The sequence below is a fragment of the Elgaria multicarinata genome, chromosome 2, assembly GCF_023053635.1.
Source record: "Elgaria multicarinata webbii isolate HBS135686 ecotype San Diego chromosome 2, rElgMul1.1.pri, whole genome shotgun sequence".
NCBI classification, from domain to species: domain Eukaryota; kingdom Metazoa; phylum Chordata; class Lepidosauria; order Squamata; family Anguidae; genus Elgaria; species Elgaria multicarinata.
In genome coordinates this window covers 109,016,016-109,592,731 of record NC_086172.1, presented here as the reverse complement: position 1 = coordinate 109,592,731, position 576,716 = coordinate 109,016,016, and the positions used below count along the sequence as shown (strand labels likewise).

General features: G+C 41.5%; 1 protein-coding gene across 2 annotated transcripts; it reads left to right on the top strand.

The window, feature by feature from the left end:
- Nucleotides 1-245,008: 245,008 nt before the first annotated feature.
- On the top strand, nucleotides 245,009-568,181 carry NAV2 (neuron navigator 2). Of its 2 annotated transcripts, XM_063117362.1 has the most exons (38): nucleotides 245,009-245,382; nucleotides 334,812-334,929; nucleotides 347,418-347,470; nucleotides 361,549-361,621; nucleotides 367,365-367,677; nucleotides 369,693-369,761; nucleotides 375,402-375,562; nucleotides 401,822-402,944; nucleotides 405,348-405,466; nucleotides 413,445-413,553; nucleotides 416,918-417,307; nucleotides 447,916-448,038; nucleotides 496,375-496,513; nucleotides 508,397-508,688; nucleotides 510,023-510,725; nucleotides 512,083-512,550; nucleotides 515,141-515,206; nucleotides 516,922-516,966; nucleotides 519,554-519,714; nucleotides 524,799-524,987; nucleotides 528,674-528,726; nucleotides 530,285-530,308; nucleotides 532,424-532,498; nucleotides 534,333-534,416; nucleotides 536,781-536,892; nucleotides 538,311-538,456; nucleotides 541,338-541,510; nucleotides 543,089-543,242; nucleotides 545,796-545,955; nucleotides 546,776-546,876; nucleotides 550,856-550,951; nucleotides 552,436-552,604; nucleotides 556,332-556,567; nucleotides 557,336-557,490; nucleotides 558,590-558,858; nucleotides 559,084-559,202; nucleotides 564,500-564,703; nucleotides 565,743-568,181. In XM_063117362.1, exons 1-38 carry the CDS (start codon nucleotides 245,125-245,127, stop codon nucleotides 565,866-565,868), a joined length of 7,428 nt encoding a protein of 2,475 aa, XP_062973432.1. In that variant the 5' UTR covers nucleotides 245,009-245,124; the 3' UTR covers nucleotides 565,869-568,181. The 2 variants fall into 2 exon arrangements, with proteins under 2 accessions (XP_062973432.1, XP_062973431.1); XM_063117361.1 differs by lacking the exon at nucleotides 369,693-369,761.
- The last annotated feature ends 8,535 nt before the right edge of the window (nucleotides 568,182-576,716 follow it).

Below are 576,716 nucleotides of genomic sequence, written 5' to 3'. Positions count from 1 at the left end.
AAGTGGATTGGGCCAGCTCTGAAAATAGTGAGCACAATCCAACCAACATCAAACACTTATAAAGACCCATTTGCTTCAAGCAAAGGGAGTTGAGATTGTGCTCAACCCATGGGTTGAAATTAATGTGTCATAAAGTGTTTAACTATTGCTGGCCAATGCTCAGTGTTTGTAGCCCTTTCAGAAAATGTAAATTCTGAATCAATGTAATGATGTCCACTAAAATCTGCACGTAAGTGATAGCAAAAGCTGTGCCATTTATTTCTGTCTTTTTATACATTCTGTTTTTCTTTATTCCCATTCTTTTTTGGGGAATTGGTCACATTACGGTATAAATATTTACTATTTCTATGTAGTTCTGCAAGCTGATAAACTTTAAAGGTTGTGAAATAGGCATTAAAAAGAGCTGTTCATAATGGAGCCATTAAAGAGAGGGTCAGAGCCCCCAAATGACTGAATTGGTATCTGTTTGTGAAACTTTGTATGACAATTGAAGTAACTGCTAGAACTCTAATATTTCATATATTTTTTCTACTTGCCTCTTAAATTTGAGATAATCTTTCTTTAGATTTTTTTTTACCAGAGCCAATATAATGTTTCAAAGATTAATAGCCCTGACTCTTTACATCAGTTCTGCCATCCTGGGTTTTTAGCCCAATCCACAATCCAGTTACATTAAAAATCTCGAATTTAGGTCTTTTAAGATGTCATTGACTGGCATACTAATACAATTAAGTTGCCCTTTGGATTAATTGATGGTAATGCCAAACACCTTCTCTGGGTCTTTTTAAGCCTATCTATAAGTAACCCTTCTCACCAGATGATTGCATATTCACCATGACTGCTCGTTTAACTTCCTTAATACAGTTTTTCAGCCTTTGGATTAACAGCCTGGTTTCATGTTTTCTGTGGGTCACAAGTAGGGACATGCAGAACTCTCTGGAGCAATTTTGTAGTCTTAAAACTTAGGGGAAGGGCTACAGCTCAGTAGTATCCATGCAGAAGGTGCTAGGTTCAGTCTCCGGCAGTTCCAGCTAAAAAGAATCAGGTAGCATAATCCCAGATGTGCAGGACTACAAATCCCATCATCCCCAGACAGCATGGCTGTCTGATTCAGTGTAACGAATGCCTGATTCAGTGTAAGGCAGATTCCTGTGTTCCCCTCAATGTTTCTTGGATATTTTGTGCAAGCAGGATCATCTAAAAAATTCAGTACTCTTTAGGTGAAATTCATTGATAAGTTTTAACTTTGAGTCTTGTATAGTTCTTAATACTGGAAGTTGCGGACATTTTGTCAGAAGCAGAACAAGCTGGACACCATTAACATGATTTTCAAAAAATTACCTGGGAGAAAAATGCTAGGACAAAAGAAAGGCTGGTAAATTAATGACTACACTGTGATTATTCTACCCTTCCCAAATAAGATTGGTTGTTCCAGTTGTGAATTTGTGCAGAGAATTAAGAGATGGTATTATCTGGTCTTGTATTGTTTCATATGACAGTAATCCAAGTCCCTCAGGATAAACTGCAAGGGTGATTATTATCAGACCAAAAAGCACACACCGGACTTTACTATTACTAACTTTATTTCTCTGCAGGTTATTGTCATTGCCATCAAAATCACGCCTTACTCTAGTTAAAGGTAAAGAAGAACTGAGGGCAAGGACGTGTGCTTGCTTGAGCTTCATTCGCATTAGAAAACAATGACCTCCTTTGCTGCTCCTCATGTATTTAATATTTCTCTACCTGCGTGTAGAATCAGCGTATGGGTACAAAGGAAAGGAATGTAGGATAATCCTGTACATACTTACCTTGGAGTAAGTCCCATTGAACTTAGTCGTACTCAGAAGACACCTTAAGCCACGGTTTTAACCACAGTGGTTAAGTCAGAAAGACAGGCCGTGTGCAGAAGAAACCTTAAACCATGGCTTTAACCACAGTGAAAAAGGCAAAAAGGCTTATTCACTGTGGTTAAAGCCATGGTTTAAGGTGTCTTCTGAACAGGACCAGTGGGGCTTATTTCTGAATAGTCACATACAGGATTCACCATAAAGCAATCATCTACAACGTAGTATCAAAAGTAAAAGCTGAAATAGTAGAATAAAAACTAACAAGTCTAAGCTTAGTTGCCACCCAACTGTAACAAAAGCAAAATTTGAAGTGAATTTTGAGGTTTCTGCTCTAAAATATATATATAAGGAATTGTTTAGGGTAGTTAAAAAACAGGCTGATAAGTGGAATTCTTAGGAGGGTTTCACACATTCCTGTAAAATAGTTTAGAAACTAATGATGCATGTACAGCACATCATGAAAACAAGCTTCCCACAAATATTCTAGGGAAGGCTGGAAACTACAAAGCTTGTTCTCAACTGTCTTTAGAGTACATTTATGTTGATACTTTTGAGTGGTAATTGATACTTCTGAGGGAAACGTTGACCCCAGAGCATTCCTTAACTGTAGGACCCACCATGCCAACTATACACTCTGCAGAAGACTTTTGGCCTATTCAGATATTTTCTTATTGAGTCTCACTGAAAGAGTGCAGAATATGTGGGAAATACAGTGTATAGTTGTTTTCCTTTGGGGATGGATCCTCAAAAGGATTTGTTGGAAGTTTATATCCCAGCTGTGGAATGAGCTCCCTGGAGAGGTTTGGCCAGTGCCTACATCGTACTCCTTTCAGCACCAGGTGAAGACCTTTTTATTTTTCCAGCATTTTAGTATTCTAGCCTTTTAGCTATGCTATCTTAAATCTGTATTTTAAATCTGCATTGCTGCTAGGTTTTATTCCAGTTGTACTTTTATATTAGAGTTTTATATTTTACACTGTACCTTGAGGTTTTTATTTTAGCAGAGTTTCATCTATGGGGCAATACAGAAATGTAACAAATGAAATAAATAAATAAATAAATAAAGCCTGGTTCTCAGAACATGACAACCCATACTCAAGGTTGAGTATGGATTGGGTGTGGGTTGCTGTTGAACCATGGGTGGTGGTTGAACTGTGGATTGTTGTGTTGTGTGAACCCAACCATACTAACAAACCATAGTTTCTTAATCTTGAATAACCTAATGACAATTGAAAAACCATGGTTTGTTAGTGCAATTGGTTACACAGCACAACTACCCACTATTCAATGAAAACCCACACTCAACTCATACTCAGCCTTGTCGTGCTATGTGATCCCAGGCACTGTGTGTGTATGTATCCTCAATTGGTTTATGCTGTGATCTCATTGCCAAAAAATCATTCTCTGCTGCAAATAATCCTTTTTTTCTACTCCAAATGGCAATGTTGTGCATGTCAGAAGGTAGCTAATGCCAGTTAAACACACTGAAATAGTGAACTGCTTTATGACAGCTATCATTTCAAGCATAGCAGCTTGCAGAGTTATCAATTTCAAAAGCACCGTGTGTGTTTTCCTTCCAAAAGGGGACTTTTGATAACATGGATATAAAGGTGAAGTTCTGTGCAGGTGCCATGGTGATTTCATGCCAAGAGCAGATGGCCCTTTTCATGGAGATGGTCCCATAAGATGGATTACTCTGCTGATGCAGAATGATACACCAGAAAATTGCAGATTCACCATGACCACTCTTTTAACTTCCGTAATGCTTTTATTCTTTCCCCCTCTTTTTCTTTTAGTTTTTTTTAATTACTCTGCTTTGTGCTGTTCAGAAACCTTTGATAGACAGAGTACAAGCTTGCTCACAGCAGGAGAGAGATTAACCATTTTTTGAAAATAAAATAAAATAAAACCATTACAATGCCTCCGAAGGGAAGGAAATATAATAAAATAAAATAAAACCATTACAACAATAGGCAATTGTTGTGTTGGTAGCACAACATGTACAGTTTTCCATTAGGTGGTAGCCAGTGAAAGATTGATTTCTGGCTAAGGGAAACGATTTATTTATTTATTTATTTTATTACATTTATATACCGCCCCGTAGCCGAAGCACTTAATTGCAAGCATTTCAAAATGCCTGCAATTAAGTGACCAAATATAATTATGTTCTTTGACTTCTCTTTAGGTGGACTTACTGGAGAGACATCTACAAAATTGGTTGTGCTGTTTCAAAGATGGCACCACCATTTTGAGGTCTCCTCCATAAAGTTTACCCAGGTCACAATATTATTGCACTGTGTTCCCATGTTCTCACTAGCCAACGATGTGAAGGGAGCAGGGCTGGCCCAAGACATTTTACTCACTGGAGTAGAGCCTCAAATCCTGCCTTCCCTGACCCCCGCTCATAGAATCATAGAATCATAGAATAGCAGGGTTGGAAGGGGCCTACAAGGCCATCGAGTCCAACCCCCTGCTCAATGCAGGAATACCTTACCTTGCCGCAGAGTACTCAAGGCTGGTTAAGTTATTTTGGTACCTGAAAGGAGTGCTTCTCTCCTTCCTTGACAGTAAAAATAAAGGATGATAACAATTTGCTGGCCTTTCATGAGACCTCAAATCAGCTGCCTGAGGTCACTACCTTAGCCTATCTAATATTAGGACTGGTCCTGGAAGAGGCAGGGAAATGCACAATGCAAGTATGATATGATTGTGGGTATCTGTCCATACATGACATGGGAGAGTGAGAACTCAAAAGTAGGGATTTCATAACCTTCATGCTCTGCCTTGAAAGAGATACACTGTACCAGAGAAGATGGAAAGTGCACAAGATAGGAGTTGTTTTGTTGCTTACTGTGGTGTTCTTTTCAGCTAATAAAGCGTATGGCCTTGTGGAAATGAGACAAACAAAAGTGATTCTGGGCTTGGAAGGGTGGTCCTGATTAGGGTGATCATATGATAGGAAAAACCCAGATTTGTCAGGATTTTTGGTAACAAATCTGGGAAGGGGGGGGATTACAAAATTTGAAGAAAAATCCAGATTTTTCCCATCCTCCCCACCCAAACACCAGCTCTACTTTAATAGGAATCCACATAAATGCTTACAGCTCCATCATTTTTAAAGATAAAGAGATGAAACTTAGCACCATAATAATGCTTAGGTAGGGATTTAACCATGCCAAATTTGAAACAGATCTGTTCATCCATTGATTTTAAGGAATTTTTTAAAGTTCGAGGCTTTAAAATTATTATTTTTAAAAACTGTGGGGGCCGTATCCTTCAAACTCAGGTTGTCAAACCTCCTCTTTGGGATCTTGCACTTCGAGCAGTTTCAGCCCTTGGCATCAAGGGGATCTCCAGTTTTTCGTTAAGAAGTACTGGGTGAGCAGGGCACCTATCCTATCGCAGATTTGGTGGGCAGTCGGGTACCTGGAGCTCTGCAGAGGCTAGGTGTCCACAGATCAAAATGTGGGAAAGGAGAGGTTAGTCAAAGCAGCCCAAAGGGCAAAACAGAATGGGCCAAAGGCCTTTTTCTCAGAGTTCCATATCATGGAACTTTACCTTAGAGAAAAACTCTCACAGCCAACAGTGAGCTGCCAGTCAAGAGAGAGGCTCTCATCTTTGTGGATGTCCTGTTGCTGCAGATGTTGGAACCTGGCATGTCATTGCTTTGCGTCACTATGCCTTTTCTTCTGCTTCACTTTGTTCACTTGTGAGCTAGGCTCTGTCTGCACTGCTGGCATGCAATGCAGAATGTTTGTTAGAGAAAAATAGATAGATTTGCAGCTTTGGCTGAATGGCATATCTCTTAGAGACAGTGTTAGACTGAAGACACAAGTCAGAGATGGCTGTAGCTGAGCCCTGAGAGGCTAATGTGCCACACAGAGCCTTTTTAAGAGTGTCTCAGAGTCCAGTGTTGGTGCAGGCTTTGGCTGGCATCAGTTTCAGACAGAGTCACAACTCAGAGACAGCTGTAGCTTAACCCTGAGAGGCTGGCGTGCCACACAGAGCCTTTTTAAGAGTGTGTCAGAGTCCAGTGTTGGTGCAGGCAGAGGCGCCTAGTAAGTGAAGTTAATTTCAGATACATTGAATGTCTCGCTGGTTCTTTATTTCAATGGTGTAACATTAAGATGTTATGTAGAAAAGATTTGTCTTAATTGTGTGCTGTAAAATCAGATATGTGACCAAGGCTGTGTTTGGGTGCACAGCCACCTTGGTGCTGGACCTGCCCCCTGGGGCCAGACATGTTGGTGGGAATGTCCCGGGGGGGGGGGGTACCATGTGGTCTTCCTTTTTGATTTCCAAAATATGGTCACCCTAGTCCTGATGCTTTGTTTATTTTCTCTGGATAATCACTTTGACCTGCAACTCCTGCTCTTTGTTTTCCCCCCTCTCAGAAGAGAGAGATATGCAGAAATTGCCTTCAAGCAGGGTGAGTGAAACAGGCAGAGATGTAAGTTAATGGCTTTGTAGATGTACAGCTAATAGGCTTCTCTTGTCAATTGCTTGTAGGTATAAAGCAGGGCAACCCAGAGTCATTTTTGGCCCAGGGAAAAATTTCTTCAGGATGGTTTCTCCCCTGCACTGCCCCAGGTGGGCAGAAATCCTGACATAAGTCTGATCTGTTGTGATGCTAATGAAGCTATTCGGGGAGAAGCAGAAAAGGTGCCTCTTTCCTCCTTCAACCTCAGGGTTACTATTACTCTGATTACATCTCTGAGCCATACAGGCATCTGCTGTTGAAAGGTCCGCTGCAATATACATTGCAGAGGACAGCAGGTCTGGCACAAAAATAAGATGCCATCAAAGAGCTGTGGTGTTTGTTTTGTGACAGAGAAAAAGCATATGCAGGCCAGGTTTTAGATAGAGGGAGAATTGGCAGTATCTCAGGAGCAGGGTGTGTGGTATCGTTGACTAAGGTTCCTGTGCACAAGCAAAAGGCAGTGTGTGCCTTGTCCTTTATAATTTGACAACAGCTGACCCTGATGACGTCAAAGTTAACATGGTTTTTAGAACCAAATATCACCTCCTCAGGCTTTGATTTTGCTCAGAACTTTTCATTTATTTATTTATTTATTTATTTATTACATTTATTTATTACTTTTTTGGAAGCATTGGTACTCCAGCCATCCGTAGGGTGGCCAGGTGTCCTCTTTGATAAAGGACAATCCTCTATTAGAAGAGCTGCCCTTGTCCAATCCCAGTTTAAACATAAAGAACCATAGGAGCTGTTGCCCATTAACAGTCAGCACCTGGACAGCAGACTTAACAGGTCATCTGGTCACCACACTATGGTGAGATGTACTGTATTTCCATTTAATTTATAATATGTATTTCTAATTTGCGTCCATTCAAATGAATTAGCATTTGCACATGTTATGTAAACATGCACAAATTTCCTCTTTTTTGGCAATTCATAAGTGGCCGCCTTATCTGCTAGGTAAGTAGGTTCTTAGTATACAGATGACAAGATGGCCACAATACTGCCAGAAAAAAAGCAACTTCTATTCTCAGACTGTCTTTGATTTATTGCCATCATTCTTTTCCCATTTCCATGCCACAATGATATTTGCTAGAAAATGTCATCTTGCATTGTTGCATGTGCAATAACAATTCGCCAAGTGCTTTATGATTGTGACAAAACGTTTTCTTTTTGTGTGTGTTAAAATGCCCACCTCTTTCAATTCACAGACTTGTATTAAGGATTATTTGGGGTGGGGAGCAGATGGGGAGGGAATGAAAGAAGTAGGGAAGGTTGGGTCAAGAAAATATAAAACTCAAAGATCAAGTAACCCGAGAGTCTTTTGAAAGTGTGAAATGTAAGTACTAAGATGCGTTATAATCTAGTTATATTCTAGGGTGCTGAATTAAATTACCTTGTTATGTAACTAAATATTAAAGCTCCAAGTTTGGAAGCAAATGGTTGAGAGCTTTTGGTCATCAGAAATAATCACTGCAGTAGTATATTTTTTGGATTATAGTCATCTCAGAAATCACATTAGCTCAAACCTTGCAATATTTACAAAGAAATGGTATTGTCTGTAGTACCGTTTTGTAAAGGTTTATTTCCCTAGGGAACTATCTGGTGGAAATCAGTAAAGCAAAACGGTCTTTTCTCTCAGCTATGCAATACATTGACTTCCTGATATATAAACTGCTCAGTGCCCAGCTATATTGACACAAGCTTTGTGCATGTCCTTGGATTTCTTATCTCCCCTTGGTTAAACCCCAAAGATTTCTCCCCCACCCCTTCATGCTAGAGTGAAAGAGCTTGTGAGAGAGGAGCCACAGCACCGTTTGGAAGGGAAAATGTAATGAGGAATGACTCATAATTCTTCATTTCTGCCTATACTCTGGTTGGTAGAGAAATACAGTGTCATAACTTGAGATCTGAATCCCCTCAGTCCGATAGGATCATTGTTGATGACATTCGGTTTGAACAACAAGCAGCGGTTTGCCTCTTTTTCTGAAGTCCTATTCAGATATAATGTTGAACGTGGGGATGCGGTTGCACCTGTTGGAATATTCCCCCAAATGTTAATGTATCAGAGACATCCAGAGACTTTATCTGTGAAGACATCCAGAGACTCATGCAACACTAAAGATGCACCTGTTGGAAAAATAGTGACATCATACTCTGCCCTCCCTGGCTGTATTTCAGTGGGATAAATTCAGGAGATCCTGCACTCCTGTAGCATTCCCACACACATTATGCACAGGATTAAATTTCCGTTTTGTTTTGTTTTTTACATGCAGAAGATCATATCCAGTGATGTTTCAAGGAAATTATTGTCTCTCCTAGATAGAGGCAGATAGGAAGGTTACACAAGGGTTTCTAGAAACTTGTCTTTAGATGATGCCTAACACCTAAGAGATTGAGTTGTATATATCGAGTGCAGGTAATATGTGCCGGAGGTGCGGATGTGTGAAAATATTAACATCTTTTGGGAATGGGTATAATAATCTGATTTATGTATATATCATCTGATTTATGATCCACTCATTGTTCATTTTGTATATGTGAAGAATGAGATACTTCAAGAAGATTGAGAAATGATCATTAATTCGCTAATGGCTGCTAGAATTGCAGTCGGTTATAAATGGAAGCAAACATGACTACTAGTCCTGCTATGCTACTTCCAATATCAAAGGCAGTGTGCCTATATACACCAGTTGCTGGGGAACATGGGCGGGAGGCTGCTGTTGTTGCACTTATGTCCTGCTTGTGCATTTCCCATAGGCAGCTGGTTGGCCACTGTGTGAATGGAATACTGAGCATGATCAACACTACTGCTTTATAATGGTTTTTAACAGTTTTGACAACTGTTCAGGGCCAGGACACACATACATACCATTTTCAAACAGTTATATCTTGCTTAGTGTAGATCTGGCCCTGGACTAGATGGATCCTTGGTCTGTTCCAGCATGGCTCTTCTTCTGTTCTTTGGTATGGCTCCCACCGAGTTCTATGGGACAATATAAATGGCCTGTAACATGCAACACCTTTGAGAGTGGGATCAGGAGTGGGACAGGGACTGCAGACACTGAAATTAGCAAGGGCAGGATTAACCTGCAGACTAGTGCATGCTTGTATGTTCTCCTTTATGAATGAATGGCTGCTGGTCACTTCTTTCGGAGAAAATAAAATGCTGTATTTAGGCACAATGTTGCAGCAGGGAGTGTGTGCATGGAATGAATCCATGTTTCTAGCAGCTTCCATTCCGCTGGCAAATGGGCAGGATTGGATATAACCCCAAACCTGCCCACCTATTCAAAACCCAGCCATTACCAGAGGGACACCCATGAAAAGTGCAACATGTGTCTGTGTGCAAACTCCTCTGCAGTGTATATAGGCCGTCCCTTCAAATGCATAGATACATGCAGTAATAATGCTTTTTTAGTTAGAATATAAAAATGTTCAGCTAGGAACTTCATTCTGACATAACAAAGATTAAAAATATTTATTAGGAAACCTCAGTACTGCAAAGCCTCCATTATTGTGCAAGCGCCCCCAGTCCCCCTCCCCTTCCTTCACACCTAAGAAGCTTTGTCAGTTGAAGCTGTTCCCTACACCCTGAATGGGCCTACTTTGTCAAATCAGCAAATCTGATATAGATGTAATATCTTCCATTAAGAAAAACCCGACTTGCTGCTTAATGAGATAATTAAATTGGGGGAGGTAGGCTGAGAAGATGAAAAGGATTGCATTTAATTACAGAAAACAGGTGCACATTTTTAGAATATCTTCTGGCTTATTAAATTCAGTGTTGATGGTGAAGCTTATTAAATTCAGATGCAATGTTGAAGTTGAGGCAAAATACAGAAGAATGTAAGGGAATATCTAAGGATGGTGGAACAGAATGGTCTGGAGCTATTTTTAAATATATATCATTCCTTAACAATACTGTAGAAATAGGCACAGGCTGGAGTTAAAAGTAATTACAGGGAGGTCATATTAGATAATCATGGCTGAGCCTTTGCTTTGCTAATAACTAGAAAGAGGCAGCTTTTTTGCTGCAAACAGTGAGGTAAAGGAGGGCCATTGTATTATTAGAAAGACAAAATGGACTTTGTCTTCTCTGAGATGCTTATAGATTTTGGAAGTATGCAAATTAAAAAATTCCAACATACCTCCGAGGCAGCCTTGGTGTGGTTTTTTTACACTCCCTTACTAATAGATGGGCATTCTTGTCTCTGAACTCCTACTCCTTCTTTTAGAAGTCATTAGTTAGCTCAACCTCTCTAAGCCCCAAGTACTGTTATTTTTCAAGAGGTGGAGTTTATAGCATTCTCCCTAACAGAGAAGTATATTTACATACATGTAGGACAACTATGTCTTTATAAAACTAACTTGTTCCAGGAGCTCGAGTGGCAAGAGAATAAAAAAAAGTGTCAGTTTTAATCAATATCATCTGACATTATGGGAATTGAATTTCTACCTTTCTGCTAATACATTAGCTATATTCTGGCTTTATCTCCTCTTGCAGAATTGATTTGCGGCCATTCCATTCACTGGGCTCTTGTCATGCAAATTGTGGTATTTCTCCCCCATTGACTGTGCAAGCTGAGATTAGAGTTGAAAATCGAGTCTCACTGACCAGCTGCTGTGTATTTTTCATTTGGTTTTCCCCTTTCCTCCCCTGACTAGTTCCATTCCCTTGTTTTCACCTTCCTGCCTGGTAATGTGCTGATAATGCTGTCTCTGGGGACTGGGGCCAGGAAGCTGTTGGGAATCATTTTGTGTGCAGCTGTGCCTGGAAAGAGAGCAAGCTTCTCTTATGATGCATAGGTGCAGCGAGTGCATCGGAAGATACTCATGTGGGAATTAAGTTAGGTAGTAGATCTTGCTAATGACCCCTAGGAGTTCTGAGAATAAATCCTCAGACGTTTACCTCCCTTCTGGTTGGAACATTACTCATAGCTATAGTACTATGATACTATGTTATGTCATTGACTGGGTTTGCATGATCAGCATGGCTTCAGTAGGCTACAGTGGCTTGCAGTGTGTGGCTTGCATTGTGAATATTCAAGCCACGGCACGTGGTTGCTGTGACTTATCATGTCATGCAAACTGAACAGGGTGGCTTGTTACCATGGGTTGTTCTTGGGTTCTGGGATGGCATGTTAACAAGACACCTTGCTCAGGTTCGCATGACACAATGAGCTGTGGCGAATGCCCACCGCAGTTTGAATGGTGGCCAGCATGCACCACAAACCACTGTGGCTTATTTAAGCCCCACAGCCAGCCACCAATTATGCAAACCAGCCCATTGTCTCTCTTTGAACCCCCAGGGTAGGGCAGGACTGGGGTTGATTAAGTTGATTGCTCTCTTCACATCTCTTGTTGAATGGTGCAAGCAGTAAGTTGAAGCTGATTATAGTTCTACCATAGCCCTTTGATGTTGCACAGAGGGTTTTGTGTGTGTGTGTGTGTGTGTGTGTGTGTTTGTGAATTCATTATTTACTCAGAATAATGCCAGACCAGATCCTAGGACCTCAAGTCAGAACTAGTGATCGGTGAATTCATTATTTACTCGGAAAGTAACAAATTCGTCCATCTGAGCTCAGACGACAGTTTTCCTTTAATACAAAATCCCGTTTCTTGTGTGTGTGAGTGTGTGTGTGTGTTGTAAATGCTGAATATTAAGGTGCATCTTGGGCACTGTAGTTTGGAATCATATAGTTTGGCATGACACCTTGTATTACCATGTTATGTGGCTACTTTCTGATTGGTTGTTTTCACGTGGCCTGCCGGCCTGATGACATCGTAATGCTTACTTGCCATCACTGATCGTCAGTGTGAAGATGGATCTGAAGAGTCCTCCTCCTCCATCTCCTCCTTCATGTGGAGACAGAGCTGCCACAATGACAATGGCAAGGGAGCAGCAAAGACAGTGCTTTAAATCTGGAGGAGGGTTTAGGGGGTGGTACTCCTGTACTACATCACTGTGCATACTCCAAAGTTTGCAATCAATTCACTTAATAGTGAATTCATAATACATCAATCCACACTCAGTGCATTACAAATGGATGAGTTTCAACCAATGAATAGACTAATTAAAACACTCAGCAGCATCTCTAGTCAAAACAGGAGCAGCAGTATAATCTCTAGAATATTAATTCCTTTCCACTTCTGATAGAACAGAACAGCTACATCATATCCAGAACTGTGTGCTTTAATTTTTAAAGTATTTGGACCAGTGAGAGTTAACTACTGATGCAGATTAACTCTGGAGAGTTAATCTGCACAACAGATGCAGATTAAGTAGCTCTACATATATTTACTTGTTTCCCGTAATTTATACATGGGGAGGGATACAAAACTATGTAGGACACTTTTTGCTATTCTATGTTGTTGTGTGTTTATTGTAGTCTGTCATACTTTTTTAAAAAAACAACAACACACAACAACTTTAATGATCACTATATATTGTTATGTTTCATGATCTGAATTCCCCCTTTTGTTCTTGTTTGTTTGCTTGTTTGTTTGCATTCTGTTACACATTGTGAGCTGCCCTGAGGCCCTTGTGCTGTGGGACCTTGTGACAAGATGTACATTCGATATATGAATAAAACCTCACCAGCGACAACTTACAAGTTTCCATGGATCTGTTCATACCTGATATATGAGCACTGACTTTACTTTGAAGCAAACTTCAGGCCTAATTCAGATGATACCAGACTACATGATTACTACATTGGTGCTTAAGTGTGGATGTCTATTTGAAGCATTTTTCTCCCACCTTCTCACTTACAGCTCTTTGTTAGCAGCTGGTAGGTAGCACTAACAAGGATCAGGACATTTTTCAGGCATGCTGGGCAACCCCTCATTAGGGCAGGTAAGTGTAGGGTTCCCTAACATAACTGAAACTCACACATACTTTATGGGTACTACACTTCAAATAAGTAGTTGATTTAGATGTCTGGGCAGTTCAAGATCCTAGCAACAACTTTGCTGCCTGTCATGATTAGGCCTTGCTGGTTGTAGTTAGATTTATTAGAACTAGTTTGGAATGTCAGAATCTGTGCAAACTTATCTCGGTCAGAATTCTCAGAGGAAGAGTAGAAGGGAGTAGCTTCACCCCCCTTCCTAGGCCTTGAGGCTGTAAGACTTCTTTGGGAAACAGATAGAAAGGTGAGGGGGTCTTGTTAAATTAGTTACTCAGTTTGCAGCAGCATCTTGGGCTGAGCAGTGCCCCCTATTTGAACAGGGGCATGATTTATGGATCAGCCCCTGTCTGTTAAGTGGTTTTGAACCTCCCTTTATCCAGACTTTGTGATGCATAAAGTAGACCCATTGAAATCAATGGGTCTTAAGCTACCAACTAACTTAAGACCTATTGATTTCACTCTGTCCATTCGAAGGATGACTAAGTTGAAATCTTAGGTTGGAATCCTATTTATCTGTCTATATAGACAGATAAATAGATAGTCCATACATACAGAGAGAGAGAGAGAGAGAGAGAGAGAGAGAGAGAGAGCTCTGCTCAGTCCCAGTGGTGTGGGCATAATGTACTCTTTACTTTATTTACGCCCTTCTACTATCCAGTGAGGAAAGTTAGGCTGAAGAGAAGCTACTTCCCAAGGCCACCATAGTCACCTTCATAAGCTATCTGTTTCTGGGTCTCCTCGATTCAATTTCAGGACTGCATCACAGCCAAACAATGGCAAGTAGAATGCCTCACTGAAGAATGCCTGTGCAGATGTGAGGCTTCTGATTGGACCAGATGTGTTCTTGTGCTATAGAAACAATTCATTCCTTGGTTTAATGTTCCGTTGATCTGAAGTATTTTCATGTTTGGCTTGAAACTGTGTTGTTGCCTGACACCCCTGAAGATGAGCAAACATTTCCTGCAAGTGGCGGTGGGAGAGCATCTGGCAACATGCCTGTACCCTACTTGTGGTTCAGGGTTACTGAATCAACAGGCCTGAAGTTCCATCTTACAAGATGATAATCAGGTTTCTAGGCAACCAGGCCTATTTTCAGTTCCCTCCCATTGAGAGAAATGCTTCCTTGTGCAGGCAGGCAAGAAAGAGTGACAGATTTTGGCAATCTCTAATTTGCCCCTGAACTTAGCCCCTGAAATCTCAGGGCAAGGCAGCATAAAAATGCAGCACTGGGAGCAATAAGAGGTAAATTGTTCCCACTAATTAAACGAAGCTACATTGGAGCCATGCTGATTGAGGCCTACCTCAGGTGTGCGCAGAAATATGTTTCTTCTCCAGAGCATCCATCATCCCTGCTGTGTGCTCAGTCATGCCTTGCTGCAATTATCAAGGCAAAGAGTGTGTGTGTGTGTGTGTGGGGAATCCAAATGTTTAATGCCCGGAGTTAATTTAGGGCACAGTCTACCAAGAACATTTCCTATTCAAGACCCATTAAGATAAACAAAAATGGTCAAGAGCAGTGCCTGTGTGTAAAGCAATAATTCTGCTTTTGCACATCTATATAAATAAAAATGAAAAAGACCGTTCGTTACTGTCGTTATATCTCCGAAAGTTCTTCACCGATTGCTTTGAAATTTTGACACAGCATTGCGTTCGAATATGCGAGCGTTGTTATGTAACTATGTTCTCTATGGGGTCAAAGGTTTGTCTTAAAATCAAAGAAATAGGCCTCCTCAAAACCAGTCCTGCTGATCATTGTGACATCACCAACCAGTAGGCCAATCCGCTGCCTCTGCCTCCTCTCCTATTTGCATGTACTCTCGCAATTGGCTGACTGAATATAGATGTCACACCTGTGACAGTTACACGTTCTGAAGAAAGGTAACTGCCAGGAGTTTCCACTAACCTCCTCGCCGTAAAAACATCCTTTTTTAAAAAACCAAACAGTAGGCCAATCCACTGCCTCTGCCTCCTCTCCTATTTGCATGTTCTCTCCTATTTGCTCTTATAGGTAATTGTGACATCGCCAACCAGTAGGCCAATCCACTGCCTCCTCTCCTATTTGCATGTTCTCTCACAATTGACTGAGTGAATATAGATGTCACACTTGTGACAGTTACACGTTCTGAAGAAAGGTAACGGAGTTTCCACTAACCTCCTCACCATAAAAACATCCTTTTTTAAAAACCAAACAGTAGGCCAATCCACTGCCTCTTCCTCCTCTCCTATTTGCATGTTCTCTCCTATTTGCTCTTATAGGTCATAGAAGCAACAATCTTGACAGGACCTTTCAAAGGTGAAGATGTCCTCATTCCTCGCATTCCTATGATTCCAACAGATATGCCATTTCAATTTAAGAGATTGCAATTCCCAATTCGATTGGCGTTTGCAATCACCATCAACAAAGCTCAGGGCCAATCTTTAGAATTGTGCGGTTTAGATCTAGACACAGATTGCTTCTCACATGGACAATTATATGTTGCGTGTTCTAGAGTCGGCAAACCAGACAATCTCTATATCTACTAGGGATGTGCTCCGCTCCGATTAGGAGCGTAGAAGCAGTAGCGGATTGGCCTGCTCCGCCTTACCCAGAGGCGGAGTAGGAGCGGACCGCGGACCCCCTAGAAGCAAGGCGAAGAGAAGCGCCCATTTTTCGGAGCTCCGAGTTCAGGCGGAGCGCTCCGGTCGCCATCTTGAAAACATTTCGCCATAGGATTGCATTGCGGCAAATAATCGCGCATAACTACGTTGTTTTTGAAGCTATTGTTCTGAAAATTCTTGTGCACAGAGAGTCATGGATGGGGGTCATTTTGAGACCACTCTCACCTCTCTGCGTTGTCTGGGTCGCGGGCTATATTTTTGTGAAAATCGGGTCAACCGCGCGGCTCAAACTGCGTTTTCGGCTTTTCGCCCATAGGATTGCATTGAGGGAAAGAATCGGGGATAACTGAGGGGGGGTTTAAGCTATCATTCTGAAAATTCTTGTGCACAGAGAGTCGTGGATGGGGGTCATTTTGAGACCACTCTCAACTTTCTGCATCGTACGGGTCGCGGGCTAGAAGTTTTTAAAAAATCGGCGGGAAAAATACCTTTTTCAAAGGGCTGAGGGGCAGAGTCAGCTCCCGGTCATGATGATCCCAAAGTTGGAGGAGGGCATAGGCAAAACAGGTAACTTGGGATTCTGGGAAACTTCTCTTTCTTCATCTGAACGGGCTTTTCCCCGTGTTTTTTAACACAGTAGCCCCACCAAATGCACAAACACAACCTGAAATCATATACTAAGCCAAGAATAAGAGATAGAAACACAGCACTGCTCCCCACCCTAACCTTGGTGAACAACTGAATCGATGTGGTGCAAGGGGATGAGCTCCCCTAGGGCATCTCATCGTGGACGTGCCCCCACTCTCTCCTGCACTGGAAGGCCATTAGAGCCTTCCAAAGAGAGTAAAACGGTGGAGCAATGCCTATCATGAGTTGAAGTGAATGGTCACTTTTCAGTGGTAGAGCAATGCCTGTTATGAGTCGAAGTGAGCGTTTTACTTCTTCTCAGAGCTGTTGGTGGCTGTCTTGAACTGGCAGCTACTTCCCCCTCCCCCGGGCACGTCCCCCTATTGCTGGTAAAAGACAGATATAGCCTTTTTAAAAAAATTCTTCTTGCTGTTTATTGAGCAACACTGCTTCTTTTAATTCCACCCCTCCTTTGTTTATTGATTGATTTATTCCATTTTATATGCATTACTGGCTTATCCTTGGCTCACTTCCTTATGCCCCCAGAAATGCCAGCTGCATGCCTGCCTGCCTTCCCTCCCTCCTCCCCTGCCCACCTCGCAGGGATGTTGTGTGTGGGGTGCCCGATTTTCAAAAATTCCCCAAAAATCAGGGGATGATGGGATTGCTTTGAAACTTGGCGTGCGTGTGTATATCCCCATGAGGTGTCATGGTGCCAAACATGAGGTTTCTAACTTGAACAGAAAAAAAGTAGTATAATTTTTTAGCTTTCAATGCAAGCCTATGGGGGGGGGGGGAAACGGAGCTCCGGATCCGGATCCGGAGCTCCGGGCGGAGCGGAGCGGAAGTGGGCGGAGCGGGGGCGGGGCGGAGCGGCCCGATCCGGAAAATGGCGGATCTGCAAGTGAAGCGGAGCGGGGGGTCCGTGCACACCCCTAATATCTACACAGACAATGGAACAACTAAAAATATTGTATATCCACAAGCATTGTGAAATTAAACATATTAGAACATCCGCTTTGTCTTTTCTTTCTTTTCAATTTAACCAGACTGAGCCACAGCAACGCGTGGCAGGGTACAGCTAGTGTAAAATAAAATAAAAGTTTTCTTTTTTTCCTCTTAATTTTGTTTTTTTCACTTTGTTGTTTATTTTAAGGCCACCCTCCTTCACTTGGCTGCCTCTGCCTTCCCTAGATTTGTCACTAGGGCAAAGAGACGATCAGACATCGTTTGGATGGTATCTTCAAAGTAGTTAAGATAAGCGGTAGAGTGGCCAGGTGTCCTATTTTACAGAGGGCAGCCCTCTGTTTGAAGGTATCCTCTATTAGAAGGGCTGTCCAGTCCAAGTCCAATTCAAAGACTAAAGACAAATGGAAGAAGGAAGAGCCTTGAAGTTGTCCACCCACAGTTGGCCCCTTGAGCAGACGGAGCAGGCACACAGATCTTCTCCACTATGCTGAGAAGTATGGTTTTCCTATTTAAATTAATAGCATTTTATTTCTGACTTTGCATCTATACGTATTCATAACTTCAACATGTGCATTTTCCTATCAGTGGAGTTGGCCAACATATTGTCTGTGGACCATTGGCCACATTCAGTCCACCAAGGTTTTTCTTGTGCCTGGCACAGCAATATTGAACTGGGTTCTCCATAAGCTTTTGGTGGATTGGGGGACATTTGCAGCAAGGAGAGCAAATGTCCCCCTTTCCATTGCCATATTTTGCTCTCAAGTCAAACATGCATGCTATGTAAATTCTGAATAGTGAAAATGTGTTCACTATTCAAGCCCTGGATCAAGGTGCTGGGGCAGATGAAGGCGCTGGGACATACTGTGGGGCAGGGTAGATGAGCCAACTTACTATCTTGTTGGTCTTGTCTGGTACTGTGCTTAGTAGCCTGAGAGAAGCGATCCTCTGGCTAGAGTGAAAGAAAAAAGTCTTCCAGGCTGATTGCTTGCTAATTTGTGACAGCTGTGCGTGTCTCTTGGGAAGACTCTTATCTGCCAGGCCCTGACAGTGGGTGGGAGGGGACACTAAAGGGGGTCACCCCTTTGAAGGGAGCAACTTTGAGGGGGTAAGGACCACTCTGCTAACATTGGGTCAATTGACTTTTCTGGTTTTTTTTTTGGGGGGGGGGATGGATTTTCCCCCTGGAAAATCTGTTTGTGTGCTTGGGAGACAGAATATGGGGCCAAGTGAGGGAGGCCCTAATTACTGTGCTTACAGGTACAGGGAGATACAGTGTTGGGAGGAAAATAGCCTGGTTAGGGAAATGTGAAACAGACAGTTAACTGTTGTGCCATGTTCTTGCCCTCTATCCACCCACAGTTTGGTGGTAGCCCTATCAGCCTGCCCGTGGGTCTCCAGACGTTAGTCTTAAATGCCAGATAAATTCAAAATAAGACTTCCCTTATCCATGATTTAATAGTGAATGAGATGGCTGATCTGGCATGGGTGGATGAGCAGGGAGAAGTTTTCCTCAGCATCAGCATAGACTTGAGGACCAGGTTTTGTTGTTGTTGTTGTTTTTGCTGTGGTCTATTGGAATTATATCACCTGCTGCAGGTTCCCTGTCCACCTGACTAATGGTCTGGAGTGCTTGCACATTGTGTTGGGCCAGTGGGACAGACAGGGGATTCTGTAATGGTTGGGGGACCTTTTTGGATGGTCGTACCCTGGAGGCAAATTGCTCTGGATGGTTTCCACAGGTCTCTGGGTGGGGGGGTGTTCTAGCTGATATGGCAGGCTCTCCTGTGGAAACCCTGGTTGATCTATGGAATGATGAAATGACCCACGCAGTTGAGATGTTTGTTCCTGAGTACCCTCTCTGAAGTAAAGCTCATACAACTGTACAGTATACTCAAGAGCTGAGAGTGATGATGCAAAATATGAGATGGCTTAAGGCCAGAAAAATTCTGAGTGGATGCAGTCGAACACTACTATGTGCCTGTGGTCACATATATTCAGAGGCAGTGAGGGTGGGAAAGAAGCAATATCTTGTTGCCTCTATTGAATCCTCTATATGCTGCCCAGTGGGGCTTTCTGGGGCTTATTACATGCTGGCCGTAGGATGCCGAGGATCTGCCACAGGCTTGCTGTAATACACTTGCTAGGTATTTCCAAGATAATATCTTTTGCATCCGCTGGGACTTAAATTCCAGTGTTACAGCAGGGGAATCAGGTGAGATATTCAGAGCACAGCGTTGTCCAGTTTTCTTGGGACAGCTTGAGGACATTGACAAGATGCTTGGGCAGGTTCGTGCAACCACGTCCGTATTGGATCCTTGGCCCTCTTGGCATACAAAAGTGGGTAGGGAGGGAACAGCTGGCTGGGCTATGGAGGCGATCAGTGCCTCCTTGTGCCCAGATTGATAACAGGGACAAGAAGTTCTGAACATATAACATCGATTCTGGCCTGCTTGCACTGGCTGAGCCCGATTCAAGATGGTGGTTTTGACTTATAAAGCCTAATGTGGCTCAGGACTGCAATACCTGATGAAGCACCTCTCCTGACATGAACCTACCCATATACTAGGCTCATTACAGAAGGTGCCTTTTCTGAGAAGGCCTTCTTGCTGGAGGCCCCCGATTATGGAAAACCTCCCCCTGGCGAACCGCCCAGAGAGCTTTGGCTATTAGGCAGTATAGAAATGTAATAAATGAAATGAAATATGTTTAAATGTCATTTTTTTTCCTTTTAAAAAGTACCTGGATGTGATAGCTGGGAAACAATTTAAAGAGGAAAGTGTTGAATTTTTATATACGTACACCTCACTGGTGTGGTGTGTGTGTGGGGGGGGGAGGGTATTTTCAGCTTGGGTATCAGAGTACAAAGTGTAGCGCAAGAATCCACGCTAAGATTTGGCTTAATCTCATGATGGCGCATTCCCAACTTCCATTGGTCAAGGTCTTTTACTGGAAACCAAAATAGGAGATCTATTAATACTCTTGTTTAACTAAAGTGAGTGGGGGTAGGGTGGAAGGGAGGAGAAACAAGCCAATATAGCATGTGAGAACTTGTGTTGTTGTTCTTAACATTATAATTCATTAAAGTCAGACACAGCAGCTTGCTGTAAATATTAAATAAATAAAGGAAGCTTAAAAACCACTAGCTGCAAATATTTAGTCAAAGCTCTGCATATTTTGTAAATCCTCTCTTAACAGGGAATTATGTTTTTCATACCAACTGGTATTCAATACAGCTGCAGTGATGACAGATATTGGCTTGATGCTAGCAGACTGATTTTAAAGAGCAGTGACCTGCGGGGCCACTATATACAGAGAGCAGATGATCAGGCTGTCGCAGGTGCTTGAGTGGTCTCAGTGATTTAACTCCTTACAGGCTGCTTTAGCTTGCAAAGGAAACAGTTTCTCTTCTGTAGAATTTCCTTGCATGATCCAAGAAGCAAATCAGCAGTTTTACTAGGGGAAAGGTTTTGTCATTAACTTTGCCTCTGTGATTATCTTAGTGAATTGACTTATTGGTATTCATTTAATGCCTTATAGGTTCTAAATTGAGGGCAAGAGGTTAAATGTTATCGCAAATTGTTACTGTGTTCTAAAACTAATCATCTTATAGAGATTCTCCCCCCCACCCCGCATCTCACATAAGATTAAATTTTTAACTTGTACTTCTGTTATCGGTTTTGAGTGCAGAATACAATCACTTTCCCCAGCCCCACACTCCAGGCCATTCCCATATTTCAGACTTTCTTTTATTTGTTAACTTCGGCCATTGACAAATGTTACATGTTGATTTTCAAAAGGCAGGTGGGGAAATTAGCTGCCATCTGTATTGCCATAATTGATTTTTTACTTCGGTGGATGTAAAACTCAAACGTTGCAGCCTCCATCCCTTTTTGTATCTATACCTAAATGGTCTAATTCTATCGTTTGCCAAACGCTTCCAAATGTTCTTATTGACGGGGATTCTTGGATCAGATAAGAAAGGCTTAAGATACCCAACATCTTTCACACCTTTTCTACCTTGAATTGAGGGCTGGCTTATACATGATTCTTCTATAAAGATAAGGTGATGAAAGTCACCTCCTGTTTGGGAAGCTAGCCAGTCTCTTGTTTCAGGAGAAGCCTTGCTCATAAACAAGAAGTATTATACTTTAATAAAAATGCCCACAATACTCATCATTTTGCAAAACATCACCTGATGTAGAAAGTTTCACATGGTTTCTCAAAAAAATCTTGATACTGGAAGACATTATATTTCAATAATAATAATAAGGGATGGGATGCATAAGCAACACTCTATAGTTACAAATTCTGCAAGATGAAAAAGCATATGCAATCATGTTCCTGTATATACAGACAGGCACACACACAGAGAGATCTAGACTACATATTTTTTAGCTGTGGGAGGGGAAAGTATGTCTCCTACCCCAATGGATTCCCTCCATTCAGAACGCTCAAGGGTGTTCCAGCTATTTCTTTGTTTTGGCTGCCAATAAAAGACATTTCCCTGGTTGCTGAGTAATCACCCTAACCAGGGATGGCCCAAGACATGAGGCAAAAGACAAGATGACACCCCCTCCCCTTCCATGTACAAAAGCCAACTGGACTGGAAGATGAACCTGTCTTATTACACTGATGATGGAACAGCATCCTCCACTGAACGTGAAGACAAGGCAGAAGTAATGGCAAGGCAGCAGTAATACGTAGGAGGTACAGAGCAGGCTGCATAGCACACCTGTCTCTCCTCCATCACCTTGCTGCTGCCTCCCAGCATCTGTCACCTTTGCCTAATGATAGGGCTGGCCCTGGTTCTAACAAAAGGAAGCTGTTGGCCAGACCTGGCTAATAGGTTTGACCAATATTCATGACACCGTGTTGAAAGAAAATAGCGTCATAACTTTTGACAGTCTTCTATCATAAATAACTCTAAGACAACTCCTAATTCACTAGGAACATTGTTTTAACTGTTTTAATAGTTTTACTGCTTTTAAATTATAAATTGTTTTAACTTGGTTTATGGTTTAATTTGTTTTTAGCTGTATATATTTACTGTTTTTATACTGTATGCTTTTATCTGTATGCCACCCTGAGATCTTATTGACATAGGGCAGAATATGAATGTTTTTTAATAAATAAATAAAAGTCACTGAATGTACTTGGTGGGATGACCATTTACCATAGCAGGAACTCACCATATTCAGAACAAGCAAGTCATGAACAGTTGGTCGCTCTATTAATTCTGGTTGCTTATTGCATTGGCACAAAAGCAGCCTTGGGGTTGGATTACCTTGTGTGTTAGATGAAAACTCATTGGTAAAAATAGCTGTGATATAGTGCTTGCACATGCACCTCTCTGCATGGCAGGGAACACCACATAGACAGAAAGAAGAAGGCCAGATGTAAAATGCAAAGCCATCCTAAGTTAATATACTGCTATAAGTAAAATGTGTGCAAGCATTCTGTGATAGGACATGCTCTTTAAAAATATAGGGCAATTTATTACCCAAACATAATTTATATGGCTTTAAAAAAAAATTAAAAAATTCACACACACATGCTGTGGCAACATGAACTAGCTCAACCAGTATTTATGAACTATGGATTGTTTTTCTTTTTCCAATTGGTAGGCTCTGTTTGTAATTTGCTTAAAAATTGAAAAATTAATGTGCTGGAACAGTTTCTGAAAGGCTCATAAATAAAGAGTTGAGGACCAAAAGCTTGAAATGTATTCGAGGGTCTGTTAATTATGATTAATTGCTTCTCCTAAAGGTTTTTTAAGAAGCCTCTTAGCAACCATGAACCATAATTATTGCACATCAATGAAAGCACAAGAGATTGGCTCCATTCAGCATTTCTTCCAAGGGACGATATTTTCCTTCTTCCTTATGCCAAATGTATTGGCGACTGTTCAGATGACGGTCCAATCCTGCGTAACAGTGGAGACCATGTTTGTTTAATCTTATTGATGCAAACTTGCTTGAAAGCTAGCGAACGTGTTAGTGTCTCTTCCTTGTCATGAATTGCTTGAAGGCCAGTAAGGTAGCTGGGTTTTGTTTCTGATTGGGTCTCTGCTGCAGTGGTATAGTGGTAAATTTTGAAGTGCAGGTTCTTGTCAGGACAATACCATAGCTATGTCCTCAAGGGGAGTCCAAAAATGCAGGTATCTGTGGGTTGATCCATATGAATACATGTGAGCATAGTGAATATGTGTGTGCGTGGTATAGCTCACAACAATATATTGTTACTAGGAAAGTCCATTTTACCCCGAACAACTGTGAGAATTGTGACTAAGTTCAGAAGGAACAGGGTAGTCTGAGAAGATGGGTAGCAGATGATGGCATCATTCTTCCTAATCAAAAAGCCCCAGCGCATAGTCCCTGTGAGCCCTGGCTACATTGCACCACTGCTCTGCTGTGGAATAATCCTCTTGATGATGTTTACATCTCAGGTAACTTCAGGTGCACCAGCAGAAGGCCTAGCATCGTACATTTCAAGAGAGCACTGAGACCCCCTTTGGATGTTCCCTGCCCCTCGTTACTCAGCTTTAGTCACAAGCCAAGTAAATTAGCTAAAGACTGTAACTGATAGTCTCCTAAAATTGTTCATTATTTAACACTAACAAAAGAATGTAATTGTATCATTTTTCATACAAGTATGCACACATTGGTTCTGAATCTCTAATACATTTGAGGTCACTTTATTTGACTGTGTTCAGACTGTTGAAACTGCAGCTTTTATACCATGTAGAATGACTTTCAGGCCTTTTAATCTTGGCCACAGACATACAAAGGAACCTTTATTGTAACTAAGAATCTGGCCCCAAGCTTTTGGATTTGGAGGAGCTAAGCTGCAGTTCTCGGTTCTGTTCCTGAACATGCTTCATTTAGTAAAACAAAAGCTGGTGCCAGAAATGGCAAAGAAGAGAAGCTCATTTTGCTGCAACAATTTAAAACCATTTCCAGCTGAATGCGATTATGCTTGAACAGATACTCTCACTTGAGCACTTTTTCTCCCTATTCACGTAAAATCACTTTTTGATAGCTGCAGAGAATTCTATTTTAAACTAGCAACAACAGATGAGCTCAGAGCATTATCTAGGTACAGATCGCTTACTCACCTCTCTTTGCTTTAGCAGCAAAATACTCTAGGAAATATAGGTTTATATGACAGCTGAGAGAGGTTGACAAAAAATTGCTTAATGCAAATGAAGACGGAAAATGTGACTTCATGAATAAGAAATAAGCAAAAGCTGAAACTTCCCATAGGCAGTATTATGTGCTTTGAAATTAATTGCACTATATGCTGCAATACTCATGCCTCTTTTAAAGGAAAATCATGCATATATATAAAAGTTTTTCCTAGCTTATTTGGGGTGAAAGGGGTAAGAAGAAATTGTTTCATTTTTGTAAATACTATATATTTTAAATGGAAAATATGTGTATCTAAATCTCTGAATGGCACCAAAACGTTTTGTATTCTTCAGGGTGCATGGGCTCAGTATTAAGATTGCTGGAACTACATGCAAAGCTGGCAAAAATGCAGAAAAATACAAATAGATTTACAGTCCAAAGCAATATGGAATTATAATACAAAAACCATTCATTTATAGTATCTAATCTAATCTTTGGAACAGAAGATGAAACGTCTTTTTTTCATTTTATAACTTTAATATATATCAAACCACAAGCCATTTAATATGTCCCTTCCTCAAATTCCCACTTAGAAATAAATGTGTGAATAAATTGAGGAAAACAGACAGCCATTTTCCAATTGGTAACTTACCATGGTGGACATGTAACCACTTACATGATAGTTCTTGTATTATCTTGCCAATTCTATTGTTCTCTGTTTCCCTACATTTGGTTACATGTACATGGTCATAAGTTACCACTTGGTTAATGATCATCTGTGTATTCTTCCATTGTTAGCTATATATAAGCAAATGCCTTTCTTTGTGTTCATCAGAGAATGCACCAGATAAATGGCAATTGTATAGTAAGCCTCACAGAGGTGCTGAAGCAGCAATCTTGATAACACTTCCTAAGGAGTAAGCCCAGTTGAACGCAGTGGGACTTACACCCAAATAAACACCCACCTTGATTGGGTTAACTGCATAATCTTTTTTTTTTGCATTTTACACAACCATTTCTGCTTCCAATTCTCCCAGAAACAGAGATGGCTCTGTATTTGGGGTGAATAGGGGCTGGGGGCAACCCTCTGCCTCTTCCCCACCCGCTTGTAGCAGAGAAATCCCACCACAAACAGATACATTTGCTCCAATGCAGAGCATGCAGCTGCCAATTGCCACGCGTGATCTTCTACTGGCCGCCTCTGACAATCGCTGCCTTCTGCCCCACCGGTCCCGGTGGTCACTGGCTGCCACTGCCCAGAAGCCTATGCAAATAGGTGACTAATTTTGCCATGCATCCACTTGAGTTTTCCCCAAGAGTTCATATGATGACCTAAATCTTTTAGCCTGGCCTTTGATCTGTGCTATAGAAGAGTGCTTGCCTGTTATGAGTTGTTGGTAAGTATGGCAAGGTTGTTCCTGTTTTATGGATACAGTTCACCAAGTATTCTGAGCTTTATTGGATTAATAGCTGAACTGTCAATACTGCTGTACATTTGCCAATGGCAATATCATCCGCCTTGAAATGCCTGGTATGATATTGTCCAAATGTGAAGATGGAGGCACTGTGGGTAGGTGCTTCCCCTCTCTGTAAATTAGGCATGCAATCTGTTCTAGATGTGGTTTCACTTCCCTTGAAAAAGCAAGTGCGTAACTTGGGGGTGATCACGGATCAGCATTATCACTGGAAGCCTAGGTGGCTCAGTTGCATGGAGTGCCTTTCATCAGCATTGGCGGACTTGCCAGTTACTACTATTCCTGGACAGGAATAGTCTGGCCACAGTGACTCATGCTTTGGTAGTCTCCCTATTGAATTACTGTAATGTGTTGTACGTAGGGATGGCCTTGAAGACGACTCAAACGTTTCAGTTAGTACAAAATGCTGCTTCCACAATTTTAACTGGCGCATCTAGGTGGAATCTTATTGTACCAATTCTGAAAGAGTTATTGTGACAACACCAACCTCACACAGAAGGCCTTGCCTAGCACACCCTTCTCAAGCCAAGCACCACCTCTTGAAGAGCCTGAGGAAAGGGTAAAAACAACACAACCTTTCCCTTATATGTGAGGGAACAAGGTAAAGAGTTTTGAAAAATAGGTTCTATTGTTGAGGTACTGAACTGCAGATGTATTGGTAGATGTTTTTACACTGTGTAAAATAGCAGGTAATAAATCCGAGCTGACACGTGGCTTGTGGTAACAGAACACAAGTTTATTGAAATTGAACAGATCTTTGGTATTTCAATTTAGATCAAACCTGCTTATTTTTATATTTAAAACTGCTATCCTAAGTTCCTTAAAGTCCTATCTCTTCTCACTCCTCACACAACAAACACTCTCAAGAAGCACAAGCCTCCACAAGAATAATAATCAGAATCAGACAAGACAAGCCTAGCCTAGCCTCACAATCCCCTCATCCAAACACAATCCCCCTTTCTCACAGCACCACTAGCCACACCCACAGTCAAATATTCCACACTTGCTAGACATACTTATTATTATTATTATTATTATTATTATTATTATTATTATTATTATTTATTTATTTATATAGCACCATCAATGTACATGGTGCTGTACAGAGTAAAACAGTAAATAGCAATACCCTGCCGCATAGGCTTACAATACAAATGCAGACATACCTAAGGGACAGAAAGGTGGGTATCGCCACAGTTACATTGGCTGCTTATTCACTTCTGAGCCCAATTCAAGGTGCTGATGTTTACCTTTAAAGTCCTAAATAGTTTGGGACCCAAATATCTGAAGGAGTGCCTCTTCTATACCAATCTGCCCACATCTTGAAATCACCAGAGTAGGCTCTTTACCAGGTATCCTTGCCAGGGGACGTTCATTATATTGTGACAAGGGAGGTGTCTCTGTGGTGACACCTCGCCTTTGGAATGGCCTCCCTTTAAAAGTTTGACTGGTGCTGACATTATAAATATTTCAGCAACAGGTTTTAAGACTTATTTATTTGCACTGGCATTTTTAAAGTTGGTTTATGGTTTTAGTCTGTTCAGCTGTTTTTAACTGCTCTTGATTGTTTTTATGATGTTATTTTATTATGTCATATATATATATATAGAGAGAGAGAGAGAGAAATGGAAAGGAAAGGAAGAGAGCAGATGCAGACAGTATGCATTGGGACAGATGATGGAGAGAGAGAAATTACACACACCAGAGAAATTAGAATTTTCTTGCTAGCAGAATTTTCTTTGCTAACTTATAGCAGATTGCACTGTGCTTCAGTGTACAGAGATTATTTGATTTTCCCATAGCAACATCATTCACTGCACTTCCAAGCTGTGTTAGGCTTGAGAACATTGGTTTGAACTGATGGAGGAAAGGAATAGGAAGGATGAGGAGGATGGGACAGGAATAGATAAAATATGATAGCGTCAGTGAAAATGCCTTAAATGTGTTGCAAATTATATTATAAGCAGCTCATGTGTGTGTGTGTTTTGGGGGGGGGGTATTTTTCCCCTGTTGACAGAATTCGGTGTGGTTACAGAAGTGTTGCTATGGTGACTGTAAGTGACAGCTGTTATGTTGTGCTCCCCAGAGAAATGTATGTTAATAATGGTCAGCCTTCTCATGGGATAGGCTGGCATTAAAACCTGACAATAAATGACCAGGTACTATGTAAAAAATAAAATAAAAATAATTTTGTATGCAGTAACTTACAAACAACTTATAGATTCCAAAATTGTGTTGGTTTCGGAAGTATTCTGTATCAAAGTGAATGCTTTAATATTGTGGAGAACTTGCACCTTTTTTCCATGTTTGTCAAAATGATTTCAGTGCTTGCTTTCAATGTGTGTGTGTGTGTGTGTGTGTGTGTGTGTGTGCGCGCAAAATACAAAGAGCCAGTGCACTGAAAATTCTGGCAAAACTACCCCTATCATCACCACCTTCTGGCCTGGCAAGTATGAGCTGACAGGGCTTGGGATGGTGTGGTAGATACTCTACTTTGCTCCTCTCCAGCCCCACTTAGGATTGCTGTATAATGCTCTGCATAAACCCTCTTAGGACTGTTCTGTAAAACACCCATGTTCCCATCCACATGTTCAATTAGTGCATCAAGGGGAGTGGGACTGAAACTGCTAGCTCCACCCCTGACCGCTACTGTTTCTGCCCTTGCCTTTCATGACTTGAAACATAAGAACAATCCCTTTCAGGTTTACAGTGGTTCACTTCTAGGGTTGGTATGCTCTGAGCTTGGCACCATAGATCAGAACCCTGAACCCTTGTTCTAGAGTTAAACATTCTGGGAGTGGTTTTGGTCATGGAAAAGCATCATGAGGTTTCTACTTCCCTAGGACCCAATTCTCCAGAAAGATCCTGGTACTGGTTCCCCTGCATCTAGAGCAGAGCTTTCCAAACTGTGTGTCGTGACACGTTAGTGTGTCGGCTACAGTGTGTAGGTGTGTCACGCGAATGTATTACAATTTATGTATGTGTCCGTATCTCTTATAAGGGGTTAGTTTAACCTCCGGTTTGCTAGTAAAACTGAATTACTGTGTCGCGAAATGATGCATGTCTAAAAAGTGTGTCACCAACATGAAAAGTTTGGAAAGTTAGAGGATGCTGCCTTGCTGTCTTTGGATGCTAAAGACTCCAGCCATAAGGACACTAGCATGCCACAGCTGCTCCCACTTTTGTGAGGCTGCTAAAACGAAGCCTTTAAGAAACAGTGTGGAGACAGAACTATCGGGGTAATTGCTTACCCAAAAATATAGCAGAGTGCGAAATAGCAGCAGCGTAGAGTCTGGAAATGGTTTCAGCTTGAATTTAGGAACAAAAAGAAGCACTCACGGTCTTTGGTCAGTAAGAAGCTTTACTGACACTAAATAAATTACTTACAGAATAAATGGTCATATATACAGTCCTTTCACAGTACAGCAACAACGTAGCAGTATAACATCAGCAGTAAGTTCCAGCAGTAAGTTCCAGCAGTAAGTTCCAGCAGTAAGTTCCAGCAGTAAGTACCAGCAGTAAGTACCAGCAGTAAGTTCCAGCAGTAAGTTCCAGCAGTAAGTTCCAGCAGTAAGTAGCCATACAACATGGACTTCTTAAATACACTTTTCTCCTTGGCCCAATTAACCAATAGTCTCTTCATCTTGTACATCTCGTACCGCACGTAGGCCAGGGAAGAATCTGCTTCATACTGGACTTCTCCTGGCAGAGACAATCTGGCCAAGGACATCTTTTTAACTCTTTAGAGTCCTTTTCCTTCTGTGGGTAAAAACCTAACCACAACACCCTTTCATTTTTAACTACAGAAAAAATACAATTTACATTTCATTACATTTCACCTGTAAGAAATCAACTTTACATGTTTACAACAATCCCAACATTGTGTACATTTCTTTGTGTTTTACATTTCCCAGAGACTTATTTATATGTAAGCTTTTCTTTTCTTCTTCTTCCAAGCACTGTTAAAAAACTTTGTGCTTTGGGGCGTTGAACTACTTTGCAATCTTCCAACTTGCAAACTTTCAGCAATTTTAAAACTTTCTGCTTCTGGCTTTTTAGGTAATTTCCTTTGGAAACTTTTCTACCTCTACACCAAGGTAACACCTAACTTTCCCCAGAGACTTCAGTTTCAACCCTTCCTGCAGCTTTGGGCTGAGTTTTCTTGAATGTGGTCTTGGGAACTCCCTGCCACCAGTAGACGAACCACTAGCTCCACAATCATGTACTCTTTTGCTTGCCCCTTTGCATATAGACACGTGTGTTTGAAAACACCCCCTTTCAGTTTTCGCTGCCTGAAAACACTTTTCTTGCTTTTGTTCAGACAATTTCAACACATCACTGTAACTCTCAGGTTCAGACTTCACACAACACACACTGAATTCATCTGAATACTTTAAAGGTGGAATTCCTTTGTTTTTTCTTTGTGAACGACGAGGTACACTGGAAATTTCTTCCTCCCTTTCATTTCCCTCCTCCCTTCCACTTTTGGGAGTGGAAACACTCTTCTCAGAGATGTGAGGGCTCTGAGAAGTTAACCCCTGAGTTACTGTTTTCTCCTGGTTGTTCACAGTTTCTAACAGAACTTGGGAACCTTGAATCCTGTCCCAACCTGCCTCCTGAAAAGTAGCAGACCTAGAAACAACCACCTTCCCATGACTTAGGGAAAAACGCCAAGATTTGGATTGCATGCCTGAATAACCCACAAAACGTAATTTCACAGACTTGGTTTCACCTTTAGACCTTTTGGACTTTGGGATATGCACGTATGCCCAAGACCCCCATGTTCTCAAGTGAGACAAATCTGGCTTTGAACCAAAAAGTAAACAGTAAGGCGAACTGCCTGTAACCCTGCTCCAGGTTCTATTACACAGATAGTTTGCGGTTAAAAATGCTTCTCCCCACAAATCTTGCTCAGCGTTTGCATCAGCCATGAGAGAATCTTTCTTCATTTGAAGTACTCCAATTCTTCTCTCAATTGACCCATTTTGAAAAGGAGTTTGGGGATCTATTAACCTGTGTGTGATTCCTGTTTTCCTAAACCACTCACAGAACCTTCCAGAAACAAACTCACCCCCACGGTCCGACTGCACAGAAATAATGGGCTTGTTAAAGAACTTTTCCGCCCAAGTTTTCCAATCCCTAAAAGTTTCAAAAGCTTCTGATTTTCGCTTTAGTAAATAACACCAACTAAAGCGTGTGTAATCATCCAGAATTACAAGCACGTAACTGGATCCCCCTTGTGTAGGCGTGAATGGCCCTACCAAGTCAATAAACACCAGTTCAAAAGGCTTTTGTGACACCCTGTCACTTTTCCTGCAGATGTTCTGCACCCGGGATTTGGTCTGATGACAGATTGAACAATCCAAGAAATTTTTACAGTTTCGCAAGCTTAACCCTGTACACACTTGAGGCATGTGACTTAACACTTTAAAACTTGCATGACCTAAACGCCTGTGCAACTCATGAACACAATTTTTATGGTCTGGCACGTTACCAGTTTGTGCCACCCTTTCTTTACCTGCACCCATGTAAAACAGTCCATTTTTAACATGTCCCAGTGCCACATTTTGTCCATCCTTAATCACTTGGCACTCATCCTTCTGAAACGTAACAACGTATCCTTCAGACGTTAGAGCACTAACAGAAAGGAGACAAAAATCTAAATCTGGAACATACAGAACCTGTTCACACTCCTTTTGCAGACATGGAACGTAGCAACAGCCAATTCCTTCCACCCTCGACGTTCGTCCATCTGCAAGCGTGATTGACTTCACCTTGCTTGGTTCCAACTTCCGAAACGCCTCTGGATTATTAGAAATTGTTCTGGACGACGCAGAATCAATCAGCCAAACCTCTTGGGCCTCGTTACACCTCACTGTGGCTGAAACAAATGCATTCGAGCATTCCTTCTCCTCTCCAGCCTGTGTAACTCCCTTCTTCCTCTTTTTACAGAAGCGTTTGATATGACCCGGCTGTTTGCAAAAATAACACTCTCTTATTGCAACTGCGGTTCTCTCCACACTGTTGTCTTGGAAACACTTATCTCTCTGCATTCTTTCTCCGCTGCCAAGGGCTGACTGCTTAACCCTTTCCTGGCAGTTTTCCTCCTTCCTGGAAAGACGCCGTTTCTCTTCTTGGAGCAAACGACCCGTCAAATAATGAAGAGTGAGTTCATCAGTCTTCATACTTTCCAGACTGGTTGTCAGAATGTCCCAGCTTTGAGGCAACGACCCCAAAATCAGGTAGCACTTATGCTCTTCCGTAAAAACGATTCCGACCTCCTGCAACTGGACAAATAGAGATCTCACCTGTTGGAGATGATTTGCCAAACTTCCAGCCTCCTCCAACTTTAACCGATACAGCTCTCTGGTGAGGCTCAGCCGTGTGCTTGCCGACGCACGCACATAAATCTGTCTCAGCGCATTCCAGCTGTCTCTTGCCGTCTCATCTCTGGTGATATGGACAATTTGCGAGTCCTCCATACTCAAGACAATGTTTGCTTTGGCCCTTTCATTCTGCTCTTCCCACACTTGTGCTTCTTGAGCAGTCTGACCAACCGGCCTCGGGACACTCACGACGTTCCAACATCTGTCCCGCTTCAAAAACATTTCCATCTTGAATGACCACGTTAAGTAATTTCTCTCATTCAGCCGTTCCACCGGAATACTGGATGCCATCTGAACCTGGGCCATCCTCACCGGCTGGGCTGGAGCGCGACTCACACTGGATACAGACCCGTCTGAGCTCGATGAACTGCCTGAGCTCGACTCCGTCTTTCCCTCCAGCGTTCCTTTGCTCTCAAGCTTTCCAGCAACCAAAAATTATGCCTTCCAGACTTTCTCTGGGCCCATAACCTATCGGGGTAATTGCTTACCCAAAAATATAGCAGAGTGCGAAATAGCAGCAGCGTAGAGTCTGGAAATGGTTTCAGCTTGAATTTAGGAACAAAAAGAAGCACTCACGGTCTTTGGTCAGTAAGAAGCTTTACTGACACTAAATAAATTACTTACAGAATAAATGGTCATATATACAGTCCTTTCACAGTACAGCAACAACGTAGCAGTATAACATCAGCAGTAAGTTCCAGCAGTAAGTTCCAGCAGTAAGTTCCAGCAGTAAGTACCAGCAGTAAGTACCAGCAGTAAGTTCCAGCAGTAAGTTCCAGCAGTAAGTTCCAGCAGTAAGTTCCAGCAGTAAGTAGCCATACAACATGGACTTCTTAAATACACTTTTCTCCTTGGCCCAATTAACCAATAGTCTCTTCATCTTGTACATCTCGTACCGCACGTAGGCCAGGGAAGAATCTGCTTCATACTGGACTTCTCCTGGCAGAGACAATCTGGCCAAGGACATCTTTTTAACTCTTTAGAGTCCTTTTCCTTCTGTGGGTAAAAACCTAACCACAACAAGAACCAGCCAGCCTAAAGGCAGCCAAACTCTTATTTATTTACTTATTGCATTTCTATACCACCCACTAGCCGGAGCTCCCTGGGCAATTCACAAAAATTAAAACCATTCAAAGTATAAAACAAACAGTATAAAAACATGATATAAAATACAATATAAAAGCACAACCAGGATAAAAGCAGCAGCAGTGCAGAAATACAAATTTTAAATACAAATTTTACACAGCAAAGTTAAAATTAAATTTATAGACTGTTAGAATGCTGAGAGAATAAAACGGTCTGAAAGAATATAGTGTAGATGCCAGGTGAACCTCCTTAGGGAGCTCATTCCACAGCCGGGGTGCCACAGCAGAGAAGGCCCTCCCCCGGTATGGGCTCAGGGAGAAGGACCCCTGAGGATGACCTTAGGGTCCAAGCAGGTATATATGGGAGGAGGCATTCCTTTAGATAGCCTGCCCCCAAGCCGTTTAGGGCTTTAAATGTTAATACCAGTACTTTGAATCGGGCCCGGATCTGGACTGGCAGCCAGTGAAGCTGGAAAAGGACTGGCGTGATGTGGTCTCGTTGGCCAGGACCTGTTAGTAACCGTGCTGCCCTGTTTTGTACCAGTTGAAGTTTCTGGACCATTTTCAAAGGCAGCCCCACGTATAACGCGTTGCAGTGAACGCACATCTGTTTCTTGTTGTAACAACATGCAGACATCCCTATCTGGTTTCCAGCCCCACCTCTACTTGGAGCTCTTTGTGGTACTGACCTATTTCTGTGTGAATTCCATGTGAAACATGACCTATGCAGAGTTGGGCTAAAAGTCTGACCCTTAGTACAACCCTGCAATTCAAGCTACAGTAATACCCAGCAAGGTGAAGCCCTTGCCACAACTAAGGCAGCACAGAGTGACAGGACCCTTGGCCTGAAATGATACACAAGGTCACACCAGAGTATATGATTACAAATTGCAAACAGTTGCATGCGCATAGGGAGCCTTTATTACTTTCCACTGCATCTATGGAAGTCAGGGGTGGCGCTAGCCAGCACAATTGCACTTCCCTCTATGCATTGCTTGATGTTTAGAAGTATTAGAGAAACATCACATTATACTCTATTCTGTGAGGCAAAACTGAACCATAGCGAACTCTGAAGAATGGAATGGTACTAACTAGAGGTTGTTGTTGTTTTACCTCTGATATGAAGTCTGAGACAGACTAATAGTTCTGTCTCATTATAGGCAGCCATCTTCCCATCTCCTTAGATTTTCAAAGTAAGAGTACTGAGGCTCTAAGGTTCTTCCTGTCACTCAGTGGGTGGAGGTCTCTGTCCTACTTTCTTCTTTTCTTCAAGACTTTGTTTTTATCTTCATTCACTACATTATATTTTTACATATTGGCTTTGAGCCTGAGTTGTCCTTTTGCAAATGGAAGGGCTACATCCATTCACAGAAAGGACTCCGATACAGCCAGGGGTGCAGGTACTGCACGGGAATTGGTGAAAATCACTGCTCCCCCTTCAATCAACAGATATTTTGCTTATGGGACCTTAGGATCCAAGCCATTGTTAAAAGTGCCTTTAACACAATGTTAAGTATAGTATTTACAACTGTTTAAGATTGAAGCCCCACCCTTTAACTATCTGTATGTGAATATCTATGTCAAATTGGCGTCTGTGAATTATAACAACCTGCTTTAATGGTTATTGTAATCTCTGTCTGCAGTAGTCCTTCTTTGTTGCTGTAATCAGTCACTAGTCTGTATTAATAGATGAAGGTTGTTTAGCAGCAAACATCTGTAACCAACAAATTTTATGAATGGTATCTCAACTGGGAGCGATACAGTGCACATCCCAATGAATTTGCAGAACCATATTGATTTTAAGAAATGGAGCTTGCCTGTGTCATGGCCAGGCCTATTCCCCTTAATGTGGGGGAAGGAGTTTCAGGCTATCAATTGGAATCAGATTCTGAACCAGAAGAAACAAGACTAGCCTACACAGGAAGCAGGGGAGGAGATTCTCCCAAGCTCTTCACCAGCCAGGGATGAATCTTCACTGGACCTTATCAGTGAAAAAGTTAACAAGAGTCTGTGGGAACTCAGCAATCCTCAGAGGGGGAAGGGACTTCAGAGTTGACCAATCCCAGCATCTACCGCAAATTCAAATGGGTGGAGCTAAAAGAAGGCAAGAGGCAATCAGGCTTGGATAGCTTCTCGCCAAAGTCTTCTTCAGAAGAATCCTCCCTGCAGTTAAGGGACTCAGGGGAAAGACCTTCCTTTTTGTTGAAAGGACAATTGTCTTGCTTAGTTAGCCAAGTTTTAGCCTAGAAGAAAGTTCCTAGTGTTTACACTCTCTTTAGACATGAAGAGATGTTTATTTGCTGAATAAAGTTTTGTAGATTACTTGTCAAACGTTTCTATTGTCTTGTACTACAGCGAGAGGGCTTAAAATATGACAGCCTGTAATTTTGCTGTTTTAAAATATGGCATTCCATTTTTATAACACACTTCCTCTAAGTGAAGTTTATATTATGCCCCACCCCACTAATTTTATCCATGCAACAAGGCTGCATTTAAGTGAGGCTGAGAAAGAGAGAAGGAGAGAGAAAGAGATTCGCCCAGAGTCACCCAATGATTTTCATGCCTGAGCAATGATTTGAAGCCATGCCTTGCTGGTCTAACTATCCCTCTAGCCACAACGTATGTTGCAAAATGGCTAAGGCTACTTTCATCCATGTGTTGTGTGGACGGTCCTTATTTTAAAGTATTTTGCTGAGGATGGAGATGAAATGGCAAATAACTTGGACATGATGACTGGAAAAAAGCCTTACTGTATAAGTCCTTAACTGAGTGCTTTAGAGACTCCAGAAGATCTGGTAATAGGAAGGACATCCCACAAAATGTAGTTGGTGCACCCTATTGGCTTTTTTCTTTTCTTCTCTCTCTCTTTTTTTTTGAAAAGCACAGTTAATTGCAGGTCCTACCCTGCAGAGTTCAGTTCCATATGTTGTGACTCCATTGGGTCTCAAACAGTATCCTTCCATCATTAAGACACAAGGTTGGCAGTGATTTCTGGCCATCTGCTTACAGAGTTCTTCCAACTTTCTGGCAGCCAGTTTTGCCTCCTGACCCCTTTGTTCCATATCATATATTGCCTATTTCACTGAGTTTGTGATATGGTACCCTTTGTTTGGACAGTTGTAGAAAATCTCTTAAATGGATTCTCTTCCTTCCTGAGGATGCTGTACCCCTTTGCAATCTTTTGGCAAAATTAAATGGAATATTCTGTCTCTCTTTAATTCTTGTGGAGGCTCTTGACAAGAGAGACCTCCATCACTGCAGACTTTAAGTATTTTAGTATTTTAAGTATTTTAGCCCACTTTTCAGCTAAAAAGGATCTCAGAGCAGTTTACAAAGATCGGGGGGGGGGGAGCCCCCTCTGCAAGCTTTCATTCTAAAAGATAAGACACAAAAGGAAAAGGAATTGGGATGAAGGAGGGGAAAACAAAGGCAGCCTTAGGTACTAGATTGTTCAGCAGGTCATGGACCTGGATCTAAGCATAATGAAAGGGCTGCTGTCCCCCCCACCCATCAGTAGCAGTTGGTAGCTGGTGGGTTGGTGGCTCTCAGAGTGGTATCGAAGCACGATGGAGGGTGCCTGACTCAAATTGTCTTTGGGAAAGGAGTTAAAAGAATGGAGCATATCAACTTTCATAGAGAACTTTCATAAATAGCTTCCATATTTGTTCAAGGGCTTTGGTGTTTATGTACCCAAATACTGGATTATTAAACCCTCTTCTCACATTTCCATTCCACACATTCAGGCCTTAGCTAGACCTAAGGTTTATCCCGGGACGACCCCGGGATAAACCTTAGGTCTAGCTAAGGCCTCAGTCAGTGCATTGAAGGAAGTGGGATCACACTGGCTACCCCTTCCCCCAACCTGCATGCATTCAACGCCATTGCTGTTTGACCTCGATGTGCTGTGCAGAAAACAAGAAGAACCTCTTTGTGTATAGCTGTACATATTATATTGGGGAGACTTGACCAACCATGGTTTAGTTGTATTTGCCTTTTGTTTCATTCTGCCCAATGCATGGACATCGAGGTGCATGCAGGGCAGGGATGGGCCAGCAGCTATGATTCCCTTCCCCTACATGTGTTGACTGAATGCATGAAGGGGAGTGCAAGAAAAAGTCTTTCATCTAAAAATGTGATGAAACATTTCTGACCTTTCTTTTTTCACAAAAGAATTGTGGGCCTTAAGCTTTTGGAATTAAAAATTCTTTAATAAAATTCTTTGATATTCAGATTGATACACAAACTTTTCTGAGTATCAATAATAACTAAGAAAGAATGAAACTGACTGAACCATGGGAAGAGAAAGAAGAAAAATACCAAGGGATTTGCGAACCGAACTGGAAAGCTAGCATTTTACTCTTTTCTGCTTTAATATCCAGATTGTACTTCATTTAATTTCATAAACTACCTGGATGTATTATATTGATTTCATAAAATTATTGACCTCTGACCTGATTATATGAACACACTCTGTATGTTTCTCATTTCCCCCGTGTTGAGCTTTTTCAGCCTCACACTCTCTGTCTCAACCATATGTACAGTCTTCTGTTTTCCTGCCAAATAGTCATCATTTTTCATTAGTGGTAACTGAAACCTGCATTGTGAATTCCCACATTTTAAGAAGCTGGTGAGAAATTATGGTGATGATTTAATTACCTGTGGAAAGCCTGTTACCAAGTGCTCTTGGGAATAATTTCAAACCTAGAGGGAATTATGTGAATAGTTGCAAAGTGAAAAGTAATCATAAGTGATGACAACTGAAGGATATGATTACCAAAAATGGCTGATGACTTGATAATGGATCAGTATGACAACAACTACAGTAATGCTGTAAACATGCAAGAAGGCATTAAAAACACACACCTCAAGATAGTAACCCAGTGGTCTTCAACCCATATTTTCAAATTCTAGTTTGTGACTAATCTTTGATCATGAATTAAGTATTCAGGTGTAACATATAACTAGGGCTGAAGTTAAATACTTTTGTGTGAAGATAGCATAAATAGATTTAGATCTCAGGTATCAGCACTATAAATGCTTTGAATTGCATCCAGAGGTTCCCTTTCTCATATAGAAAAGTCTTCCATCAAAGCAAGGCCTCTTCCATTGGAGGAAGGGAACCTTTGGATACAACCTAATTCCTCTACATTACTGTGACTGAGACCCAGAACTGAAATCTATTTGGGAACACTTTCCAAAGATGTATTACACATGAACGATGTTTATTATACATTCTGGATAACAAAAATTGTATTTCTGAAAACACCTATTTGCTATACACAGATGCAATCACAACACTTTTAATGAAGGGTTTACAGGGGTGGGGGCTGATCTTTTGCCATGATGTACTTTCATCAGTCATGAAGGTATTTAAAGTTTAAAAGAAATTGACCAGTAGAATGGAGCAGAAGGCTCAGGGACAGAGTGTATGGAATAATTAATGATCCATAGAACTCTAGCAGCCAGGGGTTTTGACTGGCTGGAAAATGAAGGCTACTACAGGCTGTCACTACTGTTTCATCACTCATCTGCTAATTGTGCTAAATAGCATTTTTATGGATCCCATGATGCTCATTCTGTGCAGTCCCAGCACCACAAGGAAAAATTAGAATTCCCCCTCCTTTATGTAATAGCTGTTGGGTTTAAAAACTCAAAAATAAGTTCACGTGGGGTTAATTGAGAAGGCAGGAGAAAGTAGACAAAATATTTTTTGCCCAGTTTTAGTAAAATGAACACTAAAATTTATGCACCTAAATCTGTAAAAACCAAACAACTTGCTCTTCAATATTGTTATTCTTTGACAATGCAACTATTAAATAACAGCACAATCCTATACAGTTTTAGTAGAAGTATGTTCAATGGATCTTACTCCCAGGTAAGTGCATAAGCCTTAGTGTTCAGTGGGGCTTACTCTCAGATACGGTTGAGGCAGGTTGCAATTCACACATGAACAAATGCCAGAAGCCATGCTGGGCTGAATTTTGTTGCTATAAATACAAAGAGTAACTTTGGTAATTTGGAGATTATTAGATTATTATTAGTTGTATTTTTTTACAGAACAATTGATGCATGTTCTGAAGACAGAAGCATTGCCCTCACTCATCTTTTTTCCAATAAAAAACAAAAATGTTCAGAGCTGCTGTGTGTATAACAGCATTGTGATGTGAAGAAATAAATAAACCACATCTTTTCTTGGCATAGTGATGGGGAAGGCTACACCTGCTGAGTTTCTACTTGTCATATAGCTGTTAAAGGCTACTAGATCACAGTATTGTATAGCCCAACACATGTGGTGAAGGCAAAAGCTCACCTGTCTTTAGATTGGGGAGATTGCAGTCCTATACCCACTTACCTGGGAGTAAGCCCTATTGAACTCTGTGGGACTTACTTCTGAGTAGATACTTATAGCATTGCACTGTTAGATTAAAATTCCTGGTCAGGGATGAGCTTGTGTTATTTATGTTCTTGTAGCCTAACCTTCTTAAAAATATTGTTGTAAAGCTAAAAATGAGATAATCCTATAAAAGCCAACCCGCCAGAGCTCATTGAAGAAGTGGGATACAAGATTGATAAAAATAAACAGTAAAATAATATAGTTTCCTTTGACTTCAGTGTACCTAAAACAGATTACAGAAACTCATATTTTTCCATATACTCTAAAAATTACTTAACTTCCATTGGAAATCTTTACAATGGTATGTCTAAAAATGGATCACGGCATATTTGAAATTTTATCTTTATTAGAATACTACTACTAACAAATAAGATGTCAGTGTCATACAAAACAAAAAATGATTTTCCTAAAAATAATTTTAAGTTATTTTTCAATAATTTAAAAAATACCTCTCATGAGTAAAAGATTTAGAAATTAATTTTGTTATTATATATCATTTTTCTTCTTGAATTAAGAAACAAAAGGCAATATCAGCTCCAAATATTGACTGAACATTTTCCAAATACTTAACATCTTTGTAATTGTTTGTGATAATCCTGTAACTTGCCAAACACTGATGGATTGGTTACAGTCTAATTAATATCTCTATTTAATGTACCAGTGATTGAAAACAAAGCTTAGTTGTTGGGGATATTTTGGCTTCCATTCAGTAATTAAATGGCTACATTTCCTTGATGTAGACTGTAATAGGGAATGGTTCTAGCAATTAACTTTGCATAAAATAATGCTGCTCACATCATGCCTGAAATTCAGCTTCTGTTCAAAATTGTTCGAGATTAATATGGTCACGATAGGCAGAGGGCTTTAGAGGTTTGTGGCCAGCACCTCACACTCAGGAAACAGAACTTTTAATACATTACATGCAAAACAGAAAAGTGAAGCAGCTTTGGCAGAATTTTCAGTGGGGAGTGATGGGGAAGGGGATGCTTAACCCTCCCCCCCATCCACTTTTTCTCATTTTTGCCACTCCAAAGCAACCTTTCTTCCTACAGGGTTTTAAAAAACGGGAAAAGGCACATTTGAACCCTATGATCTGGATCTGCAGAGTTTCTGTAAGCAGAATGCTCATAGAATGCTCCTGCTGGAGGGAGGGAGGGAGGAAGGAAGGAAAGAAGGAGAGAGAGAGAGAGAGAGAGAGAGGGAGGGAGGGAGGAGATTGCGTGGGGAGGCATGCAGGAGAAGGTGGAACAAGGAAAAAATTCCTTTCCCCATCATCTTCCACAGTCATCTTTCACACATTGGATGCTGGGCATGTGCTGCAGGAAGCCTGCTTTAAGCAATCAGGGTTCTGAATTTTGTGGGGAGCCTATACAAGTAGAAGTACTCCTGTACTATCTATCACTCAGCTATGCCTTCAGAAATTCATGGAGGGTAAGGGTATCAATGACTACTAATCATGATGGCAATATATTACCTCCAGATACAGAGGCAACATAGCTCTTAATACCAGTTCTTCAGGAACACCAGCAGTAAGGCCACTGTGGGAACAGGATGCTAGACGAGATAGGCCTTTCATCTAATCCAGTATGGCTCTCATGTTCTTAAGTCTTGAACAGTATATAACAATTTATAAACTTGAGAAAACATGACAAAGAAATGACAAATGCCCTGTCAAAATACTTGGAATTTCCAGTGGCTAGGATCCAACAATGCTCTGTGTGAGTGTCAGGTATGCTTTAAGGTGGATTCCTGCATTGAGCAGGGGGTTGGACTCAATGGCCTTATAAGCCCCTTCCAACTCTACTATTCTATGATTCTATGAGTTGAAATGTGCTTCCTCTCACACAACATTGGGTCAGCCCTGCACTGCATTAAACACTCTGCTAGAGGGTCCCCGAAACCTAAGGCTGGTGCTTCAAGCAGCATAGGGGGCTACAGCAGGAGTGAGGTGTGAGGAAGGCCCTCTCCTGAGCGTGCAAGTCTGTTATTTATTTATTTATTTATTTTATTTATATATCGTCCCATAGCCAAAGCTCTCTGAGCTGTTTACAAAAGTTAAAAACAGTGAACATTTAAAAAAGTATACAAAGTACACAAAATTTAAAACGATGAAAAATATAAAAACAACAGTATAAAACAGTATCTATTAGAGGTTTGCATTATTCATTTTATCTAGAAATGAGAGTGCAACATGTAAAGCTCAGCTTGATAGATAAAGCACATAGAGTAAGTTAGCAGGGTAAGTAGTATTTTCTATTTTGCTAGAAAAATAATGAAAAAAATCCCTACTATTACTTCTATAGGTTTGTCAACAAAACTTATTTTAAAAAAGGAACTCATTGAACAAAGTGCCATTTCTGGTTCAAGATTTCTTGCAGAAGGTTTAACGGCTCAGTATAAAGACAAGTAGTAAAACAAAATTACAGACACAATGGTAAGAAATATGAATGAAAATTGCTTTATACAGCATTTCCATAATTCTACTAATTACATTGATACTAAAACCTGATTTACATTTATTTCTGCTAAAGGTACTATGATCTCTAAAAATCTATTCTGCTCATACAATGTATTTTATATATTCAGCATTTTACAGCAACTTATTACATGACAGATATACATTGATTTGCATTCTCTGAAAAATAAAGTCATGACGAATATGGAATCTATCTTTTTAATGCAGTTATGCTAATTGAAGGTGAATCCTTGACTAAGCTGGGTCAAGGGTAGGAATTACAGCATCTCTAGAAATGGAAGCTGGGATTCTTCTTTGGCAAGAATGAAATATTACGGGGTTACAGCGTTGACAGGAAGAGCTGACATGATGCTACAGAGGTTGATTGGATTATAAAGGGATTAACTAGTAATGGGATAGGAAGATACTCCTGGAGTGAAAATACGCCATGGATGTTTGTTAAAGCAAGGTTCCTAGGGTCCTGCAAGTTCAATATTGTGGTCATGGGTTTGCCACATATCAAACAGCTGGAAGACAGTCTTCCAGTGTCCAACAGAACGCCTAGATTACTTAGTGATAGATATTACTTAAATTCAACATCAAAATTATGTATGACAAGCTTGCCAAATGCCTTTAATAAGCAAATGGTTATATTTTATGTGCCTTGGGAAAATAACAAACATTTAATCATACAAGGGTTCTTTTCCAATTCGATTAAGCAAGAAAGGATTATTCAGCTTCATACAGCATCACTTTATCCAGTATTATAGTTATTTTGCTGTTGTCTAGGAAACCTTGGCACTGCACAAATGCAAAGTGAAACCAAAGCGTCTGGCTTCTAATTGGAGCTGAGCTGAGAATCATTTGTGATTGAGATTGTTTAACAAATAATTGATTTCTGTTTGCACATTTTCAAAATTTAACTTTGGCTTAATCATCAAGTTAGGTTTTCTTGCAAGAAATCTGTCACGTTACTTAGGCTGTGATTTTTAAGGACTAGCACTAAGGACTAGCACTGAGGATTTTTAAGGACTAGCACCTCCATGATAAGGCTGCCACACCACATGGAGGTTCACCTGTGGTGTTGGCTGCCTTCCCATGGACAGCAGCTTGTGTGATGCTCAGGCAATTTTGGTGAGCTTTTGCTCTCTTCTCCAATCCAATCCATATGGAAAGCCAGTGCTCACAAAAAAAGACCTTTCCTCCATGAGGTAGCCATATGCTTTGTATGGGTTGAGATATGGGTTGAATTGTGTGTGTTTCATGAACAGGACCAAGCCCTGTTTGGTTCACTTCACACTTAATTTTATCACACCACCCTAAAAAGTGATCAATGATGTTGTGGTTCAATATCAGTTTTATGGGAGGGGGGGCAGGAATGTGGACTCATTATTGTTTCACCACATGTTCATGTTTCACCATGTCTTTTTTCCAACCCATTTATTGCACTTTTAGGATTCCTGTGTTGTGTTCCTTCTTTACAAGTAATTGTGTTTGGGGCAGAGTGTCTTGGACAAAACCAGGACAAATGACTTACCATGTGAATTAGACTTCTGGAATGAATGTCTCTGATAATTCCCTCCCTCCTTCTTTTCCTGCCAGTTATCTCATGGGAAGAAAATTATAAACTTTGTGTAGCACCTGTTCTTCCTATTCAGTCCTCCATGCATAAGGAACAAAAGAGGCCCAGGTTGAGAATCTCTTGGAACTACATTGTGGCCAGTACCAATAGGAGAAATCCACTTCTGTGAGACATTTTAATTTTTCAATACTGAATGGAACTCCAAGTACCATAAATCAGCAAGTCTGAGTGCCTTCTCTGCAAATATGTTGTAGCTTGCTGTGTGGGGCTATGTGTTTTGTCGAGGTGTTACTATCCACTGGATATTTGCTACTTTTTCTCCCTCTTTTTTTGCAAGATTGATGCATGTTTTATGTAACCTTTAAGATGACAGCTTGAATGTCTAATAAGAATGAATTATTCAAAAGCCGTTAAAGATTGGTTTCATGGTAGTGATAACATGCTCTCCTGTACTCATCTCCCAGAGCTCTTTTTGCCATTTTGAACTTTCAAAACATAACATGAAAGCAAGCATATAAAGCAATTTCACACAAAATGAATTATGCATATGTTGTTGTTGACATCATTTTATGGTTGCATACTAACTTCGCTAACTCCTTCACTAGAATTTCTTCATCTTCAGAAACATGTCTGCAGTCTTTCCCAATGGAGACAGTCCTACCAAGGTAGGAGCAGGGACAGCAGCCTGGCCCCATTCCCTCTAATTGTGTGCTGCCCCTTCATGCAATTCATGCAAGAAAAGGTAATGTCATAACAACGTAAGATCATAAGAGCCATGCTGGATCAAACCAAGGATCCATCTAGTCCAGCACTCTGTTTACACAATGACCAACCAGCTGTTGACCAGAGACTCACAAGCAGGACATGGTGCAACAGCACCCTCCCACCCATGTTCCCCAGCAACTGGTGTATATGGGCTTACTGCCTCTGATACTGCAGGTAACACATAACCATCAGGACCAGTAGCCATTGATAGCCTTTACCCACCCCCTTTTAAGTCATCTAAATTTGTGGCCATCACCACATCTTGTGGTAACGAATTCCATAGTTTAACTACGCACTGTGCGAAGATGTACTTCCTTTTTTCTGTCCTGAATCTCTCAGCAATTAGCTTCATGGATGACCCTTGAGTCTAGTCTTATGAGAGAGGGAGAAAAATGTCTCCCTATCCACATTCTCCATCCACACCATCCATAATTTTCAACACCTCTATCAGGTCTCCCTTTAACCTCCTTTTTTTCCAAGCTAAACAATCCCAGCTATTGTGACCTTCCCTGATAAGGAAGATGCTCCGGTCCCTTGATCATTTTATTTGCACGTTTCTACACTTTTTCCAGCTCAATATCACTAGATATTTGGCAGGGCACTGTCTTATATTAAACATGTTACTAATCTAGACTTTTATGTTTTCTCGTGAAATATCCAAAATGGGATTCTGTCCAGAGACGCTGGGACAGACAGATAATTGGAGTCATGTAGTGAGATCATATTGTTAGGTTTATGTTAACAATACATAAGAAAATGTATTCATCAGAAAATTAGGCACTATGATTTAAAGTAAACATACTACTAACTGATGATGATTAATTTTTAAGTATGGGATTGTTCCTTTGGTCAGGGATGTCCCTAGGTACAGTCTAACACCTGCAGTTGTTGATGCAGCTGTTAATGCTAATCAGCCATTACAGCTGCATGCTTGACTTTACTGTGGAAACAATCCTGGCCTGCTTTTATTCTATTCCACCCAACCCCCATAACGGCAGCATTGCATGGTGATTACTTAACACAGCTTTACAAGAGTCACTTCTCCCCCATCCCCAAATATAAATAAGACCTTTTAAAATTGAGAGCCACCAAACACATCCCTCTAGCCACATCGTGTCCCAGGCAGGCAGCAAAACCAAGAGGGTTGTCATCAAGGCTGTGGTACACCACCAAGCATGGCTGGTGGCCTCTGTTCAGCTGGGTGCTTCATCAGTTCTGCACATATATCTTATAGAGTGGCCTTGTGTCTCACTTGTGTCCTACTTTACAGAGGATGGTCCACTCTTTGAAGGGCTCTATATGAATGCATGCTTTATTTGAATGGCTGTCTAGTCCAAGTCCACTTTAAAGATAAAGAACCAGAAAGAGAACCTTTGAAATTGCCCATCAACAGTTAGCCGCTGGACAGCAGACTTCGCAGGCACATAGGTGTCTGGTCAAATCTTCCCCACTGAAATGTATCTTTTTTCCCCTAATGAAATAATAATAACCATTTCTAATTTTGCAACTATAGCACATGCAATTTTATTCAGAGCTGTGATCTCTTTCATCTTGTTTTGGTGACACTATTTTTTTTTACCACCTCTTCCTTTTCTGTGGCTCTTTCCAGCTCTTAAAATAGTGTCATCCAGAAGCACCCTGAGGTTCTGCCTGCAATAAATTTGGCAAATAGTACCTTACATATTTAAATAAGTGCTGTGATTACTTCCCACCTTATCATAAGCCCTGTTACAGAATGGTAGTTTATGTTGGGCCAAACTACATGTGGTTTGGGCTAAACCATTATTGGCATCAATGGGGGATTTCCCCAAAGCAAATACAAGCTTTGAAGGATGGATTTCTCAGGACTGCAGCAGAGGAAGCAAGGGTAAAATCCCCCTTCATGTCTTCTGTGATTTTGATAATTATTACCCCCCTCCCCCCCCACACACATACCCAGAGCTGGTGCTGTTTGTATTTTTTTAAACACACACACACACATGCACGTTAAATGTGAAGATGCATTTATTGTCATACTTATTTATCTCTTGTAGAAAGATTTCTAGTGGCAAGACTCTTCTAAGCGTTATTCAACTGTCTCCACATTAGAGTATTGTAAAACTGAAGTGATGAGCCATGTGATTCTTTCCTTTAAATTAAACATTTAAATGATTGTGACAGTTGATGTGGTTCACTTTACTGCAATGTTATGCGGTTGTCTTTAATATCAAATTAATTCTTTATAGTTCAGAGAGACAGTTTTCTCCACCCTCCCCTTTCATTGATCAGCATGATAATGGCTTGCATGAATTCAGATATGATCCAGTGTGCTTAAAGTAATTCTCGGAGTCATGTGACCATTTCAGGGTTGTTGCTTTTAATTGGTGACTTTTAAAAAATAATAGTTCGCATTTATAACGTTTTTCCGAAGTGTGCAAAAGACATTATCTCAAGAATACCTACAACTACTTTGTAAGAGAGGCCATTATCCCCATATTATCTCAGATAATGGAGGTGCTTGAAGCTCAGAGACAGTGGCTTGCCTGAGGGAGAAGATAAGATGAGAACAGTTTCCCAGCTCACTCTCTTAACCACTGGCCTGCTGTAGCTTACAGTTTTTAAACTCTTGTTTTATGAATAATCATATATTGCAAGCCCAGCTTCAGGTTTGGAGAGAAGGGAGCATTGATCATACTGCACTTGATAGCTCCCCTGATGCTGGCTATAGTGTGACTACTTATGAATCACCAAAAAAGAGGAAATGCATCACCAAAAGAGGATGCAGGTTTGCATAAAATTTACCCATACTAATTTATATAAATGGATGCAAATTTAGAAATAAATTATTCTAAATTAAATAGCAATACTGTACATTTCAGCATAGAGGGGAAGACTTGGCCAAGTCAGTTGTGTGCCTGCCTGCTCCATTTGCTGTCCAGGTAGTTGTTGATGAGCAACAGTTCTTCAGGCCCTTCAAACAGAGAACTAGCTTCTGTAAAAGAGGACACATGGCCACCCTAACTGACTAGGCCTCCCCACCATGTGCCACCACTTGGGCCTCGTGGTAATAGTACTGCACTGCTGCAACTGCCAGCCTCTCCCTCCCGCTGGCCTATTCAGCAGTAGCACAGGCAAATAGGTAGAAAATAATGTTCTGAAGGAAGAAAGAGAATACTTACCTGGGAATAAGTCCCATTTAGCTCAGTGGGACTTAGGCCTTAGCTAGACCTACCAGATAATCCTGGATAGAGGATTACACATTGTGATTAACGCGAGATCTCGCCCTCATTTACACGTAAGGCGCGGCGACCTCTGGAAGAGAGGTATTGCGCCCACCTTTTTTTTAAAAAAAAGAAAAGAAGATGGAGCGCATGAACGCTTGTGCGCAAAGGCAAGGTTTTTTTTAAAAATAAAGTCATTACCCCACTCCCCCCACCCTACCCCTGATGGACGCAGCTCCCGGCTCCGCGCAAGTAATCGCGCAGAGCTGGGTAAACCTGTGGAAATGGGCCACATGCTCTGCGTTCTCGGGCTCAGCCCGAGACCACGGAAAAACCAGGCCTGAAGTGTAGGGCTGTATCCCGGGACAAGGGAGGGATGATCCTTCCCTGATCCCGGGATCCCCTGTGCATCATGTGGACGCACAGAGACGATCCCGGGGTTTGCCCTAGGATCAACACTGGTCTGGCTAAGGCCTTACTTCTGAGCAGGGTGGATTTGATTTAAATCAATTTGATTTAAATCATGATTTAAATCACTACTCAGAAAGACTCGATTTAATAATGTGACTCACCCTTCCCAAAAGTGCACTCTTTCTCGCTATATTTTACACACCTCAAGAGTTACCAAAGACTCATTCTTGCTGGTATAAGCTTAATAATTACAATAAGATGAAGGTTTCATTTTTAGAATAGCAACTTTTCAGATTAGTTTTAGAGTTATATCAAAAAATACTGATTTGGTTATACTATTAGAAATACATCATAGATAGATAATTATGAAATTATTCCGAGGTGAACTGTCTCCAGTTTAATAGGTTAATCATTCATATTTGGACAACTTTTCTGCTGTACTTTATTGGAAGGAGAAAAATAATTTTACAGAAACCTCTGGAAGAGCATGACATTGTGAATGGATTAATGGAATTCATTTACCAAATAATTTAAACATGCTACATAATTAAAAACTAATCCTTATTTCATGATGAATAACCTTTGGACTATAATGTAGCTTAAATAGAAAACTATCTTTAGATAGATTTTTCCTCAAAAAGCATTTTATTTAAAAAAATCCAATTTAAATAAAAAAAAAATTTCAATTTTAAAAAAAACTGATTTTTTAATTTTGATTTTTTTAAAAAACCATTGATTTTTATCCACCCTGCTTCTGAGTAGATATGCATAAGATTAGTGATGCTTAGAGTAGACCCACAAAGCTGGCCAAGTTATTTTGACACTTGAGCGAGAAAATCCCACAAGTGCCTTAATTAACTAACAATTTGCTGCTCTTTCATGGCATCCCAAACAGGCTATCTCAGGTGGCCACCTCACTCTGCCTAACATAGGCCTGGCTCTAGTCTGCAGATATTTTGAATTTGGGTTGCATTGTTAGCTATCCCTGCATTAAACACATTAGTTGACATTAACAGATTCTGCCCATCTGAAAGCAGTTGCTTCTGTCAAACATATAATGGCTTTTCTACAGGCAAGTCACTCTAAAAAGAAAACAGAAAGTGAAATTTATTTATTTATTTATTATCCAAACTTTCTGCCAAAAAGTTATTCTTCAGGTGGCTAAGGATAAGGATTGTATGTGAAATAAGGGGCAGCAAGAATTAATCAGTTTGTATATTTATCTCAGAGACAGATTATTTATTTATTTTATTAAGACATTTGCATCCCACCCTATATCACAAGGATCTCAGGGTGACGTACAGATAAAATCATACAACAACTATAAAACAATAAATATACACAGCTAAAAATAAACTAAACCATTAAGAAGCTAAAACCAGTACAGAATTTTAAAACAGTAAAACCAATTAAAAGAATTAAAATTATGTACTAGCTTGGTGAATTTAACCATCAAAGGCTTTGTTAAAAGCCATGTCTAACTTGGCACTGGAGTGGAACCAGTGCCGGTGCCAGTCGGGCCTCCAAGAGGAGGGCATTCCACAGCCGAGGTGCCACAACAGAGAAAGCCCTCTCCCATGTCCCACCATAGCCTATGTCTCGTGTTGGTGGGATGCGAAGGAGGGCTCCTCCAACAGACTTCAAATCTCAGGCAGGCATATATAGGGAGAGGTGCTTCCTCAAGTGCTGAGGTCCCAAACCATTTTGGGGTTTAAATGTCATTACCAACACCTTGAATTCCAACCAGTGACAGCCAGTGCAATTCCTTTAAGACCGGTGTAATGTGGTCTCTGTAAGATGTACTGGTCAGCAGTCTAGCTGCTGCATTTTTCACTTGCTGCAACTTCTCAATCGTCTTCAAGGGCAGCCCCACATAGAGTGCATTGCAGTAGTCTAATCTGGAAGTTACCAGTGCATGTACTACTGTGGCTAGGTTATCCCTGTCCAGGAAAGGCTGTAGCTGGTGGATCAGCCGAAGCTGACCCCAATTACTCTGGGCCACAGAGTCCACTTGGGCCTCCAGTGACAAGGATGGATCTAGGAGAACTCCCAAGCTACACATCTGTTCCTTCAGAGGAGTGCAACTCCATCCAGAACAGGTTGTTTACCCAATTCCCAAACTTGGGAACCACCAATCCACAGAGTTTCCATCTTATCAAGATTGAGCTTCAGTTTATTAGCCCTCAGCCAGCCCATTACAGCCTCCAGGCACTGGTTCAGCACCTTCACCACCCCAGCTGACTCTGATGACAAGGAGAAGTAGAGCTGAGTGTCATCAGCATACTGTCATCAGCATACTGATGACACCCAACCCCAAAACCTCTTATGACCTCACCCAGCGGCTTCATATAGAAGTTGAACAGCATGGGGGATAGAATAGAACCCTGTGACACCCCACAGCTTAAGGCCTGTTTACAAAATCAGCTGCAATAATAATAAAAAAGAACTGCCTTGTATTTATTTAATTCTAACAGAGATCTTTATGCATGTTCCAGGAATATGTCTAACCCTTTTCTTAAAATAGCAACATGAAATTGTATTTTGAAATACGGGATAGTATCCAATGGGGCGCTTACGCCTCCACTGATACTGTTTAGCCCTGCCGATTCTGTTGCACGAGAGAGGGTCCTGCTTCCTAGTTTAAAATTTTGTCGTTTAAAATTTTGTATATTGTTTTTAAGTGTTTTAATATTATGTAAACTGCTCAGAGAGCTTCAGCTATGGGGCGGTATACAAATATAATAAATAAATAAATAAATAAATAAATAAATGAATAATAGTAATAATAATAAATGAAGCCCCCAAATGAGTGGAAATGCTTATGTCTGGTTTGGGACAGATTGGTGGGGTTCCCTTGTGCCCTGTTCTAGAAAAAAGCATCTTTGCTAAATCTCTGTGGGCATTGCTTGAGGAATGGAATTGGCAAGACGCAGCGGAATTGGCAAAGGCGTAAGGATCCCATTGGATACCGCCCAATGGTTCAATTCAAGAAACAAAAAGGTAGAACACAAGATAACAACAAAAGAAACTCAGTGATTACTGTCTTTAGTATATTAAGGGGAAGCTTCTATTGAGAGAACTTGGATGTGTTTGTTTGTTTGTTTATTTATTACATTTTTATACCGCCCAATAGCTGAAGCTCTCTGGGCGGTTCAAAAAAATTAAAACCATAATAAAACAACCATGTTTTGTAGGTGCATCATAGTACATCTGTATGAATTCCAATCATAGAGCATCTTGTCAGGAATTTGGTCGGAAGCTGGGAGCGCTTTCAAAATGCCCCCCACCACAGACATCTTCTCTCCATCTCCCTGATTTGATTTGAAATGCATTCTATGAGCTACAGCCTTTTGCCTGGGGTTAATCACCTTCCTCTCAGCTCTGCAGGGAAGTCAAGCTGCCCTTGAGCCAGAGGGGCCAATGGACATGTTGTAGCTGCAGGGTGCTACCAATGCCAGAAACAGCCTCTGGATAGAGGATGAAGGCATGCTAAGTAAGCAGACTCTGACAGAGAAGCAAAACTGAGCTACAGATGCTGCCAAAAGAGTTTTGTCCATCGTCTACATTAATTTACTCCATGTCTGTCATCCCCTCAGGCTGAGCAGTCTGCATCCCCTGCCAGTTCTCTCTCCTTCCCTGGGCCTGCCAGGGGCAAATTTCACCAACCAAGCGCCAACTCCAAAAGTTCCAACTCCTGCCCTTCCCTCCGTCCCTCTTTCTACCCTTCCGAGTTCACTACCCATGCCTTGCCAAGGCGCAGGAACTCCCTACCATTAAAAATTAGGCAGGTGCTGCTAACCCTACTGAAAACACACTTTTCCCAACAGGAATTCCAAGGAAGGCAGTCTTCTGCTCACTTCCACACTGTGCCACTCCCTTTACTGCCTGCCCCACTTGTAAATGCTCCCGTAGACAGCATGCTCATCCAGTAGGCATATGATCGAAGTCCCCTCCCTGCTGTCTAAATATAGCAGACTTCGCTGAAGGAGGATGACAGTGAGGCTAGTGAGCCTTTATTATTTATTTCCATTTTTAATAAACTAAATGAACTACATATACTTATACACCACTGAATCTCTTTTTACATGTTTCTTTTTCAGTAAAAATTGATTCTCTATTCCGTATATGAACCTGGAAATTGTGTATGTGTATTTTAGTTAATGTTCCCCATGATTCCAGCTTCCTGGGGTTTGTTTACAGATAATCTTAAAATGCATGCTTTTATTATCCAGTGAGATAAACAGAAGTTAAGCACACTTAGTATCTTACAGGGCAGGCCTTTTTCCATTGTAAATTCACAGCAATCTGATTATGGGAGGGAAAAACATAGAAGAAACATGCAATTGATGCACACAGGCAAAGAAAACCTTGTGAGTTGATATATAGCATGTATGAACAGAATCTTTGAAAAGAAGGGCCATATTTACAATGGCAGAGAACCTTTTTCAGATTAGCTGCTCCTCAATTAGTATTCCTTATGTGTGATCTTTAGTTTAACCCCTGCCTTCAGAAATGTCTAATCAGCTAGCCAAGCATTGTACTCATAGCTTTAGCACTTAATACCTGTCTCACTGGGAGCTGGTAAGTCAAGAATGTGGGCGGCTCTGGACTTAAAATGTTAACCATATCGAGATTGCTTATCATGCCAGTTTTATTTGTCTATGTGCTCTTAATTATAATTATAATAATCTGAACATCACTTAAAACTTTTACTTTGGGAATTTCCCTGTTGCAAACCCCCCCCCCATTTTATAATTAGTTTATTAGCATTCTCTTTATTCCTTATTAATAAATCACATTTCAGCAGTTGCAGCCAACTCCTTTGATCACAGTGCCTAGTAATTCACAACTTGGTTTCATTCCCTATTGACATTTAAAATGCAGTGATGCAAGCAGAGCTTACCATGGTCTGGAGAATTAGCATTTCCACTTCTTGTAAATCAGTAATGAATTCCTCTGTTTTGCTTACATTTGAGTCTTCGTACCCACACACGAACCACATTAAGTGGGGTCACTGGTTCAACTATCCCTGGTGACCTAACCTCAAGAAAGAAGCTCTGAGAAAGTGTATGTGTGCTGAATAGCTGCTGTCACCATTGATTTCAAACCACATAAAAGACACCTAAACCAAGAGTGATATAAACACTTCAGTGGTTTGCCTCTGGCAAACCTAATGTTAAGCAAACACTTCCCTAATGAGGGTAAGAATAAATGGTCAAAGAACAGATCATATACAGAAGATCTTTAGAGTCTACATGCAAGCAAAAGAAGGCTTTTGATGACTCCAACCCATGTTGTGCTGGTCTAAGGGAGAAGATAGTAGTATATATGGAGCCTCACAGAGCCTTCCCAGAACTCTGATCCTGATGGACAAGTAGATCAAGAATACTGATTGGTGCCCTTAGCCTTGCACCTCCCTGCACATATGTTCCCACACTGCTTCCCCCTCTGCTCCAACTAGGGAAGATTAACAGCCCCTCATAGCAAGCTGCCTAAGGCTGGTATTTTATTAACCTTTCTCAGCTTGGAGCAGTAGGAGGTGACAGCAAAGGAGGGAGTGGCTGGAAAGGGGCAAAATTGACAGGTTTCAATAAGCTTTCAATATGATGGTATGCCCATCTGTCTGTGCTGACATGAAGGCAGACTCAAAGTATGGCTCAGGGTCAAGCTACACATTGCATAAGTACCATAGTATGTTGCAGAGCCTTATCTTCTTTAGAATAATTATGTGTGTCCCCGGTTTTAATCATTAATGAATCTGGTTTGAATAATTAAGCCTTCATTAATCCCAGTATGCTCAGAACTCACTTTTTATGTGACATCTGTCTTCTCTCTAAGACTTTTCTATTTATCCTAGTATCTAGACCTTGTTCACATGAGATGTTCTACTGCGTTTCCCCTACCTCTCTTGAGCTCAGCAAGCCCTAGTTCATCATTGTAACCATGGTTGTTTTTACCGAGTTTCGCCTGTAATGACTGGTTCTGAAGGTTAAGGGAAAGTCTGTGGTCTAATGTCTTGGTTAAAACTGGGAATGGGAAACCAGGGAAAATCCAATAAAACATAAATCCAGGAAAAGTCAGTAATCAATTATTTGAGCAAAATGACCACAGATATCTGACAATTCTTAATATTATTATAATCAGATATAAATAAATAAATAAATAAATAAATAAATAGGGATTTCAGTAACCCAATTAAAATTGGTTTGGACTACATGGATGGTGCTATATACAGGAAACAACAAGAGGGAAAGGCACTTATATGTCTCAAAACAGAAGAGAAAACCTTCTCAGCTGCCTGGAAAAAAAGTTTATTCTGCTCAATACATTTCAGAAAGTAATTTTCTTCCTCAGAGATTGCAATTAAAAATCCATTATAATACATTGTTAACATTTTGTGATATTCCTAAGAAACTTGACATACATGAAAAGTTACAATAATTAATCGTATTTACTGAATCCACAATTTGAAACGTTTCTAAAACATAACCATGAAGAAAATCATAATATTAAAACTACTGTTTGTTATAAACTGTATTATAGAAAAGTTCCAATTCATTATCTTTACCTACTGATATGTTAAAATGCAGCCACATGTTGAAATAAAAAAAGCTTCCCTTTTCGAGAATGCTTACATACACAACTAAAGGTGAATCTGATATAGTAGACTCCTTTGGCTGGTAAAACAAGCAGTTCCATTAACATTGAACCTTTATGGCTGTATTAGCACATTCCTCTACAGAAACATTTTCTTCATGTATTTGTATCTTCCTACTCATCAGCTTATCATTCTCCAAATGTTTCAAAAAGAATCTGCCCAACGCTTCTTCTGTCTTAAACTGCTGAAAAGGCATGAAGGACTTACCCTGATTTTAGAGTCTTAAATTGGCTGCGGGTGAAATGAAGACAATACCGTTTCGTTTCAGGGGAGACTTCTTGTTGTATTTTCCTCCTCTGTTCATTAATAAACTAGTGAGGTTTCCCCCCCTCAAACTTACAGTAATGATAAAAATTCTAGGTGCTCATTCAAACCCTTTGGAACCAGACAGTTTAGCTGCAGTATATCTCTTCTAAGAAGAAGTTTGGCATTACGTTTATGTATTTTTTTCAGTCACCCAAAAAGTTAATTCTTCAACAGGATTGGTTTGTTATATTAAAAAAATGGTTTAGTAGGGGAGCACCAGATCTTTTGTGTCTATAGAACTTAAGTGTTTGCTCATGCATTTGTTGAGTGGCCAGTATACATTTTGTCACATTATTATTATTATTATTTATTTATATAGCACCATCAATGTACATGGTGCTGTACAGAGTAAAACAGTAAATAGCAAGACCCTGCCGCATAGGCTTACATTCTAATAAAATCGTAATAAAACAATAAGGAGGGGAAGAGAATGCAAACAGGCACAGGGTAGGGTAAGCAGGCACTGGGTAGGGTAAAACTAGCAGTACAGTATAGAGTCCAAACAACATCAGGTTTTAAAAGCTTTAGGAAAAAGAAAAGTTTTTAGCTGAGCTTTTAAAGCTGAGGTTGAACTTGTAGTTCTCAAATGTTCTGGAAGAGCGTTCCAGGCATAAGGGGCAGCAGAAGAAAATGGACGAAGCCGAGCAAGGGAAGTAGAGACCCTTGGGCAGGCGAGAAACATGGCATCAGAGGAGCGAAGAGCACGAGCGGGGTGATAGTGTGAGATGAGAGAGGAGAGATAGGAAGGAGCTAGACAGTGAAAAGCTTTGTAGGTCAACAGGAGAAGTTTATATTGGATTCTGAAGTGAATTGGAAGCCAATGAAGAGATTTCAGAAGTGGAGTGACATGGTCAGAGCGGCGAGCCAAGAAGATGATCTTAGCAGCAGAGTGGTGAACAGAAACCAACGGACTGATGTGAGAAGAAGGAAGGCCAGTGAGAAGAAGGTTGCAGTAGTCCAACCGAGAAATAACCAATGCATGAACAAGAGTCTTGGCAGACGAGACAAACAAAAATGATAGAATCTTGGCAATATTATACAGGAAAAAATGACAGGATTTAGCTACTGTCTCAATATGAGGAATAAAGGAGAGCGAGGAATCAAATATAAAGCCAAGACTACGAGCTTCCTTGACTGGAGTAAGTGTAACATCATTGACAGTAAGAGAGAATGAGAGATGAGGAGAAGGTTTAGGAGGAAAAACAAGCAATTCAGTCTTTGCCATATTAAGTTTCAAACGACGATGAAGCAACCAAGCTGAGATATCTGAAAGACATGCCGAGATACGATCGTGAACATCAGGAGAAAGATCCGGAGATGAAAGATATAATTGTGTATCATCGGCATACAGATGATATTGGAGGCCATGAGATTGAATAAGGTTACCCAAGGGCAACATGTATAAAGAAAACAACAACGGACCAAGCACCGAGCCTTGCGGAACCCCTACTGAAAGGGGAAAAGAAGAAGACGAGCTGCCATTAGCCAACACGCTGAAAGAGCGACCCGCTAGATAGGAGGCAAACCAGTTATAGACACAGCCACAAAATCCAAGGTCATGAAGGGAATCTAAAAGAAGATCATGATCAACCGTGTCAAAGGCTGCAGTTAGATCAAGGAGAATAAGAACGGAATAATGGCCTTTAGACTTGGCAGTAAGAAGATCATTTGGTGATGTGTTCCACATGTGAACTGCTACAAGTGGAAAAATGTTGAATATTATACATTTTATTATGTCCTGTATTAATGAAAGTGTAACGTTTTTAGTATATTTACAAATATATGCTGTGTCTACATGGCCCTCCAGATGTTTTGGCCTACAGTCCCCATTAGCTCTAGCCATTATTGCCAATGATGAGGAATCAGGGGAGTTATAGTCTAAAACATCTGGAGGACCACAAGTTGACCTCCCCTGGTATATATACTGGGATAAATGCTACCTGAGTTTCCTCCCCCTCTCAGGATCATTGTTGGTTTCTCTGTGGGTCACTTTGATATGTACAGTTGGCATAAATCTCCCATTGATGCCAACTACCTACAACTGCAGAAGCTTTCAAGCACCTGGCAAACACCATGGTGATGGGCCATTGTTTGTGCAGGGTCTGGAAAGATCCTGTGGTAGAACACCTAACTGTTTATGAGACTTGGCTCCTCTTCTCCATTTTGACATGGCAAACTTTCCTCATCTTTGGGTTTGACTGCAGTTGGAGTGCCTCCATGTAATCCCTGATAAGAGCCAGATAATTTGTTGGTTCATAAAAGGAGAAAGGGTAAGCATCACTCACCAGCATATTAATGTCAGCTCCCTTAAAATCTCTACATGATTTCACCCATTGTCTTTGCATAGGAAATAGAACAAGAGAGAATCTACACACACTCAGCCTCCTACAGATTTGTATACAATATTTTGGCAAGAATGGTTTTTCTTGTCATTGTATTTGTTACAAGAAACAAGATGGAAAGTCAGAGACATCTATTTCCAGTTCCTTGCATTTGAGATTGGGCAGGGAGAAATTCTCATCATCTGTTTCGACAGAATAGGAATAAAGGTATTTCATGCTCCTAGTTCATATATTTGTTATGCATGATCATCATTAATATTTAAGTAGTATGAAACTCTAGGATGGAAGATGCCTGATAAATTATTATTATGATTAGGGGTCTTTGTTTATTTCTCTTTGCTGCCAGTGCTTGGGTCAAGACCCAAATGTAAAGAAATTGAGGTTTCGTTACATTTTGCTTGATAAATATTCAATTCCTTATGCCCTGAATCTAAGAGAAGAAGAAAGCTAAATAATGCTGCAGATCTTGGCTCAGTGGCATAAAGGAAAAAACAACAATATTACTTTGCATTTTCTTGAAAGAGTGTGTATTTGATCAACAAAATCCTTAGGCAACTGCAGGATGGGTTGTTTTTTTGTACCAAACACTAAATGTTTTATGCAGAGGTTATTCCTGCAAACAATTACACAAGACAATCATATGCATTTGTCAGGAAAGAATTGAAGGTAACATCCAGATGCCACATTTTCATTATATTCACATTTTATTGTAAGTTTCTAAAAATTTGTAAAGTGACATTAAGGAGAAGGCAACATTGTTAGGCAAATGACGTAACAAATAACTTAGAATGTTGTCACATTAAGAGAGTTCCAGATGGTTGGGGGTTTATTGCACTATAAATGAGCAATTGAGACACAATTATTACAGTGAATCTAGACAGCAAAGATCTACTTCTTTTGCAAGTGAAACAAATTTTCACTGTAATCACAAAACAATATTTTGTTCTCGCAAATTTCAAATCCCACTTGATGCTACAGCTAGTGCTCTATCACAATAGTTTGTAATTAGATAGTGGTTCATGACTGTTGCTGCTGCCAATTGATGAATATTCTTAACATCACTATCAGCAAGTGATGCAGCTGCCTGTACCACTTTGTGCCTTTTAATTATATTAGTGGTGGCAGGGGATGCAGCAGTGAGTGCCCATCACTGCCCATGAAAGGACAGGAGGAAAAGCATTAGCAGTGCTTATAGAGCTGAAGTGCAGCTTCTCTGGCTAGGAAGAGAGCAAAACCAAACCATCTCTTCTTTTGGTCTTGGTGTTAAGAGCTAAGGACAAGAAACAAGAAGACAAAGACAACCATGAAGGTGGACAACACAAGATTTGAAGGGTCAGACCTTAGATGAAACAGCTTCTCCCAGCATCTCAAGAGCTCTGGCTGATATTTCCCCCCTAAGCTTTAAGTCTCCTCCCAAATATGTTCATTTCCCAGTGCAAGGAGGTTTTGATATGAAAACCCTTTTAAATAAGTGATTCCCGAGTACAACCTTTCTATGGTAGTAGAGATACTCTTTGCACATTTTGGCTGGCTGCAAGTTTGTCATTTTCAGAACTGAAAATATAAACACAGTCTTTTGTAAAACCATGATCTGTGGACTTAGTAATAATACAACCTGAAATACTCAGCATGAATTTTACATTGCCTTCTTGTAGGTTTTTTTGCGTTCTTGTTGGTCTTTTAGCTATTCTATTTATCTTAGTTCCATAGTCCCATTAATATCTGCCACCCCATGGGCTAGAAATGTACTTACTTCAGCCTGCAGATTGTGTTCTGCCCACCTTTACAATGGAATAAAAAAATATATGGAGTGCAGTTTACCTTTTTCTCCCTCCTATCTATTTCCAAGAACAGCAAAAGACCACTAAACTGTCATATGAAAATAACCTATGGCACAGATAATTTTGCTAGTCAGCCTCCTCAAGGGAGTGAAGAGGCTCTTCCAATCCACGCATCACGTGCTTACACATGAGGTTCTGAAGGTGCTTATCTCAGAAAAATATCATCCGTTTAATGCACGCATGAGATGACAGGTCTGTGGCTCTGGAAACAATCACAAGGACTTAGAATGCAGAGCATGCCAGGAGAAGAGAAATGTCTCTGGGATTTGTAGTGCCCGCGGGAGCCATTTCTTCCAATGGGTCATTTTATTTTGTTACAATTGGACACCATTATTGATCTGAGCGGTATACCACCTGGTGTCCTAGCTGGACCACTCTCTCGTAGAGCCTGATCTGCACATAATGTTTTAGATAAGAAAATTCACAATAAGAAGCCAAACAACACTTGTAATAACTGTGTATCCCCTTTGTTTAAATGTTGCTCATTGTACTTTTTCCCCTTGGTAATGTGTGCAGTTGTTCCCCGCCTCAATCGGAGTGGAGAGGTGGGCAAGAAATAATTTTATTATTATAATTATAATAATTATTATTATATTGGTATCTTCCATTCACAGTATCCAAGCATAGAATCTGGTATGTTTGTTTTTATTACAGAAAAAGCAACAGCAGCATGCTCTTTTCTGACCTTACATTTTATGTTTCACCTAAAGTGGGCAACTTTAGGTGAAATCTTAGAAGCCAGATGGGGCATATAGAGGTCCAGATGCATGCACAGTTCTGTCTGTGCACACCCCTCCTTTGAATTCACTGCTCTTCCAGCCCAATTAGCCTTTTTGATTTTTTCATAGCCTTCCTCCCTGCCCCCACCATTCCTTCAGTTTTGGTAAAAAATAATAATAATAATAAAAAGGATCTAGATTGTTTAAAAAACTTGATTCTAACAGAAAACCTGATTCTAACAGAATACAATAAGTAAAATAAATGTGTTCCCTTAATTTTATCCTATTATTCTCATTGCAAAATGTGGGTGGCATGGTGTTGGTTTTGAGCATGTAAAAGATCAGAACGAACAATGAGAATGAGTCAAGGGAGGGTTTGAGCATCTCTGGCTGTCCTGCCAATGACAGATAGTCCCTGCCAAACAGTGACATCACCTAGGCCCTTTGGACAGCAGGAAGAAGCTGTTAGGCCTTCCCTGGCACAAAGGCTGGGCGAATAGGGCAGCCAGCTGGAAGGAAGGGGGAAGGACTTGTAATGACAGCTTGCCACTCTGGAAGATGAGCAAGCCTGGCTTCATGCCTGCAGCCCAGGAAGCAAGGGTGGCATTCCAGGAACTGATTCCCCAGCTAGGTGAGTGTGCTGATGAAAGTCTCAGAAATACTCAGCATGGATTTTGGTTTCTTTTAGTTTGCATTTGTGTTTGAGTGTGTGTGTAGTCCTTTAGCTATTCTGTCATCTTAGTCCCATAGTCCTGTTAATGTCTGGCACCCCATGGATGAGACATGTACTTGTTTGGAAAGTACAGGCAACCTGCAGATAGTGCTCCATCTAGTATCATCCCAGGAAATGATGCCTCAGCTAGGTGAGTGTTCTGGTGAAGGTTCCTAAGGCTTGAACACCATCTTAATGACCAAAAAAATGCTCCTCCCTTTTCTGAAAAAGAGATACCACCATATGTCCAACCTAATATCGTTGAGTTTGCATGCCCTATGAATAACTTATTCATCAAGATTTAGGCTGTTTCTACACCTGCCTTTTTTACCGGGATTGTCCCAGGATCCATCCCTATGCATCCAAATGACACACAGGGGATCCCGTGAGCAGGCAGGGATGATCCCTCCATTTGAACAGAAAGGGAGATCTTCACCCCTCTGTCCCGCTAGACCGGTAAGTCTAGTTAAGGCCAGAGAGAACGTATGAGGATCTGTAGATTAGGATAATGATCTAATCTGGGTGTTAGGAGGAACATATAGAACACATTTGACTCCTGTAAAGGGAAACAGCATTAGAACAAAGCTCTTCCAGAACTCCCTTGTCCCCAAACCAGGATGATGATGTCAGAATGCAGTCATAGTCACAACTGTAATGGAGTTCAGTTGGTTTCTGTTCACCACTCTGCTGCTAAGATCATCTTCTTGGCTCACTGCTCTGACCATGTTACTCCACTTCTGAAATCTCTTCATTGGCTTCCAGTTCACTTCAGAATCCAATATAAACTTCTCTTGTTGACCTACAAAGCTTTTCACTGTCTAGCTCCTTCCTATCTTTCCTCTCTCATCTCACACTATTGCCCCGCTCGTGCTCTTCGCTCCTCTGATGCCATGTTTCTCACCTGCCCCAGGGTCTCTACTTCCCTTGCTCGGCTTCGTCCATTTTCTTCAGCTGCCCCTTACGCCTGGAACTCTCTTCCAGAACATTTGAGAACTACAAGTTCAATCGCAGCTTTTAAAGCTCAGCTAAAAACTTTTCCTTTTCCTAAAGCTTTTAAAACTTGATTTTGCTCTGACTTTTATACTGCCTGTTTGGTGCATTCTCTTCCCCTCCTTATTGTTTTATTATGATTTTATTAGAATGTAAGCCTATGCGGCAGGGTCTTGCTATTTACTGTTTTACTCTGTACAGCACCATGTACATTAATGGTGCTATATAAATAAGTAAATAAATAAATAAATAAATAAATAATAATAATAATAATAATAATAATAATAATATTTAATTCAACCAGATTTGGTGGGAAAACAATCTGCTTGCCCCAGTATTCTCTTCCTCCTCATTACTTTGTGTCCTCCCTCTAAATGTTTTACATACCCACCAGATAAACTTTTTTAGAAAATCTAGGAATAATTGTAGGTAGGTAGATAGGAAGGTAGGTTGTTGCAAACTCCAGCCCAGTACAGAGAGCTCAGGGAAAGGGGGAGTTCTACTCACAGCTGCCCCCTCCTGAATACTTCACACAGCTGAGTCCAAGTATCCTGTGTTTCCATGGTTGCAATATCTGTACAAAAACATTTATACTCCTGCCTCTCTCTTTTCGGTCCAGAAGCAGGTACTTGACTTACAAGTCAAATCTGAGTCCAACTTCAGAATTAGGAAGTTACCATTCTGATTCTCCCCCCCCCCCAATTCTCATCTTAATTTTCATCATATCTCTAGGCTTAAGTTATTAATATCACTGTATTTGATGTAACACCTTGATTTTTTTTTAAAAAAACAATTCAATATGTCATTACCACTCTATTTGAAATAATAAAATAAAGCAGTTCAATTGTATTTGATGGTTTACCATCAGTTTTCGTTAGTTTATTCAATTTTCCTAATACACATTGAATTAAATTCTTAGCAGAATGTCTGTAAATAATCTCAAGAGCTTTCCATGGTTCAGTTTACTACTTTCCATTCCATTCACTCCTTTTCAGAAACTGACAAAAATTAAACTGCCCGGTTCATGGCAATTTTTGGATTAATGGCTACGTATTAATATTCAAAGCCACATATCATTTCTTGTTTAATTGAAATACCAAATATAATTGAAATGCCAACTCTAGTACCAATCCTGGCTCTGGACTCTCTGTCAGTAATTTAAAATGACAATGCATTCAGAGAATCACAAATCAAGAAGAAGATTCTCTATTCAAAAGCAACTTATCTTATGATAGGATAAGTAGAGGCAGCAGTCTCAGCAGTAGGCACAGCCTTTATAAAATAGGCTCTTTCCCATACCAGCAATAAAGGTAAGTTGAAATTGCCACTTTAAATCTGCGGAGAATAAAGTTTTGAAATTTGCATACTGCATCAGTAATTTGCATGTCAATAATAATAATAATTTGTTACCTGCCTCTCCCTCTGGATCGAGGCGGGGTACAACACAAATAAAAATACCATAAAATACATACAGCTAATTCAAATGTTTAAAACCAGTGCATCATTAAAAGCAGCACACCACTAAAAAGGCATCTTAAAATTCAACTGGGTAGGCCTGCCAGAAGAGATCAGTCTTTATGGCTTTCTTAAATTCTGGAAGACTGTTAAGTTGATGAATCTTTCCCGGCAAGCCATTCCACAAACTGGGATGAGACTTAGACCTATTCTGGTCAGCACAGAGTAAGGCTTCACCAATGGAATAAGCAGACCATCCTAGAATCAACTGAACAGGAAGAAAGTCCATATCTTTTCACACAGGCTTTCTCTGGCTCAAGCTGCAGCAATGGGCCACACCTTCTGCTGTCCCGGGCTCAGCCTGGGACTGTGGAAAAAGCGGGCCCAAAGTGTAGGGCTGTATCCCGGGGCCAGGGAGGGATGATCCCTCCCTGATCCTAGGATCCCCTGTGCGTCATCTGGACGCACAGGGACGATCCCAGGGTTCGCCCCGGGATAAAGGCTAGTCTAGCTAAGGCCTTAGTTAATGGCAAGCAATAACTGCACAATTCCCCCTAGATAAGTTTGTCACTTCAAACTCAAACCCATGTAGATCTGAGAGGACTGCTGGTTTGCTTCCACCAGCAGTTCTCCAAAGCCTCAATTAAACAATGTATCATTTCCTTTCATCCTCTAGAAACGCATATGGAAGGTGGTTTTCTTACAGCTTTTGCTCTGTCATCTCTGAAAGTAAACTGCAAGCTAATGTTCTTCAAGCTCATACACACACACACACAAAAGGTAACCCAGTAAAAATAGTAATTAGCGAGCGCTAATTGCTTTGAAATGGACGTCATGTCAAAACAGCATTGCAAAGCAAGAGCATGTGTGAGCATCTTCTGCATTTTAACGTTCCAACCATTAAAGGCATTCAGAGCGGTAAATTATATTATAGCAATTTGCTTCACAAAATATATATTGTAAATCTAGCTTTCACTGACAGCTGTGACAAGCTATCCTCCTAAATATATGTCTGATCCGGGCCTGATTGCTAGTCTGCATTCTCTGAACTATAGGCACAATGAAAGACGTTTTTATCTGCCGCTAATTTTTGTTAAATTTTATTTGATTGTTCATTCCTTTTTTGCTGCTCGGATTCAGCCCCGCAGCTTCTCTGGATTCATAAAAGTCTATGTTCTCGCAGTATTTTAGTGCCAACGTGGTTGTATTCGACACTTTTCTTTGTCTGTCAAAAGAAGGAAGGAAAGGAGCATGAATGCCGTGGTTCAGGGGGGGGGGGGGCTTGTCTGCTGTATTTAGCCGGTAAATAATTAATGGAAGCTGCTAAATGGAAGGAGCACATGGTTATCCTGGCTTGAAGGTGCTGGCTTTAGAAGACACTGAGGAGCCGTGGGCAGTGGATATACACAATGTAAGGACAGAGGGGTGTGTGTGTGTGGATTTAGTGGTTTGCTGAACTTGATTTTCCACCTTGAGACGTAAGATGATGCTATCTTTCTTTAAACACACACATGCACGCACACACAGAGTCAACATAGTCCAGCATTGCAAGACCAGTGGTACCCAGTGGGTGCTACACATCAGAAATGTCCCCTGCATTTGGCCCACTCAAAGAACTGCAGAAGAATGCTATGATGCAACTCCCCTTAATTTCAGTGTCAGGTTGCTTGGGCCTGTTCCTTGGGGTTAGTTAGGCTTGTATTTCTGCCCCCCCCACTCTTTTTTCTGTTTTAGAAAACTGGTCAAGGCAATATTTGGAATGCTAGCTTAGTTGAGTTAGCATGTGTTTAGAAAAAAACAGCAGGGAAATGACTGGACAGTTAATGTTCGCACAGTGCTCTGTCAGTTGCACAATTTATTACAGCGGTGGTTAATGTTCTTTTTAGGATTCATGAGGCAAATCAGAAATATGGCTGTGTCTACATAAGACAGATACTGGGAATCTTTGCAAAACCTTCACTTTGCTCGTTTTGAGAGAGCTTTCATAACCAACAGCAGCAAATAATGGCCTATTATATGTTTTCCCCACTTCCCCCTTTTTTCTTTTATTTCTCTTTTGGAGAGGGAAGAAATAAATGAATATACTACCTTGTTTTTATACATTAAGTATATGTTCCTTGTTAAGGTAAAGAATAGAATTTGTCAACTGTTTCAGGATATTCAGTTCTTAAAAAAGAAAGCTTAATTCATTCTACAATTTACCAGGATTGTAAAACTAAATAAGTGAAAAATTGAGGTCTATCTTCTTTCGCTGTAATGTAGCACTAATTGTAGGCTTATTTGTATATATAGTACCACAGGGAATGGGCTAAGCTGTCATTAGGAATGGATAGATCAGGGGTTTAAGTCTCAGGTGTGAAATATTTTACAGTCCTTGAAGTCACAGGATCATATCCCAGGAGAATTGATGCAGTTCTTCATTTTCCAGCAAACTGATCCGCTTGCATTTCTGTTGTGAAGAATTCTTCTGGGTTTTGTTTGGACATCAAGATTCTGCTTACTTGTTCCATAAAAGCTGATAATTTGATGAACAGGAGATCTAGCACTTAAGAGGAAAGGAGATTTACAAAGGCATTCTGATGCAAACCAAGGCTGTACAGAATGGGTGGAAATACCAAGTATTTATAGATATAGATGATAACATGGGGTTCTGGATTGCATGGAGGTTTACCCTTGTACAGCTGTATGCAAGTAGGCCTACCCTTTTCGGGTTATTTATTGATTAGATTTTTTAATCTGCCCAATAACTGATGCTGTCTGGGCAGATTACAAAAGTTATACAGGTGAATACTGTGGTGGGTCCTACATAATACATATAATATCAAGGGGCGGGACTATGCAGCACAGCCCTGCTCCTTGCTGCTGTACAAGTAAGCTGGCTTTTGCACTCCCAAACAGGGCTAAAGAAGTGCTGGTATTGGCTGACTGTTGATGCCTAATTCATTGTACACTGCTCCTGACAACCCCCATTGAAATTAATAAAGCTGTATAGAAGCAGCATTTAATGCTGCCTCTTCGCTTAGCCAAGGGCAGATCTACACCAAGCAAGATATAACACTTTGAAAACAGTATATGGAAAGTGTCATGAGCCCCAACAGTTGTCAATACGGTTATAAACCATTATAAAGCAGTAGTGTAAATCCTGCCCAAAACACAGAAGAAAGGAAATGCCTAGAAAATCTTTTAACTCCATTTTAAAAAAAAACCATTTCATTTTATTTAGAACCTTTATACGCCTCCCTTCATGATATATATTGAAGTGTGGGATATATTTCTATTAAAAACTAATCTGTAACTGTTGTGTATACTTCAGGATGCAAGTGAGAATTTAGTTTTAGAAAAGTTTTAGAAATTACTCATGGAAAAAAGATTCTCAGCTTTGCTATAAAAGAGCCCACCAAACCTTCAAAATAACATAGGCCTTAGCTAGACCTAAGGTTTACCCCGGGATTGTCCCGGGGTCGTCCCTGCCTGCTCCTGGGATATCCTGTGTGCCATTTACATGAACAGGGATGATCCCAGGACGATCCTGGGATAAACCTTAGGTCTAGCTAAGGCCATAGATATTATCTGAGAATAATATCTATTATATAGCTATTATATAGGTACCTATTATATAGGTAAATGTTCCCAATACCCCTTTAACAAGAGTATTTCATTTCTGAATAATAGAACACAATATTGATAAAATGAGGCTAGATATGTATTTCTCATATTTATTATTTCCTCATATACTGCATATAAGATCATACGGTGCCCTCTGCTGGTTTTTATGAGAAATGCTACCATTGGTCTATTGAAAAGTTCTAACCATGGCTTTGCTAAGCAAACTGCAATGTGCTTTGCTAAACTTTTCTTATAGGAAAAACTTCTGCAAACCACAGCACTCTCCGAGCCTTGTCCAGTGGTGAATTGAACCTTGGCCCACAGAATATCTCGTTTAAATCCATTCCGAGTTTTCTTTTTAGCCTCATATTTTTACAAGTGGAACCCGCCACAAAATGTTGCAGTGTGGAATGCTCCTGCCTAGGATGCCAGCCAGCCAGCCTCCCATGTTGTTTTCCAGGATACTCCATTCCATATCCCTACCACCACCATTTTGTGTTTTGTCTCTCTCCTGTAATCAGCACTCTATGCCCACTGAGCATGTTCAGACCTTTCAGGGTTTCATAAGACAATATTTTGTGTTCCCCCACGTTTGCTGATACTTCCCTTTTGTGCATGGATAGTGCTGGTTTTGCTACATGGGGATTGGCACTTGGAGAATTCTGATCACTTTTCGTATCTATGATCAACCCTTTTGAACAGCACTCTTTTGATTATCTGAATGCTCTGCTGGCATGCGGGGCCATTTAATAAACAAATAATAATTAATTAATAAAAATGAAATACGTATGTGTGTGTTTGTGATCCCACATAGTGGGTGATTAATCTAAATAGAAACAAGACTTTAGGGCATTATTATTATTATTTTATATACTGCCCCATAGCTGAAGAAATTCCATTAGGACCTGTAAAGCCGGTCTTCTCCCCAGGCTCTGAAATTCAAAGCAGGTCCTAATGGAATTTCTTTTATTTGTAGCTAGAATGTTTTTTGAAATTTTTTTCCCACTGATGAAGACCACGTGGGTCAAAGTGTGTTTGGGTTAATTGTATGCTTCATGTTTGTGGACAATTTAGTTTATATTTTAATTGTATGTATTTGTTAAAAGAGTAAATACTTTTTATGGACAAATTATGTTATTTTAGTATGTATAGCTCCATTTGAATTTGATTTTTTGTGAACTGCCTAGAGAGCTTCAGCTATTGGGCAGTATAGAAATGCAATAAATAAATAAATGTTGCACTGCTAGGACAACGGGAAATTACCACTTCCTAGTGCAAACCAGGAAACTAGCTGAAAATCCTGTTCTGGAATCTGAAAAAGTATCAGAGCTCCTTTCCCCAAGCTCCACTGAGTTGTCCCATTCTGGGAAGTGGTAGTTTCAACCAGCTTCCTGTTGTGCTTTCTTTCTTCCATCTCCAGTGGATGCAGTTGTAGCTGCGTAACCATTTGAGGATTTAAGAAGCAGGAACAAGATGATGGACCAGGTGAAGCATACATAGTTTAATTGTTCTGAAGGGAAATATATATATATTTTCCTGTTGAAAGCATGCCCGTTTTCATAGTCTACTAGTACTTTTGATTTCTCTTGTTAGCAGATATATCCACAATGTGTCCCGCAGGTGGCAGTAAAGAACATCCTGCAACCATAGCAAATGTCCTCTGGGCACTTTCCAGTGCTACATTTTTAATAGTGACTACTAAGGTACAGATGTTTCCATTATGTAGTGAGCCCTTTGTACCCCCGCAGGACTATTGTTTCCAGAGTCTCTGGGTTTGTAATCGGCATTAATTAGATACAAGAATTGCCCTAAAACCTTGATTAGCCTGCGCTAGAATAACTCTTGACAACACAGTCAGGACAAAGGGAAATCCATTCATTTTGACCTCCTGGGATGAGAAAGAGCAGAGCAGAGGTAACGTGTTGTGCAGAATTCTACTTGTGGTCAGGAACCACCCCCCACCCATGTTATGATCAACAAGAGGGTTACATCTGTTCTGCTTGTCTCTTTTTTTTTCACAATCAAATTAATCAAGCATATTTTGTGAAAGCTCTTTGTTATCTGTCTCTCATGCACATGCACTTGCAATCAGCTGAAATGATAATTTAGCTGATTTTATCCCATTACAGATGTGGGTAGATATGACTTTGCCATAGAGAAGCAAGGCTTTTCGCTTTACCTCCCGGCACTTCTGTTGGATCTACTTATGGACAGCTGGCTCCTGCGCAAGTTTACTTGGAAGTGAGTTTCTCTGAGTTCAGTGGGGATTACTCTAAAGCAAGGGTGCATAAGGATTGTAGTTTACTTCCTCTTTCCTGGGAAGAATGAGAAAGTAATGAGGGACAAAAACGGAGGCGGAGAAGCGACAGTAAGGAAACACCATTTCCCCCCATGTGAAGACATTTCAAGTGCCATAATGTGAGGATCCCAAAGTGATGGGGGAGGGAATCCATTTTGGCTGCTTGTGTGTATGTGTGTGCTATGTAGAAAAAGCATATGCAAAGAGTATGTTTGAATGCATGAAGACGTGCCCGGCGATGATGCTATGAACTGAATATGAATATTCATCCTTCATGAGGATAGTTATTCAGAAAGTGAACATATCAGAAGATGGCTGTGTTCCCCTTTTCTTTGCAAATTCAATTCTCAAATAAAAAGCCTGGTGTTGCAAGACGTTATTACTCTCTGCTCCTAAAACTTGGCCGCCTAGGGCAGTAAGTCCTATTTATTCAAATAGCACAACAACATGAAAAAAGCACTGCCTGGCCTTTCGTACCGGAATGAACATCTCAGAACAGAGATGGTTTTGTGTTAGACTTTCTTTGCATGCTTAATCCTTACACAGGGAGAGGTTTTAAGGCAACAAATAGAAGGACAAGCGGCCAAGAAGATTCTGGCAAGACCATCAAGCTGAATTGCTCTTTAGAAAAGCTTTAGCTTTTTCCCAGATGATCTCAGATGATCAGTGAATTGGGAGCTGCATCATGGTGTTAACAGTTCCATCTGGAAATGGTACTGTCTATACTTTTGCTGTTTCTTTCTTGTCACTCAAAATGTTGTAGTTTTGGCAATCTTTTAATCTGGACCTTAAAATGCATTGGACAAGTGCCTTTGATGGAAGAGGGCTTCTGCGTTTCTCTTGTGTACTTCACATTATAAAAAAATATTTTCCCTTTGCGTGAGAAAAAAAGGTTTTGTGTTTTGTTTTTGAAATTAAATCATTCTCTGACTCAGCAGGAGCAAGACTAGGGATAGGTGAGGAATTCAAATCTTTGTGAATTCTGATGTATGATCAGTGAATTGGGATCATACACTCCTAGATTAATGTGTAAATCAGAATATAATTATCTTTCAGATTTTGCACTTTGAGTTTTGTGATGCTCAAAAAATACCAAAATTCATTTTTAGGATAAAATAAATTTAGAAATGCATATCTCGTGAGAAGCTATGTATGCACATTTTTGTGTCAGTTAAAATAAAACCCACAGATTAATGCATAAACAGAATGAGATTTCTGAATGAACACATGAAAAATTCACATAGACCAAAAAGAAACTGATCTACCTGTCCTTAAGCAAGACTATTTGGCTAAGGAGCTGGGTCATATTCTGTTAAATTCTGGGCTCAGGTAGACCTATCGGTCTAGCGCGACGGTGGGGTGATGATCTCGTGATATTTTTATCGTGAGATCTCCCCTTGGTTTACACGTGGTGCACGACAACCTCAGAGGGAGAGGACATCACGCCCGTCATTTTGTTTTTTAAAGAGGAAGGAGCGCATGAGCGCTCGTGTGCAAAAAGTAAGTTTTTGTTGTTTTATTTTCCTGCTCACCCCACCCCACCCCCAATAGGCACAGAGCTCCTGAGGACCTCTGCGCCCCATGTGTGGGTCCCAGCTCGTCACGAGTAACCATGAGGAGATGGGACAAACTGTAACGCCCTCCCACATGTTCTGCGGTCGGGATTAGCCCAAGACTGTGGAAAAAGTGGGCCTAAAGTGTAGGGTCATATCACGGGGCAAGGGAAGGATCCTCTCTCCTTGATCCTGGGATCCCCTGTGCGTTATGTGAACACACAGGGACGATCCTGGGGATCGCCCCGGGATAAAGCCCCATCTAGCTATGGCCTCTGTATGCTCCAAGAGGAGATAAGTGGAGGAACCATAGTTTAAGGGTAGGGGCTTGCATAGTTTATATGCAGAAGGGTTTAATCCCTGCCAGGTCCAGTTTAAATGAAAAGGTAGTGGAGTGATGGGGGAAGACCTCTTGCCTAGGACCCTGGAGAGCCATGGCCAAGCAGAGTAGTCAAGACTAGAAGATATGTACAAATAGTGAGCCTAGTATAAGGCAATTTCATATGTTGTGCTCAAAGCCCTTGTTGACATATCTGATCTTGACCTATCCTGGAAGATCCATAGCACCAAAATCACCACAATCAGAACCTGGGAAAGAAGCCCCCGAAGACTCTTTGAGATGGGCAGTGTGGTGGCTGGAGAGTTGGACTGGGATTTGGAAATTCCATGTTCTAGTCCCCTCTCGGCCATGGAAGCTCACTGGTTGGCTTTGGGCCACTCACGGATTCTCAGCCCATCCTACATTACAGGCTTGTTGCTGTGAGGATAAAATGGAGAGGTGTAAGCTACCTTGGGTTCATTGTAAATGAACCACCCAGAGAGCTGTAAACTGCCCAGAGAACTTCGGCTATGGGGTGGTATATAAATGTAATAAATAAATAAAATAAATATTGGCAGGAAAGAAGTGGGATATAAATGTAAGAAATGCAATGTAATGGGCATGTTGCTGTGCCTGGGACTGAGCAGAAAGTCTAGTAGTCCTGCTAAAGAGCCTACCAACCATCCAAGGGCCAAACTAGACATTATAAGGAACAGAGAGCTGCTAATACATGTATTCTTGCCCATAAGGCTGTAAAGGATCACTTGAGGTCTAGTCTTTGTTGAAGCTGCATTGCTTTTGGAGCAGTCCAGATGCTGTGTAGCTACTGACCCATGTATCTACTGCACTGCAACTTGGATTATTTGTTCCCTTGCTCTGTCAGCCCAGCCAAATCCAATATGCACACCAGCATCTTCTTACCTTGCTGCTCTTGTTGACCACCCAAAGTCTTGTCGTACCTTCAATGTAACAGTATCTTGCATCTCTTGAAGCATTCAAGTTTTCATATCTCAATGATAGCAGCAGCTTAGTTCCAGAAATAGAAACTGTTCATGAACAAGGATTTTGAGCAAAAATGTGGGTGTTATTGAAATAAAGATTTAATACAAGCTCAATGCTTCTTCTTCTAAAGGGATTGAGACTGAAAAGTTTTCAGAACAACTTTGGGATGGCAATTTGAGAGACATGCAACCTGAGCTTACGCATGTTTATGCAGAAGTCCCTTTGAGTTTAATCAAATTTTCTCCTAGGGAAGTGAGTGTAAGATTGCAGCCATTTTTAGTCTTCTCCTTCCCCATAGACCCCTGTTCTAACTTCCCTGACTATGCTGCTTGACAAGTCTCCCATGAATTTTGTTCCTTCTTACATTCACGGCTGTTCTATTTTACCATTTGAACAGAGCCAAATGGGTTATGGTTTGAATCAAATGAGCTAGAATAAGCTGTTAACAAATGCTTAATGGAGAACAGATTTTAAAAATAACAACATTAATATATGAAGTCAAATAATGACATCTACAAAAAATGTGTGGCTTGCATAACTAACTTGTTCTGGTCATGATGAACTGAGAAAGTGTGACTTTCAAATTGTAGAATTATTGGCTCAAGTAATTTCTCTGCTTATTAACATTTGCCATCAGCAGTATCTCCCCCGAAACCTATTTGAAAGCATCCTCAACACCTTTCCTGAAGCCCCTTCCCCTTAATATGGGAAAGTGCAATCTGTTTAGGTGAGGGAGGAAAAATATATTTAAAAATCCAAAATGTGTTTGTGTTATACTTGTGTTCTTTCTAATAATGAAGAGGTCTATTGTGAAATAAGAGAGGAAAAACTTGGTGGGCTCATCTCTTTGTCACTGCCTCTTTGAAAACCATGATAGCTACTTTCTATTAGGGCTGCAACATTTAACTGGTTAAAATCAGGAGAGGAATCCTGTGGCCCATAGACAGCATCTGGCGGACCCATAGGATACTTTGGATTCACAGATCAAAGGTTGGAGACTGCACTCCGACCCTGGGGGAGGGAATCCGTGCTCTGCCCCTTCCCCCTTGCAGCCAGAACTGAGCTGGCTGCATCTTCAAGAAACCTTTCCAGCCTCCTTCCTTCCCCCTCCAAAGTCCCCCAGCTAGATGGGCAAAAAACAACAACCCATCTAGCAGAAATGCAGGACAGGAGGAGTGGGGAGGTGATTATCACCTCCGCCACTCACCCCACTCTTCACTGGATGTTTGTACGCCTCTGAACTCAGAACATTGAGGACATAAACAATAGGATTGCATCCTAATTGACCTCAAAATGTTTACTTTACTAAAACAATGCTCCAATTAATTGGGCAGGTTTTTTTTAAAATATCCTTTTCCCCCTTTTCTTTTTTAAAGACAAGTGCTAATAAAAAGTACAGCTGGCAAGCACCATCTTGAAAGAGCCATTCTCCTTTTTCTTCCACACAGGAAGAATGCTTCTTCTCAAATGACATTACACCTGCTAAAACACATCTGCATCTTCTAAAAACAAAGAATGTGTCCTATTTCAGAAATATTTAAACATACAGAAAGTTAATTGACAGATTAACCAACTAAAACACTGGGCCAAATATTTGTCTTTAATCAAGTTGAAGTCCTACTTCTTACATATTTCACCTCCTTGACAATTCCTCAGTAGCTGCAACCAGATCTACACCAAGCAGGATATGGCACTTTGAAAACAGTATATATAATGTTGTTCTGGGTCCAAACAGTTGTCAAACCCATTATAAACTGTTATAAAGAAGTAGTGTAGATCCTGCCCTGGTCCACAACCCTATGCAAATGGGAGTGAATCTGTTGAACAAAGTGGGACATGCTTCTGAATCAACATTCATAGGATTGCATGGTATACAAATTGTAGGTGACCATAAGAAAATGAGGACAGGGCTCCTGTATCTTTAACAGTTGCATAGAAAAGGGAATTTCAGCAAATGTCATTAGTATGCATGCAGCACCTGGTGAAATTCCCACTTCATCACAACAGTCAATGCTGCAGGAGCCCTGCCCTCTTTTGTATCTGGTCACTCTAGTGTAGCACCTGCAGCTGTTGTGATGAAGAGGGAATTTCAGCAGGTGCTGCATGCCTACAAATGACACCTGCTGAAATTCCCTTTTCTGTGTAACTGTTAAAGATACAGGAGCCCTGTCCTCCTTTTCTTATGGTCACCCTACAAATTGGACCTTGCTCATCAAGTAGGCCAGAACCATGCATTGCATCTTTAAGAAAAAACCCCTCTCGTTCTCTCTCTCTGCCAATTACGATGCTTTAAAACATGACTGCTTTGTCCTGTGGTTGGATCCATGGGACTTGCTATCAGCTCCTAGTAGCTTTCTTCTTTCCCTGCAGGCATCTATTCATGTGGCTCTATGGCTGAATTATCGGTAGCAATATTCTTTCTGACATTTACATTTTACTCTCTGCTGAACTCCCTACTTTTGATTTGCTTTCCTAATTGCTTTCACATTTTTCTCTCTTGGCCTTTTCAAAACCTTATAGCTCTGTTTTAAAGTTGCATGTAATAAAGGAACATGGGAGGAAAAGGTCCACTGGTTGATATCAGAAACACAGTTGAGCGAAAGTCACCAGGCCAGGTTTATCTCCTACCCCAATGGTGTTCTTTACTTTTCCCCAAATAAGTGAATAGCAGCAAGTCACCTAGGATTGTGAGGGGAAAGGTATTCAGCTTGGAGACATCAATACTGTGGATCAAATCCTGATAGGGTGTGGACCAACATTTATCAATTGTGCGGACTGAACACGTGTATCTGGACCCCTAGCTGTAGCCTGTATCAAAGGTTTTCCAAGGCCTGACAATGCACTTGTCCAATTCTTATTGGAATAGAGATGAAAAGTCATGAGCAAGGATTGAAGATTTACTCAAGGATCACTCCAACTGCACATATCTGAAAAATCTACTCATTCAAAAGTTCCTTCTTTTGGGGTGAGTGGCCTGTATACCAACCAGAAGAATCATCATCATCATCATCTCTATGCTGCCCCACAGCCGAAGCTCTCTGGGAATTTTACATAAGATTACAACATTAAAAATTATATACAAAATTTAAAACCATAAAAATGTACAACAGACAGTATGCACAAGAACATACAACTATATAGGGTGACCATATGAAAAAGAGGACAGGGCTCCTGTATCTTTAACAGTTGCATAGAAAAAGGAATTTCAGCAGGTGTCATTTGTATGTATGTCGCACCTGGGGAAATTTCCTCTTCATCACAACAGTTGAAGCTGCAGGAGCTATACTGTGACCAGATTTAAAAGAGGGCAGGGCAGCTGCAGCTTTAACTGTTGTGATGAAGAGGGAATTTCACCAGATTCCCCATAGATGCAAATGACACCTGCGGAAATTTCCTTTTCAATACAACTGTTAAAGATACAGGAGCCCTGTCCTCCTTTTCATAGGGTCACCCTACAACTATAAACTGTCAGCCAACTCTAAAAACAGATTCAGGATCAGTTAAACTTATCACATATTGCTAAATGCCTGGGAATGTTGGCACCACGGCCTCATGGGGGAGATCATTCCATAATGGGGGAGCACCACAAAGAAGGGCCTGTCCCTTATTGCCATCTTCTGACCTTCCCTCTGAGTAGGCACCTGGAGGAGGCCCTTAGATGTTTGTTTATTTATTTATTAAATTACAAACACACAGGTTTGGCTGAACCTGGCCACCCTACTGTGGAAGAAATGTCTTCCGCATAGTCCCATCATGTCCTGTCTCCATGTACTTCTGCTTTCCATAATCGTGTTCTGTTATGCTGTATCTGACAACATAAGTTGTTCTTGGTGCATGAATGATAACACATTCGACATTGCTCTATTTGGACTACTGGGGGTGCCAGTGGTGCAGGTCATGACCCTACAATGATGTGGTGGGTCACTGCATGCCAGCATTTCTTTTTATTTGCTCACACAGTGTTATGTGGAATCTAGCCTTTGCAAGTAAAATGCTTACATATATATATGGAAGTACATGCAAGTATTTTCAGAATTCCTGTAGGTCTGGAAAATATAGAAATTGTTTTAATTTTAAAAAGGCATACAATAACAGAGAATGCTAAAACAATAAAAGCAACGTTGGTAATTCAGTTTCTTGATTCTGCCAACATACAAATAAGGATAGGACATGCGTAGAGGTGGTGTTTTTTTTAAATCCGCCATTATATGGATAGAGTACAGACACAGCACATTGTTATATGTAACTGGGCAGTGATATTTTCAATAACAGCAACATTTCCAGTCATACTGTCTTGAAAGTATTTTTGATAAAAGGTCAGTCTTGCATCTGAGACAGAGGGAAATAACTTGACTGCATGCTATTCAATTTGCTTGAAAGCCTAGCAGCTGCGGCATATCTTTTCCATGGATTGAGTTCACTGGGCGACTCACGGACAAATTGCATTCCAGCAACTGTTTAGTTGGAGTCAGCACTCCGGAGGGCTGTCGTTTTAATGACAGGTCTGAAAATCCAAGAGTCTGCCCAAGTCTGCCCATGGCTCCCCACATTCTGTCAAACTCCAGAATGTAGAAGGGACCATAGCTTCCCCCACTTCAGCCTTGCCTGTTCCCCTGATAGGCCAACCCTGCTGGGCAGCAGGCCTCCACATGCCAGGTGGATCACCCTCTCCGCCACACTGGTTCATTCCCCACCCCTGTCTTATACACCCTGGAAGCAGCACCCATCTCCCTTGTGCACACTGAGGGCAGTTTCAGGAAGAGGGGGATCATACTTAGTATGGTGTGGAGAAAGTGGATAGGGAGACATTTTGACCCTCTCTCATAATACTAGAAACCTGGATCATCCCATGAAGCAGATTGGCAGGAAATTTAAGACAGAAGAAAGGAACTACCACAATGTAGTGATGGCCTATCTGGCATTTCGCAGTTGCACTGAGCCTTTTGCCAACACCTACAGAGCCCTTCAGCCAACAGTTCTTCAATATAGGATTCTGCCCCAAACTGTAAATTGTAATCCTATGTATTATTACTTGAAAGAAAGATCTATTGAACTTAGTACTAAGGGCTGAAGCATTTTCACCATAAACCCATTTATTAGGTGATCTCCGTTGTTGACTAATCTAGGAAAGAGATGGGTGTGTGGGAGAAAAGTTGAATATTTCTCCCCTCCAGAAATTGCTGTTTTAAATTTGAAGTACTTCTTTGTATTTAACTAACAAATATGTGATGCTCCTCCCCAAGAATTGGAGGGTGGGGTGGGGGAGATAAACAGAGATGTCTCTGTTCTTTGCCCCAGGAATTGGACTGCAGATTTTCTTCTCTTCTGCTTTTTCTTCCTTAATTCTATTGTAAGTCAATTGAACTATAGAAAAAAGCAAACACTGAAGTGTTAACCAAGAAACACCAACATAGCAGCAGCACAGCTATTTGCTAAAATTAATCTGGATTTTATTTCATAAGCGAGATGTCAATCTACCCCCCAGCTGCTTTACTTTCTCGAATAGAAACAAATTACACACTTGCTGAGCTTTTTACCTTTTCCTAGAAGGCAACAGGCTTACTATAATTCCTACTAGCATTTTATCATGAGCATCTCAAAATTCAGAACCGTGTCGAACAAAAGGATATATCTGAGTTACAGCATTTGATATTTATGGAGGCATTTTGTGGGGATCAGGGATAAATTAATCTTTAAGCTCCACATCATTGATAATGGTTAGGAAATGAAGTTCATGCGTACGCTAGGGTGACCATATGAAAAGGAGGACAGGGCTCCTGTATCTTTAACAGTTGTATTGAAAAGGGAATTTCAGCAGGTGTCATTTGTATATATGAAGAACCTGGTGAAGTTCCCTCTTCATCACAACAGTTAAAGCTGCAGGTGCCCTGCCCTCTTTTAAATCTGGTCACTCTAGTATAGCTTCTGCCGCTTTAGCTGCAGAATACATCAATGCCTTTAATACAATCAGAAATTTTTGTTAGGACCCAGACGTGTTTTATAATGCAGGGATCATAAAACAGGTCTCCTGCTGTATGGCCATCTTGTATTTTAAAGGAATTTGGGGGACTGCTGTCACTGGGCTTCTGATGTTTGCCCATGGCTGCAGGATATAATCTAAATTGCTGACAATAGGGGGCAGACTCAGTTTAGGTTTTAAAGGAGAAGCCCTCGCTCTCATTGCCGGAGAGGAGCACTGATCCCTTCGCAGGGGACTCAGGCGCCCTTCTTTCAGCATGTGAAGTGGCAGTATGGCCACCTTTTAGCTTAAATCCTGTGCTGAAGTGCAGCCTTGGAAGTGTAGAGGGCCTCGATTGCTATCGCAGATCCCCTTTCCACAAAGCAGATAGATTGCAAGTTTGTATTCATCTTAAAATCTCTTTTATTAACTGTTTATTTAATTTTAGCCACCCAGTATGGCTCTGGCATGCTCTCAGCATACTTTTGGCTGCCTTGCCTGTCTAAAGAGACTTTTGGCAGGGCCCTTGGTCTGGGATTTGCACGCTTTTTCCATCCTAACAAGCATGCTCGAGGCGCCTAACCATACTTAGAAAATAAAAAAGGAGCAAGCTTTACTTAACCATGAAAGGAGTAAGAAGAGATTCTGTCGCCTCGATTAATACCTTTTGTGAGCCCTGCTCTAATTTAAATCCTGATACCAAGCAAGAAAAAGAACGGTCGCACCTAATATATGCAAACCAGAGCAAAAGCCTATCAGACTTTAAAACTCAGGATATCTTCATTCTCATGCTAACAGTAAAGCAACATCTCCTACAAAATACGCTATTGAGCTACACAGCCTAAGGTTTACAGAGCTAATACAGTATGTAAGGCCTAGTGGTTTGCCTAGTGGTTTTTTTCTCTCATTCAGACAACAGATCTCAGTGCTATAGCACAATAGGGTCAGTGCTTGCACGAGAGGTTCCTTTCATTCCTTCATTTAAAGGTGGCCCCTATTGAAACGCAGTTCAGTCTAAGTCTGGTTTAAAGGCAAAGAGCCATAAGAAAGGCAAACGGGGAGGCCTTGAAGTTGCCCATCAACAGTAAGCTCCCTGGACATCAGACTGAGGAGGCATGCCACATAGGGCACCTGATCATAGTATTTCTTTTTAAACTAGAGTCATTCTTTCTAAATTTGCACCTATACATATGGATTAGCATATGCATAGAATCATAGCATTGGAAGGCAGCTCAGAGATCATCTAGCCCAGCCCCATGCTGAAGCAGACTCTGCACTTCGGGGTGCAGCTGCAACATCCCCAGCACATGGCCATCTAGCCTCTGTTTAAATGCCTCCAGAGAAAGAGAACCCAATCTGTTTCATGCCTGAGCAGCTCTCACTGTTAGGGAGTGTTTCCTAATGTTTTGCCCAAATCTGCTTCCCTGCCATTTCCACCCATTCTAATTTGTGCCTTTGGGCTCAACAGAGAACGAATCTGCTCCATTTTCTCCATGACAACTTTTTAGATATTTGAAGACTGCTATCATGTCTTCCCTTGATTTTCTCTTCTCTGGGCTAAACATATCCAGTTCTTTCATTCATTTGTTCCTGATTACTTATCATCCCATTTGCTCTGCTCTAGAAACCCCCCAACATGTCATCGTCCTTCTTAAAATTGGGCACCCAGAACTGAACACAGTACTCCAAACGTGGCCTGTCTAACCCAGAACAAAGCAGAAATGTTCCTTCCCGTTATCTCGATTCTATGCTTCTGTAGCATTAGCCTTCTTAGAACTACATCACACTGCTGGCTCATATTCAGCTTCTGATCCACAAGGTCCTTTTCACATGTACTGCTGCCAAGCCAAGTATCCCCTATGTATACTTCTGTCTTTGATTTTTTTTAATACCTAAATGCAAGTCTTTACCATTGTCTCTATTAAACCTCATCTTGTTAAATTTGGCCCAATGTTATAACATTTCAAGATCCTTTTGAAACTTGATCTTGTCTTTTATGGTGTTGGCTACCCCTCATATCATCTGCAAATTTGATAAGCAATCCCACTCATCCAAATCACATATAAAAATGAAAAAGTGGTTTGCTATGTGGCAAAGGGGATTGCTGTTTGAGAACAGGAATCTACCCCCTTATCTCCACTCACAGGAACGTGCAATTAGTTGCACATTTCTTTAGATCGCAGTTATGTTCTTCATATGGCAAATATTCCTGAGTGCTGGGGAAATGCAACTATCCTGGGGGGGATATCTAGAACCCCACCCTACCCCCTGCAACAACTGGGTAACAATTGCACAGGTACATGAGAAAGCAATTGTCTTGAATGACTATAGCATTAGTATTTTAAAACAAAACAAAAACCAGCCAACAAGAAAATTTATAATATCTCTTCAAACAACAGCAGTCAGTATTTATAATCCATTCTTCAAGGTAATTCCTGCTCCACTCACGTGTGCTGCAAGTTAACCAGCATGGCCAACTTCTAATTTCATGGCTTGAAATTAGAAGCTTTTTGTAACTGCTTTCAGCACTGTAAAAAGAGTCCCATTTTTTCAGCAGGGGAACAAAAAGGGGGTACTGCTGTTGCCCATTGTGCAGGGGTAACAATTGCACTGATGGTAGTCAAGCAGGAGATGGAGGTGCAGGAGTGAAGGCCAGCAGGGTTGGAAATGCCTGTATTGTCTGTCCAAACAGTGGCCCAGGCAATGGCTGTGATTACATGCCACCCACTCATGTGGCAGGCATGTTTCACCCACCCATTCAGAACAAGGGCAATACAATACAGAAAGCATCATAGAATCTTAGAATAGTAGAGTTGGAAGGGGCCTATAAGGCCATTGAGTCCAACCCCCTGCTCAATGCAGGAATCCATCTCAAAGCATACCTGAAAGATGGCTGTCCAGCTACCTCTTGAAGGCCTCTAGTGTGGAGAGCCCACGACCTCCCTAGGTAATTGGTTCCATTGTCGTACTGCTCTAACAGTCAGGAAGTTTTTCCTGATGTCCAGCCGGAATCTGGCTTCCAGTAACTTGAACCCGTTATTCCGTGTCCTGCACTCTGGGAAGAGATCTGTGTGACAACTTTCTAAATATTTAAAGAGTGCAATTCTCCCCCCAATCTTCTCTTCTCTAGGCTAAACATGCCCAGTTCCTTCAGTCTCTCCTCATAGGGCTTTGTTTCCAGACCCTGAACATCCTTGTTGCCACCTAATAATTGTTCCATCTCGCCCACTTTTAGCTAGTTTGCTGATCAGAATGTCCCCTTCACTCTGCACAGGCTTTCTTTGCCCTCGATGATGTCACATCAGCAAATCTGGCTACATGGTGTTGTGGTTTTGTGACATTCATGACATGCTCCCTGCTTAGCTGGGATTGCATGTGAATGAAAAAAATAACCACTGACTGACACAACAGCAGCAGATGAGCTGACAACAGGTACAAAACCACAAATATTTGGAAAGAGAGGGATTGGGATTCAGCATTCCCTCCCAGAACATCATTCACACTATATATGAACATTTGATGCAGCCCCCCTTCCCCCCAAAATCCTTGTCAATGGATGGAGCAGGGGGTGTAGCCTGGGAAATTTTTGATATATCATGATGATGTGGCACCTGGAAGCTTAGAACAGGTCAGAGGTCAGGGCCTGTCATATTAGGGTATATGACCAAAAAAAAACCCCCAACAACATCAATTCTCCTGGAAGAGAATACTTGATTTGTTCAACGTAATATTTGTTACCAAACAGGAAGGTAAATCGCTAAAGGCTGGCAGAGCTAACCTCAATCAGGAGTAGTCCTGTGATGTAAAGGCTAGTTTTGGCAACACAGGCCTTTTCCATAATAAACATTTAGATCCCAACTGTATATGCTTTTGCTTTCTATTTATTTAACTATTTCCCTTTCTCTGTCTCATAGGCTCAGAGCTATTTATGACATTTTAAAGTAAACTATAGGCATGACTTCCTGCCCCACATGCGACACAGAAAGGGATCCATCCTAGGGCATCTCAGAGCCCTTCTCTTTGCTCCCTGCTCTGCCGCATCTCAGCAAACCAAGCCCATATGTTGTGGTATGAACCTGGCTGTTATGTGAGCTGTAGAGTCCGAGAAGGGTTGGAACATACCCAGTGCTATTAAAAAGATTGCTGCAGTAATGATCTGCTTATTTGGGACTGCCAAAGAAAAGCATCAAGAAAATGGTGGGCTTGATATTCATAAGAAGGAATGTCCCAAAGCTGACTTAGCCACCAAAAACGCTTCTGCATGTGTGTCCTTTCTAGGGTGACCAGGGCCAGATCTACCCCTTGTGTCAAATTACTATGATCCCATCATGCTAACGCTCTACCACCCACCCACCCTCCCACCCCTGCACATTTATACATCGCAGGGCACACAATGACATTTGTTGCGGTATTTTGGATAATGTGGAATAAAAAGCAATAAATAACACTATGAAAGGTATACGGAATGTGTAATGTGCCCCAACAGTTATCAGTGCACTTCAATACCACAATAAAGCGGTAGTGTAGATCTAGCCTAAGTGTCCTACTTTTCAGAGGAACTTTTCAAAAACTATTTGAAGGGCTGCCAGTCCAAGACCAGTTGAAACATAAAGAACCATCTGCAAGGACTGCAGTGCCCATCAATAGTTAGCCCCTGGACAGAAGACTGAGGAGGCAAGCTACACCGGGCATTTGGTCACAGGGGAGATGTATTGTATTTCTATTTAAATTGCTGTCATCATTTCTAAATTTCCACCACTACACATATATTAGCATATGCAAATTGTATGCAAACATGTTTCCTCTTTTGTCCTTTTTTATTAGTGATGTATTCCCTCTTTTGGGGTGATATGTAAATGACAACCTAATCCTTTCTGGTTTTACCGAACACCCGAGACTCCCTGCTGAGCATTAATGATCTTGATAAGATAAAGGGGAGAAATCAATCCATACAATCTCCCTAAACCAAACTCTTGAGAAATACATTGGTCAAAACCTTGAATTATGCTACAAAGTCCATAGAAAGTCAGTTCAGGCTCTGAAACACTTTTTGTAACGGGCAAAGCATGGTTCAGTCTCAAAGCTCTCTTCAAGGGATAGCTCCTCTACAGAGTGCAGTGCAGCAGTCAGGTTTTGACATTGCAATGGTATAAATGATCATTGCCAGATCTGAATCTTCAAGAAGAGTTTGCCTTTTTAGTAGCTGTTTAGGCTTTGCTTCAAAATCTTTCTGATCACAGTAATGGCATATCACTGTTTCATTTTACTTAAAAGCAAACTGTCTCCAGTAGAGTGAGGTGAAACCGCCTATAGAATAAGAGATTGAAAAATAGATACTTTATATGGAAATGTTTATTCATTCTAAACACTGGCTTCGTGCTGCCATCGTTTTTCATCACACCAGACAATAGACAAAGGCTGAGCTCCTGGGTTTGCTTATGCACACATCTCCCGCTGAAAGAATTTTTGGGCATGAGGTGTACATTACCTTGAGACCCTCTCAGTTTTGACTGTTATTAATATGGAGTAAAAAGCAGTAGAGAGGTGTTTAAAATTTGAATGAGCACACTGGCTAATGTATGTTTTACAGTAATTACCCAGTAATTTTGGCAAAAGAAAAAAAAAGTTTAAGCTCTATGTGCAAAAACTCCCATACATATAACTGGGGACAGGGTTTTAGCCACAGAGCCTAGTCCTGCCCATGTTTATGCATAAATAAATCCCACTGATTTCAGTAGGAATTCTAAGTAAGTGTGCATAGGATTGTAGCTAAATGCTACAATCCCACACAGTGGAAATGGGATGGTAGATAAAAGGAACATAAATCAATTTATTCCGATTGTAAAGTCATTTCTAGCGGGGTTAGCGTAAACTGTGATATCTAGCTCCTGTTTATTAATGCATTGTTATGTTGTTGCTACCAAATGGATAAATGATTGGTGATAAACATATAATTTATAGGTTATGGCAGTTCAGCTGTTTCTTTGCCGTTTACAATGAAGAATTATTGCAGAAGGCAGCTGCTACTGTGGAAGCTCTCAGATAATCATGTTGCTAATAGTATCTTTACATACCAAAAGTGAACTGATATGCTTCAAGAAATAGTGTTTCTAATCTGTTGTAAAAACCATAATCAGTCGCTGATTATGATTCTTACCATGGATTTTAAAGGCAGAACTACTGGAGATGGCAAACAGTTCTATTTATTTTTATTTTATTTATTAAGTATTTATATCCCACCCTATATAACAAGGATCTCAGGGTGGCATACAGATAAAATCATACATATAAAATAGAATAAATATACAATTGTAAAACAAATTAAACCATTAATATGTTAAAACCAATATGTAATTTTAAAACAGTAAAATCCAATTAAAACAAAACTGTGTGCAGGCTGGTGGATTTAGCCATCAAAGGTTCTGTTAAAAAGACATGTCTTAACCTGGCACCGAAAGAAGCCAGTGCCAGCACCAGTTGCGCCTCCAGGGCGAGAGAATTTCACAGCCAGGGTGCCACAACAGAGAAAGCCCTCTCCCATGTCCCACCATAGTGTATATCTCGCTTTGGTGAGGCACAGAGAAGGGCTTCTCCAACAGGTCTCAGGCAGGCAGATATAGGGAGAGGCTCTCCCTCAAGTATTGAGTTTCTAGAACTTTTACGTACTTCTCTTTCTCCTCCCTCTCCTTCTCCCTCTCCTTCTTCTTCTTCCTGTCTACTAGAGACAATGTCTATCTTTTATCATCTTTAATTGGACCCCTAACCAAGGCAAGAATTCTTACTTTGCTTTCTGGATGACCTGATTCAGTCAGTGCCTTTCAGCTTAACCTACTTCATCAAATTCTAGTCTCATCTTATGACAATCCACGGTTTAAACAACCCAAAACTTAACAATAAATCATAGGTTGTCTTCATGGGTTGTTCATGGTTAACAACCCATAGTTCTGGGTTCACACAGCATTAAAAACACTTCCAAATACAGTAAAAACAATTCAAGGAGCAGTAAAAAGTAGCAGCATAATTAATTTACTTACAGCCCAGAGAAAGTCTGAGTGAACAGGTGTTTTTAGGAAACATTTAAAAGATGTCACATTTACTGCCTCCCAAACTGCACAAAGGACAGTTTTCCAGAGAGTGGGTGCCACTACAGAGAAGGCCCACCATCTGGGTATTTCATGGTGAAATTCCATTCATAACTGCATCCAGGCACTGGCTCAGAATGTTCATGGCCTCTCTCAATTCAGATGTCACAGAGAAATATTTATTTATTTATTTATTTAGGCATTTTTATCCCACCATTCAGCCAAAAAAGGCTCTCACGGCGGCTTACAAAAATATTTCTTGACAGTTCCTGCCCACAGGCTTACAATCTAAAAGACATGGCACAAAAGGAAAGAGGATTGGGAGGGAGGAGGAAGGGGAAAAGCAAAGCAAATTCAGGCACTACATTCTTAGTTGCAAAAAATAGAGCTGGATGTTGTCAAATCTCCTGATGACTGCTCCCAAAGGCTTCATCTAGATATTAAATAACATTGGAACAGGGTGGTGCCCTGTGGCACCCCACAGTTTAGCTGCTATGGACCTGACGTACAGTCAGCCAATGCTATTCTTGGGAACCAACCCCAAAATTATGAATCGAACCTAAAATTCTCAACTCATGGAGGTGGCTTTTGATACTGTGGTCAATGATATCAAAAGCCATTGAGAGAGCAAAAATAAGTAATAGGGTCACACTCCCCCTGTCCCTCTCCCCAAGAAGGTCATCCATCAGAGTGACCAAGGCATGATTCAACAGCCCATAGGAATGCAACCTTGGAATGTCATGCTTTATGGCCACCTTTTATACAACACTAGCAGGTAGTAAAAAAGACACCACTTTAGTAAGCATTTACATCTATAATCAAGAATCAATCCTGATTAGATTTTTTAAAAAAATATTCCAAAAAGAAGGGAATGCTGGAATACTTGTGGATCCTGGGTGTTCTGAAATAGTTAGGGACACACACTAAATTTTAACGTCCTAAAATAAAATCTCTAGGGTGTTTTTTTTTCTAAAGGACATCTGGCAACCCTAAGGCTGTGATATGTATACTTCAGCATAAATCCTCCTGACCATCCTTATATTGGTGGCATATACAAGCATCAAATATCAGAGATGGACAAATAGAAACTGCAACAAAATATTGCAACATGGAGTGCTCCTCTTCAGAGTTACAGCCAGCCTGTTGTATCCTTTTCCAAGATACTCTGTTCTATTGCCCCCACCCCTCCCAACTGTCAACCACTATTCCATGCCCAACCCTCATGCTTAATTGCCATTGGACTTTCTGGGGTCCCCTCCCCACCTTTTGGGTTCTCCCCACCCCCATACAAAGATTTGTTCTTTGCAAATCTTGGGGCTCCTGAAAACCTGCTTAGACCTCTGACTTGTACTTGGATGGTGCTGTATTGGATACATTAGGATACACATAGAGAGAATGAGTTTTTAATTAGTATATAGGTCAGCAATAATATAATGAGTTATTTTACTACTACCACTACAGCAATATAATAATAATAATAATAATAATAATAATAATAATAATAATGTCTGAAAAACTAATGTATAAATTACAAGTGGGAAGAAATGAACAGATGCTCTTGTTCTGCTTTTGCAATCCTCAAAGCATGGCCACCTCATCAGAAGAGCTGTCTGGTCCAGCGTTTTGTTCCCATAGTGGCCAACAAGATGCCTCAGGGAAGGACATAGCGCCCTCTGGCTGAGCTTTATTAGTTCAAGCCAAAGACACCATAACACTTTCCCAACACCAGATAGCCCCTTGCCTTCCGCAAATCCAATACAGATGGGGTTTTCTTTTCATTCTCCAACAATCCCAGGTCCAGTTTTCCACCTGCAAGTCTGGTCTTAATCTTATACATACATATGCTCTAACATGTGGCAAATAAAAATACATAGACCAGCCTTCCCCAACCTGGGGCCCTGCAGATGTTTTGGATGATAACTCCTAGCATGTTGTCATCCAACGTATCTGGAGCACATCAGGGAAGGTTGGGGAACACCATGGTCCTTTAAGCAAAACCAATGAGCAACTTCCAGGGGGACCGAGTGGCAATCTGCTCCAACCAAGGGTTGTAATATTAGACTGGAGAATTTCTGACCGTTGAGAGCAAGTTTGTACAGAATGTTCCCACTGGGCAACTATACTAAAGGGGAAGTTTGGTATTGGCCCCGGAGACAATGTTTGTGCCCTGGGGAAGCCACTACCTGTGGGCCAACCTGCCTGCAAAATGCCAGTCAAACTCCTCTTGGCCCAATGGCACCACTTCTCCCAGTCATGACCTGACAGGGAGGAACTGTTCTCAGTCAGTTTCAGTCCTTGATGCATTGCTCAGCGAAGGAAAATGTGGAAGAGCTTGCCCTGCTGAATGGCTGGAAATCTCCTTTGCCCTCCCAAAGTTTCTATCTTTCGAATTGAGACATTACAGTCTGTTGGAAGTTGCTAGCTGGGTCCCCCCCCCCCCATTGCTTAGATGTATTGCTCTTCATTGTGCATTCTCCATTCCAAAGGCCTGACAGAGGCAGGAACTCATTTAATTAATAGACAGAAATTGCTGAAAAAGAAAATCATTCTCAACAGCTCGGCTGTGACTGTTATGAGCTACAAACATGGAGTCAGGCAACCACCCAGACTGCTGTTTACATGAGCAAATAAAAGGAGGGGAAGAAGAATCCTAACAGAGCCAGACACACAGAAAATGGATTATTGCATGGTTTGAGATTGCTTGCTGCTAATTACATTTGTCTGCTCTAAGAGCATACACTGCACATCTCTGTTTTCATAGAGCAGGTAGGTCTGAAACATGTCTTGTCATATTAGCCTGTGAAGAGATGAGCAGCTGCCTAAGCTGCAGCGATGGGACCAAGAACTAAATACTTAAAGACTGTTTTGTTTTCCCACTGGATCTCCACTTTGCAGGTGGCATACGCAGTCAAAGATTGCCGCATGTCATGAAACCAGAGATTTCAGCTGTAGATCTATGTACTTTTGTCCCATGCCGACATACTGACCCTGTCCAGATGACACGCTAAGCCATAGTGGTTAAGCAATTTGAGCTAACTATATGGCTTAGCGTGTCATGTGAACCATGACTTAGCATGTCATGTAAACTATTCCTAACCATGGTGGCCACATAACCATGGTTCAACCATTTGCTGCAACGGGTTAGCAACCTAACCGTGGCTTTGCATGTTGTCTGAACAGGTCCACGGTGAACATCATAAGCTTGTTTCTAAGCATGTAAGAACAATTCTTTTGCAAAACCCTCAAGCATCTAGCCTTGTAAATCTGACTACTTGCTAAGCAACACATTCAAAAAAGGATGTTTCCAGATGTTCTTTGGCAGTGCAGAACTAAAGCAAACTTCAAAGGCCTATAAATGTGTACCTAGATTGCTGAATCAATTTTCAGGATGTTCAGTTGCTGCATATGAAAGTGCAGTGAGGTGCTCTGAGGAGGCATCCTTTTTCTTGTATGCTGGAAGACGTTGCTTCCTATTTACTGATGTTTCCCTGGATTACTTATGTAGGCACAGTCTACAATGACTGAGATCAAGGGAGGTTTTGTCTTGAATTCAACATATTGCAGACTGGAAGACTGATTTTTCCACATGAAATATCTCTTCCGGGTGAAGCATTTTGCTTAGACTACACATTATTATTTAAATCTGAAATATTTTAATAACCCTATGAGTGGACCAAATGGACAAAGAACATAATTGCAAAAGGAATATTGAGGAGGCAATTTCATTAACTGTAGAATGACAAGGAAGTGAAGGGAAGTATAGGAGGAAGGGAAGCATCTAGACCAGGGCCGGATCTACACTAGTCTTATAACGTTGCTAGTGTCCCTTTCTAACGTGGTTCTCTGTATCGGTTCTCTGTATCATGGGACACACTAGCGTGACTTACGTTTCGCTGCAACGGAACTTCAGGGCACATGGTTCCATCCTTCCGTTGTTCTCCCTCTTCTGTGAGAGCTGCTGGGTTTGCTCCGCCCACTGCCTGCCTCATTCCTAGCCAGCAGGGCAGGGCAATAGTCATAAGCACACACAAACCTCCTCCCAAAACATCTTAACACAAGTCCCAGGGAACTGCCTGAATGCATAGGAGCCAGCTACTTTGCTGAAGCTAAGCAGGGCTGGGTCTGGTCAGAGTTTGGATGGGAGAGCAACTTGAAAAGTTTTAGCAGCAGCCCCATTTAAGCCCCGCTGGTCATGAGTTTTGGACTTTGGACCCTTGTTAATTTTCCTGCATGGAGCTACAGCGATCCTTTGAGCACTCCTCAGCTCCTTTGAAAAGAGGGGGGAAATGTTAAAAAAAAATCATAAAAAATCAACCGATGACCCAATTTGATTCAAATTTGGTATTTGAATTACTGTGCCATTTTTGGTGTCTTTATCTATAAAGCTTACGCAGATGTAAGCATTTGTTTAAAATCCTGCTCCTGTGCCCACAGCAGCGGCTGGGGCGAATCTTTTGCAAAAGGAGCACAATTAATGCTGGATGCATGGGAGTACTTCACAATCAAAGCAGATTCTAAGGTGGAAAACTTCTGAGTCCTTTGCATGCAATTGTCAGTGATTGAACAGTATAAGGCTGGTGTGATTTATCTGCTGTAGCAGATAAGATAGCAAACGGGGCGAAGGAAGGAGAACAGGAAGTGGGCGGAGCAAACCCAGCAGCTCTGAGAAAGGGAGAGGAAAATTACCGGTAGAACGAGGCACATGAATCTGTAGCCACGCTGGAACTAAGAAATAGAACCTGTAAGTACAACTCACTTGCAACGTTGGAGACCCAGGGTCACGTGACGCTGTGCGTCACAGTAACCCATTCAAAACATTAGAATAACATCAGTGTAGATTCCCACCGGTATTGATGTCAAATATCCCAATAAAGGTGAGCATTGGTCTCTGTATTGGGGTGGGAGGAAATGACTGTAAGGCAGCTGCTACATATAAATGAGAGATATGAGTTGGTTAAAAATGGCAAGCAACCACTATTGAATCTCCTTCCATATTGCTAATATTATGACTGACATAAACTGCAGTTTATGATATGCTCTTTGATACCTTCTGCCAAAAAAAGCATCTGTTTTCTGTGCATGTTCAAAGGAACAGACTTGGTTCTCCTTTCTGTTATCTATATAGGATGGGATGTTTGAAATGGGTTGTTACTGTTTCCTTGCCTATGAGTCCATCTGCAAGGCCTTGATATCAGAGTAAATAGGACTACACTACATATGAAAATAATAGAAGAAATGAAATTTCTGGTTTAACACAACGTCAAGAAAACACCTTTTCGGTTGGTGTGCACTGTACAGAACTGATCTGTGGTTATAAGGCATCTTTAAATATACACATTTGAATGATGGACTGAATAGCAACCTTTAGTGAGTATTTCTTTACATCTGTTGGATCTGTCATGTTGGTGTGATGTCAGCTTTCTACTTAATTTTCTGGAAACGCCAGAGGTTAATTGCATCTGTGTTCTTCTTGCAAAAGCACCAAAAAAAAAAAAAAATCTTTGCAGATGCTGCTTTGTTTACTGAAGATTAGATTTGGCACTGATTAAGTGCACACCAGTATAGAAAGCTAGAGAGAAAGCTATAATACAGTAGATTATGTAGATCTGTTACCTACCATCTAAATTTTAGAACACTAGAAGTAGTGTATCCTTTTCCCACCAGAAAGAAAGGGGGGGGGAACCTATAGTGACCACTTACGCATGCCAAAAGAGAGGAAATGAATAATAAAAAAGAGGACACTGATTTGCATTAAATGTGCATATAGCAATTTATATGTATTGATGTAAATTTAGAAATAATTATTATAAGCAATTCAGAAATACAATGCATGACATTATAGTGGAAAAGACAGAGACAATGGTCTTGTCTACACCTACGGGTGTAGAGGGAGGGAAAGGGGAGGATTGTGGACTTACCTGCTTCCGCGATCCTCCCCCATCTAGTCCAGCACTCTGTTCACACAATGGTCAACCAGCCATCGCCCAGAATGAACAAGCAGGACATGATACAACAGCACCCTCCCACCCATGTTCCCCAGCAACTGGTGCATACAGGCTTACTGCCTCGAATACTGGAGATAGCACACAACCATCAGGGCTGGTAGCCATTGATAGCCTTCGCCTCCAGGAATTTATCCAACGCCCTTTTAAAGCCATCCAAATTGGTGGCCATCACTACATCCTGTGGTAGTGAGTTCCATAATTTAACTATGCGCTGTGTGAAGAAGTACTTCCTTTTATTTGTCCTGAATCTCCCACCAATCAGCTTCATGGGATGACCTGTGTATTCTAGTATTTTGAGAGAGGGAGAAAAATGTCTCCCTATCCACATTCTCCATGCCATGCATAATTTTGTACACTTCTATCATGTCTCCCCTTAGCCTCCTTTTTCCCAAGCTAAACAATCCCAGTCGATGTAACCTTCCTCATAAGGGAGATGCTCGAGCCCCTTAATAATTTTAGCTGCCCTTTTCTTCCCTTTTTCCAGCCCTATAATATCCTTTTTTAGGTGTGGTAACCAGAACTGTACATAATATTCTAAGTGTGGTCACACCATAGATTTGTATAAGGGCAGTATGATACTGGCCATTTTATTTTCAATTCCTTTTCTTATAATTCCTAACATGGAGTTTGCCTTCTTTACAGTGGCCACACACTGGGTGTACATTGTCGTTGATTTGTCCACCACAATCCCAAGATCTCTTTCTTGTTCAATCACCACCAGCTCAGATCCCATTAGGTTATACTTGAAGTTGGGCTTTTTTGCCCCAACGTGCATCACCTTACACTTGCTTACATTGAACTGCATCTGCCATTTGGATGCCCACTCTCCCAGGTTGGAGAGATCCCTTCGGAGCTCTTCACAATCCCTTTGTGTTTTAACAACTGTACATAATTTGGTGTCGTCAGCAAACTTGGCCACTTCACTGCTCATTCCTAATTCCAGATCATTTATGAACAAGTTGAAAAGAATTGGTCCCAATAACAATCCCTGTGGGACCCCACTATTTACTTCCCTCCATCGGGAGAATTGATAATTTATTCCTTCTCTTTGCTTTCTGTTCTTTAACCAATTACTGATCCATAAGAGGACCTCTCCTCTTATTCCATAACTGCTATGTTTGTTAAGGAGTCTTTGGTGGGGGACTTTATCAAAAGCCTTTTGGAAGTCCAAGTAAACAATGTCCACCGGATCACCCCTGTCTACAGGCTCATCTACACCAAGCAGGATATTCCAATATGAAAGCAGTATATAAAAGGCAGGAGCCACACTATTGCTTTACTGCAGCATTGAACTGCACTGGCAATTGTTGGAGCCCATTGACACATACCATATGCCGTTTTCATAGCGCTTTCATAGTGTTATATCCTGCTTGGTGTAGATGTGTCAATGGGCCCCAACAGTTGTTAGTACACTTCAGTACCACTATAAAGCAGCAGTGTAGATCCTGCAGTGCACTTCAATACTGCTATGAAGCAGTAGTGTGTCTTTTGCCTTTTATATACTGCTTTCATAGTGGAATATCCTGCTTGGTGTAGATGAGCCCTACATGTTTGTTGACACTCTCAAAGAATTCTAGTAGATTAGTGAGACAGGACTTGCCTTTGTGGAAGCTATGTTGATTCTTCTTCAGCAGGACCTGCCCTTCTATATGCTTACTAATTTTGTCTTAATAATGCTTTCAACCAATTTACCTGGAATAGATGTCAAGCTAACCGGCCTGTAATTTCCTGGATCCCCCCTGGATCCCTTTTTGAAAATTGTTGTTTCATTTGCCATCTTCCAGTCCTCTGGTACAGAGGCTGAGCTTAGGGACATGTTGCATATTTTTGTGAGGAGGTCCGCAATTTCACATTCCAGTTCTCTGAGAACTCTAGGATGGATACCACCTGGGCCAGGTGATTTATGTGCTTTCAATTTGTGAATAAGGTTGAGAACTTCATCTTTATGGCTTTTCTAGAATAGGGTTTAGCCTGGGCTGATGCTCCTGTGCATCCAGATGACGCACAGTGGATCTCGGGCTGAGCCTGAGACCCCAGGCGTGTAGCCCATTCTGCGGCATCTCCCAGCTTCAGACAATTACTTGCGAGGAGCCGGGAGAAGCTGCGCACAGGGCCCAGTGCTCCACAGGAGCGCTGGGCCCATTGGGGCAGGGGGAGAGATCGGGGGGGGGAGAGATCGGGTCCAGGTTGGGGCAATCGGGGGGGAGAGATTGGGGCCAGGGTGGGGAGATCGGAGGGGAGATCAGGGCGGGGGGGGAGCGGCAACATAATTTTTTTTTTAAAAAAATGACTTACTATTGCCGCTTGAGCATTCCTGTGCAGCAGCCCCTTTAAACACAAAAAAATGGCGGATGCAACAGGGCTTTCCTTTAGCCCGTCGCATCTGACATCTGGATTAGAGCGACAGCCTGCGGTAGCTGCACCATGGGCTCGTCCCTCCTCCCGCACAGATTAAGAGGTAGGTCTAGCAAAGCCCTTAGTCACCACTATTTGCCTCAGTTCCTCAGACTCCCTTCCTGAAAACATCCATTCAGGCACAGGCATCTGTCCTGTATGCTCTGCAGTGAACACTGATGCAAAGGATTAATTCAGCTTCTCTGCAATTTCCCTGTCCTCCTTTAGTACTCCCTTAACTGTATTGTCATCTGATCCTAGAGGTAGCACATAGCCATCAGGACTAATAGACATTGATAGCCTTCTCCTCCAGGAATTTATCTAATCCCCTTTTAAAGCCATCCAAATTGGTGTCCATCACTAAACCTTGTAGTAGTGAATTCCATAGTTCGACTATTATATGCCCAGCATGGAGAAGGAATTCCATTTTACCTTCCCTTTATCATGTTGATTATGTGTCTTTCAATACCTTTTTCTTATGCGTGTTTTTTCTAGCATGATGGCAAAAATAAAAGCACAAGGTAAACCAGCGAAGGTAACAGTGACTCCTCCCTGTCAAGGTCAGCCAACATGCTCAGTGGCTATATCAGCGATCAACCCAAATAGTCAACAAAGGGGAAAGAAAAGAACAGAACAGCCAACACAAAACTTCTTATTGTTTTTGACAGACCTTTTTCTATAACCAAAGAGATATTATTTTCCTCTCTCTCTGTGTGTGTGTGTGTGTGTGTGTGTGTTGCTTCACAGCTTCTTTTCCTTTCAACGTTACCTTTCAACAAAATGTGTTCCATACTTTCCCCCACGCCCCCACCCCGGTCAGCCTATTTTTAGCCTCTTATCACAGTTATTTCCTCCAGTAAATAGTTTCCTGGCATTGCTGCTGGAGCGTACTGCAGTAGGTGTGCTGTGTGTGTGTGTGTGTGTGTGTGTGTGTGTGTGTGTGTGTGTGTGTGAGAGAGAGAGAGAGAGAGAGAGAGAGAGAGAGAGAGAGAGAGAGAGAGAGAGAGAGAGAAGGAGGAGGAGGAGGAGGAGGAGGAGGAGGAGGAGGAGGAGCAAGGGAGAGCGAGAAAAGGCAGGCAGGCAGCTGCAGGCCCAGAGAGAGTAGCATTGCTTTGCTTTTTGGCTGATTCAAGAGCAACAGCAGGATGGTGCTATTTCCAGAACACACACACACACACACACACACACACACACACACACACACACACACACACCTTTTAGAAAGCAAGATGTAGAGTAATTCTTCCCAGGGTGCCTAAGGAGCTTTGAAAATGAGCTTTTTGTCTTGTTTTCTCAAGGGTTTCTCATCATTATTTTATCAAGAGAATGGGCCCTGCCAAAATTGCTTGTGGGGCAGCAAGGGATGGGGGAGGGAAACCTAGTGTGGGAAAATTTGATGGAAATGCCATTAAAACATCTGAATATGGTAATCTGTCAACTGTATGCACTCAAGAGAAGAGGAAGAAAGCAAACATAGCAGAGGGACAGGACATGAATATGTGATTGCAAATTGACCTACAAAAGCAGAATTCCCCAACCCAGGGCTCTTCAGATGTTTTGGACTACAACTCCAATCAGCCCCAGTCAGCATGGCCAATGATCAGAGATGTCAAGATCTGTAGTCAAAAGCATTTCAAGGACACTTGGTTGGGCAAGGCTGTTCTAAAGCAAGTGAAATGAATGAATAAATTGATATTTAGTTATAACTACCTACAGTAGGAACTGCTAGTTGGAATCTTGCATTTTTAAAAATACAAAATATGTTTTTCTATGCTAGAAGAGATTGGGTGCTGTCTTACAAATTTCTCAGCCTGGGGCAAGTTCATAAATGGATATGCATTTAAATGTCATGTTCTTGTACTGCTTTTCTGTTAAATTAATGTCTGCAGTGGCTTACGTAACATTCAGAAAAGAACAGAGAAAAATCAATAATCAAACTTATTATGAATCCAGTATTAACCAGAAACCAACCAGTTCCAATATCAAAGATGAAATTAAAACCATATGTTACCATGTACACAATAACCCCAGTAGAATCCAAACTCAGAGTCTGCTTTTTGTGATAGGAAGCAAGGGAGGAGGAGGAGGAAGCCACCAAGGTGAGTTTTTAAGACCCATTTGAAGGCCTGTAATGATAGGGCTTGGCAGACCTCAATTGGAAAAGATTTCCATAAGCGGGAACCACTACCCAAAATGCTTTATCCTTCATGCCACCAGCCCAATTGCTTTTAAGTATGTCTCAGTGTACAGGCAGGTTGGTAAGGTTGAAGTCACTCCTTCAAGTTAGCTGGACCCAAACCATTTAGGTCTTTAAAGACCAATACCAGCATTTTAAATTGGGCCAAGAAACAGATAAGCAACCAGTACAACAATGTAGTTGTCAAATGACCTGTCCGCCTACGAGCAGCAGCAGGTTCTTTAAGAGCTCTCAGTGAGAGCTTTTGAGGCTGCTCGCACTGAACGCTTGCAAAGCAAACCTCTGTGACTGTTTGCGTGGAACTCTTGCAAAGGCAAGACCTGTTTCAGGGAGGGCAGCAGGATGTTCATGGGTCTCTACTCGAAACTGGTTTAGATTGTAGTCCTGTCTCCTGATTCCTGACCTAATCAAGACACATTCTGGGTAGGGATGTGAGGATCTGTCAAGCTTAGTTTTGCTCAGATTATCATTTCCTTCCCCCTTCTAAATTCATTCCATCCTGTTTCTGTATCAGATTGCGAATTTTCACGTGTACTTTTCAAAGTATATGCAGGTTTTTTTTGGTAAGTAGGGCTTCTAATGTATGCATTTTTGTGAGCACTTTTTCAAATATGCACATTTTTGTATACTTTTTTTTGTAGGGGACTTGCATTGCATACTTAGGAAAAGTACGGAGTTTGACAGCTTAACTGTATTCCTGTCATGTTTACATTCAGGAAGAAGCGCGCATTTGGTAACTGTACATTGAAATGCGAACCAAATAAATTTCTCACCCATTCCTAATTTTGGAGGGAGAAGTCTGAAAGGAGCTCGGAATTTCCCTGGCAACTGTCTGCACTTCCCCAGTACTTGAAATTAGTCTAAAAAAGAAGGGGAAATTGCTTTCTGCACAAACCTGGATTAGGAATGTTTTAGAAAGACAGCTTTCTATCCACCCACCCCCAAGAAAGAATTACCAGAACAACTATCCAACTTCCTATGTATGAGGATTATTGATGTCCCTATAGCAAGATTGGCCTTATAAAATATATGTTGATCCTCTTTGCTGATTTTTATATTAGATTCACACATTAAATTAATATATAATTGTTGATTTAAAAGAATATATATTATTGGTAACATACTTTTCCCAAGGGAGAAAGAGGGTGTTTTTAAAATTTGATTATTTTCATCAAATTAGCTTTAATTAGGAAATGAGAACAAGATTTATTATACTGGTGTTTTTTCCTCACTTGAACTTCTAATGCAATTTCTGGGCATCCATTCACTTATTGTATTTGATGTGTGTGTGAGTTTCTTCTTTTTCTGACCAGATGTTGCTCATGCGTCTTCTAAGGATGTTTCATGCATCTGGCTCTAAACACAAAAATTACTGTTGATAGGTGTTTTTTTTTAAAGAATTTAATTTCTTTCTGAATGTGGGCCTCAAGGGCAATCAAGGGACCCCTGTCAATCAATACTTGTTAATGAGCTGGCAAGGTTTTTGCTTTTTAATTTAAATTGAAGTACTAGAAACTAAACCAGTGGGGGAAATTGCCCCTTAGGATTTTTTTAATGTACTTTTGTAAGCCTCAGGGTTACCCCAAGCATGCAATCTCTCTGGCCAAGTTCAGTTGACATATTAGGCAACGGAGGAGGGAATAACACACTCACCGTGCATTATTTTGCTAGTACTCCCCACACCACATGTTGCCCCTTCCTCTGTTGCATGGCTAAAAGTCCCAGAGTCCTTCTGGGCTGCAGGTGCTCCCCCCTCCCTCAGTCCTCCCAGCCATGTCCCATCAGCCATTGCAAGTTTTGCCAGCTGTACAGGAGCAGCCGGGGTGTTTTTGGCCGCTCCTGCCAGAGAACTCTATGGCCAATGGAATAGTGCATTCGACAGGGGGAGGGAGCCCACCACACAACATTTTAATCAATTGATTATTTGATAAGCAACGGAGCAGCCCATTGTTTTTCTGCATTGCTTAAATTAACAAAATAATGTACTGACAGCTGTGTGTCCGTTGTGTCCCCTCCTCCCACTACACAATAATCAACTCAATGGACAGTTGCCACATTCCCCACTCACCCCGGTTGATTATCGTGTCGTCCGAACCAGGCCTCTGTCTTGCTTCTTAGTGGCTTTGACTCTAATTCTGCTGGCACTCACCATCTGAGTTCACTATTAGAGGAACAGCTTCTTCAGAGCAGTGGTGTGATTCTCTATGAGCAGGAGGAACATTAACGCAGTTTATTTCATTGTCCTTTGCGCTCGCCATTAAAGCCGTGCTGCATATTTTATTTATATATTTAAGTTCACACATAGACATTTTAGTGCCAAAAAAAGGGGAGGTCATGTTTTTGCTCACTCCTTTGGGTGATTTTTTTTTCATCCCTTTGTGAAATGGCATGAAAGTGTTTCCAATTTGTCAGGGGAATGTGTCCCCATTGCGGAAACATCCCTGCTGACAAAGCCAGGGCCCTGATTCATTTGAGCATAATTGACTAAGGGCAGGATGTAGATACACATTCAGATGGATGTCCCACTGAAATAGTGCATGTGAATAAGCGTGTCATCCATCCACACTGCAGTGCATTACTTTCAGCAGGATGTATGTTCACAGTGCATCAGAATGCACATCCCAATCTACATTTTGCCCCAGCTAGTAATAAGAACTACATATGACTACAGCTGGATAAGAGAGGGGGTGGATTTGCCATGCAATGTTACTCCCAAATTAAGTCTGCATAGGATTGCACCCTAATCCTCTGTTAAGCAAGCTAAAGTGGTATTTTGCATAGGCAAGCTGGATAGCCTGCTTTCCTCTGGACTAGAGGGGCAAAGTGCACCAGGGAGGGACCACTAGTGATCCCTGGAGCACCTCTTAAGTTCTACTGAAATAGCAATGAAGTGGTAAATATTGAAGCATAGGAGCACTTCATGACAGCGTGGATAGACATACACACACATCAAAGAGCCAGCTGAAATGCAATTTTAGCTTTTAATTAGGAATGCAAACAATCCAGTAAAGAAATGTTGTCATTTAATCAACAAACTTGAAGTAGGAACTCCATCAAAGAAAAGAAGAGCATCCAGCCACTGCTTTATTAGTTTCCGCATGTTTTGACTTATTATATGCTAACCATGAGTAAGACTTGAAAGCCTTGTTTTCATCTCACCCATTTGCCAGAGAAAGGCAGGCATGTCAATTACCCTGTCATTCTGGCAGATGACTCACTTCCTGTTCTTGAAGAACATCCCAGAGATACGCTTGCCCACAACCACAGTAGATTCTGCAAAACAGAGCACTTTTTTATTAGTAGTAGTAGGGTAAGATAAGTTTGGAAAGCATACTAGATAGAGAGCCAGTTCAGGCCAATTTAAAACAGACCTTTTTGTTTAAAACCTTTACACATGTGCTATCAATCCTGTGTTTATTTCTGTTTATTAAAATGATGATGAGAAGTAACACAAAAGTGATATTTGATAAATACTTTGCATTTTTACTGCCCTGTCCTCTGAAAGTTTTCTTAGCTACTGGAATGTCATGATTTGCAATGTATTAATGTGTTAAATACACATGCCTTAATACTGCCTTTGCATTTTCTGTAACAGCACAGTTGAGGCTTTGATGGATCATGTTTTACAAAATATGTCTCTATTATAATTGGCAGTTAGTGACAGATAACAGTAGCAGGATGAATACTGCTATTGAGGGCCCCCACTTCATAGTATAATGTGCTATTCAGAAAATCTCAGCAGGTGGGCGGAGGTCAAGTCCCTGTCTCTTTCTATTGATCTTTCTCTTATGTAAGCAAGCTCAGCTTAAGCGAAACAAAGACTCAACTGGCTTGTATTAGTAAAGTTGTTCCTTTGGGGTTTTCTTTCTTATAACTGAGTGCATTGTTTTAGAAGTTACAAATGTGGAGCCTAATCTATATAACTGTGCTCTGAACTATCAGCCATTTGTTTTTATGGGGCTCTTGCAGGAGACCTTCCTGGTGGATGCTGTTCCCGGACCAAGGCCTCATTAGCAATTTCTTGCCATACTTCCTTAGCCAAGTGTGCATTTTGCATATCTATACAGATAGGAAAGTTACTTTTAGGATCTCTGTGGTTATGTCTAACAATAGCTACTTAAATCAGATGATGAGAGTTTCATACTCTTGAGTCCAAAGATCAAGAGATGTCATTGATATGGTGATTTTAGAGTTGGGAAATTTCAGAGTTGGAAGTAGAATTACAGTGCAAAACACTTTTTTAGTTGATTAGTTCATACAGAAAATTGGAATCTGGTTGGGCTACTATCTCTTGAATGTTTTCATTCTCGAACTTTATGTAATGATCTAAAGCAGACTTCTTCGACCTGGTGCCCTCCAGATGTGATGGCCTACAACTCCAATAACCCCCAGATAGCACAGCCATTAAGGAAGGGTCCATTTCTTATCACTGGAAGTTGTTTGAACTTACTGGTTTATGAAATATAGCTGAAGAAAAGCAGAGGTGGAGATGAACTGAATATTGGATCTAAAAGCACCTTCCAGATGCTTTGGACTACATGGGCATGGTGGCTGGGGAGAGTGCCAGGTTGGGGAAGGTTGATTTAAGCTTATGCCCGCTAGGGTGAAATCCTATCAATTGCGTCCTTGGTGATAGAAACTCAGAGGTGTCCAATACAGGATGTGAGGAGGTGACCTTTTCAGCCCATCTAGCAAGGGCACTTCAGAGGAGGAGGGAAGGAGGCTGGAAGAGGCTCAGGATAATTCCTATCTTGGCTTTTCCAGTTTTCTCCCTTTCCCACCCACCTGAATGTTCCTTTTCCTCCTCCACTGAGGTCGCTTTTCCAACCACAGAGGGCAGACGGCACAGTTCTTTCCATGCTGGCTGGGAGGGGTCAGGGATGGAGGATCCAACTCCTACTTCCAAGGTAGGACTTTGGAAGGGTTTTTCTGAACAATCCTATGGTCTCTGGGACACTCATCAAGGGAACATAGGATTCCTGTCTCTGGGAACCAACCTTCCTTAGAAGCTAGAAATTGGATGACAAAGTTGGATGTAAATCACTGGTCATTTCTGATCTTCTGATTTCAATTCACTTGTATACCAACAGCAGTCACAACTATGACAGATCCTTATATGTATTATTTGTCAAGTTTTTTATATAATTTGAAGTGAGAGTCATTATTCTGCCACCTCCTATGTCCATAGTCTTGAAGTTAGTTCAGGCTAAATGCAAAATGGAGCTTAGGGTGCAATCATATGCATATTTAGACAGAAGCATGGCTGGCTGGGGAATGCTGGGAGTTGTAGGATCTTTTTTCTCTGTAAACATGCAGGGGATTGCACCCTTACATAACTATGCTTGAGAACGAAAAGCTCAAGACATCAAAGTGTATAAGGTGATCAGCAATGATGCAAATAAGTACTTTAGGGTTACCCAAGGACTTCGGTGACCCGAGTAGGAGTTGGACTATTCTATCACAACATAAATGGCTTTTGAACCTCCCCCAGTTTTAAAAGCAGTTTACTGTGCAGGGAATAGGGGTGGGTGGAATGGCTGTTGTCCAAGAAACAAAAGTCCAAAGCCTCCATGTTGCTTTAAATCTTGGACCATGTAGAGCCATATACATGTTTGTTCCAGTACAGCACACCCCATTTTAAAAACAATGAAATATGACATTCATTGTCATTGCATCTTGTTAAATATGTCTTATTACAGATCTTGCATATCCCAGTGGTGTTTTTAGAACTGTTTACAAACTCATTTGGGGAAGTGTTCTTTAAATGGATTCACCCCTCCTCAAAGACCAGCATTTTTTCATTCTGCACATTCAAAAGTGCGAGCTTGGCATGTTTAGCTGTACATTAGTAAAAGCCTTTCCCCAGAAGAGATCTGGCTGTCATACTCTGTCAGGTTAAACTGCGGAATCAGGATTCCCCCCCCCCCCTTTTGCTCTGTGTGAGAGCAACTCATTGGCAAGATCCAGTGTATCATAAGTATATTACATGATTAGGGCAGTATTTTCCTAAAATTGGAAGTTGACCTATGCAGGCGTATCCCTGAAAATGAATGACACAACATTTGGCATAATGGCATTTATATTTTCCTGTTGAAATTGAAATGATGCCCATTTTAAGCTGCTTTAAAGTTGCTGTCTTATTGCCATGAAGTTAACATTTACAGTTGTCTCAATGTCATCTCCTAGGTTGTACAGATATTAGCCCATGTAGTGGATTTGTCTTGTGGTCAAAATATTTTCCTTGTTTGTTATTTATAGAATAGAACAAATGCAGTTGCCCTGGTTGAGGATGAAGGCAGATGTGTGGGCTGGTTGTTGGAGCCAAGGAGGTGAGCAGCCCTGCAGAACGAGGCTGTGAGCTGCAGTTGCATTGCTATGGTGAGAGGGACATGGCAATGCAGGCGGGGGGGATCCAGATGTCTCACAAAACAGTTTTAAGACTGGTGTCCTGACTTTAGTTTTGGAGCTGTTAAGAAATCTTCACCACTCTGTAAATGAAATACTTCTTTGATAAATAAGAAAATGGAGATGCACTTAAAATACATGTAAATTAAGATTGTTTGGGATTGAAGCCTTAGAGATGCATAAAAAACTGCACATGATATTTAGCACAGTGAGCTTTATGGTGCCTAATCTGTAATATTAACATTTAAGTATTTCCCCCCCTTGGTTTAATTAGCTATTACATCGTAATCAAAAGCCAAACTGGAATTAATTCTGTAAGCTGACTGTGGAGCAAATAGTAAAGTTAATTAAAAACTAAACTGTCTCTTAGAAGGATAATACTATTTATGGTGCTCTAAATGTGAGCTAATGGTCATGTATCATTGAATCTAACAATTACTTCGTAGACTTTGGAAAACATTCCATATGAAGTGCTGTGTTCAGGGTATGTCCAGGACAGCCGTTTTATTAGATGGTACCCATTGTTATTGGCATGGGATGTTGTTGCAGCTTACACATCACCCCATACATCTGTCCTTGATTGTCTATTTAGTGCCTCCCCTGGTTTTTTGTAACTTATTAAAGAGGAACAAACTTTCCAGTGATTTGTTTGGCTTTGCAATGCACTACTTCCAAGGTATTCTCCCAATCTAATTCTTTTATCAGAGGTTTCCCCTACCCTCTGTTGTTCAGGGGTCAGCTATATTTCCCCATAGTTACACCCATTCACCATAGAGAACTTACTGATTTTGTGACTGACTTTTTCAGAGGGGCATGTTTTTGACTTTGCACTGCCTGGCTTATTTCACAAACTTGTCTCACAGTTGCACTCTTTTTTGGGTCGTACTCTTTTATTTATTTATTTATTTATTTATTTATTTAACCAATTATCAAAAAACCTGCCTGTTTAAGACCATACTTTAGGCTTACTCATGTTGGCTCAAACTCGACAAAGCCAGGAAATTGAAGTTTAAGGCTGGGGCCTTAACAGATGTGCCACGTGATCTGTACTAATGTCGTGCAATGCCACAAATAGTGCATCCATTCACCCATACTTTTCTTTGGTCTTCCAGCCCCAAATCCAGATGAGGAAGATGACAACCCAAGTCATTAACTGTACCATGGTCACTCCTACTGCATGAAATGAGACCCTCCATCTTCCCCAGTTTGATACATCAATATAAGAAGTGTGTATTGAGAAGCTTGGGGCGTTACTAGACGGGGCTCTAGCGCGCGTTACCTTCCGCAGTCACGTCGAGGCTTCCAGATGACGTTCACCAGGATCCGCCGTTATCCTGCGGTGAAGCCTCTTTCTCCCGACTTTAAAAAAGTGAGTTCTAGTGCGCCTTTTCCTGCTGTCCCGCGGTAATTCGGAGTACGTGTGGGAGGATGTGAGGTCACTGCGGTCCGCACTGGGCAGGAAAAGGCGTGCTAAGGGGGAGTGGTCAGCGGCTTCGGTCAAGCCGCCTCCGCCATTTGCGCCCAGTCTGCCAGCTGGGGCAGCGCGGCGGAGCGGCTTTTTTTTATTATTCCCCCAGTGACAGTTTGCGCAGGAACCGAGGAACGGAAAAGTGGCTGGTGACTCCTTGCGGTGGGCAGCTACCGTGGCCGCATAATGGCGGTGCTGTACGCTGCCTGTTAGTGTGGGTACCAGGCTGGCAGAGGGCAGAGCTGTTTGTGGGCTGCTGCCATGGCTACGGCCAGATGTGGGTTGGCTCCTTGGGATGGGGCACAGGGCACAGAGGCGGTCATCGCCGCCGACACCTCAGAGGCATGATGGGAGATGTAGGCACAGAGTGCCCATGCAGACGATTGACCTCGGGTCATATTACACCCGCCATGACCCCCATCAGGAAGTGAGCGCATCAATGCCCTCAACAGCACCAGCAGCACTTCAGTTGGCACTGGCACTGCCGCCGCCGGGGCCGCCGCCGCCGGGGCTGGCAGCGGCATCGCTGACGGCTGCACAAGTTTGCGGTCTTTCGGACTTGCGCAAACCGTGCAGCGAGCGGAAAAAAAAGCCGCGGCAATCAGGCTGGTGTGGCTGCGCAACCGTGCTCGCGGCGGCAGCAGCACAAACGGCGCAAACTTCTGCCACAAATCGAAGGCAGGTGTGGATCATGAGGCGTCACGGCTGAACGGGAAAATCCGCTTTCACCGCTCCTCAACGACGGAACACCCGGTAGGTCTAGCAAAGCCCATGGCAACTGGAAACAACACAAAAGGCATTTACATGTTGTTTCTGTTGCACCAACACTCATAATAAATTTCGCTTTTGTTATATGCTGCCCTTGTACATTTGAACATATCCTGTATATAAAAAACCGCCAAATTCTGGTCCTGAAGGAGCAAGGATGAGACAGTGACCAGAATGATGATCACAGGAATATTAATGCAGTACGTTTCCTTTTAAACGCGAGACCAAGTGGATACCAAGTATATAGATACCAAGTGGATATAGGATTGCAGTTTAAAATCTCTCTCTCCCTCTCTCTCTCTCTCTCTCTCTCTCTCTCTCTCTCTCTCTCCCTCCCTCCCTCCCTCTCCCCCTCCCCCTCCCTCCCTCTCTCCCCCAAAGTCACAATCTCTAACAATGCTTTCTGGTCCATGATTCTTGAAGTGTGGAATTGATCAATGCCATTTTTTAAAAAAATGCCTTTGCCGTGAATGTAACTGAAAATGAGGGGGAAAGTTGGTATTGTGACTGTAGCAGAGGACAGGCGAGGGCACTAAAGAATGCTAAGGGTGCTTTTGTTTATGTAAGCACCCAACTTAACCCTGTTCCATTATTCCCTTTATTTCTGATGTTCAGACTTGGAGTGCTGTTGCTTATATAGCCTAAACAGCATGCCCAAAGGGGAGATACCAACAGGCATGGGGGAATCTAAACAAAAAAAATCTTTAGGGGAGGGAAGCCCTTAATAGGGGGCACAGAACAGCCCAATGAGGACTGAGCATGTAGGATTTCACAGAATGCTGACAGGGGGAGTATTCTCATTTTTCATACTACAGGAAATGTATTAAGGAGGAAAATACGGAATAGTTGCTTCATGTCCAATACCAATGCCTACAAAACCCATTCCAGGGCCAAGATACCCTCAGAGAGCCCCCTCCCTGTGTAAGTTTACCTTCTCAGCATCGTTGTCATCTGCTGCTGTTGCTACTCATAAATGCTATCGCTTGCTTGACAGGCAGAGAGTCAGTGAGTAAACAGGCAGTGGCATTGACTGCTCCTCTTTCTCACCACCAGTTGTCTGAGCCAGAGTGAGAGACAAGTGAACTAGGCATGTGAAGAAGAGCAGCTTCTTCAGGAGGCTCTCTTGTCAATGGACAAGAGTGCCCACTGGACTGTGGGCCCTCAGCAGGTGCCCAAACATGCCTACCCTTGACACCAGCTCAGACAATGTCTTTTGATGGGTAGCCATCTGACTTGAAGCACCTTAGGGCTGAAATATCAAAAGACATCATCCAATTAACATGTCGTAGGCCTTAAACCTTCATAGGAACCTCTCAGGGCAGAACTAGATGTTACAAGGAAAATATCTGGTTCCTGATTATTTCCCCTCCTCATATAAGGCTAATGCAGGGAGGAGGCGTTTGGAAAAATTTAGGAGGTGGGAGGAATTGTTTATGTATTTTATTGCTGTAAGCCACCTTGGGAGGGCTTCTGCCCTGAAAGGCGGCTAAGAAATGTTTTAAATAAATAAAGTTAACCCTTCTCCCTTGCTTCTCCGCTACAAATGTGCCCATTGGCCATTTCCAATCATTTTATCCAAGCTGGACTCTGAATCCAGCTGATTTCAGTGTAATTTATTATATAAAATGAATCTGAACCAGCGGGTCCTGCCACAAGATCCTGGCACTCCTTATGCACGTTCTTGTTGCATATATGGGTGTTCCCTGACACTGAAGAGTGTGGAGCCAATGCTGCTTGTGTAGATCTCCATGGGGTGATCAACTGAAAATGTGGGTCACAACCCATGTTGACTTTTAGGAAACTTGGCAAATTAAAGCCTCTTCAAATGTGAATTTTGAACAGCAGAAAATTACTTGTGTTATCAATTAGAATGAGTGTGAGCCTATATAATAAAATGTAGCTTTTAAAATGGAATTCTCAAACCATTGACCTTTAAGTAATCTCTGAGCAGGTTGCAATTGGAATTATTATTATTATTATTATTATTATTATTATTATTATTAATATCCTGCCTTTTTTCCAGTACTGGGACTCAAGACAGTTATTGTATTGGGTGTATTGTACACCCAAGACTAAATAATCTGAAGAATTCAGTTTATGTGTGAAAGTTACATCCGATTACTTTGCTTTGCACACTATTGATTTCAGCCAGGCTGTTTCATAGCAGGAGGAAATAGGATTGTGGTTGTGCCTTGGAGCCTGAAGCAGAACCCACATTGGTTCTTCTGATTGTGGCTGTGATGGTGATTTCATAGAGCCAGGATTCATAAACTGAAACCCCCAAGGAAATAAATGTGAAAAACGTGTTCCTTTTCCTGGTAAATACACGCAGGAAAGTTTATTCTTTCCCAAAGCTCCAGGGAGAATTTTGGTCTATTTTAAAATAATTCTAGTGGTGTCGTTTGAGCTGGACCCTATCACTGAATAAACCAGTCTCATATGGATAATTATATATGCTCTTATGAAGGATTCATTTGAAGCAGACAAGTTTAAGCAAGAATAAGTTCTCTAATAATGGAAGCTTTAGCCATTCGTAACAGGAGTTATATCAAACCAAGTCCATATAGATTTATTTATAGCTGAGAGCACATTTCAATTTATGAAGGATTTTTATGAGAATATAAACGTGGGATGAAGGGGATTTAATATTTAAGCTGTTTCCTGGATATATATATATATATATATATATATATATATATATATATATTGTTTAAAATTTAGTCCCATGTCCTGAGAAAGTAAATTCCATATATCCATGAGTACTGCTGTTCTCAGTTTCTGAGTAACTATAAAATGGTTACCTCTTTTACCCACACAGAAACAAATCCAAAAGATTCCTCCTTTGTAGCTGGAGAGCTTATGGGAAAATATTGATTAGAAATTACTGTTTCCTATCAAATATAAGAGGGGTGGGCAAAAGGCAGGCTGTGGGCCCCATGCAGATCCCTGGGTCCCACTCATTCCCATCACTGTACTGCCAAATTTGCCCCCCTAATTTCAGCAGTAGTTGGTTTTGTTTTTGTTTGTTTTTGGCCACTGCTGCTGAATTTCAATGGCAAACGTGGCAGTGGGCTGGCAGGGAGCAGGAGCATGCCCCTCCCCCGACCCCCAGAAGCTGGCCACCCCTGAAATATAGCAATACATAGAACTTATATATCACTTTTGCTCAATAGAAGCCTTCATGTGTTACTTGCACGAAGGAGCAAAGCATGTTGGGCTTCTGGCTGCAGGGCATGTAGGTCCACCGCTGGTGATGCAGTTCTCCATGGCCCTGCCCCCACTGGCCTTTCTGGGAAAAATGCCACATGGAGAGATTTCCAGGCCCAGGAAAAACAAGGTTGTTCCCATGAACCGAGTGTTACTTGGGCTTATTGAGATTCTCACCCAAAGTAAGGCGAGAGAGGAGCAGAGGGGAGAATTTGATCAACCACCCAGGACCTAGCATACATAGGGTTGCGATGCCATCCATATGAGCAAAAATAAACAAACCTTCCAATTGTCTTGGGGTGGGGTGGGGGAAATTGACAAAGGATTATAGAGAGATGAAGTAATTGAAATTGACTAAGGCCATAAATCATATATGGGGGTGAGGGGGATGCAGCAGCATAAGCCATTTCCCCCAGCCATATTGCTGCAGCAGCATCAACATGGCTTCCCTGCTTTGTATGCCTGCTGACAATTCCCACAATTCTCACACTCATCTCCAAGTGCCCAAGATCATGCTGGAATTAAGTCCCTGTAATCCAGGATTAGGAATGAGGCAAATAGCAGCAGCATGTTAAAAAGCTATGGGTAAAGCTGCTCAGGATAATCCATGAGCAATAACTGAGACAATGCCTGTTGGGACCTCCAATTTAGGCCAGTGCACCTTACAAGGTTCCCTCAAAAACTTAGAGATGTTCACCATGAGCCTACTTTCTGTAGTAGTCCTTGGATGGCTGAGGCAGGGAAGCCTTCACATATAGATTTCTATAGCCCTATTCAGGTGTTCTGATTCTGTCTAGAACAAACACATGAGGAGAGGGAGCCACTATATATATTATTGCATTTATATCCCTGCTTTTTTCCTCCAAGGAACCCAAGGCAGCATACATAATCCTCCTCCTTTCTATTTTATTCTCACAACAACAACCCTGTGAGATAGGTTGGGCTGAGAGTCTGTGACTTGCCCAAAGTCATCCAGTGGGTTTCCATGGCAGAGTGGGGACTAGAATCTGGATCTCCTGACTCCCAGTCCGACACTTTAGCCACTACACCATCCTTTTTGAAGAGGAGAACAACCTGTATCTGTGGAGGCTCTCCACCCATTCTGAACAGGGAATTCCCATTGTTCAAAATCACATGGAGCGTCTCCATTGATATAGGAGTTTTTCTTCTTCAGAAAGTCTACCTCCAGGAGTTCAAAGTGACTAATCCGATGATAGAGAGAGGCAGGGATAGTAGTTTACTCTTCACAGAATTAGGCAGCCTGAACAGGGTTTGTGTGTGTAGTTTCTTCTGGCATCTGAAACCCTCATTGATCAGGGTTCTAAGACCTAGGGAAGATCTATCAACAAAGGCCTCAGGTGGCCATCCTAATATGTAGAGCCAGGTCTGGGTAGAGCTTCATTGTTGGGAGCTGAACTGAAGGCATTCGCCTGCAGCTCCTTTCAACACTCTTTGCTGTTTCACATGAGTAATACATGAAAGGAGAGGGTATACTCTAGCTTGAAGTATATTGTCAACAATCCTTTACAGCAATACTGTGATTTTAGGGCAGTGTTATTCAGTATTCATTTGAAATGCTTTGTCGGTGCATATGAATGCATAATATTGTCAACTTTTATTTGTGTGCGTGTGTGTGTGTGTGTGTGAAAGAGAGGGAGGGGAGAGAGCTGCCAAGGGTTTCTAGTTTTTACTCATAACAAAGATCTCCAAATATTGCTCCAGGAAAATCCCTGTCAGCAAAAAGCTGCATGCAGGTTACCAGGGCTTCAACTCCAGCTGACTGAAGGGAAACAAAACAGTCTGCTTCTTTAGCCCATGAAAAAAACCAAGTTGGATTCAGCTAGCTGAAAGGAGATGCATTTACTTGCCCCTGGTACTCCAGTCCTGGATCCATCATGGTAGCTACAGTGCTGTGGATATAGGATAAACATAGTTCAATTAAGATTGAGAATTGAGAGTACTCAATGACCCTGTCCAGATGAAACGCTAAGCCATGGTGGTTAAGCACTTTGAGCTAAACATTATGGCTTAGCGTGCCATGACTTAACATGTCATGTGAAGCATTCCTAACTATGGTAGCTACATAGCCATGGTTTAAACATGCTCACTAACCACAAGGGTTAGCACCTAACTATGGCTTAACATGTTGCCTGAGCAAGCCCACTGACTTCATGGCTGAGTGGTCTTGGCTCATACCTTTTGCACTACACCAGCTCAAATAATATTGAACACTAATGTGTTAATTTAGTGTATTGTATAGTCTCAGTTGGCTGTTTTTACTACATAGAGATTATCTTTGTTTGGGAAAGTCCATGTATAGCGCAATGAACGAAGATCAGCACAGGAGGCGTCTTTTTTGCCACAGGCAGATAGATCAGGCAGTATGTTTTCTTACATGGCAATGACCTCTTTGTAGTGGTGGAAAGCAATAAAAAGCACCGTAAACATCAAATGGCCTTTTTAGGTGCTCCCAAGAATAACCTAGGTCTCATAAAACATGTGTGAAAAATACCCTTCCCATCAGAAGAGCATTCAGTGCCCCTGAGAGGCTTACAGTGGCTCCATGTAGGGTTGATCCTTCCTGAGCTTTAAACTGAAAAAAATTGATATTGGCTTTCACTCTGACTCTGTTCTTACTACATTGATCCAATTGCCACCTTCTACAGCTATAATGGTGGCCGTGTGTGGCCACCACAGACTCAGGAGTCTTCTGCCTGGGATGGGATTGGCATACTTTTTTTAAATAGTTCTTTATTTCCAAATATAGCAGAAACAAAAGAGTAAGTGGTGAAAAACCAATGAAAAAAAGAATGAAAGAACTTGACATAAAACCATATGCATTCATAGTAAATGTTTACAATACCATTAATAAAAGGCTGGGGCATTTGTAGAAAACATCATATAGCCACTATCCAGTCTCCTCCCCGTCCCCAGGAACACCCCCATATCCCGTCTCCACACTCTACTTCTGAGTGTGGTGGAGACATAACCAAAACCATGCTGGCTATGAGGGAAGGGGAACACAGTTTCTGGGCTCCAAGGTTGGAGCTCTGCTTCTGACCTTGGAGCCCAGAAACTGAACAATCCTATGTTCCCCCAGGTGTGGGGGGTATAAGATTGCATCCTAAGTCTATATCTAGCTCAGTATATTTTCTTTGTATCCAGAAATCAATTATGAGGGTGAACTTCTCTAAGAAACTGTGATATGTGAATTGATCCTTAGTAATTCCAGATTGAAAAATGTGATGTGTGAATAGTAACTTAAGATCTGCTATGTACAAATAGAAATTGTAACTGTATTTTACACTGTGGAAATACTTGACCGTGGATTCAGCTCTATAGTTTTATTATAAGAATGCCTTGAATAATGTATGAGTGACTTAAACAGAAATCTCAAACATGACAAATATCTGTTGGAGAACTATAAAGAAGCCCTGTATAATCTCAGACATTAGAGTCCTAGATGCGAAAATACAGGCAGTCCCTGCTTGCAAGCTAAAGATGTGAATACTGCCAGCTACATTTTAAACTATTGCCCAAAGAAAGGTTTCTGATAACTGTAAGTCTCAATTTGTTTCTTATTAGTTTCAAAATAATTACAGATGCTGGTTTGTAGTGTTTAACTTCCGTACGTTACAAGAATGTTTGTGGTCTTTCTTGAGCATTTTCTACATTTCAAGTTAGCATGCAACTAAATGTTATTTTATGGTATTTTGTATAATGCATAAAATACTGCCAGTATTGAATACAAAGCTGTTTCCATCTGAAATGTTGTTGAGGATTGGGGTGGGTGGGCAGAAGGCATGGTGGTAGTGATCTTTCTTTTCTGTTTAAATCCCTGTTTAAGTTCTATTAAATAAGCAATTGCACCAGTCTCAAGTATCCAGCTATAGCTTGAGGCTAGAGATCTACTAGATCAACCCTGTAATTTGTGACAAAGATGACTTAAGACAGCATATGCAATCTGACCCATGAAACTAGCGGTCATCTTTAGGTATGTTGAAGAAATCTGTAATTAATTCAAATGAGTTTGGCTTTCTATAAATCTGATTGGTGGTTTCTGCAGCAGACTGGCTTTTTCAGAGTTGTATGGATTCCACGGACCTGCTGACAATTTTTTGTGTTTTGGGGGAGGGGGATTTGTGCATATCCACACTTGCACAAATTCACACTTATGCAAATATGAATTAGCACAAATGAAGATTAGAACAAGTAGAACAAAATATCTGGGTTTTTTCCGTGAAAGACATCTGACAAGCCACAAAACACAAACGGAATGGATTTAATAAAATCCATACATCCCTAATCTTACAGAAAAGAATTTCTACTTGAATTCACTTGGTCCATTACAAAGCATTTCTAATATCTTCCCAGCTGGTACTTAGGGAGAGCAATCCTATTCCCACCAGGCAACGTCTTGGAGGGAGGCAGGGACGTAGGACAGGGGTCCCAGCAAAGAGCCAGGAAACTGCACTCTCTGCCCCACCCCATCCCCCTCATAGGCAGCGCGGAGACAACTGTGCCAGCTATCTGTCCACACTTGGAAAATGGAGCACAGAGATAGGGAAAAGGGAGCATTCTTAGGGTGAATAGGGGAGGAGACTGGGCCACTGGGCCAGCTGCGCCATGCCATTACCTATGGCCACCCCAGCCTCCTTCTCTGTCTCTCTGAGATGCTGATGCTAGATGGGAGAAATCACCCATCTAGAAAAAAATGTAGGGCAGCTGGACCACGGAGCTGCCGCTCTCCTCCCGCCCTGCATTGGATATTTGGCAGCCTACGACTATCTGGATAGGCTTGTGACCCTGCTTATTGAAGCTCCGTATTTAAAGGAGGTAATGCTGAAAAGAGAAATCATGACAGCTTTCACGCATGTCCAGGCACGTATTAAATTCGAACTCCAGTTGATGTTTCCAGATCATCTTTACAGTGGGCCCATTTAAAATGCATTGTTATAATTTAATCGAGAAGGTATTGGTGGTTATGTCCCCATATCTTTAAACGAGAAGGTAGTGGTGGTTATGTCCCCTACCTCTCAGAGCAAATATAGAAGATCTATCACCATGTATACAGGCCACACTATCTGCAAATGTAACACTCTTTCCTTTCCCCAGGCATTAAGGTCTCCTAATAAAGCCCTGCCTTGGGTGCCATCAATGGTGGACTTTGTCTTTACCCACCAACAGGTCTTTTTTCTATGGGGCTCCTGATCGTTGGAACTCCTTGCTCCTGGAGGTTCAGCATGCCTTTCTTTCTTTCTTTCTTTCTTTCTTTCTTTCTTTCTTTCTAGGGTTGAAGGGATTTAAAACAACAAACAAATTCTGTCCTTTCCGAGATAATATCACAGCAATAATAACTTGCTTAATTTTGCAGGAATAGCGGTGACAGTTAGCTTATTTCAATGCTCTGTTTCAATTATCTAGTTGCTGTTATTTAGTTAGGATTTTTCCTATTACTATCTGAATTTATTTATTTTTGAAGGGTTGTATCCAATGTTATTGTAACTTAAGTCCTATTTATTTAAATGAGTCTACTTTAAATGAATAGGACTAAGATTGGACACAGCTCTTAGCCCTCTGTAGTGGTTTGGATCTAGAGTGAATCTGATTAAATGAAGCCTGTTCTGTCCATTCTGTGGCAGTGTTGATGGCAAAGAAATGCTGCATTTCTTTCCGTCAATGTTTCATTTGCAGGTAGCCATGCTGTGGAACAATTCAGTCTTTTGATTACAATGCCTGGGAGCCATCTGAAGCCCTAAGCGGAATAAATAATTGTGACATACGGTGATATCTAACACTGCCCACACACTAATGGGCTAATGTGACAGGAGCTAGAGGATCCTACAGCAATTGGAAACAAGGAAAACGCTAGTTTGCGGAATGGGTCACGTCATTGGGGCTTGCTCCACTGACCTGTCCCATTCCGGAAAGAGTATTTCTGTTCATTTCCAGAATTACTGTTGGAAGTGCTAGTTCCTCTTGCACAAGCAAAGGGTCCCGCAAGTGCAACGGAACCAGTGGGAGCCCAGCAGCAGTATTGGATACTGCCCTAAGAATCCCTATAACTATTCTAAAAGCCTGGTGCTAAGTACATACCTCCAGTAAAGGTAGTCTGCCAGACAGGATACCTGGTGAGCAAAAGAGTATTTTTGTGGACCATGGCTACTTCATCTCTCCACCCACTTACTCTGTATTGTTAGTGGACCAAAGAGCCAGCTGGAGGCAACTGTATTAGAGTTAAGTGAGTAAAAGAAAAAAGAAAAAAAGGAGTTAACTCAACTTCACATCCCTGTAGCTGGACCCAAAGCACACATTATTTCATAGACATAGCTAGGAACTATGTCTGTCTGTTTGTTTGTTTTCTTCTAGAGTAAGTGCAGGGGCCTGATCCAGATTGGGACCCTAATGTGATGGAAACGGGGTTTTAACTATTCCCCCCTGCATTGCAATCCCAATCCAGATAGGCTGCCATACACCTGCAATTTATATTGCCAATCTAACACTCTTCCATCTTATTCTTGTGTCTAAATTTGTCTTAAAGATAATATGGAAATAGCTACAATGTTAATCTAGCTTTGGGAAAATAAGGGAATTAATGACTGTTGATGCTCTGAAGCTGCTTGACAGCACTCTTATTTCCCGGCAGTAGACATGTGTTTTAATTTTTCACGCATTATGTGAATTTTAAGGAAATTTAACACATAGGAGTATTCCCACAGGGCCCACGTGCAGGGAACAGGGAAAGGTGGATTGAAATCCCATTACCAAAAGGGAAAAATTGAAGGTAAATTGTAGATAATGCTTGCGGATATTTATGCATACTTATTTCTCTGTATGCAGAACATGTGAGGTCTTTTGAGATTTGTTGGTGCTGCTCAAAAGCAGTGATATGATAGAACAAGCAGCATTCTGAACAGGGAGCTGCTGAGGCAAAGAGAAATTGTACAGGAAACTCTAGGGGTTGTTGTTTGAGAGACAGAGAGCTTTCCTACATTGTATCTACTTTTGGTTTTGTCACAGGACTGAGATCCAAGCACTACATGAAGGGACTTTTCTTTCCTGCTTTTCCACTACATAACCTCTAGGTGGTGCTGTGATATAGCAGAGTAGCACAATTACACAAGTGGAAAATGTTTTCTTTCGCTTCCACAAATATTACCACATTTCCCTTGCTCTAAAAAAACCTCGCAGAAAATGCTCTTTAAAAACAAGCGAAACTGGAGCTTCACAATCTCATCTATAGAATCCGTAAACAACTGTGAGCAGGGAGTGAGTGCACAATAAATGCTTTATATAGAAAATCTCCAGAAAAGCTCAGATAGGTGTGTGGGACTATATGTAAAATGATCTCTCAAGGACTATAAGTGCCGGAGTTTCTTATCATTTCTAGAACATATATGAACAAATGAGGTAGGCATCCAGTCTGTGTGGAAGACCTGATCCTAGATTCCAGGGTGCCTAACAGGCATTTGTCACTTGAGGGATAATTAATAAACATAGATGCCATACTGAGATGTCTGTCTATAAATACAAATCAGGCAGACAGGAATGTAAGAACTGAAACAAAGGGAATGAAAGGAAGCTGAAGGACTTCCCCGCCCCCAATTTATCTAAACAGAGAGCCTTTCATGGGGTGGGGAGGATGGGGAAGGGAGGGTAAATCGGCGCAGAGGCTACACTCTCAAAAGCTGTTCCCACAATTGCTAACACAGTTCAGATTTACATTGCATGCTTTAGGTTGCTGGCTGCCAAAAGCCTGCTTCTGTGTGGCTGGGTTTCTGCATTTACAGCATTATTACTATTGCAGCAATGTAGAGTTTTGGCCACATGATACTTCATAACTTAGATTTTACAGTCCTACAGGTTTCTTACACTTAAATTCAAAAATGGAGAAGGTAGCTACAGTGTTTTAAGGACACTGCTCTCGACGTTAAATGTTGGCTTCACATTTTGTGATACCTTTAAACAGTGGATTAGATAACGCCATAAGGATGACCTAGAAACAGGCATTACCTCAGCAGGCTAAACAGTAAGGCAGGGATATTTTACAGGAGACGTAGCTTTCCCACCAGTTCTACTGTAGTATAAGATAGTTGGTTACAAATATTGGCAGTGTAAATAGAGTAAATTGGATTTCCAGAAGATTGTGAATGGAAATAAATATGCTGTAGGTCAGTGAAAGAGGTTCTCAAATTTTCTCCTGGATATTTTCAAGGACTTCCTTTGCTTTTTGATGGCATATGATGAGAAGAGGTTGAGTAGTAGATATTATTTCGTGTTTTAATCACTATACAGCCTGGGATTGTTACACCTGGAAAAAAATTAAGGTCCAGGTTTTGTGAAGAGTTAATGAGCTAATTTTCATAGCGGTCTAACATTTCAACCTCATACATGTATACTTAGAGGTAAGACCCATTGACTTCAATGGGACTTACTCCCAGTAAGTGACTGTAGGATTGCAGTCTTATTCTTTTCCCACAACCCCACTGTCTGTGCATACTTTCTCCGTTTAGAAGAATCAACAAAGTATGATCTTGTGCTGATGTCAGTGCTTCCAAACAGAAACAGTTCAAATGCTTCTTTTGAACAATCAAATTATGTGGAAACAGACCTGCAGGGATGCAAAATTCGATTTGTCATTATTACTGACTTGATTCCTCCCCCTTCCCCCAATTGATTAAAAAGCTGGAATTGAATTGCAACTTGCTTTTTAATTAATAATAATAATAATAGACAAACCAGGGAAATGGTTTATCTCAGAAGGGTTTTTCTTTCTTTCCACTATTGAAGTGGTGTTCCTAGCCTGATGATATCATGTTATAATATCTCATGCTCTGAAGTCATCTGACCGACTCGACCTAATGGTGAAGTTGTTTGACCAGTGAATTGAAGCAGGAAGCATACGTAATGCGTACACATGTCCCTTTGATTGAATTTCTTTGCAATAAAGGGTTGTCAGTGATCATGAAGGCTCTGACTCTATTAAATCAGGTTGCGCTGATGTAGGCTTATGAACAAATTAAATTTCATATGGAAACCATGAAGTGGTCACTAAGCAATGGGAGCAGGTGTTCTCCTCTGTAGGTTTAAGCACTTTGAGCAAGTGTAGAGACAAACAGATTATACGTCATGGCTGTTAGACTTTCGACTAGAGTTGCATTTCCCAAGCCACAAACAAAAAGGGCTTCAATCCCTTTCTTTCTGTTTGTAGTTTTTCCCCCAGATGTGCTGAACATTCGTGAAAGATTACCCATGTCCCAGACAGGTGTTCTCAGGGTTTGGCTTATAACAGCAAGAAAAAAGTATTTGTGTTCTGCTGTTTCTGCTTCTTTTATTGAAGCTGAGCACAACCCCTAATATTCCTGAATATATTCAACACTTCTGTCAAATTACAGTGCCTGGTGTACAACAAAATGCAGGAGATGCAAAGGGAACATTTTCTGTAGAGAGGCTTTGTTGTGTCTCTCTCTGTCTCTCTATACAGCCATCCATCTAATTTCAGGCTTAGCACAACTAATATCAGTGTTCATATCACTTGGGAGAACAGCTTTTAAACCATATGTAATAACACCAGCCATAAAGAAAGTTATCTTCTTTGGTATCTACTTATCTATGTAAAGCCTTTAAGAATTCTCATATCAGCTTTCTAAAGAGTGGTAATTCCTACTATTATAGTCTTAATATTGGTGAAGTTCTGCTATGCATATCTAACAGGGAGATGGTCTGTACATTATTTTCACCAACAGAAAATCATTTCCATTTTATTGGGTGGGTAGCAACTATGTTAAAACAATGACAAAACAATAAAATACAATATATCAACATGTAATAAAACAGTCAGCAGCGAGACTGATTGCAGTGGCAAATAAACTCTCATCAGTGCCCTGGTAAACAGTTGGTTCTTAGCTCATTGCCCAAATGTCAACAAAGTTGGTGCCAGGCTTCTTGGGGAATGACACTCCAAAGTTGGGTCAGCACCACAGAGGATGTACTCCATGTGAGTTCCCCCTCCCCTCTCATGAAATAAAATTTACCATAATTTATCTATCACATGTTTCCACAGTAGTGGTTGCCTGCTCTGGCTGTTGTTCCGGAGGCAAGGCAATTTCTTCCGGGTGGGCATGTGCCCATTGCAGCACTATCTTTGCACTAAGCTATAACAACAACAAACCTCTGTCCATCATGTGGCTGCAATCTTTCCTGCGAATGAATTATTTGAACTGAGTTCGGTGTAAAAACATCCTTAGGATTGCATTGTAAGATGGTAATTTGTATTATTATTATTATTATTATTTATTTATATAGCACCATCAATGTACATGGTGCTGTACAGAGTAAAACAGTAAATAGCAAGACCCTGCCGCATAGGCTTACAATCTAATAAAATCATAGTAAAACAATAAGGAGGGGAAGAGAATGCAAACAGGTACAGGGTAGGGTAAGCAGGCACTGGGTAGGGAAAAACTAACAGTAGAAAGTAACAGTAGAAGTCTGCACAACATCAAGTTTTAAAAGCTTTAGGAAAAAGAAAAGTTTTTAGTTGTGCTTTAAAAGCTGTGGTTGAACTTGTAGTTCTCAAATGTTCTGGAAGAGCGTTCCAGGCGTAAGGGGCAGCAGACGAAAATGGACGAAGCCGAGCAAGGGAAGTAGAGGCCCTTGGGCAGGCGAGAAACATGGCATCAGAGGAGCGAAGAGCACGAGCGGGGCAATAGTGTGAGATGAGAGAGGAGAGATAGGAAGGAGCTAGACCGCGAAAAGCTTTGAAGGTTAACAGGAGAAGTTTATATTGGATTCTGAAGTGAATTGGAAGCCAATGAAGAGATTTCAGAAGCGGAGTAACATGGTCAGAGCGGCGAGCCAAGAAGATGATCTTTGCGGCAGAGTGGTGAACAGAAACCAACGGACTGATGTGAGAAGAAGGAAGGCCAGAGAGAAGAAGGTTGCAGTAGTCCAACCGTGAAATAACCAGTGCATGAACAAGCGTCTTGGCAGAAGAGACAGACAAAAATGATCGAATCCTGGCAATATTATACAGGAAAAATCGACAAGATTTAGCTACTGCCTCAATATGAGGAATAAAGGAGAGCGAGGAGTCGAAGATAAAGCCAAGGCTACGAGCTTCCTTGACCGGAGTAAGCGTAACATCATTGACAGTAAGAGAGAATGAGAGATGAGGAGAAGGTTTAGGAGGAAAAACAAGCAATTCAGTCTTTGCCATGTTAAGTTTCAAGCGACGATGAAGCAGCCAAGCTGAGATATCTGAAAGACATGCCGAGATACGATCGTGAACATCAGGAGAAAGTTCCGGAGATGACAGATATAGTTGTGTATCATCGGCGTACAGATGATATTGGAGGCCATGAGATTGAATAAGCTTGCCCAAGGGCAACATGTATAAGGAAAACAACAACGGGCCAAGCACCGAGCCTTGCGGAACCCCTACTGAAAGGGGAAAGGAGGAAGACGAGCTGCCATTAGCCAACACGCTGAAAGAGCGACCCGCTAGATAGGAGGCAAACCAGTTATAGACAGAGCCACAAAATCCAAGGTCATGAAGGGAATCTAAGAGAAGATCATGATCAACCGTGTCAAAGGCTGCAGTTAGATCAAGGAGAATAAGAACGGAATAATGGCCTTTAGACTTGGCAGTAAGGAGATCATTGGTGATCTTAGTAAGGGCTGTTTCGGTGGAATGCAGAGGACGGAATCCAGATTGAAATGGATCCAAAGCAGAGTTACTAGAAAGAAAGTCAAGACAGCGAGAGTAGACCGCACGCTCCAGGATCTTTGAAACAAACGGCAACAAAGAGACAGGTCGGTAGTTAGATAGAGATAGCCTATCAAGAGTAGGTTTCTTGAGAATGGGAGAGACTGTAGCATGTTTAAAAGCAGAAGGGAATGAACCAGAGGACAGAGAAAGATTAATAATATGTAGCAAGGAAGGGAGGATAGCAGGAATAAGATTAATAAAGACGCGAGAAGGAATCGGATCACGAGAACAAGTGGAAGGCTTCGAAGAGCGCAGTATTGTAGACAGTTCATCCGCAGAGACCGAAGGAAACGCAGAGAAATTTGCAGGAGGAGCTGACAGATGAGGAACAGGAACTGGAAGAGGAGCAGAGCTGGCCAGATCAGAGCGGATAGTTTGGATTTTAGCATTGAAAAAAGAGGCAAAGTTATTAGCAGACAGAGAGGCGGGGAGAGACGGCGGATTAGGCTTCAGAAGAGAATTGAAGGATGCAAAGAGCCGCTGAGGATGCCTAGCATTTGACTGGATCAGCGTTGAGTAGTACTGCTGTTTGGCCAGTGAGATGGCAGAAGAGAAAGAGGAGAGTACAAATTTGTAATGGACAAAGTCTGCCCGGTCCCTGGTCTTACGCCAAAGGCGTTCAGCTGCCCGGGAACAAGAGCGAAGGTAGCGGAGGGAAGAGGTGAGCCACGGTTGGGGTTGAGAAGGGCGAGCTATCCGAGTTGTAGATGGAGCAAGATTATCAAGAGTTGAAGATAAGGAGGAATTAAAGAAGGAGACAGCTGAGTCCAAGGAGACAGCCGAACAGACAGAAGGAAGGGAGGAGGCTAGAGACTGGGAAAAAGCCTCATAATTGATAGATTGCAAGTCACGACAAGAGCGAGAAGCGGGACGTGAAGGAGGAGGATTGTGAGTAATATTGAAAGAAACTAGGTGATGATCTGACAGCGGAAAGTGAGCAGTAGAAAAGTCCAACACAGAGCAATTCCGAGTGAGAACAAGATCCAGACAGTGTCCAAGGGAATGTGTGGGTGCATCAGACCAAAGCTTAAGATCATAAGAGGAAGATAATGAGCGAAATCGTAGAGCTGCAGCATCTTGAGGGTCATCCACATGAATGTTGAAATCACCCAGGATAAGAGTAGGACAGTTGTCAGAGAGGAAAAAGGACAGCCACGAATCAAAATCAGAGATAAATTTTGAGGACGAGCCTGGGGGGCGGTACAGAACTGCAACCCGCAGTCGCAGTGGAGCGAAGAGCCTCACCACATGTACCTCAAAGGAGGAGAAGCAATGTGAAGGTGGAATGGAAAGAGGCTGGAACTGGCACAAACTAGATAGTAAAAGACCCACACCACCACCCCGACCCTCTGGGCGACTAGTGTGAGAGAAAGAGAGTCCTCCAAGAGAGAGGGCAGCAGAGATGGCAGTATCATGGGCAGGAAGCCAGGTTTCAGTAAGAGCAAGGAGGTGGAGAGATCTAGAGATAAACAAGTCCTGGATGACAGGGGCCTTAGAAGCAACAGAGCGACAGTTCCATAAGGAACACGAAAAAGGCAGCTGAGAAGAGGGGAGACACCGGATAGGAACTAAGTTAGGAGAGACGAGATTGGAACGAGCCATAAGGAACAGATATGAGGAGAAAAGAACTGAGAGGAGACAATGAGAAGATCGTGACCTGAATCAGAAAGTGGCAGCGACCGGACCGTGGCTGGGGTTTTTCCTCCAGAGTAGAGGATCCGCTTGACCGGCTTCGCCCCACGGCTGAGAGCCACAGGCCGAGCGCCCTTGTGCTCTCGCCCTTCGGCTCGCGCCTCCAGCAAGCTGGAGGCTTGAAGTACCTGAAAAGGAGGGGGGGAGGAGCAGAAGCTGCAATTCAAACAGGACAATGGCAGTTAGTCAATGTTGCTCAATGGCTTCTCAGAGAGCTAAGTTGCTTCTCCTCTTCAAGTTGCAAACTGCAAACTGCAGCAAGCTGGAGGCTTGAAGTACCTGAAAAGGAGGGGGGAGGAGCAGAAGCTGCAATTCAAACAGGACAATGGCAGTTAGTCAATGTTGCTCAATGGCTTCTCAGAGAGCTAAGTTGCTTCTCCTCTTCAAGTTGCAAACTGCAAACTGCAGCAAGCTGGAGGCTTGAAGTACCTGAAAAGGAGGGGGGAGGAGCAGAAGCTGCAATTCAAACAGGACAATGGCAGTTAGTCAATGTTGCTCAATGGCTTCTCAGAGAGCTAAGTTGCTTCTCCTCTTCAAGTTGCAAACTGCAAACTGCAGCAAGCTGGAGGCTTGAAGTACCTGAAAAGGAGGGGGGAGGAGCAGAAGCTGCAATTCAAACAGGACAATGGCAGTTAGTCAATGTTGCTCAATGGCTTCTCAGAGAGCTAAGTTGCTTCTCCTCTTCAAGTTGCAAACTGCAAACTGCAGCAAGCTGGAGGCTTGAAGTACCTGAAAAGGAGGGGGGAGGAGCAGAAGCTGCAATTCAAACAGGACAATGGCAGTTAGTCAATGTTGCTCAATGGCTTCTCAGAGAGCTAAGTTGCTTCTCCTCTTCAAGTTGCAAACTGCAAACTGCAGCAAGCTGGAGGCTTGAAGTACCTGAAAAGGAGGGGGGAGGAGCAGAAGCTGCAATTCAAACAGGACAATGGCAGTTAGTCAATGTTGCTCAATGGCTTCTCAGAGAGCTAAGTTGTATTCATTTATACTGCATGTAGCCATTTAAAAAGCTACTTGTTAGAACAGTTTCATCTTCTTTGAAGTCTTCAGAATTTTTACAGTCGGTTTCCCTTGGTAAGACGAACATAACTGCAGCATGTTTCTTCAGAACCTCTTCAGTGTTTTCCAATTGAAAGTTCATTTTTAAACAACTGTATATGTGACCTTGTTGTTTGCCAATGGCTATCATTAATAACAGAAAACATTTCAGGTAAAGACAAATATCTCAATTATGCAGTTTCTTATTGCACAATCTACTTGGGGCATTCTCATTTGAATAATGTTTAATTAATTAACTCTCTGTATCAACTGTTCAAAGTTTAATGTAGATCTGACAGAGAATAATGAGGAAATGACATGGTGAATTATAAGATAAGAGACTATAAAGAAACCCAAGTTTAAGTGAGTTGCCATTCTTGGCAACAATGAAACAGGACAAAAGATGGCTGCAGTGTAAGTAGCATAAAACCCGTCATGAAGGTGATCAAGCACATGTAAGAGCATGTAATGACGCCTACTGTGTGCTAGTGAAAGCAGCAAAGAAGGCTTCCTTTGCTTCCTTCATCACATCTTCAAGTAGTCATCTGCCTGAGCTTTTCCAAGTGGTTGGTGGGTTGCTTTCATCAGTAGCCCTATGCTGGAACCTTTGGAGGCCCACTGTTAAAAAACAATTCCAATTTCAATAAGAGCTCTACTCCACCTTCCATTCCAAAATTCAACACCATCATTAGTTGATGTACTGGAGGCACTATTATTTGACTGGAACAGCAAAAGTGTAGTGTGTTTACCCTAACACTTGGATATAAATTCAAGCTCATAAACTAGCCCAAATGTCAAGTGTTGCTAAGCAAGCCAGGGTTTATCGCTAATTAAACTGTTACAGTACAAAGACAATATTGGTCTTTGTACTTAACGTTGTGAGAATACGTCTGCCACTGGAGCATCTGATCAGTTTGCTTGTAAAATGGAAACAAACAGAGAACGGTATTTCATAGCTCTTCTTCCTTTCAGGAGCCTTTTTAGGGGAAGTTACATTGTTCCCCTCTCTGATGAGATGTTTCAACCCATTTGTTTTAGTGTGGATTATGCATGTGTTCATTAAACTCTAATGAAAATGCCTGTCCTCAGGCAAGCATAGAGAAAATTGGAAGAAATATTGCATATAGAAGGGCAAATAGTCAAGGCACTAAGGCATTGATTCAGTGGGTCAGGATTCCATCATGTGAAACAAACTCCTAGATCAGGGGTAACCCTTTTTTCATTTGAGGGCCGCATTTCCTTTTGTGTGAACTCTCGAGAGTTGTATGTTGGTTGTGAGTAGGGATGAAGCCGAAAGTGGGTGGACCACTCTTGCCAGAGGTCTGACCCGATCTCATGCATAGGTCTTTTGAAATTATGCTTACCCCTGAGTTGCCAACTCCTTCTAGATTAAGTGATTGTGCTTTTGGAAACAACAAAATGCAATCTGTAGTGAAGAAGTTGTGGAAACTGGGCCCAGTAAGCGAGTCCTGTTGGGATAGCTGAATAAACACACTGTGCTTCCTTCAGGCTCCTATGTGCAGGATACGTGCACCAGGAGCAACTATAAACTATGTACATAGGGGCTTGGAAAGGAGCGAGCCACTGGATGCCCCAAGGGGAAGAGTGAAAGGCCTCAAGTTGGTTGGCCTGCATGGTGTTTCGAAGCATGTCTGCATGCAACCTAGCCCTTAGCTAGACCTAAGGTTTATCCCAGGATCGTCCTGGGGTTGTCCCTGCCTGCTCCCGGGATATCCTGTGTGTCATTTACATGAACTGGGATGACCCCGGGACGATCCTGGGATAAACCTTAGGTCTAGCTAAGTTCCTAATGAGAAAGATGGTTGTGTATCATGGCAAGAAGCTTCTCTGCATCATGCTCTCAACCTCCAGAAGATCTAAAATGTGTGTTTTTAGAGAACTGCAAACCACTAAGCCTGTCTGTCTGGAATATTTGCATGTAAATATCTTCAGCAAGAATATAGCCACTGTCACAGTTCAGCCTTTTTGCCCTTGTTCGAGAGATGCTTGTTGCAGTTCCTTTGGATATCATTTTTTTAAAGTAATCTTAATCAGGAGTAGGCAATGTGGCACCCAGGGGCATCAATGCACCCCTGGACACCTTACTTGACACCTGCCAAGCTGCCCTCCCCAGTATTACTGGCAACAGGGATTGTCATGAAAAAGTTTTCTATTGGTGCTGAAAACTATGGGTTTCAAAGGAATTGTTTAGTGTGTTGGAGTCAGACCCTACCTCTGCCTTGTACTCAGTCTTGTCCTTGTTCTTTGCCCTGAATGTTGTTGTTTATTTGTTGTTTCAACCGTCATGGTCATATCAACTTTACAAATGCATATGTAAGCACACAAAAACTTTATAATACAAAGAAGTAAAATACCAAAAGATACTAAAAAAAGGTTTTGCCTTATCTTCCCATGGCAGCCATTTTGTGGTGATGTCCAGGGCAGTTTCTCAAATTGCCAAATGTGCCCACAACCCCGAAAGGTTGACTACCCCTGACCTAAGTCATCTGTTTAGAAAGGTAGTTTAGAAAGGCAACACAGCCAGTTGCACAATGGAACGATTCGGTACAGCTCCGTTAGCGCTATTTGAGTTTGCGGACTGACACTGTTGGATACTGCCCAATATGATGATCTTTTCATATAGTCAATCAGATGTCCCAAAGCCAATTCAGAGTGAAGACAATAAATCTGTCCTCACTCTGAAGGGGAAATTACTTTTTTTCTTTTATGCAGCACCCACCCCGTCTCAAAATGATGAAAGGGAGAAGATTTTCACAATTGATGCAAGGATCAGTGAAGAGCATCTCTCCCCTACAAACTACTAACCTCTTCTGTATCCGGACAAGTTAAAAATAGCATGGTAAAGTGCACGCAGTATGGCTGGTATATTGATGGAGGTTTCTCCCCTCAACACTATTGTTTCCTGCAGCCTTTCTCTCCTAAGTAGCAATTAATGCTTGGGATGGCTGAGGCCTCAATAAGAATGCACTGCACAAGGAACAATAGACTGAAACATACATTGAAAAGCAACCAGATAGTGAAAAACTATTTCAGCCTCCATAATCACAGGTTTTCAGATGTCTAAAATTGTACTACCTTTTTAAAAAAGATCAGCAAATCATTTCACATCTTTTAAAATAGTTCTAAACCACTCAAAGAAGATTGCCCTCATATGGGAAGAATATATTCTTGGACCTTGGTTTAACTCATTTGGGACCTGCTAAATTTAGGCCATAGCTAGACCTAAGGTTTATCCCTGGATCATCCAGGGGTCAAACCTGTTCATCTAGGTGACACACAGGGGATCCAGTGCTCAGGCAGAGGCGAACCCTGGATGATCCCAGGATAAACCTTAGGTCTAGCTGTGGCCCCAGTCGATAAACTAAGATCTAATCCTCACAATAGTCTGGGAGGTGGAGATCAAATCGGTTCATATTGAAATTTACAGAGACTTAATTCCTACTTATTTTCTTCCATTCCTGTCCTTGCTTCCTTGAGTGCTGTGTCTTTTGAGATTGTAAGCCTGCAAAAGCAAAAGCAGGCTTCCTTGTGCATATCTGATGGATCAGGAACCATGGGCATAAAATCAATTCACATGATTCAAATGTGCCTATAATGGAAGATAGTTTCTATCTGCGGGATGTTTCTATCCGCATTGTTTCTTGTCATGCACATTCAGATATCCTCCCCATTGAAAGCAACACATTGCTGAAGGAGAGCATCAGCACATGGGTGTGCATTTGGGCACATTCCATTTGCATCCACAGTTCCTGATCTAGCAAGTCATATGGATATTTAATTGGCTTGGGGTGCAAATCAATGTTCTGTTAAAGATATCCAAGCAACACAAATGCAGATATATTTGTGCAATGGTTGAGAAGGGGCTTAGCTCATATTTAAAGGTTCGAGGCTGCCGCATTAAAGCATACTTAAGTCTGACTACCGACTCTGTGGCTGGGAAAGAAAATAAATGAACCATAATTCTGTTTGCATTTTTATCTTCCTTTAATACCATTACTAGGTAAACGTCAAGCCATCTAGAATAATGAACAAAGGTAGTACTGAGAAGTAACCTTTTGGCACACAACCGCTGAGGTTTTTGTTGATTTCTAAGGCCTTATACGCAATCTCTTGAGGAGCAAAAGACAGTATCCTGCATTGTCATGTATCGTTGCAGTTACTGACTGTAACCACTGTAAGTTTTAGGGATGGGTTAGGCTATAAGTCAAACAAAAACATAAAAAAATATGTGAGTCTAAATATAAATTGTGATTAGATTCCTGAGCTCTTTCTAAGGTTTCAGTGATAGTATTTTTGCAGTAGTTCGTTTGTGTTTTCAAAGTACTGTTACACCTGTAGGTTTTCAAATGCACCTGTCCCAATTGAAAACCATCTTTCATTGCTTCTGAGAATGTGATTGAGTCATTTTGTAAATGTGCTTTTGCAAAACAATTTAGCAGATGGTTCTGTGGCCCTTACATTAAACTGGTTTTTAAATAAGGCTGTGCAGCAGAGTGCTTGTATCGTTTTTGGATTTCTAATTTGGTGCATCCTTTCAATCCTGCTGCTGATTCTACGGTGGTCTTTCTGCATCTCCTATTCAGTGCCATGTTGGACATCCCTTCCAACTTCCTCAAGGAAAGTGATTAATGTTTTTAAAAAGAGAGATTGCAGAGAGAACATCATGATTTCATAATCTACGTTTCGTCTCCTGCCAGTCTAACATTGTCATCTTTAAAAGCCAGATTTGGAACCTTGTGGGCCACCCACGCCACCAGTCCAGGAGGCTTCGAGAAGGAGATGGAGTGTTTATTTTTCTGGCTTGGAAAATGTAATGCTCCACAAAATGCCTCACATATAAATTGGCTGTGTTCATTTAAACTAGGCTCTGGCATTTACTAGTCTCCTCTCCCTCAAATAAGAATTAGGTTTGCCAGATGTTGCTGATCATGAGGAATAATCTTTCTTTCTTTCTTCTTTTTTGTGTAATGGAAATGGTCCTTCTTATTTCAGGACAGAAAAGCTACATAGAGCTTCACAGGCAGGACTGCAATCCCCTAATATACCTTAACCTTTATTTGTGAATTTCAGTACTGGCAACCTCATGTGAGATAACATTTTCCTTTAATGCTTTATTAGCATGCCTGCTTAGGAACATTTTCTTGATTAAAGACTTCGTTTTTATTAAAAGGCTGTCAGCCTCTTTTTCATACTCTCAGTGGAGCTGATGATGATGTGATAGAATGGATGTGCATGAGAGAGAAAATTGCAGCTATATTCATAACACAAGCATGACAAGAAGGTATCTTTGCGTAGCAGGAGAATGCATAAATGGATGCATGAAATAGATCCTAATTGCTTAACTTGCAATTACAGCCTTGATTAAACATTGAGAAATGGTGTTTATTGATCTATTCATTCCCAAGAACTTGATCACTTTTGATAAGAAATTGGTATGCAAGAAAAAGTCCCAGTAAATACTGTCCAACACAACAGTAAGGCAACCTGTGCTCCTCCAGAAGTTATTGGATTAGAATTCCCATCATCCCCAGCCACAATGGCCAATGGTCAGGGGTGTTGGGAGTTGAAGTCCAGCAACATCAGGGGGAGCTCAGGTTGCCCACTCCTGCTCTAACAGGAGTGCTCTTTTTCAGGGCTCCAGCCAACATTAGTATAGTATCTGAATTCACTTACCCATTCCCACTCAGTTTTCTGTCCCCCCACCCCATGGACACTCAACATTCTAGTAATGAACATGCTTAACCCTTATTGGTCTATTTGTGTGTGTGTGTGTGTGTGCGTGTGTGTGTAGTTTTCCCCTTTGGGGTGTTTTTTATTGTACTTCTACAGTCCTTGGGGTTCACCCAAGCATGCTCAGACCTCTCTTATTTCTCAGTGGCTCTGTTTGGGCTCCATTTATGCTGGCATAGGGAAACTGAGTTTGCTATTAGACAGAGTGCTGGATCTTCACCATCATTGTCAATGGAGCTTTTCAAAGTAACAGAAGTAAACAAAAATCAAAGCCACTGCTTGAAAGGAATCACAATTAAAAATGTGGCTTATGAGTGAGACATGAAAGGGAGGCAAGTGAAGAAATGAAAGAGAGTGGGCAGGTAACAAGGGATGAATACAAGAAAATATAGTGACATGAACAACTTTATTTGTGTTAGGAACTAAGGGCTTAAGCCAAAGGTTTTAGGGGAAATGTGTGTCTTAAGGAGGGATTTGATCATGGGAGAGAGGAAAGCTATTCTGAGAGAGATGTGCAAGTGGTGGCAAAGGAGAATGGGCAGACATGTTTGAAATATGAGATTGTACTAGATGAGGTTGCTGGAGTTGGAAGAATTAAGATCACAGTAAGGGACAGAATGAGAAAGCCAGAAATTTGGGCTAAGGCTGTGGAGCTCTTAAAAGAGAAGGAGTTTCTGCTGGATGCAGAAGGGGACAGTCAGCCAGTGCACAAATCTAAGAAGAAGGGTCGCATGGGCTGTGATAAAATCGGCAAAAGAGATTTCGGCAGTGGAGTGCGGGTTGTGAAAAGACTTAGATGTGCTGTAAGCCTAGACTCTGGCACATTGTTTTAACTGCTTTTACTGTTTTTAAATTATATGTTGTTTTAACTTGGTTCATGGTTTAATTTGTTTTTAACTGTGCATATTTATTGTTTTATACTGTATGCTTTTATCTGTAAGCCGCCCTGAGATCTTAATAATGTAGGGTGGGATACAAGTGTTTTAAATAAACAAATAAATAAATATAAATAACTCCACAAAGGCCAAAATCCCTGGGTGGGCCTTGACTGATGAGGTTCTCAGCAGAACCTTCCCAGTAGTGTTGTTGCCCAGACTACCCTACAGGAAAAAAGGCAGCTTTTCAGGATTTCAAACATTGGTTTAATTGAATGCCGTATTTGCCAGCAGCTGAATGTGAAGGTTAGCACGATGTTGCACTGGGGCTTTAGGACTCATGTAGTCAAAGAAATAGGATACCAGTCTAGCAGACAAAACCAGCAGAGCTGTCAAAGGCTAAATTTTCTCTCTGTTGTTTTACACCAGATAGCCGGCTCTGATGTGAACTGTGAAGACAGGTGTCATGTCACATTAATTACAGAGTTACTGGGCTGCCTTCTAAAAATACTACTGTAATGCTAATATAAGTTTCTGGCATTTGGAGGTGAATAGGATTTGGAGTCAGCTGCAAGTTCAATGAAAAGTTCAACCTTTAGCAACCCAAACAATTTGGAGGATTGGCTGTTTTTGTTGTTATTTAAAAATATTTCTGTAACACTCTTCTTCCAAAATTTCACACTGGTTTACAAAAATTAAAAACATATCTGACAAAGGCCACAGCTAGACCTAAGTTTTATCCTGGGATCATCCAGGATTTGCCCCTGCCTGAGCACTGGATACTAGGGGTGTGCACGGACCCCCCGCTCTGCCCCGCGGGCCAATCCAAAAGTTACAGATCGACCCGCTCCGCTCCGCTCCGCCCATACTCCGCTCTTCTTCGCTGCGGAGCTCCGGCTCCGAATCGGAGCTCCGCAGTGGAGGGGAGTGGCGCCAGGTAAGGCCGGGAGAGGAGGGCGGAGGAGGGTTACCGGGCCCTGCCGCCGTCGCCGCCCATGCGGCGACGGCGCCAGAGCCCAGTAAGGGACCAAGGGGGAGGGGGGCCTTACCTGCCTCCGTCCGCGGTCCGTCGGCTTCTTCAATTGAGCCCGCGGTTCAACCAGGAAGTCTGGGCCGCGAGTGTGGCCTAGACTTCCTGGTTGAACCGCGGGCTCAATTGAAGAAGCCGACGGACCGCAGATGGATGCAGGTAAGGGAGAGGAGGGGGGTTTACCGGGCCCTGCCACTGTCGCTGCAAGGGCGACAGTGACAGCGGCAGGGCCCGGTAAACCCCACTTACCTTTCTGGCAGAGCTCCGGATCGAGGTGAAGGATCCGCCTTCACCTCGATCCTCTTCACCACGCTCCGCCGTCCCCCCAATCCTCTTCGCCTCCGCCTTAAGGGCAGGCAAAGCCCCCCGCTCCGCTTCTAATTCGCCGGTCCGATTAGAAGCGGAGCACATCCCTACTGGATACCCTGTGTGTCACCTAGATGAACAGGTTTGACCCCTGGATGATCCAGGGATAAACCTTAGGTCTAGCTATGACCATAGTCAACCATAGAAGAATATAGTGCAACAGAAACTAAAACCAGAACGACTAACAATTAAACTATTAAACAGCAGCAGTTAATCATCCAGAGGAGGGCAACAAGGGTGATCAGGGGTCTGGAAACAAAGCCCTATGAAGAGAGACTGAAACAACTGGGCATGTTTAGCCTGGAGAAGAGAAGATCGAGGGGAGACATGATATCACTCTTCAAATACTTGAAAGGTTGTCACACAGAGGAGGGCCAGGATCTCTTCTCTATCCTTCCAGAGTACAAGACATGGAATAATGGGCTGAAGTTACAGGAAGTCAGATTCCGGCTGGACATCAGGAAAAACTTCCTGACTATTAGAGCAGTATGACAATGGAACCAGTTAGGGAGGTTGTGGGCTTTCCCACATTAGAGCCATTCAAGAGGCAGCTGGACAACCATCTGTCAAGTATGCTTTAGGGTGGATTCCTGCATTGAGCAGGGGATTGGACTCAATGGCCTTATAGGCCCCTTCCAACTCTACTATTCTATGATTCTTTGAAAACAAATTAACAAGGGATTGTAAGATATGGCAGTGGTCAAACAGTAGTTCTCAAGGGTTCTCTGAAAAAGGAATGCTTTTACACATCTTTGAGAAGACAACAGGGAGGAAGCTGTATGGACCTTTCTTAGAAGAGCATTTGAGAGCATTGGGGCTGCTCCTGGTGGAGGATATCATAGCTTCTCCATTAGAGGAAATCTGGACCAGAATTTCTTCAGAAGATCTCAAAGGCTATGGGAGGAGACATTCCAGAGACCCAAACTATTTTGGGCTTTAAATTAGGGCTATAATTAGATTTCAGTGTAGCAGCTTGAAAACAGATGACATGTGTATATTGTCCACATCTGTTAGCAAGCATGCCACCTCATTCTGCACTAGCTGAATAGTCTTCAAAGACAGCCCCATGTAGAGCACATTGCGGTAATCTAATCTGGAAGTCACCATTCCATGAATGACAGTGGCTAAATTTTTGTCTTCCAGCACAGTCAGCATTGCAGCTGAATGTAACATAAGGCACTCTGGTCCATAGCCAGGATTGGAACTCCAGGGCTTCCTGTACAGACTCTATGATAAAGAGGTGTCTAAGGGCCAAAACAGTCATCATTTAAAATGTAACTCTAGATTGGACCCACAGCAGAGAATTTAAAGCTCCCTTACCCTCTATGTTGGATCCCAATCTGGATTGGATTCCCTGTGCCCTACTACAAAGTAAAAATGAAAAAAGGTAATGTCTGTTTCAGCACTAAGAATGGATACAGGTGACTTCATCCTCAAAGTGCTTGCAAATATGTCGAAATAGGCCGCAGATGGCTCCAAGGGATCGTAAGTAGAATACATCAGCCTTTTGACTACCCTGAATAGCTCTGCAGATGCAGTGTTGCAGAAGAGTTAAGATTTCATTGCTGCTAACACTACCTTGGAATAGGCTTTCAAACCCTTGAGTGAAAAGGCTGATTGAAATGTTGTGTTCCAGTTTATTTCTCCTTACTACTTCGCCTGAATACTCGGAGGAGCCATGACTGGGTCTTTTCCCATGTTCTGTAAAGCACCAAACACTGCAGTAAGCAGCAGTGGTATGAGTGGAAGTGGTGGGGTTTATCATCGCACTGTGCACCATGAAAGGGTATCATCATTGTGTCAGATAAGTTTTCCTGTTCTTGCTTGACCCTTTAGGGCTGCTTTTGGATAGAGATTTGGCCTTTGAAGAGAGCCGTGTGCAGCTGTTTTCTGTGGTTTCTATTCCCCACCCCACCCCTTGTTATATAATGGCTGGCTTTTCTGCAGCTTGAAGCAGGTTTCAAGGATCCAGGATAGAAGCTCTTGCTATAAGGAAGAATGGATATCAGATTTCCACTCTTGACTTCTAGCTTTCAGGAACATGAATAAAAGAACAAGAACTTTGTAATGAATAAGAGTCAATTTTTTTGCTTTCAGTTTTCACAACAAGCCTAAGGAGAGATTTTTCAGAGGCTGCTCAGAGGATGAATACAGACTGCAACCACGTGGCAAGCCAGCCATCTTTCACAGACCCCGATGCACTGGGGGGAATTTTACCTCACATCTGCACCGATTAGAGATATCGGGAGTGGTAAAAAAAAAAAATTCTCGCCATGTGGGAAGATACAATAGACAACTAACTTCACACCTGGTTGTAAGCCACAGACTAAAATATATTATGGCTTGCCAAATAGTCTGAAAGACTGTGGTCATCTCTACACCAGGCAGTTATGCCAGGGTTGTCTCTAGGTCATTCCTGGGCATCCAAATGGCGCACAGGGGATCCCGAGGTCAACTGGGGATGATCAGAAACTTTCCCTGGGATAACTGAAACCAGGGATGTCCCATTTTTTCTGCAGTCCTGGGTCAACCCCAAGTGTGGCACCTAATCACGGGTCCTCAAATGGGCATGAAGCTGCACAGAGTGGCTCCGTGCCCATGGTGGAGCAGCAATTTCACCATCCCTGGGATGGCGGAGGAGGGTGTTTGGGTGCAGATTTGGAGGGGGGATCCTTACATTTTTGCTCCATGCGGCTCCTCTTAAAAAAAAAAAAAAGGTGCCCACGACATCACTCTTCCCTTCGAGGATGTCGCGTAGCCGCATAGACACTGGGGGAGGACCGTGGAAGCAAGTAAGTCCATGATCCTCCCCCTCCCTCCAGCCAGGCCCTCTGATGTAGATGAGCCCCATGATACAGCCACATTGCTAAGCAGGTCTGAAACTACTCAGCGACTAGATGGGAGAGAAATCCTAGTTAGTTTCCATCATGGAAAAAGGCAAAATATAAATGTAGCAATTAAATAATTCAAAATTATGACTAGAATATGACCCTAGCTGTTTGTTTATTGAAACAGGCCAGATCGCTATTTAATTATGCAATGTGCCGAAGTTCCTGTTCTGTATGACCACCATTTTGCAAGTGCAGTTCTTTCCTTCTGTCATCCAGTCAGATCAGAGGGAATGTAGATCTTACATATGTGGGAAATGTAATTATCAGGAAGCAGAGCGACCCTTTATTGAAAATGACATCGTGTCTTCAAGGATGCCACATGGAATTTTAGGGGGCATCACATTGTGTTTCCTCAGAGAGTTGTAATAGTGATTTGGCAAGACGGAAGAGACCTCCACTGAGCTGCAGAAACAGATTGCTTCAAAATTGATGGCTTTTCTAGCCTCCCAAAAGGTATATCTTCAAGGCTCTTTTCTATTTTGTATGCCATCTGTTAGGATCATTGATGTCTGATATTAACTAAGATTTCCCTCCTTGTTATGATGGTTCAAAGCATACAACCCTTTTCAATATTTATCTTGTATGGCTGGTTAGAGACAGATTACATTTTTACCCTGCTTTAGGAGTTTTAAAATCAAAACCAGGAAAATAGTATTAATAATAAATAAATAAACAAACAAACAAATACACAACTCCTTGAGCACATATTGTGTTAAAGCCCTATGAGGAGAGTCTGAAGGAACTGGGCATGATTAGCTTGGAGAAGAGAAGATTGAGGGGAGACATGACAGCACTCTTCAAATACTTGAAAGGTTGTCACACAGAGGAGGGCCAGGATCTCTTCTCAATTATTCCAGGGTGCAGGACACAGAGCAATGGGCTCAAGTTACAGGAAGCCAGAATCCAACTGGACATCAGGAAAACTTCCTGACTCTTAGAGCAGTACGACAATGGAACCAGTTACCTAGGGAGGTTGTGGGCTCTCTCACACTAGAGGCCTTCAAGAGGCAGCTGGACAACTATCTGTCAGGGATGCTTTAAGGTGGATTCTTGCATTGAGCAGGGGGTTAGACCTGATGGCCTTATTAGGACCCTTCCAACTTATGATTCTATAACAGCTGCCCAATGTACAGATCAAAATTGTTTTAGTTTACCTATGTTCAGAGATAACAGTTGTTTAAATGTAGAGAATCTTACAATGTATTTCTTTATTTACAGCTTTTGCCAAAATGCAAAGGCATAAAATTGCACAATACTGAGAATAAATATGCATAAAATTCTGAAATATAAATGCATTTTGAGCATTATTTCTGGCCATGCTTAATAGTGGAGATCCACATCAATTCATTTATATGGAGTTTGTGTGAGACCATTTCTCCTTCACTAATCCAAGACCATATCCCCTTGATTCTCTTGCACACTTCCATTCCCAAGCACAATACTCTATACACTCACTAGTTGCGCATCCCATTCACATACCACTCTCCTATACACCAACCATTCACACACAGATGGCCCACAATTGGATAGTGCTGACCATTCTCTTCTCTGCTTTACCCCTTCTCACAGGCAATACAAAGACCCCTCTATCCCTAGGCCTTGTCTGTTGACAATGATTAAATTCCAGAATCATAGGAATGTTCATAAATATTTCCTAAAACTTGAGCAGCTGCACCAATGGCTAGAGAGGGGTAATTTCAATTGAATGAAGACAGAGTTCTCAGCCAGTAACTCCCAAGGCTTGTTTGCCTTAGTTTTTATTGTATTCGATTTTTTTAAAGGTTAGATCAGCAAAACTACGATTCCTCTACAAATCTGTGTTTGTGTGCTTTAATTTTATATTCTATTTCTCCCTCTACAACCATAGCACATACCCTAAAGGCTAGATGATATGCATTCCAGTGCATGCTCAAGCTGCACAGAGAGGGCTCCCCTGTGAACTGAAACTGACGTTTCAAGGTAAAGCCTGGAAGATGCCTTTTATTGGTTTCACTGCAGTAGGAGTCCAGCTTCTGCCCAAAGCCTCAAGGCAGAATCGGAAGGAGTTTCTACATGTGCTGAAAATGACAAAAGGCTCCTCCAGACTTTTCCTTGAGCCTGGACCATCTTCATAGTGTACAATGAATGTACCACTATCCATTGCCCATACACACTTCAAGAGCTCCTTTATTGCTGGCAGCTGACATTTCCCTGCAGAATATCATTGATTTGGCACCATACCAAGGAGTTCTAAGGGAAATGGCTGTCACCAGTCATGGAACAGCTTTTCCCAGAATGCCCCAGAAAGAAGCTGTGTCTGGGGTATTCCTGGAAGAATGGTGGCCACTGATAGGAGCTTTGCTGCTGCCATGCCAGTGAATGGGGATGCAAAATCAGGGAGGGGGTTTCAGCCCCACACAAACCTTTTGTTCATCTCCAGCAAAGAACCTCATCTGGAAATAGGCCGGTGGTGACAGGGGCGACAACTTCCTTGGTTGTGGTACCTTGTATATGGAATGCCACAGAAATTCACCTGCCACCAACTTTGATGGGATTCCTGTGCCAGGTGAAGTCTTTTCTTTTTGCCCGGGCATCCAAGCCTAGGAACGTTCTGTTGCGTGTTTTTCTTTTGTTGCTTGCATGGATTTTATGGATTTGCTGATTTTACTGGTTCTTGGCTGCTGCTTCTCTGATTGGTATTGATTTTATATGGTGTTTTACTGTATTGCTTTTATTGGTTTTATTTTTATTGTACACTGCCCTGGGAATCTTGCACTGAAGGCAGCTTATAAATGTACCAAATCAATAAATAAATACATGATAAATGGAAAAGCTTTTTTAAATTGAAATATTTGATAAGGTTGTTCTTTTTTCTTAACTGCATCGTTGAGAACATCTCTAGGTTCATTACCAGCTCATGCCTCACACCAAAGAACAGGCTGAGCATTCAGCTTTAGCAAAAGCATGGGTCTGTTGCTGCCCACTGCTCCTGGCTCATTGTCAATGATGGTTGTGAGACAGATTCACTGGTCCAAGGAATGTGTAAAACGGCTTGGAAAGTTGCCTGCATCTCTCTCCCTCTCTCTCTTCTCCCCCCTTTTGAATATGACATTCGAAATCGCAAGCTTTGCCCTCTTAAGTCCAAAAGGCGAGGCCGCCTTGCTCAGAGCTTGCCTCTCACATCGTGCTCCCCTGTTAATGGGGATTTTATGAGCCCCCTCTTCTTTCTTTCCATCTCTGGCAGCACACAGAATGACATCGCATCCAGGGCACTTTTCCAGGCTGTGAAGTTTTACAAGCAACACACAGTGGAAACATTTACAAAGCTTTTCCAAGGCACGTATAGTGCGTGCATGGGGTGGGGGGATTCAATTGTTCAATGCTGATAGCTGTTACTTGGGTTAGCGTCTCAGTTTGTTTAACTTCTTCTTAGGTGCAAAAGAAAGTCTTGCCTGTCTTCGGGTTCTTGGAGAAATTGAAGTAAACCAGAGACTCAGGCAATAGCAAAATCTTTGCACTGCAGATGGTTTCATGCTGTAGCACAAGTTAGACTTTTCATCCTGATCTGGCCCCTCTGTTGCTGGCTTCCCCCCCCCCCCAATTTTTTTCCTTTTACTGAACCATTAAAATGATTGGCTTCTTCAGGTTTATGATGCCAACTGGGCACTCAGCCTGCTTAATCTCTTAATGAGATTGTTTTCTGTTTCATTGATAAATTGCAACTTTGCAGGGAGGTCAGGCTCTTTAGACAAGCCAACTTTGGTGAGTTGCTAGTATTGTCTTTAGATTACACATGCGTGCACACAAACGCACAACCTTGTCTTTTTTCTACCAGAATCTCTGGGCAGCTAACTGCCTATAGTGGCCATTCTCCTTAGTCTCTCCATCCAACTTTCCTCACTGTTTTCTTCTCCTTCTTTAGCTCCTTATGAAGAGCTAGGGTTACTGCACAGGGGTGGCATCCTGAAGGACTGACCACCTCATAAGGGACAAGTCACCCTTTCTGCCTGTCTACACCTGCCATTAACACTGCTGTCCCCAACTGGCCAATGGTCAGGAATGCTGGGAGTTGTAGTCTAAAGCATTTAGAGGGCACTGGATTCGGGAAGGATGCATTAACCAATGGCCTTTAACCCAGATCATGTGACTATCCCATGTCTGTAGGGACTGGATGAGTGCCCTCACTGCAGTCTTTTAAATGTATTCAAACTATGTATGTATTTGATACAACTTGGAAGCTTTGTTCTTCAACACCGGATTTGCTTCAAGAAACTGCTTTATGCTGAGTCAGACCATTGGTCCATCTAGCCCAGTATCGTCAGCACTGACCGGCAGTGGCTCTCCAGGATTTCAGGCAGGAATTTTTCCAGCCCTACTTGAAGATGCTGGGGATTGAACTGCAGGCCAAGCAAATGCTCTAACCTTTCATGCCATCTTGTATTTCAGCACAGCAAGTGTAACAGGTCAGGTAAAACCAGTCAGTTAAAGGCAGAGTGGGAGATTGAGCTGCCTTAGCCAGGCTCGGCCTTTCACCTTCAAGCACTGACACATGTTGTCTCATCACAGCTTTACAGTGGTGTGAATGGAGCTTTATAAAGACAAGTTAGGTGGTGGGAGGTAGGCAGTTTGCCAGGGACAGCATGGCACCAAAACTGTAGTTCAACTTTAGCCACAGCAACTGAGGAAGGCTACGATCAGGCTGTAAAGATAAGGTCACTGATCTCCAAGTCAAAAAGGATGTTTTAAAACCCGGATCATGGAATGGGTTCCTTTGTAATGGGTAGTCCCAGCTGCAGCAATGATACAGACACAACACTGATGTTGACAACTACATTGGCAATAGCCCAGTGACTGAGTGATCCAACAATCTGATTGATCCTGATGACCAAATTAGATGTGTCTGTGGCCATTCCATGTGCTTGGACACGGAATCGATCAGTTGCACGGAAAAAAGAGGAGCAAGGTTTGATTTTAACAGCCAAAGAGGAGTAAGGATGATGGACACCAGATCTTTTCCCTACCCTTCTCTGCCCAAATGCCATAAGTGTACCTGGCTTAGAGAAAATGGCAGGAGGCACTTCAGGGGGATAAAAACTGGGAGAAGGGACTGTTTGGTACTCCTTGTCCATGCACACCTTTTCATTAAAAATTGAAAACCACTTTTTATTTATTCATTTTTTTCACAATATTTATATACAGCTCCCCATTCAAAATTTCAGAGCGGTGTACAATAAAATAAAATATCAGAATAAAACACTTTAAAATCTATTTTAAACGAAGCAAAATGTACAGGGATTATGTTATCGGGTCTGTTTAATCCCAGGGAACTACTGACATTGTTTCCAGGAGGGGATCTACATTAGTCAAATTAGAACATGCCTTACCGTTTTTAAGTGTGCGTTTGGTAGTATTTCGTCACATGACGTATAGTTTGTGATGTTTTATTGTTGTCTGTTCTCTGGTTTTTATTTTGAACTTCTCTGAAATAAGTTGTTCTATTTGGTATGATGGGGCCGATTTCATCGTATTAAATGGGTTTCCTGTAGTTCTTAATTAGCCAATCGCATTCCTGGGGGGCATGTTTATGTAATTTCCGCACCCAAAGTTAGAGCTGTTCTTTTCTTTCAAGCCTCTTTTTTGCAGACACTTCCAGTTTCACTTTTGGGAGGCTGCTTGCTGGATTGTTTGTATGTGGAGGATTGTTTGGGAGAGAAGAGGAATTAGGAGGGGAAATTGGCAGATGGGGAAATAGAACAAACGGATTTATTTTCTTAGTGTGGCCAAAAGGAATGCATTCCCACAGAAAGAGAAAAGTAATTTTATTTTATTTTTATTTATTACGTTTTTATACCGCCCAATAGCCAAAGCCCTCTGGGCGGTTCACAAGGTCTCTGGGCGGTTCACAGTAAACATTTTAAAAACTGCTATGTTTTAAATCGTTAAAAAACAAAACATTAATGACTGTAAAAAAAACGTTTCATATACTAGTGTAGATCCCCTCTAGATTGACGTTTATAAGAACACTGCTGAAATAGATGGTGCAGATCTCTTGCAGAAGGCAGGGGAAGAGGTGGGAGAGGCTGCATGGAATCTCCTACCCAAATATTGACTTTTGCTTGGCATAAGCATTCGGGGTATTATAGGTTCCACCAGCTCCAAGGGCTCTGGGCTCTGGAAGATAATTTTAAACACTTCTCTGGATGAACCCAGCAAACAAAATAATTAAGGAGAGGGGCTCTAGTTTCCATTGTTCTCGTTCACGTCTACATTTTGCAGGCAGTCCAAGCAGCATTCACCGCAAACATAATTACCCAGTTTGGCACCCGGCTGTGTACAATTCAACCTGCAGCAAAATGGCTTTATCTGCCAAATATTTAAGCTGAAAGGAAAATAAAACATGTTTAATTAAAGCTGCGATTGTACTTTGCATTCTCTGTTGTGCCTGCATTTTGGAACACACCCTTCAGTACAATCACCCAAAAGAGAGAATCCCATATGTGCTGAAAGACTTTTAATTAGGCAGAGTATTTCAATACGCAGCAGTGTGGCAAAATGTTTTTCATTTCTGCTACATCCATCTGCAAACAAGTACCACAAAAATCACATCTCTTTGTCACTGTTTTCCTTGGATTGAAGGGATGGCAGCACACCCGCTTTCCTTTGTAATGAGTTCATGTACTTATTTACAAGGAAACAGCACAAAGAGAAGGAAATAATTGAAATTGACGCCACTACACAGGAAATATTTAAACAAGTGCCTTATTAAAGTTGGGAGGGAGATTCACTCTGGCTTTGATTTCCTAGTGCAAAACTTTGAACCAAATTACATAGGGAATGAAAGATTCCTAAGCCATTCATACATTAATCATATTGGTGTCCCTTGCCTTCTTCCATGGAGCTCAGGTTTACCCCATGGTATTTTCCATCATGCAGAATAAGCAAAGCCTAGAGGTAGTGACTTACTCAAGGACAGAGCTTCATGGCTGAACAAGGATTAGATCTCCAGTTTTTCCAGTTCTCATTCAACACTCCATGGCATCACACTGAGGGGGGGATCTACATTACTGCTTTAAAGTGCTTTAAAGCACTTTGAAAACATTTTGAAAACTATATGGAGTGTGTCCCAACAGTTGTCAAAACTGTTATAAAGCGCTTTAAAGCACTTTAAAGGAGTAGTGTAGATCCTGCCTGACTCAAGGGGCTGTTCACACAACACGCTAACCCACGCTCACTAATGTTACCTCATTATTTAGAAACCAGCTTGCTTAGCCTACGTAGACCATGCTCTGCTCTTGGGAGATAAATGTTGCTTTGGTTTGGCTGTGTCCTTTGAATAATGGCACCAGCTTCCAATGGCCTAGGTCTTTTAACGTACAATAACATTTTATTGCCACTGGTTTTATTAGTTCTGGTTTTATTGTTTTTACTGGGTTTTACTGTTTTATTTGCTTTTAGTTGTTTATTGGTTGTTATGTTGTTTTTATTGTTATTTTAATTTGGTGCTGCACCATGTTGTACATTTTTAATTGAAAGGCAGAGCATGCATTCAAAATGAATAAATAAGTGAGCCTATTAGCAAAACAATAACAACAAAGAGTTGTGTGGAATCTTAAAGTCTAACAAATGTATTGTAGGACAAATTTTTGTAAGCAAGCATTTATTTTATCAGCTATAGATTAGTTAATATTGGAATTAAAGGTTCCACAATGTACTATGTATTCTGCAGACTTATATTTGATAACTGTAGACAAATTGTAGAAACCGTGATACTAGAATACAGGATTCTTTATTCTCTTCTACAATATATTACTATATCATTGTTTCTTCAACCAATCCTCATTGTTGTTGGACTTGTTTGTTGAACAGTGCTTTATGGTGCTATAGCCTTGCATTTGGGATATGTTACTGAGGGCACATTGTAGAATAAACTATGTTTTCAAGTTATCAGCAAGAACTATGAGGACTAGAAACTTTTGAATAATTAAGTTGTAATTAGGGATGTTATGGAAATTCAGGAAGGGGGTGGAGTCCAGCAGACATCTCCCACTCAGTGCTCTGGATGCATCTACAGACCCCCATGTTTGCCCATCTCAGCATATGTCAGGTTGAGCAAGCTCACAGTGCTCCATAAGCTGCTACTTTACGCAAAGTAGCAGGTAAGCTTTTTATGTAAATCATCATTTTGAGGGAAATGGCACCTGTAAATACTGCCATTTATGCAAAAATGCTGTCTGTGCCTGCAATGTTGCATAATTTACAGCTGCCATTTTGCGCAAAATTGTGATTTATGTAAATAGCTTACATGCCATTTTGTGTAAATGGCGGCTCATGGAGCAGTGGGACGCCACTCCCTGTGCACTTACAAACTGTCCAGTGACTCAACCCATGCACCAGATAGGGTCAGACATCAAGTGGTCCAGTGTGTAACATGCAAAGGTGGTGGTTGGTGAATTCGGCCATCCCTAGTGGTAATGCACAGAAGTCTAAGTTGTCACTTGGTTGTCTTGATTGTCACTTGGGGTAGTATCCATCTATGTCCCAATGCTAGTGAGAATGATGTTGTGCTAACATAAGTCAACACTCGTTCAACATAACTGACACTTGCTAGGACAATGGGAAAAAGTGGTGATTTGCCACTGAAATTTTCCCTTTGTCGTTGTAAGCATTGGTTATGTTTCATAACCGTTGGTTTATACCGGTACAACATCATTCATGTTAGCGCTGGGGTGGGGAGGGGGGCATTATCCAACTGGATACTGCTCTTGGTTGTTATTCATCAGTGTGTGTTTTGTATACTTGTTTTGTTAGAGTGATTTCCATTATGACAACTTCAACAATGTACAAAAAGGTGGTTGTTATTTTTGGTCAAGAGGCAGCTCCACAATCTCAACAAAGCCAAAAGGTCCAGTTTAACACCCTGCATAATTATATGAAGCATAATTTATAGCCTAAATTGTATTCTTGTTGCTGAGGTGACTAGTGACCTGAATGGATGCTGAGGGCTAATTGTCTGGGTTGATGGATAATTCTTTTCAAGGCAGAGAAAGTAGGTCACCAGTGTTCTGAATTTAGGATTTGGGTAATTCAAGTGTTACTGAGACTTTTTAACATTATGCTGCCAAAAGCTTTTGCTCATCTTAAAGCTTCAGAGTGCAAATCAACTACATTTCCAAATCAGCATGCAGGCCACTGCTGATGATACGTAGTCACACAGAAATGAACCAAAGTGAACACTTAAAAAAAAAAAAACTAGCCATAGTTGCTAAGCAATAACAATACTTTCCTGGCAAGTCATCTGCAGAAGTCCAGTCACTTAAAACCAAGGGAAATAGTACCTTAAAGACCTTAATAAATCTTACACTGCCAGAATGACAGATGTGCACATTCTCCTTAATGACTAATAGGTAGAAAGCCCTTAATCCATGCACACCTCACAAAGTGCACTACATTAAACCCCAAGTTCACATTCGTTGTTTGATTTAATTGGCCAGATTATTTTAAGAACACAGCAGTAAGAGCAATTGTCTGCTGGATCAGACAAAAAGCTCCGATAGTCCAAAATTTTGGGTTCCAGCAGTGGCTAGTCAGATATCCCTGGGAAGCCCACAAGCAAGACAAGAAACTGCATCCACCTCTCCTGTTGACTGTCTCCAATATCTGGTATTATTCAGAAATATGTTTCCTCTACAACAGGTTTGGGAAACCTGTATCGCTTCAGAAATTGGACTTCAACTCCCATTATCCCTGACCACTAGCCATGCTGGCTGGAGCTAACAGAATTGGAGTCTAACCACATCTGGAGGTCACTGTGCATGGGGGCTCCATTAAGCTATCGTGATTCATATCCGCTGAAAGATCTATTCCCCATAGACCTACTATCTTTTATTTAGCTGTGCTACTCCTTTGTTCCACTTCCCTCCATGCAAATGCACAGGACTGTATGGAGAAATTTTAGTATGGCCATCTGCTTACACGAGATCAGCCACGACAAAGTGGCAGATCACAGCATGCTTGTGTACTTTGTCATGGGACCGAACTGCTACTCATTTGGGTGAATCAGTACCTCAACACATCCTTAGTTTAGAACAGGGGTGGGCAGATTTCAGGTTTGCAGGATCTACTTTGTTTTTCAGCGGAACCCTGAGGTCCACCAAGCAGAGCCAGGTGCAAAATAGTGGCTCAGACATAGGTAGACATAGATTTACAGAATAAACTGCCTTTGAACACATGCTCAGCCCAGGAATTTGTTTTCAGTACCAAAACTGGAGATCACACACAAATCTACTTCTGTCTCCCCACAAGCTGTCTTGCCTAATTTAGGAAGGAAAAAAGACTCTTCGTTGTTGCTATTTTTAAACCACTTCAGAGTCAGAAAACCTTGCTAATGTACAGCAAATCATCCAGTGATCTACCAGTAGATCCCAACATACCTTCTTCCCACTCCTGGTTCAGAAAATCCAAGGTTTTTACAATTGTATGGTGTCTTGCATTGCATATTCAATAATTCCTTCTCATGTGAACCTTTCCAGAGGATAACTCCCTCTGCCCCTACACCAAGATGTTTCTCTTTACTAGCCTTACAGCTAGTTCCTGAGGTATGTGGATGAAATTTGCCAAAGAAAGGTAAGTGTATCCCTGCCTGCCCTCTAAACTGTGATTAGTCCATCTATTGAGCAGCCAAGCATAGCTGCCTGTCTTAATTGAGGACCTCTTGGCCAGATCTGCACCAATCATAGAATCATAGAATAGCAGAGTTGGAAGGGGCCTACAAGGCCATCGAGTCCAACCCCCTGCTCAATGCAGGAATCCACCCTAAAGCATCCCTGACAGATGGTTGTCCAGCTGCCTCTTGAATGCCTCTAGTGTGGGAGAGCAGGATATAGCACTATGAAAGCAGTATAGTGCACTTTGATACTGCTATAAAGCATTAGTATGGCTCCTGCCTCTTATATACTGCTTTCATACCGCTTTCATAGTCCAATATCCTGGCCCTCCGCTACCCTACAGGGGGGATTTTCTTCCAACATTGCTACAAAATTCCACTGCAATTGCAACATGGGTTACTTGCAAAAGTGGATGGGCTACAGGAGCAAACTGGCTTCTGGATCCCAATTTATGGCCACTTTATAGCCAGTATAAATAAAGGTAAGATCATATAGACAGTAGTTCTTTACATTTACAACAAATGGTTACCAGTCTATTAGAAACAAATGCATAGTTAAGGAAGAAAATATGATGTAAGCATCCTAGAAAAAGAATAAGGTATGAATTTATATTTAATTAGGATAATATATAATAATGAAAGAAACTTCCAAACATTCCTCAGTCACTGTTTACTTGTATGGTCCTGAAGGTGATTTGTTAAATTCTGGCATTGTTGCCTAAATCAATATTTTCTGGAGTTTACAGTGTGTATCTTCTTTAAATATGTCTTTTCCACCCACTGGACATCATATGACTCGGTAATGGACAAAAATACTATGCAAGAGCAGAATATGTGGACCGTTTGGGAATATTTTCTTTCTAAATATTTTTTGTTTAAGTTGAAAGAACTCCATCATCTAAACAAAACACAGCCATGAATTATCTTAAATATGCCGAGGAGGGAAGAATAGTGCACATAGCATGTCCACCGCAATCTCTACATTAATGAACTGTTTTGTTTTTATTGTGATGGGTTGACCCTAAATATTACCAGCATAACGTACATTGCAGTTAAAGATTACAGCTTGAACTAAGCTCACTATATGAACAAATTGTTCAGATATTTGGTACTGAGAGCACAATTTGATGTATGTTTACACAGAAGTAAGTCTCACTGTGTTCAATGGAGCTTCAGTTCCTTGTGGTGTGTTTACAACCACAGCCTTAATGTTGCTCACAGTGTACCAGTAAGGCTACAATCCTATACAAACTTAAATGGGACTAAGTCCTGTTGAATTCTTTATTTCTGAATAGACATGTATAGCATTGCACTGTAAGGCTGCATTCCAATACTCACCTACCTGGGAATAAAGCCCAATACACTCAATGGGACTTGCTTCTGATTAGACATGTACAGGATTGCACTGTACAAAGAGCCAGACCTGCTTGGCAAAGAAACATCCTGAGCGCACTAGATTTTCTGGAAGGCTCACAGCAAGCAATTGCAGTAGTCAACAACAGCAGCTTTAAAGGAATAAAATATTTATATAGAATCTCATTTTGTGAAAACAAAATGTGACAGTATGAATGGTATAAACATTCAGAATGTGAACTGACCTGTCTCAATATGGTCCGTGAGGCAGGCCATTTTTAGTAACTCAATATCTCCAGGCCTCTGCAATATGGTGATATCCATACTAGCTTCCATTACAAAGCCATTGTAAGGATTACTGAGATAACGGGTGTGATTTGCTTTGAAAACCCATAAGAACTATATATAGGGTGACCATATGAAAAGGAGGACAGGGCAATTGCATAGAAAAGGGAATTTCAGCAGGTGTCATTTGTATGTATGGAGAACCTGGTGAAATTACCTCTTCATCACAACAGCTTAAGGTGCAGGAGCTATACTAGAGTGACCAGATTTAAAAGAGGGCTGGGCTCCTGCAGCTTTAACTGTTGTGATGAAGAGGAAATTTCACCAGGTTTCCCATATATACAAATGGCACCTGCTGAAATTGCCTTTTCAATACAACTGTTAAAGATACAGGAGCCCTGTCCTCCTTTTCATATGGTTACCCTAACTATATAAGCATGAGATCTGCTCAGATTAACCATGTATAATCTGAAGTGCGTAAATCTCATTCAATTCAATGGAACATGCTCCCTAATACACATGCTCAGGATTGCAGACTTATTCTTGGGCCTTCTCCATCCTCATGTGGATTTCTTGTTCTGCTTGTCAGTTTTATCTGTTCCTGTTTCTGACTTTGTGACATGATTCATTAACACCCTCACGTCCCTCAAATCTGTCAGGGTTAATATCTCAAATTCAAACTCTACAGTTGTCCCACTCCTAAGTTAAATGGACACATAAATGCATTAGCCTTGTGCTGCCTATCTGAGAAAAACAAGTAGAAATGGCTGCTATTATATTTATTTAATTATTTGATTTAAATACCTATAAACCAAAATAGAGTCCTGATGGCAGAGTACAAAGCAGAACATTAAAACAAACTCACAACAACCAACCAATAAATAATATTTCAGGTATGTGGGATGCAGCAGTGTTGATGTCGTTGTTGTTGATGATAATAATAATAATAATAATAATTCAATATGTTAAATGCCTTTCACATAAGGACTCAAGGCATCATACGATCAGAGATTTGGGGAGAGGATCCCCTCTGTGCTCTAGCTGCCCTTCATAGGATAATCGGCAGCCTCTGATTTCTGGACAGCATTGCACCCTAACTCACATACAAATTTAAAACAATTTAAAATTGCTAAAACTGATTAAAAATAAAATACAAGACTTGATAAAACCACAAAAGACCCAATAAAACCACAGAATATCCACAAAATGTAACAAAGTTGTTTTGCTTTAGGGAGGGAAATCCATCAACTTGTAAATGGTATATTCACAAGTGCCTTGCTCCTGCAGTAGAGCTACCTCCGCTGGTAGCTTTTGAAAAAACAACAACTCACACCCTTTATCACTGTAAGCTGTTGCTAACAAGAACAGCATTCAGAGCTCCTGTGATCAGTCTTGATGCTCTTCCAAAAAATGTAAGATGATTTACTCATACGAGACCCCATGTGAGAAAACCTACAGCTTTTCAAATGCAAGTGCAAACAAACGATGAAGGATGAAAGACTGTCATTCCCTGGGTAGATTTGTACTGTCATTTGCTTCCTACAGTGTCAACAGCATGACTGTACAAACAAGCAATGCAAGGAGATCTACAGTGAGCTCTGTGCCTACCCTAGAAATTACAGGTCTGCTGTGATTACAGTTATCATCATGAAGAAGGGGACAAACCTGGGGTGAAGGAGGCATCACAGACAGGGCATTGCATATCTGCATCTATTCGAGGTGATACAAAGTGGGGAAATCTTGTCAAAGGCACACCGGCAAAGATTCCAACTTGTAGAATTGAAGTTCTCACCTCAAGCTATGCCATTTTATGGAATTGAAAATGATGATCGTTGGGCTGCAACATTATTCCAAGCATGGCACAAGAACTGGCAGCCAGCCTAGATCCTTTGGCACAGGCATAATATGTGCACAGTAAGGCATCTCAGGGCCTTGCTAGACCAGGGTTTAGCCTGGTATGAGCCCCAGCCCGGCCCCTGTGCATCCAGATGATGCACAGGGGATCCCAGGCTCAGGCAGGGGTAACCCTCCTTTGGCCCAGGATAACCAGCACCGCCTCTGGCCTGGTATTTCCTGCGGTCTTGGGATGAGCCCGAGACTGCGGGCCTGTAGCCCGTTCCACAAGTAGCTGGGGAAAGCGGCAGAGGCACGCAGTGCTCCTGTGGAGCACTGCGGCCATCAGGGCAGGGTGGGAAGATGGAAAGCAGAGCTGGGGGGGATGGGGACCGAACATTGCAGGCGGGCGGGGGGGGCATCGGACATGGCGGGCGGGCATCGGACATCGCAGGTGGGCGGGGGGGATCGGAGATCAGGGGAAGGAGAACGTGGACGGGGTGGGGAAGGAGAACCGGGCCAGGGGGGAGATCACGGATGGGGGGAAGGAGATTTTTTTAAAAAAAGAACAACAACCCTACTTACCGTTCCTGGCTCCTGCGCTGCTGCTGCTGCCGCTTTAAAGGTAAAAAAAAATAAAAATGGTGGCTGCAACGGCTCTCCTCCAGAGCTTGTCGCGGCTCACGTGTGAATAAGGGTGAGATCGTGCATTATTCATAACGCGAGGTCTCCCCTCCTCTCCCCCGGATTTTCCTCCAGGTCTAGCAAAGGCCTAAATTGGTAATCTAGCCCCTGCATTCTGCACTAGCTGCAGCTTCTGAGCAAGCCCTAAGGGCAGCCCCACGTAAAGCACATTACAGTAATCCAATCTCGAGGTTACCAATGCATGGGTTATAGTGGCCAGGTTATAGCTGACCAAAACCAGGTGCAGTTGACATACTGCCCTAAGCTGGTAGCAGCTATGGAGGTCACTTGGGCCTCCAATGACAGTGATGGATCCAGCAGCACCTCCAAACTGTGAAGCTTTTCCTTCATGGAGAGTGCAATCCTACCCAGAGCTGATAATTCATAGAATCATAGAATAGTAGAGTTGGAAGGGGCCTACAAGGCCATTGAGTCCAACCCCCCGCTCAATGCAGGAATCCACCCTAAAGGATACCTGACAGATGGTTGACCAGCTGCCTCTTGAATGCCTCTAATGTGGGAGAGCCCACAACCTCCCTAAGTAATTGATTCCATTGCCATACTGCTCTAACAGTCAGGAGGTTTTTCCTGATGTCCAGCCGAAATCTGGCTTCCTGTAACTTGAGCCCTTTATTCTCTGGACACGGAATAACGATTCTCCTAATACCTGGGAACGACTTACCTGCAATCCCTCCATTTTATTCAGTTTCAGTTTAGAGGCCTTCATCCAGCCCACTGCTGTGTTCAAGCACCCATCGAGGCTCCTATAGGTCTCTTCTTATTCAGATGAAACAGAGAAATAGAGCTAGGTATCATCAGCATACTGATGGCACCTTGCCTCAAAGCCCATAGTGGCTGCACCGAATGGCTTCATATAGATATTAAATAGTATTGGTAACAAGACGGTACCTCAAGGCACCACCCAACAAGCCTGCCAGGGGGCTCATGTATGGTTCCCCAATGCTGTTCTCTAGATCCTGCTGTGTAGATAGGAGTGGAACTACCGTTAAGCAGTATCCACAACCTACAATCCAGAGAGTTGATCCTGGAGAATAACATTACTGGCATCAAATGTACCTGAGAGATTAGGCCGGTTTGCACGTAAGAATAAGCCACCCTGAAAATAAGCTACGGTGGTTTGGGTGTTTGTGCCCGTTAACCCATGTTTTTTCCAACAGATGATCATGCCTGTGGCTTGTTTCCCCCTTGGTCTTCCCTTCATGACGTGGATCCCATAGGCCTTTGCAGCACAACCTCAGCAGCCTACTCTGCCACCCCGCCGAGTGCAAGTGCACATATTAGCGGACTAGAGTTTATTTTGTAAATTTTTTTTGGGGGGGGGAGATCTGGGCAAAGTTAACTGTAGGTGGGTTTTTTAAATTATTTTTTTACTTTCAGGTACTTTGTGCAGATTTGCTAGAAAGTTAAAAACAACAACAAATAAGTTAAATTTGCGCAGATCTCCCCAAAGGTGGGGAAGGGGAAAAAACATTCAATATGTGCATATCTCCCAAAGAGATGGGGGGGGGGGGTAAGTTGCCGCTGTCTAGGAAGGTGATGAAGTGGATGACTACATTGGTTAGTGTAATTTCAAGACAAACTAGAGTGGGAATATCATTAGTGAGATTGCAAGGAGCGACCAGGGTTTTCGCTGTTCTTGCAAGGCAGCTCGGTAGTCCTTTCCAGCAAGCCACACACAAGTCAGCATGCCAGGCATGCACATCAAGATAAACCACTCGGAAAACATGTTGAAGAAAACAACAAACCATGGGTTCACACAGTGGGTTGTGCATGATTAACAAATGAGGCTGAGGAATCTGAGCTAGGTTTGGACATCACAACAAGCCAGCCCTGAAACAAATAAGGCTGACCACCCACTGTGAGCTGTTGTGTCATGCAAACCATGTCATTGACTGGGTTCAGACAATCGCTGGAGTAAGGAAGCCATCATGTCTTCTCCCACTCCCACACTTGCCGCACAAGCAACAAACATTTGCATAATGACCCTCAATGCAGCAGGGGTTGCTGTGTCATCCAAAGCTGGTGCACCACACGGCATACCGGTGATGGTTTCATACCCACCCTACAACCCATGATGTGCAGTAGGGCTTCTTTCACCACATGATGGTGTAAACCTGTTCATTGAGTAAGGGTTGCATTCCTTCCCCCCATCTTGATAAAGGTCATCCATTAGAATAACCAAGGCTGATTCCGTCCCATAACTGTGCTGGAACCCAGACTGGAATGGATCTAGATAATCAGTATCCTCCTGTAGTTGGGTGGCCATCACCTTTCCAAGCACCTTGAATCAAAAGGGCATATTTGCCATTGGGTGGTATTTATTGTAAACCTCCAGGTCCAGGGAGATGTTTTTTTCGGGAGTGGTCATGCCACTGCATTCTTCAGGGTAGCAGGGATGATGCCTTCACACAATGATGCATTTGGACCCACCCAGTCACATCCCCTCGGATAGCTAAAATCAGCCATGACGGGCAAGGATCAAGGAGACATTTAGTAGATAAAACTGCTACAGACATCTTGTCCATGTCTTCAAGCAGCAGAAATTGAAACTGACCTTTGTGCTGAGGCTTTTGAAGGATGTAAATTGATTTGTTTTTGTTTTTCCTGGTTTTAAAAATTATTTTCTCGGGCTAGTCTCTCAGCTGCTGCTTTTGTTATTATTATTGTTTTCTACTTTTATCATTGCCATATTTTCTATCAGCGTATGTTTTATGATAGCAATGTTTTAACAAGATTTTGTTAAGCTGCCTTAAATACCAGCTATGGCAAAAAGGAAGCATGCTATCATTTAAAAAAAGAAAAGAATAAAAAACTTAATTTATTTCTTTAGCATTTTATTTATGCCTATTTATTTATTTAGAATATTTTGGAATCATGCCTCCACTCAATGAGTGCTTGAGGCGATATACAATAAAATACAATGATTAAATAAATAAAAATACAAAAAGTTAAAACATACTTTAAAACCAGGGATTCATAATAAAAACGGCGAGTAGCATTAAAAGCTTGGCAAAAACATCATCTTCACCAGCCATTAAAGGACACTAAATAGGAGGCTAGCATTACATCCCCGGTGAGGGCTGCTACATCAAAGTTCCTGTTATGAGTTTCTACGAGCCTAACCTCTCTAGGAAGTGGGACATGCAACAGAGCCTATGTTGTTGATGGTTTTAAATTCTGTATACTTGTTTTTAATGTTCACTGTTTTTAAGTTCTGTAAGCCACTCAGAGAGCTTCAGCTATGGGGCAGCATATAAATGTAATTAAATAAATAAATAAATAAATAAATAAATGATGAGCACAAATTTCAGGCAAACTCATGCTGGAGGATGCAGTGTTTCGGATACAACAAAATACAAGGAATAAACAAACAAAACCCCAAATAGCACCATATTGTGATAAAGCTGTTTCTACATGTAGTTCATGTTTGCTTGGAGCAGCAACAGAATATGGTTCATGCCCATATAAGTGATTTGTATCTCTAGTAAATGCAAACATGCAATGTAGGGTGCTTGTTGTAATCTTTGGATAAATCCCAATGTTCTGCTCAGGAGTAATTGATGCCCGAAAATACAAATGCCAAAGAAAAAACATCTGGATACATAAAGCAGATGATGAATTCTTCAGAATCTGCACCCAGCAGGTTTCCACTGCCTTGAAATGTGCCCTTATTTTACATAATTTTGTTCTGGCGTTTCATATATATATATATATATATATATATATATATATATATATATATATATATATATATCAAAAAGTACTTGTAGGAATTGTACATAAATAATTACTTTTTAAAAAAAAAACGAGGCAGAGTTACTAGACCAATTTAATTACTCTTTTTAAATATCATTCAGTAGAAATGAAAAGCTCCAGTCATAATCCCTCTTCCAAGGAATTTGGGTTCTGATGCATAAATTAATATTCACATATTGAAAACTGTTCAAGTGAACAAAAGCATTTTAGAAAAGCACAAGGCTGCAATCTGTGTTTCATTCGAAAAGGCAGAAGATCAATTATGAAAGACCTCCCTCCCTCCCTCCAAACACACACGCACACACACACACACACGTTTGGCAATGCTGTGGCGTGCAGAAAAGGCTAAGGCTGACAGAACACCCACATGAGAGAATCAACTTCAGCACACAATAATGGCCTATAGTTTCAAACAACACTGCATTCAACTCTGTTCTCTTGGCTGAGGATTATGAAGCTAACCACAGACAGCTCCAGGGTCTTCTGGATGAAACTGATTATCTAGATTCGTAGCAATCTGGCTTTAAGCCTAGATTTGGAATAGAAATTGGTCACTCTGGTGGATGTCTGCACCATGTCCCTCTTGTTTATCTCAGAAGTTTCAGTCCCAACAATGCTGGTATCTGTCTGGGTTGTCAAGCTGTGTTGCACTGATTCTACTCTTACCTGTTTCATAGATCCTAGAAGGTGATGCTGGAGGACCCATGGAATAGATACCATGGGATACAGTAAGGCTCCATGTTGTATATTTTAACATCTACAAGAAGCCATTTGGAGAGGTTATCTGAATATCTGGGATTAAATGTAATATGCAGATGACACCCAGCTCTATTGAAATCTTGAATGAGTGATAGCAATGGGCAGTGATGGACTTTATTGAGAGTGAATAAACTGAAATGTATTACAGGCAAGACTGATTTGTTAATGGTGGGGAGGATAATTGACTTGAGAGTTAGTGATTCTCCTCTACTGGAGAGGGTCACAGTCCCCTTAAGGATCAGATATGCAGTTTGGGGATAATACCCTTGGCTCCCTTGGTGCCTGCTATGGCAAAAGATCCCTTTACCAGCACCAGTGGCTGCTTCTAAGTGATAAACTGAGCTCTCTAACACATGTTTTGGTGCCTTCCAATGGGACCTCTGCTGTAATTCACTCTATCTGGGGCTGCCTGAAGACGATCTGGAAACTTCACTCAGTGAATATGTGGCTGCATGGTTGATTATGGAAGTGGGATGAATCAACATGACACACTGGTGCTAAAAAAAGATGGGATTATTTGATAATGATGTCTCTGTTAGAATGACAATTAGCAAAGAAAAACAAAAAGGCAAAACAGAATGAGCATTTACCAGTCCCACATGCACTCAAGGCAAAAAGGAGACCACACCTTTCTTTAGTGAAGAAAAGGTAAACATGGTTTACTCACAAATGTCCTATTATACAGGCAGGAGCAAGAGAACAATGAAACAACTAGGATGGGTTTACTGATGATAATAATATGTACTAGAAAATCAATGCAGTGCCACCAAGCAGCCACCACGGGGCTTTCGGTGGGAATAGACAGCCCCCAGATCTCTTCTTCTAAGTGTAGACCTCTCTCTCCACCCTTGGATGGGGAGATCTGAAAAATCCTATGGCCCCTGGGATACCATTCTAGGGAACATAGGATTGCAGCCTAAATAGATTATTTCTTGAGAGCAAAGAGCAAATGAAGCAAACATGTAAAACTCATCTCTTTTCATTTAATGTTATACTGACACAAGAGAACTATCCTTACATTTCCCCCTGCTGTTACCTTGCAGTAGGCAGAAAACATTAATAACTAGTTTATGGGTACTGATAGCGCTTTAATGATTTTGTGTGCTATCTCCCATCCCAGCATTTCCAAATCTAACTGCATGCAGCTGTCTCATCCTTTAAATACCTAATGCAATATATTTGGAAATTCATTCCATCATGCCTCGGTTCAGAAATAAAAGGTAAAGTAAAGACAGTGAAATTCTGCAGGGATCTGAAGATTAAAACAAAAAGCAATACCAAATAACGAAAAATTTATCCATTAAAAACTTACACTGCAGGTAAAAAAGGAAAACACAGAATATGAAACAGCTGTTAGAATTATTATTCACTTTTATGCTTTATTGTCTTCTGGTGCACAGGATTTAAGTGGATCAAAACACAGCTTAAATGCCATCAGCATATATAGATTTCATGTGAAAGTTTGACTTAGATAATTATGGCTCGGTGTAGCACTCTTAGCAATTAAAAGAACGGGAATATCTCTTAGGTAAATTTAGGTAAACATTAGGGTTGCTGAATTATTATAAACAGATAGTTTCTGTTTTCTGAATGGCCTGTATTTCTAATTTTTAAAATATCTATCTGGAGGCTTACCAAAAAACAGTATAGAGTTAGAAAGCTGATAGTTGGAAAAAAGGAGGCTAAAGGGAGACCTGATAGATGTGTACAAAATTATGCATGGTGTGGAGAATGTGGAGAATGAGATATTTTTCTTCTTCTCTCAAAATACTAGGGGCGAATCTACCCAAGCGTTATCACATTGTTTATTACCAATGTAAACAGTATATTTTCTGGCGGTTTTAAACATCACGGGGCACACTCAGGGATTAGAGCGTAACTTACCTTTCTCTTTCCTGTTAGTTAGGGTGACCATATTTGGGAAACCAAAAAAGAGGACACCTAGTGTGTGTGTGGGGAAGCAGCTTTCTGAGTCCTGCAGAAAGTACGTTATTCCCCCGCCACCTTAAAGAACCCGATTGGAGTGGAGGAGGGGAAAGGATTTCATTCTGCACCACCACCATCCACTCCAATTGGGGCCTTTTCTATAATGTCCATGAATGACCCACTTTCCCCTTTAAGACCTCAATTGGAGCTTGGGGTGGGGGAATGATGTGCCTCAAGAAAGCATGTCATTCCCTCCTGCCGTGCTAATGGCAGCCTTAAAGGGGAAGGTGTGTCATTCCAGGACATTATTGAAAATTATAGAAAATCCCCCCTGACACCATGGAAAGAACAAAAACCAGGAGAAATCCGGGGAAATCCTGACAGTTGGTCACCCTATGTTAGTAATTCATTAAACCAGGACACGCTATATCTTGTGTCGCTTTAGCTAGGAGTTTCTTTTTTGTCGGTTGTTACAGTGATCTGCCCACTTCTTATTCTCCTGCCTTTTCTCTCCCCCCCTCCATTTTCTATGATTTCTGTGCATGAGATTTACAGGAAGCTGTTGTTTTTGGCGCCAAAATCAAATGAACACGCCTCCTGTTCAACAATTGGCTAAACAAGCTTTAAAATTTAAGAGACACATAGCGATAATGAAGATAGGGGAGCACATACGACCTCCTGCAACACCATTAAAACGTCAGAAAAGAAAATTTAATACTCTAGAAAGAAGGAGAAAACAACGACGATACAACATTACCAGAGAAGGATCATGTGTCGCAATCAGTTATTGGAACCCATCATTAACAGTATTTTTCATAAGTGTAGATCCCAGGTTCATCCCATGAAGCTGATTGGTGGGAGATTCAGGACAGATAAAAGGAAGAACGTCTTCTCATAGCACATAGTTAAACTATGGAATTCGCTACCACAAGATGTGATGATGGCTACCAATTTGGATGGCTTTAAAAGGTGGTTGGATCAATTTTTGGAGGAGAACACCATTGAAGGAGTTTTTCTTGGATTTTGTAATTTTACTTAGTATGTGTAAAGGGGGGTTATAAGGGTTTGCTAGCGTAGCATAAGAGAAAAAGGTTTTTGGAGCATAGAAGGGATTATGGGGGGGTAGGGCTTTGGGGGGGGAGTAACAGGGCATGTAGGAAACCAGTATTCAGAGTTTTTAGTTGCTTGGGGTATGGGAAGCTTTAAGGTATAGAAGCTTGTTACTTAGGGTGGGGAAATTATGATTTGCTGTATTCTTCATAATTGTCCTTGTATCCCTTTTAAGGGAACTAGGTGAATGCTCAAAGTTGTGGTTTAGAATATCCCCGTGTCTAGAAGAAAAGAGAGTTGAGCACATGAAAAGCAGAAGTAATGTCCAGTTTAGGGATAAAGTATGTCACACAGGGATGATACATTCTGGGAAGAGGATGGTCTAAACTGATGATGAAGCCCAGGAAGCTTTGGCTATTGGGTGGTATAAAAATGCAATAAATTATTATTATTATTAATAATAATAAATGATGTGGACCAATAAACTTAAATATTTTATGCCAGGATTCGATCATTTCTGTCTGTCTCTTCTGCCAAGACGCTTGTTCATGCACTGGTTATTTCTTGGTTGGACTACTGCAACCTTCTTCTCACTGGCCTTCCTTCTTCTCACATCAGTCCGTTAGTCTCGGTCCACCACTCTGCCGCTAAGATCATCTTCTTGGCTCGCCGCTCTGATCATGTTACTCCACTTCTGAAATCTCTTCATTGGCTTCCAATTCACTTCAGAATCCAATATAAACTTCTTCTGTTGACCTTCAAAGCTTTTCACTGTCTAGCTCCTTCCTATCTCTCCTCTCTCTTCTCACACTATTGCCCCGCTCGTGCTCTTCGTTCTTCTGATGCCATGTTTCTCACCTGCCCAAGGGTCTCTACTTCCCTTGCCCGGCTTCGTCCATTTTCTTCTGCTGCCCCTTACGCCTGGAACGCTCTTCCAGAACATCTGAGATCCACAAGTTCAATCGCAGCTTTTAAAGCTCAGCTAAAAACTTTTCTTTTTCCTAAAGCTTTTAAAACCTGATGTTGTTTGGACTCTATACTGTACTGCTAGTTTTACCCTACCCTGTGCCTGTTTACCCTACCCAGTGCCTGTTTGCATTCTCTTCCCCTCCTTATTGCTTTACTATGATTTTATTAGATTGTAAGCCTATGCGGCAGGGTCTTGCTATTTACTGTTTTACTCTGTACAGCACCATGTACATTGATGGTGCTATATAAATAAATAATAATAATAATAATAATAATAATAATAATAGGAGAGAGGTCACTCTCTTTGAGAAGGGTTTTAAGTCTGAACACAGAAGAGGAAGATTTGTGAGTATCTCATTTTGCTTTAATTGAGTGAAAGGTTTGTGTTAAACTTTGTCTTTTCTTAATAAAATAATTTAATTTGAAAGTGTGGGTAGATGTTTTAAGCTCTAAGTGTAATCTGGGTGAATGCAAACATTTTGTTTTGAATCCTCAAGTGCAACTGCACCTACAACACTTGGGCCAAACTGAGGCTATTTGAGATGGGTATGTCTGAGTATTTAATACCAGGGGCCCTAAAATGTTAGCCTTTTAGTTCTCCCTTCCCATATTATCAATGGCTATCAATCCTGATGGCAATATGCTACCTCCAGTATCAGAGGCAGTAAGCCTACATACACCAGTTGCTGGGGAACATGGGTGGGAGGGTGTTATTGGACTCTTGTCCTGCTTGTTGGTTCCTGGTCAACAGCTGGTTAGCCATTGTGTGAACAGAATGCTGGACTAGACAGACCCTTGGTCTGATCCAGCATGGTGCTTCTTATATTCTTATGTTCTTCTTCTTATTATTATTTATTACATTTGTATACTGCCCCATAGCCAAAGCCCTAATTCAAATAACAATTCAGATCAAAGGCTGAGGCAAAATCCATGAAGGCTGTCCCCATTTCTTTTGAACTGATATACAAGCAATGTTGTTTCAAATATTTCATATCTTTTCTTTCCTCCAACCCCCTACATTGTGAGGATGAAAGGTATCATTTTTATATCATCATCATCATCATCATCATCATCATCTATACAGCTCAATATCTAAAAAAAGGATTCCAGCCTCATACTGTTATTAAACAAGTAGACATTAAAAGGACGTTGCTTAGATTTGTTTCCTTCTGTAGAAGGAGCAGTAAGCCATTAATTATCCTAAGTCTATCATTGGTAAGATACCCCAGAAATGTCAGTGGCTGCTTGATAGTCAAATGGTAGATCATGTTTTGGACTTATAATTGATGAAAGGTTGTCTTGGAAACAACAACTAGCTATTAAAACATCAGTTGCTATGATAATTTGTCAGATCACAAAAAGAGAAGATTCTATAGCAAAGGAAGACGGCCTCATGTTTGTCAAGGTCTTAGCCCAATTATTATATGGGGTATACCTTTGAGGAGAAGGGGTAAAATCAGATTTGGAAATCATGCAGAATAAACGTTTACGGAAATATTTAGCACTACCTACATGAATACACAAAGTGAACTTGGGTTGCCATCTGTTGTAGACAGAGTTGCTCTGCTTTATTGAAGACATTTGAGTAAAATAAATAAAATGGATGATACCAGCATTAACAAATTATGTTAGCTGGAAGAATTAAGGTTAGGGTTTGGGCACAAAGATGTCAAAATAAAGTGGAAAATTGGAACTGAAATATTGAAGGTGTGTCCTGAGGATGTGGTTATCTGTTGTTATGATGCCCATAGAGATTGTGTAGCTAATAATAATGTGTGTTTTGAGGTGTTATAGTATGCATAAGAGAGATCACATTGAACACATTGCCTTCAAACACTGATCATAACACAGTGACACAGGGCCTTCGTGATTTCAAGTAATTCCTTATGCATACTTGAAGGGATATGCAAATAAATTCCTCTGCAGGAGCAAAAAATGTATCTTTGGATGCAACAAAATTGAAGAAATAACAAATTATTTATTATTTTCCTTATTATATGAGGACCTATGGCGGGGGTAACCTTGTTAGAAATTCTGTCTCAGTATTTGGCTAAAACACTTCAAGATACTGTGATGGAAGTGTTAATGGGTTATCGGTAGGAGTGCCTTTTACAAGCTTCAACTGGTACACCACTGTTCCTGAGCTATGATAGCTTAGCCATGTTGATTCAGGCATTGGTAGCCTCAAGACTGGAATATTGTAAGGTGCTCAATGTGGGTCCTCCTTGGGCTTGGTCCAGAAGCTGGTACACAATGCAACAGCAAGGTTGCTAAGTGGGGAATCTTTCTGACAGCAAGTTAAACGCTTCTTCAAAGAACTGCACAGGCTTCCACTCAGCTACCAGGCCAAGTTTAAAGTTCTGTGGTTAACATATAAAGCCCGAAACAACTTGGAACCAGGTTATCTTTGGGAGCGCCCTGCCCCTTAACTCCCTGCCTTATCTTTGCAATCATCTGAGGGTGCCACATGTTCTTGAGGTTCACCTCAGGAGTACTTACTGCAGAGCATTTAGTGTTTCAGCACTCACCCTCTGAAACACTTTACTAATTGATATGAGACAGCCCCCACAGATCTGACATTTAGACGTCATCTTAAAACTCATCTCTTCACACAGGCTAACTCTGAAGTGTGACCCAGCCAGCTATGCTTTGTAGCACCCAGTAGATCATGTATTTCTTTAATGGCCTCGTTCAAACAACATGTTAAACCATGCTGCTTAACCACAAAATGGTTAATGGACCTTAATGCATTCCATTAACCATTTTGCGGTTAAGCAGTATGGTTTAACGTGTTGTCTGAACCAAGCCATTGATGATTAACTGCATTAACTGTATTGTCTGTTTTATTGTTATATGTTTCATTGCTTTGATGCCATTGCATTTTATGTTTACCACTTTGATACCTTTGTGGAAAGCGATATATAAACTTAGATAAAGAAATAATAATAAATATTATTTGCCTGGTAATATTTGCTATAGCAGGTAAGAAATTACATGTGTATTTTAAATAACATATTTTGTTATTGATTAAATTGAACTGATTTACATGGGTAGCAATTATAGCTGCTATGGATTTTTAGGTATGATATTTTAATCTTGATTTTAACCATAATCAATTTTATGAATATTATAAATTATACAGTAATACTTGATAGCTTATTTTTGTAATGTGTGGATTAAAGATGTTGCAGCGGCCTTTGGCTGGACACAATAAAAACATGTTTAGTTTGCGTCCAGTTTCAAAGTGTTTTGGATGCTCCTACAAAACAGGATGGAAAAGTTCTTCCATTCAGAGTAGGTGTAGGAATCATTGGCACTGCTGTGGGGTCTTGTAATTTTTTGTCAAATTTTAATTAGAAGTAGTGTGGAAAGGTTTGTGCCTGTTCAGCCTGTGGAATGTTAGAATTTGTGTGATCTTATCTCTATTGATGTTCTCAGAGCAGTCAGGGGGAGTTACCCTAATCCCCATCCATCTGCTGGCTTTGACCTTGGAAAGACGAAGCTCTGTGAGAACCCGATAAAGGGTGGGGGGTTGCAGAAAGCTCGCCCAGATTGAAGCATCATCTTGGTGGGCTGAGCACTGTCCCCTGATTGGACAGGGACATTGCTGAAAGGCCAAAAGCCCCTGTCTGTCAAGTGGTCTTAGCAGGCCTACACCTCCCTTTAAAAGCTGATGCAAAGGTGAGGAGCCTTTGCTAGGAACATCTCTTCTGCAATGCCCCAAACCCTCTCCTGTTTAGATCCATCATCATCTGGGCTTCTGAAAGTACCCTGCACATGGTCCCTCCTAACTGGAACTTTGGGTTTCTAAGAACTTGCCATGAAAAGTACTGTGAGGCTTTTCATAAACTTGAACTCTCGTTTTCTGTGATTGTGTATCTTTCTTTGTCGTCAGTTCAATGTACCAGCAGACTGGGTTTTATTTATGACTGTTGGACTTTCCCTATGTCTGGACTCATACGGTGAGGAGTTGCCCATGCAGAAGCAGTGGCATGCAACTCCTTGTGTTTGAGGGTTTCCTTTCCCTGTGATCTTGTTTAAACTTTGCCCATCTTGCCTGGAGTTACCAAATTATGATCCGAGGTTGGACTAACTCTCTTTGGGTGGTTTGTTCAGCCTTTCAAGAACTTGCTCCTTTGATTGCCTGAGGGATCATGTCAGGAATCATCCCCCTCTCTTGCCCGCATTTGGGACCTGTGTATGGATTGACCTTCCCTTGTGTTCAGAACCATGGAGATGGCAACAGGGAAACCAGATAGATGGGGATCTCATCACGGAGTAGTGATTAGCTTTTGACTGTTCTGGATTTCTCGGAGTCTATAGCTACTGACCATCAACTATATGATTTCTGAAGTGTGTAACCACTAAGCTTTTGCTATGAGATTTCCTGCAATGAAGAAGTCTCACTGATTTGGGTGTCCTGTGTCAGTCTGCCAGACTGTGTGCTTGCCTGAGGGACTGGAAATCTGGTAATTGTCCTCATTTTGATTTGTCTCTGTGATACCATCAAGTAGTCAAACCTGATCACTTGCATGAACACATAATGTCATCATATTCCCTATATCATGAGTCGATGACTTATGGTTTTCCAGTTAGCCTACAACTCCCATCAGCCCCAGCCAGCATAGCCAATGATGAGGGATGGTGGGAGTTCTAGGCCAAAACACCTGAAGGTCCACAAGTTGCCTATCCATGGCAACATCATGATCATTAATTGGGATCATCTCAGAAGAAGACATTTTTTAAAAAAAATTGTTCCAAAGCTAGAAATTGAAGAAAAAAAGCAGCTGTAAATAGGCAATAAAATAGCGAATGAAAAAGTTAAGCAAGGGGAGACCTACAAGCAAGGGGAGACCTATCATTACAATGTCTCCAGCAAAACCCTCTCTTTTGCTCAAAAAAATTTTGGGCAAAAATTCAGCACTTTAATAGAAACCTTTAACACCTGTCAAATGCAAGAAAATGTGATATCTAATCTAGACTAATTGCCCGAATAAACACTTCTTAATATGGAACAATTCTTGTTGAGTAATAGTCTTAGCATCCTTATGTCATATGTGTATACAGCTCTAAAGGTGTTTTTAATTGCCCATTGTATGAAGAATGTATGTGAAATCATATGGCTAAAACATGCAGCATTTAATTCCTCGTAGTAGGTTGCCTGGCCTTCAGACATCCTGTGCCTACTGCAAGTTCCACTTAAATCAAATCAGGTGTGGGCCCAAGGGAACAGTTCCAAGGATCACAGCTGAAGGCTACAATAGCAGCCTCCTTTCACGGTAATTTGTACCAAGGGTGCTACAGCTGCTTTCTTTATATGGATACTTTAAACAGCATAGCTTGCTTAGCTAAGGGATTTTGGTACTATTCATGTTACTATTAGCAGCACCTACCCAGAGGAACCGCATTTTTATTGCTTGAGAGCTTAATGTGTATCACTTGAATATCATTTGTATTTTGCTTGTGAAGGTCTGACTCCTAAGGCAAACAGAATGCCTTTGGGATACTGAAGGTAGTTTTTTAGAAAAGGAAAATTATGCATAGAACTTCTGCTAATAGGTTCAATATATGGTTCTTTGAGTGATGGCTTCAGGGTACTAACTTGCACCCTGGAAAAAAGGACTTTTATTCAGCTTCCCATTGTGCCTAAATGTCATTCCGTCTGTGAGGTGTTTCTTTGGCAGCAGTGTCAGGCTGCCTTACGATGAAAAGCCTTGAGTATTAAGGATTGAAGGCCAGTGTCACAGTAATGTCAGGAGGACAACACATTATTTCTGAAACTAAGGCGTGACCCAATGGATTATACCACGAACAAGAGGGAGGTACCATCAGGTTTGGGGGAACCTTAGAGTGGTAGAGATACAAACAATCTTTGCCCGGGGGGGGGGGGACCTATAGTGTTGGGTGGTAAAGCCAAAAATGGAAAAATGAGAACAGAGCTTTAACAGTGGCCATAGAATGATCGACTTTGGGGTAGGGTAGGGGGACAAAAAACCATGTGAGAAGGGGAATCCAATGGAATATCCTGGAGGAGAGCAGTAACAGTACATGCTGCGGCATTTTATCAGAAGTCCAATTACATAAATTACAAGGATGCATGTATGATGCAGGCCCCACTCTCAGGAGGACCTGCCTGCCTGTCTGGAAAGGGTTGGTGGTGGTGTACAATGTTTGCATGAGCTTTCTTCCATTCGCAAAACCATTAGTGTTTTGTGTCAACAAGCAACTTACAGGCTGATCCTATTCTTGAATTCTCTGGATTGCATCCAACACTGGCTGTCCACCAGAAGAACAAAAAGCACTGGTGGATTTCCCCTCTTCCCTGCATCCCCCACCCCTGCGTGCTCCCCAGATCTGCTCCAGAGGGTTGGGGGGATACTCCAGAGCAAATCTGGGGAACATAAAGGAAGATGTTTGGGGGATGAGAGCAAGAGGAAATCCTGCTGCATGAACAGAAGTCCCCTCACATGACATGGGAAGATCCTAGGTTCAATCTCCAAGGTGAGGTAGCAAATGAGAAAGATCAAATCATGAGAAAGAGTAGACAATACAGGCTTAGTTGCACAAATAGTTTGACTGTTTTTGATAGATACATGGGCTATCATTTAACACCAGTATTAACAAGAAACTATTGATGTTTCACCAAGCAATGCTTGTTTGTTGAATGATAATCCATCTTCCCTCAGTATTCTTTTTATTTTTCTCCTTAATTTTCCCAGGAAGCTTCCTATGGTTCTAAGGCCATGCAGCTCAGTCTAAAGCTGAAGCGGGATTGAACCCAAGACTGTATCTAATGCTTTGCCCCCTGAACCACAGTGGCTCGTTCATTTGAGTTATCATAGGTGGCTGGTGTTTGTCATGTTTTGGTAATCTCTCATTTATGGGGCTGCTAAAACAGTCCAGAAACTTCAGCTGGTCCAAAATAGGGCAATGAAATAGTTAACAGGAACTGGTCAATACGTTCATCTTATGTGACTGGTCAATACGTTCATCTTATGTGACCACTCTGTGAAATGGACTGGCTTCCAGTCCATTTCTAGGTCCAATTCAAAGTGCTAGTAATCACTTTTAAAGCCCTAAATGGCTTGGGAGCAAGTTACCTGAAGAATCATTTCCTCCCATATATACCCGGCTAGACCGTAAGATCATCTTCAGAGGGCCTGAGATGCATGCTCCCAGTGAAAGACATGAGGGACTTCTCAACGGTGGTATTCTGATTGTGGATTGCACTTTCCAGAGAGGTTCACCTGGTGCCTACATTGTGGTCTTTTGGGGACAAGGTGAATAATGTTTTATTTTTCTGAGCTTTTTAGTTCTTCAGTTTGTTTTTAAATGTATGTTCTTGTGTTTGTGGATCTTTCCCTGCTGGTGATTTTTACTCTTTTATTCTGTTTTAAACTTTTAAAGGTTTTAGATGATGATGATGATGATGATGATGATGATGATGATGATATAAAAATGCTGGGATCATACATTCAGATGTATACTGCCTCATTTCCCTGTAAAGTTGCATATGTTGATAAGTGCAATTAGCTATGGTTATTAAATTACACGCTATTGAATAAGCATGAGAAAGTTTGCATTTGTAGGAGTGTATCAGAAGAAGATGGGTGATCATCTAATAAAGGAGCATTGCTTGGTGAAGACTTCAATTGTTTCTTGCTAGCATCAGTGTTAGGCCGAGTTCCCCTCTTAGTAGAGAGCTGTGATTTGTGGAGGCGTGCAGGCCAGCAATGGAGGGAAAAAGGATGGTGAGGAGCATCTGCACAGCTTCAGCAGCAACATCTACCTTCCAGGAGGGGATTGCTGAACCAATCAGCACATTGATGGGGAGGGGGCAAAGAAGCGGACCACTGAAGAGTGAGATTTCTCCTTTGTTCTGACTCCAGTTCAACCTGAGACTCCTAAAGGCAGACCTCCCATGCAGGTCTAGGATTGCAGTTGCTGTATTGACCATTCCCCCACTCCTGGTAGTAAGATGTCTTGCAGTGGCAGAAGTAGTCACCAGTTAATGGAGCTGGGAAGGAATTTTACCTGCATATCAATTGGCAAAGACTGTGCAGGGTTTTTGCGTTCCCCATTGCAAGTTTAATTCCACTGTAAATACGTTCATCTGGACTAACAGTAAATTCTTTGTGGATGCTTCATTTTATAACATTTGTCACAACTTACGTAGGCGTGATAAGTGTTGGGCTAGATCTAGTGGTGAAGGGGAGCAGGATTGGGCTCCCTGCTCTCCCCCAGTGAGGATTCCCATAAGGGGCATGGCAGCAAGACCAGACCAGCATGGGGACTGTGAGCTGGCCATGTCTGTGGTGGTGGAAAGGGGTTCATATTAGTGATCTGCACCGAGGTGTGCCCTTGACCCTTTCATCCACCACCAGTGCTCCTGCCATGCAGGCCAGGAAGGGGAATTGGTCAGCAGGCAGGCTGGCCGATGGCAAGATCCACACCCTATGCCACCTCCAAGCCTGTTCAAGTAAGTCAATAAATTTGTGGCCAATTTTATTATCCCAGCTATGCCTGTGTTCTATTTATTCTCGTTCCTTTACCAACTGGACCCAATTAAGGCACTGCCCACACAAGTGATACCTCCAGCCATCAAAAACAGGGTTGAAGGAAGGTAATTGGGGCTATTTTGGCAAATTAAACATCTCTGTACATGAAACAGTTAATACATATCAAGTGATAGCAAATAACAATGTTTACATATGATCAATAATCTCCATAGCAACATAGGAAAAGGAACCTATTTTGGTTTCAGACGTCTGTAGGGAAAAGCTGACCAAGAAGAAAATAACAAATGCATTAAAGTGTATTAATATTAAAAACAGCTACAGTCTGTAAAAGGAGTCACAGTCCTCTTTTTAGGGGGTCCTAATGACACAGCTTTATGTCATTTGTTAATAGCCACATGTGAAAATAAATCACTTTTGTTCTCTCTGTGTGGGATAATTATTAATTATCACTTGGTTCCTCCTCAGTCTCACTGAGAGAGCTGCATTTGATGAAGCAAAGGTTTCTGCCTCCCGCCTCCTTCCGCTGCTTAAGTGTACAGCAAACGCAAGTTGTCTCCTAGCAGCAAGATTTATGTCATCGTGTCTCTGCAGGGTCGCTTATTCAAAGGATCACTACAAATTCTCAAATTAAACCGCTTAGCAGGTTCCTTGTGTTTCAAAGCTCCTCAGAATCTCTCCGCATTTCCACCCCAAAGAAAGAAACGTCTGTCTGGCCATCTTTCCTTGCTCTTTGCACATGACACGACCCTGGCTAATAGCTAAACAATAGACCTCATTGCAGCCCCATTTCTTGACTTACTTCCTTTGCTCTTGGCCAAAGGAAGCAGTCATCTCAGTGCGTTCCAGAGCTTGTTACTATAGCTTGCTCAGAGATATCCCCACACCAGGGAAAGTAAAGGGCTACTACTTACTTTCTTGCTCTATTCTATTTGAAAGGGGTGAAAGGCATAGGCCCTAGCTAATACCAATTTATGACACTGTTTCGCTCTGTGAGTAGGCTGGAGTTATATAGTGTATGAAGACCAAGCAAAGATGGCTGGGAGGCAGAAACCATTTTATCTACCAAAGCTGCCTCTTTCTCTCTCCCAGGGACTGAGGACTAATCAAGTGATAATCATTATTTCACACAGCTGAAACAAAAGTGGTTTTATTTTTCATATGTGGCTATTATTAACAAGCAACATAATGCTGTGATTTCCAATTTGTCCAAGGCATCTTTAACAGCTCTCAGGAAAAAGCCAACAAGGCTGTAAGTGGCACTGTAACAAACAATACAGAGCAGACCTTGAAGCAAAGGACATGCAAAAGCTCCCTTTTCCTGAAGAGAGTGAGGAGCCCTGCAGTTACATTTCTGCTTCTGAGGTACATATTGAATCGGAATGTTCTTGCGGCAGAATACGGGAGGAGCCTGACTGACTGTCAGCTTTAGTTTATCATTTGTAGGATATTTCTATATTCATGGAATAAAGATCACAGTGTCTAGAACTCGGGGGCTTACTTAAAATCAGTCTGGGTATTCATGACAGTTTTGCAGGGGGCACGGAGGGGGCAGGGGCAAAGAACCTCAGTGCCATTTGTGGGAAGGCTTTTCTAATCCTGCAACATGCATTGTTGACATTCAGTGAAATGAAGGGACCTCTCAAAATCTGGATTAGCATACTGTATGTATTTCTGGAGCCCAGGATGATGAATACAGTTCTTCCCCACAACCCATTTCATTTTATCTTCACAATACACAGCTGCTGCTGTGGATGAGTGTGCAAACATGATCCTTGGGCAATATCCAACCTACCGTGCACGGCTAGTTCTGCCGGTGCCAGGTATAGGTTTCAGCAAGGCCATGGAGGCCTTGCAGGTTGTTGTTAGATTTAATTAGAACTAGTTTGGAATGGAAGAATCTGTGCAAGCTTATCTCTGTCAGGATTCTCAGGGAAAGCGTTCATCACCACCCCCATCCTCTGGCCTTGAGCTGGTTAGAGTTCCCTGGGAAACTGATAGTGTTTAGAAAGGTGGGGGGCCCTTGTTGAATAAGTCACTCATCTTGTAGAGTCATCTTGGTGGGCTGAGCAGTGCTGCCCTGTTTTGACACGGACTTGATTTATGGGCCAGAGCCCTGTCTTTCAAGTGGTTTTGAACAGACCTATGACTCCCTTTATAAGCTGGAGCAAAGACAAGGAGCCTTTGCTAGGATCAACTTTCAGCTCATGGCCTAAAATCCAGACCTGTTTGGATCTGTCATCGTTTGGGACTTTGGAAGCATTCTGCATATGTGCTCTCTCCTTTTTGGACTTTGGATTACTAAGGATTGTGCCATGAAAAGTACTGCGAAGGTTTTTATAGACTTGAACTCACATTTGCTGTGGATTGTGTGTGTGTTTTATCAACTGATCAGTGCAAGGATAGACTGAGGTTGTTTTTTGTTGTTGGAATTTTTCTCTGTAGACTCAGGTGGCGGGAGTTCCTGGTGCTAAAGTACAAGCATGGGAGTTCTTGTGCCTGAGATTTTTTTTTTTTTAAACTGATCTTGTTTAGGCTTTGGCCAAGTTCCCTGAGCAGCCAGCGTGTGGCTGCATATGGACTAGCTCCCTTGGGATGGTTTGTTTAGCCTTTCAAGAATTCACCATTGGGATTGCTCAAAGGATTGTATCGGGAATCTTTCCCCTCTCTTGGTTGGGTTTGGAACCCGTACTTGGAACCATTGAGATGGCAACTGGGAAACCAGGTTATTATTGTAGTGAGTAGCATTTTGATTGTACGTTATCTTGGAGCCTAAAGCTTACTGAACATCAATTAGCTTTAAGTATTTCTGAAGTGTGTAACCATTAAGCTTTTTACTGTGGGATAGCCTCAAAATAAAAGAAGTCTCACTGATTGGGTGTTCTGTGTCAGTTTGCCAGCATGTGTGAATGCCGAAGGGAATGGGAATCATGACTGCCGACCCTGGTTCGCAAGCAGCCCTTACCACTTACTCAATGTGATATTGCTAGGGTGACCATATGGAAGGAGGACAGGGCTCCTGTATCTTTAACAATTGTATAGAAAAGGGAATTTCAGCAGGTGTCATTTGTATGCATGCAGCATCTGATGACATTCCCTCTTCAACACAACAGTTAAAGCTGCAGGAGCCCTGCCCTCTTGACCAGATACAAAAGAGGGCAGGGCTCCTGCAACTGTAACTGTTGTGATGAAGATGGAATTTCAGCAGGTGCTGCATGCATACAAAGACACCTGCTGAAATTCCCTTTTCTATACAACTGTTAGAGATTTAGGAGCCTTGACCTCTTCACATGGTCATCATAGTTTATCTAATTCAGGATTTGCTGCTTGCTGCAAACATATCTGCTCTATAAGTGTTATATGATTTGTTAGCTGTAATACAGTTTACTGATACATAGCTATAAGCATAGCCTGAGGGTCAAACTAAATGTTACTTAGAAAGACATCGCTAGCAGCGATGTCTTTCTTTCCTTACTCAAAAGTAAGCATGGGGGACATAACCCCAGTGTGGGTGGTAGAGGGGTGTGTTTCTTTAGCAATGCAAATTGGAAGTGTGTGGGCCTGACCTGGATCAGGACCATGGTGATGAGAATTAAAGGTTCCCCCTTACTAAGGTTCTGATCCAGATCAAGTCCTTACTTTTGAGCAAAGAAAAAACAAGTCATACCTGTTAGCTATGTCTTTACAGTATCATGTACTTTGACCCTGAACAAACAAGACATAGAGCACAAAATTTTGTGTTTGCTTAAGTCCCATTGAAATAAATGAAATCTTGAGTTCTTAAGGGTGTGCTTAAACCCTTTTGATTGAAATGGGCCTTCAGTGTGTCTAACTTTCCCTGGAATATGTCCATGGTCTCACGTAAGTATTTCAAATTCCCTAGAGGGGAAAAGGGTTGGATACAAAACAAGTTAACCACACTTTAGTCTTGTTGAAATCTGTGGGAAAAGTTAGTCATTTCAGCACTGTCAGCTAGTCTGTGAATACATTTTTGAAAAAATAAAAGGGACTAAATTTGTATGATTAATTAATGCACAAGAGATTAATTAATACACCAAAGATGAGTTAATACAATGAAGATAGGCCATCCATCTCAGTCTTTAAGGCACTCTAGTTAACACTAGCTTTAAGTAATATAATCTTCAGGATGTGTTATTTGTGCTTGATTTTAAAATATTGCAGTAATTCTTACAGCCTGTACAGCCTGTTATTCAAATGTGAAAATACTTCAGAGTCCAGTAAGATTAAAAACCTTGACACATCTATCTTGTATGTTTAACATTACCCAAGTTTAAATCATTTCTCAGTTCTCCAGGTTTTTCACCGTTTTTAAAAGAAATTCAAGATAAATTGGCAGGTATGTAAATGTTGGTGATTATATGTAAAGCCTAAATGGTTTGAGTCTAGTTTACCTAGAAGATCATCTCCTCCTATACCATCTTGCCCATTTCCTAAGGTCTAATGGGGAGGCTCCTTCCTACATCCAAGATTGATCAGTATGTATGAGAGAGCCTGCGGCTGCATTCAAATTTTGGAATTCTCTTCCACAGAAGACCATTTGGCCCCATCTTCGCCTGTCTTCTTCGATAGTGTAGGACTTTTTACTATTATTGTGGTGGGCTCTTCATTTACAGAGTTAGGTAGGGTTGCCATAATCCATTTCCCCAAATGTTGGCAGCCTAATTTGCAAAGTATTTTATGGTTATTCAGATCATGGTGTGTGAAGAAGTACTTCCATTTGTCTGTTCTTACACCATTGCTTTGGAGTGATTTTTTTTTTACGAAATTGGTTTTTTAAATGGAATTGTTTGCAATGGAATTGTTTGTTCTACTACATCTACTGCATTTCTGGAAAATATCCGTTGCAAAATATCCATCTCGTGAAGTTTGTCTCTTATATGCTGATTAAATTGCTGTTAAAGATTACTAGGCCTCTGTCCTTGATCTCCACTTGCACATTAAGGATCTAGATTCTTGTACCCTTCTGAAGTAATTCATTCTGAAGATAGCATACTTTGGGGCTTCTGTGACAATTTGAAGGATGAATTTTATTATCGCTGGTTTTTTTCTTCATAGCTCTGAAACCGTATGATAGCTTTATTGGAAAATGCAACAAAGACCAAAAATGCCGAACTGTGGCCAGAATATTTAGGGTGGCGGTGGTGGTGGTGGTTGTTATTGTTGTTATTATTATTATTATTATTATTATTATTATTATTATTTATATCCCACCTTTTTCCCAGTACTGGGACTGAAGGCAGTTTACAAGATTAAAACATGTACAGTTAAAACATCTAAATATAAATTACAAAAATTTAAATAGCATTAAACCTACAGTAAAATTAAAAACATGTAAACAGCTTCCTTGGAATTGGGTGGAAAGGATTAGTAGAGTTGGGGGTCATCAGCGTACTGGTGGCACCGCACCCCAAAACTCCTGACAACCTCTTCCAATGGTTTCACGTACATATTAAACAACATGGGGGACAAAACAGAGCCTTGAGGGTTTTGAAACACGCATCCTATAGTGGCTTTAACTTGATATGTGAACATATTTGTTTGTTAAGGAAGCAAATGTAGAAGCTAGATGGTGCAGTAAAATATGAAATTATATAAATAAAAGACAATCTCAATGATAATTGGGGAAAACATTTCATCAAAAATTAACCAGATCAGTATATATATTTTTCTTATCCCCGACATCTAATTGATCATTTGATTATTTGTTCCTAAGAAGTTCTTGACAGCTTGCATTTACAAAGTTATCTTCATGACTTGCTGTTTGAAGTATAATTTATTTCAAATAATAATCAACACATCAATCTGAAAAAGTCATTTTGAAAGAAAAATCTTATCTGTTTCCCTTACAAACTAGAAGCTTATCTTATTTTGTATATTTCATCTACTAAAATATAATACATACTACTGACCAAAACTGTCAAAGGAACAGGATGAGTTGTGAACCAGATTTTTTATTTTGTCCTTGAACATGTCCCTCAGAACTAATCGCTATTAATGTGAGACAATGACATGTCAGCATGCTAAAATATCTAGGTGTACTAATAAGCTTAAAGCCCAGTGCACAAAATGCTATTATTCCCCTAACCATGGTTAAGAGATTGGGTGTGTTGCACACATTCACTTTCTCCCTCCCTCCTTCTTGCGAATTCCCCCTTTCCTTCACTTCTTAGAGAAAATCATGCTTCAACATTATGTCCGCACCAATGTTCTTGCTAAGTTCCTTAGTGATACTGAGTTCACAAATAATGAGACTACCTTGAAACAACATTTTTCACTGCTTGTAATATTTGTTTGTAAGACACCCTTATCCTAACTCCGTTCATTGTTAATACAAGACTTCAAGCTGATGTTCCACTTTTGTACCTGCGCAGTCAGGACTGGTGTCAAGGGTTAGCATGGTTGAGCACCTGACGAGGGCCCACATCCCAGCTGGGGCCTACAGACAAGAGTCTGCTGGGGTTGCTCCTCCTCTTCAACATGGCAACCTGCTTATTCACCTTCCTCTCATTCTGACCCAGGAAATAATGGTAATGAGAAGGAGGAACTGGCTACTTGCTCTCTGACTCTCTGCTTGGCAAGCAAGGGGTAGCAATGAGTGAAAACGGATGAGGAGAAACAGCAGCTGTTCACAATGGTGGCGAGAAGGTAGATTCACCCATAGAGGGTGGCTTGACCACAGCCTTCCAAAACCTGTCCACAGCCAATTCAGCATTCATCGCACCAGGCCAGCAAGGTTAATAAAAGCTGTTGGTGAATGCTAAGGACTTGATTAGCCTCTTACTTCATCTTGATGAGAAACAGTTCTTTCTTCTTAGTAGGGGCATTTGAGTCCACTCTTAGTATTTGCATGGCTGCGTCAAAGATGGAGGAGAAAGCTATCGATGGCTACAAATTTCGATAGCTATATTCTACTTCCAGTATCAGAGGCAGAATGCATATTTACAGCAGTTGCGGGGAACATGAGTGGGAGGGTGTTGTTGCACTCAAGTTCTGCTTGTGGGTTTCCTGTGATAACCTTGGTGTGATCCAGTATGACTCTCCTTATGTTCTTAGGTTCTTCACTGATGCCAGAGGTTCCCGAGGGGGCCCTCAGGGAGCATACACTGTGCCAGGTTAGGCTCTTTGACTGAGAGGTCTGCTATCAGGGTCAGACATGATGGGGGAATACAAGAATTTCCTCACTGCCTACCCCTCTACCCCTCAATGGAGGCTGGTGGCTCTGATGTCAGTGGGGCAGTGAATGTGCTCTGGATTTCAGTCAGAACTTTAAAGAAGGTATCCAAGGTTCTGACTGGATCCGAATGAGCAGATTCACCACCCCACTAAAACTGGAGCATCAGCCTCCACTGCTATCCCTAGCAGCCCTATTGCATCCTTGGAAGAGGGTTAGGGAGGGAGAAAAGAGGAGAGAGACAAGTCATTGATCCACTGGATCTGTAAGCTTCTCCCATCACTCATTCCCTCTCCCAGCAAGGTAAGTCAGCTAGACAGGCCAAGATGCCCTTCTAGCTGCAAATGTTTTTTAAGGTGTAACAAGAGATGTTTTTGCCTCTATCATTCCACTTGCCCCGCCTGTAGGGCTTTGAATAGACAGAGGTCTCCGATCTTGGAGTTCACCCTCTAAAAAAGGGCAATCCTGCTGTATTATGCTCTCAATAGATTGAAGGTGGTGTCATGCAATACCATCTCGCTCTCTGCTGTGAGCAGTATGCTTCTTAATGGCCTTGAAAATTACTCCTGCTTGTTTTGTAAAAAACAAACCAAAAAACAAATGTAGTTTTTTTTTAAATTATTTTACTCCAAGCTCTTCAGCATACAAAAATGTTTTTAGAAGATTCATTGCAGAATTGGATATTGATCCCTCAATGTGAAGGATATGGGTCATAGCATCAAACCAGCTTCATAAATGATGAAACTGATTGCACAGATAAATGCATGGTTCTGGTTTCTTGCTTGGCTTCATTATTTTAAGAACTTCTTCACTGCTGTCTCTAAGAAAATTACAGCTGCAGTATCTATATCACAGGCAGAGTTCATATTGTTAACACTCAGCAGGGAATAATTCTCAGTAACTAGGATAATGCAGCATCATGGGTAAAATAAGCAAAATTCACTGCGTCTATAATCAGCAAACATTTGTGTGGGGGGAAACCATTTCTGTCATTTGCTAAACCTGCATTCTCTTTGAAAAGGGAAGTTGGAGGAAAACAACATTTCTGACTTAGTTCTCAAAATGTATGGATTAAAGTTAGCTTTCAGGGAGGTAAATATGTAGATATTTAATTTAACCTTTCCACTTCTTACCCAGCAACTTCCAAATGCCTGGTTTTTTCAAAACAGCTATCTCTGTGCATCAGGATTAGGGCTATGTGCAGCAAGTAAAGCTAATCTCTGGAGAATATTATGATTTCTACAGTAATGAAAGTTCTGTTTCATCTTAGATATATTATGAAGGTATATGCCGAGGTACCACAGAAAGAAAAGATCATGGATTTATTGCCCGTCAGAGTTGCTGCTGGCACAGATAACAGAACTAGTTTAATATATATATATATATATATATATATATATATATATATATATATTATATGAAGTATTTTTATGCTGCTCCTCAGCCCAAAAGGTCCCCAGAGTGACTTACTTATAATCAATTAGTCCATGCTCACAGGCTTCCAGTATAAAAAGCACAGCACACAAGGAAAAAGGAACAGAGAGGGAAGAGGGGGAGACATATTAATTCTTTTAGCAGGGCTGGTGGAATAGCCCCCGTCTCCCTATGAAACAGTCTGCTAGAACCAGAGGTGCTCAGATAATTGCATTACTGCAAGGCAACATTTTGGCTGGTGGCTACTTCAGCCAGGCCACCCCAACCTAACCATGAACTCTGAAGCTCCACTCCTCAGGAAAGGTGAGAGAAGGCAACTCTGTTGGGATCAGTCACCTCAAGGCATCTGGTACCTGAAGGCTTTCTCTTCCCGCTCTCCTGTTGAACAAATATGAAGAGGGAGCTCTGTGTGTGTGTGAGAGAGAGAGAGAGAGAGAAAGAGAGAGTGAACGGACCAGTGTGAATGGCTGAATTCAATCCACTTTATTTGTGTATTGCTTTCCCATACAGTATGGTCCAAGCAGTTCACAACAAAGCATTATAAACAAACAATACACTCCTACACTGAGCATGCTCAGTAGGCAAGGAATGTTGTGTGTCTGAAAAGAAAAACAGAAAGGTGGGCGGCGGTGGCAGCTTCTGGCTACTCATCCTGCAGGAGTTGGTTACCTGATCCCTGAACAGGTGCACTCTAAATTTCCATTGACAACATTTAAAGCTGTTTATAACTCTTTATTTTTAATAAGTAGTCTTATACACAGATATAAAGCATAACCCAGTTTTCAGTAAGCAATTGCATTTAATATTTGACAGGTAAATTTTCTATTGCCTTAGAAAAGCATTCCTTCTGTTGCATGGTCTTTTGATCTCTTCTGCAGAGTCTAGAAGAGGCATGAAACATACATAATTGAGCTACAGAAATCACAATTTCCAAGCTTCACTCTTATCGTTGTGTGCTGAATGAAAGGGAGTTGCCATTGGTGTGGTCTTCAGGTAGCTCATACCTCGGATCATAGCCTCAGGTGCATGAGTCCCCTCCCCTTTTGCAGGATTCTCTGGGGGACACAGGAATTGTGAAAGCAGCTACAGATCTGCATCATCCACTCCAGAAAGTAACTGAGATAGTATGGACTTTCTGAAGAACATTCTTTGGCTAACTCTGCTCTGCTTTACAGGAAAGGTTGACCTAGATATGATGTTGCAGGTAGAGCTTGCGTTGGGGCCAAATTCCAGGGGGCCCCTCTCCAAGGGCCCCCAAATGACCACCTAGAGAGAAGCAGGTGATGGGGTGTTAGCAAACAGGACTGGCGTTAGCACTTGGGCCCACCAGGGCTGGTGCTGCTTGCTTTGACATCCTTTCTTAGTTTGCTGAGCCAACCACCAGGGATCTAGGCATGCATATGTGGTTGCAGAAGTTCATTTGATTATTTTTATTTTAAAAATATCCTTTTTATCCCTTTTCTACAACAAAATGGTGCCTATTCCCAAAGTAAATCAGGACTGCAGAAGCAAACTCCATTTCATTCCTGTAGTCATGATAGTGCTATGATATAAGTGAGTTTAAAATGTGAAAATCCACTTTCTCAGAGTACTTATCCCCTTCAAAAAGTGGGGTGCAAAAAGTTTTAGGTGGGTTTGCGCAAGCATATTAGGAATGTGTCAGCCATTGTAAAACAAGGAATGGTGGTGTTTGTGTGGAGAACAGACATGTTAGTTGTGTGCTTTGCAACTGAAGTCATAGACATGGTCAACCCTTTTGCAGAAAATGGTTAGTGAGTATGTTTAAACTGTGATTATGTAGCTACCATGGTTAGAAATGGTTCACACAACATGCTAAGTCATGGTTCACATGACACACTAAACAATAATGTTTAGCTCAAAATGCTGAATCACCATGGCTTAGCATGCCATCTAAACAGGTTCACAGCCATCTAAACACACAGTAAGACCATTATCCCAGGGTCTAAAATCACCTAGCTGTTTCACCGCCCAGATAACAGATGATATTCCATTATTGTGCTTCTGCAGTTTAAGCAGTTAGAAATGCCTGAGCTTGCTTGCTTGCTTTTGTTTCATTCTGACGAGAATAACAAGCAGAGCCTTATTACTTTTTCTTCTTCTTCTTTCATGCTTTGTATGTTGAGAGACCTGAAATGCTCTTAACCAGTTTCTGATGATGCATTCTGCTTGAATATGTATGTAGGAGTCAGCACAGCATCTGGCTCCTACCTATTGTATAAATGTCCCAGGATACCTCAGCCAAACATTACAGACGATCATTATTTCATCCAGCAGGCTCTCTACACTTACCCTCGCCTCCTCTATAAAACATGAAGTGTGCCACTCTTGACCTGAGTCAGGGAGGACTTCCAGGGAATAGCTTAGTCTACACAAAGCTGGGTTACAGGTTTTAAGTCAAAATGAAAACACTGAATGGAAGGTTTTCAATTTTTAATAGCCCAAGTTGAAATTATGCCTGCAGCCATAACAACAAGGGGCTTTGTTCTTGTCAGTTCTCGCAAGCTGAACAGGATCAAGACTGTTTCGTGGGCGAATCAGAAATCTCAGAGAAATATTCAAGCTACAAACACAAATGGCATCAGTCGTTTGGTGGGTGCCACACTTAAGTTTTGAGTCCAATTGCTGCCACCATACCTGCTCACAACTGATGGCTTTCTTGCTAAAGCGACTGTCGAAAACACGTTTGCAATGATTTCTTGTACTTAAAGATTTAGTATCATTCCAGACACTGGTTAAGAGCATTGTTATGCAAGAGACTAAGTGCAGAACTACAAGCTACAGGGGAATGCAAGTAACAAAAACCTGGCTGCCATGCCTTGTCGAGAAAAGCAATTTTGGAAAGGGACATTTAGGAACAGAAAAGTGGCAGTGACAGTAGTGGTAATGCTCAGCCCAACCTGCTTCTCTAAGCTGTTTCTTTTCTCTTTGAGCTTCAGACATAAGTTTGCAAAAATAAACACAGAACTTGAATCTTATAGGTTAGGACAGGGGTCCCCGGTATTTTTGGATGGCTGGGAGCATGGGAATTTTGAGTGTTGTGGGCACTGTTACAGAATGGCTGCCATTTAGGGAGGCTTGCCCATTCATAAAATGGCTGCCGTGGTGCCAGTCACGAAACACTAATTTCCCAGAAGGCAAATGGATGGCATTAAAAGTAGCTTGCCCAAGAACCTAAGTACAAGACACAGGTGAGGTGTGAGTGACAAAACACAAAAGCTCTTTTAAACCAGCACTTCACTTTGCAGTGTACCAGTCTCCCAGATAAAAAAATAATCGTAAAAATAAAAATTAGGTGGGTCAGGAAGCCTTCTGGGCACCAAGAGAGGTGTCTTCAGGCATATTGGTGTCCGGAAGCACCACTTTGGAAAACTCAGGGGCAAGGAAATGGTGTGTGAGGAGGAATCTCCAGGAGAGATGTGATGAGCGGAGGATGGGAGGATGAAGCTACTTCTGTGCTTCATAATGTGCCTCCCAAAGTGACATTTCCCTCCAAAAAGCCACTGTTTATGGATAATGTGCAGCTGCTCCGGATATCTTTGCTGGACTTCAACTGTAATGGATTTGCTCCAGTATATTTGCATTCCGCCTATCTTCAAATCAACGGCAACTTTGATTATTCACGAGCCTTCCCTTTAGGCTTTTAAACAGTGGCATTCCCTTACATGCAAAACTTTGTGCAAAAGTGAGAAGTCGTAAATGTGTGTTTGAAAATTTGGGATGGTGGGGTTGGATCATGGGGAAGAACACCTTTTCACCTGTTCATTTCTTATATTTGTTCATTTCTACAATTAATGAACATTATAATACATTATTTTATTTATGATTATTTATTACATTTATATGATGCCCTTAAAATAAATTCTTTCGGTGTCTTACAGTTTTAAAAAGAATAAAATATGAAGCTCTAAAAACAAGAGGGTATAAAACAACACAAATATAAATTCGAAAGCACATACAAAAGTACCATTAAGAAAAATGCACTATTAAACCCATCTGGTAATACATAGAATCCCACATGGATTTGTCTAAATGTTTTTTTTAAACAACTAGTAGTGATCACCACATCTTTGGCAATGAGTTCTATACATTAATGAACTGCAGTAGGACTTAAGACTGGCAGTTCAATTTTTCTATCACCATATACTTATTTGTTGTATTTATTTAGTAGACTTACTGTATACTATATATATATGGATGGATGCTTTCTTTTGATGTATTTGTCAGGGCCTTTAGCTAGTACAATAAATTTGGATTGAACTGTCAACTGATTACCATATATTTTTTTAAAAAATATATCTCTGAGCTGTTATGTACTAATAGCAATCTCAATTCTCTGAGTGCCGGGAGGTAGGCAAGTGCAAAAAGTAAGTTTTAGAGGGAGGGGGATCCCCAAATGGCTCAATGAATAATGAGCAGGCTTCAGTAGCCACAGAATGTTGTGGCTACTGAGCTAGGGTGACCGTATGAAAAGGAGGACAGGGCTCCTGTATCTTTAACAGTTGCATAGAAAAGGGAATTTCAGCAGGTGTCCTTTGTATATATGGAGAACCTGGTGAAATTCCCTCTTCATCACAGCAGTTAAAGCTGCAGGAGCTCTGCCCTCTTTTAAATCTGGTCACTCTAGTATAGCTCCTGCAGCTTTAACTGTGGTGATGAAGAGGGAATTTCAGGTTCTCCGTATATACAAATGACACCTGCTGAAATTTCCTTTTCAATACAACTGTTAAAGATACAGGAGCCCTGTCCTTTTTATATGGTCACCCTATAGTGAGCATGCTCAGTAGGAAAACTGTGGGGAGGGAGGGGGAATGGCGTGGCTGGAAAGAAACCTGGATAGAAGCACTCTGTGTTGCAACATTTTGTCGTAGGTCCCACTTGTTTCTAATGAAAGTTGATTTTGATTTGGATATATAAAAAGATACACTTCAGTTGTTAGACTGAAAGTGAAATAGTATAAAAAACTCATCTAGTTATCAAAGAACTCTATTATCCCTGCCCCCCCCCATCATACACACATATTATGCTATCATTGTGATAGATTTTTCTGAAGATGTGTACTAAGACATGGGGAAAGGAATTGTTATTCTACCCTAGGCTTCAAATCAGGGCAGCAGTAGGCTGAGTTAACATGCATAGTGATCGGTCAGAGTCTTGCTGTGTCTTCACCTATAACCCAAGGCTACAGACAGGGGGTTGTAAGCTTTCTTCTGCTCCAAGACAGATGTCTCACTTGTCCATCAAGCAGTTTTTTTTTTCTAAAAATGAGAATGAAGACAGACTGTCATTAGGATACAGGTCAGTAAATCAGTGAATCAGCTCACTGGAGTAGACAACAGAAGCATGGCAGAAAAGGAGGACTGTCAGATGCATTTTGGTTAGTCTGCAGTTTATTTGTTCCAAAGCAGGAGGGAGATTAGGCCATGTTTGCTGGACTTTTGCTTTCTTTTATTTACAGCTTTCGTCCAATACAAATCAAAACACACAAGAATGAAACAGCAAAAGTAAACATAATGATAAAAATGCTGTGTATCCTGTGTTAATGAGAAAGAGAGACTATGTGAACATGGCCAATTCGGGACTGGAAGGTTAGTTTGTCGCTTAATTGTTTAGGGTAGGGAATCTACTGGATCTGATGAAATCTACAGATCCATTGAATATGAATTCATGTTTGAAAGCATTTAAAAACAACAACAACAACAACAACAACAACAACGTCTGAGGTAGAAGGACTGGATGGGGGAAATTCTCTTAATGAGATCCTGGAAAGTAACTTCTAGTTAAAATAGACAAGACTGAGCTAAAAGGACAAATGTTCACCACATAGCAGCATGTGTTCATATGGAGGTCCCAGTTCCAGACTTAATTCAGGATGGCACAGTTTGTACTCCATTCATATATCAGGAGCCATTTTATCAGCATTTCAGCTTTGAGCCTCTGGTGGGTGCAGTTTTTGGTTGCGTTGTCTTAATCTGGCCTGATCAGACACATCTAGGCACTCTGCCTAAAAGGCAAGTGTGATGCACGAAAGATGCTGGTGAAAACCATTTAAATGCTCTAAGTGTTTTGTTGTCAAATCTTGAAGATAGTCTGCTTCATTTTGGGCTTTGTGAGAAACTGCTGGGTTGAATGTGTGGCTCAGACTACACAAACAGCCCATCAACCCATCTCGGTTGAGATGGGAGGCAGGGAATTCACAAGGCTGGAGTGGCCTTGTGAAGGCAGGCTTCACTCAGCGAATCTAAAACTATCTTGGCAAATGTTTTATTTTGTTGCTTTTACAAAACTTGTAATTTGTAGAGGTTGCAAGCCTCCCTGAGTGGTGGTGCTGCACCAGAAAGGTGGGATATAAATGTCTACTTCAGGGGCAGGCAACCTGTTACCTTTCAGATATTTTGGACTATCAACTCCCAGAATCGCTGACCATTGGTCATGTTGGCAGGGGCTCATTGTAGTCATAGACCAAGACATGGGATGGGCACCAGATCTCCTATCCCATGTCAAGACAGATAGATAGATCTGACGACACCTGCCTCTTCCCTCAAGGGAAATGAGTTGCCACTGTAAGGTATTGCTCAGACTTCACTGTCTTGGATGCTGCCGCGCTGCTTACCCATGGCAGTCACCCTGGGCATCTCATAGGGGGAGGGGTCTGAACTAGCCCCTTTACACTGTTTTCAGCTGATGCATGTGTGCTGTGTTCCTCCAGTAAAGTTGTGACCTGCTTAATCCCATTTATTGGTGTCTGCATGTTTCTGCATCCCTTGGCCAGACAGCCCGTTCAATTGCGTAATCCGAGTTCAGGCATCTTGTATTCTGGCCCATCCTCCTTCTGAACATTAGATATGTCCCAGGCACTGCTCCAGATAGCAGAAAAGGGACATTTCAGCCATCCCAGGCCTCTGTGTGAATTCATCTTTGAGATGAATGCTAAACATGAAATATCTTTGTACCTTATTGTGTAAGCCTATCTGGGGAATCAGTGCTCTGCACACGCTGATAACTTTGAGGCTCGACTTCTGCAATGCGCTGTACATAGGGCTACCTTTGTGCCTAGTCCAGAAACTTAAACTAGTTCAAAATATGACAGCCAGGTTGGTCACCAGTACACCTAGGGGTGGCAATATTACACAAATTTTAAAATCACTTTACTGGCTGCCAATTAATTTCCGGGCGAAGTATAAAGTGTTAGTTATTACATTTAAAGCCCTACATGGTTTGGGTCCAGGTTACCTGTGGGGTCCTGTACAATCCGCACACTCAGGTCAACTGGGAAGAATTTACTTCAGTCAGTGAAAACTAGGCAGAGAACCATTACCCAGAGGACCTTCTCTTCTGCTGCTCCCAGACTGTGGAATGGCCTGCTGGCAGAGATTCGCCAACTTAACAGTCTTTCCGAATTTTTAAAAAAAAGCTATAAAGACTAATCTCTTCTGGCAGGCCTACACAGCTGAATTTTAAGATGTCTGGCTGTTATTTTAATAATGCATTAACTTTATATGTTTTTAATCAGTTTTATGTATTTTATAGTTTTTTTGTATTCAATGTTGTTTAGGATGACCATATTTTGGAAACCAAAAAGGAGGACAACATGGTCGGCCCCCAAGGGGCCGTGTCCAGCACCAAGGGGGCGTGCCCACCCGAACATAGCCTTGGTCACATGTCTGATTTTACAGCACACATTTAAGACCAGTCTGTTCTACATAACATCTTAATGTTAAAATCACTGAAATAAAGAACAAGTGAGAGATTCAATGTATCTGAAATTAACTTCACTCACTCCTACTTTTGTAGGTTTTGCTGTATGTTGAAGCTTTTGCTATACTCTCTGTGTTACATTCTCCCCTTCCCTCAAATATCTTTTCTGATTGTATCTTCACTCATTGCAAGCTGCTGTTGTTGTTAACAGGGTTTGCTACTGGCCGGCCGGATGGCTGGCTTTTTTTAATTTCAATTTTTTAAAAAAGCTTGTGTATAATTGTCACAAGTTTCTCTACTCTAACATTAGGGGGGGTGTTGTAGCAGTGAACACTACTTTGCCCATTCACACTTCTCACTTATATACATTAGCTTCTCAAGGCTTGTGTGTTGGCACCACTTTGCACACCCAGACTTTGAACTCCTGTCTACTTCCTGCACAAACATGCGACTCTGAGACCCTCTTCCTAATGCCCTGCGTTTCATGCCAGCACCATGGGGCTAAGTTACAATAGATGTCTCTGGGTTGTCTGTGCAGCCTCTGTTGTTTCTCACTCTAAGTCATTGCAGACAAACCAAAGCCTCCAGCCTCAAACAATCTCTCTCTCTCTCTCTCCCCCAAAGTCTCCCAATGGTCCAGCTAGGCTACACACTTGTGGCTTGGGATATTGCTTATTGCAGCTTATTGCTTGGTCATGTCTGTTGACTCTTACATCATCATTATTATTATTATTATTATTATTATTATTATTATTATTATTATTATTATTAATCCCGCCTTTTGCCCAATACTTTAAAAACCTCTACCATCAGCCGCCGCCACCTCCTCCCCTCCTGCACAACTTTGATGCACTCTTAAAACACTCTGCATGGCAAGCCAGCCTCAGGGCCAAGCTACAGGTGCATCTGGGTTGCCATCAGCCTCTCTCTGCCTTATGCCAACCTGCCAACATTTCCAGCCTCAAATAATCCCCCCCCCTCTCTCTCTGCCAAAGTCTCTCAACGGTCCAGCCAGGCTGTGCATTTGTACCCTGTGGCTGGGGGTAGGGCAACAGCTTATAGCTTGGTTGCATCTGGTGACTCTTGTATTTTTTAAAAAAACTCCACCGCCAGCCGCCTCTGCCTGCACCAAAACTGGACTCTGAGACGCTCTTAAAAAGGCTCTGTGTGGTACAGCACCCTCTCAGGACTCAGCTACAGCCATCTTTGAGTTGTGTCTTCAGTCTAACTCTGTCTCTAAGAGATATGCCAGCCAGCGAAAGCCACAAATCTATCTATTTTTCTCTGGTATGCACTTCAAATGTTCTGCATTGCATCTCAGCAGTGCAGTCAGAGCCTAGCTCACAAGTGTACAAAGTGAAGTGGAAGGGAAATAGTAGTGAAGCAAAGCAATGATATGCCAGGTTCCAACATTCGCAGCAACAGGGCATCCACAAAGAAGAGAGCCTTTCTCTTGACTGGCACCTTACTGTTGGTCATGAGAGTTTTTCTCTAAAGATGACCCTTCATCGCACATGATGTGGGAATTTGAGAAAAAGGCCTCTGGCCCATTCTGTTTTGCCCTGTGGGCTGCTTTGACTGACCTCTCCTTTCCCACATTTTGATTTGTGGATGCCTTGCCTCTGCTGAGCTCCAGGTACCCGACTGCACGCCAAATCTGCAACAGGAAAGGTGCCCTGCTTGCCCAGGACTTCTTACCTAAAGACTTGAGATCCCCTTAATGCCAAGGGCTGAAACTGCTCAATGTGCAGTACGCCAAAGAAGAGGTGTGACAACCTGTGTTTGAAGGATATGGCTCCAGCAGTTTTAAAAGACAATAATTTTAAAACTTTGAACTTTAAAAAAAATCCTAAAAAAAAAATAGATGAACAAATCTGACTCAAACTTGGCATGGGTAAATCTCTCCTTCAGAGCTATCATGGTGCCAACTCTCAGCCCTTTATCTTTAAAAATGGCATTTTTTAAAAATAATAATTTTAAAACCTCAAACTTTTAAAAAATCCTAAAACTCAGTGGATGAACAGATCTATTTCAAACTTGGCATAGCTAAAGTCCTTGTTAAGAGCAATTATGGTGCCAAGCTTCATCCCTTTATCTTTAAAAATAACATTTTTTAAAAATAATAATTTTAAATCCTCTAATTTAAAAAAAAATCCTAAAAATCAATGGATGAACGGATCTGTTTCAAATTTGGTATGGCTAAAGTTCTACCTAAAACCTATCATGGTGCAAAGTTTCATCTCTTTATCTTTAAAAATGACGATTTTAAAAATAATAATTTTAAAACCTCAATTTTAAAAAAATTCCTAAAAAATCAATGGATGAATGGATCTGTTTCAAACTTGGTATGACTAAAGCTCTACCTAAGAGCTACCATCATGCCAAGTTTCATGTCTTTATCTTTAAAATTGACAGAGTTATAAGCATTTTTGTTAATTCCCATTAGAGCTGCTCTTTGGCTGAGGAAGATTGGAAAAATCTGGATTTCCCCTCCCCATCCCAGATTTGTCATCAAAACCCCAGACAAATCCAGGCAAATTGTTCCCTGCCTCGATCCAGAGGGAGAGGCGGGTAAGAAATAAAATTATTGTTGTTGTTACTTATCCACAGAAATCTTCCAACTCTTTCTACACAAGGGAATTGTAACATCTAACTTTAATAAGGGAGCTTAATAGAACAAAAGTGCATGGACCTAAGACTAATGATTCCCAAGTGATTGCTTCACATTGCCCAATTGTTCTCACATCAGGTGACAAAAGGTCTGTGGTAGCCATTTCTGGATCCATTTATTAGCTGAGTCACTCAACTCCCCATGTGTACAATTTATAACAATGCAGTCTGGACAAGGCTTATCTGGCTTGTAAAACATCATCATGCAGTTAATAGTAGCAGCTATTACTGAAGGCTGGGGCCTCTTTTCTCTGCATGGTCTGAATTTCGGAGAAATCTATTTAGGTATTAGGGCATCAGGGAGCAAAATTACATCAACTTTGCTTGAGGGCAGTTATTAGTATTATTACTGATGGCTGGGATTCCTCCTTCTGTATGAAGCTTGGATATCAGAGAACACCATTTAGGCATTAGAACAGCAGGGAATGAGCGCACATTAGCTTGCCTTGGGGAAAGTTATGTGCTCTAGGGAGCAATCAGATGGCGATGGCTCATTCCTGGCCTGCCATATAGAGACCTATGTGCTCATCAAGAAATGGGGTAGGGAATGACTTAAGCTTTCTTTGGTCACTGTTTTTATTTCTGGCTGATACAGTAGGCCATTTCCTTGATTATTGCTGCCTTGCCTTGTTCCTGGATTCTACCCAGATTCTTTACTGGCTTTCTGTCTTAATCTTGTTTTCTAATTCTGCAGTCACCATATACAGTGGCCGTGTGTCCTACTTTGCAAAGGATAGTCCTCAATTTGAAGGTGTTTTCTGTTTGACAGAAGTGCTGGGTACAGAGAGAACCATAAGAGGGGAGAAATTGCCCATCAACACTTAAGCACCCAGACAGCCAACTCAGCAGGTACAGATCATCTGGTCATAGCCACTATGGGTAGTTCTATTCAAATTATAGCCTTTATATTTAAATTATACTAATATTATGCAAAATATTATATATTGGCCTCTTTCTTTTGGGATGCATTTCTCCTTTTCAGTGATGCGTATGTGGCCACCCCAATCACCAATAACTTCAGCCTTAATTCTTGCCACACTTCCACACTCTTCCCCCCGCCCCAATTCCTGACCCTGAAAGATAGATCCTCCAGTTTGACATTTCTAGGCTGGGTCCATGCCATGTTTCACTCTTTCCTTGGCCTGGGCTTAAGAAATTCTGACTTCCTTGCCTGGAATGTCACTGGCATTATTGCAGACATAATTTATTGGGTTCCAGGTTATTGTCAGCAGTTAAGAGCGTGAACATCCATAACTTGGTGGTGGTGTATCCTTTGGAGGCAGAAGGTTCCAGTTTAAGGGTCAGAGATACCAGGTTGAGAATAGCCCCCAGCTTGAGATCCTGAATTGCTAGAGGACTCAGAGGCCAGACAATATAAGGTAATGTTCTGTGTCCATAGCTGTGGAGGCTGATGGCTCTGACTTTGGTGGAGCTGTGAATCCATTTTGGAATTAGGTTTCAGCACCTTGGATAGCTCCTTTAGAGTTCTGAGTGGTTCTGACTAAAACTCAGAATGGAATCACAGCCCACCAAAATTGGAGCCCCCAGCCCCCACTGGTCCATAGGGCCTCTTTAGCTTCAACTGTTTGTTGTCAAAGGTTTATCAAGCTACAGATGAAAAGTGGCATGAAGCTGATCCCAGGGAGTTGCGTGGAAGTGTCTGCCTTGCAAGTCTTTGCTACTTATCCCTGTGAATAATTCAGCGTCTCCCTTCGAAATTCTTGCATATGTCTTGTCATCCCACCCACAGAGAAGCTCAGCCTTGGAGGAAGTAACCAGATGGGCAAATAGCACGGCAGCTGCCTGGGAAACCTGGAGTTGCTTCAGCAGGAACAAGTGTGCTCTGGGAGGGAGGAAGATGATGAAGTATTTATTGATGCGAAGCTTTTCCGGAAACACCATCGCCTAATCTCTTGTACACCGTCTGCTACTGGCTAATCCTGCCGTACCTTCTGCTCTCCCTTTTTCTCTCTCTCTCCATCTGACATGGATAGTAAGTTCTGTCTCAGCACAAACCATGTCACTTCAGAATATTGTAGAGAGCGCAAGTGCATATGGTTGGTGGACTAGCTATAGTCATGATCGTTGACCTCTGTAGAACATAAGTGTGGAACCTGCAGTATGCATGCTAGAGGTGTCACAGATCATAGGTGTGTATGGCATACCTGGACAGGGGCAGGAGAGTCTGTAAGCTGGGCTGCAGCTTTAGATCAAGGTTGTGCACCTGCTTCTCTTACGAAATGCTGCTGCTAACTCCCTGGCTCAGTGAACTAGAGGCAAAAATTTACCAAGGCACAGAAAGAGAAGCATGTGTGTACTATTGTGGCATTATCTCATACTGCGCACTTATTGGATTTTCAACAGAACGTTCTGGCTTCTCCAAGCCTATCTATATACTGTAGATACAATCTATTCTAGATAGCTGGCAGGTAAAATAGCTTGATGGTCCTAATTTCGGAGCTTGGGCCTGGTGTTTCAGTAGTTACCATTCCCACTGTCCCAACAGGCATGTGTCCTCCAGCCTTCGTTGGTTGCCAGAGCAGGTAAGACTCAGCATAAGACCAAGCATGTGTAGTGTCGCAAGGATCATGACAACATCGTGGGGCATTGTCCTGGGCCAAATAAAACATTTGTCTTTCCTGGCACACTTGGGGCTCATCTACACCAAGCAGGATATTCCACTATGAAAGTGGAAAGAAAGCGGTATATAAAAGGCAGGAGCCACACTACTGCTTTATAGTGGTATTGAAGTGCACTGACAATTGTTGGGGCCCATTGACACATACCGTATACCGCTTTCATACCACTTTTATAGTGCTATATCCTGCTTGGTCCAGATGTGTTGTGGGCCCCAACAGCTGTCAGTGCACTTCAATACCGCTATAAAGCAGTTGTGTGGCTCCTGCCTTTTATATACTGCTTTCATACCGCTTTCGTAGTGGAATATCCTGCTTGGTGTAGATGAGCCCCTAGCTTCAGTCAAGTACAACAGTGCCCAAGGAAGAACCTAGGGAAATGTCTTCTGATTGAGAGTATAATGATGCCTGCAGCTAGTGAAGTTCAGAAGATTTTGCACTATTTCTGCACTATGGAAGCTTACTCACCATGCTCGTTAATGTTCAGCTAATGAACTTCAAATGTGTGTCTTGATACTTTCCCTTCGAGGGAGGAGACTTCACAGTAAAGGTTGTTTATCTAGTACACATTTTAAACCATTTGTGTTGGCTTTAAAATATTTGGTGTCATGGCAATTTTACACATAATGCAGGCAAACTTGCCACCAGGTATATCCTTGACGAGGAGTTGCTGCCAATCCTAGCTCCCTACAGAGTGTAGCTGCATGATACCTGTGTTTGCAAATGAGTCTGTCAGTGTTGGACTCACATTTTTAAGTGGACACATAAAAAAAGTAAGAAACGTAATATGTGAAGAGGCCCTTGGCTGTAAAGAAAGACTTCTGAGTATACAGCAAAACTTCAGTCTGAATATGTATCTTTTCATCAGTGAGTCAGAATCCAATCCTTGGAGGGGCAAAACCATCACTTTTATGATTATTCAGCTTCCTAGACTGGGAAGGATTCTCATTACCTCAGAGTTGGGGCGATCCCAGAACTAACCTTCAAGTGTTACTGTACTTGTCAAATCTGGCTGCTAGTCACGTCAGCCTTAATTCCTTTGAACATCAAACATGAGATCCTTTCCCCTAATGCAGCATTACCAAATTTTTGCATTTCATAAAAGATAAAAATTAAAAACTCTTTGCCTAGCATTGCAGTGACTCATCTAAGGAGTCAGAGGATTTATAGTTTCAACTGACTAATATAGTGCTGCCTGTTTTCTCAGATGTTTCCAGCATATATATTTTTCTTCATCAGCCTTCCTGATTAATTTGTTTTTATATAAATTATAGAAATGTCAGAAATATATTGTAGCCTCCAAAATGTAATTGAGGGTGGTAGAGTCATTGAGCACCAACCAACCATATGTAATATGATTATACTTAGAAGGCACTTCTGCGTACTTATTTCTTCCATGTTATTTATGGTGCGTATTATTATTATTTAATTACAAAGGTCACTGCTTTTAGAAATGTGCTCAACTTGACAGCTCTGGAGACTGAACTTGTCGTCGTTGTAGTAGTAACAGTTGTAGTAGAAATAGGTGTGTGTGAGTGCATATGTGTGAAAGTGGAACTGAATGTTTCATGGCAATCATGGGGTTCTCAAATCCATGACTTCAACACAACACTAATTGGAGATGAGAGTATTTACATAGGATAGTTGGGCAGTGGAAATGCTTAATTATTGCCATTCGCATTCTTCCCACAACACCCTCCTCCCAGATCCCCCCTCCTCTGAATAGGACAAAGGCATAAGGTGAGAATTGGTGGTAGGAAAAAGTTTATTTTATTTATTTATTTATTTATTTATTTATTACATTTTTATACCGCCCAATAGCCGAAGCTCTCTGGGTTAAAAATTAAAAATTAAAACCACAATAAAACAAGGACTTTCATGTCCACCTGCTGAATTTCAGCTGTAAAGTGAGTAGTAATGGGCTGTTTTGTCCTAAGCATCTGTCTGTCAAGGTATTTGCTCACAGTAACTGTTGTTACTGGGCCACCCTGTCATTCCATTGATTTCTTCTGAATCTATACCCATTACACGCCAATAGTATTAGACACCAATGAGCCAAACGCTCCCTTGTGTTTGGACTGACACATGAAATAGGGTCAAGACTGACAGACATGAAGTGTGGTGGAAGTGGTTTGAATACACATTACAACTTTGCAAACGTTCAGCAAGTGCATGTATGTGCTCTATCACACACAAATATGTAAACCAACACACATTCATTCACTGGGGCTGTTCTCTGTGCTGAAAACAAGTAACTTGGAATGCAGCGAATGTGTGTTGAAACCGCTTCCACCACACTTTAGAACAGGGGTGCAGAATATTTGGCCCATCTGGTGTCCCAATCTGGCCCTCTGGGGTTCCTCTTTCCACCAACCATAGATCATTTGGAGGTCTCCTGGCTTTTGTTCAGTTTCTCCCCCATTCTAAAAGGTTGAAATCCCCCCCCACACACACACACACACCGCCCAAGGCTTAGGGCTTCTTTAGATTAAGGGGAAATTGTGTTTCTTTCCCCAGGGCTTTGCTTCCTGCTTCTCTTGTGCAATTGTAAAGGGTCTGCATTACATAGGTGGAGATGAAAATCACATGGTTTATAATGGAAAAATCCCCATCTCTCACTGCTCATAGTCCTGAATGGGACTGCACCCTCTAGGGGTGCTGTCCCATGGTAGGAAATCCCAAGATATTTCAGCAAAAATGGGATATCACAGGGTTGTTGTTGTTTTTTAAAAAAGAATTACTGGGGGAAGGCATGGGAGATGTGCAGGAGGTTGCTAACGATGATGTCAAAAGGATTCACAAACTTCCATGAGTGGTCAATCATGAGTGTGCCTTATTTTGCTCACATGAAGAGGCCACTATTTGGAGGCACTAAGAGCTTTAAGCTGAAATATGCTGGTATTTATTATTATTATTAATTTGGCCCCTTTTGGCTTCAGCCTTGCCCACCACTGGAATGTGGCCCCCAAAAGCTTCTTTGAAATGGGATTCAGCTCTCAGGATGAAAGAAGTTCAAAGAATCATAGAATAGTAGCATTGGAAGGGGCCTATAAGGCCATCGAGTCCAACCCCCTGCTCAATGCAGGAATCCACCTTAAAGCATCCCTGACAGATGGCTGTCCAGCTGCCTCTTGTATGCCTCTAGTGTGGGAGAGCCCATGACCTCCCTAGGCAATTGGTTCCATTGCCGTACTGCTTTAACAGTCAGGAAGTTTTTCCTAATGTCCAGCTGGAATCTGGCTTTTTGTAAGTTGAGACCATTATTCCGTGTCCTGCACTCTGGGAGGATCAAGAAGAGATCCTGGCCCTCCTCTGTGTGACAACCTTTTAAGTATTTGAAGAGTGCTATCATACTTTGAGCCTCGTGTGGCGCAGAGCGGTAAAGCAGCAGTTTCTGCAGCTGAAACTCTCCCCATGGCCTGAGTTCGATCCAAGCAGAAGCTGGTTTCAGGCAGCCGGCTCGGGTCGACTCAGCCTTCCATCCTCCCAAGGTCGGTAAAATGAGTACCCAGTTAGCTGGGCGAAAGGTAATAATGGCCGGGGAAGGCAACGGCAAACCACCCCGCTATAAGGCCTGCCAAGAAAATGTCAGCGAAAGCTGGCGTCCCTCCAAGAGTCAGTAATGACTCAGTGCTTGCACGAGAGGTTCCTTTCCTTTCCTATCATGCTTTAGGGTGGATTCCTGCACTGAGCAGGGTGTTGGACTGGTTGGCCTTATAGGCCCCTTCCAACTCTACTATTCTGTGTTTCTATGTCTCCCCTCAATCTTCTCTTCTCCAGACTAAACATGCCCAGTTCTTTCAGCCTCTCCTCATAGGGCTTTGTTTCCAGACCTCTCCTCTGAACATGCTCTAGCTTATCTGTATCCTTCTTTAAGTGTGGTGCCCAGAAGTTCTTCACCCCTGCTTTAGAATACATTTCTAGGGAGGTTCGCATGAACCCCACCATGACACCTTGAAAGAATACGTGAAGTGTATTGAGAGGCTGCTCAAGCTAGACCCATTCGCAACTGCTGTGTACCAACAGCTATACCCTCAGCTGCCATTGCCTGCAGCAGAAACACCTCTTGCCATCTTGGTGTTCTAAATTCCCTTTCGTGTTATGGTGGTTAAAAGAGTTGTTTAAAAACAAATACATGGCATCTCAACAAGGAATTTGGATTTATGGCATGGAAAAGTATTGATCTAAATGATTACTTTATGCTGGTTTAGCAATTCAGGCTGGGATTTCATTGTTTGTTGAATTCAGGTTAATAACATTTGCAGAGCTGCCAATTAAAGCGAAAGCGTTCTCTTAAATCACCTTTCAGTATAGGTGGCCTGAGGTGGTTAGTGTGAAAATCTAAATTTATAGAGAGTTGGCACAAGCCTTTCTCCTTGGAGCACAGTTTATGAGGTTTCTTCTCGCATCTGTGGTTTTTATTTGTTGAGTGTGTACTTTTTTCAGGTTTTTTCATCGTATATTGAAAATCCAGCACTGTATGATGAAAGTAGTATTAGTAGTAGGGCGATCACTTATGCAGCGCCAAACAACAGGAAAAGCATAACCTGCAAAATAGGACAATAGTCTATTTGAAATTTGTAAATGCTAATTTATATGTTTTGATGCAAACTTAGATAGAATAACTACAACTTAAACAGAAATACACTGCATCTGACCATAGTGAGGAAGACTTTGACCAGTTGACCTAGGCCACAGCTAGACCTAAGGTTTATCCTGGGATCATCCAGGGTTCGCCCCTGCCTGAGCACTGGACCCCCTGTGTGTCACCTAGATGAACAGGTTTGACCCCTGGACGATCCAGGGATAAACCTGAGGTCTAGCTATGTCCCCACTCAGTCTGCTGTCCAGGCACTTACTATGGCCCTTTCTATGCTTTAGATTTTTCCCAGGATTGTCCCTGGATCATCCCTGTGCGTCCAAATGATCCCAGGAGCAGGCAGGGATGATCCCTCTCGGTTATCCCGGTTTTACCCCTGGCCCTGGGATGATCCCGAGGACTGCGGGTGGTGTGAGCACCCATCCTGGCTTCTTTCCTCCTCCCTGAGAGTAGCAGGGGTCAGCAGAGCAAAGGAGCCAGGCTGGGGGGAGTCCAGGGCCATCAGGGGTGAGGTGGGGAGACGGGTCAGGGCTTTTTTTAAACAAAACAAAACAAAACCCAACAACTTACTTTTCACTGAAGCGCAAGTGTGCTCCGTCTTCTGTGGTGTGTGTGTGTGTGTTTTAAAAAATGGTGGGCGCAACAGGCACAACGTCCCTCTTCCCTTCCAGAATATCATGCTTCTGTTTGGACAATCTCAGAAGCAGTTAAGCCTGGAATCATTCCCCCTCCGTCTCCAAAGGCCCTTAGGTGTAGAAAGGGACTATGATGAGCAAGGGCTCTGCTTATAAGTCGTTATCTTTCAACCAGACTTTGACTGGACAGTCTTTAAAACAGACGATGCCTTCAGATAGAGGACAGTCCTCTGTAAGGTAGGACACCTGCCCACTTTAACTCTGGCAGTGCCATCTCACAGAATTTGTCTATAGAATTTTTGGAGTTATAGGAGAGAAACTGTTTTGTTTTCAAAGGGGATTTCCAACATTTCTGCTTTCGAGTTAAAATGTAGGGAGTATCACTTGCCTTCTTGGGACCATACAGGGGATACTCAAAAGTGCTTAAGGACATTTGGCTTTCAGTACCCATAGAAAATTATTTAGTACTGTGCAATGCTTGCTTTAGGCGGTTGCTTCTTAGTTTAAAAAGGAGCAAGCAAGGACGTGCTTGTCTGTCATAGTTGCTATTTTCTAGGGATGTGCACGGACCCCCCGATCCGCTTCTCTTCCAGATCTGCAATTTGCGGATTGGGCCGCTTTGCTCCACCCCGCCCCGCCTATAGTCCGCTCCACTCCGCTGCGGAGCTCCGGATCCGGATCGGAGCTCCGGATCCGGATCGGAGCTCCGCTTTTCCCCCCCATAGGCTTGCATTGAAATCCAAAAAAGTCTACAACTTTTTTTCTGTTAAAGTTAGAAACCTCAAGTTTAGTACCATGGCACCTCATGGACATATACACATGCATGCCAAGACTCAAGCCAATCCAAGCGTCCCCTGATTTTTGGGGAATTTATGAAAATCAGACACCCCATTTTCAGACATGGACTGTTCTCCGACATTTTGACGAATAATTTTTTTTTGAAGTGGGCACCCTCACAGATGCCACCTAGATCCACAATCATGCCAAGTTTCAAGCAAATCCCATCATCCCCTGATTTTTGGCGGGGCTTTAACCTCTAACGCACCACCCATAACCCCAATTCACACCCCTTTCGATATCTCCGTCAATTTTCATGTTAGAAACCTCAAACTTGGCACCATGATAGCTAATCCATGGATACACATGCACGCCAAGACTCAAGCAAATCCCATCATCCCCTGATTTTTGGGGAATTTATGAAAATCGGACACCCCATTTTCAGACATGGACTGTTCGACATTTTGACAGATAAAATTTTTTGAAGTGGGCACCATCACAGATGCCATCTAGATCCACATTCATGCCAAGTTTCAAGCAAATCCCATCATCCCCTGATTTTTGGCGGGGCTTTAACCTTTTAACTCACCCCAAATCAAGTCCCATGCGAGAACTACGTCAATTTTCACATAAGAAACCTCAAACTCAGAACCATGATAGCTTATCCATGAATACACATGCATGCCAAGACTCAAGCAAATCCCGTCATCCCCTGATTTTTGGGGAATTTATGAAAATTGGACACCCCATTTTCAGACATGGGAATTGCTCTGACATTTGACAGATAAAAAAAATTGAAGTGGGTACCCTCACAGATGCTATCTAGATCCACATTCATGCCAAGTTTCAAGCAAATCCCATTATCCCCTGATTTTTGGCGGGGCTTTAACCTTTTAACTCACCCCAAATCAAGTCCCATGCTAGAACTATGTCAATTTTCACGTAAGAAACCTCAAATTCAGCACCATGACACCTCATGTATGTATACACATGCATGCCAAGACTCAAGCCAATCCCATCATCCCCTGATTTTTGGGGAATTTATGAAAATCGGACACCCCAGTATCTCAGGGATTTAAAGCTGCAGACAGCTCAATGGGGCCATTTCAAAGGAAATCCCAACATGCCATGAATTGGGGAGTAGATCTTCTTCCACACTTGAAAAATTGATTTGGAACTTCAAAAAGTCTAATTGAGCACAGGAAGGATTTATCCCCTGAGTCAAAGCAAGACACACACAAACCTTCCCTGCGACGTGGGCAGGAGAGGAGGGAGGGAAGGCAGGCAGGCAGCAGACATTTCTGGGGGCACAAAGAAGTGAGCCAAGGATAGTTTCAAAGCCAGTAATGCAAACCATCCCTGTGAGGCGGGAGCAGCACAGAGAGATGCCTTTTCTTTTGCATCCCATAACTAGGAGGCTAGGAGGATAAGAGTAAAGCTTTGTGATCCTTGCTTCAGAGTTGATTGACTGCACTGTGATCACAGCCATTATTAAACAACAACAAAATAATAATGTTAATAATAGCAGTACTAATTAATATTAATAGCAATAATAATAACAACAACAACAATAAGGAGTTGAACCACAATGAAAGCCTGCCTGACTTCACTGAAGAGGAAAAGCCAGGAGAGCTTGGGCTATGGGGTGTAAATATAAAATGGAATAAATAAATAAATAAATAAATAAACAAAGGAGGGGTGGAATTAAAAGCAGCAGTGTTGCTGAATAAACAACAAGAAGAATTTTAAAAAAAGGCTATGTCTGTCTTTTACGAGTAAGAGAAAGTGGACGTGCCCAGAGAGAGGGGGAACTGTGCCAATTGTTGACTGGCCCTAAGTAAGTACCACTCTTAAGAAGCGACCTGCCACTTCAACTCATGACAGGCATTAGCTTCAGTCTGTCCACTGGTTAACCTTTGGAGGGCTCTGATGACCCTCCAGGGCAGGACACAGTGTCTGTGCACTGGGCACGTCCACATGCCCTAGGGGACCTCATTCCCTTGCACCACATCTATTCAGTTGTTCACCAAGGTTAGGGTGGGTAGCAGTGCTGTGTTTCCTGTCTGTTATTTATTTGCTTAGTATATGATTTCAGGTTGTGTTTGTGCATTTGGTGGGGCTACTGTTTTAAAAAACACTGGGAAAAGTCCGTTCAGACTAAGAAAGAGAAGTTCCCAGAATCCCATGTTACTAGTATCCAGTTTTACCTATCCCCTCCTCCAACTTTGGGATCATGTGATCATGAATCTGCCTCTCAGCACTTCAAAAAGGTACCTCTCCCGCTTTTTTTTACCCGATTTTTTAAAAAAATATAGCAAGCGAACCACACCACGCAGAGTGCTGAGATGTATGAGCCACAATCACCACTGTACAAGTACGGAGTTGCTGAATGGACAGTCACTCTGGTGTGCCTGTATCAGTGGGGGGAGGTGGGGGGAGGACAAGGGAATCATTCACTCAGCAACCATGCACTTACACTCCCTGTCTTGACTGCCACAGCTAGTGCTAAAAAGTAAGGGCAGAAAGGCCCCTCCCTCTCTCAGTACACAGTCATCGGGTTCACATGTGTACAGGTGCTTAATAGGCCATGGTAGCTTATTAATCAGGCCTGCGAATACCACATAATTCCCCCAGTTACCTTTGCTGGGCATGAGTTGTCATTACTAGTGAAGCCAGCAAGGGTGGAAGGCTGGGGTGATGAATAAACCACCCAGAATCCGTGCTGTGTTGTAGGGTTGTTGGGTGGTTTGTTAACCATCCCAGCCACCCAATCCTTGCTGGGTTCACACATAACAAGCTGTACCTGGCTAGGGTAATTAGGGAGTTCAGGCAGCATGCACCCAGCATGCGTGGGGGTGGTTAATAAGACACCATGGCTTCTTAACCACTCCTGTGTCAAGCAAACTGGGCCAGACGTTGAACCTCGCTGGCCACCAGTGGTAATGTTTTTGCTCTGCTGCAAGAGCTGGTAGAATAACTCCATTGGAAACTGTGTTTGTCAACAACAACAACAACAATAATTATAAATTTCTTACCTGCCTCTCCCTCTCTATTGAGGTGAGGAACAACATTAAATACAATATAATACATAAAACTAGGGGTGTGCACGGACCCCCCCGCTCCGCTTCACTTGCAGATCCGCCATTTTCCGGATCGAGCCGCTCCGCCCCGCCCCCGCTCCGCCCACTTCCGCTCCGCTCCGCCCGGAGCTCTGGATCCGGATCCGGAGCTCCGTTTTTCCCCCCCCCATAGGCTTGCATTGAAAGCTAAAAAATTATACAACTTTTTTTCTGTTCAAGTTAGAAACCTCATGTTTGGCACCATGACACCTCATGGGGATATACACACGCACGCCAAGTTTCAAAGCAATCCCATCATCCCCTGATTTTTGGCGAATTTTTGAAAATTGGGCACCCCACACACAACATCCCTGCGAGGTGGGCAGGGGAGGAGGGAGGGAAGGCAGGCAGGCATGCAGCTGGCATTTCTGGGGGCATAAGGAAGTGAGCCAAGGATAAGCCAGTAATGCATATAAAATGGAATAAATCAATAAATAAACAAAGGAGGGGTGGAATTAAAAGCAGCAGTGTTGCTCAATAAACAGCAAGAAGAATTTTTTTAAAAAGGCTATATCTGTCTTTTACCAGCAATAGGGGGACGTGCCCGGGGGAGGGGGAAGTAGCTGCCAGTTCAAGACAGCCACCAACAGCTCTGAGAAGAAGTAAAACGCTCACTTCAACTCATAACAGGCATTGCTCCACCACTGAGAAGTAAACGCTCACTTCAACTCATAATAGGCATCGCTCCACCACTGAGAAGTAAACGCTCACTTCGACTCATGATAGGCATTGCTCCACCGTTTTACTCTCTTTGGAAGGCTCTAATGGCCTTCCAGTGCAGGAGAGAGTGGGGGCACGTCCACGATGAGATGCCCTAGGGGAGCTCATCCCCTTGCACCACATCTATTCAGTTGTTCACCAAGGTTAGGGTGGGGAGCAGTGCTGTGTTTCTATCTCTTATTCTTGGCTTAGTATATGATTTCAGGTTGTGTTTGTGCATTTGGTAGGGCTACTGTTTTAAAAAACACTGGGAAAAGCCCGTTCAGATGAAGAAAGAGAAGTTTCCCAGAATCCCAAGTTACCCGTTTTGCCTATCCCCTCCTCTAACTTTGGGATCATGTGATCATGACCAGGAGCTGACTCTGCCCCTCAGCCCTTTGAAAAAGGTATTTTTCCCGCCGATTTTTAAAAAACTTCTAGCGCGCGACCCGGACAACGCAGAAAGTTGAGAGTAGTCTCAAAATGACCCGCATCCACGACTCTCTGTGCACAAGAATTTTCAGAACGATAGCTTAAAAACCAACCCAGTTATGCCCGAGTCTTTCCCTCAATGCAATCCTATGGGCGAAAAGCCGAAAACGCCGTTTGAGCCGTGCGGTTGACCCGATTTTCACAAAAATATAGCACGCGACCCAGACAACGCAGAGAGGTGAGAGTGGTCTCAAAATGACCCCCATCCACGACTCTCTGAGCACAAGAATTTCTAGAACGATAGCTTCAAAAAGAACGTAGTTATGCGCGATTATTTGCCGCAATGCAATCCTATGGTGAAATGTTTTCAAGATGGCGACCGGAGCGCTCCGCCTGAACTAGGAGCTCCGAAAAATGGCCGCTTCTCTTCGCCTTGCTTCTAGGGGGTCCGCGGTCCGCTCCTACTCCGCCTCTGGGTAAGGCGGAGCAGGCCAATCCGCTACTGCTTCTACGCTCCTAATCGGAGCGGATCACACCCCTACATAAAACTAGTTAAAAGAGCATATTGAAACCAATACAATATTAAAATAACAATCACAACATCTTAACATTCTTAGGTTTAAAATTCATCTGGGTAGGCCTGCCAGAAGAGACTAGTCTTTATGGCTGTCTTAAACTCAGGGAGAGTATTAAGCCAACAAATCTCTTCCAGCAGACCATTCCACAGTCTGGGGATGGCAGAAGAAAAGGTCCTCTGGGTAACAGTTCTCATGCCAGTTGTGGCTGACTGGAATAGACCCTTCCCAGAGTACCTGAGTGTGTGGGGTGGATTGTACGGGAGAAGGCAATCCTGCAGGTAAACTGGACTCAAACCATGTAGGGCTTTAAAGGTAATAATCAATACTTTACCCGTGTGTTTACCATGTTCTTTGGGGTCAAATAGTATGAACACATCCCTCTTGTAGCAAATACAGGGGACAAAGGGTAAATCAATACAGTGAAGAAGAGAAAATGTAGCTGGCTCAAGTATACGTGTTCATTATTTGAGACTTTCTCACACAAGGAGCAGTATCCTATTTGGTCCCAGCACTAATGTAAATTCCGTTGCACTAGTGTGAGTGACCTCTAGTGCAATGTTTTCTGGTGTGATGGGTTTCCCCAGAAAATCTATCACACTAGCAAATGCTGTTGGTGTTGTGCTAGAGGTCACTCACATTAGTGCAATGTAGTTTTCCTTATAGGTAAGTGTCAAATAGGCTACTTCCCAATGCTTGTAAATTCTGTGCATATGGGGAACAAATGGGATTGTGGCATTAGGCCTTCAACCTATATGTCTTCATTTTAGAAAGTCCCTGCAGATATACAACTGTTCATACTTAGGCTTGCTCATGTGGTCCAGAGCCCTATAGTGTTTTTGTTGTTGTTTTGCCTGCCATCAGGGGACCCTGCTCTCTCTGCACACATGGATTGTGTGAAAAGGGCCTTTGTGATTGCTGCGTTTGTTACAAAAACGTTCTTCTTCTTGTTGTTGTTGTTCTTGTTGTTGTTGTCAAACACCTTAAAAAGGTAGATGTTTAGAGAAGATGGGAATACAAGCAAGTAGAAACCCTGTTGCTAGAACCATATGCCCACTAGTATGTATGGTTGCATGTTTTATGGAGCTACTTCATTATGAGTTATCAAACTCAATGGTAAAACTTTGGGGGTGTCTATACAAGGAGTTAGCTGAATAGGGCTGGCAATGCTGTAGGAAATTTTGATGATGTAATAGCTAGTGATTACTGCAGTAAAGGAACCGATTCAATACTTACCTGGTGTGAGAATGCACAATTTTGCCCAGTGGCATATGCCATTAGAAAGTATCAAGATATGTTATATTTCTCATTAGCCCTGTTCAGACATTGAGCAAAAGTTTGAAGTGGGGGAGGGGGGCAGTTTGTGTGCTGTCTCCTCCCCTGCCCTCCATGGATTCAACTAAAGATGTAATACAGCCTCTGAACATGCAAGCTGTTTACCCAGAGTCTCTCTCCTTTGGGAACCCCGAGAAATGTAGGGTCCTCAATTGCGCATACACTGCTTACACATGTACAGATGTATGGACATGTTCAGATCTTTGGCTGAAAACGTGGAGGGCAGGGGCAGGTGGCAGTGGCCGTGACCCCACTTCTCCCTTTCACATGTTCTGTCAATGTCCAATTGCCATCTGAAAAAGGCTATTATATGGGCTCAGCACAACACCGTAAAACACATCATGATATATAAATTGATAAATTGGCCTAAACTCAGTGAAACACTGCCTCTCAAAAAGGTTGATCTGCTACATTTATGTCTGCCAGGCAGCTGTTCAACCCACAGGAACCCTGTGAGAAATGTTGCCAACTCTTTAGGGAGCAAAGTCCTTACAAAGCTCCAAGGCTGGTTACAGTTACAGATGATGCCAAGGTAGTGGTATTTTTATAACTGAAAACTGATACAATTTAGATCAAAATCCTGATGGTGCTTAATACTGACAAGGCATTGTTCTCATTGAAATTAGTTTTAAACTCTGCCTTTGACTTCCATTAAGAAGAAACTGGGGGGCAATGTTAGCTTTAAAGTGTTTAAAAGTCTCTTTCCATCCCATGTGTTGTAATGAATTATAGCTCTGTTATTCAATGGTAGGCTTATGCTTTTAATATCTGGAATTCCTGCTGATATGATACAGCAACTACAGCATCTGTGTAGTACAAAAGAGGTGTCCAAATGAAAGTTTAGATCTAATGCGACGGCTCTACCTTTCAAATGAGGAACATTTGTCAATAAGAGCCAAGCTTTAGATTTTACTCTTCTCCCCAGCTTGCTTTAATAATGCTCAAGTACTTCAAGCCATTACTTTGTTTTGGAAAATTAACTCAGGGGAAGAAGGGTGATTTGGAAAATAAATACACACTGTCCTTGCTTTTCATGTTGTCATGGTCCTTTTATCATTAGTGCTTGTTCACCACTTCTTTCAGGATTGCTATAACAATAATATACTTGCCAGATTCCTACTAAAATAATCAGTGGAGAACTTTCTTTTGATTCTTTTATGTGTAACCCTGAAGCCAAGATGGTGAAGTTGTGGACCAGAACTTCTGCTTTAATTAGTATCAGTGTTTTCTGGTGTCTTTACTGAACAGTAGTTATGAAAACCAGGTGTGACTCATACTCCTTGAGTTGTATCCCATGTTAGCCTCACCTAAATCTTGTTCATTTAATGGGTCTACTCTAAGTAGAACTAACATTGGATACAACCCCCTATCTGCCCATGGGAGGCAGGATCTCAACACAAGGCAGTGTGTAAGGAGCATGACCCATTACTGGTTGACCTGTCATGGAGAGATTACTGGTTATACATCGACATCCTCTGTAATAGCAAAAGTGCAAGGGGGCAAGAATAAAACTTTAAGGAGTTACCTGATTATCAATACTCTGAGGGCCAAAACTGATATTACTTTAAATGTGTATCTAGCATAGGGTGACCATATGAAAAGGAGGACAGGACTCCTGTATCTTTAACAGTTGCACAGAAAAGGGAATTTCAGCAGGTATCATTTATATATATGGAGAACCTGGTGAAATTCCTTCTTCATCACAGCAGTTAAAGCTGCAGGAGCTATACTAGAGTGACCATTTTAAAAGAGGGCAGTGAACCTGCAGCTTTAACTGTTGTGATGAAGAGGAAATTTCACCAGGTTCTCCCTATATACAAATAACACCTGCTGAAATTTCCTTTTCAATACAACTTTTAAAGATACAGGAGCACTGTCCTCCATTTCATATGGTCACCCTAATCTAGCAGCTCCGTCTCCCCCATCCAATTTTTATTCCAGAGTAGGTGTAAAAGTCCCAATCTGGATCTTAAAAGCCCCCCACCCCAGTCCCTCACTAGGGTCCCAATCCAGACTAGTGGCCCTGCACATATTCCAGAGTAAAAATGGGAAGAAAAAGGCAAAGTTGCTAATCAGAGGTTTAAAGAAATATAATGTCCGTTTTGGCTCTGAACCAGTGAAGGTGGGTTGCATCAAGGCCTTGTAGACATCTTCCTATCCTTGCCTCCGATTATTTATTTATTTATTTATTTATTGCATTTCTATAGGCAGTTTACAAATCTACTTGACCATTGCCAAATCAGAAAGAGGGGAACAGAAGATTTGCCGAAATAGTTGAAGAGTCGGCTCTTTTTGAAATCGGCAAATATTACTCCCCCTGCCACCCCGTGTTTGTTTATTGATTCCTGTTGCTCCATCACATTTTTTTCCAATGATACTGAAGATTCTCCTCCATGTGTCTGATTTGCTTTGCATATGTCATGGGAAGTGCTTTCAGTAATGAGTTCCAGCTTCAAAACTGAAATTATTACTTTCCCAGAGGAATTAGCACGTGCGATTTGAGGCAACACATTTTAAAATTCTTTGTTTAGGATTTGTATTAAGCAGGCATCGTGAGATATGTTTTTGGCTTATGGACAATTTCCTGCAGTTCTTGAAATACTGCACCAATCAATATCAAAGAGCTGCTGAGGAGTGGGCCGCATCCTGCAGAAAGATCAGCATGTGTGAGGTAGCTAATGCATTTTCCACAGATTGTACTCTGTTTGCACATATGTATAATCTGAGGAGATCAGACGTTAAATTGTTTTGGGAAACACTTTGAAATAATAAAAGGACTATGAGGGAACATTTAAACAATGGGGGGGCAGTGTGTGTGTTGGGGAGAAAGAAAGCGTAGATTATCTATTGCCAGCTCATCTGAACTGCTCAGGAGCTGCAACATTTCTTCCAAGAAAGGAAAATAGGTACATATTTTGTATTATGTGAAGAAAGTGTGCTTAAGCAGTTAGTTTGAAGTCTAGTGGCAGCAAAGAAGGATAGCGCTCTGTGTGTGTGTGTGTGTGTGTGTGTGTGTTTGTTTGTTTGTGTGTGTGTGTGTGTATTTCCCTTGGAAGGTACTCATTTTGAATACCAAAGGCTATAAATGTGTAAGAGTTTTTTTTTAATTTTTTTTTTAAAAAAATGCTCGAACCATTGTGAAATCTGGTGGAAGTATGATTAGTCCCATCAAGCCTAACCAATGGCACTTTGGAACACAAGTCTAAGGCCCTGCCACCTGGGACAGGGGACACAGCCACTGGAAGAGATGCCGGCAGCAGGTGATGAGGTGGCAAGGGCAGGAGAGAGGCTCACTGCCAGCACCCAGCATGGGCAGCCACTGCCAAGTGCCCAATCCCTACAGCCACATATTGGGCCGACGCCTGTCACCACAGAATGCCCCCTTTATTTTCCTTAACATTTAGTGCAGCACATGCTGCTGAGGCTCCAGCTGCACCCAACAACTTTGTTTCCTACAGGGGGCCCAAGATGTCTTCTTGCCTATGGTAAAAGACAAGATGGCAGCCCACACCACCCAGTGTCCACGTACAGAAACCAAGCAGGCTAGCTTTCTTTCAAAACTGGCTGCTTCGACCATGCCTGAGGGGCCTCAGAGTAGCTTAGGGGTGCTGGACAGGCTGTGTGGTACACATGCAGCTTTGTCCTCCAGCAGCTTGCCCCTACTGCCCACCCTACAGGACCTGTTGCCTGGGGTGACCAGCCCCCTCGGCCTAAATGGTACAGAAATTAAGATGGAAAACCTTGAATTACAGCTTCAACTTCGCATACCGTTTGACCCTGATGAATACGGAGCTTCTCTTTTTTTAAGACTCAGCTAAATGAGGGAGGAATATTGCAGCATTATTTTACCAGGTGAGCTGTGACAACAAGAAGTAGAAAGAGGGAGGGTGGTAGCAATGACCTGGTGTTCTTGGATATATCAAAGTTTTGGTATGTGGCTTTTCCGCTCAGGAGTATTATTAGCCACACTTATTTTTTTTCCTAGGTATCTGACACATGTTTACTGTGAGCACACTTGTTCCCTTCCTCCCACATAACCTTTGACTAGATGTGTGAACAGAAATCGTTGCTTAAGATCTCAAAAGAGATATTGAGTTCCTCTTATTTTATTCTGATGAATGACCCCCTGTTTGGTATTACTTCTCTATTTAAGGGTGCAAGACAAATCATACCACCAACAAAGTTAGTCCCACTGAATTCATTTGAACGTACAAGTGAACATGCATAGGATTGGGCCCTAAATTCTTCAATATGTTTGAGGAACCAGAGAATTTCCTTCCTAATTCTTAATTTAGCCATCGATTTAATCTTGTGCGTGCAAACAAAAAATCATCCTGGTTAAACCACGGTTAATCCTCTTTATAGCACAAGATATCACTAGTAGCTATGTACTTATCCACTTTTTATTTTTTCCATATTCTTTGCCATTTCAAGCTTGACATTTCTTGCTGTAGCTAGGAACTTTGTATAAGAGACTGATGCTGTTATTCAGAATGAAGCATCTTCAAGATATGTATACATTTAATTTGCATGGCTTCCCATATGTTTTAACTGTGGCCACTTAGTTCAACTTTATCCATTCCCAAATCCTTGTGATCCCCTTTAAGATGCTTATATACACAAGACGATCCCCCCTGTAGCCACTTCATCTTCATACTGTATAGTCTTAAGATCATTATTGTGATTCCCATCAACACAGCAAAGGCCCTTCTGTACTCTGGTTCAATCCTATAGCTATTCCCATTTCCCCCTTCTTAAGCATGTGCTATGAAGGTAAGAATCTCAAAAAGCCAACTAAGTCCTTCAGCTTAGCTTTTTACTGTGACATAATAATTCCTTCCATCTTGTTCCCTAAATTAAACCTTGACTGAACTGCTGGAAGCTGGTTGGTTTCTCTTGGCATGGCAGCTCAGAACCTATTACCTGTGGCAAGAATTCTGGTAAATAAACTCTATCTGCATTGCAGTAAGATTGTGGGAGATGAAGACCTGTAAAAACTGATTAAGCCCACTTGCAATGTAAAATCCAGCAGCAACGGCAGATAATTATAATAATTAAAAGGGCTGTTTAGACTCAGAACGTAAGGTTTTGATTGATTGATGCTAAAAAGGCTAGCAGGACTTCAGTGCAAATGGAATGGATACAGTAAGAAGCTGTACATGGAGCAATTTAATATTATACTCATGTTCTAGTGGCTCTGATGTACATGCCAAGCTCTGTGTACACTGTGTCTCAGTCAGGGCTGGGCTGTACGCAGAAGCCTGAGGAGAACCAGCAGGCAGGGGCTGTGAGATGTGCAAGTCCAGACCCAAGGACAACACAAATGACACAGGAACATGCCAGAGTTCAGGAAGACCTTGTTGCTTGAGCCATACACAACTGGAACAGGAAAGTCTCTCCAGGAAGATCCAGTGATCAGTCTCATCTACACCTTGAGGCCTTCCAGGATGGGATGGGGGAGGATCCTAGTCTTACCTGCTTCCAGGATGGTCCCCCTGTGTTTAAAAGCCAGCATGTCATCCCAGAAGTCAAGAGGGACGTTCCAATGTGTTTTTTGTTTTGAAAGAGGAGCCGGTTGTGCAATTGTGTGGCCCTGATCCTGCGCAAAAAGGAAGGTTTTTTTTAAAAAAACCTCTAAGAACTCGGTGCCAAAAAGTGCCAGCAGGCATCCCAGTGATGGTGAAATTGCTCCCTCACCTACCCCCGATGGGCACGGAGTCACCCCACACAGGTCTATGTCTGTTTCAAGAGACCTGCTTTGCACGGGGAGGAGGGAGGACACTGCCTGTGGTCCTTGGGGTTGTCCTGGAAGCATGGGAAAAATTGGGAAAACCATGGTCCCAGTTGTCCCAGGACAACTGTGAGGTCGTCCCCAGTTGACCCCGGGATCCCCTGTGCGTCATTTGGATGCACGGGGACGACCTCGAGCTGACCCCGGGATAACTGGCAGGTGTAGATTAGGCGTATGTGTGCAGGATCAGTCCATGCTCACATGAGCCATCATCAGGAAACCAGGAGGTTCCATCGCACATATATTATTCCTCCATATTTTTGTGACCATGGGATTGTTTCACAAGAGAGATAGTAACATATATAAGCAAGGCACTAGTATCTTCCATTAGAAGTAAATAGTGCAAGGTCCTAACATGTTAGATAATTTATTTTTAATATCTCAAAGGAGAAGGGGGGAAAGAGAAGGATGGAGTTGCTATATTGTTATATTGTCATGGTTGCCTAGTTATTTATTTATGTCTATCTTACCTTTCATAATACTGTGGTTTCTTTTATGCAATCTAAAGACCAATCAAGTGAAATAGTGAGGTACTACAGGCCTCACTTGAGGATTATACCTCTTCATATTTTAAGTGGCCTCTACAGTTACATCACAGCCCACATATCAGAAAGATGGCCTGAAAATAGGAGTTCTCTGAAATCTGGATGTTGTTTTTTGCTTTGTTTTTTGCATGAACATGAAAAATTCAAAATAAAGGTCTTCCCTTGTCAAAATACAGCTTACGATTGCACTCTGAACTGAATGTATAAATGCAGCCCAAACAACTCTTTGTCTTTAGTAAGTACTACATGTTAAAAATGGCAGTGGTGGTTGTGCTTCAAACAGGTTCTAGTATTGCACAGATGCTCAACAACTAAAGAATTATCCACGTTGACCATTTCTGATATTACTAGTGGGGAGGAAGAAATCTCAGATGGGTTTATTTTATGTTACCTGTTTTTCTTCATAGCTTGGTGAGTTATTGTTGATGCACCCTCTTGTCTATAGAATTAAATTTTAAAACCCTATTGTCAGATCATCAGCGCTAATCTAGTCCCGCTTGGCTGGCAAGAGCTTCAAAGTTATTTCGCTTGTCACAGAAACTAAACCTTCAGCACCAATAATTCCAGCATGCATCCTTCTAATTTTTCGTGTTAGTCAGTTGTTCTTATGATTTGCCACAGAGTCAATAATGCCTTAATTTAAGAGCGTGCCTGGCAGAAGTGTATATTATTTCTCTGCCTGACTTGCTGCAATTAAAGTACTGTTTGAAGTGGGACACATGCCGGATCTCGCCAATGATGAGGTTCATGCTCTCCATGTGACCTCCCTTGAGATCCATGAGGCCCAATTTTCAACACCTTACTTTTATTGTGTGGAAATTAAAAGTTGGGGGCACTCGTGCTTATTGAAATTGTAATGTATAAAACCAGCTATAAGTAATCTGGAATCACCAGAAAAGTGCATGCCAACCACTGGGGTGGGTGGGATTAAGGCCCTGCCAATATTCTTCCAGTGTTATATTGCTGTGCAGGAACAGGGTGGCATGTTTTCCACACTTCCTGGTCCTCCAGAACAATGCTGCATCTGAATTATAAACTTTGCACTTCCCACATCAGAAAAATCGGCAAGCTTTTCTGGGGTGGGATCCCTCCAGATATCTCCCAACTGTAGGAGAAGCAAAGGCTGTATTTGGATGTGATATTGTAGTGGAGGAAGAGGAAGGAGGGTGAATGTCTTCATCCACTTTGTATACAGCAAAGTAACATTTAAAGCTGCTCTAAGCTGTGCCTATTTAGAGAGGGGGGGCAGTCTGAGCTCATGCCTGTCTGGAAACAAACCCACCAATCTAGTTTTCTTAATCCCTGGTAAATGTAGACTGCCTTTACTTATTTAGTGATGGGAGAAATACACTCTAAACATGTTAATCTGTTCTTTCTTCCTGTAGTCCAGGGTTAGGTCCTGGCTTCACACTGACTATAGTTCCCGTATTAGACATGAATTCTGCATCCAAATCTGCTGTAGCAAATGGTTTTAATTTATATTATTAGCATATCCAGACTTCCCAAACCTGGCAGGCTCCAAATGTGCTGGATTACAATCCCATCGTCTCAGCCAGCTGTTCTGAGGATGATGGGAGTTGTAGTCCCAACACATCTGGAGGACACCAGGTTTGGGAAGTCTGCTGTCATATACTGAACAGCCATTTACTTATTTGTCCAAGGAACAAGATAGACTAGAGGTGTCACCAAGCCTTATGTCTCCTAGCTTTGAAATACAAGCTTCAGGGATTTGTAATGCTCTTCCCAAATACAAGGTGAGCATTATGATTTTATAACTCTTTTCTGGTTTGGAGTAAACCCATGTCAGGGCAAAATTCAGCCCACCTACTCAGCCCACAAAGAGGACGTTTGAATTAGTACTCAAACGTCCTCTTCCCTTCTGTCTCACCCACTAACCTGATGGCGGCGCTTGCTCTACTAGTGGAGAACACAAGAGAAAGGGAAGTTCCTTCCATTTTCAGTGTCTGGAACACTGTATAAACAGCACACCAGACACTGGAGGTGAGAAGAAAGCTATTTCTTTCCTGCCAACTGCTGTAAAAAGGTGGTAGTGGGATGCTAGTCGGGTGGTAGGGAGTTGGAGACTCATGGATAGGTTGGTGGGAGAGGTGATCTCCTTCATGTAACTTTCTTGGAAAAAGCTTGGGTAAAAAACAACAACTCCCCCCCCGCCCCGAAGTTACTTGAAGGAAATTCCAAAAAATAGAATGTTTTCCAAGATGAGCTGGGAGAGTGCTCACCTATCACCAGTGTTGTCTTAAATTTTTGTGAACCGCCCAGAGAGCTCCGGCTATTGGGCGGTATAGAAATGTAATAAATAAATAAATAAACAAACAAACATAGGGGATGTTGAGCTACCACCTAGTCAATGCCAGCTGCAGGTTTTTGAGTACCTTTGGCAAAACGTTTTAATGGGCCCCCTCCTTCAGTGACTCTACATTCTCCCCACCATTGTCATAAACTTAACTCTGTCTTTGAATTTAAGACAGCTTTAAAGACTAGCCTTTTCTGGCAGGCCTACCCAGATGAATGTGAAACCAAGAATTTTTAAGATGTGTTGATTTGTTGTTATATGAGCCTCATGTGGCGCAGAGCGGTAAAGCAGCAGTTTCTGCAGCTGAAACTCTCCCCACGGCCTGAGTTCGATCCCAACGGAAGCTAGTTTCAGGCAGCTGGCTCAGGTCAACTCAGCCTTCCATCCTCCCGAGGTCGGTAAAATGAGTACTCAGTTAGCTGGGGGAAAGGTAACAATGGCCGGGGAAGGCAATGGCAAACCACCCCACTATAAGGCCTGCCAAGAAAATGTCAGCGAAAGCTGGCGTCCCTCTAAGAGTCAGTAATGACTCAGTGCTTGCACGAGAGGTTCCTTTCCTTCCCTGATTTGTTGTACTAATGTTGTTCTCTGCCTCAATCCAAAGGGAGAGGCGGGTAAGAAATATATTATTATTATTATTATTATTATTATTATTATTATTATTATTATTATTATTATTATTGCTCCTCATCCTCTTTCTCATCTTTGCTCCCACTTGCCCTTGTTTTGTTATTAGCTCTGTGACTGAGCATTGCTGGCTTAGATCTTGGGCTGCCTGGTGACCCTTCTTGTAGATTGCCCTCACCTGGGTTCTTGCTCTTTGCTGGCACTCAGCTGACCTGGGCCTTGGACTGCCTTGTAAACCGTGCCTGAAGCAAACCGGCACCAATCGAATACAGCCCAATAATTATTACATGCAGAGATGATTGGGGCTAAGCTTCCACTGCGCAACATGACAATTAAAGAGGGAGTGTTAGGAATAAATGTGACCACTTTTCAGTACTGGGCTGGGTTTCCAGGGACGCATACTGTAACTCTGATCCTGCAGTACACCACTACTTACAACACATAAATCCTTTGAACTTTTCTTCTTTGTCCCAGTAAAACCAAGTAAATGCTTTGTTTCATACAGAGATGAGAGCTAATAATTTTTCTTTATTAAGCTTTGAAGTGAAAGGCCTATACAATTTGTGTGTGTGTGTGTGTGTGTATTGCGCACACTCAGTATTATGATAATAAAATCCTTTTTCTTGAACAGAAAATATCCTGGCTAAAGTATAATAGTTGTGAGTATGAAATAGCAGTGTTAGAGCCTTTGAGTTTCCATTCTTTAATTTGATGCAGTTACAGCTGATGTAGCAACTCCACTCTGCTAATGCAGCACTCAGCTGTTTTTAGGAACTTACAGATATTATTTTTGCGCAAGTACAGTTGTTGTAGGGTTTGGTCTGAGATGGAAGCAGTTAACAGAGACTCGGTTTTTTGTCCCTGCTGTCACAGATCAGTTGTGGTTTCTTCCCCAATTATACAGAACCTTCCTATGAATTCTGTGCAACCTGGTTTTGTAGCTCGGCCTTTCTGTTGCTGTCAGATTGGGGCACTCTTGTATGCACTGGAGTTTAATCATCTAATGATAAGAAGATTCTGTCAAGAGATCCTGGTCAGATTAGACACAATTTGTTAAAGTCACTTTGCCCAGTCTAGAGAAAGCTGTGCATAGTAAGCTCTGCTCACATATTAAAGGGGCATGGGTGTGCTCCTTTAGTTAAGGCGAGTTGCAAAAAAAAAAAAAGTTCTGCCTTTGTAACCTTCAAAATTCTATTGCTTATAAAAACGATACCTCTGGAGCTAATAACATGACATGTGGCATCTGAGATCTATGTGAAGTGTTCTATGATTCTGCCAAATTTCAGACTGATCTGCTAAACATTGCCACAGGCATAGAAAGTGAAAAAGTGCTGAACATTGACCCATTTACTGTTTTTACTCCAGTGTTTGAAAAGGGATATCTGGAAAGGGGAGTCCAGGAATTGGGTAAGCAATCTGTCCTGGATGGGGATGCATTTGTTCTAAAGGAGCAGGTGCGTAGCTTGGTAGTGCTCCTAGATCCATCCTTGTCACTGGAGACCCAGGTGGACTCCGTGGCCTGGAGTACGTGGGGACAGCGTCAGCTGATCTGCCTTTCCTGCACAGGGACAACCTAGCTTCAGTAGTGCATGCACTGGTAACTTCCCAATTGCAATGCACTCTATGTGAGGCTGCCCTTGAAGACGACTCAGAAGTTGTAGCTCTTGCAAAATGCAGCAGCTAGATTGCTGTCTGGAACATCATGTAATACCATATTACACCAGTCTTAAAGGAATTGCACTGGCTGCCTGTGCTCTTCTGGTCGGAACTCAAGGTGTTGGCAATGACATTTAAAGCCCTAAATGGCTTGGGACCTTGATACTTGAGGGAGCATCTCTCCCTATATATCTGCCTGCCAGAGATTTGAGATCTTTTGGAGGAGCCCTCCACTGCATCCCACCAATACGAGACGTACATTATGGTGGGACATGGGAGAGGGCTTTTTCTGTTGTGGCACCCTGGTGTGAAATACCTCCCCCTTGGAGGCTCTACTGGTGCCAGTGTTGGCCTCGTTTCAGTGGCAAGTTAAAACGTGGCTTTTGACCAAAGCATTTGAGGGCGAAATTTGCCTAAAAATTGCACATCATTTTAATTGTTGTATTGCTTTAAAGTTTTCTACTGGTCTAAACTTGTTAATAATTTAATATGTTTTTAGCTGTGTATATTATTTATTGTTTTATACTGTTCGAATTGAATTATCTGTATGCTGCCCTGAGATCTCAGTAATATAGGGCAGGATACAAATGTTTTAATAAATGAAAATAAATAAATATAATATTTCTGTCAGGTTTTTGTGAAAACTACTTATGTACTTGGTTCAGACTTGCTTTCATAGGGTCCTTTTCATTGGTTTGGTGAAGTTCTGAACAGTAGTTCAAAAGTTATTAAGGTATTTCCTGCCCCATTAAAGCCTATGACAGGAACGGGTGGGAATGTTACGCGGTGTATGCTCAGTTTCTTTCTGAAGCTAGAATGCTCTTCGTACTCCAATGTTAGGCAGAGGGAATCTTGTGGATTCTACATACAATGTGCATTCCTTTAGTTATGGAAGCTACATATTACTACACAGTTTGGGACTTTACAGGGGTGTGGGTATAGGAAGCTTTAACCCTTTGCCCCTGTTGTGATCCTAATCTGGAACACACACACACAGCCCACACACCAGCATTTACATTGCCCAAAAGTGATCCAGTTGTAATATGAATTGCAGGCATGGAGTCCCGATATGGATAGGGACCACAGCAAGGGGTACATTTCCTTTTGGAAGGCAGCAAATATGAGTTCTCATAAGTAATCGTCTGTCAACTACTATATTTCTTGCACGTTATGTGTCAAGTGCTATGAAATATTAAAAACACCAGCGTGTGTCACTGTGAAACCCTAGCTGTGTAGTGGACCTAATGCAAGACTTGGCCTGGCTTCAAAGATGTGCTTAATCATGAAGCTCACTGGTGAGCTTGGGCCAGTCATTTCCTCTCAGCCTAATCTACCTCAGAGAGTTGTTATGACAATATAATGAAAATTATGTATACCACCTTGAGCTCTTTGGAGTAAGAGCAGGAGGAAAATGTGATAAATAGAAGTCACATAAACAAAGTCGTATATAATCTATTGAATTAAAGTAATTCCACTGCGCAACAAATATAAAATGTGGTCACATATGAAATACCATTGCATGCCAGCTGTCCAATGCTAAATACTATGGCCAGTAACTAACAATGTTGCTTTGCTTATGCAGGGAAACCCATAGTGCCAGTTTATGATATCGGTGTAGTGCTAGAGGTTGTTTGGGCTAGAACTATGTAAACTGCGTAAGTGGAACAGTACTGTTGGATAGATGTCAAATGGAAAAATATGAAATATTGAAATCTGATATCACATACTGAAATAAAATATTGTTAAAAATGTCAGATACAGATATTGAACATTTTGTGAACATTCTGCTTGTAGAGATTATTAAACATTTGACATCAGCATTCATGACAATTCTGGGTAGCATGTTCATTCCAGACCCATCTCATTTGCTTCTCAGGTACTATTTCCAGTATCAGAGGCAGTATGCCTATGTACACCAGTTGCTGGGGGACCTGGGCAGGAGTGTGCTCTTGCAATTGTGTCCAGCTTGGGGGCTTCCATCAAAAGTTGGTTGCCCATTTGGTGAACAGAATGCTGGACCGCATAGACACTTGGTCAGATCTAGCATGTTCTTATTAGGTGCTCTTGGATTACGTCTAACATATCAGTGCTGGGATGATCTGGCTTTGGGGCTGGTCACATTTTCTTAGCTTTGTCAGGTGGTGATGCTGTTTTTAGCAACTGAGCCCCTCCATTGCTGGGCCTGCCTTTCAGTGAACAAGCATGTGGTTTTGTGAAGCTTTAGGCTGCGATCCTATACACACCCTTATCTGGGAGTATGCTCCATTGATCTCAATAGGACTGTTAATCACTTACAGAGCAGTCCTACGCATGTCTATGCAGAAGTATATCCTATATTAAGTTCAATGAGGCTTATTTCCAGGTAAATATGTATAGAACTGCAGGCATTAATGTTTCAAACGCTCTTTTGAAACCCTGTGATGAAAGATGTAATGTAAGTACAAAGTATTAATGCTGCAGTGATCACATTCACGGCTGACTTTGCACTCCTGCTGCCCACTTTATCTGTCCATGTATTGACAGGAGAAGCTGACTGGTGTCCTAATGATTGCCTCTAATCTTATTTTTGTGTATTTATAGTATACAACACTTTCCCTCAAGTGGTGCCTCTTGCTAGTCTCTCTCTGACCGCAGCGGAAGGACTGTTTTCACAGTGGCATCTTTACGTAGCCAATACTGTTATCACACTTGGTTCAGGAGGTGTTGCTGCCCCCTTACTAGGTTCTATTAAGTTACTCATCATGTTGGGCCTCTGAGCTCTTCCGATTGCATTTTAATCCAGCACTTGGGAGCTTGTTCGAACTCCTGTGAATGCAAAGCATCACAAACTCTACATAATTGTGGGAGTCAGAGCAGAATGCCTCTCTGGGATTATGTACAATGCCGCCTTAATATAGGTTGTCATGGTGCCAGATCTTTCTTGTGTTCATCTTACTGTTTCTTCGCTTGTGCTAGCATGAGAGATAGCTTTGACACCTGGTGGAATCCTTGTTTCTGAGGGCTGATTTTCACTTAATCAGCCAATGTCCTTTGCTGCTGTGTTTGCCTTCCAGTTCATTATAGGCACAGATTAGTTTTTGCTGGCTTCACTTATCTGCTCCCACACACAGCTCTGTGACACATGCAGCCTCAAACATCACTACAAGCGGCTGTCCGGGGTTTGATTGATACCTGTTGGTGAGTTTAAAGAGAGAGCAAAGAGGGCATATTTATTATTAAACCTTGTTTTGAAGCAGGCCACTGGGTGGGTTGTCTGATGACATTTCAAATGTGATCTTTCCTATTGCCCTAATTTGGGGCAGGGACTGAAAATACAAAGGGGCTCGAGGAAAAACAAATAACAATTTCCATTTGTTTTTCATGGCCACATCAATGTGACTTTTATGACGTTTCCTCATTTTCATCTTGTTTGTCTGTGACTCAATTCCCCTTTAAACATTAAGCACCCCATCAAGACAGATTTCCACATGAAATGAGGCAGCTGTTAAAGCTTGTTTTATATAGCTTTTTATACGTTTGTTTTTACTCTTTATTGGATATAGCACCCTCTCAGAAGCTGGGCCATGTTTTTTCTCCCTAATGACTTCGGTCTCTTTCCACTTGGCAGGCTTGGATTCTCCACCCCTTTTTCCTGCTGTGTTTTTGTGTGGATCAGATATTACAAGGGTTGTTTGTTTAATAACCACCACCCCATTTTGCATAGCTGCCTGTGAGGTATCTAGTAACCTTTGTTTATGCACCAGCTCTGAGCATTTATATCAGGAGCATGGTATAAACCTCTATGGACTCACAGATTTGTGGCAATCATACACAAATACTAACTTAAAGATGCCAACATTATTTTTACTACACTGAATTGAATGCTTTCAATTGAGATTGCACTATTGAGAACCCAAAGTTCAATAGAATACCCCTGTGTTACCTTAGCAAAGATGATTGGGAGGGGCTGCAGCTCAGTGGTGGAGTGCACGTTTTGCATGCAAAAAGTCCCAAAGTCAGTCCCTTGCATCTCCAGGTAAGACTGAGTGCTCCATCACACCAGAGTTTTATCGCACTTTCATCCTGCCTTGTTTATCGTTTTGCCCCATGATCCTCACTCGTCACCATCCCTGTCCTGCAGTCATCTCGACTCTTCTCCCCACCCATTTTCTGTGTTTTTCTAAGGCGGGGAATTTTTTTTTCTCCACACGGGATAAAACCACCCTTCCATCCCTGTGTATTGCTGTCCCCTCTCTATGTTGCAGAACGTCCTTTCTTGAGTGTGTTGAAGAGCCGTCTTGCTGACAAAAGAGGAGGACAGGGGTGGTTCTCCTCCAGTCCATAGAACTGCTCAGCTGGAAAGGGGGAGGGAGGGAGGGAGGGAGAGAGGGTGCTTGTAGACCCCGCGCAGAAGGGAGCATCAAGTCACCTCTAAAGGCAGAAATGGCACCCAGCCGATGAAATGCTAAATTGCTAAAATGCTAGACAACAAAAAAAAAGGGGGGGAAGGCACTCACACCCATCACAATGTCCATCAACCACAAGAACCAATTAACTGGAGGGGGAATGAGAAAGGGAGCGGGTGGGGCGGTCGCAATAGTGGAAGAGTGAACAAGTGGAAAGAGATTTTGCCAATACAATGGCGAAACCATGGAGGCACATGAGAGGGACCAGTGCTTGGCATGCTAATGAAGCAGAGGTGGAAACCGTGGATGATACCTGGGGGGAAAAGTAGGTGTGATGGGCCCCTGAGGGGAAAACAACTACCTGAAACCTTGGAGAGCTGCCATCAGTCAGTCAAACAGGACTGAGCTAGATAGGGACAACCCTATAAAAGAAGGCTGGGGAACCTGTAACCCTCCAGTTGTTGATGAACTATTACTCCCAGCATCCCTTACCATTAGCCAAGTTGGCTAGGGCTGATGGAAAGTGGAGTCCAACAATGTCTGGAGGACTGCAGGTTCCCCAGCCCTACTATAAATCATCTTTTGAGCAGGAGGAAATCTATGTCACTCTCCATTATCTATGTGCTATTTAATAACCAGCAATGATACCAGGGTTCTTGATTGCATGAAGGATTCTAAGTGTATTCATCCCAATAATCCCCTTTCAGACCTTCCTGCTCAATGTGGGAAAGGGCCAGAACCGGTGGGGATGGGGACATTGGCAGCAGGATTGGCATACATTGCCCAGTCCCCTTCCATACTCTATTCCCAAACAGGCTCAAGTTACAGGAAGCCAGATTCTGGCTGGACATCAGAAAAACTTCCTGAACGTTACAGCAGTATGACAATGGAACCAATTTCCTAGGGAGGTCGTGGGCTCTCCCACACTAGAGGCATTCAAGAGGCCATCTGTCAGGTATGCTTTAAGGTAGATTCCTGCAAATGAGCAGGGGGTTGGACTTGATGGCCTTGTAGGCCCCTTCCAACTCTACTATGCTATGATTCTATGATCTTTGAACACCTGATTAGAGCTTGTTAAACTAGTACTATGTGCACATTTCGTATCTGTATTCTGGGAGGTTTGCTTTAATTTTAGCCCTGTACATGTCCCTTATTTTAATGGATCTTACTTGCTTCTGTATTTCTTGCTTCGGTAAAATATAACTCATCTAACTGACACAACAACGCCAAAATGACCTTTGTTTTCTAGCCCTGATATTGAAACCCTATACAAATAGCTCACTCTTTTCTCTCTGTTCTCCTTTCTCTTCTTTCCTTTACATTTCTGTATTTCTACAGTTTGCCATATCTCATAAGAACATAAGATCCTGCAATCATGGGGTAGTGGGGGAGTCTTAACTGTCAGAACAGTCAGACAGTGGGGGCAACTACCTAGTGAGTATTCAAATAGAGACTGGACAGCCATCAGTCAGGGATGCTTTAAACTGGATTCCCACATGGAGCGGAGGGTTGGATTCAGTGGCCTAAATGGCCCTTTTCAATTCTATAATTCTGTGATCATGATGGATCAGGCCAATGGCCAACGAGATTCCCAAAAGAGAAGCCTTCAAGCAGGACATGACAGCAATCGCGGCCTACTGCTTGCATTTCCTAGCAACTGGTATTCTGAGGCATGCTACCTCTGATACTAGAGTTAATGTATAGTCATTGTGACTAGCAGCCATTTGTAGCTACTTGCATTGCTACTAGCATCTTACAGTGTTATTCTAATGAATAATGTGAAATTCAGGTCAAAGCTGGAAAATGCTTAAAAACAAGAATTTTGCTTTGGAGAAGCATACAAAATGATTTTTTTTAATCCATTCTTTAAACCACACTAGGGTTATTTTTAGGATGATATATTGGGGATTAGCCGTAGAGCAGTTGAAACAGGTTGAACAACTTTTTTTTTTTTTGACCATCCTCAGCTTGTGAAAATGAAAATTACTGCAGAGGGCATGACCAGAGAACTGACATCTCTCTGACCCTTTCTTCCCTGCCAGACATACTTAAGTAAGGGGATTCCCTCCTTAGTGGCCATGTGGGTCAAAGTGGCATGGGAGGATTAATGTCAGCTTGGAGAAAATGAGCTCAAGCCTTTAACTATGTTGATATTTGTCCCTTAAAAAAAAAAGCTGCCAGTGATCGGGAATTATGTTCTAGGATCTTGTTTTGACATCTGTTTAAAAAATGGGGTGGAGGTTAGTTTTGTTGCTAAAAAAAATGAATGTTTAGAAGAATATTTTTTGTCAATTTGAAATTTTAGGGGGAGTGGGGAGAGAGAAAAGTGGACAAACAGGTTGTGCAGGAGAAACCACAAGGGGAGGATGATAAAACCTTAGTGTGAGTTTTCTTTTTATATATTTGTGCCTTTATTTGGGCTAATAACACACGCTAAGCCCAGGAAGGGTTTGTACTTAATTAAGCACATGATGCTATGCCCACACATTAAATGTCCTCATGCTGCCTTTTCTTCCATAAGCTGACTTAGCAGCACTTTCCTGATTTACTCCAGTTTGTGTTTCCTTACCTAACTAATCTGTCTATCTAATCTGACTTATTTCCTTAAAATGATTAAAGAGGAAGGCAAGGGAGAAGGGTCTGTGAATGAGATGTTGGGACATATCCTTTACTTTAAGATGATGCTCCATTTGAAGAGCAACCAGCCAGTATACCTCCCAGATGCTATGGCGGCCTTTGGCAACCTCGCAGACTCCAGATTTGTTGGCCATCAACTCCCATCATTCCCTGCCATCGTGAGGACACTATGTTGGGGAGGACTGCTCTAAGATTAACGTACCCTCAGTGTGCTTCTAGATGAAAGGGTACCAGCGCTAACAGTCAGTGCTGCTATTCCATCTTTTTACTCTTAATGGATTTTCCATGGTTAAAAAAAAAAGATGGAAGAAGTGGGGGTTGAGGACACCAGAAGGCTCTAAGTTGAAAACAACATCTGGACCCCCTGTACAATTCTGGGAGTTGGCAGGGTAAAAGGCTTGACTGTACATAACATATGGAGAGCCATGCTGGACCAGACCAAAGGTCCATCTAGTCCAGCATTCTGTTCACCCATAGGAAACCCAGAAGCAGGACATGAGTGCAACTGAACCCTCCCGCCCATGTTCCCCAACAAGTGGGGTATGTAGGCATAATGCTTCTGATGCTGGAGGTAGAATATAGCCATCAGGACTAGTAGCTATTGATAGCCTTTCCCTCCAGGAATTTGTCTGGAAGCACACTTAGTTGTAGCCTTCTGGTGCAACACTCCTTTGGGTCCTTGAAACCTCTGCCTCCAGAATCTGCCTTTGAAGCCATCACTGGCTGGTCTTGAATTTTCCACTCAGCAACATAATTTTCTAGATGTCACACCAAATATACTCCCTAAATTCCCAGTATGTTAGAACTGAAAGGGCCAGGCGTGGGCTTAGAGTCCTGCTTTCGCATTGATCTTTTCCAGTGCAAGGTTAAAGCTTTTGTATTTGTCAGTGCTCTAATTTTTGTACAGAATGTTAATTACCCTTTTGATTTGGAAATGCTTGTTCAGCACAGTAAAAGAGAGAGCTGTTGTGACATTGTGCTGTTGGGAATTGCCTCCAACCCTTTCCCCCTTGTTCAGAAATGCTCTTCTAGTTTTCTTAACCATAACTTTGCCTCAATCACATTTTCATTCCCTTTAAAACAAACATATATTTGCTATTTCACTCTAAATGCACAAAAAATGTTAAAAAGAGCAACTCTTCCTTACCGCGTAATGGTGGAGGTAGGCCGTTTGTCACTCAGAAGCATTTTTATTACTCTCTTGTGAGAGATAACTTTACAATATAAACTAAAGGTATATTCAGATGAACAGTTTATATGCTGATAAGCCTGTGGAGAGAATTAACACATGGTAGGCATTAAAAATGGCCAGGTTATCATGTGATAATGGATTACACTGTGAAAAATATGCCCTGAATTCTTACATGGGCCAATATGAGCCAAGATTCCCTCGGTCTCTTCTACAATTTTTTTCTGTGCAGTGATCAGTATTGTTATACAAGTCAGAGCTGCAAGAAAATGTTGCAGGAGGGCATGCCTGTGTTCTTGGTTCCAGCCAGCCAGGCTATTCTCCAGGATACTCTTTTTCATTCCCTCACCTCAGTTTTCCTTTAACCCCTCCCCAAACAGTTACCATACCATGCCCGCTGAGTATGCTTAACCCTCATTGGACTATTTTGGGGGGTTCCCCACCCCATACTTAAGGGGTTTTATCCAAATGATTGCTGCTGACCCAGCCTTTCTTTTGAGGTTTCTCCCCTTCCCGGACTCATACTTTCAGTCATTCCAACTGCACTTTCCTTCACAGTGAGAGTTGGGGCATTTCAAATGTTACTGCAGCACTGTGGCATGCACTTCCATGAGACCTCTTATGTGCCCATTAACATGCAATATGAACCACTTGTGTGCAATTTACTGTGGTTCTTTTACATGCCATTGTTGTCCTCCCAGAAGGGTTGTGTGACAGGAGACATTTATAAAAGAAAGAACCCATATCATATGCCTGTCCCCCCACATCGCTTCTCATTTGCACATTGGCAGAACAGTGGAGGGTGGAGGAGAAGCCATGGTAAATGAGATCCCATTTTGTTGCTGTGATGTGAACTGGTTCTTAGGAAGCATGAGTAGCGCTGCAGCTGTGCCATACCAGTCATAAATCTTCTTCTTAGGTCATATTATCTTGATCTTACTCATTGCTAAGATTATCCTCTGAAGCACCAAAACAAGGGAGAACTTTGGAGAAAATAGAGAAAGAACGAGAAAGCAACGCAGTGGATAATGATGATCAGTAAGCCATTGACTTCATGAGTGACACTAGGCAAGGCACTTTCGTTAGACTCAGTCACTTCCATCTCCAAAACTTCTCAGCAAGATCCATGACAGTGGAAGTGTCATTTGAGAAGATGGAACAGCTTTTGCTATGAAGGAGATGAGAGAACCAGAAGCCAAGTGTCACAGCTTTCATCCTTTAGATTTGACCTTATCCTGGGGGCAGCAGGGTCTAGGGTAATTTATGGTTCTTGGCTCATTATCATAGTCACTTGGGTTCTCTGGTGGCTTCTAAATGTTGTTCTTAATTTTTCCAGAGATAAAAGCAATGGGAATAAATTTATGTCAAATGCTACTTACTAAACCTGCAAATGTGGAGGGTAGAGAGGGCATGGTCCACAATGTAGGTCATGATAATGGCTTAATTTGTTTCCCTTTAGAAATGAATGCCCTTTCCACAAAAAGTATAGTAAACAGGTCAATCTAGATGGTGCTCAAGGTATACAAGGTGTACATTGCCTTGTATAGTGAATAGCCTTGTTTACTAAAGGAAAACCATAAGCCATTGGGATGGCAATGTAGCTGTCTCCCTTAATGAGAATTAATCACCAACTGTCAGAATTGTCCTAATTACCTTCTTCATCTCAAGGATAGGGCACAAGATAAATGGCCATATGCTGAGCAATTTTCTAGTGTCCTACACCTGGGAGTATCATTTCAGTATTACCTGTCACCCAGGGGATGTGCCTTCAAGTGCCTCACATTTTGGCCATGTTTTGTTGGGTTATTGTGCCAGAACTTTTCTCTCTCTGGAACTCTGTTTGTGCTCAGAAACAAACACACATCACGCAGGTCTTACACAGCAGAGCTGGTTTATTTCCTTCAGGCTTCTGTGCAGATCAGTTCAGATCAGCACACTGAGGCATACACAGAGAGCAGTGATCATAGAGCAGTGATCAGTAAGCAGTGATCTGTTCCATTTTACACAAGTGAGAAACTATATACACATCTTACACAATTCTTATCTACATTACATACAGCTGTGATGAGGCTAACTTAGAATCTTGGCAAGGTTCCCAGAACAGCCTCTATCTCAAGGTAATTGCCCACAGATAGACTTTCTCTGTTTAACCCTGAGATAGCCATACACACACAATTTTAATGACTAAGCAAGTATTTCTTTTCATATACTTAACAGTCCTCCTCTTGCGCATGTTGTTTAAATTGTGTTACAATCTGAGACCCAGCTTTAAAAGCATCTCTTTGTGTTTTACCATTGATACTGGTTTTGTGAATAAATCAGCCAACATCATTTCAGATGGACAATATTCAAGCTTAATCCAGCCCTTCTGAATTATATCTTTCACATGAGAATAACGAACATCCACATGTTTAGTTCTTGGTTTACACTTTTCAGATGTAGCCATACTAATACATGCCTGATTATCCTCAAATATGGTTACTGGTGTCTCAATTTCCAACCTTAGATCAGCAAATAATTGTTTATACCACTCAATCTCATTACAAGCCAGAGATAAACTGATATATTCTGCTTCTGCACTAGAGGTTGCTACACAATTTTGTTTTCTTGTATACCAATCAATCAAGGATTGATTGTAAAAGAATGCTGCTCCACTGGTAGACTTTCTATCAATTGCGTTAGCCCAGTCAGCATCTGCATAAACACAGAAATTTCCATCTTTGTGTGTAGATATTTCCAATTTGTGATTGATTGTACCTTTTAGATATCTCAATACACGTTTTACAGCTGTCCAATCAGTTACAGAAGGTTTTGTCATTTTTCTGCTTAAAAGATTTACAGCAAATGTAATATCTGGTCTACTTAGGTTTGCTAGATAAAGTAAACTTCCAATCACACTCTGATATTTCTGTATGTCTTCCATTTCAGTACTGTCTGTCTGATTTTGAAAATCAGTGACCATAGGAGTGGCAACAATTTTACAATTCTCCATGCTGTGTTCTTCCAGCAATTTTTTAATTTTGCCACTTTGTTCAATCAGAAATGACCCTGTGTTAGAATCTTTTGAAATTTGCATTCCCAAATAACTTTTCACTGAACCAAGGTCTTTTAACTCAAAATGTCTTTGCAGCTGGTTTACAAATGTGTTTTTCTGTTCTTCTTCATTAAAAACCAGTAACAAATCATCTACATAAATCAGCAGATACACTACATTTGAACCATCCTGTTTTGTGTACAAACAATGATCAGCTTTGCTTTGTTTAAAACCTATTTTGATCAATACATTGTCCAGTTTCTTATTCCAACACCTTGCTGCTTGCCTCAAACCATATATGGATTTTTTCAATTTACAAACTAACCCTGGATTTTTAACAAAACCTTTTGGTTGAGTCATGTAAATTTCCTCTGTTAAATCTCCATATAAGAAAGCTGTTTTGATGTCAAAATGAAATACATTCAATTGTTTTTCTGCTGCAATTTTTAACAAAAGTTTTACACTTGAGTATTTTGTTGTAGGTGCATAAACTTCTTCAAAATCTATTAGATATTTTTGAGCAAATCCTCTTGCTACCAATCTTGCTCTGTAACGTTCCACCTGTCCTTTCTCATTTTGTTTTACTTTGAATACCCATTTACAGGTAATGGCTTTACGACCTTCAGGTAAAGGTACTAGCTCCCACGTTTCATTTTTTTCCATTGCTCTGATTTCCTCTGACATTGCTTCATGCCAGCCCTGAGCTTCTGTAGGTTCCATTTCCTGAATTTCCTCAAATGAAGTAGGTTCATAGGCTATTAGTAAAGCTCTATGAGAAACCTGTTTGCTTTGGTATTCATCTGAGTAACGAATTGGAGCTTTGCGTTCCCTTTCTGATCGTCTTGGCATAGTTACAGGCATAGTTTCCTCCTCTACAGTTTCTTCCCCCTCCCTCTCTTGCTGAGATTGTTCAGGAATTTCTTCTGTTTCTACAGCTTTCTGTTCTACAGGCAAACTTACATACTGTTTTGTTTCCTGCATTTGTTCATGAAAAACTACATCTCTGCTCACAATTACACTTTTGTGATATGGAGACCACAAACGATAGCCTTTTGTTTGTGTATCATAACCCAACAGTTTACATTCCAAACCTCTCTGAGCTAGTTTTCCTGGTCTGTTTTCTTTCTGAATATGAGCAAAACATTTACTTCCAAAAACCCTTACATGTGACACTCTAGGTTTTCTTTTGTAAAACATTTCATATGGGGTTTTTTCATGTACAGAGTGGTAAAGCCTGTTTAACAAATAATTTGAGGTGGACAAAGCTTCTGCCCAGAACAGATTAGACAATCCTGACTCTTTCAATAGAGCTCTTAACATGTTCTGCAAGGTTCTGTTTTTCCTTTCTGCAACTCCATTTTGAAATGGTGAATATGGAGCAGTAAGGTCATGTTGTATACCCTCATCACTGAGGAATTTTTTAAATTGGTTGCTGAGAAATTCACCTCCCCGGTCCGTTCTTAGATTAGCTATAGGTTCTTTAAATCTATTTTTACTCCACTTAACAAAGGCTTTAAACTTTCCAAAAGTTTCACTCTTCTGTTTTAACACATACACAAACCCAAATCTACTGTAATCATCAACAATAGACAAGAAAAATCTGTTTCCTCCTTGACTTGTCTCAAAAGGACCTGCAAGATCTGCATGAATTAATTCAAAAATTCTTTTTGTTGTTCTCTCACTATGTTTTGGAATGTTTGATTTATGACACTTGGTTTCACTGCATACATTACATTCTACATAGTTAGAACATGGTTTGATTTTCACCCCTTCACACAATTCTGGAATCTTAGAAATTGTTTTATAGTTAGCATGACCAAACCTTTTATGAGTTAAATGGATACACTCTTGGTGTGGTTTGCAATTGGCTATTGTTTTTGTTGTGACTTTGCTGGCTACAACTTCATTTTTTGTACAAGTATTAATCACATACAAAGAATCTTTCATTATTCCCTGCACACACACCTTGTTTCCCTGTTTTATAGTACAATTTTCTTCAGTAAAACAAACCTCATACCCCATTTCTGTTAACTGAAACACACTTAGAAGGTTTGTTTCTAATTCTGGTACATATAAAACACTTTGTAGTTCAACTCCCAGACAATCAAAATATACATTACCCACACCACATATCTGGATTTTTGTTCCATTTGCAAGGGTAACACACTTTTGCTCTGAAGTAGAAGTTTCCAAGGTTACAAATGAAAGTTTGTCTTTTGCCATACTTATTGAAGCCCCAGAGTCCAAAAACCAAGGATTCATTGTCTCTTTGACTCTTGCTAGAAGACACTTCTTTGTTGATTCAGCTTCATTCATTTTGTTTTCTTCTCTCCACTTTGCTGTCGACTGCTTTTTCTTCTTGTTGTTGTTGCAATCCCGCCGTAAATGTTCCGTGGAACCACAATTAAGGCATTTCCTTGCCTTTAATGCAGCCACCACGTCAGAAGATTTATGACTTTGTTGAAATTCAGCCACAGGATGTTTAAGGCTCTGTTGTTTTGAAGCTTGTCTTCTTTCATAGGTTTCCAGTAGTTTTCCAGCTACATACTCGAGGGTTAAATTTTTCTCCTCTTGACTTTCCATCATGGTAACAACCGCGTCGTACGATGAATCAAGACTTGACAAAATCACATAGACTTGGTGTATAGTTGTAAACTCCATCCCTCGTGCCCTGAGTTGATTGAAGATTTCTCTCATGCTTTTCAAATGGTTTGACATAGACTCCCCTGGTTTCAGCTTCATTCCATACAGCTTCCGGGTTAGAATTACTTTACTGCCCGCTGTTTCTCTTTGATATACAGCTTGTAGTGCATTCCAGCACTCTTTTGATGTATTCAAAAACTGAATGAAGGAAATTTGAGAGTCTTCCACAGCTAATGCAATAACTGCCATTGCTTTTGCATCGTCCTTAAACCATTTAGCATTCTGTGGATCTGCTCTATCTGGTGGATCCTCTGTGACTACATACCACAGTTCAGCCTGAATCAGATACATTTGCATTTTGTAAGACCATAATGCATAGTTAGAGTCATTCAGCTTTTCTAACAATTGATGCAAACCAGACATATTAGCTCCTGCCATTTCCTCTGCTTTAGGAATTGGTATCTCACTGTCCTCCTGCTCAGAGTCCTCCTCAGAGTCAGCCAACTGAGATTTTTCCTCACTTTGCAGCACTGGCTTTAGCTTGATGTCTTCCTCCATCAACAGTTTTCTGTTTTAGCAGACTCCTGGTTCTGATACTGCACCGTTCCCACCAAGTTCTGGTTCTTCTGCCTGGGTTAGGCTGGCGTAGGCTTCCTGGACTGGACTGGGCCCATAACCTTTGTTGGGTTATTGTGCCAGAACTTTTCTCTCTCTGGATCTCTGTTTGTGCTCAGAAACAAACACACATCACGCAGGTCTTACACAGCAGAGCTGGTTTATTTCCTTCAGGCTTCTGTGCAGATCAGTTCAGATCAGCACACTGAGGCATACACAGAGAGCAGTGATCATAGAGCAGTGATCAGTAAGCAGTGATCTGTTCCATTTTACACAAGTGAGAAACTATATACACATCTTACACAATTCTTATCTACATTACATACAGCTGTGATGAGGCTAACTTAGAATCTTGGCAAGGTTCCCAGAACAGCCTCTATCTCAAGGTAATTGCCCACAGATAGACTTTCTCTGTTTAACCCTGAGATAGCCATACACACACAATTTTAATGACTAAGCAAGTATTTCTTTTCATATACTTAACATGTTTTGCCTCATTTCTGAGGCAAGAAATTGGATTGGTGTCCCTCTTAAAACCAAGGTCTCATCCGCATACTTCATTATAACTGTACCAAAGGCAATCTCCTTGAAAACCAGGTTTGAAGGTAAAGGAAACAAGTGTAAAATATCCTTCCCCTTCATTCTCCAAAACAAAGGTGCAGTGGTGAAGAGCTTAAGCAGGTATCCAATGGTGACTTTGCGCTAGTGGAAAGTAATTCTGTTTATGCACGGTGAGGAACCCAGTTTTCACTGATTCCCTACACACACCTCCAAGCCCCAGTATCCCATACTGTTCTAAAGGGTCTTCCAACTATCAGAAGCAGCTGCATTTGGTGGGTTAGATGGATCAGTGAAAATTGCAGGGTCCTTCTTAGGTACATAGAGAACATGGGGAGCTGCTTTATACTGAATCAGACCATTGATCCATCTAACCCAGTATAGAGTACACTGACTAGCAGCAGCTCTCCAGCATTTCAAGCAGGATTCTTTCCTAATCCTACCTGGAGATGCCAGGAAATGAACCTGAGGCCTTTTGCATGTAAAGCATGTGCTCTACCACTGAGCCTTCAGCTCCTTGTGAAAGCAGAAGTGCTGGCATACAACCAGCACTAGATACAACCCAAGGACTAGAAGTACAAAAGGGAGCCAGGGTAAGGATTTAAAGGTGGTCTTGGGGAGAGAGAAGATGAATCAATTTAGTAGAGGCATCCTGCATTGACTGCAGAGGGCAAGTAGGAAGGAAGCAGCAGCCAGGCACCTCTCCATCGTGCCTGGATCCAGCTCCAGCTGGGAGCCCCCCTCCTGCTACCAACTGTCTCTACAGAAGCCACCAGTGGGGGAGGAAGCAGCAGCCAGGCACCTCTCCATCGTGCCTGGATCCAGCTCCAGCTGGGAGCCCCCCTCCTGCTACCAACTGTCTCTACAGAAGCCACCAGTGGGGGAGGAAGCAGCAGCCAGGCACCTCTCCATTGTGCCTGGGTCCAGCTCCAGCTGGGAGCCCCCTCCCTCCTGCTGCGAACTGTCACTGCTGAACTTTGCAACTAAGAATGTAGTACCTGAATTTGCTTTGCTTTCCCCCCTCGTCCTCCTTCCCAATCCCCTTTCTTTTTGTGTCATGTTTTTTAGATTGTAAGCCTGTGGTCAGGGACTGTCAAGAAATACTTTTGTAAGCTGCCATGAGAGCCTTTTTTGGCTGAAGGGCAGGCGGGATAAAAATGCTTAAATAAATAATAATAAATAAGCATAGCTAGAGTTAAAGCTCTCACATTTAGGGACCATTAAGATGTGGAGTTCCGAATAGCATATGCTGAACATGGTGGGATATCAGTGAAGTGAACACAGAGAAATATGGTGTAGATTATAATGGGGTTGTTTGGATGTCACACCAAACTATGGTTTGGCACCAAGAGAATGAGCCTTCAAGAGAATGAGCCTTAGGTTCCCCAACTTCTGCTCTTTTCATTTTAATTTCTTTGCCCTCATTTATGGCAAAGCATAGTTTGCCATTACATCCAAACCAGGAAACCCAGATTTTGCCCTGCAAATCAGGCCTGGAACGCAGGATGAAACGATTGTTTACAATCCTAGCTTGTGGGAAAAACACAAACCATCATTTGCCAGTTTGGACAAAAAGGCAAATAAGAAGAGGAGACGAGACGAAGGACTAGCTACACATGGACGTAGTGTGGGGGGAGGAAAGAGAAAGTGCAGAAGCCTTAACCTTGAATATTTTTTTCTTGTAGTGCCAATAGACAGTTCTGTTCCATGGACCGAAGGCTGGCTTTGGATTTAGGAGACCTCTGTTCACATAAAACCTTAGCCATCAAGTTGCTGAGTAGCATTCTTTCAGCCTCAGTTTGCCATCTGCCAAAGAAATAGGAGTCCTTTGGAGATGTCTCATAGGGAGCAGTGAGAATGAGCAAGTGTAAAGAACTTGGCACATGGTCTTTTATTGTCCCGTGCCATCTTCCATAGCATGATTATGAAACCCTAATGGATGGGGAATGAGTGAAATTTCTCAAACTGTCCACTAAATTACCTCATTTTACACACTGGGCGACTGGTACCCTATACTAGTTAAAGACCTGGAGGCTTGACAGGCATTTCTGGATGAGTATGGATGGGCGTCTCTCTCAAGCCAGCTGGCAGGACAATTCAATGTACGCTTCTAAGAAGACAAGGCAATGGATCTATTCCAGATGTCCCAGAGTGTAGGTAAAAGGTCAATCAACTCTCCTAATTGTAATATATATTTTCAAATTCGGGAGGGGGGGAACCCACCCTCACAAGTCTCTGTACATTGTGTGCTTTTTATTAGTCAGACTTTGATTGTTTTGCCTTCCTTGTGTTTTGAATGGAGCTGAAATCAACACAGCTGTTTCTGTTTAATAACTTCCTATTAAAGAGCATCTTATGCCTAAAACAAGCTGTCACCAGCTTCAGTGATTGCTCTCCACACGGTTCTGGGAATGGCTTGTCTCAGATAACCAGCAGTGCACATAAAACAGAGGAACCAGAAATAACTTCATTACAGTCACTGCAAATGTCCTGGGCTCATTGAGAAAAAAATGAGTATAGTTTAAACCTTCCTGATGTGACCTTTGCAAACCTCAATGCCAGTAACAGTGATATATGAGTGACTTTCACTTCTTACAAGTGGCATTCAGGAGACTGCTCCTGCAAATGGCCACCTTGGATCCTCAGGATTGTACCAACTATTGGTTGAAACAAATTCATCCTTTTGGGGCAAGGCATTTGAGTGACTATTTGCTGTATAACTCTTAGATGACACTATCTAGATCAGCCTTCCCCAATCTGGTGCCTTCTAGAAGTGTTAGACTACAACTCCCATTATGGAAGTCTGATCTAAATCCATTTCAATCTACTTTCTGGCCTGGGTTTGGTATTGAAACTGCTTTGGTTTCCCAAATAGATGACCTATGCTGGGAGGTTCCATTGACCTTCATATCTTTCTGGAGCAACCGTCCAAGGTGGGACCTGAGGGTACTGAGCTTCAGTTACTTTGCTCCTGTCTAAAGCAAAACACTCCCAATTGATTGGCTGCTTCCAGAAAGTTGTGCCAGAAGGCTATTCCTCTGTCCCATGACATGTGTTGTAGTATGCCACAAGGCTCTATTTTGTCTACCACAGCTTTCAGTATCTATCTGAAACCTCTGAGTGAGGACATCCTGGTAGTCTGATGTCACCCGACTCTATTTTTCCTGTCCATCAAATAGAAGTAAAGCCATGAGGCTGCTAAACCAGTGTCTGGATGAGGGCCACTAAATTCAAACTCAGTCCTGATAAGATAGTAATACTGTTGGTAGGTGATCCATCTGTGCCAGGAAGATATGTTTGTCTTGTCTATCACTTCCCTTGAAGAATTAGATTCAGAGTCTGGGGCTGCTATTTGATCTTATCTTTTCTTTAGAGGACCAAATGACCTTGATGAAGTGAAGCATCTTTTTCCAACATGGCAATGTCTTTCTAGGTTCTGGTAACATTCTTTTTGGATTACTGCAATGTGTTATATTTTAGGCTGTCCTTGAAGATGAACTGAAACCGGATGTAGAACAAAATGTGGTAGTTAGATTACTAATTACAAACAGGAGTACAGATACAACTTTCTAGCCTGCAAGAACTCCATTGGATTTAACCTACAAGGTGAAACTTGTTGTCAGAGTCCTAATAATTATGAATATTAGCCAAAATGAGGCTTAAAGCAAATATAAGTCCATCGAAAGCAGCACCTATCTGAATCTATGTCCTAGTTTAAGAGTAAAATGAGAAGAACCCCCCCCCCCAAAAAATGTTGTACTCTTGACTTATTTCACCAAGAGTGTGAGTCATATGGAAGCCAGTTAGTTCTATGTGTTAAAACACCAACAATCCACCACACACCTGCTAAGATGTGTTCAATTTCTCAAAAAGAAGTGCTAGAGCTCATGGACCTGTTTGATAATTATGGTATTTGGAATAAAAGCCAAAATTTTGGATGCTTACAGTTGGTTGTAATTATTAAATGTTGAGGCAAAGGTTCTCCCTTCATGCTCAAAGACACCTTTTCATTATTATTTCACATGCTACAGAACTGAGTCTTGGTCATACAACCAGTTCTTGGACTCATCTCTGGCAAGCCATGGTAAACATTAAGGCACAACTGAAGAGTCTGGGCAACATGAATTCCATGTTCTTTAGGAGTTTTTAGTAATGGCCTCTCACATTTCTATTCTCCATGTTTAAGGCTGCTCTCTTATTTCATGAAGTTTCTATCTTGGGTTCATAATGAATGATATACTTGTTTTGTTCTTGTTGTTTGCAATTTTAAAGATCCATTAAAAATGGTTTTGTCTGCTTTCTATGAGGCACTGCTTGCTGCAGAATTTGAAATGCCTATTATGGTTTCCTCATAGTACTTCAATAGCTATTTAGTTATTGTAATTTTATGTGACCCTTCCAGTTAAATTCCCAGGCATAACACTAAAAAGGAGTGACACTAAACAGTTAAAATGCTAATTAAACAAATCTAAATGAAACATCATATGCTGATTTAAGATTTAAAAGGAGCTAACTTTTAAAGGCAATGTAGAAACCATGAGTTAACATTGTTAACATATCTACATATCTTAAAAGGCTGGGTAGCTAAGACAGCAAAGTTGGTGCCAAGCGAGCCTCACTGGGGGGAGCATTCCCTAATTGGGGTGCCACCATCAAGTACTCCACCTTCTTACCTTGACATGCCCTTCACACACAGTTAGGCACATGTGGGGAGTCAGTCGTATCTATCAATTGTTATTTAATGGTTAAGATACTGAGCTATTTGCCAGGAAGTTCCCTGTTTGACTCTTGCCATAAACCCGGATCATGTAGACGCTCTCTTACTCTCAGCCTCCACCTCCACCTGTAATAATGGATACAATGCTGACCTCCCTTACCCTGAGCCAAGAGACCATATGTCAATGGTGGAAAATGTACTTTGCCTGCAGAAGGTCTTTGGGGCATTCCCTATTCTCTCCAGTTCAAAGGATCAGGTAGCAGGTGATGTGATAGTCACTGGCTAGAGACCATGGGGATTTGCTGGTACTCAATGTTAGATTTGATAGTCTGACCTGGTAGAAGGCAGCTCCTTAAGTTCTATGGTACATTGTTTTTGGAAAGGTTGCTGAAATATCTGAAATAGGAGGGACCTTTTGTAAACCGCCCAGAAAGCTTCGGCTATGGAGCAGTATATAAATTAAATAAATAAATAAATAAATCTTCCATGGTCTGCTTTAAAGGGGAGATCGGGGAGCTAGAAACCCAGCAGTGATTTAAATTTACAATGCAAGAGTACATTCTTAAGACCTCTTAACAGCTAAGCACAAACTAATCTGTATTAAAGGATACTCTTGCTGGATCAGACCATGTTCTACCTAGTCCAGCAACCATCAGATCACCAGAAATTGGCAGTGGTCTACCAATAGAATATCATCTATCTGCCTCCCACTCTTGCTTTTATAGCACCATATAAATGCTAAGTGTAATTACTAGTCTAGATAGTAATGAATATAATTACTATCTAGACCACCTTTCTCAAGGTGATGTAATACCGCAGGCCTACTATCAATGCCCGTTCACCACCTCTAATCCTGCTGCTTCCATTCCAGAAGAGCCAGTTCTCTAAACCAGCCTTCCTCAATCCAGTGCCCAACGCCCAGATAAATTGGACTACAGCCCTCATCATCCTCAGCCAGCACTGCCATTGGACATGTTGGCTGGGGATAGTGGAAGATGTAGTCCAACACATTTGGAGGGCACCAAGTTGGGAAAGGCTGCCTCTGATCACTGTCATGTGTGCTGCATATGTTCCATCCATATGATGTGGTGTCTTGACATTACAATGTGAAATAGGCTAGAGAGCATTTATGTAGTCATGATAATGATAGTGCCTTGCATGAAGCAGCAAGAAAAACGGAACAACATAAATTAAATAGTGATGGCAGTCTTGAGTGAGTGGGGAAAGTAAAACCACTCTTATATTAACCAATGTTTGGAGCGGTTTTGCCATCACGTATCCTTTCGCCTTGATAAACAGAAGCAGCATCCGACTCCAGCAATAAAACAAAGTAAGCAAAGCCACTTAATTTAAAGCAGTTATGTACCACATCTGCTGGAAGAGGTGAAGCTAATTATTAAAGCTTAAACTACCAGCGAAATGCTGTGCTGAATCCTTTTAAAAGGAATTTAATCTTCTCTCATCCTATAAAAAGGAAACACATGGAGAGACAAGGAGGATGTGCAGACTGCAAGTGTCTGGTGGAACTAATTCCTTTGGAAAGTCTGGGACGTAGAGGCACTTGACCCACGTTCTCTCTTTGCAAGTACAAAAGCAGAAGGACAGGGAGGAGCCTTAGGAGTCCATGGCAGTTTTCTGCAGAAACACAATGGTCAGTGGGGAGCATGATTTGTGTCCGTTGCCAATAGCTACACTTTGGACTCCAAGACATCATTTGGCTCTCATTAAGATCAGAAGAACTGTAGCACATGTTAATGGTCAGGCTCTGCATCTGGACGCAAGGAGATGTGTGTCTTCTTCTCTGTTCTGTTCCCAGAAGCTTCTTTACTTGGATTTTTTCCTGGGAAATAAGGATTGAAAGGATGTATTTCCACTTGATTCTCTTCATAGTCTGTTTTCCTAGAGCTGGGATGAAATTCTCAGAAAATAATTAGAATATTCAGCAAACCACCCCCCCCCCCCAAAGTCTTACTACTGAAGAACAGGGTGGAGAATTTCAGGCATAATCGTGGATTTGGTTTATAAATTGTTTAATATTATTTTTGTATTGTTGAAATAATATGGGCTTCTTTCAGTCTCCCTCTCTTAGCGCATTGCTTCCTTCATTCACCAGTATCAACTTAACAATATCGGTTCATTCAGTATATTAGTTGATCCAAAACTTCTTAAAAGATAATTTTCTGATAAATCCCCTCTTCCCTAATGGTGGAGAATGATGTGGCTCCCTCCCAATTTTCCAGGTGAAGAATTGTGGGAGGCAATTTTGACTCAGCCTTAATTTGGCCTTGACATAAAGCAATGGACCGACGATACCAGAATATGTGCCAGTTTTTGGCCTTTAGCTCATCTTTGTTTTCCTTTAAAAAAAAGTGGGGGGAGAAAAATAAGTACAGGGCCATATATAATCTTCACTTAGATGTATGGTATATGCATAGTGGTATTTCAATACTAAGATTATGTAACTGGAAAGGGTTGACAGAGCAAAATGGATTTTTAACAAAAATAACATTGCACGATTGTTTTTAGAGAAGAAACTTTTCAGTTAATGTAGTGTTACTTTGAACACAGAAAGGCTTAAGTTAAGCAGAAACCTTATGGTCCTTGGGTGGGTGTCCCAGGGGTGACTTGATATAGCTGAACTCCTTCTCTGCCGATAGAGAATGAGGTCTACCCAGGGACCCCTACTGTGTGTTATGGTGAGAAGGTCTGCCAGAGTTTCTCCTCCACTGTCAGAACTCTGATGACTGAGAGGGCAAAAGACAGGCATTCTTGAGAGTTGGGGCAGATTGGGGAGGCTTTGGATCCATAGGACTGAAAGACCTCCCATTCCCCTAATGTGCTTCCACAATGGGGGGAAACTATAGCCCTGTTGAGGGTTTCCCATTGCACAATTGCGTTTGCCTTGTCAGGGTTTCTGATTGCGTGGAGAGTTCTCCCTTTCAGAACTCCCTTTCAGAGCATGCAGATTCGAAGCCTAAACTGAGGTGGGTGGGACCAGTGTACCTGGAGACATAAGGGGTGGAGCCAATTGTTAAGTATATGAAAAGAAATACTTGCTTAGTCATTAAAATTGTGTGTGTATGGCTATCTCAGGGTTAAACAGAGAAAGACTATCTGTGGGCAATTACCTTGAGATAGAGGTTGTTCTGGGAACCTTGCCAAGATTCTAAGTTAGCCTCATCACAGCTGTATGTAATGTAGATAAGAATTGTGTAAGATGTGTATATAGTTTCTCACTTGTGTAAAATGGAACTGATCACTGCTTACTGATCACTGCTCTATGATCACTGCTCTCTGTGTATGCCTCAGTGTGCTGATCTGAACTGATCTGAATTGGACTGCACAGAAGCCTGAAGGAAATAAACCAGCTCTGCTGTGTAAGACCTGCGTGATGTGTGTTTGTTTCTGAGCACAAACAGAGTTCCAGAGAGAGAAAAGTTCTGGCACAATAACCCAACAAAGGTTATGGGCCCAGCCCAGTCCAGTCCAGGAAGCCTACGCCAGCCTAACCCAGGCAGAAGAACCAGAACTTGATGGGAACGGTGCAGTATCAGAACCAGAACCAGGAGTCTGCTAAAACAGAAAACTGTTGATGAAGGAAGACATCAAGCTAAAGCCAGTGCTGCAAAGTGAGGAAAAATCTCAGTCGGCTGACTCTGAGGAGGACTCTGAGCAGGAGGACGGTGAGATACCAATTCCTAAAGCAGAGGAAATGGCAGGAGCTAATATGTCTGGTTTGCATCAATTGTTGGAAAAGCTGAATGACTCTAACTATGCATTATGGTCTTACAAAATGCAAATGTATCTGATTCAGGCTGAACTGTGGTATGTAGTCACAGAGGATCCACCAGATAGAGCAGATCCACAGAATGCTAAATGGTTTAAGGACGATGCAAAAGCAATGGCAGTTATTGCATTAGCTGTGGAAGACTCTCAAATTTCCTTCATTCAGTTTTTGAATACATCAAAAGAGTGCTGGAATGCGCTACAAGCTGTATATCAAAGAGAAACAGCGGGCAGTAAAATAATTCTAACCCGGAAGCTGTATGGAATGAAGCTGAAACCAGGGGAGTCTATGTCAAACCATTTGAAAAGCATGAGAGAACTCTTCAATCAACTCAGGGCACGAGGGATGGAGTTTACAACTATACACCAAGTCTATGTGATTTTGTCAAGTCTTGATTCATCGTACGACGCGGTTGTCACCATGATGGAAAGTCAAGAGGAGAAAAATTTAACCCTCGAGTATGTAGCTGGAAAACTACTGGAAACCTATGAAAGAAGACAAGCTTCAAAACAACAGAGCTTTAAACATCCTGTGACTGAATTTCAACAAAGCCATAAATCTTCTGACGTGGTGGCTGCATTAAAGGCAAGGAAATGCTTTAACTGTGGTTCCACAGAACACTTAAGGCGGGATTGCAACAAGAAGAAGAAGAAGCTGTTGACAGCAAAGTGGAGAGAAGAAAACAACATGAATGAAGCTGAATCAACAAAGAAGTGTCTTCTAGCAAGAGTCAAAGAGACAATGAATCCTTGGTTTTTGGACTCTGGGGCTTCAATAAGTATGGCAAAAGACAAACTTTCATTTGTAACCTTGGAAACTTCTACTTCAAAGCAAAAGTGTGTTACCCTTGCAAATGGAACAAAAATCCAGATTTGTGGTGTGGGTAATGTATATTTTGATTGTCTGGGAGTTGAACTACAAAGTGTTTTATATGTACCAGAATTGGAAACAAACCTTCTAAGTGTGTTTCAGTTAACAGAAATGGGGTATGAGGTTTGTTTTACTGAAGAAAATTGTACTATAAAACAGGGAAACAAGGTGTGTGTGCAGGGAATAATGAAAGATTCTTTGTATGTGATTAATACTTGTACAGAAAATGAAGTTGTAGCCAGCAAAGTCACAACAAAAACAATAGCCAATTGCAAACCACACCAAGAGTGTATCCATTTAACTCATAAAAGGTTTGGTCATGCTAACTATAAAACAATTTCTAAGATTCCAGAATTGTGTGAAGGAGTGAAAATCAAACCATGTTCTAACTATCTAGAATGTAATGTATGCAGTGAAACCAAGTGTCATAAGTCAAACATTCCAAAACATAGTGAGAGAACAACAAAAAGAATTTTTGAATTAATTCATGCAGATCTTGCAGGTCCTTTTGAGACAAGTCAAGGAGGAAACAGATTTTTCTTGTCTATTGTTGATGATTACAGTAGATTTGGATTTGTGTATGTGTTAAAACAGAAGAGTGAAACTTTTGGAAAGTTTAAAGCGTTTGTTAAGTGGAGTAAAAATAGATTTAAAGAACCTATAGCTAATCTAAGAACGGACCAGGGAGGTGAATTTCTTAGCAACCAATTTAAAAAATTCCTCAGTGATGAGGGTATACAACATAACCTTACTGCTCCATATTCACCATTTCAAAATGGAGTTGCAGAAAGGAAAAACAGAACCTTGCAGAACATGTTAAGAGCTCTATTGAAAGAGTCAGGATTGTCTAATCTGTTCTGGGCAGAAGCTTTGTCCACCTCAAATTATTTGTTAAACAGGCTTTACCACTCTGTACATGAAAAAACTCCATATGAAATGTTTTACAAAAGAAAACCTAGAGTGTCACATATAAGGGTTTTTGGAAGTAAATGTTTTGCTCATATTCAGAAAGAAAACAGACCAGGAAAACTAGCTCAGAGAGGTTTGGAATGTAAACTGTTGGGATATGATACACAAACAAAAGGCTATCGTTTGTGGTCTCCATATCACAAAAGTGTAATTGTAAGCAGAGATGTAGTTTTTCATGAACAAATGCAGGAAACAAAACAGTATGTAAGTTTGCCTGTAGAACAGAAAGCTGTAGAAACAGAAGAAATTCCTGAACAATCTCAGCAAGAGAGGGAGGGGGAAGAAACTGTAGAGGAGGAAACTATGCCTGTAACTATGCCAAGACGATCAGAAAGGGAACGCAAAGCTCCAATTCGTTACTCAGATGAATACCAAAGCAAACAGGTTTCTCATAGAGCTTTACTAATAGCCTATGAACCTACTTCATTTGAGGAAATTCAGGAAATGGAACCTACAGAAGCTCAGGGCTGGCATGAAGCAATGTCAGAGGAAATCAGAGCAATGGAAAAAAATGAAACGTGGGAGCTAGTACCTTTACCTGAAGGTCGTAAAGCCATTAACAGTAAATGGGTATTCAAAGTAAAACAAAATGAGGAAGGACAGGTGGAACGTTCAATGGTAAAACACAAAGAGATGCTTTTAAAGCTGGGTCTCAGATTGTAACACAATTTAAACAACATGCGCAAGAGGAGGACTGTTAAGTATATGAAAAGAAATACTTGCTTAGTCATTAAAATTGTGTGTGTATGGCTATCTCAGGGTTAAACAGAGAAAGACTATCTGTGGGCAATTACCTTGAGATAGAGGTTGTTCTGGGAACCTTGCCAAGATTCTAAGTTAGCCTCATCACAGCTGTATGTAATGTAGATAAGAATTGTGTAAGATGTGTATATAGTTTCTCACTTGTGTAAAATGGAACTGATCACTGCTTACTGATCACTGCTCTCTGTGTATGCCTCAGTGTGCTGATCTGAACTGATCTGAATTGGACTGCACAGAAGCCTGAAGGAAATAAACCAGCTCTGCTGTGTAAGACCTGCGTGATGTGTGTTTGTTTCTGAGCACAAACAGAGTTCCAGAGAGAGAAAAGTTCTGGCACAATAACCCAACACCAATGCACCCAACACCTTTCTTGGATCTGACATAGGCCCCATTCAGAAGACACCTTAAACCACAGCTTTAACCATGGTGGTTAAGCCAGAAAGTCAGGCCATGTTCAGAAGACATCTTAAACCATGGCTTTAATGATGGTGAAGGCTTTTTGCCTTAGTGTGGTGGTTTTCCTGTTACAAATACTGTTCTCCTAAGGAAGAGGTGTATTTATCTGTCTAAGCAGAAAGAAATGCCTCATCTATTTTTTACATGAGCCCTGGGTTGTAGGTTTTCTGCCTGGAATCTGGGATCTAGTTCTCAGGGAAGTAGAAAATATAAATCTGGATTGTACCACTTCAAAGTGTAATTATGGGACTCATATGATTTAATATTCCTCCAGATAGAGAGGGGGGAGGGGGAGAGAGATATCCCTTCACATAGAAAACTAATGACAGGATGATGGCTGAACTAGAACCATTTGCCCTGTGATCCATTCAATAACCCACCCGTAGTACAACCTAGATGCAGGCTTATTACCGCAGTGAGAACTATGTGTGTTCCCCACTCGTGGAGGTAAACTGGAGCAGCTGTCTTTTATGCCACATCTCTATTGTCAGCACTTTGGGCCAAAACAAGGAAGGGGGGCCTTCTCTGTAGTGGGCCCAGGTTGTACAACTTCCTACCCCAGGATATCTATCTGGCTCCTTCCTTACTTCCTTATTGCCACCTTCTTAAGACCTATTTTTCTGCGTTGGCTTCTGTCATTTTCATCTGCTATGTCTGTTCTTACTTGTTTGTGTTTGGATCATGCAACACTACTTAAATCGTTTGGATTGTTTTAATGTTTATAATGTTTATAATCGTACAAATAAATATAAACATTACAAAATTAATATATTTTGATGCTTGAAACAAAAGTGGGAAGGCAAGGAAGCTTGAACATTATGGAGATATCAAGGAGCTGCCTTTGGCTCATATAACCATGGATACCACCCACAGAGACTCTCATTTTCTACTCTCATTGCTTTCTGACTACTTTAGGGTGTTCCTGCCTTGAATTGCAAGTTGTTCAATAGGCATAAAACACTTGCCCAGATTCTTATATCCCTCACAAAATCTACACTGTCACTATCATAGAATCATAGAGTTGAAAGGGGTCATTTAGGCCATCAGGTCCAACCCCCTGCTCAGTGCAGGAATCCAGTTTAAAGCATCCCTGACAGTTGGCTGTCCAGCCACTGCTATCAAGCTTCAGAAATTTTGTATGGACTAACAATGTAAACAATGTATACCTTAGCTTTTATTTCTACTAATTAGCAATGGTTTCCACTGTTTACATTAACATCTCTTTCCTTTTTCTCATTTAGGTGATGATCAAACCATCGTATAATCTCACTCTAGAATTAACACCAATGTTATCAAATACATATTCCTTCAGATATGGGACTTGTTGAAACCCTTACTATGTATGTATCTAACTATGTAAACCCGGTGACGGTAAATTGACAGTCGTGGGATAAAAAACAGCCTTGAGTCAGAGAAGCATATTCCAGATCCCTAGTTTGAAATCCATGTCTTTAAAATAAGGTATCAGAACAAATGGGTATAATGCCATAACTCTTAACATATGTCTGAGTTCCCACCTCTGCTCCTCTTTTCATCTGGCAAAAGCTGACACGGGCTTGTCGGGTTTATTAAAGCTTTGAAATCTTTGTTCACAATCATTTTCAGCTCAGAGCAGTGCTTCATGCTGTGGCAGGAGAGAAAACATTGGAGGTCTGTCTCGATGAGTTGGAAGAACAGAGATGAGCACTTTGTAATCTGAGATTAGTGGATAAAGGAGACTAAAGGAAAAACACATTTCCTGTTTAAAAAATTACCCACTTAGCGATAATGCAAGGCAACCCACTGAGTCAGCGTGGAAACTGGGATTAGGAACCAGGGTGTGCGTCAAATGAAAAGAAAGTGCATGTATTGGCTCTCAACAACCTTCAGGTGATTTGCTGATTCTTTAGAGAGGGGCAACAGATAGAAGCTTTGTTTCCCCTTAATATACATTCATTTCTTTTGCCCTTCTGCAGTCTGTGTTAAACAGGTTTTATCAGCCTTGGGGATATGTGTGCAGGTCACCTCTACAATGTCGCCATCAAAAATAACACCACTAATACTGTCTCCAGCCCAAGGAAAAGGCAAGAGGGAGTCTGTGCTGCAGTCAAATGACCCAGCTATACATTTGTCTATAAATAACATAATTGTCATAAATTGGATATCCACATCAAGGAAAATTTGTTTAAGCCACTCTGTAACCCAGCTTACCCCAACGTGGTGCACTCCAGATGTATTGTACTACAACTCTCAGAATCCCAAAGCTAGTACAGTTGCCCCTCCAGACGTGTTGATCTACACAAGGTTGGTGAAGGCGGATATAACTAATGCTTGTTTTCAGAAGTTATATGGCCACTTCAGGAAAGCCTTGGATGTCTGTGCTGTGTCATAGAATCATAGAATCATAGAATAGCAGAGTTGGAAGGGGCCTACAAGGCCATCGAGTCCAACCCCCTGCTCAATGCAGGAATCCACCCTAAAGCATCCCTGACAGATGGTTGTCCAGCTGCCTCTTGAATGCCTCTAGTGTGGGAGATCCCACAACCTTCCTAGGTAGCTGATTCCACCGTCGCACTGCTCTAACAGTTAGGAAGTTTTTCCTGATGTCCAGCCGGAATCTGGCTTCCTTTAACTTGAGCCCGTTATTCCGTGTCCTGCACTCTGGGAGGATCGAGAAGAGATCCTGGCCCTCCTCTGTGTGACAACCTTTTAAGTATTTGAAGAGTGCTATCATGTCTCCCCTCAATCTTCTCTTCTCCAGGCTAAACATGCCCAGTTCTTTCAGTCTCTCTTCATAGGGCTTTGTTTCTAGACCTCTGATCATCCTGGTTGCCCTCTTCTGAACACGCTCCAGCTTGTCTGCGTCCTTCTTGAATTGTGGAGCCCAGAACTGGACGCAATACTCTAGATGAGGCCTAACCAGGGCCGAATAGAGAGGAACCAGTACCTCATGTGATTTGGAAGCTATACTTCTATTAATGCAGCCCAAAATAGCATTTGCCTTTCTTGCAGCCATATCGCACTGTTGGCTCATATTCAGCTTGTGATCTACAACAATTCCAAGATCTTTCTCGTTTGTAGTATTGCTGAGCCAAGTGTCCCCCATCTTGTAACTGTGCATTTGGTTTCTATTCCCTAAATGTAGAACTTGGCATTTATCCCTATTAAATTTCATTCTGTTGTTTTCAGCCCAGCACTCCAGCCTATCAAGACCACTTTGAAGTTTGTTTCTGTCTTCCAGGGTATTAGCTATCCACCCAATTTTGTGTCATCTGCAAATTTGATCAGCGTTCTCTGCACCTCCTCATCCAAATCATTAATAAAAATGTTGAAGAGCACTAGGCCCAGGACTGAGCCCTGCGGCACCCCACACGTTGCCTCGCCCCAGTTTGAGAAGGTTCCATTGATAAGTACTCTTTGAGTCCGATTCTGTAGCCAACTGTGGATCCACCTAATAGTTGTTCCATCTAGCCCACTTTTAGCTAGTTTGTTAATCAGAATGTCATGTGGTACTTTGTCAAAAGCTTTGCTGAAGTCAAGATATATGACATCCACAGCATTCCCACAGTCCACAAGGGAGGATATCCTATCAAAAAATGAGATCAAATTAGTCTGACAGGATTTGTTCCTGACAAATCCATGTTGGCTTCTAGTAATCACTGCATTGATTTCAAGGTGTTTACAGATTGACTTCTTTATAATCTGCTCCAGAATTTTCCCAGGGATGGATGTCAGACTGACTGGTCTGTAGTTCCCAGGTTCCTCCTTTTTGCCCTTTTTGAAGATAGGGACAACGTTAGCCCTCCTCCAGTCGTCCGGCACCTCACCCGTCTTCCATGATTTTGCAAAGATAATAGACAAAGGTTCTGAGAGTTCTTCCGCTAGCTCCTTCATTACTCTTGGATGCAGTTCATCGGGCCCTGGAGATTTGAACTCATTCAAGGAAATTAGGTGTTCTTTGACCATTTGTTTATCAATCTCAAACTGCAATCCTGCCCCCTCAACTTCTGCTTCACTTTTTCCAGGGGGGTCATAGACCCGCTTTTGGGAGAAGACCGAGGCAAAGTAGGAATTGAGCACTTCAGCCTTTTCTTTGTCGTCTGTTATCAATTTGCCATCCTCATTAAGCAGTTGAACCACCATTTCTTTCCTCTGTCTTTTACTACTCACGTATCTGAAGAAAGCCTTTTTATTGCTTTTAGCATCCCTCGCTAATCTCAGCTCATTCACAGCTTTAGCCTTCCTGATGCCATTTCAGCACTTCTGCGCCACTTGTCTGTACTCTTCTTTTGTAGCCTGGCCTTCCTTCCACTTCCTATATGTATCCCTTTTTGTTTTCGGTTCATCAATAAGCTTTTTGTGGAGCCACATTGGTTTCCTCTGTTGTCTTCTATCTTTTCTCCTTGTTGGAATTGTTTGTAACTGTGCCTTTAAAATTTCATTTTTTAGATATTCCCACCCATCCTGCACTCCTTTTCTCTTTAGGCTCCCTTGCCACGGGACCTTACTTATTATAGTTCTGAGTTTATTAAAATCAGCTTTCCTAAAATCCAGAGTACGTGTATGGCTACGCTCGACTTTTGTCTCCTTCATAATCAAGAATTCAAGTATGACGTGGTCACTTTCCCCCAGAGTTCCCGTAACTGCCACTTTATCCACTAAGTCATCCCTATTGGTCAATAACAAGTCAAGGATTGCCGACCCTCTAGCTCCTTCCACCACTTTCTGTAGGAGAAAGTTATCACCCATACATGTCAGGAATTTCTTGGAAGGGCCGCTTTTGGCAGGAGCAGGGGGTGCAGTTCTAGCAAACGTCTATAGTTTACTGTGTAAATTTGTAAGATGAGCATTGTGAGAGATCATGAGGGTCTCATTAACATCTCTACAGCACTAAACGTCAGTGCAGCCTTGGCTTGTCCTGACCTGCTTCTTTCTACGTCCCTTCACCCTTCTTTCTCAATTACTGGACAAAGTAGAATACTGCTCCACAGTGAGCAGGAGAGAGGCCATGGGAGGAATGGCAGGAAGAAGTCATAGTTGTAGATGTGTTAAAGCAGTGACAGTAATTAGTTTTAGCTTCAGGAGGGCCCTTGGCTAAGGTGCTCTAAACGGTGCTCTTCTTCCCTTGAATGAGAACTCCTCGTCCATTCTGGAATTCCCACTGCCAATTTGATTGTCTCTCCCTCTGGGTCCAGAGAGGAAGAGGACAAGGTGAGCAGAAATTGCTTCACTTTCTCGTTACTCCCCTCACGGCTCGCTAGCTCAGAGATGGCAGGTGAACAGGTAGAAGCAGTAGTACCAGGAAGCTCCAAAGATTGCCAGTGAGGCCCCTGTTTGCATGGGGGCCTTAGCGGGTCCCCAGCATTGTGGACTCCTGGGGCTGGCTTTGTGTTAAAGAGCTGCAGGTTGCAACTTCCTAACTCTAGTGAGATCTGACTATTCTGACACCTAACCAGGTGCTTGCATTGTTCCCTTCTCCATCCATATCCTCAGGATAACACAGCAGTCTTTGAAGCTCCTCAGGTTTTATGTACATAGTCATCTGAAGGAATATGCAATGTAAGCTTATGCCACAGTCAATGTGTTAGCCTTTATAATGCGAGATAACCATTGTCATTTTGCTAAAGCTGACTACACGGTTACTTCTAGAACTCATTTAGGGATGGCAATAGCTGAATTCTTGTCAGACTGATTTGTTGACATATTCTAGGATAAGTCAAAGTGAGCTCAAAGAGTCAACTACTCTCAGCAAGAACAGAGACTCATGGTTGATCATTATTTCAACCTGGGATAAATAATCACAAAACCAACAGGAAGGTTTTTGACCCGGGTGACCAATAAAATGGCACAATACAGTATTTTAATAGCACATGAGAGGTGTGATAAATAAATTGAACATGGGTGGGACAAAACTGGTCCAGAATGTTATTTGGATATTGTTATTAAGTGACCACATTGGCTTTCATTCCCTTACATACATACCAGCTAATCTTTGATTAAATTGTTGAGATCAGATATTCTTTCTTTCTTTCAATTATTTGAGATCAGATATTCTTTCTTTCTGTCACCTGAGGCACAGGTGAACTCAGTGGCAAAGAGCACCTTTTATCAGGATAGGCTGATATACCAACTGCGCCCTTATCTGGATGGAGATAGCCTAGCTACAGTTATCCATGCTCTGATAACCTCTCGTTTGGATTATTGCAATGTGTTATACGTGGGGCTGCCTTTGAAAATAGTCAGGAAGCTTCAGCTGGTACAAAACAGGGCAGCAGGTTTACTAACAGGGACTGGCCAACGAAATAATATCATGCCAGTCCTCTTCAAGCTTTGTTGGTTGCCAGTTCGGGTCTGGGACCAATTTAAAGTCCTGGTATTAAAATTTAAAGCCTCAAACGGCTTGGGGCCAGGTTATCTGAAGGAATGCCTCCTCCCATATGTACCTAAGGTCATCCTCAGGGGTCCTTCTCCGTGAGCCCCTGCCAAAGGAAGTGAGTCAGGTGGCTACCAGGAGGAGGGCCTTCTCTGCTGTGGCACCCTGGCTGTGGAATAAGCTCCCTAAGGAGGTTCGCCTGGCACCTACACTATATTCTTTCAGATGCCAGGTGTAGAACTTTTTATTCTCTCAGTATTTTAACAGTCTATAAATTTAATTTTAAGTTGGCTGTTTTAAATTTGTATTTTAAATTTGTATTTCTGCATTGCTGCTGATTTTATCCTGGTTGTGCTTTTATATTATATTTTATATCATGCTTTTATACTGTTTGTTTTATACTTTGAATGGTTTTAATTTTTGTGAACCGCCCAGTATAAAAATGCAATAAATAAATAAATATATCTTGCCTTTCAAGATAGAAATCACTCCAAGTAGGCTTACAAGAAACTAACACAAAGGTAAATTAATCAAATCATAATCAACAATATTGAAATATAACAACCCTTAAGGATCCTTCCCTAGGGCATTTGGTGGTAATAGCCTGGACGGTTGGGGAGGGGGAGCCACTGCAGCAGGCATGTGGGGTGGTCTCCACCTGCCTCTCTCTCCATTAAGAATGTAAGAATGCCTTTATCCAGCCACACCAGAAGACTGTTTCCAATACCACTGAAGTTGCATGAATGTGATGGACATGATTGTTCCCCAGCATACTGCCTTTGTACATGGAGGTTCCACTTACTTATCTTAGCTAGCAACTGTAGAGAGATAGTGACCCGTCATAAATTTGTCAAAGCCTCTCTCTATATTACACAGCTGATGTAGTGTTCTGCCATGTCTAGTGCTGCTGTGGCCAAGCTGCCTTGAGTGCCATTTTTGGGTAGAAAGGTGGGTTAGAAATAAAATAAAATAATCCTGGCTTCTTGGTCGACGCTGTAAGTGTGCAATGTGTGCTTTTTGTAAGCATGTGTGTTGCATACATAATTGTTACATTTCTACGTGTGTGTATGTCAAAAACCCAAATGTGTGAAGCAGCTTTTTTTAATACTGACTTCCCTGGGTAGAGAGACTCAAGGCTTGGATGGTTTGCCAACCACCTGTGCAAAGCTCCTGCAAATCCCCTTCTCTTGACTGCATTGGGTTAAATCGCTCAGCTCTTATTCACACACATACACACACTTCTGTTGGCATTTTTCAGTGGGAGTTTTCCTGTATGAGTAGCGAGTAAAAACGGAACCGTGATTCACCCTCATGTGTTTTTATTTGAAAGTGCCTTCCATGAAAAGAAAAGGGGGGGGGAACACCCAAGCCTAGATGGATAGGAATTCCCCCCTCCCTGCTGCCCCCCTCCCTGTGTTAACTTCTCCTGCATCCTTTCCAGCGAGCCGAGAGACCCACCGTGTTGCCGCAGAGCCGCTCCAGATTGTGCTTTGTACTGGAGCAGAGGCAAAAGAGTTTCCTGCCAGTCACTTGAGTTGGAGCCACGCCTCTTTTGCAGAGATATTTTGTTTCTGATTTGAGCAGGGAGGACCAATCCGGGGGCTCGCACTGTTTTTACTGTACTGTCAGATTTGCAACCTTCTCCCGCTCCTGCTAATCCGGGTAGCGTTTTTTGGCGGAGACCACAGCAGGCTGCCTTCGCTCACACACGTCGGCTCTTCCGCACGTAAACGCGCACCCTGCTAGCCGTGCGGTTCCGAAACCTGTTTCCCTGCCGATGCTGAAAATGAGGCGGACGCCGCTTGGCCTCCAGCTCTGAGAGCGGAATCCTCCTTCTAGGGCTTCGCGAGCAGCAGCAGTGGGGAAATCCTTTGCCACCAGCAGTCTTACGGCGTAAATGTCATCCATGGACGTTTCTCCAGCACCGTTGCTCCTGTTCACAGATATTAAGATTAAGGAGCTGGGATTCTCTAAGGCTCGTATCCAAGGGCATCGGCTGTTAACACACTGAGCTACATCTGCTTCTTGGCTAAGACTGAAGAAAGACATCTTAAGCCTAGAAATCCTGCCTGTGCTTTCTCTCTAGCACACACACACACACACACACACACACACACACACACACACACACACACAGATACACCCACCCACGCAGAGGCACCACAAGAAGCATATGCGGCAGCAGGTTCTTCTTTTTTTCTTCTCCATTCCAAAAGGCTGCTTCACTTTATCAGTTCCAGTGACAAGATAATGGAGTAAAGGTCTCCCATCTCCAAGAAAGAAAATTACAGGAATCAGCTACTGAAAAGAATCAGCAAGTTAAACAGCAGAGGAGGAGGAGGAGGAAGACCACTGATAGAATTAACAACAAAAATCAAAGGAAACAGGTGGAAGGCTGTGTCATGCTTGTGAGGGCTAGATCAAGCTTTTAAAGTGGGAGATTTTTCCTCCTTTATTTCCTCTCTGCTTTTGTGTGTATCATCCAGCAGTACCAGCTTGCAAAGCCTGTTTCTAGCCTCCTTCCTTGGCTGCTGCTTGCTGCTTGGCCCTGTTGCTATTGCTGACAGAAACGTGTTAACAAAGCAGAACGAGAAAAAATGCCAGCCATCCTGGTAGCCTCCAAAATGAAATCCGGACTACCCAAACCTGTCCACAGTGCTAGTCCTATTGTTCATGTGCCAGCAGCGAGGGCCATCCCACAGCCCTGCTACCTGAAGTTTGGGAACAAGGTGGAGGTGAACAAGTCTTCCTATTCCAGTCAGATCCCCCTCAAATCTCATCATGGTCACGAGAATGCAGGAGATGGCTTCCCTTCAAAGAAGAGTAGCTCCATCGAAAATGGCTTTGACACACAGGTCAGCAAAAATGGTGTTCGCGTATTAACAGTGTGGGTGTGTAGATTGTGTTTTCTGGAAATCTGTTGAGCATGTGCATGGTTGCTGATAACACAGGTTGTACTGTGATGCTGATGCTGTGTTTCTGGTGGAAACAACATATGCTGTGGATGGGGATGTTGTGGATGTTTTTATACATGTATGCCAGTGGGAAAAGGGACTGGGTGTTCCTAACTATCCTAATGATTTGTCTTAGTTGTGGTGGGTGTGCACTTATTTGTGGTGGCCCGAATATTTTAGTTATGGCAGGGCTATAGATAGCTCTGTGTATGCTTTATTTGTGATGGCCATATATAAGACTCCAATCTGTTGTGGGATGGGTTGCAGTGGGTGTGTATGTGCATCTTACTGAGAACACAAGGGCAGCTGCTTGTAGAAGCTACACGTTGTAATAGTACTACTGTATGTAGCTGAACATCAGACTGCTGCATGTAGTTCAGTGTGTGTGTGTGTGTGTGTGTGTGTGTGCATGTATGTGTATGTATATGTGTGTATGTACAAGTGTGTGTATGAATCACGTATGAGGTGATTGTGAAGCATGTCCTGTTTTATGAAGACAAGAAATATACTGACAGTAAGACATATCATGTATTCAATACAATGCATATATATATTATATTATATTATATATATAGTGTAGGCTAATTGGAATTTCCTTTCCACTGTATATTTCTGTCAACCTGGATATAACAATTTATTCTTTTATATGAAATGTCCAGATTTTGCTTGAATCCATATTTGGGCACCTCTTTAAATGATGCCACTTTATATGGTGAGAGACTGCAACAAAATATGTGTTCTGACCAGTCTTATATTCGTGAGTGTATTAGTATTTTCAACGTGGATCAGACTGCCTCTATATTGCTGGTGCCTTAATGTGCTCAATAGCAGTGTAAGCAGATACTAAATGCTACTATGTTACTGGGGTGAGCAAAGCAGATGGTCTGGTGCCGCAAACCGGACTAATTAACATTAGTGAGGCAGAGGTTGCTGTGAATTCTCGGAATGGCTCTGCAGGCTACCAGCCTCTTCTGCAGCCGCTTGAACCTGATAGCAAGACATGCAGCCATGTTGGAGTGGGAAGTTACATGCTTGAGGAAGAATTGCATTGGTTTATTTCCCCACCACGGGGGGAGTACTGGGTCATGCCTGCAAATCTAGGTTTTGCAGTCTGTGACCTCATAACCTATTCTGCTGAGGAACAGCAGCCTGGCTGCCGAGTTGAGCTTGGCCTCCTGCCCTGCATTTTAGGGGATGCTGCGCTTTCCATCCTAGCAGGCAGCGTGACATATCAGGCCAGACTCGTGTGGCTGTACCAGTTCCTGAGGGCTCGAGAACCGGGAGGGAGACATGATAGCACTGGTGTCAGGGTAGTGACAGCAGACAGGCTGACCTTTGCATCACATCACACTCCGGAGGGAGGCACAAACGCTCTTTCGATTTTCTCTATTTCATTTGGAAAGTATCTGCAAACCTCAACTTTTAACACAAAAAAGGGAGGGGGATCCAGTATTTAAAAGGATGATATGTATATGATATGGAAATGGGCGATGGGAGATATTTTATCACTCTTATGTAGGCTTTAAAAGTCTATGGCATATTAAGTGCTGAGTACTGAATCACTGTAAGGTATATATTTGAGGAGCTCAGAATTGAATCAATTAGTACTAATTGGGTTTCTCTTTTTGGAGCGGGGAGGGAAGCAGGATAACTCGCATGGCTAATCTATAGCTCAAAGCCTGAGGAAATGTTTCACATTTGCAAATCTCGATAGTTGTAATAGGACATAAGGCTCAGTGGGAGTTCAACATGTCTCTGGAGTAGTCCTGATGTATCCTCATTGATGGTAATAATCTGAACTTGGCTTCAGCCCTTATGCTTGGTCTACTGCCCAGGTCCTTCCCATATATATATTCTCTTGACCACCACAGCACCTGTACTGGGCTGGTAATTTCAAGTTAATCTTTCCTCATGTTCTCCCTCACAAAATATGTGTTTCTCCTTTTGTCTGTGTTGACTCAATTGCAAGGCCGTCTGGAAGGAGCTGTATAACCTATGTGCTCTATTGGCACTAAATAAGTGCTTAAGACTTCTAGTATTGTCATGGGTCTGGTAACATCCTTGGGAACTGTGAAAAACATATTTTATAGGCCAAAGCACTCGCTTTGAGGGTATAGCCATGGTTATCTAACTGGTTGCACAATTCACTATTTGCTCAAATGTGTTACATTCCACAACAGTCATATACACACTCACTCACATTCAGCCAGTAGCAACAGATGTTGGTCTTGCAGCAACAGCATCAGTTACATGTTGCATTGTTGAAGCCACCCCAACACAATCAGAGAGAGAGAGCGCTCTAGGAATAGACTCTGTGGTACCTTTCATAGAAATCTCATTCCTAGTGTATGCCAAGAGCATCCTAGAAAGTAAGCTGGGGCCTTCATGCACTGATTGTGGGATGATGCAGGGTTATTCTAGGAATGGGACTTCCATGGCAAAAACCATAAAGCCTGCTCCTAGAGTGGGGTTCCCCCCCCTATTCCCCTTTTCTTGGCAGTTGCAGATGCTGGGGTTCTGGGGGCTGTCAGGCAGGGCTTGGGAAGCACTTTTTGCATCCTATAGGACCTTCATCTTTTTTTGAGGTAATGCATTTTTCTCATTCCCCCCCCCCCCCAGTAGAGATTGAAAGAACTAATCAATTTCACTAGTCAAGGAAAGGTTGGACAGATCTGGATCTGGATTCCAATGAAACTGCTAGACTGGATCCTAGAATCTCTTGGGACTACAAGCATGGCGGTCACTATGGCATTATGTAGGTTTCTGATGACACTATATGACACTACAAAGGTCTCCATGCATGTATTGTGAAGCTTCTGGTGCATTATGCGGGAAAGCAGATTGATGATATTATTGATTTAGGCAAATATGAGCATGAGTGCCAAGAGCTAGTGAGGCTTGTGAACTATTGATAATCCTGTCAAGTTCTCATATTCAGTATGGAGTTTGAACCATAGAAATTGAAATTGGCACCAAAATCAGTGATCCACTTTCAAAACGTTAGCCTTTACTCATCACTACCTCAAGCTTTGATGTATCTGTAATATGAGGGAGGCCTGCACAAACTAATATTGTCACTGTTTTAGCAAAAAGGTATCTTAGGGTGGCTGTATGTCTTATTTTACAAAGGATGGTCCTCTATCTGAAGGTATGCTAGAGGACTGTTCTCTATTTTGAAGGTGTCCTTTAGTTGAAGGACTGTTAAGTTCTGGTTCAGGACAAAGAACCATCAGAAGGAAGAACTGGGCCTGGAAGATGCCCATCAACAACATCTGGACAGGAGATTGAGCAAGACACACAGGTCACCGTATTTCACACCATGGTGGGATGTATTGAATTTGCATTTAAATTATATTTATTGCTAAATTTGTATCTATACATATAAATTAGCATATGTAAATATTATGCAAATTGGTGTCCCATTCCCCCCCTCTTTTTAGGTGAAGCATTTCCTCTTTTTTTGGTGATTCATAAATGGCCACCCTAGTTATCATCTAACCATTTCATGATGTTTAACACCAGTTACATTTCCTCAAATATTGGGAAGTGCCTAGACTGCAGATTGCAGCCTAAGGCTAGTATAAGTTCTACATAAAAACTATAAACTGGTAAAACCATAGGAAGATCTGACCAGGTGCGATGGTGGCACAACCTGTGCATTAGACGTTACATGGGTCAGGCTGAACAGATTGAACTCAGGGAGGCAATTTAAAGCACTAGATAGAAAGATGGTAATGAACTCTTCCCCCACCAACACTTTTCCTTCAAACTGACCCTGACCCAGTCACTTTCCTTACACTAGGCTTGCTTCCATTCTTTTTGCTAATCTAGGAGAAAATTAGCTAGGCAGATGGGTTTCAGAGAAGAAGGCAGGAGAAGAGCAGTCCAGTACTTCTGCCCTACCAGCTCCACGTCCATCCCATTGTCCTGTATCTGCCACTTTATATCTATCTGCTTATGACCTTATGATTCTAAAACACAGGTGTGTCACCTTTGGACCCTGGCAGTGTCTTTATTGTTGTTTGTATAGTAATGTGTGCTTTCTGTTCCATTTGCCTCTCCCAAATAGCTCGCAATACCTTCCTCTTCATTAACTGATACTTTGATATTTAAATAATCTGTTTTGCAAATATGCAAAAATAAATTATATTACTATATAGAATTGTTTTGGAAATTTTAACTTCTGTTTTAGTAGTTAGCAAGCTAAGGATGTGAATACCCCAAAATGGGATCACTAGTTGGTTTTGCCACATCATTCATACTTTAGTGATCTCCTATGGACTTTGCGCTGGCTACTCCAGATGCTCCAGAAGGTTGGTTTACACTGAAAGTTTGGAAGCAAATAACCTCAAGAGTACAATCAGTGACAATTTTATGATGTTGTGTTACAATCAGAACACTGTGTAAGTTAAGATGATTCCTAAAACATTTTGAATTAAGGTCCACAGGAATTACCAACCACAGGTGTATGCTGAGGACTACAAGCTTCATAGCGTTTTCAACAATCAATGGCTATTAATCATGATGGCTATATGCTACTTCCAGGAACAGAGGCAGCATGCCTCTGAAAACCAGTTGCTGCGCTCATATACTGCTAATGTGGGCTTCCCACAAGCTGGCTATTGTGGGAAATATGAATCCAGTATCTTGTTATAGCGTAGAGATAGAGCTCAGTAGGATCAGAGGCAGGGACTTATGATATAGGGGTGGAGATCAGCAGTAAAGATTCTCCTCCAGCATCTTCTGGCCCCTTATTATACCCGGCTTGCTCAGTCACTGCAGCCCAAGGTGGCTTATTAGCCATGGTGGGTTGCAGTGGCCATACCATGTTTCCCACACCAAGTTGCCAATCCCTGCCATGGCAGTTTCTCATGACATCTGAACCCAGCAAGGATGGCTATGGGTTCTTGGTTTGTTTGTTAACCACCCCAACAAGTCACTTTCTCCGGGTTCAGACAACACAAGAAGCTGCAAGGATAATTATGCAAATCAGCTGTGTCTTTTTAAGCACCCTGTAATTGTGCGAACTGGGCCATCTGGTGTCTCATGGAAGAATAGTGGATTGCAGAATAGATTTGCCAGGGAGAGAGTCAACACTGAAAGATCAGTTACAGGATACTGAGGTGGCATTAGGACCAGCAGTGGAAGGTAGACATGAAAGCTATACCATCTAGAAATAGAGTGGGAACCTAACCTTTGGAACCATGACTCCATTGCTAGGTTCTTTGAACCTTTAGGGCCAGAGTATCTTGGTTTTTCCCCAGTGTTCCCCATAATGATTGGTTTACACACATACTTTACCTGGGAGTATGTTTTATGGGATATACCTCCAGGTAAAAGTGTGTAGGATTGCAGCCCTAGTCATGCTCACTTCAATTCCTTTGGTGCTGGTGAAGTGTCTTAAGCATCAGGCTATATAATCCTTGATGTTCTAAATCTTAGTTAAGGTTTAATTAGTTGCATTGACATATTATTGTTGTAAATTGCTCTTCTCAGAGCTGAAAGGTGGAATAGAAATGTTTTTAGAAACAAGTAAATAAAACAACCTAGTGGCGCTCCATTGGTGAACGTAGAATCACTGTGTACAAACACACACACACATTCTCACTTGCTAGATTGTACAGCATGTTTAAAGTAATGAACCTTCTTGCAGGCATTGCTGACATGATTCGTTTTAATGTGTAGGGCTAAATTCCACTTCATGACCTTTGTCAATCCAGCATCTGTTCTGAATACCTCTAGTACTGTGAATTTCCCAAGGAAGTGACACTAATTCAGTTCAGTCAGCGACAATGGCATTGATGGAGTTCCTGTCAGCAGCCAAACTACTCTAAGCAGCCAAGCATGTGGGAGCTGAAATGCAAGTAATCATAGCTTTAGAACCAGAACTGAATGGAGAGCTGGGGCCAATCTACAGAAGGGGTGGTGTAGAGGCAGAGGCAATTGCAGGACAGGGTCGGCAGGGTGCAGAAGGCGGACTAGAGGGGAGCAAGGAGGTGGTGATACCTAGAGCAAGGCTATGGCAACACACAAATAAGAGTGTTGTCCAAACAAAGGAAGAGGTCTGACCCAGAATATCTGTACCAACGTAGTAGTACAAGTAAGAATCAATAGACTAGCCTTCCTGAACCAGGTGCCCTTGGGATGTATTGGACTACTACTTTCATAATGTCCATAATGGTTATACTGGCTGGGGATTGTGGGAGTTGTAGCCCAATACATCTGGAATGTGCCAGTTTGGAGAAGGCTGCAACAGACTATCTTGGCTGGGGGAAAACTATGCTAGGGCCTTGGATAAGAATAGTGTCCTCTTGCCTCTACTCTGTAGCATCAAGGGATTTACCACAACAGGCATTAGTATACGGATGCAACAAAGAGGTGATAACCTTAACCCAACACAGTATAAATGAAAACAAAGAAGTTAAGGAATCAGGTAAAAATGCAATTTTATATACTAAAGTATACTGTTAAAAATAACATACACAGAGCATTTCACAAATACAATAATACAGCAAGACAGTCAGAATGTTAGACAAAAAATGCTCGGTAAACTTGATCCATTTGGCCAGATGCGTTTCGACCCTTGGTCTTCCTCAATGGCCATTTTGCCAAGCTGATTAGTACCATGGACTGTTTCTTCTCAGGACTGACTTAAAAGTTCCAAACATTAAACAAAATCAGATGTCACTCCCCACAATATACAGTATGAGTCCAAATATTCAAAGGAAGCCCATGGAAGGTATTCCAAACAGCCACTGCTCGCAGGCATGATAATGCTGGTATACAGACCAGGAAGTTCTCCATTTGAGTCCTGAATTTTCACTACAAGAACTGTGTGTGAAACTTGGCCCTTGGAATCCCTCTTCTTGAGCTGAACCAAAGAAGAAACCAATCATTCTGACTCAAGAGTTATTTACCTAGCTAAAAATATGCTGGTCTAATATTATTTTTAGCAACATTTATATATCAAGCATATAAATTGCCAATGTCAATGTGTATTATTAGGCATGGGCTGTTGGTACATTTTGTAACAGGAAGCTGCTGGTTTTCCATTCACCGAGAACTGGAACATAGTCAAACACTTGTCACTTAACTGGCAAGCCTCTCATTTTATCTGGAAATCCGTTCCTTAAGTGTGGGTTTGTGCCCTTCATTTGGGGCAGAAATGTAATTATTGAATCTAGGCGGTGGTTTCACCCTATTGTGTAGTTCCAATTGTAGTGCCATCATTACAACATTTCTTACGTTGATGAATGATGATGATTTGTAGCTCATCTTATGTTTTTGTAATTGTAGACTATAAATTCCACTTTTTAGAACTGAAAGCAGGTCACCATAATAATAGCAGAAGGGAAAAAAGCTCTCTAAAGAAACGAAAACCATCCTGATGCCTACTTAGTCTGCATTGCTGGCTTATGGTTAGTAGCTTGGATTGGAATAAATTCTGATTCCTTTTTTACAGTGTGCCAAAATCCCTTTCCTGAATAATTCTTATAAATGTCCTGTCACTCTCATCTCTGGTAATTAGATCCTTATCTCTGCCATGGTTCCTTTATTATAGATAAAACGGGTTTAACCTTTTAAAAATGTAAATCCTTTTGCTTATATCTGCAGTCTTGATTCTATCTTCTACTCTACCTTTAAATTGATTCTGCCTCGCACCAACCCTGTAAATAGCAGGATCTGGTTGAAAGAGCCAATTATGTTCCAAAGGATAGAATGCTGGAATTTAATTGGGAGTCCTGAGTGTGTTCTGTGTCACCTTTGAGACAAGGGCTTCAACAGGAGTGCCGTCCATGTCAACCAGAAATGCTTTAAGACCACTGAAGAAGCCCTTGGCATAAGTCTCCAGGGATGGGCTATCTTAATCACTCCCTGGAAAATTCACTTGGGTGAGAAACTTGTAATTTTTGTGAACCGCTCAGAGAGCTCCGGCTATTGGGCGGTATAGAAATGTAATAAATAAATAAATAAATAAATAAATCCCCTCACAGCCTTCTGCCAAGTCTTCTCCACCCGACTGCACAAAGTTGAATTATATGTTCTTTCAAAATGGCATTGGTTCAAACTAAAAACATGCAAGGAAGGTATTTTGAAGCCAGCCAGAGACATTTTTCTGCCTGAGGCGGAGCAACAAATGCCTCCATCCCCAAGTCAAAGTGCATAGTCCCAAGGCCAGCCAGGTTATTTAGCTCACAATGCAGAAAACCCCAAAGGTACTTCTCCCATTGTCTGGCAGGAAAAAATACAATAATAATAATACATTAAATAACTAACACTTGGCTATCCTTTCATGCCACCCCAAATCAGCCACCTGAGGCAGTCATCTCACACTGCCCAAAGGTAAAGCCGGCCCTGGCTTGGCATCACATTCCAGTGTTGCTTGTCAGTGTTAGGGATGAAGCCAGCATCTCTGAAGACTTGCCCCCAATTAGTTACTTATATTGCTACAATGAGAGCTGGCTGGAAGAGTGAATTTCAGACCCCGCAGGTAAGTTAGTGAAAGCCCCAACCAGGGAATCAGGTAAGCATGGAAAAACAGGCATATTAACCTTTATAACCTGCAAAGCAACTTGCTATTCTGCAGTCTGTTGAACATGTTCCCAAGGAAAACCACTAATACCTTTCTTAGAGTCAGCTTGCTTGTCCATCTTCCTTCCTCTTTCTCAGTGTGTTCTGCCCTCCTCCACATTACCATACTATCCACATCATTTTGTGGGGCTGAAGCTGAGAAGAATTGCTTGGTCAAAGCCATATGCCTGGGTGAGATTTGAACCATGGGGTTCCTGGCTCACATTCTTAGGCTCAGCCACTGTCCTACATCTGTTCTTAAAACAAGATAGAGAACCCAAGTAAATGTATTAATGTTGCCTACAATTAGAATGTTTAGAGCTATATTGCCAAAGTTCCTATTTTGAAGTTGCCAAGAAATATGTGATGTAACAAACCCAAGAGAATTTGGCTTTCCCATTTAATTCACTGTGGCTTAAGCGTACACAGAACAGTATGGGGTACTGGATTTCAGCCTAAATAAGCAACTTGAGAATTTTAAAACTGACTTAGTATGAACAATTCCATTAAATTCTGTAATGATCATTTTACATGCTATTGTTATCCCCAAAGACCAGGGGAGTAATTGTCTCAGAGACTCTGTCTTTCATCAACATAAATTAGAAGTTACTCTTACATATTTTATTGCCTGTACTAATTTCCATTAATCATCATAAGCCAGCATTTATTAAATTGGGGGTCTACATTGTGAAATAACATTCAGACTGGACTTCCAAACTACTTTTCAGCAGTACATGCTCATAAATTCTCAGGAACAGCTCCAAAAGGTGAGAACGTTGGGCATTTGCCAAGGGTCCAAAGTCCAGCAGTGGGCCCACTGGCCTAAGAGAACTACCATTTCCCTTTTCCACAGAATATACAAGAAGATCAGGTACAGTCCTGTCTCTTTGAGGTTAGGGAGGGCCCACTGAGGCGCTGTACCTGAGGACCCCCAAAATCCTGGAGCCAAGAGTGTATGTCCTAGTTGTGAGAAACATTTGGAAACTGTTCACTTTTTGATGTTTGGACAGATTTCTCATGTGCATGTTAGCAGGTAAGAGCAGTTAGCATTAAACATTAAATAGACCTTCCTATATAATCTGTATCCATTCCATTCCTGTGTCTGCCTGCATTAACATTAAAGGTTGCCAGGAAGAAAATAATTTTCGGTCTAACCCATTTTGAAAAGCGATCCAGGCCAGAGAAGTCATAATGATTTCCATATCGCATCTGTCAGAATTTCAGATTCCTGATATGGGGTTGAAATGGTCAAAAGTTATGTTTTCCAGAAGAAGCTTTCCTACATGTGTAGATTTAAAAGTTTCTATCCAATGGAATGAAGGCCAGGCAGGCTTATAGGAATTGCTTGCAAATTCAGAATCCCAGATGAGTCCTCAATTTGTTATTGATTGGATGTTCCAACAAGAAAAATCTACTATTGCTATAATGTTTTTATGGATGTGTCCCAAATAAACTTCCCCTCCCATTTTAAAACTTATTTACTTTAATGTAGAAGGCAATATAAACAAACACCAGAAAAGTTGTTTTTCTTTTACCTTGCAGATTAAGCAATCAAGACGAGCACCACACTTCTGGGTGCTCTCAGGCATGGTGCCACCAAGGCCCCTGACAATGCCTCTCTGCTTTTCCTACTGCCCACTGGCGCCGCTGTGCACCCCCTCCACTTGCCCACAGAGGGGTAGACTTGGGATACAATTTTTTCAAAGGGCAGGTCTATGTATGTTGGTAGACATAGTGCACTGCGGTTATCACTGTTCAGTCACCAAGAGCATCATCAGACGGAGGGAAATCGCGGTTCTCTACTGTCGCTTCTCTGCCTCTGCTCCTGTCTCACAATATTTCCTCTTTTTACCAGGAGAAGAACAAGGAAGTAAACAAAGACCACATGACACATTCAAGGGCTGTTTTTATCATGCTGCTTTTGAGCCTCGTGTGGCGCAGAGTGGTAAGCGGCAGTTACTGCAGCCGAAACTCCCCACAGCCTGAGTTCGATCCCAGCGGAAGCTTGTTCTCAGGCAGCTGGCTCAGGTCGACTCAGCCTTCCATCCTTCCAAGGTCGGTAAAATGAGTACCCAGGTAGCTGGGGGAAAGGTAACTGCGACTGGGGAAGGCAATGGCAAACCATCCTGCTACAAAGTCTGCCAAGAAAACGTCAGCGAAAGCAGGCGTCCCTCTAGGAGTCAGCAATGACTCAAGTGCTTGCATGAGAGGTTCCTTTCCTTTTTCCCCCCCCTACACACAGCAGGAAATGATGGCACATTCTGTTTAAGTCAGATTAAAAGGGGCCCATTTTGTGACAGAAAACAGGCAAGAACGAGTGGGAGGCGGATGTCGTAGTCTAAAGGATGTGCAGACACCTGTAATTGGGTAGTAGCGAATGTGTGATACAATGCTCATCTGATGACACTCCAAATCTACTAGAAATGGTGGGCCTGTTTTCTGATGCTATCAGGGCTTATTTAAAATGTGCAACCATACACAAAACGTGCACTTCCGGGCGGGGGGGAATGTAATCCCCAAAAGAACATGGCTGCAGTTCAACATTCAAGCCATGCAAAAGTTGTATGGTTAGCTGGTGTAAAAAGTTGCTGATAATGGCCCGGTTCAGACAACACGCTAAACCATGCTGCTTAACCACAAAATGGTTAGTCTAAGCTTCTCTAGAAACCCTGATCAAGTATATCTAGCTCCCCTCCCATTGTTAAAGAAACTCCCCACAGACTTGACTGCTACTCTCTAGAGCTGCCTTCCCAAATCAGGTGCCCTCGGATTTCAACTCTCATCAGCCTCAGCCAGCATGGCCAATGGTCAGGAATGCTAGGACTTTATTTATTTATTACATTTATTTACCGCCCCATAGCTGAAGCTCTCTGGGCGGTTCACAAAGGTTAAAAATGGTAAACATTAAAAAGTACACAAAATTTTTAAAAAAACCCATCAGAAACATAAAAACAACAGTATAAAAGCAACAGTATCCATTTAAAAACAACAATTCTGGGGGCCATTAAAAACAAACTTAACGTTGTTAAATGCTGTTAAAATGCTGTTAAATTGTTAAAATGCCTGGGAGAAGAGAAAAGTCTTGACCTGGCACCGAAAAGATAACAATGTTGGCGCCAGGCAAGTCTCATCAGGGAGATCATTCCACAGTCAGGGGGCCACCACCAAGAACGCCCTCTCCCTTGTTGCCATCCAACAAGCTTCTCTCGGAGTAGGCACTCGGAGGAGGACCTTAGGACATCTGGAGGGCACTAGGTTGGAGAAGACTGTACTAGAGAGTATTCACCAACGCTTCCAAGATGAAAGTAATTATTTCAGGCAAGTCATGTAAAGTTGTCAATTATATGATAAGGGCAGTGATGCCATAAAATATCTGATACAGTATTCTGAAGAACACTGTACTGTGTTTGTGCATTTTCCGGGGTTGGGGTTGGGTTTCTCCTTATTCCTTGGTGTTTGATCCCTCAATACAGTGCAATGTTTCTTGAATCTAACACTCTTCTGCATTAATACTATTTAGTTCATAGGATCTTCTATTACTCTGTGTAGGCTTCTAAATGATATAGAATGCGACACTAAGCAACAAAGTGGCTAGTCCATGTCCGGGACTGATTCAAAGTGCTGATTCAAAGTATTAACATTCAAAGCCCTAAACAGCTTGGGGCCGGGTTATCTGAAGGATCACCTCCTCCCATATGTACCTGCCTGGACCATCCTCAGGGGTCCTTCTCTGTGAGCCCCTGCCAAAGAAGTGAGGTGGTCGGCTACCAGGAGAAGAGCCTTTTCTGCTATGGCACCCTGGCTGTGGAATGAGCTCTCTAGAGAGGTTCACTTGGCACCTTTCTTATGCTCTTTCCAGCACCAGGTGAAGACCCTTTTATTTTCCAGGTGTTTTAGCAATTTACTATCCTAGTCTTTTAACTCTGCTATTTTAAATCTGAATTTTAAATCTCTGCATTGTTGCTTGATTTTATTCTGGTTATACTTTTGTATTGTGGTTCTAAGCTTTCATATTATGTATGTTGTTCTTATTAATTTTTGTGAACTGCCCAGAGAGCTTCAACTATTGGGCAGTATAAAAATGAAATAAATAAATAAAGCACATACAGAAGGGAAGTGCACAGGTGTGTTATAGTCATGTGCGCACTACAACCACAAACTGCTGTGCACTGCAGTCCCCAGCCCCTGAAACATTTCTGCATGCCTAACATGGAACACAATAGCTTTGATTCACAAGGAGACAGATCTGTTTCTGTGGCCAGAAGATCAGAGCATATCATTCAGATTTTGCCATTACAGAATGAAGTACCACTATCAGTAGACCCTGTAGGGACACTAGAGGTAGTTTGCCAAAGATGATTGCTGCAGCGGCAGCTTTGATTCTGGCCCATGACCAAGAGTACTTGGCAAGCCATGATGTGCTTAGTCATTTAAAGGGCCCAGATTTGCTAGTAGTTTTATTTCTCAGCACCGTCTGCTGGCCTGTCTGATACTGCAATTCCAGTTTCTTTTCATGAGACCGGGTGGAATTTTATATCTCAAACCCACAGTCTTGTTCAAAGTTTAAGCTAAAGGAAAGGAAAGAAAACACCAAATTGCCCGATGAGGTATCGTATTGATCCCTTTCTTCCTGTTGGGTCTAAAATACCTAAAATATGGTCGCTTAGACTTAGAGAAATATAATTTGCTTCTATTATCTCTTAAGATTAGTTTGCTTAACGATCAGTATTCTTCCACTTGCTGCATGGCATCTTACCAATGTCGCATCATGCCTCATTCTTTAACTAGCAAAACAAGTGTATACAAAATGCAGGCACTTCTTTAGGGGGAAACTATTGTAATGCTACTGTCACAGGTATCTTTTGATTAGCACCTATGACACCTCAGGTGAGTTGCAAGGAGTTATATCTCTGCATCAAGAAATTTATCCTTCCACTGGTTGGCAACATAATGAGGCTTCAGTGGATGTGAGAGGGGGTCATAGAGCTATGCAAGTTAGCTTTCTTTCAATTGCACCCAGCATCCAGGGTTCCCAATGTTCATGCATAAGGCCCAGTTCAGAAGGGGCTTTAGACACATACCAATGTATGAACAGGGACCCTCCCTCCTGTGAGAAATCTCTAGACACATACATTGGTATATGCATAGCGTCCCTTCTCTCACACACTACGTGCACAGGGTGTGTGGCTATCATGCATATTAGAAGTGGGGCTAGAGCTATTCTGTGCAGTTCTGTAACCCCCTCACATGTTCTGTGAACATGTGAGAGAAGGGGATCATCTGGACCCACCTCCCATATTGTTGGGTTGTGTATTTCCCCACTCCCATTGGTGATAGCCAATGTTTTCAAGTAGAGGCTGGTTAAAATGCAACATGATGACATCACAACACCAGGTAAGTCATATTACACTCATTGCAGGGACAAGTGAACCCCGTTCAGAAATATTGTTCATGCTCTCAAACTCTGTGTGTGTGTGAGAGAGAGAGAGAGAGTGTGTAACAGGGCTGCATCAATTAGCCCCATGCCTAACATAGCACAACAATTAGTACTGTCCTCTTGGCATCTATGCATACAGCACAGAATGTCTGCCTTCATGACTACAGCTATCGTAGACATGAAAGCTTCCATGTGATATGGAATACTTTGCCATATCACATGGAATACTTTCAGGGCAATTTTTTGCACATAGAGCTGTACTTGTGAAGGCTGCATTCCTGCACACATTTGCGCTCTACATGCTTACGTCACGAGTATGGCTAAGTTGACATTCACTAAGTTGAGGCGGGGCTGGTTGGCACAGCTCCGCTCCCCCTTCATGCATTGCTTCAGTGCATGAGCAACACTTTTGAGCAGGGCTGGAGAGAGGGAAGCCACTTTCTGCAACAGCATAGCAATCGTCCTTAAAATGGCAGCACCAGTACTATGGCACAGTGAACTGTTGACATACCGTTAACTATTCCAGATGACTTTTGGTTCTTTACTATTTGTCCTTCTGGCCTGGTTCGCATGTCAAAGTAACCCAGAACATTTTGAAACTCTGTTTCTGTGAGTGAGCCAGCATGCAGCTCAGTCACTCCCACTTGGCTCCTCCTGCTAGTGGAAGCAGCTAAATGAGCCCTGGGTTATGACTCTGACTTGTTGGAGGAGAAACAAGCCGGAGTTCCTGGTTTGGACATCACATTAACCAAGCCAGGGATGGAACGTCCTTGGCTTGTTTAGCCACACACCCTGGCCAAGGAGAAGTCAACTGGGAGTGATCAAGCCACTTGCACACTGGCTCGCTCAGGATCATCCAGAATTTTTTTTTTAATCTAGGTGTCTGTGACCTCTGAACGTAGCCATACTTCATCCACTTCTTTAATGTTTACTGGATTTCAGGAACCGAAGTCTAGCTTTATGATCCTCCCAGGTAATGAGATACCTGTTTGCTTTTTTAAACTCTGACTGAAACTGGATGACCAAACTCTTAGCTAATCTAGAATGTATGCTTTGTGTCTACAAATTAGGTTGCAAAAGTAGTAATGGTGAGGTGAGTAATGTGATCGTAATAAAATCCAAGATTCCCAGCATTCCCCTGCCCATTTTGAAATACTGAGGGAATGAAGTGCTAGTAGATCAAAGAATTTGCTTTCTGCCCTGGATAATTAGCCCAGACTCATCAGGGACAGGATAGTGGGAGTATAATCTTTTAATACCTACTTTCTTAGAAACTCACCATGTTACAAGAAGGCAGTGCATCTTGAGGAGACAGCTGTGGCCAATGGACAGCATCTTTGTACATTTCTTTTAGCTCTTGGTTCCCTGAAATGATTATTCCCTTAGAAGGTTATAGAACTGAGAATTATGATTGAAGAAATGCAGAAAATATCTAAGGCATGGTATCTTAGCAGGATGGTTTTCACTATTTTACCCATGAATCAAGGACAGTGTAACATCCCTATTGACTATAAAGAGAAAATCAACCATCTTTAATGTATTCATTTTTGATAGAATTGGAAGAAATGTGCAGGCATAACAGCCACTTCTGAGAGGATGAAGCCTGCCCCTTCTGAAGAAATGAAGCATGAAAATATTCAGATACAAGGAGGACCTTTAAATCTGGCTTCCTCTGTCGCCCACCTCATGCTGCTCTGGCTGCTCCACTTTTCTCCCTTCTAGTTACCTGGGAGAGTTGTAAGAAAGCAGCCTTTTTTCCTTTATAGGCATTGCCTGAGCTGGCTCCACCTGAGCTTGCATTTCTCTGCAAACGAAGATTTGGGTACGGCTGGAGCTTGCTTGGGCAGCATTTGCACCAAAGCTGTTTGGGCTGGTGAAACAGGGACAGAGCCCTTGGCGTCTCCAGCCTTCGTCTTCTTTCTTGGCAAAGTGTAGATGGCTTTTCTAAACACATACGTACACAACCAGTATTATAGCATGCCATAGTGTGCTCAAACAAGCTAAATTTAACCCTTTTAGCAGCCCATATTTTTTCATCACTGCGAAGTTCGGCAGGGCAGCATGGGATGGCAGGGCCCACACCCAGGGGGACAAAAGGGCTGCATATGGGCCATGGCCCACATGTTATCCACCCCGATGTAAAAACACAGTGATGAACTGGGATTTCCAACTCTGAAACCATGAATGCGAAAGACTTTATATCCCCTTTTTTGTTTGAAAAAAGTAGATTATATATATATATATATATATATATATATATATATATATATATCTCCCACCTTTTCCCTAGTCCTGAGACTGATGCCGTGGGGGCTTCAGAATGGCCTTATAGTTTGCACTAAGCGACTATAGTTTAAATAGAAACACTATATATGTCCTTATGGTGGGAAAGACTGTGCCCAGATGTGATGTGCCTCCTTAACCTGCACTCCAGGGGCTAACTGTAGATGGCCAACATCAAGGCCCCTGAGCTCCCTTCTCCCTGCCAGGCATTTTCCTTTTATGGATTGGGGGATGTTCAAAAATAGCAAATAATGCCCTCTCAAGACTCCAAAGCAATTCTGAAGCTTTGGAACCTGCCTGCTTCAATTTGGACCACTTTGGACGTGAGTCACTTGAGTTCATAAGCTGCCCAAATATCTCCAAAGGAGACAGCTTTGGTTCAGAATTCATGCTTCTTCGAAAGTGGATGCACATTCCTGCTGCCTGTTCCTAGCCACTGCTATTATTATTATTATTATTAGTAGTAGTAGTAGTAGTAGTAGTATTTATAGCACCATCAATGTACATGGTGCTGTACATAGTAAAAGAATAAAACAGCAGCACCTTGCCACATAGGCTTACATGCACGTTTCAGGTAACAAAGGGCCACAGCAAAACCATGACACTCATTCCCAACATAGAAATTGAATTGTAGGCCCAGTATTGTGCAAAAGACAGGATGCTGCTGCTGCTGCTGCTGCTGCTGCTGCTGCTGCTGGAGAGCTGAGGCTCTGCTGTACTCCAGCATAAGAAGAGGCACCTCAATGTTTCTGCTCCCATTTTGAGCGGTTTCCTTGATCTTCCCTTAGAGCCAGGCGGGGCAACATCTAGGGTTAATTTCTTCACCCCTGCAATCCACCAGGAGACACACTTTCCTGTTGCCAGAATTGCTGCCACCATAGAATTTGCCACCAAATTCAATTGGACAGCAGTGGCTGCCGGTGTATGTGTGTGTCACATTTTCCCTTTGAAACAAGACATGTTTGAAGTGTGGCTTGTTTTAAAGCAAAATCACACTTTCTTGCTGCTGTGTGCTGCCGAATTTCTGCAGCAAATTTGGCCATGCAGTAGCAGGTGTTGCAGGGGCTACAAAATGGGCCAGGGGCTGCCTGCAGGCCACATGTTGCCCATCCCTGCCTTAGAGATCCTGATAAAACAATTAATGGGTCTCTCTTTAAAGCATATTTTTAAATATTAAAAGCTGTGCTCATGCACAAGTTCAATTTGATTGCTTTCTTGCCAAGCCTGGCAATTGGGGGCTTATCCTGAGAATAAAACTTCTGAAGAGATTATTGGTTAAAAAGAAAAAAATACCAACTCTCTTGTGAGTGGCACTAAGATAAATTGACCTTCATGGGTGAGACAGACTGTCATTTAAAGCTTACCTTGCAGATGCATGAATAAATTTTCTTAGGGGGTTATTAGTGTTCATACCCATGGTGGGGCTGCATTTAATAAAATTAATGAAATTGCCAAATGATTGAATTATTTAGAGTTAAGGGGAAACCAGGTGCATACTGACTCAATTAGAGGTGTATAGATTTCCTGGTTTGTATCATGTCCTTCCTTATTTGTCTTATTTCCCAGCTGTGTGCCATATCTCACTCACTGAAGATGAGAACATTGTTAGCTGTGTGGATGACACCATTTATCCTTCAGGCTGCTTCTCCTTGGGGGTGCCATGCCTCTTGGAAGGAAAGGCTTTCAATTCCATTGCCACTGAACAGTAATGTCCCATGAGCATTCACTACGCTGCCAATCTTTTTTGAAATGAAAGGGTAAGACTTTAAAAACACAGAGAGAGACAAACCATCTTTGCTAGAGTAATTTCTGGATTTTAATCACGCAAACCAGGGCTACTTCTGAATAATTTCTGAGTCTAATTCACAGTAGTCGTTATCACCTATAAAGCCCTATAATGGCTTGGGACCAGGAATCTTCGGCATGAAAGTGCCGGTCAGTTGCAGTAACCTTCAGGGGCCCTTCTCCATTGTTCCACTGCTAAGCAGAGATTTGATTGGTGGGGACACAGGACAGGGTCTTTATAGCCATACCCGTGGTATTAAAACTCCTATGTTTGGGGTTAAGTGTTCAGTAATGTTACTGTACTTTAAAGGGGATGTGTTAAGTGATTGATTAACTTAAGCTACCCGTCCCTCTAGTGTGAACGTTCTTTTCTACTGAGATAGAGGAGTTTCCCTCCTTCATCAGCCTTTTTCGGGTGGACTTCCTCTGACTCATTATTCCTCCTACCCATGGCTCCTCACAGCTTTCACACTGATGTTCCAAGGGGGAGGGGTCTACCCACAGCACCACTCCACATGACTTTGTATGGGGGGTCCTAAGTGGAAGTCCCATCCCTATTTGTTTTCCCTTTTCTTCTCTTTAAACTTGCATTGCATCAGGCCAAACCATGCTACCTTAACAAGCACCCTTTCACCATCTCGTCATGTGGCATATGTGGAGAGAAAACACCCACCTGCTATACAGCCTATCATGGCTAGCAGATCAAAAATTCCTGTGTAGTTCCATCAACCAGCAACCAATTTTACCCACACTGCATCCTGGGGGTGGGGGGAGAGGTGTCAAGCCAAAGGCAAGATGAAGAAGATTTGATCAAGGAGTAGGGCCTTAAGTCACTGTGCTCTCCCCACTTTACTTGACATGCCAGGTTACAGTGGGGGGCCCTATACCTCTTCTCTTTTCCAGGGGCCAGATGCAAAAGCATCACCCTGGACCACCAGAGCAACCATGGGATGGTGCAAATAGTGCCCCTAGTTGTGTTCCCATTAGGGCTGTGCACTGCCTTGGGCCGAATCCCCAAAACTGAGGCAAGGCGTACAGATTCAGCCCTCCTTGCCTTGGTTCTGAGTCAACCCAAGGCACCATGAAGCTGAAGCAGATTGGTACCAAAGTGCCTCAGGGCCACTTCAGGGAGGCGCTGGACCCTCCCTCCCACTGCCCCAGGAAAGTCGGCGCAAGGCTGGCCGTGAGTCCGTTGGATTTACCTCCCTCTCACCACTCTCCTGCTGTGCAATGGTGCTGCTGCATCACCGCACTGCTTCTTCCACATTGCCGCATCGCCTGCTTTGACCAGGAAATGTGGCGCTCCTGAGAACCGGGCTGCAATTTCAAGATATTGCAGGGGCTCTGTTTAGTACCTCTGTGGCCACAAACTACAGTGGCCATAGAGGTACTTAACAGAGCCCATGTGATATCTTGAAATTGTGGCCTTGTTCTCAGGAGCGCTGTATTTCCTGGTGGAAGGGTGATGCAGCAGGTGGTGGGGGTGATGCAGTGGCAGCAACGGTGATGCAGCGCTGATGGTGGTGGCAATGCAGTGCCAGAGATGCAGCAGCAGGTGAGTGGGGAGAGGGAGGTGAGTCCAATGGACCCATGGCCAGCTTTGGTCCCAGCTTTCCCAGGTCCCAGCTTCACAGCTGGCACCCAGGGACTTGCAAGGCTGAGTCGCCTCAGGGGGCCCAAATCTTGCCTCAGCTTCAGCACTGGGGTGAGGTGGGCAACCCCCAAAGCACCCTGAGTTGAATTGGGGCTTTTTAGGGGCTCTGAAACCGCCTCCAAGGTGAATCGGGGTGATAGTGCACAGCTCTAGTTCCCATTCCCTGTGGAACTCCTTCCTCTGGGAGGTTAGGCCACACCCTTTGTAGATGTCATTTAACTAGGCAGTTCAAGCATTGTTGTAAGCTATCTTAGGCATACATGTACAGAAAAGTCATGTATCTGCTAAAGAAAAAGGTGTTCACTCATAATTAAAATGAGCAGACCTGTTGCTGTTGTGGAAAAGCAGCACTGCATACCACCCTTAATTCTAAAAAACCCCAAAACCCCTATAAAATAATGATAAGAATTGAAATGGCCTGTGCACAAAATTTGAATCAGTGATGGAAGCGTTTGTGGACTGCGGGTTACCATCTGCAATGAGCTTTGATGCCATCTGCCCACAAGCAGAATATCACCATAGGGGAAAATAGCAGGCTGTCCTGTAATTATCAAGCCACATAACCATCGGTTACACACGGAAGACTTTCTGGGATTCGTAATGAAATCTAAACCATTGATACCCTCACTTTGGAGCTAAAATCGAGGGAGGTGGGAAGTAGGAGGGGGCAGTCTTTGAAATTATTTTGTGGTGGATGACAGTTGGTTTCCCAAAACTGCCAGCTGAATTCCCTGGTTAGTTATATTAAGGGAAAGAGATTGCATGCCGGCCATCAATTTAGACCATAGAATGCTGTAAACTGAAAACTGTTAGCAAAGGCTGAAATTATGGTAATTTTATGCATTTCCCAGTGCTGCGAGAGTTTAAAAATAGCTTGATTCCTAGCAAAGTGGTGGTGCTACCGCACATATTTGTACTCTGCAGGTTGGCTTTGTGTGTGTAGCTTTTGCAAACGCTAACTGTCTGAGCACCAAGTAAAGCTCCAATTGTATAAGCCTTTTGCATGCAGGACCAGCCAAGTTGCATGGTGCAGCGTATGATTTTCACTCAAGAGGTTGAAAGGAATACTATTGTCGGGCGGCTTTGAATAGAACACAGGCATGTTAATGGCTGCTGTGACTAGCCTTGCAGTGCTGTAATTCTAGATAGATCCATTGGATTGGGTAAGACAGAGAAGCAGAGAGGCGTGTGTTTTTTCTAGGTCAAATGTAGTTTTATAGTGTTTGATACATGTCATTCAGATCTGCTTGTCTCTCTAGAAAGAGCTGTCCTTAAGGGATATTGTGCAGTGATGCCACAGTGCACAATAATTTCATGCAGCCATGGACCTTTCGACACCTAAGGCTTATCCCAGGAAAATGGAAGGATTGCCCCTGCCTGGTGCCTGTGTGGCATTTGGATGCACAGGGACAATCCTGGAGGAAAAGGCAGCTGTAGAAACGGCCCATGAAGGTTGGAGGTAGAAAGGAAAAGAATATATCATTGGTATTATTCAGAGCAAAGTAATTTTTTTTCATTTTTCCAATATTTGAGATGAATTTCCAGTATTGTGGATGCAAATCTACATCTAAATGTGTTGGGGGTGGGAACACAGCCATTAAATAAGGTGGGTGATCAGTATTTTAATCAAAGTCATATCTTTACACATTTGACAGATACTTTATATTTTAAGTATACTATCTCTATCTATCTTGTATAAAATATCTTAATAATCCAAGATGCAGGTATTCATATTCAAAATTCACTTACAAGATGCAGATATTCATATTCAGATATAATACTTTTATATTTCTATGGTCACAGTATAGGAAATATCTATGAAAATCTTGGAAAGATTGTGAAATTGAAGTCCCAAATAAACTCAAGACCCAGATCAGCACTTCACATGTTGGGGCAAGTGCTGGAACCCATCACCACTGACATCAGGTTCCATTTTTTTTAATAGACCAGAGCTCCAAAGGGAAATGCCAGGCAAACCATCTTACTTGCCCCAGAATTCCTCAAATTAGGGACCAAAGGAATTCAAGATGGCAGCTGTAGCCACCTCGCTCAATGCCTCTCTTTGGAGTGCCAGGCTTTGCACTGTTTCCCACTTCACCACTCCCTGGTAAGCTCATGGTGGGGACTGGTGCATATTTCCCTTGAAACAACAGGATCAATTGCACAATCCCAAGATGTCCGTGTCAACTTTAACCATGTCTGGAGGAGTGTGCTCATGCTGATCTGTGAATCTGGCCATAATGTGAAAATGTGGGCAGTATCCAGTTTGACACCACCAAGAAAGTCATCTCTTACACTGCAGTTGTGCCTATGAGGTCAATGGCACATACAAGAGGGGTTCAACAGCTGATCTTAAAGGATGGGCAAGTTCACATGTGAGGAGATACCCTTTAAAGAAGCCAGGTCCAAAGCAGTTTAAAGATGATAACCAGAACCTTGAATTGCACCCAGAAATGAACTGGCAGCCTGTGCTGCTGATATAACAAAAAGGCAGCATGATCCCAACAGTTATGAGATAGGTACAATACAGTGGCATGAATGAAATATTTTTATAATCTTAATACAATTAGTGCTGAGCCAAAGCAGGTGGGGTGGGGAGATTTGGCAAAGTCTTCAGTGTATGTGAAGTGGGTATCTTTTAACGTATTTTTGCATCCCTTTGCAAAACAGTCCATGTCTATCCCCAGTGAGGTGGGTGTCATAAGTAAGAGAAGATGTGGCACTATTGCTGAGGCACTCAGGCTAACAATCTGTTGCACTAATTCAGTCACTCTCAGACCCAAAAAACCACATTACTTTAAAGACTCTGGGCCCATTCAGAAGACATCTTAAACCATGGCTCTGACCATGGTGGTTAAGCAAGAAAGCCAGTCTGTGTTCAGTAGACACCTTAAACCATGGCTTTAACCACAGTGAATAAGGCTTTTTGCTTTATTCACCATGGTTAAAGCTATGGTTTAAGTTGTCTTCTGAACACAGTCTGGCTTTCTTGCTTAAACCACCATGGTTAAACCCATAGTTTAAGGTGTCTTCTGGATTTGAATCCTAGCAGCAAGGGTGGGGGTGGGGAGGCTAAAAAATAAAAGAAAACATGTCTTATTCAATTTTTTACTCCAGAGTAAATTCAGGTGTGGAGGTTAGGAGGCTTTAATGCTTCCCCCCATCCTTGCTACAAGGTTTCCAATCCAGATAAGGAATGCCGCACTTACTCTTCAGTTAAAAAGGGGGGGGGGGAAGTAGCATGTGTAACATTCGGGTCTCAGTTGACTAGCTTGAGCAGAAAGCAGATGTATATATGCCCATTCAGATGCAGGAAGAATGGTGATGGTGATACAGATCCCGCTGAATGTCATGAAGAGTGAATCAACCATGTTCACTACAATATATCCACTCTCTTGTCTTTTTTTGTTATAATAAATTCCAGAAGTATAAGTAAAACCATATGGGGAAAAGTGCCCCCTTGAGTGCCATTTTTTTTTATGGAAAGGCAGGATATACATTTAATAAACTTAACAAATAAATTTAATGATGTGCTAGATCAGTAGATGTTATATAAAAAGATCTATAATTTATGTAGATACGTTGTGCCTGAATTAGGATGGGCAAAAAGCAATGTCTTTCTAGAGCATCAGGATTCTCCAAACGTTGTCTCACCGCTTCACTTATGACTGATTTCTGTTCGCGTTTGCAATGGCTGCTTGCTTGTGCAAATCCAGCAGTGATCAAACATGAAATTTGCACAAATTCTCACATATTTCCTAATTTGCACAACTACCCTACATATAATCATTCAGTCTACAGGGAAATCAAACCAGGATAGTTGCGCAATGCCAGCATATGTTCGGCAATTTGTGAATATTTTCAGTGGCCACGTTCTCACACTCAAGATCATGTGCGGGACTTTGAACACGGCATGGTTGCATGTTTTGCGAACATATGCAAAAGTAGCAGACATCCCTCGCATGAATATATTCTAAGAGGATGTTGTGCCTTCCCAAAGATGGGATGCAGAATTCAAAGCATTCACTCGAAATAAGGTGTTCTTTACCTAGTTTTCTTTCCAGACTTTTATCCATTCAGGCCTTATCGAAAGCTATCAGTTTCTGAATATGAAGGGTAATCGGTGGGTGGGTGGGTTATATTGGAGAGAAGCTTATTAGTATAGTCTAGGTTATATATGCAGTGTATTGGCTGACATGCAAATTACATTTTGCATATCTTTATTAATGTGGTGTTTCATTGAATTTGTCAGCTGCTATTGAATTACCTCTCTGCTGTGCTGAGGTGATGGTGTACAATAGAAAAATGCCATCTACTGGCGCAGAAATATAGTTAGTGCATTATCTTCATATTAGGCTTGGAAATAATTTATTTACAGCAATTTAATTCCTGTGGTCAATTCCTACATTGCATTCTTCTCAAATGTTGTGGCTTCCTTGCAGCATAGGAGTAATATAATTTTGTTATTTTGGGCCTAGTCGCAAAAATCCTGAATTCTTGAGAAACTTGGCTTTCCTGGAAGTTTTTGGTTTCTGTTAGAGACACTCATGAGGTATTCCAAATGTTTGCAGACTAAAAGTGAAGTAAGTGCTTTAAAATACAGAATTTAATTTTAGAAGTCCAATTTTTTTAATGGGCATGACAATGTTTGCATCTCAGGCACTGGCAGCATTGTACTTTGGCTGAATTTGGTAGCCCAGCAAAACTGGGGCCAAAGTCACACACAAAAGAAGTCAAAGAACTGAGCAACGTGCACATCAAAAAAACAGCGAATCCAATTGGTTTTGTTTCTTATGAAACCTTGGGCACTCTGGGTGTTTAGGTCTTGGATTCTGGCCAAGATACATAATTATTTTTTTCTTAAAACTGGGCACTGTATTTCAAAGATAATTACATTCAGCAAGGATGTATTTGCTGTTAGCCAACATCCCAAGTGCTGAGAAAACAGCCATATGGTTTCCTTTTTTACACATGATTAGGCTGACAGGGAGTTTAACTGCTTGAAAATTAAACTGAGCCTTATCCTGTGTATTTAGGAAGATAAAGGATAAGGTCACAAGTGAAGTTTCCTGGTTAACTTGGTTGCTAATGCCACCTGGTGGGTTTAGAAAAAAATGCACAGAAAGGAGCTATTCCGCCAGACTGGGTTTCTTTTCAAGCTGATTTGACTCTGCAATATATGGATGCTTCCTTAGTAAGCACACACTATTTTAATGTTATATTCAAATGAGATGTCTTTGTGCGTGGTGGTGGGGATCTCAAATTGTTAACCAGTGATTGCAGAAGAAGCACACACACATACCCCCCACACACCCCTTCAGTCTCTTAGTAACTTGCATCTTCCAATGAAAGAAGGGCCAATGAGACAGAGAAATGGTAAAGCTGTAATTCTGTGGTCATGAGGGGGAGGGGGCTCTTTTCTTTGGAAGATGGCTTGCCCCAATGTTGTGCAAACACTGCATTGATTTTTCGTCATAGAACTGTATGCATTTTGCATGGTGATAGCCATAGGAGCATAGTCAGGAGGCCTGTTCCACCCCGATGTTAGTGATCCCAAATACAGGGGTTAGCTTTTATCTCTACGATGGTAATGTCTCAAAGTCTACTGCATCACTATAAAGTATTTTAATTAATATATCTGACATGGGGGCACTGGATGAGAAAGTCTCAAGGCCTTACTTGAATTCCCCACCTCAACACTCTCAGGATGATAGCCTCTGACAGAAACTTCCTACATGTTTAAGCTTTTTATAGCTATAAAGCACAAGGTTCATATAGGTTTAAAACAAATGTTTAAGATTCCTATAGAATTTTCAGCTCCTGTGCAATTACAGACCACCCACATTTTATTTATTTATTACATTTTTATACCGCCCAATAGCCGAAGCTCTCTGGGCGGTTCACATTTCCACTTCCTTTGGGTATATTTTAACACTCACACCTAGAAAGCTTGCTTTAGAGAGTTTTAAAAGTAGAGCACTGATGTGGAAAGTGCCAGGAAAGTATAAATGTTGAATTACATTAATGTTAATAAAAGATTAGCCACATTGTAACAATTTTAAAAGCACAGTGGGGGCTCACCTGGACTGGAGAGATCTCTTCTTTACACCTGAGTAATGTCATAAATCATGCAAGTTGCAAGATAAGAAGCAGCTAGAATGGTTATTAAGGTCGGTATGCCAGCAGTATCCATCAGAAGCCAAGGTAAATAATACTAGATTCAGGGATGCACCGAAGAATAGTTGAAGTCTTTCCAGGGTCAGGTATAGTCCGAGCGAAGTCAAGGAGCTGGCAGAAATGCTACTGGCATAGAGCACCAGAAACAACCATTGCTTCCAACACACACACACACCCATATAAGGCTTTCATTATATTGTGCTGCTGATGCCTGAATGAAGCCTGCTGTGGTGGATTGCAGCTAGCTCCTGTGAAGGGCTCCTCCCCAAACTCTCTCAGGCCCAGCTGTTCAGCCTTTCTCCTCAATCCCAAGCAGAGGCAATCAGAGACACAACAAATATCTTGAATTGGCCTCAACCTAGAGCTGGCATAATGTAGTGATGGAGTGTTGGGAGTTGGACCAAGTGGATCTTGATTCATGTCCCCACTCACTCAGAAGCTCACTATGTGCCCCTGGCCAAGTCACTGACCCGGATGGCACATAATTCGCCATTATTGGGTTATCACTGGGTTGTTTAACCCCTAAATAACCCAGAGTGTCCAGGTTCAGACTTGAGATAAGGCTCCATCTTAGGCACCAAATCATGGTTCCTAAAGGTGGGTCCAGGGAGCCTTAACCCCTGCACCATGGATCAACTGGGCAAGTCAGAGACCTGTACATAGTGTGCCAATGCACTCCAAGGCCAGAACAAGAAACTGAATCAGGGTCACTGTCTGTGACCCTGATGCAGCTGAAAAGCCATTTTTAAAATACTACTCTTCTTCTTTCATCTCACCTATCCCATTCCTTTCTTTCTTTTTTTTTTTTTTACATAAACCACTAAATGACTTAAGGGGTGATATGAGCAGACCTGAAATATTTCCAGAAGGAGAAACTCCTATTAGAATACACATTTTCTGAAATACTCTGATAGGAAATTGCTTTTCCAATTTCCAAAACTAATGCAATTGCATTATCTGATCCAACAGACTATTTTGACCAGACGATAGAGTCATTCCTCAAGTTTCAGGAGATGCGGTTACTAAAAGCTTATTGGAACAGGGAGCGTGGTTATACCAGCAGGAAACAGAGTAGTCAGGTGTATACATGTGCTACTTGAATTAGTCATATTTCCTGAAATGAAAGGCAGCATTATTTTCCCATCTATGACCCTCCTTCTTTCCTTCCAGCATTGGTTTGTTTGTTCACTGCAGCTCTTCAGCATTAATGGGATTGCAGTGGTACTAGACAAAATGGTCCCATATAACAGGGTACAATTCAGAGTGAACCAAAGCAAACATATTGAACCCAATGCACGTTTATCTCAACAGAACACTGGTTTAGGATGAATGTTCTCTGCTCTTTCATGGGGTACAGCAAGTTCAGTACAGTTGGCAAGGATGCCGAAAGAACTGTAGAAAGGTTACATTTCTCAGTGACTCATTCTGTGTACCAATTGTGTAAACTTGCCACAGTCAGACCAACTTTTCTTAGAGACAAATGGTTACTGTCCTGATCAAAGACTTCTTATGTGAATAAATGTTAGCTGGGTAGCAGTTGAAGATGTGAAGTGTTGTCAGAGAAATAATTGCTCTTCTTAAATCCAGGAACCCTGGTGAGTGGCCTCATTTAACCCTAAGCCACATACACGCACTCCACTCTCTTATTCAGTCCATGTGGTCTCTCTTCTTTCAGGATATAATAGGCAAAAGGTGGAGCTATAAATGTGCCTGAACCACCCCAATGGGTGAAGAATTTGCATCGTGTAGTTGGATTGGATTGGATTGGATTGGATTGGATACCAACTGACAGGCAACATATCATCAGGAGTGAGAATTGTACTGATAATAATTCTGTTCATCATGAATATTGAAATCCTGGATGAAGTACTTCACTGAGCTGTCTTGCCTGTCATAGGTATAAGTAGAGTGGAATAAACTTAATATAAGCATCCTTCCTATTGTATTTTCCCCTTGGAGATAAAGCTGCCTGCCGTAATCGTCTTAAGAAAACAATATCTGACCTAAATGTTTCGGATGTAGACTGTGATTAGCATGGTGGCAAGCTTGGATTCTCAGCGGGCAAAGTCTTTTCTGTATATTCCAAACTTTGAAGCAAAAGGAGACTTTTTTTTTCTTTTGAGGAAACAGTAAGTATGGCATTTATGCTATTGATAATAATAAGACAAGAACTATTCTAAACCGTTTTATGTTGTGCCTTTAGCTTCACCCTCATTCCCAGCATTTTAACTTTTCTGAATTACTTCTCAATCAAGATACAAAATCCTTGTATGTGTTGTGGTGCTATTCCTTCAAATAGGAATGTTGTTGTTTTTACATAATTGTGGCTTTGAGGAAATCATGTTACATCCCATCAGAAATGTTCCCTGTGAATTGGTGAAGCAAGAATAAGCCAGCAGAAATCTCTTTTTGAAGGACTATATATCCCTAGGATAAATTAGGTTGTACTTGTCAAATATTATTGCCATGCTCACATTCACATGCACTATATCTGCACAATGATCATTCCAGGTTCTTCCAGTATATGCCCTGCACAGCTTCTTACACCCTTGGCAAATAGAAGCAGAAAAAAGTATTTTGGTTTTAAAAATAATAATTTGCATGATGCATACAGGTTGTAAAAGTTGACTTTTCTTGATGAAGTATTTGGGTTATCTTCAGAATGAGTTTTTGATTTTATTTATTCATTTCAGTTCAGAATATGTATAACCCTTGGTATGGTAACAGCAGATAGTAAGATGGGGACTGGATAGCTGGCAGTGTGCATATGTATGGGAGGAATTTATTTTGCAGAAAAATCTCACATGCCCACCATTAGTAAACAACCCTGCTGTGCAATTATTGCACAGCAATAATTGCACAACCCTGCTGTACACATTTCAGTCACTTGCAAGAACCCTAATTGTCATTCAACTTAATTATGCATGTTTAAATACCATCAGATCATTTTTAACTACCAAGAGACCCTGAGAATTGCAGATCTCTGAAGGGAAATAAGCATTCTAAGCAAGGATCATCCAACACTTAGAAAACTGTAGTTCCCAGGATCCTTTGAAGAAAACCATGACTGGTTTAAACCATGACTGGTTTAAATTCTAGTGCAGATGTCTACACTGACTCTGAAGTAGCTGATCTATGTCTAAATCTATTTGTTCTTTTATATAAGAATGGGAGCTCTGTTGACCATGTGGTTGAATAAGGGTTTTTAAAAAATGCAGGACCATTATAACAATTCAGATCTGAGTGATACTGGATTTCCACTTAAGAAATATTTGCTTTGAGTTAGTTAAAGATAGTTATGTTGCAATCCTATGCATGTTTAGACAGAAAAGTGTCTTACAACTCCCAGCATTCCCCAGCCAGCCATGTTGAGAATTGTAGGACTTTTTTCTGTCTGAATTGCATAGGATTGCACTCTTCATAATAAGTTGGAGCATAACGTATATTTATATGCTGCTTTTTGGTCATAGTACCCTCAAAGAGTATAAACAAATCACAGCAATCACATTTACTAAACTAGAAAACACTAACTAAACCTTTACATTAAAGCAAGGAGTCAAAATGAGGAGCACAATAGCATTCCCACCATCATCAAATGGCTGACAGAAAAGAACAGCTTTCGGAAAGAAGAAAGAGAGGTTTCTCTCTGAATTAAATGCTGAATACAATCTATATAAACAGGAACAGTAGCCATCTGTCAGGTATGCTTTAAGGTGGGTTGGCCCCTTCCAACTCTACTATTCTATGTCCCCCGGGTTATAGGCACCAATGAGTTGTCATTTCAGGAACTAGTGCTTTATATATCCTTTATTACTACTTAATACATGAACATAGAAAGGCATGGATTGCAGTCCCTGACACAGTTAGGTTGCCTAAATTCTATTGGCAACATTGGCAACTAAGCAGCCTATCTATGCACAGGATTGTAGACTTAGGGCCTTGCTAGCCGGCCTGGAGGCGGGGCGACGGCGCGCTAACTTTAACGAGCGCCGCCCAGCCTCCTAGACGGCCGACGCGTAGGGATGACCGAAGCCCTGCAACGTCGGCCATTTTTTTTAAAGGGGCCACGTGCGCCCCGAAGACTGCGGACAAGGTAAGCAGTTTTTTAAAATTGAGCCCCCTGCCCCCTCTTTCCTCGCCCTCCCTCCCCCTCCCCCTCGTCGCCTTGTGCCAGCTCTCCCTCCCCCTCATCGCCTTGTGCCAGCTCTCCCTCCCCCTCATCGCCTTGTGCCAGCTCTCCCTCCCCCTCGTCGCCTTGTGCCAGCTCTCCCTCCCCCTCGTCGCCTTGTGCCAGCTCCCCCTCCCCCTCGTCGCCTTGTGCCAGCTCTCCCTCCCCCTCGTCGCCTTGTGCCAGCTCTCCCTCCCCCTCTCCCATGTCGCCCCCTGGGATCCCCCCCCTGGCCTGATGGGCACAGCGCTCAGCACTGTGCCCAGTCCTTGGCTTTTTGCGGCTACTCGCAGCGAGTAGCAGCAAAAAGCCACGGAAGTCTCTAGACGTTCCGCAGCCCTGGCCTCAGGCCGGAGCTGCGGAAAAGGCGTGCCATAAGCGACTTCACTTATGGCGCGTTAGAGGAGGCTTCAGTGCGGCCTGGGGCCGGATTCCCCTGTGCGTCATGTGGACGCACAGCAGGGAAACCGGCTCTCAAAGCATGGTAAGGCCTTGTCTAGCAACGCCCTTAGTCCCTCAGAAGAAAATAAGCACATACCTTGTCATTTCCCCACATCTGTCTGCATGAGGCCACCCTGGTGACCATTTCAAGTAAGGTGCTTTTGTGTACAAGATTTCAGACCCTTTTGTGCACAAAACATTATAACTTCTGCTGTATAACACTTGAATTAGGAGAAGTCCTTCCCCTCGCATTGTTTTAGAACCTTTAGTCAGCAATGGAAATAAGTGGTTAAAACACAGGGAAATATCAGCAGAACCCACAAAATTGAATTGGCACTGACTGAAAATCAAATAGACACAATTACTTCCCCATGACCTCTTCTCATTGGACCACAATGAAGCCTCCTGAGACTATAATCCTGCTCTTTGCTGAGTAGAAATCTATCTTTATTAGCAGATCTTTCTCACATTATAGAGCAAGAGTTGTCAAATTGAGAGTGGGTGGTCACCATTGCATGTTGGGTTACAAAACCGATTTGTGTGGGTAGGTGACATTTACAGTTATAGATAAACCTTTTTGTACGGACGATGTTACATTTCCATGCATTCTGGTGGTAAAGATAACTGCAGGAAAAAAGTATGTTCTGGCATGATATGGCATAAGACTAGAGAATGTATGATTCAGAATGTGTTCAGTTAAAATTCTATATGGGAATCGGATGGCATTTTCAAATGTAAATACATAAAAGACATCATATCTCATAATCTGCTGAGGACACTAGAAATGAAAACAGGGGAAAAAAAGTTTACCTCAATTAAGAAAAGAATGCAGATATGTAATAGCAATGCCAATATCTTAGTTCTTTGACACCGTTGTGTAAGTACAACAGCAACACAACAAAACAGATGATGGAACAATATTATGTCCAGTAAAGTAGAACAGTAAAATGATGTAATGTACTCAGTGTTTGGGCTTGTCTTCGTACGTTTATTGGTTGTTTCAGTACAAAAGCGAACTATTCACTAACAGTGCAATCATATCCATGTCTACACAGAAGTATTATATGCAATGGGGCTTACTCCCAGGTAAGTTGTTAGAACCTGATTGCAGCCTAAGATATGAAACCACAGGGTTGGAGTTCAAAAGTATGTTTTGCCTAACCAAACTAAAAGCCAGATTCAAACTACTATCTGACTCATCTGGCAAGCGGGGGGGGGGGGGGAATCCAAGGCATTAATATTTCCTGGAATTTGATCCCTTAATGAGCTATTGATGACAGAAACTAGAAATGCACCCAAATTCTTCAACCTTTTCTGCCTTTGCTCTGAGGCTCACAGGCCAAATAGGGCTTCTGACATCTAGCTGAAACTTCTTTCCATGTCCATTAAAGTTGATAAATACTTTTGCCCTAGTCTAGAAATTTGTGGAGAACTGTGGGATACTTGCACATAGGGATCTGTGCCCCCTTGCTTAACATATGATCAGCTTTGACAAGTGCTAATCATCTGTTAGGTGGCAGGGGCATCTGGATTCCCTGAACAGAAGAACGGTGTTCTCAAAGATGGCCACATCACCTCATCACCTAGCTAACATTATATGCATTTTACAGTTCTGTGACAGGTACTGTGCACATAGCCCCAGCTATTGGATATGGGGATCTAGCCATAATATTTATTTATTGCACAGGCTCTCTGAATATTATTAGCCTCTCTCTGGAGTGGCTCTCTTAATGTTAGAAAACCAAAAAGAGGAAAGCATCCAAGTAAGGTCAGAAAAAAGGAGAAACAAATTCTCAGGATGCAAACATGTTTATTACAAAACATTTTCATTACAAAAGTTGATTGGGCACATTGCCTCAAGAGCCTATGCCAGTAAGTAAAACTTTTTATTATTATTACATGAAGACACATATCAATGATATCAACTTTTCATATACTAACACACTTTAATGGTATGTGTTGTCCTGTAATTATAATTGTATCTTATTGTATTTTAATATTGCAACCTCCCTGAAGGTGGCCTTTGTTAGGATGAAACGTGTTGGGCTTTGTAATAAAAAATATTTGCATCCTGAGAATTTATTTCTCTTTTTTTCTGACCTCTCTTAATGTTGGTTCCTATGTTTATCTCAGAGAATCAAAGAAACAGAGTTAGTTAGGTCTTCTTCTTTGTGCATTTAGAAGGCATAAAAATTGGATCTAGCATCTCTATACATTTGAAATAAAGTCATTTTCAGTTTATTTATCAAAAGATAAAATAAACACTTCAGATTGTTCTGGATTAAAAAGGAATGTCAATTTTGAATTTATGGGGATCCCAATATACTACCCATTTCTCTTGAATTTACAGGAGATAAATGATGAAAGTCTATTATCAAATAATTTCTCCTTTGTGAAGTTAATTTTTATTTTTAACCTCCTCCTCCTTTTCCATAGTTCCAGGGGGAAAAGAAGTATTAATAATGTATTTGGTTAAACAAAAGATTTTATAGGCAAAAGATTTTTGGTACAACTCCTGATGTTAATTTAAAATCCTGCCTGTGTGGTTTTTGTTTGGATTCAACAAAACTAATTTCATTTAATTGATTTGTATTCTTCCATGCAGATTTATTTATCTCAGACACCTACAATTTCATTTTACATATTCAAGATTAGCAGGCTATGGGGCCTTCACTTTTCCTCATTGCAATTTAAATTAGAAGTTTATGCTTGCTTTGTAATGGAAAAACCACACTGATAATAGGGCAAATTAATCCTTTCCAGCTGGAAAGCTTTAGAAAGAAAAAGAAAAAAATCAGTGTGCTCCTTGTTTTTAATCACATAGCACTAAACTTCATAGGTCTGTTTTAGCAACAAATCACATGGCCTTTTGACTTGGGTACTTTGCCAAACATTTAGACTGATCTGAAAGTGAACTAGTTTTGAAAAGCCAGATTTTGTCTATGTAAAGGCATGACTTTAGCTATAGGGCAGCCCTATAAGGTAATGATTCTGGGCTTTCCATCTTTCATGTGTTTAGTTAAATCTTTAGGCAAACTTGAAATTACTAATGCAAACTATCATAAAAACCTAGGATATTAAAATCAAGATATGGCTTAGTATTTCAAATAATGTAGAGAATGATGAAGAATTATATGTATGGCCCTGTTCAGAAGACACCTTAAACCATGGCAAATAAGGCAAAAGCCTTATTCACCATGGTTAAAGCCATGGTTTAAGGTGTCTTCTGAATGGGGCCTATATTTATTTATTTATTTCATTTCATTTCTATACCGCCCAATAGCCGAAGCTCTCTGGGCGGTTCACAAAAATTAAAACCATGAAGAGCATAATAAAACAACCAACAATTTAAAAACACAAATACAAAATACAATATAAAAAGCACGACCAGGATAAAACCACACAGCAAAAATTGATATAGTTTAAAATTAAAACAGCAGAGTTTAAATTTAAGTTAAATTAGGTGTTAAAATACTGAGAAAATAAAAAGGTCTTCAGCTGGCGATGAAAGGAAAACAATGTAGGCGCCAAGCGAACCTCTCTGGGGAGCTCATTCCACAGCCGGGGTGCCACAGCAGAGAAAGCCTTCCTCTTAGTAGCCACCTGCCTCACTTCCTTCGGCAGGGGCTCACGGAGAAGGACCCCTGTGGATGATCTTAAGGTCCGGGCAGGCACATATGGAAGGAGGCATTCCTCAAGCCGTTTAGGGCTTTGAATGTTAATACCAGCACTTTGAATCGGGCCTGACCTGGACTGGCAGCCAATGAAGTTGTAGAAGGACTGGCATAATATGGTCTCGTCGGCCAGTCCCTGTTAGTAGGCGGGCTGCCCTGTTTTGTACCAGCTGAAGTTTCCGGACCGTTTTCAAAGGCAGCCCCACGTATAACGCATTGCAGTAATCCAAACGAGAGGTTATCAGAGCATGTAGCTAGGCTATCTCTGTCCAGATAAGGGTGTAGTTGGTAAATCAGCCTGAGCTGATAAAAGGTGCTCTTTGCCACTGAGTGGCATGATATATGATATCCCTATATCTGTTGCAGTTTTTTTTTTTTTTAATTTTCAATTTTAGGAAGGGTGGGTTTTTCTGCCTTTTACAGCTGCCACTTTAGGACTGCCTAGATCTACCTGTATGCTGACTTATTCTTGTATGTACAATGGCTGTATTTAAATGTAACTATCATGTATGGGGTTGTGTCCAGAATCCACCTTCCACAAGAGGAAGGGCTCTGCTTGGGTAAGGTCTCTCTGCTCAATTTTTGGAGATCTCCCCTATACCCCACACCATAGCTCACCTCATTCAGCAGGGTCTCCCTGTACTCCTTGTTTTGAAACAAAATTGGCACTCTCTTTGCTGCCATTGCACCTTCAAATTTTGACAGCAAATTTGGCACTGTGACAGGCAGTATGACTCCCCAGACCCTTGGTTTACTGAAACAAGATAACTTTAAACCATGGTTTATGAAGTTGGCCTGTTTCAATTAACTAGAGTTTAGATTAGTCAGTTAGTGGTTGGACATATTAATGAACTGCAGTTAATTGAAAATTGAAGCAAAAATTTCAGTGTCCTTGTGGTTATGACAGTTGTGGAGAGAAAAGTCGGAAGCACAGGAAACCAAGACTCATTCAATTTATGTCTGAACACAGTGAGTGAGGAAAAAAGTAATGTAATACGGACATGTGCAATGCAATCTTATGCATGTTAAGTTTGATTGTGCTCAGTGGGGTTTATTTCTTAGCAAGAGTGTTGGGAATGCAGATTTAAAAGTGCTATTGTGGATTTAGAAAAACAATTTTTTATTGATTTTTCAGCAGCTTATCAGAAATAGAACTAAAATTTATAGTGATAAATCAGTGAAGTATTTTGGCAAAATCAATAGAAGATAAGGTCATCCTTTCCCCATTCGTAACTTGGGTGGAAAAGATGATTGCAGGCTCCATATCTTTCCTGTGACTAAAACAAAAAAAGCTACATATGCTTCAAGGCAAACCTTGTGAAATCCATTTATCTCAGTTGTGTATCTTTGTTGAATTTCCTGGTTTTATTAGAAAAAAATTCACCACCTTGCAGTCTTTGTTCTACCTAGTTTATAGTTTATCTTCTCTTGGGCTTGTAGACATTGTGGTGCAAAATCAAAATCCTGGATGCACTAAGCTATCACCAAAATTCAGCAGAGCCAGAAAAGCTGCCCCATTCTAAAGGAGAAAATTAGTTGTCTATTCCTATTCAAAATTAGAATTAGAATAGTTATTAGAGGAATGTGTTAGGATTGTGGCCTTAGCTAGACCTAAGGTTTATCCCGGGATCGTCCCGGGGTCATCCCTGTTTATGTAAATGATACACAGGGGATCCTGGGAGCACGCAGGGACAACCCCAGGACAACCCTGGGATAAACCTTAGGTCTAGCTAAGGCCTATATCTTACAAGAAGTGCATCTATTACAACAAAACAAACTAACAAATTTACAGTAGAAGCAGTCGAAAGATTCAGAATAATATGGGGATCTAATGAAGGAACATTTTTATGACTTCAGAATGTGTTAACTTTATCAAAGTTGGAAATAACAGTGAATATCTCACCTTTCCCCACTATGCACACTTAACAAAAGTTGCCAGATCCAGACCTTAGCTAAGTTGCTGTTCCTTCACAAAATACACAAGTAGGAAACTTCTGCCGTCGGTGGCATTTTTCCATCACAGTATTTCTTGTCACGTTTTGAAGGGATTTGTCTTTCTGTGCATTTTTAGAGTGACACTCTCTCCCTTCAGGGTATTTCTTGGGACTGACAGGGATCCAAAGTATTTCATTTGAATACCCAAGTACTTCTGTGGGCCCAATAGAGTCTTCCCATTTTCCTAGTCAAATTAGAGTTACTTGCAGTGTTTTTAGGGCCTCCTTAAGATCCCCTAAATTTCACAAGTAGCTTCTAATTCAACAAGGGCATATTGCAATTGGGAAAGAGCCTCGAAAGCCCTGCTGTGCAAGGCAAAGTTTCCTGTGCTGCAGTCCTGAACAGAAGGCACTGTATCCAACACTATCCTCCTCCCATTCATAGAAGACTCTTTGATCCAATAGATACTTCCATGAATGGAAGGGAGAGTAAGGTGATTTTTAAAGTAATCCTGGCTTTAATATTTGCAGAAGCTCAATAATACAGGTTGCAAACAGACTGCATACAGGAGAAAGCATTTCCACCCTTAATAACAGAGCAGAACTAGGACATTTGCCAACTAATTGAAGTTAGATCAGTAAGGAAAGAAGGTGTACTTGCCAGAATTCTACATGCTCAGCAACTATTAAAGGCTTAAGAAATCTGGCCTGTGTGGAATCAGTCAATTCTAGTTAAACCTTTTTCATGCTACCCATGCATTGAACACAGTAAAGGTACATGTGTATAGGATTGCAACTGGGAAGATCAACCCTACTGGTGAAAGGGGGGAATCTACAGTGGAGTTACTACCATTTCCTTATGCTCTGCTGCCTCATACTGGCATTCACCCCATTAATTACTCCAGGCCTTGGGATGGAGAATTAACTACTCCAGGCTTTTGGCTATAATGGTTTCCATCTCTGTTGTGTGTAATGAGGGAGTCTCAGTTTGTGTGGATCCCTGGCACACTCCTTTCAGGCCCACCACTGGTGAAGCTATCACAGCAAGGGAAAGTTCCACCAGAGTCCAGGGAGGATCTCTGGCAACAGACCCTGCCAGTGGAGAGGGAGCTCCGCAGCATCTAATGACCCTCTTGGCCATCCTCCCAGGGAGCAGAGAATTTCTCCCTTAATGGCTAGTCTTAATGGAGTGGGAGAGGGAGAATTTGTGGCAGAGGAAACTCCAAATACAAAGGCTTGAGGCTTACAGAAGGTGATGGGGCAGCTTTCCCCCTTTTTGATTACCTTTTTTTGCCACTGGTTTGTCATTTCTTTTTATCTTCCCTCCCATTGGAGTTGGCATACTTGCCCACCCTCCACCCCCGCAATTCCGAAGCTGTGCCTAGGGGAGTAGGGGAGTTTGGATCTGGCTGATCCAAATTCTCCCACAGATCCACAGCTGATATTACTCATGAATACTCATTTGGGCTTCTACCACAGCCAGAGCACCCATGGTGTGGGAGCAATGGCAGCGGAAGTCTCTACCACCCCTCCAAGGAGGCATTCCTCCCAAGGTCCACTATATTCTATGGCCCCTAGGATGCCCTCCCAGGGACCATAGGATTGTAGCCTTAGCGTGCTAATTAACATTTCATCAAGACTATAAGCAAATCCTTTGGAGAAACCAATGTGCAGTATTTCCTTCTTATAAAAGAGGCCATTCCAGTTATTTTTGCTGCATTTGAACAGAATCCACACCAGACTTTGTCTTGCAACTTACTTATCCAGTGCAAAACACCCACACCCACACACCACTTTGGACAGGTCCCTATTGGCAGCTCTATTTGACCACACTGAGTCTTGTCCATTCAAAACATTCCTGTCAATTTCCTTGTCAGTTTCACTCTGAATACTTGTTGCAGGGTTAGTTTCAGTGTGAAAGTTTCTTCTGCTTGGGCCTGGAGGGAGGTGCAGTCATGGGCAGCTGATACAGTAAAAGTGCTTCAGCTCTGTAACCTAAAAGGTCTCTGGTCTTGCCAGAACTTAATTGCTTTGCCATGTCAGAATATATATATTTTCAGAGTAAAGGAAAACACAGAGGAGGTGATAATCGGGTAATTGAGCAAACACTTGCAGAGGGTACAGGGGGAAACGTGAGTCTTCTTTCAAGATCATTTTAACTCAAGTTTCTAATGAGAGTGCAACTGGCTTTTAGAATCTGGAAGTATTAAATGGCTGTCTAATTTAAGCAGGATGGAATAAATGGAGCGCATTGCACTTTATGCCACTGAGAACTTCACCTGAAAAGTGTTGATTTTTATTCAAGGTGTTTGGAGAAGGGAATTAATGAAGGCATCTGTGAAAGCTCTATATCCAACAAACTGCTATTTTATCTATTTCATCAAAGCTAAGTTAGAGGTTACAATGCTGACCTCTCAAAGGATCCTGGTAAAAGTTGCAAATCAATAAAATGCACCCTCCAACAGTTATTTTAAATGAGCCCTTAAAACCCCTGGATAATAATGAAAACAAAGTAAGATTTTGCTTAATTGAATTGTCTTGAATTTGGAGACATGCAAGTTGTATTCTGGCCATGCATCTGGGCCTTCCTGTATGCTCCTTCTTGCTCCAGTCCCTCATGCCCACCCTGAAAAGCTGTTTCTGAAGGGTTTTGGTGCCAATGAGAACTTCTTTCCCAAGTGTTATAGCAGCTTTCGGGTTGATTTTTGTCATGCACCATAGACTCAATCTTGCTGCACCTCCCCAGAGCCTAAATGCATTTCCTTTAAATGCACAGTAATTGCTTTCATTCAATTGGTGTCACATCTAGATGGTGTCACATCTAGTTTTGTCTGAACTTGCTCTGAATTGGGGCAAAACTTTAAATAAAGGTACTTCCCATGTTTGCCTCTTTTAAAATCCGATGCCACTGTATATATATGGGAAACAATCATCATGCCTTCAATTTCGTACCCATCATGAGGCACAACATAAACAGATTCTCTGTGATTAGGATGGGCAACTTACCTATTAGTAAAAAATATTTATTCACTTGGCTGGGGGCTACTGGCAGTTGTAGGGCTTTTTCTGTATAAACATGTATAGGATTAAATGCTTAAGGATTAAAAGCCATATTTGTTTAAGGGCATCCTCACCCCAAGCTGGCTTTATAAACAAAAGCAAACAAACAAAACACCCTAGGCCAATCAGAGTTCCCTTTCACATGGAGGAACCCTATGTGTGTAGCGCCCTCATATCAACCCCAAGCATTGCTGACATGTAATGGCATGTAGGGGGCGTGGCCAGAAGGTGTGATTCCACTCATCCCTTATGTGTTTGTGAATGTGTGAGGGAAACTGTTTCAATCTTCCTTTACAAAACCTACTTCACAGGGCTATTTTGAGGATAAAATAGTGGGGGCAGGGAAGAACCATGGATGCTGTCCTAAATGCCTTAGATGATGCCAACGACGATGATGAATAGTAATAATAAACATCCAACTTTTAAGTTTGGATAGGTACAGAGGACAAAATAACTGTTTAAAAGATATGAGGCTCAGAATGTCTTTGTCGTCCGTCCGTCCTGATACTTCTCATGTCCTCACTAGCAATCCAATCCAGTATATGTTTCTGAGTATAACCTGGCCTAAGTATGGATTATATCTTCCAAAACCAGAAATCTGTGTCTTTCAGCATTCCTCTTGAAGTCTCAGAAATAGCATCCCAATTATGATTTGAGAGCGGGGAAGAGGTATCTCCATGAAGATCTTTTTCCTAAGAGAGAGAGAGAGAAAGCTGTGTGAGTACACTGTAGTTTATCAGCAGCTCTGAGTAATCTCCCTGGGCATAGAAAGAGGTGAGAGAAAACCAAAGAAGCAAATCTTTGAAGTGAAAGAGTGGAACTGTCCAGCTTGGGGGATGCTGATGTCATCCCAGGGATCACAGAATGATAAATGTCAGTAAATCTGATGAGTCACTGCTGCATAATAAGAATAAAAGAGGAACACTGAATGCTTTTAAAGATAATGCTCTAATGAACAAGCAGAAATAAATGGATTCGTCTGCAACACAAGCTGATGCAGCCTTGATGAAACATAAAAACAATCCTGTTGACTCATTAGAAGCGTCCTTTGGAGCATTCACAGAAGCTTTGTCAATAAACAAGGACATGTATTTCCCCAGATAGTGACTACAGCATTTATACTGAAATTTTGCTCCAACTTAAATCATTCTAATTTATTTAAACACAAAGGATGTGTGCTAGTTTCTAGATCTATGTGAGATGAGTTGGACCCTCATTTAATTGTATATGGCCTTCTGGTTGTCACCCACCCCCAAACTTTCCATTGTTTCAAAATGTCCCACAAAGTAATTACAAAGTGTTAAATATTAAAAATGCACAATTTCCTAAGATGTTTCTATCTTATTTGAAAGTGGCATCCCTTTATAACGTCATTCTGCAGAAGGAAAGAAAAAATCAATATGCTCAAGTATATCTTCTTCAGTCAGTGCTTCTGGGCATATTGATCTAGGAAACACTATTAGCAAGCCAAAAACAGCTCTTGCAAGTTACCAAAAAGGATTAGCAAGCATCACTTATTCTCTTCTACAATGGAAATAAGGAAGGCGTGTCTTCAGTTAAGCTTTTTTCCCCTCTATGAAACAGAATTTGTTGGGGCCACATGCTGCATTGTTTCGTATTCAGATGTTGTTCATACACGTTGTATCTACATATAATCAAAACAATTTTGCATACAATTTTAGAAGTAGTTATTCACTCTTAAAACAGAAGCTATGATCTTGCTTTCATTGTCCATTGAACTCTATGGGAGTGTGGGAGTGTTCAAAGGTTTCTGGCATATAATTATTAGCTTCTTTGGTATCAACTAGACAGTGAGGATTGGAGAGAGGAGGATGAATCATGTCCTCTTTTGGTATTAGATAAGGTTTATGATAGAAGGTTGCATGTGTATAGGTTTCTTTATTTTGATTTATATTTACCCTACCCAAAGGGCTCCATGAAGATTGCACATTTATTCATAAAAGAGATAGATTCCTTCCCCTGAAAGACAGGGCAATCAGATAGGCATGAGAAAAGAGAGAGAAGCGTATACTTTATTTGTTGAAATAATCTTAATTCTCATATTCTCAGAGTAATGTTCCCTTGCACACTGTATACACCTCCATCTTACCAAGACTGTCATCTTTTCTCCTGAAGAACTGCAGCTGTCATCTTAGCCCAATACCATCACATACACAAATCTATCATGCGTACGCCCTCCCACCTCCCATATCCATACACCCCAAAAGCAGAATGCCCAACACCCCCAAGATTTAAAGACATAGTTGTCCTATACATCAAGTTTCCTGCTGATATAGTTGGTAACTAATAAGAGTGGCCAAATTGAATACAGAGCCTTCCCTGGGTTTGAAAAGGCTAATGTTGTAATTACTGGAAATCATTCCTTCCAAGTCATAGTAATGAGGCAATAAGAAACTAAGAATATTGCTTCTAAAATAAATTATTACAGTGCCACTGGAATTTGATTTCTGGCTTCCCTATCAGAGGACATAATACTATATGTTATTGATTAGACTAAGCTTATGTTGAGTCTTATCAGAATCCAGGAGAGTGTTAGCAATCCATGAACTAAAATCTACTGATGGAAGAGTTATTTTAAAATGTATAATATTTCTTGAAACTATAAATGGATTTGGTAGTTCATGTAAATTGGCATAGTGACTTAATATGCTTGCAGTGTAGCACAATGCAGATATCAATGTCTGAGGAAAGTGTATCTTCTTAAGCAGTATGGGAAAAGTAAAATCACACTTGTGTCTTCTTTTTAAGAGCATGGATTCTAATTTCAGCTCAGATCTATTCACATTTGTTTTAGTGCCCAGGAAGACTCTCACATATATAATTGAGCATACAAGTGGAAAATCCAGATGGGAATATCTTTAAAAACAAAACAAACAAAACACGTTCTCCCATAGTGCCTATGAAGAGTTAGACCACAAAAAATGTGTTAAGTTTTTAATGACTCTGCAAAAAAGATGTTTAAGGGCTGGAATAATGGTTAACATAGTGCAGCAGCAGCAGCAGCAGCACAGGAACACCACTGTGGATAGCAAAGTGTTTCATTAATGTGCTCTATGTATTGATGAATAATTGCAATGGAGTTAGAGAACTCCGTGATAAAAAGGCAAAGTAATTGTAATGAATCCAATGTGATAGCACAACACAAATGCCAACAAGCCAGCAGTTGTTATGCATATTTTTCATGTCAACACAATGGATTAGCACTTAATAGTTAATGGGTTTCCTGAGCTTTCCCTGTAGCAACTGATGCTTGTGCTCTGTGAATTCATTCATAATTTTCTCAACATCTGTTTCCTCTTGTTTTCCCAACAGTATTCTTTGTGTCCTGGGAGCTAGAATTATATTCATTAGGGTGCTGAATGCAGGAGCCATACCTGTTTTCTGTGTCATTGAAGACCCATCAATGAAGAACAAGAGCATTATTTTGCACATTAATTGGGGCATTTAAGTGCCCATTAACATCCCATTAGGGCTGCTAACAAGCTTTTCCGTCTGACATGCATTTCATGTACTGGTAGAAAGCTCCCACTATGACCACCACCTCCACCATAACTTGCTACATGTTGATACTATAAAACAAAGGATTTGTGAAATCCTGGGATAGGTTATTTTTAAAGGAATCATATGGATGTGATTGTGTTTGCCATTTTACCCTTTTAAATTAAAGTTGAATGTGAGTTGTATGTCTCTGTGGAGTCAATACATCCCAGCAAGAAAAGAGCTGTCCAAAGGTTGCTTGTGGGGGAGGTAAAAGGTCAAGGCAAGGATTTCACTAACTCCACTTCCAATCTTATCTGTTACAGTTTGTTCAAGGAGCTCCTTAATAGGGAAGCTGGGCAAGAAGATGAAAGACACTCCAAAACATTACTGCTTTAAAAACAAAACAAATATATAGAAAGAAACAAGTGTCAATTACACCTGACAAACGGTATCAGGATTCCTCGGATAAGGCCTTTTCGAGACAAAATACATATGAGTTCAAAAAGCTCAATTAAATGGATACATCCAAGCTGCTAAGCAGATTTTTGCCTGTGAGATGCTAGATTAGTTTGTTTAGAAAGTGGTGGGAACAAAATAAGGTTTATAGTACAACCTTTTGCAAGCATTACTACATCCAGCTCCATTTTTGAGCTGATGAAAGGCCTTGGTTTTTATTTTATTTATTTTATTTTATCATCACTCCCAGGATATTCTAGCACACACTGTATCTTGGGCAGCATAACAGCAGTAGCAGCATCCTTAGATTTTGTTATGCAGGGATCATTTTTTGTAGAATATGTTCCAACATATGGGCTGAAATAACTGTTTAGCCTGCATTTCCATAAGATTCAAGTTGGCCTGGCAAAGAAAATCACAATAGATAGACAATGTTCCAAAAGTGATCTTCAGTGTTTATAGGTTAGGCCCACTATACAGGGACTCACAAGAAGAAACAGGCATTTTTTCTATATTACTTCAAACCTTTATTTTTTAAATGTTTGCCGTGGAATAAAAAAAGCATTGACCAAACTGCATGGTATGGCACATTGCACATTAACTGCTCTCCACATGTTGTCAGTCATCATGCATATCAATTTGAAATGCACGTAAAGTGCTCACCAGGTGAGGATGGCCACTGTATGAAGTGAGGGAAAGTAGCCTCCATGTGGTGGTTATCCTTAATTGGCCTTCATTGAATAAAATGGAAAGAGTTTTGTTGCTTTGTTACTTGTTAGTGGAGTAAGACGTGATGATGACCAATATGTGCAATTGAACCATGAGAGATTGATCATCAGAGATGAAATATTTACATCACTTGATGGTAGCTTAAACACAACATATATATATATATTTAGTGGAGACCATTCACATACGTGCATGCTGGGATTTTATTTTCTCTACCCTGTGAAAATGAAGAATTCCCTACTATGCAAATGTAGTGGTGCTACACAGGGCCAGCTTGAGGTGGACAAGATGGTGCCAGCTGAACAGATTGGCAGTTGAACCTTACTTCAGCACTGGTGATAGGACAGCATCTTCCACCTCACCTCAGGACAGCAGGTTTGTTTATGGGGCGCAGGCCAGCTGAGTGGGACACACAGCTCTGTCTTCCAACCAAGGGGAATTGCCAGGGGGGTCCTGTTGCTGCTGCCCTATCACTCCACCCATCATTTGCCGCCTGAGCCGACTTCCTCACTCTGCCTAATGGTAGGGCTGGCCCTGGTGCCACAGAAAAGCCATGCTTCTTTGTGTCCCTTTCAGGCTAAGACAGACGCAGCAGCAGAAGGTGAGCCCTCAACCTGATCCTGGCACAATCATTGTAAAGGGGCAGGGGGTCATAGTGGAGAAAGGCTGTAGCTTTGGAGGGGAAGCAGAGGTCATTGAAGGAGGGAGTCATACATTGAAAAAAGAGTGGGAATTGTCAAAGAATTGAAGTAGTAAAAGCTGCTTGCTGCTTTTGTTGCTTTTAATAAATCATTAGCAGATTGGGGACATAGAATTTCAGTTCTGGGCCATAACAGCCTTTAGCTGGCTTCTGTTTAGGAGACCGCTCTGATTCTTTCCTTGGAAGCCCTTGCAAATTGGAGCAACCCTGGCTTGCATCCCTTTATTTCAAGGCGTCGCTTAAAACCACAGGGAAGACGGTGCAGCTATGGCCTGAAGCCCTCTTCCACATCCTTCTGTGAGCTGCACCTCCCGGAGGCACGGCTGGGAAACCGAGGCGCAATATTGAGAGAAGTGACAGCATCCTAACTGGCAGGCTGTGTCGTGTTTCCACTGGGGCAGCAGCAGCACAGAAGGGACAAATTAAGTTCAGTTAAAGGAAAGCTCTTAAAGGGCCTGGCAGCTTGCGTGAGCACTGGTTAAAAGGACTTATGTAATTCCCTTAGAAATCCCTTTGGCCTCACATCCAAGCTCCTCTCTCCTCCACCCCTCACCCTCTCTTCTATTCATTTATCTGTTCATTTGTCATTGGCTCCTTCTAGCTGCCTTTGACCCTCCTGAAAATCATGCATCTCATTTCCAAGCCCGCAAGTCCCCTCTCCCTTGGATTTTGAGCATCCTGGAGGTGACCTTTCAGCAAGGCGCTCCCTTCTGTCAGAAACTGGCTGAGAAGGTTTTGCAATGCAAGGGCTTTTGCTGCCACAAAAGCAAAGGAACAAGAGTTCCTTATCCTTGAGAAAGGATGATACGTTCATTCTTTTAGTGGTCCGGCATAACTCATTGTATTTGGACATTGATATATTGGTGTGGTATTTAACATTTTCTGCTAAAAAATTATAATGCCTTCTGAGTTGTTTGTCTCTGATGTCACCAAAGTTTCTGCTTACCAAGTTGATCATCAAATCCTTTACAGATTAAAATATTGTGTTCTGGAATTGGTAAATATGCATTACGTGCTTCTATATTATTGCTGGATCAAAGTATAGGAAGTTGCTACCTGGCTATGTCTTTAGTTTCAGAGGCCACTGATTGCTGTATCCAATGTGGAGTGTGCAGTGCACCAGAATCACCTTAGGTATCCCAGGAGAACCTAGGATAAATGGAGTAGCTGATGATGAAGCTGTGTCTTCATAATGACTAGTGGCCCTAGGTGGCAATGGGCACTGAAACCACTCTCCATCATAATGTGCACCCTTCCAATTCAATGGCGCCTCATTTAGCATTGCAGTGAGGATGCAGAGATGGCCATTCTGCAGTGGCTGTACATATATGCAGAAGCTTTCCACTGGCAGATTAATCTTTGAGTAAGCCTGGCTGGCTGTGGGGCTCCGGATAATAATTTCTGTCTTTTTGAATATCAAACCCAATCCAGCATGACAGCTCTATATGTGGAAGGACAACTGTCACACAGTTGATGTGGAGGTGCATCCTTACCTGCACTGCAACGCTCATTCGGAGCCTACCAAATAGCCCTAGGTCTAGTTGTGGCCCAGTTGTGGAATGTCTTGAGTCAGATTGGGGGTAGCATCTCCTAGACTTTTTTGTGCTGTGCAAAGGCATTTTGAAATAAACGTTGCTCATGAGAAGTGACACATTGGTGCAATGGAAAGCAACCAAATGGGGAATATAGGTATAAAAAAGTTTGATCATGACTCTGAAGGCTGCTTTGCATGTTACAAGCAAACTGAGCAATAGGAGATGATGGGCGAGTGACGTGCACTTTGTGTGTCATAGCCAAGATGGAACTGCACATCTCACATCTCTGCAGTGAGATAATATGTACCTGCATCTTTGCTTGCTTCCCCTTGCTACTCTGTAAGATGAAAAGCCAATCTCGGAAACTGTAAAGGCGGGAACGATATATCTGCAGCACATTCAGGACTGGCAACTTGTGGCCGGAAGTTGTGTTGATGGTGGATTTGCAATGCAGAAACAATGGTGGGTGAAAGAGGGATGCTTAATTCTTAACCTCACCTGTGTCTCTTCCCCTATAACCCCCACCACCATAACCACTTTCCCCTAGCTGAGCTTCTGGACATGTGTTTACTAAGTTATTGGGAGGAATTAGGTCTGGGGATGTGTTATGGGTGCGGGGAAGGGGGGGATGGTTCAAGCAAGCACATTCCATCTGCTAGCACTGCTCTGGAAATTCCAACTTCCTCACCACTTTCCAGTGTTTGGGGGGTGATGCAAGGGACAACAGCGTAGAGAACTTAGATTTTTTCCCCCTAGGCCAGAAAAATAAAATATTGTAGTCTTGTAATCATCTTCATCAACATCGTCACATCTTACAGCACATTGGGTTGACCACATGCAAAGAAGAATATGAAGAGGACAAGATCCTTGCATGAGGTCCTGCTGCCAGGAAGAGTATGCAATACTGGGTTAGATAAACTATTGTTCCGACAGAATCAAGCAGCTTCCTGTATTTTTAATAGCTCTCTGGAAGAGGACCTTTCAGCAGGTGCAGCTTTTCTCTACCCCTTCCCCCTGGGCAGGCTTCAGGCATGCAGGATCAGCTTTATGTTTTACTACAACTCTGAGAGCCACCAACTGGATCCAGATGCAAAGTGGCAACAACAGGCACAAGTGCACGAAGAATGGAGAAACAGGCTTAGTCCTAGGCTTTTGATCAGCCCAGTTGTTTTTTAATCTATTCCACAACCAAATTTGCAAATCCTTTCACACAAAAATCCACTCCTGCCTCCCACCCCCCATGTTCTTTTTGGGAATGCGGGTGGGTGGAGCTTTTTAGGATTAGAGCTTTTTAGTTGTTCCTATTGTTAGACAACTGGGAATCAGGACCCTTTGCTGACATCCTGCAAATCAACTACTTTTCTTGATGGCTTGTGCCATCCTCTCTCTCTCTCTTTCTCTTTCTTTAAATTGCTTTAATCAAACACATCCCCTGGTTGTTCTTAAAAGCGCCTAAGAGGAAGCACCCGGCTTTCAGCTGCCTACCTGCCTTCACTTCCTTCGAAAGAGCGCCTTGTTTCGCCGTTGAGTAAAGCTGTTCCTCGCGGAGTACGGATCAAACGCTGGCCTTGAAGGGGTTAAATGCGATTCTCTTCAGAAACCATGAACGGCCCATTGAACCAGGAATGCCCAATCTGCGAAGTGCTTGTGGTTGCCGGGGGAGGGGAGACTTCCTTGTCCTGCTTTCACTCCAGCAGCCCCAGCTGCCTCCTCCAGCGCCTTTCAGGAGAAGTTGTTTGATTTGGAGAGAGAGAGAGAGACAGAGAGAGAGAGAGAGAGAGAGAGAGAGAGAGAGAGAGAGAGAGAGGAGTTTGTGTATCATGTGCCCGGCTATGCTCTGCCTACGAGAGACCTACCTTTCCAGAACACTGTCAACATGAGAGGGATTTGCCTTCACCCATCAGCGGGGGATGCTCTGGGCAGCTGCCGGATTGTAAGGTACTGGAGTGGGAAGACACCGGAGAGGATGGACTTGTAGCCTGGCTGGTGCTCTTGGCTCCTCGTGGCAGGTGCTCCAGTGGAGGAAGATGAGTGTGATGCTGTGGCGCTGGGACCAGAATAACCTGACCATGAAGTTGGTAAGGATTGCCACTGGCTACAATGCGGGGCTAACAGCCTGGCCTCCACGCACCTTGGTGGCTTCACTTGGGATGGCATTTTTGTGCGCGTTGTTTTCCGTGCATCCCTGCAGGAGTTTAGCTCCAACTGGCAGAGCACTCACACCGAAGTTGTAAAGCAAAACAGAAGCGTGGAAGCAGAGACCAGCCTCCCAGTGGCTCATCCTTTATGTGGCGGCACATGGCTGCGCCTGTCGTTTGATCTTTCCTAGTTTCAGCTCCTTTCAAGGCGAAAATAGACGTGGATTGTGCTTACTTTGTTCTTCCATCTCCCCTTTCCTCCCCCTCCCTTTCCCACCCAGGATTGCCTCGATGCCCTTGCTGGAATGAGAATTCCTTAGGCACAAGCATTTGGGTGCCAGGTTTGCTGATCGGTTTGTTTTTTAACCACCCTGCAAATTTCCCCAGGAGAGTTAAAAAGAAACCGCAGCTCCTTGTTTGTAAAGAGAAAGTGTGTGGGTTTCCCAGTTTCCCCCAGCGCAAATGAGATCAGGAAACCCACACATCTGCCTGTCTTTTCAAATTACTGTCCATGCCAAGATTGAAACTCCGGGTTTAAACTTAGGGAGTCTTGCATATTAGCGGCTTTTGGAAATCTACTTCCAAACCTGAGCCAGCAATATTCTATTTTCAAGAGTGTTATTCTTCATCCATCTATTGGATTATTTTAAACAATGGAAATCGCACTCCTGTGCACATTTTCCTTTAACTATGTTTCCTATGAAGTTTAGAATTCAATAGCAAGGGTTTGTTCCAAGTGTCAGGGGCCTCTAAACTGATATGGCTAGGAAATTGCTAGAAGAGCGGAGAATCCTCTGTACCTGAGAATGTCGCTCTTGCTGAGTATTAATTGAAATTTGCAACGATATGGCTGTCATTCAAAATTGCCTTATATAGAATGTTTTCCTTTTGAAGGAGTGTTTGGACAAACACAATCAGTTTATGGATGATACTGCTGGATACGAAAGCTACTCTGTATTGGAAGATCAAAAAGGTTTCTAATTCGGCATGCATGGGTGCCTCTTAAAAAATTGAATTTTTGAGTTGGCAGGGAAGGAGGGTGCATGTTAAGCATGAGAGTTACCCAAGCATGGACTGAGCTGCTGCCAGGCACATTGAGATGAGAGGTGACTGCTATTCCAGCAGTCTGCCTTTTTATGCACCTGAATCAGGAATCTGGGAGAATGGGCTATGCAGGTGTAGAGAAAACCCTTTTTACAAACATAAACATCTGAGCCACTTTTGAATGCACCTCCCAAATAAAGATGAAGTTTCATTTAGAGCACTGGAAGAACTGAGCCAGCTTTAAATAGGGGAGGAAAGGGGGGTGATCCAAGCTTAAAGAAACTGAGGGTGAAATGCTGCCAATGTTTCCCCTTGTTTATTTTGTTGAATAGCTGGAATCAACAGCAAACGTTTGATATCAACAACTCATAGGCCCTGAGAGGTAATATTGAGCAACAACATAATAACTGCACACCTCATGGATTTGGATTTATGACATGTACAGTTCAGTCCTATATACCCTTAACCTGTATGTCTTATTGAACTCAGTGGAGCTTACTTCTAAGTAGACACGGATAGGATTGCACTGTAAAAGTTCTAAAGCAAATTGCGGAAAACAAATAGTAGTCCCCCCCTCCCTTACATACATATTTCCTTCACATTTACCAGATTACCGGAGGGTAATTCAGTGATTTTTCCCTTCTTGGCATTTCTGGTTTGTTTTTTTCTTGCCAGGAAGTGTATTGAGCCACAGTGCTGTGCATGCACATTTCCCACATGTGCCAAGGATATCTAACAGGAAGTAATTCTCTGCAGCCTTTCTGTGGGCTTTTGAGACCCCGCAAGATACAGTGGCCTCCACTCTGGGCCTTAGTGATAAACAGATATTAGTAATATTGTTTAATAATTATTGAGCTCAACAACGTGGCAGGCCCAGGCACTGAAAGGTTGACCAAAGGTTTGGTCAACATGGCAGGACCAGGGGCAGGGTTCCATATAAGCCACCAGCCTCCTGCAGTGGTTGTGCCATCCATGACTTTGAGGCTAGACCTGCCATTACTAGAGTGGAAGGTTGGCTGCTGCCCACCATGCTCATCTCTCATATGCAGCTGAGGCAAGCTGCTTGGACTAACTACTCTTTTTCTGCAGTCTGGTTATTTCAGGTCAGTTTGAAAAAGTTGGTTCCCCGCCTCACTGGCCATTGGGATTATGTGCCCCTTTGGGCCTGCAGATCCAAATCATGCAAGGACTTCTGATGAGTTGCGCAGAAAGGAGAATTTCACAAATGTGGCTTTTCCCATCATCCTATTGTAGTGAAGGGAGGAGCTGCATTTTGTGGTATTTCCCCCACCTGTTCTTCTTTTAAAGGGACAGGTGCTCTTCATAGGATGGACAAATGGTCCTCCCCTTGACTTTGTGGCCTACAGACCTCTGGTTTCTTGGTCTTGTAAGTCCTATAAAATGTTTGTCCCTGTAAAGTCCCCCTCCCCCATTGCTTCTGTCCCAAACCTCTTGTCCCAAGACACTTGATCTCTCACTTCTCTCATACAGAAATTATCTGGTAATATTCTATGTTATTTGGCTTAAGGACAAATTAGGTGATGCACACAATTCTGTGTATTGACTTACTCATGAGTTTTTTATATATAAACAAAAATCACCTCCAGGAAGCTGAATTTAAACAGTTGGGGAATGGTGATTATATATCCCCCCACATCATTCTTCAATTCCCAATAGCAGCCCCCTGAGGTTATTTTTTTTTCTTTTTAAGAAAGGTGGAGAAATCTATATGCATCTGAGTGTAACATGCAATTTGGTCCAGTAATTAGAATGTTTGTGAACATTGCATGACATCATATTAGCTCAGCCAATTAGCACTAGTAGTAGGTAATCTGCAAACTAGCTGGTGAGGAAGCTAGTTGATCTCTCTCACTCTAAAAAAAAAAAAAAAGAATAGTTCCGGCTCATGGATCAAATAGTGGACAGACCCTTCTTCCTTTTGAATAGCTTTACAATCTCTTGCATCTTGAGTAGGTGAATGTTCCAAAATTCATCTCTTTGTCACTGTTTTATTAGGCTCCATGAAAATGCATTGCCTCTCTGTCTTCTCTTTCATGCTCTATATGTTGTAAACACCTTTCTCTCACTTTGTTAGACATAGCATAGAAACTAGAAGTGCACAGAAGTGCTTTCTACAATTTGTTGCATCTGGTGTGCATGTCATGGCCTTCCTCTGGGATGATTTAGTATATGCCTAAGCATTTTAGTGGATGTCCTTTGCAGGAGTACTCAAGGATTTATTTATTTTTTGCATCTTTTTAAAAATGTCTTATATGGTCTCTGTTTTTGTAGTGATAGATGTTTCTCTTGCTTTGTTAAAACAGAAGGGTGGTAACTCAGTGGTACATGTACTAATTGCCTACCTTGGTTGCTCTAAAATAGCCGTCTCTGGCCTCTGTCCCTTCAGAAATTTTGGCTTACAGTTCCCATCATCAGCCATATCCAGTATGACTGGTGATTGGGGATGATGAGAACTATAGTGCAAAACAGCTGGAGGGATCCAGTTTGCAAAGTGCTGCTCTAAGCAGGGGTAAATGGTAAGAACATGCGTCGGTCTCCCTGCCCTTGCCTGCCACTGAGGCCCAGTTTAGAAGTGACGGTGAGTATTTAAAAAACAAGAAGCTCCAGGTCACCATTTAAATTGGGTTATTGGTTCCAGAAGCCCTACCACACTCACACTGAAAAATCGCATTGGGGTGGGGGTGGTTGTGGGCTGTACGAGCTAGCCCTGCACCATGCTGCTCACGTATGTCACAGCCACCCTGCTGCCCATGCATTTGGCTAGTGTGAGAAGGGGCTTTAACATTAACTCCCAGAATTCCTGACCATTGGGCCTACTAGCTGGGGCTGATGGATGTTGGAATCCAAAACATTCAGAAGGCACCAGATTGAGGAAAGCTGACTCTTGCTGATGTTGAATAAATAGGAAACAGCAACCCAATTTAAATGTGACTATGGCCCCGAAACCTTCAAATATAACATTTTTATATCCTCTACATCAGCCTCCTCCAACGTGGTACCTCCAGATGTTTTTAACTCCTACCAGTCTTAGTCAACATGGTCAATGGTCAGGAATGCTGGGAGTTGTAGTCCAAAACACTAGGTTGAGGAAGTCTGCTTTAGAGACACAGTAGGATAAGGGGTGACAGTGTAATATGTGATGCCGTTAATTTCAGCTATGGAAGAGTTAGCTAACAAATGTCTTAGGAAGAAGCAGCCATCTCACTTTTAAACCAGGCTCTAGTGGCAGCTAGGAAGAACAGCCCACACTTTTGCATAGGCTGTGATTGATCTTCTGTTTTCCACTTTAGTTTATGGCTTTTGCCTATTGAATTATAGATAAGAAAGCTGGGTGAGACCAAGACCTATGTAGTCCAGCATTCTCTTTTGACAGTGGCCAACCTGGGAAGCCTGGAAGCAGGACATGAATGCAACAGCCCTTTCCCATTGTTGCTCTCCAGCAGCTAGTATATGGTAGCATACTGCCCTGGAATCTGGAGTTACCATCATGGGTAGTAGTGATGTAGAGATCATCCATGAATTTGTCTTTGTCTATCTCCCTTTTAAAACCTTGGATAAAATTCAATCCAAGTCCTACTTAGAGTAGACCCATTGAAATGAGTGTGATTTAGTTAGTCATGACTACTTAAGGCCCATTCATTTCAATGGGTCTACTCTAAATAGGACTTATGTTGGATTTTATCCCTTGTAAGCTGTTGGCTCCTGCTCCCTCCATCTTATACTTCCATTCATTTAACTTCCTTCCTATTTCTTCCTTTGCACACTGTTCTTATAGATCCTACCCTTTTGTTCTGACACTGGCTAGTATGTAAAGTTGCTTGCTAGCAGCTTATTGACACTGCTATCAGTGATGTCCCTGCAGCATATTGTTACATATTAATATTCTATTGTAAATCTGTCTATTTTAAAATGTGTGTTTTAAAAAAAGCAAATATTAGTCAATTAACCACAGAAGTGTTTAAACTAATTCCGGTATGGAGGAGCTGTGCTCCTTTGAAACATGATCACGCTTATGTTATCATCTGCTATCAGTTTACGTGTAGGAAGATAAGCCTTTCACACACTCGCACAAACACAAAACCTTTCGGTGAAATTCTAGACAAATCAGACATAATGATCTTTTTATGCTTATAAAAGGGGGTCTGACCTTTAATCATACTGATAACCTGCTATTTTCTGAGACAGCACTGCATTTATGGTTCCTTCTGAAATGCAATTACCCCTTGGATTTGATTCCCAACTGCTAATAGCATTGCATGTTCCAAAGTGTATGATGGGAATTCTTGCAGGCTGTTCCACTGTTTGTCCATTGAAACCTCACTCTGGCAAAGATGAAGGCACACCGGCAAAAGCAAGACCAGGGCTTTCTGTTTGTTCCCAAGACTCTCCCAGCTAGCTGTGAGCTGGTGGGGAGGGAACCTCTTGTTTTATTGAGATGCAAATGAGCACTGCAAGCTTCCCTCTTCATGTTGAGAATCTTCTTATCCCACCCTGGCATAAACCCTAGAATTCTATACGGTTGTTGTTAGGAATCAAGGGGCAGGCCCAGTAAAACTGGACAGGTGGCTCCCTTCTGAGCTGCGTCTATTGCAGATGTACCACTTCAGTGCTACATTCTCTCTCTTTCTCCTACACTCCATCACTTAGAAACTCAATGCATAAACACACTTTTGCTATAGGTTTCATTGCCTTTTCTCCACCCAACAGTGGGAACGTGTTGTTAAGTCACAACAACTGAATATTTGTTTTGAACTCAGGTTCGCTAGTAGTGGCCCAGTAAGTTGAACTTTTTTAGGAATGATGAATAACTGTTACAACGCTGCAGATACTGTAATCTGGGGAAGGGAGGTTACAACAGCTAGGATTGTTTAGCTTGGAAATAAGGAGGCTAAGAGTAGACATGATAGAGGTGTACAAATGATGCATGGTGTGGAGAATGTGCGTAGGGAGACATTTTTCCTCCCTCTCTCAGTTTCATGGTCATTCCATGAAGCTGATTAGTGGGAGATTCAGGTCAGATAACAGGAAGTACTTCTTCACACAGTGCATAGTTAAACTCTGGAAGTCACTGCCACATGATATAGCGATGGCAATCAATTTGGATGATTTTAAAAGGGGGGTTGGATAAATTCCTGGAAGAGAAGGCTATCAATGGCTGCTAGCCCTGATGGCTATGTGCTACTTCCAGTATTAGAGCTAGTAAGCCTATGTACACCAGTTGTTGGGGAACATGGGTGGGAGGGTGCTGTTGCACCATGTCCTGCTTTGTTGGTCCCTGGTCGACAGCTGGTTGGCCACTGTGTGAACAGAGTGCTGGACTGGATGGACCCTTGGTCTGATCCAGCATGGCTCTTCTTATGTTCTTTCATTCTCACCACTAATAAAACAGCAAAAATAGCTTTATACACATGCACACACACACACACCTTTGTAGGTTGTTCTATGGAAACTTTCCCCATTGATTTCATTGGGCTGCTGATTGGTATTTTACTCTTTGAGGACTAGAAGAAATTGATTTTTAATTGATTTTTTAAAATATATAAGAGAAAACTGTGGTATGCATGGGCAATTTCAAGGAGAACATGCATGGTTTGCTTTGGCTTGCTTGTTTGATCAATGGAACCTTTCTTTTGGAAAATTGACTGTGAAAACCATTCCACTCTGTTGGGGCTTTTTCTTCACACAGCACAGAGTCAAACTATGTAATTCGCTACCACAAGATGTACTGCTGGCCACCAACCTGGATGGCTTTAAAAGGGAATTAGACAAATTCTACATTGGCCATTTGGCTGGAGCCAGACGTAGTCATGCTTAGAGTAGACCAATTGTACTGGAGTGAAACACATTTTCCTAGAATTTACAAGGTGTAAAGCACGTAGAGTGTTTGTTAGCATGAAGTTAATTATGTGTGTACTACCATTCGAGAGTCTCAACACAAGGGCAAGTCACCACATGATAAGCCATGCGAGACATTTACATGTTTCCTTCTACAGTCTGGGGAAATGCACTTCTGCAGGCAGCAAATACACCCAAGCTGGAGATTGTAAGAATCAGTGATTGTGATGACTCACCATGGTGACTGGTGCTAGTCATTTGACTGTGGGAATTCACCCTTAGCTGGCATCTGGTACAAACTCCAAAACTCCTGCCTCCATGTTCCAACTCATACCTTGTTATCTAGAAAATAATGACTCACTCTGTCTCTTCATGGACTTACACGACTGTCTAGCTCAGTTATATAACCCTTGGATACTGATACCTACATTTGTTGTAACTCAGAATTCAGCTATGTTCTACAACTGACAGATTGTTTTGGTTTGACAGCACCTGCCCGTTTCTGGCTGCAGCTCACTCTGTGCCTTCCAACGCCCAGACCTATGCACACCCCATTGTCACTTGATGCTACACTGGCTTCTGCAGAGATTTGTAACTCCAAGCCCTTATTCCTTTGAGAACTATTGCACACTCCTACCAAGAGCCTGGTTTGGAGATCAACATTGTACCCTATCCTTATAGGGAAGTTACTTGAAGCACTTGATCAGTTTTGTTGCCCTATTCTTAATACAATCTTAAGAGCCATCGTGGATCAGCCCAAGGGTCCATCTAATCCAGCACTCAGTTCACACTGTGGCCAACCAGCTGTTGACCAGGGAACCACAAGCAGGGAACCAAATCAAACAATGCACATCCATAATCATGTACATATCCAGAGAGCCACACCCTGACTGTAAAATATTTTTAAAATAATAATAAGAAAGCGTGCTGCTCTGACTAAGATCAGCCAATATGGGTGCTAGCATATCCATGATAGCCCATGTGCTTCTACTGCTCTCTGGGTGGTCATTTGTGGGGGATCTATGGGACTTTGCACCTCAGCCCCGAAGTTCAGCCCTAGCTGCATGATTGGTCACAGTCAGCTCAGTCCCTGTCAGTGAATGGCCCAGTATGCTTGATCACCACTGCTTAAAGAATCCATGGTGGCTTGCTTAAGTCTCGGTATATGCCAGGCTCCATTTGCATAATGACCTCCCCAGGCATGGCTTGTCATGTTGTCTGAATGTGGGTGACATGGCTTATTTGAGGGAGAAACAACCCTCATAACCATGGCCTGTGTTGGATATTTGAGGGTTGTTTCCCATTCAAATAGGCCATGCTGCCTGGGTTTAGATGACACAAGCTGCACCCAGGCAGGGAATTAGGCATATAGTGTCCAGTATGTGGTGGCAACACTGTGGTTTAAACAAGCCACTGCACCATGGCTAGTTTAAGCCGTGGTGATCATAAGAACTCATTCTATATGTGAATGTAGGATGTTTTGTGTTCATCACTTTACACTTGCTTCCATAATTGCATTTGCCATTTTAACAGCCATTCTACCAGTTTGGCTCCTTTACTATACTTTTTTGTTTTACCCATCCTAAATAATTTGGTGTCATCAGGAAACCTGGCCATCTACACTTGGCCAAGTATGCTTGGAGAACTGTGGTGCTTTTGGGTGTCATTTTTTTTGTTGGATTTTTTTGGGTTCTTACACAATAACCCTTCTCATTTGACCAGCGTAAGGCGGATGTTGTAATTTTTACACTCAATGGAATGCTGTTGCTCAAACAGCCTGCATAATAGATTTCATTGAGATGTAATCTCTTGCTGGCATATTGCCAGGGTAGGATTGTATTGTTATGTTTCCATTTCTCTTACGATAGCCTGTTTATGCAGGTGTCAGGACAGGGCCTGACCCTAGAATGCATGCCTGAGAGACCGTCTTAGCATCACGGTGGAAACTCCCTAGCTCTTTGAGGCCAATGCAAATAATATCAGAAAACTATGGTTCTGACAGCTCAAAATATGCTCCTGCCCCCTCTGCATCAGGAACTCCCACGTAGGCTACATGTCTCTTAGCAACAGCTTGTGTTTTTAATATAACCACAGCAAGGCTAGTATGACCTCTCTCCACTACTGCCTGTTTTGTATATTTGCAAAGAATGACGTGTTGTTCAGGTGTGTGTGTGTGTGTGTGTGTTTGTTTAAGTGCTGAATGTGAAATATTGCTGCAAATAACTTTTGATCTATTCTCTTGATACAAAGTTCAACTCTCATTGTGGCCAGCCTAGTACGTGTATGAAACCTGAGACTCATCCTGCTCCTTTTTATATTAACCTTTTGCCATTACACCAGTAAAAGAGTGATGACTAATGTAACTGGATATAACAGGCATCAGATAACCCTTCCTGCTTTGTTTTTCTAATCTGTTGGAGTCTGCAAGGGGAAGAGTGAAGTGGAGAGACTGAGAACGTTCCAACAAGTAAGCAGCCCTATCCGAAATACACTGAAGTAGTAGTAAGCTATACTGAAACCAATTGAGCTTTGGAACCTGTTACTTGGTGTAGAAGCAACACGGGAGCTGCTTTCTCTGGGTTTATCTCAAAGCATTCCTGTGGCAACTGCCCGTTTGTTCTTGGATTTTCTCATAGGAAGGCCACAGAAAGGGAGACAAACTACAATGAACCAAGGGCGAGGAGAATCCCTTATTTGGCTGAGGTGGTTCTGTTTCTCCCACTATTGTATGAGAACTGTGAAGAGGAAAGGGAGGGACATGGGAGTGATTGATGGCTGTTCTTGCCAACAATGGGCCATTTGGCATGATCACTGCAGCCCACCATATCTTATTTAAGCCATGCTGGGTTGCTGTGCATGCCAGCAGCCATTTGGAATGTTCAACCCATGGTGGGCAGTCACCATGGCTTGTCATGTCATCCAAACCCAGCAAGGATGGGTTGTTGTCATGGTTAACAAACCATCCACAACCCATGGGCTGTTTTAGGGTTGTTCACCTTCACCAGGTTTGGATGACGCAATAAGCCATGGCAATCGCCACCACAACTTGAATATTCAAAATGGCTGACAGTACACATGGCAATGTGCCATGGGTTAAATAAGCCACAGTGGGCTGTGGACATTGTGCAAACCAGGTCAACATGTTGCAGAAGAGCTGACTTTGACTTTGACATCTTCACGTTTAAGCTGCTGACCAACCAGGAAACAATGTGCTTTTCTTTTTCCCCCCAGGAAGAAGCTGAAACTTGTTTAGCTGTTAACTTTCATGGCAGCAAAGTTGGATTCTTATCATTTCTGCAAGGATGTCATTGCAAACACTGACACATTTTTATGAACAGTTGCCAGACAAAAACATTCATGCCCTGGTCATATTTTTCTTTATGGTGTTTGATTTCAGGAGTCACTCACTTCTGCTTTGTACACCCAGAACCAATAAGTCTCTGACTCAGAGACTGTACAAAAATTAGTAGGAGAGGAATCCACCTTGTTCACCTTTTATGCTTTATTCCACAACTGCATGGATTATTTAGGGCCAGCAGGTTTAATAAACATGAAATGTTACTCCCAGTCTGTCCCTAGGCCATTTACACTCCCTAGTTGGGCAGATTACAGGGAGCTAGGGTGGCCAGGAATCTTACTTCACAGAGGACCATTCTCTTTCTGAAGAGTAGTCAGAGGACAGTCCTTCATTTGAAGGCATCTTCTATTGGAATGGAAGGCTTGTCCAGCCCAAGTCTGGTTTAAAGATAAAGAACCATAAGAAAGGAGAACAGCAGTCTTAATGGTTTTTAATTATATTTTATTGTATTAATGTAGTTCAATGTATTACTGTTTTTATCAGTTTTTATTTAGCGATGATTATAATCTCTCTTGAAAGTCATTTTTTTGATAGAAAGGCAGGGCACAAATCAAATAAGTAAACAATAAATAAACATTGCTCATCAGTACATAGCCCCTGGACAGCAGACTGAGGAGACACACCACACAGGACAGCCTAGTCACAGTCTTTACCACTATAGGGAGATGTATTATATTTCTATTGAAATAATAATAATAATAATAATAATTCTATACCGCCCCATAGCTGAAGCTCTCTGGGTGGTTTAGATTAGATTAAAACAATTAAAAATATTTACAAAATTTAAAACCATGAAAAAGTGTAGCATACACAAAAACATACATCTATAAACAGCTATAAACAACTTTCATCCAAACCTAAAAACAGATCTGGATTCAGTGATGCTCATCGCATATTGCTAAATGCCTGGGAAAAGAGAAAAGTCTTGACCTGGCACCAAAAAGATACCAATGCAGACGCCAGGCGGGCCTCATTGGGGAGATCATTCCATAATTGGGGGCCACCACAGAGAAGGCCCTTGTTGCCATCTTCTGAACCTCCTTAACTATTTCTAAATGTGCACCTATACATCTAACTTAGCATACACAAATTGTATGCAAATATGTCTCCTCTTTTGTCCTCTTTTGCAGAGATGTATTTCCGCAAAATGTGGAGATGTATTTCTACATCTCCACTATTTACACATTTGACAATGTGAAAATAGCCCAACCTACAAGGGGATAGGTTTTTATTCTGTTCTTGTAGTGCTTTTAATTTTATTTTAATGCATTTTAATTAACTTTTTAAAATCAAGTTTTATTTGTTATGCGTGTGAGCTGCCATGGGTGACATTTTCTGGGCAGAAAGGCAGGCTACAAATCAAATCAAATCAATAAATTAATAAGTAAATTGAACAGAAAAAGCAAAACAGTGCTTTCACTGGTTCACAGCCAGGTAAAACGCTTTTTGTAAGACCAAGGCCATGGCTAGACCAGGCCTATATGCCGGGATCGTCCCGGGATCATCCCTGTGCATCCAAATGACACACAGGGGATCCCGGGAGCAGGCAGGGATGACCCCTCCATTTGCCTGGGATAATCCTCAGGTTTAGCTAAGGCCTAAAATGCTTGTGTTCAGATTTTAGCCCTGTTCAGTCATTAGGGCTTCTCTCGGCATGTCTGATGCACGTGCAAAGAGTGTGCACAGCAGCAAGCCTCAACTCCCACCCCATCTTTCCATGTCTGCAAAAATCCAGTTCCTTCGCAGACTGCTTTTAGAAGTTAATTTGAGCATCTGTTTCACAAAGTTTAGCTTTTGTTCATGGAAATTTCTGAACTAATTCAGAATGCTCCCTGTGAAGAGTGTGAGAAGGTTTACATTGCTGCGCCTAGGATATCTGTTATACATGACTTCACTTTCTGCTTAAAATATGTCTTTAATGCTCTTATCTCTATGAGCCTTCTGGCTTAATGTGGAGAATTTGCCAAAGATGGAATGCTTATTTAGGAGCTGTAATTATGTTTGGGAAGGATCTTGCATGCCAAAGTTTAAAACTGCAAGGGAGGAATTGATACAAGAGGATAAGAGATTATGGAGTTTGGAGAATTAAGATTTGATGAACCATTTTTCCCCCTTTGGCAGAGTGCTCACCTACATGCATTCGTTAACTCTGTTAAAATTCACTGGATTTAACTTAGAGGCATGTGTGTAAAATAAGGAAGAATATTTAAGTTTAAGGAAGAATATTTATTCTTAGGGAATAAATATTTATAGGAATATTCGTCTAAGGAAGAATATTTATAGTTTCTAGTTCTTGTCCCTTCTCTGTAGGATAGAATAAAACCATTTAGGGAGAAATCCTATGGCCCCTAGACAGAATTGGGGCAGGGGGAGGCATTCCCAGCGCTGAGGTTGTATTCAGCTTTATGACCTTGGTGCTGGGAATCAGAACTCCCTGCCTCCTTCCCCTCACCTCAGAGCTGGCGCGGAGAAAACTGCACTAGCTACCTGTAGGTGCTCACTAACATGAGCTTAGAGAGAGGGAAAGGGGGTGGTTCTGTGGGTGGGGAGGAGACTAGGGTGGCTGGCTTATGAAGAATCCTCCAGCCACCCCAGCTACATTACCTCATCCTCGCACAGGCCCAAAACCACCCATCTAGCAAAAATACAGAGTGAGAAGAGCTCCTGTCACCCTGCATAGGATGATCACAAACCTTCCGAATTCAGGGGACTTCGGTTATTGATATTAAAACTGTGTGCAATTACTATTATTGAGCGTTATTATAATTACTGAACATTACTCAGTCCCAATCTGAATGCCCTCCACGGCAGCCTTTTCCAGTAGTGAACCCAGGCTTTCCACAGTGGTATACCTCCTTCCAATTCATTAGGTCAGGAGTAGGTAACCTTTCTAGGCTATGGGCACATTTGACAATTTGATTAGCTCTCCTGGGCATCACCACAAAATGGCTGACACGGGAGGCAAACCAAAGGACAAATAACCTACCCAAAAGGCTGAGTGCAAGGCAGGGGTGGGGCTGAGTACAAGGCAGGTGTGGAGGCTGATCCCCCATACAACATGACACCTTCTAGATGTGCTGGCTTGGGAATTATGGGATTTGTAGTCCATCACACCTGGAGGACACCAGTTGGAGGAAGGCTGCTTTAAACAAATCCTTTAAATCCACAGTTCTCAGAACCAACAGAAATCTATTTTACAGTAATCCCAGCTGCCACGAAGAAAATAAGTTATTATTATTTTAAGTGGGAAGGGTAGGGCACCCCCCAATAAATCCCTAAAAATATTAATGAGTATTGTTACTAGATGGGAATAGAATACACCCTCAAACAACACTGAACGTAGAAGCTTTAGACAGAAAAGATACATTGCATGTGTCAAAGAGTTTTCCTCAGAAGATAAATAAGCAAGTTTATCTAATGTAACATGGTTTTGCCTTATTTGTCTGTCGTGCTTTATGCTCTTACTCTGATCTGCTCTTGTTTTATGACAAATTACTCTTGGCCTGAATCACAAGAAGATAATTAGGGCTCTTTTTTTTATTGTGCTGTTCTAATCTTGCTGCCAAAGGCAATAACCATAATCACCTTCATAAATAGCTATTTTGAGTGAGTACTTCAAAACACAAAGAAAACGGAGCTGATTTTTACAGCGATTTCAAGGTAGCCTTCACTCCACCAATGCAAAATTAGCATGTGCCCTTGGAATACATTGGTGGGAACAGAAATGTGGTCAACGATTACAAACCATGTTGAAGTATGTTGCCTATTGCTGTGCCCTGTCCTCCTTCCGCTTTTAATCATTAACAGCCCAACTTCATCTTACACGGAGCTGTGCCATGTATTTAAAGTGGTGGATGAAAGGTGGAGCTTCACCCTTCCCTTTGCTGCTGCTTTCCTAGTGCCACTCTCCTGCCCCGCTACTACCAGCGGCTTCCCCCCATCGGATTGTAAAGGTAAATGCGCATCTGGAATCTGTGTTCCGTCCCCATGGCCAGTGGTTTGGGGATGAGGGTTGTGTTGGAAAAGTGACATGTGGAGGCAAGGGTTGAGCAGTTCCTTCCTCTGGCCACTTATCTGCTGTAAATTGCCACCCTCCCAAAGCTGTGTTTCTCTAGAAGAAACTGCCCTGTGGGTTTAAATACAGACATTTGCATGTAATGTGTAGTTTGCCATTTTGTTTGTAACCCTTGGCATATTTACCAGGAAGAAAATCCCACTGAACGTGTTGGAATGTACTTCCGAGTATTATGTTTAAAATGCAGGTTTCCATAGCATTGTTCAAACCAAAGTACTACAAGAGATTGCGCTACAATGGCTAAACATAGGAGGTGTGCTTATTGTTAGGAAGTTACACACTGAATACAGCATTTTGGCCCTTCAGTCCTCTGCAACAGAGTCAGAACCTGCAGGGAGAGTGGCAGAGGAGAGAATGGCTTCTCTCGTGCAACTCCATGAGAGGGCAATTCATGCCACAGTTAGCTGTTCTGGAATGAAACTGGCCCAGCCTTGCCTGACAGCAGGGAGAGGACTCACTGACTTAGGGCTTCAGTCTAAAGCAGGTGTTTGGGAAGCAACGTGCCCTAAAGCGAAGCTTGACATTAATTCATTTCAGAGGAACCTGAGGCAAGCAATTCTATGGGTTCTGTAATTGACAAGGTATTAGCAGTATTCCAGCATCACCTAATCTGGTGAAAGCAACACACAAGCTGGACACAGGGCCATGCCAAGAAATCTTGGGCAAACAGGCGATGTTTGAGCTCATTGAGGTTACCAGAATTCCTCCTCAAAGTGTTCCTGAAAGCGAGGTAGGGAGTTCCAATTGGGAAAAATAAGTATTTTTCAACGTGAGCATTTTCCCCAGCTGTAAAGGCACACCTCACTCCTCACCTCATCAGCTAAAGTGTGAACAAGTGGATTGGAGGGGGGTGAGGAATGTGATGTGTGCGTTTTCAGAAGTGTGCATTTGTGCAAGTGTACACTTTCAAATGCAAATTTGGAAAATTGCGAACATTACCTGAGCGTTGTGCTCCTGTTTACATTTGCAACTGGGATATGATGTCCACATGATATGTGAATAGGAACAAAATTCACATACATCCCAATGTCAACTAGCTGTGCCCCCTATCTAACATGCACTGATTAGCCTGCTTTTCTGGCTATTTATTTATTTTATTTTATTTCCATATTGATTACATTTCTATACTGCCCAATAGCCAAAGCTCTGGGCGGTTCACAAAAATTAAAACCATCAAATACAATTCAAGGTATGAAACAAACCACAATATTAAAAACACAATGTAAATGTACAATATACAAGCAGAACCAGGATAAAACCAAGCAGCAATGCAGAGATTTATAGATTTAAAACCGCAAAGTTAAAAGACGAAGTTGGTAAACTGTTAAAATATTGGGAAAATAAAAAGGTCTTCACCTGGTGTCAAAAAGAGTATAATGTAGGTGCCAGGTGAACCTCTGTAGGGAGCTCATTCCAAAGCTGGAGTGCCACAGCAGAAAAGGCCCTCCTGGTAGCCACCTGGAAACAGTGTGAACATCTGCAGGGAGAAGGCTTTGCGTGAACAGATGCACATATGGAGGTTTCCATGCAAGTTTGAACCCCACGCGATCGAGATTCCAGCTTGTGTGGAAGCATGTGCATATATAGGCGCCCTCCCTGCAGAAGTCCACACTGTATGCGCGGTCTCCAAGGGGGAGGAGTTGATCTGTGCATGTTATGTCAGAGATGGAGCGACTCAGCATGATCCGATTCATCACTCACATATTGCTTTCATCGTCTATGCAATGCCTGAACAGGGCTTCTGTCTCATTCAGATGCAGTTCTGTCTTGCAGGGCTATTTTTTAAAAAAATGTTTCAAGATTTGCAGCCTCTTTTTAAAACTTGGTGAGGCTGTCTCAGTTGCACACCAGCCTTCAGATACCTTCTCTTCAACCACTGAATGCTTCTATTAGCTACTGAAGTGCTTATGGCCAGCTACAAGGATAGAAATGTAAATGTCCGCTTGAGCTGGTGTTCTTATGCATTGGACCCCTGAGCATCTCCTTAAGGATTTCTGCCTCCTTGAAAGTCTTAAAAGAAAACTGGGAAGGGGGAAGGAAGGAAAGTGGGGCTCTTAAGGAAGCAGAGATCCTTATGGAGTTGCTCAGGGGTCCTGCTCATAAGAAGGCGCCCTGACATGCATATATTCCTTTTACTGTAGATCATGGTCCAGCACCCAGTGTGAATGTCAGCAATTGGAAGTCTCTGGGACAAATTTGTTCTATGTGGGATGTCCCTTGGCCCTCCAGCTACTAAACTGTGGCAACTGACAGGAATGGAGTAAGTGATGTGTGTAGAAAAAGGTTTTGCTGATCTGCCACTTGTAGGGATGGAAGAAAGATTTGCAGTGGGAAGAGAAGAAAAGTAGGGGCCTTCCAGGAAAACTAATTGCTGACAATGAGCCAAGACTTATGAACAAGGACAGAGTGTTTTTCCATGCTTTCAGTACAGATTACTATGAGAGAACTAATCCTTTCTTTCTTTCTTTCTTTCTTTCTTTCTTTCTTTTCTCTGAAATTGTGAGCTATTTAATCTGAAGAGTAATGGACAGAGTAATGGAGCTGTTTAATCATCAGGAGTAATGGTTGGTCATCTTGTAGGATGGTGCTGCAAGTGGCAGTTCTCTCTGAAGGCACAGCCCCTGCCTATTAAACTTTTGTTAAATACATGCATATAGAATATTGGTATTAATTCAGTAGATATTCTGCTTATATTAATAGCGCTTTAAATCCTCATGACAGAACGCTTCCTTTGTGGTTTTAGACCTTATAAATAGTTCTAAATACTGGGCTGACTTTCACTTCTTGAGGATAATCTTTTGATATCCTTAATACTGAATGGTGGCTGAAGATATTGCCACTAAGTCCTCTTAAGACCTAAATTGGGGTCACTTTGAAGCAGGGGGTGCTACGTTGGCAGCTTGCCTCTGTGCATTTAATAGCGACGTGGATGAGACAATACAGGATTGGGTCTCCAGTTAACATCAGCTGTCTACCTTGATCTTAAGTTTAGTTAATGTAATATTCACTGCATTTTGTTAGAAAAGCTTCTTTAGTTGTTGGTAAGTGTTCTTAGGCAATATGGTGGATCAGAAAGCAAGCGACTCTCAAGACAAGCCAGAAACAATTCAAATTTTGTTCAGTAAGTGTCTGGGCCATTTGCCACTGTGAAATTGGTAGTTGTCAGACAGCTGTCTTGCCCATTTAGAAACAACTAATGCTAATTGTGCATAATCCTCTCATAAGGACTCCGTTGGCCCAACTGCCAATAAGCAGTGTTTATGAGGTCTGTCAGTCATAGCTGGATTCACAGCAATAACAATTCAGCTAAACCGATCCTTTATTCACTCTTGGGAGTCTGCAACACTCAAGGAAAGAATTGGGTTTTTCCAAGTTCCATACCAGAAATGTTTAAAAGATAACAAGGAAGGGAATGTTTGAATTTATCGTTCATTTTCAAAATGTAGAAAATTGGAACGTCTACTAATAATCATACTAACACAGTAGTGTAGGACTAGCCTATTCATGTTTATTCAGAAATCAGACTCACCGACTTCATTGGGACTGACTCCCAAGAAAGTATGTATAGGGTTGCAACTTTGGATTCCTTAACAAAAAACACTATTTTCAAAGACATTGCATTGTGTATTGGCCTGCGTGGAAAATACCTTTTGAGTGAAAGGGCTGCTTCTGATGATGATGATAACAATAATAATAATAATAATTTTATTTCTTACCCGCCTCTCCCTCTGGATCGAGGCACGGTACAACACGAAATACAAAACTTCATAAAATACATATTACTGATTAAAAACGTATAAAACTAATACATTATTAAAAGGCATCTTAAAATTCAGCTGGGTAGGCCTGCCAGAAGAGATCAGTCTTTATGGCACTTGCCCTATGGAGAAATTGATTGATTGATTTGATTGTACCCAACCTTTCTACCAGAAAAATGGCACTTGAGGTGGCTTACATAAACAATTTAAAATAGATTAAAACAATAAAACACATTAAATCCGATAAAACACACAAAACGCAGAATAAAATGCAGAATAAAATCAGCATCCGAACTAACATATTCACTTACAGGCCAAAGGTTTTGTTGAATAAAGTGCTCTTTGTTTGCTGGTGAAAGGACAGCAGAGAGGGTGGAAGGGAGTCCCACAGCTTGGTTGCTGCCACTGAAAAGGGCCTCTCTTGGGTCACCAACAAAGGCACCTCTGAGGTTCAAAAATAGCGAATGACCAACAGATCATGTCAGAAAAGTCAGCTATCTCTCAGAACGCTTTGGGAAGGTTATATACTCAGAAGTAGAGCATATGTTTTGCATGCAAAAGGTTCCAAGTTTAACCTCTGGCACATTTTCAGGTAGCATAGCTAGAAAAAGAACATACTTGCTTCAGACCTTGGGAGAGCAGTGGCCAATAAGGATGGACAATACTAGGACTGGTCTGATTCAGTATAAGGCAGCTTTATCAGCTTTTTTTAATTTAGGGTTATGTAGACAGACTTTGGAGAAACTTGCGGTGGGTTGAGTTGGGCACAGGGACTTGCTGTGAGTTGAGGTGGGTACAGGGACTGCTCCTGGTTCCCTCTTATATTGTGCCCTCTCTCATATTGAGGATCCCTTCAAGAGCCCATACAGACATATCCAGTGGTAAGTGGCAACTGCCATTTAAGTTTCCCACATGCCCCAGAGTGATGGTATATTGGAGGACCTGTAGAGCATTGCAGAAAATGCACACAGTGACTCCAAGTTGGCTTACCTCTTGTGAAAGTACCAGAAAGGAGGTGGGGTGGGGGTGGGTAAGTATTATTGGTGGGCCCTACCAATTTATTGGGGTCCTGGCAGCTGCCTCGGAGGATGTTGAGTGGGCAAGAGATGAGATACCCACACCGAGAGACAGGTTTGGGTAATTTGGAGGGCAGTAAAAAGAGCACTACAACTCTTGCGATGGCTGCCATAAAATTTGATAATTTGCATGCCTATCCTGCTGCATCTTTCATCACGTCTAAATATTTTCCAAATTCCTACATGTCCAGAAAAAGTAGACATTGGATACTTTTGATATCGAAATCAATATATTTCTCTTTTCCCATTATTAATAAAAATGCTAAATAATTGTTATCTATACTGATCCCTTGGGCATAGGTGGGCATGCAGTCCTTATCAATAATAGCATCCAAAGTATGTTTTATACAGAATACAGAGAGTTGTCTTGCTAACAATTCTTCTATACTATATTTCCAGAGCAGGTTGCCTTTTGCACAAGCTTAAAGCATAGCTTCTTATAAATTAAATTTGAAATTGGTCTCAATTTTATGTGAAAATTGACCATTTAATTACCTTCGAAATCTAGATTTGAGATAGATATGGTTTTGTTGTTCTCCCTGACAGATTTTATGCTTGGGGGAAAACCCTTGTTTCCACCCGTCTGATATCAATCTAAAAGTTGAAAGAAAACTTGGTTCAAAAGATTTCCAGCTTTGATCACTGGTGTGAGTCATTTGAGAGCAACTGGCCATATCACATGCGACAAAAAAGCCACTATTTCTGCTTAGATAAATATTGGGCCTCTCAGTCTGATTTTGTAGAAGAATGAGACTTCACATTCTAATGTTACTGTAACCCTTCTCAACTCAAGTGTCTGGAGATTACAAACATGTTCTTTGGAAAGTTAGAGGAGTGTGTATGATAGGCTGAGTAAACCCTTCTCCTTATTCCCACCTTTCCAATGGATCTTTCCCCCCAAAACTCATCAACTTTTTAATTGTAAATTTTAATGTCTTTTTTTTTTGCTATTAACAGGTTATTTAATATTTTTCATTTTTCAATACAATACAAACAGTAAATCCTTCTTTTGTCCTACTCCCATAACATCCCCTTTAGGTTTGCCCCACACACCCGCTTTCTTCTTCTTCATATCATCTCTACCTATAAAGTGGAATGTATGTGTCTCACATATGTCCTGAAATGTTTACCCACTTCACATATGGTACTGCCTTAATACTGTTCACCCAGACAGGTCTTCGTGTACATGGATCAGAAAAAAACTTGTATTTTGGGGTTTAAGGTATTTTTAAAGAATTTAATAATTTAAATTTAATAATTTCTGCATATTGCACATCTTCCTTTTCCCGAAACCACTGGTTACAACACTGCTGCTTGAAAGAGAAGGAGAGTACTTTGAGTGCTCAAAACACACAATGATTATAAAAAGTTCCTAACGAACGGAGGCAGTGCAAATTTGTATCAATGTCTTGTTTCCCCTTCCCCTTCTATCTCTTGAACTGCTATAACGATTTTGAGTGGGCAAATATTCCTCAGGGGTATTATTATTATTATTATTATTATTATTATTATTATTATTTACATTTATATACCGCCCAGTAGCCTAAGCTCTCTGGGCAGTTTACAAAAGTAGTTCTGCTTTGTTCACACTCATCCTCCTTGCCCAACATCACTGCACACAGTAGCTTTCCCTTCCTTCAGGCAACTCAGGATATGCTATTGTGTGTGCGTTTGCGCGTTTGTCTGTGTATGGTTAAGTTATTTACTTGATGTCACACTGGGTATCTCTGTGTGTACATAGCCCTGACAATGAAACTGAGGTTAGGAACCAATAGCAACTTTTCCTTTAGAGAAAGAAAACCAATACATCTATGTGACTTGTTTTTATTAAATGTATGCAGGATCTAACTTGAGCCCCCACACCTGTCATCTTATAAATTAAGCAATGGAGACATCCAGTACAAAGAATGAAATAGCACGGATTGCTTTATGCTAATGTCACTGTAGTGCTCCATGTCTGCCTCCAAGCCATTGTTATACATGCAGTTTACATATAACCATGTCAGTTGCAAGCACCATTTGATGCACAAAGAGTCCTGTTCATTCAAAGTGAATTACACCCTAGTACAAAGTACCAGCAAAAAGCCCTTAAGTGTAGTCATCAGTATAGGCTCTTAAATGCTTAATGGACCAAGTGCTTGTTCTCCAAACTTGTATGGATTTCACATTCAAATGTTTCCTTTTTAGTGCTTTGAACCACCCTTTTATCCTGCATAGCTTTTTAGTTGGGTGGATTTTAATTCCTTGTTGCTATACTTTTGAGAAAATGTTCAACGGCAACATCAGTTTTAATTGCCAGAGCAATCCAAGCATAGTTTTGTTGCAGTCTGTTATAACTGTTTGTTTAAGATGATTACTAACTTGCATTTGGGTGACAGGGAGGTGGGCAGTATAATTAACACTGAATTCCTTTTGATATACCTTCTGAACTCTAGAGACTTGTTGACCCAGTGATTTATTGTATGATATAATTTGGAAATATAAAATCGTCCACCCTTTTGCAAAACTATGCAATCTGACTACATTTTGTAGGCACTGATGCTTTCTAGAATACTTATAAATATCCTTGCATGAATTTGTCCAAAACCAATTTGCAAGAGGTACAAACCACAATTCTATTAAATAAAATAAAATAAATTAAATAAATAATATTCATGCAACATGGCATGTACAGGAAATATGTGTAGGGATATGTGGTTGGGATCATGTGTTCAGCAGAATATCTGAATGGAGACGACCTATGTACCTCACGTGAGGTACTGGTTCCTCTCTATTCGGCCCTGGTTAGGCCTCATCTAGAGTATTGCGTCCATTTCTGGGCTCCACAATTCAAGAAGGATGTAGACAAGCTTGAGCGTGTTCAGAAGAGGGCAACCAGGATGATCAGAGGTCTAGAAACAAAGCCCTATGAAGAGAGACTGAAAGAACTGGGCATGTTTAGCCTGGAGAAGAGAAGATTGAGGGGAGACATGATAGCACTCTTCAAATACTTAAAAGGTTGTCACACAGAGGAGGGCCAGGATCTCTTCTCGATCCTCCCAGAGTGCAGGACACGGAATAACGGGCTCAAGTTAAAGGAAGCCAGATTCCGGCTGGACATCAGGAAAAACTTCCTGACTGTTAGAGCAGTGCGACAATGGAATCAGCTACCTAGGGAGGTTGTGGGCTCTCCCACACTAGAGGCATTCAAGAGGCAGCTGGACAACCATCTGTCAGGGATGCTTTAGGGTGGATTCCTGCATTGAGCAGGGGGTTGGACTCGATGGTCTTGTAGGCCCCTTCCAACTCTGCTATTCTATGATTCTATGTATATATAATTGTAGGTAGGTTGAAAATAGAGAGGTTGGAGAAAAGACATCTGGTGTGATCCAGTCATACATACATTCTTCTCTATCAGTATCTTGTGTGAACAAGGCAAACATCTTCAGGAAGAATTCTTATCTCCAACGTAAACTCTAGTGTTGTGGTCTTGGGACATTCATAACTACCAGCCCAATTTTGGGCAACATTTTTAGCAATATGCCAGACCATAATAGAACAAAAGAGTGTGTGTGAGTAAAACAGACCACCAGGGCTCACCAGTACGGGCCATTCACTCCTTCATAAAGAAAGTACTTAGGGAAGGCAGCAGCAAGTGGCAGGACCAGGATTTGATGGCTGGCTTGTTGGAAATAATCCAATAGCTGTGGATGGAGAAGGAGAAAGGGGTGATGGATAGGAGGTGACCTACTGAGCCAGGCACAGAGGAGGAAAGGATGATAGAGCTATGGAGAGGGAAGGACTGCCAGCAAGACCAAGCAGAAGGGACCAATAGCAGAGAAAAGTAGGGAAGGATGCAGGCAACTGCAGATAGCCAGGGATGGTCAGGTTCTAAAGAGGAGAAACCGCAAGTCAGTTGGGAACTTCTGGAGCACTCAGGGGATGATTGAGAAATATGCTTCAGATTTCCTTTGTCCAACCACCCTCAGTCCAGGTATTCTAAAGCTCAGAGCTTGCCTTTTTCAATGAAGAGCTTTCAGAAATTCTTAGGCTGTTGGTAGACCAGGCGCTAGCGTGGTGTGAGGCCTGGTTTCCCTCCTGTGCATCCAGATGACGCACAGGGGAATCCAGGGTCAGGCCGCACTAAAGCCTGCCTTAACCTGGCATAAGTGGATTCACTTATGGCCTGGTTTTTCCACAGCCCCGGCCTGAGGCCGGGGCTGCGGAACATCTAGCAGGGTCCGTGGCTTTTTGCGGCTGCTCGCTTACTCGCGAGTAGCCAGGAGAAGCCATGGACTGGGCACAGTGCTCATCGGGCCGGGGGGGATCCCGGGGGGGAGATAGGGGCCGTGAGGGAAGGCCGGACCCGGCAGGAGAGGGGGGGGAGAAGGACGGGCATCGGGCCTGGCAAGCGGCGGACGGGGGCAGGCGGGGGAAGAGCGGGCATCGGGGATGGCAAGGGGGGGAAAGAAGGACAGACACGGGCATTGGGCCTGGCAAGAGGGGAAAAAAAGGATGGACACGGGCATCGGGCCTGGCAAGGGGGGGGAAGAAGGACGGACACGAGCATTGGGCCTGGCAAGGGGGAGGAAAAGATCGGTGATGGGGACAGGCCTGGCGGACAGGGGGAGGACGAGCGAGCAGGCAGGGGGGGAATCAGGGGCAGGGGGAGCGGGGGGGGGGGTTATTTTTGTAAAAAAAACCACTTACCTTCTCCGGCGGTGCTCCGGCGCACATGGCTCCTTTAAGGCAAAAAAAACCAAAAAACAAAAACAAAAATGGCCGACGGGGCTTCCCCTTGCCCCATCGCGTGTTACGTGTAGAAGACGGCGACAGCGCGCGCTAGCTGTAGCGCGCCGTTGCCCCTCCTCCCTGCCGGATTATCCAGCAGGTCTAGCAAGGCCCTTAGTCTTACCACTCCCATTAGCTGCTTGCCCCGACTAACGGTTATTATTCTGACATAAACTTTCCTGCATCTAAATGGAGGAGGTGAAGACCTCAGGCTACTGCCATTTGGATCTCTGACTGTCCACAAGAGAATCACAATGTGGAGACCTCAGAAAAGGAAAAGTAGCCAGCAGAAATTGGTCTTCCCTGAGAGACTTCTAGAGAAGGACGGCAATCATATCCTTCTTTAAGAAGGATATGATTTCTTGGAAACCTACCTTTAAGCAGTGAAGTAATGATCAAAGTTTAATAAAAGCTTAGAGAAATTATAAATACATTTCCATCCTTTTATGGAGTTAATGGAAAAGAGGTGGTTTGCGGCCATAGAGAGCATTGATCAGATTTGCTGTGTGATGTCATTGGCCAAAAGGAGGCATCACCTTGGGCTGGCAAACATTTTCTTCTTTCTGCTGGTGGCATGTTGTGGCTGGGTTTTGGTGTGTTGATCTATGGAGAATGATGTGCGGTTCTTCGTAAAAGGTGAAGGATGTATGTGATCTAACGAGTTTTCAACAGTAGAGATTATTCAAAACTACATAACAGTTCTAAACTGGTTTTATTTATTTATTTATTTATATACAATATTTATATATGACTCTCCATCCAAAAATTTCAGAGTTATTGAAATTAACTCCTTCCAGTTATGGTGTCCAATCAGCTGCACTCCTCCCCAGCGGTTTCCTCAGGAAGATGCTTTGACCATTCAAACTCAGCCTTTCCCAACCTGATGCCCTCCAGATGTTTTCGACTTCAGATCCCATCAGCATGGTCAATGGTCAGGAATGCTGGAAGCTGTAGTCCAAAACATCCAGAGGGCACCAGGTTGGGGAAGGCTGCTCTAGCTGTATGCATTTTATGTTACGTTAGCTGTATGCTATGTTATTTATCTTCTCTACTATCAGCTTCCCATCTTTTATTTCATTTCATTTATTACATTTCTGTACCGCCCCATAGTCAATGCTCTCTGGGCAGTACACAAAAATTAAAAGCCATTAAAATACATCATATAAAACTATTCACATAAGGATATGAAACAGACAGCACATACAACAACATGTATCTAAAACAATTTAAAACCATCAGCCATAGACAATTCAGGACCTGATAAAAGACTCGTTATATGCTGCCAAATGCCAGAAAGAAAAGGGTAGTTTTAAATCTGGCACTGAAAAGTTGACCATGTTGGCACCAGGTGGGCCTCTCCAGGGAGATAATTCCATAAATGGGGGGGGGGCACCACCAAGAAGGCCCTGTCTCTTGTTGCCACCCTCCAAGTCTCCCATCTTTTCCAGTATTTTTTTCTCAGTAATTTCTTTCATTCTTAAGCTGCTATCGCCAGTATGGGCTGAGCCATAATAGGAAATCAAGAAATACAATTATTAAATTAACAAATATGCAAGTGAAATTCGAAAAGCTTTTTCCATCCTGAGTTAACAGTATGATTTTTGGCAAATTTGACAGACTTCGTGAACTTTCTGACCTTATTCATGGCTCTAATTTTGTTTTTCAGTAACTAGCAACACTGTTTAAACGGTGTCAGTTTGTATTGCAGCAGGAAAATGTATTTGACGTTTCTTCTAATATGTCTCCCAGAAACCTCTAAACAGAAGCTAGGGCAACTGAGCTGACAGCAGGGTCACAATAGACAATTAATTTAGAAAGTTATCAGTCAGTAGAAAATTTGCTTTGGTTTACATCTGTGGAACAGATGGCCAAACACAAGATGATTTGATTAGATCTGTTATGTATGTTTGAAATGAATTCAGCAGTTCATTATTTAAAAACCTGTATGATATACTTAGCACAATCTAACTAAGGAGATTTATAGCAGCAACATTGTTCTTTGATGTAAAATTAGGAAACTTCCACAACATATCAGATTATGCATCTGGTGACTGCAAACTGTCTGAGGTGTGACAATGCACCAGAATAAATGCTGCCACCTATTGATGGATGATAGCTACTGTTTTTTTTCAGCCATTAGTTTATTTTAATCTAATCTGTCACTGAAACACTTGGCCACCAGTTGCTTTTCATTGGAAACCTCCAGACAGATTTGTGAATATATCTAACCATTGTATTTCTGTGTACCTCTGTGTCGTGTTTCTCAAAACCTCCTGCCTTCTTGGGAGACAATAATGACTGCTACGTAATCTACAAAACTTTATTCAAGCAATAAACACCTCTTCCCACCTGAAGAGAGTCTAATCTCTAGGAACTTTCCCCTAGGCAAAACTATGCAAACTAAGGTGACAATTGTCATTTCAAGAAGAATGGAAAGCCTTTTCTCAAGACCAGATAGTTTGGAAGTTTTGGGTGGTGTTGAACACTTCAGCTGTCGGATGAGATGAGTTTCATGGGATGGACTTCATCGGGGCTCTAAAATCAACCGCCGCTTCCTGTTTTCTTCTAGTCTGAAACCAGGGCCTAATCCACACAGCCGTTTATTCCAGAATAGAATCGCGGTCATCCCTACTGCACCACATGATGCACAGCTGATCCCGCAGTGATCCAGGGATGACCCTTCAGTTTTCCTGGAATATCGATGACAGCTTTTGTCCCATTTTCCCCTCCCCTTACAAAAATCCCAAGGTGCGTGGCTGGTGTGCCCTCCCCTCGTGAAGCTATTGCTGTTCCTCATGAGTAGTGGGGATCAGCGAACAGGAAACCAGCTGTGCGGAGCAAGCCCATGGGTATCAGGGGTGAGGGGGAGAGCTTTGTCAACACGTTCTGGATAGGTCTTGGGGTCTTTCTGCGCCAAGTGTGTGTGTGTGTGTGTGTTTTAAAAAACTCATCTTTGTGCAGGGTCGCAACTCTGCTCTTGCGCTAGTGTCAGGAGTTGGAACAGCTCTCCTTAAATTGAGGGCAAACTTGCTGGCGTGTGCCCCATGACTGCCCCATGAGGGATATTTTGAAAAATCTCTAGGGGCATGGCTAGATGAGGAGAGTGGAGGGGGATGATCTTGTGATATGATGAACATGAGATCCTCCCCCTCAGTCTACACATGGTGTGTGATGTCCTGGGAGGAAGAGGAGGAGCGCTCATGTGCAAAATGTAAGGTGTTTTTATATATATATATATATATATATATATATATATATATATATATATATATATATAGTCCCACTCCCCCCACCCCCGGTTCCCAGCTCCTCGTGGTTATTCGTGAAGAGCCAGGACAAAACTGGTACAGCCGGCCACACATCCCTCCTGCTACCAACTGTCTCTGCAGAGGCCACCAGTGAGGGAGGAAGCAGCAGCCAGGCACCTCTCCACCGTGCCTGGGTCCAGCTCCAGCTGAGAGCCCCCTCCCTCCTGCTACCAACTATCTCTGGAGAGGCCACCAGTGAGGGAGGAAGCAGCAGCCAGGCACCTCTCCACCGTGCCTGGGTCCAGCTCCAGCTGAGAGCCCCCTCCCTCCTGCTGTCAACTGTAACTGCTGAACTTTACAACTAAGATTGTAGTGCCTGAATTTGCTTTCCTTTCCCCCCCTCCTCCTCCCTCCCAATCCCCTTTCCTTTTGTGCCATGTCTTTTAGATTGTAAGCCTGTGGGCAGGGACTGTCAAGAAATACTTTTGTAAGCCGCCGTGATAGCCTTTTTTGGCTGAATGGCGGCATAAAAATGCTTAAATAAAAATAAAATAAATAATGGTCTCAGGATCATACAGAGACCGTGGAAAAAGTCTAGATAGAAGGGTAGGGCGCTATCCTGGGGAAAGGGAGGGATTGTCCCTCCCTGTTCCTGGGATCCCCTTGCTTCATGTGGACGCACAAGGATGATCCTGGGGCAATCCCTGGGATATCACCCCATCTAGCCATGCCCTAGGTGTAGATGAGCCCCAAGTTGAGACAGTAAGCCTATATACACAGTTGCAGGGGAACATGGGTGGAAAGGTACGTTGCACCCATGTCCTTCTTGTGGGTTTCTGATCAACACCTGGTTGGATACTGTATGAACAGAGTGCTGGGCTAGGTGGACCGACCCTTGGTCTCATCCAGCATGGCTCTTCTTATGTTCTTAAGTTGTTGGTTATAACATAAAAGTCCTCAATGGCTTGTGTCCAAGGTGCCTGGACAGAGCTGTATTAAAATATCAGTACTTATATAGGTAAAATATGGAAATATCACTTCTTACCAGGCACCTGAAGGGAAAGCCTCCATTGACATAGGGGAAGGGTGGATTTTGTAGGAAATTGTGACGCAATTAACGTTAATATGTACTTAGACCCTTTGGGTCTTGGGCAGTTGGAGCAAGGTTTGCTAAAAGCCATGCACAGAAATGTAGTCAGTGAGAGTTACTTTTGATCATCAGTTGCTTATAGACTTGTCTATGGTTGTAATATCAACAGTAGTTTTTATGAAAGCCCACTGAAGCAAATAAAGTTTGCTCAGACGCAAACTCTGAGCCAGTTTTGCTTTAATATCTGGAACATGGAGAGACACTGCCTTCTTGTAACTTAAGCTTGCTTGTACTTAATATTTAAATGATACAAAAGCAGCAATAGTCTCTCTACTCTCTGCTTGCCAAAGTGAAGGATAGGAACCTGACAGTTTGCCTGTTTATACTTTGGCCAAAGGAACACACTTTACAGCTGTTTTATCTGCTTCATGAAAAGTAAATAACTTTAGCTTCTATGTGCGTCTGAATTAATTCCCCCTTTAGAAACATTCTAGAGGCTTTCCCCCAAACCCCTAAATGGATGAGTAGGATGTTACAAAAATATCATGCATTTTGTACAGGACAACATGTACTCTAACTATCAGCAACTGAAGTGGCTCCTTTACTTTACTTAGTGTTAAGTACCTTCACTCCACTGTCGCTGTGGAGTACTTGATTCTAAGCAAGAAAGTTCCGGTATTCTGCTGATATATTCAAGTGTGTGGGTGGGTAGAGAAGAGAGGGAAGCAAGGTGGTGTACATTTTTGAAATGAGGACAAAACATATCTAATTATAGATGTAAGGTGTCTAAAATATTAGATGTAGAAAGCCCACCCAACCTAGTGTGCTACACTGAAGCAAAATGAATTCACTGCTATGTGTTCTTATTTAAGTGTTAAGGCTAGTGTCTCCAGATCATTTGGGTAAATGAGTTCATTTGGAATTTTCTCACAAAATGGCTGCCATGGGGAGGGGTTGCTGATTCATAAAATGGCTGCTATGGTGGGGTGTAGCTGGTCACAAAACACCCATTTTCCCAGAAAGCAAACTGGTAAGACTAAAAGGAAAGTAACTTCACTATGGGCGCAACCCTATGCATGTTTAGACAGAAAAAAGTCTTACAGCTCCCAGCATTCCCCAGCCAGTGGTGATGGCTGGGGAATGCTGGGAGGACTTTTTTCTGTCTAAACATGCAAAGGATTGTGCCTTTAGAACCTAAGTACAAGTAGAGGTGAAGTCTGAGCTGGAGGCTAGCCTCCCAGTAAATTTAAAAAAAATTTTTTTTTTAAAAAAAGAAATAACATCAGGAGTGTCAGGGATCCTTGATGGCTGCCAAGATAAGTGTCCATGAGTACATTGGTGCACACAAGCACCAGGTTGGAGACCACAGAGCTAGACCATCTCCACTGGAACTAGAAATGCCAGCAAAGCCCACCAGGCTTGGCAATGTTGAGGTAAGAAGTGGAAGACCACGTACAACAAAATGAAGGACACCTGCCTATATAAACCATGTAAAACAGCACAGTGGAACATATCAGATCCATGCAGTCACATTATATAGAGAAAAATGCAAAGAGTGTATGTATTTTTAAACAATAGTTCTATTTAAACACTGTGAACAGTCGTAGGAATGCCCAGTTAATAAATGGGACCACTTTCTTTTGCTGTCTTATTTCCTATTGTAGAGTTATCATGCTGACATTTGGTGATGGGTATTGCACAGTTTTGTAACTTAACACTCATTCAATGGAATTCTTTTCCAATGAATCAAGGTTGTATCCTTGATTCTTTCAATGCAGTAAAAAAAAAAGAAGAAATTGTGTTTCTTTTGTGCAGGTATTTGAGAGATACTATGGGTAACAAATGAGACTACAATTCAGCTCCATTCAAATCAGTGGATTTTTTTTACTATTGCTTTCAATGGGAGCCGGATTGTGCCTCCAACTGTGCACAAAGGTGGTAAAGAACAAATTGTGCCTTGAAGGTGGTACAGAAATTGTTGCAAATGATGCATTACAGGCTAACCTCCAGTTCAGAGGTCTGTCCTGCTAACAGTTAGTAAATTATTTCATTAGTAAGGGCCCCCAGTAGCACTTGATGTTTGGTTTTAAATGGCTCTATGAATGCATCATGTTCTAAAAAATGGGTCAGCATAGTACATCATAGCTGGCCACCTCTGTCATACCATAATTGACAGTACCTCCCACTTAGGTGTGGCTGAAGAGAAGAAGGGACATTTGTCTCAATCTGATTCCGTGTGGGTTACTTCTGTGTAGACCTGCATAGGATTGGGTTCTTAATTGCCTTTTAAAACATAAATACTTTCTTCCTGTTTTCTACATATCCCATTCTTTTTTGTTGGTAATGGACAATCTTAAAAATAATTATCAAGGTTTGCATGGTGAAATCCACCAAACCTGGGATGTTAGTTAGATATAAAGCATAGAATCGGAGCTGTGTTCTGTTAATATAACTAATGACTCTGTGCAGTCCACACCTTGTTGAAATCTGAGGCAAAACCAATGGAATTTTAGCACACTATGGATTCAGCAACTCTGTGTGCTTCTTCAGGTAATATCTTGATGCTTACATGTGTTTTGTTGTTGTTTAACAGTTTAAAACTGTGAAATATGCACTGCCTTTGCAAAACAGTAGATGTTACATGGATTTCAAAAGGTGTTCAGGTTTGTACTGAATCAGGCTAGGAAGAAAAGGAAGAGGTGACAGAGTTATGGGGGCTGAGCGGCATGCATGAACTGTTATTGGGTGGGTGTGCTAAAGCAGCAAAACATTCCGGTGTAAGAAAATCTGATCAGGGTGCATGCATGACCTCCACTAAAATTAACTACTGAGGCTGCACTTGCCAACATATATTCCACCCTCAACTGTACATCCCCTGACAAAGAAGAGCACGCTACATTGTAAATGTCCATTTTACTTCCATGTTAAATATTATGCCAATAAGTATGAATTTCCGGGGCTCAACTTGTGAGCGAAGTAAATTTTCCCGTGATCACTATAAAAGAGTAAGCAGATCATGGTTTCTTATTATTGTGGTGTTAACAGAGAGATTGACGATCTATCCTAGATTTTGGAACTCCATTTCTATTTGGGGGTGACTTTCTATATATGACCTTTTAAGATAAGTCGTTTGTTTGTTTGTTTGTTTAAGGAATAATGCCTAGGGTCAAAAGCTGTACTTAAAGTATGTAGAAAGTACTGTAAGAAGTTATGCAAGGAGTGCTGCTAAACAAGGAGGAATAGCTCATTCAATTAAATGTATTGGTGCTATGGACTCAATGCATATGCTCTAGCTGTCTTTGGACATTCCCTATTTCTGGTACATTTCCCTTGTAAATTACTGCCCCTGACTGCCTATTTTGTGTTGGTTGGTTGGTTTAAATGTTTTTAATGTGTGCACATGTTTCCCTTCTCATAGATACTTGAAACTGCTTATTGAGATAGTAAATACTGCTGAATATGTTTGTCATATTTTTTTCTATCATGAGTACAACTAGTGTATTGTGAGATTACGTACTCTTATTAAACATTATGAAATCTGAACAGATTCAAACTTCTAGAAGACAAAAAATGGTCTATATATTTAAACATTAATAAGATTTTTAAAATAAATAAAATGGAAACTGTTCTGTCAGTATGCTAGCACTTCTGCTTCAGAAGCTTGTACAGGGAATGCAATTGGTAGAGTTGTAGAGTCATGTCAATTAAAACCATATACAGCAGGCATAAAGTGTGGAAGTTAGGCAGCCAGAGCGTTCAAGCAGTGATTTTTTGGTCTGACAATTGTGATTGTATAAGTCCATAAGAGTGTTCATAATTTGTGTGTGGGGTGGGGAGATAAGTTATGGATGGATACGCTTTGTTAGCAAGGAAGTCCACATAATTGTGTGAAAGTGTTGGGAATTGTGCACAGGGCGTTGAAATGAGTTCAGAGATACATCTAATGGTTTTGTAGAGCTCAGGTAATGGAATCATTTTCCCCAAGGACTTAGAAAGGTTTTGTTAGCTTCTGGGAGTTACTGTATATTTGGAATCCTGGTTTAATGCAGCCAATGAGATTTTATCATAACTTGTTACCATTTTCCCCCACTGTTACTAAAATGTAAGAATGATGCTAACTCGTATGTCTGAAGTGTAACAGTGCTTTTACAAGCCTTAAAAATGTTAATTAAAATGAATTAATTAAATAAGTCTAATTTTTAAAATTAAGAACTGATCCAACAATTCTAGCATAGAAGTGTATATATTAAATTTATATCCTATCCTTCCTGCGAGAAACCCAGAGCACTGTGTGTGGTTCTCCCATTTTTTCCTCACAACAACCCTGTGCAGAAGGCTAAGCTGAGAGATAGTTACTGGCTCAAGAGCAGTCTGTGAGTTTCATGGCTGAGCAGGGAGTTGAGTTGGCTCAAGCAGGTTGTAGTCCAACACTCTAACCACCATGCCACATTGGCTCAACTGAGGTCAACTGTCAGAACATTGCTATAAAAATGTGGTTGAATGACAAAATGGCACCACTTCAGAATGGGAGCCAGTAACCAGAGGGCCCCATGGCCAAATTCGACCTCCTAAGATGTGCTCCTTGGACTCTATTTGCCAACTAAGAGCTGAAGGAGGGGTGGCAAAGGGCAAATCTACAGCCGCAGAACCTGTTGTCAAACTATTTTAGGGCCAAACTAAATGTTCTGTCTAGCACACATGGTGGTGCCATGCCTGCAAATTTTCGTTACCTTGGTGTAAATGCACACAGCCCTAACTGGATCATGGCACTCTGGGAGGAGGGGGTAACTTCCCTAACCCCCTTCCCCCCCCCACAAAATTCTACCCCACCCACCACCCATGCTGCACTCCATTAGTTTGTCCCTTAGTGGGTGGGATTTGAGACGCAGGCTGACCATTTCTTGTTCCCCTTTAAAAATGACCTTCTAGGAAAATTAGGTTTTGAGCAAAGCTCTGTTTCACACTTGCACCTTATTTTGTACTTGCCTGGATTGTGACAACTGGTAAATGTGACTGTTCCTGTGAGCATCACCTCAGTGTGCTGATGCTAAGTTTAAGTACAGTGTGAATCTCAAAAGTCCCTTGTGGTTTTAGATAGCACTGTGAAAGGCATGGCATTAACACATGCTTTCTTGTGGGTTTTTTTTTTGCTCTGACTAACTTTGTCAGCCAACAAGGAACGCAACACACTCTTGGGTCAGTTCTAATTATGGTAGTTGCTGTCAAAAATATAGCGTTCAGCTGTTACTGCGGTGTCTTCTTGAGTCATACTCATGAGAGACTGATTCACACACATCTCTTCAAAAGAAAATGTTCAGAGGGGGCAGCAGAAAAGAGTCTGCTTTGTTAGTAACTATCAGTGAGAGAAGTAAAGGAAGGAACTCAAGACATTTTGTTATGCACTTTCAAAACCAAATAACCTATCAGCCTTTTGTCCCTTTAGTAAACATGCCAAGTTTCTGGTGTTACGGTTTTACAGTCTTGGCACAATGACACTCACTGACAGACAGACAAGACATCCTCTTTTATTATCATAAGAGCAGAGAGCTAGTTTGTAGTTGCATATGAAAAGTTAAATTCTCAATGAAAGCTTTTTGTACTGCATCTCTTTACGTAGATTTTTATTCTCTGCACCCTTCTTTATTCCTACCATGTCCTCTATCCAAAACAGTATATTTATATAGTTTCTTTTATGGATACAGTACTGACTTCTGCTGGATAACTGATATCACCGAAAATATTGTGATGGTCTATGAAGTGGTACAGATCTAATGTTCATGCAGGTGTACTCATAATTAAACATAGGCCAGCAAACATCTTCCCACTCTGCCCCCTTTTTTGGACTGAGATTTCTTCCTAAAAATATTAACCACCTCATTTAACTATTACGTTGCCAGTGATATTAACTACAGCTTGGGATGAGACAGGTTTAATTCAGAATGTGAAACCATGGGTTAAAGTTGGTTTAGAAATTGCAAGTGTTACACGTGCACTACCCCTCCATGTGTGGTTGTTTCTGTACTAAATACTAGGTTGTTGCAAGCAGGGCCACCTGCTGAGGGCCCACACCCCAACAGGGCCCCCTAACAAGTGCCGCCAGGACTTGCTCCTCCTCTTTACCTGATTGTTCACCTGCCTCTTGCTCTGGTCCAGACAACAGTGGTGATGAAAAGGAGGATGGGGAGATACCACTGGCTACTTGTTCAGTGGCACTTTGCCTATGAAGCAAGTGGTCAAGCAGCTGATGACGTTTGGGTGAGAATTCTAACTCACTGAAGGAGGGGGGCATTGAGCGTGTTTTGCCCATGGGACCTCAAAAACCGGGCCCTCAAAAAAACTGCTTGCATGCATCTAATTATTCTATTTTAAGTTGCCTTAAATTAAGTTATTTTCCTAATTTTGACTTTTGTCTTTTAATTCAGAAAAGCACACATAAAGAGTGGACTAAATTCATCCAAAGTTAAGCATATCCAGGCATGTTCAGTGGGGGAGAATTAAGCACCTTCTTAACTTAAATTTAATATTAAATTTAATATTAAAAGCTCTCTGGGTGGTTTACAAAGATATTGAATTTTAGATTATTGAGTACAGTTGTGATTAATCTGAAATGGAGGTAACATAGATGGAAATATTCTCTTTCTTCTACACTTGATCTTGATGAAAAATCATCTGAAAATAATTCTCAGAGGATTCTATTCAGCTTCCTGACTTCCTTGCATATATTTCTTTTTAGTCTGTTGATATTGGTCCTTAAGAGTTAATTTAAAGCTTACTAGAAAGTGATAGACCAAGCTAGAGGACCATTTGTTTAGTAAAGGGTTCTGGAATGAAAATATGTTACATTCATCCCCCTTATGTACAGACCACCCCATTCAATCACTCCTTTTGCCTGGGGGATTGCAAAGCTATGCAAAGAACAGCCAGAGATGCGTTGCATTGCACAGCTACAGTGATCCTGGCAATATTGAGTCTATTCCTTTGCCCCACACTCTTGTCATAATGACTGACACCTCACTAGTAATATATTTAACTATTTTAATATTTAACAGTATTAACGCTATAAAAAAAAATCCTTGGCACTTTGACAAGGCAGGAAGCCTGTAATGATATTATAATACGGATATATTGTAAAGTCTGAAAGTGACATATTCATGGTAGACTTTGGTGGTTTTAATAATACTGCTTTGGATTGTTATTGACTGCTGTAAAATGGATATTTTCTACTAGGATCCCAATGGGCACTGCTGAAGCGAAACCATGATTTGGTTGTCCCCTCCCTTCTCCCACCAAGTAACATGTATTTCCTGATGGTGCCTCTTGCCCATTTATCAAATCACTCTAGTTGAAGCTTTTAATAAAATAGGGTTTAGCTCAATTTTTGATTAATGAGTTTGTCAGATTGATCAACCAAGGATAAATAAATGTGCTAAGTCATTAACAAAATTTCCATGGGAACATTTTCACATATGATAGAAGAGCCTTTGGTCTCCTGGATAAATCCAGGTCACCTGTCTTACTCCCAGTTCACTGTGGGCTCCAGTCAAAGCTATGGGTGTGTGACAAGACCACACTTCTAATAGCGACCATTGCATATTTCCCCCAACGTTGTGTTTTTAAGCTTCCAAATTTTAGAATATAGTTGTTTCCTTAGATCTTACTTCTTTTTTTCATAGAGGCAGTGTTCTGCTTGTATTGACTTTATGAGGTCATCTGTCAAAATCTTGATGTCTTTAGTGTTTCTGCAGTGAACTGAGAAATGCTGGGTTATATTTGCAAAAACAATATTGACCTGTCACACCCCTAATTCAAATCTAGAGTATGAAAAGGGAAGTCTGTTTTCAGATATGTAGCTCTTTCATCATGTATGTGTTTGAGACAATTGTTGTGACTTAATAGCAGTTCTTCAGTCCCCCAAAATGAGTATTTTACCTGCCTATTAAAAAAAAAAATCTGAAAGAAAGAGAGGGCCCATTCTAGACATGATAGTAACAGTCACATGGAAAGAGAGACAAAAGGTCCAGGGTTGTTGGGTTTTTTTACAGGCAGCGAACTCCCCCCCCCCCCCGCCACACACACACTTGCCCACAAATTGTAGTTCCTCCCCACAAGCCCCTTTTACCTACCTAAGGTCAATTCTAGTATCAGAGCTTGTCTGAGGTGGAAATCAGCCCTGGAAAAGAGAAGCTCCCTCCCTCTCTCATAATACTAGAACCCAGGGTCATCCCATGAAGAGATTCGGGATAGATAAAAGGAAGTACTTTTGCCACCAATCTGGATGGCTTTAAAAGGGGATTGGACAAATTTCTGGAGGAGAAGGCTATCAGTGGCTGCTAGTCCTCATGGCTATATCCTACCTCCAGTAATCAAAGGCAGCATGCCTATGTACACCAGTTCTGGGGAACATGGAGCGGGGAGGGTGCTGTTGCACTCATGTCCTGCTTGTGAGTTTCCTGCGAGCAGCTGGTGTGAACAGAATGCTGGACTGGATGAACTTTGGTCTGGTCCAGCATGGCTCTTCTTACGTTCTTATGTAAGCAATAGGGAGGTAAGCCCCAGGTGGAAACTGCCACTGTCATGTCTACTTTGGCCCTTGCTGGCAGAGCACATGTTTTAAAAGCAGAACATCCCAAATTTAATCCCTGGCACATTCAGTTAGATTACAATCTTTGGTGGCTGGTCTGAAAGTAGTGGGTTATCAGAAATTATTACTGTTAGTTTAAGTAACCTAAGTCACACCCCACTGCTAATCTTGACTAGGATCTTTGGTTGTAAGGCTGAAGAAAACCATGGTCTGAGGCCCTGGTGAGCACTGTTGGTTAACACTGGACAGTGGTAGATTAACCAGTAGCCACTTTATATGTTCAAGGGCTCTTCAAAGGTTCAAAGTTTTTAACTCAGTAAATATACTTTTAGAAATCAATATCAATTTTAAAAAAATCTGGCAATCAGTCATAGCAGGATCTTGCTTGTTCTATTCCTCTATTTGCTCACTGACATTTTCAATCACTTTAATAAATCAATTGATATGTAGGTTTGACTCATTTATCAAAAGAGGAGGCAACACTGGAAAGCATGTAGATATGGTTCACATGTAACAACTACCCATCGGTTGTTTAACCCATGGGTAGTTTGGATCACTCAGGAGTGGGTGAGCATTCTGCCTCCCAAATGCTCACCACATTTGCTTTGGTAAACAACCCAGGAACGCCTCATCCCTGGGTTATGTTCTCTGATGTCTGATGGTTTCTCCCTCAACAACTCAGAGTGCCAAGTTTGGATGTCATGGAGCACAACCCAAGGTGTTCCATGGTTGTCTACCAAAGGGGAAACAAAACAGACTGCAGCAAGCAGTTGGGAGGCAGCACACTTGTTTGTTCCCTCAGAGCCCCAAAGACCCATGGCTTAAACTTGGTCAAACAGTTCTTTTCTCAGCCCTTTTCTCAAACAACTGGGATGAGACTCAATTGCTGAACAGCTCAGATCCTGCAAAGCTGGGGAAAGATGGCAATTGCAACCTCTAGCAGTAAGGAGCTTTTGCCTGTACTCTGTGAGTTTTCCATAATTAGTTTAATGTATGCTAGGAGGAGACCTAGCAGAGAATATAAAGTAAGCAGTTACTAAAAATGAGCAATGACCTTGGCAACTTAGCATTCATAAAAGTGGACTGGAAAGCAAAAAACCTACAGAACACTCTTGCTTTCCATTGCAACTAATTCTATTAGATGCAAATATGCATGTGGTGGAATATTTATTTTATTCAGCAAATGGATGAAATTAATGACTTTTTTTATTTTTAAAGGTGTCAAGAAGTTGCTCCCCCACCCAATCCCAGATATCACTAACCTGTCTCTTTCCAGACAAATTTCCCCTTTGACTTTCGTGTTGAGGATGCTGTATCTTTTTGAGATTGTAAACATATGACAGATATGCTTGTTGTATTTCTATGAACTATTTTATTAATAGCATTTTGGGCTGTTGAATTTCATTAATCTGCTACTTTCCTGTCACCAAAGAACTGGAATGCCCCAGAATGATGTGAAAGTGACATGACAAGAGGATGGTTTGCATGAAGCTAATTAGGGCAGCATTAAAATTATGAAAAGAATAGCAGTGGCTGAATTCAATGACCTGCTAAACATCATTCATCCCATCTGCATGCATCCAATGAATGATTTGTTATTCAGTAGTGCCATTTTAAATGTTGCAGAGATTGGTCTTCCATCACATTCTTTGTAACATTCATAGCACAGTTTTCCGATGTCCACAATGGGCACAATTTGGGATTTGAATCATGCTTATTATATTTTTTACAAATTAGAAAATATTATTCTATATACCCTCAGATGAATAGCAGTGTCTTTCACTCTGGTAACCAGCTGGATGGGTTTTAGTTTTCTAGGCATAGAATATAGATAGATTTTGATATAGGGATATAACATCTTAAATACTACATAATATTTTAGGCCTCTGTGTATTTGGTTTTGTATGAACTATGGTTCATATACGTGTGTGTGTGCGTGCGCTAATATGGATGGATTTGAGAAAAACCTTGTGAATCAGAGCAGATGTAGCCTAGTCCTACACATTTACTTGGAATATTCTCCATTGCTCTCAGTAGGACTTTTTCAAATTTGCATGCTTAGGACTGTAGCTTTAGATGCTTCAGTGATATGGATTTGGCAGTTGTAAATGCCCATGTTTTTTCCGGGTATACAAGGAAGGCTGACTTTTGTTTCAAATGTAGGTGTGTTTAAAAGCATTATTATTTGTTTAGTGAAAGGGTTTGTTCCATTGAAATGTTTGTGTAGCATTTATCACATCTCTGAAGAATCAATGGTTTGGATCCAATAAAAGCCTGCTGTGGACTGAAGGGCGCCTTGCGTCAGCAGATGACTTTTGATCCAACAAAGGCATTGACTGGGCTCAAACAACATGATAACCAATGGTGGTTTAAATAGTTGGTAGTTGGTTATTTAACACACCATGGGTTATTGTGTTGTGTGGAGGGAGTTTTTTTAACCAATGGTTGGTTATTTGGCCAAAATAACCAATGCAAATAACCAATGCTGTGCAGAGTGGGCTATTTGAACCACCATTGATTATCATGCCATATGGAGGGCACCATTTGTTATTTCCTCAGCCACTGTTGGTTATTTCGTAAGCATCAGAGTTGCAAGGCAAGAGTGGTCAAAGCAATGACTGCCTCTCTAGTCCAGCAGGCAGAATAGATTTTTGGCAGCAATGGCTGATGAGATATTATTGGAAGGACTGAGGAGGGGAGAGAGAGGGTGGGGGAATGAGTGAGTCAACTCAGTGTGGACTAATAGTCAACTCAATACTGATCCTAATCCACACCATGGTTGATTATTATCATGTTGTGTGGGGAGTACCCCCTAGATAAAACTATCAAGTTGATTATTACCCAGCCGTTGACTATCGTGTTGTCTGAAAGCAGCCATTTAGTTGCCTGAAGGGGGAAGGAGACAATCTTCACTGATATCCCTTTCAGTTACTTAAGTGAACCGAAAATCTGCTCTGGAAAGTTGGGGGAACCCCCCCACCCAGAACAATGGAAGAGGTGGCCCTGGGTCTGCAGAAGGAGAGGGAAATGGTTGAAGATGGCCTACCTCCCATTTCTGTCAGTGGGAGTGTTCTGACTGGAACCATGTTCAGGGACATGCTTGCTGGTGGAATAAAAATCCCTGGATTCAATTTGATATCTTTCTTTTCAGTACACACATGCTTTCCTGAAAGCTTAACTGTTAAAATGAAGCCAGGAGGTAGACACATATATCTGACTTCTGCAGAAGAGAAGTATTTCCCCAAAATTATTTGGATAGTACTATGATGACTGTAATACTCTCAGAAATGAAACGGCTATATCTTCAATTCACTGGCCATCTTAAAATGTAACACAATGGAATATGGAATATAGCTTTGATATGGATATTATAGGGTACAGACTTTAGCACATAGGAACCTTTCCAATTTACATGCTACATTCTTTCATAGAAAAATCAAAGAGCCTATTCTGGACTCATTTATATTTTAAAAATCCATTGGAAACAATATTAGATTTGTGGATAAATCTTCAGTAGGCATATGCATGTGAGGATATTTTGGGATGAAAGAGACATATGTTTCACAAATGTAATTTTGAACACTAGATTTAGAACTGTTGTTAGCTGGGTAGACTAATCCAGGAAAGGAAATGTTTCACATACAAAGTAAATAACAATATAATAGCAATATAATTAAAATTTCTTACTAGCTGCATTCAAAAGGAAATTAACAGTTTAAATCAACCTAATTGGTTTCAAATCCTATGAATTATTAACATTTACAAAACTCAATATGTAAAAAATATATTTATAATGTTTGCTTTAAAAATATACTTTAGGGTTTCTCAAAACTGGAACAGAAGGGAAGTGTTTAATTCTTTAGTATAAATAGAGAAATCCAGCCCAGTCTCTCTTGCAGACTGTTTAGTTCCATGTCTGATAACCCATTCAGGCTGTAGCATATTTAGAAGCTTTCTTTAGTTTCCTCCAGCTCTGATGTCAAATATCTCTATACAAGAAAGCCCTGCTATAATAAGCTGAATACTTGATCAGGACAAAGCCTTGAATTTTAATGGTGCTAACTTTGTTTCAATCAGCTCAAGAAAACGACAAGGCACATTCTATTCCATGGATTGCAGACTCCGGTGGTTGCTTTAAACTAAGTTTAAGTGAGAAAAGTATGTTTTAAAAAGCAAATTCAGTGAAATGCCTAAGACGTAGCCTTTATCCCTTCTCTTTTTTGTTTTCCAGATTTATACGGATTGGGCCAATCACTATCTAGCAAAATCTGGCCATAAACGTTTGATAAAGGACCTGCAGCAAGATGTAACCGATGGAGTTTTACTGGCTGAAATCATCCAGGTTGTAGGTGAGTAAATTTGCCTTATGTTCTACCATATTCATAATAGTTTAATCAGGACCTTGTTTTATGTGAAAAACAAAACTAAAAGAAAAAGAAAACAAAATGAAGTTGTGGAAATTTTGACATAATATTATAATGATGTGATTAAAACCTCATGGGAAGTTTGTGGTAAATAGTTGTTCTCAATAAGTTCTGTAGCATAGCAATATCATGGAGAACAACTAAAAGTAGCAAGAAGCTTATGACAAGCTGTCTAACAGGCCAATGTGAATTATCAATCACTGTTGTTGCCTCTTTGTTTTCTCTGATTGATACTGAAACCATTCATGGGTTAGTCTGTCCTAACCGTGGCTTTAGAATCTACACTAAGCAAGATACAACACTTTAAAAACGGTTTGAAAACAGTATATGTAATGTGTCCTGGGCCTGAACAGTTGTCAAAACCATTATAAAGCATTAAAAGCAGTAATGTAGATCCTGGACAGTAGGTTTTAGGAATATAATTTGAATGAGTTAATTTTAAAAAAGTATAATTTTAAAATCAACTTTTCCAGAGTAAATGGCCTGAATCTCTGGTGGCTTCTGTAAGAAACAAATGTAAAGCTGAGAGATAGGAATGACAGAGAAATCCCCAATGGAATCAAATGAGTTCAACTTTCTGTGATCTGACTCCCAGATTCTGCAGCAGACTGGCTTCCCGGAGTTGCTCAGATTTTGCAGACTTGCAGTCCATTTCCCTCCCTGAACTTTACTCAAATTTAATTGAAGTAAAATTAGTAAAACAAAAAAACCAATGGCTGAAAATGTGCTTTTCTCCTCAGGCTAAAGCATGAAAATGCACATTTTTCTCGGGGGTGGTGATTACACAGTTTGGGGGGGGGATTTGTGCATTTCCGCACCTACAAAATTGTGCAAATTTGTGACAGTGGAAAAAAATCTGATTCTGTCAACAAGCAGATGATGGAATGAAAGGTACCTGACAACCTGCAAAACGTAAACGAAATGGATTTTACGAAATTCATACATCCCTACTGAGAGGTGGTGCAATTCAGGGTAGAGATCTAAATGAAAATACCAGCATAACCATGGGCTCATCATTTTACCATAAGAATATAGAATTTCAGGCTGCAATCCTGTAGTTGCTGGAAGTGCCATTGAATTAAATAGAATTTCTGAGTAGACATGCATAAACGTACTCTGAGGTTTGTTTGCAAGTGCATGTTCATTACTTGATAATTACACCATCAAATGTAATAATCATTTTGTTTGTAAACAGCTTAGTGATTTTATTATATTGATACATTATTCTTATTATTCTCAATAAGAAGTGATGACTTGCATGTGCGAATAGGCAACCATGGAGTGAACATCTCTGACAGAATCTTCATATCACCACAGTTACAATGCTTTTTTAATAGAGTCAGTTCAAAAATCTAACTGCTAGTCTGCTAGTATGAGGTGCACAGCAAGCAAATATATGAGCCAGCCTTCGGTTTTAGCTATCTGTAAATATCATGGAACTCATGGTAACTAACCTTGCAGATCATTGTATCAAAATAAGCTGTGTATATTTAACTTCTTAGTAGTAACAAGCAATCTATTCCCTTATGTTGCTGGCATCTGCATCTCATATTAACAACTATGGAAACTAAGAATGCTCTGCAGCTCACTACAGTGGATTATTTACTCCTCTTCTACTTTTGCTAGGTCAGTTTGTCAAATGAATTATGTTCTTTAGCAGTTCCTCCATATGGTATTGTCGCCTACCAGGATAGTCATGAGCTAAATGCTCAAAATGTTCATTAGTATGAATTAGAATGAAGAAAGGAAGAACGTCGACAGTTGACATTTTCTGCCAGAAGCACGAGGAGAGACGTACTGGTCTTTCACTGGCAAGAGGCTTCAGGGGTGGGTCATTTTGACCTCTTTCCCCTTCTCTCTCCCTCTCTCTCTCTCTCAGTGCCTGGGCAGGGGTAGCATATATCTACTAACAAGTAATTTCATCAACCTCATTAGTGCTTTGTTTTCCCTGGCCCTCCTACCAGTTTTTAACCAGTTCATATTTAACATATTAATTCATGTATTCCTAAAACTTTTTTAATCAAAATTGGTAACAGAAATATTTTTACACAGGATTATACAAACACTATTAAAAGAGGTTTTAAAAAGAATTTCTGACTGATGTGACAAAAGCACAAATCTCAAACATGTCAGCTGTATTTAGTTTTGCTAACAAGGCAATAGATAAACAGAAATTAGCTAAGAGTGACAGTCCTCTAAGCTGTTCCAGGTAAACTAGACTGGCTAGAGCAGCTATATTCACTCGCTTCATTTTATATAGAGTATTTTTTTCTATCAGAGTGTAGTACCATAAAAAGAAAAGGGCATTCTTTAAATCTAGAGTTTTAGTGTGAGATTAGCAGGGAGTAGGGCTTTGGGGCATGGAGGTGGGAACTAGAATGGATAAGCCAAATTAAGGCTGATGCATCCCACATTAATAGGACAATTTCTCCTTTGGTATATGTGTGTAAATTACTCCAAAGCTGTATTGGGGGAATAATATAGGGAAGCAGATTCCAGCATGTAATTTACTACCTGCTTCTTTGTTTATTAATTAACAGTATTTCTGTGCTACCCCATATTTATTTATTTATTTATTTATTATATTTATATACTGCCCCATAGCCAAAGCTCTCTGGGCGGTTTACAATTTATTTATTACATTTATTACATTTATATACCGCCCCATAACCAATGTTCTCTGGACAGCATATATAAAAATTGTTAAAATACATTATGAATGATAAAGATTCAATTACAGTATAAAACACTTCACAGCAAAGATAAAAAATAAAATTAAAAACAGACAGGTCTTAACTTTAAAAAGCCAAAAGTTCAGAATCTATTATAAAGCTTGAAAATGGACCCTAAAAGGCCTGGAAGAATTTGTTTGGCACTGGAAAGAATACTAAGTATTTTATTTATTTATTTTATTTATTTATTACATTTTTATACCGCCCAATAGCCGAAGCTCTCTGGGCGGTTCACAAAAATTAAAACCACAATAAAACAACCAACAGGTTAAAAGCACAAATACAAAATACAGTATAAAAAGCACAACCAGGATAAAGCCACGCAGCAAAATTGATATAAGATTAAAATTCAGAGTTAAAACAGTAAAATTTAAATTTAAGTTAAAATTAAGTGTTAAAATACTGAGTGAATAAAAAGGTCTTCAGCTGGCGACGAAAGGAGTACAGTGTAGGCACCAGGCGGACCTCTCTGGGGAGCTCATTCCACAACCGGGGTGCCACAGCGGAGAAGGGCCTCCTCCTAGTAGCCACCTGCCTCACTTCCTTTGGCAGGGGCTCACGGAGAAGGGCCCCTGTAGATGATCTTAAGGTCCGGGTAGGTACATATGGGAGGAGGCGTTCCTTCAAATAACCTGGCCCCAAACTGTTTAGGGCTTTAAATGTCAATACCAGCACTTTGAATCGGGCCCAGACCTGGACTGGCAGCCAATGAAGCTGGAAAAGGACTGGCGTAATGTGATCTCGCCGGCCAGTCCCTGTTAGTAAACGGGCTGCCCTGTTTTGTACCAGCTGAAGCTTCCGGACCGTTTTCAAAGGCAGCCCCACGTATAATGCATTGCAGTAATCCAAACGAGAGGTTATCAGAGCATGGATAAATGTAGCTAGGCTATCTCTGTCCAGATAAGGACGTAGTTGGTATATCAACCTAAGTTGATAAAAGGTGCTCTTTGCCACTGAGTTCACCTTTGCCTCAAGTGACAGTTCTGGATCCAAGAGCACCCCCAAACTACGGAACCGATCCCTTAGGGAGAGTGCAACCCCGTCCAGGACAGGGCAAACATCACCTTGCCGAACAGATGAACCACCCACTAACAGTACCTCCGTCTTGTCTGGATTGAGTCTCAGTTTGTTAGCCCTCATCCAGTCCATTACCGTGCCCAGGCACTGGTTCAGAACAGTCACTGCCTCACCTGGGTTTGATGAAAAGGAAAGGTAGAGCTGGGTGTCATCCGCATATTGATGACACCTCAGTCCACATCTCTGGATAACCTCCCCCAGTGGCTTCATGTATATGTTAAACAGCATAGGGGATAAAATAGAGCCCTGTGGAACCCCATGGCTTAGGAGCCACGGCACAGAGCAATAATCCCCCAGCACCACCTTCTGGAATCAGCCATCCAAGTAGGAGCGGAACCACTGCAACGCAGTACCTCCAACTCCCAGCTCATACAACCTATCCAGAAGGATACCATGGTCGATGGTATCGAAGGCCGCTGAGAGGTCCAGGAGAACCAACAGGGTCGCGCTCCCCCTGTCTCTCTCCCGACAGAGGTCATCCCACAGGGCGACCAAGGCAGTTTCCATTCCAAAACCAGGCCTGAAACCCGATTGAAATGGATCTAGATAATCCGTTTCATTCAAGAGTGCCTGGAGTTGTCCTGCAACCACCAGCTCAAGCACCTTGCCCAGGAAAGGGATATTAGCCACCGGTCTGTAGTTGTTAACATCCTCTGGGTCCAGATTAGGCTTCTTCAGGAGTGGTCTAATTACTGCCTCTTTTAAAGAGGCCGGCACCACTCCCTCTCTCAAGGAGGCATTTACAACCTCCTGGACCCAGCCGGCGATCCTCTCCTTATTTGATGTAATGAGCCATGAGGGGCAAGGGTCAAGCACACAGGTGGTCGACTGGACTTGGCCAAGCACCTTGTCCACATCCTCGGGCCTCAATAACTGAAACTCATCCAATAAAACTGAGCAGGACGGCGCTCTGAACGCCTCTACTAGTGGTGCTGCATTAAGTGTGGTGTCCAATTCATGACGAATCTGAGCGACTTTATCTTCAAAGTGCCGTGCTTTGGGTCTGTATCACTTGGCGGTGGCACTTTGAGAAGGACCTCCAATGATGTCCTCAAGATCTGGGTAGGAGTTGTACCCAATGCTGTCTATCTTCCTGTGGAATGGAAACCACTGGTACAACAGATTCCCTCTGGAGCAGATTTGGGGCGTGCACAGGAAGCTGAAAGAGGGAGGACAGGAAGGGGACATCTGCTCATATGGTGTAGGATTTAACCCTACGGGAAGAGATGATCCTTCAGCTAATCTGGCCCTAAGCCGTTTAGAGCTTTAATGCTTGCAGAGTAGTCTAAGCCCTGAATTTCAGTGGCAACAGTTCTGTGCAGTGGCAGCTGCATTTGTGACAGTTCTGTCTATAAAAAGTAAACATAGGGCATGTCTACACCATGAGTTTTCTTGGGGATCGTCCCAGGATCATCCCTGTGCATCCACATGAAAATCCCTCCATTTCCCCAGGATAACCGGGATGGCTTTTAGCCCAATTTTCTCCGTGGTCTTGGGATTGTCCTGAGACTGTGAGAAGTGTGGGCGGCCGACCCGGCTTCATCTTGCCTCCTCGTGAGTAAACCGGGCACAGGGCACAGAGCTCTTCAGGCGCTTCATGCTCATCGGGGGGGGAGGGGGGATTTGGTTTTTTTTAAAAAAACAAACAAACCCTGACCTTTTCGTTGGACTGCACGTGCGCTCATCTTCAGTGAAAAAGAAAATGGCATGCGTGACATCCCTCGTTCCTCCAGGAATGTCGCATGTGCTGTCTGTCCAAAGGGGAGGATCTCGCAATCAAAATACCTTGTTGGCCCAAATTCATAAAGCTCTATCAGCATTTCTTGAAATTAACAGTTGCTCACAAGTGACCTGTGTAACATAGCATGATTCCTATATATAATTGTTTTTCTATTCACATACACACACACACCAGTAACAACAAGAGCAACAGTGGGGTGTAAAATACTTCATTCCATGTATAATAATTCTGTACTAGATTGTGCCTTTTCTCCATGCTTACATAGTACTTATCCATGAGCAATATAATAAAGATGTGAAAGAAAGTTGTGCATTTTCAAGTTCTGGAACCTTTGATTTGATTCCTCTTTTGCTTTTCTCACTACTGTATTTGAGTTGTGTTTAGTTGTTTAAGTGTTCCTTGAACAGATCATGCACAAGGTTGTGTGTGTTTCCTCCCAAAGAGTATCTTCCATTTAAAATAAAAGCCCTGTGTGTGTTTCCCCCCAAAGAGTATCTTCCATTTAAAATAAAAGCCCTGTTTAAACACACCTGCTCCTATTTTAATCTCGCAAATTAACACTGAAAGAATTGTCGTCATTTGCATTGCATGTGTGCTAGCCTGAGGCAAAGTGAATCGCAGTGCCACATCTGAAATGATAACATACACCAATGGTGATTGGGGCAGCAGCTTTAGAATAGCTGATGAAATGGACGCTACAACATCACAACTTGTCCAAATAGATAAGATTTGATTTGTCCAAAGCTTCAGAGGGCCAGTGTAAGGGTCTTTTCTGTTGTCCTGGTTGCTAGGGTCTCATCTGTTGTGTATTTCCAAGCAAACATACCACCAAGAGAACTGAGTGGGTGTTTTTCTGTTTTTGTTTTTTTGGCATTACATTTGCCATTCTATTCATAAACAGGGATTTCTATGAATAAAAATTGCATGGAGAAAATAATGTCAACCCTGGGTCTGCTTTTTGGGTTCTGTAAATATCCTGGTAGTCTCCCAAAGTTAACAAGCTTATTTAGATTATTAATAAAAGCATAGGAAGCTGCCCTTATGCCATACCTGAACTGTGGTCTACCCAGCGCAGTATTGTTTACACTAATTGGAAGTAGCTCTTTCAACGGTCCAGACAGTTTCTCCCAACCCCACCTAGAGATACCCAGGATTGTACCTGGCACCTTAGCTCTGTGATGCTCACACACATTTTAAGAATATGAACAAGATCTTTATACCCCTCTCCTTGACTAGGATCATGTCCGTGATGTGGGAATATTCCAGATTATGTTTGATTGTGCTACCCACAACACAAACAGCTCAAAAGTAAGTTCCACTAAATTCAAAATGACTTACTCCTGCATAAACACCCTTACGGTTGCAGCCTCAGAAGACACACATAATATATAAACAGAGCTCATTGTGCTGTGAACATGTCGTGAGCTATGTTTCCATGTTTAACCTCTATCTGTAGCATTCAGGGAACTGACTGCTTGTTTGCTACTGCTGCCTCATTTTCCTTCTCTGGCTGGGAAACAAAGCACCCTGCTGCTGGATGCCTGAGATGGGAGGAGACTGTGCTGCTTTCATCTCAAAACACCTGGAAGTAGAGTGCTTTCATTCCCAGCCAGAGATGTGGAGGTGGTAGCAGTAATGACTGGGCAGGCAGGTATGTGGGAAACTGCAAGGCTGAAGGTCAAACTAGGCTCAATACTATGTGTGCAATTAGCAATGATGTGATCCAAGCCTGGATATGGATTGGGAGCCCTTGCCTGCTGTTTTAAAATACTAAAAAGCCACACACATTTTTTTTAAAAAAGTTTTAACAGCCCACCTTAAACTGAAGAGAAAAGGAGCCAACCTCTCTCCTTTGGGAGAGAATTCCACAGGTAGTGCACTACCACAGAGAAGGCCCAGTCCCGTATTGCCACTAACCTAAGCTCCCTTGGTGGTGGGACATGCAGAAGGGCATATGCAGATCTTAAACTATGAGCAGGTTCATATGGGAGAAGGAGGTCTTTCAAACTTGCCAGGCCATTGTAGTAAGCTTTATAGGTAAGCGTCAGCACCTTGAATTATGCCCAGAAACTGATTGCAGTTGATACAAGACCATTGTAACATTAGCCTTATCAGAATGGGCTTTCACAAATGCTTCCACCATGCAAGGCAGCACATGATAGAGGGTGTACCCTATTTCTGAGGGAAAGTAGCATGCAAAAAGTGTTCATGTACACATACACTTTTTTGTGCAATCATTCTTCTCAAAAATGGGAGAAAAGTACAAAGTTACTATAGCAGCCAGTCTCTCCGCTCTCCGCCCTCTTGCTGTGTTACCTGCTTTCCAAGGTTACAAAATGGCCTTGGAGGACCACATAGAGGTCAAAGACGGTCCATACTGCTGGGAAGGCAAGAGAGGAGAGAGGCCCACATATGAAAAACCCCATGGCCTCTCCAATCCTGTCTCCACCTGAAGTGTTTAGGGTGACCATATGAAAAGGAGGACAGGGCTCCTGTATCTTTAACAGTTGTATTGAAAAGGGAATTTCAGCAGGTGTCATTTGTATATATGGAGAACCTGGTGAATTTTCCTCTTCATCACAACAGTTCAAGCTGCAGGTGCCCTGTCCTCTTTTAAATTGGGACACAGTATAGCTGCAGTATAGCGCCTGCAGCTTTAACTGTTGTGATGAAGAGGGAATTTCACCAGGTGCGACATGCATACAAATGACACCTGCTGAAATTCCCTTTTCTATGCAACTGTTAAAGATAGAGGAGCCCTGTCCTCCTTTCCATATGGTCACCCTAGAAGTGTTTCCCCACACAGGCTCAAATACCTGTCTTGAAAAAAATAACATTAAAAGGAGGACGGAGAGATGAAAATCACCCCTGTCACTTGATCTGCTCTGCCAGCAGCAGCTCAGCAGGGCATAAGGACACTTGTCTAGCGGGTGTCAACCCAATAGGGTTGTGCCCTCAGTTGCATTGTTCTTAGACAAGAACTGTTGGGGTCCTTATTCTGAAAACAATTCATTGCACTTAAATATTGGAAGGCATTCTGAAAAGGGAAAGCATATTTCTATGATAAATAAAAGAACGAAGCACTTTCCGCTTGTGCAGGGTCAGTGGGTGTTGCCCTTTGTTCCTGTGTGTATGTGTCAGTGTGTGTTTAAAATAATCTGGTTTCTGTTGTTTTTCATGATAAATTATGTCAATCGCTAGAGATGTGCTAGGATTATACTAGAAGGAGAAGCTTGCAAATAAAATGTCAGTTTGTCTTTAGATTTTAATTTTCCATTATTGCCAGAGCAATGCATGGACTCCCTGCAGTATGCTCTACATTCACCAATGTGTGTCCTTCTGCTACATTTAATATCAGACACCAATGAATAAACACTTCTTAGACCTCTTTTTAAATTTGTCTTTGAGCTTTTCTCGTGGCATTTATTCCATGTGTGCCTGATCTTAATAGCCTGTGGAGAGACTGAGATGTGAAGCCTGAATAGGAACTATTCCAGATGCTGGTATATTAGAATTAGTAGAAAATATGGAGTGCTTTCTTAACCTTTAACAAAAACATGCACTTTTAAGTAGGATGTATGTTGGAGACCTATTTAAGGGAAACGATTCAATAAAATCCCCTTATAGCTATCAGCATCTATGGTTAATATGTGCAGTAAGCATCTTAATAGTTCCATCATAGCAGAAGTGCAGCATTAAAAGGTTACTGTAAAAGGTGAAAAGTATGGAAAAAGTGCAGAAAAGGGAAAGCAGAATGATCAAGGGACTGAAGCAATGCCCTTATGAGTAAAGATTACAACTTTGGGGGCTATTCAGTTTGGGAAACAGGCATGTAAAGAGGAACATGATAGAGATGCATAAAGAGAAGATTGCATTTTTTCTACTACCTTTATGATACTATAAATTGGGATCATCCAGTGAAACTGAATGGTGGGAGATTCAGGACAGACAAAAGGAATTAATTCTTCACACAGTACATAGTTAAACTCGGGAATTTACTCCCACAAGATATGATGATGGTCCCCAACATAGAGGGCTTTGAAAGGGGATTAGACAAATTCGTTGATGATATATCAATGGCTATATACCTTCCAGGAATAATGACGGCATGCCTCTGAATACCATTTGCTTGGGAACAATAATGGTAGAAGACTGTTCCCCTCATATCTTGCTTGTGGGCTTCCCATAGCCATCTGGTTGGCCACTGGTGCTGGAAAAGGATGCTGGATTAGAAAAGCCTTTGGTCTGATCCAGCAGGGCTCTTCCTATATTCTTATATGAAGAAGCAGAATTACCTCCAGAAGAATATATATATTGTTTGCTGGATCACACCAGCATTATGAAATTCTTGCCAAGGTTGTGTGTACTAGTGAACAAGCTGCTTATGCCTGTGTATATGTATTTTCATACACTTTCAGGATCAACCACAACCACAATAATGTTTGTTTGTTTTTAAAAAAACACTATGGATGAATTTTTTAAAAAAGACCTTAGCACACCCTATTAGTGTGATTATCTTTTTTACTTGTGAACACCCTGAAGACAGCTTTCAGCTGTTACCACGTTTCAAAGCCATCAGCACGTGTTATTTTCAAGCTTTGCTGAGACCAGCAGGGTGGCATTAATCATGGTGTATAGGCAGCAGTAACTCTTGTGAGAGGCTGAAGCTCCCACATTGCCCAGCTCATGCATATTTTCTTTTCATGAGGAGGGAACCATGATTTTGGCATATTGTTAGGATTGAAACTCCAACCCCCAACTTCTAAATAGGAAAGGAAGGAATTGAACATGAAATCAACCCATTTTTGCAAAGCCCCTCCTTTCCCTGTCATAGCCATTTTTCCTTCCTGATTGGAGGCAAGGTGAATGCATGGCACTCTGATAAAAACTACATGGCTAGACATCCTGTCACATCTACCATTGGGCCCACATTAGAATGTGCCCTGCTGCAAGAACAGGATCAATCAAGGTTCAGCATACCAGTAGATAGAAAATGCAGCTGGAATGCATTGCTGCTCTCAGAATTTTCTATTTACCATAAGGAATTTGCTGGTGATTTTCATTTCTATATATAAGTTTGGGAAAACCAGCAGCTGCCCAGCAAAGTTATTTAAGGGATAAGTATCTTACAGTGGAGCGAAGACATTGTCTTTGCTCCACTGTTTTCCATATACATTTGACTTTTAATACTCTGTGTCTCCACATAGAAGCTAGTCGTCTTGGAATGTGTCTGTCACTGAAGAACTGAAGCCAAGCATTCCTTTAGGCTATCTTCCAGTTTTTGACCTGCCCATATAGAAGAAGCAAAAGTCTGGGCGATTCCCCATTCTGCTTTAATGTGGAGCTAAGTCATTTAATTTGCTCTTTTGACATGGAGAAGGAGGAAGGCATAACTCATCTTCTGAGAACATACAGAATGTGCATTTTTAAAAGACTGACATATTGTCAATGCATGTTTTCACCCGGGTGCCATGTTTGTGTATGTGCAGTATACAGTGTAGTGGGAAGAGGCAGAATTATTGTTTGAGATATTGCTGCCATGGAATGTCTTCTTGTTATACTACAGATGTGGTGTATGGAGGTCTGTTTAATATCACGTAAACTGTATGGTAGGCAGCTTAATCTGATTATTTTCTCCCTAAGCATCAACATTGCCCTGACAGTAGTGAACCAGCATGGTCCACTGTGTGGAATACTGCACTTGTGCCTGCAAGGCTCAGGTTCAAATCATACCTGTAGTTTACTGGACCCCTTTGAGCGAGTCTCATCCTCTGCTCCCCACCTGGAGCAGGGAAATAATTACCTGTTGCTCCTGCTGGTTTGTTTTATTTTCCTACAGCTTTGATACTAGGACTGATCTGTTATGTTTTCATAGCAGGCTGTATGAAACTGGCAACTGAGTCCATGGGTGTTCATACGCGTGGAATTGCTCACATTGGCCATGGAGAAGCCCTTTGCACATTCAACTGTAGGGTCTCTTTCTCATTAACACCAAATATGCAACCATGGGGGAGGGCATATTCAACAAGCTGATCAGCATCAGGAGTATGGCCAGCAGGAATAATCCTGCTTACTCCATAAGTGTTCCTTGAAAGTCATATGGCCACTCCTAGATTTCCTGCCCATTGTCTTGCAATACCAAATGTGATTTCCTAGTGCTGAATAGGTTGTCCCTAGGTATCTTGGAATTCCTGACTGTCATTAATTTAGGTGCCTGGTGTCACTATCTAAGTAGATGTAATGGCACAGAGTACTTCAAAATTGATAGTGACAGCTGATTGCTTAGGGAAAATGGGGAATCCTTTGAATCAGAATTCTGAGTATCACCAGCAACTTTGAATTAAATTACACTGCCTGGAATATATTTGCACTGTAGACACTTACGCTTTGTGGGTGCAGGTTGGTTGAGAGCACTTTGAAATGTTTTGTTAGAAACAGGCAGACCTCACCCACTGCTTGTATACTAAATGAGGGTTTTCTTTTATACTTTATTTACATCTGACTTGTACATAAGCATGGCTTATTAAACCAACCAACCATGCACTCATGCGTAAAGGGTGATGTGGCTTCTAGATTTGAAACAATCAGACTGCTAAAGATTACCCATCACTTTAAGAAATGCTGTCAGCCCAGTTGTCTCCTTTTGAAATGGTGGTGACCTTCTCCAGCTGTCCCTGGAGAAATGGCTCAGGAGAAGAATTCAGCCGGACGGCTCTCGATGTTTCCCACATTTGTTTTGATTGGGTAACCACAGCTCTAGGCTGTTTGATTTAGTTGCAACAAGTGCTCTGGGAATAACTGCACCAGGTGTCTTTACAACAGGTTTTGTTATGTTTCCAATCACTCTTTCTGTTCATTTTTAGCAAATGAGAAGATCGAAGACATCAATGGCTGTCCAAAGAATAGATCTCAAATGGTAAGTGAAAACTAAAGTGCGGATTCGCTGTGTTTTCCTAAGTTGTGAAATACTGAGCATATTTATGAAGAAGTGAGATTCTATGAGCTCAGTAGTATTTACTCCTCAATAACCTGTTCGGGATTGGGCTGCAAAAGTGATGGCTCATTATAATCAATAATCAATATAAAAACTGTCAGTTAACTATGATAATTGTTTCTACAGCTTGTTGTTCACACTTTGTCATCAGATCTTGTCTCCCAAAATAATGCTACTTTATAGGCTCATTTAATATTTGAATTCAGAATATCCACGCAAATATATTACGAACTAGGGTTTTTAATGTATCTAATGGTATATGGTATGGCGCAAAGTACAAACTTTAGTGTACATGTATTTGCATATGATATTCAGTACTTAATTTGTCACTTTAAATATATATATATATATATATATATATATATATATATATATATATATAATCTGATTTGCTTATAGTCTTTGAACCAGGTGTTATGGAGATTTTATTGCTGAACCATATGTATAGTATGAAGTTGTAGGGCAGTTAAAAGTATTGGATCAATAAGCTGGCTTATTTAAAATTCTATTTTAAAAAGAGTGTTATTCTGTCTACTGTGTTTTTAAAAGAAGGCCTTGCCTTGCTAACTATGGCATTAATGCTAAAGTCATCACAAATTCTTTTCCAGATGCTGAGCTAGGATGGACTTTGGGAGTCATGAGTTTTAGGGTTGCATTATTATTCTTAATTTTAGTGGTTTGGAGTGTGGCTAGTGTGAGAAGTTTTGATTTGTTTTAGAATTAGGCCCAAATCTTAACTATTTTCTGATTAAGGGGTGGGATAGCTCAGTTTGCTGCACCCAATTACAAATTGCAACATTTCTTAATTTCCACATCTGATTCTATATTTATTTATTTATGTAATATCCCACCTGTCCATCAAAAATGGCACTCAAGACAGCTAAAAATAATAAAATACAGATTAAAAACAAAATCTTATTTAAAAATAACACAAACACAGATCCATTAGAGCACAATTAAATACACGACAATAAAAGAAATAGGCAGCATCCAACCAATTAAAAACCTCTTCAGCAACAGATCAGTTTATATGCCAAAGGCCTGCCTAAATAAAAACATCTTTGCCTCCCAATGGAAGGACAACAGAGAGGAAACCAACCTAGCTTCCCTTGGAAAGGACTTCCAAAGTCTGGAAGCAGCTGTCAGGAAGGCCCTCTCTCATGGTGGCGTCCCCCCACAAGCATGCCTCTGTTGAGTAAGGGACCAAGAAGGACTTGCGTCAAAGATCTTAAAACCTGGGCAGGCTTTTATGGGAGAAGGTGGTCTTTCAGGTTGCCTGGTCCCAAGCTGTATAGGACTTTATAGGTTATAACCTGCACTCCTTGAATTATGTCCAGAAACAGACCCGTAGCCAGTGATGCTTTTATACATGTTCTCTCTGCAACTGGCCCTGAAGCTTCCAAACACTTTTCAAAGGCAGCTCCACGTAGAGCACATTACACTAACTTAAATGGGATGTAACTAAGGCATGCCTGATTGTTACCAGATCACACACCTTTAGGAATTGAACTAAATGCAGTTTATTAGTATGTCCAAACCTGAAAAAACTGTGATTAGTCTTAACTATGGTTTATTTAGGGTGACCATATGAAAAGGAGGACAGGGCTCCTGTGTCTTTAACAGTTGCATAGAAAAGGAAATCTTAGCAGGTGTCATTTGTATATATGGACAACCTGGTGAAATTCCCTCTTCATCACAACAGTTAAAGTGCAGGAGCTATACTAGAGTGACCAGATTTAAAAGAGGTCAGGGCACCTGCAGCTTTAACTGTTGTGATGAAGAGGAAATTTCACCAGGTTCTCCATATATACAAATGACACCTGCTGAAATTCCCTTTTCAATTCAACTGTTAAAGATACAGGAGCCCTGTCCTCCTTTTCATTTGGTCACCCTAAGTTTATTGAAACAACCAAATGTCAAAATATCTTTGATGAAGTTGGCTAATTTCCCTCAACCAATTTTTAGATTAGGATTCAGATGTAAAAATAAACTGGGATTAATTGAAAACTGAAGCAAAAGCTGCCAATCTCCTTCTTGAAGAATTAACACAGAAGAAGAGGAGGTAGTGCACAAGCCTATGGCCATAAATTAGTGTTATGTATGAACCAGGCCTTCATGGGAGATGGGGAAAGGCAGAATGGTTGAAGAAAAGGATGAGAGAATATGGTTTAGCCACAAGAAACTGAAGGAAGCCGTGGGGCATCCAAGCAGCAGTATCAAGCAGACAGGAAGCAATGCAGCCTTGACAAAGAAACCACAAATTTATTTTATAATTAGAACAGGAAATAACTGTGGTGGCTATGTGGTGCTTGCGGTAAAGTGGTAAATCCAAAGTGTGCAGAGCTGGGCTTAGATATTCAAAAAGAAGCTGCCCTTGTCTTCTCGACAGCTCTGCAATCTCACCTAAATTTGTTTTCTTTAATCTTGTCCTGGATGTAGTGAAATATCACACCTTAATGATTTCAAGAGCCAATTCGAACGTATGCAGCCACCTGTTCTAATCTTTGTAATGTAACTGCTCAGGAGAATTTCAGGATGGCGAATAAACTCCCTCTTCTTAACACCAAGGGTTTAACTGGTTTGAAAGCTGCTGTGGCAATCAAGAAGACTACACACAAAGTTCAACAGCATCTTCACCAGTTTTTGCTAGGCAAATTCCAGAAAGAAATATGTTTAGAGACATAGTACAGTGGTTTAGTACAGCTGTAGAATACTTCCTTCTTCTTTTTTAAAGCCATCTTTGGTTAGCGTCATCAGTAATTGCCTTGGATAATATAAAACTGAGTGTGTAATTTCCTTCCCTTGCTCATACACACATACATATAAACAAGCAAATTTAAACAAGACCATTTTGACAATTTGTTGAGAGGGAAGTTGCTAAACAAGCATTTTGAGGAAGATAGTTCCAGAACACTTTATTGGGCTCGAAAATACAGTGGCAAATGAGCAGACCACCCAGACCACACCCAATATCTGGGCAGCTGTATTCTGCACCAGCTGAAGTTACTGCACCATCTTTAAAGCCTCATATAGGCAGTGTTACAGTAGTCCAGTCTGGATGTCACTAGTGCATGAATAGCCAAGGCAAGATCTTCCCTCTCCAGATAGGGTTGCAGATGGCATTCAAGCTCAAGCTGATTTCCTTATTTATTTATTTATTTATTTATTACATTTCTATACCGCCCAATAGCCGAAGCTCTCTGGGCGGTTCACAAAAATTAATTTCCTTACCCACAATGTCTCCATCTTGTCAGGATTTTCTCAGCTTCTTTGCCTTCATTCATCCCCAAATCCCCCCCACCCACAATTCCAAGCATTCAACAGCCTCCTTGGGATCCTTAGATGGAAAGGAGAGGTAGCGCTTAGTGGCATCTGCATACTGATGGCACTTCAGCCCAAACCTCTGAATGCCGTCCCCAGGCTGTGTTTAATTGGGTTTACATCCAGTTAAGCTTCCACAGGATTACAGCCTTAGTATAGGTAGGAAGCTAAGCACCATCATTGCAGCATTTCCTGAGGAAATGTTGGAGGCTGTAGCTTTTTTATATGTATAATGTAGACAGAACGACAAAAGATATCTGCTTATGTTTACATAGCTGAAACTGTCTTTTTATAATCCAGAATGGATGCCTTACTTTCTGGATTATAAAAACAGAAACCCTATTGTTGTTATAGTCTGTTAAACAACGTACAGCAGTCAATTCTTCATGCCATGTCAGGTATTTGATTTAATGGCAGAACTGTTTATACAACCATTGGTGGTCCCACCTTGGCTGCTCCAACTATTTAAATATGCCTCTATTTATAGAATACCTAGCAGGGCTATCCGCACTTGCATATTCAAAGTGAGTCACACTTGACAAAGGGTTCTACTGGAGACAGGAATAATACATTTTTGTTTCTCTAGAGTTCTAAAGGTTTCGAATGGGTGGTTCAAAATTTTGCTTGGCTCTTGCTGCTAAGCTGCCATTTACTTGTGATGCTTTGGCCACCAATTCGCATGCGTAAATGTCTAGGTTGACTGTAGCATTATGGGTGTTTTAAGGCTGTGATGAAGAATGAATGGAGCAAGGTGCTTTCTGTTCTCATTGTTCTATGGAAAATATTCAGAATATTACATAAGGCTGCCATCTTATGCACACTTACCTGGGAGTAAGCTGCATTAATGCAGGTAGAATACCCGAGCATAGAATTCCTCTTCATGCAAAACCGTCTGAGCACTTCAGCTGCTTCAAACTTTATGTGGCAATTCAGGTACAGTGCATTTCATTCATCAATGCTGCAGTAGACAAAAAAGAAAAGAAAAGTGTGATTCCAGACACTTTGGAGGCACATGAGGAGGAGACAGGATTGACTGTGCCTTCCTGACATACGTACATTGCATGATTAGGACGCACATTTGCTACCATAACTGAGCGGTAGAGCACATGTTTGGCATTCACAAGGCCTCTTGCTCAATCAATTGAAATGATCTGGTTGGGGATAATGGGAAAGGCCTCCCCCAGGAAATGAAAAGCCAACTGCCAATCAGAATAAACTATAGATGAGCCATGGTCTGACTTGGCACAAGGAAGTTTCCTGTATTCCTTCCTGTTTTAGCTTTGTATTTTCTTTCAGCTCCATATTCTTTCTCTTGTAAAGAGACAAATTCTCTTCTTCTTACTTGTGTAAGCCCAAGTGTGTTTCTGTGTTGTTTCTAACATAGAGAAGAACAGAAAGTAATTTAACTAATATTTGCCACCACTCCAGCAACTGGTGGCAGTGCAGATGCTCACCGTTGCCACCTCTCCCACACTGGCCATGTCTACATCATGCAGTTATCCTGGGATCAGCTCAGGAGCATCCCTCTGCATCCATATGATGCACAGGGGATGCCCGGGGCAACCAGAGATGAGCAGAATCTTTCCCATTTCTTCCTGTGGTGTCGGGAAGATCCTGAACTCTGCAGGGTGGTGGTGGTGGACGCATATCCCGGGTTCTTCCCACCTCCTCCAGCTTTCAAAATGGTCACGGAGGTGTTTGGGGGGGACTCTGTGCCCTTCGGGGGTGGGGGCAGCAATTTTGCCATCCCTTGGATGGCCGGGGTTGGGGTTGGGTGTGGAGGTTTTTTTTAACTTATCTTTTTCCATGGATTGGGGCTGCGTGACTGGCTCCTCTTCTAACCCCCCCCCCAAACTGGCACCTGCGACGTCCCTCTTCCCTTCCAGGATGTCGCATGGCCGTATCACGGAAGTGGGTAAGTCTGCAATCCTCCCCCTCCCTCCCGCTACACCCTTAGGTGTAGATGATCCCACTGTCTTGTTTTGAGGTAGGACCCCCTCCTCAGAGCAAGCAGTGAAGCACGGGGCAAGTGCTCTAGAGAACCCCTGCTACCACCAGCTGCTTTTTTCTTGCAGCAGCAACAGCAGCAAAAGTGGTAAGGGTGCACAGCAGCAGACAGGGAAGCAGCTGGTTAGGGAGGCATGGGCACAGTCATGGTGGCAGGCAGCAATGCAATCTGAGCAGGAGGATAATGGCTGGCCATCCGCCACTCCTCTTGGACCGTTGCCTGAGGCAAGGGTCCCACTTGCCTCATGAAAGAGCCGGCTCTGTCAGCCATTGTAGTGAAATGAAGATGGATGGGAATCAGAAGAAAAGCAGACTTGGCATTCATGTATCTTGCTAAAAGATCTGAGCCCACACTTTCCAGCATGTTCAGCCAGACTTTCCCAAATCTTCTTTTGTCGTTTTTTAATACTCCTTTCTAGTGATTATTCCACTATTGCATATAAATTCAACTCACATTTTTATATGACATTGACATTCTCCTTTTTCATGGAAGCTGTGCTTTTTATGACCCAATGTAAACATACTTTTAAATAGTTTCTCTATTTTAAAGAGATAGAAGGGAAAGATCCTAGCAGAAAGCAAAGTGTGTCCAGTAAAGTGAGTGAAGAATTATTCTCTCCCCACCCCCACCCCCAGAGAGAAGCATATAAACACAAAATAAACCAAAATAATTCTGGCAGGGATGGATAAGATTAGTTCTCAGTAGCTGTTCCACATTTCTATGCTGTTCCTCTTCTCAGTAAGGTCTAATACTGTGAACATTTTAGGAAGAGGGTAAGGGTGTGTTCTCATGTCTGTTGGAACATGTGGTGGTAGCCATTCATGCACTGTGGGCAGATGTAATTGTATGCCTATTCTGGCATGCAAAATGGACATAGGAACATGAGAAGCTGCCTTGTACTGAGTCAGACCATTGCTCCATCAAGCCCAGTATTGTCAACACTGACTGGTAGCAGCTCTCGAAGATTTCAGGTGGGATTCTTTCTTCGGTCTATCTGGAGAAGCAGGGGATTGAACCTGGAACCTTCTGAAAACAAAACATGTGCTCTTATCACATTGAGCTGTGGCCCTTCCCTAAGAGACAGGACTTCAGCTTGTATTAAAATCAGCTCAATGGCAGGGCATGCGGCAATTTGGTTGTTGGAAGCCTCATTATATGGGGTGAAAGCAATGTTTCGCCTAGGTTAATTCTCCTTGTTCACAGAGTAGGGTAGATCAGGATTGGGAATATCTGGTGGAATGTCTTCACCTTTTAGTATTGCTTTTCTCACCACATACTAAATTTGCCAGGAGATATGTCATTTCTGGTATTCTGGCCATTAATTATCTGTACATCCGTGATACAGATGGAAAGGGACAACACTTTGGAGACTGTACATAGGAGACCAGTCATGTACTGCACACACAAACGTACAAAGCTCAATCCACATTGCCGAAGTCAACTCCCTGCACAAAGCCCCACTGCATGCTGAAATGGTTACATGAACAAATCATATGATCCTTCTATTTGGGATGGCATTTTGGTGGTTGGCTTTGGAAACAAAGCGCTCAATCCAGTGGAAATGTCTTCTGAAATGAATGTCATCTGTGAAAGAAAACAGTGCTATTGCGCAGTGCCCATTAATTTCTCTGGGGATTATGCAGGAAAATGTCCCAATGGATTTGCTTGAGTAGTTTTATTTAAATTTACTTCAAAATAATAATAATACATAGGTAATACTCAGTTTCAGCCTCTAGGTCAGATCAGGGCATGAACCAATGCAAATAAGTATATAACTCTTGAAATTATGAACATTATTCTATTTTAAACAGCTCAGTGGCTTTTAGGAAGCAGTAAAACAGCATCTGCAGGCAACATAGTTTGTTGTGGTCTCTTAACTTGAGATGTTTTGCTCTGCTTATAGTTGTGCATCTCCATAGTTGTACAATACAGCAATCAGTAGTGTGTTAAAAATCAAAATGACATGTTGTTTCTCGCCACCCTTCAAAAGCCTCCACAAGCTCCATGTTACTTCTGTGTGGAGAAAATCCTTCATTTCAGCACACATTGCTCTCTTTTCCCTTTGTACTGTGCTATGTGTTCTGTACCCTCAGAAGCAGGAGGAGGAACAGGGTTGTTGAGAACTGGCTGCCAGATTTTTCAAAGAGCAAAAGAAAACACAGAATCTCCTCTTGGCAAATTAACAAACTTTCCTGTGTTTGTTTTGGAATTTGTTGCTGGCTTGGCTTGGAGAAAAACCTTAGAAATATCACTAACATAGTTGTAAACAGTGAAGGTTTTAAGTATAGCTTTCCGCAACCATAGACTGATTCACACATTACATGTTTTTTTCTTCAGATGTGTAGTTATAGGAGTGATTTGCACATCTGTATTCCTTCTAAAAATACCCAATATTTGAAGCTTTAAGACATGGATCTCACCCACAGCCATTTTGTGAACTAGTGTAGGGCAAGGGCTAAGGGGTTGAGCAGAGAATTCCCTGCTTCAAATCTTGCTTCAACAATGAGGTCACTAAGAATCCTCAGGAAAACCTCTGTTCCTCCATCTCATAAGTATGGTACACACAGTGACTGCACAATGAACAGATGGAGGGTTCCCTCTGACCTGCATGTGTCCAATCAAGTTGATTTATGGTCCCCATATCTACACAAACTGCATGTGTGAAGGGGCTTTTTTACGCAGTTATAGATTTTGCTTTTTGAGAGTTTCTAACGATACACAAGGAGTGTTTGTATGGGCCTAGGGAACAGACATAGGTTGGAAGCAGAGTTTGCCGTTGTGATTTCATTCCCCCCAGACACATGGGTTCATACAGCACACTCACCCACCATGGGTTAGTGTGTTGTCTGAATGCAGCTCATTTTCTGCAGTGTGTGTTAACATGCTGTCTGAACGCAGTGTGTTTTCTGCAGAGTGGTTTATCGTATTGTCAGAATGCATTGTGTTTTCCACAGGTTGACTTTTTAACCAGGTAGTATGGTTTATTTTTCTTGAAAAACCATGGGTTGTTGTTAGGTTGTTCAGAGTGGTTAACAAGGCACACTGCATAGTTAACAAGAGGAAAATGTCCTGGGTTCAGAAAATACAATAACCCACCCTGTGCAAAAACACTGCATTTGGACAACACGATAACCCACGGTTCAGCACCAGAGTACCAGATTAACACATAATACAAGGATCCTGCTGCTAGAGGTTTTTATTTATTTATTTATTGCATTTATATACCGCCCCATAGCCAAAGCTCTCTGGGCGGTTTACAAAAGTTAAAAACAGTAAACATTAAAACAAATATACAAAGTTTAAAAACATAAAAAACATAAAAACAACAGCATCCTTATAAAAACAGCTATTCTGGAGTCCGTTAAAAACAAACTCAGCATATGTTGATAAATGCTGTTAAATGCCTGGGAGAAGAGAAAGGTCTTAACCTGGCGCCGAAAAGACAACAATGTTGTTTATGTATTGTTACTTTGTATATTACTTTATTTTTTAGGGCTTACAGATGCACAGGTGTGACTTACCTCTGAATGTCAGTGCAGTGTAATAAAATCAACTTTGCCATTTTTAGCTATCAGCGTTCAGCTGCGATACAGTTGTTAAGAACTTTGGCTCCTCTTGAGGTCAGATCACTGGGCAGGCCTTGTTCTGAGGGTTCCAGCCATCAGGTATTTGCAAGGAAGTTCACTTTTTCCATAAGGGCACTTTGTCTGTAGACTCCTGGCTAATCGAAGCTTGTCTGTCCACCTTTAAACTTTTTTTTAAAAAAAATGTTCAGGCCTTTGGGCTGAAAAAGTATGTGTTTATTTCAGCACATCTAAATCATATCCTCTGCTGTAAATAGCAACTGAAGTAGCATATAAGTTTTTTTTTAAATAAATAAATAAACCATATGAACAACATTTTAATAAAACGATTGGCAAGGAACTTGTTGATAGAGGTTCTTTTTGTTTGAATGGCTTTTGAGTTTTTTATTGAGAACCTGATTTATCTGTAAATAAAACAGTAAATAAAACAAATGCTTGAAGCACCTTCACCTCTGTGCTGCTGTGGTGCCGACAATTTTATTTTATATATGTTTCCATTGCTGTACATTAAATGCTGCTGGTTTGCTCCGAGGCAGCAGTTGGGTTCTCTCTGCTCTCCCCCTCCCGCATGGATAATTTACATGAAGTTGTCCAGTTCGGTATTCCTAGGAAAATGATACCATGACAACTGCCACAACAGATGGTATTTTTCCTGTCTCTAAGATACAGAGCAAACATTCACTGATGACCTGCCCTTTTGTGATTTGTAAAATATTTGGGGGATCCACTCAAATGTTATGAACCAAAACAGGTTTCCTGGAAGAAATGTGATGATGATAGTCAGGAACTAGCTTTCAGGTTTTGTTCATTAAGAGAGGTTCAAAAATAGAATCACGTAGGACAATGGATCTCATGAAGTTTTTTTTAAAGACCGCTAAAATTAATCCTAAAACTCCAGTAACATCAGTTGTCTTTTAACACAGCCTTTAACTTGTGTTGTGGTTTAATTGAAATGTAAGACATTTTCAGTGAAATGTTTGCTGTAGAAAATTACCCATGTGAATTTTTAGTGTTTAATTTGTGTTTCCAACCAAGTTCAGTTGTGTTATTTATGGCTTTACAGTCTTTGGAAACAACATCAAAATCTTTCATATATATCCTAGTGCATTTTCTTTCACCCGTATTTTAAAACATAATTCCTTTCCCTGGAATTGAGCAAGTGTCATGCCACTTCTGGATAGGATTCCGTTTTGCTGAGTCCCTGCAGGAGTCCTAGGACTGCATACATCATCTTGCTGGATTGGAGCCACATACATAGTACTGTGTTCAGCTATGGTAGCTCCAGTCATATGTTCAAAATAGGTGGAGGGACTGGATCCTGCCCTTTTCCTCCATAGGTGACAGCTCCTTTTCTGTCTGATCTGACATTTTTATCACTCTGGAAAGCAGGTCTCCTGAGTCCTCTGTAAGGATCACACCAAACTGCCATGTTGGGGAGAGATGTGTGGGTGTGTGGGTGTGTATGTGTATGTATGTGTATCACCAGGACGTTCTACATCCCTTACTCACTGGCAAAGAGGAGGAGGAATCCCATGCAATTGTTATATCAATTGCATAGGATTCTGACCATGTGGTGATTGGAGGATGGAAAAGTTTGCTGCAAAGGAAAACCTTTGTCACCCCTCCATATTTCATTGAGAACTGCAGATCTTTACTACAGTCACTCTGTCCCAGCAGGGGATGTCCCACAATGGGCAATTGCTGTGCAAGAACTGGGGCATGCCACTGAACACCTGTACTTCATCCCCCCATATAGATATTTAGCTTGAATTATGTCAATTATTTTTAAAATATACAATGTTCTGCACATTCTCCTTTCGTGCACAGTGTCTACACTTTTTATATTTGTAACATGCGTAACTGAGATGACAAGAACAGATTGAATGGCATATCTTAACTTTAGATGTGATATAAGTAATGATAGCTGATGTCCAAGAAGAGGTTACAGCAGCCATCCTTAAATCTTTTCTCTGCTATGACTAGTGACATTTGCCAGACATGCTTACTAAGATAGAAAGATTTTACTACTTAAGCTTTTCCCAGTGCAATCCTTTACTGCTGCTATTATAAGCCAGCATTATGAGTGGTTTTTAACAAGGCTGGTTTTGCTATTAAACAATATTTGTCCAAATATAGTTTCAGATCTAGCCAATAACAAAGCATATATTAAATAGCAATATTTTGCCATTTTAGGTCTATGCAGTAAAGCATCAAGCCTTCTGTGGTCAAATTGAAGTGTGTGGCTGCGTTGGGAAAACTCAATAGTCAATAGTGGATTAATAGTCAGTAGTGTATTAATAGTCAACTCCACGGTAGATTATCGAGGGGGTACTCCCTACACAACATGCTTATGATCAACCATGGTGTGGATTAAGGCCAACATCGAGTTGACTGTTAGTCAACGGTGTGTTGGATTGACACACACCCTGTCCTCTCTTCCCCACTGAGTCCTCCCACTGGTATCCCATCAGCCATTGCAAGTTCTGCAGGCCACTTTAGTTGCTCTTGCCAAGAGACTCTGTAGTAACCAATAATAACCAACTGTGTGCGACAAAATAGTCAACAGTGCCCGACACACAACAAGATAACCAATAGTTGTTCAAATAATCAGCTCAGTGTTGGTTATTTGCGTTGGTTATTTCAGCCAAATGTGAAAAAGTCCCGACAGACAACACAATAACCAACCGTTGACTATTTAACTCACCATTGACTATTTAATGTTGGTTATCGCGTCATCCAAAACCAGTGTGTGTAAAAATGTACAGAATAAATTATAAACTCTTTGGGGGTAGAAGACTCTTTAGTTGAATGTTTTCTTGTAGATTATCAGAAGTAATTCTTCCCCATTTAATCCAGAAATAGTTGTAATGCTTCATTTCAAAAGAGAGAGCCAATCTACGCCTTATGTATAATGTGGTAGTGGAATTATGGATTGTAGCATTTCAGACTACTGACTATGTGGTGGCCATATTATAAATTATAATAACAATACTAATAATAATCAGGGAGAAGACTGTGGTAAACATTTTAATCGTATAAGAAAGATTTTATGTGGAAGATTAAAAAAAAACCTTCTCTACTTGCACTTTGAAGTTATACAGTCCAGAATTCTGGTTCTGCATAATATAGCAAGAGATCTACACTACTGCTTTATAGTGGTATTGAAGTGCATTGATAACTATTGAGGCACATTACACATTGTATTCACTGCTTTCACAGTGTTATTTCCTGCTTTTTATTTCACATTTTCCAAAATACTGCAACAAATGTGCTCCCCCTCTTGAGTCTGAAGTGACACAGTCCACCTTATCCCCTCAGGATTCTATTACATCATTTTGCTGCATGTGTAGACCACACAATATAAATGGGCAAATCCAGAGATTTTTTTTGGGAAAGGGAAGGATATGCCTTCTTTAGAAATCAAAAGATATTTTCTGAGATCTAGTTTCAACACCTGGTGGTAACTGAACTTCAAACTACTGTGCATATCCATAAGAGGAAAAGGGAAAATAAAATTACTGAAAATAAAGTTACACCACAATGACTGTAGTGGTTTTAAATGATATTGCTGTTTTTATGCTTTAAATTTTTTGTATATTTCTTTTTAATATTCACTGTTTTTAACTTTTGTAAACCGCCCAGAGAGCTTCGGCTATGGGGCAGTATATAAATGTAATAAATAAATAAATAAAATAATGACTTTATGAGAAAATTAGCAAATACTGATATTTCTACTGCTTCACTGTGGGGAAGTGTGTAGCAAGCAATCCTCCCCATCTCTGGTTATCATGAAGAAACTCCTGAAATCCTCTATAGTCCACTTCATAAATATTCTAGTTCCATTCATCTTAGATGTAAAAGAGGCACAGCATGAGAAACAGCAGTCATCTTCTGTAATCAGCTGCTATTCGTAACATCTAGAGAATTATGTGAGTAAACATGCTCTAGATTCCACTTGAGGTTTCTAGTTTCCTTTCTTAAATTCTGCTGTCTCTTCTGCTGTCTTCTGCCAGCTGTCCCATGAAAGAGTAAACGGGAAACTTTCATCACATCAAACAAATATGCTGCCCCATGTTTATTTTCAGCAGACCATGACAAGAAACATTTGAATTTATACTTAGGATCCATTTGACTGCTGGTGTGGTACAGCTGGGAGCACAAATCAGCTGTAATTGTGTAGGAAGCCATTTTGTGTGTCAGAGAGCTCCCTATGTGGTCCTGGCAATATTAAATCACGTCATGGGGCAGTATCACACCTCTGCTGGTTCCATTGCATTTTCAGGACCCAATGCTTGCACAACAAGGCTTTCATACTTCCAGAAATAACCCAGGAAACAAATGGAATCACTCCTTTACAGACTTGGGCAGGTCTGTGGAGCTTCCTTCTGTGATCTCCACTGAACTGACCTGTTCCAGAAACGAGTTTCAACTCATTTCAGGTTATTTTTAGAAGCATGAATGCACTGTTGCACGAAAAGTTTCTCCCATAAGCACATAGGTACAACAGGGTACTACCCATGAACCTCTCCCCCCCACCAAATAAGAGTTCTGCTGTTGTGGTTAAGATCACCTGAACCACATGGGAAACCCTCACACACAGCTTTCCATTTAGTTTATGCTAGAGTTAAGTGTTGTCTTATTATTACAGCGGTGGAGAGAGAATTATGCAAGCTGCTCCACTCATATGTAAGCAATGAGTAATATACTGCTCAGAAGATGTCATGTTGGAGAAAAATATATTTAATAAATAATTTAAAAATAATGTATTAAGCATATTTAGCTAATGGGAGATATCCAGTTGTGTGTGTCTGCTAATGGAATGGCATCTGCAGGGGCTGAAGTGGAAGAGAAAGTCCCATTGTATGATGTTGGATTTGACCAATGTAAGAAATTTTTTCAACATGAGCTTCTAAGTCTGGCTGGGGAATGCTGGGAGTTGCAGGATTTCTTTCTGTCCAAACATGCATAGGATCATATCGCATCCTCCTCCTCCTCATTTACAGTAAACTGAAGTCAAAATATTATTGCAGTCCATTCTATTTTATTTCATTTATGTCTATCCTTCTCTCTCTCTCTCTCTCTTTAAGATTGAAAATATAGATGCGTGCCTGAGTTTTTTGGCTGCCAAAGGAATAAACATACAGGGACTGTCTGCAGAAGGTGAGTCCACTTTCATAGTGAGTTTTATTTTGACACGGGGGACTTTGCATTTCTGATGTTTTGGTTTAGGCCTAAAAGCATGCAGGGAAAATTTCAATAGCGTTGATAGAGCTACAAGACTGTCTGATAGATGATAGTTAACAATAGCAGATTATTATCATCATTATTATTATTCAACGTCAATATACATATGTTTTATACAGTAAGAACAGAAGTCTTGGCCAAAAGGTATTTTAATATTCTCCACTAGGGTGACCATATTTTGGAAACCAAAAAGGAGGACAACATTGTCGCCCCCAAGTGGGCGTGTCCAGTACCAAGGGGGCGTGCCCACCCGAACATAGCCTTGGTCACATGTCTGATTTTACAGCACAAATTTAAGACAAATCTGTTCTACATAACATCTTAATGTTAAAATCACTGAAATAAAGAACAAGTGAGAGATTCAATGTATCTGAAATTAACTTCACTCACTCCTACTTTTGTAGGTTTTGCTGTACTTTGAAGCTTTTGCTATACTCTGTGTGTTACATTCTCCCCTTCCCTCAAATATCTTTTCTGACTGTATCTTCACTCATTGCAAGCTACTGTTGTTGTTAACAGGGTTTGCTACTGCCCCCAGATCTGTTTCAAATTTGGTACGGCTAAAGCTCTACCTAAAAGCTATCATGGTGCCAACTTTCAGCCCTTTATCTTTAAAAATGACAGTTTAAAAAATAATAATTTTAAACCCTCATTTTTTAAAAAAATCCTAAAAAATCAATGGATGAACAGATCTGTTTCAAATTTGGTGTGGCTAAAGCTCTACCTAAATCCTATCATGGTACGAAGTTTCATCTCTTTAATTTTAAAAATGACGATTTAAAAAATAATAATTTTAAAACCTCAATTTTTAAAAAATTCCTAAAAAATCAATGGATGAACGGATCTGTTTCAAATTTGGTATGACTAAAGTCCTTCCTAAGAGCTACCATTGTGCCAAGTTTCATGTCTTTATCTTAAAAAATGACAGAGTTATAAGCATTTTTGTTAATTCCCATTAGAGCTGCTCCTTGGGGGGAAAAAACCAGATTTCCCCTCCCCCTCCCGGATTTGCCATCAAAAACCCGGACAAATCCGGGCAAATCCGGTCATATGGTCACCCTATTCTCCACAGAAGAGGCAGATGGAGTTTAAGTAAACAAGGAAATAATATTTATCTAGTTACTTGTATTTGTATTTAGTTTTAGTTAGGGATTAAGATTAAGGAGTTGTGTTTTTAAAAAGCCTCAAAGGTGGGTTTTGAGAAATATTTTTAAGGGCAAAATAGAGGAAGCAGCATGAAGGTGTTCTGAAGCAGTTCCATGCATAAGGCACAGGCAGCAAGACAGAAAGAATGGAGAATTTGAGGGAGCAGGAGACCTCTGAATGACTGACAATGGTGGAGCTGGAGAAGCAAAGGTCACAGGCAGGAATAGTTTGTTTGTTAAATGCCAGAAAAAATGCTCAAGCCCATTAATCAGGATATATTGGGGTATGACTGCAAAGAGATAGAGGACTTTGAAGGTAAGGAAGGTGAGAAATTTGTGCTGGATGCTGGAGATCTAAGGAAGGCTGTCATATGATCAGAGCAATGAGAAGTGAAAGATTTTGACAGCAGGTAGCAGGCCATGGTGTGACAATGGAAGACCAAAAAGAGAAAGGAGGAGATGACCAGAGTGTGAACCAGCATTTTTGCCAATAGGCTTGAGTCTGTATATGTAGCATGGAAAACAGCACAATTTGATGACAGGACTGAATATGGCAAGGAAAGCAGCAGTGAAACTTCCTTTCTTTTGGCTCAAGAGGAAAATGACTGGTGGACCTCATTCCAAAGAATGATGTTCAGCAAGAACTCATAATATTCTTGCTGGATAGCAGCCCATAGTTATTAAAGAGCTCCTAAATTTGCATGTTTTGTTGAAATCATTTGGGTTGTTAGAATGCTCAGTATAGTATAGATTCTCCCCCCCCCCCCCAATTTCACAACTGTGCTTAAATAATTAAATATATTCTCCCTTTGTCTGTCCTCCTTCCTTCTCCTTTCTTCTCATATGGACAAAATGCCCACTTAGTTGGAGTATTCCAGGGAGTAGTTACTCCTTCTTCCTTCCCTCCCATTATACTGTCATGAGAAGGAAACATTCTCCCTGCTTTCAGATGTATTGGAATATAATGTAGCCCTGTGTCTTTCTCACCTAATAATGAGTGTAAATAGAGGCTACCTTGATTGTTCTCCTTGTAAGTGTGATGCCATTTTAGCTGTGACAGAATTAACTACAGTTTGTACTGACTCGGCTAAACTAGATCCAGAAAATAAATCGTGCTTTGTAGTTAATTCACTCATAGAGACCACACATCCCAAAGATTCTATGATAAAATAACCAAACATTCAGACATTAAATGGGCTCCTTCATGGCGTAATGGTATAGGATGTTTTTTTTGTTTTTGTTTCTTTTGTTATATTTTTTCCTTTCTTAATTAAAAGCAAGGTGTAAAATTCTCTGGCTCTTATCCAAGCGCTGTGGGCACTCCTGGTATACCATTGGGTTGTATACGTGGATCTGTCCCTGAAGTCAATAAGGAAACTCTTGTTTCCATCAGAGCTGTTATGCAGACAACAGGTGATAGTTGATTGGTCTGGCACTGCAAAGTATTTGTTTGTTCATGTCAGTTCCAAGTTGCTCCTTTACTTTCACTTGCATGTTTGCAAGTCGAAACAGGTACAAGCCACCCCAGTAAATGGCAGTCACATCTGCTACCGTGTGTTCTACTTTATACCTCCCTTACTATTCTCAGAGTTAGTGGTTGGATTTGCACGTACAGGTGAGACACTCTGTTTTCTTCTTGGTCATTTGTCTGTGAGACAGTTGCGTGGGCTTGGTTATCCTGCAAACTATGCAGTTTTACTTGCCAATAAGGTAGCTTAGTTACCTTGACAGCTAAAGCTGCAGTTCTTCCCTTGAGTTCACGCCACTGCTTGAACATTATAGTGAATTTGAGAGCACATTTGTGAATGTCGGCTTCCAGAATGCTTAAATGGAAGATCAACAGCTCAGCAAAGCCCTCTCAGCTGACACAGGAAAGATTTTCTTTTTCAGTCGTAGAATCCTGTTGCCAGCAAATGGAATTCCCTGGCTCTACGCATGAAAACACCACATGCTGGGGAATCCCAGCTTCTTATGCCAATGGAATAATTATACCATGTTTCTAGCTTTCTTCCACTCTTAAGCTGATTATATTTATGCCTGAAGTACGAACACTTAAGTGGCAAACAAGGTCATACGGAATATGATTCTCAAATCAACACAAGAAAGCCTAGAAATCCAAGACTTTGCCCTATGTATTTCTCTGAACAGGGTGTGGGGTCTCGCCCTTTTAAAGTTGAGAGAGTGCTTCCAATTAAAGGCTGATTCACACATGTCTTTGCATCGTCAGAACTTGATGACTCTTAGCTGAGTGGTTCCACTGAAAAGCATTGTGTTTGGGGTTGACTTTTAATGGCATGAAAGTCCTATCTGGGATATTTGAAAAGAGCAGGAACATTTTTCACATGCGATTGTATTCCTTCATAGTTCTCCCCACCCCCATCCCTTCCCTTCCAGTTTAGTCCTGAGCTTCTTAGCTGGCTTTCTGTGCGACGTCCTTTGTTGCCTTCTGAGATTTGAGTGGTTTGCCTCTCAAAGCAAAAACAGATTAATTAAACAAAATGGAGGGGATGTAGAGGAAATTGAGGCAACCAAGACAAGAGAAACCTCACAGCATGGAAGCTTCCGAACACTAGGATGAAAAAAGAAATGCTCTCCTCCTTAAAAACCAGAACATCTGGCAATATTTTGTTTTCAGTTTTTTTGTGGCCCAAATGGAAATGACTGGGTTCTACACTCACACTGTTTAAACCCTGTGCGTATATATTTAAACAGACATACAAGACAGAAGGGAGCAGTAAGAGGAAGTAATTGAGACTGCACTAGTCGGCAAAGTACAAAGAGGTTGATGTGCCCTCTGTGTACAAAGTCCAGTGGCAAGCCTCCAGATGAATTACCTCAGGCCATCTCCTGAGATAAGAGAACCAGAAATACATCTGTAGGGCTTATTTAAATCATAGTTTATTGTTGAGTTTTAAAGAGCTAAAACCAGCACTCTACAAAGCCCAGTGACATTTTACAATTTTTTTTTTTATAGGGCCCAGGCTTAATATTTAGGGCATTGGTTTTACCTTTAATGCCTTCTGAAGATTCATGTTTCAAAGGCATGAATTGTATTGGGACTTAATTGGTTCTAGACAAAATATGCTGGCCACAACGTATTTGGGGGATTCACACAACCCCCTGACATGTTGAAAGCGCATGTGAGGGAGTTGCAGGGTCATGCCGGCTAGTCCCACTCTTGCTGCCAATACACATGCTGGCCTTGCCACTCTCCAGCCAGTTGTTTGGTGGCTGTGTCACGTGAAGACTCTGTAGGCATGTAAGGTGACTTCATGTGGCCACTGGGGGCTTTGCTGCCTGTGGGACTAGCTGGTGCAACTCTGTAACCCCTGAGCACATGTGAGGGCATTCGAGTGAATAGTAGAGTCAGTGTGGTTCCAAAGCTACAGAATGCAACACTGATTCACCCAGCTATGATCATATAATATTTGTGTTAAAGGAACTGCACTGGCTGCCTCTTACATGTACATGGTTATGTTATGTTATGAGCCATGTACAAGGTTATGTTATTGTCACAGAAAGCTCTAAACATGTCATTTAGGGCTTTGTATGACACCTAGCAGTCTGTCTTCCATTAGATATACTCAGCAAACCTCTATGATCATCAGAGGAGGCCTTGTAACTCATTCTGAAACTAACGGAAACTTGCTATGCAATATCTTGACATTGGGCCTTCTCAGTAGCATCACCCACACTTTGGAAAACTCCCTTGTGCAGTTCAGGAGGCAGAAAATGTGGCATTTTTCAAACACCCCCTGAAAACACACTTGTTCACCCGGGCTGTAATTAAATTAATCATGCCGCTCCATTTTACTGCTCCTTATATTGCGTTTATTGTAATTAGAATTGTTTTTAAGATTTTTTTTTAATATTGTATTTTAAATGTTAATTTAATATGTATATGTGAACTTCTGAGGGATTTTATTACATTTAGCAATATATAAATATCACAATAATAAATAAATAATAAAAGTGAAAAATGATACATAGACTTGTATATTCCTTCATTAATCTTGATTACCTAATCAAATACATAAAAGTATTTGCCCTGATCCTGAAGTCAACCTGTATGGAACTCCACATATACCGTTGTCCCTTATGTTCTGAAGGAACCTAGGAAAAGGAAACATGTCTCTCCCCCTCCCCAGAGTAGGTCCCAATGTGAACTTGCAGTTCATGTTGATCGTGCCAGCTCACGAAACCTTGTCTGCACTGAATCATGTGCACACACACCTTTTCTTAGGAAGCAATATGTGTGTACATGTGGTTGAGACAACCTAGAATTATCACCCTCCACCCCACAAAAAGCTCCCTTGGTGTCTTGTTTCTGCAGGGGATAAATATCTAATCTACTTAGTGGCTGATGCCCAGTTTTAATAATCTGTGATACCAATTAGGTTTGCAGAGAGTCTGTCAGTATTATGGATAGTGTTAAGGCTCGAACATGAGATTCTTCTGGATGGCTAAAGTGCATTGGTTACTGATATAAATGATTTTTAAAATTTGCCTTGCAGAAATAAGGAATGGGAATTTAAAGGCCATCTTAGGCCTTTTCTTCAGTCTCTCACGATACAAGCAGCAGCAACAGCAGCCCCCAAAACAGCATTCACAGCACCTCCCACCCCAGCAACCACCTACATCACCCCAGCAAGTAGGCTCTCCATCGCACCACCAGCTTGGGCTGCAAGAACTGCAACTACAACAACAGCAGCAGCAGCAGCAGCAGCCGCCACCACCACCGGTGCCAGCTTCACCCCAGACTCAGTGCCAACAGCCCCAGCAACCGCCTCATCTCCAGTTAAAAGCACAACCAGAAATGCAGTCCAGGTGGGTTGTCTTCTCCAAAAAGTTTCTTTTCTGTTTGTCTGTTTTAAATGTCAAAATAGCATCTTCACTTGGAAATCTTTGCATCTAGAAACATCTAGCAAAAATAGACCAGCATCTGAGTTTCTCGCCCACCCTGGCAATCAGGTTTGAAAGTCACGTCAACTTTTAAAAATGCCTATATCGGATGGAGATAGCACAAAAGAAAGCATCCTAGAAATAGCTGCAGCCACACTGATCAGCTGTTTGGCAGTGAAGTAGGAGTAGAAGGAATTCATGGCTACCATTCCTCCTCCTGAACAGCTGATCATGCAATTACTGCTTTACTAACTGGGCTCCACATGTGCAGCCTTGGAAAGGAACTGTGTGTCTGCTGCCACCACCAGGTACACATGCAAGGGATATGGGTGCAGGGACCTGCTTCCAGAAATAGGAAATGCCTAACTGGATTAGAGTGTCTGTATGTAAATTCCAGTGTGGTTGCATTTATTGGTTGCAGAGTTTCTTAATCTTCTTTACATAATTGTGTCTGCTTCATGCTGCAGCCACAGTAAAATATATAGTACTCCATTAACAATGGACTCTTATACTGTGTACCAATATATTTTCACGGTCAAGCTACATATTTTGCAGGAAATCCATTATTGGATCACCCAATGTCTTCTTTAAAGCGTAAAGGTATCTATGTTAGCGGGAGGCAAATTGGCTCAAGGGGAAGAATCCTCCCCACTCCATGCCTTTTCCCATTCACTGTCCCGAAGCCAGTATTAGCTTTACTGGGGAAGGTGGTGGGGAAGACCGGCACAATAGAAGTACCCACTTTTTTAAACAGCAGTTTTCATGTAGTGAATCTATCACGAAAATTATGCTGGCAGAAATGGTTCAACCACCCGTTCCTCAGTGCCACTTCCCTGAATCCAATCAGGGCTGCCAGGGCTTCTTTTAAATTGATGTTGAGATATCACATTTCCTGCATCACATGTAGGTTGACCCTCATAAATAGTTATTTCTTCAGTGCTTTCATTTGCTCATTGAGCAAGCAGAGTGTTTTTGTTTTTCCTTGTGAGCCAGTACAAAAATTATGGCTAAATCAGACTGAGACTGTAGCCCTATTCAGGTGTTCTGAACCTGAATAGGGAAAACACATGAGGAGAAGGAGTGCTCTATCCCTGCTCCTTTCCCTCATTGCATTTGTTGCCCTCAGCTCACGAAGGGTGACTGTCTGACAAGGAGAGACTCCTGTATCCATGGAGGCTCTTTTGAGCTATATAATCCAAATTAATGACTTATATTTGTGATCTTCTCTATAAACCATACATGTTGTGAATAGTTAAATCTTAGCTTCATAACAAACTTTCACTAATTAATTTTGATTAATTAGGATGGAGCTTTCCCCCAAATTATTTATTTATTTCAAATTGATGAAATAAATGTTTCAATATGTATTTTAAATGAGAGGATCAAACAATTTAAAGCCTGAATCGTGCATTGCATATTGTATTTTATTCATGGAGAAGTCCCCAAAGGCAATAATTCCATCACTTTTGCATGATGAAGAGTTCATTAAAATGCACCCTCATGTGGTGAAATCTGGTATTTACTACAACAACAGAAATTCAACTGAGGGAAAGTCTGTTTGGCTTTCCATATCAGCAGGAGAATCACCAAAATATGCACATTGACGTGGTGAATATCAGAACATACCATCCTGTGGAAATTTTACCACTTCAGAAATGTTCATGTAGACAGAATATACATTTGCCTGTGAAATTTCATAAGAGCCTGAGGTAAATTTGCTTGTGTGTTGTGCCTCTCTTACTATCGTTATTTTGACAAACACAAATTAATAAAAGGTACAGCACTTGACCATTTTATTAGGATGAGGGGGATTATTTTTCTTTTCTGAAACATCTGGATGGATCTCTTCCCAAAAAACTTTGTCAACTCAGTCAGTTAATGTGTGACTGTTTCTTCTTTACTCACTCACATCTTCCACTTTTTTCTTTCTTGTTGTACAGTGCATCACCCAGGGACTCATCTCAAAGCAAAATCATCCGATTCACTCTCGGTCACAAAAAGACTTCTAGGTTAGCTTTTCTTCATCTAATGCCAAGCATGGATAACCCTCCTTGCAAGAACCCCAGTTTGCATGTCTTAGGGTTCACCTTACCAATGTTTACTTGTTGGTTTCAAACCAAACATTTAAGAATAATCAACGCAGAGAGAACAATTTTATACAGTAACATTTATTACATTTCTAGCTCACCCTATTCTGTAGATTCGGTTCGTCTTACGCCAATTTTATTTGTACCTATCCCTGGCCTGATCTACACTGAGCAGGATACAACACTTTAAAAACGTTTTGAAAACTGTATATGTAATGTGTCCTGGGCTTGAACAGTTGTCAAAACCATTATAAATCATTATAAGCAGAAGTGTAGATCCTGCCCCTATCCTGGAAAAGTTAGCAATTATAAACAGTATCAGTAGCTTGATGGTGAGTGTAGAGGTGCCATGGGATAAGATTTGGAATCATAATAGTAACATAATAGCCCCCTTCATGTATGAATTGCATAATGCAGCATTTTGGGATTAACTTAGAGTGGGGCACTCTGCTGGCCCTATTCCCAGCATCAGGCATGCTGCTGACCTTGACTTTTCTTTGATGTGGATATCTGAAGTGATGAAGCCTGTGGGTGAGCAGTTGCTTGTATGTAGGCTTCCACACAATCAGGACCCCCACACAAATGGGTGTCTCAATCATATGGAAGTCTGTATGTGAGCAGCTGCTCATACATAGGCCTCATCAGTTTCAGTGAACCATTTCAGGCTCCAGGTCCTGTTGAGTACAGGGGTTAGTTCAATTGAGGGGACTGCTGCACCCAGATTCTCAGAGATATAATTAACAAACAAGGGTTCCTTTCAAATAGACAAGGATTGGGTTCAAGGATGGCCATCCTGAAGGAAAGTCCACAAGCAAGGTTAGACAAAGCCAAAGTCATATACCACTTAGAGAAATCAAGAAGTGGGTAGAACTATGGAGAGCTCCGGGTGGGGCTCTAGGCCAGACACACACATATGCTTTTCCAACAGCTGGGTGACTCAGTGTGAGCCTTAAATAAGACTTCCAGCTTTGTGAAAGTAGATTGCTCCTCCCACACACTGCTTGAGGTCTCCTCCTTTAAAGGGCCATGCTTGCTTCTGAAGCATGGAGGAAACTCGGGGGAGGGTGGGCTTAAGAACTGGAGTTCTCAAAATTGGAGGTTGGCAATGTCCTAGGGGTTCTTCTATGACTGAGAGCTGTCTCTTCCTGGGGATTGGGAATGGCAACCCTGGATCATGACACCCAGATATCCATGCCAACACATGGATGTCCAGCAGTGCTGTCTGCTTTGTGGTAATTGCATGGTGCTCCCTTTACATAATTAATGCATGGAGGGGGTTCAAATAACAGTGTAATTCTTGTGAATTTTTCATTTTTTGAAAAATGAACTTATTTGTTTTGGGAATCTTCCCTTCCTCTTGCTTTAACTTCCTTTCTAATTATTTTTTATCACTGATGCTTCTAAAGTCCAACTAGTTTCCTCAAGGGCAGGAAAGAGTAGTGAGTATGTCTGTTGTGTCAGATGATAGAATGCAGCAGCTTAGATGTCATCTCTGTTATGGATTCCTCCGTGTCCTGTAATGGAGAACATCTAATCTCCCTGAGAATGAATAATAGGTGTTTCAGTTCATTCGTTCTCCTCTAAGTCACAGCTTGACATGTATTCTGACTCTTACGAACATCTCAACACAGCACTTCAAAATGCTGCTCCAATCTTTATTAATAGCTGTGGTATTTCTTACAGATTTTCTTATAATGAAATTTACTCTTCCCATGCTGTCATGCGTACTTTATTAGGAATGCCCCCAAAGCTCGGCATTCTATAAGGCACCACTGTTTACCCCTTTTTGTGCACAAAGTGTAACACATTAGTTTTTGCTCTGCAATTTAGATTTTTACCTCCTGGCATTCCATTCTTTTTTTGGTGCAGGCAATGATAAGATTTTATGAATAAGAGTTGCTTCCTTCATCTCCTTCTTCACTATTTCCTACATGGTTAATGGTTAGAGTGTTGGACTGGGACTTGGGAAATCCGGGTTCTAGTCTCCACTTGGCCATGAAGTTCACTGGGTAACTTTGTGTCAGTCACTGACTCAAAGCCTAATCTACCTCACAGAGTTATTGTGAGGATAAGATAGAGAGGAGGTGTATGCCAGCTTGGGTTCCAAGGAAAAGGAAAAAAGGTGGAATATAAATGTAATAATAAATAAAATAAAACAAAAATATTATTTAGATTCTCTCACCTATGCCTGCCTTAGCTCTATAAGTCAACAACTATATGTTCAGTTCTTCAGTACCAAACTGGGCAAGACATTGGAGATGCAGGAGTAGTCTTCTGATTTTTGTTTAAAAACTGAAATGCTGGTAAGGAAGGAATGGAAATTCGCTGGACACTAGTGGCAGGGTGTTCACTTAACTCTCTACATGTTCCATCTTTCCTGTTCAAATACCGCCCAGAGAGCTTCGGCTATTGGGCGGTATAGAAATGCAATAAATAATTAAATAAATAAATAAATAAATTCACCCTCTCCAACCTGCTTTTCTCTGTGCCGGGGAAAGATACAGGGTCTTTTACTGAAGATTTTGTCAAAAATGTACAAAGCTGACAGTTTCCAGAGCTGCTGATCAATTTGGAAACAGCCCACCAAGAAAACCTCCAGTTGAAAACCGCCCTGCTCTTGCACAATCCTTTGGGAAGATAGTTCCCTTTGTTTGGATTGTTGCTTCACCCCACGCCCTCGATTCCATCCTCACACTCTCATCATTTGCACTTTTCCACCTTTCATTTCAGTCACCACTACCATCATCTCCCCCCCAAAATAATAGGGATTCAAGAACTCTGAACTAGAAATTATACAATACCCTTTCCTGCCAAACTTAAAGCATAACTTTTAAGTGTTTTTATGGTTATTGTTGTTGCTGAGCTGCATGCCTCTTTGTCCACTCCACTCTAATCTATGCTAGACATAACCTTCAAAAGACTAACTATATAACTGTCTAGAAAACCAGAAAGTTCAAATTTATCAAGTTTCAATAGTCCTAGAGTTTGGGGAGAAATATTAATAAATATTGCTTATACCTATCATTAATTCCTTCTTTGCATATGATAGAATTCATTTTCCCTTCATATCTACATTGTTTCCCCCCTCTCTTATGAAACATTGAATAATGAGATGCTTTTGGAGATAGATGCTTTGGGACATAGTTTTGAGCAAAACTGGGTAATGTTTTGTAATGTTCTAATTTAGAAATAATCTATCTGTACCTTATTGATATATGAGAGTTGTCAACGCAATATCCCTTTTAAAATTGCCATTTCAGTTCTTTGGTACTTATTTATTTATTCATTCAAAAGATAAGTTAGGCTATTTAAAAAGTGGAACCCTCACTTATACAGTATTGCTTTATTGGGTAGATAGAAATCTGTCAGGGATGCTTTAGGGTGGATTCCTGCATTGAGCAGGGGGTTGGACTAGATGGCCTTGTAGGTCCCTTCCAACTCTGCTATTCTATGATTCTAAATACTGTATTTTCTTTTGCTTAGAATGAAATGCCTGAACATTCCTACAGATTTGTATTGATCTACTGGCACATAATCAACCCAGTGTTCTGAGTCTATCCCTGGGTTCCCAGAGTGCAAGATCACTTTATATGATTTTCATACTTCATATCAGAAATACTAAAAACAGAGGTATCCTAAAGTACCGTAGAAGCCAAGATGGGAGAGTTGGACTAGAACAAATGCCCTGAGCCTCTCTGTGTATGGCGATGAAGCTTCAGCTCATGCACTGCAAGACTTGTTTCTCTTTTACCTTTCAGCCAGCATGAGTTCTGCATGGAGGTTCTTGCCATGTCAATGTCAAGTCTTTCACAAAAGCATGAAGAGAGTGTCATTTGTTTTCCTTAGATTTCTTCCTGGATTTCCCCTCACTCTTCCATTGTAGCCTTTCTTTAGGATGCTTCTTTATCAAGGCCTGTGTGTGTGTGTGTGTGTGTGTGTGTGTGTGTGTGTGTGTATTTGTGATGACTGCCATGTGCAATTTTCTAGTGTTCCTCCTGTTGTTATTTCCTAGGTTTCTCCTTCAGAAGCATTTGAGAACTGGAGGGTTTGTCTTTGGGGATGCAAGAGAGCAAGCCCCATTTAATTCTATGTTTTAGTGGTCAATGGTAGTGGAGATCTAAATATATTGAGTTGTACTCGAACTTGCCACCTCTAAATTTTTAAAGCATGTGCATGCATCTGCTAAGGCTTATGTGTTCTTCTCCCCCATCTGCTGTCTTGCTGAGAAAGAAGAATTGTTAACTCTCTTTCCCTCCCAATCTTAAAGGTGCCCTTGGAGTAACAAAGGTTTGTAATGTTGGTGATCAGATAGGAATTCTGTCTGCAGGAAACAATATACTAATAAACACTGCAAATGGCTTTAGTTTAGTGGTTTTATGGTTTATTTCAAGCACTTGAAGTTTTGTATTGAGTAAGTAAAAAAAAATAGCAAACTTAATATGATTTTGCATGATGGAGTGATGCAGGAGAAATTCTAGGTAGATTGTACCGGGGTTAGCTGCTTCGTTTTAACGTGTGGAATACACTACATAACATTATGTTGAATGATTCATAAATATGTATGTTAACTAAACATTGAAGTGGCAATCCGAGGCATACTTATTAAGGAGTAAGCTCCTTTGAACTCAATAGGATTACTTCTGACTAAAGATGTTTAAGATTATGCTGCATAGTTAAAATCTAGTGCTCTGCATAGCAACTCTGCACTCTGGACTTTTGGGATGGAATACAGATATAATGCTAGCTAAAAGACTTGCTGGGTTGTGTGGCACAAGCTTATTTCATGTGCCAACATGCTTGTTTTAGGATTTGATGCTCCCTATCGGGGTCTATGGATGTAATCTACCACATAGTTATGCCTACCTGAAGTCAACGTGCCATGTTTCAACCGATGCATCCAGATTCAGACACTGTACCTGTTTCTTTTGATAGCTTAGAGTTTGCAGGATTCATTTCGGTAAAGGTGTTTCCCACCTAATGTTTCAAGCATTTCCCCCCACAAGTACTTTAAGAGAGAGAACCCAGCAACACTCAGTTTGAAGACACAATTTTGGATTGGTGGTTGGTTGCTAAAGAAATAGGCACACTATCCATATTCAGATCTGATATTGTGAAGTGTAGGAAATGGACCATTCAAGGAGGCTAAAATCAGCAGGGCAGGGGGCACGGATACCCCTTGGAATTCACTGGTCAGGCACCTGAATCCGCTGGTTCCTTATAGCAGAATTTTTCAATATTCACAGTTCACCAAGTGTCTAGATCCAAATGTTTCGAGGTCTAGTCATTCTGGATAACCTTTCAGTAATTTGTTACTCCCCAGTTAAGCAGTTCTTCAGTGATGTGGAAACTCCAATAGCAGTTCCGTATGTACACTCTTTGCCTGAAGATAGCTGCTTCCTCCATTGAAAGCCCTTGCACTGGAGCTGTGTATGAGTATGAGAGCACACATGGGCCAGTTGTCTTTTATGGGAAGAAGCCCCTGATTTGACATGAATGTAATTTGCATCTGTGCGTGTGCTTTGGGGAACAACATGTTTACTTCTCCTTTTACTTTGAAAACAGACTTCCAGGTCCTACCACGAGGGTTTCAGCTGCAGGCAGCGAAGCAAAAACTCGTGGTCCAGTTAGTGCCAACAACCGGCGTAGCCAGAGCTTTAACAACTATGATAAGTCCAAACCCACCACAAGCCCACCGTCTCTTCTAACAAATAGCAATGAGAAAGGTAAGTGAACTGAAGCGTTTGTTATTGTGACCCATCTACCGTATTTCTTCGATTGTAAGACGCCATCGAATCTAAGGCGCACACTAATTTCAGTGCCACCAACAGGGGAAAAAAGCTTTGATTCGAAGAAAAAATAAATTTCTCCAATCAGCCAGCAAAGCAATTTTACGGTACATACACGCAGCGGAGGGGGAGAGGAACAGGGAGGGAGCGAGACAAAGACGCGCGTGCACGCACGCACGCACACGCATAGAGGCAGGATACATGAATGGGAAGCAGGAACCAATCGTCCCCTGCCTGGGAACGGACAGCCACACATGCATTCAAAAGCTGGTCTGCACCATTCACACGGACGGGAGGGGGCGGGCGGGCGAGCCCAACCAGCGCTGCTCAGGTGATTCTTCCGCTTCCCATCTCCTTAACAGAGGCGAGGCCGAGCTCTTTGGAAGCTCGCTGGCCTGCCGGAGCTGGGGTCCCTCCCAGCCGGCTCCCGGCGGCAACGTTTGAGATGCTCCAAGACGTTGCCCCTCTCCCCCCCCCGCTTCTCTCTCCACTCCCTTCTCTCTCGCTCGCTCTTCACCCCCTACCCTCTTTCCCAACCTGTCCCGCTGCAGACTCGACAAATGTAGTTACCGTATTTCTTCGATTCTAAGGCGCCATCGAATCTAAGGCGCACCCAATTTTTAGAGCTGTTACTTTAGGGAAAAAAGTGCATCTTAGAATCGAAGAAATACGGTACTATTCTCAAAAGCTATCTATCTGTCCATCTTTCTTTTCTTTCTGTTTTTGATAGGTGCTGCAAATATAGGAGCACGGCTCAACCAAAATGAACCGTAAATGTGCTTGATTTTGGCTGGATTGTGCCCAAAGCCCTTCCATAGAGGATCATCCTTAGTCTGATGAACCTCGATAGAAATCACAGGGAGTTTATTTCTCTCTCTCTCTGTGTGTGTGTGTGTCCTTGTACCCTGCAGAGTTCAGAAGGTCTTCTGGCTTCATTTGTTTCCTGCTTTGAAACTTTCTATAGATTTTCATAAAAAACTACACCACAGGGCACAAAATATGCTACGTATAAGATTTGGGATGTGAGCTTGGAATGAACATGCACATATTTTACTTTGGTATTTTTATATTCATTGCATGTGGTGGGAGAGAACAGCTGGGACTCCACAAATAGTTGAAGGTCAGAGAAAGATTGTCTTGAATGATCAGAAAAACTGATAAATCTCCATTGGAGGAAGTCAGTGGGTGGGTTTGGTGCATGTTCGGAGTTTGATCAACTGTATCAGGATTGGCAAGGATTTTCCCGCCAGTTGTGTCCTCTCTTTCCCATTTGAAGCATGTCATCTGCTTTGTGGGCACTTTGGAACGATGCACTGCCTTCGCTCCTTCTGCTTGTGATCCATTATGGTACATCACAGCAAATCATTTTCCCCAAGAATCTCCCTGGTAAATCTAAAAAAACAACCAAACACTTTTGTACATGCTGGGAGATCCATGAGGGAAAGCAGCTTGGGGGCAGTTGAAGCAGAGCAGTGCCGCCTGGGAAAAGAGTTCAGCATTTCCTAAATGCTTACCCCCACTTCTTTCCTGCTTCATATCATCACCTCCCGAAGTGGTTTTGACAGAACGCAGGCCATTGGGCATGAGCTATATGCATTTGGGGTTTAATATCTCCTTTGAGTGGTCAAAGGAGGGGGAAGGGGACCCTTCTTTGTAGATGACATTCAAGGAAGGCTGCAAAGGAATTCTTCCTATTCTTAGTCCTGCTGAATCTCTGAACCCGGTTTTGTTCCATTGTTCGACTTTGCTTCTAGAGAAAAAGATAAATGAAGCCTTGAATGGTACGTGCATAACATTTGCTCTTTGAAACCAGCTGGCTGCAGCCATGAAATGTACAGTATATTCCTGGTTCAGCATAATTGAAGCAAATCCCCTTGTTGTTCTGTAACTTTTCCTATCAACATATACACATCCACACAAACAATTTCAATGAAAATCCTATTGCCCTAGCATCCATGCAATTTTTTTGCTTTGTTGTTTAGAAGGCAGTATCAGTCCCAGGGAAGTGGGAGCTGAACGTACTTTTGATTAACAGGAATAGAAAAAATAATCAGTGGAGGCATCCCCAGTGTGTTCATATGATGAATAAGCCTGTTGCCTTATTCATCATATGAAAGTAGAGGTGAGGAGAGAGTAGCTCTCCTCACCTCTACTTTCCATAGCAAAGGTGAAGGGTACCAAATGTCCATGATTTAAATTTAATTTCAAGGATCATTGGATACAGGCTTGATAGCTGGAAACATGCTGTAGCTTTATAAATGGCACTGAAAAATAAGGCGTCTCATGAATGCCAAATACAGCATTTTCCTAAGAGATGCTCTGTAGAATTATGTTTACAGAAAACTTAGGTGCTTTTACCTAAGTTAAATCACTTGACAAGATACTCAAAACATAAGTTGGTGTCTTGGAAACTGTGATGTAATCACAGTTTTAAAAATATACAAAAATATGTGTATTTGTGGTATTGATAGGTTGCCCTATAAGTTTCCCTAAAAAAATAAAAAAATGTACAGGCAGCTTATAGTATAAAAACAAGCCAATTAAAAAAAACAGATACACTAATACAATATAATGTGAGGCAGCATTAAAACAAACTCTAAATTAAGATCAGAAACAAAGGATAATATAAAGGCTAAAACTGATTTAAAAGGTTTATGGAACAATTGATTTCACAAAGCTGGACAGTCTATATTCCTAGCTTTGCTCTGCTTGAATGGGAGGGGCCATAGCTCAGTGTGACAGAGCACCTGCTTTGCATAAAGAAGGTCCCAGATTCGATCCCTAGCATCTCCAGGTAGGTCTGGAAAAAGTTCTGCCTCAAACCTGGAGAACTGCTACTAGTCAGTGCTGACAATACTGGGCAAGGTGGACCAGTGGTCTGACTCTGTCTAAGGTAGTTTCCTATGTTCCTAATGTTATCAGGCCCAGATTTCCTTTCCCATTTAATGGTTACAGTTCTGTAATTAACTGGCTCTTCATTCTTGGGATGCTGTTTCTTTGTCTTGTAATACTTGGAGGAGCTTCACATCATCAGTATGATAATACCAATGACATATAGTGGACAGAGTATCTGACAGGAACACTTCCAAGGGTGGGTTGAGGCAACCCCCCTTTGGAACGCTTTACGAATTGACATTAGACAGTTCCCCACAGTTCTGACATTTAGACGTTTTCTTAAAATCCATCTCTTCACACAGGCTTTCCCTGAAATGTGACACAGGCAGGTATTGTTTGTAGCGTACAGCAGAGTGTGCTGTTTTACTGCTGGTTAATTTTGTATTGTGTTGTTTTATTGTTGTGTTTTATTTTTGTGTTGATTCCGTTGCATTTTATGTTGAGTGCTTTGATACCTCTGTGGAAAGCAGTGTATAAATTTGGGTAATAAATAAATAATAAAGATCTCCTCACAGGTAAGTTGTACATCAGCATTGCAGCACCAGGTTTAAATCCCTACTCAGCTGTCAGCCATGAAACTCACTGGGTGATTTTGGATTATCTCCAAGCCTAATTTACATCATCCCAGGAGTGTTGTGAGAATAAAATCCTCATGAGAACTGCTCTGAGTTTCTTGGATGAAATAACAATGTGAAAGACAAGCAGAAAAATGACTCTCTCATTCCTCCAACCTCTTAAAAGAACGGACTATATTAAACAGTTGTTAGATACTGATGAAGCAATAAGACAAGAAAGTATCTTTTACTGGATGCTCAGGTAAAGTCAGCTACTGGCCACAGCTAGTGGTCATACGTAGAAAAGTTTAAATTCAGAGGAAAGCAAGGAGCGTGCCTTCCTGAGATGTTGCTGCCCCCTAGTGAGAAAGACTGATATAACTTCTTCAGAAACTACAATATTCAGTGGTTGGACAGCCTTTTCCAACCCAGTGACCTGCAAATGTTTTGAACTACTATTTCCATCCTCCTCCTAGCCATGGCTGACAATTGAGCCTCAGGTTTGGGAAGGGGTGCATCAGCCTGTTTGTAAGTAATGTGTATACAGCATGAGAGATTTTGTTTAGTTTTAAATCACAGCATACCCTGTAATTCGTCCTGCAAAGTGTGATTCTCCTCTGCCCTCATCCTATGAAATATTCAAAATTTGTATCAGTACTTGCATTTTCAAGTGATTGCCTATGGAGTGAGACAGTCAGTTGATACCGGATCAGTAAAAGCTTGTTAGATATTATATTTTGTGGAATAGGCTGTGATAAGGCCATTTGGTGGTTCTCAACTTTTGGTTTCTGAGCATTTGTAAAAACTTGGAAGTGACTGATTAGGTAGTATCCAATTGTGTTTGTTACATTTTGGCAAGAGTGGAGAAACAGCATGATGTTGGGAGCAGAAAGGAAACAAGCTACTAGGGATGGCTGAACAAGCAGTGTTGGAGATTCTCTGAACACCAGCTTGATCCTCGATTTGTGCTCACATTTGTGCTCGCTGTTTTGCGCGAACAGGAAAATTGCATAAAATAAATTGCACAAAATAAATGCAATGAAAATTGGCAAAGCTCCCTCAGAGTTGCACAAATTTCCCTCACAGACTAAAGCATGAAATGGCACATTTTTGTAGTGGTGCAATTGTGTAATTCCCCCCCCCCCCATCGAAATTTGCATATTTTTCAAATGCAAGAGCTTGTTTGAGAATTTGTGAACATTTTCAGAGAACGCCTTGTCCTGCTCACACTGCCATTCAGGGTTGTGAACAGGGTATTTTTTACACGTTTTGTGAGTGTAAATGAAATTCGTCTACGTCCCTATGTGCAACCCCACTGCCCCTTTTACTTAAGTCTTTTTAAAACAATGCTCACCCTATTCATCTTTATTTCATTTCAATACTGCCCAATAGCCAAAGCTCTCCGTATGAGTAATGCATGAACACAGCTTGTGAGGATTGCTGGGCTTTGTTTTTGTGTTGTTGTCTTTAAAAAAGCATTCCCCAAATTTTTAGCAGATAAATATATATTACATTCTTTTACTTTTTTCAATTGGATCAATTTTTTCTTCTTTTTTTACTCTAATTTTAGCTTTTCTTATAGTTGATATACAAATAAATAAATAAACACTTTATCAATCCATATGTAATCTTTGTTTTAATAGGAAAATAAATTATAGGGAGAGAGTCAATAACTTGCAATATGGTTTGTTATATGGCTATTTTTGTGTGGATTTTACTGCTGTTAGGCCCCTCAGGCATTTTATGGAAAGGTGGGGTACAAATGTAATAAATAAGAAGTAAACATTTATTTCAATGTAAAACATTTTTTAAAAGGGGATCATATTTTTTATCAATCTGAATTATTGTGGCTAATGGAACTCGTTGATTTCCAGTGGTGTAACATGAGCCTTTTAGAGATAAGAGAGTCCATTATTCAAAGAGCCCACAAATAGAAGAGAAATTTCCTAAAATTGCCTGAATAAATGCAATTGATTGATTGTACTGTAGCTCAAGCTATATCACTTAAGTTAAAAATATCCACCTTTATACAGTGCAACTAATGGCAGTCCCATAATATAGCTGAACAAGAAGCTTTCATTATACCACACCTCCATCATTTATCAGAAATTGAAATCCCTCTAGAAGAGAAGCTTTACTGGTGCCCAATGTCCTCTGTCCATTATTTCTGAATCTTATTTCTTAATGCACAGAGGATCTGTGCAAATGAATAGAAACCCAATGAACAATTTTGTAGCCGGCGATATTGTGTCATCACCCTTCTTTGTTTAAAATATGTTATTCATTTTCACAATAATTAGCAACTTTATAATAGCTGTCAGCAGTTTGGGCATTATGTTTTGATATGAATTGTTGCATTTCTTGGCCTGTTAAAAGTGTTTGTGTGTTTTGTTTTGTGATGGTCAAGCTACTGAACACAGCTCTAATTACAACTTAGGGTTACAAAGAAATGATGAAGCATTCAAGCTTGTGATTTCTGCTGTCACCCGCTTGCCTCCGTGTAATTAAAACCTTGTAATTCGCATCTGAATTGTCACTGTCACTTAGCCATTGCTTATCTAAATGTACCCCCTGTTGGTTTTTCTCTTACATGTGAGCCTGTGAATAAACTGCAGCATAAGAAACACCTGCCCCCTGGACAAGGTCGCTGTTAACTCTTCTTAATTACTTCAGACTTTTCCCGTGCTGTCTAACAAACATACACTATCTGTGTAGAAGCCTGCCATTCATTGTTCTGCACATTGTCCCCTGGGCTACATTTATCTCTACGTCTCCTTGCATTTAATATCTCCATGGACGTTTCTCATTATATTTTATCATTTAAATAAACAAGCAGTTGTTCTAATGCAAATTCAGTGACTGGAGGTATATTCCTGTGAAACTTTCCTAGTTTGAATTGCAGAATTCAAGCACCTTTCAAGGTATAAGTATCAACATTAAACTTAACAAAGGAACACAACTCTCCTATCAGTGTGCCCATATGTCACCCAGCCTCCAGGATGGTTCCACCTTGTGTCGTATTGAAATGTGAGCTTTGCTTATTTTTCATTTTTTGTTTGAAAATGTGTGGATATTTTCTGCACGTTTCCCCAAATGTACAAATCAATTGTTCACATTTTTAAAACATATCCATTTTTTTCACCTTGTGTCCTTAATCCTTTTGATGTGGGCTATTTTCTTAACTAAAATCCCCTCCCCCACTTTTCTCAACACGGGAGAATAGATATGTTGTCCATGTATCTTAGGCTGATCATATTTTGGAAACCAAAAAGGAGGACAACATGGCTGTCCCCAAGGGAGTGTGCCCACCAACAACTCCAGCCCCCAAGGGGGTGTGCTCACCAACATGTCCAGCCCCCAAAGGGGCGTGCTCACCAACATGTCCAGCTCCCAAGGGGGTGTTCCCACCCAAACATAGCCTTGGTCACATGTCTGATTTCACAGCACACAATTAAGACAAACCTGTTCTACATAACATCTTAATGTTAAAATCACTGGAATAAAGAACAAGTGAGACATTCGGTGTATCTGAAATTAACTTCACTCACGCCTACTTTTGTAGCTTCTGCTGTACTTCGAAGCTTTTGCTATATTCTGTGTGTGAGAGGCCTTAGCTAGACCTAAGGTTTATCCCAGGATTGTCCCGGGGTCATCCCTGTTCATGTAAATGACACACAGGATATCCCAGGAGCAGGCAGGGACGACCCCGGGATAAAGCTTAGGTTTAGCTTAGGCCACAGTCTCCCCTTCCCTCAAATATCATTTTTGACTGCAAATCCTTCACTGGATGTCCATAATCTCACCTTTCTAACATTTAACACTCTATCCCCATCACTCATATCCATACACACAGATTCAGCATACTGCTACCACTGAACAAATGAAGCAATTGACAAGTGCAGAAAACTCTAGTACTACAAAAAGTAAGCCACACTGTAAAGTAATCATAATCTCAAAGTCTAAGGCAAAAATAAAAATTCATTCACACACACTCACTCAAGGTAAAATAACAACAACAACAACAACAAGAACAACAACAATACACACCTCACACCTGCTCATCAAAGGCAATAAAAATTAAAATCCGCACACCTCTGCACACTCACCCAACGTGGAAAAAACTCCACACACTCCCCAAGACAATCTAAAGAAAAAACTCCCCACACACACTTAACTGGGGGGGGGGGCAGAATAAAAATCTACCCCACACTCACCAAAGGCAAAAAAATAGTACCCTATTTCTTCGATTCTAAGACACTTTTTTCCCATATAAACATCTCTAAAAATGGGATGCGTCTTAGAATCACAGGTGTTTCTTAGGTGTTTTTTTTCTGTTGGTGGTACTGAAATTAGTGTGCATCTTACAATCGATGGCGTCTTACAGTTGAAGAAATACGGTAGTAGACTACAGCCATGCACAGACTCAAAGCAAACAATAAAATAACGTTAAAAATACAACACCTACTCACCCAAGGCATCATCATCATCATCATCATCATCATCATCATCATCATCATCATCATTCCACACAGTCAGGCATCAGCTGTAGGCCTGGGCGGGGGAGGGAAATAAGCCTGAGCAAGACGCAGGTGTCGCGGGGCGTAATAGGGCCCTGCAGCACCAGCCCTGCTGCAGCTGTATCCCTGGCCAGGAGGGAGGAAGTAAACCCGCCGCTGCCACGTACCTTGTTCCCTGATCTGACACTGGCCGGGGTGCTGCTGCATGGATGCCCAGCATTTCGCCTGGTAAATTGGGGCCCAGCCCCAGTTGCCCCAGAGATCCTCCATTTTACCGGAGGTCTCTGGGGTTTTCTGAGTCATCTTTTTACCCTAGTGTATATTTTTTCCTTTGGGGGAAAAATGCCACTGAGATGTAACCTTTGCTCTGGAAACAATTAAGCATCTCTGCCACAATTTTCACCTCGAAGATCGTTCCACCTTGTGTCTGTATTGAATTGTGAGCTTCGTTTATCCTTCATTTTTTGTATAAAAATGTGTGGATATTTTCTGCATGTTTCCCCAAACGTACGCATCGGTTGTGCACATTTTTAAAACGTATGCATTTTTCTCCAACTGATTAAAAAAAATGTTTGCATTTGTCAAAAGTACCCATTTTTTATGCACATTTTTCAACTGTATGCATCTTTGTTCCGTGAATCACATTGCAAGCTCAGTGATGAGCATTGAGCACAGACTGCATTTGGGTCCACATTTGGGTCCAGGAGCTGTGAACTGGGCAAATTCTGGTTAGAATGAACTGAAACCAATTTCTCAAACATCTCAACTGGACCCTAAAATAAAGAATGTGCTCTGCCACTAAACTGTGCACCCATCATCAACCTTTGTATTTGGACTGACATGGAGTTCCCTAGCAGAAGGAGATAACTTGCTCCCTTCCTCTGCTGCTACAGGCTTGTGTATTCACTGTGGTACAGTAGCTGTAAGTCCTCTAGCTGAACAGTCTTGTGCAGGTGTTGCCAGGTCTATTTTGGAGACAGTGCCTGTAGGACCTCCAGAGTCATGAAATAAGATGCCGTAGCAGAGACTCCGATTATGGTGTTAGCTTAGTCCTGTCAAATTAACCCTTTCTCCAAACCATTATACACGAGGTATGACCCAATTTGTGACCCTATTCAGTACTGAAGGGCAGAATTAAATTCTAAGTGAGGTCTTTGATCAGGAAAGTATCTTGGCAAGCACTAGTGTCTTTAAAGGTTTTATTTGGTTCGCTGAAAGTCACAGTATAAAATATGCTTCTGTGTTTTCCTGATTAACAGTGCAATCCTATGCATATCTATTTAGAAGTAAGTCCCATTAAATTCAGTGAGCTTGCTCTGGGGTGAGTGTGCATAGGATTACAGACGAAGTACTCATTTTTACTTAAACTCAATCTAGATGAGTTGTGTTACTGTGATATTCAGTGATAATCAGCATAATAAGGAAAAGGCTATTATTGCCAGTGTATTGCACACCTTCATTTTCAATAACTTAGCATTTTTAAAATCCCAAGAACATTTTAAATATTTCGTATCACTTAAAGGAACAGATTGCATTTTATTGCATGCTAAATACTTTTCTCTAAAACGGAATGCTACCAATAGGTTGCATTCCTTTTAAGGTTTATTTTATCCACCTTTCTCAGCTAATCTATATTTGCACTGAAGAATGTGATTTTAAGTTTGTGCTAAGTTTTAGACAATAGGTGATGAATTTTCCCCTAGGAAGTCTTAAAGCATAAATATAAGCTTGTTGTTTCTAGTATATATGATTGAAATTTGTAATTGGGAAGACAAATACCCCTACTAACCTCTCTTGTACGCTTTACACATTAATGTGATTTGCCAGTGAGAACTCTGATATACTTTAATTGATCTTGAAAAGCCAGTGACCCTTTCTGGACAAACTGCCAGATCATCAGTAAAATTGATTTTTGACTGTGCCAAATTCAGTAGCGTTGAATCCAAGTGTGCTGCCTGGAAAGGGAGGAGGGCTGTGAGGGGGATGGGAATTTCTCTGTAACTGAAAGGGATTAACAACAGTTTGCCCAACTGTCAAAACTAAATGGAGGTTTCGAGGTAGCGATCGTTTTCGTTGTCAGTGAATACTAATGCTGCTTGTGTGCGTGCAGAAGAAAGCTAACAAGAGTGATTACAGTAAGAAATACTTTGGCTCCACCACTTCAAGGCAGTAAGTTAAATGGTTTTTTTACCTACCTGATAAGGAATGAAAGCCTACTACTCCATGCACTTGGAAATTTGTGGATATTTTACTTTGATATTTCTGGATGCTCACTATTTAATGTGCTAGGGTGAGTTGATTGTTTTAATAAAAAAAAACTTTCAACCACTTTCCAATTTTAATAGGATCCTGCTGGCTGTCTCCTTGTTTTCCTTCAGAGACTCTTGTTTTGGTATTAATCTTCATGCATTTGATTTTTACATTATTGCAAGTATAAAAAAAGTTTTTTAAAGTATTGCAAACCAATAAAAACCCAGGCCAGCAAGTTATGCCAGGTAAACTAAACTTGTTATGTATTTTCAATCAAGAAAGTGGAGTTTAAAACTTACATTGCAATATTACTTTCACTCCTGGGTTTTGCTCTAGTAAAAGTATTTATGCAGCAGCACTAATACAGATATCACTGCAGACATGTTTTATGTATTCATCTGTCCAAAAACTGTTTGAAGGCTACATCCAAGTTGGGTGCTAAGTAAGTCTTACATTATCATTGTCAGATGTTGATATCAGCACAGCCAAAAAAATAATAATTCTGCACAAGTTCCTAATCTAGAAAAGACTCTTGCTTGTAAATATAGTGAACTGGATCTCATGATCCAAACAAGCTGCAGTTGCTTGTTGTGATCTGCGGCAGTGCTGGTTCATGCTAGGTGCAAATTGCATAATCACCACCAGGGCAGTTTGTCATGTCATCCAAACAACCCTCAAATAACCCTACAAAGGTCCATGGCTTATTTAAGGTTCTTTAACCTTCCAACAAGCCATGTTGCCAAGGTTTGGACAACATGACAAGCCGTGGCTGTGTGATGATTATGCAAATCATACCTGGCACACACTGTGGCTCACAACAAGCCATGGTGGCTTGTTTTGATTGTGCAAACCAGGCTAATAACTTATATTTTAAAAAAACTAAATGAAACAACTATGGAACTTTTTTTTAAAAAAATATCATGAACGAAATGCCTTAAACCTCACTGTTCTAATTAAGGCTGCAATCTCATGGTTGCTGAGAGTGTACCCTATGGGGCCATAGGATTCCTTGAATCTTTCCCTTCAAGGGCAGAGACAGAGATCTGCATTTGGAGGAGGAGGAGGTATGACTCCTGTGGAAAGCTCTGCAACTCTTACCTCTTTGGCATCTGAGAAGGAGGAAACCAGGCATGCTAGAGGTAGGCCATTTGGCAAGTAAGGAACAGTAACGGATCCCCAGGATGCACAGGTCTCCTGACCCCCAAAGATGCCTCCAAACTGGATCCTGATCTAAGCCAGCCGGAATAGATTAGTTCCCTCCCAGTGGTTTCAATAGAAGGAAACACATAAAAACAAAATTTAAAAAATGGCTGTTGGGGGAAAAGAAAAGAGTGGAAAGACTGTTCCTCCCTCACTTTCACCCTGCCAGCATGAGCCCTACAAGGCTTTCTATGATTTGGAGGGTCTGTGGTCAGAGGTCTCCACAGGCTAACAATAGGATTGCTTTGTCAAGGCATTAACCCTGCTTCCCTGCAGTGAAACCACATACATAACACTGAGATAGTGGGACTTTTTACTTTGGCTCTTATGTTCATAGAACCATAGAATAGTAGAGTTGGAAGGGGCCTATAAGGCCATTGAATCCAACTCCCCGCTGAATGCAGGAATCCAGCTTAAAGCATACCTGAAAGATGGTTGCCCAGCTGCCTCTTAAATGTCTCTAGTGTGGGAGAGCCCATAACCTCCTTGTTCCAGCTGACCTTTAGCAAATAATCTGGACCTCCACCTATGCCTAGGACTTTTAAAACCAGGTATTTTAAATGTTTTAATAATGAAACGTTTTTAATTAAATTTTTAACTTTTGTATATTTCTGTTTATAGGTTTTAACGGTATATGTTTTAATTTTGTAAAGCCACCTTGATGCTCAGCATTGGGCAAAAGGTGGGATACTAATAAATAAATATAATAATAATAATAATAATAATAATAATAATTTGGTTCCATTGTCGTACTGCTCTAAAGGTCAGGAAGTTTTTCCTGATGTCCAGCCGGAATCTGGCTTCCTGTATCTTGAGCCTATTATTCCATGTTCTGCACTCTGGGAGGATCGAGAAGAGATCCTGGCCCTCCGCTGTGTGACAATCTTTCAAGTATTTGAAGAGTGCTATCATGTCTTCCTCAGCTTTGTCTTCTCAAGGCTAAACATGCCCAGTTCTTTCAGTCTCTCCTCATAGGGCTTTGTTTCCAGACCCCTGATCATCCTCATTGCCCTCCTCTGAACCCTCTCCAGCTTGTCTGCATCCTTCCTGAAGTGTGGTGCCGAGAACTGGACACAATACTCAAGATGAGGCCTAACCAGTGCTGAATAGAGGGGAACTAGTACCTCACACGATTTGGAAGCAATACTTCTATTAATGCAGCCCAAAATAGCATTTGCTTTTTTTGCAGCCACATCACACTGTTGGCTCATGTTCTTAAAGACACACTTGTCCTGCTAATGTACTAATCAGTACCTTTCTTCATCTCTGTCCTAATCAGTCCACTTGAGCACACAATACCCAGGCTACAGAAGGTCAGTAGTAAAATGAATTATGTATGAGAAGATGACATATGCCTCCAAAGTTGCATGTCCTTTTGGGTGCTGCCCTTCAACAGCTAGCTCAGGACGCCTAACGTTTAAAGTGAACTTCTTCTGAGTGGGTGGAAAGATCTTGACCAGCTGTTGAAATATCTGTGGGGTGGGAGGTACTGGCTGCTCACAAGGAATGCAGCAGTTGAGACAGGAATGTGAATTTTGCCTTTTTTGTTAATTTGTTTGTATGAATACTACCAGCTTTCAGTTTTCTTGCAGCCGTTATACTATTATTATTTAATGTAACTGATTAACCATGTCTTAAGAACACAGTTAGCTTGTCTGAGTCAGTCTTGACAGCTTGTTTATATTGGGGATGTGCCACAGGGCACAGTAAATCCAGAGGCCCAATACAGCTAGAGGACAAGATACGCGTATGCAGTAAATTATGCTGTTTAATCTTTCGTTCCTTTTTATAGGCTAAATTTGGGATTTCTTTTGGCATTTAGAAACATGCCCAGATCTCTTACTTAAACACATAGAGACTAAAGTTTCAATAGCAACTGAAATAGTGGGAACCTTTGCCATACTTGGTATAAACTTGTAGGAATATTCGAGTAAAGTAAATTTGTATTTAAATACAGTTGTTCAACAGACTTAAAATAGCCAAGAAATGTAGACAGTGTGATTTTCTTAACTCTCACCATATCCACAACTTTATATAGGCCACAGAGGCAGCATAGGCATGTGCAGTACATTTCGTTAGGGTGTGCACCCAGGTTTGGGAGCAGAGGAAAGGAAAGCATGAGGGGGTTGGTGTGGGGAAGAGCGTTTTCCATCCAGGGCCTCCAGAAGCCCGATCCCCACCCAGCCGGGACAGCGTGGGTGGGGGTCGGCTTTTGCAATGGGGAAGGAGCCGGAAGAGAGACTTGTACGCATGCAACCTCATGCAGGGGCGGAGCCAAGGATATAAAGGCTCAGCCCACACGGCTCTTGGCCTCTTTAGTTTCCGGCCCCACCCTCCCTCCCTATAACCAGAATAGGAATAGTCAGTTGTCCTCTTTGTAAAGGGGGCGGAGTAGGAATTTCCCCTGGCGTTTAGTGATGCACAGCTTTTCGCCTACTCCATATTGGATTTAATCTTTAGAAGTGGAGGATAAATAGGTCTACTGGTGAGTGGCAAGGTTGGGTGGGAATTTTGGGAAAGTGAAAATAGGGACGGTGAGCACTCTGGCACCTTTATAGTGATTGGCAATCCAGAGGTCCTGCTCCTTGGGGGTTGTGCAGCTTTCGAGTCAGGATATGATTTGCCTTTGGTGACCTTCATGTCTCATCTGCTCGGAGCTGTGCAACCCTGAGTGGGGATGACGCAGGTCGGTCTCACCAAACACTCAAGTGGAGTTGGAAAAAGGGGCTGGGTCACCTGACCCCTGTGTTCAGCTGAGTGGCAGGCTAGTTGCCTGAAGACAGATGAGCTAGTTTCCTGCACATTCATGCACAGATCCACGGAGGGGAGAATTTCCCTCTTTAAATAAACAGGCCCTAGTTTATCCCAAGCTCTGGTGTCCGTGTTTTATTTCTAGTGCTTCCTTCTCCACTTGCAAACAGTTCCCTCCCTCCTCGGCCTCCTCCGCCCTCTTCTTCGCATGCTCAAGAAAGATGCAGCCACTCAAAGCAGGTGCCATGCCTGGTCTCACCTAGCCTCACAACCTTGCCTGTCCACTGCCAGGCAACTTACTTTTCCACTTTGCGCCTGTCCAGCACGCGGCTCCAGAACCTGGACAGGTGTGTGCAGTGGAAAGGTAAGTTGCCTGGCAACGGGCAGGCAGGATTTGGAGGCAAGGCAAGGTGTGCCCACTTTGAGTTGCTGCACCTTTCTTAGATGCGGGGGGAAGAGAATCACGGGAGGAGGCAGAGGGGTTGCCCAGGGCCTGTTTCCAGAGGCCCTGGAAATGAGCCTCCCACTTCCAACCATGCCAGCCCACTGACTGACTTCCTTAGTGGGCCGGGGACACGCACGCACGCACTTTGCATCACCAATGTGCTTCCTCTTTAAGACCTAAAAGAGGCAGCACACTGGTGATACAGTGCGCAAATCCCCGGCCCGCTAAGGAAAGTCAGCCAGGTATAGGAGCAGGAGGTGCTGCACATGCCTGCTGCTTTATTATTTCTAAGCGCACATGGGAGCAGTGGAGTGGGTGGAAAAGCAAACACCCCCCACAAGATATTAGGGTGTGGCTGGGCATACCAGGCACACCCTGTCCGCATGCCTGTGAAAGGCAGTTGTAAAGCTAAACCTTTAAAATAGAATCCCTAAGAAATACCTCACGTAGGCTACTGTATGGCAGCTTTATACACGGGCTATAACAATCCAAAGTTATTTAACCCATCAAGTTATGTAAGGGACTTTGGCTGCACAGCAGGGCCTAGCTGTCTTATTTCCTTCTGCCCATGGCATGTTATAAGAGGTGGGAACTACCAGCCTTATCTCAGCTGTGCTACTGTGCAACCACTGCAGGCATATTGTATTTATTAATGAAAGTATTTGTACCCTTCCTCTCTGTCCCAGAAAATGGGTTCCCCTAGGCAATTAACAGACATAATTTTAAACTACACATTATCAACAAGTTAATTAAGAATCAATGAAAATTAAGCCACCCGCAGCAAAACCAGAAATAACATTACAGGGCTCAAAGGTAACTAAGGGATAATGTAAAGTGTTCTTAATGCGTAACAGATGTCACAGAACAATAAGAATGGGAGTTGCAAATTTGCATTCTGCGGTAGGCAAATGTGCCATCTGTGGGTACCACAGCTGAAAAGACCCTGTCTTGTGTATCCACCAGCTATATTCCTGTCAGAGCAGAACTCTATTAAATAGAGAATCGTGGGCAGGCAGGATTATGTGGAAGAGGACAATACCATCTAGGTCTTTAAACATATTGGCCAACACTTTTGAATTGGATTTGGAAACAGACCAAGAGCCAATGAAGATTGTACAATGCTCTCACTGAAGCATTTTGTACCAACTGAAGTTTGTGAACACTTTTTTTCAAAAGCAGCCCCATGTAAAGCATGCTGTAATAAGTCAACTTGGTTACAACCAAGGTATGTGTGATAGTAGTCAGATCTCCCTACTCCTGGAATGGGATAATGACCAATTCTGATTTTCCAGAACAGTGACATAAGGAGCCATTAGGGTCCAATCTGGTCTCATAAAGCTGTTGACTCTGGCCTGGCTCCTCAGTCTGAGCAACTTGTCATGTAGCATCACTACTTGCTTGACCATATGTGGAACCATCCTCCAGTATTCAGGACAACTGCTGAGATAGATTGTAGGAAGAGTCTCTGCGAGAGTGCCATGCTTTCCTGTTGATTGTTGGTCATAGATACATGCTATGTGATCAAAATGATCCATATGTCATTTTCTTTTGTGATAATTCCTTTGTGGAGTCACTGGCTCTTCAGAATAGTTCTGGACAGCTTTCACACGGCATCTGTAACATTTATCTTATTTTATTTTATTTACAACATTTGTATACTTCACCATACCTAGACAGATTCTGGCACAGTGAACAAAAAGATAAAAGATACTAAATCTTTGCACAAAAGATACAAAATAGAGGAAAATATAAATAAAACACCATGTTAAAATAATTACTATTTTTAAAAGAAAAGAGAATTCTTATAAAACCATGGCCTCAAGGAAGGCTTCCTGAAATAAAGATGTTTTCAGGAGGCACTAGAAACAGTACAATGTTGGCACCTGCCTGATCTCCAAAGGCAGGGAGTTCCATAGGTAGGAGGGCAGCACACTGAAGGCTTTCTTTTGGGTGGACTCCACTCGAACCATAGGTCCATGTGGAACCACCAGGAAAGATAATGCAGCTCTTTGAATGTATCAAACAGCAGATCTGCTTTGAAGCTGATAGGATAGCACCCATGGAGTGGAGAGAGTGGATAGGAAGATGTTTTCATCCTACACTCATAATACTAGAACCTGCAGTCAACCTGTGAAGATGAATGGTGGGAGATTCAGGACAGATAAAAGGAAGTACTTGTTCACACAGCACATGGTTTAATAACGGCATTTGCTTCCTGATGGCTGCCAGCTGGATAGTTTTAAGGGAGTTTAGAAAAATTCACTAAGCTACTAGTCATGGTAGTTATAATTACCTCTAGTATGAGAGGCGCTGTGCCTCTCAATACCAGTTCTGGGGAAAACAAGCGGGATTGTGTTACTGCACTCATGTCTTTCTTGTAGGATTCCCATAGGCATCTGGTTAGCCGCTGTAGGAACAGAAGGCTGGACTAGGTAGTTCTGATCCAATGTGGCTATTCTTCTGTGCTCTTGCCACCAAACAAATTAATCTAGTTAGTGCTGCTCAGTCTGTGCAGAATCCTGTTATTTGTATGCTATGCAAATTTAGTGTATTATATGGTTTTGAAAACAACAGAGGGGTTATTCTGAACATACCTTTGGGTATACCACTGTACCTGTTGGCACACCCAAACCTGCATTTACTGCTTAGATTCTCCCAAAATCCCATATTCTTCATTCAGTGCTTGTGTCTGTACTTCAGCAATGCAATCGCAGAATACACCCAGTCTTGGTTTGCCACTTGTTAATGCAACAGCTGGTACTAGATTTTCTTTTGTGCAGTTTTTATTGTTTACTGAACTGTGCCAGACATAAAGCTTATGGAAGGAAAGTAAGTCCTTTTAACTTGGCCAGACAAATGAATAGAACTCAGTAATGCCAGATTATTACACCATCCAACAAGTGCAATTCTGTCTCAACTCTTGCCTACAAAGGAGGTAACTTGATACCCGTGAACCAATAAATGTTTGAGATTTTACAGGCATAGTCTTCCAGTGCTGACTATCTATAAGGAAAAAAGAGACACTGGATTACTAGTAATGATTACTGTTACGGCTTTTCCTCAAAAAGATGGGATGAAAGAACATCCTAAACTGTCACACTAGTTTTCAGTGTAGAATGCAACATACTTAGGTTGTAATAAGTGTGGGTTATCTTTGTTTTCATGCTGTTCTCCTAGAGACTGCTTTCCTCAAAATAGTTTTGGAGAAGAATCTTCATAGCCAGCACACAGACAGGCAATGATGCTTTTAGTTGACTTCAAGGCCTCCAAGCATAAAATCCAAGGCCCAGCCCCATGCGGAGACTGAGGCAGTAATAACGTCAGCCAAGGGGGCCACAGCAGTTTCAAGTTTTCTGAAGAAACCCTTCGCATCAGCACATGCTATTAGTGTTGCTTCAGAGGCTGTAATGCAATGTAATTTGTGTTAGCAGTTGGGGTGTGTGGCAAGCCACTTTCTCTACACCATTCTCCACATCAGGGTACTACCCTTAGCTTCATAGTAGATCTTCTGTTTCACCCTTTATTATCCCCAAAGGTTGTATCTCAACCTTTGGGGATAACAAGGAATGATTTTATTATCTTCTGATATGAGAATATGGTAGTGTAGGGCTTATTACTCGAGATCTATCAGAGCAATTTTGGTCATTTTTGTTTTAAATTGAAGCTTGAGCTGTGAAGATGTGCAGAAAATTTAGAAAATTTGGGAAAGTTTATAGCTTGAGCTTTGGTCAGCTCAGGAAGGGAGAGGTATGATGCAAAGGGGAGGTTAATGCAAATGTCTGACACTGCGCATGTAATAATACTTACTCTTTTGAGCTCTTAAGAGTCCTGGGCCAATGAAAGGACAGGTACAGAATGTTGGGAAAGAGACTGAAGAAAAGTCAATTGGTGATAGTTGGAGTGGGAGGAAAAGAAGGTGAGGCAAAAGAGCTGAAAGGTTACCAGAGGGAGAAGAGAGAAATCTGACATCATGTGTTTTCAACCTCAAGCAACCTTTTTAAAAATATACATCCAGAGCTTAAAACTCAGCTCTCAGATTCAGACATGCAGACCCAGACTGCATCATCCTTACTTGGGGAAAGTCTGCTTTTGCCCCATACAGAAGACATAAGGGACATCCAGCTATCAATAGCAATTGATCAGCAGTCTTCCTAATAAAGGATGTACCTTGCAACTTTGCCACTAGTTATCAAGAGTATTTATGGATCTCCTGCCCAAACCCAAACCATATAATATTACCAAAATAATGTATATAAACAAGTGTATGTAAGCCATTTTATAGAAGTTTCATGGAGCCATTTGTAGGTAGTACCATTGGATTGCATGCCGTTAAAAGCTTCACCTGATGATTTCTGCATATCAGACCTCTGCTGAAGACAGACCAGACCAGACATTTCTCTCTCTCCTGTTTTGGTAGCTGTGGTCCTGCTACTGAACCTTATAGTAATCTTATGTAATGTGCATCTTAGTGATGTAAACCTTACTGAAATCAATATAACTATTTGGACATCCCTCCTGTTGCACAATTAACATCCAAGTTTTTGTGATCGGGTTTCTACATCCAGGGGTGGGAGAGGAGAGTTTATGCAAGTAGAGCAATCTCCCCTCTACAGGCATGCTCTCCCAATGTGTAGGTGGTGTGCATGGGGTACAGGGACCTGGCAGCAGGAGTGGGACCAGTTGGCATGGTCCCCCTTTACACCTCTCCTGATTGTTAATTGGATGAGGCTAATATCTAAATAGTCATATTGGTTTTGAGTAAATATGCTAAGGATCAGGTTATAAATGTAAAATATATTGATGTTTCTGGTGTAGGCAACCTGATACCCTTTAGATGTCTGGGACTTCAATTCCCATGTGCCCCAGCCAGCATGGCCAATTGTCAGGGATTTTGGCTTTCTAGTCCAAAAATCTATGGAAGGCACCAGCTCACCTAAGTCTGGTTTAAAATGTGAGCCTGGACGTATCTTGTCAAAATTGCTGTCCTTTTTCCTTCTGCTACTGCCATGGAGTGTGAAAAATGTAAAGCCGCTTCCAATGTTCTAAAACTATGCATTTGATCGATGCTAGGTGATGTGCATGAAATGAGAGATTAAGGATGCAATCTTATGCCCACTTTCCTTGGAGTATTCTCCATTGAACTCAATGGGACCAGCGTCAGAGTAGATATGCATAGGATTGCACCGTTAAGATACCTTGGTGTTTAAGAGGCTGCTGTCTGTGGCTATATGCTAGGTTAACTAGTTCTATGCATGTAGGCATGGATAGGAATATTGGTAAAATACAGCTGCTTTTAATATTTCACTGTCAAAGGAAGCCCTCTCCATACATTTCAATTACATGTTTGTTTGTTTTTTATGCTTTTTTTTTTACATGCCCTTGTTGTATGGTTATTTCTCAGTGACAAAAGTTGTCTTAACTTGATGTCCATGGTTGACCAGTTCATGATCATTTAACTGTTTCTCCTGCCTTTAGTTTGTGTGCTTTATTATTATTTTATCAAAACATCCAGTCTGGGTCAAAAGAGAAGCACTGTTTGTGAATGTGTGTATTCCAAGCTGGCGGGCCCTGATTGAAACAGCCTTTCAAGGGTCTTTGGAGGCCTCTGTCACCTCAAGCCTGTCAGTATTTGTTATTACAAATGAGAGAAATCTTGAAGAACAATAAAGAGGGATAGGTCTTGTTCAATTTTAAAAAGCAGGCCACATCATCCATTGTTGCATAATGACATAATAGGAAGACAGGAGTACCCTTGGCCTAGTCTGCAAAAAGGGAAGGGTCTTGCAAGAGTTTACACAGCAACTAAGCAAAGTCGACAAGGAATTCAAGTGCCTTAGTCACTTATGTGAAGACAATGAGAAAGAAAATTCTGTGTTCCAGCTTTGAGTTTTGTGTGGTTCTCACACTCAGAGGCGGACTACTTTTCTATGCAAACCCATTTCCATTCTATTAATTCCATTTAGATCTCCCTCCTGGTTCCAATCTTCTAGGAAGTTCAAGGTGGCATACAGTTTGCATGTCACACTAAGCCATGGTGGGTTAATTAACCCCTGGGGATTAGCAGCATATGCGTGTAGCTATTTTGCCCAATTAAGCCACAACTACAGCTTGTCATGTCATGCAAACCCAGCAAGGGTGGGTTGTTGGTATGGTTAACAAGCCACCCACAACCCAGTATTTTATGTATTTTATGCTTGCTGTTGTTCCCCGCCTCGGAGAGGTGGGTAAGAAATAAATTATTATTATTATTATTATTATTATTATTATTATTATTGACTGTTTTAGGTTCTGGGGTAGCTTGTCAACCACAGCAACAACCTATCCTCACTGGGTTCGCATAACATGGCAAGCTGTGTGGCGAGGGTAATTATGCAAATTTCCCCCAGCATGTGCAGTGAGCCAAATAAGCCACCCTGCCTTATTTTCCCTGCCGTGATCATGTGAGCTGGGCCACTGAGTGGCCCAAGGTCCCTGTAGACCAGGGGGTTGAAACCAGGGCCTAATCTACACCAAGCAGGATATTGCACTATGAAAGTGGTATATAAAAGGCAGGAGCCACACTACTGCTTTATAGCGGTATGGGCCCATTGACACATACCGCATACCAGTTCAGTACTGCTATATCTTGTTTGGTGAGGCTCCTACCTTTGTATATACTGCTTTCATAGTGCAATATCCTGCTTGGTGTAGAATAGGCCCAGATCACCCCAGTTCAGTTATCTTGTTCTTACAAAGAGTGACTGGTGGTTGCAAACTTGGACAAAGGGAGACTTTCAGCACTCAACTACAACAGGGAAAGGGAACATGTGGCCCTCCAGGTGTTTTTGGACTGCAAATCCCAATATCCCTAACTGGCATTGCAAGTGCTGAGGAATGATGGGAGTTCCAGTCCAACAACCTATGGAGCAATGTTCCCCATTCCTGACCTACAGGAATCCTGAGGGTTGCTAAAATCATGCTTCTGCTTCCCCCTTTGCCTCTCGCTACATTCAGATATCCTCTGAAGTACATGACATTTCCTCTACATTAATGGAATGACTGCTGTATACATATAATCATTTTCATTTCTGGGGAGATTTATTTTTATACGCTAAAGTATAAATTCTGAAGATTCTGAATATATTTTAACTAAAACCTGATCTGTGCTGAGTTTAGCCTATGGTGTCTGGCTTCTTGCAGCCTACTGTGTGTGGATGGAATTGGTAAACGTTGACTTTATGCCCACAACTAACATGGGCTGAGTGTTTATATGTGAACAGGCCAAGAAGGAAAAATAATTATAGATTTGTTAAATGGTTACAATTTTATTGTATTCTTGATCTAAGAATACAGACATATTATTCAGTATAGAACTGAGAAGAGAGAGAGAGAGAGAAAGAGAAACTTTTACCTTAACTACATTCCCTCTTAGTTTGTGCTTTCCTGTGACTCTGAATTTAAGGGGCCAATTTACCTGTATTTGCCTTATGAAAATTTCTAACCATTATACGTTCCCTTCTGGCTACTCAGAGTGCCTCTGCCTAGAACTATGCTCTGGAACTATTTTTGGTTATTTCTAGCAAAGCTATACAGATAGCAGTAACCATAAAAGAGCAGCTTATGTTTAGCTTAACTTGAAAAATGATTGGAAATTGCGTATATTTTCTCTGGCATTTATTATAAGTGCACACTCTCAAACATTTCACCGAACAATTTAAACCATACACATCTTCTCATTGCAAGTGGTTAGGCCTGCGTTTGCAGAAGAGGCATTACAGGAGCTGATGAAATCCAACCTCACCATATTACAATGTGTATTGGCATTCAAGCAGGACCACCAACATCTTTGTAACAGAAACAGTTGGAATTAAACAAACTCCAGGTCCAGCACTTGTCTTTGAAAGGAGCAAAGAAAGTGGTTATTTAGCTGAACTGAACACGTTCCACTTGCTGTCGATTAAAAGTCAGCAAAGGTTCTTTCAAAGAGAAAACTGACCTGGGGAAGAAGACAGATGGGAATTAATTTCGCTGATCACAAAATCAGTTGAGTATTCATTGGGGAAAAGTCTGTGGTATTTCAAATGAAACTTTTTTTAATTACTCACTTTAACATGTCGTCCTTTTCAAGCAAAGAAATCTGTGCCAGGAGGGTATTTTGGAATCCAAGAAGTAGCACTTAATAGAAGAATTGATTTGGGGCTACATGTGGTCAGAGAAGGTGCACTGAAAGACACTCTTTTGAAAAAGTTCTTACCTATTAGTCCTTCATTACAATATAAGATTCTTGTTCTTATATGAATTGTACTATCATTTTTCATAGCCATGGAATACAGTTTCCTGCCTGTTTTACTAAAGCCAAGATCACCCCATGGTTTGAGAAGTTGAGAGAGGGAGAGCTGCATAGAGAGAGATATGGGTATCTGGAAACAGTAAGTTCCAAAGGAAAGAGGCAGCAAGTAGAAAAGTAACCTGAAGTTTAGCCAAGAGCAAAGTTTTGACATAGTGGAAATTATGAGAAGGAAAATATAGAAAGAAGAAAGTAGATAGATAAAAAGGATCCAAAGAGTGAAAAGGTTTAGAAACAAAAAGTAGTAATTTAAATCAGATTGGTAAAGACTAAGGCCGTTTCTACACCTGCCTTTCCCCCCAGAATCGTCCCAGGATGATCCCTATGCATCCAGATGACACACAGGGGATCCTGGGAGCAGGCAGGGATGATCCCTCCATTTTCCTGGGATAATCCTAAGGTGTAGAAAGGGCCTAAGAGCCAATGATGAAAGTAGAACAAAAGAGAAAGATGGACAAAATGAGAAAAGGGTGGAGTGGGGGAACAAACACAGAAAACAAAACAAAACAGCAAATGGAAAATGAGAAGACAGTGGTTCGCACGTCATCATAACCCACTTGGGTTGTTTAGAAGATGAGCATGAGTGAGCATGTGTGGTGGTTCCTGCTTACACACCCACTCCTGCTGCAATAAAGAATGTATGAACCCTGAACTCTAGGTTGTTGGGTGATGAACAACCCATTGTTTGACCCTATGGTTAAACCATGAGTTTAAATTCTGGTTTGTTTGCAACAGGAGCTGGTAGACAAGCAGGAACCTGCATGCATGCTCGCTCCCACTCATTTTCTAATCAAACCACAGTTTGTTACCCGTGGATTGTTACTACCTCTGAACTGAGTATGGACCTGAAAAAGAGGCAAAACAGAAAAAAATAAAGCCTAGTTCAGATGATCACCTAAACCACTGACCACAAATGAGCCATGACACTCCTTGGGATTGTGTGTCTCCCCCACCCCTTTACTCTTCTCCTTTGTGTTAGAGATGAAGGCTGGAAACGTCCATTTTCACTTTCATGTAAATCACAGTTCTACATTCTGCCTGAACTCGAGGACCTGTGGTTTGTTGTCATCAATCTCAGTTTAATCAATCCAGGATCAAACCATTGTTTGATGCCTTTGTTTGTTAATTCTGAGTAGATATGCCAAGGATTGGGATGCTATTCGAAAGTACTTTTGAGTGACTAAGTCCTGCTTACTTATGAGTAAGAAAAAACAAAACCCTTTCCCACCCCACTAGTGGAAGTAGAGAAACAACATGCACTGCTTTACATGCTTATGGGTGTGTATGTGCATGCAAACATGTACATGCATATAGGCAGCCCTCAGCCAACACTGGACATGGTGCTTGGGGCAGAAAAGCTTGAGCGCCTTTGCACTAATGTAATGGGTGTACATGTGTTGGTTAGGTGTTCCTTTTTTAACATTAGGTGTAATGAAGACTTATTCAAAACTCTATAAATCTGGCTCAAACTGTGCAGCATATATTTATTTATTTACTGCATTTTGATACCGCCCGATAGCCAAAGCTCTCTGGGCATGTCACATAAATTGAAACCATAAACTACAACTTAAGCATAAAATTTAAACCACAGTATAAAAGAACAACCAGAATAAACCCAAGTAGCAATGCAGTGATTCAAAATGCAAATTTAAAACCGCAAAGTGAAAAGAACAGGATGGTAAAAAGTTAAAATACTGGGAAAATAAAAAGGTCTTCACCTGGCGTCAGAAAGAGTATAACATAGGTGCCAGGCAAATCTCTCTGGGGAGCTCACCAAGGTCTGGGCCCATGTCTTTCTCTAATTCCTGGCATAAGTCTTTCAAGGAGTTGGGGTGGGGCAGGAGAGAACTGCAACAGAGACCATCCATTTTAATGGTTTATGTTTAATAGGCCAGCACACTGGAAATTTTCCCATCCTAGGCAATGCCTCCTTTCTATAAAACAAGCAAACTCATCTGCTATTCCAGTTAGGACATAACAGTGTGAAATGACCATCAGCTTATTACGAGAGGAATCTCCTAGAAACCCAACGCTCTGCTAAGTAAGGAAGATGGGTGTGCTTGGAAATATGAAGCGGTCTGGTCTGGATCACAGGAGTGAGGTTAACAGAACAGTATCTTCACTGAGCAGCCGAAAGTGAAGTCAAACAGCCTCTGTGTGGCTGCAGCCGCTTGCGATTCACAGAACTGCATTCACCGCTCTGTTCCAAACTGTTGCAAACGTTCGCTATCGGTCACTGTTTATTTTTAAGTTCAAAAAAACCCCTCAAGAAGCTCTATATGCCGTTTATTGGTAGAGGATCCAGGACTGCAGGTAAAAGCCGTTAATCCCCAGCAAGCTGCTGGGCAGGCTAACAGTCAGAGATGACAAAAGTTAATTGGAAACATGAGCAGCGTAACAGAAGACATATTTGCCGTAATTGGGATGTAATGTCTCCACAAGCGAAAGTTTGTAAGGAGTAACTTTAGAAAAGAAGTGACTGTCGGGAGGTGAGTAAGCAAGTGTAATTCTTAAGCTCTCTCTTCAGAAAATGCAAGGAAACGCCTTCAAACGAACAGAATAAGAAAGAGATTGGAACTCACCAAGAAAGCCTTTTCAGCTGGCGCTTCTTATTCCAGCTGGTTTCAGTTATGAGTTAAAGATTTATCATGTACGATTGCTGCCTGAATAAGGAAATGATGGGTTTTCGTTTTGTGGATTTGGGTTTGACTCAGTTTTTAACAGGACTTGGAAATTGAGTGAGCTGTTATCTGAGGGGTCTTGTGATGGGTGTTTTTTTTTGGTGTGTCTTTTGTTTTGGGTTTTACTCCATGTTACATTTGGGAATTTTCCAAGAGCAAACTTCAGCAGAAAGAATTTTGTTAAGTGTAAAGCAGACAGTTTTGGTCAGAAAGGTTTTCATTTTCTAGAATATAGTTTTCCAGTGTTGTCTGACATTGACTTCCTACATTTATTTGAATGAAGTAGCTGTTAGGTAACACCTAAAATTAGATTGTTGTTTCTGTAACAAAAAGAATCAGACAGTTTCTGCCAGTTTTAATTGATCATGCTACCACTTTTTTTTTTCTGGGAACAAAAATTAAAAATTGCTTTGTTTTAAGTGCCATAGATAGTGATACGTACAAGTAATATAAAATCTTGTCTAAATAGTTCTTAATTGCAGTTCTGCTAGTGCGTTGACTATGAAAGCAAACTTTGTTCATTTGAAGATTTTCCAAAAACAGAAGCATCAAAATTTTCTTGTCTTTTTCTTTCCAGAGCCAGCAGAGAATTTAGCCTCCCAGCCCACAGGAATGAATGAAAATGCACCATCTTCAGTCCAAAGCAGCAATAGCAACAATGCTGCCAGTTGCAATAACTCCTCAGCTATCCCCCAGCCCAACTCTGCCGTTAAACCCTGGCGCAGCAAGTCACTTAGTGCTAAGCACACAGCCACCACGTCTTCCATACTATCAGTAAAGCAGCAGGTTCAAGAATCTCCAAAACCTGCTCCAGAGGTGGTCAAAACAACTCCCAATGGTCAGAAATCCATGCTCGAGAAACTGAAACTCTTTAATACAAAAGGTGGCTCTAAAGCAGGAGGGTCAACCCTTGAATGCCCAGGATCTCGGGAGACTAGTTCTGAAAGGCTAGAGGTCCTCCCTACCTTTGAGGAAAGTGAGGAAATGGATGCTGTAAATCGGAATGTGAACAACCCAGGACCAACATCTAATAGTCCCAAAATTGCACTCAAGGGAATTGCACAAAGAACGTTTAGTCGGGCGCTGACCAATAAGAAGAGTTCCCCAAAGGGCAACGAGAAAGAAAAAGAGAAGCAGAAAGATAAAGAAAAAGAAAAGAACAAAGATATTGCAAAGAGAACATCTGTAACGGAGAGAGCAGATGTAAAAGAGGAGCTGAAAGAAGAACAGCCAACGCCAGCTACAACAGAGACGCCAAAAAAATCCTCCAAAATCGCAAGCTTTATCCCGAAAGGAGGAAAGCTAAACGGTGCCAAGAAGGAAGCATCTGCCCCTTCGCACAGTGGAATACCAAAACCAGGGATGAAAAACACCACAGGGAAATCCTCAAGTGCCCCAAGTTGTTCTGCAAAGGAAGGCGAGAGAAGCCGCAGCGGGAAGCCTGCCTCAGGCCTCTCTCATCAGAAGCCCCAGCTAGACAGCAGGAATTCGAGTTCCACATCAAGTTTGGCCTCTTCTGAAGGGAGAGGAATAGGAGGGGTGTCTGCTCTCAGTACTAGCAGCAGCAGCCAGGCGGTCAATGGGCCAACAAGTAGTACCACACAGACCACAGGAAGCAATACTGTTAGTGTTCAGCTACCTCATCCACAACAGCAATACAGCCACCCGAATACTGCCACAGTAGCACCATTCATGTACAGGTGGGCGTCACTTTTTAAGTAAGATGTATTAGGCATGACCCTTTCAGTACAGTCAGGTTGTTCTGTGCAAGGGTTTTTTTTTCTAGGAAATGTATGAAAAAACTATAATAGTTGCCCGAGTGTTAAATTCACCTAGTTCCTACTATGTCCCCCCTCTCTCTTTTGATCTTGTTAGCTGTAAAAAGTCTTTTAAAAATGGTATGGAAAGAGAAAATACAACTCTATGTTTGTACGCTATAAATAATAATAATATGCTAAATGGATAAGATCATGGCTGGTTATCTTTGTGCCAAACCTTAGTAACATGGGTCTGCCATGGGTCCATAATTAAAAAATCATTCTCCTTAACTATATGGTGCATATTTACAGTGAAGCCCTTTATATGTGTACTCAGAAGTAAGTTGGATCACAACCTTAGATACTGATAACATTTTTTAAAAGTAGATTTTAGCTTTACTGGTTTAAAAACAGTTTAAATTTCATAGACACAATTATTAGCACCATCAATGCATAGAATTCAGGAGTAATGGACTAGTCAGTTAATCAACGTTTTTGAATGTCACCCGAAACCATGGGTAGGCATCTTGTGGCTCTCTAGATGTTTTGGCCTTCAACTCCCATGATCCCTAACCATTGGCTATGCTGGCCAGGTCTGTTGGGAGTTGTAGGCCGAAACATCTGGGCACAATGTGAATGAGTCATAGCAAACCTCGGCCTTGTACACTCCCATCTTCCTTCTCACACAGCCAAGAGGATACATTTAGGTGTTTTTGCATCCACTGTTGTTTAACCACAACTTGTTGTGTTGTCTCCAATGGTTCGTTTCAACAAGTGAAATACAAACTGCGGTTTAGGCAGATGGCTTGTTGAAATGAACCATAGTTCTGGTCTGGGTGGCACAATAAGGTATGGTCAAGGAAAAGTGTAAGTGGAAGCTTGCAAATCCTTTATATCAGCTCCAGAGGAGATGGGGGGGAAGTAAGGGGGAGTGCACAAGCCCAGGGACTTGCTGTGACTTGTTCACATTGCACCTATCCATGGTTTAGCATGATGTTTGAACATGGCCAGTGACTAACTGATGGCTGCTTTAAAAATGTTTTTGCAACACATTGGGAACAGAGCTGATTTATTTTGGAGGACCCTGACGAAGCATAGAGTGTATTTATAGGAGCATGAATGAAGCAATAGATAGCCATGACTTTTCTAGTACTTTGCCTTTCTTCAAGGTCATTATTTGATCTGTTTCAAACCCTTCTAAAAACAGCAATGCTTATAATTAAAGGACTCCTTCCCAGCATGTTGATACATGAGGCAATTGGGGCTGGTTCACATGTGATCCTAACAAATGACAGGGCTTGAGAACAAGAATTGGCTTATGCAGCAGGGGATATTGCATGAGCCTGAAGCTCACTTGCCACTCAGACAACTTCTATGCCGTGGCGGTGAGTGAATAAACCTATAGTGTGTGTGAATCAGCCTATAGTGCTGTGCTATGAGAATAACTAGCCAGGACTTAACACCTCTCATTTTAAGCTTAATCCGTATTTTTATTGACCCCAATTTATCCAGGACTAGAACTTCACAGTGTGAATACACAGGGATAGAGTGTTACATCTCACCTCATACATTTAGCTAGGACAGTATTGGAATAGCATGATTGAGGAGTAGCATGACTCTCCTATGCAGAAAGCTTGCATTGAAACCAGGCCTTCTGCATGACCACTCAATGATGTGGAGTTTCAGGTTGCATTCTCTTTCCACACGTTTTGAAACTGGAAGAATCATGGACATTTATGTAGAGTGGTGTGGTTCACACTGCAGGCTATCTGTGAAGTGGAGAGGAGGGGCTGAACCATGCTTCTGAAATGCCATCCAGATGAATGTATGAACCAGGCTTGAATGTAGAACAACCAGGTTCCATTTACTGAAGGTGAATGGGTTACCTTGGACTAAACAACCTCACATGCTTGCTGTGCATGGCTAAAACATTGTTCTCCTTGGAGGGAAGGCAGGATGAATAAATGAAACAAATAAGTAAAAAAAGAAAAAGAAAAGCTGAAACATGAAGCCTGTATTCCATTCCATAACATGAGCTACCAATATGGCTTGTTGACCAGGCTGAAGACCTAATTCAAAACTGAAGGTATTTGAAAGGCCAGCCGAGGGCCTGCAAAGTCTGTATTTGACAGTGAATATTCCATATTTCTTACAGTTCAGTGCTTGTTTCCATTTCTAGGACAGAGCTCAACATGGGACTAATGAATTATGTAAAGTCAGTCTGCTAGTGTATCCTGGGGAGAGGACACAATGCTAGATGGCAAATGCTGTTGTTGTGGTGCCGGAATTCTTTTTGGCATATGAATGACTAAATTTTCCTCTCTATTTCTCTGTTTTGCACTTAAGATCCCAGACAGACAATGAAGGGAATGTAACTGCTGAGCCCAGCACTGGAGGAGTGAGCACAAGCATGGATTCTGCTCCTTACAGTAAAACCGGACAGCCTATTCTAGAAGATCTTTCTGGTAAGATATGGACTGCATTGAATGTGTTGACTCTGTTAATATCGAGAAATAAAGGATGAGGCTAACACTTTCTCCCTCAGTAGTGGGAGGGAGGTTAGTGTTCATGTTTGTTCTTAGTCCTTCTCAAGACAACCAAATTGTTCTCATTTCTGATGCAGCATATGCTTAGAGTCCTACAAGGAAAGGCCTAAAAACTAAGCATTCTGTCTTGTATAGAAGTTTGATTGATGTTCATTTAAGTCCTTTTGTCACCTTTTAAAATTCAGCAATCCAGGAAAATTTGCAATTTATTTTCAAAGTGAAATCTCACTTTGTGAAAATTTCAGCTTGTCCTCCTGTTGAATCTCATATTTGTTTTGTGTAAATAATGTGGCTTTGATGATAAAATAATTAGATTTCTGGGTTTCAATCTTGCTCAGTTTGGATGCTTAACTGTTATTTAAAAACCTGAAACTGGAAAATTGATGTAAACGTTGGTTGAACGTTCTTTATTTATGAGAGGAGAATTTCTTACTATTAAAATTAGAATGCTTCGATTCTTTTACATTAATGGCTTTCATTGAAAAGTCTGGAGTTGATAAGAAGAGCCAGTTGTGTATTGGTTAGAGTGTTGGTCTTGAAATTGGGAGATCCGGGTTCTAGTCCCCACTAAGCCATGGACGCTCACTGAGTGACTTTGGGCCAGTCACAGACTCTTAGCCAACCTACTTCACAGGGTTGTTGTCATGAGGATAAAGTGAAGAGGAGGAGGAAGATTATGTATGTTGCCTTGGATTCCTTAAGGAGGAAAAAAGGCAGGCTATAAGTGTAATTAATTAATTAATTAATAAGTGTATACTGTTTATGCATACAAACTTTGACAATAATTAGCCATATGTATTATATTTATAACCTCAGAATTATGTACACATGTGCAAAATCCATATTTATTGCTCACTGCTCATATATCTTCGATACAATACAATACTTATCAATCAGGATAGGCCTTAGGCACTAAAATACCTTGTATTTCTAATTTCTTCTTTGCAGAGAAGATTATGTAAAAAGTATGTGCTTCTTATGTATAAAACCTTCTTTTTCACTAATAGAGCAATCCTCAGTGAGCAAATTGGTGGGAGATGGGGGTGGCTTTACTGGGCTTTTTAGCCTGGAAGATTTTTTTTTTAAAAAAATAATTCCTTACCATTGAAAGGGCTGTGTGTGTTAGGTGTGTCAAGTCCAGCTTGTTGTAATGGAAGAGGCCAATTCTGAAGCCCCTGGGAGAATGGAGAGACTTTGGATACAACAGACCTGTACCTCCCATTTCACAGCCTACCACTGGTTGGAACACTTCTAGTGGTAGATCTATGTCCACAAACTTGTTTGCCGACATAACTGGAGCCTCTACAGTGGATTTAGCCCATCCCCCCCCCCCCGCTTCAGCAGGGCTTCTCTCTACTGGCAGATAGATTGGCTTGTCTGCTGCATCCTAATGCCCACTGTCCAGGGCATCTGGGCTTTAGGAATGCTCTACGCATTACCGTATTAAAATTAGAACATATATGTTGAATACGGCAGCATTTATATACCTGCTAGAACAGAAATTGCCACAAGGAATAGTTGAGAATTACATTTGTCACGAGAACATGGGAAGAAGTCTAGCATTCCATTTCCCACAATGGCCAGCTTGTTATGTCCAGAAAGCCTAGAATCTGGGCATGAAAGCAACAGCCCTCTTTTGCTGTTTCCATCCAGCAACTGGTATTCAATGGCATGCTGCCTTTGCTCATGGAGGGTGCATATATGCTTTAAGGTGTGCTTCAAGGTAGATTCCTGCAATGAGCAGGGGGTTGGACTCAATGGCTTTATAGGCCCCTTCCAACTCTACTATTCTATGATTCGGTCATATATAGCCATCATTACTAATAGTCATTGATAATGCAAAATGCTGCTGCTAAGCTTGTTGGCGATGATGGTGTTTTCAGCAGAAATACAACGAAAACAAATAACACAATAATAAATACAAATTGAAATCTAACACTGCAGTTGTCAGTCTTCATCATAGACTAGAATTGGTTCATAAATTATTCAACTCAATAGAACCCACAGAAGGTGAAGGTTTGACAGAAACACAGAAAAAGGAAAGAGGAAATATGTATTTATTCTCATTTAAAGAGTATTAAGAGAGCTTCTGCTATTCCCCCAATCATCAGTACAAGAAAATATATTTATAGTACTGGGCAACTTCTGAGTTCCTTGATGGGGAATTGGTACAGACAAGTAATAAGAACCATATTTCTAGAAAAGAGGAGTGGATCCCCCTCCATTTTAGCCCCATGAACCTGGCAAATCAGTCTGTGCATTTCCACAATATACCAGATTTATTCCACTCAACATTTTTGTTGAGATAAACAAAACTTTAAGCAGGGATAGGAAATTATCTGATTCTGTCATATGCAGCAAACCAATTTTGGACCTAATTCAGCTGAACAGTGTAAGAGGTTTATAACATGTGACTAGTATGTCTTTCTAAGACATCATCTTTTGTGCATTCCGTTGCCTTCTCATGTATGGTTGATGGTGACACATGAGAGGGTCTTTTCTGTAGTGGCACCTAGTATGTGGAACTCCCTCCCTCAGGAGGCTACATAATCTCTACTTTACTGGCATTCTGTTGCTGTTTGACAATTTCTTTTTTCTGGTGGGTTTTGATCCATCTCCTGCTTAGGTTTGTGTTTATTAGCTTATTCAATATAGGAGCAATTCAAGGTTTGGGGTAGGGGAAAGATTCCAGGAGCAGGAAGCTCACTCTCCCTGCTCCCCCCTATACTCTCCCTGCCCCCCCTCCCATGAGCAGGGTTCCAGGAACATAGAAAAATAAAATGGGGGGGGGGGGAAACACACACATTTACAGTCCTCCAAAAACCATTACTGGCTGTGCTAAATACTGCTAATAGACTTGGGTTGAGAGTTTCCACAAATGTGAACATTCTGTTGCTAGCCTGACACCTCCTGGTATAATATGGGGAAAGACATTTTTAGCCCCATAACATGCATCATCCCAGTTCTTGCCTTCCAGGATAGTATAAGCTGTTACTGGCTAAAGGAGGCCAGTGCCCTCCCATCCATTTTTTTCCTTTTTTTCTTTAACTCATATTCTGTGGTTCAATTCCCCTCAAAATTCTGAAAGACCCTGAAGTCAATGAACATACACCTTTATCAGGCCACCTTGGGTTTTAAAGATTATTTTCTTTTAAATTACACATAAATATGCTTCGGTATAACAAAGGAATTCCATGAAACTAATATCTTACTTAACAGGCATGGTACAACCAAAGTTTGGTATTAGAAGGAATGATAGCATTGGTCTCAATACACATCCTTTGGGGACTCCACTTCTTACTTCCCTACACTAAGGCCTTAGCTAGACGGGGTGAAATCCCGGGGCGATCCCTGGGATCATCCCTGTGCATTTACATGACGCACAGGGGATCCTGGGATCAGGGGGGGATGAGACTGTGGAATGTGTGGCCGGGCGTTGCGGTGTGTCACAGTTCCTTGCAGTTACTCGTGAGGAGCCCAGACCCATGCATGGAGCACAGAGCTCCTCAGGAGCACTGCACCCATCGGGGGTGGGGTGAGTAGGGTTTTTTTTTTTTTAAAAAAAAAAGCAGCTTACCTTTTGCGCATGAGCGCTTGTGCGCATCTTCTCCTTTAAGAAAAACAAACAAAATGGCGGGCGGGCCCCCTCTCCCTCTGAGGTCATCACGTGCCACATGTGAACAGAGGGGGAGATCTCGCGATAAAAATATCACAAGGTCTTCACCCCTCCGTCCCGCTAGACCGCTAGATCTAGTTAAGGACTGAGAGAACTGCCTATGATTTCTATCTTTTAACTAGTTGCTGATCCGTAAAAAGATTCATCTTCTTATGCCACTACTGTTAGCTTCCAACGTGGCAGTAACGAAACTTTAGTCAACCTGAAACATTTTCACTATCATTCCTTAAATGTAAATCATCCTGGAACAGGTGCTTCGAAGTTCCTATCAGCTTTCTTGGCAACTGTTACTGGCAGACTCTGAGCAATTATTGTACAGGAAGGTGTGACGTTTTCTCCTATATTCTGAGTATGGCTTTTATCTTAGTTTTTATGCTTGTTTGCTTCCCAGTATCCCTAAGCAGATTCAGATCATTTGGAACCACATGGAAGCATTTTACAGATGTAGCACTTATACCTATGTGAGATGGCAATGGTATATGGTATCTTCATGGTATCAACCATGAAGATGATTATCTTCATGGTATCAACCATGAAGATAAGTCCTGCCTTGCCATCTTCCCTACTGTTTGGAGGGATGCCTATTGAAAGATGGTAAAGTTGGGCATAACCACATAGTAAGAAGCTATAGGCAATGAAATCACATGGCTGTAGTGCCATGCAATTAGCTTTTGAGCAGCTATGAATGGCTTCTAAGGCCAGATCTACACCAAACAGGATATGACACTTTGAAAATGGTTTGAAAGCTGTATATGTAATGTGTCCTGGGACTCAACAGTTGTCACTACTGCTACAAACCGTTTTAAAGCAGTAGTGTAGATCCTGCCTAAGAAACTAAATCTAATGGTATCTGTTAACTTTAGTATTGTACCATATTGTCTATTAGGCATAATTGAAGGAACTAGTTTTTATTTATGTAGTTCTAAATATCTTCACCTCAGTACACCTTAGAGCTTACTTTCCCTCATGTTCCAGCATGAAATGAAAAGATCAACCTTTCAAGTAGGGGTGTGCTCTGCTCCATTTCGGATCCCCGAATCTGGAGCGGAGTGGGCCAATCCGGACCTCTTAAACCCAGTTCTGGAGCGGGTCGGGGGAGGTTCGGATCGACCCAAAGCGGTTTGGAATGGACCGAATTGATTCAGACCGTTCCGAAGCTTCGGAGGCAGGTAAGTGGGGAGGGGGGCTTACCTGGCTCCACCGCCATCGCCACCGTGCTTGTGTCTGGCAGCTTTGACTGCTGCCGGAAGTAGGCCATGGCCTACTTCTGGCCTTAGGCGGCAGCGGCAGTCGAAGCCACCGCACGGACTGCAGCAGCGATGGAGCCAGGTAAGTGGGGAAGGTGGAGGGGGGCTTACTTGACTCTGCCATCCACCGCCACTGCGGTCCATGCGGTGACGGCAGCGGAACTAGGTAAGTGAGGAAGGGGGAGGGGGGGCTTACCTGGCTCCGCTGTCCACCACCGCCACTGTGCTTGTGTCCTTAGGCGTTGGTGGTAGTTGAAGCCACCTCACGGACCGTGGCAGTGCCGACAGAGCAAGGTAAGTGGGGAGGGGAACTTACCTGGCTCCTCCACCGCCGTGGTCCCTGCGGCAATGGCAGCTGAGCCAGGTAAGTGGGGAGGGAGGCTTATTCGGATGCCATTTTGTCCCCCCTTCCCCACTTACCTTCCTCTGCTGTCTGCCGCAGAGGCAGGTAAGTTGGTTGCGGAGGGGGGGGGGGGCGGCAAAATGGCATCTGAATATAGATCCGGACCTCCTGATGTCGCTCCAGATCCGGTTCTGGAGCAGGTCGGGGGGTTCCGAGTCGACCCGAACTGGTTCGGGCCTGATCCATAAGGTCCGGATCGCGATCTGAAGTGGTTGGGGGGGCGACGCGACCACAGCCCTACTTTCAAGGTCACCATTTTGGTGAATGAAGTTTGCTAAAGTGTGCAGCTAGGTTTTCAGTAGATGACTATTAGTTATTCAACACCTTGCTGAACACCTTTTTATATCTTTTTTTAAACCGCCTAGAGAGCTTCGGCTATGGGGTGGTATATAAATGTAATAAATCAATAAAATAAATAAATCTTTCATAGGACATACCTTCTCATTCAATCTGGTCTTTGGGTATTGGAAAACAGGGAGAAGTCCGGAGGTTTAGAATTGTTCTACTTTCATTTGAAATTAACATGATTAATATATGCAATTTCAGTATGTAGTTTCTTCACACCTTTGGATGATTGGGAAATTGATCTACTTTTGGTAGACTGAGAAACTGGCTATCTAATTAGATACACTGATTCTGGAACTGTCCCTACCACTTTCTTTACTTATAAATACCTGCACATATGGAAACGCACATCCACATGCCTCGCAGAGAAAGGCATGCAGTTCCCTTATAGTGGTGCCTCAAGTTCTCCCCTAACCCTGAGTTACACATCTACAAAAAACAAACAATAGCTAACCTGTCTTGGTCCTTTATCATCAGAACTGGAAATGTCTTTTGGTGCACTATAGCTTGTGATCCAGCAACATGGGAAGTTACAAGATCAATAGTTACACAAAGACAGGTGGTTATTTCCACTCAACAGACTGTTTTCTGAATAGTAGTCCATTAACAAAATATTTATGGGGGTAAGTGGAGCAGTAAAAGAGAATGAATGAGATGCTCCAACTATCCTATGACAAGGTCTCTTGACTCACTAGGGTACTTTCATCAGACTGAATGAAGTTACATATTAATAACTCAGACTTTACTTAGGTTAATGAACACATGAACATGATTTTTCACTTTTAATCTGTGATCCATTTCATGAATTTGACGGTGTTCAGTTTAACACACACACACACACTCTGTTTAAAATGCTCAAATATTTATATTTTAGTACAAAACCCAGAGTGTGGGGAAAGTATGCCAAAATGAATATTTTATTCCCCTGTCCAAAAATCTACATTATGAAAGTAAAGGAAGAATAACATTTTTAAAGAGTCCTGTGGCATCTTAAAGGTAAAGATTGTATACTATGTTAGTCCTGCTTAGAATAGACCCATTGAAATGAATGGGACTTAAGTTAGACTAACGCTGGATACAACCCTAATATTTTCCCAAATGTGATCTCTAAGGCGCAATCCTACACAGATTGCAGGGTCAAAGGAGAGCAGTGACCCCTCACCCCAGTTACCCTGCATTTCTGCTTGATGGGTGATTTCACTTGTCTAGCAGCAGCGCCTCAGAGGGGGAGGGAAAGAGGCCAGGGTGGCCATAGGAAACGGCGTAATGCATCTGTCCTGGTCTCCTCCCCTCCCTGTTCCCAGGAACGCCCCCTTTCCCTGTCTCCACACTCCATTTTCCGACTGCAGAGAGGTAGCTGCCACAATTATCTCCGCACCAGCTACGAGGGGGATGGGAATGGGATTGCAGTTTCCTATCTCCAAACTTGGAGCCCTGTTTCCAAGCTTGGATTGCTCTTTTCTTAAGTCTGGAGAAGATAGTCTGGGCTTTCTTTTTTAAATCAAACTCAATGATAGCATTTTTTGGCTAATGATACTTCACTTAACTGTTCTCATAATTGTGAGGGTCAATTTGTTTCCTTCTCCATCTGCTGACATGACAAGTGATATGATAAAAGTTATGCAAAGCAAGGAGATACCTCTTTACTCTTAGTGCCAAGTGAGAAATCATAATTTTGAAAAGATGCAGGATGAATGTTTGTGGCTTGTCAACAGAATTTGTTAATGTTTCCAAATGCCCAAAGGATTTTCTTTAAAGATCCCTGTTCAAAAGGAATAGAGAAAAAAATCTGCTGCATTTCAATTATCAATACTTAAAGACTATTACTAAATACTAAAGACTATTATAGTCAGGAATTATCAACCATTCCTGACTATAAACTTTCATCACTCTTCAGTATATTCTTCTGAAACACATGGAGCATTTGCCTTACAGCCAGCTCTATTGCAATCCTTGAATTTCTAATAAAAGGCTAAATGATCTAATAAAGAACTACTACAGTTTCAAAACAAAAGTCGAAAGTAGACAGGCAGTTTCCCTGTTCCAGTCCGCCATCTTCAGATGCTGTTTAAGGGTGTAATTCTATGAATTTTCATACAGAAATAAGTCCTACAAGTCCCAGCATTCCTGAGCCAACCATATTGACTTGGAACCATGAACAGAGGGTTCTTTCTGTTGGTAATAAAGTCTAATTGCTTTTTGTCTAAAATTTACATTCTTCTATAGGGGAAGATCCAGAAACTCGTCGGTTGCGAACTGTCAAGAATATAGCTGATCTTCGACAAAATTTAGAGGAGACCATGTCTAGCTTACGCGGAACCCAGGTTTCTCACAGGTGGGAGGCATGAATTGCTTCTTTATTCAAACAGAAGAACTGTGTGTGCCTATCTTGCCTGTCCTTGACTGACTGTTTTTGCCTCTTGAGAAATGATTAAGAGTGGTAATGGCAGACATTACTTGGACTAAGTGTCTACTGCGCTTTATTCCATTTTTAAACTGAAACTCCCGATTCTGAGCCTACTTAGGATATTACAGAGATTGATGAAGAGGACATTTTGGGAGTGGAGGGAACCAGAGAGGGCTGTATATAGAAATTTAGCCCTGGAGAAACGCTTATTAAATACACTAGGTGATGTTTGATTAGAAATGTGCAGAGGTTACTGCTTAAAATGTTACTTAGGTTTACTCATGAGACTTTAATGCATTTTAACCAGGTCTACAATATTGTGTTTAAACAAGCAGCTGAACTATGTTTGACCTGTCTGATAAGGCACATAACTTGAATTCCTACCTGGTCTTTGGACAAATAAAGGCGTATAGTTTTATTAGAGAGATATGCAAGGGCAATTTTTGATAGAAAAGCTGAGTTTAGAACTCTCCAGTAATATTTCAGGGGTAAAACAAAAAAGTAATCTTTTACAATGTAGCACTTCATGAGATTACCAGTTTGAGTGTTGTGCAAAGGTTTGGCTCAATTTATAAAGTTCTGTTGAAATTTAATAGGGATAAATGCCAAGTTCTACACTGAGAAAGAATAAACCAAATGCAAAGTTACAAGATGGGGGATACTTGGCTCAGCAATACTACAAGTGAGAAGGAACTTGGAATTGTTGTAGATCACAAGCTGAATAGGTGTGATGTGGCTGCAAAAGAAGCAAATGCTATTTTGGGCTGCATTAATAAAAGTATAGCTTTCAAATCATGAGAGGTACTGGTTCCCCTCTATTCAGCACTAGTTAGGCCTCATCTTTAGTATTGCGTTCAGTTCTGGGTATCACACTTCAAGAAGGATGCAGACAAGCTGGAACGGGTTCAGAGGAGGGCAATGAAGATGATCAGGGGTCTGGAAACAAAGCCCTTGGAGGAGAAACTGAAAGAACTGGGCCTGAAGAGAAGACCCAGGGGAGACATGATAGCAGTCTTCAAATACTTGAAAGGTTGCCACACAGAGGAGGGCCAGGATCTCGTCTCAATTATTCCAGAGTGCAGGACATGGAATAATGGGCTCATGTTACAGAAAGCCAGATTCCAGCTGGATATCAGGAAAACTTGACTGTTAGAGCAGTACGACAATGGAACTAATTACTTAGGGAGTTCATGGGCTCTCCCACACTAGAGGCCTTCAAGATGCAGCTGGATAGCCATCTGGCAGGTATGCTTAAGGTGGATTCCTGTACTGAGCAAGGGGTTGGACTTGATGGCCTTAAAGGCCTCTTCCAATACGATAAAACCACATCATGATTGCTGAAAAACAGAACAAAGATAAAACAAATAAAAGCCAGCAAACGCCTAGGAGAACAGAAGAGGTTTTAGTGCTCACCTAATACTCTATCAAGTGAGGGGGCGGGCAAATAAGTTTCTCAGTGAAGAAAGTTCTGAAGACATGCTATACCACAGTCAAAGGTAAATTATTGAGAGAGGGATCAGTTCCAACCCCTTTAAAGAAGGCATGAATATTGCTGCAAACCTCTTAAAGACAAGGCTCCAAATAAATTTAACTATTTGGAAGTTCGCCTGACAAATTCAATTAATTCAGCATCTGTACATATGAACTTCCTGCACTTCAGTTTTCCTTTTCAAGATTTAATATGTGATTTAATGACAGTTGCCAGGAGGTAGACAGTATGAATGAACCCATTTTGTTGTATCAGATAGCGATCTTATAGTATATGTTATGTAACTAGGAAATAGTTGTTATAGAGATTCTCCAACACTCCAGAACAGACTTTCAGCCTGCTTTGAGGAAGGGGAAATCAGCCAAAAATCACCCTTGCCCATGGGATCTCTGAATCCAATCTATCGTATATAGTTAATCTAAGTTTCTGAAGATCAAAGTAGCATTTAGCTTAAATCATACATAATCAGAATGTGACATTCTAAAATTTGCAACAGTTAAATCAATCAGTATACTAGATTATAAGACTCTGCTGTGGGGTGGTATACAAATGTAATTAATTAATTAACAACAACAACAGGAATATCAAACTCATTTTTGACGTGCCAAGGAGAAAATGCAACAATGATGGGCTGGAAATGGTATGGAAGAGCTTTTCTTGTCTTGAGAGATGCAAATCTTTGGCTTTGATGGAATGAGCCACATGTTGCCCAAATATATTCCATGTAGGATTCCTCCACCAAAGATGAATGTTTTATTATTTATTTATTTATTTATTTATTGCATTTCTATAGCACCCAATAGCTGAAGCTCTCTGGGCAGTTTACAAAATTTTGGTTAAGTCCCTGCCTGCATCATAGGAGTAGTGTTATAGTATATTAGAAAGGTGATTTAGATAGGTGATTTGATGAGGCTAACATCAAATACCAACTTAATGAATTGGAAAAGCCCTACAAAGCTTGTTCTGAGGAGGCTAGCAGCAGCTATAGTTTGAGGCCACATGATTGTACCTTACTTTGGCTGAAGTGCCATAAATGGTAGCATGTGAAATCAGTTATTAAAAATATCTGTTAAAAGCAGATATGGCAACTTTGCATGCGGAAGGTCCCAAATTCAACTGCTGGCATTCCCAGTTGAAAGGATCCCATTGGGAAGGATCTATGCCTTAGATGGAAAGAACTAGCTAAACTAGGTATGATGAGCTTCATCTTTTTTTTATGAATTTCACCAATGGTAGGATGGGCCATTCACATCAGGTCCTGCCCACTTTCCAGAGATCGCTCATGTTAACCAGCTATAGCTGAACCTTATGTTGAAGTCATACGCTTTCATCACCCAGGATCACACACAAGGCCCTCTTCAGAATCATAGGCCATCGAGTCCAAGATGAGAAGGATCAAATAAATGTCCCTCTGTTTTGAACATGAACAAGTCCTGCCCAAAATTTGTTACGGTATGGATATATATCACCACTTAGATGAGGCTTGTATTAAAAATGTGTAGGGCTATTCCTGGTTACACAGATTAGAGCTATCTTTAGCAGTAGGTTTCACCCAGGATGCACTATGATATGATTGCACTGCAACGCATGAAGTACTACTGACAGGTGACCCTGGATGAATCTGTTGTCAGCCTCACCTAAAGCTCTAATTTTCTCCCCATAACATTTTTTATTTGTAACCCTGGGAAAAGCCTTTGCTACTGACTACAGGCATCAAGTATTTCTATAAAAGTTTTCCAACTTTTGCCTGAAAATTAATTCATTGTTAATATTACTTATAACTTCAATTTTTTTTATTTCAAGCACCTTGGAAACCACCTTTGATACCAATGTCACCACTGAAATAAGCGGACGCAGTATTCTCAGTTTGACGGGAAGGCCGGCACCCTTATCTTGGAGACTTGGACAGTCTAGTCCCCGTCTTCAGGCAGGTGATGCTCCCTCAGTGGGCAATGGATATCCTCCAAGAGCCAATGCCAGCCGGTTCATCAATGCAGAATCAGGGCGTTACATGTATTCAGCGCCTTTAAGAAGACAACTAGCATCTCGGGGCAGTAATGTCTGTCACATGGATATCTCAGACAAAGCAAGCGATGAAATAGAACTTGAAGGCATCAACATGGATGCTACAGGTTATATGAGTGATGGAGATGTCCTGGGGAAAAATATAAGGACTGATGACATTACGAGTGGGTGAGTACATTCAAGAATGCTCATTTTTTTAAAAATTACATTAATACCCTTCTTCTGAGCCAAAATTTGTTCCCAGAACAGTTTACAACACTAAAATCTATTACAAAGATGCAATATACTATGGATACATAGATGTGTATATGGCATTTTCTTTTAGTACCTTTTAGCTGATGATATAGTCCAGGTTCCAGGCTTTTCCCTACAAAAGGAAGAAGCAAAAGAAGCTGCAGGTTGTCATACATTCTTTTCCTTTTCCTATTTATTTATTGCATTTTTATACCACCCAAAAGGTGAAGCTCTCTGGGCAGTTCACAAAAATTAAAACCATTCAAAATATAAAACAAATAGCTGGGCTGTTCACAAAAATTACAAAACAAAAACAGAATATAAAAAACTTTTAACACGCAAAATTTAGAAACAATTTGAAACTGCTAAAAACAATTATAAGATTCCAGGACCATCCCATCATATGCAGTCAAATGCCTGAGAGTAGAAGAGTCTTAACCTGGTACCAAAAGGATGATCATGTTGGTGCCAGGCAGACCTCATTCAGCAATCAGGGGACTACCACCAAGAAGGCCCTCTTCCTTGTTGCCATCCTCCAAACCTCCCTCAGAGGAGGGCTCTCTTTTTTTTTTTTACTCACTTTGTCGCTGGAGTGCTCGTGTTACCCTAGGAATACCATTCATCTATGGGCATGTCAAGATGAAGTGATATCCCGGGATTGCCCCAGGTTCATCCCTGTGCATCCACATGACGCACAGGGGATCCCGAGGGCAGGGAGGGAAGATCCCTCCCTTGCCCTGGGATAGCCGGGACGGCTGTCCCAGGGCATGGGACCGCTTTTCTCGTGGTCTCGGGATCGTCCCGAGACTGTGGCAATGTTTGGCAGGACAAAGGTCCATGCGGAACCACCAGGAGCATGACCTCAGATGACCTCAGTGACCAGACAGGTTAATAGGGGAGAAGGTGCTTTGTCAGATAACATGGTCCCAAGTTGTTTAGGGCTTTGTACACTCCTATAAGAACCTTAATCCTGGCCTGGTAGCAAGTAGGCAGCCAGTGCAGTTCCCTCAGCAAAGGAGTTGTATGCTGAAAAGGGGCAGTTCCTGACAACAGCCGAGCTGCAGCATTCTACATTAGCTGCTGCTTCTGGAGCAGCTTTAAGGACAGCCCCACATAGAACACATTGCAGTAATCCAGCCTTGAGGTTATTCATGCCTCATGGTTATTCACCATGGCCAAGCTATCCCTGTCCAAAAGCAAGAATTACTGCACCATCTCCTGCCACCACAAGGTGGGTGCACATTTCTACTGTTGGTTCAGAAAGAGCTTTTCCAGATTTGTTTTTTAAATATAGATATTGTCACTTTAATACAGAAGATTTTCATTATGTTGGGAGATGTTTTACATATTCTACAACACATAGTTTGACTATTTGTTGATAAAGATTCTGAATATGGTTTAATAGGCTTTCAGTTTGTCAAAAACAATCTAATGTCACAGGCAGAGAGCAAAGTGAAAATGAAAATGTTTGATTAGAGGAGTAGGAAAATATAACAATTTAGATCAATCAAATAAATGCACCCACCCCGAGAGGCAGAAATGCTTCAAAATCGTGGGTGAATCTCTTCCGAGTTAAAGCTCCCTCGAGTAACCACACATGAGGATAATTAGTTAGTACACGAAGCAAACTCTATGCACAGGGGTCCCATGTGGCCAGATTCCCACATGGAACTACTTTATGTGTTGAAATTACCATGCTATTTGAGGTTGTGACATGTGCAAAAGCCATATAAATGTTAATTCTGGATGTTCACTAAGATAGAGTGGGTAAAGGGCAAAATGCCTCTTCCTCAGCACTACCTTTCTGATCAAATCCCCTCCCCCATTTTTGAGCTAAAGTAACAGCCCCATGGGAGATATTAACCATGGATCTTCCAGTGCTTTGAGTTTGAGGCTGCTAATTTTGAATCTGGAAGTCTCAAAAGTATGCTGTAAAGAAGGCTATCCTGTGAAAGGTTTAGGAAATTATTATGAAAAGAACTGTTAAAATGATTATGAAAAGAACCAGTGTTCTAGCAAAACCATTACTTACCTGGTCCCATGTTTCCACAAATAAAATAGCATGGGACTTTGTTTTGAAATGTTTCTTGTACTAATATTTACAAGGCAAATGACCGTCAGTTGAAACTGCACTTGGAACTTTTTTTTTTTGCCAGAGTTTTTATTCTTTTCTTTTTTTTAAAGGGGTTGACATCATTTGATCAAAAGATCAGTGGTCTTCAGTCAAGAAAACATATACATTTTCATATGCTACGTATAGAAAATATGTAGAAGGAGTTGGGAACACAGCTTTTACTTCAGAAAACCTCCAGGTCATGAATATAATTAAAAACAAACAAGAGTATATTCTGGCTGTGAATTTATGGGATATGAAGAATTATGTGTTACTTTTTAAAGCTGAATGTTGGATATTGTCCTGAATATTGAACAGAAGTTACATTTTTCAGCTATGCCATCACTCCAGCATGTAGTTCTCATGTCTAGATAAGATTCATGTGCCTTATTATCTACAAATTGTACACTCCATAGTATATTTGCTTCTGAACTTGTTCATACATGGGGTGGGGGTGAGGATTTCAGCGTGAAAACAGGGGGTGGGGAGCTTAAATCCCTCCCTCCTGAATTGCCATCATTCAGAATTGGGGCATGTGCACTTCCCCAGAGGCAAGTCAATCACACATAGCTGTGCTAGGAAGAGGAACGGGCTGCAAGGAGCAGCCAAGAAGGGTTTTTATTAAAGTATTTTTAAAAAGCATATAAAACCCTTAGCCACCTCACCTCATCTTAAAAAAGTAAGGTAATATATATGAATGCAGGTACTTTGCAAGGCAAGGTGAGTGGAGAACTCTCATCACGATAGGAGTATAGACGAGTTGTGCTGCAAAGGCCCCTGGGATACATGTTGGGAGACAGCAGGAAGACAAAAGAGGAAACAAACCATGGCAAGCCAGCGAGTGCCTGATTGTCTGTTGGCTGCAGCATGGCTTAGTAAGCGATTAGCCAACCGACGTGGCCTTTTGTGATGTGCAAACCTCCCCTCTGTCTCTCATTCTGCCATTCTGAATGTGTTACAGTGGTGTTTTATCCCAGTTTGGGCGTTTTGACCCAGGGCATTGTAATAGGGATTTGTAGTGAAGTGACCTAATGAGCATAAATCACCTATCATAGTTTCTTTTCTGGATACAGTGCCTGGCTGGAATAGCAATAGATGACTAAGGCCTTAGCTAGACCTAAGGTTTATCCCGGGATCGTCCTGGGATCATCCCTGTTCATGTAAATGACACACAAGGGATCCCGGGAGCAGGCAGGGACGACCCCGGACGACCCCGGGATAAACCTTAGGTCTAGCTAGCTAAGGCCTTAGAGAGCGTTGCAGCTTTCATATATATGGTTATCTCTTTATATATGAGGAGTTGCTATTTGAAATACCTTTTCTCATGTGCTTTATAGAGATTGTGTTTTTTGTTTGTGTGTAGCTCCATCTAGTGGTGGGTGATTTCTTTAGTAAATTTGGCTTTTGATGTGAAGCAAAACTCACTACAGCATAGAATTCTCCTATTTCTGAAATTCATATAAAAGACTTGGAGTGTTTAGGAGCAGGAACAAATGAAGATTTCATTATCATTGTTTCTGCTGCCCTTCACATTGTATACCATTTTCTAAGTGGCTGGATTGCTTGGATTGTTATGTTAGAACATTGAATCCAACATGGCAATTGTTTGCTTGTGATTACTGAACTTCAGCTGTTATTCCTTAGCATGCATTTTGCATGAACAGTGTGCTATGCAGGCAGAAGCAAAACCAAATAAAAAATGGAAACGCAGCTGATCTTGGCTTTTCCAAGTCTATAAAGCTCCCATCCCTCGCTCTAGTTTTCAATACCACTGTTATGTGTATTATGTGACTGAAATAGTGCAGATTATTTTATTGCCTGAGTTTTTTGTGGGGGGACGGAGGGGTTGTTTTGTTCTTGTAAATCATAATCAGTGTTTAATAGAAGGTGCAACTTTCAACAGTTATTCTGTGGGTGTGAAAGGGTTTGTTTACTGAGACAGTGAAATAACCCTACTCATGTATGAATGACCTTGCTGGATCAGGCAAATCTGGTCCAACAATCTCCGTCAGTGGCTAGCCAAGCTGAACACCAGCTTGGCTAGCCACCACCGGTCTCTCTCCCCCTTGTGTCTCTGGCTTTATACCTCACAAAGTTACAGATTCTTCATCCATTGGCAGGCCTCTTTGGCTGTCAGATTAATAATTGAATATGAAGTTGTTGGTGTTCGAGGATAAACAAACGTCATACTTGCTTAAAAAACATCTGAATCAAGATTTTGTAGTGGAACAGAGAAACTAAATCTCTGCAATGTTGATTTTGGATTTTATAATCGAAGTGTAAGCTCATATTAATGTTTGCCCCAAAGGAAAGTCAGCATTCCAGTACTGCGTTGTAAAGACAGTATTGAATAATCCCTTGAAATTTGTTGTGGGATGTAAACTGTTCTGCCCCTAGGGAGAGGGTGTTGCCTTACCAGACAATGCAGGCACCTAATAATCCTGGACTAGTGTTGACAGTGTAAACAGATGTTTCTGTAAGTTCAGTTTCATGAGTCATGCCTTTCAGATGTCCATAATTCAGAACAGCAGAAAATGGAGAAGCTATATTTCTCATAGTGATGAAAATTATTTGGGCTGCAGTCATGTGTACAATTAGATGTGCCCAGGGGAAACAGTCCTAGGCATACTTAGAGCTGTTTCATACTTTTTGCAGCAAATGTATTTCCCAAATTATCCATCCTGTATCATGCTTGAAAGGGAGAAGCGTGCCTGTAAACACATAGGTGACCCATGCCAGAAACCTACATTTTTCTTAAGTTCAGAAATGTTAAGTGCCAGATCCTAACAAACAACAAGAGAGGACTATTACTTTGATGCCCTGATTGTTAATCTCCAGGAGCATCTGGCTACCCACTGTTAGCAACAGAATGTTAAACTAGTTGAACCTCCATTTTGATCCATCAAGACAGGACTTATGGTTTCAGTACTAGTTCCCAGAGCATGTCAATTATATTTCTCTGTCTGTTTAAAGAAATACATGTATCCTTTCCAAGCGTGACTCATGATGGACATTCTGAAAATGCATCTGCTCCATAAAATGTGGACTAGTACATACTTGGAAAAGAACACTGATGAGACATGCATTTCATTGCTCTTTTAAAAAGAAACACTCTCAGCCTACTGATGTTACTACTATACCAGTCTTTTCCTTGCTTGACCCCCCTCCCTCCCCACTCACTCTCTAAGTTGGAATAGTATGTGGTTATCTTTTGCTTGAAATTTTATGAGACAAGAGGGTGGAGGGAGAACCACATACAAATCAGGCAGATAGAACAAGTTACACCCTTGCCTAGGAGAATTTGCAGAGGCATTTTGCATTGATTTAACTTGAGGAGCAAAGAACTATCAGAGTTGTTTTGAACATTAATTAAATGGGGTTTGAACATATTTTCCAATAAAGTGACAAGGGCACTTAAAAAGTGAGCGGGTGTGTGCTAGTATAAAAACAGTTTGAGTAGAACGAATATATACAAATTCTTTGCCATGTCTTGGTGTACAGATGATTAAAAAGAGGTTTACAGTATGAGTGCCCATTTGTTAGCTGGCATGTATTCCACTGTCATTTTCAGAATGGCAAGTATCTTATATTTTTACTGGCAAGTAGATAGGAATGGGAGCCAAAATATTTGTTACAGCCAAAACAAATGCAGTAGCCAAGACAAACTATTGCAACTCCATGTTTTCATATCCTTCCCTGATCTATGTTGGGTCATGGGAAATTTTGTGAGTTCTCACTTCCAAGTCCATCCGAGCAAAGTTCTGGCAGGCAACAGTTGGGGTATCTTGAGGTTAGAAGAAAACACATTTATCTTGGCTTTTAAATATTTGAAAATATCTATGACCTTGTATGCTTCTGCAGATCATACACCACAGGTGCTTCTTCTGAAATGGACCGATCTACCCAGGGGAATTGACTTGTCATGGTTACCAAAAACCAGCACAGTCAGGCACCCTAGTGCATTCCCCGACCTAGTGACCTCCGGATGTGTTGGACTGCAATTCCCATAATTCCTAACCAACATGGCCAATTCATCCACAGTATAAATTCCCATTTTATACAAATTTAATTAAGTTAATTTTAACCAGTCTTTTAAAAACAGTCCACAAAAGTTAAGTTTGCAGAAACGTTTCCTAGCCTGCTGAGGGAGGGCTGCTCACTCACCTGGATGCAATGTCTTGTTAAGTACAGTTACCAGGCTAGTGTTTAAATATAAGGCAGAGTTTAACCCTATCTAAAACTGGAACCACATTAGCAAGTCAAGCCTTTCGCAGAATATTGGGGATTATGTGTGTCAGTACACCATGGCGATTCAGTGAGCTCTAAGGTACTGAATGTGGACACAGTGAACAGCCTTATGCTGAGTCAAACCACTGATCCATCTAGCCCAGTATTGTCAACCCTGACTGGCAGCATCTCTTCAGGGTTTTAGGCAGACTTCTTTCCTAGTTCTATCTGGAGTGGCCGCAGATTGAATTTTGAACGTTCTGCATGCAAAACGTGTGCAAGGTGCTTCTAAATTATACAAAAAGTTAGGAATATTTATTTATTATAAGGATTTCTTGTATTAGGAATATTTACAAGGTAAATGATATGCCAATATAGCATTGGCACAGTTACATAGGAAGCTGCTTTATACCAGGTCAGTCCTTCTAGTTCAGTATTGTCAACACTAACTGGCAGTGACGTTCCAGGGTTTCAGGCAGGAGTCTTTCCTAGCCCTACCTGGAGAGGTTGGGGATTGAACTGGAACATTTTGCATGCAAAATATGTGCTCTACCATTAAGGTGCCACCTCTACTCAGTAAGGAAGGTAGGCTACTTAAGCTAGTTTAAGTGTGGATGATAACCATATCTATATAATATTAACATTCTGTAGTTCATGAAAGTGCCCCTTATATTACATGTAGATCTAAGGTAGTTACTGGTTCTTTGGATGTATGAGATTCAGTTCTGTAACTAAAAGAGTGACCATGATTTTATTTAATAACTTACAAAGCCAGCATAATCAGAAGAGAAAAAAAAACAGTAGTGGGATAAATACTGTCATGCATCTCAGGAAAGCTGGCAAAGTTGTGACAAAGGAAGGATGGGGGATTGGTTAAAATGGGAGAGAATGCAAGGAAGAAACATGAGGATTAACATTTTTTTAAAAATGTTATGAATAGCCCTAGTGGACCTCAAGACATTAGTTTCCTTCAGTATCAATGACCAGTCCTCTTTGCTGAACTATCTCCCTATAGGAGGAAGTTGGTGTGGATAGGAATTCCTCTGGAAGCTGAATGGTGATCCCCAGTTCCTTACATCTGCATATGAACTCTAAAGGAGAAGCTGTGGCTCAGTCACCAGTTGATTGCCCTCCCCCCTTAAAAATCCAAGGGCCTGCTCTAATCCCTGTGAAAGAGCTTTGCAAGGGCTTGCTGTTTCCTTTGAGGATCAAGAATGCTGCTTTCCAGTGTGTTTGCTAAGCAGTTTCTTTGCCTAAGGGCTTGTTTCAAAGAGCTGCCCTAGGACTACTGGGAATGAGGACAAAGGCCCAATCCACCATGCAGGTGACCCCTCTATTTACCCAAGCAGGTGGTCATTGTTAAGTGTGGGAGGAGGGGGAGTATTTTCCAAGCCTCAGATTGGCTCAGAGAATGATCTGAGTTCTTGTCAGTTGTGTGTGAAGGAAGTCAGATTTTTCTCAGGTTAATCTGAGGTGAGAGTGAGCAAGGCAGAGTTCGCCTATCTCTAGCTGAAAGCTGTGTGAAAAGGGCCATCAAAGGGCCAGCAATGATACGTTTGCCATCGGTTCCTTAGTCGGTAGGAATAAAAATGTCTGATTACCCCAATATGCAGTGTCAATTACTCAAATACACAGGAGGCGCCCTCACAAGGTGGATACAATGAACAAATGGCTTGTGTTCTATTAACTTAGCAATTTGTATTTTCCTGAGGAGTATTTATCCTCCTTTATTCTTTGTTTTTAGCTTAGTTTCCCAGATCAGTGTAGAGTGAGAGTGATATAGAGCATGGCCAAAAAACAATAACATTGCACAGTCACTTTTTTCATATGGTTTCATAGTAAAAGAAAGATGAAAGAAATGGTAGTTCAATTGCTGGCAAATTGGTAACAGATGACAAAGAAAAGGCCGAAGTGCTCAATTCCTACTTTGGCTCAGTCTTCTCCCAAAAGCGGGTCTATGACCCCCCCTGGAAAAAGTGAAGTACAAGCTGAAGGGGCAGGATTGCAGTTTGAGATTGATAAACAAATGGTCAAAGAACACCTAATTTCTTTGAACGAGTTCAAATCTCCAGGGTGAGATGAACTGCATCCTAGAGTAATAAAGGAACTAGCAGAAGAACTCTCAGAATCACATTATCTTTGTGAAATCATGGAAGTCAGGTGAGGTGCTGAATGACTGGAGGATGGCTAATGTCCCTATCTTCAAAAAGGACAAAAAGGAGGAAGCTGGGAATTACAGACCAGTTAGTCTGACGTCCATCCCTGGGAAATTTTTGGAGCAGATTATAAAGAAGTCGATGTGTAAGCACCTTGAAAACAATGCAGTGATTATTGCATGGATTTGTCAAGAACAAATCCTGCATGGATTTGTCAAGAACAAATCCTGTCAGACTAATTTGATCTCATTTTTTGATCAGGTAACCTCCCTTGTGGATTGTGGGAATGCTGTGGACATAATATAGCTTGACTTCAGCAAAGCTATTGACAAAGTATCCCATGATATTCTGATTAACAAAATAGCTAAAAGTGGACTAGATGGAACAGTTGGCTACAGAATCAGACTCAAAGAGTGCTTCTCAATGATACCTTCTAAAACTGGGGGGAGGTAACAAGTGGGGTACCTCAGGGCTTAGTCCTGGGCCCAGTGCTCTTCAACATTTTTATTAATGATTTGGATGAGGAGGTACAGTGAATGCTTATCAAATTTGCAGATGACACAAATTGGGTGGGATAGCTAATACCCTGGAAGATAGAAACAAAGTTCAAAGTGATCTTGATAGGCTGGAGTGCTGGGCTGAAAACAACAGAATGAAATTTAATAGGGATAAATGCCAAGTTCTACAAATGCACAGTTACAAGATGGGGAAAACTTTGCTCAGCAATACTAGAAATGAGAAGGATCTTGGAATTGTTTTAGATCACAAGCTGAATGTGAGCCAACAGTGTAATGTGGCCGCAAAAAAAGCAAATGCTATTTTGGGCTGCATTAATAGAAGTGTAACTTCCAAATCATGTGAGGTACTGGTTCCCCTCTAAATCGCGCTGGTTAGGCCTCATCTTGAGTATTGCGTCCATTTCTGTGCACCACACTTCAAGAAGGATGCAGACAAGCTGGAGTGTGTTCAGAGGAAAGCGGCGATGATGATCAGGGTTCTGGAAACAAAGCCCTATGCGGAGAGACTGAAAGAACTGGGCATGTTTAGTCTGGAGAGAGAAGATTGAGGGGATAGCACTCTTCAAATACTTGAAAGGTTGTCACACAGAGGAGGGCCAGGATCTCTTCTTGATCATCCCAGAGTGCAGGACACAGAATAATGGGGTCAAGTTACAGGAAGCCAGATTCCAGCTGGACATCAGGAAAAACTTCCTGACTGTTAGGGTAGTGTGACAATGGAACCAGTTATGTAGGGAGGTTGTGGGCTCTCCCACACTAGAGGCATTCAAGAAGCCGCTGGACAGCCATCTGTCAGGTGTGCTTTAAGGTGGATTCCTGCATTGAGCAGGGGGTTGGACTCGATGGCCTTATAGGTCCCTTCTAACTCTATTATTCTATGATTCTGTGACTGATGAAGAAGTGAAATGAACAACTCATTCTGAAGTTGTCATCATTTGTCAATCAATATTATTTTTAGTGATGTAACCGCTTTTCTTTCTGTAACAATTGGGTTAATTATATGCACATTTAGAAAGAAGTGATTGACCCCACACTGTTTTTCTAATTGTTCCTTTGAAGTGTTTATATGACATGTTACAGAATCATTTCTCATATTGTGTAACTGATAGGGTGCATTATTTGTAAATGAGTACAACATCCAGCTATAACTGTATGAATTTCTAACACTAATACAGTTTGGCAATTGATTTACAAGGTCCTTGTTTATTTGTTCATTGTCAGTTATTGACATTTTAAATATGTAGCATTACTTATTCTGTGTGAAAAGAAAAATACGATCCTGGAATTATTTAAGCCTCCTACTTCGTAATTTGAGCCCACATCACTGAGCGCCACTGAAGGGAAGACTTGCTACATAATTAACATTAATTAATTTCAGAAAAGTGCTGTTGATTTCAGGCAGGGCAGAAGTCATGGTGCAATATACTTTGATTTGTCTTAAGGACTCGTCTTTTTAAGATTATATTAGTTTCAAAGCAATCTGGGAATTCTGGGTTAGGGAGGTACAGGTGCATCATTGTGGATAACCTTCTAGCTCTTATGTTTCTCTTCTGCCCCCCTGCCCCTCTCACCCCAATTCATTGTGGAAGATGCATTCTTTTCTCAAAATCTATAGGATGAAAGCCATCTGTGAGCATGTGCTCTTGAGCTTGGTCACAAGCTGAGCTTGAATAAGATAGATCTGTTTGGCTGAAGATAAGAACGCAGCAGCCGGGCTAGTAAAGCAAGATAGACTGTGGATTTGCTTGAGTGTTGGGTAACATGGACAAGATACTGATGTGTGTCTGGTACCACTAATGATGGATGCTGCATGTCGGTCTCATAGTTCATGTAAATATTGCCTGGAAAGCATCAGTTATACATTTCCTACCTGCTGCTTTAGATTGAGAGCTCATTTACCATATTTCTTCGATTCTAAGACGCACTTTTCCCCCCAAATAAACAGCTCTAAAAATGGAGTGCGTCTTAGAATCGATGGTGTCTTAGAATCGAAGAAATACGGTAATATTTACTTAAATTGAATGACCTTTATATTCATCTTTTCACATTGACTAATCATAATGTGCATGTTGGTAGCTGTGACTTTTGATGTTTTTAAAAGAAAAGGAATATAAATAATGATAAGAACATAAGGAATGCCATGCTGGATCAGACCAAGGGTCCATCTAGTCCAGCACTCTGATCACACAGTGGCCAACCAGCCATTGGCCAGGGATGAACAAGCAGGACATGGTGCAACAGCACCTTCCCACCCATGTTCCCCAGCAACTGGTGCACACAGGCTTATTGCCTCGAATACTGGAGATAGCACACAACCATCAGGGCCAGTAGCCATTGATAGCCTTTGCCTCCAGGAATTTATCCATCCCCCTTTTAAAGCCATCCAGATTGGTGGCCATCACTACATCTTGTGGTAGTGAGTTCCATAATTTAACTATGCGCTGTGTGAAGAAGTACTTCCTTTTATTTGTCCTGGATCTCCCACCAATGGGATGACCCCTGGTTCTAGTATTTTGAGAGAGGGAGAAAAATGTCCCCCTGTCCACATTCTCCATACCATGCATCATTTTGTACACCTCTATCATGTCTCCCCCTAGCCTCTTTTCTCCAAGCTAAACAATTCCAGTTGATGTAACCTTGCCTCGTAGGGGAGATGCTCAGCCCCTTAATCATTTTAGTTGCCCTTTTCTGCACTTTTTCCAGCTCTGTAATATCCTTTTTTAGGTATGGTGACCAGAACGGTACACAGTATTCTAAGTGTGGTCACGCCATCCATTAGTATATGATGATATCATATCAACATAATGCCTCAATGAATGTGGCATTTTATAGTGTTTAATAAGCCAAAAAAAGGCAACTCCCAATCCAGGTCACATAACCCCCTTTTTGTGATCCTGGAATCCAGATGCTTTGGTCTAATTCCTAATGCTAACAAATCACAGTTGGTGAAGACTGAACTGCACTGTAATCCATTTCAAGTGCAATTTGAACTTTGTAATCTTTCCAGCATTCATACCAGGGGGCCCTTAATAGTGTTAAAAATAAATGAACGTTGCATGGTCAGTTCAAAAGACAGTAAGATTAAACAGCTTGGCTTAGAGTAACAGGGCTTGATGTAAATGAATAATGAAGAGAGCTGAAAACTCTGCTTGTATACCATATATGGCTGTATGATTTCAACATGACAAATAATCATTACACTGTCACCTATGTTATCTTTTCTGAATATGCTGTTTGTTTGAACTGCTTTTTTTTTGTAATTTTGGATCAGGCTCCTTACTAATTTTGTAAAAATACTTTGAATATTGTAGCATTACTACAGTATTTCCCTACCCAACTCCCCACCCTCAATAAAGTTTGTAACAGATCTTAGTGTACTGATGCTGTTGCTAGATCATGGCAAGTTCCACATTTGCAGTAAGCAAATTCTTCCATTGCTCCACAGAAATGTATGCATGGCCTGTAGAATATCAAAAAGTGCTTGTGGAGTTTTCCTTGAGTATGAAAAGTGGTGTGTGTGTGTGTGTGTGTGTGTGTGTGTGTGTGTGTGTGCACGCGCATACATGCATGTGCATATGAAATGAGACTATGCTGTGAAAATATTTCAGATGTAAGAATAACATGCATTTTCTAGCCACTGCACATTGGATCTGCCCACTAGAGGGAAATGTGGCCACAAACCCTAAACCAGTGGAATTACTCAGAATGCATGTTTTGTTAGTTTCAGCTTTCCATTGTTTGATTCTTCAGTGTAGTAAAACCAATATTGTCTCTTCAGTACTTATTTCCTTGCTAAGTCTGAACAGGATAACAGAAAAGTAGGGCAGTTATTTCATTTTAGCATACCTAAGGTCTCAATTGGGCTTCAAACCGGAATGCATGATGGAGCTTCCCCCACCTCCTGAGGTCACTGTGAGTTTACTTGCCCCTGGCCATATAGAGAGATGGGTGGATGTAGTTTCTGCTCTTTTCATTTCACTTACTCTGGGAGATCCTGGGTGGAGAAGCATAACACTGACACTGGACAAATGTCAATTTGTTCCTAACAAAGATTCCTCCCTGCATTTTTTTTAAAAAAACCAAACAAACAAGGGCTACACATTCTAAGTTCAGCATTATGGAGACAAATGTTAAAACTCTATTTGATCGAAGATATGTTTTGTTCAGTCCTAACTGCTGCGCAATTTAGTGAACATTTTATTCCATCCACAAGCTTCAAATTCTTTTGTTGTATTTGATAGCCCACCTGTCAGGAATTCTAGCTGGAAACCACCAGCCACCATAGCTTAAGGATGATAGGTACCATGCACATTTTGGGTCACTGAGCAAATGGACATCTAGGCTTCATAACTAGGCTTATTTGCCTGTAAGCCTGATTGGAATATACCTGGAGCCATATACGGATGTAAACTGGTGAGTACCCAGCAGGGTCTCCCATCTTTGGCTAGGCCTTGGCGGCCAAGAAAAAAATGTTTAGTAAGGCTGGTGGGGAGGAGAACATGATGGCTTGGGTGTGGCTGCTTGAAGGTGCGCTAAATGCCTCAAAGCAAGCAGTGTCCAACTTCTCCTGCTTTTCCCAAGGGAAGGGCAAGCAGGAAATGTTCCCAATTAGCTGCCACTGTTTGAAGGCATCCTGAGCGCATTCAGGCATGCCATCAAACTCTTCCTCCACCTTTCGTAAGGCAAGGATCTGTGAGGAGCATGCTTAGATAGCATGCTCCTGTTTGAAGAAGTCTTGAGTGCCTTGAGACAGCAACACCAAGCCTCCATTGGCCTTTCCCAAGGAAGGGCTGGTGGGGAGTGTGCCCAGTTGGGTGCCGTTGCTTCAAAGCACCCCTGAATGTGTTTATTCAGCAGTATTCAACACTTCCCCCACCCATTTTCCTGAACAAGAAAGGCCAGCCAGGTAGTTGGCAGTTTCGCCCTGCGTAGCCAAGGCTCTTCTCCACACAGGCACCAAAGCACCCCCAATCTTCCTCACAATCTTGGAGCTGGGGAGGTACCAGGGATCACCACACAACTACCAGGACTCTCCCCACCTGCCTCTTCAGCTTCACTTTGGGAAGGAAGGCTGGGCATTCATCATGCTCGCCAGAGTGTGGCAAGCAGACCCGTTCAAGCCTGCTCTCCCAAATCAACACAAATGTGGCAAGCTATACTATAGCAAATTTGCCAGGTAATGATAATTGCACTTGTTTTGTGTGAAGTGTTTTGTGTGTAGCCTTCATCGCAAGCTAGCAAACTAGCAGCAAGAGCATTATAGCTGGTCCACCCTGTTAAAGATTTAGTAAAGTTTAACACATATCACCTTCTTTAACACTTAAGCTAGCTACCACTATATATTTGTATATATTTAATGTGCCACAAGAAACTAGTTCCCAAATGCTGCAGTTTTTAGAAATTCAGCTTATACTAGAATAGTTGTACCAAGTCCCAAAGTAAGATCAACTTTGGTTTCAAGCACACAGTCCTTGGGAGAAACTAACTGTGGAAAGATAAGCAGTAACATCTCCTTCATCTTGTCAGTTTCGCAACATTCTTCCTGAGTGTTCTTGACTCAAGTTGACACTGAGATCCTCAGCACACAATAGCACAGGAGCTGCTTCCCCATGGTAAGAACCCATGCTGCTATGGAGTATGTGCATATATTCCAGCGCTGGCCCTACAATTAGACAAAGTGAGGTGACTGTCTCAGGTGGCAGTTGCTGGGGGGCGGGCAGCAATGATAGCCTCTCAGCTGTACTTCGCAGACTTCCTGATTGTTCCCCTCTGTAAGAGATCAGGCCTGTACATGCCACATAACCTGACCTGTGCCCCCTAAACTAGCTTGTTGCCTTAGGTGTGGCAAAGGGCATTAGCCCATTTCAGTGCTAAAGGAAGATTCAACTGCCAGTTCAGTAGCCTTCTGTATATGAAATGGGGATGGGGTGCCACCTTGACCTTTCCCTCAGGCAGCAAAATGCCTTGGACCAGCTCATGTCAGAGACCAATCACATGGATTCTTCCCACCCAATTGGCACCCTCCGTCCCAGCAAAATGCTGGTTGGATGGGATTAGCCCCACTGACATGATTTTTAATACTCACATCCACTCTCCATCTGTGTGAGTTTTCACCACAGGAAAACAGATCCCACACAGCTGAGTGTGCTTGTGAAGGAGTGCTCAGAGAGAGATAGAGGAGTGGGATATGCATGGTTCAAACTTTAGCCGAGAGAAAGCTCCATAAGTGACATTCCAGGCATGGGATGATGCCTTCTGAAGAACTGGGCCTCAGGAATATTTTCCATGGTCTCTGTCTAGACATGGGACCCTTGCAATGAAAATGTTAGCAAATATTTAGAACTCTTGAGTTGTATTCAATGTTACAGTAGACTCACTGAAATGAATGCAACTTAAATTAGACTACCATTGGCTACAACCCCTTAAATCTCCATGTCAGAATATTCAGTGACCCTCTTTTTTGTCTTCTCTGATAAAAGAGAGTCTGTTTTGGGGAATGTATGCAGTCCATAAAAGTATTTCATAATGTGTTTTGGAACATATTTAAGATACGACATGGCAGCTTCTTCAAGGCTTGATTCTACTAAATACTGTAATTAGATTTAGAAGTTAATGCTCGGAGTATTTGGAGTTGATATACTCAAAAGCTGGTCTTTGGAATGATTGGGCATTTTGGCCTTGCGACGCAAAATTCTGTGGAAGAGCTGCCTAACTTAACTCAGCCCTGCCTAACTTCACTCATCTGTTCCAAGTTTGCACAGACTGAAACTTGGAATCACCCGAGCTAACTGGTCATTTACTTCTTTGTTTTCATATGAAGGCAGGGCTTGTGGGCAGACTTCACATTCCACCCTTGGACTAGAAAGTTGACAGGAGATGGTGGTCAGTTAAGACTGACGGGTTGAAAGAATATGGGGATAAAAATGTGGTTTGGCATAGAAGGTTAGCTAGGAAAAAACAAAACAAAACAAGCAACCCCCCTCCAAAACAAACTATAGTAAACTGATGCTTCAGGTTTCTGATAGTTCTAGAAAAATTATGGGAGCATGTTCCTCTTATTTCTTGGATGCTACAATCCATATTTTAACATAGTAATTCTTAAACATTGATGCCTTGAGGGGCAGCATATATTCCTTAAGGTTTCCAGATGGGCTTTCAAATTAAAATTCAATTCCTTCTGCATTCCATTGAGGAAACCAATTGGGATCTCATGATAAGTCACCAAAAGCCATAGCAACAATTATTTTAATATTAATAAACCTGTAAGACAGGTTGGTGGTCCATCTAGCCTAAGTGTGTAAATGTAAACATAGCTGCCATGATTGATACAGAATGGCCTTTTTGCCAACTGTCACGATACCAACATGTCGTGGTCAGGTTATCGGCTATCTATAAAGCCTCCATGTGGAGCTGCTGCTTCATACAAATGATGCTTCCGTGTGAGTGCTCCCAAATGCATGCATGGCAGCAGTGCCATGCACTAACCAAGTGTTTGCATGCAGTTTGAACCAGCCTTAGATAGGCAGTATGCATGACATGATCTGTGCTTATGTAACTATGGTCTATACAGTCTCTTTGAGGAAATGAATAGTTAGAACTATCACTGGGTACTAACTTCATATTAAGAGTATGAAAACATGAGAACATAAGAAACGGCCTGCTGGATCAGACCAAAGGCGTATCTAGTCCAGCACTCTGTTTCCACAGTTACCAACCAGATACCAATGGGAAGCCCTGAAGTAGGACATGACTGCAAATAGCGATTTTCTGCTTGCGTCCCCTCAGAAACTGGTATTCGGATTGGTAGCCATTGATAGCCTTATCGTTTATATTTTCGCCTTTTTGTTAGGCCATAAGTAGCTCTGTGTTCTTTAGCTTGAACATGCTTTGAGAAGAACAAAGTATGAAGTGAAATTTGCTAATAGATTAACATTGGATTACCAGACAGTCAGGGAAATTGAGTGGTGTAAATTGAAATTGTTAATGGATTAACTTCACTGGCTGAAGACTTGATTCAGTTTCAGCCTTTCTATAACTCAATTTCTATTGGTAGGAATTAGCAAATATTTGAGTTACATACTTCTTTTTTTCAGGGAAACATACCAGCCATGGTTTTTCCCATGATGTTGGAAGGTGGAAAATTATCAGTCATCCCAGTGTGTGGACAGCAACAGATAGACTAATACAGCCTTCTCTAACCTGGTACCCTCCAGATATTTTGGGCTACAATTCTCAGAATTCTTGCCCATTGGCAATGGTGGTTGGGGCTGGTGGGAGCTGTAGATGAAAATAAATGTGGAACTGAAGATTCAACTGTCATTGTTCACCTTAATAGGAACTTCATAAAATAAACCAATTTAACACAATGACCCTGTTCAGATGACACACTAAACCACAGTGGTTAAGAACTTTGAGCTAAACATTTATGGCTCAGTGTGTCGTGTGAGCCCTTCCTAACCATAGTGGCTACATAACCACAGGTTAAACACCCTAACTAACCATTTGCTGCAAAAGGGTTAGTGGACTAACCATGGCTTAGCGGGTCATCTGAACAGAGTCATAGGCAACGAGGAAAAACAAACAAACCTGGAGATAAGCAATGATAAATCGCTAGTCAATTCCCAGCAGCTGCATCAAAGTCCTGGAAAGGCCATTTGAAAAAGTCAGCCTGAATCCTTCATGCACTAAAAAGAAATAGTGTTATTATTTACATTCCACAAGATGCTTATCCCAGATCAATGGCGCCATGATAGAAGAGGCCCAGCTCGTTCCTACGTCTTTTCTCACCGTTTTAAAAAGGTCCTCTGTGAAGGTTCTCTTCTCTACTGGATCTTGACAATGGCTCCCACAAACTAGCAGCAGAAGAGCAGCCAAAGTTTGGACTGGTCTTGTTGGGGAAACTTTTTCAGTGAACGTACTTAAATGTGAAAAGTACAGACATCCTTTTAAAATTGGACTTGTGGTGAGGACTTTGCAGTGCCATCCAAAATGTTTGAGGAACTAGCCAGCTGGCAAATGGGAGAAAAGTTCAAAAGTTTAAGTTGCCAAGGGAACTCAGAAGAAGTTGTTTTGTGCCAGTAAACTGGGAAGTGAGGTGGTGGTGGGAGGCGTGTTGTTTTTTTCTTTTTTGCCTAGGAGAGCACAAAGTTGAATTTCCATTTGTGGTAAGCCCCATTTAATCCTCTATTAAGAACAGTTGCGTAAACAAAGCTTGTACACTGAACGTGAGTGTATAAAATGAATTTTCTGACCCTTTCCTTGTTGCAGAATAGCTGAGCCATTGAGTTAATTCCTGAAAGATAATCTGAGAGAAAACAAACCAGGAATTATTTTAATTGATGGTTCATGACTAATTTATTCATTCATTAGATGTCTTCTGTTTGAGTTTAGAAAAGGCAGTTATCTCCATCTGTTCTTCTTAGCCATGCTGAGGTTCAGCAATTAAATTATTTTGAGGAACTACAAATTTACACGTTTGCATAGATGTCACAAAGTTTTAATGGCTCTTCTGGTTTAACTCCTCAAAACATACTAAAGTATCTCAGTATGTCGTTTACACTTTGTATTCCTTTGGGTATTTTCTACAAAGCATTTCCTTTTATTTATTTGCTATTGGTTTACCCAGTTCTTCCACAAAAGGTGTTCTGTAGTGTCTGGCGAGTTGCTGCCAACTTTTCAAGCAGCCTCTGTAGCTATGCTTTTAACAGTAACGTTCTCTGCAGCAATTAGTAAGTGGTCATTATCAGCATGCTATGAAAATCATCACCTCGCCTTCTGCATATCAATCCACTTCTAAAGTCATAACTACAGAGGCTGCTTGAAAAGTTGGCAAACCTGAATTCCTCTTTCTGCCCATTATACCACACTGGCTCTCTTGAGAGATTTATGATTGTTAGAAGCATATTATCATCATGATACTTGGAAAGATAGAAAAACAAGTAAAACAGGCTAGCTATCAGCTGAGACACACTAAACGTTATTGTGATTTGTATTTGGCTATAAGTGGGTAATTCTCATGGAAGGTGTGTACTCACGATTATATGAGGATTCATAGAAGCTGGTCACTATGCAATAAATTTCGGACAACTAGTCATTAGAATAGAGATCCGTATCTTCAGTACTTGTTTCAACTTGATTGTGTGCTAGATGTTCACAGACTTTGTTGTAACAAGCCTGCCAAAGTTGCCAACAACACAGTATAAACAGTTTTTAAAAATATGACTAACAGCTTTCTGGCTCTTTTTCTGTGGAGCAGTTATTTCTGCAGAGCAAATTAAGGAGAATTCTGCCATGGTGCTAGATCCAGAAGTATAAGAGAGAAGCTACCTTGGGATGTGGGAAACCAGTTTTCTCTGTTTTCCTTATTGCAGCTTTTTCCTGTGTGAACTTGCAAACCATCAAACCCATGGGCTGATGGTGGCTCCCAATTATTTGTGGGCCTCTAGGGGACTTTCATATATCCAGTATTTGTGGTCTTACTGCACTTCTTCATAAGCATAGTTAAGGCCCACACAAGACCATTGAAAGTGGAGGTGGGAAAGGGAGAATGCCTATGTCACTATGTCTGCATTACTCCTATGCTTCCTTGTTACAGAGATATATAGTAGTGCAGCTAGGACTGTATTTGGGGGCCTGTCATGGATTAGGGCCACATACCCTCATCCTCAGAGGATCCTGACCCTTTGTCCTCAGAAGAAGAGGTGCTAGACTAAATGGTTCAGATAGACAACTTGTTCATGGAAAGGCATCACAAGGTTTTCAGCTCCCCAGGACCTAGTTCCTGTGCTCAGAGGACATCTCATTACCACCCCTAGACACTAAGGATTTTGCCCATGAGGACACTAGCATGCAACAGTTGCTCCCACATCATAGCAGCCTGAGGTTGCTAAAACAGGCCAAGCAACTTTAAGAGACCATGCCAGTAGTTATAGTATGACCATCCATCAAACTCTAAAACCATGCCCACGGACAGGTGCTCCTCCCCATTTAGGACTGGAAGTCCCGCCCTAGCTGGAAGTCCCGCCGGTGGAAAAAGAGGGCACCTGACGGGGATCACATGACCCAGCGGGTCATGTGACCCCTCTAGGAACTCACCAGACTACAGTGGACCAATAGGAAGGGGTTTTAGAGCCCTAACCCATACGGGGGTGCAGAAATCCCCCTAGGTTGGTATTTCCACCCGGATTGCCCCTGTAGGGCCCACCTGATAGGAGGAATTTTACAAGTGGCATCAGACAATATAGAAGCAACCCCCTTTTGCTTGCCCAGACATGTTTCCGCTGGGTCATGTGATCCCCATCAGGTGACCTCTCTTTCCAGCAGCTGGACTTCCGGCTAGGGCAGGACATCCAGTCCTAAAGGGGAAGGAGCACCTGTCAGTGGGCGTGGTTTTAGAGTTTGATGGATGGTCATACTAAGAGACCATGCCTCAGTCAGTATAGAGGTGAGGTCAACCAGCCTAAAGTCAGTCAAACTCTTATTTAAGTCTCAGTCTTTCTCTGCTTCCTGTTGGAGCAACATACACTCAACCCTGTCTGACTTTGTGCCACATCGCACTTTTGGTGGTACTGCTCTCTTCCCATTTTGGTTACCTGAAAAATCTGACCTAACTTGAACTCTGGTCAAGAGTTGATCCACAGCAAGTCCCTGAAACCCTGGCTCCAGGACATCAGCAGGACCCACAGCCGGAAACAGTAAAGGGCCCTGCATCCCAGAGGGACCCCCAAATTATCACCAAGAGAGTGGCAGGTACAGCCTGTATTTTGTTCCTGTAATCATGATGGTGCTATGATTTAAGTGAGTTTAAAATGCGAAACTGCACATACTCAGATTTTATTTACATTTTTTCAGCCTGGTGCAGCCAACAAGCTATGCTGCAAGACTCATGTGCTTCTGAGTTTCCTTTAGTGCTGGCAGAGTGAAAGTCTTGTGTTGCTGACAAACTCAGTGAAGAGGAAGAGATATGAATGGCAGGAAGTTTAGGGCAAGGAACAGAGCAAAGAAAGAAAGAGACAGAGATAGAAGAGAAAAGGTAGGAAACCATGAGATGGGAATGCAGAAAGACAGTATTTTGGAGAAAGAGAAAAGGAGAAGGGGTAACAGACACGCTCTAAAAATTATTCCAAAATGCACTTCGCAAGACACGATTATTTTTCCTGGGAACGATCCAACAGATGTATGGGTCAGTCATACTAACATGCACATGTCTATTAGATCAATTCTGATTGTGCTGCTGGAAGCTTGTTTGTACACTTGACAATGGTAACTCCATAATATCATTTCCAGCTCTTCCAGAGTACCCAGGAGAATTAAGATGCTGGACTTAATTGCCTTACTGCCCTCCTTTAGAGGGTTATGTGTATCCTCCTACCCAGCAGGGAGGACTTTGGGGGGAGAAGAAGAAAGGTGAATTACTTTTATGGGAGGGGCTATCACCACCTATGTGCCCTTTGCAAAATCCTTCCTCCTAAGGTTCGTGTCTGCCAATGTCTATGAATGGCAGGAAACAATGAAGAGAATTGTGTGAACATGTCTCAGTGAGAAGACACAAACTGACACTGTTGCATACACTAGAAGAAGAAGAAGAAGAAGAAGAAGAAGAAGAAGAAGAAGAAGAAGAAGAAGAAGAAGAAGTAGTAGTAGTAATAATGCTGGGAGGGGGTTGTTGCATGGCGGCGCTTTTTCATAAGCTCCCCTGCCCATTCACACTTTGCTTACAATAAAGATAGTGGACTGTGGGCTTTTAACCACCACCCCTTAAAGAGGCTGTGGTGTGGAGCTTCGAAATGCTTTGAAATGGCAGTGGCGGTACTCCTGGGAGTAACAGTGTGTGGCCCTTGTGTTCCCATCTGCAATGCACGTGGCAGTTGGCCAGCATTCTGAGTGCTCCAGAAAAGACAAAGTCAATTAAAAGCCTTTGGGTCACCATGTATATTACAGCGGGCAACAGCAATGGCTGGGAGATTTAGGACACAATCCTGTGCTGGCTGGGGAATGCTGGGAGTTTTAGGATTTTTTTCTGTCTAAAAAGTATAATGGGGCAGCATCCTCCTGCAGGGTCCTGGAGTTGGTCCTATGGTCGGTGGCTAACAATATCATTAATAGTTTTTCTTCAGGTTTGAAATATTTTATTTTTATTTATTTATTATTGAATTTATATCCCGCCTGTTTTCCTCCAAGGAACTCAAGGTGGCGTACATAATCCTCCTCCTCTCCCTTTTATCCTCACAACAACAACCCTATGAGGTAGGTTGGGCTGAGAATTTGTGACTGGCCCAAAGTCACCCAGTGGGTTTTCATGGCTGAGTGAGGACTAGAACCCAGATCTCCTGACTTCTAGTCCAACACTTTAGCCACTACACCACACTGGCTCCATGTTTGTGCTTATATATATAACCTTCCTTATTTATCTTCGTAGATAATCAATAGCATATTATTGAGAATATATATTTTGTAGTGTAATCTAAGTCCCAAATGGCTTTTCCCACTTCTGGTAACTAAGGCAGCCGTAGTGGCACAGCCAGTATTCAACAAATGGAGCAGAAGTGGCATATTATTGTAGAAAATATAAAACATGGTTCAGATGTTACGCTTTCACCTGTTCTAGCATATTAAGCCTCTTGTCTTTTGTTTAAATATTTTAAGCAACTGTCATTTCTCTTAAACACCTGTCATTCCTTTTTTTTCCCTTTTGGAGAAAGTACAAAAGCACATTATTCATAGTTTTTCACATTTTTAGTTGGACATGAATAATGTTCTGATAGTAGAGGCTGGTGGCTACTTTGATTTCTGTGGGAAGCTGAAAGTTTTGACTATAAAGATGCATTTATTTTGAATGCCATTTTTCTTTGTTTGTGTTAGGTCTGTCTGAAGAGGCAAAAAGTTATATTTAAGATAATGAAAACTAAAATGGTACCTATCCCAGTATTATAATGTGCAGATTTTATACTGACTTGGCCTTCTTCTGGCTATGCCCACTAGGCTTTACTTTCTTCCTGTTCTCACACTTTATTTTGTGGCATGTTAGACTCTCTGACACACTCCTCCAAGGTGCTCAAGACACTGGATCAAGAGCCTAAAAGCAGAATATGCAGGTTACTGGGAATGGAAAATATTTTTTTACGATTTGCTAAAACGGGGTTATTTCTTTGACATTATCTGTCAGCTGTAAACTAGTCAGTGGCATCCAGAAGTAAAAACTTTGTCAGGTGGGGGGGATGCATGTCTACTCAGAAGTAAGTCCCATTGAGTTCAGTGGGACTTACTCCCCGGTAAGTAGGTATAAGATTACATCCCGAGTGTGCAGCCATAGTGGTATATGGAAAATCCATTAGGTATTTAATTTTTCATTGCAATGCAAAGCTACTTTATTTATTTATTTATTGCATTTAGATCCCGCCTTGTTTCCTCCAAGGAACCCAAGGTGGTGTACATAATCCTCATCCTCCTCTCCATTTTATCCTCACAACAACAATCCTGTGAGGTAGGTTGGGCTGAGAGTCTGTGACTGGCCCAAAGCCACCCAGTGGGTTTCCATGGCTGGTTGAGGACTAGAACCCAGATCTCCGGACTCCCAGTCAGAGCAAAGGTTGAGAAGAGGATCTGCCTTTCAGGCATGGGCAGCTAACTGAGGGCAGGGGAGCAGAAGACAAAATAAATACAGTTCACTCATGCCTTTGCTTTCCCTGATTTTCTGTAAAGTATAACTTACTGGACAAAGTTTACCCTATTAAACTATAGGCACAATCCAACCAAAATCCCATTTATTTCAGTGGAGTTAACTAGTGTTTAACTCTCCCACTAAAATCAACAGTGTTTCAGCATATTTAACATTGGTCCAGTCACGCTGCACATAATTTTAATGTACAGCTATGATTTTTAGTGTATACATCTAAATCTGTAATGTTTGAATGTGACAAACAGGTGTATCATACCTTTTTATAAGTGTATAAGTGCATAAGTGTATCATACCTTTTTCAGAGAGCTGTAGATCTCTATTGAATCTATCCTTTTTGACAACCCCGTGGTTGCAGTATAAATGCATGTTTGTTTGTCTTTTGGAAGTTCATTGATGCACTTAATGACTGTAAAAACTAACACTTTTAACCTGATCTTTTACATAACTGCATTTACTTCTTCCATTTTAAAGTTGATTTCTGTAAACTCCTCACAAACAAATGTTGCAATGAATGAAGGACTTGAAGCAAGCCAGTTTCTCTTGGTGCCATTGAAACTGGACTCCTTGTTTATGCAGTGGAGAGAAAAGTATTGTGTCTTGTCCCCATGGACAAAGCAGAACTGAGAATAGCCCTGTCCCTAGTTTTTACTAGCTTAGCAACCTCTTTGTGAAACCCCTGAGGGGCAATTGTCTATTGTTGTTGAACCCAGTTGAGACTTACAAAGCTGACTTACATCCATTGCACTTTTTTCTTTCCTTCCTGTTGCATGTGAAGTTTAATAATTGAGTCAGGCATTGCAGTCAGGTTTTATCTGTTGCAGCTGACAGTGTGAATAACACAAGTGCTTCAAAAAGAGAGAGGCAGAAATGAGTTCAGTGCTTTTGTGGCCATGAACTGTTTTTTCCTAGTCATTGCAAGATTATCGACATAGGAGTAACTACATTCCGATTGCCTGTCTGATGGGAAGGCTTCTTTTCTCTCTTCCATTGACAAAGATGAGTCTCTAGAAGAAAAGTCCGTGAATAGCAGTGAACTTTGCAAAACTGAAGGACAAATTCAGACTCTTCAAATAATTTGGTCACTGTTTTCAGAACTGCAACAGAAGGACTGAGAGGAAATAGCTCTTCTATTCACGGCTTAGTAAAGTGTGTTATTTTACTGAACGTTTATCAAAGGTATCAACTTCATTGTTTCCCTTTTGTTTATTTGTTGCACATTTGGACTGTGTTGTCAGATTGTATTGAAACTAGAAGTGTGTGTGTGGGGGGGGACACACTAAATGTTTCAGGGAGATCATGCATACCCTATTTCTTCGATTCTAAGACGCACTTTCCCCCCCATATAAACGTCTCTAAAAATAGGGTGCGTCTTAGAATCGCGAGTGTGTCTTAGATTTTTTTTTCTGTTGGTGGTACTGAAATTAGTGTGCGTCTTAGAATCGATGGCGTCTTTCAATCGAAGAAATACGGTAGTTGTCACCATACTATATATTGGGGAGTTCCCCCCCTTTAAATGTCCATAGCTTTATTCATTCATTCTGATACCTAAAAGAGGTATAGAAATGATGCAGGACACACGGACACAGACAAAGGGATTTTTTTATTTATATCTGTTTGGATATCTGTTTGTTCTGACTCCCCACCACTACCACCTTTTTGGTATTCTTACAGTTTTCAGTTAAATGGATATGTTTTAATTTCAGTCTAATTTAATATGATAACTTTAATCTATACAAATAAAGGATGTTGATAATATTTATTTTACCATGTTGAAACTCTGTGTTTTTAATGCATTTTTTCCGGAGCAGCTCTGTTCATTGCCTTTATTTTATTTTATACTGTCTTTTCTTAAAAGGGAAAACTTGCTAACTGTTCTTCGTTATTCTTATTTACTGCCTGTTAAATCTCCATGCACTGAAAGTAGTTGCACTACATTGGCGCAATAAACTTGAATGTGCATGTGTACAAACAACTGAAAATACACTAATAATCCCAACATTTTAACAGATCTGAAATGTTATGCTAGGACTATGACACTTGAGATTACCAGCCTGCTTTACAATACCACTTAAAGAATTTCCTTCCATTACTCTGTACCCTCACCAGGTAATCTGTTTTTTCTGTGAGAGTTGTTTGTTTGTTTATTTATTTATTTATTTATTTATTACATTTCTATACCGCCCAATAGCCGAAGCTCTCTGGGCAGTTAACTTTGAGGGTAACAAGGTGGGAATTGAATTTGTCCAAGCCACAAGATAAACAACAATGGTTTGGATTCATGCTAAATTCGTTATACTTTAGTCATACTGAAATAAAATAAAGTTAAATTAGTCAAGACTAACTAACAACCTTAGTCTGGATTTCCCTTTAAATAACAGTAACAAGAGCTCTGTTATCATAGTGCACAGTCATAAGTGTGTGTGTGTGTGTGTGTGTTTGTGTGTTAAGATAGTATTCTTTTCTCCTTTTCCTAGAACGTCTTCCTTTTTCTTCAACCCTCAGCTTCCAACTGAATCTTCTGACTCCCTCCAAGTGTCCAAACTGCTCTCAGAACCCCACTGTCCAATCCTATCTCAAAAAACTAAAGATTGAACTACACATTCTGCTAGTCACATTGGTGTAGTTGAGCCTACTATTTTTCTTTACTTTTGTATAAATGCCATTTGGGAGAAGGGGGTTCCCACCCACCCCAATTCCACTGAAATTAATAGAGACCTTTTTTAACCATCCCCTCCCCCACCTGTGGAAGGAACTGGGACAGTGGGGGGAGCTTAAACCCTCCTCTCCTGATGCACCAAGGTCTCAATCCAGATTTGGACTGTATGTACTTATACAAAAGTTAAAAAAACCCAACAACAATTAGCAGTCTCAAGTTTACCTGTAGAATATGTTGTTTGGCCCTAACCCATAATCTCCTTAGCCAGTCAAAACAATAAACACTATTTTATATCATAAATTTCATCTATAGCCTTCTGTTCTTTCTATACCTATACCCATATTCCTCATTTCTTGATCTTTACTGTAAACTGTAATCCATCAATCCCATTATGCCACAAGGACATCTACTCTTTCTATTGTATTTTTAGATGCAAACTGTTGTGCAGTAAAATAGGTAAGGCTATGTAGGATTCTGACTTACAACATTCACTCAGTAAACTTCATCTCTCTCTCTCTCTCTCTCTCTCTCTCTCTCTCTCTCTCTCTCTCTCGTGTGTGTGTGTGTGTGTGTGTGTGTGTGTGTGTGTGTGAACCTGCACTTCCCACACCCCAGTCCATGAATGGCTTAGCTAAATATAAAGTATGAATACTTAATACTCGTACATAATTTCTTAGAACTACTGCATTTGTGGATTGGGGATTTTCCAGTATGGTCCAATGAATGGGATACTGTGTGTGGAATCAGAAAAAAACTGAAATGAAATCTTAGATCAGTCATGAATTTCCTGGGTTTCCCTGAACAACTCCTCTCTCTCTCTCTCTCTCTCTCATTCTCTCCTTCAGTTTTTTGTGTCTTAAATGGGAATAATGACTTACTTGGCAGGGCTGCTTTTGAGCACATAAAGAGTGTCCTGTATAAATTACAGGTAGTAAATAGTACTATCTCTTTTGGTAAGGGAGGCATATCTCATGCCTCCAAATGAGATTAGAAGTTGTGTAAAAGATGGTTAGTCTTGCTCTCTGTTTGGTTCCTACCTGAAAAGTTTTACTGGGGTAGATGGGATACAGATCTGCATCAGCCCTGCGAAAAGACCCAAGTTTACTAGGTTCCCTAGGTTCCTCCTCTTCCTCATTCATTCATTCATTCATTCATTCACACCTCTATACGGTCTGATAGCCAAAAATCTCTGGGCAGTTCATAACATGATAAAGCATAATAACTTTTAAAGCATAACCTTTACCATTAAAACATTTTAAATAGTTTGAAAACAATTTTAAAATGATTAACAATAAATTATAATAATACTCTCAACTTTTTCTAGTTGGTCATTCTAAGAACTATTATTTAACTGTAAAAATTGGTGCCGGAGTTTGCTCTTGTCCTCTTTACTGTCCACCCTTTTCATGTCATGTCTTATTAGACTGTAAGCCTGCAGGCAGGGACGGTCCTGTTTTCATTGCTTGTAAGTCTTTAAGGGAGCAACCCTAGAGAGCATCTAAGGGGCCATAGGATATTTAGGATTCCCCATTCCAAGGTCAGAGGCAGAGCTCTGACCTTGGAGGAGGCAATCAGAGTTCCACCCCCCTCCCCAGCTGACCTGGGGCAGAAAGAATCGCACGTGCTGCTCTACAAGGTTGGGAACTCAACTTCTGGGAAGGAAAAAAGGGGGCATTTGAATGGGCAGGTTGGGGAGGAGGCTGGAGAGGCCAGAATACAAGTTATCCTGTGGTCAAGCCCCCTTCAAATCATCCCAGCAAAAAAAGCCCATCTAGCAAAACATGCAGGGTGGAAGATTGGGGAGGCGGAGAGTACCTCCTCCCCTGCTTCTTCCACCCTGCACTGCATGATAGTAAGCATTTGAGTTCTGGGGCTTATGATCATTGAGGGCGTAACCCATAGGATTGCGGCTGAAGCCACTAATTTTGGTTGAACAGTAGGAGTAAAAAAATGCTTCGAATAAATTAATAATTCTTTTTCTTAAATTCTAAACTTCCTTAGAAACTCAGGTTACTCATCTCTCATTCCTATGTAGTTTGTTATCTACAAGAGGCTGCTCTAACCCTAAAACCAATAGATTACTTTAAGAATGGCAATTGACATTTAAGAAGAACAAAGCATATTTGAGAGGTGATGTCATTAATGGAATCAACATCCTTTTGATACAAGTTTACATGAAGTTTTTTTTTTGCCCCATGTAGAAGTATGTAGATGTCTGCAATTATCATTTACAATGCAAAAAAGGTCAGATCAGAGGTTAGATCAGCAAGACAGCTACTCTGATCAACCTATTGTTTTAGATAGTTTCACATTTAAATTCTTTCCTAAGCATATATTTTCAAAGTTTTGATCATTTGTCATTATGGCAAGCACAGCCTACTGAGGTCTAACCCCTGATGCTGCCGAATATTAAAAGCTAAAGAAAACAAGTCCTCTCCTCTTCCATGGGAGTTACAATAAAATGTCCAGGACCAGAGTGAACTGCAGTGACACTTGTTCATGCTATTATCAATTTCTGGCACAGCAGGCTTCAGTCCAGTCCTAATGAAATCCAGTGCAGAGCATCTTTCTGGATCCATGACCTTTCATAAGTCTCCCAAGAGCCCTTCTCATATCTAGAGGATTCAGTCCAGAATCTGCCATCAGTATCCAGATATTGCTGGAATTTAGTGGAAAGTGTAGCCATAATCAGTGTGCTGTGAAAGTATTTTCTATCTCAAGGATTGTTTGCTTACACCCACAGAGTTGGTATTGGATAGCACAAAACAATAGCTGGAAGATTTAAAATTATGTGTACGCTTGCCAATAAAAGGCATCATTTTACTTTCATTCTCTGTGAATTACACCAAACTGCTATCTACAAGCAAGAGATTAAACGGTGGTTCTTTGAAGAATGTTCCTGAGAACAATTTTCTCCTTGAAGGCTATAACTAAGCACCAGTTCTGACAAGGCTGAGTGGTTTATTGTTCAGCGGCCTTCTGGGAGATGTGTGTCATCTAGGGCAGGAATGTCCTATTTCTATATGCCAGACAGTATTCTGGAAGCCAAAGGTTTTTTGTTTTATTTTTTGTTTTTTTACATAACGAAAGCTGATCAGAATCTATAAATAATGTAAGAACAACCTATAATAAAGGGTTTGATAGTTCTGGAGCTCATATCTTTAAGTGTACTAATGTTGTTCCCCACCTCAATCCAAAGGAGAGGCGGGTAAGAAATAAATAAATATATTATTATTATTATTATTATTATTATTATTATTATTATGTGATATGAGTTTATTGATTTGGAGATGGTGGGTTGAGAATTTAATGTCCTTTAAAGAAGATCCTCTCAAAAGGCATATTGGCAGTGCTTATTTGCTCTTCGGAAGGCTTGTAGACAGCAGAGAAGTAAAATGTTTATAAAAGGCATCTCATTGCTTCTCCAAACAGCTGTCGGCTGGGACATAGCATAGAAAATCCAAAGGAGAGATGTAATATTAACTCACATAATTGGTAACAAGTGTCTTACAACTTCAACTGTGAGCAAAATGTTCATTGCACCTTAATTAAAACTGACAAACCAGATTAGTTGCCAGTTGCACAACAGGGTAAATTAAGTCCAAAGGCCTACAGTTGCCTATACTTGTTTTAAGAAGTGCTACAAAGGAGATAGCTTTTAAGTTGCTCCATACATACACATATAGAGATGGTTTCAATTAGGAAGAATTTATAATTACATACTGTTTCAACAAGGATTTTCTCTAAATGAAGTGTGCAAGAAAAGACTTGGTGGAAGCAGGTTTTCAATATATGCTTAGGTAATCCATGTTATATAAACAATTGCCAAACTGGTTATTTTATTTATTTATTACGTTTTTATACCGCCCAATAGCCGAAACTCTGGGCAGTTATGAAGACAGAATATGCCTTTTTTTTTTTTTATGAAGATAACTTCAAAATCAAGGCAGAAACAAAAATATTAGCAGTCCATTCACAACTGGAAGATTTTACTGGTTGCAAGGTTCTTGACATACTTCCAATATGTTACATGTTTCCTAAAACTGACTTTTATTTGCGATACATAGCAAATATAACAAATGCGTAATCCATTTCAAAATTGGGTTTAAGTAGATTTCACAATATGACCTGTATTTGGACCTCTGTATTATTTTGGTAAACTTGCAATAGTTAACTTTTCCTGGTATTTTTTAAGGTACATGACTGATGGTGGATTGGGCCTTTACACTCGAAGATTAAACAGACTTCCTGATGGGATGGCTGCTGTACGGGAAACTCTGCAACGCAACACCTCACTGGGTCTGGGTGATGCTGACAGGTAAGCCTGTCTTTGTGTCTTTTTACAGTTTGAATTGTGTTCCACTCCAGACTCAAAACAAAACAGGCATGTATCCTTTGAAAGGCTTCTGAGTTTAGCAAGGCAGTGGAATTTTGCCTGGCATCTTTTGGCTGGCATCTTTTGATGATTGAATCAGGATATTCAAGTGGCAGCTACTACCTAGGCTATTTTCAAATCCCTGTAAACATGACCTTTTAAAAAATAAATAAATAAATCGGTTATGAGTTAACAAATGTCTCATATTAATGAATATTTCCATACTATAAACCCCATCTCTTGCCATGACATATACAGGGAGAAGTTAAAGTTAGTGGTAAGCTGATAATAACTTTTGGAGATGCTTGTTGAATTTCCCAAATTCTTTAGTACAGAAAACACAGATTAAAGCTCACTTTTGGTTAAAATGAGCCTTGCTTGGGTTAAAATGAACATTGTTTCTCCTATATTGAAGTATTGAAGCCAGGTAATGAACCCTTAATGTGGCAAGAGGTCAGTCCTCTATTTGAAGGGCTGCCAGGGGACTATCCTCTATTTGAAAGTATCCTCTATTGATGTGTCGAATTCAGATGTAAGAATAAATAACCAGAAAAATTGTTGCCCATCAGTAATTAGCACTTGGACAACAGACTGAAAAGGCAGGGCAGACACACAAGTCACTTGACCACACTAGTTCACACTATGGTGCGATGTACTATATTTCTAGTTAATTTATAAAAAATATTTAAAAATTTGCACCTATACATATAAATTAACATATGAAAATCTTATGCAAAAACATCCTTTTTTGGAACCTCTCTAGGCTGCAGATCCTTCTTTGCCTTAGGTTAGACATACTTTTGTCTACAGTGGCACCCTTTCATTGCAACTGCATTCCCAAGGAAATCTGCAAGCAGGCCTTTTCCTTTGCTTCTGGAAATTAGTTAAATCTTTCTTCTTCCATTACCTATTCTGAGGATGAAAAGAGTCTCTTTTAGCACATTCGGTTTATTTTGTGTTGCTTGTTTTGGTTTAAGTTGGGATTTTTCAAATAAGGATTCTGTGTTCTTGTATTGTATTATTTCTGTACTTTTAATGGTGTTTTTATAAGTTGCCCTGCTGGCCTCTTTGCTAAATGAAATCAATCAATGCACAAACTTCACAGGGAAAAAATATCACACCAAGAATTGTGCCTGGGAATTTAAAAAAGAAGAAGCTAGCCACCCCACCCCACCCCAAAAAGACACCAAATAAGCAAATGAATAAAGAAAATGGTACCCAGTTTTCTTTCTGTGTAGGCAAAACAAAATTAGGACAGACAAGCATGACAATGACAGCCAAGTATTGGGCTAACTCATACATACTACATTCCCACACATTATCATACCTTCTTAAGTTTTAATATAAATATTTGTTCCATGTTTGTGACATTGCAAATTAAATATTCCTTCAGACCTACCCTGATTTTCAGCTATTTTCATTATAGTTAAACACCTTTTAAAGTGAACTCCAACTCAGTTTGACCTGGAATGAATTCATAACACTGATTAAGCCTTAGTGATCAGATGTGTATAGCTATGATTAACTGTTCATTTAGCTAGGAAAAAGCTTGGATTTACTCTAAGAAGAGAAATAGTTAAAAGTGCTGATTCCAACCACTCACCCCCAGCCCCTACACACACACACACACACACACACACACACACACACACACACACACATATATATATATATATATATATATACTTAATGAGGAATGAGGAAAAACAAACTGAAGTTGAACCCATACAAGACCGAGGTGGTTACTGTCAAAGGTCCTAATCTGGGTGTGGAGGTGTGTCAACGCGTTCTGGATGGGGTTATACTCCCCCTGAAAGACTGCGTTCATAGTTTGGGGCTGCTTCGGGATCCGTTGCTCCAAATGACAGCCCAGATAGATGCGACGGCCAGGAGTGCTTACTATCAGCTTCAGCTGGTACGCCAGCTGCGCCCCTTCCTAGTGTTGGAAGACCTAAAGACGGTAGTGCAAGCGCTGGTAACTTCGAGGCTTGACTTCCGCAATGCGCTGTACATAGGGCTACCTTTGTGCCTAGTTCAGAAACTTCAACTAGTTCAAAATATGGAAGCCAGGTTGGTCACTGGTACACCTAGGGGTGACCATATTACACCAACTCTAAAATCAATTCACTGGCTGCCAGTTAGTTTCCGGGCGAAGTATTTATTTATTTATTTCATTTCTATACCGCCCAATAGCTGAAGCTCTCTGGCCGGTTCACAAAAATTAAAACCATGAAGAGCATAATAAAACAACCGACAATTTAAAAACACAAATACAAAATACAATATAAAAAGCACAACCAGGATAAAACCACACAGCAAAAATTGTTATAGGTTAAATTATGAGATTAAAACAGCAGAGTTTAAATTTAAGTTAAATTAGGTGTTAAAATACTGAGAAAATAAAAAGGTCTTCAGCTGGCGACGAAAGGAAAACAATGTGGGCCCCAAGCAAACCTCTTTGCGGAGCTCGTTCCACAGCTGGGGTGCCCCAGCAGAGAAAGCCCTCCTAGTAGCCACCTGCCTCACTTCCCTCAGCAGGGGCTCATGGAGAAGGACCCCTGTGGATGATCTTAGGGTCCAGGCAGGCACATATGGGAGGAGGCGTTCCTTCAAATAACCTGGCCCCAAGCCGTTTAGGGCTTTGAATGTTAATACCAGCACTTTGAATCGGGCACGGACCTGGACTGGCAGCCAATAAAGTTGTAAAAGGACTGGCGTGATATGATCTCGTCGGCCAGTCCCTGTTAGTAGGCGGGCTGCCCTGTTTTGTAGCAGCTGAAGTTTTCGGACCGTTTTCAAACGCAGCCCCATGTATAACGCATACGAGAGGTTATCAGAGCATGGATAACTGTAGCTAGGCTATCTCTGTCCAGATAAGGGTGTAGTTGGTATATCAACCTGAGCTGATAAAAGGTGCTCTTTGCCACTGAGTTCACCTGTGCCTCAAGTGACAGTTCTGGATCCAAGAGCACCCCCAAACTACGGACCCGATCCTTTAGGGAGAGTGCAACCCCATCCAGGACAGGGTAAACTTAACCTACATGATTATAAAGTGTTGGTTATTACCTTTAAAACTCTACATGTTTTGGGTCCTGGTTACCTGCGGGATCACCTCCTCCCATACAATCCACCCCACACACTTAGGTCTTCTGGAAATAATTTACTACAGTCAGCCAAAAGTAGGCTGACAACTGTTAGGACCTTCTCTTCTGCTGCTCCCAGACTGTGGAATGGCCTGCTGGGAGAGATTCGTCAACTTAATGGTCTTTCCGAATTCAAGAAGGCTATTTTATTTATTTATTTATTTTATTTATTTATTACATTTTTATACCGCCCAATAGCCGAATAGGGCTATAAAGACTGATCTCTTCCGGCAGACCCACCCAATCGAATTTTAAGATATTTGACTGTTATTTTAATATTGTATTAGTTTTATATGTTTTAAACAGTTTTATGTAGTTTATGGTTTTTGTATCTCATGTTGTTCCCCTGCCTCGATCCTGAGGGAGAGGCGGGTAAGAGATGATGATGATGATGATGATGATGTAGTTCCACATACAAATTTGTGAAGTTGCCTTAAAGTTAGTCACAAAAGTTTTGGTCTGTTGCCTAAATTTTTTTAGTAGATTGTGAGGAGTATGAAACTTGGGTCCACCTGCATGCAAAGTATTTGCTCCAGCTCTCTGATAATTAATACACAGGCATGGGATGGGGGGAAATGTACACATTAGCTGTTGGTAGAAGTGTGTATTCACATAGTTGACACATTTAGTGAAAGATTTTTGCACAGCTCTTATAGCTGGAATGTAAGCAGATGGGAAGGAGTGTTATTATCTACTTCTTGTAACTCAAATAAGAAGGAAGACAATACAACCTTGAAGTCTCGACCTGTGGTGTTGATTCAGCATCACAGAGTGCATGTAGTCTAGATAAGAGGTTTTTATTATAATTCTGGCTGAAGCTGTTTTGGGTAGGAAGAAAAAAAAGATAATAATGTTGCTGTTCTTTGGCTCTGAAAAAGAAGAATTCTAACATTTTAAAAGTATGTTTTAAGAAGATATATTTTGTATTCCTAATGCCTACTACATTTTTCTTAAGTCAAATTTAAATTAGTAGTACATATGAAACAAATAATAAGTTTCATGTGTGAGCATGGTTATGTCCCTTTAGTTTTAGAGAATTGCAAAGAAAAGGTTCCACCATTATAAGCTTCAATTTTCTATTGCTTATTAAATGATACCCATTGATGCAATAACTTGAAAATTGGCAATCATTATCTACAGTTGTGCCAGATTTCAAAACATTCTGATAAAAATTGCCACATGATGTACAGCAAGTTTAAAAGTGCTGATATAAGTAAAAAAAAATAGATACGGGTCAACTCACAGAAGGATTTCTCTAGCAATACAGTAAAGCTCAGATGCTTCATATGGCAATGCAGGAGCAGGAAAATGTGGGATATCCACTGTCCATCCTCCCTATCTAAATTTAGGCTTAGAAGGTCAAGTGTTGGTGCTGGTGGTGGGTGTTAGAGCTGGAGGAGCAAAAATGTCTTACCCCACGTCCACAGGAAGGACATTGCTGGGGGAGGAAAGGAGAGACATGGGTGATTGCTATTGGTAGTGACTGCATGGTGCCACTGGCTGTGGGTGGGGCTTACCAGGTGTTATTAGCCTGAGGGGGGGCAGGAGGAGGTAACATGAGAAACCCTCCGTTCCTTAAATGGGGTAGTCTTGGGAGGTGGCAATCTTACAGTCGCCACTCAACAGGCAAATAATATTTTTCCTGATATAATGCCTGGCTAGTTGTTGACGTAGATTAGTGGCCTGCTCTGATTTTCCCTTTGCAGATTTGGAAAAAAAATGTGGCCTTGATTTTTCATACCATTCATATGCTTAGTCTTTTTATTTCCCATCTCTTGTATAAGGATATAAGAACAGAGAGATTAGGAGAGAAGGGGCATGCAGTTATCTAGCCTAGCAGCTCTCACCACCCAGATGCTAGTGATAATAACAGTCATAAATGTGGCTAAGGGGGCTCACAAACATTATCTCAGTAGTTCTCTTTTCAAGAAACCTGTAACATAGATAAACAAAAATGATGATGATGCAATATTTATATATTTGCTAGCTGATATACGCATTGCTCAGGCCCCATAAGATATATGTCTGCAAAGTAATCATCTTTAAAGTAATAAGCCAGTGCTAGGCCTATGAGTTAACTTTTAAACAAATTAAATTTGTTTCTTTTTTTCCTCTCTCCCTCTCATGGCAACCCCACAAGGTAGCCTGGTGCTAGGCCTGTGAGGTAACTTCAAAATGAATTAAATTCATTTCTCTCTTTCTTTCTCTCTCTCTCTAACCCCTGATGCAGGACAGGGCTGCCTTGAAGCTGCAAGCTCTCCAGATACAAAAGAGGACAGGGCCTCTGCAGTGATGAAGAGGGAATTCCACCAGGTGCTGCATGCATATAAATGACACCTGCTGAAATTCCCTTTTCTATACAAGTGTTAGATACAGGAGCACTGTCCTCATTTCCATGTGGTCACCCTGGTCCATGGCCCGCTTGACCATCTTCTGCTTGGGGCTCTTGGCGGGTGGCTGAGTTGAAGCCCTGCGTCTGCCTTGTCCCACGCTTCTTGCCAGCCAAGTGCTCCAGCATGAGGCTCTACTGAAGCGCTGGGACTGAACCAGGTACTTTCCCCCTTTCATCAGGCCTACTCGGGCCTCAGGCAGAAGTCACCACCAGAAAATGAAAACAACAACCCCCAGCATGCTTTTCGCTGCGGTGACTTACTTGCCCAGTGGGAGTCCTGCTGCGGAGGCTCACGATAAGTAAAATCTGGCCAACCCTGTCTATGCTGCACTGTGCAAGCAGTGCCTGTAGGTAGGCTGTGAAGGAGCAGGTTGGCTGGCTGAGTGATGGTTAGCTTGGTCATTGCCATTGGTGATGGCCCAGAGCTGCGCCCTCCCGCTCCCGATGGTGCCCAGTTACCAAGGAAGCTGGCCCCAGGTGCTCTCCTTTCAGGCCCAGGATGGTGAGCCACTTCCAATTGATGGTTGCCAAAGCCCGATAAGTCTTCCCTCCTGCCCAAGACATGCTGGGAGTTGTAGGAGTAAGCCTAGGTCCTTCAATAACATGTTAAACTTTGAACACTATCTGAGGTATGATGGGACAGAATTGTGTGGTGGGAGCACGTCTTCTTAGCTATGGCACCCTGCTTATGGATTTCTTTTTCCCAGGAAGGCTTGCCTAGTGCCTGAATTAATGGCTTTCCAGTGCCAAGAGATTATATATATATTCAAGGCCTTTTAACTTGATGAGATTTTTTATGCTGTAGTTTTTTCCTGTTATATCTAAACTACAACATTTCAAGACAGGTGCAAGAATTACTGAATAAAGTTTATGATTTTTATATAAAAGCCTGACTTTACTATTGAAACAGAAGAGTGAATGGAGGAATGACTGATAGCTGAGGCTAGAATGGAATGGTGGGTGGCATTAGTGGCAGTTAAGGAAAGTCAGGTAGAAGAACAGTTAGTGAGAGGTCAGGAAAGAGGGAAATGAGTTAGGATTGAGAGGTAGTGACCTTGTTTGCACATATTGACCTGGTTTGCTCACCCATGCTTTATTTCAAATCAGCCACTCTACATGCCAGTACGCCTCCCAGCATGCCTTTGGGGGCCACAGGTGCCTGCATCCTCTGAGAGGCGCTTCCCTCCTCTCGTTGCTGATGCTGCTCCTCGATAGAAGATTGAGGAGTAGCACTGTGAAGGAGAGGAAATAAGCGGCTGTCAGTGGATGCGCCCAACTCCAGCCAAGTCCTGCCAAGATTACCTTGGTCTGCACTTCTTGCCCACCAAGTGCTCCATCTGGAGCTTTTACTGAAGGGTCGGCACCGGGCTGTGCACTTGCCCCCCTTTGTTGGGCCTGTTTCTGGGCATGCGCTTCCCCCAGATTCTGAGAAAACCGTGATATCAGGACAGAGTTTGCCCTCTCAAAGTTGTATCTAGTTATTATTTTAAAACTATGCACGGTGGGCAGGAAGACACACCGCAAATAGATACAGCCCATTTATGTGGGTTGTTTCCTGTTATGTGGAATTGGGTTCATTGCTCGAGACTGATCTTAGGAGTCACAACAGCCACCAAAGGCTGCTAAGTCTGGGCTCCCGCCCAAGGCATGCTGGCAATTGTAAATGTAACCCTAGGTTTTTTATTAAATTTTTGAAAAATACTTAAACCCCCCAAATTTGTGTTTTTAGATTTTTCTGGTACATTGTACAGTCAGACATATCAGTGAGACAAATTTCAAGTTTCTAACTCATCTGGAAGTGGGTAAATATTTCCGGACATACTTCCAGCTTTATAGGTAGAGATATATTGCTTCTCATTGAACAAATGCTTAAGCTGTTTTATCCACTTAGTGCAGAAGTAAGACTAAAGGATAGTAGCTTGCCTAATGGGTTTGGGGCAGAGATGAGATTTTTTATCAGTCTGATAGCATTATGCTATATTATCTCAGAATGCCAAAAACACAACAGACAATAGTGCAGGTAACTGTAGTGTAGGGATAAGTTAAATGGCCAGACGGAGTGGGAGAGAGGCTTATATAGCTCAAGCAAGCAAAGAAGGTTACACACATTCACACAAAGAAGGCTACATTCACACCCTACTCTGGATCTGCAACCAAACTGTAGGAACATACATTGCTGACCCCATGGCAGTCTATAAGATCTTGAGAATGAATACAAAACGCTTCATGCAAGCCACACCAAGTTGCATAGTATTTTAAGTCAGGTCCGTTCCACGCAATACGCCAACTGAACCTGTGGTTTTTTTGGGGGGGGGTGGTTTATAGTTTTGAAAATCCACATAAAAGGATTTCAAAGGTTTATAATTAAGGCTTGGCTGGTATTCCCCATTTTGATTGCAATATAATTCTAACAGTATTAGAATTCTCTGCTGTGGCACCCCGGCTGTGGAATGAGCTCCCTAAGGAGGTTCGCTTGGCACCTACATTATACGCTTTTAGACGCCAGGTGAAGACCTTTTTATTCTCCCAACATTTTAACAATCTATAAATACATTTTAACATGGTGTTTTAAATTTGTAATTTTCCATTGCTGCTGTTTTTTATCTGGTTGAGCTTTTATATTGTATTTTATATTATGGTTTTATACTGTTGTTTTATACTTTGAATGGTTTTAATTTTTGTGAACCGCCCAGAGAGCTCCGGCTATTGGGCGGTATAGAAATGTAATAAATAAATAAATAAATAAATAAATAACAGTACAATCTTGGGGTGGGGGAGCAAACTGCCAGATTTTGTTTCAGGATGTGCTTATCTGTTTAATCTGCTGTGAAATAAAATGTCTGCTGTGGCAGCGGCTTTTTTCCCATCCCACTTGCCTTTACAGTTTAGTAAATGCATCTTTTCCTCCATCTGCCGCCATGTTTACCAATATGCGGAAGAGGCATTTGTGGGGGGATGGCTGGGTGCCCTGCCTAGGGGCAAGGGACACTTTTACTATACTTTTAAATGCAAAAGGAAGAGGGGGGAAGAAAGAGCTGCCACCAGCACAGCAGCAATTAGCACATTATTTACTGTTACAGAAAAAGTGGTGTGATGGTGGTGGGGAGATAAATGCCCTTCAAAAGCATTTCAAAATGCCCTTCAAAAGCATTTTCATCCTGAAAATCACCAAAATGGCTACTCTTCTTCACCATCTGCATAAGGAACAGCCAATTTGATGGCAGGGCATTTCAGCTCAGCCCTTGTTATAATAAACATTAGAATGTTGTTTGTAAACACAATTAATGTAAGAATGTCCTAGAGATAGTATCTATCTCCCTTTTTAAACTGGATAAAGCTGAATGCCCTGAGACAGTAGCACCCCAAGTTTGAACTTGCATGTCAAAGGCTTATTGCTAAGATACTGCCCAGAGAGCTTTGGCAAATGGACACTATATAAACGTAATAAATAAATAAATAAAATATCCCCAGTAGAGCTTTGCTGTGTTTTCAGCTGCTCGGCTTACTTGCGCTATCTCATTAGCTGTAGATAGAATGAAGATTTCTCTATATTAACTGTATTAGTATCAAACATGGCCTTACAAGATACATTCCCCCCTGCAGCAGAACAGCAGATCTGAATGTGGAAAATTAATTTAATGCCTGTTTGTTAGGTTAATGGGGATCATCACATAAACAGCTGAGCTAAGTGGTTCATTTGTAATTTTGTGCACACATGCGTGCACGCCATTCACAACAGACAACGTCTGAAATCTCTTTTTAATTTCGATTTGTTGTTTTTATTTTAAAAGGATATAAAGTAGCTAAAAATAGCCACACCTTTTTCTTTTCTTTTTTTACTCTGCTGGGTATGCCAACTTAGCTGTGGAAGATAGTTGTAGTTTATTGTTTTCAACATTTGGCTAAACCAAAGGCTTTTTGCCACAAGATGGTAAAAGAGACCAGACACATGTACTCTGGCATAATTACAGAGTCCATTTCCCAGATCTAGGGCTGTATCTAAAATTAACCTAACTTAAATCCCATTCATTTCAATGGGTTTACTCTAAGGAGAACTAACAGTGGATCTAATCCATTGTTCCAAGGCCTGAATCCCTCCATCACTATTAAATGAATCACTATTAAATGATGCAGGTTAAGGCATACATGATGTCATACACTAGCAAAGGACAAATGAGTTCTGCCTTGCAAGATTTTATTATTTTGACATTTTACTTTATAAACTACCTTGAGGAGGCTTTGCCTCAGAAGGCAGAATAAAATAAACCATTTAGGGCTTTGAATGTCAATATCAAAACTTTGAATCTGGCCCGGACCTGGACTGGCAGCCAATGAAGTTGTAAAAGGACTGGCGTAATGTGATCTCGCTGGCCAGTCCCTGTTAGTAAACGGGCTGCCCTGTTTTGTACCAGCTGAAGTTTCCAGACCGTTTTCAAAGGCACATATAACACATTGCAGTAATCCAAACAAGAGGTTTTCAGAGCATGGATAACTGTAGCTAGGCTATCTCTGTCCAGATAAGGGCATAGTTGGTATATCAACCTAAGCTGATAAAAGGTGCTCTTTGCCACTGAGTTCACCTGTGCCTCAAGTGACAGTTCTGGATCCAAGAGCACCCCCAAACTACGGACCCGATCCTTTAGGGAGAGTGCAACCCCGTCCAGGACAGGGCAAACATCACCTCGCCAGACAAATGAACCACCCGCTAACAGTACCTCCGTCTTGTCTGGATTGAGTCTCAGTTTGTTAGCCCTCATCCAGTCCATTACCGTGCCCAGGCACTGGTTCAGAACAGCCACTGCCTCACCTGGGTTTGATGAAAAGGAAAGGTAGAACTAGGTATCATCCGCATATTGATGACACCTCAGTCCACATCTCCGGATAACCTCCCCCAGCGGCTTCATGTATATGTTAAACAGCATAGGGAATAAGATAGAATCCCCTATGCCGTGGAACTCCATTGCTTAGGAGCCACGGCACAGAGCAATAATCCCCCAGCACCACCTTCTGGAATCGGCCATCCAAATAGGAGCGGAACCACTGCAACGTAGTACCTCCAACTCTCAGCTCAGACAACCTATCCAGAAGGATACCATGGTCGATGGTATCGAAGGCCGCTGAGAGGTCCAGGAGAACCAACAGGGTCGCACTCCCTCTTTCTCTCTCCCTCTCCCGGCAAAGGTCATCCCACAGGGCGACCAAGGCAATTTCCATTCCAAAACCAGGCATGAAACCTGATTGAAATGGATCTAGATAATCCGTTTCATTCCAGAGTGCCTGGAGTTGTCCTGCAACCACCCGCTCAAGCACCTTAATTATTGTATGTATGAAAATGCATAGAAATGGTCTTGCACTTTGAAGAAAACATTCACAAAGTGATGTGGAAATGGGATGGAATGAACTTGTGTTTGAAAAAAAAATACAAACATTACAGAAAGTGAAACAGGCAGATTCGTCCACCCACAGACTGGGCCAGATCTACACTACTGCTTTAAAGCACTTTATAACAGTTTTGACAGCTGTATATGGAGTGTGTCCTGGGCCCCAACAGTTGTCAAAACTGTTGTAAAGCGCTTTAAAGCCATAGTGTAGATCCTGCTCTGGTCAATGCCTGGCTGGAAGACTGTCTGGGAACCCAGTACACGCCATCTTGAGTCCTATAATGAAAAGAGAGGCAGAATATAAATCTACATAGTATATAAAATAAATAAATGAATAAATACACATGGTTTTTCCATAACATGTTTCTCTGCTATACAATCTAGAGAAGTATTAATACTCTTAAAATCAGTGGGATCTCTGGGTTGTTCCCATGGGCTAAAAAAGCAGATCGGTAAAACTAAATTAATTCTACCATAGACCAGTTTCAGCAGCTGCATCATGGCACTGTAACCCAGTTAGTTTCTGAAGTGCTAGAACTTCTTTTATTTTTTGCTGCTATAGCCTAACATGGATGTTCTTCTGGCATTTGTCTCCAAGTATTTGTTGACACTGTGCCCCTTGGAAGAGATCATGTATCCAAAATTAGCCACCCAAACTGTATTATATGAATATTTATAGCTGCTGTAATAGAAAAATCAAAGGACCACTTAAATGTTCAACCCAGCAAATCCCTCTCCTCAGCTCACTGTCTGATTTGGTTTTTATCAGTAAGCTCAAAGAGCAACCCCTGTTCCCAAAGAAAGACATAGGTTGGTGCATGGAGATAATCCCTCTTTGCCTTTGAAAGATACTATTTATCTTGAAAATTAGATGCCAAACAAATTACAAATGAAATACGCATCAGAGTTCTTTTAAACTGTACATTTTCCTTGCATACCAGAAAAATTATTATCCCGTTACAGTGACTAGCATTAACAATAGAAAACACCTTTCTTTTATAGATGAGATTTTTCTCTATGTATTGATTCAATAGCCAAGTCCCTTAGGGAATTTTATTAAAAGCTGTGGCAGTGAGTTCCCTAGATCCAAGCCTCAACGTTTAAAAAATAAAGGAAAAAAGAAAGAGACATAGGTAGGATAACCACTCATAATTCTGTCAAATGTAGCAGCAGGATAATCTACAGTGTATTTCTCACAGGTGGGTTTTAGAACTACATTCTCCCCACCCCCCACCCCCACCCCATGGCTTCAAAATTTTCCAGAAATTTTACGTATCTAGCCTGTTACATAGTTTTTAGAAAACATTTGGGAGAGTAAAGGCTGGATATCAGTATATGAACACCATGTGTTAATCTTTGTGTTTATCATACTAAAATAAAACATTTCATAATCTAAAATGTTCAATTTGCAGGAGGATGGGGACAGGACAGAAAAGTCATTGGAAAAAACTGCCCGACCCCTCCACCTCCACAATTTTCCTGCAGGGGTGTGGGCTTTACATATTTATTCTTACACCTGCTGTTGCCACTAATAAAGTAACTTCCAGATTGGCTATAAAGTCTACTTATCCTTGTAGAGAATCCCTGTCGTCATGATTTGGATCAACTGTCAGCAGAAAAATAGGTAGCAGGGGCAGGAGAGTGTTTTGACGAAACAACTTCTTTCACCAGCTACTTGGTGCATAGAGAAAATTTGCTCTCTAAGTGTAGAGAACGCTGGACAGATATTTCATATGAGCACAACACCAGGATTTTGTGTCCCCCCCATTTCTGAGTTTGTATCTCAGGATGGAGGGTGGTTTCCCCATGTGCGTGCTGTGCCTATCTTTGAACAGAAAATACACTGTGTGAGTAGGGGATCTGAAAGGCAGAACAGTGCAAGAGAACTACACAGTGTATGATTAAAATAAATAATTCCTCTTGCCTATTTATCCTCATCCCAACACTGCCTCTATGTCAGAGCGTTTCAAATCTCTTTGACACTATGCATCAGAACTGACCTAGAAGGCCCATCTCAATGGGAGAAGTATCCTTGGTTTGCTGAGTCCTGGGCTCCCCTGATGGAAATTGCCAGTAAAGCAAGTGTGTTGATGTTTTTTTGAAAGGGAGATCATTTCTCATGTGACTGATGTACGTGCATTCAGTACTACGGCCTACTGACCTTCTGGAAATTATCACATTGCTGAAGGCTATACTGATGTATATCAGGATGTGAATAGTTAATAAATAGCTTGAAAGGTTACAAGTGAGCAAGGAATTCTGGCACTTAGGTAATGTCTGAGTAAAGGTTTAAGTTTAAAATGATTCTGGTCAACATTAAAAAATCTGTGATGAATCAGGTAGACATTCAACTCAAAGCATCATCTTACACTGTTTCTGCCTTGACTAACTTGTTTTATTTTCTTTATCTAACTATTCTAATGAAATCACGTTGTGAATTATTGTTTATTTGAATTAGCCAGCTAATTGAGACAGTTTGGATGGAGGAAATTAAAGGATTGAGCTGGTTCTAGTTTCAGTACTTGGAATGGCAAAGAAGCTGAAACTAGCTACACCTTTACTTATCCTAAGTGTTATCCAGGATACTACCGTATTTCTTCAATTCTAAGACACACTTTCCCCCCCATATAACCATCTCTAAAAATGGGGTGCATCTTAAAATCGCGGGTGTATCTTAGGGTTTTTTTTCTGTTGGTGGTACTGAAATTAGTGTGCATCTTACAATAGGTGGCGTCTTACAATCGAAGAAATATGGTAAGCATGTTGACTCTGATGAAAGTCTTACTGACTTCCCTGATAAGTGTATTTTGGATTGCAGCTTAATTCTTACTACTGTGGATTATAACTCAGTTATGATTTTAATCTTTGGACTGAAATCCCATGATTTTACTTTCACAAGATTTCACTCCTTCTGAACATAGATTTATTTGATCAAATATCTGCAGGCAGGCCTCCTTTTTCTTTAGATGACCTATTAATGTAATCTGACTAGAATCAATATACAGTGGTGGCCAAAATTGTGGACACTTTTTGAAATTTTCATGTTTTGCAACTTTGCATGCTTATAGAAAATGTTCTTTTTCACGAAATTCAAATGTTTATATATCAATTGACAGACCTGATTCATGTAATACAACAACCCTGCTTCTTTTCCTGGGTGTCCAATCAATTCTTTTCTTTGGTGCCATTGCTCTATTTATGATATACGTACGTACACTTTTAATTTAAGAAATACCTCAAATATGCACACAATCTCCAATTGCGCTTCAGTTACAGAACAAACAGCAAAACTGACTTTCCCCAACTTGAAACATGATGTATTGCAGCTACTGCCATGTGATTGGTCCCCAGAACAAGGAGTGTGATTGGTCAGTAGGGTTTGCAATTCCAATCCGCTTCTTCACTCAATCACACCTGTATTTGTTTTTAGACTAAAGTAAGCATAACATTTTTGTACTGCAGATATTTGCATTCTGTTCTTTGTATTGAATTCAGCATTAAATTCTCTTTCAATTGATATATAAACATTCATTTTCTATAAGCATGCAAAGTTGCAAAACATGAAAATTTCAAAAGTGTCCACAATTTTGGCCACCACTGGAGTATTTGCTTAAATCTCACTATTACTATCTTCGCGTCCAAAAATTTGATGTTTAGACAGAAAAAAGTCCTACATTCTGGCTGGAGCATACTGGGAATTATAGGACTTTTTTTCTGTCTAAACGTGCATAAGATTGCCACCTTAATGACTATTATTATTATTATTATTATTATTATTATTATTATTATTATTATTTATATAGCACCATCAATGTACATGGTGCTGTACAGAGTAAAACAGTAAATAGCAAGACCCTGCCGCATAGGCTTACATTCTAATAAAGTCATAGTAAAGCAATAAGGAGGGGGAGAGAATGCAAACAGGCACTGGGTAGGGTAAACAGGCACTGGGTAGGGAAAAACTAACAGTATAACTAACAGTCTAAAGTCCGAGTAACATCAAGTTTTAAAAGCTTTAGGGAAAAGAAAAGTTTTTAGCTGAGCTTTAAAAACTGAGATTGAACTTGTAGATCTCAGATGTTCTGGGAGAGCATTCCAGGCGTAAGGGGCAGCAGAAGAGAATGGACGAAGCCGAGCAAGGGAAGTAGAGACCCTTGGGCAGGCGAGAAACATGGCACCAGAGGAGCGAAGAGCACGAGTGGGACAATAGTGTGAGATGAGAGAGGAGAGATAGGGCGGAGCTAGACCGTGAAAAGCTTTGAAGGTCAACAAGAGAAGTTTATATTGGATTCTGAAGTGAATTGGAAGCCAATGGAGAGATTTCAGAAGTGGAGTAACATGGTCAGAGCGGCGAGCCAAGAAGATGATCTTAGCGGCAGCGTGGTGGACAGAAACCAACGGACTGATGTGAGAAGAAGGAAGGCCAGAGAGAAGAAGGTTGCAGTAGTCCAACCGAGAAATAACCAGTGCATGAACAAGCGTCTTGGCAGAAGAGACAGACAGAAATGGTCGAATCCTGGCAGTATTATACAGGAAAAAGCGACAGGATTTAGCTACTGTCTCAACATGAGGACTAAAGGAGAGCGAGGAATCAAATATAAAGCCAAGACTACGAGCTTCCTTGACTGGAGTAAGCGTAACATCATTGACAGTAAGAGAGAATGAGAGGTGAGGAGAAGGTTTAGGAGGAAAAACAAGCAATTCAGTCTTTGCCATATTAAGTTTCAAACGACGATGAAGCAGCCAGGCTGAGATATCTGAAAGACATGCCGAGATACGATCGTGAACATCAGGAGAAAGACTATTATGAAACCTGAGTTTCTTTTATGGCGTTATCCAGTTGCAGGCTCTTAACAGTGCTGAAAGGCATGGAATTATTGCTCAAATACTATTGATTAAAATAATTATGTTGATGCATTTATCATAGGCTCATGCAGGTGTTTTCCAAAAATATAAATGTGAAGGACTTAGGAGCAATGATCTCCATATGTCTTTCAATGGAAAATGGCTATTAGCCATTTCTATGGTCTATTCTAAGACAATACAAGTATGTATAAGGTATTTGTTTTTAAGTTTCAGAATTGAGGAATATGAGATCAGTGAAGTGTCTGCATAGGACATTGAATAGGATCTCCTTACCTGTGGACCTTTAAATACGGAGGCTTGATCCTAACCCTATTCATGTGTGCTTGGAAGTAAGCCCCACTGTTTTCTATGGAGATAACCATGGATAGGATTACAGCCTGTGTCAGCTCTGCAAACAGAAAGGCTTTAAATCCAGCAGTCTTCAACTGGTGAAAGGGTGGGTTGGGGAGGCAATTTTTACAGATCCCTCTGCAGCTCCTCCATGCCACCCCTCCACTACTCTGGGTCTCCCCTCCCACTGAAGCAGATTTTTTTTTTTTTTGCAGAAAAAAAGTTTAGTTCCGTTCATAGGAACTCCGGAACCAAGCCAATGTCTTAACTTGTAAATAAAAGCACAGAAGGGAGTGTCCTTATTTAATTAAGAGTTAACCACCAGGAATACAAAAGAACGGGAGGGGAAGGGGGGAGGTATGAAAGAGAAAGAAAGAATAGTTTGTAAGGATGTTTAATTTCAGAAAGAGCTGCTCGAGTTGCTCTAGGTAAAAAGCAAACAATTATAATGTTAATGGCTTATCTGTTGATCAAGGACGTTTGCCTACAGATGCATGCCCAGCCATTTAATCATGCAGATAGCGGCTTGATTTTGGTAACATCTTTGGCTCAAGAAGCGTAAGTGAAAAAATAAAATTGCAAGGCAGGATAATAGACTGTACCTCATCAGTCTGAAGGTGTGGGTTATTATTTTTGAATGCTGTCCTACATTAAAGAAAACAAACACTGAAAATAGAAATTCATCACAGCAGACAGACAAATGGCTGCTACACTACCTTTTTCTGGTAGGGCGTTGTTGTTTTTCTTCGGGGGCTATTCAAAATTATATATCTAACCTACCATCTGAGTGGTATAGTCCGCTCTATTGATCAGGATTTTGCCACCTCTTTGTGCAGCTTGTGTTCCTACTGTCCATATTAGTGGCTATTTTCTGGCCCCTGTGTATGAAAAACAGTACCTCTATTTGGAAAATAAGATCTCTTAATCAGCAGGACCTAAGCGTGCATGTGTGTGTTAGCGAAAGGCTGCAGTCCTATGCACCTTTACTGTTGAGTAAACATGCATAGGGCGAGTTAGAAACATGCATTGCATTAAATGACCTTATGTTTTTTAAAAAGAAATGTTAAAGATTATTGTAACCAGACTCCTAGTACCGCCTTGATTCTGAAGCCACTGCAAGACAAACTATTGCAGAATAAATTAATACAGCAGGCAAGTGTGGGGTGGGGGTGGGGGTGAATAAGCAATATGTAAGGAATGTGGATCTGTTCAGGCAGAGGCCTTAGTGTAAGAACAGGGATATTGCAAGTAAACAAAGGTCCCTAAGTTAGCAGGTACATTTGTAGTCCAAGCTTAAGTCAACAACAACAACACATTTTATTGCAGTCAATAGACCATTGTGAGACAGATGTAAGAAATAAAGAGACGACACACAGAACTTTGGGTTTAAACAGGGCCACATTTATTAAAGATCTGCAAAAGGGGTGGGAGATCCTATTGGCTGCCGAATAATCTGGAAATCTGCAATCGCTTGTAAAATGAGGGCCTTGCCTTTCAGCAACCCCAGATCGTTACCCCCCAGGTGTATAAGAAGCACCTAGGGTGGGACGCTGACCACCTGATGCTGAAATAAGGTGGGCAGTAGGCGTTCCCAATGCATGCCGCGTCTGCCCAACCACTGGATGTTGGCAAACTGGCTGGGTTCCAAATGTTGAATGGGAAGCCCTCCTGCTGGCCCAGAAGATCATGCTGTGGCCACAGTTGAGCACGCGTACTGGGGCTTGGCCTCTCCAGTGATCTAAAATAAACACGGGAACGTTAGTATTTATGTAATAAACATGCGCCACTACGCCGGGAATTGTCTGATGTATGTCTGGAAAGCCCTAGAATGCCATCTACCAATGGCTTGAATCTTTGATGGGGGTAAAGTTAAGGATGCTGCCGTGGAGGCCGCTCTAATTCAGAAGGAATGGGTGCCAAATTGTGCTTCGTGAAGACCTAAAGCATTAAGTGCTGTTTTTGAAATAGTCCAAAATTGAAATTTGGTGAGAGGTGAATGGTCAATATGGCAGAAAAGGTTTCCTGGCCGGCTGCCCCTGAGTGCTTCAGGGCACGAACCGGACATACATTCTCAACTGGCGCCGGATACAATGGTATGTCAACACCAAAGCCCTCTTGATCGGTCTTTGACTGCCTCAATTTTAAGATGACACCCTGGTTGGTGACAATTAAGTTGCCATATTGCAATGCACACTGAGAAACATCCCGTCTGGATATGGCTAGCAGCTCTGAAATACGGAAAGCCCCAAAGAAAGCAGTCAATGCTGCTGCGTGAAATAATGCAGGGAGAATGGCAAAACGCTATCCACTGGTCTTTTAACCCTGCTAGGATATTGGGGATATTGGCAGCCGGAATCCGGTGCTTGTGGTGAGGCTCTGGACCACCCTTTCAAAATCACCAGTATAATCCGTTACTCCTGCATTTTTTATAAAAAGGCCAGGGCAGCTAACTTACCCGCTATTGTCCTCACGGAGAGGCCTTTTTTATGAGACAACACACAGAATTGCAAAATCTGTTCTACTGGGATGGGCCAAACCAGTGGCAACTGCATCTGCTCCCTAAAAGCTAAGAACTCCCTACCTGTTCTTAGGTATGCTGCCTTTGTGCTAGGGGCTACTGACTGCCACACGGCGCACTCCACTTGCTGCCAATCTCCCACAGGTTGTGCAACATGAGTTCCGGAAGCTGACGGGCCCATGGCGCTAATTCCCGGAATCTCTGTACCTGGTGATGTGATAAAGCGTCGGCTATGGAATTATCCAACCCGGATATGTGTCAAGCACGAAAAAGAATATTGTAACGGAGGCAGTGTAGAGTGAAAGCACGAATAAGATTCATCACTCTGGGGTTCCGAGAAGTCAATGTGTTAATGACTTGTATGGTGGCTTGGTTATCGCACCAGAAGTGAACCATGGAATCAGACAGTTCGGCTACCCAAATGTGAGCTGCCACGTAGATAGGAAAAAATTCAAGGAATGTCAAGTCCTTGCAAATAGTAGAAAGCTGCCATTCCATGGGCCACCGCTCAGCGCACCATCCCCATATTACACCGAAACCTAAGGCTCCAGATGCATCGGAATGAATCTGCATCTCGGCTTCTATGAGCAAATCTTGCCTCCAGAAGGAGATGCCATTATATTCTTGCAGGAATGTCTGCTAAATATGCAAATCCTCACGCATGGCCTCCATTACTCTTACTCGGTGGTAAGGGCGTTTCAAACCAATTATGGTGTCACATAATCGACATAGAAAGGTCCTCTCAGGAGCAATGACTCTGCAGGCGACGTTGAGATGACCTACAATCTCCTGCAGTTGCCTCAAGGTAACCTTTTTAGATTGCGCTAATGTGCGTAATCTAATGCGAACGCCAGTTAGCTTTTCTAGAGGCAACCTACTACATTGCTTCGTGGAGTCAAGCTCAATCCCTAAAAATGTAATGGTTTCTATGGGGCCTTCGGTCTTTTCGTGTGCCAATGGGACACTTACCATATTTTCCGGCATATAAGACGACTGGGCGTATAAGACGACCCCCAACTTTTGAGAAGATTTTCCTGGGTTAAAAAGTCATCTTATATTGGGCGTATAAGACGACCCCCAACTTTTGAGAAGATTTTCCTGGGTTAAAAAGTAGTCTTATTTGCCAGAAAATACAGTAGTTCTTCTGTGAGGGCTTGGAATTCTCTCATAGAGTAAGCACACTGGTCACTGTTTGCAAGACCCGCGAATAAAAAATTGTCTAAGTAATGAATCTAATTATTTGACCCTGTCCTATTTTGAATTGCCCAGTTCAAAAATGAGCTAAATTTCTCGAACAGGGCACACAAGACCATGCACCCCATTGGTAAATTTTTATCGAAGAAAAAAATGTCCTTGAAAGTGAAATCCCAACAGATTAAAATCGTCAGGATAAATGGGGAGGATACGAAAGGCTGATTTTATATCATATTTTCCCATAAGGGCACCTGGGCCATTACTAGAAATCATTTTGACAACAGAATCAAATGATGCATAACGCCCAGAGCATAATTCCTCTGGGATATAGTCATTAACAGATTCACCCATGGGAAAAGAAAGATTATGAATCAGCCTGTATTCTCCTGGGCACTTTTTTGGAACTATACCTAAAGGGGAAATCTTTAAATTAGGCATTGGAGGTGCCGTATACAGGCCTGTGACCCTCCCTGCTGTCAATTCTTTGTCAATTTTTTCCTTAACTAAGGCTTCCAATGTATTTACTGAATTTTGATTCTTGGCAAATGATGCAATTCTAGGGCCATTAAAGGGGGTGCGAAACCCTTCCCTGAATCCGGCTTCCAAAATGCTGGCGTCATGTTTATTAGGGTATTCATCTAACAATAACCTGAGAGGGCCCAATTTAACTGGGCTGGGGCCCTTTAGGAGGAGGCTACTGCTGTTGACCTCCTTGCTTCCTCCCTCCCTGCCCATCCCTAAAGGCATTTCTGCCTGTGCGTAATCTAGGGCAACTTGTGGCAGGGTGGGCTCCTCCACATGCAAGGCATTCATGTCTATATTTGCATGGGGAGCGCAAGCACATAGAGCCCAATATTAACCCCTCCCAGTCCAGTGGTACCACCCTAAGTTACCCAGTCACCATTGGGCACATCTCTCCCCTTACCCCACCCGCAATTTCCTCCCCACGCCCAGGCTTTGCCGGGCGTGGCAGAATGGCCATTCCAGCATACCAAGAGTTATGTACAAAAGAACTGAGCATACATTTAGCTATTAAAAAGACAAGTAGTCATGGAGGATCTAATAGAAATGGCCAAGTTCAAAAATTTGACCACTTGCTCGGTGATGACTTGTCTGAGTTCTGAAGTAATTCATTAGGAAGTCAGCTGGGTGACCAGGAAAAGATTGTAAAATGGGGTTCAGAAGATCACTCCTATACCTTTGATACAATTTACAGTACAGTAATACAAGTCTTAACATCTTAACAGCTTCAAAAAAGGGCATCTTAGTTTAATATCTATTTTCTGCCCTTGAGTACAAACTTTAGATTCAAACACTGTATACATGGCATAGATAAAGTCTATGAAAACATATCAAATCTTACATGCAAGAAGGCCCAACAAAGCTTCTCATGGGGCAGCAGCTGTGTCTTGCATTTGTAAGGCTTGGGCAAGAACTCTATCTTCTTCCTCTGATCCAGTAGAGGGAGCAGTATGGAAGAAACACAAGTACTGTAGCTGCAGAAAATGGCAGGCACTGGCCCAGAGGACAGAAGGTAGGAGCCACATTTGAATGGTCTATCACAAAACTATCTCGTTCTAATAATCTCAGAAGTCCTCTAGCATTGGTGCACCATTAGGTAAGAATTGATATTTCTATAGAATCCTATTTTTTGATAATTATTCCAATAATTGAGACAGACCTGGCTATCCATCACCACTGGATAAGAAATAGTCTTGTGACACTACTTGTGTCGATAGGTGTTTGTATGGACTATATTAATAATGTGTTCCCTCCCACCCTGGTTATGACAAGAGAATTTTACTTTAATGCTGTAGTTAAAATGCTTGGTAAGCATTTTGTTGCCGCAGTAGAGCTTCCTCACAGGTGTGAAGGATCACGGCCTGTTTAAGATTTTGGCAGGTAAACACAAGTGGTTGAGTGCTGGTGGTGGTGGTTGTGAAAATCACTAACAGGTTCATTCCATATTGTATAGTCGCCATTATAGCGACTTCCTTCAGAATTAAGGAAAGTGCATTTTTGTACTAGAGGCTAACTCTCTTGCACCTAAAACACCTGAGTTTTAGTAGAACCTAAGAATTGTCTTGCTGAATGACAATTTTATCTAATCCCACAGATGTCACTAGCTTCTTATAAACAGGATGATGGCCTTCTACTGTATTTTTTTATCTCTAGCAGCTGCTATTCAATAAATATACTGCCTTGGAAGATGACAGTTCCATTTACCTACTATGGCTAATAGTTATTGTTAGATCTATCTTCCCAGAATTTGTTTTCTCATGACTTAGCACATGTGCTTAAATATTTATCAGAGTTTTCATTCCCCAGATAGTATCTTGCTTCTGCTGACTAAGTTGGTGACACTTGTTAAAAGCCTAAGTGAACCATTTTAATGAGGGATAAGAGGAAGAAGTACCTTCCTCTTTATCTTCTGGCAATCCAAAGTAAATGTTTAGCCCTATTTATAAGGTACATAATGAAAACATTTACTTTATAGACAACTAGATGAACATTATTTTGCATGTCATTATCAGATGACATTTCATGAGTCAAGTTAACAACTGCAGCCCTCTAGGCACAAGCTGGTCAGATAATCTTGTAAATACAATTAAAAAACCAACCAACCAGCGTTTCTAATGTTAATCAGTGTTCTTAAATACATAAAGCCATCAACATATTAGGTGAACGAAAACAAATAGTTGTAGTTCAACTTACCTACAAAACAATTGCAGGGTACATTAATAAGTTTTGTTATGATTGTGTTTCTAGTACCTATAATCATATACTTTTCAGCAAAGAAAAGACGACAACCTTAATAACTTATTTGTTAAATCCTCCCCCCTCCATGCTCTGTAAGTCTGGCATTTTCCCTCTCCGTTGCAGGGACTATTAATGGAAAAGTCCATGCTTTCCAAGGCAACCTTAGGTCTGCATTGTCACTTTAGTTCCAGTGAGAATGGCAGGTAAATAAGCTGGTATTAAGTTGTTTTGCACCACAGAAGTAAAACAACTTATGCTTGAGTGCAAGAAATGCTTGCACTGCTGAACTGTATTATACAGACAGTGTATTGTATTGAGATTGAAAGGCCATTGGAGTTCTTCCCAATCACAGAATTCCATTGTACAATTTTTCCATTAGTGGACCTTCTAATTCCAGTGCACACCACTAATCTTTATAGGCATGCTGTATCTGAGTCCCTTTCCACATGTGGAAACACAAATAGCACTAAACATTTGTACTATTGAACCAGTGGGAACTTGATGGTAATGTGTCAAGTGAGACTGCACATTGCCATCAAGTTCCCGCTGGTTCAATGGTATGAACTTTGCACACTGCTCTATTGTTAAGGGTTCTGAAAGCCTGAAAATCTCAAAAGATGCGTCAGTGTTATCCAGAAAATAGGATAAGCTGGGGAAAAATAACAGATCACCTTATTTGTAGCTTTTTCAGGATTAGGTAGGTTTCCTCTAGTGATACATATGATAACCATACCAATTTGTGCTCCAAAAGGCTACATGTGGACAACTGAGAAGAGGTTTGGTTCTTGGTGGAAAAGCTATAAATGAAGAATTTCATGAAGTGAAAATTTGAGCTGTTTGATCCTAGCCTTTCTGCAGGCCACGGGTTCTTTCCAATAAATCTCCTTGAAGTTGATACGCTTAGTCATACCTTGCCTTGTAAGCCTGTTAATATTCTCAAATAGCATAAAGGGCTTGACCGGAATCTTTATTACACAATAGTCCTCTGTAACAGTACATTAAATGTGTAAGTGGCATTGTAAGGGCTAATATGCATTTAAGACATATTTCAAACCAGCCCCTTTGAATTCTTGCAGTGTTTTAAAACCTGTACTCACTTTGGAGAGCATAGAGATCTCTTATTGCTTCATTAAGAACTTGTGTCGCCTGAAGAACGGGAATAGACACGGAATTGTTATATTAGTTGCTAAAGCTCTAGCCATGACACTCAGAGAAACTGAAAGGGGCTGTTGTTTTGAATTCATTCAGTTGTGAAAGAACCAATGTTGGAAAGAAATAATGCATGTCAGATTTCTGATGAATTACATTTTTAGTGAGAACGATCGTACATTGAGAGGAAAATATCAAGTACAGGCATGAGAGAATTTTGCAAGAGGGAGGCTGAGGGAGGAAACTGAGTTATCTAAAATCTCAAGTAGCATATTTTAACGTTCTACTGCAAATTGAAAGATAGTAATGACAGGCTTGTTGTGTGGAAGGACATTACAAGGGGAACAATAAGCGAACTCCAAGGTAGCTTGTAAAATATTTCTGTATGAACAAACATTTGTGCCATGTGCATGGCAAATTGTTCCACTGCTATATAGGAAAAATATTCTGTTTATTGTTGTATATAGGAGAGTACATTCAAACCAACTGATAAGATGAAACAATGGGTTACAGGGTCTTAGGCTTGCACTGTATGGTCCCCCATTGCTGCTACATGTGCCAGCCACAACCCTGCCAGTTGTGGATTTAGTGGGCCAAATGAAGATGTGAAACATGTATTATTACTACTTTTTTACATTTCTATACTGCTCCTTAACCAAAGTTTAAAAAGTTTATAACATTAAAAAGATATACAGAATTAAAACCATAAGAACATACAACAGACAGCATACACAAACACCTAAAAACAACTTTTAGTGATCAGCCAAACCTAAAAAAACTGATCTGGGATCGGTTGAAACTCATCACATGCTGCTAAATGCCTAGGAAAAGAGAAAGGACTTGACCTGGTGCTGAAAAAATAGCTATGGGCTCATCTACACCAAGTAGGATATTGCACTATGAAAGCAGTATGAAAGTGGTATATAAAAGGCAGGAGCCACACTACTGCTTTATAGCGGTATTGAAGTGCACTAACAACTGTTGGAGCCCATGACACATACCATATACTGCTTTTATACAGCTTTCATAGTGTTATATCCTACGTGGTGTAGATGTGTCATGGGTCCCAACACTTGTCAGTGAGGAGCATAGGCTGCACATGTTGTTGGGGTATGCCGCATGACAGGTGTATGTTGCCGCATGACCCTGCACCCCTCACTTATTCATTCAGTTCATGAAGGGGTTTAGCCCCCACCCATTTTGGTTTGACAGAAAAGATATCTGGTATCACATAATGTCCATCTGGGACTATTGGTAAGTACAGGACCTCAGAATTTAATTAGAAGATTTCCTAAAACCAAGAAAGCATAATATAGTGTGTGTGAGTCCTGTACTGATACTTTATGCAAGTGTCTTCTCCGACCTGGTGTCTTCCAAATGTTTTGGACTACAATTCACAGCATTTCCTTACCACTTACAATGCTGATTGTACTTCAACTCCTATGATAGGAGTTGAAGTCCAAAACATTTGGAGGGTACCCAATTAAGAAGACTGCTTTATGCAGTATTGCATGAACACTGAACTCCATCTTAGTACTATTATTGACCCTTTCTGCCATGCACACGTAGAAGGAAACAGAGTAGGCAGATCACATAGCTGGTTGTTCAGACTGGATACACTAAGGCGAGTCCACTAAGGTGTGTCCAATTCCTGTGTAGAAGCGCCCAGCTGAGTTTGCATTGGCTCTGATAAGTTTGGTTAAATAATGTTAGACTTATGAATACTTTAGTTTCATTCTAGAGCCAATTTCCACTGGAATTCAGAGCTTTTCTTAATCAGACTGAATCCCAAACACAAACAATGCTCTAAAGTTGCTCAGATTCATACGGTTAGTTTGATAGTATTTTATTATCTACCATGTTAATCATAGTTCCTCCTACTTTTCTGCTAGCAAGACTGAGGGGAATGGAGAGAATTCATTTGCTTTGCTAACCCTTTTTGTAGTCCAGAGAACCTAGTCAAATATTAACAGCTGCAGAAGACAAGGGAGTATTGTAGTATAAGAAAGGAAAGTAATATTCTGGTCTGTTGTATTAACCAGAAGAATTGAATTTTCCTCCTTGGCTGAGGAAATTAATCTGGAAATCTATCATTTACAGTTTGCATTATGTAAAGCTGTAAGATACTTTAAAATCAAAGTCAATCTGATCTGGCCGAACAATCTATTTTAGGTAGAAAAATTATAATAAAGGATACGATTTGGAAAGGAGGGAGTATATAATTTTATATACCAGTGTGGCATAGCTGCGAGAGTAGTGGATTGGGACTTGGGAGATCCGGGTTCTAGTTCTTTCTCGGCCATGAAGCTCACTTGGAGATTTTGATCTAGTTCACAGGTAATGACTACCCAGAGTAGGGGTTGAATATGACCAGATTCGCAAATAATGACAAATTATGATTTAATTAACCATGGGTTTTCGTTACGTGATCTCAAAACTACGGTTTAACTATGACTTGTTAACTACGAACAACCCATAAAGAGAACCCATGGTTTGTTGTTGGGTTATGAACTGTGGGTTGTTTAAATCAGGTTATGTGTGAAAGTAGAATTTTGGGTTGTTTCACCATGCTATAGAGGCAGCAGGCAAGGACAGTAAAAAAAACCCCACCCTCTTTACAGTACAGTACTGCAGTGCCTCAAGGCAGTTAGGAAATGGGGCGGGGGGTTGGCCGAAGGAGGAGGCAAACAAACAACCCAGCAAATGATCATCTGCATGACAAACATTGAGTAGGGCAACAAACCATAGTTTAAATAGTGTTAATAGTGTTATCATGTGAACAAGGCCTATGGGTTGTCATTGAATCATAGGTTGTTGTGAATTGTGATTATGTGAGAACTGTGCACTATGAGTTTAACTATGTGTTCTTAACCATGAGCAACCTAGATTGCACAACCCAACAAGAAACCATGGGTTCTCTTTCATAAGTTAAACTGTAGGACAGGATTTGCATATAATTACATCCTACAATTCAACAACAGCCCACAATTCAATGACACCATAGCCAATGCATACTCTAGGTTGTTGTTACGTGTGAACCAGGCTGACTCTCAGCTATGCTGCCTTGAGTTCCTTGCAAGAGGAAAAAAGGTGAGATTTAATATAATAATAAATAAAAGTTAAAACTATAGTTACAGATTTGTCTCTTGATATCTATTTTTTATTCCTCCTTCATGGATCAGTGCCATTTGCTTCTTGAAGCTAAACTCCTTGCTATCAGGTACGGCACATACTTCAAAGGATATCATACCTATTAGGCTTAAAGTCCTGAACATATTGCTTCCTGATCCATTTTCCCCAATCCATCCTCTGATGAATTGGTTACAGCAGCCTTCCCCAACCTGACGCCCTCCAGATATGTTGCAGTGCAACTCCCATCATCCTCAACTAGCATGTCAAATGGTCGTGATGGGAGTCAACACATTTGGGGGGGAGGGATACAAGCTTGGGGAAGATGAGTTACAGGGCCAAGAAATACCACTTTCAAATAATGCAAAACAGAACATGGGTCAGGTGTTATTTTTCTCTCCGCTATGGCATTGCAAGGGAGAGAACATGCCTGCATTTTTATGGGGTTGAGTAAGCATCTTCATCTGAATAAATCCTCGCGTTTTGGTATGCCGAAAATATTGTCTTTGAATAGGAAAAAGGTACCACTGATGATAATGGATTAGAAGTAATGTGGGCAACCCCAGGGAAATCATTTTTCTTTGGCTGTAGCCATTGGGGGTGTTCAGATGATTTTGTTGGCCAAAGAAGCCATTGTGCTTGTCCCTGTGCCCCTGGGCATGCTGCGTGTGCGACTGTCATTTGCTGTGTTGTTTGAACTCAGCCAGCTATGCAGCAGGTGCAACTTCTTACACACACTGCAAACCCTACTGCAAATTGTGGGTTGTAGGGTGGAGAGGAAGCTACCCCTGCTGCACCACGCACTGGGTTGGGACGGCATGCCAACCTGTGCTACATCATGCGCAATTATGCGAGTGGGAGTCACACTTGGGGGCAGGGGGACCACGGTGGCTTCTTTTACCAACAAGATCATCCAAACCCAGTATCGGTCTCTATTGCATGCCTCTATTATGGTTCTTGACAGTGGGCCTGGGAACATGGCTTCAGAGGCTGATGTTAAAGCCAGGCAAGTTCATATGGATGCAGGAAATTGTTCAAGTAACCTGGTCCAAAACAGTTTAGGGCTTTAAAGGTCAACATCAGCAATTCCAATTAAGCCCAGTAACATTAGGCAGCCAATGTAGCTGGCACAGTATATACTCTGAACACCTGGCCCGCCACAAGCTGCATTCTGTACCAGTTGAAGTTTCTAAACCATCTTTAAAGGCAGCCCCACACAGAGCTCATTACAGTAGTCTTATCTGGACTTAACCTGAGGGAAGGGCCACTTTTTCTAGATAGGATTATGCATGGCTAAGAAGTCTATGCTGGTAAAAAGGTTCTCCATATATATGATGTTATGTTTCACAGTCTTAATGGGGTTTTAAAGTTTCTGCCATGTGCTTTATAGCAGGAAATCTTATAAAAGAAATAAATATAATTGTCTTTAGTAGGATCATGTTTTTCTATTTATCCAGTGGGCTTGTCAAGTCAATTTGGATAATCTAAAACAAGTTCTGGCAGGAAGTGTGTATAACAAATTTAAGTCTTTTTCTTGCTCTCTGGAGATGGATTTTCAACCTCATGTGTGTATGAACATCATACTGAACATTGCACTTTAGGAAACGAAATAGAAGCATTACATTGCCTTTTTACATGAATGTGGCAAAGTAATGTGCCGCATTCCCCTTTCAATACAGAGGATCCCAGATCCATTAATATTAAAGGAGCTGCACACAAGTTTATGCAAAAGGCTTAAGCTCTAAACTAGTAATACTTTGGCTTATTTGTCTGTGATTTCATTGCACTGGGTATATATGACATGATGCAGTGTGTTTTCAAACAGCTGCTCTTTAGGTAAACTAATACCTGGGTCCTTTTTACTTCTATCCACAATTTTAACTGGTGGAACAGGCTTTCAATGTAAAACTGCTTAACTTATCTCATCAGATTGCTATTTGAACATTCTCTCTCTCTCTCTCTCTCTCTCTCTCTGTGTGTGTGTGTGTGTGTGTGTGTGTGTGTGTTTTACAAAACTTTATAAACTGGAACTTGAACACACTAATCTCACTTAAGTTCTGAAACCTTAAAAGTGTGATGGTTATTAAATTGTACAATGAATAAATTGAGCCTGTATTTCTTTTCAATGTGCTAAACTCATGCAAGAAAACCATCTGACTTCAGAGACGTTCAAGGAAAATTGAAGCTCACATAGGATTATTCCAGCGTATGCTTCTGTTAGGGGCTTTAGGGATTGAGGGAAATTGGGCAATGCAATCCTTTTCATTAAGTGCAGTTTCAGGTTTGCTTAGGCCACAGCTAGACCTAAGGTTTATCCCTGGATAGTCCAGGGCTCAAACCTGTTCATCTAAGTGACACACAGGGGATCCAGTGCTCAGGCAGGGGCGAACCCTGGATGATCCCAGGATAAACCTTAGGTCTAGCTGTGGCCTTTGTCACTGAAAGGAACCACAGTGTTTCCACTGGTACAAACTACACTCTTAATTAGAAGATGCTATTGTTGTTCCTTGGTTCTGTGATTCCACATATGTGGTACTGAGTGGGAATGTTTTCTTTTAGCTTTCATTCAAAAAGAAAAGATACAGTTTATATTTCTTGTCCTCATGCATTTGAAAATTTTCAGGCAGCATCTGTGACACATGACAGGAGTCGGAAGTGCCTCTATACACAAACTGATTCCTACTTACAATTGCCTGCATGAAGTTGAATAATCTCTGTAGGGCTGCTGCAACAACTGGTCAGCCACTTGTTTTTGGGGGGCACTTTAAAGAGGCACTGAAGCAGTTGCTGGCTCCAGGTTTGAGAGACATTGGGCAAGGCAGCCTCAATGGGCCCCTTCCTCCAGGGAATCTTATCTTTTCACTACTATTGCACCAGCTGCTATTGCTCCTCATTCTCTTTCTCAGCTGTGACACCCCTTGCTTGTAAGCAAAGACCCAGTGGCCGATGGTATCTGGCAATGCAGGTGCTTCACAAGGCAAGAAAGGGAGGTGGGCGAATCTCATTACAGCAGGGGTATAGAGGAGCTGTGCTGCAAAGGCCCCTGGGACATGTGCTGGGACCTAGGGAGGTTGTGGGCTCTCCCACACTAGAGGCCTTCAAGAGGCAGCTGGACAACCATCTGTCAGGGATGCTTTAGGGTGGATTCCTGCATTGAGCAGGGGGTTGGACTCAATGGCCTTGTAGGCCCCTTCCAACTCTGCTATTCTATGATTCTATGATTCTATAACAAAGGGCAGTGCCTGATCATCTGTCAGCAGCGATTTACCAACCCACCATGGTTTGTTTTCAGTGTGGCTTATTGTGAGGTGCAAACTGGCCCACTGACTGGCAGTGGCTCTCCAAGATTTCAGGCAACAGTTTTTTCCAGCCTTGCCTGGAAATGCCAGGGATCGAACCTGGTACCTCCTGCATGCCAAGCATGTGCTCTGCCACTGAGCTACGGCCCCTCCTGGTTGATTCTATCTGTGCTTTCTAAACATAGGGAGCTGCCTTATACTGAGTCGGACCATTGGTTGCTCCATTTAGTTCAGTATTATCAGCACGGACTGGCAGTGTCTCCCCAGGCTATCAGGCAGAAGTTTTTCCAGCTCTACCTTGGAGAGGCAAGAGATCGATCCTGGGACCTTCTGCATGCAAAGAATGCAATATGCACTGTCTATTTTTGATATCTTTTCCATTTATCAGCCATCCAGCTAACACCGTTTCTCGCTCTGTCATTATCGAAATATGTGGTGAGAGACTGGGGCACCACTGTCCTTTTATATTCACTGCTAATCTACTTTAATGCAGATAATGGTCCAGCTGCAGGAAGGAATTTCATTAACACCCTTTCTTTTCATCCTAAAATACACTCATCTGTTTTTAAATACAGCTTTTCTGAATGGCTGTGATTTTTCGTTTTGTTTTTGTTTAGTCAAAAATAGCAAATTGTCACATCCACCATCCTCCAAATAAGCAGTCTTTCATGTTGCTATAGCGACACAGTAGCCACTAAAACACAGTCTGTGGGAAAGAAAAAACAAGTATGGGCTTTCACTGGTTTGCCTGCAGTATAGGGTTTGGGAGTGCTTTGTCCCCTGAAGTCTGTATTTTTATAACCCTTGGATAGCTTATATTTTTAACCCAACACATTAAAGAAAATCTGTATGTTGATACTAAACATATGTGCAAACCATATTACAGTTACTAGAATGTGATTAACAGCAAGTCTGACAAATGAAACCTCAACAGGGAACAGCAGTCAATCACAGTCCCCTAATCTGTTGGATACTCAAATTTGTTGCGTTCATACTTCACGTGTTTCTGTTTAACCACTGGACTGAAGTATTTTGTTGTTGGTTTCAAAGGATGGAGTAAAAATACCCCCTGGAGATGGGAATAATCTTTGGAAAGATGACCCCAAATTCTTCTCCAATTTGGCTTTCAATATGAACTGAAGACCACTTTTTCTGCTAAGCTAGTCCCCAAACTTTCTACCGTCTTCCCTCCTACCCAACTTACTTTGAGAGAGCAGAAGGGCAGAGAGGGAGGACTATCCCACCCACCACACCCCAGCAGTTGCATTGGGGAAATTACTAGGGCTGTGCACAGACCCCCCGATCTGCTTCGTGGCCCAATCTGGAACTTCCGGATCAGGCCCGATCCGCTTCGGGCTGATCTGCCCGTCCCCTGACCCGCTTAGTGGAGCGAGATCCGGCTCCGCCGCTGGTGCTGCATGGAAGGTGACTGCACTAGCGGTGCCAGGTAAGCCAAACCCCCACCCCCTTACCTGTGTCCGTCATCGCGGGTTTCAACTGAGGCCCTGGCTTGAAGCCGGAAGAGACCTTGGTCTTCACTTCCGGCTTCAACCGGGGGCCTCAATTGAATCCCGCGACAGACCTCGATGGACGCAGGTAAGCCTCCCTCCTCTCTGCCCCCTTACCTGGCTCTGCCGCATGGACGGCATTGCCGGCGGTGCCAGGTAGGCCAACCCCCCACCCCCTTACCTGTGTCTGTCGCGATCCGTCACGGGCTTCAATTGAGGCCCCAGCTTGAAGCTGGAAGAGTCCTCGGCCTTCACTTCTGGCTTCAACCGAAGCCCCAATTGAAACCCGCGACGGACCGCGATGGACTCAGGTAAGCCTCCCTCCTCCTTGCCCCCTTACCTGGCTCCATCGCTGTCGCCGCAGTTCCAGATGAAACGAATCTAGCAGCGCCAGATGAACTGCTAGATTTGGCCTCAGTGGGGTGTGCTTCCTGGGAGGAGTTCCTGGGAGGAGCCAGGAAGTAGTTGAGGGAAACCACCCACTGCTTCTGGTCTGAAGCGAAAGAGGCCAGAACCTGGAAGAACTCTGTAGAGGAGCTTTTGTTTAAATAAAACTTGGAGATTTGTTTATAAAACAGAGTCTGTTCGGCTTTGTGGGGTGCAATCCACCAGCTTTGAAACAACTGGTGGGCTGCATAGAAGATGTTGTGTCGCAAGTTTTACAGGCCCACTTTAGGTGATTTAGGAAGAGGAATTGATGTGTTAGAGCAGCCCTGCTTCAAATGTTTTCCAATCTATTTTGTACAATTATAATTGAGAACAGGTGTGGCAGCATATGTTGGGGCAGGCTATCTGGCGTTCAGAGCTGAAATGTAGAATGGTGTTCTGAATATGCACGGACTTTTAATTTTTGTATGTCAGATGTCAACAGAAGTCAAACTTTGATTTGTACTGGTAACACCATGATCACCATAGTCACTGAGTTTCATTCCAATGTTTTAACTATGTTAATTCCGTGGGGTGCAGTTGCTTCTCTAAATTTTAATGACTAAGCATGAAGGACCCTGATCTGGATTGAGACCACCAGGCATAGGGAGAGAAGATTTAAACTTTCCTCCTCAGCTGCTTCCCTCCTGATACTCTTTCCTTCTGTGCAGGGGTTAAGAGAAGAAAGAAAGCCTCCATTGTGCCAATGGACACTCCTCCCTTCTTTAAATCCCCATGCAGGAGGACAAATATTGGGAGATAAGGTGCTGTAGGGGAGGTATAAATCTCCCTTCCCTTTGCTCAATGGACCCAATGCAATTGGGGCCCTTACATGTGAGTAAATAAAAAAGCAGAGTGATTTGAACATTGAGGGTTAACGTAACATGTAGTTTGACCCTCTGTCTTCAGTGGAAATAGTGAATTCCAGTGTATTCAATAAAAGGGGAGATCAGATAAACACCCTCATGTTTATCTGATCTCCCAGATCTGATGCTCCCATAGGCATGGGGCATTCAGGCTAACCCTGTAAACATACCCCCTGGTTATGCACTCCCAACAATGCCCCTGCTGGTCACATGTGGGAGACTGTGAGAAGTGTCTCTAAATGCAAATGCAATGTATGCACATAGGGGTTTTCCATGTAAAGGGGGGCGGTATCTGGCCCAATCAGGACACATTGGGAGCTCCTCCATGTGCATACAGATGTATGTGCCTAGGGCCAATTCTCAATGCAGCTGATGTGCTGTGTGGCCAGCAAACAAAGTTATAAACAGAATGCCAAAATAGCAAACTAAACATAGTCAGCAAATAATAATATCTAACCTGTTTTGGGAGGCAATTCTTTGGTTTAATGCTGTACTTCTTTGTGGCTTTTCCGTACTACACTTTATATCATTTATTCAAATAATAGCAATTAGGTATGTATTCTGTGTACACTGTGTCCATAAAATGCCAGTGTGTGGCGTGATATGAGGGGCCATTGGGGAAAAGAATATTGTAACAAATGAAAATATTAAAGGAATGTAGTGCATTCAAATGCAAATGTTTGTTCAGTGATTTCTTGCTGTTTGAGAAGCCAATTCTGATGTACTGTTACTCATTCACAGAAGATCCATGGGTAAGATGAAGCAGAAATCCGTTCTCTTATTTGGAGACTTTTTTGTAAAAAAAAAACTAATCCAAGATAAATGCTTTTTGACAGCCTTTTTATCTATGAAGTAAAGAGAAATGTTGCATTTGACTCAGCCTGGTGTACTTTACAGTAAATTTTAAAAATTGTGTCAAACCTGTGTTGCAGTTTTTTAGCAGAGTAGTTTAGGATTATGAGATTGGGTTTGTTTGTTTCCAGCAGACTGAAGTATGCAACTGTGATCAGTTTGTGTTGCCTGAATTATGGACTGAAAGTTTTGCACAACCTTGTCTGCCTCTTTACAGCCAAGTATGTTGAAACCTCTTTCACTGCTGACCTAGTACTGGCAGAATAGCTCGATCTCATTCTCCTTCAGCACTTCAGAGGTTAATTTCGCAGAGGGATCAGATTTCTTTCTAGGGCTGTTTATAGTGTCACCTTCTAGCTAGCTTGCTTCTTTCCCAGACTCTGCCAGAACCACTGAGTGAGCTCTTGTTCTTTCGCGTCACTGTGTATACGAAGATCGTAAGCCGTGTATGCTAAGATCCGTTTTTCTTCCTGGTGGAGTATTTGATGGCAGCCAGATGAAGGTGTCAACCTATAAAATAAATCTGGCCCCTTTTTCCAGGGTTCTTCATGGGCAGCAAAGTGGAGAAATGCTTTGGCCTAGGGATCTGGCAAGGTAGGATTGGGGTTTTTTTGCATGTTGGGAGGCATGGTCTTGGTGCAGTGGGCAAAAGAGAATAGCAAAGGAGGGGGAATGGTAAGAGTTTTATTTAAATAGGCGTCTAAATCCTAGCAACACTGAAATAAGGATTCCTGGCTGAAATGCCATAAGTTTCTGCATTGATTTGAAGGTGAAGTGGAAAACAAAATCTTGAGTTTCATTATTTTGATTTTCATTGTGAGAACGCATTTTAGGAGGTGGATTTGTGCAATTGACAAATGGCAGTTGCAGTTTGTGTTCTAATTTCCTTTATCCTGAGTTCTCAGTTTATTGAGTATGACTATAGACTCCACGTTTTGTTTTGGTAATTCTTATATTATTGTACTGTTAATACAGCTTTCATCCTTTTTGGAAAGCTATGCTCTGACTAGTCAGCGTCATTGGTTTTTACTTTATGCCTCTGAAAAGTTACCTTTATGTGAATGAGCTCATCTCTCTGCACAATGAACATTGCTCTCTGCTGTTCTGTGGTAGTTGAAGAATGTGGTTGTATTTAAATACTTCAAATGCATGCTTCTTGTACAAGTAGCTACAATTCATTTCAAATATATTTTGGACTTCTATGTCCCATGTTTTGGTCAAAACACATAACAATAATTATATTTTGATCATAGTCCATTTTTTTTACAACAGCTGTGTGTGGGGGGTATGTATATGTGCATGTATATGTGTGGTGAATATATAATATTATGCAGCAGGGCATTATTATTATTCAGTGACTGGAGAATTGAATTTTGATCCAGCCACATTGCTGCTGCCATGGGTTTGTTGTATGGTCTTGTGGAAGTCATTGTGTCCAAAAATGGAACAGTAGAGATTGTTGTGACATTCATGGTAAAAGGCTATGATTTGAGTACAGTTCTGTACAATTCCATACGCTTTTCCCTTCAAGCTGCTTTGCTTGCCCTATTCTGCCGGTGAAGACTTTCCTGAGCCTGAGAGGTGAAATCTCTTCACCTCTCAGGCTCCTACGTCTCTGGGATAAAGACGTGCTGTCCTCTACTACAGTTTTCTATCTGACTGATATCTGCTCAGAGACTCCTGCTTTCCATTGCAAATATGACTGCTTTGCATTCCAGCTCAGATTCTTGAAGCCAGATTTGTGTGGATCTTAGGAAGAAGAAAGAAAAGCAAGTTAGCAGCATCCCCCTTTCCACATCTGTATTCAGGCCTAGTACCTAAACGTGCCCCACACAGTTCAGACACCAGAGGCAGTATCCAAGGCTGCCTGTGCACCAACAAGATACAGTACTAGTGCAAAAGGAAGGTAGTACTTTCTAGAGCAGCTGAAAATGAGCCAAAACACTTGTTTCCAGAATGAAACGTGTCAATGAGGCTTGAAGAAGGGAGCTCTGCTCACCTGTCCCTTTCGGGGTTGCTTAGGAACTGCTAGCGGTGGGTAGAACACAAACAGCGGAGTTTCAGCAGCAATAATGGATATTGCCCATACTTGTTTCCCCCATGTTGGTAAGTGTAATATCTTGAATGCAAGAGTGCTGCAAGCCTTTTATTATTCAAGTGGTGTGAAATGTGTGGCTCTCCAAAGGTTGATGGACTGCAACTCCTATCAGCCCCGGCCAGTATGACCAATGGTGAGAAGTGAACATAGTTGTAGTACAACAACATCTGGAGGGCCACACATACCCACCACCTTTTTTATTCATAATAGCCTTAACAAGCTATTAAGAACTGCCGTGTTCTAGCCTCAGCCATTTGGACTCCAAAAGAAGCCAAAATGGACAAACTGGAAACATGCAAACAGAACACACACACCTTCAGTTGAAGCTTGCACACAGTACAGTAGTAAGGAACTGGGTAAGCTTGATATTATAAAATTAGCAATGTAATTACTCCTGTATATAAAGCAGAGGGGGTGGGGATTGTAAAGTCATGTGGAAATGTGCCCTAAACAAGGATGGTAATCAAGTGAATAATGTGCTTATGCTGATGTAAAAGATACTGTAATAAAGTGGGTGGGGAGTACTAAGAGTGGTTGCTTCATTGAGAGTGGAGCAAACTTCTTCCTTTTTTATATGGAACGTACTATATGTGAACCACCCAGAGAGCTTTGGCTATTGGGCAGTATAAAAATGTAATAAATAAATAAATATAAATAAATACTACTGTATTTCTTCGATTCTAAGACGCACTTTTTTCCCTAAATAAACAGCTCTAAAAATGGACTGTGTCTTAGAATCGATGGCGTCTTAGAATCGAAGAAATACGGAACTAGACTTTATCAATTCGGATAAGGTTGCTCTAGGTCAGTCTAATACATAATTCGGTAAATATGCCAGACTTGCATACTCATAATGTTCATAAGATTCAATGCTGATTTATTTGTGTGTCTGACAAATCAGATGCCCCTTTGGCACATCTTCGAAAGCTGTTTCCTGAGTTCCATGACCCAGAATTTCATGCAGGTGCATGTTTTGCTGAAATGTAACCATCACTGTGTCATTTGCCATTTGAGCCACATATCTGAAATAGCTGGGAGACTGAAGCCATTTCTGAAAACATTAGTGTGTAGATTTCAAGAAAAAAATTGAAACCTTTTTAAAGGCAAGGCCAGTTAATAACAAGCTTTGCATGTGAAGCAAGTGGAGGAAGCGTAACTCTCCTTTTGAGACTATCCATCTGTAATGGGATGGGCTGTAGCCTGTGCACCATCAGAGGGAAGGATGACAGGCAAACCAGTCAATCCACCCTTTCTTTCACTCTGTCTTCACCTCTGCCACCAAGTGGAAGTCTTTTCCCCTGGCTTTGTTCCCTGGCTGCCTACACGAGGCATCACTTTAATTACAGGAGCTGAATTACTGCTCCAGCCAAATCGCTGTGCTGGGTATTGTGCTATGGCACTTAAGCAGGGGAAATAACAAGGTCTCAGAAAAGGTTTTTACAAAACAATTTTGCTTTTATTTAAAAGATTTAACAAGGCAACAAGATAAACAGTTATTCAAATAATATTTGTAAAAAGAAAAACTACATTTAAAACAGCCTGAACAGTTAACCATATGAGCAAATAAAATGAAAGAGATTTCAATACATCCAGATAAGTCTACCCTAGACTGTTCACTAACTCAGCCTGCACTTATCAATAACAGTTTCCAGCTTTGTCAGTTCAGCTTCTCTAGTCTGGATATATTGCAGGCTTCCATCTGGCTTCTTTCTTCAGTGGTGCTCTATCTTCAATTCTTTGTTAAATTCTTTCATCTTTTCTCCCACTTTCTATATCTGTAAATCTTATTCTCTCTTTCTAACTCTAGTTTTCCAGTTTTACTTATATACACTATTTTCACTCCCACTCCCAACTATCTGGCCAATCAGAATGTAAGAACATGAGCTATGCTGGACCAGACCAAGGGCCTCTCATATCCAGCATTCTATTTCAAATGTGGCCAACCAGATGCCCCAATGGGAAACCTACCAGCAGAACATGAGTGGAGTCTTGGTTAATTTTCTATTTATTCTTAAAATAATTGCTAGATTCCTGGGTTCAAGATTTGACCCTCCTGTGAGCACATTTCTCTCCTTCCTGGGCTGAGCATTTAGCCTTCCTGTGTGTTTTGATCCTCCTGATTAGAACAGCATCTAAAAAAACCCCATTGTACAACCCTGACTCTCAAAGAAAATGATTTAGGATAGCTGTAGAAAGAATATAGTATGAGGGAGATATCTGTTGTTGTTGCTTTAACTTCAAACCTAATGCTAATCTCCAAGGTATTAGAAGTTGCTAGAAGCTCAAGCAGGTTAGTTTTCTTCCTTCTTCTCCTCCATTGTCCGTTTATTTAATAGGGTATCTTCTGTAACCTCTAAACAGGCTCCTGTTTCAGGCTAACTGGAACCTTTTATTAGACACTATGGCTAAATGGCCCTCAACCATAGATTTAATTACAAACTCACACAATTGGCTCAATGTTTGATTCCTTTAATCCAGCATTTTTCTCCTCGGGGAGGGAAATGAGTACTATTCATAGAAAATAATATAGAAATTCAGGATTTTAGTGCAGCTGTGATTGAGCAGCAGTGTAGTAATAGCCCACCCACTGACCCCAACATCACACCCATATCCACAAAGGTAGCAGCAAAGAAAGGAGTTACCACCTGGCATTTAGTTTGAATCCATACAATGGGATGAGTTACTCTATATTTACTTAGCTCTATTCCTTCAATATTCTGAAAGCCATAGAAGCTCTAAGCACTATCTTTATCTTTTTAAATGCAAAAATGTATATTTTTTTGTAAACGTAGGCAATCTCCTGTGGCATCATTTCACTTCCAAACTGATAGGCTTTTAACCACAAGAGTTTGCTCCTAGAGGGACTGATGATGAATTATGACCGACATCTCAAAAGGTGTTGAGAAATTCATTTCAGTTCATTTTTGATTAGGATTTACTCAGTTCGCTCCTTCCAGATCAAACACAGACTCAGGTGAAATCTGCTGTTGGAAGTATATCTGAGCTTGCAATGTAATTTGTGGACCCCAAAAATGTGTTCGATAGCATGTGTGCATATGAAAATGCACATGAAAGATGTGCACAAATACACTTTAATCAATGGGGGAAGGATGTGTACATTTCAAATATGCACACAATTGATGCATACACTTGGGAAAATATGCATGAAAAGAAAGAAAAACCAAGGTTCAGAATCTGATATGGACTTGAGTTGGAATGAGCTTTGAGATGTAATTCAGAGACCCTCAGCATGTTCAAATTTTGCTGATTTCCACATCCCTATTTGAGGCTCCTTTCTGCCAGGACTTTATTAGCTGCTTGGTCCTTTTTATGAAAGCTCTAGTTCCACCTGAGAAAAATATACCCTGCAAGGGAAGCAGTTATTTGATGATAAAATATTGAATGAGATTTGAATGGTAAGACAGTTGCATGCTGTATGAAATGAAACAGCAAAAGATATTTTCTCTCTAGGAAGATGGCATCAGGGTAGATGTATGATGGCCTCTTGTCATTATCTTATGAACTAGAATAAGCCTAGATATGCCTCCATCAGAAAGGAAAGATTCCACATTCCTGGAGTAATATATTTTTGGTCCAGGTTTGGCAAAGGCAATTTTAATTTTTTTCTGGGGGATCCAAAAAGGAGGCTTTTGTCTGTGCCTGGTTTGTACCTATTAAAACATATTGGCCGTTGTTCTACTTTTTGTTAGGAGCAGAAAGGCTGGGCACATTTTTCAATGAGGGCAGCTCTTATAAATTTGATGCAAAGGAAAGTACCATCCAAACATGTGATGAAGCAAATGAACTGCATTGGTTCATTCATAGTAAAAACTCACTGAATAAGTTAACTTTCTAAACCAGGTTCAGATTCAAGATAGACAAGTATAACTGAACTTACATCTGGCCAAAATCTGATCTGGGTAGCCCATCACAGTCCCTTTGTGAAAAGGTTGATGAGGGTGGACAGCGTGAACAATTATGCTATAGTAATCTGGAACATTTGCCCATGCTTGTCCATTCCTTCCCTCCCTCATTTTCCACTTTGTTTGATGGACATTTACTGAGTTTCTGCACATTGCTTCAGGGAATGCATGAGGGAGGCCAATTTGAATCTCTAATCTAAATTCCAGAAACTGTTTACAAATATTTTTGGGTTTTGAGTCCCAGCTACTGCCTGCTAGCAGCTTTCTACTGACCCCTGGCTTACACTGTCATAAATATAGTGTGTGTTGTATATTTTAAATGGTCTCTATATGGTTAACAGACTTGGAGGTGCTCTGTTATCCATATGCAATACATTTAAAATATAACTTTGAAACTATGCAGTAATGGAAGTTACCAGGAGGCAATTGCAGGCATTAGGTTCTGGGGCTAGGAGCAGCCAGGTGGGGCGGGCATTTGACAGCAATTATTTCCCAACTCAAACATTTGCTTTCAAACAACCCCAAAGGTCCATTTGAGCAGTGTGTTTGCACCCTCGTGGGTGTGCCTCTGAGTCACATAAATCTGTGAGCCAATTGGTACTTGGATAACTTGGATAACTGGCATACATTTCTGCAGTCATATATCAGTTGAGATCATAAGAATCGCTGCTTCCTGACATTTCTCGGCACTAATAAATGTGGCTATTATGAACCTTATTTTTGTGCAACTTTAAAATTTTTGAGGATGTAGATGGAATTTGAAGCATCAAAAAATTCATTTGGGCGTAATGCTCAGTAGTGCTTTTAAGTCATGAGTTTTAGATCCTTGGTTTTAGGCTGTTGGCTTGGATTTTAGTAGTTGTTTTTTTAATGCTGGGCTGAAGCATAATTTAAAGGTTATGTTAAGGAAGTGATAGCTTGCTGGTTTCTCTGTCTTTGTTTTGTATTTTTAGCTTAGTATCATATTTTAATTGTGTTATTTTATTGTTATTTGTTATTATTGTATTATTCTTACAAGTTTGTCCTATTAGGTGCCCCCCCCAAAAAAATCCTTGAATTAATTGTTTAAGAACTTTGATAACCACCTTTAAACTCTTACCTAAAAGTGCATCATTTTGGCTGTATCATGTCAAAATATGAATCTATCACTATGTATTTTTCAGTGCATCCTTGGCATTCAGTCCAATCTGAGGAATTGCACAAGAATTAAGAAGTAAAAAAGAAAAGAAAAGAAAAAGACTGTAAAAACAATACCCAACTACTATGAGGGAGATAGGTTTGGCTGAAATCTTTGCACTTCACTCTGATATATTTCTTTTGTTGGTTAGGGCCAACACCTCAATTGAGAAGATTGCGTCCTCAATATAGCTTTCTGTTTGAAATGCTTAAAGATGTTATGAACTTGTCTAACAAAGGATTCTTGGAGCATTAAATACTATACCCTACTGCACTGATTTTTTTTAATCAATATAATAAATGCCACAATTTTGCAAGAAATTAAAGTCTATTATAATCTTTCAGAATACTTTATAATAGATGATCATATAAATTAGGTAATGTTATAATCTGGTCAGTGTCTGAAGGCATGGCTAAAACCACAGAAGAGGAGGAGCATTTCTATTCAAGAACTGATAAATGAGCTGCGATCAGGAGCTTAATTCATCACAGGGGGGAAATGATAAAGAGCCTGTTACTGCTCAGCATTTTAAAATCTTGCACAGCGCTTTCTTTTGTCATTTATTGTTTAATGAACACTTCATCAAATACATTCCATGAACACTCAACACTAGATTTTAGGAGCAAAAAGTAAATCCAGAATCCGGTTCAGAGTTAAGCATCCTTAAGCCCATTGAAATCAATCTCAGACATTAACTGGTTGATTGTAGCACATGTTTTTATGGGCAACAGCCTATACTTTATCACATGTGTTATGTGGATTGAGAAGGAAGTAGAACTGAGAAGGATATGTCTGTAGATTAAAAACCAAGTGGACCATCGGTCCCACCACTGCATCATGCCCTCCAGTGTGTGCTTTTTTGCATGCCCGATGGGGAGTTTAGGGGAACATAATCAGTCTGCCAAATTAACAAAATGAGATTATAGACCACTGAATGTTGCACCCAAGAAATAGCCAAACAAGAGCCCTGATATAAACCCTGATACATAAGTCAGCGTTTATGAAATAGATTATATTAACGGAGTATAAACTGGATCTCAAATTAAAATGAAACACACACTTTAGTAAAATAGGGGAATGTAACAAAGCAGACGTTTTGGACAACAATACCTTTAAAAACACTTTTTTTCTGTGCATCGTTTTTAAAGATGAAATCATCCTGACCCTGATTTTTATTTTCATCATGCACTAACTTGCCTTCATTTATTCTGTAGACTGATGATACAACGTTTTGATTCAAATCCCATGCAATCATTGTATGTCGTTCCTGGAATTCCTTATGCCATGATGTCAGTATCTGGTAGAGTCCCAAAGGAAAACAATGGAAATCTCTTGTTTTATAGTACAATTAAACAGACTCTGTGGCTTTTCTGTTCTCAGAAGAATTTAAGAGTTCGCTTTTATGCTGTGAAGTGCGACATCACCACTGAACAAATGAATAAACGTTTTAGGAAGAAAGGGGTAATCATCAGGTTCCAGTTGAAATGCCACATGTGCCTCAAGGCATTACTTTTCAATCGCCTTTGTTTTTGTACTACAGAGAGTTCCATATCAAAATCAGACTATTAGGATGTAACTTCCTTGGTCCACAATTATCTCATACCCCTTTCCAGTTCGGTAGGCCTCTTAAATGCACCTGCATAATAGCCTTGCTTGGGATGGAGCAAACATTGAATATTTCTGCTTGTGGGGGAATAAACTTGCTCATTCCCAATAGACAACTTCAGACAAACCATCTATGCAATAATGACACTTCTTGGAATGAGAGACTCTACAATATTAAATGTACCTTTGTTAGTGATTTTATTTTTTGCAAAGCTTTGAATAGCTGGATTGTGCTGAGTGGTAACACTTATTTTTTGGGGAAAAGAGTTTGTTTATTCCACACACTACCCTTGAAAAGCATCCGATTTGTTATATTGCTTTTCTAAAGAGACTGAATTCCTGTGGTTGGCTGCAGGGAGCATGCAGAATTTGGCAACCTTCGTAAACAGCCTTTTTGGCATGGCAGGAATGTGATATTATGGGCAGAAAACAATACCCTTTTGAGCAGTTGCCAGCTCAAGAACCTTAACGGAGGCCAGCTATTCACTGGTGAGCTGCTTTGAAGCATGTTACCAGAAATATACAGTTTGCATATCGTACTTTTAGGGATATATTCATACCAATCCCATCATTGTCAATTCTTATGTAGCATTGCCCTGAATATAGCCTGCTGCCCATGTAGGGCTGTTGTTTGCTGTGGATTTTAAATGAGGGAAAAGTAAAATGAAATTACTCAACACTTGGGAGAAGCCATCCTATATACTGATTTACGCTTTCTGAACAGGGCCAGTGTAGTGGTTAGAGCACTGAATTTGGCTGTTGGAACCTAGTTTCAAAACCGCCCTCAATGGATGGCTTGGGAAATCAATGTATTTCAGCTTCAGCTCTCACACAAGATTTTGTGGGGATAAAATGAGATAATTTTCTATGGGTTGGCCAGGAGCACTTGAAAGAAGGATGGGGTTAAAATAGAACAAAAGTAGAGAAATGATATTGAACGCAATAATAGGATAGATCCATACTTAGCTATACTTAGAATAGGCTCATTGAAATTACCGAAATATTAATTAGAAATCCCATTGATTTCAATGAATCTACTCTAAACATGATTGTCTGGTTCCAACCCAGTAGTTTTTAATGTCTTAAAGGTAGGAGTTCTAAGTGAGTGACTTGGCTAAAGGCTTTTGATTAAAAATGTACCGGCCCATGTCTCTGCTTTTAATTTTGATTGCTACACTCATTTGTATGTCTAAAATTCTCTTTATAACATTTTACACTTGTAAAAATATATCCTTCTTGGTTGCTGCATGGTGTGTACATCTGGCCATGATATCCTTATGTTGGATTTTTGGATCCATCCCCTTCTTGAGGATTACAGGTTTTCTGTTTTCATGAATGTATAGACTTTGGTCTTTGGGACTGAAACAGGACATACCCTGTTAAGATTTAGAGATGCCATATTAAGCCTCTACTGGTTCCGCTCTAGGTTCTTTCTTCTTTCACTTCACACCTGCAACTTTGAGTAAATTGTAGGATAGAGAGTGGGGAAGAAAGTGGGGAAGATTTGCATGCTTAGTTGAGCTTAGTGCTATTTGAATACTTAAAACACTTATCTTATGAGACTTCGTTTATTCACTTTCCAAATACAACATCTTACCTCTCAGATCATATTGCAACTTTATTTTCAGTCTTTTAAGAATTGTGCTTTCCATTAATGGAATGTGAGGCCAAATTAATACACCTCTAAGCAGTCACATAATTTCCAGCATCCAAAGTAGATTTCATTTGATTGATCAAGTGAATAAAAGGAAGTACACAGGGTTGCAAGTTATGCCTGAACAGATTTTTGTTGACATCAGAAGTTATTAATTGCCCCAGCCAAATTACAGAGATTTTATCATTGCTCACAGAGTCTGGAATGCTATAATTAGGGAGACTGTTACATTTTCCTTTCTTTGCCTTTTCTCTTGAATTTAACCATTGAGATACTAATTCATGAGAAAAAGTTAAAACAGTTTATATAATGAAGTGTTCTAAAATTGATGTAATGTACTATGAAGTGGACTAAAATAGATGTAATGAAATCATGGCAGACTTTGAAGCCCTTGGAAGGAAACTCAAGAACTTTGGGGATCCGATAGTTTTCTCATCCATCCTCCCAGTTCTTGGAAGAGGAATAGAAAGGGAAAGAAAAATACTCTGGGTGAATGACTGGCTAGAAAGGTGGTGCCGACGTGAGAGATTCAGATTCTGGGACCATGGACCATGCACTATATGTTAAAAATACTTATCCAGGGAATGCTTATCAAATTTGCAGATGATACAAATTTGGGTGGGATAGCTAATACCCTGGAAGACAAAAGCAAACTTCAACGTGATCTTGATAGGCTGGAGCGCTGGGCTGAAAACAATAGAATGAAATTTAATAGAGATAAATGCCAATCTCTACACCGAGGAAAAAGAATCCAAATACAGAGTTACAAGATGGGGGATACTTGGCTCAGCAATACTACAAATGAGAATGATCTTGGAATTATTGTAGATCACAAGCTGAATATGAGCCAACAGTGTAATGTGGCCGCAAAAAAAGTAAATGCTATTTTGGGCTGCATTAATAGAAGTATAACTTCCAAATCGCGTGAGGTACTGGTTCCCCTCTAAATCGCACTGGTTAGGCCTCATCTTGAGCATTGCATCCATTTCTGGGCACCACACTTCAAGAAGGATGCAGACAAGCTGGTGTTCAGAGGAAGGTGGCGATGATGATCAGGGTTCTGGAAACAAAGCCCTGTGAGGAGAGACTGAAAGAACTGGGCATGTTTAGCCTGGAGAAGAGAAGATTGAGGGGAGACATGATAGCACTCTTCAAATACTTGAAAGTTCGTCACACAGAGGAGGTTCAGGATCTCTTCTCGATCGTCCCAGAGTGCAGGACACGGAATAATGGGTTCAAGTTACAGGAAGCCAGATTCCAGCTGGACGTCAGGAAAACTTCCTGACTGTTAGAGCGGTACGACAATGGAACCAATGACCTAGGGAGATAGTGGGCTCTCCCACACTAGAGACCTTCAGGATGCAAATGGACAGCCATCTGTCATATATGCTTTAAGGTGGATTCCTGCATTCAGCAGGGGCTTGGACTCGATAGCCTTATAGGCCCCTTCCAACTCTACTATTCAATGATTATATGATTTCAGAATTAATTTCTACTATTGAGAAGAGTGTTTGTGTGCATTCTTAGGGCTATCAAATGTTTTGCTATCTGTATTTTCCACCACCTTACTCTTCAATAGGTGATATTATAACACGTTGACCCTGTTCAAACAACATGCTATGCCACAATGGTTAAGTATTTTGAGCTAAATATTATGGCTTAATGTATTGTGCGAACCATGACTTTGCGTGTCCTGTGAACCATTCCTAACCAGGGTGGCTACACAACTATGGTTTAAACACACGCACTAACCATTTACTGCAAAAAGTTTAACGGCCTAACTATGGCTTGGCATGTTGTTTGAACAGACCCTGTATTTTGTTTTTAGCTCAGCAGAAAGAATAAGTTTGCTGCTTTAGAAATCAGTCCTTTAAACATGAACATGGGGTTATGTGGGTTCCTCTCGCCACCCCTTTACCTCTCATATGTGATTTGACTCTTGTTAGCTGTTATGTCTGCACACATGTTGGATTTTGGATGAGTCTTCTTAATCTTTTCAGTTAAAAGGAGTGGGTGGGGTCTGTTTGATCAGAATATATTGAACATGTTATCTATTGCTGGTTGACTAAATTTGCTACAATAAAATGTTATTAACAAAAACAGAAAAGAAACGTGGTGGGTGCTAATTGGGGCCCCAAGTCTTACATTTACAGCTGGCCAGCGCTGAAACAATATGGTGGAAGAGTGGTTAAAGGGATGGGTATATATGTGTAAGAGGGATGGCTAGAATTTGTGTGTGAGAGAGAGAGGGAAGGAGGAAGCCTGCAAGCTCACAACACATTCAATATCTCCAAACTATAATTTGGAGGTAGGAAGTCCTGCATATGAACTGAAACTTAGTCTGACACGAGTTCCACTGAAACTGGTGAAACTTAATCCCAGGGGGATATATTTAGAGTGTTTCTGTCCCAGCTGTTCCTTATATGATATGTCCCAGAACATATTGCAAACAGCTGGGTCAGTCCCTAATAATTCTCTGGGGCCTTCTCTAAAGGCTTTATAAATATTAAATACTTGCTTCCAAATCTCTCTTTTGGTAGTTCATATTTAATGCAGTTCACATTTTATCTGTTACAGCTTTTATATTACGGATGCAGTTATTTTCTGAGCCGTAAATGTTCAAAGGATAAAAAAATGAGCCTCTTGTTTGAAGATGCTAGTCTTGAATAGAAACTCCTTGTTTTTGCACTTGGTGTAAGGTTGGTGAGATTATTTACTAGTTGAGGGATACAATCACTCATTGGTTAAAATTCTGGAAACTGAAGCCAGCTAACAGCTTCTGAATGAGTTCCTGCTTCATCCCTCTTCCCCCAGACCCCAACCAAATTTAGAAGTAATACTGCGTGTCTAGGTGTTGAGAATCTTGCTGAAAGGGCATATCATCCTGTCAGGTACACTTAAGAGGAATGGTTCGCACAGAAATACATTTCAGGGGGTGGGGGAGGGTGATGCATGAGATCACATTACACTTTGAAAGAGTAAAGATTTGATTCATCTGTTACTTGCTGTTTTCTGAACTATGCATCTCCGTTTCCTAAGAGCCACTTTACCTGTAATGCCTTTTCCTACACAGAAATGCTTATCCAATGGAAAAAAAATAACCAGACTTTCATCCAAAGCATTGCACACACACACTTCTATATTTTTGTTGAGTGTATGCACGACAAACACACACACATTTGTTAATCCTGCATAATGATTTATATATGGGTTTCATGTTTTTTCCCTAGGACTAACTCATTGTGTGAAGCTTTGCTAAGGGTTTTAGCTATAGAGGAAACGTTTGAGCTATAGAGGAAATGGTCACCGTAACTTCACAGATAATTTTGAATTAAATAAATGAAGCCAAACGAAGGGGGGGCAGTCACAGCTGGTTTGGAGAATTCCATGTTCAAGTTCCAGAATATAACTGCTATCAGTACATGGCAGGGGAAAAGCTTCTAATACTGTTCTCTTGTAAAATGAAAATCGTAATTGCCTACCACACAGGATTGTAACAGCAAATGTAATAAGCCAGAACAAAGCATGTGGTAGAATTACAGAGCCAGTATAATTATTACATCATAGAAGTGAGAGTATGTCAGAACACTATAGGGACATAATGAGTTCTGAGTAATTAATTTCAAACCCAGTATGACCTTCATCACCTATCTTTCTCTAAATCAGCATCTCATCTCTTATTTTCTGCTTTTATGTAACTTTTCTATATTAGGCTAACATGATTCTGGATTATGAAAAAAATAACAATAAAAACCTACGGCTTCTTAATTCTTCTTAAAGTTACGTCAACAATAATACGATTTTTTTTTCAAAAAACCGCTTGAGGAGATATCCTGGGCTAACCCTCAATTACATCTGAAAATATTAATAATAGCCTACATTAACAATTGCTGTGAGATCCTGATATTTTAGAATCCACCTTTATATAGCCTCTGGCTTCATGATATCTGTAGCAATTACTTATTTGAGTTTTTTAAAGGTGTTTTTTTCTCTCTCTCTCTCTCCTCAGCTGGGATGATAGCAGTTCTGTCAGCAGTGGAATCAGTGACACCATAGACAACCTCAGCACTGATGACATTAACACAAGCTCCTCCATCAGCTCATATGCTAACACACCTGCATCCTCTCGTAAGAATCTGGATTCACAGGTAAAGTTTGCTTTCTATTTCAAACTTCTTACAACTGTGTCAGTGGCATTCATTGCCTTCAAAAGCACGTGAGCCTGTCCATTTGTTGCTTGTACCAAAACAGAATTAAATCATTGCTGGTCTTGAAGGCTGCAATCCTAAACACAATGTTTTTTAATTCTAAGTTAACATTTATGGTTCTGCTGCCCAGTAGCAACAACTCTGGTTTCTGATATTTGCTGAGTGGTCCTAAAGATAATAGACTACTAGAGATATGACCAGACTAGAATGATAAATTGTCGATGCCGGTATGTGTTTTGGTGATTCTTTTGTTTGTTTAATTGAGACCATATTTTGTTTATTAATGACTTTTATATCCTGCCTACTTTGATGACAGCAAATAGGTTACATTAGCGTATGAACAAATAAAACATTTGTTAACATCCTTGCTATCCATACATGTTCTCCAATTGCATGTTTTATTCTGAACTCAAACTTGGAGTTACTGTAGAATTTGGTAGAGAGGTTTAAATAAATGAGTGATTGAAATTAGGGTTGAGCTGTTAGAGAAAAGTGACCAGAGACTCTAGTCCTGGTGAATGAATATGTGGGGGTAAAGCGTTTTCCACCCTGAACTACCCAACAACAAGCCATGGTTTTTCAAGATGGCTTGAATAAGAAAAGTAACCTATACTGGTTAACAAGCCACCCTGCAGAAAATGTGCTACATTCAAACAACACAATAACCCATGGTGGGTTATTGTATTCTGTGAACCCAGCCTTAAGAATGACACCACAATCTTTTTATGTGTTAGGGATTTGTGACTTCTCGGCTTCCACTGAGGTGCTGAACTTTAAAAGGGATAAGACCTTATATATAGACACTGGAAATGTAAAATGTACTATACATTAAGGAACAGAATTTTAAAGAAGTTCACGTAAAAAGCTTAAGATTATTACATTCTCAGTGGAAATGTAATGAAATGTATTCTAATTTTCCAAGGCTGCATGTTCTTACAAGCTGTCCATTTTTTGGCAGCTTTTCTCTAGAAAATTATACTTAATGTCTGTAGGTGGCTTTCATCAAACTTTCCTAACCAACAGATTTAAACACAGTAAAGAGATTTGGAGCAGTATGCAATTTGGAAGTATTCAGTGATTTTCTGTCCCCAAAATGCATTGCAATAATTTGCATTTTCTTTTGTTTTAATTTTTGCTTTCCTTTTTGTTCTATAGTCAGTACATCCTAATTCTGTCTAAAACTGCTTTGGGGAACCCAAATATTTTGGGGTTTCCACAAATGGAAGACAAATTGTCCACGCTCTGAAACAGTTGCTGCTTTAGAAATATTTCTATGTAGTTATTATTCACTTCCTTCCCCTACCCCCGCTTTTTTTTTTACTAGGACCTAAAACTATTTTAATAGCAGTTTGTAATATAACAATGGAATTGCCGTGAAGTGTTAAATTGCCTTGAGTACTGTGATGCAAGAATCTTATTACTCTTTGTTCTGTTGCCATGAAGTGCATAGTTCTGGCTCCATGAAAGAGTTTCGCCTCTGGTTGTGTATTAAAAATGTCAAGTGTGTTGGAAATGGCTAGCACCAGCATCTGAAACTAACGATATATGAGGAGGTCCTTATAATGAAAGAATGAAAATGCTGCATGTGCAGCTCCTGTTTTCCCCACACACAAGTACTGTATTTTCTGGCGTATAAGACTACTTTTTAACCCAGGAAAATCTTCTCAAAAGTTGGGGGTCGTCTTATACGCCCAGTATAAGATGACTTTTTAACCCAGGAAGATCTTCTCAAAAGTTGGGGGTCGTCTTATATGCCCAGTCGTCTTATACGCCGGACTAAAATAGTGTGTGATGTGCCTTTCTATGGAGATGCAATACCGTTCCTCAGAGCGGCGTTAAGTTCTTCTTGATCACTGTCCCAATCCAGATGTATACGTCTTGATTGGAGAAGGAGATTCATCTTGATTGTGTCCTGTCCACCATTCACTGTAACATGAGGGGTCTTGTATTGATTCATGTGTTGGATCTACCAGCCAATTTTAAATTTGTCTTGAGTTAAAGTAACTTTACATATTTCTTGGTTATCAAGCAACAGGGAATGTTGTGGCACCTTCAAGTCTAACAAATTTATTTTGGCATAAGCTTTTGTGGACCCACTTAATCAGATTGTGAAAGCTTATGCTGGAATAATGTTAGATTTTAAAATGCCATAACACTCTTTGTTGTTTTTGCTGCAATAGACTAACATGACTAGCCTCTGGGAATTGCTTATAAAGAGCTATTGCCAAGAATTGAGAAATGGGTGATAGTTTCTGAATTGCAATGTGCTTGATTATATAAACACATTAGATCCCTAGTCTAATGCAGTGAACTAAGGACCAACAGAAATTCTGTTGAAAAATTTGCAGTTTTTATCTGTGCTTTTAAATCTGTATCTTTAAGAAGAATAACTTAACCTTAAAAAAAACTTGCCGTCTTATTCTCACCTTGTAGTGAGATTACAAAAGTTGGGAGGCTAACATTTTATTTATTTTAATCTCTTTTAATTTGGGAGAATCCCCTGATTGTAGTGACATTAAAATAAATATTGTAAGCCACATAAGTGACTATTAGCTGTAAGAATTTATATAAGTGAAATCTTAAATCATATGATTGACTTATGCCTGCAAGTGGATCAAGTTTTAAGCAGAGCTTCTTGAAAGACTATAGTCTATCTGTATCAACAAGTTTTCCTCCTGCAACAATTCCCTGGAATAATCATAATAATACATTATTGTGGTTCAGTGATTTTCAAATATCCGTTGAAGTGTGTAGGCTCCCTCTCTCTTCCAAAGTCTCCTGACTGCCCAGCCAGGATGTGTACTTGTGCCCCCCCCCGGGGGTATTGCTTATTGCAGCTTATTGCTTGGTCAATATGTCTGGTGACACTTACTTTAAAAACAGCCGCTGCCAGCTGCCTCCACCTCCTCTGATGCAATCTTAAAACACTCTGGGTGGCAAGCCAGCCTCTCAGGGCCAAGCTACACGTGCATCTGGATTGCCTTCAGCCTCTCTCTGCCTTATTCCAGCCAACCAGTGTCTACAGCCTCCAGCCTCAAACAATCCCCCACCCCCCTCTCTCTGTAAAAGTCTCCCAACAGTCCAGCCAGGCTGGGCACTTGTACCTGTGGCCAGGGAAGGGTGCCAACTTATAGCTTGGTCACACCCAGTGACTCTTGTTTTAAACAAACTCCACTGCTAGCCGCCTCTGCCTGCGCCAACACTGGACTCTGAGATGCTTTTAAAAGGCTCTGTGTGGCACACCATCCTCTCAGGGCTAAGCTACAGCCATCTCTGAGTTATGACTCTGCCTGAAAGTGAAGCCAGCCAAAGCCTACAGCCAGCGAACACCTGCACAAACACTTGATTCTGAGATGCTCTTGAAAGGCTCTGTGTGGCACACCAGCCTCTCCGGGCTCAGCTGCAGACATCTTTGAATTGTGTCTTCAGTCTAACTCTGTCTCTAAGAGATATGCCAGCCAGCCAAAGCCACAAATTTACCTATTTTTCTCTGATATGCGAACGTTCTGCATTGCATGCCAGCAGTGCAGACAGAGCCTAGCTCACAAGTGAACAAAGGGAAGTGGAAGGGAAGGGGTAGCGAAGCAAAGCAATGACATGCCAGGTTCCAATATCCGCACCAACATAGAATCATAGAATCATAGAATAGTAGAGTTGGAAGGGGCCTATAAGGCCATCGAGTCTAACCCCCTGCTCAATGCAGGAATACACCTTAAAACATCCCTGACAGATGGCTGTCTAGTTGCCTCCAGGACATCTCTCTGGACTGGCACCTCACTGATGGTCATAAGAGTTTTTCTCTAAGGATGACCCTTCATCACCCATGATGTGGAACTCTGAGAAAAAGGCCTCTGGCCCATTCTATTTTGCCCTGTGGGCTGCTTTGACTGACCTCTCCTTTCCCACATTTTGATCTGTGGATGCCTCGTCTCTGCTGAGGTCCATGTGCCCGACTGCCAACAGAATCTGAAAAGACAGGTTGCTTACCTGTAACTGTAGTTCTACGAGTGGTCATCTGTACAGTCACACATATGGGCTCTGCGCCTGCGCAGGGCCAGGTTGGAAACTTCTCAAGCTGAAATCTTTTTAGGCGGGAACCCCTCCCCCACCATCCACTGAGCATGCTCAGGGGTTCCCACCTAATCCCCTCAGTTCCTGAAACCGCCTAAACAGTCTCACTGAGGAGAACCATCAGGTGATCAAAATTTTAATGACACCATAGTGGGGATGGTGGGAGGGTTGTGTGACTGCACAGATGACCACTCGAAGAACTACAGTTACAGGTAAGCAACCTGTCTTTCTTCTTCGTGGTCTCTGTGCATCACACATATGGGCGATTAACAAGCTGACTTACTGGAGGAGGGTGGTGTCAGCTGGTGGATGAGTAGTCATAAAATAGCCGATAAGACGGCACGCCCAAAGGCACAGTCCCTGCGCGCCCTGATGTCCAGGCGGTAGTGACTGGTAAATGTCAAGGGTGTCGACCAGGTAGCAGCTTTGCAGAGGTCTGGTAACGCGATCCCCTTTTCAAAGGCCGTAGAAGTGGCCACTCCTCTTGTGGAGTGAGAGCGCACTTTTCCCTCCAATGGGAGGCCAGCGAGTTCATAAGCTAACTTAATAGTCTGAACAACCCAAGCAGATATTCTCTGCGGAGATGCTTGGTGTCCCTTTTGTTTGCCGCCATAACAAACAAAGAGTCTTTGGGATCTCCGGAGAGTTGCTGTTCTGGACTGGTAGAAAGCGAGGGCGCGTCTCACATCCAGGGTGTGCAGAGTCGACTCAAGGGGAGATGATGGCGATGGAAAAAAACTTGGCAGAGTAATATCCTGGCCAAGGTGAAAAGAAGACACCACCTTTGGAAGAAAGGCTGGGTCTGGTCTAAGGACCACCTTGTCAGCATGAAATACCGTATAAGGTGGGTCCATTCGTAGTGCTGCTAACTCTGATGCACGTCTAGCAGACGTGATGGCAGTGAGGAATGCCACTTTTAAAGTCAATAGACGTAAGTCTGTCTTTGCTAATGGCTCAAAGGGTTTTGCAGCTAGTGCTTTGAGCACCACGGAAAGGCTCCATTGAGGAACAAAGGAGCGAATAGGTGGGATGGTATTCTTCATACCTTTCATGAAACGTTTGGTTAAAGGGTGGGTGAAGACTGAACATCCCTGAACCCAATGGTGAGAGGCAGAAATAGCTGACAAATAAACTAAGTGACGAGAACTTGAGTCCTTTTTTAAATAAAGAAAAAAGAAATAAAAGTACAATGGGTAAAGGTGCTGTAAGCAGGTTTTCGTTTCTGCTGAAGGCAAAAGCAGAAAATGCTTCCCACTTTTTGACGTATGATTTTCTAGTGGCTGGTTTCCTGGCTGCTAGAACAATGTTCCATACGTCAACAGGCAGGGATAGGTTATCTACCGATGCCTGATTCTCCATGCAGTCAAGTTCAGAGACCGGACGTCTGGATGGAGAATGAGTCCTTTCTCCTTGGAGATCAAATTGTTGCATTGGGGCAGCCTGATAAACTCCGCTGAGGACAGTTTGAGTAGCGGAGTGAACCACGGCTGCCTTGGCCACCAAGGTGCCACTAATATGGCGTTGGCGTTGTCTGTGCGCAACTTCAGGATCACCTTGGATAGTAGTGGTATGGGGGGGAACAGGTACAGGAGCTGTTCCGACCACGTCCTCTCGAAGGCGTCTCCTAGAGATGCTGTCCCGTGACCCGCCCACGTGCAGAACTGGTTGCAGATGGCATTCTCTGGTGACACGAATAAGTCAATTACAGGCTGTCCCCACGCCTGAAAGATCGTGTCGAGAACTAAGTCTTTCATCTGCCACTCGTGCGTGTCCACGAACGAGTGGCTGAGGTCGTCTGCCAGAATATTGTCCTGGCCTGCGATATGAATGGCCGATAAAATCATGCCGTGGGCGATAGCCCAGTGCCAAATGTCCAATGTTAGGGAAATCAGGTCCATAGACCGTGTTCCACCTTGTTTGTTTATATGCCAAACAGCAGCCATGTTGTCTGTGTGGATCTGGATGACATGTCCTGACAAGGTCTGCTGAAAGGCATACAGTGCTTTTTGAATGGCCATCAGTTCTAGGACGTTTATATGCCTCTTCCTGTCGGAAGGGCTCCAACGTTCCTGGATTGTGAGATCTCCGCAATGGGCTCCCCAGCCCAAAAGGGAGGCGTCTGTCATCAGATGATGTGATGGTAATGGAGGTCTGAAGTCTAGGCCCTGTATAATGTTGGGTAGATCTGTCCACCAAAGGAGAGAGTCCTTTACTTTGGTAGGGAGCGACAATTTCACTTGATGAGCGTCCATTGTATTGTCATACTCCCGCAGAAGCCACAATTGAAGAGGTCTCATGTGCAAGCGCGCCCAAGGGACGACGCTGACAGTCGCTGCCATGAGACCTAGTAGTCTTTGCACCTGGAAGGCAGATATTATCTTGGAGTGAAAGAGTTTGAGCGCCAGTCTAATTAATGCTGTAGCTCTATCTTCCGGAAGGAAAGCCCTGGAGCGGGTTGAGTCCAGAATTGCTCCAAGGAATTTAATTTTTTGAGTTGGTTGAAAATTTGATTTCTCTTTGTTGATGCACAGGCCTAATTCGTTAAGGAGGTTGATGGTGAGGTGGGTGTTACGGGTAGCTTCCTGCTCCGTACTAGCCACTATCAGCCAATCATCCAGATAGGGATAAATCTCTACCCCTCAAGTCCTCAGAAAGGCGCAAACTTGTGCCATACACTTTGTGAAGACTCGGGGGGCCGTAGAAAGACCAAAAGGAAGCACCTTAAATTGGAAGATGTCTTCCCCTATTATGAAGCGGAGGAATTGGCGATGGTCAGGGTAAATTGAGACATGAAAGTAAGCATCTTTAAGGTCAATGGAAGTAAACCAGTCCCCTTGGGAGAGGAAAGGTAGGATGCTTTGCAAGGAGTTCATCCGGAATTTTTTAGGGTTGATGAACTTGTTCAGGTCTCTAGCGGGAGTAGAAACCGCACCTTAGGGTATGGGTTGGTAATCGCTCTATGGCGCCCTTCTCCAAAAGAGACAATGTCTCTTGCACTAGAGTGTCTGTAGGTGGAGAGAACCTTATGGTTCCTAAGGGAGGGAGGGTGGTAAACTCAATTTTGTAGCCCCTGGAGATGATATTAAGGACCCACCTGTCGGTGGTAATGGTGGTCCAACTATTATAAAGGGGGGCAAGGATGTCGCCAAATTTAGGTGTGGAAATTATTTTTTTAGGACAGTCAAAGACGCCGTCTTTGACTCTGGTCGGGTTTGCCTCTGTTTTGCTTGAAGCGTCCCGGGAATTGTTGCCTCTTGTACTGACCTTGGGGTTGGTACAGAGGAGGTCTATCCTGAAATTGCTGTTGCTGTCTGGGCTGGAACTACTGTTGAGCCCTAGGCCAGCGTCTTGGGCAGAATGCTCTTTGAATTTGTTGTTGTTGCTGCTGCCCAATTCCCATCTTTTTAGCCGTATTCTTGGCCTTTTGGATGTTCTCCATCGATTCGTCGGTGGAAGAATGGAATAGCCGGTTCCATCAAATGGCAGAGCCTCGATACGGGAACGTGCCTCCTGAGACAAACCTGCTGACCTTAGCCATGCATGTCTTCGTAGGGCTATGGACCCTACCATGGCTTTTGAGGTGCAGTCTGTCGCGTGGCGAGCTGTGTTAAGCTGTTGCCTTGATAGTGCCATGGCCTCAGTGTAAAAGACGGTCGCCAGTTCCCTTTGGTCATCTGGCAGATAACCAGACAGGGATGCCATCTTCTCCCATAAGAAGAGTTGATATTTTGCCATGGTGGCTTGGTAATTATGCACTCGTAATGACAGTGCAGTTGAAGAATAAATTCTTCGACCTATGCCATCGAGCCGACAACCTTCTTTATCTACCGCCGCATTGTGCCTCTTATGAGTGTGTCCCTGAGACGCCTCTACAATTATGGAGTTAGGCTTGGGATGGGTAAAAAGAAAAGGAGCAGACTTTTCCTGTATTTTGTATGTATTATATAGCCTCCTGGACGTTGGTGGCATAGAGGCAGGCAGCTTCCACGACTGTTGTGCTGTGCGTAATAGCACGGGCAAGTAGGGAATAGCTGCTGGAGTAGCTGACTCACAGTATGCGTCGTCATAAACTGGGTCGTTCAATTTTTCAATGGGTTGAGACATTTCAATCCCCAATGATCTCGCCATCCTTTGCACTTGATCGGCAAAGTGCGATAGGTCTTCTGAAGGGGAGACCACATCCGAAGTCCCTACAATGTCATCAGGGGAGGGAATGGATGGTACCGGTGAAGCTTCTCGGGAGGAATCAGACTGGTAGTCCTCCTCCGATAAGACGTCCAAAACGCGTGGCATCAGGTCCAGGCTCGGACGTGGTTGTGACACTTGAGTCGGTACCGTAGTGATCGGTACCGTCGCTTGCGTCAGTCGTGACGTGCGCCTCGGTACCGCTGGTTGAGGAGGTGGAGGCATGTCTGTGACATCCTCCGGAGGTGGTGGACGGGAGACCGTTTTGGAAGGAGGCTGGCGGAAACGCGGGTACAGGTCATAGTGGCGTTCCGGATAGTAGTATTCTTGGTGCCCTCTATGTCTCCAATCCTCATAGTAACGTGGAGGAAATTGTGGAGGGTACCAATCGGCGTAATGGTCCCGACCCCTCGGTGGGGACCTTGATCTTTCGTTATACGCGACATATTGTCAATTTGAATGAACTGAAGCCGGTGAACCATCACGGCTGTAACCATACGGAGGTGTTTGTCGGTATCGAAAGCCTTCGGTATCGACGTATAGTTGCTGTCGGTACCGACGTCCGTCGGTATTGATGGGTTCTGCTCGGTACCAAGGGGAAACAGGTATTTGATCCGCTACGGTGTTATCCAACGAGGAACCTCTGATTTCACCTTCAGAAATTGATGCCCTCACACTGGGTTCTTCCATCAGGACCGTAACAATATGGAGCGGCGACGGGACTGGTGAATTAGTAACCGGCGGTGGAGGGTTCAGTACCGGCGGTGAGGATGGAGTCGTCTGTCTCGGTATTGAGAAAGGCGTCAGTAGCGAAAGCCTCGGTATCGGGCTTATCGCTTGCGAGGGGGGTCTCTGTAAAGCCAGACTCGATATCGGGCTTTTATGCCCCGTCTCACGCCTCGGTATCGAAGTACTCGGTACCGGGCTCCTCGGTACCGACGAGATCGATTTCGATGTTTTTTTCTTTCCATCTTTGCCCTTCAATTTGCTCTTTTTTCTCTGAGGGTTTTCAGCCTCAGAGTGCTCTCTCACTCTCTTAGAGATCTTCTTTGCCACCTTTTTTGCGGACTGAGAGGAGGAGGGGGAACCGCTAAGGCTTCACTCCTTGGAGGATTTTGGGGCATAGACTCCATCTTGTGTGGAGATGTAGAAACGCGAGCCGGTCTTGGTTTATCTACTGCCTCCAAAGCCTTTTCCCAGAGAATAGCCCGAAGGCGATCTGCATGGTTTTTACGTGCTTGCCTTGAGAACTTCAGGCAAAAAGCACAGGACTCCACGACATGAGTCTCCCCCAAGCAGAGCAGGCAGAAGGAATGCCCATCCGTTTGCGAAATCTTCTGTCCGCAGTTGGAACACTTCTTAAACAGGCCTTGGTGTGCCATAGGCACCAAGACAAGACAAAACAAACAAATATTTTTTATTTATTTTTTGGATAGGAAAAAATAGAAAACTGTAGAAGTAAGAAAAAGAAGGAAAAATAGATTTTTCAGCTCTGGTATAATAAGAACGCACTATACCACAGAGAAGTTTCCAAACGCTGTTAGCCCACAGGCGGTTGAAGAGAACTGAGGGGATTAGGCGGGAACCCCTGAGCATGCTCAGTGGACGGTGGAGGAGGGGTTCCCGCCTAAAAAGATTTCAGCTTGAGAAGTTTCCAACCTGGCCCTGCGCAGGCGCAGAGCCCATATGTGTGATGCACAGAGACCACGAAGAAGAACAGGAAAGATGCCCTATTCGCCCAGCACTTCTTAGCTAAAAACTGTATATCCCCTTGATGCCAAGAGCTGAAATTGCTCAAAGTGCAAGACCCCAAAGAGGAGCGTTGACAACCTGAGGAAGGATATGGCTCCAGCGATTTTTAAAAAATATGTATTTTAAAATCTCAAACTTTAAAAAATTCCTAAAAATCAACAGATGAACAGATCTGATTCAAACTTGGCATGGCTAAATCCCTACTTATGGTGCCAAGTTTCATCTCTTTATCTTCAAAAATGACAGAGCTGTAAGCATTTTTGTTAATTCCCATTAAAGTCGAGCTGCCCTTTGTGTGGGGAGGATGGAAAAAATCCGGATTTTTCTTCAAATTTCATAATTACCCCCTTTCCAGATTTGTTACCAAAAATCCTGTCAAATCCAGGTTTTTCCTGTCATATGGTCACTCTACAGTTAGAAAGAGCATTCAGTTTTTGGCTTGGTGGAGGAGAGGTGTGCTGCTGCCCAGTCATACGTACACTACAATCTGGGTTTCCACAATTGTTTTCTATGAGGAACTCTTACTTCTGTTCCAGGGGAGGGCGGGGTAGCAAGCAGAACCAGGAAGGTGCATCTTTGGACAACTGTGGCTAGAATGTTTGTGATTTTTTTCTCTTGCCCCGTCCCAAATGGTAGAAAATGTCCCCCACTACACTTTCATGGCCTGAGAATTGGAAAGCATTTTTGACATAGCATTAGACTTATATGACCCAAACAGTTGAAGAATCAAAGCAAGTCACTTTTAATTTGTATGATCTTGTCTGCTGCCTACAAAAAGTGATTATTCAGTGTTTTGAAATGGTGTGTGTGTGTGTGTGTGTGTATATATACGTACATATACACATGCATGCAGAAACACACATGCATACAGGATAGGAAATAAAGGGGCAGGGCAGGGGAAAAAAGTGCCCAGAGGTACAGATTCTCCCAGCATCTGTGTTTTTGGGTTCGCATATGTGTAGCAGGTTCACAGCTTTTTCATTTAGTTTTGGCATTGGTGTTAGTCTCCATGTGTGGGATTTGAATTGCAAATCACTTCAGATGGATCATGAAGCCAGTGCAAGTGAAACAAAGAGTGCAGATAAAGGATATGCCAGCAAATGGTCCCTCCCCTTGGTCACCATGGGGAGAGGGGGGGGTTGGAATTAGCATTATGCTAGAAAGAACAAAAAGTATAGAGCAAAAGGAGAGAAATGTAATTGTGTTGAGTAAATAAACTGGGCTGTGTGTGCGTGTGTGATTCTGGGTAATCACAAATTTAAATTTATTCGGCAGGAGTTGTGAAGCATTTCCACTTCTAAAAATTTCTCACCTCGATTGCTAATAAAGTTAGTGTGAGGCTGAAACATAAAGCACTCGTTTCAGTCTTGCAAAAAGCTGCCTCTTCATGCTCCACAGATCAAATTGCCAGCAAGGAGATAGGAAGGCAGAACAAAGGAAAAGCTCACACAACACATATTTGAAGTGAGCGTAAGCCTTGCAGTGCGAAAGGTACTGTGTGGAATGCAGGGAAGAGGAAGCTGTATGGCACCAAGATGCATCTTTTAATTGCTGACCTTCATAAATCCTGTTTTATGTCTGATTATTTAGTGTTTGTTATTATTATATTTTGCTTAAATATGTTTCATTGTTTGCTTGGGGATGATGATGATGATGATGATGATGATGATTGCAAAGCACACCAAATAAAAAAATAACTAAACAGCCTAATATGTAATCCTTAAGAATCTGTGAATTTTTCAAGAATTAGATCTTGGATTCTGGAGTAAGGAAAAAGTTTGCAGTGGAAGTTTATGATTTTCTGTTTCCCTTCAGACGGATGCTGAAAAGCATTCCCAAGTGGAGCGGAATTCCTTGTGGTCTGGTGATGAAATAAAAAAATCAGATGGAGGTTCAGACAGCGGTGTAAAGATGGAGCCTGGATCTAAATGGAGAAGGAATCCCTCTGATGTGTCTGATGAATCTGATAAAAGCACTTCTGGGAGGAAGAACACAGTCATTTCACAGACAGGTTCCTGGAGACGGGGCATGTCAGCTCAGGTTGGCATTACCACACCAAGGACGAAAACGGCAACCACCTCAGGAACTTTGAAGACACCTGGAACAGGTGAGGAATGTACAGCCAAGAGGCGAGCAATGCAGGCCAAGTATTTGTGCTGTTAGGAGAAAAAATTTCCTCTGAACTGTCAGGATTTTAACTGTATTTTGATCTATGTTGGTCTTTGATGGAGAATAGTGCAATAAATCTCTGCTCTTGTGTACCTGTGCCAACTTGAGGAGAACCTGCCAACAGTGATGTCGACTCAATATTCTTTGTATGATTAGGTTAATGTCTTCCTCTTGAATTGGGATATGTGCTAAGCAATGGAAGTCTTCTGTTTCTTTGAGTGTGCAGTTGTGCACATAAATCTGAAAAAACGTTTAGTATGCCTGGTTTAAAGTTAGATTTTTAAAACACACACACACACACACACACACACCCCACTGCTTAATTAGAAAATGTGTCCAAGTTGCATATGCACTAATGTATCTGATCCTGCTGCGATAACTAATTTGCTTCAGGAATGCTCTTAACACAATGTCATTTTGCAAATTAATTAGGACAGAAGAAGTGCACAGAAACCCTTTAGCACAGTGCAAGTGCCTACTTCCTGAGCCTACTTCTGGGACTCCCCCAACTTTCTCCGACATACCAACATTTTTAATCAATCAGGACTAGGAGCAGTTCCAGACTAGTTTCCCTGTGATCAGTGGTGCAGCTGTCTGGACTACTGCTGCTGACAACAAGGAAAGGAAGAGTTCCTTATCCCACTTTAATACTAGGCTGCATGTCCATAATATCTAAGGAATAATAACGATGAAGTAATAGCAACAGCGCAAGTGTCCATTCTGTACTGTAATAACTGCATCATTTTTCTTGTTATAGATTAGTGCTGTGTCCTTAAAACTATTTTTTGCCATCTTAAAATGACTTATTTTTTTTAACAAAAAACAATCACTGGAGCTTTATCCAGATGCGTTGTCTTTAACAGATATTTTTCTGTTTGCACTCTTGCAACCTGTTTTGAGAACATGAAGTTCATCAGTTAAGACTGTCTCCTTTTGGCTTATCCATATTATTAATTAAAAAGCCCCTGGAAGATCTCCTCTATTCCTTATTTGGTTCATACCAGGAATATGTAACTCTACAGATGTTTTGGCCTACAAAAGTAAAATGGTTTATATCAATCTGTCCACCTGTTCAAGTTTCAGATTAAACACATCAGATATGTTTTCCTGGCATTCCAATGTATACTATTCTCATTTGGAATTAATTAAGAAAGATCAAAGTGCTTCTGTACACTCTTGTAGCTTGTGTGTTTAAGCTTTTTCTGGCTTCTTTGCACTATATGTATATATTTGATGCTACGCAATATTAGAACTCGTTCTTTGTTTTTCCAGGGAAAACTGACGATGCCAAGGTATCGGAAAAGGGTCGAATTTCTCCTAAATCTGGACACATTAAACGTTCCCCATCAGATGCTGGACGTAGCAGTGGTGATGAATCGAAAAAACCTTCTGCAAATAATTCTAGAACACCTGCGGCCAATACAAATACGTTTGGATTTAAAAAACAGAGTGGGACTGCTATAGGCATGACCATGATAACAGCTAGTGGGGCAACTATTACAAGTAGATCTGCTACTCTGGGCAAAATCCCCAAGTCATCAGGACTCATGGGTAGATCCACTGGTCGGAAGACTAGTGTTGATGGCTCGCAGAATCAGGACGATGGTTACTTAGCCATTAGCACCCGAACCAATCTTCAGTACCGGAGTTTACCAAGGCCCAGCAAATCCAGCAGCAGAAGTGGAGCTGGGAATAGATCTAGCACAAGCAGCATAGACTCCAACATAAGCAGCAAGTCAGCAGGCCTGCCTGTTCCTAAAATGAGAGAGCCAACTAAAGTTGCCCTTGGAAGCTCTCTGCCAGGCTTAGTCAACCAGACAGATAAAGAGAAAGGGATCTCATCAGACAATGAAAGTGTGGTCTCTTGTAATTCTGTTAAAATGAACCCAGCATCTCAAGCAGCTTCTAATGCATCCCAGAATACTCACCAGCAAGGCGTCAAGTACCCAGATGTGGCCTCCCCCACTTTGCGCAGGTATGTGCACCTCCTTTGTTTGGTCAATGCTTTCATTGGAGTTTTAAAAGCTGGGATATAAAATTAAATCCTTTCTTGGAAAGGCTGTCACCAGAAAAAGCTGCAGCCATATTTACACCATCATTCTAGATCTCCTCTAGGGAAAAATAAGTTTTCATTTTACTTTTGTAGTGGGGGCTGTGTGGGAGCCATATGATAATATTTTTTCTCTCCTGCCTATTGTAATTGCTGAAACGTTGGCTGGGTTCAGAGAACACAATAACCCATTGTGGTTTAAACAGTCATCTGTTGGTTATTTAACCCACCATGTGTTATTGTGTTGTGTGGAGAGAGTTTTTTAACCAATAATTGGTTATTTGGCTGAAATAACCAACGCAAATAACCAATGCTGTGCAGAGTTGGCTCTGTGAACTACCATTGGTTATCATGTTGTGGGGGGGGGCACTGTTGGTTATTTCCTCAACCACCATTGGTTATTTCATCAGCCACAGAGTCATAAGGCAAGAGCAGTCAAAGCCGTGGCTGCCGTTCTAGTCCAGCTAGCAGGATAGACTTTCGGCAGCAATGGCTGATGGGATACTAGTGGAACAACTGAGAGGGCATGGGATGAGTGAGTCTATAGTAAACTCAACACTGATCCTAATCCACACCACAGTTCGTTATTATCATGTTGTGTGTAGAATAACCCCTAGAAAAACAACTGTTGAGTTGATTATTATGTCACCATTGACTGTCGTGTTGTCTGAATGAGGAAAAGGACTGGGCATTCTTCTAGTCCTAGGCAAGACTACATATATTCTATAGGTGTACATGCTGCCCAGTGTTCATATACCCAACACAAATGTGGGAGGAAGTTCACTCGTCCTGAAAAATCTTATCAATCACTATATTTCAACCCTGATTTTCCATATATAGTATTCTCAAAGTGGTTCACAATGAAGCATGATGAAAAATAATGCTTTCCTATCTATATTAAAGAAAATATATGCTGGTCAGATGTGAATAGTTATATATTTGCATCATGGCAAAATAAAAAAGGGTGAGGTGAGGTGGGTTGTGGGGGTGAAATCCTGGAGCAGCTTTTGATTGCTCCTACTTTCAGTAAAAATTAAGACTGAGGAAACAGAAAATTGGAGAACCATCAAACTTCATTCAAGTCCAAATCAGCACATTGTGCCTCACTTACTGATGCACTGACACCAGTTTTCCAGTGGTTGAATGCAGATTATATTGGGGGAATGTGTATTTGCAACTGGGGTCATAACACAATACTCTCTTAAATGTCATACTACATCTGGTTTTGACATTTTCAGTGTGTTCCCTGACTTCCTTTTCTTTTCTGTTTTTCCCCTCTCAGACTTTTTGGTGGAAAGCCCAGTAAACAAGCTCCCATCACAACAGCAGAAAGCATGAAAAATTCAGTGGTCATCTCTAACCCACATGCAACCATGAACCAACAGGGAAACCTGGATTCTCCTTCTGGCAGTGGCATACTGAGTAGTGGTGGTAGCAGTCCTCTTTATAGTAAAAATGCAGACATGAATCAGTCTCCGTTAGCATCTAGTCCTAGTTCTGCTCATTCGGCTCCTTCCAACAGCTTAACCTGGGGTACTAACCCCAGCAGTAGTTCTGCTGTTAGCAAGGATGGGATTGGATACCAGTCTGTCAGCAGCCTGCACACCAGTTGCGAATCCATTGATATTTCTCTCAGCAGTGGAGGCGGGCTGAGCCACAACTCTTCCAGTGGCTTGATTGCTGCTTCTAAAGAAGACTCATTGACTCCTTTTGTTAGAACCAACAGTGTTAAGACAACATTGTCAGAAAGGTGAGGAAAAAATTCAGAAGTCATTTGTCATGTTTATGTATTTATATACCCTGGGTATTGTTATGTGCTTTTTGTATGCAATAGCTTGTTCTCAACATGTTTACTTGGGAATAAGTCTGATTGTATAGCATTCAGACTGAGGTTCCTGTTTGGAGGTAAATGAGGATTAGTGGGGGAGGTGTTTTTTTATTTTCGTGTAAACATGCATTGACCTTGGACAAGGGTACAGAACGTCTTTCAACCTGTGGCCCAAATTCTATTGTGGAGAAACTTTCGGGGTGGGGGGGAGGATTCCAGAGCTGAGCAAGTGTGAAGTCAAAAGCAGCAGGACCTAAATTTTAAAAAATAGCAGTATATTTTAGCATAACATTCTTTCTGCTGGTAACTAAGTTTTAGGACAGATGTTTCAGCCTTTTAGAATGAGGGGAAAACTGTACGAAAGCTGGGGAAACGCCTGACGGTTGGGGAATAGGTTGTGGAGCCAAGGAAAGGTTCTTTGTCCATCTGAAAAACCTTGGAGGGTCAGATTGGGACCTCGGGAGGGTCTCATTTGGCCCCATGCCTGAGATTCCAGACACCTGATCTAGGGAGTCAAATGGAGAGCCACCATCATTAAACCTACTGTCTTGTTAGAAATGTTCAGTTAACTGAGGGCTTCCAAACATCTGTGGTGAAAAAATTCTAATATATCTCCTTTCCCACAACTTATAAAATTAGACATAAATTCTGAATATTCCTCTAGATTTGCAGAAGATGAAGAACAACCACAAATGGGAACAGCTGAGTCAAGCCCAAATACTTTATAACTATTAGTTCCTATTAGTAAGAACTGTTGCAATTCATGCATGTTGACATGATGTGGGAAGGATGAAAAATACGCTTTATTTCCTGTTGAATCAAATTTGAAGACTGCAACTTGCCCTGTTATGTCCATCACTTGGGTTTATTTTTTAATCTTCTGCTCCTAGATAGCCAGGATCACATCAGCACACAATAAGTTATCAATGCTGAGCAAATGAAAGACCCAGGGTAGTGGTCAATCCATAAGGATTGGCAAAGCGTAATTGCTAATGAAGTGAGCTGTCAGCCTGTGGTCCAAATCTGACCTCAGTCACAAAGCCATTATATATCAGCCTCAGCCTTACACTTTTCACATGAGGATAGTGATATTGGCATATTGGTATAAAGATTACTGAGATAATATATGTGAAGTATACTAGGAACCAAACTAAACATAATGTTAAATGCATTTGTGCATCTAATGTGCAGGTTTTTAAAAATGTAAATTGCTTCAGTTAGAGGGCTGATAATTATTCCTCCACTGAAGCTAGCATTTGCTTACGGTGGAAAACCCAATTGGTGCTTCAGAAGGAGGAGTTCCATCAGAAACCCCCACAAAGAGGAGGAAAGGATTAAATTTCCCATCCAAACCTGCTCTAACCCCATGAATTATCAGCCTCCCAGCTGATGTAAGATTAGATGCAAAGTTGTACTTCCACCACCTAAGTACTCTTAAGTATTGTTACCTACCATTGTGGTAATTTTGTCATTCTTGATTTATACTTGTTTTTATGGCAAAAGTGAACTATATTAATTGTTATTGCTTACTACCACATTTTTGAGTTGATCAGTGGAGCAAGTTAGAAGGTAGGCACCAGGTGCTGAAAATGGACAACATGTTTAGGAAGTGCTAACACATTTGCTCTTCGATTCAACCTTTCCCTTATAAGCAAAACATTGCGGATTATAATATGAATATTTTGCTTCACGCTGCTGCAGCTATGGCCTGCTGTACTACTATTTATTTATTTGTTTAGCAATCTATATATTTAACACTAGCAGTGTACTTAGCCTTCTACAGAACATAGGAATGATATAATGTCTGCCCATGCTGGATCTGTAGCAACTGGGTGGTTTGTTGACCAACCTAAAAACATTTACACCACAATGCTCTCAGTGGCTCTCTGCCTTCCATATCCACCCCAGAAATAATTCAATCCAGCATTCAGATCTTTCCTAGACCTATTCCAATTACTGCTTCACCGAATAAATCACAACACAGGTCCTCATATCTGCACTTCATCTGACTGATTTGCTATTGCAATGGCACCAACGTGATGTGAGTCATGCAGGTTGATAGAGATGCCTGTGAACTCCAGATCTGCTGACCTGGTTTTGTGGTCATGTATCTGCTATGGAATGACAACCTGTAAGTTTCTTCACGATCCCTGTCAGAGTGTATCTTCCTGTGGAAAGTGGTGGCACCCTGTTCAGCTCATGCATCCACTTTCCATGTAGATATGAAACTGCAAAATGAAGATTTTGATACTGGTCTTAAATGCTACTTCAGAAAATCTACAAGCGTGTAACCATTCTGAAACAATTTGGAGCTTGTCTTCTGACCCTGCTGTATAACTCACTGCACTCTTAGAACCTTTTAGTTTTCTATGGCTTTGTAACATAAAACAGCTGTTGAAAGTTCTTGATAGTTTTTTTAACAGCTCTTTCCCTTTCTTCCTTTTGTGCTAATATTCCTCTCTGTTTTTGTTGTTGTTTTGTTTTTCTGTCTTGTTGGACTTTATTCTTCTAGCCCTCTCTCTTCCCCTGCTGCTAGTCCCAAATTCTGCAGAAATACTTTACCCAGGAGACAGGACAGGTAATGCTGTCTCAGGGCAGTAGACTGCACAAGGCCCAGGAGGGTTCATTGTGACCTTTAAGAACCCAAAATGTATTGTGCAAGGCTGTGCTCAGTGAAGAGTGTGTGTGTGTTTCACTGGGATGTGCAAACTGTCACTCAAAGACATGCCAGTGAGAGTCCATTGAACGGCGCTTTATTCCCATTTACTTTGGGGAGTGACTTGTGGGATTGCTGAGAAATGTAGTGTTTTTCCAAGAACAGCACTTTAAAAAAAACACAATGATGATCTTACAGTTCTACATCTCTTATCTATCAGTTTAAACTCTCACTAGCATTTCAGCATTCTGGTGGCATGCTGCTTTCTCCCCACGTTGCAGGCTGTACCACCTTTTGTTTTCATTCCCCTCTCCCATCTCTCCTAGCGTGTCTGAAATATATTTCCTGTCAGTTTGGCTCAAGGGAGTCTTGAAGGCTTTATGTAGTGTGTGTGTGTGTGTGTCACTTATTGTAAAAAATGAATGCAAAATGATGTATTCAAATGCATCAGAAGTGCTGTTGGTCTCATCTGTGTTACGTTCATCTAACACCTAGTAAGTGATAGTAATGTTAGACTTTTCTCAATGTCTCCTGCACTGGCACATTTCAGTTTTCATTGGGAGGAAACCTTTTCAGATAGGTTTCAAGGCTTATTATTGAGATAAAGGGCAGTATCCAACTTAGCACTAAGGCTAATGTAAATTACTTTGCACTAGTGGCTACCATAGCAACCTCTCGTACAATACATTAACGCTCAATTCCAAATTGGATACTGCCCTATTTATTTATTTTTCAAAAAAGCAGTATATTTTAAGAGCATTTGTTGCAACTACTTTTTAATGATTCATAATATATGGCAGTGTTATGAACACACATCAGTCACACTCGTATAAAAGCAAAGTATGTGTGTCTTTGGCAGGAATACCGAGTACACGCATAGGCCCTTTTGATCATTTATAATTATCAGTTGAATTTGATAATTTATTAATTTCTGTGTGTAGAATAGGTTCTTTTGAAAATATAATTGCATGTGATCTAAACCACAGACTGCCTAAATGACATCTATACCTCCCTGAAAATGAGCAAGTCCTCATAAATAGAAGTCCAAGTGTCTGTTGGTTGGGCATGTAACACAACTTTTTTTCTTTCAAAATGTTTGTTGATAGATTTTACAAATTAGTCCGATTTGAAAAGAGAAAGTGTTTCATGCTGGAATTGAAGGAGAATGGCTGTACTGAATTAGTTATTTTTAAGACATCTTTTCAGCATTATCATTGGACATGGCTACTACACTCCTATTTTAATGCTGCTTATGTTCTGAAAGTGTCCACACTTCATTTTAAGAAAGAGCTGTCCCAGTCGCTTTTATGGAAGTGAAATGGTCAGAGCACTGGAATCCTACTCCTCAAATGACTGTGACAGTCATAAAAGAGAGGTGCTTGCAACTAGTTAACTGCTTTAAGGGTCAAAAGCCTCAGAGTTGACTTCATTTAGCATGGTCCCTTGTGCATGTTCTGTATAACACAGTCCACACGTGGTTAGATGGTTTTTGCATGTTGCCTTGGCAGGGGCTTTCGCTGTTCCTTCCAGCACCATGATGCAGCTGCTTAATGGTACATTCTTCTCTCTTTCAAGCTGATCTTTAATCTTCCCCTTTTGTTCTTCTCTGAAGTTCTTTTCTTTTAACTTTTCTACAGTGACCCACATCTTGATAGGAACACTTTGCCTAAGAAAGGACTCAGGTATTGGTGTTTCCACATAGCATAAGCAGTTTTCCATGTGGTTTTTGGAGCTTGGCTTTGTGTGTCTTTTGTGGCCGTCAGTAGTGCTGCTGGTGATGGTGGTGGTCTCCGCTTTTGCAGTTGAGTGGCTGCAGTCTCTTCCTCCCTGTCTTCCCTCTCCCAGCCTCTTTGAAGCAGGCCATTACCCCCCTTTCCCCACCCCACATGCTTCTTTCCATCTGATAGCTTCTCATCTTGACTAGGGAATGCAACTGTTTCTGGCTGGCTCTTTGAAAAACATCTCTCAAACCATCACTGGGCTTGATTTGCAAGTAATAATTTGCAGCTTTTATGACTGAAGTAGTAACAGGGTGATGGTATTTTCACAGTGTAACTTCTGAAATGAGGATCAAGAGGAATTTGGAGGTCGTTAAAAGTGCTGGATTTGCTATACAGTAGTTGGAGCTGTAATTGTGGTTTAAAACAAACAAACTAGAGTTAAACCAATCATGAGCTCCATAAATGTTTACTTCTAAAACATAAACCTGTATTGTAGGTGATTTGACATAAAGAGAAATTACACTGAGAAGAGTACGTTTCCTTCTTTTGATAAAGACCGACAACTTCTCTAGATTTATTAATTTGAGTGCTACAAATTGAAAATACAACACTAATTCCCTGGAAAACTCAGGCTAACGTCTAAAAAAAGTTCAACTTCAGGCTGGATTGTGGTGCTTTTTACGATAACCAAATGGATGGCTTTAAATTATAGCTGCAATTTATTCTGTGCTATAAACATGTTGTTCTCTTCAGCAGCTTTTATTGTTTTCACTGAGCTGGGTGCTAAAAGCATTTTGTAAAACTGGGAAGGGGGGTTGGGTGCTCTGTTAGTTGGTTTGATCTGAATTGTTTTCTGTGTTTGTGAAATGTCTCCAGCTAATAATGAATGCCATTGTTTAAGCTTGAAACATTTGAATATCAAAGAGTTAGGTATTTGCAATTTGTTCTGTTGCATATTGTGCTAAGATTTGTATGCCTGTTTATGGCTCCAACCCCCTCAATGATCTATACACATGAATAACTTTTATCTTTTACATCAGAAACTAAGACTCCGAATTCAAGCTAGGAAGAAAGTGGTGTTGAACCTTCTTTTGCATCTTCGATTCATCTAGAACGTCACCTAAAAAATCAGCAAGTGATCATCATCATCACTGTGATCCATAACCATAAATGCACAAAATCCGTGGGTGCATAGATAAATGGTTTTCTTCTTAAAAGAGAGAGAGAGAGAATTTACCTTTAAAAAAATACATTTCCTATATTTTCTGCTTTAGTTTTTTTCAAATACAATTTATCTCAGCCTTGCAAATATCACTAGACCTCAACCATTTTATTATTGATTTATTATATTTAAATCCCACAGTCCTTGCAAGTTGCTCACAATGTTGTATGTGCTTGTTTCTCTCCCTGCCCCAGCCCATGTTGCCCTGTGAGGTAAGCTGGCCTTCAATGAGCTTCGCAGTTAAATGGGGAATTACTCCATTTAACCTCTGAATCACAGTGACTTGGTCGCACGACGCAACAGCCCATCATGGGTCAATTTACCCTTAAGGAGCTGTGGTGCATGCTGGTTGCCGTTATGAATATACAATCCACAACTGGCGGTTGTTGTGTTGTGTCAAACCTTGAGGGCTAAACAACCCTTGCCTAATCTACTGTTTGCATATTCATAACGGAGGCTGGCGTGTACTGCACGCATCAACCCACAATGGGCTGTCATGTTATGTGAACTGGCTCATTGGCCTTCTTTTATTAATGAGTCTGCCCACAAATTTTCCTGAAAGGGGGAAAAAAGCCAGCCCAAACTTCCCTGCCTAGTTGCTCTGAGGCAATTCATACCTACATACTCACATATGTGAGTAACTCTTTACAAGGCAGATGTAACTCTATTAGTATTAGTATTATTTACATTTCTATACCACCCCATGGCTGAAGCTCTCTGGGTGGTTTACAAATCTCTAGCTATCTGAAAGTTCACTATATTCCCTCTTACATAGACTTAAATAAATAACATTTTACTTCAGTATGACCTGTTTCCAATAATCCCTGAGAGTTACCCTACCAGCAGCAAATTTGACATTTGTCTTATTAGAGTACACCAAATATCATTGCTTTAAGGTAGCACTTCATAGGTTAGTAGACAGTAATTTAACTAGCAACATTTTTAAAATTAAAACATTGTCTTGCATGTAAAATTGAGAGCATTTCTTCTTGTAATAAATAGTTGGATACAGATTTAGTAATTCTTAGAGTAGATGAGTAGTCATGACTAACTTAAGTCCCATTGATTTCAATGCATCTACCCTAATTATTGCTAAGTATAAATCTAATCCCCCGTGTTCAGAATTAAGGAAGTTCATACATGTGTATAAGATCATGTCTTCTAAGCCTCACTTATTTAACTTCATTCTGTTGGCACAATCTAGACTAAAAAGTGTCTTCTGGCAGTCAGGACATTTATTTCAGGTTTGCTATCCTTTTATGCCTTTGGATTTTGGCCAAGCAAAGTTTTCCTGAGCAAATGCTAAGGCGAGTTTTGTCTGTGTAGGTATACTCCTTCATCACAACTTCGTAATCAAGAAGAAGCGAAAGAATGGCTGCGTTCCCACTCTGCAGGAGGTCTTCAGGATACAGTTGTCAATTCCCCATTTTCTTCTGGTTCCAGCATCACATCACCTTCTGGGACTAGATTTAATTTTTCCCAACTTGGTGAGTGCACTATTTGCTTTTCATGATGGGAACGCCTTAGCATGCCTACCTTAAAAGTAATAGTTAGTACTGTGATATATATATATATATATATATATATATATATATATATATTTGTTCACCACAAATGAAAATATTATGATATCTCTGCCCACGCAACTGCCTGCTGATGATACACTCAATGAAATATTTTCCAAAATAAATTTATTCAAAGTCATTCTTAATGTATTGAAACTCATTCCTACATGTCAATGTAATGCTTTATATATAATATGTCCATTGTACAGAATGAAATGTATAGCAGCTGATTAAGCCTTTCGGATAAATGAAGTGGATTTATTAATGAGCAGGCTGTATCATAGGTAGAAGAACAACGCTGTTCCATAGACAATGTTTTCTATTCTTCTTGCCTGATCATAGCTACTACTACTAATAGATATTATTAAGCTGGTTGTACATCTCCGGTACAAAAATGTTATCTGGGTATTTTTTACAAGACATTAGCTATTCACTAATTCTCATTCTGGATTCTTGGACACTAAAGGTTTCCTGACTTCTATTCTTTTTAAGTCTCACTGAACCACACCACAGCAGCTGCTATCTTAATACAGGCTGCATCCTTGGAATCCAGTCTTGCAAATACTTTACTCCTTGAACGAAAGTTCCTTCCTTTATTATGAGAACACGTACACATGTTTAATTTTTAAATGCAAACTTTGGAACATCGCACATTTTGAGTATTTGGGATCTCCCTAAAACCAATGCCTTATATACTTTATTCTTGTTTGTTTGTTTTTAATCATTGGTTTGCAGGAAGTATAAAGAACTACTATAAAAATGCTATACATGTGCCCATGAACATTGCATATAATAGTTATGCTCCGTAATGTGCAGAAATGTGCTGCGTCCGTGTAAATTTACTGAGCAGATGCAGTCATTTCCTAGAGCTGCTTATTTTGTGTATTTAAAGAAATTATGACAGTAAAGTGTCAGTCCATAAATAAAGATTTGTTCTTGATGATATTATATCTTTACCATGGCCTGAAATATTAATAAACAATACTCACAGCAGTTTTGGATGGCTGTGCAGCGCTAGCACTAAGGACAGTGCATAACATAAACCGGTTAGCACAACATCATTAGCGTCAAAGGGTAAAAGTGGATCTGGTTTTCCCCTTTGATTTACACTAGCTCAATGTTATAACCACTAGTATGCACCATCACTGGATACTACTCTCAAAGTTTAGATGAACACATTGGCCTGGTTCATACAACATGCTAAACCATGCTGCTTAACCACAAAATGGTTAAGGGATTGCGTTAAGGTTAATGCATTCCCTTAACCATTTTGTGGTTAAGCAGCATGGTTTAGCGTGTTGTCTGAATCAGGCCATTGTGTAGTGTGGTTTAGGTGTTTACTTTGCAAGCATCGATATACAGACTGTTTCCAAAGGAGATAAATTATTCATACAAAGTACATAGTATATCTAGATCCTTTGTAACATTTGCAACATGGAAGATGTTCTAAAGCATAGATAATACAAAAAGAATTATCTGTACTAGGCACTTTTTGTATCACTTAATTGTTACTTACATGTTTATCCTGCACAGTGATAACTCATAGGTATGTTTATCAGAAACACTGTAGTAGAAAAAAGGCAATTTCAAAGCAGCATAACCATATTTTTGTTAAGACCTTTGAGATGTTCAGTGGCCCCGTTCAGAAGACACCTTAGACCATGGCTTTAACCATGGTGGTTAATCCAGAATAAGGCTTTTTGCCTTTTTCACCCTGGTTAAAGCCATGGTTTAAGGTGTCTTCTGAACACAGCCCAGCTTTCTGGCTTAACCATCATGGTTAAAGCCATGGTTTAAGGTGTCTTCTGAACATGACCACAGACTGATATTAATAGTTGAGGGTTCTATTTAGTCATGTGCATAGTTTTGTGCTTTACAAAACAGTCCTCATTTTGTAAAGGAACAGGAGGATTTGAGGGGAGGTATTGTTCATCTCATCTTTAATTGGTACTTATTTATTCTTTTTAAGAGTTACTGGGGAAATACAATAATATTCTTTAAATTAAAGCATAGATTTGTGTAATTATAACAATTCTTAAAAGAATCAAATAAGGCTGTTCAGCTAGGAAAAGCTGGATGGCAGATCAAAAGCGACAAATAGCTGGTGAATCTTAAGTGACAAAATGAAACAGTTGCTGAATTCATTTCCCTTCCAGACCAAAACAAAAGAAACCCAGCAGGAAATGAATAACAGGCAACAGAATGGCATGTAGTAGTTTTTCACTGAGGCATCCAAATTTAAGGCAATAATAAAAACTGCCATTCTGCTTGATGACAATGTTTGTTTATCATAAATTGATAGTAACGTTTGTACTGTAAACTACAACAACGGTCCCTTAGTCCATGGTAGAATCTATGCAGAAGGTCCAAGATTCAATCCCTGGAATTTCTAGCTAAAAGAACCTCAGGTATCAAGACTGAGAAAGTCTGTATTTTGGAAAGTCACTGCATGTCAGTACAGACTGTATTGGGCAGATGCATTGATGTGGTCCGGCAGAAGCCATGATGTAAGAGAGACAACCCTCTACCCAGTCCTTCCATCCTTGTTTAGAATTCATGCTCTCTTAAAGGACGGAAGAAAGAAGCCAGGCCACCCTTCTCACAAGCTATTTGGCATTCATGCCTTTAGTAAAGGCTGCTTTATCTTTCCTTCCAACCTATCAACTTTGATGGGGACATTTGCTAGCGATATTAGAAAACGAAATCCACTGGATTTGTTGGTAATGCTAAATCTATATTGCAGTGACAGGTAGAGCTTTGATTTTTGAAAGTTCAATTAATAACAAATGATACTTATTTTGTGTGGCAATGATCATTAGGCTTACTGTGCAGCAAAGAGATTCAGTTTGATAGAAAGTTAATTTCAAATCAGCTAGTGATTGATGCTTGTGAGGCTGGATATGTTTGACGTGGCTTGCCAATTGAAACGTATTTGACCAGTGTAAACATACTACACCACCTTCTAACCATAGTTCAGAGTGCCTTGTGGGCTTGGAATCTCCTCTCTTCCCTTATCTGGCTTACAAATTTTTGTCTCCTTTACATTTTTTAGGCCTATCATGATTAGGGTTACATCTGCACCAGTGTTTTCATTAACCGAGTTAGCTCCAAACTACTGTTTGCAACCATAGTTAAAAGAGGAATTAAAAGTTGTGGTTTGTTTTTTTCTTGAACATGAGTGGAAGTTATTGGTCCAAGAAGAAGTTCTGGGTGATGGGCAAGGCACAGACCCTGCTTTAGTCAGTCACATGAATGGCAGTTATAAATCAGTTGGTACTAGTAGAGTTGGGTTGGAGCAGGAGGACCTTGGACAGTTCCAAGCTGACCCTATACTCTGACAAGTTCTACAAGCTTACCGAGCTCTTATATTCTCCCTTTTCCACTTTACCTAGGCTCCACCCAATCTGACATGGCTAGAGATATTTATTTTTATTTAAAATTCTTTTTAGGCCATCTTTAAGAGTAGAACCCTTTCATGGTGGCATACAAGATGAAAACCATACAAAACAGAGACAATAAAAATTCAATTAAAACATATTCAATACAAATTCAGTAAAAACACACTTTATCCAGAGGTGTGAGCCTCCAGTGAAAAGGTCTTGTCCTTTGTACTCAACAGCCCAGCCACCCTTGGCAGCCAACAGTTGAGAAAGGCCTTTGCTGATGACCTCAGTGTATGGGCAGGCTGGTACAGGAGAAGATGGCCCTTTAAGTAACTTGGGTGCAAGCCATTTAAGGCTTTAAAGGTTAAAACCAGCACTTACAATTGGGCTCAGAAACACATCGGCATCCACTGAAGCTGGCACAGTGTTGGTGCCACATGAGCCAACCACCCAACCCCATCAATATCCTCGCAACCATATTCGGCATCAGTGGAAGTTTCTGAACCATCTTTAAATGCAGCCCTATGTAGAGCATGTTACTGTAGTCCAGCCTGAATGTCACCAGAGCATAAAAAGGGCATGAAGGCTTACGAATCAGTAGTTGCATTTTTAGGGGGTACACTCCACACGACATGTTCTAACTCCACTGTTGTGTGGATGTGGGCTACCGTGGAGTTGAGTAAAACCCATCGTGACTTTTGATTGACAGTTCCTCCGCCCTCTCTCCTCCCCCGGTCCTCCCAATACTTCTCCTATGCATAGAGTTGATATTCTGCATGTAGTATTTTGCATGTAATACTATATTCTGCATATAGTATTCTGCATGTAGTGTTTTTCCAGAAAAAAACTCCACTGTTGTGTGGAGTTTTCCTGCCAGACCACACATTTCTCAACAGTGGTGTAAAAACTCCACCATGGAGTTCTAAAACCACCGTTGAGAAACGTGTTGTCTGAACTGAGCCACTGTCTTCTTTGGTGGGATGGAGATCAGGAGGACCTTAAGAACGAGAGTAATGAGGCTTTGTGGGAGGTGGGGTGTCTATTCCAGTGGTGTTGCCTCAGTAGGTTCTGGCTCAGGGCAATCCATCTCAGCTGACTCTGATTGACTAGTTCTGATTGACTAGTTAGAGTGGTGACAGGGTCTGTGCCTGGCTCCTCCATAGCCCATGCCACTGGATCACAGGATTCCTAGGGACTTGCACTTGCCATCCCCTTCTGTATCTATGCCTTGGTCACTGTTCAAAGCCAGGGCCCTAAAATGGCTGGAGCTAACCAGCATTACTGAAAGTGCAGGTACAAATGTAAGCTAAACCATGACGAACTCCAAAATGAAAAAAAGAGAGGAGAATTTGTGGAAATGAGGACAGGAATGGGAGGAGGAAGTGTGCAAACCTGCATAAAATATGCAAGGAGATTGTCCCAAGTGCTCAATGTTTTCTATTGTTGCAGTTTTTTGGTTTAATTTGTTTAGTTATTTGATTGATCCAGTACTTAATAGGAAAGCATTTGCAGAGAGATGTAGGCAAGGACTGAAACTTTTTTTTTTTTGGTAGCAATAGTGTTTATTTTTGTAGTTGCATGTGCATAGATTTGTGAATTTTCTGTGTCTGCCTTGCTTTCTAGCAAGCCCCACCACAGCAGCCCAGATGAGCTTGTCAAACCCAACCATGCTACGGACGCACAGTCTTTCTAATGCGGATGGCCCTTATGATCCTTACAGTGACTCCCGGTTCCGGAACAGCTCAATGTCACTGGATGAAAAGAGCAGGACAATGAGCCGTTCTGGGTCATTCCGGGATGGCTTTGAAGAGGGTAAGTGAGCTGAAGATCTTTTTTCAAAGGTTGGATCAAGTTTCCAGTTGAAATCAGCTAGGGAAGAAACTACACCAACATGATGAAAATTATTCAATTGTTAACCAATATGGCGTGTTAGTTAACATTGGGTGGGGGAGTTGTATTAAGTTAAACGAAATAAAAATAGAAAAGGCAGTATGCAAAACCTGATTAGCTAATGCAATAGGCTTCAACTTGAAGAAAATGTCTAATAAGGGTAATTGGTGTGGGGAGATGAGATCCAGTATTTTCTTTGAGACAAAATATGATGCAAATCAGCATTAGACTACTAAAAATATTAACAGTTTACATTTTTTTCAGATGTCAAATGATGCGAAATATTCTGTAAAACCCCAATGCTTCCCATTGCAGCAAAGCACAATGTCCCTTTCTCAAAGACCTGTTCAGTCTCTTTCCTTGCATCTTATCATGTGCAGCCCATAGTCGATTGTTTCCTGCTTCCTTCTTTGATTCTACCTAAATATGAATGATCCCATTCAATCCCTTCTGGGGCTTCTACAATTCCTTGTCTTTTGTTGCCTTTTTGGGTTCAGGAAGCTCCAGTTAGCTATTATCTAACTTGAACAATGTAGATCTTTTCTTTCCAAACTTTGGCCTTCATGCTCATACTGTCAGTCGAATGTAGATTGTGGGTGTCTGTGATTATGGATAGTGATTTAATTTGGAAAAGGTTATGGCATACAGATTTTTGAGGGGTTTCCTTGGAAGCAGCAGTGATGCCAAGTGGCAATGAATTTGTGTTTCTACTTTCATTCCCGATAGCATTTAAAACTCCTTGGCAGCCTTTAATAGAAGGGGAAAATTTAGGGCATATAGAATGAAATACGTTTTCTGTTCCAAAAGTAAAATTGGACCCAAAGTGGAGTAACTTCATATGCATTTTTGAAACAAGAGTAACATCACTATTGGTATTCAGATTTTTCAGACATATAAACACTTTGGCCTACTAAGAGGTTACAAAATGTTCTTGGTATTTAATGAATATAAAATTATGTTGCTTGAGAAAGGATCGTTTTGTTCCTTTGCGTTTATAACAATAGAATGGAATTTATTTTCCTTTAAAGGTGACTTTAAAACTAGTAGGAAATACCTTATACAAATGCATTTCAAATGTTACAAGAATAAATTTCAAAGAAACACATGCCAGAATAGACTGCAGGACTTGCTGAGGAGCAGAAGGCCGTTGTTGTTATTATTATTATTATTACATTTATATCCCGCCTTTTTTCCTCCAAGGAACCCAAGGCGGCGTACATAGTCCTCCTCTCTATTTTATCCTCACAACAACTCTGTGAGGTAGGTTGGGCTGAGAGTCTGTGACTGGCCCAAAATCACCCAGTGGGTTTCCATGACCAAGTGGGGATTAGAACCCGGATCTCCCGACTTCCAGTCCAACACCTTAGCCACTATACCACACTGGCTCATGGGCAAGCTTAGTAGGAGAAGGATAGGAAGCTGGGAAAAAGCAATCCCCACTGACCCCCCCACCCCCATCACTAGGCTAGTCAACTGGCTTTTTCTCTCTTCCTGCCTTCTACGTGCATTCTGTCATTTGTGTATGAATATGCCCATGAGGCATTAAAAAGCTGATTTATCATCACTTGTAAAAATACTCTAATTTTTACAAACAGCAATTTTAAAGGCACAAACCTAAGCAGGTTTACACAGAAAAAAAGCCCTACAATTCCCAGCATTCCCCAGGCAGCCGTTGTAGGACTTGGATAGGATTGTGCCCTAAATATATGTAAAAATTGATCATGGTATTTAATACCAATGTGAGCATATTGTAGACTCAGTAACAGTAATAATATGGCTACGGTCCTTCTGGTAACATTTAGTAAAGGATATAAGCATGTTCAGTTTCCCTGCTTCCACTCCAGTTCGTTGACTGCCCCTTACAGGGGGTGGTAACATCCCAAACAACATGACGCCACACCCCGAAAAAATTGTTCCTTTTTTGGTAGACATTGCTAGAAATGTGTAGGTCGGTGGTATTCATGTGGCATTTATCCCCGTATCACCTAGATGTTAGGGATAAAATCCATTTTTTTTCTCAATGTCAGCATCAGGACAATTTTAATATGATGATCTGTTAATATGTGCACGTTGCTCATTGAAATGCAGAGCATTCCATAAAATTAAGGTAGTACTCGCCACAGAGTTTTTGGACTGAATTCAAACAATAGCTGTTCTTGCTAAGCAAAATGGAGACAGGTATATGATCTTTACTGACCTTTCCTGAAGAGAATTACATTTTAAACCATCTCTTCTTCCTCTGAAGTTATAGGAAAATGGTTTTTGACAATGCTGGGTATTGGTTTGTTTGTTTGAGCCTTTCCAGAGGTGGCATGGCAGTCTGTTAAGGTGCAGACCTGTGGGGGGAACCTTTGCACACCTTGCTCTCTGTGTGCAAAAGAGTCCTGTTCGCATGACTATTTAAACCACAGTGGGCTGTGGTGCAGGCCATTTTGGGTATTCAAGACACAACTGTGGCTTGTTGTGTGGTCTGAACCCAGTGGGAATGGGTTGTGCGATGATTAAACAACCCTCACAAACCCCATGACCTGTTTTAGAGTTATGTGAGGGTTGCTTAACCCTCGCAAAACTAACCCCTACGAGGTTCAACACAACAAATCAGAGTCACAGCTTGAATTTTCAGGATGGCACTCATGGCTGCTGCAGCTACTTGTAGCGATCATGCAAATCTGTGCCATAGCCTTCACCTTTTGGCTATTTAACTGCAAAGGCCGGGGGTGGGGTGGGGGTGGAAGAGGTAGAATGCCCAATAAGCAAGGAGTTTGAGTTATTGCCTCATTAAGGACAACTTCCCTTACTTCCTTGAGAACTGTAGATTTTAAAATGTTCTAAGCAGTAAAATATAAAGACTAAGTTTTGCTGGAAAAAAGAAAATACATTTTCAATCACTGATATACACATACTTCAGGCTGCATTTGGCACACTGCAACTTTATTGCATATTCTTAGTATTAAAACAGTGTTATTTTTAAAGTAAAACACTTACTTTAAACTAGTTGAAATTTCTTATTTTACAAAAACAACCATAGTACTTTTCAAGAGGAATTGTCAGAATATATTCCAAGTTTTTTTCTCTTACACTGCTGTCCTTAAAAATTAAATGAATCTTTACCTATATTATTCACTCCAAAATATTTAGTCTTCTTTATTTATGAAATCTTTTAACTCCCTTTTGCTGTTTATGCTTCAGGCCAACCATATGGTGAAACTGGACTGGTCAGTTTAACCTTTACTTTGTCTGCTTCTCGTCATCTTCTGTTTCATTTTTCATGCACTCTCATAACTTTGTAATGTTTGAAACATAAGCAGGCAAATGTTTACATCCAAATAATGATTTTTTTTAATTAAAAAAAGCTTTATTTGAGACCATTTGGGGGGTATGTTCTGTATAATGCTTCCATTTATTTCAGCTTACTTCTTGATACTTCTGCAAAGATTTGTTTTGAGTAAATATGTTTACGACTGGTGATGCATTTTTTTTTAAAAATAGGCTGCTGATGAAATGTTAACCCCCTCTAGAAGCATCCATAGTGAATAATCTGCTGTCGTTATTATATTATAGACACAAGCAATCAGATGAGCAATTTGTTTATTTTATGTTTCCTTTAGTACATGGGTCCTCTCTCTCTTTGGTTTCGAGCACATCGTCAATTTATTCAACGGTGAGTGTCATAAAATAGAAATGTCAATTTTAATTCTTAGAATTGGACAAAATCCAGAAAACGTTAAGCCCACTGAAACCACATTGAAATCTAAGGACCTTCTGTATTTTGTGCCCTTAAGTATCAATGATTTCTGTGAGACAGATAGAGAAATCTTCTGGGTCACAGGCGAGAGAAGTCATGTTAGACAAACTACCAGATCCAAAGCTCATGCTAGCAGGGAAGAGGTGTGTGTGTAGGCATCCTTCCTTTTACTCCTTTCTTTTTGGCCGCCTTATGTCTCTGTGTGTGTGTGTGTGCATGTTGTTGTTGTTGTTGTTGTTGTTGTTTTATTATTTCCCACCCCTTATCCCAGTAAGAGGGAAATGAAGTAAGCCAGCCACAGGGCTAGCATGTTTCTCCCCCAGCTCCAGGGATGTATGAGGGTAAGAGGAGGCCTTTGGATCCAGTTGATCCAAAGTCTTCCCTGATCCACCCTTGACATGCTCCTGCAATACCTATATTTCCCCCCCTCTGCCTTCAGAGTACCAATGACAGAGGAGGAAGGGTGGTGACCTTTGCAGCACTGCTATGGTGTGGCCTCCCCTCTCCACCTGAGGGGATAAATCATATGGCTCTTGGGCTGCCCTGCTAGGAACCATTGGATTGCTCCCTTAAGCATACAAAATTCTCTATTTTTTCTGACTTGTTTTGGATAATAAAGCTTTCAGATAAAGCTTTCCATAAGGAAAACAGGATATGTCTAGCTTACAGAAAATACTTTTTAAGAGAGGTGTGCTGGGAGTTCACCAACAGTGTTGTAGCAGGTCTGCACAACTCCTGACCCACCAAGCCATACACAGCCCATTAGGAGCTTGATAAACCCCCTGTTTTTTCTACTCATCTGGGATGACAAAAACTGAGGCAGTCAGTAACCAGTTATCTGGTAAGCCAACAATTTTGATCAGTGGGCTGTAAGCCATACGTTGTGCAGGCCTGATCTACAGATAATAACATGAACAAGAAGAATACTTCACTGTGTAGGACAGGAAGCACAGAGTTCAAGTTATAACAATGAAGACAAGGTATCCGAAACCTTCCTCATGCTGCTTCCGTATGGTGTGTTTTCCTTATGCCTGCTGCACACATTCATCTCATGGACTAGAGATAAAAAAAATTTTTGTTAGTATTCATTCATGCCAACGTGTTTGTATTTTTTATCTTTTCTTCAAATTGTAAAAACTGTGCGTGTGTATTAAATATGGAGCATTACAAGAATCATTGTGTGACTTAGACTGTGATCCTATGGCCATTTATGTTATTGTAAGCCCTACTGAACTAAATAAGAAGTGCTTCTGAATAGATATAAATAGGATTGCACTTTAATGCACTAAGCAACTAAAAAACATGTGACTAACTAGAGAACACGTGACCAAATAAAAGATTAAACTTAATGATGAATTTGAGTAAGTTGATATATCCACATAAGTGTCAATAGGCTGAAAAATGAAATTAATCCCATTTTATTTTTTATTTCAATATGTTTTTCATATAAGCACATTTTATTCTTTTTTTCCAGCCTGAAGAAAAATGTCAGTCAGAGGTAAGAAGAATTCAATTTCTATAATACTATACTCTTCCCACTTTCAGTGGTTGGCATTGTTGTTTAAATATTTGGAATTTTTAAGGGTGTCAGCTAGTGTCAGCTTTGGTAAAACCAGTGATTTCAATATATTGCCCTATGGAATTCTACGCTCATCTGCACATGCTGCTTCCACTTGTGTAAATCTCTCCTGCCAACCCCACTAGCTCCCTCCCATATGCAAAGCAATGCAATTGGGAGGCATGCATGCCCCCAATGGTGTGTACAGGTGAATGGATCATGCCCCAAATATTATTACATCTTTGGATACATTAGTATTGATCCTGCTGTACTGCCATATCTCATTGGTCTTTACTTACAGTAAATTCCTGGACTCAAGAAAAAACCGTTGCATCTACTGACTCCTGCAATTCATTGCTGGCCTTAGATGTGTTCAGACTTGTCCCATTACCATTCCTTTCTATCACCAGTTGGAGACTCTTAAATTTTGAAATAGATTTTTTTTTTTTGGAAAACATTGGAGTTAAAGGCACTGAATTGCCTAACCAGGCTGGTATCCAAATTTGCTATTAGACACTCGGAGATCACACTTAGTAATTTAACTCTCCTGTTCAAGTCTAAACTTTAGGTTCATTGACAAGAACAGATGGAAAGATTAAAAAAATAATAAACTCTTCAAGCACAAACTAGTATTTTAGTCATGGTCAACAGAATCCCACAAGAATCCCTACCTCCAAGAGGCCCTGCTTCAGCTAAGGGCTATACTCCATGACTATACTCAGTACTATTTGCTGAACGGAGAGACTCCACGGGCGTGTGTTCCTTGTGATATTCTCCTCTCCGTTAAGCATATGTCGTTGCCAAATTGGCTTGCCAAATTTTGGTACATAATACCAAACCATCTGATACAGTAGCTAATGATAGCCTTGTGCTAGCAGGAATGACTGCTAGTGCAATGGGTAGCTAGTGCTTGATAAAATTCAAACCAGAAACTAGCCCACACTAGCACCTCTGGAATGGGACAAGTCAGCATTGCCCATGGAAGGGTGCTCCGCTGACTCGTTACATTCCAGCAGCGCTAGTTGGTATTTGTTTCCATCAATGTGCTAAGAAGCACTAGCTTCCCGTTGCACTACCGGTCATTCTCACTAGCACAGTGTGATCGGTTCTAGCGGACTACCAACATTGGATATACTGCCTTCTGATTCCCACAATGTGGGTCTAGCCATTTCTGGATGCATAAAATGATTTGCATGTTTCTTTGCATTCCTTAAAAAACAAAAGTCTTGTGGAAACTACTGGGACTTGGTTGCTGATAATTCGTTGTTGTTGTTGTTGTTGTTGTTGTTGTATGAATTGAATAGATGCACAGAGACAACTGCTTGCAACCTAATCTGGTGTATGGTACAATTCATTCTAGATGCCATTGCACCATAATATCTAATCTGCTTACTTGTCCCTATCCCTTGTAAATTGAGTACAATTTCCCAACATTTGTGGAACATGCACTCAATATTTAGGAAACCAAAACTTTCGCCTCTGATTCATATTTGCAGGTTTAAAAAATGGGTAACGATGGCTTGCACATTTCAAAATTTAAAGCTCTGCAGTTTATTTAACCATTCTGATATGATGCTTTTTGGTAGTCCCCAAAGCAGCCAACCATAATATTAGATAACAACAATGGTTAAATCGCCAATAATAAACAACAAATAGAACAACCGAGCAAAAATATTGAGAGACAACATAGAACCAGCACTATAAAATTCAAACAATTTAGGTGATTTTTAAAATGTCTTGACTGAACTCCTCAAATGAAGTAGAGCAGCATGAATCTAGTGAGCTACTATCAGAAGGGGATTCCATAAAATATGTGCCACAAGTGCGAAGGCATAATTTGTACTAGACGCATTTACTACCAATAGTGGTGGGTCTCTGAATTTTGCCTGTTTCAAGTGTGGCCCATCTAATTTTGTCCAGAGGTTGTTTTGGGTTTACATATATTCCTATTCTTCCTCTAAAGCAGCTCTTTATATGCAATGGTGCTTTCTCATTTTTATATAACTTAATCTTGATTATCATTTCGTTCAACAACAATATTTTGAAATATTTCAGATACGCAAGCTAAGGAGGGAGTTGGATGCATCCCAGGAGAAAGTCTCAGCTCTGACAACGCAGTTGACTGCCAATGTGAGTACAGTGTACATAGACAGGAACTCATCACTGGTGGCAAGGAGCCATCTGGATTATAAGAAGAATTTTAGATATCGTTTGGAAATGGAAAAAAAAATAGAAATACTTTTATTGACTCTTAAACATAATTCAAGGAGAAGAGGACGTTGTTTGGACTTCTTGTAAATTTCCATGAATGGAGTGGGTGGGCAATGGCGTAATAAAAGCCTCATCTGCAAGCATTCTATCTCAATTAAGTCTATGATTAAGAGAATGTTAAGACTGAGAAGGTTAAGATTTCAGTTGGAAACAAAACATCCCATTCAAAGGAACATGGAAGATACAGGGTGAGGGAATTGGCCTGCTCAGTCCCCTGACAATTTATAGTAAGTAACATCTAACACCCCTGCTAGTTTGCTTGGGTTGGGGGCTGGCAACCTGCTAGCACAGCCTTCCCCAACCTGTGGCCCTTCAGATGTGTTGGCCATCAGTGTGGGGGAATCCAACACATCTGGGGGACAGCAGGTTTGAGAAGGCTGCGCTAGCGCAGAAGGCAAAACAAGAGGGAGAACAGCATGCCATCCCTTCCCTACACCCTTCCTGGAGAGGCCTGAAAACCACTACAGGCCTCCTGGTCCAGACTCCTCTTGGGAGAAGATACTCTGCAACATTGTGTTGCAAGCTCTGCTTGTATCTATTTGACATATTGATCAGCTGATTTTATCAGGTTTTCCTCACAGTTTGGTTAATATGGCTGAATGAGAAAGCCTTAACTTGTACCTGCTGCCTTTTAAGATAATTTATTTCTCATGCTATGCACCCCACCTCACCCCTCTTCCCTCCAATTATTGGCTGCTCTACTAAGACTGCAAGTAGGAGTGAGGATTTTACTGAGAAGGCTTCCTACAACTGTCTGTCTGTTTATCTATCTATCATGTTGAACAATTGTTAAATAACAACCACTTCTGTCCCTGTGGACTGGTTTCACACCAGCTATCTAAATATAGCTGAGAGAAATTACCTTAATTGGCACTATGGAATTGGCTGTTTTTTCCCTTTAAATACTTCTCTTCCTCTCCCCCTCCCCCTTCCTCCCAGTATTTGAACTGAAAGTATTTGCTGGTATTTGAAATAGTTGGCACATCTTTTCAAATGTGCTCCAGTATTTTTTATATAAACATTTTAGCTTTATTCCACATATAGTCGGTGCTAAGCTTGTTTTATTTTCTGCCATTTCTCTCACAGGCTCAGCCTGGTTTGTTTTTACAGGGGTTAGAGGGAGTAAGAGCCACATATCCCAGTGTTATCGTACCCTTCATGGTTATTTTCATTGTGAATGTGAGAATGGTTGCTAAGGGTAAGGCAGCTATGTGCTGATGGTGAACAATGCTGGGATGACTGCATGAGGGCTTTACTGTACTAGGCAGACATGGGGAAAAGATCTGTGATGCATTTTCCTTAGCTTGGGGGAAATGGTTCTAAAGCTGCCCTAAGCATACTTACCGTGAATAAACATACCTGAGATCAGCGGAATGCACAGGCCAGTAGCTATGCAACAACATGGCACAGTGTTAGAGCTGATTGAAGGAGTTGCCACAACTCCAAGCCAGCAGCTGCAAGCTGCAACCAGGTGCACTGGTGCTTATATGGCCATTTAGTTTTATGGTTTTGTGACCTCAGGAATGCTTGGTCTCCCCAGGGCTCAACTGCCTGATTGCAGAGGAAAGCTTTAGCACAGTGTAGCTGTTTATGGATTACGTTCAGTATCTGGTACTGTATCTTCTAAAGTCTTCAGCAGATAAGCCATCCTCAGATGCACAGCTCTAAATGTATGGTTCACTTTAACTTACAGGCTCACCTTGTGGCAGCGTTTGAACAGAGCCTGGGAAACATGACCATTAGATTGCAAAGCCTTACCATGACTGCAGAACAGAAGGCAAGTTCACTTGTACATTATTCATCAATGTAGAACCTAAAAACGAACTCTTGAAATTAAGGCTTTCAATGGCTACTAGTCCTGATGGTTATATGCTACCTCCAGTATCAGAGGCAGCAAGCTTATATATATGAGTTCCTGGGGAACATGGGTGGGAAGGTGTTGTTGCCCATGTCCTGCTTGTGAGTTCCTGGTCGACAGCTGGTTGGCCACTAGGTGAACAGAGTGCTGGCCTAGATGGACCCTTGGTCTGGTACAGCACGGCACTTCTTACGTTCTTAAGTTGACAGTAAACTATGTCTTTGGTATCAGGTTGCAGCATGAAGTAAAACGTCTCCAAGTACAGATCAATATATTTTGTTGCTGTTGTACCAGTAGGCATTGGGTATGAATTTTGTCTCCCATGGGAAAGAGAAAAAGAGGCGTTAGACCATGTATCAGCACATTTATGTCAACAGGTGTTTCTAGTTCCCGTTCCCTAATATTTTGGTGTCCATGCTTTAAGCATATTCATCCTAGCTCTCTCTTCCTTTCAACAAAATTAGCATGTCAGTGCTTGTGTACATTAGAGAGATTGCAAAGATAGATCGGGTAATGGCTCAAAGCATTATTTATGTGTTTGTTTATTTCATTTGCAACCCAGTCTTCCTCCAAAGAGCCCCCAGCAGCTTATCTATGGTTCCCAGGTGGTCTCTCATTCAGAATGTTTACAGGACCAGACCTGCTTACTTTCAGCAGCAGAACTTCGGGCCATTTCTGGGCTAATAATAATATATTACACTCACTTAGTATTTGTTACCATTAATCCTGTTTTCTTTCACGTGCTCACACAACATAAGCACTAGGGATGTATCAGAATTTTGTTTTTGCTTGCACAACATATGAGCATGCCCCATTCGAAGCTCTTAATGTGGGCACAAGCATGTGCCCACCGAAAATATTTGCAAATTGTTGAACGCATTCTTGCGTTCGTCTCCTTCCCCATTCCGAGTTCGATTTTCGCAAATTTTCTCAGTAGACTGAAAGAGTCCTGCTTTAGTCTATGGAGGACGAATCTCCCATTCGATCGGTGCTCAGTTTGTGCAAATATCCCATTCAAGTAGAGCGAGCCATGATGGCAAGCAGCAAGATGATGTTCGGAGAATCCAAGGGATCTCGAATATTGTTTGTTTGCTCATCCCTAATATGCACACCCTTAATGACAAATAATACATTTTCAATAAATTATATCTTGTACTCAATTTTGAACTTAAATCGACAGTATTATTTCCCACAATACTTCGTATTGCTTAAAGTAAGAAGCAATACAAATATGTAGACTTGAATTCCTTGCATATTCGAGCAATTATAACATTTCCATTTATTTCAAACAGGGTAAAGATTTAGAACCATAACCATTTGTAGGGCAGCTTGGTTAATTTGTACTAAGACAGAATTCTCTGAAGGCACATCCCTAAGATTTCTGTTTTAGGTCTGAGTGTCCATCTCTGCAGTTCCAGGCATTCGTGATGCCTTAGCCCCAACCAGAGTCCTTCTGGGCGGTACAGCTTATGAGCAAGAAGCGGGCCTGTAAGGGTTCTACAATGTCCAACTGGAAACATAGGAGTCTACAATTGCACTAAGTCTAAATGCCTCTCATAGATTAGTCCACATCATCCAAATCAGTCTGCTACAGTTAGAGATCAGTAGTGAGCAAGGCATGTTGTGCCTGTAAGAGTTAGTGAAATTATCCCATTTGATCAAAGAAGTGAGTCATTCCTCATGATGTGGGGTAGTCGAAACACAGAAACACACATATGGCACACTGGTCTCCAGCCAATCTGACTTGAGGAATGTTACTTCCTGATGTGAAATACAATGATCACTTAGCCCAAGGATGGAGAATGTGTGGCCCTCCAGATGTTGCTGGACTGCAACCCCCTGCAGCCATAGGAGGCATAACCAATGGTGATAGATGATGGGAGTTGCAGTCCAACAACATTTGGAGGGCCACATGTTCGCCTTCCCTGAGTTAGGCCATTGGAGTAAGAGCCCAACCAAGCTACTGAGCCTTTTCAAATGTACTCTTATGATGTGCCCAGCCCACTCCATGCCCCTTATCTAGCTGTAGTCATTGTTGATCAGTTAGACAAAAATAAAAACAAATCCTAGAATCTCAGAGGGAAGAAGCTTTTCTAACTCCAGACAGCTGGCCTCTGCTGTCACTCAAACTCACCATAAAGGTACCCATTGAACATTTATCTCACTAATTGGTTGTAGTGATCCCAACCTTCAGTGCTGTACAAGTTGCTTGGGCCATCTTTGGAGAATTCAGAGATAACATTTGGGTTGGGTTTTGTTTGTTTTTGTATTTTTGTGCTGCAGGATTCAGAACTGAACGAGTTAAGAAAAACCATTGAGCTTCTGAAGAAACAAAATGCTGCTGCTCAGGCTGCCATTAATGGAGTAATTAACACACCTGAGCTTGCCTGCAAAGGTAAAGAAAAAGATGCAGCTCTCACTTTCAATAACAGCGTAGCACTCAGAGGGCATTCAACCCCTTGGTAATAGCTGATGCAAAGTTTCTTGCCAGAGAGATAGATAGATATAATTATCAAAGTGTCTTTGATTTTTCTTTTGCGGACAAATAGACCCATCATTACTAATAGTGTTTACACCCCAGGGTGAAATATGCTCCAGATATATCATATGCATTAAAACAGACAAGCACTTAAAAACTGTAACTTCTTGGGAAAAAAGGGATAATTAGTCATGGTTCCTGCTCAGCTTTCTCACTAACTTTGCATTGGCCCTTCACTTGCCTTGCTTACCTGGCTGCTCTTTCCTGTGGCTTGTCCATACGGCTGTTTACACCGCCGTAAATGCGCATCTTTCCATTTTCAGACAGATGACGCAGCCACAAATACGAAACCATCCAGGGGCAAACCCTGAAAAATCCACTTCAAAATAAAGATTAAAATTGGTGGGGAGGAGAGGAGAGCAACAGTGCCATTCCTCCCCTCCTTTTTATTTTATGATTTAAATATACAGAGCTCTGCATTAACAAATTTTTGGAGGACCAGGCAACCTCCATTCTGAATATGTGGACCTCCACATATTGTGGTCTAGAAAAAAAGGGGGGGACAGCTTCGTTCCTTTCCTCTCCCCCCGGGCAGAAACTGCCCCATTCCTTTCCTCCCCCCAATTCTTTTTATTACATATAACTTTTCAAGCGAAGGACCGGACAACCTCCAATCTGAATATGTGATGCTCTGCATATTGTGCCCTTTAATTAAAAAGAGGGGGGGCAGCCCTGTTCCTTTCCTCCCTCCCCCCAGGGACGAACGGCCCCATTTGTTTCCTCTCCCCTAAAAAAAAATCAGAGGTGCCGGGATGGAAAATTCGCACTCGTGCAGATACCGGGAAGGAAGGCAAATGCGGGTGCAAGGCTTCCCCTGGTGCCAAAGCGCCTCTGTATAGCCAGGGGCCTTCTTACTTGCTGCAGCAATCTGCCACCATATCTCGCCACCAGTTCTTCTTCCACCACCATGGTCATTTTACCAAGCAGTAAGAATCACTCTACCTCATTCATCTTTCTTTACCCCTGCTGCTCTGCTATCCCAGCAGTCAGGATTCACTTTCTGCTCTATTACCACCACAATGATGCTGTCCTAGCTGCTAGGGTGGTGTGTCAGCAGTGGAGAAAGGTTAGGTGTGACACAGGCAATGGCGGTGGAAAAATCACGTTATAGGGCTACACTAGCTGTCTGTGCTGGCTATAAAGAAGCTGGGATAGGTGATAGAGATTGCAGGTGGTGGCAAGGGGCAGCAAAAGGGAATGTGCGTATAGAGGTGCAGAGGGAAGGACAGGTGCAATCTTTGAATACATTTAATATGATCTAAATTGCTATTTAGGAAGTGGGACTTCCCAAACCAGCGATTTGCGGATCCGAAGGCAGCACTCTTCAGATAGTGTCTCTAGCATTAACAGTGCTACGAGTCATTCCAGTGTGGGAAGCAACATAGAATGTGACTCTAAGAAAAAGAAGAGAAAGAACTGGGTATGTACATTTCGACAGAGCACATAGAATGAATCAAAATGTGTTTCTGTGAACATTCCGGACAACCTAATACATGAGTCCAGTAGATTATGTAAATTATTGCCTTGAGCTAAGATGGATATTACAGACATCAAATTAATAATTATTATCCTGTGCCCATTTTGAAAACTTAATATAGTTTTAAGCGGAAATGGCAGAAACCGAACTATATGTTCTACAAGAGTTCTTTAATTGAATCACCAGTTTATTTTGCCCACTGAAATGTATCAACGAGGGTTGCCAATTTCTCAAGTTATGGGGAGACTGGGGCAGTTAACCCTTTCCCATATTCTGTCCATTAAAGTGTGGACTCTCACATCAAAATGGGTGTATTTTTTATACTGTGGGGCATCCAGGACTTGTCTGGGTAGAACAATCTTGACTGACAAGCATCATGTGGAGGAAGGATTAAATACACACACACACACACTCACTCACACACACACACCACATACTGCTGCTCTAAATTTGCATTGCCCTATAACTGCATTTTAGTAGTGAGTTGGGGGGGGGAGTCCTGTCATAGCCTTAAAGTGTTATTTGCCTTGAATATGTCTTTTGTTTCCTCAGTTTGGAAATTTAAGTGTTAATACAATATAAGTTAAAAATTCACACACAAAGATGGAATATGGGTGGATTTTACTTTAAATTAAAATCAGTTGAAATCTAGTCCACAGATTATAGTTGGTAATCATGGTTGAGATAAATTCGTTGTATAGTCTGTTTACATAAGAGAAAGCTAACATCTGCCTCAGCTTCTTGAATAATCTGTTTTAGCTGTTGAGCAAGTATTAATTATGTTCATTATTCCTTAGGGCTTTGTTTTAGTCATCATTGTAAAAATGAAAAAAACAAAACAAAAATATGAATCCTTAAGATTAATTTGTGATAAAAATGCTGCCCAGAAGGCTTCAAAATAATTGTTTTTCACTTCCCATTTCTTCATTGCTCACCATTTATTGTATGCAAGGTCCCATGTGCTGGAGGAAAGGTATCCAATATCAAACCCAATTTTTGTGAAACCTCTCCTTCCCTGGTGATGTTGCTTTTTTGTAGTTTGAACTGAAGCCCTTAGATCCTGTAGTCCCTTTGAGTTCTAGGATTCTGTGTGTTGTCCCCAAAGAAATGAATGCCACCCTATCCCAGATGAATTTTAGAACCTTAAAGAAGGGCTAGATAAGAATAAGATACGCAAACCCTGTTCAAGTCACTAAGAATGTAATCCTATGGATGTTTAGACAGAAAAAAGTCCTATAATTCTGGGAATTATAATGCTGGGAATTATAGGACTTTTTCTGTCTAAACATTATTTATTTTATTTATTTATTATTGCATTTATATCCCACCTTTTTTCCCTCCAATGAACCCAAGGTGGTGTACATCCTCCTCCTCCTCCTCTCCATTTTATTCTCACAACAACAACAACCCTGTGAGATGGGTTGGGCTGAGAGTCTGTGACTGGCCCAACGCCACCCATTGGGTTTCAATGGCCGAGTGGGGACTAGACCCTGGATCTCCCAACTCCCAGTCCAACACCTTTGCCACTACAACCACTGGCTCTCATGCATAGGATTGGACCCTAAGACCTGAATGAAATGGTTGTCCCCCACAACAATTAGCCTGCAAGTGAGCTTCCAGCATGAACATCTTCCGCCATCTTGGCCTTTGCTTTTCCTCCCTGGCTCTTCACCGAGTTATCTGAACATGAGATGTTGCCTAAGACTGAACAATGAAACTTCTTTCTCTAGTGATTTCATTGTCATACGCTTGGGCAGATCCCAAGTACAAAAAAATGCAAGTTCTCCTAGGATAGGAATAACCCTCTATAGTAGCGAGGAGAATCAGGGAGATGTGTGTGAGCCTAATTTTGCTGTACACAATGGCAGGCCAGTAACTTCCAGACCCTAAATCCCCATTCTTGCCTCCTCCATGTATTCAGTAGAGACATGGAAAGGGATCAGGAGTGCATCCCCTGGAGGTCCTTAGGCCAAAGGTGTGGGGGGGAAATCATGTTTACAACATAAGTCATGTACTTTCTATCACAAACCCTGGTCACATGTACAAGTCCTTACAAACATTCAGTGAGCAGATGTGGAAAAGATGGAATAGGACTTTTCTGTACAGTAATCTTGAGGGGTTGTGTGACATCCTATGCTGGGCTGATAAAAAGCAATTTTAGTGTAAATTTAGGTTGATGACCAAACCTATTTTTGGTCATCAGATGACGTTCTTTTTTTAAAGTAATTAAATATCCCCCAGTAAAATTATTTGTTCTGTGTGCTCTTTTCGGGGTGGGGCATGTTTGTCTGAGAAATCCAGCGCTTTCCCCGTCACTGGCTTTATCTGTTAAAACTTGTCTTTTTTTTCCTTCCCCCTTCCCTTTTTGCTTGCTCTTCCTCTGGCAGGTCAATGAGGTAAGGAAGATGTATTTTAAATTCTAAAATGCAAAGCTAACTCATCCATTTACATGATTAACTCTGCCCGCATCAGTAACCTTGTCTGAGTCATGTCACTTCATAACTGCAACTTGTTGTAACCCTGTAATAAAACATTCCTTGAGCTGAAAAGAATTTGCAATGTGCTTCAAAACAGGTCAACGGGTCACTTTTTGCAGGTGCTTAGACTCTGTCCTTTCCAAATAGGCTGTAAAGACTCAAACAACAACAACAACAACAAAAACTGTACTCTTGCTGTTAATGTGTACCATCAGAAAAGGAACTTATGTGACCATTTTAAAAAAGTGTTGCATGTTAACTCTTCTCTCCTCTATATGTTTTTCTGTACTTGTCATAAACCATGATTTGTTTTATCCATAATCTCTTTTGTTTCGGTCTTCTTTCAGTTACGCAGTTCCTTCAAACAAGCTTTTGGTAAAAAGAAGTCCCCCAAATCAGCATCTTCTCATTCAGATATCGAAGAGATGACAGATTGTTCCCTGCCATCATCACCAAAACTGCATCACAATGGCTCAGTTGTGTCTACACCATTACTGAGAACTTCACATTCCAATTCTCTGTGAGTTGAGTTTGCATGTGTGTGTTTTTAAAAACTAAACAACTGTGAAAATGGTGGCATTATACCAAAATGAGGCCCCATTTTGTTTGGGACTCTTTAGACAATATCCAACGGGGCCACTCCTCTGTTGATTCTGTTGTACTCATGGGACTCACAACTTGCGTAAAGGGGCTTTAGCACTTCTAAAGATAACCCCGGAAATGAGTGGAAAGGCTCTACTTTACTATTTAGTGCAGTGAATGATCCATGATGTCAAGATGCTGTGTAAAACAGAAAGGAGAAAGCAGGGAATATCTGACCTTAAGTAAATACCTGAATCACTGAAATTTGCATTCCTGAGAATAAAGGCACTATAATTTTAGGTATCAAACAATCAACTCCTTTCATTTTTGAAAAGCTCACATATTTTCAACCACTTGATCTCACTTTCAACACTTTGAAACTATCCTGTGAATGTTAGGCAAGGCTTAAAGCCATGAAATCTGTCATGTTTTTTTATGATGGTGCCTGTCATCAGTGCAACTATGCTGTGAATATGACAAGTCCAGACAAATACCTGAGGAGTTAACAGATGATGGAGAATTAAGTAAGGAAAACGCAGAGCACTAGGGTGCCTGGGGCTTCCACGGTGATGTATTTGCTTTTCTAGTGGTGACCTTTATTAGAAAACAGAAGAGTGCAATGAATACATAAAGGCAAGGGCTAGTTCCCAGATTGAGTCCACATAATATTTCCAGCCTGAAAATCACCTAAGACCGACCCTATTTTCTGCAGATATGTTGTAGGAAATACTCAAAACCTCATTTGTGCCTTTTCTTCCTAAGGTCATATTTCTTGAGGTTAGTTTTGCTGGCATAGATGTTAAACAATCATTTTTCTTCAGAGCTCTCGCCTCACTTTGTTGTTTCTTGAGTGTCGTACCATAGAATTAATTTCTGATACTGTTGAAAGAAGACAAACTGAAAAAGGATGTAGCCACAACTTGCACACAATATGAAAAATTGCCAGAAAATTGTGCTGCTTCTAGGAAAGTAATTGAACCCAATTCTGTGAGGGGAGAAAGAAGGAGAGGGGAGAATAAAGCTCTCTCTTTTATAAAAAAAACTCAGTAGTGTAGAGCATGCAGGAATGTTTCTTGCCTTAAAGGTATAGGGTTCCAAAGCCTTCCAGAATCGTTCGCAGAGGCCAGGCTGTGCACTACTCCTGCCCAGTACTAAATCTGCTATTATACCTCTTTAATTTACTTGAGATTTTCAAACTGAATAGGTTTCCCAGAGAATGACTACAACATCTAAAAGCAGGTGGGCTATTAAAGCTAAGTGTAAGTCAATCAAAATGGCAGTTTTGTTTTCTGTTTCCATTAACTGTCAATAGTGTTTTTTCTTGGACAGGAGACAGTTTCAAATTGTTGAGACAGTTTCTAATGATTGTATCCTATTGATCTTGTTGGTGCCAGGTCAAAATGAACCTGTTGAAACTAGGGCATTAAAGCTTTAATTTGTGCTTACATTGAGGATTCGTGCTTCCCAATGTCTTTAATGAATGGCTAAGTGTTTATTCTTAAAAATCTTCTCACAGGATTTCAGAATGCATCGATAGTGAAGCTGACACAGTTATGCAGCTGCGAAATGAGCTGAGAGACAAAGAGATGAAGCTGACAGATATCCGTTTGGAGGCCCTAAGCTCTGCGCACCAACTTGACCAGCTTCGGGAAGCTATGAACAGGATGCAGGTGGGAAAGAATTGTAACAACCCCCACCCCATCCCACCCACACAGATCAATCCACAAAACCTAAAACTAGAGCTTTTCTTTCAAAGAATTATACATGCCACCATATTTTTCATTCCAAGGGAAATCCCAAGGCAAGACCCTTCAGTCACAGTCATTAAAGGGCCAGTGTGATGTAGTGGCTGCAGTGTCAGACTAGGAGTTGGGAGATCCGGGTTCTAGTCCCCACTTGGCCATGGAAACTCACTGGGTGACTTTGGGCCAGTCACAGACTCTCAGCCCAACCTACCTCACAGGGTTGTTGTTGTGAAGATAAAGTGGAGAGGAGGAGGATTATGTACACCGCCTTGGGTTCCTTGCAGGAAAAAAGGCGGGATATAAATGCAGTAATAATAATAAAAGCCATTAATTGTCACCAATGAGGGGGTTACTCTTCAGTGTTTGGTATCTTGAGGAACTAGTTGTTAGTTTTACCCTACCCTGTGCCTGCTTACCCTACCCTGTGCCTGTCTGCATTCTCTTCCCCTCCTTATTGTTTTACTATGATTTTATTAGATTGTAAGCCTATGCGGCAGAGTCTTACTATTTACTGTTTTACTCTGTACAGCACCATGTACATTGATGGTGCTATATAAATAAATAAATAAATAAATAAATAATAATAATAATAATAATAATAACTAGGTATTATACTTACACCTGTTTTATATGGTTCTCGTTCGTCAACCCTCAGTATTGTTTTTATTATCATTCATTTATGTTATTTGTACAAGTTACCACTCACTTTTTAGACAGCATGGGTATTCAAAGGGACATCCAAAAATATATTAAAACCAAGAAAATCAAAAACCATACATACAGCAGAATAAAATCACACCCATCATTTGAAAGCCCATTTAAAGCTAGAATTTATCTGAGGACAATATTGCTTTCATAAATGGCAGGATTTTGGTGCATCTCTCCTACATATTATGCTGTTAGATCTGGATAAAATTGCAATAGAGAATTAATAAAATAATCTGCTGGGGCCAGCCATGAGGTCGGCGCTGATAGCATGCCCTTTGCAATTAAGATTGCTGCCTTTTCTCTGACAGAGGTCCTGTGCCTTTGCTTGTATGACAGGTTTAAATTCAACAGGTGAAATTTCCACTGCATGCTGGGAAAGCTACACCTGTTAAGCTTCTTCCTGTTTAGCTGTTAAAAACACAGGAGCCTGCTATGGAAAATAAAGCTGCAAGTCTTCCTTTGTGCATCCAGAGTCCCAGATTTCATCTTCAACATGCTACCGTGCTGGAGACAATTTCTGTTTGAGACTTTGGTCAGGGTTGACAGTGGAGGGATAAATGGAACACTGGTCTAACTCCACATGATGCGTTGCTTTGTATGCCAACAATCTGAAGCTTATTAAACAAAAGGTGTGTGATTTGTCATTGAGTGACTTGCCTGGGGTATTATTTGTCCCCAAGGAAATAGCAACACAGTACCCTCCACATCCACCATAGCATTCAGAAAGGACAGCACCGCTGCGTCTTCTAGCCCACAAAATGCAGTAATTCCTGCAGTTCTGGGAAAGATTGTTAGGATATTGTCTTAGCTTCTCTACATAATTCTGCCTGACCTAGGAAAGAGTGGCAGTAATGGTGGCAAGATGAAGTGAGAGGGTGGAAAAGGTCTACCCATAGAAGCTGGGGGAGTAGGGGAAGACCTGAAGCCTGGTCCTACCAGTGAGGGTAGAAAAGGAAGGAACTGGATGGGTTGCTGATGGGTACAAGGGATAGCAGGAGACAGTAGATAAGCAGCTGGGCAGACTCTCAGGTAGACCTGTGTGTGTGTGTGTGTGTGTTATTTCTCTCTCTCTCTCTCTCTCTCTCTCTCTCTCTCTCTCTCTCTCTCTCTCTCTCGTGTGTGTGTGTGTGTGTGTGTGTATAGAGAGCAACTTTTTGGACCCATGGGCACATTTGAAAACTTGAGAAACTGGGTACAACTATAAAATGGCTTCCATGAGTGGGTAAGGCTAGTCACAAAGGAAAGTCACTTGCCCAGAAGCATCCATAGGAAATTAAGATGGCAGCAGCTAGAGGCTCCCACTTCACATCGAAACAACTCCAGCTGCCAGTAAGAAAATATAAAAATATTTTTAAATAAAAATTTGGAGGAGTATGGCACCAAGGATGTCTGGGGCTATATTGGTGCTCACGGCTGCTGTATTATCTCCCTTGATACACACACATATATACAATGGGCCAGTTTGCATGTCACAGTGGCAAATCTTGGGTCCATGATTTGTCTGGACGTGCAGACTTCCATTTTCTGTAAACAATCTCCAATCAGCCCAATCAGAGCTTGTGAGTTTGCACATCATGGTCACACTACCAATCAGAGGTTATGCACAGAAATCAGAAGTGCCTCACAAATTGTGGGTTAAACCACAATTTGCTGCTGTGATGTGCAAACCAGGTCACTGACTGATATATACACTTGCTGATATATAGGAATAGCCAAAACAATCTGTGCTTCCAATTTCCTACATTGATCACCTACTTTTTTCTAACCTAGAGTGAGATTGAGAAACTAAAAGCAGAAAACGACCGGCTGAAGTCTGAAAATCAAGGCAGCTGTAGCAGGGCCCAGTCTCAGGCCTCCATTTCATCCTCTCCAAGGCAGTCCGTGGGTCTCTCCCAGCACAGCCTGAACCTCACAGAGTCAGCTAGTCTCGGTGAGTACATGCGAAGGGCAGTGGGCAGGTTTTATCCTGTAAGTCGCAAATAAATAAAAGAGCACACAGAGAGCTAATGGAAATGCTGGGATCAAACCTTCCATTGCAATATAATCATCATGTTTTTTACACTTTGAAGTGCAGCATTCTAGCTATGACTTCAGCTATACAGAATCGTGCTCATTCATCTAATTGCACCCATTTGCCAGAGTTACACTTTTTTTCCAAGAGAGAAAACTGTATTAATATTTCTGTGATCTTCCCTTATTTTTTACACATCTGTTCCAGGTTGCTAGGGATGACTTTACATTTACAGACTATATATATATATATATTCAAAGAAGTATGTGCTCCAAAATTTTGAAAGCACAGAAATTGGCAATATTAACAGGATTAAGCACACTGAAAATCTCAAGTTTCTTTTTTCCTTTTTCTTTGGGGGAAGGGGGTAAAATACGTTTCTATCCCATGTGGTTGCAAAGATAAGCTATAAAGTATGCCTTGTGAAGTCTAAGAAGCCAAAGTAAGGGTTAAGAAGGGTTTTCAGAAACTTGGGACAAGGCTTCACTGTTTTGCAAAACTTATTTTACTCCTCAGTGCCTTACAGATAAGTAATAAATTATGCAAAACAAACAAATGTATGTAAATTTACTTGATTTGTATAATTTATGCCTGTTGCCAATTTCCACTTTTCTTGGTGCAGAATATTTGATTTATAAGCCCAGACAGAGTACACATAGCCCAGCATATAATCACCAAGGAGGATAAATCAAGATGATTTCCTTCCTGGCCGTCTATAACTTGTGTCTCCTGTTCACAGACATGCTGCTGGATGACCCCAGCGATGGTTCTTCTAGGAAAGAAGGTGGCAGACATGTTAAAATAGTCATCAGCTTTCAGGATGACATGAAATGGAAAGAAGTGAGTTTAAATTACTTTGGTCCCTGCGATGTAGTTTTACTGCTAAGTGGTTGTCTCATTTGGAAAAGTAAGTGGTGCTAGTTGACTAGATAACATTTCTAGTAATAGTCCTTGTGTTCATACCTTCCTTGCTGCAAGAAGACAGCCCATATATCAGGTCTGCCTCAGCCAGCCAAGTCCTACATTCCACTGAAGGATGATAAACTTGTGTCTGGGCTGTACCGCATCAGACTGCCAAGAAGGTGTCACATGATGGAATGTTCCCCCCTGAAAGAAACCACCCTTATTCACAGAAAACTAGCAAGTCAGGGAAAAGGCTAGGCTAGAACATCTAGATTTCTATAGGCAGATGTTTCTCCCTATTGATTACTTTTCAATCATGTTAATTTCTACATGTCATCCGAAGGGATATGGTTGAGGATTCAATAAGAACAAGTTCTAGCAAATGTTCTAGGCCCTAGTTCTAGGAAATGGCTGAGTAATGAGACCTAAATACTGGCTGACAATGTTCCAGTGCTTGGCTCAGGAAGGACAAGCTGCTGCCATGCCATAAAATGTCCAATCTACCTCCAAGGGCTAGCACCAAAGGTAGGAATGATTGGGCACCTGTCAAGGGCCCACACTCCAGCAGCGGCCCACTGATAAGAATCCCCTAGAATTGCTGCTGCTGCTGCTCCTCCTTCTCCTCCTCCTCCTTACCACTGCAACCTCCTTGTTCACCTGCCTCTCCCTCTGTCTCAGATGGTGGCAGTGGTGAGTCAGAGGAGCAGTGCCTACTTGTTCACTGGTTCTTTGCCTGGCAAGCAAGCAAGTGGTAGCAGTGATGAAAAAGGGGATCATGTGGAGCAATAGCAGCTGGTGACAATGGCAGGGAGAAGGGAGATTCACTGAAGGAAGGGGCCCATTGAGGGCATCGTGCCCAAAAGCCTGGAGCTGGAACTGCTACTCGCCAGCGTACACTCCTGCTTACTAGCCAGACTGCTATTTCAGGATTGGCAGATATCTCTGGACATTGATGAGTGAAGTGGAATTAAGGGTGCCTCTGGTCACTGCTTAAAAGTCTATTCTCTTTGTCTGCAAGTGAAGATTATTATTACTATTATTATTTATTTATTTATATAGCACCATCAATGTACATGGTGCTGTACAGAGTAAAACAGTAAATAGCAAGACTCTGCCGCATAGGCTTACAATCCCTTTCATGGAGAGAGGAAAACTACAGGTTCTTCCATTCTGCAGAAATGCAGGGTAAAATCAAGGTATCACCCTCCTGGTTTCATTTCCACTGCTAACATCCCTACCACAAACACCACTCAGTGTCTTCTGCAAGTATCTCTTTCTGCTGATCTGCAGTCGCACGGCCATTTCTTCCTGGAACAAAGAAGGAGGGAAATTATTATTATTATTATTATTATTATTATTATTATTATTATTATTATTACCTGCCTCTCCATTTTAACCGAGGTGGGGAACAACAGTAAGTATAAAATACATAAAATACTGATTAAAAACATAGTATACATTGTTAAAAACTTCCTTAAAACATCCTAAAAAATATGTAATACTGGAATCACTCTCTTAGTTTTAAATAGATTGCATGAGGAACAGTCATGTTTTCAGAAGTGCTTCCATTCCCCAAAGATCAGTTTTGGCCTGGTTCCCAATAGGACCTGCCTTGCACCTTCTTTCATTGGAAAGGTTCTAGTCTAGACACAGTGCCAACAACCGTGGGTGTTCTAAGGGCTCTGAAGCCCAGACCTGCTACTGCCTGAGAAACTTGGAATGAATAGAAGGGAAATTGAATTAAACACACTCAACTTTGAGGAAAGAGGTTTTCAAGATCTGTCTTGTATAAGCTGAAAAATGCCCTATGGCCTTTCTCTTGTTCACTGGTTTTAAATTAACTTAAAAAAACACACAACTAATATTAGTGGGAAGTGATCCAAGACCTAGATCAGGTGCAGGGCTGTAAATGAAACACCTGTCTGTCAACAAAACTCACTTGTCGAGTTGAGAGCAAGCTTGCAGTTTCACATGGAAGGACATTTTCTAACTTAACACTAAAATCTTAGATTTCATTATATCAAGGAGGAAGACCTATTTTCTCTGCAAACTTCCCCTGCTGCTGGTTAACTTCCAGACACAATTCAAGGTTCGTAGCAGGGTTGGGCAATTACACACACACACACACACACACACACTCTTTCACTTTAAATGCAAAATCGGGCTGTTAGAGCCCCAGGGGGACAGAATTGTGCATTAAAACATGGTGTGGACTCCCCGTGCACCTTGTTTTAAAACAAAAATGCAGCACTTTTTTGACACCACATTTAGGGCAGGGCAGGGTGGGGGTGCATGTGACCTGCGGGCTGTGGGTTGCCCAACCCTGGTTTATGAATTATAGGTTATAGATTTTAACCTGTAACAATGGGTTGAACCTAGAGGTGCACTAGCAGAAGAAATTTCAGCACTGACATTGTTCTATGAACCATGGTTCAAAAGATAGCAAACAACAGTGTGGGATTGGGATTGTGCAATGCCTTGTGCAAAAAGAAGCACACCTAGATTTCAGTTCTCTTTTCTCACACAGTGATCTTGTGCTGAGTCTGAAGAATCATCTCTGCTTCCAACCCAAGAGATAGTCTGTTACTTCCATACCAGAGAAGTTAATTTCAGCCCCATGTCCTCATGGTTTTCAGGAGGAAGAGCAAGCTTTTCTCAACAGCCTTTAAAAATATGATAGAACTTATTTGTTATGTGGCTTGTTTTCAATGGCATTTTTGTTGTCTTGTTGATGATGTTGATTTTGGTTTTGTCAAGTACTTGCCGAGTATGGAGGAAATAATAACAATAACAACAACAACCTGGCAAAGTCCATCAAGTCCGTCTAGAAAAAGCAAAGCACCATGAGTGAGAAAAGAGATGATGATGATGATGATGATGATGATGATGATGATGATGATGTTGATACTGATGCTGAGTGCAGGACACAGAGTGCAGGACACGGAATAATGGGCTCAAGTGAAAGGAAGCCAGATTCCAGCTGGACATCAGGAAAAACTTCCTGACTGTTAGAGCAGTACGACAATGGAATCAGTTACCTAGGGAGGTTGTGGGCTCTCCCACACTAGAGGCCTTCAAGAGGCAGCTGGACAAGCATCTGTCAGGGATGCTTTAGGGTGGATTCCTGCATTGAGCAGGGGGTTGGACTCGATGGCCTTGTAGGCCCCTTCCAACTCTGCTATTCTATGATTCGATGATGATGATGATGATGATGATGATGATGATGATAATAATAATAAATTGTGCCACCATGAAAATTCTGAAAGTCCTAATTTTTTATCCACAATAATTTCCCAGTTGAATATGGAAGGAATGGTTAGGACAAGGAAAAAATGCCCGGTCTTCCGTATTTACTTTACATCTTTAAGCTTGAAATAGATTGCCCTAGGCTAGAGTTTAGTGACATGATACAAACTTTAGTGAGGTGTCAGTGCACATACAGAATTCTTTGGCTTTAGAGCAGGAATGGGGAACGTGTAGCCTTCCAGATGATGTTGGACTGCAGCTCTCATCTTCTACAACCAACATAGATAATGGTGAGGGATGATTGGAATTGCAGTCCAGCAATACCTGGAGGGCCACATGTTCCTCATCCCTAGTCTAGGTTATGCTCTATTTGCATCTGTGGTGAATTCCCAGTGTGCTGAATGTTTTCCAAGTCACAGAAGACATCAGGGCAGTAGATGCTCACATTACGGCAGTAAGTTTCAGCCCAAATCTGTGCACTAGAGTTGCTGGATCATGGGATAGTATCTAATATAGTCTTATTTGAGTTGAAATGAATGGGACTAGATTTAAGTCCCATTCATTTCAATGGGAAAACTCTAAGTAGGATTAATATTGATAACAATACATAGGAAGCATAAAAGCAGCATCAATGAGTCTAACTTCTTTTAACACATTTGTATGTATTTAGGATTCTAGGCCTCGCCTGTTCCTCATTGGCTGTATAGGGGTCAGTGGAAAGACCAAATGGGATGTTCTGGATGGTGTTGTCAGAAGGCTGTTTAAGGTAAATAGTGATATTTTTTGTCATACTGAGTTTTTCTACATGAGGGATTTATTGTGTGCCTGTCATTCCCTACTCACTGTTGCTTACAGGTTCTTTAGATGACATTGTCACCCTCCAGTTTCACTTCTGTTTTTAAACAGCACTTTCAGCAAGTTTTTTTTAGAGCAGGGGAAATGTGGCATTATTTGTAAAAGTGAAAGAAAACATTTTTCTACTTATGTTATTGTGCTATTTCACTATACCACAGTGCCACCTTGAGGTTATGTAGTGGAAAAAACAGGAAAGGAAACACTCTTCCTGTAGTGCTTGGATATCAGTTCTGTGATGAAACCAAAAATAGATACAGCAGATTAACAGCCTCATAGAGAAAAGACAATAAATACTGGCTATGGTCTGTATGTTAAGTTTTGTTCTGCTGTGATTTCACTATTTTATTGCAACATTGCAAATACAAACTTAAAATTAAAAAAAGGAATTGAATTGGACAGCATATAAGATGCTTATCTTCTTTAATGGTTGAGACTTCTTGACCTTAGGTAAGGCATTCAATCTCTGCTACTTCAGATATTCAAAAAGATACCAAAAGAGGATTTGGGAAACTAATGCTTCTGTTCCCAATCTGCTGTCTTCTAGATGTTTTGGACTTCAATACCCATCAGTTCCAGCAGCATGGACAATGGGAAATTTGGGGACTTGTGGTCCGAAACTTCTGAAGGGCGTCAAGTTGGAGGAGGCTGTTCCATTCTGACATTTAAAGTGGCAACTCATGTATTTCCCCTGATGTTTGTGATGTCTTGCATCTCACCATACAGGAGATGCACATCATTGCTTTGCACATTATGCCATAGTCTGCAAAGAGGAGCATATGAAAGGCCTTGCTGGATCAGATCAGAACTCCATCTAATCTAACACCTTATCCTAAAGCATCTTGCCTCATGCCTGTGGAAGCTCACAGCTAAGGGATGAATATTATGGCATCCCCTCTTGTTTTCCCGCAGTATCTTGTACTCAGAGATATCTTGCCTCTCAAATATAACAAATACAGGGGTTTCGTCCCACGGTTACAGGTTTATGTGGGGGCTTCTCCAATTTAAAGAGACAGTGCATATACAAAATGTTTCACCTGTAAAGAAAAGTCCTATATTAACACTTTCCTAAGAACTAGGTGGTAATCTGTCTGTGGCGACGTGCTGTGTGATTTTTTTTTAAATTGTTTTTGCACAACTCAATTACTTTTGGTTTTGTACACCTTTCTCAGTTTGGTATAACTTTCACTCAAACAGATGTGAACATTTGCTTTGACTAAAATGGACTTTGGATTTGGCTTTCCTTTCCCCCCACTTCTCTTTTCTAGAGATAGCTCCTTTGCTGTTGGGATTAATTCATTTTGAATATGAAAAGTGTACTTAGTTGTGAAGTTTCATTGTTAAAGCAAAGAGTCCAGAAGGTTAGGTTACTGTATTCTCTTTTTTCCCCCTTCCCAGGAATACATCATTCATGTAGATCCTGTGAGTCAGCTAGGGTTGAATTCAGACAGTGTCCTGGGATACAGCATTGGGGAAATCATTCGCACAAATAGTGCAGAGACACCTGAGCTGCTGCCCTGTGGCTATCTGGTTGGTGAAAACAACACCATCTCAGTGACTATCAAAGGTAAATTATAGATGATCCATTTGTTACAGCTTTTTGTAATTACAGGTCTTGCCAGCCCTGGAGGAACCTCAGAGGAGTAAAGCAGATTTTAATGAGCTTACTTCTTTTTTCTTTACTAAACAATCCTTTTCCGTAAATTGCATGTCGCTGTCAGTGATCATTTTCAAATGCACCCACATTCATGTGCTCTGTTGTATCCCTGTTCAAAGAAAAACAGTGACCCTGTTCAAACAACGCTCTGAGCCATGGTGGTTAAACGTTTTGAGCTAAAGATTGTAGCTTAGCATGTTGTGTGAACCATGACTAGCGTGTCGTGTGAAGCATTCTTAACTATGGTGGCTACATAACCATGGTTTGAACATGCTCACTAACCATTTACTGCAAAAGGGTTAGTGGCCTAACCATGGCTTAGCGTGTCTTCTGAACAGGCCCAGTATGTGCAACCATGCTGTTGTTTGGGTTTGTGTAAATAATGGAGATGTGTGCACAAAGCGTTCCCCTAAATTGAGTTAAAGAGAATCTCTTTTCATGCAGTGTTCTTGTTAGCCAGTTTAATTTGCTTAGCCCTGAAATGCTCTCTGTTGTACGCGAGATCAGCCAAATAAAAAACAGCAGGGCTTTGGAATCATCCTTGCAACCCAGCAATGCTTGCCTGTTATGCTAAATTTTCGAAAGCTTCAGTCCAAGAAAACGGATTATAATATACTGTTGCAGTAGGAGTGGGCAAACTCTGACCAGCGGATCTAATCTGGCCCATGGAGGTGCCCGATCCAGCTTACCAAAAGTTCGGCACCCTCCACAGGACCTGCCCCCTGGCCTGGTGAGAGGAATCCCCATGTGATCTCTTCGGAGACAACAAGGCAGTTGTCCTGTGCTCAGCTGGGGCTTGCAGGACCGAGTCCCAAGCCCCAGCCGTGTCTCCTCCCACACTGCTTGGCGTCTCAGTTGAGACACAAGCGATACAGGAAGAAGGTGCCTGACTTGGCCATCCCTTGCAGGAGATGGCCCATGCAATCTCTGTCCGAGTTCACTTTCTTCATGTAGAGCAGTGGTTCTCAACCTGGGGCACTCCAGATGTGTTGGACTGCATCTCCCAGAATGCCCCAGCCAGCAGAGCTGGCTGGGGCATTCTGGGAGTTGTAGTCCAACACATCTGGAGCGCCCCAGGTTGAGAAAGGCTGATGTAGAGAGAGGGGCACAGAAGCCTGTGCCCCTCTCTCTGCAGGAAGGGGTGATAGGGAAGTGGTTGGCACAGCACCTTATGATGTCACGGGAGGTGTGTACCCAGGGCCCCACTTGTGCAGTAGGGCTTCCATTGCCATCTGCTGATGGAAGCCATTACATTGGTGGGATGGGTTAATTGTATGCCACCCAATACTCCCAAGATACTGCGTAGTATTGTGGCCTCAAATGCCTGAGAGAGAGAGAAACCGGTGCTAAACAAGCCAAAAGGAAATAATTTTGCTTGTCCTACCTCAGCGTTAACTGCTATTTCATTTTTCTTGATTTGCTTACTCAGTAACAACCCGATGTTGCTTAAGGAATTGTAGAGTTTATAAGAAAACCCACACCAACCTAATGCTAGACTTTAAGAGTCAGCTTATGATAAAGATATTTTCATATGGCTCCAACGTTCTTTCAATCATTTTGTGGTAAGCTAGTAAAACATGTACACCTTCCAGAGATACAGCTGTTCATGCAAATGTTTAATCTTGATCATTTTTAGCTTGGGTGCTAAACATTCCATGTCTCTGTGATCTCCCAGCTAAACATCCATCTACTGGCTTTTAAGAATTGCTGGCTTGTTTTTCTGAGTCAGTCAGCTCTGCCTGCTGACATTGCATACATTTTCTCCAGTGCAAGTTCTTCTGCCAGAAAAGGTATTTTCCCCTCTAATAGCAAACTCAGGTGATGAATGCTGGTGGCTTTGCTGACAAAATGCGGGCCCTGAGAAACAAGAAAGAGGTTTCGGCATGCTTGGAGAACCCCGGGATCTGCAGAAATGAAAAAGTAAACACCTAAAGGGGCAACATCTCCCCACCTTCATAGTTCAATGAGGACTGAGTCTGCTCTGTAGCCATGGAATGTTAAGGGCCATTTGGGGGAAAATACCCCAAATACCCCAAAATGGGTTGGTGGTGGAGGGGAATGGAATGGAGTATCTTGGAGGAGGGCATGTTTGACTGGCTGTGACTTCCCACAATCTGACAACCTGAGTTGGAGATATTTATTTCTTATTTATTTTATTATATTTTTATGCCACCCAATAGCCGAAGCTCTCTGGGCAGTTCACAAAAATTAAAACCATAATAAAACAATTGTAATTGTGTTAAAAGCACAATCACAAAATACAGTATAAAAAGCACAACCAGGATAAAACCACGCAGCAAAATTGATATAAGATTAAAATACAGAGTTAGAACAGTAAAATTTCAATTTAAGTTAAAAATTAAGTGTTAAAATACTGAGAGAATAAAAAGGTCTTCAGCTGGCAACAAAAGGAGTACAGTGTAGGCGCCAGGCAGACCTCTCTGGGGAGCTCATTCCACAACCGGGGTGCCACAACAAAGAAAGCCCTCCTTCTAGTAGCAAATTGGGTAGTCAACATATGTAATCCCTGAATGATCTATGCACAACAGGACAAGGTCAGTAGTACAATATCAATATACAAATTCCCTACTTGTGAATATGCCATTCCCAAGTCAACATATGAAATAAATGTATACGTACAAAATACCTCTTTATCATGTCACACTTTCCAACGCTGGATGGTGGTTAACAGTATGGTCAAATTTGTCTTCTGTTGATGTTGTTGGTTTGTGCATAATCTATACTCCTTCATGAAAACGTGCACATTCAGCAATCAACTCATATTAACCCCAATATATCTTTGAATTCTGGGACTGTTTGGGAAGTCTAGAGCCTCGTGTGGCGCAGAGTGGTAAAGCAGCAGTTTCTGCAGCCGAAACTCTCCCCACGGCCTGAGTTCGATCCCAGCGGAAGCTGGTTTCAGGCAGCCGGCTCGGGTCGACTCAGCCTTCCATCCTCCCAAGGTCGGTAAAATGAGTACCCAGTTAGCTGGGGGAAAGGTAATAACGGCCGGGGAAGGCAACGGCAAACCACCCTGCTATAAGGCCTGCAAGAAAATGTCAGCGAAAGCTGGCATCCCTCCAAGAGTCAGTAATGACTCAGTGCTTGCACGAGAGGTTCCTTTCCTCCTTCCTTTCCTTGGGAAGTCTAACTTTGTACAACAGAAATGGAAGGCGTACTTCATACAGTAAAACTAGAAACAAAATAATTCCTTGTATATTGCTCCAAATAATTCACTAGCCTAAAACACACCTTGCTTGCAGTATGCTGATATAGAAGAGAATGTTGTGTGCATTATCCCTTTATATTGCATTATCTCTCCCCCGCCCTCCAAGTTGGGTTCATTTAGAAACCATCTTTTTCTATTAAGAAGGAATGTTATATTCTTTGCAAGTAATAGGAATATTTTCCTCCTTTAATTGTACTTTTATAAGCTTTCACTTAAAAACAGTTTTAAAGAACTTACTGATGGGGAGGTATAAAAGATATTATGTGATTTTAAGGAGTGGATATCACTGATATTTCTTGTGTGAAGCACATAATAAAATCTTTTGGAAATCTATCAATATCCTTAAAACATTTAGAAAGCGCTTTCAAGCTACTTTTTTTAAAAAAGCAATGGTCTCTGTTCTTACAGGTATCGTAGAGAATAGCTTGGACTGTCTGGTGTTTGAGTCTCTGATCCCAAAGCCTATACTACAACGCTATGTGTCACTCTTGATGGAACATAGGCGAATCATCTTATCTGGTCCAAGTGGCACAGGAAAGACCTACTTAGCCAATCGTCTGTCAGAGCATATGGTACTTCGAGAGGGCAGAGAGCTGGCTGATGGTGCTATTGCAACGTTTAACGTAGATCACAAGTCCAGTAAGGTGAGCACAGAAATTGACTTGATCAAAGTATTTTTACTGTTTACGAATGAGGTAACTTTCCGCCTTGACGAAAGAGTTTGGTGGGATATGGGCTCTTACACCTCACCCCGGGGAAGGATGCAGACAACACTGTGCTTGAAGAGTGGGGTGGTGTTTCTTTTAGGTGTGGTCACAGGGGAGTCCAGTGAACTGCCAGAAGATTACTATCTAGTGAGGAATAGCATTCAGTTACTAACTAATGTCATCTTGGGAGTCCTCTGTTATCTCCTGTGGTTACAATTTGTAATACCGAGCCTGTCTGAATAAAGTCCACCTATGCAACAAAGTTCTCAGACCTGGAAGTTTTCTGTGGAAAGCTTGTGAGGAAGCCTAGCTGGTGTCCTGGTTGCTTTGCCCAGCCAAGCCTGCCAACATCACTTCTCCTCTTGCCTCCTTCACTCCTGCTCTTCATGGTCCTACCTCCAATCCTTCCCCCTGACACAACCTCTCATTCAGTTATCAGGCCCAATCTAATGCTTTGAGGCTCGCTATTTGGAGACCGGAAGTCATCTTTTTAAGCGACATCTCAAGTTTGCCTGAGTTATTATTGTTTATTTGATCTATTCAAAAGACTGTTCATTCCTCTTGAGGAAAAAATGGCTTTATGTGTGTTATACTCTTGAAACAGGCTGCTCTAGCACTGAATCTAACAGGTGTCATCGCTTCTGAGATCTCTGAAAGAAATAACTAACACCAGGTGGGCTTTTTTTTTTTGCATCCGCATCACAGGAACTCCGCCAGTACCTTTCCAATCTTGCTGACCAATGCAATAGTGAAAATAATGCTGTAGAAATGCCTTTGGTGATCATCCTGGACAACTTGCACCATGTTAGCTCCCTGGGAGAGATCTTCAATGGGCTCTTAAACTGCAAGTACCACAAATGGTAAGTAGCATGTTATTCCTAAAACATTATAGCTGAGAGGGCGATTGCTTCAGGAATATTCCCTGAGACTTCATGTAGAATACAGTGGCTTGGATCCAGATGAAGGGAATCTCTACACGAGGTTTTTATCATACGCTCATGATTGGTCACTTAACAGAAGTTTGCGGGTCCATTACACAACTTCGTCAACCTCCAGAGCCTCACCCATGCTTTATAATCTTCATCCTGTTTTATAGAAAAAATTGGGGGCAACTCCAGCATTTTTCTAGGACCATGATGAAGTGCTGCAACGGCGGCATGTACTTCTGCAATTCCACTATACCACACCACCATCTAGTGGTCTATAATGAAACATACAGACCTTGCAGAGAAAGGAGGGGAACCCAAAAAAGCCTGTGCATGCATGTGTAAAAGAGCTGAACTTAATCGTGCAAATGATCTGAAAGCAGAAGCTGGTGCTGGATAAAACCCTGGTGTAGAGAAACCCTAAGCTAGTGACTGTAGGTCCCATTGAAATCAACGTGAAAAGTTAGACATAACTTTTAAATCTCATTGATTTAATTAATGGGATAGCAATCCTATGGCTCATAGTCAGCATCTTGGGGGTGAGGGGCAGTATAGTTCAGATTTTTGATTTGTTCAGAGTGCTGCCTCCAACCTCAGAACCAGAAGTTCAAGCTCCCTGTCCCCTCCCCCTCATAACTGGAGAGGACAGAACCACACTGGCTGCCTCTGCGAGCTTGCAAAAGGAGGGGAAAGGGGGAAATTCTGTTGGAGGGCAGGGGAAGTGGGGATACAACCTATCCCTAGCCTCCTTCCCTCCCCCTCCACAAAGCCCGTTTTGACCTCATTCCCCACTCCACCTGTGGATGTTCCCCAGCCAAACTCATCTCATTTTCCCTCACAGATTTTGAACTGCTCACCAATATTCAGTTTGCTGGGCAAATGAAATATTTGGAATATTCCATAACATCATTGAAATTCAGCCAATACTAGAGGTTGGGGGTGGGGGAGCAAAAAAAGTGGATGAAATGTTTTCTTGAGGAAAAGACCTAAGCGGTTTTCCTAGATGTAATAATGACTGATCTGTTTCATGTAGCCCTTATATTATTGGAACAATGAACCAAGCAACATCCTCTACACCGAACCTTCAGCTCCACCACAACTTCAGATGGGTCCTTTGTGCCAACCATACCGAGCCAGTCAAGGGCTTCCTGGGCCGTTTCTTGAGAAGAAAACTGATTGAAACAGAAATTGGTGGCCGGATGAGAAATGCAGAACTGATTAAGATCATTGATTGGATTCCCAAAGTCTGGCAACATCTCAACAAGTTCTTGGAAGCTCACAGTTCTTCCGACGTTACAATTGGTGAGAATGTTCTCTTGGAACTCCTGACACATTTCCCACAACTTCATAGGGAGCATAGGTTCCTTTCAAGTTTTTCCTCCTCTTTCCCTTGTCTTTTTTCTTTTTCTCATCTCTCTCTCTCTCTTTGTTGTTATTCTATGATTGATGTTGTAGTTAAAATAAATGCTTCAAACCATGCCCACCAATGATATTTAGCATGTAATTTCCTTCTTCTCATTCTCATAGGTCCACGACTCTTCCTCTCTTGCCCTATAGATGTGGATGGTTCCAGGGTTTGGTTTACTGACTTGTGGAACTACTCCATCGTTCCCTATCTTCTTGAAGCTGTCAGAGAAGGGCTACAGGTGAGGAACCTGCATGAGCATTGTACCAGATCCCTACTCCCTATTCAAAGAGCAAAGGGGGAAAGCCCAGATGCTGTACAACCACCTAAATCCAGGCCTGCATAACATGTGACCCATCAAGCTAAATAGCCCACCAGCCATTTCATTGTGGCCTACGAGGTGCTTGACAAGTCCTGGCATTTCTCAGAAGCATATATGGGGTTCTTCTGTGACCATCTTCCCAGCCTGGAACCCTCCAGTTGTGTTGGAACCTGGATTTTTGTTTATTTGTTTGTTTGCTATTTGTTTTCAGACAATGGGCATTTACTCCCCTTCTTCTCCCTGTCTTCCCCCACTTCTGTCTTTATTTATTTAAGATAATTTTAGGCCAATTTTTAGGCTTTAACTTGGTGAGTTGCAAGTTGAGCAGACCTGCCTAAACCTTTTGTTTTGTCTTGAGCAGCATTGTGCCACTACTCTGTCTATCTATCATTTCCATTTTAAGAATACACATTTATGAGTAATATAGGCTTCTCCTGTATCATTCAGAAGAACAATTCAGAAGCAAATGCAATGATAAGACGAATGCAATGTTTTTCATAACATTTTTCATCTTTTTTCCTTTTTTTTTTTTTTTAAAAAAAAGAATAAATGTGCTTTTGGGTTTAAGCTCCTGGAAAGGGCAGCTTCAAGGCGTTTAGATGCTGTGGATCTCCTTCTTCACTAGTAGAGATGTAGGTCTTCAGGCAGAGAAGGAGGTTCACCGCTGGAGGCCTCCTCAGTGCTCCCGCAGAAAGCTCGCTGGCTATCACTCCTCTGCCATCATTGCTGCGATGGCAACAGGGGGCAATTGTGAAGCCCTTGGATTTCATGGATCCAAAACGCTCCCATTCCCCCAACATACCCTTAACAAGGAAGAAAAACTGCATTAGCAGAGGGGCTGGCACATTTATTTCCCCTCCCTTTCAAACCAATGGAAGAGACAATATGTTACAAAGGACAACTGAGAACAGAAAAAAGAGTGGAGGGTAAAATCCCCAAGCCTTCCTTCTGCCCTGGCTGGCATGACCTAGACAGGCCTTAAGAAGTCCCACTTCCCCTGCCAGGGATTCTCCTTGCCGCCGCCAAGACCTCCATTTTTGGACCGCTGTAGAGAATTCCTCAATGTCTCGCTTATATCTGCTTGCATCTCCAGCAGTACTGCAACTCTGGTCCATGTAAATCCAAGCATGAGAACTCCATGCGCTGCAAGGTCATTCCTCAATAATGGTACAGCATTATATCTCTGGATAAATGTTTCCCTTGGCACCCATTCCCATCCTGGCAATACAGTTTCCCACATCTTTAGAAAATCATTTTTAAATGAAGTCATGTGTTGAAATGAAGAGTGCCAGCAACCACCCTGCTCTCTGTCCACACCCTATGACCCCAGGGGCAAAAGCATCACTGGATGAACACAGTGTTGGTTTTCTCATGAAAAATCTCATTCTGAGCCGTGAACAAGTGAGCCAAGTTTGTAAGAGCTCCCACTTGCTCCAGTGTGAATTTTTGGGGAAATGATATAATCATCTGCCCTTGCCTCGGTCTTTGATGACAGCCACAGCTGCTGAAAAGGCCCACCAACATGATCCACCCCTGGTTCTAGCCAATTCCGTACTTATACATATCCATGTTGGCCTTTTGTTTTGTCTGCTGCCACCTTGTGGTGATCAGTTCTGTGCTCTGCACAGAGAGTCACAAGGTAAAGCTTGGATGGTGGGGGAGAAATGGTGAAGGAAGAGGGAGCAGTAGATGCTGCTGTCTACTTGCTCACTGCTTGTCAAGCAAGCAAGTGCTATCAGTGGTGCGAAAGAGAATGAGGAGCAACAGCAATAGAGGAGAGAAGGTCAGAAGGAGGGGGGGGGCATTGAGGGTCTCTTGCCCAGGGGCCCACAAAACCTGGAGTTGGCACTGAACATAGGAGAGGTTTAAACCTTCCCACCCAGCCGTTTCCCTACCCATAAATTTCCCAGCCTGTGCGGGGGCCCAAAATGAAAGGAATAAAAGAAAAGAATTACAAATGGAAGAGAATGTTATCTGGATTCCCCCCTTAAATTCTGTGAATGAGGCCAGTTCTACACCTTGTGTCAAATCATTACGAATGTGGAATAAAAAGCAGGGTATAACACTATGAAAGCGGTAAATGGAATGTGTAAGGTGCTCCAGTAGTTATAAGTGCTGGTCAATGCCGCTAAAAAACAGTAGTGTAGATCTAGCCTGAGACAGGGCAATCGTGCTATAAAAACCTCATCTGAAAGCCTCCGTAAACCCTCTTTCTTTCTTCCTTCCTTCCTTCCTTCCTTCCTTCCTTCCTTCCTTCCTTCCTTCCTTAGTTTGAGAGTTTGTTCTGAATGTGGTGTTCTGAAGGACATTGGGATTCATCTGTATGGAAGGCACAACTCAGGCAAAATTGCTTTTTGGTTTTCTGAATAAATGACATTGGCAGTCTCTGTCACTGTTGCAGGCATTTGTCTCTATCCTATAATGACTATGAAGGGGAGATTGCGGTTGTGGATTTTGGTTTGCACTGAAATATTTATGCCCAGGGGATTAATGATGCTTGGATGTTCTCATAATATGTCCTTACTCCCTGTGGGGTGTTCATGCTTAATGTTCCACCGTACGGTACATAGGGGAGTAAGTGCCATCAGAGCAAAACTGTCTAGCAAATGAAATACAATCCCCAAAAGGGCCGCCACCTAACACTCTCTATTACAGGCATGAAACGGGAATATTTGTTTTCAGCTGAAACCAGTTTATATGCTTTGGCTTTCACCTTGCTGAAATGACTGGCTAGTTCAAAGAGCTGTGTATTCACGAAAAGAAGTGCATGGCTTCACAGAACACGGTTGTTTGTGATATCTTTCTGAGTTGCAGTCAAATCAAAGCACTTCAGAGCGGCGAGGCTACGTGTGTTTGAAGTAGATGACTAAAATGTACCGAGTCACCTGATCCTTGGAAGCAGTGGCACCAAAGCAGAAGAGCCATGCCAAGCACTGAAATGTAGTTCTTTGATGGCTTTGGAACTAAACTTCTAAGCAAGGAGTTTGGCCTCTTAGGCTTTGCCATGTTTAGTCTAAAAGGAAAGGTGGTCATAGAAGCTTCTTCCTTCCATTGCTGTTAACATTTTTCTCTGGCATGACAATAGGCTTGTTCAGACGTCACCTTAAACCCTGCTGGTTAAGGCTTTTGATTGAGCAGCAGGGTTTAAGGTGTCTCATGCGATGTGTTTTCCTAAACCGTGCTCATTTGCTAACCACAGTCGGACCATCTGCAGCAGGGTTAGCTGCTCTAACTTAAAGTGTAGTTCTTGCGACAGCACAAAATAGGGTTAGTGCTAACCCCAGAGAACCACAGTTTCACTAACCACAGAGCCTGAAGTGTTGTCTGAACAGGCCCATTCTTAAAGGACACTGTTGGCCCTCTCTATGTTTAACCCAGTGATTCCCAAAAGAAGGTCCTTTTCTGAAGCAGTCTACTTCAGCTAGCAAGCTATTTTTAAAAGTGACATTTTACTTGCTACATTACGAAATACCTGCAGGACTCTTTTGTTCTGGCTTTCTCTTTTTCTTCAGTAGGTCAACCCATTACTCTTGGAGGGCGCAGAGCTGACTTGTGGGCCAGTTTCCCTCAGGGATTGCCTCACTCCTTGTATCCCTGCTCATTCCTTGTGGCTCTCAGATAGAGCACTTCTGATGGTGTCATCTGCTCCCTAAATTCACCTCAGGAATACTTGTAACTTAGTGTTGTAGCACAAACCCTCTGAAACAAACTCCCTCTTGACATTAGGCAGGCGTCTCCCGTTCTGAACTTTAGATGCCTGCTCAAGACCCACCTCTTCATGCAGGATTTCCCTGAGGGTTGACGCAACCAGTATAGTTATAGAGAATTGGCAATAACTGTATTGAACATTTATTTTTATATGTTACTGTTTCATTATTTTTGTTAACCTCTTTGATCATTTACTGGAAAGCAGTATATAATTTGTAACAATAACAACAATTTCTGAAAGCCATTGCTGTTCTTAAAAGTAAAACTCTGGCCAGGCTGAGTTTTTCCTGTTCAGTTGGCAACCTAACAGTTATACTTCCTGAATACGCCCGAATATTATTATTTGGAACAGAAAATTGTCTCTACACACATGTTGTAGTTCTAAACCAAAAGCAGTCTGGGCCTGAGTAGTACCTGAATGAAAACCTCACCAACACCACTGAGTGCCCTGGAGAAAGTTGCCATGCAATGATATGATACAGATGAATGTATTTAGATTAGTTTAGCTTGGTTTGTTTTTATTAACTGTTTATCAGCCTCACAATTTGTACTCATTGTATAATTTTAGGTCATTGTTTTAATGCAGTGGTTTGCAATGTTTTAGACAAGGGTGGAGGATTTTTCCAACATCACTTGTCTGCCTAGGAATCCATGTATGTCTTCCATGGAATCACAGTGAATTGTAGATGGCTCCAGCATGAATCATAATGCACACATTTAGTTAACATGAACTGGACAGTGACACCCCACATGTACTGAGACTTCATTCTAGATTGAAGTCTAGAACACATACAGATGTCAAGGCTACATATTATCTTGGGGAGTGGGAAGCTGTCTTTCAGGAAGTTTGTCCACCATTGATAGGCTTTTCATTGAGGAACCCCTTGTAAACTTCTGAGGAATCCCAGGACCAGAAGAAATTTAGGTGTTCAATCATGGAACATTGAGATCCAGATGTTTTAGAATCAGTGTTCCACTTCACTTGCAAGGATCGTATGTATTCCATAGCTAGATGGATGGCAAGATAGATAGAGCTTTGTAATTAAAGAGGGAGAATGAAGAAGTGGGGAAGCACTCACAGCTTTGGCCATCCTTGGTCTAGTCAAGGGATAGGCAGCCTTTGGCCCCCCATATTTTTCTTCCTACAAGTCCCATCAGGCCTAGCTAGCATAGCTAATGGTGAAGTATCATGGAAGTTGTGGGATAAAACATCTGGGGGAAGACAAGTTGCCCACCCCAGTTTTAGACATTTTCCCACATTGGAAGATTTCTTACTTGAGAGGTCAGCATGATTATTTATTTAGCACATTTACATCCCACCTTTCTTCCATCATGGAATTGAAGGTGGGTGCATTGGATTCCCAGGCAGTCTCCCATCCCGTCATTGACCAGACACAGACCCGCAGGTCTGAGGATTGCTCTACAACATTTCAGATGCTTAAAAATATAATAAATAAATTAAAGATTCATTCCTTTTATTAAGGACGATTTCTTGTTCTTGCTTGCAGTTGTATGGGAGAAGAGCGCCATGGGAGGACCCTGCCAAATGGGTAATGGACACTTACCCATGGGCAGCCAGCCCACAACACCATGAATGGCCTCCTTTGCTGCAATTGCGGCCAGAAGACGTTGGATTTGACGGCTACTCTATGCCACGGGAAGGTTCAACCAGCAAGCAAGTTCCACCCAGTGATGCTGAAGGAGATCCTCTGGTGAGAACTTTCAGTGGGATCATATTATTTGCATCTTATGTTAGATGATAGACAGTTATATTCTGTGAAGTCTGAAAGTTGCTCTTTGGAGGGAGTTTGTGAAATGTACACATAGATGACCCAGCATAGCCCATTTGTGTTTTGTGGTTCATGGTAGAATTATGCTACATGTGGGTGTACTTGCTGTGATGGGTGTACTTCACTTGGAGCTTACATTATGTCTGTGCGATTCCATTGTTTATGTTTTGTGTCAGCCTTAAGGATGTATTGTGGCAAGCATCCCTGTTTGTGTGTGGAGTGAGTAGAATAGTGTGGTCACACCATTTCGTAGCTAGAGGTGTTAATAACTTATCTAACCCTTCCACGATATTACCCATCCAGACCATAGGGCCTGATAATTTCACGAGTTGGTTTATTTGTTTGTTTGGGATATTTTTGGATTGTCCCGCTATTCATTTAGTGCCATGTCTTCGATGGGGCCTTTTCTCCACATGCTCTAACTTTTGCACGACTCACATCAGAACCGGCTATGTGTAAGATCTCAAAATGTCTTATACTCTCTTGCCACCAGCCTTCATACAAGCTGAAGAAAATCTTGCTTAAAGGCTTGGTAACGTTTAAAAGCATGATCACATATTTCCACATCAATTACATTGCATGACAATTGCCGAAGTCACCACATGATGAGGTGGAGATGGATACTTTGAATCATCCAGAGAAAAGTTTGACATTGTCTATCTCTAGGACAGCTGGATTTTCGAAGCTTGTCCAACTAGTATTGGCTGAGGTATCCATTGTATGCTTTCCTCCACACAGCCTAAATTCAGTTTTATTCCTACCATGTGGCTATGCAAACATCAACATACCCTAGGAAAGAACGAATTTCTGAATCTGCTTCATTTTACTTCTCAGGATCTCGAATGCTAACTGCAGATATATAATTAATGCAGTGTGTGAACTCCTATCTGTATTAGCTACCACATGTGCAAAGAGTGCTGGAATTCAAGTGACGCTTCTTGTCCTTTCTGCATTTCCTCAGATGAACATGCTGATGAGATTGCAAGAGGCAGCTAACTATTCCAGCCCACAAAGTTACGACAGTGACTCCAACAGCAATAGCCACCATGATGACATCCTTGACTCATCCCTGGAATCAACATTATGATGCACGACAAAGCTGAAATGGTTGCTTGTTTCCCATGGCCCATCTCCTGCCTCGCTTAGAAAAATGAATCACCCATCTGTGAGGATAACTGGCCTTTGGTCCAATTGGGTGTCTCAGTATTACAGCTGCAAGAACAATACAAACTTCTTTTGTGCCCTCTCTCCATTCAGTGTCAAATATGGGTGCAGGCAACCCAATTGATGTTTTTGTATTGTGGTTTTTTTCCCCCCCTTAATAACAACTGCACTACTTTGGTTTTTTATTCTTTTGACGTTGCTGTGAGCTCACATGCCTAAGACACTGAATACATTTTTTTTTCTTTATAAAATGATAGTAGTCATAGTAATTTCTGGGGAGAGTGGGCTGGAGGGTGGGGGAGGAAAAACACTCGCCTTCAAAGCTTTGAAACGAAAGATCTTTCTGCCGTGTACTGTCCAGAAGGGAGTCAAGGGCATGGGTCTTGTCTATGCTGCTTCTCACCATTGCTGACTGCTTCATTTGGTAATGGCTGAATTTTTACAAGTTACCTTTAAATCTAACCTCAGCTACAGATAGTTCTGGTGCTATATAGAATAATTGCTTGCCTTGGTAATAATGTTCCATAAAAGGCAAAGAGAGAAGACAAACAGGAAAATCAGAAACATCCAAACATACCTTCATACATACATGCAAAGGAGAAGAAGGCTGTTCTCCAGTTTGAGACCCTGGCTTTTTATATTTTTATATTTCATTCTGTTTATATAGACACAGATATTTGGCTTAATCTACTGAGCCCATCATCTGCTTGACTCCACTGAAGCAATGGATTATGTGACCATTTTAGCCAGGATCCAAAGAATGGATATGCACATGTAAGAGGAAACCAAACACACAGCCAGAGTTTTACTTTCGCTTTTTGCTTCAGCAGTTCCCACTGCTGAAGAGACAAGCGTCTCTCAAAACTAGATAGCGATTTGTCTCTTCAGCAGTAGGACCTGTATGAGGAAAAAGTGAAAGCGGAGTGAATGCGTATCCCTTCTTTGGATGCCAGCGCATGCACGTGAAATGTGGATTTCACCCTTTGAAACATTAGTGCAGGTTTTTGGAACACTATAATTTAATCAATACTTATCACAATTTTGAAGAGGCTGTTGTCAGCACTTAGTCCTTGCGCTGGCTCAGAAATATTTTTAAATCTTTTTTTTTTCTTGAACAACTGATCCTCCTGTCTCAGAGCCGACCCCCTTTCTGAAATTCTCTCCTTCTCAAAAGCAGTTTGCCATGAGTCATAGGAGGCTGCTGTTTTATGGGGTGGGGTGGGGTGGGGGGCTATCTAAGGCCCCTTTGGGCTGATGGAACTCATTCCATCGTTCTTTGGGCTCTGGCCAGTGCCTCTTGAAGTCAGAAGTAGAATCAGTTCTCAGCAGACGTTATCTGCACATGTTGGTTACATGCATGGGGTAAATAGGGTAACAACTGCTGGCCCCACATTCAGCATTGGTGCGCCTACTGGCCTTGCCTTCCTGACACCAGAAAGGGGCTTGTAGGCACCCCTCTTCAGATACCAGGGGCAGGGGCACGGGGACATGGCAATAGGAAGGGTGACCCCAGCAGACATGGAGGAGGGAATGCGTGAATGGAGGTCTCAGTGTTTATTTAATTCTGTCTTTACCTTTGCTTCCCTCACTCTGAATGCCACCCATTGGGACAGGTGTTTATCATCCCCTTGGGATAAAGTCACCTGGCATAAGTCAGCATGAAGAAAAAGAGAAGCATAAAATTTTATCCTGAGCCAGCGGAAATCCAGTATCCCATGTAAAATTTAAGTGAGACTAAATATACTTACTAAAGTGAATTTCTCCCAACAATCTCAGACTTTTCTTCTTAAATAGACATTTTGTAGATAGCTTTTTTAATAAATAAAATTGTCATGGCTTTTAAAATCTGTGCTCATAACACAGTCAGGCTTAAACTGTGTGAAATCAGTTAAGGCCTGTCAACTGTTCTTTTTAAAAGGAATGTTTACTTAGCCAAGCCTTCAGTAAAGGAGAACAGTCTCTCTGAAGATTTAGTTTTTAAAGGATTATGTTTTTAAACCAATGAGCAGACAGCAAACATGGTTCTCTGGGTCTCCTTTTCTTCCTCATCTCCAAACGCACAAAACAAAAGTTCGGGTGTTTTTTTTAACTTGGTGCTTCTGCTGGGGAACAAGGACACCTCACAAGAAATTGCACTCCAGTTTGTGTTTTGTTTGTTTAAAGTATACAACAGCAACCAGTCAGCTGTCTCAAGCTGTTCCCAATGGAGGCTGGTGGCTTTGATGTCAGTGGAGCGGTGAATCCACTCCTGGTTTCAGTCAGAACCAGCCAGAACTCTAAAAGAGCTGTACAGGGTGCTTGGATAACTTTGCACCTTGGATAGCTCCTTAGAGTTCTGGTTGGCTCTGACTGAAACCAGGAGTGGATTCACCGCTCCACTGACATCAGAGCCACCAGCCTCCACTGACTTTACCTCAGCTAGAGCCACAGTTCTCAATGTTCTCTCTCTCTCTCTCTCTCTCTCTCTCTCTCTCTCTCTCTCTCTCTCTCTCTCTCTCTCTCTCACACACACACACACACACACACACACACACACACACACACATAGAGAGAGAGAGAGAGAGAGAGACATACTAGCCTTTTCAGCTATCTTTGGGTGCTGATTTTTTAAAAGTGATGCCTTACCTACTTTCTACTAATTGTGTTCGAATTCCATTCGTGCTATGATGGGTTTTTTATTATTATTATTATTATTACTATTATTATTATTTTAAATTTAAACAAAACAGGGCTATAGAAGTCATCTCTTGGAGTACAATGATGCGAGTTGCTGTGAATATTGTTTGTAATATAAATGAGATTTCTTTTGTTTCTAAATGTGATAATAACTAAAGGAGGGAAATGATAGAGAAGGAAAGAGATTTTCAGAATGTTCATATCAACCTGCAGCTAACTATTCATTGGACAGTTGTTGTTTTTTATCCTGTGGAGGCAAAAACAAACCTTTGCTATGATGCTGAATGGCATCACTGCTAAACTGAAAGAAAGTGGCAGAGTCTTATTTTGTTCTGTTAAAATATGCAGGTAGAATATTTGCCACATTTTTTTTTAAAAAAAAGAGAGAGTGTTAATCTTCATAGATTTAATATGACGCAAGAGACACATGGTCATGCTACCATGACTCAGTTTACTGAGTGGGTACTTTTTATTATACCTCATAATTTTCTGCTTTCAATGACATGAGTGAATTTAGCCTATTGTCTTTTGAGCTTTTTGTGAACTTGCTCCCATTACATTTCCCCCCTAATATTAATGACCTTTTGGAATTACTCACAATTTGCAAAAGAATTTTGTATTTCTCAAGTTGGGTGTTGAATCAAAAAAGGACTCTTGAGTGTTTCTTCTTAACAAAATAGAAGAAGTTTTCTTGGCTAGTCTTCTGAATTCTAATCCAGTTACTAAAAATGGGCCACTGTGATCCAGAATCATAAAATGATCAAGCTAATAAGCTGGACAAAGCCAGTCTTTTCAGCACCACTTTGGCTTCCTAGTACTGACCATGGGGCACAGTCTTGAAATGTCTCTCAGGGCAAAAAAAACCCTCCTTGTGTAAAGCTTATATGGAAAGGGTTCTCTCCTAGCCTTCTCGCTGATGTGCTAGTTTTCCACTTGCAGGGTTTTCTTAGCCAGAGGGAGCATTCAGACATGAGCCCCACATATATTTGCAAGTGTACAGTCCCAGGAGAATTGTTCCATTTGCTCTATCTGAATGAATTATTTCGTAACATAATTCTACCCTTCATGGGAATATAATTACTTCATAATCTATGGAACTAATAGAAAAATATCCTACAATGGAAGAGGCCATCTGTGTTGACCTCTGTGGGGACTAATTTTTAAACTACTCATTTTTAATAGTTTGCATTTTGAACCCCATGGATGTTGTGGTGCAGAGATCCTCTTCCATAGCTCTAAGAGTCTTGCAGGTTGCCTGAACTTGTGCCCAGACTAAGCACGCACTACCCTGGAATCTAGAGCTTGTCTAGCTGCTAGAAAGAGATGCTCTTCATACTGTCAAAAGTGTTCCCCTATAAATATGAGGGAGCCTCTGTCTCTAAATCTACTTCCCCTAAGGGTAGGGTTAGGAAGCCAGTGGTCCCCTCCTCCATTCTGGTTTGGCAGGGGATGGAGCAGGTCATTGTCCTTGCCCGGCAGGATCTAGATGGAACTGTGTAGCATGAAGTGGTTCACCCTGTGATCAGTTTTCCAGCTGCCATGCTTTCAGTGTGCAACATTTTCCCCTCTTGCTAAAAGTAAGGTTGTCATATCAAGATGACATGTCAAGACTCTGTCCTTCAACAGTGCTTTGGAAAAGTACATCCTAGCAAGGTTTCATCTCCCTGCTTCTCATCTGCTAGAACAGAAGGGTCCTGCTTGAAGTAAACTACATGTTAGCATTCTAGATGAGGGCTTTTTCCATAGGGGGCTGGGGTGGAATTGGCTGCTTTATGTGTACATCTTAGGCTCGTTGTACACTGAAACACTCAAGGATTCTGTTCACCCTAACCAATGTGGCGGCTGGCCTGAGGAATCAATGCATCGTGTATAAATCTGGATAAACAACTTTACTACAATTGTGCCCCCCAAGGGTTAAACTATACAATATGATTTTATTGTTTCTGCTTGAAACAAATATGTAGAGCTCATTCATTCATATTTTCCAGTTTGTACTGCAAGTGGTTGCTGCAAAGATCCAATGTGTGACTGCGTAACCCTTGTCAACTTGATTCCCTGCGAACATGTCTTAGTAACGTGCAATATGTGTTCGTCAGAAAGTGTCACTCGTTCTTTTACTCCAGTGAGTCCCTTGCAGGTGTGCACATCAGATTGCCTCATAGTTCTTCCTTGAAGGTGTGTGTCTCTGATGCTCATATTTGGGGGCAAAGGCTCCACTGATAATTTCAAGTGAAGGGACAGCTCTATATAAACAGGTTTGGAGCTGACTGGGATGGGAAGAATTCTTGTGACAAAGCCCTGTTTGTCCATACAGGAGACTCTGGGTTGGGAGCATTTCATAGATATTAAGAAACATTGGAATTATTTATGGCTGGGAAAAGTGATATGTGAATTATCCTATAATTTGGGATCTGAGCTGACTCTACATCAGAGTCTAATTTACCCCATCACCTTTTAATACAATCATATATAAAAAATCATGGTTGGATATTCTGTTTTTCTGCATATCACATTGCCATAAACAGGAAAGGAATTCTATCCTTTATTGCTCTCATTTAGATCACTGAAATATTGGAGTCATTTTGTTCTTTTCAATGATCATACAACTATAGTGTCTTTTCTGAGACTTCGGGAAACAGGGTTGCCTGTTATGCACATTTCTTACCTAGCTCGTATTTTCATTATAGACAAATCAATATCCTTTCCCATTATAGAATGACAAAACATTTTATCTAGATTGTTTCCAGTTTTGCCTTTCCTCCCTTACAAACTTGGCATGATTTCCTGTTGTTGTTTTTAGTACAAGACTCTATGCAACATTCATGTTTAGTTATAAATTGGAAGCAAACGAAATGTTCCTTTACAACTGTGGGGAACAATACAAGTCATATATTGGATCCTTTTTTGTTTTTAGGGTGCTGGTGCAGAGACGGGGAGGGGTTGGCAAGACCCCCTTTTTTGGTATATTTTGCAAAAAAAGAAAAGAAAAAAGAAACCCCTTACAATATTGCATTGTCGATGCTTACAATTTTGATATTCTGTGTCTTGAACCTTGTCTAAATGTGGCGATTCTCTTTTAAGGAAAACAAAATTTAAAAAAATATAAAAAAATATTGTGGATATTAAATGGAAGGTTGCTGTTTTGATCTAGTTGTTTCCAGTGGAACCATTTATGAGAAAAGTTCTCTAAGATGTACATTTTTTTCATTGTAACATAGAAATGTAAATATTTGATTACAAGTGCTGCATTTTGATGACTTTTTTCTAGCCATTTTTAAAAGAGAAAAACTAGGAATTGAGTATTTTCTGTACAGTATGATGTTTCCCCCCCCCCCCACCTCCGTATTTAATTTTCTGTTACAATTTAGGATTGGAATTTGCAACTGGTCTATTTGGGATCATGCCTCCCTTACATCTTCCCCCTGCCTATCCAACCACCCCCTTTCCCCGTCCTATGTCATGGAGAATAAAGCTAATGATTGTACCAGTCTTAAATTATTCATGATTCAATAAATTTGATGCTTATTTATTCAGATTTGCTGGTCTTAGTGCCATGTTTACTGTCAAAACCTACAGAAGGATTGGGACATATTTTACATAGTTCATATGCTGTATAAATGATGACCAAAGTGACAGTGGTAAGGATGTCTTGTGTTGATCAATCCAATTTCCTTGTGTTCTGGATCTATATATTTCTTATTTTACTGTTCTTAATATTAAATTAGTGCAATCCTCTAGACAGTGCCTCTAGACAGTGCCTAGATAATGTCTAGATAACCATTGGATGCAGCACATCACCCCTTCCAAGGCTAGACACATAGCTCTGACCTTGGAGGAGGAGATCTAAGTGTGGTCTTCCCACTCCGCCACAAGCCCTGCCCAGCCATCACAGGACTCCCAACGTTGGGAAGGGAGGAAATGGGTTGTTGGGGCATTCCACTGGGTGGGAAGGGAAGCTGTGAAACTGCTGGATCCAATGCCCTCTCAGCTCCTCTCCCGGCCTCCGGCAGACAGAGGCCATAGCTAGATGAGGGGTCGGAGGGCGACGGCTATTTTATGTTCGCAAGATCGTCGCCCTCGTTTACATGCAGCACACAACATTGCGGCCACCATTTTGGATTTTGAGTTTTAAAGGGAAAGGAGCGCCCTCACCCCACTCCATGCCCGGCTCCTGGCTCCTCGCAGTCACTCACGAGGAGCCAGGACAAACAGCAACACCTGCCCACACATTCCACAGTCTCGGGATGAGCCTGAGACAGGGGGAAAAGCGGGCTAGAAGTGTAGGGTTAGATCCCGGGCCAAGGGAGAGATCATCCCTCCCTGCTCCCGGGATCCCCTGTGCATCATGTGAACGCACAGGGACGATCCCGGGGCAATCCTTGGGATTATCGCCCCATCTTGCTATGACCAGAGTGAATTAAACAGGCTCAGAGACCCGCCTAAGGAAAAAGGCTGCATTGGAGGATAGAGATGCTCAAATACATTCGTCGCTTCTCTCGCCCTGCTTGGCAGGAACTCAGCAGGGCAAATGATAGGTGGATGACTCCAGTCTCTGAAGCCTCCATCATTTGGGTGTCTTGCCCATAGGGTTGAGCTCTAAATGTGTTCTCTAATCTACCAAGACAACTGTGCAGTGCCCAGTGAGATTCTGCAATGCTCAGTTGGTTCCTACTGAACTCGATTGGTACATGCGATGGAATTGGAGATGGGGATGTGCACATCCTTATAGAGCAACTTGTGGCCCCTCAGATGTTTTGGCCTACAATTCTCATTTGACCAGGAGTTGTAGGCCAAAACATCTGGAACACCACAAGTCACCCAGCCTTGTTCTATGGTAGTATTAGAAGCAACAAGTGATAGTTGCTGTCTCAGAGCAGTTAACTGTGCTGACAAGCACAAACCGCTAGTTGCACATCCCAATTTGGAAGTTACATTTACTCAGGGACAGAGTACGTGTGCCCTGATTTGTGTCCCAATTGCCAATTTAGAATGTGGACAACTACAAACATTAAACTATCTACCATGGTTTTCTGACTTCACTTTCCTCCTGGATTACATAGCAGAGGCAGGCAGAGTAAAGCCACTCTAGGTTTTCAAATATGTGTAGGCATTATTTTGTCAGCAAACACAGTACATGAGTAGCATCCCACTGTTATGCTACGGATGATTAAATGCAAGATCTAGCCAAAAAGCAATCTTAAATTTTATTGATGTAAATCGGAGTGTCTTTAGCATGTATTTTTACTCTCACAGCAGTCAATGGGACTTCAGATTGCTTAGCTTTAGCGGAGTCTAGCCAAACATGTTTCATGTTGAGACTTTTATCGAGGAGGGTTTTTTTGAATTATAAATCATTATCTCAAACGGGCCACCAGATGGCAGCAAATTCAAGCCAATTGAAACAGGATTTTGTTCTGCTGCTCAGGAGATCAAATCTACTTATATGCCCAAACATTCCAAACAATTCTAAAAGGGAGAGAGGGTCAATTTTTACATCTCCACAAAACTTTTTCTTTACGGATGAGAAGTTTACTTTGATGGATTAATTTATTTTTGATGCTCTCTTAAAATTAAAAGTTAATAAACTAGGGTGACCCTATGAAGAGGAGGACAGGGTTCCTGTATCTTTTAACAGTTGTATAGAAAAGGGGATTTCAGCAGTTGTCATTTGTATATATGGAGAACCTGGTGAAATTCCCTCTTCATCACAACAGTTAAAGCTGCAGGTGCCCTGACCTCTTTTAAATCTGGTCACTCTAGTATAGCTTCTGCCGCTTTAGCTGTGGTGATGAAGAGGGAATTTCACCAGGCTCTCCATATATACAAATGACACCAGCTGAAATTCCCTTTTCTATGCAACTGTTAAAGATCCAGGAGCCCTGTCCTCCTTCATAGGGTCACCCTAGATAAACAAATACTATAAATAAATATCACCCTAGTTATATAATCTCTTTTCAGGGTGCTTCCAGATGAAGATTTTATTTTGCCATCTTCCTGCTTCATTCACACACAAAAAATCATGGGGGAGGGCTATGGAATACGGATAGATGGGAATTTCGGTTCATTTCTTAATAAAAACTTACCAAAAATGCAAAACGGTGGCAATAACCTGAAGTTATAAAAAATGAATGTGGGAGAAAATGAAACTGACAGATCATCTATAAATGAGTGCTTAATTCCTAAAAGTCTCGCTTTGGATCTCTGTGTATTCAACTATGCTTCCAGTGCTGAATTAGGGTGGACACTTCTGTTTTTCTGAGAGGCTCCTTGTCTGTAACAGTTCCATGGCACGACATGGTCCTTCTCTCCATCCTGGGAGTAGCTGTACTTATTGGCTGGTTCAGATGGGTGAGAATTTTGTTTGGGTTTTTGTTTTTTAATAAAAACGTACCAAACTTTGCCAATTTCTTCCTAAACACAACAGAAAGAACTTGGGAGCCAAACAGTTCAAATGTGGGAGAAAGCGAATGGCAGATTCATCCTTCCCTTGCCCAGACGTCGTCGTTTTCCACTCATGATCCCCCCATGTTTCCCCACTGATTGCTTGCTTCTTTTTCCTTACCGCAGAAAATCCATCAAGCAGAAAAAGGATAGTTGCACAGCGTGTTCTCAATGGTAGCAGTAGGAGTCCTTCCTCTGGAAGCATCCTCCGTTAGAAATTAGGATATCGGATTTGTCGTTATTGAAAATGAAGTGCTGTGATGTTGAAACATGTTCTGAATGACTTGCCTCAATAACTGGAACTGAAATCTCTTTTGCCCTGAAGGAACAAATACAGCCAAACAAATTGGACATATTGTATTTTGCCACTTCTAGCATTAATTTGAGGATCTGCTTCTCCCCGTTTTGGGGTTTCTAGTTCTTTTATGGTACTGCCCCTGTTTTCAGTCTATGACGTGATTTGGACAAGCAACCTGAAGTACTTTGACCCTTCTGGGTTGTGTAATTAATTCAGGATCTCAACTTAGGCTTGCCTTATTTAGGTGGCAATCCTATACACACTTTCCTGGTAGTTCATGTCAATGAATTCAGTGGCACTTACCTCTGAGTAGACATAAATAGAATTGCAATAGTGATGGATAACATGAGGCTGTAAACAACACTGGTAGTCTTGCATTTGCCATATATAAATATATATATATATATATATATATATATATATATATATACACACACACACACATACATACACACATACACACACACACACACACACACACACACACACACAATGGGGTTAGATCCAAACTTAGTTATACTCAGAGTTGACTCATTGAAATCATTGCTACTTAAATTAATCATGATTTCAGTGGGTCTGCCCTGAATATGATTGAGTTTGGATCCTAAGACGAGTTAACTTTAAAATGTTTGTCGGTTTCCTGTCCTTTCTTCCTTTCTGCAGTTGCCTGCTCCCCTCCCCAACCCCCTCTCTGGATGGTCAAAGGGTCCTCCTGAACACTGTGGGATGGGGCACAAGAAGCAGATGGGGGAGGGGATCACCTAAAATGTGGGGTGGTTCACCCCTCCCCCTGTGCCCTATTGTCCCAAACTCTCCCAAGTCATCTAAAAATGGCTTTCAGAGGTTGCAGATGGCTTTAGAGAGGAAGTGGGAATAGGAGACTTTCCAAACATAAACTTCCGAGTCAATGTACTATTCGTTTATTTATTGCATTTATATCCTGCCTTTTTTCTCTCTCCAAGCAACCCAAGACAGTGTACATAATCCTCCCCCTCTCCATTTTATCCTCACAACAACAACCCTGTGAGGTAGGTTAGGCTGACAGTGGCCTGGTTCAGACGACACTCTGGGCTTTGGTTAGCTTAACCATGTTCAGCTGTGGTTAACATTAACCACATGTGGAATGCTTGCAGATAACACTTTTGTGGTTAAGTTTTCCTTAGTGAGCCTAATCACAATATGGTTAATGGGGCAGATAGTTAGGGAAAACGTGTGTCAGACGACACCATTAAACTATGGTTAAGCATTCCGTTAACCATTTTGTGGTTAAGCAGCATGGTTTAGCATCTTGTGTGAATGTGACTAGCCCAGGGTTACCCAGTGAGCTTCATGGCTGAAAGTAGCCTAGAACCCAGA

Excerpts from the sequence above, each read along its gene's own strand:
- NAV2 (XM_063117362.1), top strand. The coding sequence starts at position 245,125 with ATGCCAGCCATCCTGGTAGCCTCCAAAATGAAATCCGGACTACCCAAA. Across the intron at positions 413,554-416,917 it reads GGAACCCAGGTTTCTCACAG|CACCTTGGAAACCACCTTTG; the intron begins GTGGGAGGCATG and ends TTTTATTTCAAG. Across the intron at positions 559,203-564,499 it reads CTGTCAGAGAAGGGCTACAG|TTGTATGGGAGAAGAGCGCC; the intron begins GTGAGGAACCTG and ends TCTTGCTTGCAG.